Raw genomic sequence first — 574,884 nt, 5'->3', positions numbered from 1 at the left:
TTACAGTGTAATCACTTACCCAAATGAGGAAACCAGCCTTTCCTGCCCCAGTTTGACCTTCAGGCTGACGAATTACAGGAACTTAAATACTCTCATTCACTGTATTAACTGCAGTTAGTCAGATTAATTTGCACATTAAATGATGCAAAGTCTCACACCTTTATGAGGCTTTTGTGCTGGAAAGAGATGTTTTTTTTTTGTTTATGTTCTGTTCTTATCAGCTGATGTTTGCAAGTTGTGTCTGTATCTTCCTGCAGTTTGTGGCTTGTTTTACTGTGTCTTTATAGTTTATTTACTGTGGTTTTATTGTTTTTTATAAGATGCTTTTACCATGTGTTTACCACTGGAAACTCCTGCCTGCAAACTCAAGTTCACTGATGGGAAACAGTTTTGAGGAATCAAAACTGAACTTTACTGAATTTCTAATGCATTGCAGCAGGGTTTTTTTTTTTTATCTCGGGTGAAGTAGTTCTCATTGTGTAAAAATCTGACATTTGTTGTGGTGGTTGATTGAGTTTGTGTGAAAATAAGATGGAAGCAGATGCAGATATAGTGAGAAAAATGTTTATGACTGAAAAAAAGAGTCCAAACTTAAAGTGTGGATATTTTTATAACAACAAAGCATCAAATGACAATGTGAAAACAATGAGACAGCTTTACTGTTTTGGTTCATTCTCAACGCTCTCATAGTGTCGTTGTCTGCCACAGCTGGCAGCTGTTTTCAGAGAAAAAGCTGTAAAAAACCCTCTGTACACGACCTGCTCAGCGGCAAACAGCAGACCGATTTGCTGGTGAACATGGACACGTTGTCAAACTCCTTGGGTACCCTTTAACTTCCAAAATAAAACTAGTAGGTAACGTTGTGAAACATTGCAGTTTGGTTAGGTTTAGGAAAAAATCGTATATAACTGCGAAAACTGTAAATAACTGCTTAAATTACTTTTTGTTCGAACCGAACATTCGGAAACGAACATTGGCCTCTTTAGCAAAAGCCTGTCCACCTACTTACTCAGACTTTTCTGTCATTTATAGTTGTACTTTTAGCGTTGAACAATGGCGCTGAAGGGCTTCCCCCAGTGCATTGAACTATGTTGTGAAAGTGTGCCATGTGCGTTGGTACCAGATGCTAAATGACGTGATAAAGCATTACTATCTGAAGCTCTGGGAATAAGAACGGGCTGACATAGTGGAGCATTTAGCAGCTAAAGAGCCAGACATTTTCCTCAGGAGGTTTTGGAGACCAAAAAACAGAGCTAAAAGAGAGAGAATAGGACTTAAATTCACCAGGTGACACAAACACGAATTAAAGCTAATGCAGCTCCGTAACTCCTGGATGTGTAAATAAACGAATGTTTGCTCACAACCGTCATGATATGTCAGTTTTGTGCTCACAGCTGGTTTCTGATGCCAAAAAAACATGTTATTGTGAGTTTAAAGTTCAAACTCATGGCTTAGCAGGGGTTGAGACTGTAAATTGGCACTGCGTTGGTGGGGGCGTGTTATTTATGTACCGTTGACACAAATATTATCCAGGAAGCGCATCTGGCGCAACAGATCTGATGACAAACACTGCACAATGGTTTATTATACTCACTTTACAACAAAGTTATCATGGCAGCAACAGTTTTACTGTATCTCTCATCACGATCTTTCACATTACAAAATAACCTGCCTGCAATGTGTTCTTGCATGTAATTGATTGACCAACCGCCAGTCATGCCGGATGGAGCTGCAACAAAAGTTAAAGCTGGTTCATCGGCTGCTTCTTTTCCCCACATAGAGCTCAAATTGGTCTGAATGCGGCCTTAAAATCTTATTTTTCCTACAGTAAATCTGATAAAGCGAGATAATCCAACTTCTTTGGAGTAAAACCACAAGTGCTGGGAAAAGGACAATAATCTCATAGAAGTAGAAAACAACAATTCAGAGCGATAATGATGGTGTCTGTTCTTCTGTTCTTTTTTTCAGTCCTGTGTCAGATATCTCTGAGCCGATGAGTCACTCTGAGCTGTTAGTGATCTTGTTTTCATGACCTTCAGATTAGTCACTGTTTACAGGATTAGGCTGCAGGAGTTGACAGCTACATGGAAAAGAAATGGCACCATAATCCTTAAAGAAATACCAGTGGTTTTAAATAACCAGGAATGTTAGTAACACATAAAAGGTCAGGTTTAGATATAGTGTTTTATTTTATAGTAGAGTTAGGTCCAAACTTATTAGTCACTCTTTGTTTGGATAAAGTTTGGGAAATGCCCTCTGGTCCATCTTGTCCACAGGAAGTTTGTTTCCTGAGGCTTTTCAACTCTTATAGGAAACCTTAAGGTAGATGCTGAACATCAGCATTGTTATTGTGAACATGCTGCAACAAATTACTTCACGTGCATACTTTCATAATTTCTCTTGAATGATTTCTACTTTTATTTTATTTACTTATTGTACTTATTTCTGTCCTTGTTCTGCTGCAACACCAGAATCTTCCCTCTGTGGATAAATAAAGGTTTATCTACTCTTATGTTGTGTTAGCATTCTGACAGTTAGCATTTAGCTTAAAGCATTGCTGTGCCTAAGTCAGTGATGGATGAAGTATTCAGATCGTTTACCGATGTAAAAGTACTAATACCACATTGTGGGGCAAACACCATGAGTTCTGTTTTGTCTTTATTGAGTTTGAGCAGGTTACTGTCCATCCAGTTCTTGATGTCCTTCAGGCAGTTAATAAGCTGCACTGGTGGAAGGGGAGTAGATGACTTAGTGCTGATGTAGAGCTGGGTGTCATCAGCATAGCAGTGGAAGAGGAGTCCATGTTTCTGGATGATCATCCCAAGAGGTAGCATGTAGATATTGATTAGTAGCGGGACAAGCACCGATCCTCGAGGCACGCCGTGTGAGACTGGCACCAATTCAGAGCAGATGCCCTTAAGGGTGATATATTATTGCCTGTTGGTGAGATAGGATTGAAACCAGGAACACACAGTACCAGTGAGGCCAATGAGTTTGGAGAAAATATTCTCTTACAAGTAAAAGCACTGCATTTAAAATTTTACTTATGTAAAATGAGTATGAGAGTATAATCAGGAAAATGTACTAAAAGTATTAAAAGTACTAAAGCAGGAAAATGTCATACTATTGTATATTGTATGCTATACTATTATTTATTTAATCATGATATTTATGCAAAAACATAAACAAGATAACAAAAAGAGAAACAAACTAATTCAAAAGCCAAAAGGAAACAAAAACCTCTCTGGCATAAGTGACTTAAAGCAACACACAGGGAGCGCAGCAGTGCACACAGTGGTGAAAGTGCACACAGTGGTGAACACAGAGGCAGAATACTAAATGACAGACAGCGACTCACTTACATGGCAGTATGACGACTTTTAATTTTTATATACCGTCTATGGCAGGGGTTTTCAAAGTTTGAGACTGCGGGCCTCCCCGCAGACAAAGCTTGGGAAACGGTGGCCCACCACCAAATCTTTAGTTTACTTGGTAAGTTTCGCTCAATTCCTGGATGCCTATGTGATCAGGGATCGCACAGCCTGCTTAGCAAACTGGAAAAAACACACACAAACACAGAGACTGCAAACATGGGCTGTAACAGATGTATAAAGACCTCACATAATGAACCCTTATGTTATTATTACCTTGAAATGAGCCGTTTCTATCTACATCCACTGCAGGTCCTCTTACATGGAAGTTGCCACGCTGCGCTGCCATGTTTCTACAGTAGCCCAAAAAGACAAACTGCTCTACAGAGCGCGTTTCATCACTACGTTAACTATGTACAAGAAGAAGGGAGAAGAAGAAGAAAAATAAGTTGTAGCAGTAATAGTAGTAATCGTCTGGTTTATTAGAAGTAACAAGAGACGTGAAATTTGGACAAATGGAGAATCACACATGTTATTTAGCACAAGAGCCGACAGAGCTTGTTGCCCAGCGTAGATTCTCCTGCTCGCTTGTAAAGGGACGGGGTGAGAGCGCCGTTGGTTGCTATCAGGTTGCAATTGTTGGTTGGATTAATTTATATCAAAACACATTTTATAAACTCAAAATCCTTCTTTGTAAAGTACCTGAAGCTGTCAGATCAATGTAGTGAAGTAAAAAGTGCAGTACTATAGCCTCACAGAGCCGCTAGCATGGCTGTAGACTTTTCCTGTAGTCTTGTTAGATTAGTGGTGGTTATACTTTATTAGTGTAGTATTTTATTATAATTTTATGTTTTTTTATTACTACGATGATATAATGTATGTGTTGTATGTGTGCCGGATGCACTGTGAGCTCACCAAAGTAAGCTTGAGAATATTTCTTGTTGTTGCAGTAAAACTGGTTCCAGTTGTTTTGCTAAAAACATCTTGGGACCATCTTCACTTCCCGATATTAACAGAGATTTGCACCAGAACTCATGGAGTGAATAATTGCACATAATAGTCCTTCCCTTGCTTGGACAACTGGCACAGCATAGAAGTAACATTTTAAAAATGAATGCATGCACAGAAATGTTTCTTGGAGAAAATAACTGCCTGTTAAATCCATTTTTCAAGAGTGTAAAAGGATTTAAGGAAACCCATTATCATCTGAAGTACATAGACAAGCTAAATGATATCACCTTACTGACAGATGTGTTTGCTTGTTTCAGACTAAATAAAGATTTTAATAATAAAGTTTTGTGTTTGCCCTCCCACGAAGACAACAGCCTGACTGTAGTCCTGCCAGTCGTCTCCCTCTCATGAAATCGTCTGGACCTCTGACCTAACAGCCTCCTACCCTGTACTTTAACCCAACAGCATCAGAAAACCTCCGTTTCTATTTATACCACACTCTCACACAGCTGAACATTACCGCTCGTTAAAACCGGCTCTTGTGGCGCACAGCGAGCTTGTTAGCAATTTGTTTGGGGGAAGAGTTATCGGGCAGTAAGCTGCACATGAATTTGGATGTACCTTTGATCTTCGATGCATGCAAATCATTAACGCATGATATTCAAATCTAAGAGTCCAGTATTGAAGGCTACAGTTTACTTCAGAGCACTACATCATCATGAATACTGGCCTGTGGATGTTTACGTTTCCCAGAAGATAAATCCAGAAATGTTTGGTTATCTCTTTACCTTTTCTTTGATGCCATAAACAGGAAAAATACTCCCACTTGCACTCAAGAAATATCATAATCTATTTGCTGATTGTGCTTGTGAAGCTTCATGTCAGAGGATTTTTTGCTGCAAAATTTGTTGTGTCCCTGTATTATCCAGGATTATTTCCAGATTGAAAACCTTTAACTTTTTTAGTTGGTTTGACGATGAAATATTGTTTAAAACAGAATTTTCGGAAATAAACAGATGAAAAGATCGATGCTGCTCTCATATTTGTCTTATAGCTTGTGGGGGTGATGGTGCAGTGGATTAAACACATGCCTTTGAGGTGGGAGACCTGGTTTTGATTCCCACTGTGAAACATCCACCCACGTGTCTTTGAGCAAGACACTTATCCCTTAGTAGTTGCAAATGAAATGTAAATAGTATAAAGTATAGAGTATATATTTAAATATATAAAGTATATATTTAGTATAAAGACTGTAAACAGCTAGCCTGGCTTTGTCCAAGGTAATAAAAACCCACTTAGTGCCTCTAAAGCTCCTTAATTAACACTTTATATCTCATTTGTTCAATCCGACAAACACACAAGTGTATAACCTCCCTAGGGAGGTGTTCCAGGCACGTTCAGCTGGGAGGAGGCCTCAGGAAACTACCAGGACTAGGTGGAGAGATTATATCTCCCCGCTGACCTGGGAACGCCTCGGGATCCCAAAGTCAGAGTTAATGTGGCTCGGGAAAGGGAGGTCTGGGGTTTCCTGCTATAGCTGCTGCCCCCCGCAACACGACCCAGGATAAGATAGATGAAGTTGGACAGAATATTCAAACTCAAAGACTTTGTTTTCTTTGGTTAATGTGTGAAATTGCTAAAAGAAGACTTCAGGTGAGGCAGGTTTTTAGGAACAATAATTTAAAAGTTTGGTTAAAGTTTGGCATTTGGTTAAAATCTTTACTCATGGTTTACATAAGAGCAAAACATTGCCATCCTCTCACTAAAAAAAACTTTCATAAGTTGGGAATTGAACCCAGGTCACCGAAATTGAAGGCACATGTGTCCGACCAAACAAGGAAATATTATAACACAACACCACAAATGTATTAGCAGAGCTTCAGCACAGGAGATTCTGCTTTGGAGCCCCTGATTAACACAAAAACTAATCATTATCTTGTTGTGTACCAACAGTGTGGATTTGTGCATTTTATATTAAATAAATTTGGACTACTCCAAATCCCTCTTCTCTCCCTGGGAGAAAGAAAGGAGGGGAGGGTTGAAATTTTCTCTCCCTAAGTGCTGTCTCTGAGCAGCCTGATCGTAAAACTGCCGCAGCCAGATAACGCGGTGCTTGACTATTAAACTGACAAAAGGAACATGGACCAGCGATTAGCGTTTTCCTGAACAGCCTATCAGAACTCTTCTTAAAGAAAGGGCAGGAAACCCTAACCCCGCCCCCCCCCACCCCACGTAACCGTGGCAACTGACCTTCCTCGTTGTTTAATCAAATCACATCAAAGAGATACTCCTTGTCACGCCCAGGTGTGAGAAAATCCAGGACACCAGGGACAGCCTGAACTTCTTTATGTAAACAAAGACTGCTGTCTCCAAAGACTCAAAGCATTACCTGTTTAATTAAATAATCTTTTAGTTACTTGATTACATTGCCTCTATTTGATTAGTTATGTTACCATGTTGCTGCTATCTGTTGTTGATATTATTGCTGAAAAGAATCTAATTAAGTTACTTTTGCAGTGTTTTAACTTTCATGACATTCCTTCATTTTATGTGTAACCAATGCTTGTTCACAATACTTTCTGACACTTCCTTTAGAAATGATGATAAAGAAATGTCATACTATACTATATATATATTAATTGCCAGCTTGAATTTAAGGTTAAGTAACCAAATTTCCCAGCTCCTGAGCAAAGATTGTTTTTGGATTAATCTAAGCTTTCCTCATGTAACCTGAGCTCCCCCAAGTGGACAAAAAAAGTATTACATGCCATCGTTGGAAATGCTGTTAATGTGTAAATGTCACTCATTATTTGTTTTGTTATAATTGTTTCCCTTATCAAGTGCTTAAAACTAAAAAAGGTACAACCGTTTGACAATTGATGTTTGATTGTGTATATTTGATAATATTTTCTCACAAATAGATTCTCTTTTCCTTTTTATAGACATATTAAAAGTTTACAAAGACAGTCCCTCGGGAAACCGGAAACAGCCCGTTTGTAGTCCAGCCCTTCACTTCCTTCACTTGTGACGTCACAATGAAAACGCGTCATAAAGCTTGCCAAGCGGCTAGCGGGGTCAGGCACGCCCTCAAACCAAGCTAGTCTGAGCGGAGGCCCTCAACTCGCCTTTGTTTGGTTTTCCATTGTAGAAATGTTGCACCTGTACCTGCTTCCAGGTACTTTGTTTTGTATCACCTCCGTCGAGGTTCCAAGCGAGCTGACGGATACTAAAATGTAACGTGAAAACACGACAGACTGTTGATTGGTCAGAGAATATTCACTATTCACTGCATCATCATTGCTGCACCAGACAGAAAGCAGCAAAAGGAAGTTTTTATATTTTCATATGGAATTTGATCACTAAATCCACTTCTGAGAAGTTTTGAGCTGAGAAATCAGCTGTGCAGATTTTTAATATTGACAGTTTTACGAGAATTGATGGCGGAACAAAAACCGAGTCTATCGATTTGCGCTATGGTAGCATTTTTCGGCAAGGCAGCATAGATCGTCAGAACACCGGCAACAGTTCAATGTTTAGTCCTGATGGTCAGATGTGGAACAATGATGTGGACTTGTGAGTAACTTAAAGCATCTGCTAGGTTACGGTCTCAGTCTGAAGCGGCTTTGATTTGGATCACACTACCTTGTTTCTTACGACCCGCCCTTCTCTGCTTCTGATTGGCTAGCAGTCCTTACCTGGGAACTGCGCATGTGCAACTCCCAACAAAGATTTTGTACAAGTAAGATGCATCACTCTGTAGCTCAAGAGCGGAGCGTAACACACAGGGTGAAAAGAGGAGCTGCAGCAATGTGTAGTATGAGAAAAATATGGTGTTTTTTGAAAATAAAACCATGTAAACCTGTTCTGGTGCAACCCCTGAATAAGATTTTGAACCTGAATAATAATACCACCTCTTTAAAAGATATCCTCATTTTATTGTGTTTGAAAGAAGCAAGTGTTGCATTATTTCCCTGGTGGATGTCTCAGGTGGGACTGAAGCTCCTCATTTGTCTCGTCTTGAGCCTCAACATCAGGCGGTTTGACTTTACATTTTGAGGTTGAAGCGCTTCACAAGAGAAATGATTTACCGGCAGCTCAGCGGCCCACGCAGCCGTCCGCTCTTCAGCCTCGGAGCTGTTTGAAGTGGGAGCATTTTTTTTGGGGCCGTCCTGTCAGCAGCAACGTGCAGAGAGATCACAAATCAGGAGAAAAAAAAAAAATAAAGCTTCCTCCTCCTCCCTAGTTCATTTGTTACAGTGGAGGAATCTGAAGATGAGTGTGTGTGTAAGTACTTGTCAGTGATGCACAGTGGTGTGTGAACCACTCAACAACACATCAGAGACTCGCTGATGCCAGACAGATATCTAGCATGCAAAACATCTGGATCCGTCTGCCGACTGGGCGTCCACATCCAGCCAATGAGAGAAGGCAAAACGATGCTAACATGAAGACGTTAAGCAGGTTTAGTGTTTACCATGTTCACACGATGTCGGTAGGCTATAGCTTCAATAGTTGTCGAGACACTGAAATCCAAAGACGTTAACCACATGGTGGCGCTGGTAGAAAAGTCAGAGGATCAACAATGTCACAGGGAACAAAAAAATCTAAATTTTACGGCAGTTAATCCAATAATTGTTGAGATATTTCAGTCTGGAACAAGCTGGTGGACAGACTGGCTGACAAAATGTCAGACTCCAACATGTGACCACTGTTTGTTTCCTGTTTACAGCCGTCAGTCAGTGTAGGTTTCTTTTAACCATGTCTGCAGTGCTTCCCCAACCTTGACCACATGGTTATTAATGTAACAGTGATTATGAAGCTCCCACTTTGCCTTAATAAAGAAGTAATTTTTAGCTCAAACCAATGTTTCTGTGCCTAAACCTTAACAGGCCATGGACCAACATTGTTTAATTCGGAGGACTAGATGGCTAAACATTAAATAATAACTGACTGAAGTATCCTGTCAACAGCTTAACCAGTGAGTCATTTATCATGGTGATCTGAAACTGAGGGGAAAATGAGTCTTGAGCTATGCAGGAGTTTTGTTGAAGAGCTGTTGCACTCTAGAGAATCCTGGTCCTGGCATCGCTGTTCGGAGTCAAAAATGATTATCGCTAATCAGAGGATATTTGCATAAAGTTGAATGTGACTCATCTCTCAAACATGTCCTCTCGATTTGAGAGGGCCCGCTTGCTCTTACTGCTAAGCCCACTGAGAATCAACCTGAATCTGAAACTTTAAAAATGTAAATTCAAGATGTATATCAACTTACAGACACTAATGGAGTTGGACTAAGCTTCAAGTTGACTTTACTTCCATTTATTTCCCACAACATAAGCAAGAAGAAACAACAACAGGCCTCGGCCCACAGGAACACTCACTGAGCTTGTCCACAACACATGATGAAGTAAAAACATTGAGGTTTCAATAACAACAGCAACACAACTATGCAGCTGAATAAACTGCGACGTATAATTAAAAATATCCAGAAAAGCATTGATGTTAGAGGGGAGAACCGAACACAGCCTGCATCCACATGGCTCACGTTGCCCATCTGTTTCCTGCTGTTGGACAATTCTAGTGTTTGTTAAAGAGGCATTTAATTAGAATTCACTGCATGGTTATTTAAAAAACAATTGTGGTTCATATGCTGCCTAGTGCTCGATGCCTCTCACAGGTTCATGAGCTGGAAGGATAAGGAACGGAAATGAGACCCTGACTTTTACCATGTTTTAAACATGCGAGCATTTGAGTATTTCGTTATTTAACTTAAAGAGAGGAATTTAACTGCAAGTTATTACTAACTAGTAATGTCCACATCATATTCGCTTTAAATTAGCAAAAACATTAGCTCAACTGTGATATTCTTCTTCACTAATAGTGTTAGTGACCATCAAAAATAGTGCCGGGATGTTTGAGCGTTGCCTCGGCATACCTAGTATTTATAGAGGTATTTTGAGTTTTCACATATTAGGTGTTGCCAGCTCTGTCTCATTCCTTCTGATCTTTCTTACTAATGTTATATTTAATAAAGCTCACTTTTTCATGGTGAGGTATAAAACACCCTGCCGGGTGTTGTTTGGTATTGGATTGAATAAAAACCAATCAAACTCTGAAGGAGATTAAATAAACAGTTCTGTCATGAAGGAAAAAGGTGTTGTTGCTGTAAATCATCAGATTTAAACAGCAGATACTGACTGCTTTTCATAAGAAGTGTGAGGTAATCGCTGGTAAATTTGGCTTGTTTGGTGATAATGGAACTTGATGCACTTCTGGAATTTAAGATGCCATGTTGGAGATACTGGAGATACCTTACAAAAAACGAAATTCACAACCTGGAGACGGACGGAAACAAATCATGTCCTTAAGTAAAGAAATGCTGTTAATGCACTGAACACCCAGGAGGTGATCTCAGCTGTGTTTGCTTAAAGGCGAGCGTTCACACACCGACGCCTGACAGATTAACTCTGCCTGTGAGCTTCTGTTCTTCAGCCAGCTCTGGAAAAATGAAACCTCCCCAAAAACATTTAATTTATGAAGAATATGATGGAGAGCTACATATTTTCTTCTCCCACTTCATTCTTTGGATATCAAACATCCCACGCACTTCACTGCACATCAATATCAGAGCTGGGAGTGACTTTAAAGGTTTGTTTGTCTCCTGCAGTGCTGGAAAGTACTTTACTCAAGTACTCAAGTAAAGTACTTCAAGTACAAATTTGAGCGTATTTTCTTTTCTCAGAGGGAGAATTATTATACTTATTACTTCATACAACATATGTTTTGTTATGAATGAAACTACCAGCTTATACAAGTAAAGCGAGTAATCGATTAGTTTAACAGAAAAGTAGTTGGAAATGTTTAGATACTCGTTTAAGTCTTTATTGTTTTATCTGATGTGAATATTCACTGCCTTTCCTTTTAATCTATGTTTAATAATGTTTGGACTGTTGGTAGGACAAAACAAATATTGTGAAGGTGCGATGGCGTTTCTCACTATATTTACAAACAATCAATGTATGAATGGAAAAAATAATCAGCAGATTAATCTATAATGAACATCTTAATTAGTTGCAGGCACAGTTTGCTTTCAGTACTTTTATTTTTATTAATTTAAGAACATTTTCCTGATTATACAGACTTTAACACAAGTAACAACAATAAGTCTAAACTACACCTGAAGAGAAAATTATCCCTCAACAGAAAATGTTGTTTTCAAATCAGATTAAATCACAGATTGATCACAGGAATTCCAAATACAAGCTGCGACACATCCTCATGCCTACAGGACAAAATAGGCCCTCCTAAAACTAAATACATGACCGTTCTACAAAACGATATGTACCAGCAAGTAGCCTACCAGTCCAACGCCAGGAGTACCGGACCTTCAATCTGTTCTCTTAAACCTAAGAAACTTGACGTTTAACACTGGGTAAACAATGTGAAACTGTGGCAGTTTGGTTAGGTTTAGAGAACATGAGTTTGGGTTAAAATCAAGCGGGAAGATTCTGGTCTGAGACGTAAATCCAATGCAGAAGTCCAATAAACCTGTATTATATTGAACGGCCAGCAGGGGGCGACGCTTCTGGTCGCAAAAAGAACTCCGGCCCCTTTAGAAATAATGGTAAAATGAGGCTACTTCTCAGCTGATTTATAACCTCAGTAAACACTTTCATAATGAGCTTATTTTTTCCAGTCAGCCATAAAGCAGAGTATATTTCAGGGTGGGATTATTTATGATTGACAAGTCATTACCATGCCGACCTGTCAATCTTGTACCCATGTCACTGTGTAAATTTAACCAGCGGCGTTAAAAAAGCATGTTAGCCTTTCACTTTCTCTGGTGAGTACATTTAGTTTTAAGACTGTTGCTCGCCACACAAAGTTGTCAGCCCTGTTAAAATGACGGTTAACCTGATGAAAACAGGCCCCTTTTTCCAGAGAAAACGCCTAAAATAACAAACCCAAAATGAATCAGGAATAACTCCTCAACCATTTGGCCTAGATGCATAATTCTGGTCTCCTTTGAAAAGTCAGAAGCTAAGGAATATGAACCCATTGTGTTTTAATATATTTATTTTACTTTTACAGACTACATGGAGATGCAATAAAGAAAAAATCTGAAATTTTCAGCCTCGCCTGGTAAAAAAAGCTATATTTTGATGCAATAAACCATCAAAACCTTCCTGAGGAAGCTTTTAATGCAACTGAATATCTTCTAATACACCTGGAATGCAATTGTAACTGTAAATCTGATGAAAATAAACTAAAGTTAAACAGTTATCATACAACATTTTCAAATATACCAGGCGAATTTCCAAATTTTGACAATATTTATTGTTAAAATGCTGACTTTTATTGATAGATATCTTTAAAACACTTTTTCAGTCCATACAACCTATTTCCAAGTATTCATCAACATTCCTGTCACCAAAAGCACTCCCACGCTTTACAGGCCTGTAGATTTAGAACGGAACATCCCATCACCGTGCATGTCTATATATCTCCAACGGATCGGCCACAAAATGGCAAAAAAACACCGTATGTTCTCAAGCTGCATGTTTCCTCTCTGCAGAAAAGACGACACCGGTACCGGGGGCGATGGTGCTTTCAAAAAGTTAACGTGAATTACAGACCTAGCTAGCTCCACACACGGCCGTAAATCAGTTGAGAAGTAGGGCCTTTTTAGCATTATTTCTAATGGAACCGGACTCTTTTTGAAACCAGAAGAGTCGCCACCTGCTGGCCGTTTAAATTTACATTTATTCATTTAGCTGACGTTTTTATCCAAAGTGACTTACAATTGCTATCTCAGAGGTCGCACGTCTCTGGAGCAACTAGGGGTTAAGTGTCTTGCTCAGGGACACATTGGTGTCTCACAGTGGATTCAAACCCGGGTCTCTCACACCAAAGGCATGTGTTTTATCCACTGGTCCATCACCGCCCCCGTTTCAACAGAATGCAGGTTTGTGGGACTCCCTCTTCAGATTCACGTCTCAGACCGGAAGCTTCCCGCTTGGTCATAATAAACTACTTTAACAATCCACCTACAAACCAGCTTTTTCAGGAGAGGACGGGCTGACTACATAGATAATACAGAAAGAAGACCAGCTGAGAAAATGTAGTGAGGCCGTGAACAAGCTGAAGTGTGTGCATGTTTTGTTTTTGAGGAGACTGGATGAAGCTGGCTTGCGTCACATTTTTTTATTGCAAGAAATTGGCATTATTAAAAGAACCAGACTAAACGCTGCAAGCAAGTTCTAAACAGGAGATGGCTGTATGTATCTTTCAGAAAAATAAATATAATGCTATAAAACTAAAGAAAGTAAGGTGACGGAATAAAATAACAGCAAGATGTAACCGCAACAATCTGGACGGCTTGGCTTGTTGGGTGCATTGACCCTTTAAGTAAAGCAGCGACACGCCTCCGACCTCAGCTGTGCCCTTTAACGACACACTTAACTTCCAATTAGCCTGGTGGCAGCAGCAGGCTGTGGTTGTATACTGGGCAGCTCCCAGTAGCTCACAGCAGACAGCTGTGGTCTCACTGGGCAGCTCCCAAATGATAATGTGCTGAGCTTTATGAAAGTAAATCACGACATTGTTGAGAAAGAGTGAAACATGCCTGGCCAACCTCCCCTGGATAAATAGGGGTTGGATAAAAACCTCATTGCCGACCTGGGAAGTGGAGATTTGTTTTCATGTATTTATTTGGAAGAGCTTTCAATCCATCATCCTGCTATGTGACTAACCAAGCATTCTGGGAAATGTTTTCGTCAGCGGCGATCCTTTCCAGACCCTGAAGTTTTGATGACTCATTCCCCGGGCCAACAGAAAACCGTCTGGAAATTGAAACTGGTGTTTTTGGTAAGCGATGAAATGATGTTTCATGACTGCGGAGGAAAAGAACAACGAGGTGCTGCACCTAAAAAAAAAAAACTTTTAATCCAATCCGAGACTACAAAAATGAAATTTCAACTAACCTCTGGTCTTTTGTCTTTGTGAACGAGTGAACAAGACACAACAAGCTGACACCAGCTCTGTCAGGTTTTACAGTTTAGGCTGTTTCTCCTGTCAGCAGCACACAATAAAAATGTCAGAGACCTTGGTGTGGTAACTAACAGGTATGTAGTTTACACTAAACTTGGTTAACTTCTTGGTTTTCGGGTTGTTGATGCTTTCGTGGGAAACTCTGACTCATCCCACATGGAAATCTTCAGTATTTTGGTAGTTTTGGTCATCATTCCTGTTGGTTTTGATAATGTATGACTCACCAACTTCATGTGTTGCCGAGATCTGGCAACACAGATGTGTGTTTTAAACAAACCTCTTCGCCTGTCCCTCTGTCTATCAAGAGCCACAAGACATACTGTTTGTTTTATTTTGAAGCTGTGTGTGTTTTGTGTCAGTGTCTAGCTTTGTTTCCTGTTTTGTCCTGATTAACCCTAATGTGTCTCACCTGTTCGTGCATCCTCCCTGCTCGTGTGCGCATCTGTATTTATTCTGCCCTTTTCTGTTCAGTGTAGTCGGATCGTCTTTCGTCAATGTTGTGTGTTTCCATTCTTGTAGGTCTGCCTCATACCCTGCCTGTTTTTAAATGTTTTTTTCACCTTATTGTTTGAGTTATTGGATTATTGCTTTTCATTTTTTGTTGAATTTTTGTTGGAGTACTGCTGGGTCAACACATTCTCACTCCCAACTCGTAACATATGGACGCTTGGTCAAGACACTTTGGCGTCGCTTATTAATGCCCTTGTAGGGCTCAGTGGTCATGTTCGCAACAATAAATATGCAATGTCCAGTTAGACTTTCAAAATAAAAGTACTTCTTAATGTTGCGAAACGTCGTAAGTTTTAATGTGGTTAACAATTTGGTTAGAAAATAACTACGCTGCTCAAAAAAATAAAAGGAACAATAAAGTAACACATCCTAGATCTGAATGAATGATGACAACAAAATCACACAAAAATTATCAGTGGAAATCAAATTTATCAACCCGTGGAGGTCTGGATTTGGAGTAGTGTGAAAACCACATTACAGGCCGATCCAACTTTGATGTAATGTCCTCAAAACAAGTCAGAATGAGGCTCAGTAGTGTGTGTGGCCTCCACGTGCCTGTATGACCTCCCTACAACGCCTGGGCATGCTCCTGATGAGGTGGCGGATGGTCTCCTGAGGGATCTCCTCCCAGACCTGGACTAAAGCATCCGCCAACTCCTGGACAGTCTGTGGTGCAACGTGGATGGAGCGAGACATGATGTCCCAGATGTGCAGATGCTCAGACTCTGTCACATGTGCTCAGTGTGAACCTGCTTTCATCTGAAGAGCACAGGGCGCCAGTGGCGAATTTGCCAATCTCGGTGTTCTCTGGCAAACGTCCTGCACGGCGTTAGGCTGTAAGCACAACCCCCACCTGTGGACGTCGGGCCCTCATACCACCCTCATGGAGTCTGACCGTTAACATGATCTTCCAGAAAAAAGTGATCTAATGATCTAATAATGATCTTATATAATGAAATAGATCCTCCTAAATATTACACACTGGACCTTTAAAGTACATAACTTGAGTAAAAGTACTTAGTTACAGTCCACCACCACCAAACAAACACGGTGAGCTCCATTCGCACGCTAAGGTGCTGCTTCGGCCCCCATGTCCCCACATTCTCAGGTGGTGACTTCAGCTGTGAGTGTGTGTGTGTGTGTGTGTGTGTCGGCCCCGGCCCAAGGTTTTGGGGGGCCGGCCCTTGGGTCGAACTACGCCGGCCCAGACTATTATTACTGCTACACACACACACACACACACACACACACACACACACACACACACACACACACACACACACACACACACACACTATGACTCGACTCGTCTGGCCTCTTTGCTCATCTGGGGTTGATTAACATCACCACTTCCCTAAACACACACACCAACGCACACACACGCGCGCAGACACGAGCAGTGGTGTATGACTGTGTAAATTTTGCGCGTGTGTTTTTGACGGGCGTGTGTTCCCTCTAGGACCACACACACACACACACACACACACACACACACACACAGACACACACACACACACACACACACACTTATGAGCGATGTGACGGCGCCTTCCCATGAACTCAGTCACCCCTTCAAAATAAAATCTGAGGTTTGGGACTCCATCTCTCTTCTTCCTCTGCTCACTCAAGTTATTTTTCTGTTTTCATACTGGTCGACGCTTTTCCAGGACTTTCCAGGACAGGGCCTCAAGAGTCAAGAGTATCCAAGTATTTCCTGTTTACATTATCAACCCTGATTTAATAACATTTTGTCCCTAATGTGCATTAAAATCATTAACTATTACTCATTAATGGCCTTTTCTCATTGTCTTCTATATTATGTGTGCCAAACATAGACTGTATATAAAAAGGTGCCAACCTGGATGTTAGTTTGATTTCTGCGTCCATACGTGACGAGTTGTTAGGTCAGCATGCTAACAGCTGCAGTCTAGAAATTGTAAACAGCTTTATTAACCTCCATTATTGTCGCTGCTCTCTCTGCTGCTTGTGTTAGTTCACCCTACAAAGATCCATGTTTCTGTGTGTCAAACTTTAACCAGATTCAACTGTTCCTGCAGCTTACAGACAAACCAAAGCAAGACTTCCACCACTATATGAAGATGAAGCATTAAAGTGTTATTTTACACAGTTACAACTCTTTTCTTTCCTCGATGGACTTTTTCATATTCACTTTAGAGAATGAGGGAAACAGAACAGGCACGACGAAAGCTGAAAAAAGTGGAAAACAGGAAGGAGGCTGAAGGAAATCTTTTTAGACTCAATAACAGGTTAAATAAATCACTAGTTAAAATTGATCATTTTCACATAATGATCTTGTGGGACTGCCGGGTGGGAAACTGGACGCTGCCAAACCTTTCCTCCGCTGGAAAAGACATGAAATTACCCAGGTCTCCGGGGAAATTCACAGCGTAGTTTGTCTCTTTGATTCCTTCCCTTAAAAACAATTTCAGCTCATTCTTTCCTTGGCCGCCGCAGCGTTATTTTATTACTGAGCCGTTCACTCGGCTCAGCGCTCACATTGGTTTGACAAACAGCAAGCGTGTGAGTCACAGTTGAAATTTCCCACCTTGGCGGCGCTCCGAGCCCCTTCGCTCCTTCGCTCCTTCGCTCCTCGACGGTTCGGGGTATGATGGACAAAGTTATGGCTGTGATGAAGAGGGGAAAAACCAGACAGAGTCCAAACCTTCCCTTTGAACTTTCTCTTTAATGTCCTCACCTGCTCAGTTCCCAGCCGACTCCCAATAACAGGGATGTTGTCACACACGCAGCCTCATAAAACTGAAAGTTAATCAACCATCACATTACTAAGTTCAAAGGTGCACTCTGAACTCCGGCAGTGTGAGTCAGCTCTGTGAGTTTTAGGTAAAGCAAACATCAGCACTTCAGCAGCTGGCTGCAGTCTGAAAAGCAGTGGTGGAATGTAACTAAGTACAGTCACTAAAGTACTCTACTGAGGTACTTGTACTTCAGTACGGATTGGGGAGGCCGGGGATGGTTGTAACATTTTTGACATTTCTGTCTGGATCGCGGAGCTCTTTTAAGCCAGCGTGTTCAAAATGTGATGCAAAGTAGTAACACGTGTCTGCTATTAAATGATATAACTGTTATCTCTGCAACACAGACAGAAAATGCTCAAACGCAAGGAGCAAAACGTTAGTTGCAGTGGCGTAAGGTAGTAACAAGGGGCCCCAGTGCAGGCTGTTGTGATGGGCCCCCAGTGGGCCACACTGTTACGAAGCACACACACACACTGAGTTCGTGTCTAGAAGGGAACCCTTTATTGGCAAATTTATGTTTGCTTCTTTTGCCACTGTTTAACAACTGATTAGAAGAAGCAGTAAATACCTAATTTAAAGCTCCTTAAAGTGATTTCTTTCCATGTTAACATCTTAAATTAAACGTCTCTCTCCAACACAAACACGACGAGTGCACGAGAGGAGTCCACTGTGCTGAAATGATGCAGACTTTCGGGCATTTTCAGCACAATAACCTCCCGAATCACGACAATCACATGCCTCTTTGACAGAGAGGCGAGACATTACGGTGAATAAGAAAGAAGAGTGGCAAACTTAAAAACACCATGTCCTGCAAACAGGCCCTCTAAGGCGCACACACCCACATCCACACAGTTAAACAGGTAGGCCTATCAGCGGCGAGCTGACCCCGAAATTATATCAGCCATTAAAACAGCGGCACTGCAGCCACAATCTTATCTGGGAGCTTTGTGACCCTCTCCTCCGGTTCTTCTCTCTCCTTTTATGTTTGAATGGCATGACTGCTAGTGAACGTGTGCTCTGCTAGTCTACAGATTTTGCGTTTCACGCTGAGTCTTTTCATATGTCAAATAGAAACTTAAGATTCATTTACATATTACCCAGCAATCATCACTGCGTATGTGGGCAAAGTGACACAAATACCAAGGAAAATAAGACTAAATTCATTCTGTTGAATCTGTGGAATTTTTTTATATTTCACCATTTACCTTATAGCCTACTGCTTTTGTGGGTTTCCTGCAAAAGGGGGGAAATGCACAAATGAGTGTACATACAGCACTTGATCACTGTGACAGATGCAGCTAGAGTATTACTGCATTTTGTATCATGTAACTGACAAAAACCAGCTCGTAACTCGGCAGGGCCGCTCCCGTCAAGGCTGTCCATAACTACGCCCCTGGTTAGTTGTAACAAACCCTGGAAAGAAAGCAAACATCAGGAATTATGGAATATTTAACACTTAAATTGCTTTTATCATACAGTAATTGATGTATCTCTGTGTTTGTCTGTGTGTTTCACAGTTAATGATAGTTACTGTCAGTCATACTAGTGACATGGTAGTGAACATAATAATAAAATCTAACAAAATGTGCACCACCTGAATACTAGTGTGTGTGTGTGTGTTTGTGCACCGTCACAGTGGTGACAGATATATGGCTCTCCTGTAGGCCTCATGTGCTCACAGAGAAGCCTGCAGGTCTGACACTAACGTTTGAACATCATAATAAAATTGGCTGTTTCTGCTACAGGCTGCTTATTTTCCCTGTGTGAGAAGGACTAAACTGAGCATGTGCAGAGTGTATCAGTGGTTCCTGATTGGAGAAATTGGACGTTACAACCATCCCTGGTCTCTCCAATTCACTTTTTACTCGACTACATTTGTTTGACAGCTTTACTGTCTTTATTTCACTTATACCCTTTATGTCCAGTGAAAACAATTCATCTCCAAATTTGGTGATCTTTTATGTTTTTTTTTAATTCCCCTCCCTCTTAAGCTAAATAAACTATTTAACTGCCTCTTGGGCCGGCAGAAAAAAGTATCCTCAGTTTTGTTGAGATACGTGGTTCTCAGGAAAACAACATCTTTAATTTGCTGTGTGGATGTTGTGTTTGCAAAAAGCCCAGGCATTTTTTATGTTTTAATAACATTAACCTACAGGAAGCACTGATTGCTGCCTTTGTGTTTAATACTAGTCTTGACTTACTGAAGTCGTGCACCCACACAGTTTCCTATCCGCTTTTCAAACAAATTTAAATAATTCTGGTTTGACTGCAGCATTCGTCACCAACTCTCTAAAAGGACTCTCGCCTCTTTATCAGTATCACCATCTTTGACTTTACCAACAAACATACAGGACTATACAACACAAGACATCCTCAGAGCGACAATGATTTGTCAAACAGAGAGATGTCGTTAGTTACACCTGTGCTTTTCCTGTTTGATGAGTCAAAAGATCTTTTATTCTTCCCTCAGGGCTCTTCAGAGATATTTACAGGAAAAGCATTTTCATCTGAACACATTTTATTTAAGCTTTGCAATATTAATTTTTATGAATATTTGACATATTGTTCAGTATAAATAGCCAAAAATCATTTGGCATAAAAACCAGGACAAAAAAGGTTGAAAGTTCCTCACTATCTTTTTGTCATCGTAAAGCTAAGTTGTTGTTCCAGTGGTATTTTATTGTTCATTTTATCTTTGTATCTTTATGTCTTTTTAAATATAAATTATTTTATTTTTATAATTTTATTTAATTTTATTTATTATTTTTATTCATATCTTTACCTTTATATTTATATATTTATTTTATTTTATTTTATACAAAAAAAAAGACAGATTAGTTCAGATTTGGCTAATTTTCCTGTACAAAACCAAGCTGATGTTGTTGTCTGAGCAACAAGTGAAGCTAATCTCCTTTCCTGTATCTGGTTCAGGTTATTTACAGCTTATTACCGGCAGATTAACACATAACCATCAGACTTATGGAGTCGTATAAATCGCAGACAGCTTAGTGTTTGGTCTGGCAGAACAAACGTGAAGAAAACTTTTAATTAGAAAAGATGTTTTGGCAAACAGCGAGATGTTTGGGGGTTTAGGTGGGGCTGAAAAGCACTGAAAAAAACAGAAATAGAACAAATTTATAGTGATTGTCCAGAAATAAACACATTATCCTCTGTGTTATGAAGAGGATAGTTGCACACTTATTTGTCACAAGGCTGCTCTGGTGTTTTTATGTTTGTGTGTGTGTGTGTGTTCAGTTTAAAGGCAGTTCATTAACGAGCGTCACATGTTTTTTATTTGCAGGTTTTATTAGCTGATAAAACACACACACACATTATATTTACCCTGGCAGTCAGGCTCTGTGTTTATACATTTTATGAAGTAACATGATCACGCTCCTGTTCCTATAACAAAGATAATAATGTATCTAAGATCAAATGAGATGATATTTAGTGTTCTTGTCTTTCGTTTTTTCTGCTACTTTTTTGAAGGATTGATCAGTTTTCTGCTGTGAAGGTCCGTCTTGGGGAAACAGCACCGCCTGCAGGCCACTGGTGGTATTACAGCCGGCCACATTGTGGTAGTTTTCCTGCTGATGCTGAAAATTAAACTGAATAAAGTTGAATTTTTGTCCCAGAGCGTCCTGTTTCACATTTATTTAATTCATTAACACAAAAGCCAGAGCTGAAACCCCCAAAACATTAGGAATATAGCTCTTTAAATCATAGAAACACCTTTGTCTCCATGTCACAATCATCATACCCACTGTTTAAATAAATTTTAAGGTATAGTTCCATAAAATCCCCCATATTAGAAAGGAAAAAGTCATATAGTGGTAAAAATGCTACACAAAAAGGATGAAAACTACAAAAAAAATCCAACCATTATAATTATATCATCATTGCTACTATTACTAGCACTATTGTGGATCATTTCCAAGTAGTTTATTGCTGTTTCATTTCTGCACTCTGCCTCTATGCTCTTTGCTCTGTCAGTTTGTAAATCTGTACCAGGCCATTGCTTCAAACGTAAATTATCAATATGAGAATCAGAAAGGATGGAAAAGGAATAAAACATGCAATAATAATAGTAATTAATGCCACTTGTTTTCTAATTGTTTAATGCTGTTTCACTCTGAGTTACTGACTAGTGGCCAGTGTAAAAGCAGGTATACAAATAAAGCAAAATGTTTTTGCACTTTTCCTTTACTATTTCTTGCACTGTTATTGATTTATTAAGTAATTGCTCTTTTCACCCCTGCTTTGTTACCTGTGGCTCATGTAGAAGCAGATAAAGATGTCATAAACATAAAGATAAACATTTCTGCACTGTCAGTTTGTGAATCTGCACCGTGCCATTGTTTAAAACATACAATTTGCTATATTAGAAAGAAAAACAAAAGTGTTTTGGACTATAAACTGCACTTAAAAGTTGTATTACAGTAAAGATGTTACACAAGAAAGATGAAAAATTAGTCAAACATCCAACAATAGCACTTATATTAATGCCACTTGTACCATTATCAGTTATTTCTAATTGTTTAATGCTGTTTTACGCTGACTTATTGTATAGTAGCCAGTGCAGAAGCAGGTAAAGATGCAAATGAAGCTAAAGGTTTATGATCCTTTGAACATAATAAAATACAACTAACTGTATAATTGTGTTTAGCTTAAAATGCGCCTGTGCCGGTTTGTAAATCTGTAATCATGAGTGTTTAAGGACTTCATTGGTCTCAGTTTAAAGGTTTTTGCATCTCTACTTTGTTTTCTTATTTTCCAACCTTCTGTTGGTCCTCTGCTTCACTTTCCCGTCGTGGTTCACTTCCTCTCATCATAACATCCCCGCGATTACCAGAAGTCCTGAATGACTCAAACCCAAAATGAATCCCAGGCACCTTGGCAAGACGTTTGTATCCAAACCGTCACCGGCTCGGAGAAAGCCCAGAAGAATAATCTGGCGTCGTGGGTCGAAGGCTGAGCTTTGCAGGACCACACACACACACACACACACACACACACACACACACACACACACTAAGATCATCTGTCTTTAAATGAGAGTTTGGCAGCAAAATGAAGGAGCTGATCTCTGTTAGGAAACGGTTTACCCGAAAGCATTACTCATCAACACTGTGACTTTGTCAAACACCGATGACTGGATCAAGAAGTCTTATAGGTTTTCCACTCTGACATGTTTGGTTGCTGCTACATGAAGTTGTTTGTAGCAGCAATTTGTTGCTTCTGGCATTTGCTATCACCATTGTTGCCCGTTATTGCCATTAAGCGCCTAATTTCCATCCACTTCTGCGGGTTGTTGCCATCATCTGCTGCTCATTGACCCAAGCATCTGCTTGCCTTCAGGTTCTCACTCCCACATTCTGATCTGTTGCCGTCCACATCTCATTGTTTTTACATTTTAAATCTTGTATCCAGCAGTGTCTCATTGCAATCAACTTCTGTAACTGTGTCAAGCTAGGCCGTGCGCTCAGGCAGAAACAAGTAGGCCTATTATCAGACACCAAGACAGCAGACTGAGTTTCATAATTAATTTAACAAAAAAAACAAAAGACACAAAATCCAAACTGGACAGTCGAACAAAAACAGATAACTTAAATCCAAAAAGTACAGTAAATGTCCAAAAGTTCATTGACAAACACAAAAACAAAAAGGTGTGAGACATTGATCCAAAACCACAGAAGACGGAAAGAAAACGGGACACGGATGAAACAGGACAAGAACAACGACGGTCCGACAAGGACTGAACAGAAACGAGGACAATAAATACAGACACATGAGCAAGGAGGGTGAAAAAAACAGGTGAGACACATCAGGTAAAGGCAACAGAGGCGGACAACCTTCAAAAAAAAAAAACAGGAAACACCACTGAAGTATCTGGATGCCTTCAGAATACCATGGAAAGAAATGTGCTACCGTCAGCTTGTTGCCGTCATGTTATTTTCATCTTCTGTCCGTCCGTTCGTTACCATCGATATCTTAACTGCCATCAGCTCCTGCATCTTGTTGCTGACACCCAAAAGTCTCTGTATTCTGTTGCTCACCTCGTTGTTGCATAGCCAGTGTCTATCAGCAACATAAACTCCTCTTAACTACAAAACAGGTCTATTGTCAAGTGTCCCAAAACGACATGTGCGAGCTTTGGCAAGGACCAGTCCAGCAACAGGCGTACCGGATCTTGAGCACAAGTTTCATCAACACATGGAACACGTTGGTGGTAGTTTGGTTAGAGTTAGGCAATGAAACTACCGGCCAAAACGTGAGGCTTCAAAACAGCAGTCCACAAACCAACGGGTGACGTCACCATGACTACGTCCACTTCTTATCCACGGTCTATAGTTTCAATCTCTTTGCCTTTATTTCTGAAAATAAAAGATCACCTTTCACTTTCTGAACACACATCTTCACCGCTGCTGCTGTGAGCCAAAATAAGCTCATATAAAATACGTATTTTATATCAAACATGAATAAAAATGTGGAATTATTTCACAGAAAAGTGGTGGAGACACAGGTTATGTGTCCAGCACTTTAATATTCCCTAATATTTCATCTAAATGTCTAGTATCTGTTGCTCTTTACATGTCTGTTTCTTTAAAGTATCTGTTATATGGTTTTGCATGTTTTGTATATTGGAAATGTGTAACATACATAAATAATCCCCACATTAGACTCTCAAATGCACAGAAGAAACAACTGCAGTACGTCTTTCTAAACACTAGATGGGGCAGTTTGAATTCATCCAACACCTGTGACGCCCTGAGATGAGAACGGGCTCATTCATCACACTGAGGCACTAAAATCACACAAAAATAAAAGACAGGAAGTGTAAAAACTTTATTCTTAAGTTAAAACTACCCAAGAAGAGATTTTAATAAGAAATGTGTAAAGAAATATGTAAAACAGATTCATCTTCCTCTCTATTTCTAACAATTAATTATTGCAAACAAGTACTGACTTCCTCTTTGGAGTTTTGGACCTCTTCAAGCCTTTTCACCAAGTATTTCATCATACTTTCTTTCACTTTTTCTTAAAAAACAAAAACGGACAGAAAAAGATACTCTGATAGTCAAAGAAATTCAGGCCATCCCTCACAGCTGATTCATAACAATGTGGCATGTTAGTCAGAGAGTCACTCACTGTTATGACGTTAAAATATTACAATCAGCCAGCGTGGAAAATGAGCAGTAATTGTTTACCAGCGTCTGGTGAGTTAGTTAGTTCGACCTCACGGCCTCTTTGTCCGGCTGTAAGAGACACAGGAGCTGTAACGTTTTAGAAACCAACAGTTTTTAACAAGATTCAGTACATGAGACACACAATAAGTCTGCAGAAGGATGTGAAATGGTTGAAAATAAGAGATCTGAGGCAAAAGATTTCTTTAGAAATGGTTATTCTGGAAATGTCAACATTTTCATTAAAGCTTTTTAAAGCTGCATCAGATATTTTATTTAACTATCAAACCATCTTGGGAGAATCAATGAGAAAATGTGAAAAGTGCGGTAGATTCTCAATCAATCTCAATTAAATTCTCTCAGCACATCACTGGTGATTTCTGTGACAGAAACAATGAAAGTAACAGGACTTTTTCCTGCCAGTTATAAGCTTTAATCAGTGTCAGACGTTGATTATATTCCAGGAACCTTACTGAAAAAGTGGCATATGTGTGCCTTCTGGAGGATTTTGACACTGTGACAGATTGGATTTTAATGAAGAGTTGGATGTTTTTGCACAGAGTAAGAAACAAAACTCATCTGGTTCAAGAACAATAGCACTATGTGATCACTAAATATTAGATAATGTGTAATGTTATACCAAATTTCAGTGAGGTGTTTAGCAGCTGCTGTTCTCTGGCAGTGCCTGCTGTATGTTTGTAAGACAAACTGTCACATTAACAAGAGCTGGTATGTAAATAGCGTCATTAGAAATTGTTTAGCAAGAAAATCACATTGAAAAATGTTTTGTGAATCTTGCATGAGAGTCACGTTTCATCCGTTAAATTAAACGGCTGGTGCAGCTTCACAGGAAAAGTGGAGACTCACATGTCAAATAGTCGTATCTTGCAGCTGTTTGGTGGCGGCGGCGATGTGCAAAGTTGCTTCGTGCAGCTTTAGTAAATCGGTTACTTTAAAAAAATGATGTAAAAAATAAATGTAACAAAGCTCTTTAGTCCTCGACAGCACAACTCAAGTCCATATCTTACAGGTCTTCTTCTTTTTCCCCTCCTTTACTCCTCCTCCTTGATCTTCAGAGGTTCCTTGCTCTGGAGCGCCGTATCAGAACCAACAGACTCATCGTCGTGGCCATCAACATCGTCGTCGTCTTCGTCTTCGTCCATCTCATTGGTGACGTATGAGCCTTTGTGTCTGGACAGGCACCAAAGCAGCACTGCTATCATGCAGATTAGCAGCAGCAGCACTGCACTCACGATCCCTGGAAGGGTGGAGTACAAAGGTCAAGACATGAGATCATTAAAAGATTTTAAAATCACAATTTATTAAACCTGCACGTTTTTTTTTGCACATTAAACAACTCAGGATAAAATTCAGATTTGTTGTAAAATAGTTTAGTTTTGAGCTCTCTAGTCTGGAGGGTGCAACTTTTATGGTGTTTAATCTTAATCAATGAACTTAAATGACTAAAATTAGTTACTGTGTTATTCTGTCCTGGATAATAATTCAATTCAGATAACAACTGTACATTAATTAAAGGTTTTCTTTAAATTACACTGATTAGGCTACATGCTAATTAAACTATGAAATTAAAAGATATTTATGCTGCATTCATGGAATGTGGGATAAAAGGTGCCGGAGCTTGAAAATGCTGATTTCAGCATAGTTTAATATAATCAGGAAGCTCAGTCCTCACCTCCGATTAAGGCTGCGACTGGTCCATCGTCGGTGTAGTTGCCTGTAAATACAATAAAACAAATGTGTTGGGAAAAACAGGTAATATAAACGTTTCAGGGTGAAATTGCGGCAGTGGTGGAAGAAGCACTAAGATACTTGGTATAGGTAGTGATATCACGTCGTGCGTTCAGACAACAAACACATGACTGGATTACAATTATGGATGCATTAATATGTTGCAGCTTGTAAAGGTAAAACTACTTTATGTACTGATGGGTAGCTTTTGAATATTCCTCCCTGGGATCAATAAAATCTTATCCTATGATAATACATCAGAATATATTTGTTTTTTAATACAAAATACAATAATTTTAATCTGGAAAAAAAAGGTAGTGGAGTAAAAAAGTACAGAATTTGCTTCTGAGTACAAAACAAGTACTGTAGACTTGCACAAAGTAAATGTATTAAGTTACTTTCCTGTACTGGAAGTGTTTTTCTTTTAAGTTTAGTTTCTTGTGATTATTTAAATTCAGTTTCAGCTGCTTTTTTACCCGTGTAAGAGAGGAAACCCTCCCTGCTAAGCGGGTACAGCAAATGGAAGTATGGATGTGTGGTTGGAGGTAAAAACACTAAGCGCTCGAGTTTAGAATTTGCCTCGTGTCTTTTCTCGCATTAACACTTCAGATCTTCATATCTGATCGTATCAGCCAGCAGATATTTATCAGTATTGAGCCACCACACCCATGCAGGCGGCACACCTTATAAAGTTTGTGAGAGGACAGCTGATTCTCCAATCATGCATGGCATTCAAACACCCTCAGTCTATTTTAAAGCCTCGGTGTGTGCAGAGATGAGGTGCCAAACGGAGCCCAACTCTGTTCACATGAGCTCTGTACTATTTACATCTCACATCCTACAAAAAGAAAAGAAAACAAACAGCTTAATTCTTGTCTAACGGCAAGAAAAGCGCAACCAAACTCGATCGGTCTGATTAAATTGGCACAGAAACAGAGACAACAAGCATTTAGTTGACCATAAAAAGTGTTATCTTGAGGTTAAAGGGTCTTAAAAATGAAATAAGAGCACTATTTTGTTATCTTGACATAAAGTAATAAAGAAGAAATGATAAAATAATAAGCAAAAGCAGCTTCAGCTCTAAACTTTGAAGAGATTTGGCAAGAAAATTGCTTCGTCTCTCTCAAAAGTTCCTGCATGGATTTAGAAGTCATAAATACGAGCGCAGATGTTGTATCATTTATGAATGTTAACAGTTCTTATTAGTGATGCAGTGATGTTTAGATCGTTTTTTTTTCAGTTTAATCTCCATAAATCTGATATTTTACTGACTTACAACAACAATTACTTTCAGTAAGAAGAGTTTGGGGTACAAATAGTAACTGAAAGCTTGAAATTGAATACCCAGAAACCAGTCAACAATTCAAAATCAAAACATTTTCTCTGCAGCAAACACAGCTAATGTCCTTGGATTGACACCACTGATAGGCTGAAAGGACGGACAACTTTGTAAATGGTAAACAAAGATCCAATTCAGCCGTATATCAAACTTGTTATACACACACATCCCCAAGCTAGTTAGCAGCTCTCTGGCTGTCTTTTGGCCCCGCCATGGAAACAAGGGGCCAGCGGGCATCAGTGTGTCGGCTCTTATCTCCACAGCGACAGACCCTGGAGGCGTCACACTCGCTCCTTCCCATGCTCCTTTCTGGCATCAGGCTGATAAGACACTCCCCTGCTAAACGCACACACACACACACAAACCACGGCTGGACCGAAACACTCGTGTGTGTCAAGTTAACAAACCTTTAGGCTCAAATCAATTACAGAATCATCGATCAAAGCTGAATCCAATCAGATTCCAATGTGATCGTGACCTTCACACAAACTGTGAATCAGCAAAATTGTACTTAAAGTATCAAAAGTACTCATGCAGTAAAATGTCTCCTGCTGCAGATATACTTATTTCAATATTATGCTACTTTACTACATTTCAGAGGAGAACACTGCACTTCTCACCCCACCACATTTATCTGACTGCAGGAGAAGATTTATATGATCAACATTACATTTAATATCTGCTCCACCTCCACCAGCTGCAACAAATGCTGATTACTTGTTAATATGAAAATAAGTGCCAGTACTCCGCTTATTCGAATGTTGGCTTGTGTACCCCCCAACAATGACTTTAGTAAGATAGATGTAAAACAGAACAAGGGGAATGTGCGGCTCTCAGGAGGAGGCTTTCTAGAAGCCGCACATATTTGGCATCCTGACTAAATCCACATCTGTCTACTGCAGAGGCTTTATCTACAACCTGGAGGAGGAACTATTACAAATCAGTGTATTGGTACAACACAGCACAACCAACATTTATCAGTTTTGTAGGTAGTTCTTTCATTAAATCCTTGTGCAAGAAAAATCCTCTGCATTTAGGGCCATATGTAATGCACAGAGTGCCTGATATGGAGAGGGCAGAAAAGGCCAAAGTAAGAAAAAGTCATGGTACACCAAAGAGTAAAATGTAGAAGTACTGAGTGGTGGTTCCTATAACAGCCAGAAATCCGAATTCAAATACATATCTTCACAAGTGATCCCAAAGTTCACTCCCTGGGAAAAAAGTCTTGTTTTACATTATCACATTCATGTACTGTACCTTTAGTCACAACCTCAGGAAGAGGAGAAGATGATGAGACATCTCCAGGGGGAGGAGTCGTGTAACCATCCATGATCTGAGTATGAAAAAGTTCATACATTTAACTGTTAATGGCAAGGTTATTTATTAAATCCATAACAGTGAGGGAATGTGTGGAATCTGCAATTTTTTCCCTTCTAATCTTAAAGATTTCTTCTACAATATATACAGTGACACCCAGTACCAGTCGCAGCAGGTTGAGTTTTCCCTCCTTTCATAAGCATTTTTTATACAAGCCTACTGAAGTGGGACCAAGTGCCTGAGGGGTAGCAGAGGTATCACTACAGGCCTCAGAATATAATTAAAGAGAGACAAATAAAGGGGGAGGGAGAGAAGGATTGTGTTGCCTTACAAGTCTTTATTTCTAGGGCAATGGGAATCCATCTTTTAACAGGCTGGCTGCGTTTTCCATGTTCAGCAAGTCCAGCTATTCCTCATGGCCACGCATCTTTAGAGAAGGAGGCTGGTTCGCGCTTCTTCCAGCTTAAAAGAATTAGTCTTTTAGTAGATAAGCAACACAACGTTCAGAGCCAGTCAACAGTGACTCCAACATCATTGTCCGGGCTTTGGTCCAACCAGCATGCAACATTACGAAATACTCTGACATTTAGGGACTTAACTTCTAACCAGAGTGTTTTAACAGCTGGACAGTCCCGAAGCAGGTGGAGTAATGAACCTCGTCCATCTTGGATAACATAACCTATGTGTGTCTTGTTCAAGCCTATCTGCTCCACTCAGAATCCTGTTTTGTAAAATCACAAAATCTCACACATTTCTAAGAGCTCCAAAGTCCAAACTGTATTCCACTGAGAAGCTGTCAAGGATATACTGAGGTCACGTTCCCAGAGAATATGCATTAGGCCCAGCCCTAAACATTAAGCTATAAATATGACTCCAAGCATGAGGCAGGCACAGCCCCCTCTTTACATTTCCTATTTATAACGATAGTCGAGCATATGTTAACAAGAAGGGATCCATAAGACCACACTGATTTCTAAGTTGTAGAAATGGTGGGATGTTATCCCTGAAGGATGTGTCCGACTGTTTTATTTATCCAAGTGCATCCTCCAGCTGGAGGGATGGGGTTACACCAGATGGGACGGGGTGGAAGAGGCAGCCCCTCGATGCTAAATCTCTGGTGCAGCTGCTTCACAATAGGGCATGAAAACATAATAATGGTGTTATCCAAAAAGCGTGGTGGTCTTGGACAGTACCACAGTGACGCCAAGGATATGTTCTTATTTCCAGATATGATGGTTTTCTCCAGCTGCCTACCAGAGAGTCGGGTTTGAAGGCCCAAACCAACAGATATTTTGCATCGTATGACATTTTTAGTTAGTAATATATTAACTTCTGTAGCAGGTTTTCAAGTCTCTGCAAGATGTTTTTCATAGAAGATAACTTAAAACTAGTACCAGGTGTCAAATCAATCTAAGAAACTGACTTTAAGTGATGTTAAGTTTGTAGGATTCAAAGTAAATGCAGCAAAAATATACACAACCATTGGTGTCATCCTCTTAAACTCCAGAATTATGTCCATTCAACTTCTCTGTGAAGCATTAAAGTTGCGTTTTATTGAGTCTTGCAGGACAGAAGTTGTTCACATACTGAATTATGAACTCGAGGGAATGACTCCAAAATGAATCCAAAGTGTCAGTGTTTGTCTGTATAACAAGAGTCATGCTTCACAGAGCTATCTCTGAGCTGCAGAGCATTACAGTCATTTTAATCTGATTTTATTCTGCTTCCACTTTATGTCTTCACACTAGTATTTTACTTCCCTAACAAATCCATCTCTGGTCTCATGAAGTTTTTATTTATTTAAGTCTGTAGCAGAAGGTAATTGTATGTATAAAATAATTTGCACAATAAGCAAGGAAACTGAGAACATATATGCAGCACAGTTATGTTTAGTGACTAAACCAGCACTGTTTTCAAGATTGTTGACTGATTACTAAATATAAAGTAAGAGTAAAAACAAAGGTGCAGCAGCTCTAAACTGGCTGTCAGTTTGGTCTTCAAACGACGGTCACAATGCACAGAGTGAAATATCACATAACATAAAAAAGAATTAAACAAAACAAGACGTCAACCCCCCTCAGAAAACTTACCAGTTGAGAATCTGCAAGCAGCTCTTCAGTCACCAAGAACAAGAAGAAGAAGAAACACAACAGAGCATATGCTGGACAAAACACACACACACACACACACACACACACACACACACACACACACACACACACACACACACACACACACACGGGTGTGGTGTCAGTCCCCAGAGTCGAGATCTGTTCCCCCTCCGGCCAATCGCGAGGCTGACTCCACCTCTCTGATGCTAAACAGCCTGCAGATGTCTCAAAATGTGCAGCTGACAACGCCTCTTACATCATATCTTAACCAACACACACACACACACACACACACACAGATGTGTGACCCTGTGTGTGTGACTGTTTACACATATTGTGTTTAATAATTTCACCCCATGCCTGTAAATTAATGTGGATGTTAACTCTGCCATGTTCAGCATGTTGCAGGACTTTTCTAGTGGTTTCCTATGGTTTCCCAGAATGCCCCCAAACAACCAGAGAAGAGTGCCATAGTAATTGTTTAAATATGTGGCTCTTTACAATGGATTTCTTCTCTAGCTTTGTCTCAACTGTGAAGCCGTCTCATTGGAAGGACGGACACTATGGAGGACTGAAGTGAAATGTGAAATGAAACGCGTAAAGATTTTGAGGGACTGATACCAAAACCTGACAATCTGTTATAAAACTCCTGGAAATATTCTGGACATGATTTCACGTTTTATGTAATCTGTAGGGAGCAGAAATATACAGCAAATGTTTTTAGGCTCACTTCACCTTCAGGTGACTCTAATCATCTAGTTAATTAGGTTGAGGTTAATGAGGTCAGTGGGGAGAGGCGTTACCTTAACTTACCTCACACCTGAAGGTTGTAAAAGATTAGATGGTGGTTCACACTGACTTGTAATATTTGAGGCAATGCCAGTGTTAATGTCAGTGAAGTTTATTTGGCATTGTTCTCGGCAAATCTGGACTGAACACTGTGGGAAAATGCTTCAGGCTTTCTTTAAAGTGACATAATGGTGTGATAAGAACCAACAATTGACGCGATTTCCTGTCATGAAAGACTGTAAAAGAAAGTTCTGTATGCTTCAACTCTACAGGGATTAAAGAAGGTCACTGAGTTTAAGGTTTCAATGTGTTGGCACGAATCCGGATTTCTTGCAAATCTGACAAAAAAAAGAAGCATTTTTAATGACTGAATCGGTTTTCTTACTTTCTTATAAAGTTCTCTGTCTAAATGTTTAGTTTTGGTTTATGCATAGAGTTTTTGTCTAAGGGGTGAAAACACTGATCCAAAGTCTGCAGAAAATTAGGATCCAGTATCTCTCAAGACACTAACCGTACCAAAAAGAATCATCTACACTCAAGGCAGCATGCAACACACTGAGAAAAACAATAAACAACAGGTGCTTCATGGTTGAGGGCCTCTGTAGAAGCACTGTAAAAAGTTGGTTCCTTTGTTTCTATTAATATTTTGCCAAACATAAATTGGGCAAGTTCATTTCAGAAATGGCATTTTTGCACATTTTGGGGAAAAACAAACAACCATAAATCTATTTAATCATCTTGGCTCAGTAAAATAAACAGAATTAATGTTGCATAATCTGTGTTCTTTTTTTGTAAACTACTTTCTTTTAAAAAGCACAATGACGTTAATCAGCCATCACGTTTCCATGTGCCATTTTTTTGCAATAAATTTTAAGAACGTGCTTTTCCTCCTTTTCAGTTAATCAGTTGAATGTCTACTCTATCCCACAAAAAACATTTTCAAACTCAGTCCCACAATGATAATTTATTTCGTTTCATATCACCAACATCCAAACAAACCAGTGCTCAACATTTCAAAATACGCAGACAAACTCTTCTGTTCCAACAGATTTTCTTATGTTTTCTTTACATGAAGAGAAGAGTTACATAAAATTCTAGCAGGTTGAATATGATAGCTAATAACTGCTACAAAATCCTAGCATTTTATAATTATTATTTATTTTTATGATGATGCAAAGAATGGTAGATTACTTGTTTACCAACTATCTAAAGTAAAAAGAGCTTCTAAACAAGGAACAAACAAAACAACTTATCAGCCACTTTGACAAGCCCAGTGTTTTTTGTAAAACATCAAATAAATGCAACTTTACTAGCAACATTCAAAATCTACCAGCCAGACTTTCATTTTACAATATAATTTGAAATTATGGCTGGTTTTCTACCAAACTGGCAACTACAAAAGTCATTTTAGAAATTTACTAGCCAATTAACTTTAACCTGTCAGTTTAAATTTTAACTGTCAACTAGATTTCTCCTAAACTGTCGCTTCCAAAGTGATAATGTTAAACTCACAAGCCATTTAAAAACTCAATCAAATGTATTTTAAATGACGACAAACTTAAAACACTTTCAGTATTTGATAGTCAATTTCATTTTCTAAAATGTTGTCTGAAAAACTGTTTCTGGATTAGCTAAAACTCACAAGCCCTTTTGGAACTTTTAATAGCCAATTAAATGTGTTTTTAATGAAGACAAGCTTAAAAGCCACTTTCAATGTTTGACAGTCAATTAGATTTTTTTAAATCTGTAAAATAGGTCAACTCCTAAATTGTTGCTTCCAAAGTGGCTTCTGGATTATATTAAACTTACAAGCCATTTTAAAACTTTTACTAGCCAATCAAATATGTTTTAAATGAGGACAAACTTAAAAGCCACTTTCAATATATGGTAGTCAACTACATTTTCTAAAATGTTCTCTGAAAAATTGCTTGTAGCTAAAACTCACAAGCCGTTTTAAATGTTTATTAGCCAAAAAAATGTGTTTTAAATGATGACAAATTTAAACGACACTTTCAATATTTGATAGTGAACTACATTTTTAAAAATGTCTGAAAAATTGGTGAACTCGTTGCATCTTAAGTGGCTTCTAGATTATGTAAAGCCATTTTAAATGTTTACTAGCCAGTTTTAAATGAGGACAAACTTACAAGCCATTTTCAATATTTGATAGTCAACTACATTTTCTAAAATGTCTGAAAGATGTCTTCTAGATTAGCTAAAACTCATGAGCCATTTTAAAACTTTTGCAAGCCAATTAAATGTGTTTTAAATGACAACAAACGTAAAAGCCACTTTTAATATTTGATAGTCAACGAGATTTTTCAAACGCAGGTGCCTCTAAGTAGTCAGTTGACTCTTAAAGTGGCTACTGGAGTTGATAAAAATGTTAGTCACTTTTTCAATTTACTGGCCTCTTAAAATGTTAAAACTCAAAAGAATGGCTAACTCACTAGCCACATCTGAAATATACCAGCCACAATCGTTTAAACAATTAAAAGACCATTATGTGTAGAGCAGACAGACTTACCAGTCATTTTTACAACTTTACTGGCCCTTGAGACATTCAACAGAAGAACCTTAAATCACTGATTGCTTATTTGCTGAACTTGGTAGTCAAAGTTGGTAGCCATACACAAAATCGAGTCAGTACTTTTCAAACGTTTTTAAACAGCTTTACTTATAGAATGGGGTTGGAAATTATGCTAAATTGGCTGTTAAAAAAAGACAAATAAGGGCATCAGTGGCTTTGTAACAAACTTTGTTGTCAAACCAAAATCAAAAAGCCATCTTCACTTTTACTAGCCCATTAGACTATTCAGTTTTTTTTAAATGACGACCAACTTAGGAGGCACTTTCAATATTTGATAGTCAACAAGCTTTATTAAACACAGGTGCCTTTAAGTAGTTGGTTGACTAACTTATCAGCCACATCTCAACTGTAGAAGACAAACTCCAAACGAGTAGACGGACTTAAGTTTTCTTTGTAGCCACACCAAAATCCAAAAGCCACTTTGAAGACTTCACAAGCCATCTAAATATTTAGAATCAAATATAAAATAGCAGGAACATTTTATCTGATTTTAGCTAAAGTAACTACATTGGACTGTTTGCCAGCCACCAGTCAAACCTCACCAATGATGTTTTGGCTGCTGGCTGACGTTGCCCTGCTCTGAAGGCACAAAGAAGGTTGTGCGTTGCTAGGCTTCTCCTTCTTTATAATTTACTGTAGCTCCCCCTTTGTCTCCGTGCTCGCCTCCTCCTTTACTCGTCCTCGTGCTCGAAGAACTCGTGGCAACAGACGGTAACCACAGAGATGAATGTCATGAACTCCTGGAAGTCGCACTCGGCGTCGCCGTCGGTGTCCAGGCTTTCCATCAGGCTGTCAAGTGTGGCCTGGTCTTTCACATGCTGAAGGGCAGGATGGGAAGTTCACATCAGGGCATCTTATACGACTAAGGACAATAAATTGAACGTATTTGGATAAAAATATAAAAGGATGAAGTAACTTTAACCATTTACTGGTGTATTTATAGTATCTAAAATAAAAAAGTATTTCTTACTGTATCTTCAAATGAAGTACAAAAAATGATTACAAAGAAAAAATTACTTGTTGTATTATATTGTAGGGTTATATTACCACTACGCCATTAAGATGAATGCTGCATTTTAATATTTTATCTGGTTGTGGAGGATCTAATTTTACCTACTCTACTTTTTTGAGTAGGGTGATATATTACAATGCATCATACTCTATAATCACATGTTTTGAATTAATATTCAAAGTAACTACACAGGTCTAATTAACATAATGGAGTAGAAAGTACCATATTTGCTCCTGCATTGTTGTGAAGTATGAAATGGAAATACTCAATTACCTCAAAACTGAACTTTCTTTATCAACCAATCTTGTAACATCACCACACCAGGGGACAGTTTAACTCTACTCCACACTGAATGTACTTTTGCTAGTACGGAAACATTATTTCCACCCTGTTTTAACTTAAGTAAAAGGATCTGAATCTGTGCGTCTCACCGTCATCAGATCTGGCAGCTCGTCGTTAAGCAGATCCTTCAGCTCGCTCTTTTTCAGCTTGTGCTTGTCTCCTTCTCTTTCTGAATACTTCTGAAACACTGCGATGATGGTCGCCATCGAGGTCTCCAGGTCGGTCATTGTCATCTGTCTTTTCACCTTTTCATAAACAGGAATAAATAAAAATCAGAGACACAGTGAGATCAGGATTTACTCACTGGTAAACAACCTTCAGGAAAAAAAAAAAGAATCAGCATTGATCAGAAGATTATTTTAAGGATGAATAAAGGGTTAAATCTTTTGTATAGCACATTTAAAATCAGCTCACTGTTCTTTGATTGCATCATAATCAGAAAAACATATGTTTGTTAAGGATATTGTTAGAAGTCAGTCTCACATGATGAAATGTACATTCTTTAAAGCAGAGACAGCATCCAATTTTAAATATCATTCGTTTTAATACATGCAAATGCATAGTTATCAGTGTCTACAAAACCAAAATGACTAAGAATAATCAACATCACACAGCACAAAGTTCATGAAGTTGTTTTCCATCTATACCACTCACTAAATCTACATTTTACTAGCATGACAGTGCAAAAAAGTGCTGCATCAACCTAAAATAGATACAATATATGATTAAAACAGTATTATAAACTGTATTTTGACACGTTGGATGCTGGAAAATCAAGTTTTTAAGGTTTTTTCTTTTTCATATTTTGGCTTTTCCTGTATTAAGTTTCATGTATTAAGTTTAATGATGACGTAATAACCTTACCTCAATGTCAGTCCAGGCAGGAGTTAGTTGTCTGTTGCGAGTCCGGAGAGTGAAAGCTGAGGATGGACCACAGGCTTTATACTGCAGCAGTGCGGTGGGTGGTGATGTGGAGGGTGCAGCGCTGAGGTCAGCCGGCCAGTCATTCAAACTGCTGACCAATCCCATCTATCCGCCTCCCCTCACTCCACTGCAACCCTGTGCAAACCAGCCTAATGGGCAAGTCTTAATCTCAATGTAATCATGTAATAACTGAGGTGATTAACATACAACATAAAGTTGTTGTAGCTTTTAGACATGAAATGTAAAGAATATGTAAACACAACCTCAAGTAAGTCAACTATGGCTATGAATGTATTACAGTGACTATTCTGTAAACATGGATTAGAGCAGTAGCAGTAAGTTGTGTGTTTGTTATGTTTTAATGTATCTTATTAACTGAAATATAGTAAGTAGTGATAAATTGTTCAGGAGAGCCTACTTTAACATTGTGGCTTTGAAAGTGGCTTCTAGATTGGCAAAAACTCACAAGCCGTTTTCAAACTTTTACTAGCCAACGACCAACTTACAAGTCACTTCAGTTATAAAGTAGTTTCACTGAAAACACGTTGACATTTCGCCAAAATCCTCTATAAAATATGCATTTTTAATGCTTTGATAAATAAACCAAACTTCACTCACACCACTGGCCATAATCCAAGAGAAGGACACCCAAAAACCTGGACCGATAAAAACAATCTGGACACAGGCAAGTGAGAAAGTCCAATTTTTCTATGTTCAATGTAAATCCAAATCCTGCAGCTTTAGTACCATTTAAACAAGACAAGAACACAAGCGTCACCTGTGAGTCCCCTTCTACATCCACCTTTTGTCTGCCCATTTGTTTGACTCAACGGGAGGTAGACTTGGTTGGATGAGCGTAATTAGGTGTCACACCAAGAGATGCTTCCAGCCCTCTTTAAGAAAGGTCTGTCATTGTTCAAGGATGTTTCCTGATTGACTGCAATGCTCAAGCCCTTTCCCGCCACATGGCGCCAGCTTCGCTTTGGTTTTCCATTGCAGAAATAGTTACCCCTCAATGTGGCAGGTCGTCATAGCGACGCAGCACAAAACTGCCATGTCGAAACACGATTCAAGTTTATAACAATTTTAATAACAAACTGGGGAGATAATCTCTTGTTAGAAACCTCCAGAATGGTCAACAACAAAGCAAACCTAAACTAAAAACAAACTGGGCTCCTAAACTAAGCTAACATAAGCAGCAGCAGCTCAGCTGTAAACACACTGCAGTGCTAGCTAGGTTATTTCAGACATGGATTTGTTTTCTCTGACTGATCAGTAGTCTGCAGTGTTTTCATGTCACCTTTTGGTATCGCCCAAAAAAAGTACCAGGTACCAGATTTTCCCAGTGGAAAACCAGAAAAGGCGAGTAGAGTCGAATCGAATTCAGCTGGTAGCATGAAGTGGAAAAGGTTGCTTTAGACTTTTGTAGTGCTTCACACAAGTTCTGGGTCCTCTAACGATGACTTTTGCAACCAGGAGGATCACTGTGTGTGTGTGTCTCTCGTTTTGAAGTGGATTTTTTCCATCAACATATAGCGCAAATTTTCATAGAATTTCCAGAAAACTGGCTAAAGATGTAGATTTACGTGCGTTTCCATCTACTGCTCTTATTCTGAGGATTTGGTTCATTGAGATAAGCAGCAGGTGGTGCTAATGCACCTGTCGGGTGCTGTTTTACTATTGCAGAAGAAGAGAACACGTCAGACGTGAAGGTTTCACTGTCATGACTCGACGTTTCCACACAGGTAATAAAAACAGTTGGATAGAACTACTGGTGATAGTTGCGTCCCTGCCACTCTCTAAGAAGATTTTTTACTATCTTCAGGACCCATACATTAAATTCCCACGTTGAATATCCTGTGCGAGCAGGTGCAGAAATTAATGGATGGACCCCACAGCTCAGTGGATCTGTTCATTGAAAAAGATCTGTCAGTCAACACGACAACTTAAATATAAAGGAAAACACAAACATAATGCATCAGAACAAGTAAAATGACACAAAGATAACTTGACATAAATGGCTCTTTTCCAGTTGAGAGAAATTTTAAAAACCACGCCAAGCACTTGGGAACTAATTAAGAAGAAGCTAGGTGAACAAACAAAGCGCCAAACGCCTCCCTCTGCATCCGTGTCCGTTCATCATGGATCGTATACCATCTATCTGTGTTCTCCCTTTGATCCGGATCTGCTTCTTTTCGTTGTGTTTGGGGCATCTGCTGGGCGACAAAGGCCCGTTTCAGAGGAAGCGGATGGTCGTGCATGTTAATGAAGACGTTCTTTTCACTGTTGAAGTTGGCCAGACGTGTGCCCTCCGCAGCCCAAAGAGAGCTCACAAACACTACATCTGCTCCGGCCAAATAGGCAGGAGTTGAGACGTCCCAGTGCCAGATCTTTACTCCAAAATGCTGTAAACAAACTTTTCTGGGGAAAAGTATACATCAAGTTCAGTTAGGATTATCAGATAGTATCCCCAGAACATGCAGGATCCTTACAAAATACTGTTATTGGATATGACTTAGTACATTTAGAAAAAACATGTGCAATGTAGATTTTTTTGCCTACAAAAGGAAATGGGCCAAACGTGTAAGACTAATTATTTGATGATGTTACTAAAGAAAGACAGAAAGAACAAATAACAGCAATAGCACAGAAGGGAGAGAAAGAAAGAGATGTGGTTTTAAAATGGAAATGGAAAAATATTCATATTGGCAGCAAAGTATGATTTTGGATTTAAAACCTTCCTTTGAAATGTGCTCTCTGACAAACATTAAGCAAAATAAAGTCTGGACCATAGACTGTATAGAAGAAGTGGAGGTATCCACTGTAATGTCACCCATTGGTTTGTGGACTACTCTTTTGAAGCCTCATGTTTATTTGGAAACTGAAGTGACCATATTGGATGAGGGTGTGGCGCTAGCCAGCTCGGTTAGAAAGGTGCATCCGTAATTCACATTTACTGTTGTGATAATTGGGATGCTAATTTTAGCAAGTAAAAAAACAGGCCAACTCCTCAGAGTGTCCTTTAATACAACCGACTGCTAAACAAGAGGTTTTACGTCAGCAAAACACACAGTGAAAGTTTTTAAAAACCTGCACATTTTCAGTTTGCGCATGAAAATCCTCAATGGAGATGTTTGAGCTTTGACTCTCGCTCTTTTAGTTACGTTATCTTGTTGCATTCTCCTCTTTTGCAATATTTTAAAGCTTAATACCGGCGTTTCTCTCCATGAACCCTAAGGTTCACATATCAGTGCAGTGGGATGGAAAGTCACGTTGTCTTCTGCTAAATTTGGCTGTAAACTTGACTAACATTTGGTATGTTTTAGATACAGCTAAAGTGGGTCAAACTTACATTTCAGAATTTACTGAATTCAGTGTATTAGGCTAATCTATTAGAATAGATTACAGCATTATAGCATTTTGTATTAAGTCCCCTGAAAACACTCTACTGTCTTAATGTAAGACTGCAAGCAAGACAGATAATCAAGCTGATTATAAAAATATATTTTGAACATTTTTAAGGCATCATGTGCGTTTGTGGCTCTGAACATTTATCATTAACAAAAAAATGTAATGTTACAGTATCTTACAGTAAATAAGGAGGAGGGAAAACTGTTGTTGTAGCAGATGCATGAATCATTTGCTGAATGCATCTTAACTTGTCATTATTAACATTACGACAGAGCATGTACAGTGTATGTTGTGAATATGATATCTATACTGTCCACAATGTGCTGAATTCCCCAGATGACTTTGTCCAGCGCCCGCTCTGACCTCTGACCTACCCTCCACTCTTTGTATTTTCAGTTTCGAGAACAGAGCCGTTTATTACGTGATAAACTGTGTCTTTGTTTGAGAAATACACTCCTCACGCGGACGACAACAGACGGATTCATTGTTCGCTTCAAACACTGAAACTCTGTGCCGAGAAACGGGCCGAGAGACAACGAAAGATACCGGAAACATCCATCATTTCTCCCTCTCTCTCTTCATTTATCTGTCAGTCTGACTTTTGGTTTGTCCGTCTGCTCAATGTGTGTCAAGAGTGAGACTAATGTGTTAAAAACATTATCTACCAAGTCACTATTCTGACTCACTATCCCATCGTTTTAAATTATAATCTCAAAATTAGGATTTGTTTAATGCAGAATCTTTAAATTTAATCACAATTTTAATTATAATAATTTTGATAAAGACATATTTTGAACATAGTATCCAACATTAGATACAATGAATTTTTGTGGTTAACATTTTTCTGTCATGTTTCATCAATTGCTTTAAGGGTTTTAAGGCGAAAGATTTACTCAGAGTTAAGCTTGTCATAACTTTAGTATGACATTAACTTTACTATGATTTTACATAAATTTATAATGACAAAATTATGACTTATAAAGTAGATTTGTTTAACTTATCATCTCATAATTCTGGCTTAATAGTATCTCAAATAGTGAGTTAGTACAACAGTAGTTATTTTTTAGTTTTCAAGAAGACATTTTGTCAAAAACTGTTTTGATTTTGGATTTTTTAAAATTTTACTTTGCAGCCCAAACTTTTAATTACTGCTTTATAATTTTTATTTACTATTTCAAAACTTATTATATTAAGTACTTTCCTACTTTTGACTTAAATTATAACCTCTTTTTGTGTGGAAGAAAAGGGTTTGAAAGAAACTGACAATCTTTATCTTCTGACATAATTTTATTTTTTGTGTTTAATACATTTTTCAGTCATGTTTTGTCTCATAGTTTAAGTTTACCATGCCAAAGGTATGACCTATAAGGTAGAATCTTACACTTATTATCTCAGTTTTGTGATGTATTAATTCAGTGTGAGATTTTGTGAGATAGCTCAGTAAATAAATATTGTGAAAGTAATTTTATGTACTTTTTAATATCTCTAACTTTTACATGGTCAAAGTTGTTGATTTCTTTTTATTGTATAGTTTTCAGTGTATTTGTTTGAGTTTTTGGTGTACTTGTTAGAGTATTTCATGCTTGATGTCACTTTTCTGGAAAAAAAAAGAACACTTTTAATGTTTAATATTAAAACAAAACCGCTTTTTAACTTGTAAACCTATTACAAATGTGTTTTTTTTTCGATTTTAATCCCACTCCACAACCCTGACTGATTTTACACTTCAGCATTTTAACAATCAGCCCCTCTTTCTTTCTCCTCTGTTGTGTCTCCTTCAGCATTTCATCACCAGGGAGATGGCGTCCTCAAAAGGCCGAGGTGTCCTCAGAACCGACCCGGGGTCCCAGAGCTGAGCTGTCGCTCTGGCAACCTGGTCAGCGCCTCCTGCTGGGCTGGAAAAGGTTCTGCCAGGCTGCTGAGTCATCACCTGGCAGCCGATGTTAACCTGAGTTTTAGGATCTTATTTTAGATTTTTAATGGTTAATCATTTGTTTTTCCTAAAGTAATTTACTATCACCCTACTGTGACCTCTGACCTTTTTATCTTCTCGTTATTTAAAGTATTGTTTTGGCAGAATTTCCTGTTTACTTCTATCTAAGTCCCTCTGGGAGGAAGAACCTGCTTCCAATAAGCAAAAAACAGAATTTACAGTTTCAACTTGTAATTCTCACAATTCGGCATTAGAGGGCAGCAGCTTGTCAGGAACAGATCCTCAAGTTCCACATTCAGCCAAATTAGGAACTGAACCCCCAACTATTACAGTTATTCATTATTTATGTTCATTATAATCAATAAAAATTAATAACTTAAACATGTTAAAAATATTTAGAACTGTTAAATAAAAATGTAGAATTCTTTACTTATTTTCAGAAAATAGGATTTTGCGCTCTCAGTTACAGAAAAATAATATGTAATAAGAGGGATATTTTTGCATTGAAGGATAAAATTAGACCGTGTCAATTGGTTCATAACTTCAAAATGTTAAGATGAGTGGAAAACGTGACCTCAAGATGGTGCTAGGATCCAGCATGTGTATTTATAGATGCTTTGGCCACATTAGGCGCCAAGTTCAACAGGCCAAAACTGTCAAAACTTACAAGTTACCAGTTTAAGGTCGGTATTGATGCATCCTTGAGCTTCAGTTTGTACTGGCCCTCGTTTGTGGGGAGCGGGTGGGCAATGGCCCCTTGGACCACCTACTTTTGATGCCCATGCTGCAGACCCGCAGAGCCTCTGTACAACTTTGGCTGCACTTCACTTGTTGCTTTGTGAATTTCAACACTTGAATTAGACAGTTGTATTAGACTAATTTAATTAATTTAAAGAGAGAAAATATTTTAACTTAAATATTTTAACTTTACAGTTAACTAAATTGCAATGATGAATACAAATGACTAAAATGTAACTAAAACTAATAAGTATTTATCTAAAGATTCAGATAAAAATCTAAAATAGCTGCTAAATCAACACTGGTGTAAGTCTTCTTCAAATTTCTTTGAATTGGATCCCTGCTGGTGTCTTTCTGTTGATTTCAATAGGTGAAAAAGAGAAAGCAGTTCACCCTTCTTGCTCAACGGCTGCTGCCGGAGCCCAGTTGACTTTATGCCTGGTGGTATCATGGCGCCTGCCCTAGCTGGCATTTCTCTCTGCTGGATTATTTCCTGGCATCATGTCTGTCTGCATGGCAACAGATCACAGCTAATCTGGATGGATCCTCAATCTGGCTGTCAAACTCCAAATCCCATTTGTCTGATTCGGTTGTTCACATTGCAGCTGCGGACAAACTGCCACAAACCTGGGTGTTACGAAAGAGCAGTGAGAAGTGTTTTCTGAAGGGTCAGGGCCGCTGTGAGTGTTACTGTGTAGGGTGTTACCTTGAGTTATGGCTGCAATTAAGCCACTCAGGTGATTTGAGAAGGTCAGCAGTTGTCGCCTGGAGCTCAGAGGAGATGATTTTCTGTCTTCCCGTATCCTCCTGTCTCTCCAACACACTATCACTACAAAAACACATTTGTCAAGTTATTGGGTCTCTGATTCGCCCTTCAAATCTGACTTTCATTAAACCAAGAAAAACAATGTGCCAGCTGTGGTATTGTCCCAGGTATTATCAAAGAATTAGTGTTTCCACATGTTCCTGTCTTACAGGTGAAGTCTTATTAACCTTTTATCAGCAGCTCAACATTTTAGTGAGCTGAAATAGTTTATTCTCAGGACTGAACCTGCACCGTTAAAGGGATAGTTTGGGATTTTTGAAGTAGGGCTTGATGAGGTACTTATCCAGAGTTGGTGTATTACTGTAGTAGATCAGTGTCAGTGTGTCCTCAGTTTATTGATATTGATTTGTTTCAGTTGGTCTGATGAAGCTGTCCACAGCAGTACATTGCTTAACTTCCGTCCTGGTACAACCCTCTGTCAACGACCATTGCCATGTGGATTGTCCAATCCAATCCAATCCACTTTATTGGATTATTGACAGCAAGGTTACCGAAGTGCTTAACCGCAATATAATACATAAAACAACACAAAAGTATTCAAACATAACATTAACAAAGCCAACAACAACAAGGACCACAGCTACTCTTTATGGTGCAGTAAATGCCAAGGATTACAAATGTGTTTTTAAACGAGATTTAAAAGTTTGGAGGGTGGGTGCCAGTTTAATATGTGGAGGTAAAGCAATCCACAATTTGGGGGCACTGCTGAAAGGGAACGGTGACCCCTAGTTTTCATCCTAGCCTTTGACACAATTAGCCGCATATGATCCGCAGACCTCAATAAACTTGGCGGGGTATAAATGTGCAAAAGCTCAGAGATATACTGAGGTGCCAACCCATTTAATGATTTAAAAACAAACATCAAAATCTTAAAATGTATTCTAAAATGTATAGGAAGCCAGTGAAGCGAGACCAGAATGGGAGTAATGTGTTCATGTTTCCGGGTTCCTGTTTAGGAACGGGCGGCAGCATTTTGGACTAACTGTGTGAAAGAGAAGTTTGATTCACGCCTATGTAAAGTGCATTGCAGTAGTCGTGATCAGATGTCTTCTTCCATTCATTCATACTGTGCTGGCATAATGAGTTGCTGTGCTTTCCTGGATTGCTTTTTATTTCGGTTGTTTTATAGTTGAAGACAGCTGGTCTGAGTCGAGTGCTGGCTGTAAGATTTGCGTTTGGTACTTTGGGTGCTGTCCGTGGTGCTGATCAAAGGCTGCAATTGGCACCGGGGCCAATCACAATTGTGTTACACTGCTGGCCAGAAAATTTGGACTTCAACATTAAGATGGAGGAGAGGTGAGACAAGCACGTGGCAACCACCACAACTGACTGTAATAGGTTGAAACAACTGTCAATGAAGCAAATATTCCACAAACTGAGATGGGTTTGACTGCAAAGGTTTGCCTTTCCTGAATGTTTGTTTACAACCTGTCTGCTCATGTGTCTTTACCTGTGTGGAAAAGGCTTCTCTACAGAACAGATTACAGAACATGTAAATGTTTCAGTCAGAATGTCTAAAATTACTCCAGTATGCAGATGATATTAAATTCTACGTTAACTAAAGAAAGTGACACATTTCACCTTAAATGGAAACAAATCAACATTATTATTATAACATCCTTTTTTCTTTTGGCGCCGTATTGAGCCATTGCGGCAGATTATAACCTGCACCCTCTCTCCGTTACCATGGCAACATCAAACGTGCCAGCGTTGCAGGGTTTTTGCAGCTGCAGAGTGGCCATCTCATGTCGCATCTTCCCCTCCCTAATCCCATAATCCTCTCCTGCCTCCACTCTCACCCCCCTGACGGGATTAGAGGCTCCTGGATCAGAGCGCTCTATCCTCCACACACACACACACACACACACCTACATGATGGCCTACATCTCTACTTCCTCCTTCCAGTACAGGCTAATTGGACTGAAAACACACTACGAGACAATAAACAGGTTTAAAGTCTGTGGACTGAATGAAGGTCAGTGATGAATCACTACGAACAACAATCCATCATAAGCTGATTAGTCTCATACTGGCCCTTTAAATCTTATTTTTCACAGTCATTTTGACTTAACATGTTCACAAACACATCTTAAGACATTTACTCCATTGGATTGCGCACAAAAATCACAAGCAACTAAATCTCTCTGCCGATTAGGGCTGTCCCCGACTAAGCATTTACATAGTCGAATCTGAATTGACAAGTCTTGCCCATTGTCGAGTGACAAGTTGAATCGTGTGTGGCGGCGACTGCGGGGGTTGTAACGTTAGCTCCGCTTAAATGTTGAAAAGCTGCAGAGCTGCAGTCTCTATTTATTAGTCACTGTAACTTACACTGTACATTTCCAGCTAAACTGAGGCTTTTTGCTGACCCCTTTCTCTCTGTTTGCCTGCCATTCACCGCTCTTGTGGCTGAGTTTTGTGTGCGTGCCACACATCGCGTTTCCTCGCGGGGTGTTTTTCAAGTACTGTTTAAAAACAATATAATAATCTTTGTGTGGTTCATCAATGGTGATAAATGATCACAACGTCCCACGAGGTGCAGACAACTCTGCACAACACCGGTGAAGCTGGGGCTCCGTCTCTTCAGCAAGTTTTCCTCTTCTGCCACTACAAACACACACACATTAAGCCTACACATGTACACTGACACCCCCTACCTTAAGGGTTAAGTTTACAATTTTGGATATTGTAATAAATTAATATTGTAATAGGCTGTATATTAACTTATTAGGAGAAAAACTGGTAGTTCTATTGAAAATCTCCCCTATATTGCCAAAATGGCATGATGCTAGTTTCATAACGCTGCTGCGAAGCTTCGACTATGAGATTGACAGTCGAATCAGGCTCCGCCCACCGAACCATTGAATTGTCTACTATTTGGGGTCAGCCATGCTGCAGAGTAAATATTTTCTTTTCTTTCTAAATGATCTTGTTTCAAGAATTAAGTGTAATTTTGCTAAATAATTCTTTATTTTATTCATTGTTGCTTGAAGATACAGAGACAAACTCTTTTTTCATTCATATGTTTCAAGTAACAAGTATAGAAAAGTGAATTTATCTCAACCAGCAACAATATAGGTAATTTGTGCAGCAAGTTATTACCACCCATATTTTCTTTTTTTTATATTAAGGAGGAAGTCGGGGGACGTATTGTAAATAGGCAGAAACTCCGCTTAATGAGGCAAACACTGGACTTTCACTAAGGAGAATGGCATTTGAGTCCCATGTAAAACCAAGCAAATGTTGAGTTACCGAATTTTAACTTAGATAACGTTACTGACTTTTGTAATGTACCTACTTTAACCCAAACCATGACGTTTTCCTAAATCTAACCAAGTAGTATTTAATGGCTAAACATAACCACACTGAGACAGTTTCACAACATTAACCCCGTGCTTCATGTCACATAGGTCTGTTGACTTATGTATCGTAGTTAATGCTCGTATGTGTTGTTTTTGGAGGCATGGACAAACGAGATATGTTGTAGTTTTAGGTTGGAAAACTTGTTGAATCCAACTTATCTTAACTCTTATTTTAGACAGTTTACACAAATCAAACAAAAGTTTCACTCAGTAAAAATCGAAATTTTCAGATCTGTACAAATAGTAAGTGTAAACGCACAAGGCTGTTTGTAGTTCTTCAGCAGGGGGCGTAAAATTCACCGTGACTCTGATCTGTTGCATGTTCTGTTGCCCTGTTAGTAAACTAGACTATTGTTGTTCTTATCATTAATGCAGAAACTAGTCGCACAACATTGTCTCCACCACGTTTCACTCACTGCTGTGGCGGTGTCAGCGCTCTGGTCGACTGTGTGTTTTCTTAGAGGAAAAGGACACACAGAGAAACAACAGCTTTAATCTTCTACATGCATGGCCGCATTTATGTGGGGGCAAAAATGAGCTGCAGGGACCCCTAATAACCACCAGGTCCTCCCACTCTCTGTGCAGCTTTTTCACTGCTGGGACACTCCTGATGGAAATTTGAGAGTATTAGCACTATGTAAGCATAAAACTATATAATGTAGGTCTTTAAACTGCAAACTCCAACAGGGACCCTTTTCAAGAGAGGGCCCTTCGACCTGCCCTACTTGTAAATGATGAGCATTCAAAGAAGAAGAAGACTTTAGTGTCCATACTGAGTTTTATCTTGAACACAAACTACCACACCTCCTGCACATCACAGTCTGTCAGAGGCATCAGAGCCATTTTTAGCTCTCTGGTCAGTTAATTAAGTCAGATCACATACAGATCACACAGTTGGTGGATGTCCTGACGTCCTCCTTAGTAAGCAGACAGTGAGGCTTCGGGGCCCGGCTTATCCGTCTGTGTACTACGCTTTCAATTCTGAGTCAGCGCTTGTTATGTCCGAAAGAGGCAGATGGACGTCAGAAAGGTTTGACTGTAGGTCGTGATATTTAAAGAAAAGGTTTAAGAAAAGCTAATGCAGTAATGAATCATGAGACAATCATGATTAGAATTATGGTTTCGGCGAGTGACAGTGTCCGAGTCTCGTCCATTTGCTCCTCAAAAGTTTGATGTCTAGTTTTTCTTTTAACCATTGATTTATTTTTTTAATTTACTGCTTATTTGACAGCGCACAATTAAAATAATTGCACCAGAGTTAGCTAGCAGCTAACTTGCATCTGTTGTCCCTGGGCAACAGACTTTAGAGACACGGATGATGAATCATATTTCACGATGGACAGTTTTGAAAAAGACTCACAATAGATATTCCACAACCGGAGATATTCTCTTCTTCATTCTGCACATTCTTATTCTTTGTCAAAACCTTGCGCCTACGTTACCCACAGTGCAACTTTACCACAAACATTCAGGCAGAGTTCCTGTGAGGAGTGGGCTACAGAGGTCTGCTATGATTCACAACCCCAGGTTACTTTTTCCAAATTTTATCAGACTTCTGGAGCCACAAACTGCTTAAGACAACTTTTTTAAAATCAGTGGAGTAAAAGAAGGATTCTACTGGCTGAAGCCAGAGGAGCGCCACCAGCTTCAGGTTAACCTCTGTTCTCTTTGAGTGGGAAAAACCACAGTAAAACATACTTATGAACAACTTTATTAGATTAGATGACATTCACCAGCCTCTCCTTGTGAAAAAAGAAACAATCACTTTCTAATTCCCTGTCATTCTAAAGAAAGTCTGGCACATTAAACAGTCAATATCCATCTATCTATAATTCAGCTACGTCTGCAAAGCGTCAAACTGAAGCACAGAAAGTCATTTCATGCCACAATAAAAGCGTCTTCTTCAGTGTTTTGACCATCTTGTTGCGAGCCCCAGTGTGACAGCGACCACACAGAGCTAATCTTTCCACCGAAACCTCCCCCGCACACACAGAAACAGCCCCTGATAACCACAACACCATATGGTGAGCGCTAAGCTCCCGTCAGGTCATAGCAGCAACGTTTGAGACTCTCGAGGAGGCCGGCACGTCGCTGCCCCGACCGTCAGAGAGGATTACTGATGTCGAAGAAACGATGAGCCACACTTCATCGAGCTGTGACTTCTAACTGAATAAAATAAGTGACACAATGCAAAGAGGATCCCGGGTACATGACTGATTTGCAAAATTAGGACACTCTGTTGTATCTCATCCTTAAAGTTAAGTCGTCCTGAAATTTAAATATGTGGTTTATCAGTGCAGACTTTGGTTTGCATGTCTGATTGATGCTGATGCACCACATATTGTTTGACATCTGCATTGCTCTTTTTTGGGTAACAATCTCAAGGTCCATTAGTAGCTGTTTCAAACAATTCACATCGTCTTCCTCAGCAGATGGAGTTTGTAGGTAACATGTTTTTTGTTATTTGGTCTTGTTATAAATACTGTTGATGACTAATATCTGTAAGTTACTATCCATGTGTTTGGGGGAAGGGTGGGGTTGCCTTGCCTTCATGAAATCGGAGTCGTTTCCTTTTACAATGATGCAAAACAGAGAACTACATTAAATAAATCACAGCAGATTAACTAAAACTGGTGTCAGACAAAAATTTTACTTTTGCAAAGACCCACAAGGGTCCATTTGACAACGATATTGTTTTGTCTGTGAGGGTCCACAGCCCAAAATTCATGATGATGCATTGCTGTAAATTAACTCCATTAATCCAGAAACATCAGATGTAATAGTGAAACATTTTACTGCACCATGACTACTCTTACTTACTGATACTTTAAGTACATGTTGCTGATAATACTTACATACTTTTACTTGAGTATTTTCATGGTGGTATTGGTACTTTTACTTTTAAGCAAAGATCAGAATACTTCTTCCACCGCTGATTAATATAACGGCTTGGATGCATCTGAAGTTTACTTTAGTCAGTTTAAAATCTAAATTTCAGCTTCTTTTTAACAGGTTCTTGCTTTTATTAGAATACAGTTTATGACCCCAAAAGTACATGAACGTGTCTCCATACTTATGGTTTAATACTAAAACTTACCTAAATGTGGATAATCAAATTGTACTCAGGCCTTCCTAAAAACCTCTGTGTGAAGGCATCTCTTGATTTGGCCATGCAACAATCTGCTATAATTACATTTTTGCAGACAGACACACAGAGGCATTAAAAACCTGATTAAGGACATCGACTTTTATTGGATGTTTTAAGGTGTAAAGAAAATCAGTGTCATTGCTGATTACAACATGAGGCAGATTCATTATATTGAGGCTAGTAGTAGCCGGAAGCTGCACAATGTGGCTTTTAAGCTTGCTCTAGAAGACAGAAAGTGTTTCAGCATCTCGCTCAAGGACACGCGTGTGATGTCTGTTCTGTCCTGATCGAAGCGGTGACCTTTCAGCAACAGGAAGCGCCCTCCATCTTCCTGTGATGTGAGCGCAGATGTGATTTCTTGAAACAGAAGCGAGAGCTCATTATGATAATAGGAATCGGCCGGGGAGCTTTTCAGCGAGATTAAAAACAACTTGATTAACCCGTCTGTCAGTCACACAGCTTCGCCGTGAGCCACTTTGAAATCCTGTGAGTAAAAACCACAGCGTCCGTCCGCAGATAGCAACACTGTGCGACAACACTCAACAAGTGACTTAAAGTTTTTAAAGTCTTGCCACACAGTCATGCTGAATACTGTCACACAATCATACTTGGAAACTCGTGAAAAATAACAACCTGTTTTTGTTTGATTTAACCTTCATCTGTCCCACAACGAAACCTTTACAATCCATGCAAATAAGAAGGGAGTTGGTTGAGGTGTTTGGTGGACATACAACCTGCAGGAGTTTGATAGCAGAGATCAGTGTTCACGTTCGGTTTAGTCTGAGATGTGGTGGAGTACAAGAATAAATTGGCAAAAATACGGACATAAATTTAGTATTTGATAAGTTGTTTACCACTTATTAATACTGTGTGTTTGCCTTAGTGGATGTTTCCACACACATGCAGTTTGTGCAAAGTAAGTACGTACATTTGCTCAATTTATTTTGTGAAGTACAGTTTTAAGGTACTTGTACTTTACTTGAGTATTTCCATGTGATGCTACTTTCTACTTCTACTTCTACACACCGTCTATTTGACAGCTTTCGTCACACTTTTGGTACTTTAAGTATATTTTGTACTTTTCCTAAAGTAAGATTTTAAAAAGCAGGACTTTTAGTATTTTTACACAGTAGTATTGCTACTTTTATTGAACATAACCATAAAAAAGATTCATGATGCTGTAGTCTCTACAAACAGATATTATACTGAAAGGTCCATGAACATTTTACAGAAACGTTAGTCCTCCTTATTTTAACAGAGAACTGAATCCGGGCGTCATCGCGTTTCCTTCCTCCTGTTGCAGATGAGTTGTATATAAACATAATTCCTGAGACACTTGGAGAGAAGGACAGACCTCTTGTTCTTTTTTTGTGCCTTAAACAAATGCAAAATCTGACCAAAACAGAAAATGCAAAGCAGAGCTCGGTGCCGACGGGCCCCTCAATTTAAAGGTGCTTACACTGACATCTCAGTATTAATGTGATGATGATTTACTGATCTTAAAAAGCCACGCGATACACCTTCACCCTCCCTGGCTCACTTTTATCGCCATTAATCTCACACCTGCTCACTGCGCTCAGCTAAATATTTTTCGGCCTTCATTTGCCCGAGCTCCTCCCCCATCAGTCATAATTATCAGTTGTGATTGATGTAGCTGCCGAGGAAACAAGACATCCACTTTTACGAGGTCGCTCACTTTCGATGTAACTACCAGAAGTCATCAGACTCATAAGAAGTGTGTGTGTGTGTGTGTGTGGCTGTTAAGACCCCTCCGAAGACTTTGCAGGGTATAAATCTCATTTAACTGTGGGAGCTGGTGAAGCATGGAAACTCGCTGGAAGGCCAAATGTGAATTAAAGCTCCATAAAAAGGTTAAGAGGCTGCTTCACCTCTGGTCCAAACACTGTATACGCTGACTGAGTGAGCAGGACGGCTGAAACATAAGGAGATGTTTGGACACGTAGGTGTGAGAGGTGTGTTTTAGTTGATAGTTAAACTGTTGCTGTTGTAACCAGTAGCAGTACCCTTCTGTAAAAATACTCTGTTGTTCAAGATTTAACTTATGTAAAAGTAAAATAGCTAAATGTACTTGTTGGGCAGAATGGTCCCTACATACATATGATATATAATACCACAAAATATATCATATGATTGGAAAATTAGGACGGTATCATGTTTTATACTGCAGATTGGACTCATCCTGGCTTCAGATACTTTGGTTTACATATTTTTGGACACAACCAGCTGTGAATTTTGTCCTCCGTCACTTCACTGGAAGCACGTCTTTTTAAATTGGACTTTCTCCCTGTAATTCACATGTTTCAATTAGACTGTTTAATAACTGTGTGCTAATGAACATAAATTATGAAGTACAATAAGAAATTGGTCACTCCTGCAGAAACTCACTCATCTCCCAGGTTGCCATGGGAAACACAGGGGATTGTGGGTGATTGGTGTTGAACTTCAGTGGGCGAGGGCTCAGAGATAATGACTTTACAAAAGGAGACCCTGCTCAATTACTTTACCAGGGCAGATTGTCTCTCTCTCTCTGTATCAGTCCCTCTCTTGAGTGATCGCTGGATTTGAGGCTCCAGATGAGATTTAACTCTCGGCTGTAAAAAAAAAATCATATACTGGAGCTGAGTACACAGTCAGACAAAAAACAGGAACAATTTCACCTTTGAAAAATGATTTTGATTTAAAGCTGCAGCCACTTTTCTCTAACATTTTTACCCACATTCTTAACATTATAAATAAATTTCATGCTTCACAATTTTAGAGTGATCACAGAAAGGGAGATTATCAACTTTATTGGCCACATATAATTTATACACAGGACAGTGCATGCAGAATTTGTTCTCTTCATTTAACCCATCCTAATTACAAGCTGTGGGCAGCTGTTGTGGAGCAGTTAGAGGTTCAGGGCCCACAGGGGCCTCCTCTACAAGCACTTCTTTACAGCTGTTTTCATATTAGTCATGAATCTCATATGGCAGAAAGTCCTGCAGTATGTATTCCCCGGCTCTTCACTCCCTTCTTCACAAGGTCGTCAGCTTCTTTATCTCGTCCAGTGTTTTGTTCTTGTTGCCTGACTGTCTCTCTGCCTCCCTGAGTGTCTAACCTGTTCTTCCACCACCTGCACGGTTTAAACCTCAGCTCCACATTTGTGAAGGTGTTAATAAACCTGACCTGTGAATCGTTTTACAACCACAAAGCCTCTTGGACAGAATCAACTTCTTGTTAACTCTTTTAATTTCTTTAGTTTTTTGATCAACTCGTTTTCAACCATTCAATACATCTTATTTCTCACCGATTCCATCTTGTTTGTTAATAACAATAATCAAGTAATTGCCTAAACCTTAACCCGTTTACAAAATTACATCTAGAGAGAGCCTGGACTTTGAATATATAAATACAGATATATCAGACAAAACTGCTCCATCTAAATTGGTCATTAACAAGGTTCGTATATCTATTTTTAGGAACCTATTCAAAGTTTGAATTGAGTTATTGACCCCATCACTAACAGACAGCCCTCGTTTTCATCTTACAAAATGAATTTGCATCATTTGAAGCTGCTGCCAAAACACTGTACATCCATTTGTGAAGAGATGAAGACATCATTACCTTCTGTTGTTTCTCATCTGGGTGTCCTTGAGTGAAACTCTAAATCTCTTCCTGCTCACTCTCTTTGCAAGTTTATATGGACAAGAGCAGAGAATGCAGGGAGTGAAATGGTAATCGTTTTATTAACCAGGGATTCGAGGATTTCAGGGTTTAACGGGCGCCCTTCAGAAAGTAGCATCATTTGTTTTCATTCGTGTTGTCAGAGTGGAATTCTCTGTGTTTCAAATTCCAGATGCGTGGATGGTCTCAGTTTGGAATAAATCTGCTCTTCATTTGCAGTTGGATCAGCAGCATGAATAAAATGCCAACAAGAAAGACAACTGAAAAACACAACAAGAAGTAATGACTAAAGGCTGTGTGTATTCAGCTTTTTCCTGAATCTGACCACTGACCAAACCTCCCAAAGGTTACTGCAGCGATTTATGGTCTGCATTGATGCACATTTTTATAAATTTATCATCTGAAATGCTGATTAAGGACAAAAGAGGTTGCAGATTTCAGGTGTGTGTGTGCGTGTGTTTGCCTGAAGGTACAGGCATCCGTTGCCTCTTCTCCCACCGCTGCAACTGAAGGAAATGATGAATAAGTCATTTCCCGTGAACAGGTTGTGCAGCCTCAAGTGTGGAGATGTACTGAGCAGACAGATGGAGAGGAGAGAAAGAGAAATGGGCTGGGGAAAAGAGGAAGAAGAAGTAGAATCATACTGAAAAAAAAGAGCTCTTGAACAAGAAACCTCCTGTTCTCTCAGCAAATGTCCTGCAATTTTATACTGAGTTACTGTTCTTTGCTGCAGAAAAGCAAAATCTGTGAAGACACAGTACATATTGTACTTTAAAGTGTTTATATAACATCCTTAATGTTATTAAGTCTTTCATTCTGAAAAGTTAGTGGGTTCATAGCACTTTAATAATGATGCAATTTCTCTTCCACAAATCTCAAATTTGTCTTTGAGGGCTTTATAGCTGTACAACATAAATAGCAGCGTTATTTCTGTACAACATATTAGCATCCTCTACCCTTAGACACTTCATCTGCATAAGAAAGAACTCTTTAATATGGAAAAACAGTGAAGTGAAAAGAGCAGAAAATGAGAACACCTCTTCCAAGGACGCGGGTGTATGAAATAGGTGTTGTTGACAGTGGTAGAATGGCAATATTGAGTAAATTAAGCTTATAACACATGGAATTAATTGCATAATAAGTCTCTGAATACAATTTAGACACACAAAGACAATTGCAAATGTAAAACAATGATAAAAACTCTTAATTTACTGTTTCATATGTCAGTAAGCTGTTACAGTAAATAAGGAACAAGAAACCAAAACAAACGACGCTGTCAGTTTTACAGTTCAGTCAGATAACCATAAATCAGTGTATAGAGTTACATATGGCTCTTAAACAATCCAAGCAGCAACGAGGAATTTGTTAGGAGAACGAATCCCTCGGTCAATACATCAGACATAATAGCTAAGAGATAATACAGATGTTAGCATATAGCTAAACACGACATGGAGCTGCTGCATTAATCAGCACCAGCAGTGCATAGTGAGAGCTGACAGTACACAAAGAAAGCCGATGTTACCAGTCTGCTGGAGGCTGATAATGCACCAATAAACAGACAATACTAAATAGGAATGAGACAGCTTTTAAAATACTGACTGCGTTAGAAAAGGGATTGTCTTCCTAGCAAATGATGTTATGAAGATTCCCACAGCGTGACGTACGGCAGGATTACCACAGCTCATGTTGTTTGGGAACAATGCAAATCTTCTTCAACTGAACATCTGCAGCCTATTTTCTTTCTTTGCTGGTATTTAGAACAAACTCTCTGCCACCGCATTTTCAGGAATTCCTCTCTTTGCATTCAGGCAGCATCTGAAATAAACCCAAATTCCTGGTGTCTCTGGCCATAACCAACCTGGCTGACAAGCAAACGCTCAGTTATTCTGATGCAAAGCGGGCCGGGCTGATAGCGAGAGTCCTTGATAAAGCAGTGAATAGACGGCCCCTTTTCAGATCCCACAGTTCCCATTCAGCCCAGATGAATGGACACGTCAAATCCAGTCTGAGCCTCTAATACGAGCTGAACTTCGGGGCAGCAACGGCCGCTCTACAATGAGTCGTGTTCAACGGAAAACATTTACCTCTTTAGACGAACTGAAATTTCCCAGGAGGTGTCTTTATTTCTGACAATGTGAAAGATTTCACTCTTCATCTTAAGTGCATGACGACAACACTAGTAGGTTTGGTGTGAAACATAAATCTGCTTCTGTGGCGAAATTAAAACAAAATAAGGAGTTTATTTAAAGATAGTGTTGTACTGGACTTGTCATGCTGAGGATGAAGCTGAGCCTGAAGATGAAGCTCTGGAGTTGCCAGTCGATGTTCCTTCCGACCATTATCTCATCAGCTGTCAGCTTGATTGTCAAGAAATCTGGTGCAAATGTTCATGGTCCTCAGAGGATGAATCCTACCGACGTTGGTGATCCTCTGACTCTTCCTGTGGTGCCACGGTTATGTTGATATTTGTGTTTTTTCCTGTTTGGATTGCCATGAACTTTGGTCCACACAGTCATGTCCCCCTCAGGGTGAACTGTAATCCCTTTGGTGGACGTCTTATTGTCTTGCACCTTCATCAGTTGCCCGAAATTTGGTTTATGACCAACTACTTTCAAAACTAGCGACATTACCATCAGCCTCAGCTTGACTTTGTGTTTAGTACCAAATGTTGGGTTGGTTGTACCGGACTGGTAAAGAGGGAGCTGAGCCTGATTGAAAAGTTCTGACATATGTTCTAAACCCCAGCTATAAACTACAAAGCTGGGTTTATATGTCAAGGAGAGGGTGCTCAAATTTGATGAATGACTTAAAGGTACAGTGTCTAAGATGTCGCCAGAGTTTTACTTTAAAAACTTGAAAATGAACTAACATTATCAGGAGAATGTGAAGAAGGTTTTGGTCTCACCAACTTTGGTTTGGTGGAATTAAACGGTTATTTCAGCGAGTTAGACGTGACAATGTTTTGACTCTACAACTCGCCTGCGCTGCCTCTCTGATGCCCGACCTCCCTCATGCTCCTTCCCCGCTTGACGCCTCTGCTGTCCCCGCCTGACCCCACCTTGTCTTCGTTGTCCCCCGATGTCAGAGTCCTTGTCAGAGCCGTTGTAAATCACCTTGAAGTGTATTCCCTGTCGTCAAACTGGCCTCCGGTCCAGCTGTGATCACTGACAGGCTGATGAGCCCATTGTGGACTCTGCTACTGCTACTAGGACTGGTAACTTAGCTGCACAGCAAGCTGAGCTAACTGGCAGTCAGGCAGCAGTTACGAGTTGATATGTTATAAGCTGGCCCCTATTTTTTCAGGAGGACTAATCTGACTCTGTTTTGGAGCAGGCCTAAATATACGAAACCTCCTATAAACACAGATGTAAGTGAACAATGCGTTGTGCGGTGGTTCGGATTCAGTCTGGCTTTTTGTCACGTGAAATAAATTAAAACTTCAGCCTATTTGATTTAGCTGATGGTCTCCTGAGACTGATATGGTGAAAACGATTGAGAAATCCTTTTTTAAAAGCGCAGGTCCAAGGTGACCCCGGCCTGCTGAATGGATATCAGAGCCCTGCAGTGATCTCCATTCACTCCATAAGTCGTCTTACAGATATCCATCATATCCCCTCTCGGCCCCTGACAGTGCAGAATGAGAAGGCATGTGGAGGGCAGTCAGATAAATCACCGCGCTTTCACTTTTCTGAAGCTGCTCTAGCATTCATCATGCGCTACGTGTACAAAAAGAAAGGTGGAGAGATGCCTGATGTTTTCTAAAAACCTACAGCTTTTGGTATGTGATTGAACTGACTGAGTCCAACACACAAGCATGAGCTGAATAAGATAAGAGCTCATGAATTAACAGCAAAAACACTGAAAAGTGAAAGCTTAAAATTTAACTCTTGGTGTTAGTTGAGTCCTTTGAATGCAAATATTAAAATTTTCACGTGATTAAGTATGACGTTGCATTTTAAGGAGTTACTCCTCTGCTGTTGTCTTTCCCCAGCTGTTGGTCTAATTAGCCGCCTTGTTGGAAACCTTGGATGCTGCCTTTAAACGCTCCCTCAGGCATGACCGAGGGGGAGCAGGAAGGCAACGCAAGCTGCCTCACTTTCAGCTTTAGTTGCGTATTTGATGTCTTTGAGGTTTTTGGTGGTGGATTAAGTGGGTCGGGGAATACATGGCATGACATGTGAACCGACAATCACAATCACACAGCCAGGTGTGCACAGAGTTGTTTGAGGGGATTGGAGAGGCTGAAGGAGGCGATGACGACAGGATTTTCACTCCTCCTTTGAATGCCATTTTGGGGAACCTATAGTTTGTTTGCTGTGGTCCGATTCAAGCAAACCAACTCTGACGAGTTCCTGTCAGATAGTATTTTAATCCTCGCATGACCCAGCTCTGTAATCATACAACCGTCTTGATGACCTCAACGCCAGAAACATTCCCGTCTCTACCATCCGTCTGTTGTTCATTCTGACCAGATATCAAGAGAGCAGCGAGCTGTGATTCGATTCATTCTCTGTTGATTTCTCTCATTACCGTCCCAGTAGGCCAACCTGCTCAAACCTGCAGGGCAGACCTTATTGGGTCAGACTGAGGTTGGATCATGTTCTTCTGTCTATAGACATGTAGTAATGCAGTAAGAAGTAATAGCCAGAGCTTTTATTTCCTTCAATCACTGCACTCACCCTGCCTATATTTGGGACAGGCCTTTAATTCCTTCGATGAAAACTCTTGCGCAGCAAAGGTGGGGAAAAGGCTGCTATCAAATTGTTTACATCAACCAGTATTGCATGTATGAAAATGAGGCTATTGCATAACATATCAGTTATGAATTATTCATTTGATCTGGCTCTGAAAGACAGCACATCTAAAGAAAGAGAGAGAGATGGAGGCCTACAGTAGAAAGGAAGAAAGCCGGAGGTGACTGTAGTTATTTCAAATTGGATGGATTTATATAAAAAAACTGCGTTTATTTGTCAAAATGTGTAGCCACACCAGACCAGTAGAAGGGACAGCCGTTTAAGCTTTTAACTTAAGTTTTACTGTAATTTATTTGACGCATATTGACTCCTAAGTCCATTTTTTCCCCCCTCCTCAAACACTTTTCCAGGTGTTACCATCTTATAAATTAGCTTAAAGGTTCGGTAAGTGAAATCTCAGTAAGAAATCCTTTTCTATAAATACCACGATAACGACAACACAGCAAGTAATGTTAGCTAAGTTGTAGGTTAGAAAACTGTCGCTACAACTGCTGCTGTGAAGCTATCAGACCGCTCCAGACAGGATGCTATAGCTAAGATCACAACAACAGCATGTCTTGGTGAACTAGAAAGTAGCTGAATGTCTGTGGGAAAGTCATTTAACGTCACCTGGCACATAAATCATGGCTGGAACGGCTGGAATAGTGTTGTGTGGCGGGGTGGCATTTTTTCAGCACACTTAACGGACAGACCTGGACTGAACCGACCGCTAAGAGTTATTCGCTGACTTTGACAAAGAGACGTGTACTGGATTAGAATCGCTGACCCCACCTCTGTGGCTTTGTTTTAGCCTGGGGGTTTTGCCTCTCAGGCTACATATAGGCTGGCCCGCTCTCTTCTAGGTGGAACTTGTTGGACGACCATGTCAAACACTTGACACATGATGCAAAGAAAGTAACAGGAGTCAGGACTTTTTGACTTTGAGGGTGACAGCTGGCCTGTCACGCAGTCATTCCTGCTGCCGTCACTGTGTCTAAATCCAAACACCTGAAAATAAACCCGCCTGAGATGAAGACTTTTCCTTTCTGCAATACTTTTAACGGACTTACAACATGTCTTTGAAATCCTTATTAGGACAAAAACTCCACTACACTCAACGTATAGTATTATAAATAAAATATATGTGATTTAAATGCCAAAGCAGAAACAGAGACAGAGATTTTACTTAAATCCGATAATATAATCGACTAAAGTTGATAGAGTAGATTTTCCTTTTAATTAAATTACTGTTAATTACCACAATGGGGAGATGAAAAGGAAAATAAAACAATCTCGGATGAAAATGAATCGGAAGGAACGACAGTTTGCAGGTTTGAACAACATGGGAAATAGTTTCCAGCGTCAGTGAAACACTTTTAGTTCAACGGTCATTAATAATATTAATCTTCTCCACGAGGGTGCGTTTCTATTCTTTCGAGATATTTTGTCTTCCTCTTGTCGTCTTTTGGAGTCGCTGTCAGCTCCAGAACAACCCCGCTCTGCACTGACAGCAGTTTTATACAGTGGAGAGGACAAGTTGTTTAAATGGGTTTTGTCAGTGAGATGAAAGAGAAAGACTGATGAAAGCTGTTTTCCTCCATATTGGAGCTGTGGGAGACAACAATTTATATATAGAAAACTCTCAAACTACCTTTTGTGCTCTTTTTAAATAGTGAGATTGTCATTTAAAGCAATTCTCGCCTCAAACTGTGATGTATTATGCAGCGACTGACTGCCTTTTTCTCTCTCTGTGAGTTTCAACAGCCCACAGAGCTGAAAAATATCATTTGTTCATGCAAAATTTACTTTCTGGAATATTTCAGTGTGAAATTGTCCTGCTTTTTTTGCATGGATGCGACAAAACAACGTTCTCATTTTCAAATAAGCTCATATTATTACTTTTATTAATGGTGCCACAGCGGTCGCAGAGGGATTTAAGCCTTCAGACAGCGTTTATTCACCAAACCCTCAATGAACCGCGGCTCATTAGCAGAGAACAGTCCTGCTGCACGAGCCATTTACCCCTCAGCTCCACTCAACTTTATTTATAGAGCCTGTTCAACACAGAGCAATTCACACAATGGGTGGATCATAACTGACTCCAAAGGCAGTTTGTCGCCTTTATTTTCTGTTTTTATGTACCAACCAAAGCTCTTTTTAGTTTTTTTGTGTTTCCTCTAATGGAAAAGTGATGGGCACTGGCAGTGGTTGTTGTGTCCTGTTTCTGCCCATTAAAGTTGCATCACTCCACATTTAAACTATTACAGAATATGGACAAATAGAAGAAGAAAAGAAGCAAGAGGAGAGTTAGAATCTGCACAAATGGTCTGTGTAGAGTTCGAGTTTGGTGAACTTCACCTTTCCAGGGGATGGAGAGTTTACTTCTGTTTAACCTCCTCTGCTCAGCGCGTCCTCACCAGAAATACGTCTCTAAAGTCGATGATGCAGCAGCTTATTACGACCCATATTTACGTTTTACGTTAGGCCGTGACCTCGAGTGGCAGAAGAAATCAGGTGATGTGGTATAAAGAGCGACAAAGTCCATGTAAGGAGGTGCTGGGGTGGATGGATGTAAATGACTTACGTAATGTATTTTCTTCTTCTTCTTCTTCTTAGATCACATGACTGACATAACTTAAGGCCAGGTACGCAGGTCAGAGTTCCACAAAACAACAAGGGTATCAACACGTTAAAGCTCAACACATTCTCACTCCCAGCTCGTCACATATGGACGCTTGGTCAAGACCCCTTGGTGTCGCTTTCTAGCATCCTCAGTACCCATTTAGCACCGTTGTATCAACGTTTAGGGTAAAGAAGACGGTCTGCTTGTCAGTTTTCATAGCATATTTATTGCTGATAAATGCTAAAATGCTGTGATTTTTTGCCTAAAAGATGTCAGACAATGAAGGCTGAAGCTCACTGCTGGGCGAGAGACCGCGATTCTCCTTGTTCTCGGCCATTTTTAGGCTGATATCATGTAGTCTGGTCACGTCATAACAGTTTGTTGAACTAATGAGGTGACATCCATCCATCTGTTTTCATCCACCTGTCTTTACAATTTCTGACACATCTCTCCACGCAGAAAACAACAAAAACACAACAGAAAGCGAGTAATGAGTCATAGATTACTTGATTGTTGTAGTCAGAATTTTTATTACCAGACTGTGATAATAAATAATCAGGGATATGTAGCCTCCTTAAAGTACTCAAATCAGTAGAATTTCCCCTGTGACATTATTAGTAGGTTATATTAAAGCCTAATTATCATTAGATTAATGTTATTACTCATGCATTAAATGCAGGTAAAAGCAGATGGTTGAGAAATTGTGAACTATTTTGTATCAGACTGCAACTAATGATTGTTTTCATTAGGTTTAGGGATTACTCTGCTGATTATTTTCTCCCCAAATCCCCAAACCCCTTGTTTTGTCCAACCTCAACATTATTTAATTAATTAATTATGAAATACCATGAAATGTTTTTACATGAAAAATGACAAATCAAAGTAGATTTTCTTTAATCGATAATCTGATAGGCTAATAGTTTCATCTGTACTGTGGCTCCGCCCCCTCCTCGTGACGTCAGCCCCCCTCCTCCAGCAGCGCCGCTTCAGTCCTCCGGCAGACCGGAGCACAGACGGACAGGACACCGACTCCTCAGCGGATGTGGGACCATTAAAAACTTCTTGGACTGGGAACAAAATCTTATTTTGACATTTCATCACTCCCCCCCCCCTTTTTTTTCTTTTTGGGTTTTTAAGACAAATGACGCGAGTGACCACGAGAAAAAGAACAAGAAAAAGAAGAAGAAGAAGAAGAAGAGGAACAAGTGCTCTCCATCCGCTCATATTCATCTCACTTACTCTGGGTGTTCGGGCTCCCAGCCAGCAGGAGGTCAGTTCACATTACCATCAAATTTACACTTCAGTACCTCTAATTATTTTTTTAAACAACCATTTGCTCATTTTGTTCGCTTAATCTGGCATAACAATGTCCGGAGAGGAATTCGGCTTCATTCATATGAATTATCTAACAATATTTATCGAGCTCTGGCGCTCTGATTCTTCATGGTTTTGTGTTTTTAGTTTTTAGTTCGATTTATTGTACATTTTGACTTCTGTTATATTTTTATGACATTTAATGGTTTCCTATGTGGCTTATTCTGAGTTTATGGTGCCTTATATGAGCCGTATCGATCTTTCTGTTGTTTTATGTTGCTTTGTTTCTCTGATATTGTTATAGTCCTATGGAAACCCTCTAATATGAATTAAACTGAAAGCCTTGCTGCCATTTCTTTTTATTCATCTCTTTAATCTGCATGGCTGTAAATATTTATTAATAGTCATGCACCTTGGACAGCTCAGCAGCAAATGGAAATGACAAGTTGACAATTAGCGCGCATTGTTCACGTGTGGGCATGCGGCCACGCGCGTGGACGCCCCTCCAGGCTTGCCAAGAAGGTCATCTGATAAGCTGAAAATCTCTCTCTCTCTCTCTCTCTCTCTCTATCAGGCAGCCTCAGGTTTGAGACACACATAATTGGGTCTAAGAGGAACGTGGCTTTATTTCTCATTCTTTTCTTTAGTTTTTCCATCTTTCTCCTAACTCCTCTTCCACTTCTCTCCTTCCCTTTTCCTTCCTCCTTTTTGATCACACTCCTTTTTTCTCTTCACCCCACTTGCCTCCTCTTCCTCCCTTCTTCTCTTTACCTCTTATTCTTCGCTCAACTCTTATTCTTCTCTCCTTCCTCACTTCCTCACCTCCTCACTTCCTCTCCTGTTGTTCCTCATCCTTCCACCTTTTTGTTTTCATCTCCTTTTCCCTCTCTCTTTTATTATTATCTGTTTCTCTCTATCTGCTTATCTACATTTCCGTGTCTTTGCCCCTTATCTTCCTCATTTTCTTGATCCTCTCCTCTCTTTAATTCCTCCCTTTTTCTTATCCTCTTCCTTCCCCTTGCTGCTACCTTGTTCTCCTCTTCATCTTCTCTTCATCTTTTTCTCTCATTTCACCTCACTTGTCTCCTAATCCTCCCTTCTACTCTTTTTCTTCTCTCACTTTTTTGTCTCTCTACCTTATCTCTCAATGTCCTCTTCATCTCTCATCTTTCCTGTCCCTCCTCCTCTTCCTCCCTGTTTTGTTGCATCTCGTCTTTTTCTCCTCCCTTTCCTCCTGACTGCCTTCTCGTCCATCCTTCCTCCCATTTCGTCCAAACTCTTTACGAACAATTATTTTGGTTCTCATCCCCTCTTCCCATTTACTCTTTATTTGCCTCCTCTTCTTTTCCCACACATTTCCTCTCCATGATCTTCATCTTCATCGTCCTCCTTCCTTAATTCTTTTTTCTTCCTTTTCTTCTCTTCCTCTGTTAGCAAACACATGCACGCAGACTGATTTGAAAGTGACACTAAACACCTCCCCTTCACACAAAACCTGACTCAACAACTAATTTTGTACACACACACACACACACACACACACACACACACACACTCCCGAGGCTAAGCCTGAAAACCAGCATGTCATCGTTTTCCAGCTCCGTGTGAAGGTGCGCTCAATTTTCTAATTAATGGCGGCTCAGCTCAACACATGCACACAGAAGAAGTATTCAGCTATTTTACTTCTAAGTAAAATTTGCAATACCACACAGTGTAGAAATACTTTGTTTTACATCAAAATGTATTTAAAGTACCAAAAGTTAAACAACTAATCATGTGCTCTCAGTAAAGTCTTATCTTTACTTATAATCAAATGCTCATGTGTCAGTCAGAATCAGAAATACTTTATTGATCCTCGAGGGGAAATTCTTTTGTCACAATTGCACACTTGTCAAAGGGAGATAGATAAAGAGTATATAAATATAGTAGTATAAATATAAAATATAAAGACAAATATAAAGGTGTGTGGGTATGTACAATATTTACATTATTAAGAATTATTATGGTGAACCAAAAAGGACTAGTGAGTAAATAGCAGCAGAGAATATTGCACATTAATTATTAAATATTGGACAGAAAATAGATAATGAGGTCTAGTTTAATAACTGACTAAAGTGCCCGACACTTAAAGGGAGGAGTTAAAAAGTTTGATGGCCACAGGCAGGACTGACGGTGTCGCTCTGTGGTGCATTTTGGGGAATGAGTCTTGCACTGAAAGTGATCCTGTGTTTGAGCAGCATGTCATGGAGTGGGTGGGAGACATTGTCCAAGATGACATGTAGTTTGGACAGCATCCTCCTTTCTGACACCACCGACAGAGAGTCCAGCCCCCCCCCCCCCAACAACGTCACTGGCCTTATGGATAAGTTCGTTGAGTCTGTTAGCGTCCGCTACCCTCAACCGCTACCGCAATATTTGTGCTCCAGCTGTCAGATAAATATAATGGAGTAAAATTCCCCCTCTGATATGTGGTGGACTAGAACTATAAAGAAGCATAACATGGAAATACTCAAGTAAAGTTACTTCCCAGTGCTGCTCAGTGAACACACTTACATACCACTCTGTCTTTTACACACTTGCACAAACAGACGCTCCACCTCACTGTCTTTTTCTTCCACGGTATTGAGCTTTATTTTGTTGTTATACCCATAAACTAATATAACATACTGATTATAGTAATTATCCTGAGCTCACTGTGTGATATTTGAAGCCTGTACAGTAGCTTCAGTCAGAGGTTTGAAACTAAAGCACAATTATTCAAGGACTACCAGTACTCAATATGTCTGTTTTATGAGTATTTAAACTTCTAGTACATTTCAAAAGGAAAGGCTGTAAACCTTACTATACTACATTTTTCTGATGACTCAACTTTAAGATTTGCAGATCTTGCAAATCTTCTGATAAACCATGAAACATTGAGCATTGTTAGCTTAAACACTAAATGATTTTACACTTCGTAACTGAGACCTTGCTGCTAAAAGCTAGAAGTTACCCAGTGCCCAGCGTCCTCAGGAGTACAGTCATGTGAATATTCTGCAGGGCGCGATTTCTGCACATCCAAAGCTAACATGCAGAGCTAATACAGAAAGTAGCATGTCCTTAAGACATCTTGTGTTGTGGTTTTCAGTTTGTTTAGTGTTATTGCCTGATTTTTTTTGTCCTGCTCTGTTATTTAGATGTTTTCCTTGTCATTCATTAGTCTCTGTTTCCTGTTTTACTGTTATTTTCCTCCCCTCATGTTTCTATTCACTTCTTGTCTCTTCCTCGCCAACTAATCACCATCCCCTTGGATATTTTCAGTCAGTGTTTTTTCATTGTCAGTTGTCGTTTCGTGGTTGTCTGTGTCAGTGTGTGCTGCACGCGTCATGAAGTGATGCAGTCTGTCAAATACAAACGCTTTGAGAAAGCCTGACAAAGCCTCGGAATTTCAAGTAACTCCAATGTAACACAATGTTTTTCATGCCTATACCCAACCAAACTGCTTACAGACCACATATTAAAAAGGCGTCTCATTTGACACCCTGAGATGAGAACGTGTTGGCGTGGAGGTCGGGTAGTGATGTGATCTTAATCATAGTTAATAGATAGCAATTTAGTTGCCGTGTGTGTGTGTGGATTCTGGTTTGATCATCACAGGGACTGTTTCATAACTGGCCCCAATGATGCTTTCAAGGACTCTTAAGAAAAGGACTCTTGTCTTTAATTTTCACCAAAATCAATGCTTTTCACCAGACATCTATTATTTCCCTGACAAAAGCAAAAATATTACTTTAACTCTGTTTGTGATGGTCTTTTCTATCTTTATTGTCTGGAAGTAGTTTTTTTATAACACACTGCAACCGAAGGCAGATAATCAAGCAAAACACTTTAACATGGTTTGGAAAAAGATAATAACGCAAAGAAAAATCCCTTAAACTCCCTGAAGCCTTCAGTTTGTGTTCTTCAGTTAAAGTCTCAACTATAGAGCAGAATAAACTCAAAATGCACGACAGTCAAGCTGAAGTCCAACTCATGCTGTAATATATCCTCATTAGCTAATAATGTTAAATGCTTGAAATGTTATACAACTGCATCACATTAGCACACAGCCATTATGATTTAACAGCGCCACGCTGACTTGCGTTCTCACTTCATTAATCAACATTATTGCATCAATTAAAAATGTGCTAAACCCTTTTCATGGAATTATAAATGCTGCCTAATGTGACATTTAGCAGCTTTTGCATTTTCCCTGAATTTAATGCACTAATATATCTGCTGCCCTAAAGCTGACCTGTTCGAAATGCCACTTTCCATTTCCTGAGCGCAAACTTCTTTTCTTAAAGCGTTATTGCTTGAAGAATCTCCTTCAGCGGCACTAAAACTCAGCACTTTGCAGCTTCATTTACCTGGAAATTCATCCTGAGGGGAGAGAGGAGCGATTGTAGGATTTTACGGATGAAGTTCTCCGGTGATGAACGGTTGCGGTCAAGGCAGACGGCACCACAGACTAATGTAATTGACCACATGCCAGGCAGAGGCTTATTTATTTATTTATTTACATCTACAGGTCTGCAGGATACAAAAATAAAACCCTGAACACGTCACAAAGCTGCAGCAGGACAGCAATAAAGACCATCTGAGAGGAATCACCCACTCAGCCTGCGGGAATATGACGTTTCTCTGTGTGAGAGCTTAAAAAGAAAAGACACAATGGAAGACGGGGCCGAATGAGCCCGTTTTTTTTAGCCAATTATTGCTAAATGCCACTTACATTCATGTACAGTGCGAGAAAATGAAACTTGAAATTCCCAAAAAGGTCTACTACCTTTTGCCCCACGGCTCTTCAAGCCCTTAATCACAGCACTTTCAGGACATCATATTATATTTGTTGGAGGGCAAAGAGTCAGCTTCAAAGGGAAAACTCACCATTCATTTTTCACATTTCATCAAATTATTAGCTCTTAGCTGTCAGACCACTTTACCGTCAGCATTTACTTGTTTACTTTAGCATGCAGAGTTCAAACTGAGGGGATTTCCTTTAGAACTCTGTGATTTCTGGTTGCAAATGTTGAACGCAACCTGTTGCTGTCATACAGTGAGTTAAATCTTGATGTGTCTGTCCTGTATACATGCTAATGCTTAAGAACTCAGAGGCATTTGCAGATGCAAGATCTTTACCCCTATGAATTAAATTCAACAATTCACAGCTATAACATTACCTTTCAGACGGAACTTTCTTCTTTTGCTGTGTCATTAATTAACTTATTAAAGCTTTTAAAAATAGTTATTGGGTAGGTTTATGACCTTAAACTGCAACCAATTAAATAAAGAAAGATATTCCAGCTCCACTCTCCTTCCATTCCTGTTCACTCTGACTCCCCTTCTCTATCTAACTCAAATTAAACACTTTTGAATGATCCCTCTTTGCATCCCACCTCAAAATTCTTCTAAAGCGGCCATGACCGTTTACCTTCATGGTTTCTTACCACTTCACGTTGTGTGGATTCTCGAGGTCTAAAAATGTGTTGAATGCATTTCTTTCCTCACAACACCTTTGCAAACTGATCATTGAACATTTTGAAACACCATTTTTTACCAGTAGATCAGTGGAACAATGTGAAACCATATGCCAGACTGTGGGCGTGCACGAGAAAAAACCACTGGTTAAAAAAAAACTGCTCAAAAACTTCAAAGGGGACTTTAATATTCCTTCTTATTTCTTATTTTTAAAATGGGCATGGATGCCTTCAAATTCATCTTACAAAGAAACAAAGAGCGTGCTGTTTTATCACATTTCTCTCAGCTGACAGTGGGGGGTCCCTTTTTTTTTTGTTTTGGATGTAATGTAAGAAATCTGGTTGACACTTTACTGCAGGGTGAGACAAAACTTTCATTTAGAGGACATTTCTACTCAATAGTAATAATAATAGAATTCACTCCCAGACATCTACAGTGGCCCACAGAGGACAATCAGTAAACCCATGTATGATTAAATGAACGCAACTGAAAAAAGGTGAAACTACTCTATATAGGAGAGCTTTTACCCGCCCATCCTTTTTAATTTCACGGGCGTTTAACAATTTCCAAGGACAGTTTTTCCCTGAGCTCCTGTTCTTTTCTTCTGCTGGTTCACCTGCTTCATTGCAGGTGTAAACACACGTCCCCAAATGCATGCTGGGAGCAGAGCTGCATCGCCGAAGGCCACAACAGAGCGGCCAGTTAGGCACCTGACTCAAGTCGACCAAATGTGTTTCTGTCCCTGAGGTTTGGACTGAATTCAGCCTGTGCTCAGTTTCCTACAAAATAGATGAAAGATGTGACCTTTTATGGAGTTTAAAGTCAAAAGAAGCTGAGTTTTGATGATTTTTACCCTTTAAAGAGGACTAAACCCTTCTGTTATCGGCTTGTTGCACTGACTAGTTTATTTTGTCTTGATAGACTGAAGAGAAAGAGTCCATGCAGACCTCAATAAACAGAAGACACTGAAGAAACACATTACGCCATAAATAAAGGAATCCGATCTTGAATGTTTTATCAACACCGGTGTGCAGCAGCAGAAGGATTTTAATATTTAAACCAGAGGAGAATTTGTCTGCAGATACATTTAAGACTTGTAGAATCAGCTAACAAGGTTTTAAAGCTGTTTTCATCTCATTTTATTAAACTGATAGTGAGGAATCATGACTCCGACTCTTAGTTTGTTTGATCTTGATTTAAGAGACTTTTAGCCCGTCAGCCTTCTTCTTTGATCTGGGATTACGGCCTGTTTGAATGCTTACACAGGGAATTCAACAGCAGATTGAATTTGAATATTACATAGCAGTGGTGAAGTTTAAGGTTCGACATGATAACAGGAACAGGTCTGTGCTGCTGTGTCTCACTGTCCGTTCTGTAATCTGCTCAGTTTAAACAGCTGTGATGAAAAAACGATAAACTCTCCGCGAGCATATGGCTGCTGGAAATGGTTATTATAGCAACATTCATCCAGGGATTAGGACATGCCGACGCTCGGCTAATTAAACTTTCCTCTCCGCTCCTCGACTCTGTCAGCCTGACTGAAATAAGTTAATAACGCAGAGCATTTCACCGACTCAGATATTGATGCACCAGTGGGAAGAAAAAAACAAAATCCTTGTTTCCAATTTGGAGGAAGCCAAGCCTTTTGGCAGTTTGCTGAGATCTCTTTTAGGGTTTCCTCTCCCTCTAATTGAAAATGTTCTGCAAACGTGAAGTAAAACAAAAGTTAAATGGAGTTTATTGCCTCATATACTTTGTGTTGTTATTCATTAGCTGTAAAATACAAAGAATCTTTATTGTAAAAGTTTTATTTTGTCAGAAAAGGTTGTAACAGTCTCCTTCTGTCAGTGTTTTCAGCTTGCAGGAGGTTCAGCGTGGATCTGCAGGGCTCGTTTTGAGGCATCCGGCCCCTTGTTTTCTTTTTTCTCCTCTGTCAGAGCCGCCCTCACCTCCTGCTGCATTCAGCGGGAATTGCCTTGGTGTTATATCAAAGCCGGTGACAGTTTCTTTGTCTGCGGGCTTGTTATTGATCACAGCCTCGCTCCGGCTGCCCGCTGAGTGCTTACTTTCGAGCGGGAGGAGGGTTTTTTATCGATGGGTGACATGTTCCCTGACGAGCAGAGAGGGTGCAGGAAAAGGAAACGTCACCTCAGACGAGTTTGACTTGCTTTCAGCACGAGCTCCCAGGTGAACAGATGTAGTCTTTAAACAAGCCACGCTCTCCTTAACTGCATGCTCTGCATCCCAGAGTGCAGCTCTGCTGCAGTTTCACTCTACCTCCAGAGAGGAGCTGCTCTGAATCAAGCCTCATTTTTCACTTTTGAGAAGACAAATGTATTAATATAATAATATGTGCTCAACTCTGTCCTACTTCATTTAAAGAATAGCAAACTAAATCTGCAGAGGGCTAAACAAAGACTAAACTGGTTCAGCCACAACAACCAAAACACAAAAAGCAAATAAACTTGGTTTCTATCTTATTGTTCAGACTGAATGGGAAATGGTGGCAGGGGTCCTTTAGATGAACCAGTGTGACGTTTTCTCTGAAAAACATGATACACTAATACCAGAACTGCATCTACGGCAGCCTTTACAACTATTGCTTCAACTGCTACTACTGCTACTACTGCTACTACTACTATAGCATAGACTACTACTTCAGCTGCTATACTACTCCTACAACTACTACTTCTGCTATACTACTGTTACAGCATATACTCCTACTACTGCTGCAGCCTATACTACTGCTACTAATACTACAGCCTAAACTACTACTGCAGCCTTTACAACTATTGCTCCTTCTACTACTACTATAACAGCATATACTTCTACTACTGCTGCAGCTTATACTACTACTACAATACTACAATTTCTGCAGCCTCTTCTATTCCTACAGCTACTACTTCTGCTATACTACTATTACAGCATATACTCCTACTACTGTTGCAGCCTGAACTACTGCTACTAACACTACAGCCTATTGCAGCCTTTACAGCAATTGTTTCTACCACTATTACTACTATTACTATTACTACTACTATACTACTATTACAGCATATACTCCTACTACTACTGCAGCCTTTACAACTATTGCTTCTTCTACTACTACTTCTGCTATACTACTATTAAAGCATATACTCCTACTATTGTTGCAGCCTATACTACTACTACTACCAATGCTGCTTCTACTACAGCCTTTACAACTATTTCTCCTACTGCGACTACATCTACTTATACTACTGCAACTACTGCAGCCTTTACAACAACAACAACTACTACTAATATTACTACTTCTCTCAATCTTGCCAGCTTTGCACAGGCTTTACATGCTCAAGCTTCCCACCCTGAGCGTAGCCGCTGTGTGAATATGGTGAATACTTGTTTTCTCTGACAATAACTCATTTGTTATTAGTGAAAATAGTGAAGAGTTGTTGCAGTGCTACATTTTATTAAAATTTAGCTCAAAACATTAAAGCTCTAATGAAGATAATCAGTGAAAGGCTTTTACGTGGCTGCTTCTAAAGTCTGTGTTGCTTTAATCAGATTAAAATGGCATCATTAGTGTGCAAATGCAAATGCGTCCGCTGCAGGAATAATAGTCTCTTGTCATGGAAGGGAACAGCGTTTTGCTGCAAAACAATTTCTTGCTCTCTCTCTTAATCAGATTACAGTCCTCCGCTGACTGTGTGTTTTCATACACAAATTAAATCACAGCTAATTTCTGACAAGGAAATTGGTTACTTGGTCGACACAATTAGAGATGTAAATACTCAAACATACACAGAGCAGTGCAGCATGTACAGCTGGAGGAGGGAGAGATGCTTGGTTGTGAGGTGAAAAGGTAAAAAAGTGTGGACAGAGGTGTCAAAATGTTATTTATTGAGAGGTTTGTTTTCCACCTCATGCTTTACATTATGTTTCTGACCTTCTTCGCTGTAACTTTCACTCAGAACTTTAATCTATTTTGGTTTCATATCTTTTTTGCTTTTCGATCACTCTCTCTACTAAATCAAATCTCTCTATCTTTCTCTCACAGTTCACTGCTCATAGTCTTTGCACTGATTTAGAATAACCCTCCCTGTTCTTTCCCCAGCATCATTCTTCATACTGAGTTTTTTCAAAAATGCAGTGATATTTTTCAACCTTATTTTCTGCTGCAGCGGCTTTGACCTTTATAGCCTTTAACTGTGTTAGTGATCTAGAAAATTAAGCTTCCTACTCCGGCGTTGCCTTGGGAAGTCTTTCTGGATGTGAGCATCAGCTAAACGCCTGAATGTGTTTAAAACTGGTTGCTCGCTACCACCCTGACATCCTTTGTTTGTTTCCCGTCCAAGATGAAAAGCTGCCAATGAGCGAATGCTACGATAAGTACCGGCCATGGCTGCCCATCGAATTATCAGAGTGACAAACAACAACCACATCCTCCCTCGCTGTAAGTCGGAAGGGACGCTCATCGACCTCAGTGAAGGAGTCACCGGAGCCAGTCTCAATGATGTCAAAGGTCTGTGTGTTTCACTTTAGCCACACCAGATTTATGAAATTGCTGTTACAATGGGAAGAAAAACGGATGTGTTCTGACACATGTATATCAGTAATGATTACTTTGGAGAACTGATTAATAAAAGTTCACTAAATATCTGTAGCATTTAAATGATGTTTTAAATTTGTGCTTTTCATCTTTTGAAACTAAATTATTCAGTCAGGTTTTTGAAAACATTATCATTCTTTCCGTGGCTCTTCCACCTCACTGGTTGCATTTCATTACAGCTTTGTTTACATGCTCCATATACGCTAATGAGGTGAACTAAAAATAGCACATTATGCCGTAGATTATGCAGTAAATCTGCTCATACATTTACTTGTTGATCTGAAAATTTGTAGTTGCATTCAGAATGTTTCAAAATAAGGTTTTCTGTTGTTTGGCTGCGTTTATGTTTGCTGGCATTAAGATATCTGATTACTAATATTAACTATTGAACCATATTAACCACACAAACCTTTATGTCTAAACTGCCGTACCGTCACCTCATTAGTGCAACTGGTCCTTTATGTCTGCAATCAGCAAATGAGTGCAATGTGCAATCAAGACAAAGAAAAGACCCTGTAACAAGGGGAAATTGTGATTTGGTCCAATATCTTTTTCCTTTTCAGTGCCTTCTCCCAGTGCCTTAAGGCTGAACACTCCAGCCTCCTATGGAGTTGCGCAGGAAGTGGTTGCCATAAAGGATTACTGCCCCAGCAGCTTCACCACGCTGAAATTCTCCAAAGGTGATCGCCTCTATGTGCTGGACACGTCAGGTGGAGAGTGGTGGTATGCCCACAACAACATGGAAATGGGCTACATCCCGGCTGCCTACGTCCAGCCGGTCAACTTCAGGAACTCTTCACTTAGCGACAGTGGGATGATTGACAGTCTCGGGGAAGGGTACGAGGATGGGTCAAAGGAGTTTGCAGGCATGGGGGAGTGGACAGGGATGACCATTAAGCGTTCCCCAACTTACAACAACAGTCCCTTCTCTGTGAACCCCTTTATCTGTCCGTTAGATCAGAACTGCAAAGATATAGGTGTGAGGAACTCAGCAGACCTTATTCTGTTTGATGCACTGGCATCTCCATCATCTTGCTCCAACTATAACACTAGTACAATCATGACCAATGGGTTCAGCAGCTGCCACATTAACAATACCAACCCCACCAGCCCAAACCAAGAAGTTGTACCTTACCCTCAAAGGGATAACCCGTTTTTCAGGAGTAAACGTTCCCACAGTCTCTCAGAACTGTCAGTCCTGCAGGCGCAATCAAATCCAATCTTGCCCTCTTCGGGATTCTTCACAGGCCTTAAGGCTCCTTCACCGGAGCAGTTTCAGAGCAGGGAGGACTTCAGGACTGCTTGGTTGAACCATAGAAAGTTAGCCAGGTCTTGTCATGACCTTGACTCCCTAGGCCAGAGTCCTGGTTGGGGCCAGACGCAGCCGGTGGAGACCAACATCGTGTGCATGTTGGACAGTAATGGAGGAGTTGTTCAGCTCCCAGACACTCTCATCAGCGCACTCATCCCCGAAGGCCACGTCAGCCAAGGAGACCACCAGCAGATCTCCATGAAAGCCTTACTAGACCCTCCTCTGGAGCTCAACAATGACCACTGCTCCACCGTCAGCCCCGTGGTGGAGATTAAGCTCAGCAACATGGAGACTAAGTCTTTCATCACACTGGAGATGAAGGTATCGGTAACGATCAAGAGGGAGAGTTGTCACACTGCAGAGGTGCTCTGCGTTCGAAGCGACTGCAAAGAAGGGCCTTACACGCCCATCCCTAATGCTTACATTTACAAGGATACAATCCAGGTGCAGTTGGATAGTCTAGAGCCTTGTATGTATGTGGCTGCTGTGATTCAGTCACAGCACATCAGCCACAACACGACTGTTTGGGACCACGTGCAGAGGAAAGTAACTCTGGGAGTCTACGGACCCAAGCACATCCACCCTTCCTTCAAAACAGTTGTGGCCATGTTTGGACATGATTGCGCCCCCAAAACCTTGTTGGTAAGTGAGGTGGGTCGGCAGGCTAGCTCCACCCCTCCAGTGGCCTTCCAGCTTTGGGGGAGGCATCAGTTCATGCTGGGGTTCCCTCAAGACCTCCAGGTGGGATTGTACTCCAACATGTCCAACTACCAGGTGAAGGCGAGCGAGGGTGCAGGGATGATTCGGGATTTCAGGTCAAACTGGGGAAAGTCAGCAGGCTACTGTACATGATAACGTCACACAACCCTAACAGCATCTCAGACTTCACTCTCAGGGTCCAAGTCAAGGACGCCCTCGACTGTATCCTCACCCAGTTCTGCGTCCAAACTCCACAGCCACCGCCAAAGACCGTAGCGAGGATAACGGGCCAGAGGAGGTTTCTGAAAAAGAAAGAGGTGGATAAGATTGTCCTCTCGCCGCTGGCTGTCACTTCCAAATACCCAAAGTTTCAGGACCGGTGCATTACCAACCTTAAATTTGGCAAGTTGATCAAAACAGTGATTAGGCAGCACAAGAGCACTTATCTGTTGGAGTACAAGAAGGGGGATGTTATTGCTTTGCTCAGCGAGGAGAAAATCAAACTACGAGGGCAACTGCGGACCAAAGAGTGGTACATTGGATACTATCAAGGGAAGATAGGCCTTGTCCATGCCAAGAACGTTTTAGTTCTGGGGAAGGTCAAGCCCATTTATTGGTGCGGCCCGGACCTGACAACAACCATGCTGCTGGAGCAGATCCTGAAGCCATGTAAATTTCTCACATACATCTACGCAACTGTGAGGACCGTTTTAATGGAAAATGTTGGCAACTGGAGGGCGTTTGCAGATGCCCTGGGGTACGGGAATTTGCCACTGAATTATTTTTGCCGGACCGAGGTGGACAATGAGCCGGAGAAGGTGGCGTCGGTTCTTGAGAAACTCAAAGAGGAGTGTACAAATGTGGAGAACAAGGAGAGGAAGTCCTTCCAGAGGGAACTCATGATGGTAAGACATTTCACCACATCAGAGTTTTTATGACCTCCTACTTTTATGAAAACAGGCCATAAAAAGGATAGACACACTGGTCACAATGATAACATTTCAGAATGACCTGGTAGAAGCCTAAAAGTTCACATGAAGTTGACTTAATTGTCTCTGTAGTCTGTCCCGTATTGTGTTTCCTTTGGAAATAAACCAGTCCTGTTGGATTTTTTAATGGTATGAATCTTGGACAAGCTACATCCCTTTTTTCCGACACAGTTGACCTTTTTAGGTTGTTATTAGGGGGAAAGAAAATCTGTCAGTGCCCCATTGACAAAGAATGGGTTGCTGCCCATTGTATGAGTCCAAATGTGGGCTAGCCATTTATCTATAAATCCCCCTAAACAGTGACGAAGCCTATGGCATGTTCACCGAGCCTAAAGCGATACTGCTTGTTTGGCTGACTAACTGTCCAAGATCCAAATATAGTCAATTCGATGATAATACAGAGCAGTAAGCAGTAAATTCTAACATATGAGAAGCAGGAAAAAGATGATATATTACATTTTTGAAATTGTTTGACAACTCACAGGTTTCAGAGACCCTATTCACTGCCAGAGGTGCTGATAAAAAGTGATATTTTCTTTGTGTATTGGGATAGAGTGGGCAAGTTCACAATCACTGAATTGCCCTTGAACAGAGAAATACGGTAGATAATGCCTTACAATTCCATTCTTCCATGTCTCCCAAGTCAGCAAAAGCATTTACTGCACAAATAAATGTTTAAGAAAATTGTATGGCATAACCGCAACACTGCGGCTTTTATTCTCAAATGATGTACATTGCAAACGGAGCAAGAAAAGGCTTTTTGTCAGTGTCCCTCAGATGGTTGCTGCATCGTTAGCTAAGCTTTGTTGAATCTAAAAAGAACATAAATCTCATTTCAAAAACAGTCAGTCACTCGCTGTTTGATTGATTTGTGCCTCTTTGCTACGTCGGCCCTCAACATGATATCTTTCAACGTCAGCCTGTGCAACAGTCAGAGAGTGTGACACAATCTTGAGTGTAAACTGGAAGGATTTGAGTCCTTACGCTCAGTCACATGAATGGTAAACAACTTGTCTTGCAGCCTGAGGTGGGCTCACAGTGAGAACAGCCATCGCATGAAAAATGAAGGGGAGGAAGCTGGAGAAGAAAATCCTATAAAGGGAAGCATTGAAATAAAACTTAACATCTACAGTTTGAGGGAAAACAACTCTGTCAAGCAAATGCATGCCGGCCTCGATGTGTTTTTCTTCTCCCGACAGCGCCAGTTCCCTGAGGGAGGCAAAATAGTCCCGAGATATTTCCCTTGTCAGACGACATTATTCAAAAAGCAAAGTGCGTATTCCAGATACTGTTTATCCAGGCGGAGTTGATGAAACGTGCCTGAACTTTTGTAGCAGCAACATGCTCCGTGTGGTTTCGGCTGGCTGGCGGCCACCGGAGCAGCTGGGGGTAAAGTGCCTCGCTAAAATGAGACAGCAAATGTTAAAGTAAATGAGAGAGGTACTCATTTGCTGTTCATGCCTTATACCTTGCACTGTTATCCAGAGCAACTCACCTGAAACTACCTCTCCCTGTCTGGCTGTACGTCATAATCTTACCTAAGCCAAAGCAGAAGATGCATGCTTTTATGTTGTATAAAAGGCTTTTATTCTGGCGGCTACCTTCAACTCCCGGTGATGCTTTTAAACTCGCTGTGTGCACAAAGAGCACCATTGCTTTCTTATCTCTGAACCAGGCTCCATCCTCGACTCCTCTGAGTTCTGTTTTTTTTAAATATATATATACTGGAAAATGAAAGGAGGACACACTCAGATGTCCTTCATTGAAGTCCAGCAATTTTCTTCTGAAGTCAGAAACATTTTTATCACCAAGGATGATTTGTCACGACCCGGCTCCAAAGAGAGACAACATGTGGAGACCAAACATTCTTTAAAGTAAAATACATCTAAGAAAACTAAATTAAGTGTGAAGTCAGTTCATCATTAATGTGTGTAGTGTGCAGATGTGTGAATTTGACACAGAATCAAATAAATTAGAGAGGAGGAAGTGTGACTGAGACTTAGCAGTCACACCTACCCAAGTGTAAGTCATAACTGATAATGAGCTACTCCCCAGATCCCACCATATTCACAGGGCTGTCACAATGACATTTTCCCATTGACCTCAATAGAAACATTTGTTTTACATATGTGGTTTGCCCTTATAGTGAATTTACCTGTGATATGCTTCTGGCTGAACGCAGCTACAGAGAGAAATAAATTTTAAACCCTGACATAATGTTAAAGGGCCAGTTGCCAAAACATGATTTCATTACTCCGGTGTCTCAGCTAGACACTCAGTGTCTCATGTTGCTTTGCAAGCTGTTCAGACCAAATCAAATTTATTAAGGTTGTTGTCTGTTGACAAAACGAGCAGGTGACTTTTTCAATGTTGCAGTGGAGCAAAAGCTCAGTTTAACATCTATTTGGGGTTAAAATAAATGCAATGAAACACGTTAAAGATGAAATGATTAGTTGATTCAAAATAAAGAGTCAATCAACAGATAATTGATTATTTTGATCAGTTACTCTGGATTTTATGTCTTAAGTGATAGTAAACTGAAAGTATATTTACCTTTTTGTTGGTCTGACTGGGATTCTGGGAAACATTTTTTAAATCTAATGATTAAAGAAAATCATCAGCAGATTAATCGATGTTATTACAGCCCTAACGCACATCATGCAAAGCTGGAAAGAAAGACTGCAAAGGAAAAAAGTTAAAGCAAATGTTAACCTCTTCAAGTTTAACCTCTTCAAGTTTAAAATTATCTCCATAAACGTCTCTAAATGTGGATTAAAATCAACTTTTCCACCTGGACTCTGTGGCATCACAATATTTATCTTCTTCCTTTAACATTTAAGTGAAGCTTGATGTTTAATATAAGACATTTAAGAGGGACACCAGTTTTATGGCTGCAGCACTACATCAAATGGAAATGTTTGAAATATATCAGCAGCTTTTTTATGCACATTGCCCCAAAAATGTCAACAAAAAGATGGGATTTTTAGAAACGTGCTAGAATTTGAAATAAAGTGGATTTTCACAAAGTTTGGCCACACAACATGAATTCTTAAGTTGGAGCTGTCAGTAGATACTAAGGGGAAAGTTGAAACAATTAGTTGAGTAATTGGCAAATAACGGCTCAATTTACCCTTCACTAAGCCACACCCCCCTTAGTTACTGTTGCTAAGTCAACAAACTGTCAGACCTGACCTTATCACGGCGCTGCCACTGTCTATTACTTCACTCCCTGTAGAAATATTGTCTAATTTTTGGAAAAAGCGATCTCAGAAATAAGCAGACAGTTTTGTATTGTGCATTTCAAGGTTTTAATCAGGCTGTCAAACAGACGTGAAAAAATAAAGACGGTAGAGTAAAAGTGAACAAACGTATTACCTGACTATTGAGAAAGAGGACAACAATATTAAGGATCAATGCTGTTCCTGTACAGCTGGGAAGGTCTCTAATCTCTATTATATAGATCCTTAAAAAGCAGAACAGTGGGGCCTTATTATGCTACATTCAGTAGGAAGTTAGCTAACTAACGATACACAGCTGACATTTATTGGATTTATTTTAGGTTTTGGAAAGAGAATAAATCGTACTTCTCCTTTCAACCTCTCTGGGAAGCAACTGTAACTATTACAAGTTCCCCAGGAACAGCGTTTGACCATATCTTAAAGAAATACAGCAAAAAAAGCTAGAAAACAACGCCTTTTGCATTAGAGTCAATGGAGCGCAGCCATGAAAGGGGCGGACCTCGGTTAGAGCGAGTCCTATACTGCACTGTGATTGGTCAGCGGAGTATTTAAAGCCTGGCTTAGCAAAGGGTCAATTAATCATTTCAGATACCAAACATTTTGTGGTTGCAGCTTGTAGATTATCTTTGTGTCATGTGATTGTAAATTGATCATTTTTATGATTTTGACTGCTGATCAGACAAAGTGAGCTGTTTGAAGACATCAACTTGGACTATTGAAAATTGTGATGGATGTTTTAGGACATTTGCAGCCCTTTCTAATTTTCTTAATTTGTTTTTCATGCAGCTTTTGACGCCGACGTCACAGCCTTAATGATTTTTCTCATAATGGAAAAAACCCACATATTTAAAGTTGGACAATAATACAATATGTATTATTATATGTAATAATATTTGTCTTTGAAAACCAGTTGTTTTCTGGTTAGAGATCAGACCTAGAACAGCCTGTCTTAAGCTGATTTTCTCCTGGATATATTTATTTATAGAAATCTAAAACAGGTTGTTTGCCTGTTTTTATAAAAATCTGCTGCTTGGTATGCTGCTGTACTTGAGTTGTAAACCGCTCGAGGATGTATGTGAATGTGTGTGTCCCCTGCAACATTTTCCCCAGGGAGCATTAAATTAGCATCAGACTGCAGCAACAAGGTCCAGTGAGTCCCACAGGCTTGAATTACTAAATCTCAAATAGCCTGTCTTACACAATTGTTACTCAATGAAACATTCCTACGTTAAGAACCTCTGGTTCCAAAATCCTCGATTAGCAAACAAGGCAGTCGCTGCTTAATAACGAGGCTTTGATCCAGTCGGGACCTGCACCCAAATCCACACTAATCTGTGAAATGTTCTGTAAAAGTGTCTAATTAAAGCATGTGGTGATTCAATTACACAATATGTTAGTCCAGAGTGTCCAAGATTCAGATGCCTTTTTTTGAGCACCACACCACTTACGTATGCAGACTAATTAATTGGAAAGACGTGTTAGGAAAGCAGGAGATGGAATAAGCTCATGTCAAGGCGGGTCGAACGGAGAGAATAGATCATGGTGAGGTGAGTGAGACTCCAGGTGGGGGCAATGCCTCGATCTGCATTGTTCCCCCTGTAGATTCTGTAATGAGAGAGGAGAAAGCAAAGAAGCAGAGTAAATGGGTTTGGTGGTCGGGATGTGAGAACTGATACAAGTGGAAAAGAAAGAGTTTAGACACACCTGTAGACTGCAAGGATATGGGAATAAGAGCAAGGTGTGGCCTTTTGTTCCTGAACTGAAGTTAGACTGATAAAACACTGACACATTACATGATGGAGCGCATTTGAACCAAGGCAAGACAACTGCAGTGATAGGCTGCTGCTCTCTGGGGTGTTTTCCTCACAATATTTAGAGCCTTAAAATACATATCTGTTTGTGTAGATGGTCTTTTGTTGAACAGTAGCACAACCACACATGTGTGGAGCTAATCAGATTAGCAGCAGGACCACAGTAGCATTGGTCAGTGCAATTATCCTTCAATATCCCCTTATACCGTGCTTGTGTAAAAAAAAACGATTACAAAAACGTCCGTTTTCTTGTATAGTTTTAAGAATTTTAATCTTGATTCAGGCTCCTGCAAAAAGTGGAAAGCGAAGAAAAGTTATGAAACATTAAAAGTGTTGCAGCAGAACAAGCACTCGTGGTTTGTCTTGAGGGTTTAGACCAGCTCGTCATGTATCCCCCTGTTTTCCACCCTAGCCGACAGGTGTTCTCATGCGAAATGTGAGCAGGCATTGATCAGGACGGAGTAGGAGGCCTGGGGGGCATCTGACACCGCCCCGGCAGATCTTTTAACGCCACGGCTCGAGTTACAAAGGCAGGCGACAAGTGAGATAGAGCCCTCCCTCGTGTCTGTCAGCGGAGGAGAGCGGCTGAAAGGACAGGAGATTGTTGTTTAATAATGGATCCATGCAGAGGCGGGGCGAATCTCTCAGCCAGCTTGTAGACTCTCATTTAAAACCTTTAGTCATAGAACTCTAAAACAACAGAACCAGAGTCCACGGCTCGGAAAATTAGACTTCTTTATAAACGTACAACCGCCTGGAGCCCCTGAAAGGAAGCCAATGAAAATCAGCATGTAAATCAAGAGATGAATATTTATTGGACCACAAACTAGAAATGTGTCTGAGGTTTACCCCTTTTTTCTTGAGGTGAAATCAACACAGCAGAAAGTCCAGACTGCACACACAGACGCTCAGATTAAATCCTCCTGTCAGTTCCTGCTGAGAAACTGTGATTGATCCAAACAAAAGTGTTTTTTTTTGAATGGGGCACCTAATACACACAGTACAAGCTAGAACCTGAACTTGTAAACAAATCAGCAATTAAATGTTTAGAGTTTCTGCCAAATCTGAAGATTGGACAGAGCTGTGGCAGCAGGGAAACAAGCTGTTATGTATCTATATTGTTTTTTGAAAGAGATGTTTAAATGTAAAGAAGGAGAAGAATCTTATCTGCAAAGTATACGCAGTGATGGTTTTCTGAACATTTTTAAGGGGGTTGTTTTTCTTCTTTTTACTTGTGCAATTAGGTTTTGCTTTTGCGTTTTTAGACTCCTCGTTGTTGTTTAATAAACATGAAGAATATCAAATTTAATTCCCATCTAAATTGGTTGGTTCTAGCAACAAAAAAGTCAGTGATGTTCAGTGTGGCCCTTTAGAAAGTTCCTCCTTGGGACATTTTGGGACAAACCTTCAGTAGTTTTCCTTAATCGTAATAGAAGTTTAGTTCAGGAGTCTTGTTAAAGGGCCTTAAGAAGAAGTAGAATTTAGCTTTTGTCCAAATTTTTGTGAACAAATGTGAACAAAAATGGTTAAATAAGATTAAGAATGCAATAAAATATACTACATTACTTTTTCCAGAACATTTAGCAAAATAAGTGCTTGAAACCGCCCTTTCTTTCTGTTGCAGTCTTTCTCTCTTCTTCCTTTCTCTCTATCTTTCCTACCTGTCAGTATTATCATTTGCCCTGCTCCACCTCTGCTCCTTCCTCCCTCCTCCCCGTTGAAGCCTTTGGAAGTGAAGCTCATTTAGTTGACAGCCTCTCCGTCAGCTGTCAACGCCGTCTGTCCGTCTGCTTCGGGGCTTCCTGCAGGTCGCCACTATCTCATATTTTCCAGACGCTTTAGTCTCTCGCAGAGTTTTTAGAACAGAATCATCCTCTTACTTACTAACGTGGAAACATCAACCGAAACAAGGTGAGGAACAGAGAAATAAAGAAAACGTCTTGTGATGCAGCTGCTAGATTCACTTCCACATCCTTGGGTTTCATGGAGAACATAAAGGTAGTAACTTTGTCATATGCGGAGAATTATTTTGAATGAAGTCAGAGGGGCACGTTTAAGTACCCAAAATTTAAACTGAGGGACATGAACTCCTGCTGGAACTGAAACAGCTGACAAAGTGTCAGTGACCTCTGACCTCCATCTGGTGCAGCCTGAGCATGCGATATGTGTCTCAGAGGGGGATGTCTTTCTCTCCAAAAATAAAAGTTTTAGAGATAAATAACTCGATAATAACCCTGACCTCCCCGACCTTTATTTTGAAGCACAAACTCTTTCCCGTTTCCTGTCGTGTCTCCTGCTTAAATCCTTTCCGGCTTAAACGAATCATCTCTCCTGCACGAACAGGAGCTCCCAATTTGCATTTGAACACATAACAGTAATTTCCAGAGAGCAGGCTCAAGTGTTGAACCTGCTCAACAGTGTGTGTGTGTGTGTGTGTGTGTGTGTGTGTGTGTGTGTGTGTGTGTGTGTTTGGATGGCCCGGCCTGACCCGGTCTATATTTAGACGTGTTTGAAGCCTGAATCAGCAGACAGAGGACATCACAGCAGAAGGCCAAAGTGCTTCTCGGCCAGGTGGTAGAGTGAGATAGAGACAGAAAGGGAGAGAGAGAAGAGAGGGGGAGTGAATATATATATATATATAATCTGGACTGTTGTCTGGTGCCTGTTTCAAAACCAAATAATTTATCATCTCAGTTTGGTTTGGAAAAGATAACCTGTTGTTGTGGGGTCATCCAGGTTAATTCGCTTCATTACAGAGCTGCATAATAGAGAAGATGAAAGAGATAAAAGATAATGGATGGGAAAATTACTAAAAAAGATTATTTTAAGTAATGGAAATTAAACGACTTTGGGGTTATAAAAGGTTCTGCCTGTCTTATCTTTTAAACCTGACCTGCAGCCACAATAGTGATGGTGATTTTAACTTTTTTGCTTTTGTTATTGTCAACAAATGCCTTGAAAAGAACCCCTGCAGTCTCGTGCAATGGAGGAAGAAGTATTCAGATACTTTACTTTAGTAAATGTACCAATACTATGATGTACATGTTAAACTTTTTACATTAAATTAAAGTATCAAAAGGAAAAGTTTCTCATTTCGCAGAATAGTCCCTGTCATGATGTTCCAACACATTCTCTCTCCCAACTCCTCACATATGGACGCTTTTTCGTGCCACGGTTAATATTTCAAAATAAAACTAGTGGTTAACGTTGTGAAACGTTTTGTTTCAACACCGGTCTCCTGATTTAAAGTCCAGTTTCTGGCCCACCGTTCACCCCGCCCACCTCCTTACTCAGACTTTATTGTTAATATCATCTTTTGCATTCATAAATGACTCCACCGGACTTCTCCCAGTGAATTAGTGACTGAAGCAAAGGGGTCTTGCTCATGCGTCCAATATGTGACGACTTAGGAGTGAGGACGGGTTGTATGTTATATATAATACAGTATTATATACAGTATAATACATTGTTGGTTGAGAAAGAGCCAATTTTAAGTATTTTATATCCTATTATGAAGCTTAATTGATAAAATGAAAAACAAAAAGTATGTGAAATACTCCATCGCAAGCAAAAGTCCTGTATTTAAATTGTATTTGAAACAAAGTGTACCTGAAGTATTAAAAGTAAAAGTATTATTTGTTATTACTGCTGATGAGTTAACATATAAGCAGCATTAATCTGGTTGAGATGCAGCTTGTTTTGACTTCTTTACACGGGTAGTTTAATCTAAACTGTAATATTTTACAAGATGATTATGTGATTATTTCAACTTTATTCTTTAGATACCGATGATATTCGGAAATATATATATATGTGTGTATATTGTGTATAAACTGGTATAAACATTGTTTCAGTGTTAAAGCCGCGTGATTAAAAACTTACTGCGCCAAGATGTTGTCGTTTATCGTGAAGTTGAATTTGAGTGACTGACAGAGAGAGAAATCAGCATAAAATTTGGTCTTTTTGATTCAGCTTGGAGTGTTTTGCTGGCTTGAGACTGTGTGTGTGTGTGTGTGTTGCTTTGAAGCTGCAGCTGACTGACAGAGAGGCTGAATCAGTGGAAACTACTCGAGCCCCATTAAATTAAGTCGAGGCTCCGCAGCTGACATTTACTTGTCAGGAAAAGAAAATGTATTTAATTTACTCTTTACATTTTTGTTGGCCCAGGCACACTTCTTCAGAGTGCATCTGGGAAATCTTATAAATTATTTAAATAAAGGCACAGAACCTGAAATACATTTACTTTTCTGTATCCTCGTGGATGTGAGTAATCAGGCGCCAGACAAGATAAATCACATCATGTTACGTTCAGGATGCAGCTGTTCTGTCTGTCTGACGGTCATTAAGACAAACCTTTCCTGAAATCCTCTATGACAAAGAGTTTCATGCACCGCTGACCTCTGATCTAATCTTATTATTAATGCACTTATTATATTCGCTGTGTGGAAATCAGATGGGAGTTGGAGTGAGAAGAACAGAGCAGCACTGAAAGATATTTAATCATGTTCCAGCAGAAGGTTAATTAAAGTTATAATCACTTAAGATTCCAGGCATGGATAGTTTGGTGGTTGGTAGTTACTGGTGGTAACAGGAAGTGCGTTTTACAACTACAGTTTCCACAGTTCAGTTCGAAATGACACGACTATCGACCATTTAGGGCAGTATCTGGTGCAGACAAAGAAAACATGGCCCTGAGAGGGTTCATCGTGCAACGTTGTTTTAATAAAGAACGTTTTTAATTGTCCTTTTTCCATCAAGCTTTGAGCAAAATGATCTGCTCAAATGCTTTTCCACACAGCAGCATTGTGCAGTAAAAAGCTGCAAAAATTAAAACACAGTAAACAGTAAAGGACTGTTGTCATGTTTTGTAGACGCATTTTGGTGATAAATACAGTGTTGTTTCACCACTTGAACACTAATGTGAAGCAGTGAGTCAACACAGCTCTGATACGGCTATATAGAGGTGAGAGGCCGATCTCATTCGCAGGGTGTCACAAATGGACTCTTTGTCACGTCCTTCGGCGTCTGGTACCAACGCACATGGCACCCTTGGCCTAACAGTCGAACGAACTGGGGGAAGCCCTTTAGTGCCATTGTTCAACGCTAAATGTACTGCTATACTGATTACCTTACAGAGTAAGGACGTGGTTTAGGTGGATGGATGGCTCAGAAACCGGACTTTCACCCAGGAGTTTGTTTCCCGTGTGAAAAAAAGGCAACATTTATTATTTTTAGTGAAAAATCATGATCTTTTCCTAACCCCAACGAAGAAGTTTTGGTAGATAACCAAATTGTGATTTTTTTTAACGTTAACCACTAGTTTTATTTATAGAAAGTTTATTCTTGCTAACTTCACCATGGAGCCACATGTAATGCCCAGGGATGAGAACGGGTCGGAGCCGATCACAGAGGCCTCCATCAGTGAGGTAAAGTTATAAACAAGAGTAGATTACATGCTCTGTCGTTTCTCCTTTGTGTGAGTAAAGGCAACCTGAATCCAGCTCGAGGATGGAGGACTCCGCCGCTAACATAAAAATGTCTTCACAGGGAGGTACAAAATGGAAATACATTGAACGGCTAATACACTGCAAAAACTGAGCTCTCAAAAACAAGACACACAAACATGGAACATTAAGGGAAATTTTCAGAGGAATTCATAACAAGTGTTTGTTGCTCTTCCACATCACAGGACATCTGCATAAGGCTGAATCTTTATTTTGAGTTTTTAGTCAAGGTGTTTCAAGCATAAATTCACAATAAATGGCATAGTGTTGCTTCTCATATGTTTGAGTTCATATATGTGAACTAAAACCTCACCTCAATACATCTTTTTTACATTTATTGCTTCCACTACCAACATTTTAATTGGTTGTACTGGCTGCCAGTCATCAGCCTCTACTAAAATAATCTTATATTTTATAATAACATAGCTCATCTGTGATCTCATCTGGAGTCTGAGCTCTAAAGAGTACATGACATCTGCCTCGTGCTTCATATCTATTTACAACCTCTTGCTTTTTATGCATGATTTTGAGTCTATTTTTTAACATCTTCCAGTAAAACCCCCCAAAATGTGTGGTACGCCCTTGTTAGTCACAGTAAAAAACAAGAAAAAGTGAGTCTGCTTGCTTGCAGCTTTTTGTTACTGGCAACAAAGAAACCCTCCCCTGCGATGAGCCTGAAAGGCATCACCACAGGACAGTGCATCACTTTGAAGTGTGTGTGTAGACTGTGTGTGTGAGTGTGTACAAGACTCTGCAGTCGTTGAGACCCCTGCTTTTTTTTTTAAATAAAATCTTATCTCTAGATGGACACACACACATGCACACACTGCACTTTTTGGTCTTGGAAATCCCCTCAGCAGCAAAATAAATAAAATCATGCCTGCAGTGTATTTTCCAGTCAGCTGCTTTTATTAATGCTCAGTATTCTCTAACCCTCATTTAACCGGGTTAGCTGAGTAAGAACATATTTACAGCAGCAGCAGCAGCAGCCTGAGGGACAGGACTACTTACAGGAGGGGTTCAGGGTTTATTCATACACTCACTCACTCACTCACTCATAAAGAACGTTGTTTTTTTTTCCTTTAGCAACGTTGTTTTAAGCTTTTATGTTTGCCATTCGGCCCCTGCGGCCAGTTGAAAGCCAAACAATGAGACTATGGACTTAGAACAGTGGGTTCCAAAAAGATACGTTTGAGTCATCATGTGATGATTTCTTGTGAAACCGTGTATATGTTTACCCCATTAAGCCTCTAAAATGAATAAAATTTAGCTGTTTGAAGAGGGAAAATCACTTTGGTTGAATTGCTCACTAACCACATACGTATTAAAAGTGACGATTGTTTACACGTCAATACTTTTAAGAGGATCTCAACCAAAAAGGTTGAAAACGGGATTCTGTGTTAGAAATGGAGTTCCAAATTGGGAGGGTTGGATCTAGACATGTGAATAAAGATCTTCACTGGTCCACATGGTTCCTAGTAACCAAATGGAGACCCAATGTGGACTGGATTCGAATGATATTCGGCCTAGCCGGGTATCAAATATTTAATAATAATTGATAATTGATATCAAATATTTATGGTTACTGATGGATATTTGATTACATTTTCAGCTGTTTTTCTTTGTAAATGGGTTTTTAAACCAGCCATTGGTGGTTTTAAGTCATTGCGGGCAACGCTGAAAATCAATAAACTGACTGTTTAACAGACGTGTTATTGTATCTGTTCCAGAAAATGTATTTAATATATGTAATTATATATATTAGCCCAATCTAACATTTCATCCGTTTCACCCACCTCTAGGTCTAAATGTTTGGGGTTTATTTCAGATCCATTCCCTTTTTATTGAATATTCCATAAGTCTGCCACTGAAAACATCCAACATTTCTTGACTTGGCAGATTCAAGTATTTTTCAAAATTTCCAAAGAATACTTAAATGATTTATCAGCAATTACTTTTATTTACCCTTTTTAAAACTGTGCTGTTTTAGCCAAAACCAAAGGGAACATAATCTCAGGTGTACTTTCAGCTGCGGTGTGAGCCGTACCACACAAAGGCAAATCCTTTATTACTAGAATTTGTTTAATCAGATTAGAGCGTCCTTCAAAATAAAGATTTTGTTTGTAGAAAAACAATACAATCCTACTGAAAACTGGTGCAATGTGTTGCTTTCAGCCTGTCAGGGTTAAATGTGTCTTTTTTAAGCCTCATCAAAGTCAGAGTTTTTCAAATCCTATAATAAATATTTCTGCCCTTTAGCACAAAAAATAACTTCTCTTAAGAAAAATGGGTTTTACATACTTCCTTGACTATTTCACAGGCTTTATGTTATAAAAGTCTCATTCCACTGTTGACTGTCTCTCTGTCAGGCATTGCTGAAGATGGACTGCCAGGGTCTGGTTGCCAGACTGGTCCTGGATTTCGTCTTGTTGACCACGGCGGTGGAGGTGGCGTCCCGGTGGAGGGAACTGGCCGAGAAACTTGCTCGAGTGTCCAGACAGCAGATGGAGGCTTACGAGGCTCCGCATCGCGACAAGAACGGTCTGCTGGACAATGAGGTGAGAGAGAGTAAAAATCTGGATGTGAATGGTCAGAGGAGAGCATCTGTGTTCTAGGAATTTAAGGACCATGTCAATGGGACATTATGAACCTTAGCAATGTCAAACATATATTGATAGTGCAACATGAATAACTGGATTTTTTGTGGGATAATCATGCAGTAAGTTTTAAAGCAAACTTTGAGGGACCTATAATGTTGTCATGTAGTGTGGTTCTACAGCTTGAGCCCAGTCTGTTGCATCATTAAGAGTATGTTGAATTTGCTGTTAGCAGTTCCTGTTTGCAATGTATCCATAACTGTAACTGGATTATTTTGTTACTGAAGAAAATGTTGAAACATGATGATATTCAGGTGAGCTCTAGAGTTTCAAGGAGTGACTTTTGTGTTTGATTTCTAAGCAGAATTATGGATGGGGGTTTTTTTCGTGAGCGACCTTGGATAATTATTCTCAGGAAGTGTGAGTCACATTGAATCTAAAAATATGATGTATCATGTCTGTGTTCAAATTTTTCTGAGTTTTGACTCTGAGAAGTGTGAATTTGATGCAAATTCCTTTAAAGTACCTTAATTGCCTCTGTGAGTTGGGTAGAAACTCTTCAAGCAAAGACAACAAAGGTTAGTCCGATCTGTTGTTCCTGAAAAAAACAACCTCTCCCTCTTCTCTCTCTCTGACCCCGATCCCAACCCTTCAGTCCATGTGGAAGCCAGCCTACGACTTCCTCTTGACGTGGGCCGCCCACGTGGGGGACAGCTACCGAGACGTGATCCAGGAGCTCCACCTCGGCCTGGACAAGATGAGAAACCCCATCACCAAGAGGTGGAAGCACCTGACCGGCGCGCTAATCCTGGTCAACTGCCTCGATACCCTCCGCAGTGCTGCCTTCTGTCCCACCGGTTATGGAGATTTTGCTGTATGAAGATTTTTATCCACGTGGAGAACATTTTTTAAAAGTCTGTATTGTCTTCTTCGCCTCATGGTGGGAGTTACTGGAACTCGGTACGTCTCGGTCCTAAGATTTGTCTGTGGAGTTCAGTTGATGCTGGTGAACATTCGTTGTCTCTGTCAAGGACGGTCCAACAGGACAGCCTTGAGGACACAAAGTTGGGGATTGATGTCAGAGATTGAAGCTTTGACTGTCCAGTTCAAGGTGCTTGGTAAATCTCTAGGCTTTCCTCAGCCAGCGATTATCTGGTCAGATCTCTTTGTCCTGGTCTCTTGTTTGGACTCTTGGATCAGTATTGGGGCACCGATCGGTTCTTGTTGAGCGCCACTGGACGATATCTGGCTTTTGATAAACTAGAATCTGTTACATTTGTCCTGCTTTCTTTTTCCTTTTACTCTTCTCCATCTCTTTTCTACCTCCGACTTTCTCTCTCTCACTTTCTGTCTTTGTCTATTGAGACTTTCTCGTTGTCTTTGTCAATCTTTTTCTATCCTCCATTATTACCTTCTCTCTTCCTCTCTCGCACTTGCGAAAGTCTCTGTCTCATTACAGTTTGTATGATATGTTATTTCCATTACCACATCTCTCCGTCCACTCTTCTCTCCTTCACCCTCAGGACAAGATAAGCGACCTCAACCACTGACCTTCCCGTACTTTTTAAAAGCAAATTTTAGCCCCATACTCAACTGACCGTGCTCACCATCTTGACTTAAGCATAAACAACATTTCCCTCCATGTATGACTGGCAGTTTTAATTATTTGACTGCCTCTCACTGGCAGGTGTTTTTTCTTTTATTATTAAATGAAAGTGAATCAAACGTTGAAACATTAATTTTGTCAGTAATTAGCTTGCCAAGAACAGTTAGCCCAAAGCTAACTTTACTTGTGACTCCATGCAGTATATCTGTTTATGCAAGATATACTTCTAATTTTTATACTTGCTCAAGAATACAGATTATGTATTATTGACAGTTATTCTGGTGTACAATATTTGGTTTGGTTTGCCCTTGTGGGGTGTAACTAGGGGAGGGTCATTTATGAACACTAAAGTTAGGTGTAGGTCTGATTCTGATTCTAATTTATTGTTGCTAACTTGACTGCGGAGCCCTAGATATCCAAAAAACGATGCTAAAGTGTTACCCAGGTTACCCATAGTTTGAAATTTCAAACTTAAAAGTCAAAATTACAATATTTTTTTCTGTCCAGGTAAAAACAAAACACAAACGTAGCTGAACGAACATCAAAATCCAGTTCCCTGTGCAGAAACTAATGCTCTGTACTTTGATAGACAGCATTAGCCTAGCTAGTTAGCTTACTAACCCTAAGGATTTCTTGCCTATACTATAAGTGCACCATATTTTTCACTGCATTATGTTTTGATTTATCGAGGTTTAAGTGATGAAGATGGAATAAAAATATAGTTCAGAATGATAAACGTGTTTTTTGCAGAATAACTATGATTATTTTCTTGTGGAGGTATTGGAGGAGAGTTAGTGTTTTAATTAAAGACACATCAGCTTGTTGAAGTCCGATCAAACCTATGAACTTGTGAGTTTAGGAGCGGGCCATCACAGTTTCCAGCTCAGATAAATGAAATGTGACTTTAAACTGTGAAAGTATCAGAAAATATCTAGTTTTTGTAAAATTTATATTTAAATTTGGTCTTTGATTTGTATTGTCAAGTATAATCAATCAACTTTGATGCTTTTATTGTTAATTTTAGTTTCTTTTCAATATGTTTTGTGGCTGCTGCAGTGTCCCTGTACGTGTTTGGAATATGAACAGAAAATGTGTGAGTTTATATATTTGTACTTAACGCCGATCGAGTATTGACACATTCTTTAGAGATGTCGTTTCTGTGCCTGTGACAGGTCGCAGATCTGAAATCTGCTCGTTGTTTCTGTTCAATAAAACAGAAAATTTAAAACAACATCTCATGAAAATCACTGTGTGTGTGTGTGTGTGTGTTTGTGTGTGTGTGTGTGCAGATGTTTTCTACAAATACAAGTATTGGAAAGCAAATAACAGTGTATAAATTTGGAGTGAAACATACACACACTGCTGTTGCTCATGGCAGACAGGGTCGTGTTGATGTCTCCCAACTAAATAATTTTGTTTTACGCATTTAAAGTGTTTTTATGATTAAATACATAACTGTGGAATACAGATTGTGGCATTCATTAATTTCTACCATATGTGATTTTGCAGACATTTTCCATATTGTATTGGAAAAGTATTCTCACTAATATTTTGATATCAATGTAACCCATCTGATCCGGCCTTATACTGTACATCCCTGACATGTTTTGGTTAGCTTAGCACAATAAAAAAGTTACCGTAGCCTAGATCAGTTAAAAGTTACGAATGCATTTTCATATCTCTAAAAAATGAAACCACAATGCTTTAATTTGGCAATATTTCTTCTTAAATACACAAGATAAAACATCTTTGGAGCTGTTGGTATATGCTTTTACACCTAGCAGTTACACCTGCTTCCAGTCTTTGTGCTATGCTAGGCTAAACACATCCAGTACCGACAGTATCTGGATGCACAGAGGTATAACTGACTTTTAGTCTTATCTTACTCTAGGTAGGACAGCAAAATGACTTTTCCTTTACACATTGTGCAGAGAGGGGTTGATCAGTTTGTTCCACCTCCATGAATTTGCAAATCGTGTCCCAACTGTGATTCCTTCTGCATAGGAGCGTTCATTAAAGGACTGTGTGCTGTGCTGTCATCGTGGATTCCACGCAGCAGATTCCTTCATGTAAACACACGCACAGGGAAAAACACATCCAAATATCACGCATGAATGCACAAACGATCACATGTGCTAATGCATGCACAAACACCACACATGGATGCACATAAAAACATCTTTGTATGCTCTCCCCCCTAAACACACACACACACACACATAATGTGCTTTAATTAAGGCAGATAATTATTCTCCCTCAGAGGACACCTTGACAGAGTCGTCCTTTGCCTCTCAATGACTAACCCTGAACATTCCTGCCTGTCTCCTGGAAACAACTCCAGGCGTGGCACTATTATGGCAAACAATGTGATAAAGCTCTCCCTTTACTGAGGTTTAAACAAGCTGCTGTTTAAAAAACGAGTGTGTAAATCACCACTCACACTGTGTGCAGATGCGTTTACAGATTCCCTCTGCAAAGAAAGAAAGATGCACAGGGAGATTTCCAACATCCCAAAGCTGTCTAACCTGGCGTCATTGATATTTTCTGCATTAAGAGCTACATTCAGAAGATGCTCTTTGTTCAGAATGTGACAGTCGATAACTCCCATATCACCAAATCTAGCCTATATAATCAGAGGATCACAGTTTTTATTCTGCTCATCTAAAAGCCTGTCTTTCTGTCCATCAAATCAGAGAATCAGAGAGGAAGACAGTTATGTCTCACATCCCTCTTTCCTTTGTTGATTCTGGACAAATTGGCCAGCTTCGAGATGCTTATGAAAATGCAAAACAGGTGGTGAGATAAAAAGCTCTGGGAAGAGGCGCAGATCTGTTTCATCTGGGGGGTTTTTGGAGGATGTGTGTGTGGAAACAGGCCAGGCTGGTTTAAACCCGTGGGTCTGGATGATGGAAAGAACCCTTGAAAGATAATATAACAAAACAAAATATAACTCCTTTATCTGCTTTTTTGCCACGTCTCGCTCCTCCAGCATCGCCCTGTTTTCAGAGACACAGGGATGTTTAGCTGTTGTCATGCGGGAGCTTCACAAAACTTGACTTCCCAACGGTAAAATCTTCTCAAGCTGTCATGGGTGCTTTCTTACCTGAACCATTAACTATCCTCTTCACCGGGGTCACTTCCCGCTGTCCTTTTCAAATGGGACATCTGCTGTTTCAGTTTGTTTTTGTTCATTTTGTGACGTTTCATAAGATGTTCATGGAAATTTTGCGTCTCTGAAGAAAGAACAAATCACTGCTTCGAGGTTTAAAGCTAGCAGCCTCAGAACTAAAATCTCTTTCACAAACGCTGTCAAATGCATGCCTCAGGAGACTCTACATTTGACAGTGTATACCCTAACCCCTTAAAACGTTGATTCTAGCTGTTAACAACAACCCGCATCTGCAGTTTTTGTCTCCACATACTCTCCAAAGTATCCACTTTGCCGTGTTATGTATTTCAAATATGAAGGAAATGTTGAAATCTTGGGAAATACAAATGTGCTGGACTGCATTTCTCATTAGTTACTTCATGTCATGGTCAGCCATGTTGTTGACCCGAGGAAAGAAAGAGTTTTTGGGCACAAACGCAGACATGGAGCAGGTGCTGTTGGTGATGTTTATTGACACAAATGGGGAGACACACAGTGATGGTTGAAGGAGGTAAACCAAGTGGAAGAAACCTAAATCCTAAAACAATTTAGATCCAGAGACAAGTGTTGGTGAGGCAAAAAACAAAGCAAGGTGAGCCATCCATCCATCCATCCATCCATCGTGAACCGCTTATCCTCCGTACAGGGTCGTAGGGAGCCTAGGAACCAACAGATGATAATCCAAAAGTGGCAACGCCAAGTGGAACAATGAACAAGCAACGAAACACCCAACTAAAAACACAGGTGAACATAATGACAAGCAGGTGAAACACATCAGACAGGCAGTGAGAGTGAAACAGGAACAACTTCATTGATAGATAGAACAACTTCAAAGTAAAACAGGAAACGAATGAACAAATGACAAGAGAGACAAGACCTCATAGAAACAGGAAGTGAAATACAAAAGACACCAGAGGGAAGAAAAAAAAACAACTCCTCCAAAAAAAACCAAATTGTGACATTTTATTTGTTCTTATTATAATGTGTTAGATATCGTTGCACCAAACATTTGCTCCGATGAACGTATACTGGCGTAAATGCTTCCAGAGGACAAATTCTAGCTGACCGAGTCTTCTGAGTCCAGAAGAAGAAGATGACAAATGAGTTAACACAAATTTTACCGTGAAATCACAAAAAAAATAAACAACTGTAATGGCTTAGCAGTGAACAATCCCAACTTGAGGTCCACATCTGCTTACCCACCTCACTTAATCACCACCATCTAATGATGAAGACCCCTGGGAAAAAGCTAGTAAGTGGGCCTTGAGCTGTTTACCTACTGGAGCAAAGTTTTCTCCCTGAACTGTGTGTCTCAGAAAGTTACTCCTCCAAATATCCACACAATTTATTACTCCCATTATAACCTTGCTGCAACATTTAATTATTCCTGGACCTTTATTGGGTTTAACTAAACTGAACTCTTTGATTTTACCTCCATGAAAACAATCACATGTCAAACCTGCCATCCAGAGCCCTGAAACGTGAGTTGTTGCATATTCATGCAGTCCATTCACATTTGAGCAAATCACTGTCCAGTTAAGTTTTGCAGTGCTTTAACTTTTGCTTACTTTATGTGTTCACCTCTGCTCTATTACTTAAAGGCCCTTTTTTGCTTCAGCAAACTTGTAAAGAAGCGTGTTTCTTTCTTTTTTGTTTTCTTTTAACCTTTCTCAACATCTGTTAGCTGCTTGTCATCTTTAACCTGAGGAACATCGAGGAGACGATGGAATAAATTGTGTAAAACATTGTAAAAAGTGAACCAGTGAAGGAGGCTCTTGTTTTATGGATGAGAGGACTCTGTGGGCGGTGGGCGAGCGACAATCAAGTGACTCAGCCTTGTTAGAGAGAGAGAGGGGGCGTGCAATTAGTTGGTCTTGTAAAGTCAGGCTGTGTGTGTGTGCGCGCATGTCCATGCCCTGCTTATAATTTGTTTTATTGATCTCACACACATTAGCAGGGAAATCAATGAAGGAGGAGGTCACAGAGAACAATTAGTGAGGGCTTGATGACTCAGGTTGTGTTGCTGTCTCTGTGAATCTGTGTCTGTTTAGGGACTGGTGTTGCATTTCCCTCCTCTCTTTGCCACTAATAAAAAGTCCTGCCTAGGCCACATAGGTGTTTTCACTTATTCTGCCTAATTAGACCTCGCTGATTTGTTGCTGAGGGTCAACAAACTTAACGCACTGGTAAAAACTTCTGCAAGTATGAAGCTGCGAGCAAACGGAGAGCAGCTGCATTACAATGAAACAGGTAAAATATAAGAAAGGGCAATATTGTAAACAAGTTAAACGCCTGTCTGTGTGCAGCCATGATTACAGCTTAACCTTAATTTCATTTGTTGACAGCCTTTAAATGTGGGCAGGGCAAAGGGCAAACATGCACTTTGTACAGACAAACACAATTAACAGTACATGCTGCTAATTCTGTTACACCATGTGTACTGGGTTGTACTGAGTATGTGTACTGTGTGTATTTAAATGCTTACATTTTCTTTTTTAAGTGCTCCTTTTAACTTTTATATCTTAATATATGAGCGCTGTTGGTCTAGGAGGAACGGTACTTCATTCTTGATTGTACGTGAGTGCAAGAAAAACTGAGTTCAGTTTGGCATAAGAGGCCCTTTTGTGTGTCAAACTGAAACAAATTGGAATTGCAGAGTCTCATCCTGTTATGAAATAGTTTGCTGCCATCCAGTGGCAATTTCACATGTACCACATTGCAGGGGGGTATACAAATATTAACATGATTTACACTCATCTTTACCATTGTGGGTTTTTTTTAAATGAATGAAAAACTGTTAATTAGATAATCAACATGCCTTCATTGTTGTTAGATGATTATTATTGTATACATACGTGTACGCTGTGTGTGTTGTGATTATACAATGTCACATATAATATATTTTACATAATAAATAATAATCTGTATATTACAGAGCCTACAGCTGGTCTGAGCTGTTTTGGGGCACATCAGTACACAGAACAAGACATTTTAGGTAATTTTAATGTTTTTCTTAAAGCAGTTTTTAAATGAAATGTGTTTGTTTCCTTCTTGTATAAAGTAACTAAATAGGAACAGCTACTAAAAATGGATCACAAAGTAATAAGAGCAACCTGGACAGAGTGTGTAAGTTATGAAAGAATATCCTCGAATGCAGCTGAGTTATTTGTAAAACAAATTTTTACATGTTTTACATAGCAATTCGAAAAAATTCCCGAAATGACTTTAATTTTCTCCCTCACATGGATCCTAAATGGGTCCCAAGGCATCAATAAAAACCTGCATCATGAAGTTGCTTTACAAACCTAGTACAAACTACAATACTACACACAGATCAGAACACTATAAAATGTTATATTTAACACTTTTAAACACAATATTTTTATAAATGTTTTACTACTTTTAATTTCCAACTCAAATTTATTTTACATCCCAGTTTGTGTGTTGGAAACGTAGTTGTCATATTTCACCACCAGGTGTCAGAGTTTTAGCCGCTCAGACAGCTGAGTGCGCAGAGGAAACACTAGCCTCATCCTGCAAGAGTGCCGTTCAAAATAAGACTCACTGGTCCGGATTACAGAGTTTTTCCATGAAGGAGGCTTTTATTTTGGGGCGCCATTGCTTTACCGGAAGTCTTATTCTGTATGGGCCATTTCTGCCTCAGCTTGACGCATCTTTTCATGACAACAGGAGAGGCTGAGCCACGCGTCACACACCATCACATGTGTGTGTTACTACATGAAGGCAGCTGTTACGCACTTGGAGACACACGGAAAGACGCAGAGGCATGATGTGACACTCGGCCACGCGTAATTTGCGCATTTGGAAAGCGGTGCGCACGGTAGATGCACCGCTGTGTGTGTGATGATTTTACTGTTTCTGGACGCCCGATGTTGTTGGAGTGACTCCAGGGATGCTGCGGCTTGTCTGGCTGCCGGAGTGCCTCCGTGCAACAAGGGACTGCGCCCCCCACATCTGCTGAACAGGAGAGGCGCATCAGCCGTTTCTGACCATTTATGATTTGACTCTCACCTGGGGAATAACCCGGTATGGATCACTCCTGGGACATTTAAGCATCTCCTGCGGTGATATCGCTCTCTGCTGGGGCTGTGGTGTGCAGACTGTCCCTCTTCCTCAGGCTTCAAGATGGGGAATAGTTTCTCCAATTTGGGTGCCTTCCAGTCCCTGCACATAGTCATGCTCGGCTTGGACTCTGCCGGCAAAACCACTGTCCTGTACCGGCTTAAATTTAACGAGTTCGTCAACACGGTACCCACCATCGGCTTCAACACGGAGAAGATCCGGCTGGGCGGTGCGGGGGCCTCCAGGGGCATCAGCTGCCACTTCTGGGACGTCGGGGGCCAGGAGAAGCTACGGCCCCTGTGGAAGCCCTACAGCCGCTGCACGGATGGAATCGTGTACGTGGTGGACTCGGTAGACGCTGAGAGGCTGGAGGAGGCCCGGACCGAGCTGCACAAGATCACCCGGTTCTCGGAGAACCAGGGGACCCCGCTGCTGGTCATCGCCAACAAGCAGGACCTGCCCCGGGCGCTGGATGTAGGGGAGATCGAGAGGCAGCTGGCCCTTGCTGAGCTGAGCCCCTCCACCCCGTACCACGTCCAGCCGGCCTGCGCCATCATTGGAGAGGGTCTGGATGAGGGCATGGACAAGCTGTATGAGATGATAGTGAAGAGGAGGAAGTCACTGAAGCAGAAGAAGAAGAGGCAGTGATGATTTAGAAATATTACAGGATGATACACAGCAGATAAAAACACCAGGAAGCATAAATATCATTATTGATCACCACAGAGACATTACAAGTCTCCATATATAACGGGAATATATTTATACTGATGCTACATGAGCTGAAAATATTGTCACTCTTCAGGTTTGAATGTTATAGAGGGACGTAATGAAGGCAAACCTGCCTAAACTCAATTTACCAACATTTTTATTTGCAGAAAACAACTAGATCATCTTATAATATAAATATGAATGACAATAATTACAACAAAACAATCATAATAATCTCATTTATGGGAAAAAAATAAGATGTCTTGCCTTTATCAGCTGTTTTAACCCTCTTTACAGGCAGATTAAACTCCCTCTGAGTGAGTCCCTGGTGTAGGCGTATTAATAGGACTGTTTCATTAGGGATGTCTACGTTGTGGCGGAGATGTTTTATAAAGTGTATTGATCTACTGGCAGAGCTCCCTGTTGCTGCCGTGTTGTGCTGTGCACAGACTGTTGTAAATGTGATTAGGGATGCACTGATGCACAGGCTGGTGTTTAGAGCTGTGAGATGGTGTTACACCAAAGATGATTCCCCTGAGAAGACAAACCTCTCCATCTCTTCCATCCTTCATTGTTTTGTTATTTACAACTAAGGTGAAAATGTAGGCTAAATCTGACATGATTGGTTGAGATAAGGCTGAGACTACAACTTTGTTAAGATTCTGGGTGATCAGTCTAAATAGTCAAGAGTTAACTAATGAGGTCACCGGAGCCTCGCCGTTTTTCCAGGATACAGTTTTTGTAGCTTTGTGGTTCAACAAAGCAGATGGGGGATAAAATGGGCTCATAGTTCGTTGCTTCTAAGTAAAGACAATAATAAGCTGCCAATAAGTGTGGAATTGATACTGTCGTCAAGCAGTTTTAGAAAGAATTGCAGTGGTTTAAGATTATGAAATGCACCCATTGACTCTATGCTTTTTTGCACTTTGAGACATTTTCTGAGTGGTGTGTCTTGACACGAGAAACCACCTTTGATTAAACTTCCTCCGGAAGCCATATTGGAGGGCTGAGCTCTGTGAATAGCGGATTTTGTGTCCACAGATCTCAGGAGGTGATTGATTTTGACTGTTCACCATGGATCTACAGCACATTTTTTTTTTTATCTTTACATGTACATGTAGCTCTCTGTTTTTAGCTTGGGTCCAGAGTTACCACCTTTCTTCCAAGAACAGTAACAACTAGTTGCTAAATAAGTTGCCAGTGGACACCATGTGTTAGTTTGTTGCTGCATAAACAGTATTTGCAACAGCCAATTAGAGCTTACAGTTCTCCATTTGAAGTAATTTACTGCCATATCGTTGAGCGCGTTATCAATTATCCAGTGGAAAAAATGCATTTATTGTTTCCGCTTTCAGGCACTGGGATATCAAAACACAGGTAAATGTAGCAGTGGCTGTTTATATAATTTGTGCACCAGATTGCCAAATTACCATTACCAAACTGCCATCATGCATTGCACAGTTCTTCCTGAAAACTTTCAACAAAACACTACGTAGTTGTCAACATAGAGTGATGTTGGGCACAAGACTTGGACAAAATCAGATCAGCATCCTCACGGTTCTCCAAAATAAATAGTAGTTTTGTTATCAGCTGTTCCTCAGAGTTGTTGAGAAAGCGTTAGGCATCCCACATGGTGTTGACCTGCTGGCAGTGACAGGACAGAGAGACGAGGAGCAAAGTGTCTTCCTTAAACAATGATGTAGTCTAACAAACCGACAGGCTGGAACCTGTTAAGCTGTTCCTACAAATGACTTTCCTCTTATTGAAGGATATTTACTCATAAATGTTTCCTCCAGTTGAATGATAAACCAAAACATGATGTGTGGGGGAGTTTTTCTAATAAAATTATTTCCCCTTAGAACAGATTAAGTACCAACCCAATGTTAACACAATGTTCCACCCACATGATTGACAGCTTGCAGAATAAGTCCTAAAAAAGTCACTGAAATTAGCATTTTGTCCTACAGGACTGTTGAATGTCTCACACGGACTGTTGTCTAATGCCGCGTTCACGTCTAAACAGAAGAAGAAACAAGGTTACATTTAGATGCTGCAGCTCCATGAACACAAAATAATCAAACTTTATGTGTTTTAAATGATAAAATGCAGCATGTTCCTCAATTTAAAGTAAAACTGATTGTGTTTTGAAGGTAATTTGATCATCATTTAAAATCTTTGCAACATAAATCTGACGTGAACGTGGCATCCTTTCCTCTGCAGCATTCAGTTGAGCTGTGTTCAACACTGCATGACAGCCGCTACTTCAGACAATGTAAATTATACAGTGTAGTGTTACAGCCAAGATACAGCAAGACCAAACAATGTATTACATGCCAAAATGGAAAAAAGAAAAAAGGTATTTTTGGGATTAAACTCTTTGTAATTGAACTTGTGTGTGTTGTCTGGTTTCTGAAGCTTTAATCAGGATGGGAAACTCCCGGCAACTCTCAGCTAACTGCCAATTATACACAGTATCATGTTGTGAGTTACTATTAAACTGATCTACTTTATTACCCACAATATAAAGTTAAATTCTTTATATTGCACGACCTGCTTCTACAACCTGCTGCAACTGCAAATTTCAACTCGAGGGAACTTCTTTAAAATAACCAGATAACATTATCTATACATGTTTATGTTTAAAACAGTATGTCATCTGCATATTTAACTTATTTACTTTAAGAAAACTTGAGATCACTTTCTAATAAGTTGACCTTTCATACTTGCTTAAACTTATGGTTTAATTAATAGTTAATGAATAATTTGCTTCTTAAACACCAAGGTAAAAGCCATTAATAAGCCATAAGGCTTCTCAAAAAGTGAGAAACAAATGAATAATAATGTTTTATAAATAAAAACATATGAAATAAGAAAAGAGTAAGAAGGTAAAAAGAAGGCATCAAGAACTTTTGGTATCACTGTCCAGATAGACACCTTTTAAAAGGGTTTATAAGTTATAACTAATGTCTAATTAATGTTAACAAACATTTAATATTGCTCTTTGCTATTTATAAACTTTAATAAGATAAGAAAACCTCTACAAAACACTGATGTATTTTCTTATAAACATATTAATGCGTGTCCTATAACTAATCTATTACTCATTAGTAAGTTATTAAACATTAATTAAAGTGTTTGTTACAACTTATAAATCCTTAATAAAGGATGCCTTAGGAACCAAAAATTTAACAACGTGGGGATAGCAAATAAATCTGCTTATAAGTCATAAAAAAGATGCTCCTCATAACTCCAGAACTTCAGTATTAAAGTAGTGCCTTGAAAGTTGTCTGTGCATTCATGAATACAGTGCTAACAGGAACTGGTAATAGTTAATTCAGCTAACTTTTACTCGTGCCAAAATGTAAAGAAATATAGGCTTACCAACTCCACGAAAACATTCACATCAATTGTTTTATTCGCTTCCTCCACTGTTCAAATTTGAAGTAATTTATTCTCATGTGAGGAAAATTAGATAGTAGGTTTAATTGTGCTGTAAATTAAGCTGACTAACATACTATTTCCAGGAACAGAAGGTACATGCAAAGTGCATGTTTTCCTCCTTGTTGTTTACTTGCCTTCTCCGTCTGGTGCCAAATTTACCTTTCTGCAGTCATCGTGTTTACAGCTGAACTGTCTCCCATCGTATTATTATGGTTTGTGTAACTCATGTCAAACTGCAATCACTGATGAGAAAAATGTATTTACTTGTTTGGGGGTGTAATTGTATCATGTTCTCGGTGTAGCTTTTTTATCCCTCCTCTGGGATTAAACTGTCTGGAAGTAAAAATATGCATGTGTTTACCGATTTATTTAAATGTAAGACGTATCTGGAGCTGGAAAGCTGGGTTTATAGACAAAAGGTCACTGAATCAACATACAGGCATGGGGATCAAGTCTCTGTAAATACATATATATTATATTTGGTATATATATAGTGTACATTTAAGCTTTGATATTGTATTAAGGAACTAAAACTTGCAAATGTATGTTTTATTTTTGGACAGACCCATATCAGGTTTAAAAAATATATTATAACGTGGATAACGTGGATTGTATGTTTTGAAATCCTTAAACCTTAAACCACAGCACCTGGTGAAGTAATCATTGACTTATTGGTCACAGCCAAAGATATTCTCGATTATGATAATTTTGTCGAGAGAAAACCTGACTTCACGTCCAATTAAAGACTTGTTTCTCCTTTCTACTCCACGGCCCAGATTCAGTTCCCAAATGTGCTGCAAACCCAGGTCTATAAATGCCACTTTATCCCACAGCTATAAAGCATCTTCATCCTCAGTGGAATATGATTCTACATGTGTCTCCTTTTCAAACGGCTGACAGAGCACAGAGGTTTCCACTGCCTTTTTGTCTCTTTACTTTCTTCTCTGTGTGCTTCTGTGGGTGGCTGTGAATGGGATTTTATGTTTTATCTGCGTATTCTCCTGTACAATGATAATCCCTCACACTTCCACTTCCTCGCTGTCCAAAAATGGAGGACTGTGACGTTTCCGCTGAGCATGCAGAAGCTTTGAACGGCAAAGAACAAGAGCAATGTTAGCATGCTTTAAAATACACGTGGGCGTTTGGACGGTGCTGAATGTGCAGGACTGAGATTATTTTGTCAGATTTTTGTTGGGAAGAAAATTTATTCTGATGAGTCTGTTGTGCTTTCTTCAGTTTATGGCTAGAGCTGCTGGTGTGAATAATATTAATGCTACGGCAGACAAACCAACATGGACTTTGGAGTCTACAACCCATATTTCTGTAGTGAATGCATCAAAATCTTTTTGTGCAGAATGTTTCAGTGTTTGCCTCAGATGTTTCGTATGTAGCTTCACAGTCTGCACACAGACATTCTTCAGTAACAATATTTAATAATATTATTAACACTCAAGTTGTCCCCTTGGCGTCAGTTTTTAACACACGGAGGAGCCCTTTAGCATCATAGCTGAATGCTAAAAGTAGACATACCATTTCAAAAACAGACAAAGTTCAAGTAAGGAGGTCATTGGGGTTGACGGGTCAGAAGCCAGACTTTTCCCAAGAAAACCGGTGTTTCTTTCCCCTGTGAAAGAAAAAGTTATTTTTGTTATGTTATGCTAAACCTAACCGAGTAGTTTTGGTGCCTAAACCTAACCAAATTGCGATGTTTCACCACGTTAACCACATGCCATTTCACAATGGTTAAAAATAGTTTTATTTTGAAAGTCTAACCAGATGTAGCATATTTATACTCCACTAAAGGGGCGTTAAAAAGTAATGCCAAAGGGTGCATTTACCAAGCATCCACAATTGTTGGTGAAGAAGTGGCCTAAACTGCAATACTACTAATGACTACTAGTTGCTCTCTTAAAATCTCCAGCTGTATTAAAGTAAATGGAAAACCCACACCTTGTCTGTCAAGACCCAAAGCCAATATATTTTCCACATGAACATCAACCAAACAGCTGTATCACATCAGATTTGAACAACATCAGACACTTTAACTATGTTATTAATCCGTGGGAAATTAATGGGAAGGCAAACATCGGTTACAGATCCAGCGTTTAGATGAAGGTCATGCTCTAGTCCTTCTCCTGTGTCCAACGTGCTGCAGAATCGCTTGCTGCATAAACTCAGCTTACTGTTTAATGTTGGTAAAGGCAGCTTGTGATGAGTCAACAAAGGCTTTAAGATTTAAAACCTGATGACAGAGAAAAGCTGCTGATTTTGTCGCTCTAGTTGTCCAGTTTCCGCTCTACTCTCTGACTTTATAAGCTCTTTTATTACTCAGTTAGCTCTCATCTTAGTTTTTCTGGTCTTGATATGTATTCACTCTGATCTCAGTCTTTTCGAAGCAATGATTTTAGTTTTTCTGAAACCGGTTTGAGTCCGCTAATCTCTGGCATTCATGGCCTCTCTAAATTCAGGTCTTTGCCGTTCCAATCTCTGGCCAAATTCAGCTCAGGCCTTAAAAATACAGAAACCTGACCCTGGTCTGGTCTTTCTGTGTTCGAACTTTTCAGTATTTGGTCCCAGTCTTTCAAAGTTAAGGTCCTGGTCTTCAGTAGGTCTGACATCAGTCTTTTCTAGGCTTTGTTCTCAGCCTTTCTACACTCTCTGAAGTCTATCTAAGCTCAAGTATTGGTCTTGTTAATGTCTAGTTTCTGTATTTTTAAGCTCTGGTCTGTCTGCTCTTGTCTTTAACTTCCTACTCCATGATCTTGGTCTTTATAAGTTCAGGTTTCTGTCTTTAGCCATGCTGGCTGCCTGGTCTCGGGATAGCAATGTTAGTCCATCTGTCTGTCAGTCCGCTTTCTTTGGTCTAGACTGAAATATCTCAACAAATATTTGAGGGATCTCCATAAAAGTTTATACAGACAATCATGGTCTGCAGAAGATTCCAAACACCTGCAAAACTATTGAAACTCCCATGTGGCATGGCCGTAGATTCTTTGTCTTGTTACCGTATATTCTGGTCTTGGTGTTTTTAAACACTTTTTATGAGCTCTAATTTCTGTCATTGTAAAATCTGCTCTTTTTCGCTTTAGTTTTTTGCATTTTCTAAACTCTGGCGTTACTCTTTCTAGGTTTAGGTTTTGGTCTATGCGCTCTGGTTTATAAACTCCGGTCTTTCCATGTGTTCTGTCCAAGGCATGTCTTCTTTGGTCTTTGTGTTTTAAAAGCCTAATGAAATGTTTCAAGCTCTGGCTTTGGTTTATCTAAACTCTGGTCTTTCACAACTCTAGTCTCCCTCCCTCCCATGTTGTCTTGGTCTTGAGAAGCTCTAATTTCTGCTTTGATTCTGTTTTAATGATTTGCTCCATGGTGTTAACCTTAACCCTAACTCAACATTGCCCTCAAATCCCAACATTAGATCTAAGATAAGCAACAGGTAGAAATTATATGATGCCGTGACTTATATGTAAATGTTGAGAGAATATCCTTCATTCAGCACTCTACTCAGATCCACTCTGAATACATCATCATTTCTGTTCTTCTGTGCAAACGGATCAATGGCACTTCGGAAGTGAACTCTTCTGCTGCTGCAGTTCTGTGTTTAATCATCCCTCATTCACACAAACTCTCAGTGTGCAGTGTGCTCGGGGGTTTGCGGCGCTGCGAGCCGGTTCAGGCGGAGGCTAATCCAGCTGTGTTTCCTCCTGCCCTGCAGAGTGTCGGGGTGAAACGAGAGTCACTGCTGACGTCACAGTTGATGCTTGGTTTAAAACACGGATCATTATCATTTTAATTACAGGCTGCAGTCTGGGAAAGACAGGGAGGAAGAGAGAGAAACTAGAGCCATCAAGTAATTTAAAGTCGAATTAAGGGTTTAAAGCTGAAATACTTGACGTATTTTCAGGGCTGTTTGTAAATCTTTTGATGCAAGAATAACTTTCGAGTCCTTTAGGGTCACAATGTTGACTATTGACAGCATTGCTGATGTGTTTTTTGCGTCGTCGTCTTTTATGTAATGCCTTCATGTGACTTTTCTTTGTGGCATGTGGCAAATAAAATAATGTAAAGATCAAGATAAAGATTAGAGAATGAGCATGAGTGAGGGAGAGTGGAAAACTTACAAAAAGTACTGTGGATTTAGATGCAGTGTGACATCGATGTGTAACTTTAATGACAGCTGTTTGGTGGAGCGTGTCATTAACATGTTAAATTACACATCTCACCTCTGTAATCCAGAGGGCAGGTCCCTCTCCACCAAGACTCTCCCAAAGGATGCTGAGAATTGACGGAAATAAACTGAAAACCGTCTCCACCTCAGAAACTCTCGTCTGTCTGACACTATTTTTTCAGATAAGTGAATTTGTCTGGCGATGACGTCTCTGATGTCGCTCTCAGATTCAAGAGATGTGTCACATTTGCAAAAGCAAATATATCCACTATATCCAACTGTTGGCCGGGTTACCATGCAGCACTCCTATCCCACAGAGGATGAAACTTTATGTTTTTTGTGACCACTTCATCTTTTTCTTAATTTTCAAAAAATATCATCAGCAGGCTGGCTTCAAAGGCCCAGTGTGAAATACTGTATAAAGACCGTATAGAATGAACTGATACGTTTTTATTTCCTTAAAATGAGACATTTCTATCTACACATACCCCGCGTCCTCTTACATGGAAGTCGCCATGTTGCGCTGCCATGTTTCTACAGTCACCCAAACAGACAAACTGCTCTACAGAGTGCGTTTCTTCACTGTGTTGAATATGTACAAAGAAGTAGTAGTAGTAGTAATAGTCGTCGTTGTTGTCGTCGTCTGGTCTATTAGAAGAAAGAAGAGAAGAGAAATTTGGATTGTGGTTGGATTTAGAAATTAAATTGATATATCGTAGATGTCTGCGTGTTGTTTATACCCTCTGATAATGTTAATCCGACACATCTTTGTAGTAGCGTCCATGTTTATATCAAGTTCCGACTTAAGTCTGAAGAATGACTTTACAACTCAGGAAATGGGACCATCCGACCATCCGGTCCCAGGATTGCGGGGGTCCTGAAACTGCAGCCTCCGGTACTGCAGCTGTATAATATTGCAGGGATCTATTTAGGCCCAAAAATGACGTCAAAACCCTGTGACACCCCGTCGCACATGAGAGATGTAACCATATTGCTTAGATTATAAACTCTCTGCAATCTAAAAAAACTATACAGCGATCAGCTGTATGATGTACTTGCTAAACTATGCTATGTTAGCAATACCATGACAAAGGGCAGCAAGAAGGTTCGAGCCTTTCTGTGTGGAGTTTGCATGTTCTCACCTGTCTGCATGGCTTCTATCTGAAGCCAGGTTAATTGGCAACTCCAAATTGCCCTCAGGTGTGAGTGTGTATGTTTGTTTGTCAGCCCTGTGATGGACTGGCGTCTTCTCCAGGGTATAACCCGTCTTTCGCCCAATGCCAGCTGGGATTGGGCTTCAGCCCCCCCACACACCCTGAACACAGGATAAGTGGTTGACGATGAGTGAGAGTGAGTGAATGCTGTGCCTAAGCTTCACACAGCCCCTAGCACATTGCTGTTAGTTTTTAAGTCTACACTCAATTTGTTGCAGAATTACCTGGGCTGGGAGAAGCTAGCAGGGTTTTAGGCTTGCAAATGTATTTTCTTTATTTAGTGTCACAACACTGATCAAATCCCTCTTGGCAGTCATGTTTTGTCCTCTCTGTACTTCTGCTTTTATTCACCATGTTAACATTCAAACAGCAACCCAGCGAATTGAATCTGTTGTTAAATTTTCTGTTTATTTCCAGAAATCCTGGTTTAGAATGACACAATCTCAGGTTTTCTGTACTCACGACATTTTAATAAATCCAAAATTGCTTTATAAATCGTTTAATTTATATATCTAACATTTGTTTCCATTGACAGTGAAAATGGCTTTAGCATGACAGAAGATCCCTGCTTCAAAGTTGAAAATGGGTCACGCATTCGAGTTCTTTTGGTCGTAAATAATGACAAAATGGATGTTTTTTGTGTTTGCTGATGTAGAAATGAAGTGACACAGAACAAATCCACTTCATCAGGGATGAAACCAAAGTCCTAAAATGAGTTAACATAGCTGGAGTCTCCTTTGTTCCATCAGGCTCTCCATTAGCTCACAGTCTTTGTAAGACTGATAAAATACGGCGCTGTAATACCTTTTTACATAACATAGACATAAATATTTAAAAGTTCTGTATTTAAATCACCAAAAGCAGCCTTTTTCCAACAACGTTTGCCTCAGGTCATATCTGAAACTTTCCAATTACCCTCAGCATTTTTTCCTCACATCCCGTCATGTTCTGAGTTTTAATTGCAAAGAAAATACTAAATAAAAGTGGTAGTTTCCTCACTTGGCCCATGTAAGCTGTACTTATGGAGGGAAACATTCTCCCACCGCCCATCACATGTGGCAGAAATTTGGCATCGCTGTTCAAGCCTTTAACTGTACGCACCACTTTGTAGGGTTTGTAAGGTTTGATAGTGTTTCCAGTGAAAATTCAAAGCGTCTCTTGTGACACCTCGATGCCAAAGGTCAAAAAAGTACCCCTCACTGCAGTGTGCAGCTGGGGGGCGGTACTCAAAGCACATTGATTATAACGTACATTTTTGAGAATCGTAAGAAATATTAAATTAAAGTGCCAGCAGAATGGGAGTGCTTCAATGTTCATTTGGTGCTTGTTTGCCTAAAATTTTGATACAAGCTACTCAGATTTGTCTACGGAGCCCCTGAGGGGACATAATAAAATAAAATAAATAAATTACTACAACATAACCCCAGAATGTGTGATTACTGTTGCTGCATATTTCTATTTTATGACACACCTTACATGTCTCTTTAAGTCAAAGACAACAGAGGTATAAGGCATGATAATTAGAAAGGCTAAATAAGCAATAAGCACTTAATTTGATTGAAGGAAACTGCCTCCATAGCACATTTTAAGAATGTGTATGAACATTTTACAGTGAATTGCTATATTTTGAACGTTAATCTAGAGGCTCCATGGAGGGTGGCCTCTGTTCTTTAAAAATAAAGTTGCTCAGTGAAGGTTTAGGTACAAAAACTACAGGGTTAAGTTTAGGAAAAGATCATGGTTTGGGTTAAAATAAGTGTGTTAATCCAGGAAGTAATGTGGGTCTATCTGCAGCCTTTAGCCTCCTCAGTGGGGCATGAAGCCAAAAGTGCCACTGCTGTAAAGAAATTACCAGAATGAATGCATACTGCACATGCTCTATGGGCACCTACACACCAGATAATATATTTGCTTATATTTTAGTCTGAAGCCTCCTTGTTTTCTGATCCACTCAGTTGAGCTGTACATATATTGTTTATATTATATATATATATTAAGCTGTAATTCAAACTGAATACTGCCTGTATACATTCCAAATTAAAAGCCCTCTAGCGTTTCAGTTGGATAGAATCCCTTCATTTCATAACAAGGCTTTTATTGTGAAATATTTGCAGGTACGTCACTTGCACAGCTCCCATGTGGTGCTTCAAATGTAGCTGCTGCCATCTTGTGGCAGTTGTATGTTACATATCGGTTGACATTAACAAATCCACAGTGACTGAAACAGAACAAAAACAATTTAAATTAATTAATATTTTTATGACTTTGGAACCATTATTATTATTATTGGTTACTTATTTGAGAAAATATGGTGTAAAATTGTTGATGTAAAACTAGTCTTTCTTTGTCCTTTTTGGCTGCTCCAAGAACTCGTACCGTAACTACTTGAATAGACACACGTTAATGCAACAATCCCCTGACAGAATGCATAAAATATCACAATAAAATATAGATTTTTTTAATGTGTGTAATTTTTTTTATATAAAACGATATTAACAACACAATATTATACAATATCATACAAATTTAATACAAAAAAATTAACTAATCACAAAACACAAGCAGAAAGAAAATAGTTAAAATTAAAAATCTACATAATACAGAAATGAAGAGAAATAAATAAACAAACATAACTTTTAAAAAGTGAAAAAGCAATGTTGCAAATCAACTTAAATCATCTGGTAATGTTGTCTACAATGTCTCTTAAGAGAGGAGATGTATTTAAATGTAACTGTCTGAAAGTTCAGTGTGTTTACGTAATACCCACACCATACTACTTAGTATGCCAGAAATAGATTTTGTTTTACCCAGTAGGATGTCCCACGACGTGCCAGCCTGTTTATCTGGTTATTCCGACCCACAATCCTCTGAGCAGTATGAGTATGAGCCCGGGGGTGAAATTTAATGACAAAGTGTGTCCCAATCGTCTGTAGTAAGGTAAAAAGCAGCATAAATGTTTTTAAAGTATGATTCAGACATCATGAGCGTGATAAATCTGGAGCATGTTCACCTTTTCCTCACTGACCTGTATTGCATTAGTACATTCGGAAAGAAACAGACCAGACCAGAAAGTAATAAATACTTTCTATCAGTTAAAAAAGTGCTAAATGTACTGTGATATTCTTTCCATTGATAAGGGAGCTTAGATAGGTGTTAATAAAAAAATTACAGCTTAATCTTGAGGCAACATTTAGAACGAGCAACTTTGTCATTTTTAATATACGTTATCTTATGTCTGTCCTACAAAGAAAACATACGTTTGTCAAAAATAAAAGGATGTTTTAAAAACAACGTGAAGTTTGATGGAGTGAGAGAAAACCACAGGTCCAGCCACACATTATGTTCATGATGACTGCTGGTTAAGTGCACCTGAAACCCCTTTACGATAAAAAGGTCAAAGGTCACAATGACACAGTGTCGTCTTTGTGCATTTTTTTTAGGGCCATCAGAGCGCACAGGAGCAGGAACTGGACCACAATGCAATGCAACACCAGATTTGGGTTTGAATAATGTGAAAACACATGCTATTATTTACTTTGAGCATTTAAGCCAAACACCAGAGAGAATTTAGATTTAGATATTTGTGGATATTTATTTTGTTAATCCTCTTTAACTATTTATAATCTTTTGAGTCAGTATTTGAGATATGCTGTTTGTGCTGAAACACATTCACCATAATATAATGTTTAACTTGGTCGTATGGATCAGGTCACACAGGAAAAATATTTTCTCAAATTTTTTGTTCTTATGGTTGCTTAATACCAGTAATTTACTGCATTATTTTGCGAATAATCCCTGACAAAAGGAAAGTTACTGGACTGCTTAAGGTGACAAAAAGCCAGTTTAGGGAGTCAAAACTTTTTAAGAATGTGTAAAACTTGAGTCTTCCTGGGCGTGAGCGAAACGGACCTGCAAAAAAGTAGACAGACTGCAGGCACATCTGCACATCTGAAACATCCAGAGAGCTTCGACCCCGGCCTCCATCTGCAGAGCTTCATCTCCCTGCTGCTCCACCAAACCTCCAGAAGAAGACACTCTTCCTCTCTCTGCCTGGCTTCATGTGAACGATGCTTTTGCACTTTACAAGACGGCCTCAGATCTTTAAAACCGTTCTGGTTCTATAAAGATGCATCATGGTAACTCAGGATATAGACAAGATAAAGGGAAGAGGAAAGTCAGTTAAAAATCGTTTGACACACTCAGATGTGGAAGCGAAGTGGGAACAAAATGTGTAAATGTAAATTGTGTTCATTAGTGTGTTATTTGTTTTCACATTTTAATCAGGGTAGGTAAAATAGTATTACAGAGAGTATTCTTAGCCCTGAGTTGAGCTTCCCAGGCATACTGTCCTGTCAGACCAAACCTAAGCACCTCTGATGAAACACATTTGATTTGTTTTTTGAGTTTGCCGGGAGGCTCTTAGTCTTACAACGTAAAGAAAACAAATAGTATGCAGTCTGACGCTGACGCCAACACCTCTGGGTGGAGCTGCAGTGTCAGTTAAGAAGACAGGTTTGTCTGTCTGCAAATTACAGACAGACGGTTCATGTGAATCAATCAGCTTCACCTTTTACACCAAACAGGATGAATGATTTCAAGCAAAACTGGTTTATTACTGACTGCTGTTTTCAGACAGACTAATGAACCCACGCTTTTCTCTACGCTCAGTGACTGATACGAAATGTATTTGATTAAAGGTGCTTGATTACTTTTAAGAGCACCTCAGTGATTTAGCATTGCCTTTATATAAAGCTAGGGACTCAAAAAAGACAAGAGAAGGAAGAGTGAAAGATGAATATCAAAGCAGCAGATAACCTGTCAATGATTACCAAACGAAAAATGATTAGATTTATCTTTATTACACACAACCTCAGACTCCTTGGCCTTGGCTTGTTTTTTAATTTTGTGTGAAGAACATTTAAAACAACTTCACACATTCATATTACACATGTTGTGTTTGGGTCCACTGGTTTAATAAAGTGTTGAGGTGCCGTGTCCCTTCACTCTGTCCTCCTCTAAGGCCTGCTGTTAATGTACGTGTTTGCATATGTGGATGGGAACCGTTCTGTGTTTTCTCACACTCGGTCCCACCTGCAAATAGCAGGTGGATCACAACAAATGAGAACAGGTTTTTGGCTCTGCATTGCACACGAATGAATGAATGACGAGGGAGATGTTTTCATAATTTGAAGATCACATTTCTGGCAGTTCAGAGTCTGAGTTTGAAGAAGAGGAGGAGATAGACACTGAGCCAGCTCCAAAACAAACCCGCCAGCCTCAGGGCCCCCTCAGCATCCAGCCACGAGACCAGTTTGTCAGCAACCACCACGGGACCAGTTCGTCAGCAACCAGCCGATCTTTGTGAGATGATGTTGCACATGTCAGACTTTATCACCATGACCAGTTATAGTGTGTGTGTGTGTGTGTGTGTGTAAAAGAGAGAGACATATGAAGTATTTTCATTATTCTCTGTTGCAGCAACAAACAGAAGAGCTGTGAGGTGTGTGCACCCAGGATGGAAATAAAGACACAGTATACATGCACGAGTGCAAGAAATACAGATGCAACACACATCCAAGGAAAACTCTGCCCCTCACGTGTTGAAGAGGCTGGCATGGATGGATGGACTCGCATAAATGTTTTCAATTTCCTAACGTTGTTTCGTTTAAATTGGTTCAAAATAAACATATCCACCAACATTGGTTTTGATTTTACATTTTATCACAAAAAACGGATGGCATTATTATTTATAAATATGATCTAACAGGGGTAAATGGTACATTTTAACCAAAATGCTCTTTTTATTGCTTTTAATTGGGATAAAGTAAATATTTGGTGTACAATAACACGGTGGTTCCACCTCAAAAACATGAGCCACACAAGGGTTAATTGTGTGAATGCATTTCTTTATTGCAACCAGAGATACCATAATTACATGTCCTGTTCATCTCCTGCAATAAAGAACAGGTGATAACAGGTTTAGTTTGGCTGGGATTCAAATCAACAAACATCCAACACCTGACAACGGGGTGGGGTTTTATTTCACTCGACAGCACCTCTCCCTCCACCCACTGGCGTGACGGGACAGAATGCAGCTGTGCAGAGAGAGTGTATTTATTGAAGTGCATCTTCCCTCCGCTCACATTGTTGACTGCTCTCCAGCTCATGTAAGTACGCAGGTTCATCGTCTGTTGTTAGAAATGCAGGTGTTGCACGGGGGAATGAGGCTTTTAGTTGAAACTTGTCTAAAGGTTCTTTGCAGAGTTTGACTTTAAATTAAATAAAAATGTTAGTGTAACGTTGAACAGCTGCTCAGAAGTGATCAGCTAAACACAATAGAAATCCAAATGCTCAACGTGTCGAATTCAAAGTCAAGGAAACGTACACAGCACGCCGAGAAGAGAAGCAAACCTACGGAAGTTTGATAAAACAAAGTTGCATAGGGAAAAAGATTTTGCTCTGTCTTTTGGAATCAAAGACATAATTATTTCAGAATCAGGAGATTCTGCTCTGTTTTTCTAAATAGATAATTATCTTAATAACAAGATATGTTTCTCTGGGAACACAGAATTTGCTGTTTATTAAAATTTAAATGGAGAGAAAGGATGCAGAAAGACTCAGAGGTTTCTCCGGCTTTAAAATGCAAAAGAAAAACTGCATGGGGGGGGAAAAACTGCTTTAAATGGAGAGTTTCAAACTGCTATAACTGAAAAGGGCCCCTCCCTGTTTCCTTTTCTTTAGTACTGAGTTATTAAGGAGTCATCTGTTACAAAGACCAACGCCGTCTACAGAAAATGTCCAGCACCTCTCCAGGTAAGATACACAGTTAATCTCTTTATTTTCTGTTTCAGTAAAAGTTTGTCCTGAACAAGTTTGCTCTGTCTTCCTGTAGCTTTATTCTTGAAACAAATCTCTTATTCTTCTGGTTGGTGCTCCAACAGATGCCCCAGGCGGTGGCCAGAACATTCCACCAGGCGATAAGCAGCCTCACAAGGATGGCCACAAGGGCAAGGGCTCTGGAGGCGAACATGGCCACGGGCATGGACCTGGACATGCACATGGTCCTCCTGAGCACGCACATGCTCATGGTCCTGGGCAAGGAAAAGAAAAAGGGAAAGGAAAAGGACAAGGACATGGACATAGTTAAAAAAGGTGAATACAGGTGAGACACAAAGTTTATTAAAGGCCCTGAAATCCTTTTCTCTCAATCAGCTTCTTCATCCCAGCAATGAAGAGGAAGATTTTCTGCCACAGTGGAAAACTTTTGGTTTCAGAAACTTCAGTTTTTGTGTTTTTCTCCGTGCTCTTCTCGCTGGTTTGAAGTGGGCAGGGCTCAGTAGCAGAAAATGTGTTGTCATAGACTTCTACTACATGAGCAGCAGAGAAATACTGAATGATCTGAATGAATTAAACTTAATTACAGGGAGATATCTTAATTTTCTGTGTTTTGTCTCATTTTGTCTTCCAGGTAGCGGACACACTGACCACCAGACATTTTGTGAAACCTGTAATTTTACTCTCCCTCTGAAAGAAACTGCATTAAAACATGCAATACTTTAAATAAAGCTACTGTTCCGTTAAATCTGATTTACTTTTCAAATAAAAGAGTAAATGAAGGTAAGGGGTCATTACACCGACTTCTAAAATATTTATTGTTGTTCATTTTCACATTACAACAAAGCACAAATCACATCAAACATGTCTTCATCACTAAAGCATCAACCCATGTCAACCCATAAAAAATCAAACCCTGGGATAAATTTAAAGGACATTTAAGGTACATAAATTAGTTTCTTTAAAATATGGGCTGCGAAGCTACAGGGGTCAGTAAAGTACCAGCGGAGTTCTTTTCGCCCTGCGCAGAGCCTTCCAGGCAGACAGTCCTGTCAGACCAAACCTAAGCACCATTTATTTGATTTTTCAGTTTATCGGGAGCCTCTAAGTTTTGCAGCCTAAAGAAAATTTCAAAAGTCTTAACGCAGTCTGGTGCTCCAGTCACCACCTCTGGATGGAGCTGCTGGAGGTGTGGCAGGTGGGGCTGGGTGAGTCCCTGCAGGCAGACACTGCAAACCCTAGAAATAATTAAAAGCAAGCAAAACTGGTTTAAATCAACATTTGGCGCCTGACTGCTGTTTTCAGACTGTGGACCTTTCTTCAAACTCCATGACTGATCACCTTGTACTAAAATTATATATGTCATAAAGCAACATCACAATATCTGACATCATAATTAGGGTTGTATTTTATTTTGGAAAGCTCTCTTCAGAGCCACAAAGGACTTTACAGCTGTGAACTTTATGTGTACAATTGGACTTTAAGACCTGCTGAGAAATATGGGGTATTTTCCTAATTTTTTATAAAGCAGTAGGAAATAAAAGGTTTTGTTTCAGGTGGTCTCAGAAAATACTAAAACACATTTTTTTTCTCATTAAACATTAAGAAACCCTTTAACTAACTGTTGGGACTCATTAATGGCATTAAACAGATGTTATGGAACATGTTTTTAGAGGTTGGGCTGATAAAATAAAAACTGGTATGTATGTGTGTATAAAATACATATATTATATATTTAGTTGGGTTTTATGTTGCACTGGATTTGGCTTTGTTACATCTTGGGCTTGGGGAGTTTCGACAATAAGAAAACATAAAAAAAAGCCAGCCTTTCATGAAAACAATCTTAAAAATATAATGTGTATAATTAGTAACAAAGTAGTAGTGTTTTTTTACTTAATGGTCTAAAATATGCAAATTTCTTTATTTCAACAAAGGAGTGTACTATATAAATACAATATTTCCTATAAATAAACATCAGGTCATAATAAGTGGCAAGATTTAGTTTGGCTAAGGAGCAAATCAACAAACATCCAACACCTGACAGGGCGGGGTTTGATGTTCCACACAGCACCTCTCACTCCACCCCGCACGCTGACGTGACGGGACAAGAATGCAGCTGTGCAGAGAGAGAGTGTAATAATTATAGTGCATCTTCCCTCCGCTCACAGTTGTTGACTGCTCTCCAAGCTCATGTAAGTACACAGCTTCAGAAATGCAGGTGTTGCACGGGGAAATGAGGCTTTCAGATAAAACCAGTAAAACAATGTTAAAGGTTTTGAAAGTACTTTGCAGAGTTTGACAAGGTTAAATTGATCAGCTTGTTTCAAAGTAGTGAGTTTTGTCTTTTGTTGACAACCTGAAAAAATGTGCATATATTCCACTTAATTTTAGTATAATGTTAGTAGTGCTGCTTAGTAGTGATGAGCCAAAGACAAATCCAAATGCTCAGCATGTCGAATTTAAAGTCAGAATCTGGAACAAAGTTGTTGCTGTTCATTCAGAGGAAACGTACACAGCACACAGAGAAAATAAGCAAACCTACGGAAGCTTAATTCATTCACAAAATAAAATGTCTGCTCTGTTTTTCTGAAAAAACAAGACACTTTTCTTAGAATTACAAGAAAAGTTGCATGGGGGGATAAAAGTTTGATCTGTTTTTTTTGGAATTTAGGACATAATTATCTCAGAATCACAAGTTTCTGCTCTGTTTTTCTGAATAAACAATTAATAATGAGACGTGTTGTGATGATTTTGCTCTGTTTTTTGGAATTTAAATGTAGAGGAAGTGATGCAGAAGGATTGTTTATATTTGAACTAAACTACTAAACAAATGCACCCATCCCTTCAGTGCTTCCTAGGAAGATCCTCCCCCTTTAATTTCAAATCTCCGACGTTTCTCCAGCATTGACACGCACAGAACTCTCAGAACGCAGAGCTGAATTTAACAAAAAGTGTAGTGGATCACAATCACCTACTGTCCCTTTAAGACATAATTATCTCAGAATCACAAGATAAGTTGTCATGGGACAAAACTCTGCTCTGTTTTTATGATTTAAAGAGACAATCGTCTTAGATTCATGAGATAAGATGCATGGGAACAAATATTTTGCTCTGTTAACAACAGTTGCTGATGCTAATCATGCTGGCCCTCCAACAACAACAGTGCTCAGCCTTTATGATTTCAAGCACGGGGTAAATAAACAACAACATCTCTGTTACTAAGACACAGGAGTATCTCCCAAAAATAACTCTTGATCAAACTGAACAAGGACATGTTTGTTCACAAAAAAATAGAGTGAAATGCCTGTATTTTTCCATCTACTCAAACTGGTTTATCTGAAAGTTCACCTCCCTGTTTTTGTTTATTTAGTACTGTGTCAATAAGGAGTCATCTGCCACAAAGTCTAACGCCGTCGACAGAAAATGTCCAGTCCCTGTTCAGGTAAGATGCACAGTTAATATCGTCTTGTCTCGCATTTTCAAGTGGGATTGAACATATTTCATCTCCAGCCTGGATATAGTCTTGTTAGCTTTATTCTTAAAACAAATATTTCTATACAATGTTCTTCTGATTGGTGCTTCAACAGACGCCGCTGGCTGCGACCAGAACCCTCAGTCAGGGGATAAGAAGTCTCATGGCGGCTGCCACAAGGGCAAGGGCCATGGAGGCAAGCATGATAAGGAGGCGATCACAAAGGAGGAGACCACGAACACGGGCACAAGAAGCATGGCCATGGGCATGGTCATGGTCATGGTCATGGTCATGGTCACGGACCAGAACAAGGAAAAGAACACGCAGATAATTAGAAAGGTGAATAGAGGTGGGATAACGAGCTTATTAAAGATCAGCTTCTTACTCTGAGCGATGGGGTCCTACATGAACACAGTATTAGTTACTTCCCATCTGAAACTTTAGTTTTTGTGTTTTTTTATTTCTCTGTGCTCACTGGTTTGAAGTGGCCTCAGCTGGAAAAAGTCCTGATGAAGCAGAGGAGGGAGAAACTTAATTTTCCGTGTTTCGTCTCATTTTGTCTTCCAGGCTGCAAACACACCAGACCACCAGACGTCCTATGAAACCTGTCAATGCACTCTAACATTGAAACATGTGACACTATTACCTTAAATCTGATTTACTTTAAAGAGGTCATTAAACAGACTTTTAATAATTGTTGTTTGTTTGTTTGTTTTCACATTATAACCCTGTAAACAAAGCACAAATCACAGAAAATCTCTCTTAATTACTAAAACGTCCATATCAACCCATGAAAAAACTGTTAAATGATTAATAATGGAGTATTAGGGACGTTTAAGGTACATAAAACAGCGCCTTTGTTTGAAGCACCGTCACTATATTTGAGTATGTGCTGTGAGTGCCGTACCAGAGTAGGAGCCCGTTCTTCCCAAATGCTGATACTTTGAGAAAGTGTGACAAAGTGTTGGTATTTCAAGGTACAACGTTGTTTATTTGTCATTATAACACACAAGGTTGTATAACGAAATGCTACACACACACAGAGAGAACTTAACAGATAATTAAATGTGTATTAAATATAAATTAATCAAATTAAATAAAACAATAGGCTGTATACAGTTATTTTTGAATACAAAGGCTATATCGGCCTATACATGCATATACACACCCTGAGCACTGTGCAGTGAATTTGTTTAATTTGCCACTGGCTGAAAATTAAACAGCAGCAACAAGATGATAACATGGTCCATCTTAACTGTGTTTGAGCACGAAGCATCACTGGTCTAAAACAGTCCACCTCTTCTATCTTGAGTCTTGCGCTGACAGTGCCGAACACGGACCATCCGCTGAGTGCTTGATCTGGGATGTTGTAAGTAGGCTAGATGTCCTGTCAGGCCAAACTTAATGCCCTTTGATGAAAACATTGCCACCCAGAGTTGCAGCCAACCGCTCTGGGTGAAGCTGCACTGACAATTAAGGTGACAGTTCTTAAAGGTGAGTGAGTCAACTGTCTGTCTGTCTGTCTGTCTGTTAATAATATCAATAATTACAAGCAAGTAAAACTGGTTCCAATTTGCGTTTTGACGTCTGACTGCTGTTTTCAGACAGACTGTGATTCTGTCTGTTTCTCAATGACTGATCTTCTTGTACTTAAATGATCAATTGTAAAATTAAATGCACACAGTTTCTTTTTTTCAGTAAAACTTTCAACAGCACCTCAGTGATTCAGTCCTGCATTTCCATAAAGCTGGGAGAAAAGGAAATTCTAAGCAGTGAGGCAGAGATATCCTGACTGAGTCAAGGTCCAAATACACCGGATCCTACATTTCCCATAATGCAACTTTGTAATGTCTTTGAGCATTATTAGGGTTTCATTTATCTCTTTTCAGAGCCATGTGAACTTTCTGTGTAAACTGGACTATGAGACCTAATAATAATCCCAGACTGAGAAATAAGGGTTATTGTGAGATTAATGTGGACTGGTTTTAATAGTTTTTTATTTTCCTGACTTTTTTTAAAAGAGGTAAGAATTTAAGTTTTAAGTTTATGTAAGGAACTCATTATTTGCATTAAATGGGTGTTAACAATATTTTCAGGAACATGTTTTTAGAAGTTAGGCTGAACTAAATGTCCATTTGCACATAATGCATGTAATCATGAAAAATTTATACTACTGAGTGTTGATTGAAAAAATGTTGCATGGGTAAAATAGCTTACAAGAAATCCTAGTGGTGAGACTACAGTCTACAGTGGCAGTGGATTTGGCTTTGTTATTTGGTATTTTGTCATAACCAATAATAATAATTAAAAAAATAATGGGTTACAAACAGGTAAAGTTTAGTCAAAGCTTCACTATACTGAAATATCAGAGACTTACTGACTTTTCAAAATTAAGATTAAAAGCAAATTCAGTTGTCTGGAGGAATCACATAATGACTTTCAGCTTCTCAACCTGCAATAAATAATCCATCATACAACCTCAGCTAAAAGAAATAATGAAAACAGTCGTTTTGCAAATATTTGCTCAATAATAACTTACTTTGTGGTTCAAAAGGACGAAAAGCATAGTGGAACATGAGTCCTGAAACATGCACACCACCTAAAGACCCTACAGTTGAAAGTATTTTATGTATTATTTTTTAGTGAATGTTTCCCGAGTAAATTCATTTCTGTGTGTGTGATTGAAGTCGATCTGAACTGGTAGTCGTCTCCTTCTCTGCTGCCAAAAGAGATATGAAAGCCAGAGTAGGTAAACATTGATTTACCTGGGACTAACCTCTGGTTATGTTAGGAACCTGCTCAGGAAACATGTCGGATGACAAAGCCGCCCTGTTGAACAGGTGACTGACTTGTAATTTTCTCCCTGAGATACTTTATGCTCCATCTGTGCTTTAATCAACAACATGAGACCTGTTTCAAATACTCTGCTTGCATTTTAGTGGAATTTACATGAACAAAACTGCTATGAATTCCCAACAAAAACAGACAAAAACACGTATTTGTGTGACTTTTTACGTCACAAAAAAACATTAAAATATGGCAAAAAAAAACCATTGTGAGTGTCGGTTAATTTTAAATTTGTGGTAGAAAAACTCCTACATGTCTTGAACTTGAAGAAACCGGATTTGGATGAAAGAAAATCACTGATGACACCAAGTGGCAGCAAGATGAAACTGTTAAAAGTTAAAAGACATTTTTCTTCCCCTGTGACATAGAGCTCCATTGCTGTTCAAAAAGCTGAGCACAAAACAATGAGCCACACTGATGCACTGGCTCACATGTCCCACATCCACCATCCTGCTTCCCTAAATACTCACTAGAGCACCAAACGTGGATTAATCCACCACTTAAAATAGTGTCCAATAAATGCACTAATGCAACCCTTTGTGGGGGTCCTGACCTCCTGCTCCACAATATATCTGATTTGGTTTCTTCTTGGCTATGAGGGACAATGGCATACCTGATAAGAAAGGTTAAGTAAATATTATATAGATGATGAGCTGCTCAGAAAAAAATTATCCGAGCACCACAAAGACATATTTCAACTTGAGAAACAAGAAATCTCTTCCAGCGCCCAGTAGTTCTGTGGATGGCAATTTACCTCAAAATGACTTGTAATAACTTTTGGTTATCCTCTTAATTTTCCGCTAGCGCCCTCATCAGGTCAACTTTTTACTTTATACGTGCATTACCAATACATTAGCTTATGACCAAATGCCAAATTCTGATGTCCCGATGCTGAAATTATTGAATAAATAATCAAAACTAGCAGATTAATTAGTAGAATTATGCTTTTTTTCTTTCTTTCTTGGGTTACAGGTTTAGTAAGTGTTGATTAGGAAAAAAAACCATTAAATTTGTCTGTGATCCGTTTGAAGACCCTGAATTTGTTGATGTGACAATATATACATGATTATAATTATATTAAAGGTATGAGGAACCCTTAAACTGAGAAATTAAAAAATGGATTATTATTAGATTAATGGAAACACTTAATTATCTTCACCCATGTTACATTCTTAACACATTAAATTATAATAGTTGAAATTAGGGTGTTTCATCAGAGAAATATCAGAGTTCAGGGTAGAATGTATTCATATCATATCATACTGTTCCTTCAGTGGTGTAGCCCACACAGTGAGAGAGGTAGGCCTAGTAGTTTGTGGGAAAAAAAAACAGAAAGAGCACCTGAATGAAGTCCAGCAAAGGTACGCTGTAAAACGAAAGAAAGAAAGAAAGAAAGAAAGAAAGAAAGAAAGAAAGAAATTAAACAGAAAGAAAGAAAGAAAGAAAGAAAGAAAGAAAGAAATTAAACAGAAAGAAAGAAGAAGAAGAAAGAAAGGCAAAAGAAAGAAAGAAATTAAACAGAAAGAAAGAAAGAAATTAAACAGAAAGACAGAAAGAAAGAAAGAAAGAAAGAAAGAAGAAGAAAGAAAGAAAGGCAAAAGAAAGAAAGAAATTAAACAGAAAGAAAAAAAGAAAGAAGAAGAAGAAAAAAAGGCAAAAGAAATAAAGAAAGAATGAATGAAAGAAACAAAAAGAAAAGAAAGAAATTGAGGAGGGAAAGAAAAAAGTAATACTGAATTTAATGAAATGCATGAAATTAATTGTCCTGATGCAATTTAGATGTGGCTTTGGCAAAATATGTAGCTACACATTCATGCCAATAAAGCTAATTTGAATTTAAATTTGAATAAAAATGAAAAAAAGAATGAAAGAAAAACAATGACAGAAACGACACAATAAATGAAAGATCTCTCTGCTTACTTTACTTGCCAGAACTTGAACACCTTGAAACATGAGGGGTGAAACAAGGACTGAGAAGTTTACGTGATGCACCTGAAAGTCTGATGACGCTGCACGTCGCCGCTAGGGGGCGTGGTGACATCATCGATAATGTAATGCAGCTGAAGGAGACTGAGGGAGTCTCTGAAGTGTTGGGACGGTGGAGAACAGATGGTCATGGCAGCGAGCTGACACAAGCTGCTCTGGAAGGGCTGGAGAGAGACTTTACAGGACGAGAAACGGTTCAAACTAACCAATTAGTGAGGCAGAGCGCGAGGCATCACCTGCGGGAGCTTCACCTGTTGGAGAAACGACGTCTTTTGCTGCTCTTCTTTCTTGCTGGTCCGTGTGTGAAAGGTTTGCTCACAGCTTTCTGCAGAGATCAGCGTTTTCAAGTAAGCTGAAGGTCCTGAGAATCAATACAAAGGTGTCAGATAATGCAGTTTCTTAAGGTAGTTGTGTTTTTACTTCTCATGTTGCTTACTTTGTGAAAGCTTCGTGTGTTTGTTTGTTTGTTTTTTTGTTTGTTTGTTTTGTTTTTTTGAAGTTTCATTTGTATGTTTGGTAATGTAATTAAAAAAAACCCATAGCCAAATACAATAAGTTGCCCAATTCTTCACGCAATTGCAAATTTTATTTTATCAATCAATCAATAAAAGCCAAATGAATAATCAAAATTAGAAAACTAAAACAAATAACATAATTCGTTATAATATTTTACACTTTAAAAATATTTTTAGTTCCTTCCAGCTTTAATCTAAATGGGGAAAAAAGTTATGAATGATTAACACTGAAGCTCTATATATATATATATATATATATTATATATAATCTCTTCCAATAGTTTTCTCTATAAATAATCATTTGATTAAAAAATTGTCAGAAAATAGTAAAAGTTGACATATTTAAATTGCTTGTTTTGCCCAACCATCAGTCCAAAAATCTTAAGATATATGGTAGTTTGATGTCTCCATATATAATTAATCAATTAATTTAATTCATATATCAGAATAGTGGCTGATTAATTAAGGGCAAAAAGTGTCTGTGAAATTTAAGGAGACATTTATGGCAGTCAAACTCCTGCTGTATCAAAATCTAATCTCTCAGAGTGAACTGAGGCTGATGGATCCCAGTCAGCCCGAGGCATCATGGACACCTTGGACTACAGAGACGACCTGAGAGTCTCAGCGGGAAGGATGAAGTGGTGGAGGGAGGTACACATGTGGAGAGGCAAGGGGCAGCAGAGGAAAGAGGAGGGTGAAGAGCTGGTGGAGGTGCTGCTCCGAGGCAAAGCACCCTGGGGCTTCACCCTGAGGGGAGGCACCGAGCACCGAGAGCCTCTGGTCATCTCAAAGGTAACTAAATCGTTTTTCCACACAATCAGGCCAGAAATGTCAAGGTTGGGTTGTTTTGTTATTTAATGTGTTTGTCTATTAAATGTTTAATATTTTAAAATACATTATATAATTTTCCAGTGACGCCATAAAATTTTTTTTTTTTTTATCCAAACAAAACACAAAGATGTTCATTTTACTATATGCCAAAGAAAAGCAATCCAAAAATGTATCAAGTTATTAATATTCTTCTGATCAACTTCTTAATAAATTCATTGTTTCAGCTCTAGAAGTCCCAAAGAAGCAGTTTTACATTGACACTGAGGCGGCAGAAAACTACAAAAATCAAACATGTAAACGACTGCTGCAGCACAGAGGCTAGTCTTTATTAATAAACAAACAGTATTTAATTTACCAATAATGCAAACGCTGTGCTGCAAGTTTCAGTTCGACTTGTGGTGCAGAATTTAAGGTTCAGCATTGATCTTTACTTGCATCACCCGGAAAGCAGTGCCAAAATATGTCGTCCCTCCAAGTCTTCTTTTAAACTGGACAGCACGGATGTGTGAGATGTTACACTTCAGGGTAAAATGTTGAACTCTAATCACGCGCTCCAGTCAGGTCAGTCAGCTGCAGCAGCAACAGGATATAAGCATGGGCGTACACAACAGCTAGGGGCAACATAAAAATGTGCTGAAAAAAAGTAACTTGAGCTAAAAAAAAAAAAAACAAGCTTAAAATAAGCATATTTTTAGATTTTGAATAGTTTTCTGTTTCCTTTTATATAAATAAAGACATTACCACCATTAATTGGTGCAGAAAATTTCTCCACAATACAGGAAATTAAGGGTTTAAGGCTCAAAATGTTCGTCACACCTCTAATCTGAGTCCTTATGCTCCCCCCTCACTTTTCACACTAAGTGACGCCCTTGGAGGGGACACACATAAAACAGCCATTGTACTTGTATAGAATATGTGTGCACGGAGGAAAGCCTTACTGCTATTATAAGAGTAGCATATCACTGAATAATGATCTTATGTCTGTTTTTTCTTTTCATTTTATTGGCCAACAACACAAAGTTGTGCAAAGTTGTTTAAATATGAGTTAGGTTCATAGATTCACCACGTGGTCATACTGTAACTATTAAATTATCTCACGTCCTCCACACAGTATTTTAGGTTTCATCTGGGACAGAGGACGTCTCTTACTTAGAAATTCAGCTGCAGCAAGTCCACTGATCTGCCACTTAATATCATGTTGAGCAAAACGCAACACAAGAATATTAGCCTAATATCAGTTCACACTTACCGCCGTGTTCGCTGTAGTCGGTGACTTACTATCCAACAAGCTGCTAAACAAGCTAGGTAACGTAATAAATATAGCTAACAAAGCGGACTTGTCATGACTAATTTATTAATGACTCAGCATCATCTGTTTTGAAGAGACAGGCATCAATTCATTCGATGTTTAAGGTGAATAAAATATCCTTGCCAGCCTACTTAACATTACTGTAGTTCCTGTGATTGCCAATAAAAAAAAAACTAATTGGGAAACTCTTTTACATTCATCACGTTTATATTCGACTCAAAGCTTTATTTTAATCCAGGTGTAAATGTTTGCAAGATAAACCCTGATATAAAAAGAAGTACTTTATCTCGGGAGCGTGACCCATAACCCCGGCAGTGTGGGTGCTTTTCTGCACCTACTGAGCTCCCGGGGATATTATATTCAGGAGGTTATGCGACAACCAGCAGCTACCAGGAACCTTTTCGATCTGCTCTTAGTGCTGGTGCGAACTGCAGCTTCCACGGAGCGGTGCACCAGCAGCCACCTCGGGTTACAGGCGGTGCAGCATTTAATTTTTAATCAGAGCACTCAGATTGCCGGCGCCCACAGGTGCTCCTGGATGATGAGGATGAAACAGTATCCTGAGTGAAACATCCACGTTAGAAGATGGCTGACAAATAGAAATGCTGTTGCACCTATCCCCTTCCTGGGAACATTTTTCTTGGCTGGTTTTAATTCCATCACCTGACACAACATGATATATCTCTGGCTGTTAGTGGCCAAAAGAGACTTGAAATAATAACAAGACTGAGAGTCCATAGCAACTAGCAAACTAACTTAGTTTAAAAAACTTACTAGTGAGGCAACAAATGCAAATTTTGCAAAACATGTTGTTACCTGAATCAGAAACGTTATCTTGCATACGGTGGCCAATTTAGGACACGTCAGACCCAGCTGTGGATGTTGTCTTGACTTACCTGAATTTAGCTGAATGCTAACGTTAGCCTTAGGCCTACAGTTGGCATGTGTGTTAGCATACAAACATGCTAAATGCTAGTGGTAACTTGGTTACCACAAGCATGTACACATTTAGCATCCTAAAGGTGCTTTTGCGACGTCTCTCTGTACGTTTTATGAAGTCACATCTCAAATCTCAGTACTTCATTGTGCTTGAAATCCACTTCCCAAGACATGCTGTAATCCTGACCTGTCAATATGTAAACACAAATAAATAAAACAAAACCAAAGACCTATTGGCAGGAGTCATTACATCACACAGCTGAAAGGGTGTGTGTGTGTGTGTGTGTGTGTGTGTGTGTGTGTTCAGGTGGAGGAGGGCAGCGTGGCGGCTGCAGTCTGCCTCCAGGCCGGTGATGAAATGGTGAGAGTGAACGCCGTTCCCCTCAGCGGCTCTCGTCAGGAGGCCATCTGCCTGGTGAAGAGCTCTCATAAGACCTTGACCCTGGTGGTCCGAAGGTACCGTAACAGCAGTTTGGGTACTGATACGAAGAAGATGTTCTAAAATGTGAAATGGTGTCTTAACACTAGCGGTGTACAAGAATTTAAATCTAAAATTGGAAGAATGATGATTTAAATCAGGAACTGTCTGACTAAAAAACAAGTAAACACGGTTATAAATCTGATTAGACATGATGTATAGTTTATTTTGCATCAGTAAAAGTGAAGGACTTTGCACACAAAGTCTTCACCTTCACACGTTAAAAGAGAAATGCGTTGTCAATCACTCCGAAACTTTCAAATCCATCGTTGAAGTTTTCGGAAAAAGGTTCGATTTTCTGCTTTTTTTCCCCCTCCAAACTGTCAGTAGTACAGTATAATTTCAAAACTCACAGGTAATATTCAGGTAAATGATGGTGAGGAGGAGGAGGAGGAGGATGAAAGGAGCTTGCAGGAGCTGCAGACACACGAGGTGTCCACAAAATTATCTTCACTGCTTGGCGACTCCATTTTTGTCTTGTTTTTTGAATTTCACCAACGAATAGAAATAATAATAAAATGCATGGGAATGTAATGATTTTTATCGGATGATGGATTAAAATAATGCACATGAAAAATACCAACTTGGTGTGCAAAGGCCTTGTCTGTTCTGGATGAACAAGCACTCGGTCATTAGGAGGTCAGAGGTCAAAGCCACAGTTTCCTGACACAACAACACGTGGGCCTCTCGCTGCTCGTTTGACCCGGGGGGGTAAAACAAAAGCGGGTATTGTGGAGGCGGCCCGAGCTCCAGCCGAGGCTGTTATTTCAAAGCGCAGATAATGACTCCTAAATGAGACAGAGAGGAGTCCCCTCTGTCAGCTGGTACGACACCGACCCACCAAACCTCAACACTTGTGGCCCTGGGAGACAGGAAGGGTCGACCTTTAGCCCAGTTCAACCCCTCAGGTCAGGACGTGCAGATCAAAATGTTCACAAACAGGGGGGGTTAGCCGTATGGAGGGAGTATTCTCTATAAACCTTAAACATGATTATTTTCTCCTGTTTTAATTTAATAGGCCATCAGTCTTAGTGGAAATCGTTAGTTATTTATTTAAAGAAATCCAATGTGAATATTTGCTGGTTTTCTCTTTTTTTTTAATAATTGTAAACTAAATGTCTTTGGATATTACTTGTCAGACAGAACAAAGACATTACCTTGGAGCTTGGCATTTTACACTAATTTCTGACATTTTATAGACTATTAATCACATAAATAACCTCAGCCACAATGAGAACTTCTAAATAGTTACAAAACCCAGAAAACAACTCCAGCATGTTGCATTGAGCAACATTATGTCAACAAGCAGGTGTGGAGCACCTTTTTATTCAGTTACGATTAAATCGAGGTTTATGCGTTTGTGAATGTTTATGGCAAAGGATGTTAATATTTTGTGGATGTGCTGCTCCAGACTCTCCACAGAAGACCAGATACCTTTGGTACTGCCCACATTTTTAACATTTTTTTATACCTAGAGTGTGAAAGTGGGTTTCCTTTTTATTTTATCTTGGTACATGGTCATTTTTGAAACCATCGACAACTGGAAGTAAAACCAGGTGCGGCTCCACACCTGCTGCTTGTTGTCTTCATGACATTCAGCTTAAAATCAGATGCATCCCGTTGCTCTGTTTGGCTCCTGAGCAGGAGATTCTCTGCACTGTGTGCTTGATTGCTTGTCTGGCAATGAGATTATGGGAGTTTCTTTGTCATGCATCCATAAATAACTAATCTGTTATGGCTTCTAATTTTAGTTTGTCTTGGCAACCCACTGAACCGGTTTGAAAAAATAATACAGTGCATTTAAAGATGCAGCCACAAACTATTACTAGACTATTTACCTGATCAGGGTCCCACCAACTCTGAGAACATCTTCTGTTTAAAACATTTTGCACCCGTTTGGCAGAGTCCAGAGGAAGATAAAGATCCCCTGGTGGATTTAGCTCCACCCTGTGGAGGCTCAAGTTCATTTTGTATATGTTCTTGTCCATCTAAGGACCAAATATTCTCTAAAATGTAATGAATTCCCTACTGAGTGGGTGCATTTTGGTTGTTACTCCCTGTAAACGACTTAATTCCTTGTTGGAGGGTTAATACGTGCATTAGGATTAGGCTAAAAGTGAATTCCTACATTTATGATGGAGTAAATGTGCATAAACGGTGTATTTCACTTATCAAGGCAGCATTAAAAGCTAAAGTACAAGGAACGTTTATCGTCATATTACAGTAGTACAAGTTGTTGTTTTTTGTGAGGTTTATAAAGTATTCAATCATTCGCATTATTTTACGCAGCAAGATCATTTAACATTTGCTGCTGATGGTGTTATCTGTTTTTATTACATCCGTGGGAAAATTGTCACTAAATTAACAGCAGTTCTACATAATATTTATACTCTGATTACAATTATGTGAAAGAGTATCTGCTGTTACTACCCTGCTCTGGAGCTAGCTAATAGTAGTTTTCCAGCTAATTTGAGTGTAGACTTGGATGAGCTGCAGGCATGACTAAGTTGAAATAAGTGGAAAAGGAAGAGTTTTAAGAGGTTAAAGAATTACAGAATAATCAATAGTGTTTACACATGCACCCCAAACCAAACTAGAACGCAGAGCAGTAAAAAGGAAGTGTATTGTTGAGTTATTTCAGGCCTCTGTAGTTGCGTCTTTAAACCCTTTCACTACATGTGTTACTGATGTCCTGTCCTGTCAGAATTACACGCTCACTGGCAAATGGCAACAGAGTCTTAAAGCCTGAATCCAATTACTAGTTACAAAGCCACAGGCGTGGGCTCAGCTTTGAGTGGGTCGAGTCACCGGGAGGGAACGGTGGGCTGTGGGTGTGTTTCAACAACCTGCTTCTGCTGAGGAAACACTTGATCTGTGTGGGCGTAGAGAGCAAACGCCAGGCTCGTATTGGGAGAGATTATTTAAAAACTTGCTCAGAGAGAGAGAGCGCTGACTCGCCCTCAGTGGCGCTTCGGTCCAGGCGTTCCTCCCCTGTTTGCAGGAGGAGTGGTACGGTCCACGTTGCCTAGGTGAGTTGACACTGCTTAGTGGGATAGACCTTATCAGCAGAGCCCATTGTTGCCAGGGGCTTTGGCTACTCCAGCGAGCACAGAGTGGACGCTCCTGTCTGCTTTTCTTTGCTCTCTCTGCACATGTTTGGATTTTAGAAGATAAAGAGAAGGTGTTTGCTCCCAGGTACTTCCTCTTTCCCTCCACCTCTTGTCTTTGTTTTCACTTCTTCTTATGTATTTTATTTCATCTCCTCTGATTCGGTTCCCTGACAAGTGGGATTAGACCAGGAAGCGGTGAATCCGTTTGAGATAACGGCCGGTTTCCTTCGTGTAGATGACACGTAAAGGTTGAGAGGCAGTGGCTCATTGTCCCAAAGGATCAGCTGTAAGGGACAAAGGGATATAATGTCCGGAGGATTTATCTGAAGGTGGAGAAAGGATGGGTGACAACGTTAGTGCAGGTAAACTGATAACACAAGTTAAACTAAATCTTTGTATGTGTCTAACAGATTCTTGTGCTTCAGCAGAGGCGCTTAAAGGGCAAATGTTATGTTAAACCTGTTGCCCCTCTCACACACAGGCAAAAAGCAACAGAGCGTTAACCGCAGATATTAAGCATTTTCATTGACTCACGTAAGCGTTTTTGGACCCTGTACTGAACAGTATATGTATCAGCGACAGTGTACAGGAGATATTCACATAGTAGACACATGCAGAGAAGTATTTTACATGTATGGTAATAAAACAACATCTTAAGACACTTTTATTCTGCATCAAAACACACTTACAGTCATGTATGTGCCCTTTTTTTTTTTTAGAATCTAAAAGTTTGCTCTACTTTACTACAAAAACACGTCAGGGCCCGACATTATGCAGACAAAGTATTTTGGGTGAGTTGCCATCAGGGTTTGGCTCATATTGACTGTTAAAGGCTAATATTGTGTGTGAATATTGGTATCCTTTTAAAGGAATTCATTAAGGATCAGGATCAGTTCATCTCTAATTGTCTTCTACATGATGCAAAAGAAAATGTCAGTGTTTTCTCTGGAATTTTATTTTGATTGTTTTGAGGGTACTTACATTTTTTTTAAGGTTGTGTTATCAGCTCTTCTCTCTCGACATTTTAATAATGAGCAGATTAATCGAAATGAAAATAATTGCCAGTTTTTACAGATGGGCAGTTAAATAAAAAGGTCATTGTTGGCCTGATATCTTTTTAGATATTGTGAGAGCCAGATGTTCCATCTTCAGGTTTGCATCATGTGAAAGTTGAACTTTTCTCCCCATTACATTTTATTCTCCCCCTCCTTTTTTTTTTTTTTGTTGCCGGTGCAGGCGGCAGTGACACACGGATAAGCCCAGCTGTGGTGACGTTGGCACTTTCTTTTGTGTCGTCGTGTTTTAGAGCTCAGTTGCTGCTGCTGGCTGTTTGGGCTCCAACAAGCCCAGCAAGCTGGTGAATCAGCAAGATGCGTCACCAGCGAGCTGTCTGATAGGAGCTGGGAGTGAAAAGACGAGGTAGTGATGGAGTGATAGACGATAGTGAGCCTGATAGTTAACCATTATTGTGGAAAAGTAAACATCACCTGCCAGTTCATCAGACCAATAAATCAGACATCTAACTAGAATTTCCCCATCTGAATATCTCAGTTACTTACTTACTTTATGTTGCTTTTGTTCTATAAGCACGTCAGTTTGTTCACAAACACAAAGAATCTGGTGGAGAGTTCGGCATTAGCAAGATACCAACCGATTAGTTGATCAATTGACAGATAAATTATTGTAATATATGACCACAGGAACACCTGTCCCTAAAATAAACTGTCCTAAGTCAAACCAAATGGAAGATACTAAGAGCATAATAGGGTTAGTTGTCGTCAGCCATGATTCGAAAATAAAACCCTAGCTAGTTGTGTTATAACAAGGTACTTTATCACATTGATCTAAAAATCATACACAAATCTAAAATTTGCAACAATCAGAAAGTAGAAAATACCCTAAAGCAACCAAAAATATAAGCTAGGTAGCCAAAATATGTGATTCTGATTGTCAGCGTGTGAAATATGGACAGTCTCGGTCTCACTAAGTGGATGAACTGAAATGTCATTAACATTTTGGTGGATTTAATGAGACTTAAAAAACACCTTGCCTCACAGACCATGTACAGAATGAGTGAGTGGCATACCCTCCCTTCAAACACACATGATTTGTATTTAAAACTGGAATTGGTTACAGCCTCTCCTCCCCAGTGGAGGAGTTTCTTCATGGTGGAGTCGTCTCTCGGTATCTGCCTCCCTCCTCCCCCTCAGTCTGACATTGGCTGGTATCTCTCAAAACAGACGTGGGCCCGGGCCAAACATTCCTGTCTGTGCTTTGTTTCCTGACAAGGACACAGAAGTAGATCTTCAACAGGAAAAACGGGGTTGTGAAGTAAAGAGTCGTGATGGGATGTACGTCTAACAGAAGTATCAGCTATCGGACCGAAATCAGGTCAAAACCAGTATTGGTATCAGAGTTTCCCCAGTAATAAAATCTGACAGTCAGTACCAGGTTTAAAATGTCAAAAATTAAACAGGAGAGCCACTTTTTTCCCTAGTGCTGAGACATTTGATAGATCATTGTAACGGCGTGTTTCCCAGTAAGCTATTTAGAGATCTAGGCTGAAATTGGGCTACGTCTAGCTGATAATCTACCACTTTAAAAGAAAGTTAAACCCTTTAAAATCCTACATTTGTTTTGCTGTTTGGTTTACCAGGATGGTCCCTTAACCGGAACCAACATTTTGCTGGACATAGTCTTTTTAAAACAACAAACATCATAATAAAACGTAAGAAGACAGTAGAGTGACAAAGAGGACAAAATACAGTGGCAAGTTAACACTGGCATTGGCCCAGGTTGTTCAGTAAACTACTATTGATTAAAGATTCCCAAAGAAAGTTAATTGTTATCAAAAAGTAAAGCAAATGAGTCATCATTCATCGAACGAAAAGTTCTCCCTCTTATCGTTTCTGTCCGAAAAACCTTAAGTTCCTAAAACAAATGATTCATTCGGAATAACAAAAGATTATTTCAGCCTGTTCCCAATAGAAATAAACTTGTATGGCGCATTTTCTGTGAATGTGTATCTTTTAAACAAGAGAATGAGGCTGGTTGCTGCATTAGCATGAACAAATATTTACCTTTAACCACTGTTTATCTGCAGTAGGTACTATTTACTGTAGGACTTTGACAGACTGCGAGTACTCTGTAATGTTTCAACTCCAAGTCGTCACATATGGACGCAATGACAAGACCTATTGGCGTCAGTTTGTAACATATGAGAAGCCCCTTAGCATCATGGTTTAGCGCACTTTGGGGAACGCTAAAAGCCGGTGTAGGATATTAATAACAGAAAAGTCCAAGTAAGACTTTAGCCCGGGAGACCGGTGTTTGTTTCCACTGTAAAACACAAAGTCAACATTTATTGTTTTTTCAAGGACGCTACGTAGCTACGTAAGTGCCGTAAGTAACGTTACTTAACCTAAATAAGTTAAGTTTTCTAACCCAAACCATGATCTTTTCCTAATCATAACCAAGTACATTTGGTGCCTATGCACGTCCAAAAAAGAGAGTGCGTTGAATGTTTCATAGATTTGAACATGTATTTTACCGATGGATATCTTGCTTTTAGCCATGCCAGCAGCGTGGCTCTGGGGTTCACAATGTTGGTCGGTTAGTCGGTCGACCACTTTGGTCCAGATGACAAAAACCATTGGATGGATTGCTGTGAGATGTATCTCGGGTATTCACAGGCACTGACTTTGGTGATTCTCTGACTTTTCCTCATCGTGCCATCATCAGGTCAAACATACACTTTATGTAGTCTCAGCTTTACTTTGGCGTTTAGTGTTAATTGGCACATGTTAGGCTGCTTACACGCTAAACTATGATGGTGAATACGGTAAACATTTTAGATGTAATGGTCTGCATGTTAGCATTATCATTGTGAGCATGTTAGCGTGCAGATGTTAGCATTTTGCTCAAAGGCGCTGTGCCTCACAGAGCCGCTAGCATGGCTGAGGACTGTAAAGGTGTGGTCAGACTATTTCTGCAAATCTCTACAAGCCTTTTTTTGTTCTGTGTCTTTGAAGTAAAGACGTTGAATCGTAGAGCTCTGGTACAGATGATTCAAATGACGGCGACAACGAGTTTCTCCTTCGTTTCTGATTCCCTGTGATGTCAGGAGAATGTCGACGCCGATGGCCTTTCACAACACAGTGTTGCGCAAATGTTTTACTCAAGTTCAAACATTTTCAGCTCACTCTGACACACATTATTTGCGTCGCCCATTAGGGTTCTTTGTGTGCTTTGTTTTAAAATTTGGCTTTATAAAAATCTTTTCCTAATCCACTTTACTGTAACTGGCTTGTTTGAAAGATTTTGGCTCACGAACAGCCACTTTCTGGCAGCAAAAAATGTTTGTGTTGCAGTTTTGACAGAATCCTTTATCTCTCTCAACCTTGTGACAAACTGTGAGCCGTTGTAGTGTATACGTCCCGCTGATTCAACTTTCCCAGCAGCCCCAGCGGCTCTGCAGGCCCAGCCACTTACCCTCCAAACACTAGATTACAACAAGGACGCTGGGCAGGACAATAACTCCTCCCCCTTGTCTCAAATCCGCTCTATAATCCCAGAGGAAATCTCCTCCGCTGCACAAGGTGCAGTGTGTTTGTGTGTGTGGTCATACGAGGAGGAGGAAGAAGAGGAGAGGGGGCAGCAGCTCTTCGATCATGGAGTTCCCAGATTCCTTGAAGTGTTTTTGAAGAAGTCGGCTGTGGAGAAGTAAAGTGGAAGTGTCTTATTCTTTTTATTTTTTTTAAACCAGAACTGGTGTAGTATTCTAGGTAGTTGGTAAGTTGCCAAGTTTTTTTTACATGTTGCTTTGCTTCTTTTCATTAAGAGAAGCCCACGCAAGTCGGTTTACCCTGCAAAAGTCTCCTTTATAATACCTAACTTCATACAGTCCAGATATATTATTTCAACCTGTTTTTAATAGAGCTTGTTTATAGTTACAAGGTTAGTTAGTAATAAAGTTTAAGTACTTAATTATAGACAGAAATGACTTGATCAGATGTAGATTTTTGCTGTGTTTGGAGCATGCAACTTTTAATAACCCCTGCAAGGATTTGTCTTTCAGTCTATCAGTTCTTATGTATTGTTTTATCCGGAGCGACTTTCAGGTTACGGAGATATGAAAAAGGGAAAATCCTTAATATTGAAGATCTTGGGCCATCAGTATTTTTATAGATTAATTTTAAAACCAATCGTTTCAGAACTACCTGAGATATTATTGATGCAGATTAAACAGATATTGCATCAGTCTTTGTGTTTAGTTTTAAGACAAGACTGTGCTTTATTGACACAGCGGATGTACTAGTAGCCAACTAGGCCAGTTTCATATTTAGTTCTTTTCTTGAATGAACTCTTAAACGTAGTTTGGTGTCTCCTCCCCTTTAGAATATCTTGACAGACCAGCTGTATCCCCTGACAATACACCCTCAGCGCTTTAGAAAGAGTGAAATTTGCATTTTCATTGTGCAGGAGTTTGTTTGGAGGCAACATGACTCTCACTTTTTATGTCACATTGAGCAGAGGGAGGGAAGGTTTTTAAATTAAAGTAACAGTTTAGGATATTTTTAATAAACACCATTTGCTGCTTCATAAATTTATTGTAGTAGCTGTTTTCTACATTTTTACATGTTTGGTTTGTGTGGAATATATGAAAGATGAGCCCTTTTGCTAGAAAATCACAGATGTCTCCAGAAATGTTTGAGCTGTCGATGAGTTACTGAGCTAAAGTTACTGTAAAGGTAAACGGATGCTGGTTTTAAAACGTGCTGAAAATCAAACTCAGTCGAGTGAAGTTTGAAAAACAAACCTGACCTCCAGAATAGAAACTCAAATATTAATTAAATAAGAAAAGTTTGGTTCTTAATTAAGTACGTATTTTTAGTTCCCACTATAAACTTTGTAGCATTATCAGAAACACTGATAATCTCCTCTAATTTCCTAGAAAGAATTGTACATTTGGGATGGACTAAAGAGAAAATCACGATGGTGCTCATTTGGTGCACCTCAAATTGATGACTGTTTTAATCGGGGATAGCGACTCAGCTCAGAATGCAAAAATGTAAGAATTGCATACAAGTTGCAGGGGTAATGTTTGCTGGACTGACAAATAGGGTCACTTATCAAACTGCATCAACAGATAACCCAAACGAGGCAGGTGCCAGTCTCACCCCGCCCACTGCTTCATTGATTTCTAAAGTGCAGGGTGGAAACAACACAGCAACTGACTTAAAACGGTACAACAGCAAAATACACTTAGATCATCAACATCTCAAGCAGTTTCCCTTCCTTTTCCCCTCTAATTTTATGCTCTCCTTTTACTTATTTTTACAACTCTACTGCTAACCACAACACTTTAGCAGGATTAGTACCAAATATATGTAATGGTCCCTCAGGGGCTATACAGAGCCAGGTGTAGTATTGTTTAAAAATCAGAAAGACAGTATCACACTTTCTTTAATGCACTGCAGCGACTGGGAAACTCTCAGACTCCTGGGAGATGGCCAACATAGATGTCCCACTTGAAGCGAGGCGATGGCCTCCCTGCATTCCTTTGCTGAAAGAATGCAGCGTCTCCAGGCCGGCAGGGTTGAAGTTTTCAATCAAGGCGACTGAAGTCTCATTTGGCTGAGATATTTCACTTCGGTCTGACATTTGAACTTGGGAACTTGGAAAACAACAGCTACATTAGCCGGCCCTCTGCCTGTCGGTTTGTTGCCAGATGTGTGGATTGTGTGTGTAGACTGTGTTTCATAGATAGTCTGGCAACTTGGGTGACGATTTTTCATCATAATAAAGTTCGATGGCCATGCAAATTACGGTTAGTTTCCTGAGAGGAACAACTAAATGGGGGAATACCAGGAGACGGCCTTGAAATGCGGGAAAAACCTGCGTAGTGTTGGAGGTATGAGGAGTGGAAGGTTGTGGTGGTTGGAGGGGCAACCTGTGGATCTGACTCAAATCAGTCTCTTTTGTAAAAGCTGAACAGATGAGCTCCGTCTGGGCCATATGGCTGTGACAGATCTGTCTCCAGCTCCTGTTGGGGAAGCCTTTCACAATAAGAGGGGTCACCCAACAGCCAATATGAAGTTACCTTGAGCGAGACACTGAACACCCGGTTGCTTTGACTTCAGACATTGTTCTGGGTAAAAGTCCGCTCCATGATTTGGTCCAAAATGCAGTCACATCTTAATGAGGCAGCCAGTTCAGTTGTAACTTTTTGGAAAGCTGAGAGCGATGTGATGCCAGCAGGGTTGCGCTGTATGAGAATTAGAAGTCTACATAATGATAAATGAATGACTGCTATGCGGTTAAAGTTCAAAGGTAGTCTTGTGGTAGTTTGGTTTGTATTTTAGGTTTAAAATTAGGCAGTTTTGTTTGGTGCATCTGCCTAGTGTAATACCAGAGTGGGCTAAAGATCTATAGGTAAGTCTCAGACTCTCTGCTTCAGAAAGAATAATTGATAATGTTATCATATCCTCTCTTTTTTTTATTTTTTTTTTCTCCTCCCTTCACTCGCCACCCATCAGGGCTAAAATGGTTGATGTTGTAACGTCGCGCACAATGCCGTCAGAAACCGAGGTTCATGTGGCGAGGAGCTTTCTCACCAAGATTTTGCGAAGCTCTATGAGGTACCATCAGCCAGCCACGTCCCGTTGTATTTGTTGGTAGATTTTCGTGAACCTAAATGATCTTTGGTCATCCAGTCTGTATGTTGTGCTTTGTGTTCCTTTGCAGTATTTTGTACTGTGTGTTACTAGTTGCCAAAACAAAATATTCTTTAGTTGTGTTCAGTACTGTGATGTTCAGCCTCTTCATTGCTATTAGTTGGTTTTGTCACATTTACATTTCATGAAGTTCACGCATTATATTCTTTCTCTGGTTTAATATTTTATTTGAAATTAAGTGTATGATCTATTGATCACGTGTAATTCTTTCCTTTGTCAACATGCTCTCCAGGAAAAACCGCTTCAGGCAAGGGTATGTGCAAGTTTGGTGTGAGCAAAGTGGGTAGTACAGTAATTTACAGTAATCGGTTTGTATTTCTAGGATTCTTACCGCGGTATGGATGCTATTATAAGAAGATAAATGCAAGAATATTTCATTCATATTTGATATATTAAGTCAAGCAACAACCACTCTTTTCTCAAATACCCAATAGTTAAGCGTATTGAAAGGTCTCCTTATTGACTTGCCATCATTAAATATTGGTTTTGTGATGTTGCTTTGGTTGTTTGGAGATGTGAACATACCCTTGTATCTTATCTCTAATCTCCAAACAACCCAATGTTAAACAATGGCATTTGCAAAATCCTGCCGTCTGTCTTGATAAGCACGATGTTTGCAAAACAAGGTGAAATGTCAAATACTCTTTTTGTGATTGTGTTTTGTTGCCTTGCTGCCCTGCAGGAAGAATGATCCAGGATCGCGGCCCCATTCGTGGCACTCATCCAAGCTGACAGAAGAGGAGTCGGAGCCCGCTAGGAGAGAGGCCACACCAGCGCCAGTCTGGCAGCCAAAACATGAAGCAAGGTGAGACTTTTAGGATCTCTTTTAGCTTCTCTGTGCGTTAAGAAAATATATTTAATTAATTTGCTAACCACAATCCTGATCAGATGTGCTAGTGGTGGTGTGTGAGGGATATTCTTATTTAATTAAACGTAATTTTAAGTCACTTCTAAAACATGAAGTAACAAAGGTAACAACATTTTTTTTTTTTTTTCCTGACTCCAGGCCCAAGGAGTCGTCCACTCAAGGGGACCAGGACACCCAGCATCCGCTAACGAGCCAGTTCAGCTCAGCCAACAACATGGAGAGACTGGAACGTCCCTCTCATCAGTACCCACCTGGTCGTCTTTCCCCAACTAAGTACATCAGCAACACTGAGCCGCCCTGTGGACCGGGAGGCAAAAGAGACTCCGGCTTCAGTTGTTTCTCTAGTGGCTCCAGCCCTTCTCTTCATGACGTAAGCACATCTGGTAGGAAGGGTACCGGCACTGAAAACATTTTCTTCAAGGGCCTTCATAGTGAAGGGCCTCAGCAGGCCGAGCGGCCAAGGTACCTGCAGCCCACACTGGGGAATGGAGGTTGGGAGGGGTCACGGGCTGAGGAGCAGCCTGCCTCGCGGGTCTCCATTGCAGGGAGACCCACCTCCGGCCCTGTGTGGCAGGTACCAGAGAAGAAGAAGTCCCAGTCCCCTCCTCCCCCACTTCCTCCCCTGCGCAGTGACAGTTTTGCCGCCACAAAGGTGTTCCCTTACTCTGAAGGGCCTAGTGGTCCAGCAAAGACCAAAGGCAGGTCAATTGAAAAACTGACAGAAAATAATGATCAGAATGGCCTCAGAGCTCACAGGAGAAAACCTCAGAGGCCAGACGTAGCTTCAACCCCCTACCCACCAAAGACTTCCTCCATCCTAACACGGCGGCTGACCACAACCACAACCAGCTGCACCCCAACAAACTCTTCTCCTTATCCAGCAGTGACATCAGACAGTCTCATTACACCCAACCGCCTGCCCACCTGAGACAATACAGTGACGAAAGTCCCCTCTACCTGAAGACCAGGTCAGCTCCTCCCACCAAGATTCAGAGTGTAGGAAGCTACTATCGCAGCCTCCAGGATCTACCCACAAGAGCCTTCAGCCGCAAACAGGTCCGACACTCCACAGCGTCCATGGCAAGTTCTGCTGCAAACCCGAATCTGGAGAACGGGGAGCACAACAGATACTACAGCCTAGCAAGCAAGCAAGCTGCTGAGCTTACGCCAGGCAGGGCAAAGCAGAGGGCTGGAGGGGGCAAACAGAGAAACCCCAGTGGATAAACGGTAAAGAGCCAGGCTTCCCAAGTTCCCTGAAGACGAACTTTAAGGCAAAGTACTCTCTACCTCAGTCCCAGATACCTTACAGTGAAAATAAGGAGCGCAATGCCCATTCTCATCCAGGAAATGGTCTACATCATGACCGACAATCCTCTGAACTTTCTGTTCGAAGCCGCAGCCCAGAGGATTCTGCAAAGAGAGGGGAAGGACACTCTAAAGACGTGAAAAGGCCCTTTCCAACTCATCTGAGTAACGATCATAAGGTCAACGTTTCAAGGCAGCAAGACCCATGGGTGCCTCAAGAAGATCACAGAATATCCCCCCTCAAAACCCCACTCCTCCACTCCCTGGCCCAGGAGAGTAGGACTCTGGCTGAGAGGCAACCGGCAGCTATGACCGCGGGTGTCGTGTCCAGCCAGGATGCCGGAGACCCCGTGGCCGTCAGCAGTGGAAAATCAAATCGGCGGAGCGACCGTTACGCCACCACCCTCCGCAATGAGATCCTGCAGAAGCGAGCCCAGCTGCAGAAGAGCCGCAGTGCTGCAACCCTGACATGCGAAGCGGAGGATGAGGAGGCAGAGGAGTGGAGATCCACAAAGACTTCCACGTCTTGTGGTGTGTCCTTCTCCAACACCTATAAGGATCACCTGAAAGAGGCACAGGCCAGGGTCCTCCAGGCTACCTCCTTCCAGAGACGGGACCTTGAGCCCCTTGGGCCAGAAGCGGCGGTAGTTAAAATCTCCAATGGACGCGTCAGAGGTCGTAAGCGCTTCCCCCTGGCCAAGAGGACGCACTCCTTCTCAGAGCCTGACAAGATAGACAAAGTAGGAGTGGAGGGAGAACCTCAAGCAGGCTCTTTCGGAGAGCGGAGGAGGTTCTTTGAGGCCAAACCGGCATTTTCCAGGCCTACACTGAAGTCCAGTCAGGGTACAAACACGAATGCAGATCTTGGTGAGACGGGCAAACCCAAAGAGAGAACTCCCCCTGGAGAATCTGAGGAGGCTAACCCATCTGCCGAAACCACCAACCGCCTCAGCCCTGGACACAAACAGGTCTTACTGGAGCAGCAGAGGCTCGGGACCTTTGCTGAGTATCAGGCCACGTGGAACAAACAGAAGAAGTCAGTAGAGGGAAAGACACAAGGGAGGTTTCACTCAGCGGAGAACATCTTAGATGCAGATGCCGAGGAGAAGGCTGCATGCATCCATGAGAGATCCCGATCTTCTCCCTCTGCAGACTTCTATACACAGGTGAGAAGTCAAGAATATGTGGACAACTGATTTAGAGAGTGTGTTTTGTGTGGCGGATGAGCTAACAAGTCTGTTCGAGACAGTTCCTAAGCACTTAGAAATGATTGATGGAATAAAATGAAAAGTTACTGTATTTTATAAGTTATTGAATAAATCTGGAATTTTTTTTTTCAATCCGAATAAACTTGACAAGAACTCATAAATGGATTTACGAGTTAAGCAAAGAGGCTCTTTACCTTTCTTTTGCAGAATATTCCTTCATCATGGAGAGACCCTCACAGCCAGCAGAGCAGTTACCCCACCAGGTGAGAGAACTGTACAAATAAGACAATATTTCCAATGCTGCTGCTATTACTGACTTCTGTTGCTACTATTATTAAGTACAGATTCAGATATGGTTCATCCTCCAGCCACTCCAAGTTCACTCTGCTTTACAGAAATAGATCTGCTCTTCTGTCCTCGTCCAGTGTTAGTTACTGTGATGTGCTGTATAGTGTCTTGTCTTGTTAGTTGTTTGTTGTGATGTCGTTTTCAGCACTGTGGACCGTGAGAAACGGCATTTTGTTCATTTGTATACTTGGTATGTGGATGAATGGCAGTAAACAAACAGAAAACAAAATAATTGTGAAATCCATTCAGTCAAATAATTACAACAAACTAAAAAGGACACAATCAAAAAGACTGTAAAATAAACAAGTGATCAATTCTTTAATGGCTCAGTGAGTGCTTGGCCGAAGGTTTCAGTGTAATAAATATCCAACGACCTGAAGATGGCACAGTGTTTGCCAAGTCAAAGGTCAAACAGTTCACCGCTGCACTTTCCAAAGTGTCCATCAGAACGCTTACCTGCTGTCGATTGCTCTGGAACATCCGCTAAAAAGAAATGCTCGTCAAGTTTCATGTAAACGTGGAATGTATTTGAGTGGTGAGATTTCAGGGCAGAGAAAAAATGTATTTCAGGTTTCTTGAGCTGACAAGAAAATATCATTTTCTGTCAAACTAGATCTCTTCCCAACCTTATCTCGTGTTGTTGGAGCTCATGTTGATGCAAACAGTATCTCCGGGACTCCTGTTGCAAACTACACCCAGATTGACAAAAGTGTGCGTGCAATTACAGGTGATTTACGGCGGGCGGAGGGAGTATCATTTTATCCTTAAGCTGGTGTTGAAAATTAACACTCAACAGTTACATAATCGATCACTTCCTTCGCTAAATGGTGAAATTAATCCACAGCATTTTCTCCTTTGTTGAAATACTGTCTGCCAAGGTGGGACATAAACGCCTTTTAATAAATACACCATTCAACCAGTCAGTAAACCTTACCCCAACGTATCTTAACTAAAGTGTAGCTGGAATTCCTTCTTTCTAGTGTTACTGCCTTAATGTTACATTCTTTAGTGGGTGGTGTTTGAACAAAAGTTTTGCTTTGCGTTCACCATTAACCAAACCCCCTAATTTATACATTTAAAGGCTCTTAAATCTACTCTTTTTGTGTGCAGTTCACCTTAACCTGAGGATTAAAAATTAAGGTTGAGCCAGTACTCAGTTGAAACAAGTATCTGGTAGAGATAATAGAGTTAATCAGAATAAAATGTGTCAGTATCTGTTAACTAATAATAAACTATGAACAAATAATTGTTCTCTACCTATTGTAATCAAAAACGTTGCTCTCATTAAAAGTACGGCTACACATACAGATCATTTTATAAGTTGAACAGGTACAGATGCTGTACTCGCTCATCCCTAATGAAAAGTTACAAATTGGTAAATTCTACCCTAAGAACATCAAAATTAAGTGTTGCTTATGCTTCTCAGTCTGCCAATACATTCCTGATCTCATGTTTAACCCAGTCAGTCCTTAATCTTTCAAATGAGGGACATTTTAAGCATTGCATTTCAATATTTAAGGGAGCCTGAAGCAAATTTTTGCACCCGTATCTGCTAAATGTATTGAAAGTGTCGTCACTTTTTTTTGCATTGATTTGTCAAAATAATCAACACGTATCTAAAATTATACAAGAACTGAAAAATAAGCATTTGAAAAGTCAGATTGTGCACTTGTTTATTTTAAAGCCAATGAGCTGCTGCAGCTGGATAGTTAGTATATACAGTTTATTTTAAACCATTAGCTTTTAATGTAATCCTATCATTCCATGTATGGCAGACACCTTTATCCTGGAAACAATTCTGCAACTAATAATATTTACAGTAAGTGTTGTAGTAAAACCATTTATTTACACTAAATGTTTCTTTAAGTCAGATCCTGCCCCTATCTCTGTCTCAGCTTACATGTAATCCAACCTCTGGGTTTTGGTTTCCATTTGTGGCTCAGTTTTCCACACCATGAAACACACACTCACTGAACAGGCAACACGCCCTTAAAGCTCCTAAAGTCAACAGGCAGAGGATCCACTAATGAGGTTCAAATAAACCAATTAGAGATGCTAGTGGAGTAAACAAACATAGTGGTGCTTTAGCCAGGTAAACAACTACTTGTGAACTTTGCACACATCACTCTTAAACATAATTTTTATTTAAAAAAAAAAACATACCCATAATGAAAAGCTTTTTTTGATGAACCAGTTACAGGCTTGTTTTTCTACACAGCCACTTCTGACTCTTGTTGTCTTGAAGGAGTTTGAGCTGATGCACAACTTTTTCCAAGTACTACTGAAAAACATAAGTACATTTGAAATGTATCTGTGTGTAAACAAACCTTTTCTAAACTTTCCTCCTCAGAACCTATAATACAATTACAAACATATTTTCAGAGATGTCAGTGTACTAAATATGTTTAAAAGTTCTTCTAAGATTATATTAGATATCTAATACTACAGTACTACAGAAAACTGCTATATGCAAGGGTGGGAACATTTCATAAAATAATTTTAAACAGAAATAGTGTTTTAACAGATTGGACATTGATGTTTAACTATTAGATGTAAGTTTTCCTTATTAACAAACATGAATATCACCATTTAGTGTGACGTTTAATGTGCACAAGTGTTTTCTAAAATTGATGACTCATGATTAAAGTAATTTTGTGGGGTAGGGCCCCCACATTTGCTTTTGAAATGGGCCCCCAGATGCTTCAGGCCGCCACTGCTTATAAAGAAGGTAAAATTAGACTTTTCCCTCAGGTGCTGATGACATTTGTCTTTATTTTGAACTCTAGAGGAAAAACGGAGAGCAGGCAGCGATACCAGCCCGACCACAGCCCACAGTCGGCCCCGTCAGTCTCCAGAAATGAGGGCCCAGTCCCAGGCCTCACTGACCACAGGACCAAACCAGAGACTGCCAATCCCTCCCACACTGCACACTCCTCAGGCCCTTGCAGCATTAGCCCCAACCCTGGCTCCCAGCACCCATCTCAGCTTCCACAAACTAAGGGCCTCCTGCCGCCGCCCAGGCCCCATTTAGGCCAAGAAACCACATCCTCCTCCCAGGAATTCCTCGCTGGCGCCCAGGCAGATCCGGCAGCGCTCCAGCCTCTGTCCAGCTCCAGCTCTGACACCCAGCACCATGCTACTGCCCAGAACTCCTCCGCCGGCCCCGCCCCGGCCAGCTCTCCACACCTCAGCAGGACCAGAGCAGACATGAGCACAGAAGGTGTAGAAAACGAGGAAGAGAAGGAGCAGCCACAGCCACCTTCCTCGTCCTCCTGTACGGCCGCTCTGTCTCTTCCCGCAGATCAAGCGCGACCTCCCTCGCCACAGTTTGCACCGCTGAGACTCACCGACAACCGCCGGCCGTGTTCGTGCAGGATGACTCAACGCTCAGGTAAAGAGCTTAGCCAAAGGGCTTCAGGCCTCATTACTTTGTAAGCTTTTTCCTTCTGTTCTAGTAGAGGAGGCTTTGACGAACAACTTTAGGTAAACAAGTGCAAGAAAGCTTGGACGAAAGTCGGGCAGTGAAGAACAATACAATGTCAGAGTGTAGAGAGAAAAGAAGATTAATGATTATGTTTATATGTCAGACTTAAAATAACACTTGTGGTGGAACCGCAAATAGCACAAACAGTGTCAAAGGAATTGATTTTAAGAAAAGCCCATTGTCACAAAGGAAAATGCTGATACCTCTGAGTTGCTGAAGAAGCCTGTAATGTAAAACGTGCTCACAGAGAGGAGGATCAGTTTGATTGTGCTTGTAGCTGATTTCCTCTACGGCCAGAAACAAATCGAACTGGAGGCTGTAATTTTGTTAAAGCCACATTGCTGCTGTGACCTTTTTGGTTTCCACTGCAGTTCTACTGTACGATCCGTCCTTTAATTAGAAACTGTCGACTGTGTAGCTATGATGTTTACTACAAAATGTGTGTTCACACCATCTGTGCTTCATTGTTAGGGCAGATGTTTTCTTTTAAATGACCAGTTGGAAGACGTGTTTCCAATATCAAAACCCGACTTTCCCTGAGATTAAACATGAACAGTGCAAGATTGTGTCACATTTACATTATTCTTTAGTCTCTGAGGGTGTAACGAGTAAGAAATTATCTCCCCCTTCAAAATAAAATACCTGTGAGCAAGGCATAGAATTGCAAAATGTTTGGGAGCCAGAAGTGTAAAAAAAAAACTGTGAAAATGTGATGCTAAAAAATCATTTTGAGAATAATAGTGAAAGGATGTTTCATTTGTACCATACACGTATCAGATAAAGATTATTAAGTTTATTTGTATTAAACATCAGGATGTTATCACATCACCTGTCTCACTTCTATGTTTAGTTTTGAAATTGTAGACTATTTTTAGATAATCACGATTTCCTGTCCAGGTCAGAAAATGATTGGAAGCTCCCAGCTGAGATGGATGTGAACAGTCCGGGGAGGAAAGTCCCTGTGAGGATCGTCCACGCCGAGAGCAGCTCGGAGCGAGAGGGCCGGGCCTACCTGCTTCAGAGCAGCGAGACCGGTAGCGTCGAACCGCCACCCCTCATCCCCTCCCTGAGCGCCACAGAGCGCCCGGCCTCGTCTCTGTTCAGCGCCTACACCCCCAAGACTGATCAGGACCAGGCTAAGGCAGCGTCAGTCCCTGAGTCGAGTTCAGCGGGCTCTCGGCACTCAGAGGAAGACGCCAAGAGAGAGGAGCTGGCCAGGGACATCATGGGTAAAGACAAGTCCCTGGTGGACATCTTGGACCAGAGCGGCAGGATGACCACCATGGACCTGATGGAAGGACTCTTCCCAGCAGAGGAGCAGATCCTCCAGCGCAGGAGGGCCTCCGCTGGCTCCAGGCTGCTCACCTCATCCCCAAGGAGCACAGACAGGTGGGAAATGTTACTAGCACAGCTGGGTGTCCAGCGCTGGATGGAGACCTAAAGTTGGCAGCTTCAGAAACACAGCAGCAAAAACTAATGTTAAAAATTCTGTCCATCCTGTTTTGCCTTTCCATTCTCTCAGGAATTTTATTGCTAACTTTATTCAAAATCTAAATTGTAAGAAAATATAAATGCAGATATGAATATCTACAGCGCACAGTAAACGTGTGTGCAAAGAAAAACCAGGGAAATGGATAAATTAAATTAACTAATTAAACTAATTTCACTGTTAAAGACATGCACTTTTTTTTAAATTAACAGCTCTGTAATGAGTGAGCTGAAGTTTGAGGTTTGTTTTTCCTGTGCAGCCTGTTCAGCCTTCGCTCAGCCTGCCCTCTGGTGGACAAATGTCTCATTGCAGTTATCACCTCCAAAACAATATTTTGCTTGTTTTTTTAAAGTGAAGACAATTTTCAGCTGCCGGTTGCAGAAACGGATGGATTTTTAGATCTGTGTGTATTCCAGCTATTGCTTGTTGTAAGCTTTATTATGTCATTCCCAAATGTCTCGATTATCTTTAATGGTAATCATAACAATTTGGCATTACAAATATAGGGGAAATGCATTTAGAATAATCACACGCATAAATATGTTTGTCTTGGTGTCATAAGTAAGACACTATGTTGGTGAGAGAAGGATTTTTATTCAGGGTCTCTATGCAAGAACATAAATAAAAGCAGCAACATGTTTCAGTTAAACATTTCAAAGACTGCGTGCACAAATGTGCAGCATCATTTCCTAAAAATATGACTTTAATTCCCAGCGTGTGTGTGTGTGTGTGTGTGTGTGTGTGTGTGTTATCAGGAGGGAGGAGGAGGACCTGTCTGGATCAGCTGCAGCCTCCCTGGTCCCCAGCTCCTCTTATTACAACACGTCGGCTCCCAAAGCTGAGCTCCTCATCAAGATGAAGGACATGCAGGAGCAGATGGAGGAGCAGGACTCTGAAGATGAACTGGACGTCGACCTCGCCAGTAAAAAGGTAAAACTCTCCCACTGACAGACAGACAGCATGGAATATGTTAATCAGCCTCAATTTGTCAGTCTTAACAGAAATTAGAAAGAATATTTAACAGTCTGTAAGTGGAAACTTGATTTGCTTTAAGGTGGAATAAGAAAACTTTGTGTTTTGCTGGATCTGTTTTCTTCATGCTCTGCAGCAAGAGCTGATCTCCAGCCTGGCAGAGAAGCTAGGGGTGCTGCGGGAAGCTCGGCACAGCCTGCAGGAAGACGTGGAGGACAATGAGGCTCTGGGCCGTGAGGTGGAGGCCACCGTGCAGCGCCTCTGTCAGCCCAATCAGCTCGACAAGTTCCGCATGTTCGTGGGCGACCTGGACAAGGTGGTGAGCCTGCTGCTGTCGCTGTCGGGGCGGCTCGCCCGGGTGGAGAACGCTCTCAACAGCCTGGAGGACGAAGCCCCGCCGGAGGAGAAGGTACACGTGAGGGCAGGGGGAGGATCTTTAATCTGTTCAGATAAATCATAAAGTACATCCTGAATAATTTCTAATATCCATCCGTCATCAGAGAACCCTGACAGAGAAGCGCAAGCTGCTGATGCAACAGCACGAGGACGCCAAGGAGCTGAAGGAGAACCTGGACCGCCGGGAGCGTCTGGTTTCTGGCATCATGGAGGCCCACCTGGAAGCGGAGAGCCTGGACGACTACCGCCACTTTGTGAAGATGAAGTCGGCCCTCATCATCGAGCAGCGTAAACTAGAGGACAAGATCAAGCTGGGCGAGGAGCAGCTGAAGTGCCTGGTGGACAGTCTGCCGCTGGAGCAGAGGCCGCTGCTCTGATATAGTTGTCGAAGCTAAGGAGCTTCAGGAATTGAATTAGGAACTGAGATGAGTCAATTATACAGATAAGTGATTAAAAAAACAAAGACTGCTTCTTTGAGGCCAGATTTTTGCACAATGAGTTTTCTCTTTTTTAAGTATTCCAAAGCCAGAGTATTTTTGATTTGCTGATGTTTCAGACACAACCCCATGGCGCTTTTTCAATGTTATAATACATAAGCATCTATGTGTGGAGGAATCAAACACAACCAGCATTTTATTTCTGTAAAAACGGGTCACAGTTGGAGGCCTTTTTAACACCAGGTTGAGCGGTAATTCTCCAGAAAGTGTTTGATGCTGAAACACTGATTTTTAGATAGCGTAAGGCTTAAATCATATTTAATTGAGCTCTGTATGTATTTGCATTTCAGCGCAGCCTCAGAGATGAAGATGGGGACGTGATGTAAGGTGAACTGACAGTGTTTCCAGTCTCCCTTTTATTATTTGTGTTTCTGAATAGTAGTATTTAAGGCGCATCATGAGCTCCTCCTGCTGGACGTGGCTCAGTTTGTAATTAATTATCATCACGTGATGTGTTTTAAGTTTTAAAGTAATATTTTCTAGTAATTTATTGTAGCTCTTTTGGAAGCCTCTGTGGAGAAAGAGAGGAAATGTTTCCCCGGTAATTTATTTTCACTCATGACCTACTTTTTGTTTTCTAATGAAATGAAGTTTGATTCCAAAATGCTATAAATCTATTGTTAGGTTACAGGTTTTTTAAAAAGTGTTTTCATCTCGTCAACTATGATATTAAGTAATCTTTCCTGCTTTTACTACAGACCACCTCTTCTTTTTGTGCAGTGTATCATTCCCTAAGGGTAAATATCACATTGTCAAAATATCTCATTATGGAGTGAAACTCTTTGTGCTAGAATAAGAGGTGAATCTGATGACTTTATTCTCATAGAGACGATGCTGACTTGTTCCAGCAGTACAGACGTTGCTACTACTTGTTTTTCTACACGATAATACACTGCTAATATTCCCTGGATTGTTTTTCATTCACACTTGGTGCTTTTAGCTGAAGCTCCCATCTTAAAAACTAGGAGACTGTCTCAGTACCAGCAGATTCCTGACAGATGTACCTTTTTCTACTTCCTGCCTCAGGCAGAGCTGGTGTTTCTGAGGTTAATCTAATAGTTTTAGCACTTTACTCTCTGGTTTGGTCCATACAGGGGCCTCTCTAAATATATATATATAGATATATTTATTTGAAGACGTGCCTACTGTAGCCTCCCACCACTGTGAATTTCACGGACTGACACGTGGCTGCGTCCACTTCATTTATGCAGTGCACTCTTTCACCAACTTTCAAAGCAATAAAATTATAAAGTTTAGAGATGCAGTCTTGTTTTTTTATTATACCTAATAAATTTATGTCTTGTTACTGCAACAGATCTCTTTATCGAGACTTTATCAAGTCATAAATTTACTTTACCTGTCAATAACCCACTGAAAAACTTATTTCAAGAAAATCAAACTTTTAAGGACCCATTTACAGATATTTAAATTATAGCCCACCTTGTGTTTAGTTTGTACATTTCTAAAAGTTTCTACACCAGCTCAGAAATAATACAAAGTTAACGTAAGGAAGCTTTGGACTCGTTGGAAAGAGTATTTTGTACTCTTATAGCAGTTTTGCCGTGCTTCCAATTTATTGTGCTAAGCTAGGCTAATGAAGCACATGAGAATATTTTTGAAAATATTTGCTTTTGAAGACAGTGAAGTGAATTAAAGAAGAGCAGATGGTGCACATTTTAACTTAACTTGAGCAAGTTAAAACATAGTGTCATTATTAGCTCAATCTGTGGGGACTTTGCTTGGTAACCGCTAACTGCTCCTAATTACGTGAAATCTAACACATTTCCCCTTTAGGATAAAAAAAAATTTAAGCATGTGGGGATAGTGTCAACACAACATTGGAACATGCTAATACACTCAATTTCATAATCCAAAGAGTATTACTAAACAACATCTCAGTTTGAACTGTTTGGGATGTAAAATGTTTCCGTACTTTTGGTCAATCAGAGACTTAACCAGGCTGTTTAAAGTTAAAATGCTGATTTTCTATTGATGTCTTAAATGGAGAGAAGTGATTCTGCAGAAGGATTGTTGATATTTGAACTACCCAAACAAATTCACCCCTCCCCTCAGTGCTCCATCCTGAATCCAGATCTTGGAGGTTTCTCCAGCGTTAAAACAGCTCACCAAGATTAACACCGTCTTCACCCTTGTCTTTAACTGTCTTCTCTGTTTAAACTCTTCAGACCTTTTCCTCTTTGGCTCTTTCTCAGCCATCTGTCCTTCTTCTCAGTGCCTTGAGTCCAGCACGTTCAAATGTGCTGGTGTATAGAACTCTCTCTGTCACTGCTCCTGAGCACAAGCACTAACAGCACCTGTTGCAACAGCGTCCACACCATTTTCTTTGTTTTCCATTTTCAGAGAGAGAGAGAGAGCGCTTGTAAACAGTGAGGAAATATTTGCGGAATATAACACAAAGGGTTTTGGATTACAATCACCTACTGTCCCTTTAATATGCCCACAATATACAGACTGAATGTGTCTCCAATGTTTACCCGAAACAACGTGTTGGGTTTTATTGTCTGGTCGCTGCTTTAGAGGGTTTTCTGCCCCGACTTGAATTAATTGCTCATAATTATTTACATGACAGTGATATTTCATGAACAAAGAAACTGTCTTAGAATCAAACATTTCCAAGATGAGACCTTTTCTTTCTGCCTAAAATCTGGAGACTGTTATTCATGCTTTCACAAATTTTCAGTTAGATTACTGTAATTCCCTCTCCCGTCTCCAGCTCAACCTGCTCTACTGCTAGGATTTTAACTTGATCACTTGACGCTGATCCTAGCTTCCATAGACCAACTAGATATTATTAATTACCTAAAAAAGCCCTGCGAGGCCTATAGCCCTAAGTTCTCTAGCAGATCTTCTCGCGCCCTATGCCCCTTTCCACTCCCTGAGATCCTCGGATCCTGGTTGTTTCAAGGTCCAGATTTATACTCGGAGGTTACACAGCCTTTGCAGTTCAGAGTGGAATGACCTGCATGAGGAGATCAGGGCTGCAAACTATTTTACATCACTTTCTTTAATGTTTTGCTGCAATTTAATTTCTTTTTATTTTACTGTAAAGCACTTTGTAGCAGTTCTGAAAGGTGCTATATCAATAAAGTCTATAATTATTATGATTACTATTGTTATTATATCACTCTGATTCTATGTTGCAACCTTTGAAACAGCCAAAGGTAGTTAGTGTTGATACTGTTTGCTTAGGTTGGGCCGAGTTGGAGCGGAAAGAGACCGGCGAGGAAGGATTATTGCCAAATCTGTTACCAGAAGTTCTTTATTTTATGACAAAACAATACAGAGATCACAATACTGACATGAATATATATATGTTATATAACTTATGTTACACTACATTATAGAATACAGGTGCAGAAGAAGTTTCCTGTTGTTTACGATCTCTGATGACGTACTTTCATTGCTCAACTCTGTGAAATACTAAACATCATCTCACCCACATCCTGGACTTTTACACACAGAATGTTTTAACATCGTGTACCCACAAGTTCCTCTTACGTAGCCATGACTTTGTACTTTAGAGGCCCAATAAAACATGCTTCTGTACTGTTTTAGTTTGATTTCGGTAAAACAATAGCTATAAAGATCTGCACTATTAAAAATAAATAAATAAATTTAAATGTATCAAGTAATTTTAAGTAGAATAAGTTGCTTTTAAAAATAACATACATCACGCATTTTTCTTTGCTGCATATAGAAGGGGAAAAAAACATGTGGACAGTTCCTTTACTGGACCGTGAAGGGAGTTATTCATGTAGCCCTCGAGGCAAAACTGGATTAAACAGTAGGTGTTTTGGCTCATGTTGCTTGTTTCACAATGTTCACCTCATGCTCAGACAAGTTGGACATAACACAGTTTATCTGTTTCCCCATGAATCAGATTTTTTGACACAAATTCAACAAATCACTGTAATGTTGGCCAAAGTGCTGCTGTATACACTTTAAAAAAAACTCAGATATTTAGTTTAATTTCAGCTTTTATTCAGCCCACACACCCGAAATACACAATGTTTTTAAGTTTTTTATCTGAGGTATGTCAGAAACCCAATTTCCTTTCAGCTGCTGAAGAGCAAATGCTAATTTTGTAATCCGTCCACATTGAATTGTCAAATTACCTTCACCCACACAATTATACTTTTCACAAACATCAGTTTACAAAAACAGATTTATTCAGCTTTTAACACGTTTGCCCTGAAATAAGCAGGCAGCCTAAAGGCTGCTGTGGTTAATTTATTACTTAACAACTATAATGATCAACATAAATGTAATTGTGATTGGAACTAAATTATTAGTGAGGTTTTTAAAACAATCACATTGTTTTCAGCAAATCTGCAAATCGCCCTGCAACAGAAAGAACATTTCCCCATAAAAGGAAAAAGCTGATTTATTTTATGATCCTATAAGACGCAGTGATGGTTAACACGTGTTAAAAAAAAGAAAGTACACTGAATTAACACCTTGCCTCTCAATCACAGAGCCATACTCTATGAATATGCTGTCAATCATTTACAGTTTCCTGACATGACGGGAAACCGCATCTAGGTTATCAGTAGCAAGATGAGGAAATGCATCTGTGAATAAAAAACCTCCCTGCTTTAGGTCTGTTTTCTAGTCTCAGAGTGTGAAGACAGCTCAGAAGGTGCTCAACAAAACAACACTCAGGTACGTGATGACATGAAGAGTCTGACTTTGATTTAAGTTGTGTAAAATCTTTTAAACCTACTTTATTCTTGTGTGGTCATTCACATCAGAGTAGGTTTCAGGTTTATCATTTTGTGAATTATAAGTTAATTTAGCAGAAGCCTTATTTGCTAAATCTGTATTTTGAACAGCGGGAAGATACTGTTTATTTGTGATTTACATTTTTTACATTTTGAAGTGAAGAAACTGATAAGAAAAATAAAGGCAGATATAATTTTTCTGATGTAGTTGAACATGGTTTTCTCATTGCTACACATGTCATCAAAGATTGTAGATTGTGAGTGTGTTTATCATTACCATAGACAACCACTTTATTTTGTCTCTCATTCCTTATTTTTGGATTCCTCTAATGTTGCTTTTATTAGTTGAATATTAATTGATCAGGAATCAAGAAATTTAATTAGTAATCTTATTGGAATAAGACAATAATTAAAATAATATGTACATTTCAGTGTAGTGTAACAAGAATATTTGATTAACCTAATTTAAGCCAACCATCATAAATCTTAGTCGTGAGTGTCTAATTTTGTCTCATACATCATCAACATCTCATAAAACTGCACCCGCAGGGTATAAAAGTGTTTTCCACCATGAGTTTCTGTTGAAGTCTGGGAGAGGTTTGTGTGAAATTTAAAGTTTTCTTTTCAGATGTGGCTTTAACCGCAGAATTATAAAAGTTTTTATTGATACAAACATGATCCCTGCAGTGGATCGATCCAATTTATTACATAATGCCAATTCCACTTATTTCACTTGGTTAGGTTTGGGCACTAAAACTACTTGATTAGGTTTAGACCCCAAAATATCTGGTTAGGTTTAGGCCCCAAAACTACTTGATTAGGTTTAGGCCCCAAAAGTACCAGGTTAGGTTTAGGAACCAAAAATACCTGGTTAGGTTTAGGCCCCAAAAATACCTGGTTAGGTTTAGGCCCCAAAAATACCTGGTTAGGTTTAGGAACCAAAAATACCTGGTTAGGTTTAGGAACCAAAAATACCTGGTTAGGTTTAGGCCCCAAAAATACTTGATTAGGTTTAGGCCCCTAAAATACCTGGTTAGGTTTAGGCCCCTAAAATACCTGGTTAGGTTCAGGCCCCTAAAATACCTGGTTAGGTTTAGGCCCCTAAAATACCTGGTTAGGTTCAGGCCCCTAAAATACCTGGTTAGGTTTAGGCCCCCAAAATACCTGGTTAGGTTTAGGCCCCTAAAATACCTGGTTAGGTTTAGGCCCCTAAAATACCTGGTTAGGTTTAGGCCCCAAAAATACCTGGTTAGGTTCAGGCCCCAAAAATACCTGGTTAGGTTTAGGCCCCAAAAATACCTGGTTAAGTTTAGGCCCCCAAAATACCTGGTTAGGTTTAGGCCCCCAAAATACTTGATTAGGTTTAGGCCCCTAAAATACCTGGTTAGGTTCAGGCCAAAAAATACCTGGTTAAGTTCAGGGCTGACTTTTCAGAGCAGGTCTAGACCAAACTCTTATTTATTTACAGAGACCCAACATTATTTGTATTCATCATGGTATCAATAAATAGAACAGTTATTTTAGGACTTCTCAGACTCAGCTTGTCAGGCTCAGCTCGACATTGTCAGCATTCATCAGTCTAAGCTGTGTGTCGAGCTGAATGCTAAGCTGAAACAACAGCGTGATAACATGCTAACATTAGCATCTTATAACATTCATCTTATCAGCTAACATGTGTAATAGATATTTTCAGCGGTGACCCAGAAAAGGTTTGTTTTTCCCAACCAATGTTAAAGAAATCTTATATTTCAATCTAAAAGAAAATGTAAAGATCAGTGCGTGAGGAACATGTCAGCATACTTTCCCCACACATGCATAATAACAACAACTACAGGGAGTTTAAAAGGAAGATGTTTGCAGTCAATAATAAACACTTAAGTTTGTCAGCTTGCTAACATTATTATGCTAGCACATGCTCAAAGTTCTGTAAACATGATGGCGTCTGTAATGTTAGGCTTGTTAGCAAGTTACCACTGTGGCTTTTTATTGGTTTTGAATATTTACCATTCAACAAAACATAAAAGAATTTGTTTTGTTCATGAATAGCTGTGTCTGTGTTTCTGTCCTCTCAGAGGGAGCTGCAGGTGCTTGTTTGCCAGGTAACCCAGGTGTCAAGAGAGCATCAGGAAAACAAAAAAGACTACAAGATCATGAATGACCTCTTGTGCCGAAGAGAAAAGATGTGGGATTCTTAAGCATGACGCTTAGAGTGGCGACACCTTCCACCTGGCCTTGATCTCCTGACGATGCCCAGTTTGGGTGGGATCAGGACTTCTTTAGTGGCCTGAGGCTCTATCGTGGCTCCACTGCTATGACCTACCTGGCTCACACCGCCCACGCCCAGCTTGGCGCCCTCTGGCTCGGTTGTGTGGGCTGGACGACCACCGCCATGGCCCTTGGACTCATCCAGTGGAGGGTTTGGGTGGTGTCTGACAGGGAGTTCATCAGCTCCGGGGTGGCCTGGGTGGGCGTCTGGAGGGTCTGCTTCAACAGCCACACCTTAGTGACCCCTGGCTTTAAGGTCATGTACTGCAAGTCCATCAGCCTGACGGAGGACTTCACGCCGCCGGACATCGTGGCAGGTCAGGTTCTCATGATCCTGTCTCTGCTAGTGGGGCTCTGTGGGAACGCTGGCGGTGTTTACGCCTTGAGGAACGTCTACTTTGGGATAGAGAAAAGCTCGCCAATCCGTTTGGGGTTCTTCACCGCCGGTGCGCTGTGCCTGTTGGCCGCCGTGATGTCACTCATACCTCTCCTGTGGAACCTGTGCTCGGTAGTGACCAATCAGACCATCAAGTTCCCCCCTGAGTTTAAAATGCCCCAGGCTCCTGAATCTCAACACGTGGGGAGTGGCATCGGGGCCGGGATGGTGGGGACAGTGCTAATGATTGTCTCTGGGATTCTTTTCTGTAAATACAGGTTACCATTGAGATCACAGCCCAGGATCCAGCTGAGAAAAGACCTGCAGCTGGACCTTCCTGTGCAATCTGTGACTGACAGAGCTTTAGTAAGCTCCGGGGGGAAACATAACCCAGCGTTTGAGTCTCACGAACACGTGTGATGGACTCTTTGAGAGTGACTCATATGCCTGAATGTGAAAGGGACCACTCACAGAGGAAACTAATCCGAGGGACGACTTTAAAATATGAAGAGTTTCATTTACAAATTGAGATTAAATTGAAGAAAGAAAAATTTAAAAAAAGATGTTTACACAAAATGATATTAAAGCGAGGCACTTTCTGAATCTGCTTCTGGTTAGTAATCTGTTTCCATCGTCCATTATATGCGACTGATTTGATTTATTTAAGCAGTAAAAACACTACAGCTCCTTGATTGCTTTCAGTGACTCATTTAGTTTTATGCTCTGGGGGAGGATGAACTGAATGACTCATCTCTTGACAGCAGACAAACATAATGCCAGTGCATTAGTGCCTCGGACTGCCTGAGGGAGATTTAATAACATTGAGTTTTCAGTTTTGTTCACTATTTCTTTTTGTTTTTTAGGTAACATCTCCTGAAATGAATGTACCGGCTCAAAGCTGTAAGTACTAAAGGAGGCCATTATGTTTTAATGTTATAGCCCCAACGTTCTCTCAATAATGTAATTTACTCTTTTATGGCATACGTATTAAGTATTCAAATATTACATTTAAAGCTGCACTGTACTGCTACTTTAAGTAGCCTAGTTAGACCCTCAAGACTGCAGACCACTGGTGTTCACCTGCCTAGGATTTAGCTTTGGCATCCCTCAACCATCAGTCAGGTCTGGAGGTCTGACTGTGGTTTCATGGTGTGAGTGGGACACAATCCTCATATCACAAACACAGCCACTTCCTCGTCAGAGTACATGACGTATTAGTACATAATATAGTGTAAGTGTTATCACATTATGTATCATTTACAGGAAACCAGCATTACTCAGTTTACAAACAAAGATGTACCCGTTTTTGTTGATTTAAGTGCCTGAAATATGGCGGTGATATTGATTTAGATTGAAAAATGAAATGATCATGCATTTTGGGTTTTCATCTCAGCAATTTCAAAACTGTAAAGTCAATAACAAATGTCTATAAGTAAGTTTTTTTTTATGCAAATGTGAAATTCTGGTCTTTTTACATGTTTGTTAGACTGTGTAATGGTGGTTTTCTCTTGTAATTTACACATCCTCTTTAGATGGCTTCCCTTGGCTCTGTACAGGTCACATGTAGTATTGGTGATCTTAGAATTAAACCTTATTCCTTTGCATATAATGTGGTTCTGTGTGGGAGCGTCAGTACTGTGGTGCAAATGCAGATTGTTTACCAGCTTCTTTCTTCTGAGTCAGCACCTCTGGAGCCACTCTTAATTGGGGAGTGTGTATGAACACACTTGTATTCTCTGGAGGTCTATTAATACGGGCTTCCAGCTCAGTGTCATTAAATTTTTATTAAAAGTTGCCCAAAAGAAGTGCCTCAGTGGAAATCACCCCAGCCTCGTGTCTTTTTCTAAACTAGGGAGGAGCCAAAGGACAGTCAATGTAAAGCTTGATAATCATATTTAACTGGTTTTGTTGAACTTTCTTTTATGATGCAGTGTAAATTAGCTGGATTAGTTTTGTAATAAAGGCGGCAAAAACAGGACTATGCTTTTAATGAATCAGGGCGTGTTCATTCATTTTAAGCACAAATCGCAGTCTTTCTCCTTTAACTATAATGTGTAGCTATTGGATGTGGACACATTTAGGAACAGACTTTCTACGACAAGAAACACTAAAACCACAGATACAGTGAGGAAGCAAAACAAACAATACAAAGCAGTATTTTCTTAAATATTTTATTCAAAAAAAAGCAAAAAGCTCATCTCCAGAATTTCAAACCATCTGTATCAATGTTCCTCTAATGATGAATAGTCCCTTCACCTCACCGAGATCAGTGCTATGGCCCCTTCATGCCTGAGCGTTTGTGTGGAGTGGACGCACGAAGGAAAGATGATAACAGTCGGTCAGGTTGAGAAAATCCAATTGAGGAAATATTTTACTTTTAAAAAAGGACAGTCTTTGCTGCACACACACCTCTGGGAAATGACAACCATTTGATGAGCTGTGACTCATTGCTTCACTTCGTTTAGAAAAAGCATAATTGTGTCCTTTAAAGTTGCTTTTTACATGCTATTTTTTAATAATGGAGAAACATTATGAATGGCAGTAGAGAGAGCTGATGTGCACACTGAAAGCAAAAGTGTCCCAGAGGTGAGGTTCAACCACCAACCACAGCTGCTTTAACCTCACAAGCAGGTGTGAAGAGTGAAATAACCAGATTGTCTGCAGACATCAACACAGCCTTTTTTTTTGTTGTTGTTGCTGTTGGTTATTTCACCCTTCAGGAGTGGAGCATCTCCATCACACAAACATCTTTGTTTCTCATTCACCTCCTCCTCACACTAATTACACAGACGACACAGTTTGGGGGCTGCTGCTGCTGATCTTACACTTCTCGAGGAACTTCATACAGAACACAGATTAAGAGTTTCGTTCTAAAAAACAAAAAGAAAAGCTGCAGAACAAAAACAACCACTGACACCACAGTATAACATGTCACTGTAGATGACTATTCTGACTAGTTGAAAGACTTGTTTCCTTAAACAAACTGCTGGAGAACAAAATCATCTGAGTTTAAAATAATGCGTGACCGTCTGCGAGTAAAATACTAAAGTAACGGGCGTCTATTTAGATATATCAATACAGAAATAATCCCTCAAACATAAATAAAATATGACATTGGAGATATACACATGGCATATCATTTAAACACACTAATACTGAATACAACATATACAAGTAAAGCACAATTATCATTTGAAAATGTGTTTAAAATCTCAATTATTAACGCAACAGGTCAATTATCATCATCATTTTACAAGTGAGGGTGCAGTTCTTCACAACATGGCACACAGAGAGGCTGTTGACAACCTCCTCGTCATTCTGTGTGGTACTGAGGAGGACTGAAGCGTCTCTCTGGTGAGCCTAAATGCCCTGAATGTTGAACATAAGATACACTATGCGTGTACAAACATCTGTCATGTTCCCTTAACAAATAGAACAGGAATGCCAGCAAACTTGTTTTTTTTGCTCTGTACAATAAGAGGGTTCCAGTATTGTTATTTTTTTTTAAATCCCTGCTTGCCAGATACAAATTTAAAGGAACAGCTGGCACAGGTTTGATTCAGCCTCCTCAAACTCAGAGGCCATAAGCACTTTGCTAAAATATTCCGGGGAAAGCGGAGACAAAGCTGTACAACTTTCTGACATCATGTTGTGATAACGTCAACTTGTCTTGCGACTGCAAGCGTGATTTGATGAAGAGGACCTTGTCCTTTTTGGAACTATTCCTTTTAATGCCGATTGTTCCTTGATTGCATTATTTCCTCTGCTGAAACCCCAAAAAGACAGCATAACAAACAAAAACAAGATGTTTGTCTTTGTAAATTTAGGTGCAACATGTGAACGCTATAGCTCGGGTCAACTACACGAGAATCCCTGCACTTCAGCGAAGCAGAGAGCCGCTGTCCTTTTCCTCGTCCTTACCTCAAGTCTGTTCACCTTCGTGCCCTCACACATGGAAGCCCTGATAAGAGTCAGATTTGATCCAGATGGTTTGAAACGGAACACAAAATACGTACATACATACAAAATAAAATACAAAATAAGAAAAAAAAAAGAAAGATTTAGAAATGCAGGAGGTTTAATTCTTCCAAAGTCCGCCGGTCTGTTCTTGATAAACCTCGATGACGTCCTCGTCCTCCATCCCCAGCTGGCATGAACAAACAGGAGAGACATTAACTTCCCCAGTTTTGACAAACCCTGGTCATTGTAAACTCCCCCCTCTATGTGTATAACACGTGTTTTGCTTACATCAAATTCATCCTTGTGTACCGAAGTTTTTGCCGATATTGAAACATTTATGAACATTTACATTTGTTTGTTTTAAAGCTGTTATGTGGCAATGAATTGTTCAAGATGTGCAGACAAAAAGACCTTTAAAAAAAAAGGGTGGAGTACGCGATTCTGGAAAAATACAAATTCATGACAAATACCACGACGAAGAGCGAACAACAACACAGAAAGTAATGCAGCGAAATTGTGGGTTAGCAAACTGTGGCTACAGCTGCTGCTGCGAAGCTAACATGCAGAGAGGACGAGACGGTCCCAGAGCAACACACCAGCTTCAGACTGCGATACTCACAACTCACCTGCTGCTATAGCTAACATCACAACAGCAGCATGTCTTGGTGAACTAAAAAGTAAGCTGAATGTTCGCAGGCAAGTCATTTAACATTAACTGACATGCAAATCATTGTTGGAGCGGATGGAGTAGTGTTGTGTGGCGGGTGGAGCAAGTGCTGTGTACAAACACCTGATTTTTTTCAAATAACATGTATTATTATGTAGCTCAGAATATTCAAAATGTTTATTTAAAATGCACAAAATTGCGGCGATATAAAGGCGATATAAATGTCCCCTGAATTTTCAACACACCTCATGATCATAAAATATAGCAGAGTAATCTGGATAATCATGTTGGTTAAATGCTCTTTCGGGGGACCTTTAAATTATTATAAAAGGAGGCACGTGTATAAAAGAACATAGTTGTATATCTTCAAAGAAAGACATGACACTCAAGATCAATATCAATTTCAGTAAAGGGACAAAAGGATGGTCAAGTAAAGAGAGATGAAGACGTGTCTTACCTCTTTCGGAGTTTGGTTGTCTGCGATTCTCTGTCCTTCGAACAGAAACCTTAGCGTGCTTGCTGGGACACCCTGTAAGAAACACAACACCACACGTCATTCAGAAAGAACGGCTTCTGGTGCTGCTGGAGTTCAACATCTAAAAACAAAAGGCCACCCAGTAAATCACCAGATGCTTCTCTAGTATTTAAAAAGTGAGGTGCTTCTCTTATAGCGGGGAATCAAACTTCTGTCATTCAGTAACAGGGAGTGGCTGGTGATAACTTCCCCTCTTTCCTCATACCTGTCTCTGGCTGTAAGACTCCTTCAGCTTCTTCAGATGTGTCGTCATTTTCACCTTAAAGTGGATTTCACTGCTGTCCTGTGGGCAGAAACAGAAAGTGATGATGAGGTGTTCAAAAATGTTTCTTTCAAGTTTAAAGGCTGATTTTTGTTCCTGAGTGAAAGTTGAAGAAACCAGATGGTTAGTTACGTTTTAAACTTTTCAAACACAACTACTTGAGGCCAAACAATGGATTACTTCACAAATCTGAGGTAGAACATTCAAAACATTTATGATAAAATCTTTTTTTAAACAAATATGCATGACTAAATTAAACAAAACTCTTTTTTCACTTCCTTTTCCTCAATAAGATAAATATCTTAATAGTTGGTGATTCACATGGATTAAATCAAACATTTATTGAACATTTGTTATATTTTTATTGAAGAAATTTATATTGAGATAATTATTACTGTTATGTGATTAAAACCAAAGCACAAACTCGTAATCGTTTAGTTTAAATAATGTAATTTTAGCTACTCTTTAAAAGGATTGTACTTCATACATCGTTCCTCTCACCTACTAAAGATGTTAAACTTCCCCAAAGCAAAACATGTAACAAATGAACTGATGTTGTTTATACAATGGACATCCCATTTCACTTCAGCTTTAATTCACAAAGTCCATCAAATAAAAATGCCAATACAACTGAATTTCTCTGAATTTATTCTGACAACATACATACATATATATGTATGTGATGTGTTTGTTTTACTTTCTGGGTGACTGTTACTTTTGTAATAACTCAATTTCACAAGGAAAACAGTTTGCACACTGTAAATCCCTTTGTAAAATGGCAACCACAGCCTACATGTGACATTTAGCACAAAAGTTCACGTAGTGTCTGCATTCTTGAACAGATAATGTTGATTAAGTAGAGTATTTTTTTACCCAGTGCCATGTTTTAGTGAGAGACAAGTAAATATATAAACAACTTAAGTTCATGCTTCACGTGTTTATCTCAGTGACCCAGCACACATACACACCTGTCCAATCACTTTTAATTTGATGTACTCTCCGTCCTTCTTATCCCCTCCGTCTTGGCTGGATGGTTTTGTCTCCTAAAAAAAAACAAAAACAAAAACAACAACATATGTAACGTAAACAAACACCGTCAGCAACAGAAAACATTTAAACGCCACACACATTTCTAAACAGGAGGGTTAAACATTAAACAGGTTTAATGTCGCCAACACTGAATACTCACATATCTGAACGTTTCGGGTTTGAAAATGTTGGTATCGCTTGTTGTTTCACAGCCGAACTCTGAACATGAGCTAAATCGAAAGCTAGCTGCAAAGCTAAACAGCTAAATAAGCAGAGTTATGGGGCCTGAAGCTACACGAGCTAACAGTTAGCATATTAAATAACCAGATACGAAACAAAAACACTGATGTGTCTCGTTTACAATTTCATGCAGACTAAAAACAATAAAACCTCTTTAAAGTTTATATCTTACCGTATCTGACATGTTCTTCTTCTGTTTGTGTTGTTAAATATATATCAACAATAGATGTAGCCGTTAGCTTACAGTCGCAGCTCCAGCTAGCTCGATGTTGTGAGATGCCCCATCAACCGGAAGTGGTGTTACGAGTGGTTTCTTTCAAAATAAGAGTATTTCCAGTGCGAGGCATTGAAAAGAATGCATTCAGTTTTCTTTAAAGTAAGTATTTGTTTGACGATGCACACGTGTGAAAGTTTAATTAATGCAAGGCAATTCATAAATGTCACCTATAATAACATGTCCAGCTGTTTATAAATGTCTCCCAGATGCTCTCTTTCAATGGGAAAGCCTTGTTGGGTATAAAGATTCAAAAACATTCACATCACTGATTTAAAATACAATAATATACAAGCATATTATACAAAACTAATCGCACAAAGGTCAATACAAGAATTCTATTGAAAAATGGTGATTAAATTTTTAATCATTTAAAGCTGTTTGTTAAAGCTGTCTTGATATATTTTTTAATGTAAGTAGCCAAAGTTTAATTCAATTTTAAATGCAATTGTCGTAATGGAAATGTTATATAAGGCTATATGTTGATAACATTTATTTTGTTGCTTTGCGTGTTTTTCATGTGCACAATATCTTCCTTTGCCATTTCCAGCCATATCAGTTTAGTAAAGTTTGATGCTGTTCTGATGCTTTTGATTACTTCTCCTGTTTCAATTTGCAGCGCTGCCTGTCTGGCAGTTAAACTGCCTCTGAACCTGTCTTTTGAAAATGGTTAAGAGTTGACAACATTGATTAGAAATTTAGAAAAGTAATCAAAAAGTAATTCAATGTATTAAGTTACTTTACATTGGGTGATGATGTTCCAGTGGACAAGACACATGCCTTTAGTTTGCGATTCCCACTGCAACACAACCTCTACTGTGTCCTTGAGCAAGACACTTAACCCTCTGGAGGCGTGCGGCGTCTGACGTGTATAGCAACTGTAAGTTACTTTGGATAAAAGTGTCAGCCAAATGAGTTATGTAATGTACTTTATAATAATAATAGTAACACTACTATTACATTTCCAAAATAACCTTCCCAAGACTGTCTATTTTTATAGCATCCTAATGAAATCACTCTGAATCAGACTTGTTTTCAGTTTGTGGTACTAAATTACCCTCCAAATGGCAGATTCCCTTTTTAAAAAATCCAGACAGTATATTCTAAACACATAAATTTCAGCTAACCCACTGTTTAGTATGTTTTTATGTGTTCACAAAACGTATTAATTACTGTAATATTAAATTAAGAGCTAGTCTGTGTGTGAAATTACCTGTCAATCAATGAGTAACAGCAGGTTGCAGTCCTTTTGAATTTTGGTGGTATGGCTTCATACATGCAGTTTCTTAGCCATAAAAAGGGTTTATAAACATGATCTAACACAACAATAATGCACATTACATACACACTTTCTTACCACCACCACACCTGACCCCACACATTATAGCAACACACAACTTTGAACTGCGTACTATTGCACTAACTCTTTATTGCTAATATTGTGTGAAGTTTTGGACATTCCTTGTGCATTTTTTTTTTTTTTTTTTTGCGCTTTACTTTTTCTATATTTATATTTTGATGTTCGTGTTTATGTGTACCGTTAAGCACCAATACATACATAATGCAAAATCCTCGTGTGTTAAAATGTACCTGGCAGTAAACTTGATTCTGATTTACAAGGCAGTTTCTGGGTCAAAGGTTGTAGTGGTGAATACTGGAATAATTTATTTAATAGCGATCCAGGAAATCAGTACTATCTGTGACATCACAGGTTGTGTTTTTGTTGGAGGTTTGGGGGTTAAGACCTGTCAAGTACGGCAAAATGAAAAATAGCATTTCCAGTGTTTGACTGTCAAAATAAAATTAAAAACACGTAACTAGGGGTTTTCCCCATAGCCGCTATGGGCAAAAACATTGTGGGATTTTATTTTGTCAGAATAATCCTCACACTTCCGGTATCCGTTAGTTCTTTACCCGTTGGCTACAGCGAGTGTAGCGACCGTCCACCAGGTTGTAAAGTGCAACAGAATGAAAGCTGTCGATTAACTTTGCCTTTTTACGACCGCACAGACACGGAGCTACTTTGCTGGATTAACCTTTAGCTCGTCATTTGTGTGCCGGGAAAGATCCAGCGGGTTAAACTGACAGCCGTCGGGGCCTCGTCGTCGTCGTCGTCGTGGCCCAGCAGGACTCGAGTGAAGTTGGGAGCGGACTGCCAAACTTCTGCTTCCTCCTGCGGCTCTCCGCGGGGCCCGGGGCTCCTGTCACCGGCCCTGTGGATGAGGAAGTGAATACAGATCTAGCCAAGCCACCAGGTAAGATAATACAGACGAAACCGACTGCTTCAAACCTTTTCATTTGCTCGTCCAACGGTTGCATTTCACGGCCGTTAATGAATAGCTGCTATGCGGCTAGTTAACTTTAGCCTTTGCTTAGCTAGTCAACTTCCCTGGCCTGACAGCTAGCTGCACATTAGCCACTTAGCTTCTCTTATCAGCAAGATATGAGTAGCCAGCTCTGTGTTTCGGTTATATTTCAAGATGACACATTATTCACTATGCACGACTTAGCTTAGCTCGTAATGCCAAATTGGCTAGCAACAGTTGTTAGTCGATGTTTAGCATGCGAAGCTACTGAGCTAACGCTAACAAGTTAATTTGAAGCTAATTATCTCCCACAGAGGGCCATAACAGTGTTTTTGGTGTCAACGTTACGGTGACCATTCCGACATTAGTGCTAATGGGCCAGTCAGCTCGCCACGGTGGTTTGCAAAGGATGTTATTTTGTTTGAAAAATGCTAAAAGTGCTAAGCTAAAGTTGATGTCACAGCCCACTTTATCAACGTGATGGAGTTGTCAGATTTTACGTCACTCGCAGACAGTGATCAATAAATGATGATCATAGACTCTCGTCAGCAATATTTGATCAGCTCCTCATAAGCAGAGGCCATCTTGCTTGTCCGGACCTTAATTTCCAGACTCACTGTGCTCTGAAACAGTCTTTGTCTGTTGTGTTGCTGAGTAACAACATCACGACTTAAACTATATCTGACACTTAAATGTGTCAGTGATGATTATGCAAAAGAAACGCTGGAGACCATATTTATTGATAACTGTTAGTATTTCCCAAAAGATGGTAGAGGAATGGCTAATTATTATTTTTTTTATTATCAGTTTAATATATATCTATATACACTGCACAGCAGTTTTATAAAGTAGTTTAAATTTGCTCCACCTCGACAAAGCAGCTACATTATAATGCTTTCACATTACAGAATCAAGAATATTTCAAAAACAATAGAAGCTCTGAAGTAGGACCAATGTACCAATTCTCCAAATCCACGTTTTTCTATTTTGTTGATTGTGGTTTTAAACTTTTCTTTATGGTCAAAACAAAAACTTGATGCCAAACAGTGGATCATTTAACAAATCTGATGTAGAACATTTGAAACAATTATGATCAGATCTTTTCCAAATATACATGAGTAAAATTAAGTAAAATCTTTTCCTCAACAATGTAAATATCTGAATAGAAAAAGTGCTAATTTGATCGTGATTCAAATGAATTAAATCAAACATTTGTTGAACATTTGTATATTGTTATTGAGGAAAATTATATTGCATTATTGATGGTCACTTGAACTTGATGGTCAAACTTAGGCTGCTGGTGACTGTAGGGGTGGGGTTTTTCCAGCTGTCTGTAGGAGAGAGAGTCACAGATCTGCTGATCAGTCAGCAGCTTGTTAAGTTGTGTTAGATCAGCTGCATGTCAGGATTTATGTTGTCATTTTTTGTTGTTGTAGGAGAAAGGGATCCCTTTGATGGGAGAATCCTCTTTCCTGGCCTCCTGGGTCAATCGCCGTGCCATGATGATGGGTATGTGTGTTTGTGTATTTTAAGAGAGTGTTACTTTTTGGTAGTAAGCCGCCTTCCTCTTGTGTCAAACCTACCAACCAAGAAATGCTTTTTTTTTTTTTCTCCCTGAACAATGTTTCCTTGACAGTAGATGTGTTGTGTACTTAAATGCAAATAGCATGTTTTTTTTCAAAACATGTTTGCAAGACAACTGCAGAAAATATTATTCTGTTGTTTGTATCAAGTCATGACTCTCAAACCATATAGAAATAACAAGTGTGTATATTTATGCTCCTGTAGAAACAAAAATTAAGGCTAAGTTGTGTTATAAATTAGTTTCCAATATAACATAGTAATTATGTACACATAGGCCAAAAGTTAAGGTAATGATTATATGTAAATGTGCCTATAAGTTGCCTTTTATATTAAGTTTGGATATTATAAATATCAGTATGTTTTATTATTAGACAAACACATATATGCATGCTATATATAATTTTATTAGTATATTCATATATAATCTTTTTATTATATTTAAACATAAAGTGGTGTGCCAGAGGTTGCTGTGGCCCTCAGGCTAAGTAAAGCCCAGGGGAATCCCCTCTCCCCCATCAGCAGGGAGTCTGGGGTTAATAGGAACATGCTAAGGTCAGAAAAGTAAGATGCCAGGTGCAGGGGCGATGATGTAACCACTTGAATGAGTGACTCACAAACAGCAGAGCATGCTCTTAAGGTCAAAACAATTGAAGTGAGTGAATAATGACTCAAAGTTGGGCTCTAAATATGGATAAGTCTACTAGGGGATTGTAAGGAGAAACTGGGAAAAGCGAGGGGCCCTGGAAGAACACATACAAGACTGCTCAGAATGGGCCTTTGGCGCGATAGTAAGCATGATGGGTACGCGTTAAGCAATGACTGAAATCTATGCATTTCCTTGTCATTTCTGACCATTTGATAAACAAACAAACAAACACAAACAAAATATATATATATATATATATATATATATATATATATATATATATATATATATATATATATATATATATGAAATAGAAAGTATAATGTTATTATAATAATATATTAACATGTTGCACTTTATTTGGATAATCTGCCCACAGATAGTTTATTAGTAGAGATTCAGCTGTGTCACAAATAAAACCATTTTCTGACCTACACCACTGTGGTTAAGGTTTGATTAGTGCTAATGTTTGTGTATTCATTATAATTTCAGATAATAGTACAGGCTTGTATAGCTTACCATTAGTAGCCTAATATTAATTCCAGTTGGACAAAACAGCAGTTTCTGTGGGTTGATTTCAGTCACTAAATTATTGTGCAAGAAAAATGCTCTACATGGTCATTTGTTTATGCAAATTGACTTCTCAAATATAAAAACTGTGCATACAGAACGACGAGTTAAACATTTATAAATTCTGCTGTAGTGCCTCAACCTTTTTTTAATGTCCCACCTCCTCCAGGCTGTGATTGGTTGGTTAACGAAAAATGACTTTGACGAGCAACTAACGCAGCAGAACACAGCTGCATGAAAGGCTCTCCCTGCGCAGATTAGCAGGCAGGCGAGAACGGGAACAGGTGAGCGTCACGTAGTGCGCAGAATAATAACGTGAGAAATAACAGGAAGTCATTAGAGCGAGCTTCGTAACGGAGCGTTCAGGTGCAGTCAAACCATACAGTCTGAGTTAAACCAACGCAGCAGCTGGTTTATAAATCCAGCGCCAGCTGCATGTGTAAAATACAGCGGCTGTGGATGAGAGGAGAGGTGACTGCTGGAAGAAAAGATGTCGTATTTAAGTTTATGTTCTGCTTGTTCAACAGTTGGTTGATAAATGGCTATTAAAACCATTCGCAGAGGATTTAAAAGGTGTTGGTTTGGTTTGTTTTTTTTGGCGCTGATGATTTTCCTTTGGCGCTCGCTAAAACCTCTTTTATTCCTCACTCCAGATGAACAGGAGGCGCTGAACTCGATCATGCAGGACTTGGCCGAACTGCACCGCTCTAGCCGTCCTGCCACGTTCCTGTCGGATCTGGGAAAACCCAAAGCCTCCTCGCCCAAGAACCAGGTAACCGCTCTGTTTAAAATAAACACGACATTGGCCGGAAAAACGCATCTTATCTTTAACAAAAGACATTTTTAATCACTAATTTAGATTGATTACACTTACAGTATACTGATTATTGTTTTATGATGAGCTTTCTGCAGATGCGTCACAGTAAAGGCCTTCCAGGGAAGAGGCGCCTATTAATTTCAAGGCAACAAAATGTTGCAACAGCAAGTTAATCCATACAAGGGGACGGGTTTAGATATGATGGATGCTTCTTAGGAAAGACAATAAAATATACTGGTTCTTAATTTAGTTCATATCCACTGTTCAGTGGCTGGTGTTGGATAAGTTCTTGATCAAATATTGTGTATTATGATTCTTGGAAAGGTGTTTTGTGTAGAAATGTCTGGACTCTCACGTCAGTGTTCGTTGATCTTTCGAACCATCTTTCCCACAGAACGATGTCAGAGTGAAGTTCGAGTTCAAAGGGGAGAAGAGGTGAGGCTTCGACCAGATTCTCCACTCTAATGCTGTCAGTGCAGACCTGTAGCTCCGCCCTCCTGACCTCTGACTGCTTTTTTTTCCCTCTGTAGGATCTTGCAGTTTCCTCGACCTGTCAAGCTGGATGACCTGAAGTCGAAAGCTAAAGTGGCTTTCGGTCAGACGATGGACCTTCACTACACCAACAACGAGGTATGAAGCTAAAATACTTTTTTTTTTTTTTTTTTTTTACTTGTTTTTAATACTGATATTGAATGAATTTCTAAAAAAATGTACGTCTACACCAAAGTTGTTTTTTCTTCTTGCAGTTGGTGATCCCACTGACTACTCAGGATGACCTTGACAAGGCCGTGGAACTGCTGGATCGCAGCGTTCACATGAAGAGCCTGAAGATCCTCCTGGTGCTCCAGATGTCCTCTCAGGTCAGACTCCAGGGGAACTCTGTATTGATTTTGATCCTACGTTTTGAACTTTAAGATACAGAGACATGTTGATGATGGGAAGAGATGCAAAGTCCTCAGAGTCTTTTTAGTTAGATTTTTTTCTTGCTTCTGCAGAACTCTTCCTCCAACATGGACCTCTTGCCGTCCCACGAGGAGCTGGATAACACGGGATTCAGGGTCGCTGACAAGAAGAGTATGCTGGCTTTGATAGGTGACTAACGTCTCGCTGTCAGACTACCGCAAAACTGTTTCAATTAATTATTAGACTTCAATCGTAAAAATATTTCTCTTCAATTCTGTCACTGACCAACCAAGGCTCCCATTCGACGGACCGCAGCTCCCCTCCTCCAGGATATATTCCTGACGCGCTCCAGCAGGTGGCGAGGAACGGCTCCTTCACCAGCATCAACAGCGAGGGAGAGTTCATTCCGGAGAGCATGGACCAGGTAACAGGGAGGAGTCAGGATGTGTTGGATGCTCTAATTTTAATCAACTTCTACAAGTTATTGCGCCAAAGCAAAGCTGAAAAACTTTCCACCAGCTACTGTGTTGGGAAACCACCATTTGATGTGAACACTATGTGGGTGTCCACATAGTGTTCACATCAAATAACATTTGGGCTTCCTACACGGGACAGGATGTGATGACTGATAGGATATGAGTCTCTTTTTGTCTGAGCGTCTTTCTTCTCTTCTCTTCTAGATGCTGGACCCGCTGTCCATGAGCAGTCCAGAAAACTCAGCGTCTGGAAGTTGTCCCTCTTTAGACAGCCCACTGGACAGGTCAGCACCTCAATATATTATTCATTCAACAATATACTTAAGGGAACATCAGATAGTAGCTTCGTGTTTCATTGATCATTCTAAATAAAGAGGGCTAAGAGTCATTTAATATCATTTCCTACATGATAAAGCTCGTGTCTGTACGTCAAGTCCAAAGTTACCTGTGCTAAAACGTGTAAAACCAGTACAGTTTCTCTAAGATGTGTGAAAGCTGACTAGATAGAAGACAGTGACTTTCATTGTGGACTTCAGAGGCCTTGGTCAAGTCAATTCTGTACTGGCAAACCAGCTTATCATAATGGACTTCACTGTTGGAACAATGAGAACACAAATATGCCACAAGACACATTTTTGTTTTCTTATTGTGCAGTGACTACCCGAAGTCCAGGATGCCCCGAGCGCAGAGCTACCCAGACAACCACCAGGACTTTCCAGGTAAATGTTTAAAAAAAACCCCATATCAGACAACATTTTAATAGGTGTTAAATTAAAAAAGAAAATAAAACTCTACTGGTCTTCAACTTCTCAGTCTGGACAAATAAAATCCAGGCCCACTAAAAAGCTTTCCCTCACACATAAAACAAAATCTTACCCATAGAGAGAAGCTGACTTTAACCCTAAACCCAAAATTCTAACGTTACATTGCTGAAACAAAAACGTCAAAACATATTAAATTATATCCACCCACCTGCAGCCGCTGGTGGTCATTTCTCATTTGTTCCCTTCTTCACGAATTTCTTCATCTGCCTCCTCGTCCTCTCTAGAGTACGACATCCCAGTGTTTGAGAAGTCGGGGAAAGGTGGAACGTACCCTCGACGATACGGCATTCCCTTCGGCCTTCAAGATTACAGTGACGGTGGGTAACTTTCCTTACTGAATGACCCAGACTAAATTCATTTTCCTGATTGTTTGTCCTCCTCTTCCTCTGCTCGGCAGGGAGGAAGACCTTCCCTCGAGCTCGGCGAACGCAGATTCACGGCTTCCGCTCGCCGGTCAGCTTCAGCCCGACCGAGCAGTCGCCGAGCACCAGCAGTGGCAGCAGCGTGTTCACCCCCGACATAGAGGAGGCCCCGGGGCCCGCCAGGAGGCCGCGGAGGGGCAGCGACATTGAACCCAATCCCAACCCGACTAACGCTCCCACCCTGTCTGTAATGGACATCAGCCCCCCCAGCCGCTGTGAGTCGGGTGTTCATTTTATTTGCCAGTACGAGTGCACCAAGCTGCTTTCAGTGGTTTGACCGTGTCTCTGTTGTATCATGTGTCCAGCTCCACGCGCACCAACCAACTGGCGTCTTGGAAAGCTCCTGGGGCAGGGGGCCTTCGGACGGGTTTTTCTCTGTTATGACGCCGACACTGGACGAGAACTGGCGGTCAAACAGGTCCAGTTTGACCCAGATAGTCCGGAGACCAGCAAGGTGAAAGTCTGCTCTGTAGTTTCTCAGACACGTGGGACTGGTAGTTATCAGGGAGCGTGCATGTATGATGGGTTAAAGATGGAAGAACAGCAGGAAGAGATTAAATGTTTTATTTTTTTTTTCTGTCATTCAGGAGGTGAGCGCGTTGGAGTGTGAAATCCAGCTCCTGAAGAATTTGTGCCACGAGCGGATTGTCCAGTACTACGGCTGTCTGCGAGACACAATGGATCGAACGCTGTCCATCTTCATGGAGTACATGCCTGGCGTGAGTGCTCTTTGACTTTTTACTGGGAAGATAAATGTGTGTAAATGCTTAAGATTTAATATGGCAATAAATCATTTACAGAATGAGCAGTCACCTGCGCAGTACATCGTTGCTCGCTTGAATTGGAAATTAGAAATAAATCTGTTTTTTTGTGTAGCTCCCCGGGTAAAGAGATGTCACATTTCAACATCGTCTCTGTTGTGTATTAAAGCCGGAGTCATTTTCTTTCAAATTATATAAAAATCTGAGAGTAAAAACAAGCTCAGATGAGGATATGCAAATGTGTAACGAAAGAAAAAACATTTTATTTTTTATTGGCCCTAAGGGCTCCATTAAGGACCAGCTGAAGTCGTACGGAGCGCTGACGGAAAACGTGACGCGCCGCTACACGCGGCAGATCCTGGAGGGGGTTTCTTACCTGCACAGCAACATGATTGTCCACAGAGACATCAAAGGTGAGGTGGACTGTTTATTTTATTTTGCTTTGAGCTGCTACTGGCTCTTGGTGGATCACAAAGTCTTCTATTTAAAGCAACCTTTTGTCTTAGGAAATTAAGGAATATACATCATTTTCAAATATGAAGGTAGAAAGCTGCAGCTGGGTGACTCTTGCTCTTCTTTGTTCAGGGGCCAACATCCTTCGTGACTCGGTGGGTAACGTGAAGCTGGGAGACTTCGGGGCCAGCCGGCGGCTGCAGACAATCTGTCTGTCAGGAACAGGCATCATGTCGGTGACCGGCACCCCCTACTGGATGAGCCCAGAAGTGATCAGTGGAGAGGGCTACGGCAGGAAGGCGGACATCTGGTAAGATCATAGACTGGAAATAAGTGGACGTTGCATCCAGGTCTGAAAAGTGAAGCCAATGCAGAAGTGCCTTAAACATGCATTCATTTTAACAGCCAGCAGGGGGCGACTCCACTGGTTGCAAAAACAAATACACCTTACATGGATTCCTGGGTTTCCCCAAAACTATCCTGATCAGTTAAGGACTTATTAACAGACACTGTTCAAAGATACAATGTGTGTAAGAAATTGTATTAACAAAGAGATTTTGTCCACTTCTCCTGATTGTTGGTTCACCCTCAGGAGTGTTGGCTGCACCGTTGTGGAGATGCTGACACAGCGGCCCCCGTGGGCGGAGTTTGAGGCCATGGCAGCCATCTTTAAGATCGCCACCCAGCCCACGAACCCTGTGCTGCCTGTCCACGTGTCGGACCACTGCCGAGAGTTCCTCAAACGGATCTTTGTAGAGACTAAGCAGCGGCCTTCTGCTGATGAGCTACTGAGGCACATCTTTGTACATTAACCCCTGAACCTTTAACCCCGCCCCCGCCTGCCTGCCGAACCGCCAGAAACGGCCTTACCTGATGGGGCGTCCCTGCCTCTTCACCTCCACGCTGAAACCATATTGGACTTGAGGGAACTGGCTGGACGAAGGTGGGGTGCGTGTAGGCGGGGGGACCTGCTCCTCCTGTCTCTGTTTGTATGAGGCTGCCATAGAGGACATGAATTTTATTTTTATTTTTTCATTCTGCAAGTTGCACCTTAATTTCTCCAACGAGGAGGGCGCGAGCACTTCCTCCTGAAGCGATGAAAAACAACTCTTTGAAAACCTGTTTGTTTTTTTAAATGTTTGTACGGTCTCTCTCTTCAAACCTTTTTTGGAGTGGGATAGTGTCGGTGTTGTGGACCTACAGGAGGTGATGCCTGGCTGTGGAGTGGCCCCGCCCCATCTCGCTGACCCGACCCCAGAATGTAGTCTCCTGCCAAAACCCAGAGCGACGGCGATGACCTGGGCCCGCTGCTATAGACGAAACTAAACCCCAGATGCAGAGAACACTCCCTGAATACAGTTTCCACTCGCCTTCCCTCGTCTTTCTGATCGCTCTGCTTTACTGTCTGTGAACTACCTTCCCTCCTCTTTCCTCCTCCATCTTCGTTCTTCGCCGTGTGCCTTTTTTCTGTTTTTAAACGCAGCGTAGGAGTGAGTCTCGAGTTCGTGGTAGAGTCCCCATTGTTCTCAGTGTTGTTTTGCCTCCCAGGTGAACCTGCCTTTGAACCGTTAGCCCAAATGCAGCTGATCTCAGTTCAGCCGTTAAATCCGTTTCTGCCTTTCCTGTAACAGAGACTCCTGGTGTTGAGCAGGGAGCGTGCTGATCTCACCTCAGCTCCTTCGGCTTGTTTTGGTGCTCTACCTGCTGGTCAGCAAATATCCCTCAGACTCCTGTGCTGGTTCTCACGCAGGGATCCGTACTCCTGCTTCAGTCTTTAGAGATGCACCTTTTCCTCCTCCTGCCTCTCAAAGTATTCACTGATCACGTTGGTCGAACTCTTGTCATGGCAGAGGTGGGTTAGCTGTGGGGTTGTTGATAAATGTTGGTAAGTTCAGTCGTTTTAGCAGCTCACATTCTGGAAATGTTCAAACTGATGACTGAGCAGAATATTTCATTTCAATCGCTGGATGTAAACTGAAGTGTGCAATGAGTCTGTTTTACATCCTCCTGAAGAGCAACCAGACCTTTTGTGGCTCAAGTTATTCAAATCAGCTTGAAAGCATCTGAGTCAAAGCTGCGAACACGATTCAGTTGTTGCTTACGACTGACGATATTTTATACAGAATACTTTCTGCCATGACAGCAGTTGATTCCTCTGAGCAGTGAGGCAGGAGAGGCGTGTTGCCAGGCAAGAAGCTCACAGCTGATTGGCCAGAGTTCTGGCTGTATGACGCTGTACAGATTTTGTGGCCATACTTGAAGAGCTATTTGCCTCGGACATTTCCGTCTGCCTCACTAGCTGCTCATCGTTGATCCAACTGGTACATCTGCAGGTAACGTGTCTCTTCATTACTTCACTGCTGCAATCGGTACCTTGTTTATGTTCTCCAGTCGAGGCCACATCGGAGCACTTTTGTTGTGTTTATGGTTTTTGCGCCTCACATGCACTCCTGCGGGTTAGGTTCACACTTGAGGCCGTTTACAGCTTCGTTCCTTTACAGCGGTCGCTGCCGTTGCCAAATCAAATGCATCAACATTAACTCGTCACTTTAGCCGAACCGCAAACGCTCCGTTCAATATGTGCCGCGTCTCGCTTGGCTCCCGTTGGCGTCTCCTCCCGGTCCGAGCTTCCAAAACGTCTTGTCTGTTGAATATGACTTTCGCATCGAGGCTGTTCACACCGCCACACCGGCTCCATAACTATGCACCAGTAAACTCACCGGACAGCAGGATTAAGACACACCTCTGCTTGTGTTGACCGTTTGTCCTGGTGGTGATCAGCAACCAATCATGTCCCAGTCTGACTGTACGTCCATAACAGACCACTTGCATGCATAATAATGACTTTATTTAACCTGATTAATGCAGTAGTCTTCAACATTTAAAGGTGATTAATCTGACCTCCAGTAACGCACCTAAATCTGCACAGTTCTGTGATCATTTTGAGGCACCAGCTGCAGAAACCTAAATAATGTCTTAACAAAACAAACACGGGACTTTGCAGAGAAGGAATGAGCTGATTATTAAACAAATCCATGTAGAGAAATGTCTTCACTTTAAAGCGCTTAACTGTTAATCTGACAGAATAACCCGAGTCTTGGCGTGTGATGTGTTTACACGTTTAATGATAGTAACAACATGATTTAAACAGCTTTTCTGCCACGCGTGCAGTATTTAGGTAAAATCAGACGGGAGTGAGTCCAATGAGGCGCAGCAAGCGCGGGTGTTGATGCAGAGCAGGTGGCTTTTATGACGAGCCGTTCCTGCCGTTAAAGGTGCAATCAGTAATATTTTACCGGCTCTTTGCACAAATTAGCCGCAGTATGCTGGTTCAGTCATTTCAGTTACTTTTATTTGGTATTTTTAAAGAAGTTGGGTATTCTCAGAACTCTAGACTTAACTACCCAGCATGCACTTATTGGTTTCTGTCTTCTGTGTTGGAGCAGATTCAACCCTCACTTATTCTAACTTCTAAACCACTTCACCTGATTGGTTTACTTCTTGATGGGGACGTGGATGTGTGCTACTATGGAATTAAAAGTGGCGGATAGAAAGGCGTCTAATAGTAATGTAAAATGGACGGTACGAGACGTAATGCACTTTTTGGTGATCAGAAACACCTTATTTTTATAGTTTTAGAAAAAAATTTCCCACATTTCCCTGGAAATAACTATGTAGTTTAGTACGTATGTAATAAAAAGTAAAATGGTGTTCTCAGTTGCAGTTAATGAATTGCTGAACGTCTAAAAATATGAATTTTGCTCTCAATTCAACATATATGGAGAATGAAGTGTCTAATATCCGATGAATAATAAATGGCTCTTTCCAGGAATCCTTCTGGGAAATGGTAAAAGAAATCATTTTCTGTTTGTAATGCTGTTGCTGTAGTTCCCTGCAGCGACCGCTAGATGCAACTAAAGAGACATGTTTTACTGATTGCACCTTTTTATTATTATTTTTTATTTTTTTTAACTTGTCCTCGTTAATCGTTTGCTCATCAAGCCTTTGTCTCTTCGCTGAGGTCAGTGTGATTATGATTTATCGTCACGAGTCGCCCCACGCCGAATCACAGTTCATGGATTTTCTCTGAAGGCACTTGTTCAACCCGTCTGAAATAGTCAGACTTTCGCTGCTTTGTGGTAAAAAACAATTTCAATTGTGCGTCAGTTGATGGATCCACACAACTTCTCTTCTTTGTCCGGGTAACTTAAACAAACTACTACTTCGATCAGATTATGCATTTTCAAAAAACGGTACACGTCAAAACAAAGCTACAGAAAAGAAAAACCCTTGATCGGATCCGCCTGAAATCATTAGTGGTTGTCTTGAGTTTGAGGCGGCTTACAGAAAAAGCCGCCAGCACTGTTAAACCTTGATACGCACTACCATCATGCATCTGATTCACTGATGCTTCTTCACGATCCCTCGTCGGCTGTCGCTCACGCAGCTCAGTTCAGCGACCTTTTCTTTGCACATTTAAAGACTGTTTGTTTGTTTTTTTTAAACACAAGTGTGATTGTGAGCGTGTGTGTGAGAGAGAGAGCAATGACTCGAATACACGAATGTAATGTCTCCTCTTTTTTTTTTTTTTTTTTACCGTCAGATGGCCTCGTTCACCAACGTGGATTAACTCTTACGTACCAGTATTTATCACCTGCAAACGCCAAGATACACCTGTAGTTCTCTCTTTAGTGTCTAAAGCCACTGCTGCCACTCCTGTGTGTGTGTGTGTGTGTGTGTGTGTGTGTGTGTGAATGTGTGAGTGTGTAAACGTGCATTTACTGCATTTACTGCAATTTGTGCTCTTTGGCCACTGCGCCCGAAATGCCTTGAGCATTCTGACTGTAGGGGGTGAAAACATAAAAATAATGATAATAATAAAAAAAAATAATCATGTACAAATGTATAAAATGAAAATGTACCCTTTTTTTAAAGAAAAAGAAAAGTCCACTTATATCCCACATGTTTGGTCTCTGTGTATTGTAAAAGAAGCCATGTTTATAATTCTAATTGGTTTGTGACCAATACGCCTGTTTATATCAGATCTGTATATCAGTGGTACGCATAATTTTTTAATATATTTTTTATTTTACTTTTTTCTTTTTTTTTTATGGGAGATTTTATTGCATGGTTGGGTCCTGAGAGACGCAGCGGTGCCGTTGAATGGTTGCTGTTTTATTTGGCAAAATTCTGGAGTATTGCGACAGCTCTGTGTTCATAATTACAACAATTATGATGACGAAAACAATAAAGATATTTATTTCACATTTTGGTGTTGAGTGTTTTCGTTGCGTGCAAAGATCTCTGTTCAGGCATGAATTAAAAATAATGCAACAAACTGATAATCTGGTTGGATTATTATTAATTTGTTGAAGTTGAACATCTAAGTTGAGCTTCTAAGAAAATTAATACAATAATTGTCTATTGCTCACCAGAATTGTGAGTTTGTCAGATTGTGTCTAACTTTACACTTTGCTGGGTTTACAATCATGTTTCAATAATGCGCCCTCCCGTGGTCATGTGTAGCTACTACACTTGTAATTTAGTGTTTCCAATAATTTGTATATGTGTATAGAGACAGACTAAGCGTTGCATATTCTTCCAACACAGTAAAACTGATGGTAATTGTAATTTCAGTTGCATTAAAGTTAGAGAACTTTCATCAAAACTTTCGGTTACATCAACTTACAGACGTTTTCTTTCTTTCTCAATGTCACTTTACATCATACAAGAACAGTAATAAAACATAATATAAACAAAATGTCAGTGAAATTTATACTAAAACAGGTACATTTAAAAAAAAATACCTGTGAACTAATATATATATATATATATATATATATAAAGAACTATATTAAGAAAGGAAAACTGTCTGACAGACTATCATTATATTAAGTGTCAACGTATTTTATGCATTATTGGAGAAGAAGCAAATGCTCCCAGTGAAACTCCCCTGATAAATAAACAGTAAACAAATCCTATGGTGACAGTAAAGTGTGTAAAGAGAAGTAAAGCTGATCACAGATACTTTAAAGCTCCTTTTTTACCTTCTGTGCTTCAGAAATGATCACTTTTATCAGCTCTGATGCAATCCACACTGTATTAGGGTGAATTCAGGTATAAGGATAGGCTAATACGTAATATCATGTAACTTGGGACATTTTGTTCTTTTATTCATGGTTAAGAAATAAGTTTAAATGTGTAATAGGGTTAATGGCTAGGTTATACACTAATAAAACTGTAAATCCCAAATTACAAAACATGTTCCTGAAAATGAGTTTTGTGTCAACTACAACAAAATCTTGACATCTTGAGGAATTCAGAAATACATCATATGTTGGGTTACTTTTTTAAATTTATGACAAGAACGAGATCACGAGACAGAATTACAAAAACTGTCCCAATATACCAGATTTCACCTACATTACATTATGTCAACATTTCACAACAGATCATTCATTACGTTTCATTGTGTTTTTATACTTTATATTATTCTTTATCTGAACATAAGACTAAGCATTCAAATACCCTGTAGGAATATATAAAGACAGCTCTCATTAACAATCTTATTTTTAGGCTAGACCTATGTAATTAATTAATCCCAAACAAATAATTTGCTACAGTCCAATGAGGAACAGTTCTGAAAACGTCCTGGAGGGGGTGTAACACAATAAAAGTCTGTCACACACACACATCTCCAAAACCAGTCGGACATCAGCCACTCAGCTCCATCATGGGCTCCCCGGCGGCGGCTGCTCGGCCTCTCCGGCTCTCTGCGCTCTGCTCCCGGGCTCTGCCGGCGGCCCGGGCCGGTCTGGACCTCCGAAACAGCGCCAGAAGAAACCTGAACGTTCAGGCGGCGACTGAGGGCGGGAAGCTGAAGACTATCGATGACCTGCCGGGGCCCAGTTTATCCACGACCCTGTACTGGTTATTTGTCAAAGGATACGCGGACAAGAGCCACTTACTGCAGGTAGGCCTAACTCTCAGAGAGTTGCTGGCTGCTAATGTCCGCTCACCAAAACTAACTTTTATCACTTTTCTGCAGCTGCTTCAACGACAAGCGCAACAGTCGACCAATATTTTACCTACTTCACTTGCATGCAAGAATAAAAGCCGCCTTTGATGGCTCCAAACGCCCTCGATCATGTCCTGTTTTTGTTAGTATTTAGATAGTTTGGTAAACTTTTTTTAAAATTAATTTAAAGCAAGTTAGAATATTAAACGTTTTGCATATAATTACCAATGGGTATAATTATTATAGTAAGCTAATACTATTTTTATACTACTTTAATACTAGTAGTATTAGTTTAGCCTATTAGGTTGTTGCCATTTATGTTGTGGTTAGTAACTAACACTCCCATTTTCATCACCTGCCTTAGAGTACAATTATAGATTTCATTCTTTTGTCAGGTGTCACTTATGTCTGCGGGGCATTAACACTTACTGTGGTGAAAGAAGTATGAATGCACACAGCAGTATTACAGGTTGTAGCTGATTTTTGGTGAAAGTAATTTGACTTTAAACTGCTTTGTTTTTCATCAAAATAATTATGAGCTGATTATACACTGATTAGCCAAAACACTATGATCACAGACATGAGAACTGAGTAACAGTGATTACACTGTTGGGGTGGACTATATTAGGCAGCCAGGCTAGGCTGGCCCCTGTGATCAGATCACACAGTGCTTGGGGGTCAAGGCTGTTTTGGTTGCAAAAGGGAGACCTACACAAAGTTAGGCAGGTGGTCATAATGTTATGTCTGATCAGTGTTTGGTATGTTTGAGTTTTAATCTGAAATGTACAGTAGCCAGTGACTATGATGGTCAAATGGTCCTAAAATGCAACAGTTAATTTACACTTTTTCATTTTACACCGCGCCATTATTTTCTAGGGCGTACAGAAGAATCTTTACGGGCCCATCTGGCGCTCCACGTTCGGCCCGTTTGACATTGTCAATGTGGCAACTCCGGAGCTTATAGCTCAGGTGATCCAACAGGAGGGCCGTTACCCTCTCCGAGCCGAGCTGCCTCACTGGAAGGAGTACCTGGACCTGAGAGGACAGGCCTACGGTCTGCATGTAAAGTGAGTGGAGGCAGATGATGTTGCTCTTTCTCACTTTTATTTAACAGAAGGTTTATATCTGACAGGGATCTTCCTACAACCTAAACATTTTTACATAGACGTTGTGTTAAAGCCCCTTTTTGCTAAAGTGTTCATGAGCAAGACACAGGATAAAATACCCTTGAAGGGTCCCTGATGGAGTCAATTTAAAGAAAGTTAAAGGTTCATGTATCCAAAGTCCAGGTTTCATGACCCCAGAGTGAAGGGGTTCCTCAGGGCTCCCTCACGGTGCCCCTCAAGTTTGTAATCTGAAAAACCAGTTTTACATTCTAGCACAGGACTGGAGTGGTACAGAATCCGCAGCGCCTTGAACCCCAAGATGCTGAAGCTGCGGGAAGTGTCGGCCTACGCCCCCATCATCCACCAGGTGGTCGGAGATCTGCTGCGACGCATCGAGCTCCTCCGAAGTCGCAGTCAGGACCAGGCCACTGTTCCAGATATGGCTGCGGAGCTCTACAAGTTCGGCTTTGAAGGTAGGAAGTACGTCAGTAATACCAGAGGTTGAGGACAGGGGGTCAGTTTTTGATTCTTTTGAACCTTCTCCCAAACCTCCTGCAGGTATCTCCTCCATCTTGTTTGAGACCCGGATGGGCTGCCTGCAGGAGGAGATTCCCCAGGACACACTGCGCTTCATCACCGCCGTAAATGACATGCTGACGCTGTCCGAGACTGTGGTCCTTTTCCCACGCTGGAGCCGCGGTCTCCTCCCCTTCTGGAAACGCTTCGTTCAGGCCTGGGACGACCTCTTTAACGTAGGTATGCAGCAAAAGAAACAAGAAAAGGGAAAATCCATGCAATTTAGGCTCCCAGTTCACCTTTTTGTTTGTTTGGTTGGTTTTTGTGTTTTTGTACGGCAGCCAAGACCCTCATCGACAGGAGAATTGCAGAAATTGAAGCTCAGGTGTGCAGAGGCGAGCAGGCGGAGGGCATGTATCTGACCTACCTGCTGTCCTCTGACAAGCTGACCACAGCCGAGGTCTACATCAGCATCACTGAGCTGCTGCTGGGAGGAGTCGACACGGTGAGAAGGGGGAGGATGGTACCAGTTCATACTGGTGGTTTGAAAACAGCAAGCCGTCTGCTCAGAGTTTGTTTAATAAATACTTTCACGTTTCATCAGTTTAGTGTCTATTTAACGATCATTATTTTAATTTAGAGGCATCTTTGTTATCCCAGAAAGCAGTTTAAGCCACATTAAACCCAAAACCTGGCTTGAAAGCTGCCTGTAAATAGTTCCTAACAGAGAACAGCAGCTTTTTTTTAGCTCGAATCATGTTTGTTTTTCAAAAATAAATTCTCACGGTGAGCGAGGAAAAAGAAAACATCCAACTTCTCCAAGAACTTCTGCAGCTCAGTCTTCTTCTCTGCAGTCTGCTGATGTGGCCAATATGCTTCAGATTGTTGCCAACTTGTGGATAAAACCGCTTTGTTTGGCAAACAGAAGAGCTGGAGGCTGCAAAAGCAAATGATTTATCCATATTCAGATGAAAATATGTGTGGGAGAAGTTGAATGTGCTGCAGTAGTGGTTTTGTTTTTCATCTGTTTGGCCGATTTTGTTTTTCCAGGTCGGTACCACACTCAGGAATTTCCTGTTTCCTAAGGTTAGAGTTCTTCCAAACCTGAGCCAGGCCTGATGTCACTACCTCACGAGGCTTAAACAACCTCTTACGCACTAGCACAGTCAGAGAGAACAAGAACGGAATGTCTTATTGAATTACATTTAAACACAGCATAATCCCAACCAGACATGAACCCTGATAGTTTGTTTGGATGGGTTGGGTTTGGATCAGGTTGCAGAATTCTGGGCTAATTGGCATTTAAATCTTCTGTAAACATGCACAGTCTTACTTTCTGAAGACTTAAAGCTGAATTCTCTGTTGCTCTGACTTTTGCTATAAATGATCTCACTCGGAGAATTAGAGGTTTGTTTTTTAAAGATGTCTGTGTTGTCCGTAAAAATGTCACAGTGTGGTTTCTATGCCATGTCGGCACTTTGTCTTTTGGCGGGTTGTTACAAAACAGCAGATCAGAATCTCTCACTCGTGCCTACCAGTGTTGGCCCGAGAGCGTCTAAACATGCAACAACTGAAACAGGAATAATCGCAGACAGTTTTGTTGTTGCAGGTACGAGCATAGTTTGTTTGTCTGCATTCCCAGGTGAGGTTGGGGCTTGCTGCCGTTCTTTTTGGCGGTAGCTGGAGATTTGTGAAATCTAAGTCATCTCAGCTACCTGTAGATATGGTTTGAACGGCGTCTCCTCCTCTGATGAAATGGTTGCCAACACAAAGAAACAGGCTGTTGTTAGGTGACTCCCTGTTTGCTCAGAAATTGACTGGACTTCTCTTCAAGAACAGATGGAGAAGTTATGTTAAGTGAAGCAACCGTGGATTTGATTTGTTTTCAAAATATCTGAAACATTTTCCAATGAATTTCACGGAAAGTTGGTGGGTGGACTTAGATGACCAGATGAACTCAACTTTTCCCAACATGTTTATTTTATAACTGTGAGCTTAACTTCAGCCATCCATATAGTTACCGAATATATTGGTGTATGATTTGCAACACAGTTTTCACACAAATCTGCTTCTACACTCCGTCTACAGATTCACTGAAGTCGAAGTGTGAATTTCCATTTTTTAAACCCCTTACGTTTTTCTCAGCACAATGACTCTTATTTGTACAAGAAGTCCTCTTGCCAAGGAGGCTTTCATCCTGAGGATTGAAATTTTTGCAGCCTCACAGAGCCAAGACTCTTTGCCTTGTCCGTTGTGTCCTTGTGGCAGACAGGAATCTGATGTCTGCTTCCTTTCCTTCCTGCTCTCTCACGTCCCGCCTGATCTCAGACCTCCAACACCTTGTCGTGGGCGTTGTACCATTTGGCCAGGGACCGTCCGGCTCAGGGCCGACTGTACGATGAGGTGAACTCTGTGTGTCCGGACCGACAGGAGCCAACCACAGACAACCTGAGCAGGATGCCCTACCTGAAAGCCGTCATAAAGGAGACGCTACGGTGAGCTGACAGCTGGATTTGTCTCTTAAAGCAGACTATTTGGCTTGTGTCCAGTTAAAACAAGCAACGTGTACTTGTGAACCCAAAGGCTGATTTTAATCGTTCCAATAAGTTTTTTTTTTTAATGGCCTGTAAAATTTTAAATTATCCAGGTATTTATAAGAAAAAAAATGAAAAGATTTTCTTGAAACGCTACCCCCATCTTGGTAACTACCCTCCTAATGGCGGCATGCATTATTTTATCTTTGTGATATTACTGTTATTGTATTATATTAATATAGTTTAATTTAACTTACAGCTCGCAATTGGACATAAGGACATAATTCACTGTCTTTTTATTGTGTCTACATTAAGTTAAGAAGCATCCGTTGGATAAAGTTCAAACAAGTACAGCTTAATGTTTGAGGTAGAGACTGGATGTTGCCAGATCTTTCAACTTGACATGAATGCTTTCTTTCTGTTGCTTTCTGTATCTCAAATTTTACCAACAGTCTGTGAAACGAGTGCTGGAAAAACACATTTTGTATCCATGTGTGTTGTTTTCTGGTCCATTTCCTGGCTCTGTTTCAAAAGCCACACTTGTGGCACACAAGTATTTGAAAATACTAAAGGGTGTGACAATGCCCCAGTACGCCGAAAGCCTGCCAGTGTGACAAGGATTTTCAGATCTGGTTGGGTGACCTTACAAGCTGCTTCTAAAGTGTAGTAAACAGTAGTACTGTTTCTTTACTAATCTTAGTCCCCGTGTGCTGCATTATAATAATAATAATAATAATAATAATAATAATAATAATAATAAACTTTATTTATAGAGAAGCTTTCAAAAAACAAGTCACAATGTGCTTTAACAAATGCAAAGACAATAAAACACAGATAAAAACAAATACACAATAAAAGCAAGAAACAAGGAACTAAATATATAAAATCAACTAAAATCAAGAAAGGCTCTCCTATAAAAGTATGTTTTAAGAAGGGATTTAAAAGAGTTCACTGATTCGGCCGCCCTGATTTCATGTGGCAGGCTGTTCCAGAGACTCGGGCCACTGACTTTAAACGCTCTGTGTCAGCTAAATTAAATTGCATGAACTCGTGTTTTTTTAACTCTGGTACAGGACGTCTATCATATTATGCAACAGTAGCAATAATAGTCATGTAGTTGCATAGTCACGATAACAAAGTCATGATTCATCTTCACCGTGAATCAGGTTTGTACAAGTACTGTAGTAGGAAATCACTGAAAAGTATGTGCTTACTTTTGATCAAATGGTGTACAAAGGAGGCTAATATTTATTTTTATTTAAGTATTTACTTTGAAAATATGTAAAACAGAAACATCCGACAAGAAATAGAGATTAAAACTAATCAAAATGACTAAATAACAAGATAATAATAATAATTATTATTATTATTACAGCCAAATAACTTTTTTAAACACTTTCTTTACATATTCGATAAGGAGTGGGAAGAAGAAAAAAACGTATTAATCCCACCCGGCGTCCACAAATGAAATGCTTATACATAATTTACTTTGTCATATCCAAATGCAAAACTAAATGTGCATCAGTTGTTAATAAAAAGAGGAACGTATATGAGGAAAGTATGAAAAATACTGATAAATGTAGATTCTTCTTAACTTTTTGCTGATAATATATTTGTACTTTTAAGTTTGCATGCAGTGCTCGTACTTGTAATGCAACGTGGCTTGACAAACCTGTTCTGTGTTTTTTGGAACCTGTTATTATCTTTGACATTCAGCTTATCATAAAACTTTAACAAGAGGAAACACAAACAACTTGAGAACGTGCTCCAGGTCCCGTTTTCCTCCCTGATTTCATTCTTGATTGTGTGTCTGTCAGCCTTTATCCAGTGGTACCTGGAAACGGACGCTTTGTTTCAGAGAACGAGGTGGTTGTGGACAAATACTGGTTCCCAAAGAAGGTAGGAAAGCAGAACAAGGAGGATTTGCTCCTTTAACAAAACAAGTTGAATTGAAGAGAAATGGATGTGCCATTTAAATAAACTTTTATTATTCCTTCCTTTCAGACTCAGTTCCACCTTTGTCATTACGCAGCCTGTCACAGTGAAGCAGAGTTTGTAAACGCAGAGCTCTTCCTCCCCGAGCGGTGGCTCCGTCCTGAGGTGACCGGCAGTGGCTGCGTCAGGGCGACGCCGGGCTCCTACCAGCATCACCCGTACAGCTTCATCCCCTTCGGTGTCGGGGTGCGAGCCTGTGTGGGGAAGAGACTGGCGGAGATGGAGATGTACTTTGCTCTGTCCAGGGTGAGTGACGTAGATCAACATCCTCAAGCTCTACTTCCTGGTCAATTTGAACAATTTTACAATGCATACCAAAGGTTTTTTAGATGTCTGAGCATTTTTTTTTACCTTCCCAGCAGCCAAAGTTTTAGTTACTTTCACGGTAACAATTATTTTTTCCATTAAATATCATTGAAACCTGTCCAGATGTTTTTGAGAGATCCTGCTAAAAGCTACAAAACAGACAATAACGTCCTTCTCCAAGGTTTAGATTTGTAAGTGATATGTAAATATGTAGACTAAAAGTGAGTGAACAAACATCAAATATCTAACAGAATTTAGTTTCTTTGATCATTTAGTGGCTGATATCGACACAGTTGTATTCTGAGGCAGCACACTGATCAGTTTGTGTCGTCCTGCAGATCATGCAGCACTATGAGGTCCAGCCAGACGTTGGTGCACCAGTCGTGGAGCCTAAAACTCGAACCCTGCTCATCCCTGCAAAGCCCATAAACCTGCGCTTCCTGCCCAGAACCTGAAAGGCGCCGCTGAGGGTCAACAGCGCAACGCGAGTCCATCAAAACTCCTAATTTCTTCAGGGAGTGTTGTGACATGTTTAACTTCGCTGGACGGTAACCAGAGTTACAAAGATCTCTTTCCACCCACGCTGCTTTTTATAAAACAGAGCCACGTTTTCTTCTTCTCGAGTTACATTTTTAACCAGCTCAGGTCTTTAGCTGAAGCCACGCCATTCTTGCCAGAGACATTCTTTTACTGATCTCTTCTACTGGAGTTAAGTATATTCAGCACAAATCAAATGACTAATTCCAGTTATATATAATTATATGTAACTTGATGATACCAATGACTGATACGCCTACAGATCACCTCCGACCCCTCACATCCTGTTCATCACCTCTTCCAGCTCCTTCTCTCAGCGTATACTTTGCACAGACATGTTTATTGCGGACGTGCGATTTCTATCTACCTTCAAGCTGATGTGACAAATCTATTTTGAAATTTAAACAAAGAGCTGTGTGTGTGGAGAACAAAGGGCACACTGCCCCCCTCTGACAGCGAGGTGGTGATGACACCATGCATTTCTGTTTTTATACCTGTAGAAGTCATATTTGTGGTTGTATTTAGTGTTGAATTTGTCTTTTTGTTCACCACTGTCAAATTTATTTAAGTCTATTTTTAAGTCCTCTCAGAGGAGGTAGGAGGCAAGATGGGAGGTAGGACAGAAAAGAGGAAGCATTGAAGGAAACAAAAAGGCAGAGGCAGGAGGTAAAAAATAAAGTTAAAGCTCATTTGACAAGAGCAGAAGTTATAAACATTTTGATTGTCTTTGCACACGATTTTTAAAAATAACAGTGATTTAACAACAACGTCAGTAATATGTTCTCTGTTAGACCATAATCTCTGTAACTCTAAATCTTTACTCAGTCACTCTGATATTCTATCATGATATCACTTTAAAATTCCTTTATATGTAGTTTTGATGAAGATGCATGCAATTCTTCTAAACGTATTTTAATATGTATTTTTTAAGCTGCTGCACAAATAAAAAGTTATATTTTCAACGCACAGCCTCGCCTCTCTAGGCCTACTCTGTTTAGGAGAGAAAAGAACAAGAAGAAAACAACAAATATGAGTTAAAGATGTTCAGTGACTACATAAAATAAAAGCTCACAATTGTGGGTCCCTTCAGTTGACTTAAGACAGTTTCTCCGCAGCCCTCTGCAAAAAGAAATCTTCTTTATTTGTTCATTGAGCTGCAGTAAATTAAAAGTTCAGTGTCGCCCAGCTTTGTCCTCATCTTTCTTTTTGGGGTTGTTTAGCATTTTTGTATTTTTAAACAGACTTAAACATTCAATCAAATGCTACTGGCTGATGACCACATGGCCAGATTAATGTGTTGGGTGTCAAAGGGAAAAAACATAAATAAACTGTGGGCCCCTGTTGACCCCGATTCCTCACATTTTCGGACCATTACAGTGCAGAAAACCTGGCCCCGTGTTTGCTCTGACACAATGCTGTGAATATAATTTCAGCTGGTGAATTTGTGTTACATATTATTCACAAACAAATTTGCAGTCAATCAAACAATCACAAAATGAACACCTGGGGCTATTAGGGCATCTGGGGCATCGGAGTACTTTACCCAGTTGGAAATCCAGCCTGAAAGGACCGGTATGACTTTTTCTTCCCTGTACAATTACACGAAGCATTGCAGGACAACGCACAATAAAGTCTTAGCAATGCAAACACAAAACCTGTAGCTTGAGTAAAAGAACAGATACCCTTGCTAAATATTACTCCACTAAAAGCAGAAGTCTTCAATTTAAATTTCTACTTAAGTCAACGTACAAAACGACCTGCTTTTAAAAATACTTAAGCAGCCTATCTTAAGTAAAAAGTACTTTTATTATGGTTATTTATGTCAGGGTTGCTGAAATGGTTAAAAAATAGTTGGCAATTCGATTTCTGTCAATCAACTAAGCCTTTTAGCAGTAGTCATGAGTATTTGTACGAACTGTTAGTTTAATTCATAACAAAAAAATCTGTAAAATCTCAATTTGTAAAGTTACTAGTAAAACTACAATATCTCCCTCTGAGATGTGGAGTAGAAGTAGAAAGTGGCATGAAAATAAAATAAAGTACTTGTAAAATACTTGTGTAAATGTACTTGGAAACTGTCCACCACTGACCAAGTCCTATAAGCATGTCATTATTATTTTAAAGGTTAGATAACACCGCCTCCTGTGTGGTAGTAATTTTGAATATCTTGACGCTGCTCCTCTGCCTCTGCGTGAGGACGTCGTGCGGCTGCCTCGCGCACTGCAAAAGATTTGGAGTCCAAGTGACTTTTATTTTATTTTTTCCCTTTTGCACATTTACAGTACAAATACAGCCGGGTCCTTGCACTGGTTCCTCGGGCATTTAAAGAAATATAAAAGACAAACAAAGAGGAGAAGAGAAATCACACTGGCAACAAAATAAAATGTAGCAGGTAATATCAAATAGAAAATAAGTATAGCAAAAGTAGGCTACTGTGTTAAATTCCATCACTGCATATTAGTCTTGTCAAATATAGCCTTGCATTTCCTACTGTAAAGGTAGTAATACATTAAAAACACTTGTGAGTAGCCTACATACATGTGCATAAACAGACCAACATGAAGAAGAAGAAATGTTCAGTAAATATTTGGTGATATTTGGGGATGTATTTAAAATGTCAGCCTCTAGGAGCCGCTGCGGATTTGCCTGACTTTTATTTCTCTCAGTAAACGGGATGCAGGCTTTGACAGGTCCGGAGTCGTCATTTTTTGCAGCGCAGGCCACCTTCCTCACCCGACGCACCGCGAGGCTCACCATCCTCCATCCATCCATCCATCTATCCATCCAGACCGGAGCCTGGATGGTCCAACACTTCATTAGCAATTTGCACACATAGTTCTGCCTTTTTATCCGGCATGTAACCCGGGTAATCGATCATTTCCAGCCCGTTTTGTGAGCGTTTTTCCCCCATGGAGGACTAGTCAGGTGGCGGATCCACCGCCCTGCAGGCTGCCGGGGAGAGACCGAGCTCCTCGCCGACAGGATTACACCCAGGTCGGGGAAGAAAACGTTGACTATGGTCGGTGTTTGTCGCTCAGGAGGCTCCTTTTGCCGTGATGTGAACGCGGACGAGGCGCGTCAACCTGCCGGGGATGATGGTGAGTTACCGTTTAACGCGCACGGTGCGTCTCTTTTGTCTCAGACACACGCGCCCGCTGTCAAGCATGATAAACCCGGGAGAGGTAAAATCAACAGCAGAGAAAGGCCAGGCTTCAGTGACACAGCTGTGGTGTGTGGAATCCAGAGTATGTTGCCTTTAAACGAGGTCAGCTGGCTTCGTGTGCTGTAAGCTGAGGTCGGTGGTGTCTGACCCGGATGGCCGCATCAGGGTCGATCATCCTGTCACTCAGTCGCGTCTCATTATAGCAGATGGATGAATAGAGAGATGTGTTCACTAGAGAGAGTTATGCGCGTCCTCATGTCTGGACCAAATCCCTGAAGGGGTCTCACACACTCTTTTTGGTTCATGGAAACGCGTGAGGAGGTTGGAGACATGAGTTTGATCTTTATTTTATTCATTTGAAGTGAAAACAGAATGACGTAATGTCACTTTAATTTGATCTCTCTGCAAAGTAAACTTGACTGTCAGCTGAGACCCAGAGGTTCGGTTTGTTTACTTTTCATATTTATTTACATCACCTGGATAAATTAGTCCACATCTCGGGTGTGGCATTCACAGCTTCGTTCTCCAGTTGACTCGCGCTGGAAGTTTCACCCTTTTTTTTCTATCTTCCAGCTCAAATGCAGAAATGATTAAAACGGGGACTCAGCGACTGGGTAAAGTGCTTCCTTTGCTAGAGAGGGATTACAATAAGACTGGTCTAAATTAATGCAGCATGGAGATATATATATAGTATGAGTCCAAACCACTGGGTCCTACATTTCCCATAATGCAGCTCAGTTGTGTCTTTTCATTTGTTCATGTACATTGTTCCTGTCAAACTTCAACTTTCTTTCAAATACCACATTTCCAGGTTGGAGCACAGTCTCCAGCCTAGTTGGCTATAACCCCGATGACATCATCACAATGTGACATCATCAGGGTTATTTTCTCAGACTTCACAAAGCTCCTGCAGAGCAGCAGAAGAAAGCTCATCCAGCTGTTTTGAGGGATCCCTCTTGAGCAGAAAAATGATTTTTCATGTGTAAACTCACTCCGGTGCCCCTTTAACGATGACCTTGGTTTTTATTTTTAGTCAGCAGGCGACGTTAAACATTTAGTGTACTGAAATAAAAACACGCAAGTTTCATTTTAAGGCAGCATTACCTCAAACTGAACTGTTTTTGAGGTAATGCTGAAGCTACCGTTTGACCAAACGGCAGCCTGCCAAAAACTGCATTTCATCGAGTGGCCTAAAAAGCGAGTCTGGATGGTCCAACACTTCATTAGCAATTTGCACACATAGTTCTGCCTTTTTATCCGGCATGTAACCCGGGTAATCGATTCATTGATTCATGACAACTTTACGTGGTTGAAACTTTATATTATCACCCACTTAATATAATATTAAGGTATAAAGTTCTGCGTGATTAACGACATGGTCGCTTTGAGTGACAGTTGGAGGCTGTCACAGTAGACTAGCCGCCAGGTGGTTCAGCAACCAGGCTTCATTCGGCCGCTTCAGCTCCAACCAATTTTGGATTAGCCAGAGTCGAGGCTACGTCTTCGGTTACCCGATGCGCACCTCCTCAAAAATCTAACTGCACATCGCAGTGACGCAACGCAGACCACGTGAACTGTGATTGGTCAGCTTGGTAACATCACATTTCCTCCTATGCATTTGCAGCTTGTCCTTCTTCTTCTTCTTCTTCTTCTTCTTCTTCTGTCTTAACCGGTTCAAGGGTCGTACATACAATCTCCTCTGACGCCTTCTCTTCAAACATCGGTCAGCTCCAGCTCCAACAAGATCTGCTCAGTTTCACTCGCCAGTGTTTGTAGTAACCTACACCAACGAAGAAGAAAAAAAACCTCTACACAGTGGAACATAGAAATCCCAAAGTATAAACGCTCACGACAGTACGTATAGCTGTACTCACCGCTGAAAGATACATTGGCCTTCAGGCACTCGCCGAGATGGCGACGGCCGGAAGCCGCTGGGAGCCACATTGAGCTTCTCAACGGCTCTTCAGAAACCCGCGGGTGACGTCACAGAGACTGCGTCCATGTTTTATACAGTCTATGCGTTTGACATGTAAGTTGACACAATCGTACAGAGACGAATCCACCAGACAAGAAGAAACAGAGACATTTCTACACCCACAGGGGCAGGAAATGGACCAGAATGCATTGCAGCTACAAGCCAGGTAGAATTTTAATTGAAGTACTTTGTCTTACTGTTCCACCTTCATCTATAACCCGGTGCGAGTTAACCATATTCATGCTCCCTGGAGGTCATCGAAAGGCATTCTGGGAAATGTAGGATATTGCTAACTGAGGCAGAAGCAGACAGGGCAGGTTAAAGGAAAGACTGCATTTCATCTCAAAAATAACTCCTGACGTGTTTAAGCTTCACAGACTGAAGTTATGAAACAGTGAGAGGACACACTGATGAAAACCCTGCAGACCTTTATCTGGCTCTTTGTGTATTCACGGTGTGTCAGGCCCGCCGTCTTATCAGCGCAGTCAGGCAGCACGGCTCGAGCTCTGCAGCCCGCCAGGGGAATGAAAATGCCACAACACGTCCGCCAGTGGGTCAACATCTCCGGCATGGCGCTGCTCGCATCTCCCTTCAACCCGCCTCCCCTCCTCCTCCCCCACTCCTGTCTGTTTGAGTGCCATGTAGGGAGGTTTATTCTCCGGCTGCTGCAGCATCACTATGATCACAGGCTGCCGTACAGGACCAGCTAGCATAGATGGTCACATTCAAATCACAATAATGACTTTTTTTTTTCTGTCAGTGTGTGTGTTTTGTCCCATTTGTCCTTTTTAATTGCAGCATGTATGTAATATGAGTAAATTTAGGTTTACATTCAGTTTTTTAAAAAAGATATGACTTAATTGTTTCTCACATGTTGATATTTTATTCATGGTGTATTGAAGAGCTGGCTGTAAGAAGATTGGATTCACAAGAAAACTTCGAGGTTCAGTGTGTAGGTTTTAGTGACATCTAGTGGTGAGGGTTCGAATTGCAACCAGCGGCTCACGGTGCATTCACGTGCTCCTCGGATAGTCCCAATTCCCGAGTTGTGAAGTCGTTCTTCCGACTTCAGTGTGTGTTCATGTGCTCTTAAGTCTGAATGTGGAATCAACATGGACGCCACTACAAAAATGTGTTGGATTAACATTATCAGAGCGTTTAAACAACACGCAGACATCTAGTTCACTTTACATGGACAGCAAACTAACTCTTATAACCATTTTAGAAATGTCATGTTTGCAAAATATGTATATGCAATACGTGATTTTACACGAATCAAAGTTCTTTATACAGTTTATTTCTCTTTTTGCAATAAAGCTTTATTTATTTAGCTTAAAAAATTTATTCTGGTTATTCCGACTGGTTATTCTGGTTATTTTGGACTTTAAACTTCTTAACAAAGATGGCAGATGTCCTGCTAGCAGGTAATCGTGTGGTTCAACTGACGTTAGGGTATAAGTGTAACCGGTGGGTTAACTTTACTTTTCAAACCTTATTTTGGGGCAAAGTCATCAAACTTTTATTAGATTTTACTGCTGATTCTAAACATGCAGCGTATGTCCCGGTGACCAGCGAAGGTGCAGTTATGGATCGCTCCCCATTTATTCAGATAGGGGCCTGGTCTTTTTAGTCCGAAATAACCAGCAGAGGTGTTACCAAGATGGCTGCCGAGTGGCGGGACTTGCCTATAAGAAATTTGGTGAAACTAAAGAAAAAACAGAATAACGTGTGCGTGAGACATTTTGTTCCGTAGTGAATCATCATTTTAACAACTTGTTAATGACATTTTACTTAGTAGGTGAGTCGGTGCTGTCACTTACCTCTTTAAAAAGAAACAAAAAACATGTTTTGGGAATAATTGTTTATGTCAATCCAGCAGCTTGCAGCAGCATCAGCGACATATTCCCACATTCCTTCACCTTCACATGGACTTTGACATCAATGAAGAGCTTCGACTGCTGATGAAAACACACACGGTTTTATTCTCATGTTGCATTTTTGTTGTGTTTCCTGGCAGCATCAGTCTTGAGAACTTGCAGGAAGCGTGGTGTCCATATCAGAGTTTGCAACGAGGCGTTCAGGGTCCATCTGTGATGATAGTTCCACCGTCATGAGCTAATTAGTGTTCAGTCCCAAACAGTGAGCTGAGACCTGCAGGCTGATGAATGCCAGATGTTTGTTGGGAGTATTAGAGCTTGTTGTTGGAGCTGACAGGTGCAGAGCGGCGGCCAGAGGAGAGAAACGGTTGCTCATTCCTGCTTCAGGGTTATTGAACGCTTAAAAAACTCTTTTCTTTTTGTATCCTGGACTAGAGCAGAAATCCTGCTCACACTACAGAACACTGCTTTAGCACTTCGGTTTCTTCTCAAATGTGGCTTTTTATCTGTTCAGTTTGAAAGCATCTTGACGTGTCGTACTGAAAAGATTAGTAGTTTCATTGATGAGAAAGAAAACGTAACGATTAGATCGGTGATCAGGCTAAACTGCAAGATTATACTCTACTTTTTTTTTAGTTTTATATCCCTGTAAATATTAATATTTGGAGTTTGGACAAAATAAAAATGCACAGGTCTTACTGAATCCACGGTTCTTGGAAATTTGGTACAGATTGGATTGTCTTTATTATGGATGAGTATATTGTAGGGCTGGACGATGTGGCCAAAAATGATATCACAATAAAAAGTTTCATATCTTTTGATATCGATAATTAATTATCACGATAAGTATCAAATCGTTATTTCTTTCGAGTTTAAAGGCTGATTTTTGCTCCTGAGAGAAAGTTGAAGAAACCTGATGGTTCAGTGTGGTTTAAACTTTTCTTTATGGTCAGAACAATGATGCCAAACAGTGGATCACTTCACAAATCTGAGGTTGAACATTCAAAACAGTTATGATAAAATCTTTGTCAACAAATATGCACAAGTAAAAAAAGTAAAAGCTTTTTTCGGTCCTTTTCCCACAACAATTTCCCATTGTGTATGATTAATAAAAAATGTATCGAACATTTATTATATTGTTATTGAAAACATTTATTATTGCTATTGTTTTATTGTCCAGCCCTAGTATATTGTTTTTTTTTTCACATGAAGCAATTCATTGTTTGGTCTAAACTATCAGTAAATAGCGAAACAGTCCATGACATCTTCAGATAGTTATATTTTTCCTACTAACAGTTAAAGATAGTCAGTTTAACGTGACCTTGGAGAAGCGCGAACCAGAGAATGTTTGTTACGTTTTACCTCACAAGCAGTTTATCGTCTAATCAATTCAGCATGACATGGTGCGGGTTATTTCTCTTAAGGTACAAATAAAAGTTACAACGATACCTCAGCACAGAGGTCAAACGGATTTATGCAAGAAAATTGAAATTGCAGTGCACAAATTCTGCTGCTCGGTGGTTCATCATTGTCTGCGGCTGAAGCTTTGAAGCTAGAAATGACCGGTGCTGATTGCAGCTCCTCACGTTGGAAACCCTCCGAGTGGCATCGACCGTCCCGCTGTGTGATCACTGTTACTGGAGGTGACATGTAAGGTCGAGCAGAGAGGATCATGGGTTATTCCTGCACGTGTCTAAGTGTAATTAAATGTTATTGCAGACATTGATAGGCTTCATTTGGGTTTTCTAATGAGCCAGAAGTCAGGGGAAATGTCTGTTGTTTATTTTTGACAGTGACATTATCACCTCAGTCCAGGTGTGATACGACTCAGCTCAGCGTTTTCATGTCCTTTCACAACTCAAACGGACGAACCTGCGAGCCTGAATGTTATTAATCAAGCTCAAAGATTGTGATCTCACCCAGAGATTTTCTTGAGAGCCAAATTTTGGCAAAGGGGTGCGCCTTTACAGAGTATGACTGGGGAGACAGCTGCCTATCAGGCAAACACACTGAAGACGAACACTCAGACAAATGAAATGAAATGACTTTTAACTTCTTTTGAAGGAGACTGATCTTTAAACTTAATCTTTTATTGTGATTTCCTCACATCTTTAATTTTAGACTAATCATTTAATTTCCCTAGCAAGGCTGCAAATTTGGAGCGCAAGGAAAATTAGGGGGTAACTAATGAATAATTGTTACCTAAAGGGCGCAAGGTGACATCTTTAATCATTTACTTTTGTCCGACCAACAGACCAAAACCCAAAGATATTCAACTTACTATAATAGCAGATCAAGAAAAGTAGAATTCTCACATTTGAGAGCCTTGAACCATCAAACAGTTGATCATTTTTTCTTTTGATCAACTAAACAACAATGAAGCTGTAACTAAAATCTGCTTTTTTGTTTCACATTTAGCAAAGTAAGCTGCACCAAATTCATCTTGTCAAGACCTGCCGCCCAATTATTGTTTGCACCTGACACCAAAATGTGTGTTTCTAAACTGAAGGGGAGAAAAAACATTTTCAACAGAGGGTGGTTTCTTTTCCTTTTTTGCAACTGCTCTCGTTCTGTTGGGGGAAAAAGCTGTTTTGTCCACCTAAATCACAGAATGAGTGCATTTAAGAACTTGCGCTTCTCTCTCCTGAAGCCACAAATCACACAGAAATCACATGAAGGCCTGATATCACGGGGGTGTCCTTTCTGTTAAGTGATGGCAACTATAGTTTAAAGAAAAAGCTAAATCCTGCAGATCCACAGTCACATTCACAAGCATCTTCTTTCTTCATCTCTGATGTAAAACTTCACAGATTTTCTGTCATCACAACTAAAAGAAAGAGAAAAACTGAGGTAATAGGTTTTTCCAGCAGCTGTTTCTTCCTACTGTGTGAATCTGCCAACATTCAAGCTGTAACCCTGCGTTTGGTTTCTCCTCCGCGGGAACAAACATCATTGATATTCCTGAGCGGCTCCCTCAGGGCGCCGGCGGACGGGCAAAACAGCGAGCTGATTGAGGGGTGAGCAGTCATACTGAGCAGCGGGATTAAGACGGTGTGAAAAGGAGAAGCCTTTATCGTAGGAGGGAGGCGGTTATGTAAGAATGTATTTAGTTCTTGAGGTCTTCAAAAATGCTGCTGCAGGACTGATGGTCAGAAAGGACAGGAAGTGTTGGTGAGAGACCCGGGTGAGCCTGCTGTTCATGCAGAGCTCGCCTGACCTCGCCTCCGGCAGCACAGCAGTCAGTCGAATCTCATTATCTTTGAATCTGCGGGGAACGGATCACACGGACACGAGGATTATCAGCGCCGCTCAGATGCAGCAGAGGCCGATGTCAAGTGATCACGATTAAACTGCCAGAGCTTTTTATCTTTGTTAAGTCTAACACACAATTTGGCAAATGAGTGAAGAGATGAAAACATATGGAGTGATTTTTACCTCTGGGTAAATCTGAGATGTCACGAGGAGTCCTGAGCTCATGGGAAAACACTTGTGTGGCTCCGGAGGCTGAAATATTAACCCTGTCGAGTTGCATTATGGGAAATGTAGGATACAGTGGTTTGGAAGCTTGACCCATCCTAGAGACTAAAAGTAAGGAGATCTCGGCTTCTGCTGCCTCAATTTTATCCATTATTTTTAACATCGGTCTCTTGTGAGTCCCTCCAACCTTATGGAAGTCCAGTTCGAAACACATTACAGCGCCACTTTAAAGGCCTCTGCCCGGTGTTCACACCAAAAAGAGTTGAAAACAAACAAACAAAAAGGTTTATTAGATGCCAAAATGCTGCAGAGTAGTTTAATAATACTATGATGAAGGACTGTGGAAAGTTACCATGGTGTCATTTAATCTCCAATAATTGCCATGTGAACAGCAGAATTACGCTGCTCGTGTTACAAAGGAACATTGTTCCAGGAATTTTAATTTGCACATTGGCAGTGCGTTGCCCGATAACGTTGCATTGTTTGTGGCAAAGGTTCAGCCAGGTTCAGCTTTTTTTGATGCACTAATGCTGGGGTGAAGACAGCCGAGTGTGGGTCTACAAGTCTTTCAGGACTACGTGGAGACCATTAAATAGTATTTGAGCATTTTGATATGTTTGTTTACAAACCTGAGACAAGACCTTTAACTGCAGAGACCTAATGACTATGCATTCGAGCTGCGTGGCTTTGCAAGAAACTACGGCTATATGTTAACTACACGTCCAAGAAACGTTAACTTTTCAACAAAATGTTATTAAATTTAGATGTCATTTGACCTGTAAATCACAAAGTCAGTGCTTACTGATAGGAATAAGAGATTTGAGACAAGCAAAAAGACCATATTCACCGTTATACTCCAGCTTTTCAAATGTGAGGATTTGCAGTTTTATATCTTCATAAAGTGAATATCTTCAGGTTTACCTTGAGCTTTGGGAACTTGTGAAGTGTCAGTATTTTTTTTTAAAATAGTTTGTCTAGAGGCACGTGTTCGCTGCTGCCCTCTCAGCTGTCTGTCAGGGTGAAAACAGACATGAACAAAGACCTCTGTGTCCTCCTCCTCCTTCTCCTCTTCCTCCACCTCCTCCTCCTCCTCGATCCCCCATCAGCAGATTCTTCACATTCTCTTCAATCAGAGGAGACGGCAGGAGCTACATGTGGTTTTATAACTGGAGCAGCTCATTCACCCTCAGCCTTATGTAACCTGCTCTGTGTCTGAGGAGGTGTGAGAACGCCTCGGCCTCTTGGCGCAGGCGATCGTGCCTAATCTCTCTGAGTCGTGCGGGTGGGTTTTTTTTTGTGGGTGAGAGCCGTCGACAGCTGCGAAATAATATTCATCTGCGCAAGTCACGTAATGTCGTTCTTGTCCTGTTAGAAAAGTCATGTGAGTCACCATCTTCCAGTCATCCGAGGGCTTTGGTTTCAGAAAAGAAATTGAGATTGACACCTTCATCATCTGATCATCACAATCACCTTTCTCTCTTTGTTGATGTTGTGCTTTTCCTGGACTTAGGCGGGCTAGTTTGACATTTGAATTAAATAAAAAAGGTTACATGGTGACTCAGCATTTCTTATTTCTTAGTAAGAAAGGAAATGTACCCTACAAGAAGTAGAAAAAGCAATAGTTTTACATTTTGGAAAATATTCTTACACTAATTAGCTTAGCTTAGCATAAAGACTGGAAACGGCAAGCCAGTGTCATTTTTATTTTTGAGTTAAACCACCGTGAAGAGCTTATTGAATAAACCAACCAGATATAACGTGCGTGCTGGTAGGTTGAGTTTGTTACCTTTGGACAGAGCCAGGCTGTTTCCGCTGTTTCCAGTCTTTATGCTAAGCTAAGCTAACTAGCTGCCGGCTCCAGTTTACCGTTCAGATGTAAGAACGATATGAATCTTCTTATCTAACTGTCTGCAAGAAACCGGATGAGCCTTTTGTCCCAAAATGTCAAATTATTCCAACACGTCCTCATACATAAAGGACAAAATGGACTGATTGATGTACAAGCGTTGGCGAGTTTCAGTCCAGCAACAGGCGTACCTTCAGTGTGTTATGTAAGTCACGTAACACGTGGTTAACGTTGTGAAACTGTTGTGGTGGTTTGGTAAGGTTTGGGAAAAAAGACACAGACTTTGTTGCTCTCTGACTTCTTCTGCCACTAGAGGTCGCAGCCTAACGTAAATATGAAATAAACTGCTGCATCTTCGACCTATACGGCCGTCTGTCCTAGAGCGGCGTCTCCGGGGTCTCTAAGAAAAATACATATTGACTCATTTGTAGACATCGTTGCTTTCCCTTCAGTATGAAAGGTGAACGTCAGCTCACCTGTGTTTTGTACCTGAGACGTTGCTACTGTCAGTGTAGCTGGGAGAGTGCGACACGTTGAACACGGCACGTTCCTTCAGATTCACGCCGTGTTGAAGGAAACGCTTTGTCATGTTGGAGCTGCTTCCTCCCTCGCACCAAACCTCCTTTCTGCAGCTGTTGCATTTTGTTGTGTTGTTCTTGTTTTTTTTAGTGAAGCTAAGCCAAACTTTGGGATGATATTACGTGAGAAAAGTTGATCTAAAGGAGAAACAGATCTGAAAGCAGCACAGACTGCCTGAGAGCTGCACTGACTTATATTCTATTATATTTCTATATATTAAAATGCCACCTGCTACCTGAATTTTGTGTTCCCTTTTACATAAATAAAAACATTTCCACTATAAATTGGTGCAGAAACTCTTGCCAGGATGCAGGAAATGAAGTTTAATGCTCAAAATTTCCTGGGTGTGGTCCTCCTAGACTCACCACTCATATATCTTCGGCATTGAGGATTTCTTTCCTTGAACACTGTTTAAGGATCTTTTCGTTTCGTAACCTTAATATCGCATATCCTGATGTCTCTCAAGCTTCTCTCAAGTGTCTCTTCACCCCCCTATTCTGAGCCCCTATGTCCCCACTTTTCAACACAAAGTGACGCCCCTGGATAAGGGACACTTTCATGCACTGTAAAATGCTCTCTGCTGTTCAGTCGGGAGCTGAAATATGCGGAAAGTTGGGAACCAATAAACAGAATCCAAACGCAGGGGTCTTATCAAATCTACGGTTCTTGGAAATTTGGAAACGGTTCTCGATACCCAACCCTACCTGTTGTATAAATCCAGTTTGCTTAATCATTTCCCACATTAATGATCTGGAAAGACTGACCTCTTTTATTTGGGAATTTCCATCCTTCCCTGGAAAACACTGTCTTCAGCACTGTCATGCTGCTGTTCTTGGATCTGTCATGTCCTAAACCAATCTGACCTGCCTGTTGTCGACACGTGATGACACACAAACAAACACAGTGATCCTCAAACAGTCACGTTTCCACTGAAACCCGGCCAGTATTGACTGACATGTGCAGAGGGATGGCGTTCCAGGTTATCGGCAAGGCGATTGACGACTACAACCTCTCTCCCCGGAAGCTGACATGTAAACCGGTGACACACTCGGTCACACACACCACAAGCGGGCAGGAACGCTGGCAGCTCGCTCTGCGCTCGTCATGAACGGGCCAGTTTTTGGCAGCTCACCCAGCAGCCTGTTACCTTGGACGGCTCATGAACAGCGCTGAGAGACAGAGATAGATCCGTCTGCTTCATGTGCTCCTGCTCTTTTTCTCATTAAACTACCGTGAAGAGGGAGGAGAGGCTGCGGACCGGGACGTGATGCGGGCTCGGTCAGACCGGCACATTTCTCAGGTCAGTGATGGAGAGCGGAGCAGATTTAACTCCAAACCTGTTGGGGTTCAAGTTCAGATTGCACTTTAAGTTTTTAGGATACTGTAGTGATGTAAACTGTTGCTGGACAATAACTCAGTATTATTGATTATCGGCTTTCAGTTTAGTCTTGTTGTTTTCAGAATTCTGTTAATTAATGTTTTTCTGTTTTACATTTGAAAAGTTTTATTTGATGTGAGGCGTCATTCTTTGCTGTAAAACCCATTTTGATTAATGTAATATTTATTTTATGTGATTTTGCTTAGCAACATAACAAACCTCTCTCAAAGTAAATGAAGAATCTTCTTGTGCGAGACTAAACGAGATGCTTACATTCAGCTCTCAATTATTGTGAATACATTTAAATATTTTCTCAAACTTAATTTGTCATTCAGGAATGTAGGGCTGCAGCTAAAAATTGTTTTTGTTGTTAGAGTTTCTAAATCAATTTCAGGGCCTATAAAATATCACAAAATGGTTCAGCATTTCCTAAAGTCAAAGGTGACGTCTTAAAATGGACGCACCGTCCAAAAACCCAAAGATATTTAGCACATAAGCTAAAGAAAGTAGCAACACCTCAATGTTAAGAAGCTTAAAGTAGAGAATATTTGAAAATTAGTTATGCTAACTGGTTTTCTGTCAGCCATCTAATTAATTCATCAACTACTCATTTCAGCACCAGTGGTGATGTCAGTCTGTTGCCAAAATGAATGCTTCCAAGCCAATGTGAAATTTAGTGTTTCTGTCTGTAACAGCAATTTGATTTGAAGATCATTTACATCAATTATATGCTAATACTTTATGGGGTTTTACACGCACACGACACTGTGATACTGATAAACTGCCATGCTCATAGTTTTCAGACTAAAGAAGACGCTATGGTTCGGATCGACATGTGCAGCTTCTTTCAAAGATTTTATCCACTAAATGGTTGACTGAGGAAATAATTGTGGGATTAATTGACGATGGAAAAAACCTCGAACAAGTCTTGAACAGTCCTTATGTTTTTATGAGTGAACAGATTATTTCTCCAACGTTGCACCTGCACCGAACGTGGGGAGTTTTGTATCAGGGGAACCGTTGCCAGTGTGAAGTGATTTGGAAAGGAGCTGAAGCGCAGTGAGTAATGCATTATGAGGCAGTTACGTAACACAACATGGTGGGAAGGCCACTGGTGTTTTTTTTCTCACTCTCCCTTCTCTTTAGCTTTACCTCTGCCTTTCATGTTTTGCCTTTCTCTTATCACTTTTACATCAAACCGCCATCAGATAAAAGCGAGCATAAAGGAGGAACAGCCATTTTCTTCACTCCCTGTCTGTATGTGCGGGGTTTAGGAGTAAGAACAGAGTGTAAAATCTGACTGAATGTCTCGGAACTCAAAGCTTTTTGTGTTAAACATGTTTTTGAGGTTACAGAGGTATGTGTTTTCTATAAAAACAATCTGCCTTATGTTGGTATTGCTTTTATATTTAAATGGTTTATTTCTATGGGTTTCAGAGGTCTCACATTTAGTTTGATACTTTGCAGTTAAAGTGGGGAGTGAGTAACTAAATACTTTTTAAAGGCATTTTTGCTTCGCTTGAGTATTTCCCTTTTGGTAGACTTTCTGCTTTTCTTTCACTTCGGTTAATATTATTTTACCCCAATAAGTTATCTGATAGCAGGAGCTCTTGTTTCTTTCTCTTTCCTTCTTTGAATGTTATATTTAATTAGTTTTCCTCCTGATTTCTGCCCTTCCCGATTTACATTCTTCTTTGCTTCCTTCTTTCCTTAATCCTGTCCATCTTTAGCTGAAATGAAATCTCAGAAGCTCCTCTCTTCTTCTGAGTTGTTCGTTATTGTTTGTTGTCCTCTCTGTCCCCTTTTGTAGTCTTCAGGCAGGAACATGCCTCTCCTGGCTGCACATAAGCGAATCTACACAGGTGCCATTCACATAAATTCACGTGGCTGAAGTTGGACCGGCTTATTTTTGGCCGATCTGGATCCTCACACGGCGGCGGGTCCAGGAACAGTCACGCTGGCTGGTTGGTTGTGTCATATCACCCCGTGTTCTGCTGTTACTCACCGGCGTTGAGGCTTTGGCGTCAGTCACGACTGTGACACACACAGTTATGTTGTAATTTTTCTGTTGGGGAAATCTGTTGCGTGACACATCAACAACAGTTGAGACACTTGTTGCATTATGCAGATGGTCTTATGTGAAGTTTTTCAACTCTGCAGAATTGTTGTTTTTCAGTGACATCCTCCGGATTCATAGTGGAAAATGTCGTCTAGTAACAGCAGCTAAACTAGGGTTAAGCACTGTAAACTGCATCTGAACTGAGTTATCCTACAAGTTAAAAACCTTTACATTCACTTTCATTTTAAACCTTACCACAACCCTAAACAAAAATAATTAAACACTCAAGGAAGTGCTAAAGCAGCATCCAAAGTAACACCAAACCTGTGCCAGAAAAGGCCGGAGGTTTCAGGCCGAGTCAGCAGCTTCGTTTCAACAGGTTTATTCTTAACGGGCAGAGTGAGTGAATGGAGGGAGCCTGGATGGACGGTGGAGTGGGGATAAGGGTTGAGGTCTTGGGGTTTGAGCTGGCTGAGGCAGACTGGAATCTAAGGTTTGGGAGTTCCAGGATTCCTGGCAGGCTGGTAGAGGCTCAGGTCCGGACAAAAGTGAGTTAGCTCGGTTGACAGTGAACAAGCAAGACTTCCTAAGGCAGGTGGGCCGGTATATAGAAGACATACAGGGTATGACTTAACGATCCGGCGAGGGCTGGATTTCTGGCCTCTCCTTAAGTAGCAGGCTCGAGTACGGATCAGCAACAGGTGTGGAACCGGCAGCAGGTGAGGATTGGCGCCCCACCCAGAGATCAGTTATGCCCCCCAGGCCACTTCAGGGAAGGGTGAGAGAGAGAGAGAAAGAAAGGGAAGGAATGCAGGAGGAGGAGAGGAAAAGAGGGAAGGAACAATTAGACGGATAAGAGCAAAACACAACAGGCATATTTCATCCACATCAAAGGTTCAAAAAAACCTCAATGTCCCAGCAGGTGACGAGGCGGGGGGGTCGTGACAGGAGGAGTTCAAAGTTGAGCCGGACACAATCTCGAAAATTTACCCCAGTGAAAGCACACAGCAGAAAAATATACACAACATTTAAAATTTAAAGTGATGATGAAGAAGAGTTGGTTTCATCACTACCTACAACTGTACTGCCCGACCACTCGCACCAACAGACCAACGCTCGGATGCACCAGATTAATACAAGCGGACGAACATAGCTGAGCGTAGTAAACATGCGGCTGGCAAGATGCCGGTTTATGAGGTCACATGAGTTTTCTGCCTTCTTACTGGCTGGAGCTGAACGACAGACGAGCGTCGCCCGGCCGTCTTACTCCCCGACTGCGACCAGGAGGCGTCGCCTGAGGGGATTAACAGTGTCAGTCACTGCACAAAAACACACAGAGAACATATTAAGATGCATATTCCAGCAGTTTTAAAATCTTACTTACATGTAAAAAACACATTTTTAATTCACAGGAACTCAAAGAATTTCTCTTGTGAAATGTCTTGTTATATTGGTGCATTAGTGATTACAGCTTTGTAAACAAATGGGGCTCGTTTGTGAGCAGAATTAGAAGCACTTGAGAGTTTTTGCTTAGCTGAACCTGCTCTTTAGTCATGCAGGATATTCTGTTGTTGTTGGTCTTTCTCTGGCAAAAAGAGAATTTGGAAGAAAAATAATTTTAAATAAATGCATCACGAACAGATTTCATGAGTCACAGGGTTATGAAACGTACACAGCCCTCAGTGCACTGAGCAGAAACTGAAATTAGAGCGTGTTGGGGAAATGATCAAGGGACAGAAACTAGAATGTGATGCTCAGAAGTCATCGAGGTGACGAAGAAGACAGAATAAATTTAATCAAACACACAAACTGGGTCAAACTGAATAAAGAGTCAAACCAAGAGGCTTCACGGTTTCATCTCTGCAGATGTTTCTCTGTCTGGGACGAAGCTAATTAAGATGCATAGATGCAAAATGACTCATGTCGCCCGCCTCTGCTAATGTTACTGAAAACACATTTTTCTTTTAATCTTGTAAGACAAGATAACAGAAGCAGATGTTTTTGAAGGACATATGTGAAGTGCTGGTGGCTCCCTGGACTGATTCCATATTGGGACTTTTCTCTGACGGAGAGAAATGTTGTACTTTTGTCTTGTTACCATATTTGGTCATTAATGAAATGTTTCGATAACTACTGGATGGATTACATTTCCGATACTACTGTTAGCACATTAACAAGTAGCACACTGTGTATACGTCTTACGTAGTATGTAAATTCTCAAATCAATCATGGATGTAATGCCCTCACCGGAAACATTTGACTGCCTATTCTTCTTTTTAATGGTGAATTTTAACCGGGCGGATCATTATCACCATCATTTGACCGCAGTTGTCACCCGCCAACATATCTGCCGGCTTGTTTGCTCACTTTACTTCAATTAAGTTTGATTAAAAATAAACAAAAATATACGTGCTTTTGCTTTTACAATTGCAACCGCTGCAGTTTCCTCAGCCGCCATTTCCATAAGTTTGAAAATAAGTTTTCGGTCCCTCTCCTTCTGCTATGTAGCCAAGATGGCGACCGTTAAGGGCGAGAAGTGTCCTTCGTTCCGCACCGGACTTTTTGACAGTTATCCAGGTACTTGTCAGTGTGAACTCGCTTATGCACGGATGTGAATACGGAACGATGTCGAGTCTGAGATGTCAAAACATCAGTTTGCTTTTCGCTGAAATTAACAGTATGACTTTTCCTCTGGCGCCAACATCAGGACAAACTTTACCTTTCCCCCCCACCGATGGTAAGGATATCACAAGGATATCTGGGGGGTCATGCTACTTTTCAGGAGCTTCAGTGTGCACCAGCATTGAGATGTAGGACAGTGATGTAACTCTCTGAGGCACCTTGACCCTCTGTGTGTGGGCATACATTTAAAATCAATACGAGTTGGTGTTTTTGATGTGTTTTTGATGTGTTACATATGCTGTAGGTGTGTCAGACCCTTTAGTCTTGTGCCATCAGTGGTATGTTACGCTGCTTTTGGTAGGAACTTGAATCTCTTTAAATGTCGCGAAATGCACGCGATCCTTTTCACAATAATGCTCTCAAAGTCTTTTAGGTTTGATTGTGACCCAACATAGCTCACGAATGCATCACTTAGCAGCTCGCTCTTTAATCTTAGATGCCAGAACTTCCAGCAAGCAAGCAGCACTTGAACACATCAGCCTTGAGAAACATTTCAGGGCATTCGCTGCAGTCAGCTCAAAGACAAATGACACAGGTCGATTTTCTTAACGTAAGAAGCCAACATTTCTATGTTTAAGATGTTTTTGAGCTGATTTTGCTTTTTGAAACTGGTCTGCAGAAGTAAATGTGGTTCTGGTCTGTGTATTAATAGACATGGTTTCCTTTATTCATGAAACAGCTTTGTCTCTTTTTCAGCCGTTCATGATGTCAGCACTGGAAATGGCTGTGTCAGTGTGGGTCTTTCTGAAATATCCACAAACTCAGTGAACCTTTTGATAAACTTATTGACCTTTTTTTCTTTTTCTTTAAATCAGAGATGGATTCTTGTGTTTAGGGATTCTGTCGATACTGAGGCAATGAGGGGAAAGAGGCTGTAATTTTCCACTTCATTGTCTCTAAAGGCAACTGATCTGTCTGCCTGCTCACTGCACAAACGTTTCTAAAAACATTTTATTACATGGAGACGAGATTCTTTGCACCGAGCTGTTTTTGTAGTTTCTTTTTACATTCAGTGTTACTCACGAAAACGCAAACATATTGAATTCATTTCCTTCCTCGTGGAACATCAGCAATCCCAATTTTACTTAAAAACTTTACTTCAACCTGCATTGTTCACAGCCACGTTTACATGCTAGCCTGCCTTTGTTTGCTGCAAATCCCGGCGCCTCAGTGCGCGAGTACAAGAGCAAACAAAATGGGGGCTGTCGCCGTCTTCCCGGATATTCCCATTATATACATACTTGCCCGCTTGAAACACATTCCTAAGGACCTCTCTCTTTTCTCAGATCCATGGTCCTCGGGTCCATGCGATTGGCTTTGTTTCTGGTTCGCAACCTTTACGTCTTTATTACAGCCATGTTTCACTTCAACTTTTGACGAAACTCTTCTTTGCATAGCCTGGTTTATTCGCTCCAAACCAGCTGATGGAAACATGGCTAATGTAAAGCTGCGCTTATGATCAGCTAAACGATGACACAAGTCATTTACCCATTACAGAAAATTATATTTACCACAAATACAAAGATTTTCTTAATTTCATAAAATCAATACTTCAGGTTTTTTAGCCTAACAGACAAAATAAGCAATTTAAAAACACTGTTGTGGTAAATTAAAGGCATTTATTATATTTAGTGCTTCAGATGTTTTTGAAAACATGCTGTGTGTGTGTGTGTGTGTGTGTGTGTGTGTGTGTGTGTGTTGGTAACACTGGGGGGTCTCTATAGAAGCAGAGCTTTTATAACGCTCACACAAACACACACTGTGACGTATGTGAACACATTCAGAAGGAACAAAGGGGGCCACTGATTGGCTCTCATGCTGTTGCTATGGGAGTTAAAGCTGCTCATCCATTGGTCAGACTTCGGACCAGGGTCATCTGCAGGCTGTCTGTCAGCATCCCTCCGTCAGCATGGCAGCAGACAGGAAGCAGAGCAGGAGCAGGAGAACAGTGTTGTTGTTGCTGCTGTTGTTGCGGAATCGGACAGCGGAAGAAAAAAACTCCTCGGACGTTTAATTTTGTCTCTGTGCTTTTATTTTATTTTTTTTCACCAGAGGATGATCCGTCAGCAAACATAAAAACTGCATGTTTTTTGATCTGCAGTACAAAACAGCTTAATGCTTCTACACACACACACACACACACACGCTGGGTCACCCGGCAGCAACCTGCTAATCCTCCGCCAAAAGATGATTATTAATACGACATGTTGACGGGATGAAAATGGGGATGAAAATGTAAAAATAATATGTTGTGTGTGTGTGTGTGTCTCTATGTGTCTTTGAGATTTGTGTGTAAGAGTTTGTTCCAGAGAAATTTTTTGGGGCTTTATTGCACCATTCATCAGCCTCTTGCCATACTGACTGTTTCCATTATGTTTCCATTATGTCTCTATTCAAATGCAAATGCTTCTGTCTCAAACACACAAACACACACTTCGTGCTCCACAAACACAAAACACGCTCATTTGTCTTCAGTAAGGTGGAATTCATTTATTTCGCCCTCTGTTGTTAGTGTTGCCCAAAATATTTAATATTTTTGCAAAAACAACGCACATTTTAATGCTACCAGTCATAACTTGATACAGTTTGATTTGCTGCCTCACACCTTTAAGCTAACATGTAGTTTCCACTGCTGGTGTGTTATTATATGAACTAAATATAACTTTTTTAAATGAGGTCACGCTCAAAAAGTCACTTTATTTAAAGAGGACAAGAAGACAAAATGTTTTTCAGCCATAGACAGTGGTGGAAAAAGTATTCAGATCCTTTACTTAAGTAAAAGTACTATTTCCAGACTGTAAAAGTCCTGCATTGAAATGTCACTTTAAAACTATGTGAGTATAATCAGGAAAATGTACTTAAATGTGTAAAGGTACTATTGGTGCAGTAAAATGTCCCCGTGACTGCTGGAGCTCATTTTTAACTAATTATTTTCATTTTAAATGAATCTGCTGAATATCTCCCCCGTTAATCGATTGATTGATTGTTTGTTTGTAAAAATTCTGAAAATAGGGAGAAATGTTATCACAGTTACTCAGTCACAGTCCAAACCTCGAAATTTTTCTAATTAAATGAGGATTATTAAAATAATTAAAAGGAAAAGCAGCAAATATACACATCTGTGAAGCCGGAACCTTGAAATGCTTTTGCATGAAATATTAGTAAATAGCTGCAAATTAATTTTTTGTCAGTCAACTAATCGTTTTAGCGGCACTTTTATTAACTGCGGGGTTGTAATGTACAACAAAACATCATATTTTATAAGCTTTTTGTATGTAAAAAAAGTTAATCTGTTAAATAATTGTAGAGACGTAATAAGTACAATATTTCCCTCTGAGATGGACTATAAATAGAAAGTGGCATTAAAAGAAAGGACTCAGGTAAAGTAGAAGTACCTCAACTTTGTACAGTAAGTAAATGAACTTCATTACATTCCACCTCTGGCCATCGTTGAAGGCCGGTGTCCCTCTCCTGACGTCAGTACATCAAAGTCTCTACAGAAGGCAACAAAATAAACTAAAATCAACTATTTTTGTGTGCATATCTTTATTATGGACATAAAATAACTTAAATGGCGGTTCAAAAAGAAAACACCAGATGCTTATTTATGGTTAAAAAAGGGAAGAGGCAACACAATGATTCTGTGGAAGCTTCTTCAGGACAAAAAAAATAAAATGGCGACCGACAAAAACGCCATATGGAATGTATAGACTAATTGATTTATCACAATGACGTGTGCTGTGTTGGACGCTTAATGACAAAGTGAAGCAAACCGTTTGCTGCATTTTGTTCTTTCTGCTGCGTGAATCATTTCAGGCTACTCAGAAATGCCATCAGTTTGCATGTGAGTGCATGAAAAACTAAATCTTTTACATGAAACTGAAACTGAAACTGAAAGCTTCAGGGTTACAAGAAAAAGTTTCAGCTTTCTGAGGAATAACAGTTCATTGATCTGACTCAGCACATCAGACTGTAGAGCAGGTTGTCAGATGACGATTAGTGCTCCAGGCTAATGTTTGCCAAGAAATAGTTACACCACATAATTCGTCCTAAAACCACAAACTGTCCTTTTTGCATTTCTGTTTGTGTACTCATTAAAGAAACAAGATAGAACATGTTGATAAGTACGTTTCAGAGGTGTGGTAGGTGTATTTTTGACCGGGCCAGGCTAGCTGTTTGTTGCCGCTCGATGTCGTTATGCTAAGCTAAGCTAACCAAAACCTGACCCCAGCTCTGTCGTTAAAACACAGACATGGGATTTATAAAGATCTTTTCATTTAACTCCTTGAACTATAGAAAAGTTTTGACTTGTTTTGAGATTCTTTTTAGTGCCACGATTAACAAGTCACGCCACAGAGAGGTCAGAGGTTGTCAAACATGCCAGACCAGTTTCAACGCCCATGCGTGACACAAGCAGTTATTCACCCCTTCTTATTCACTCAACCCTCAGGGAGGTAATTAATTAGAAACTGAGGGAGGAATATAAGTGACAAGAAAAGAAAGGGAGGAAGAGAAGGAGCGGCATCAGAGTTAGCCAGCAACAACAAGCAGATGATTAAGAGATGGAAGCAGAAGGTGAGGTAGGGCAAAGGAGGAGAGGTACTGAAGGAAGAGTAAGTAGGATGTGAGAGAGAAGGAAACAAAAGAGGAGAGGAGAGGAGAGGAGGGAGCTCATGAATATCAAAGCAAAGTTCCCCAGACAGGAGTTGCATAAGTACCTCTGACCCAGAAACCTTCCACATTCGGACTGATCTACCCCGAGATGGAGGGAACGAAAACAGCCAGAGCGTGAAAAGAGAAGGAAGTGAAAGAGGAAAGGAAAGGATTGGCGTCCTCCTCCAGCCCAAATTGTTTTTTTCTCTCATCAGTTTTATTTAACTTCATATGCACTTTTTAATGCAACAATTGTGGCTGTGGCTTAGAAGTAATCGGAAGGTTGTTGGTTCGATCCCCGGCTCCTCCTCTTTGTGGCACTGAACCCCTAAACTGTTGTTACTACCTGAGGCGTCACACATGGATACATGGTCAAGACCCCTTGGCGTCAGTTTGTAAAGCAGTTGGAGGCCCTTTAGTGTCATTTTTGAACCGTAAAAGTAGGTGTGGTATATATAAATAACAGAAATGTCAGGCGGGGGTTGAGTGGGCCAGAAATGTTTTTGGTGGTCAGAAGACTAGAAAGGCGTTTGTATAATTTACATTAGCACTGCACATTTGTCAAGTTCAATTGTGTTTGTTTAAGTATTTTCCTGAGTTCTTCCTGAGAAAATGCTGGAACTGTTATGGAATTCGACGACTTGTGAAAAAGATTTCATTGTCAAAGCATTTCTGAAACTGAATTATAGAATATTTGTGGGTATTGAATATTGAATATTACCCAATAAAATATCATGTACTGTGTTGTACTGTATACTTACCAACTTCTCGATCAATATCATGAATTTGTGCAGATTACAAATTTAGTTTTAACATCAGTCAGTTTTTTTTTTGAGGAAACAGGACATGTATGAGTTCATGTATCAGTGCCTCTCTGAGTAGAAATAGTTTCTTGTTTACGTGGATGTTCTTGGATTAGTCGTATTCCTACATTGCTTTATTACTGCTGTTGAGTTAAACGTTAAGCTCTTTGTTCGTGTGTACTGTGTGAAACAGACTGATGAATGGTTAGGAAGGTTGTGAAGGAGGACGGGGAGGAAACGAAGAGGCTTTTAAAGGATGAAGGCAGCAGGAAACGAGGTGAAAGACAAGGTGAGACTTAGCAGGGACTTCAGGAGGCGCCGTGCTGAACACTGAATAAAAGGAGTGGGTGCAAAGAAAGACAACGTCGAGGCAAATTTATTTAACAAGTGCTGTTAACAAAGGACATTACTGCAATATAGATGAGGATGAACGAAAGGAAACAAAAGGAAAGTAACGGCTTCTATGTGAAATCTGAGGCAACTTAGGGACTATAGACAGAGGGATAAGATAGAGCACAAAAATAAACATATAAACCACAAAAAGGCTGCATAAAGGAACAAAATGCAGGAAAAAGCTTGTAGTGTGAAATATGAGAAAGCTTAGAAATGATAAATGACGGCTAGATGGATAATTACAACATGATAATAATTGATGTAATAATAATGCAAATAATAGAAGGTCACTCCGAAACAGGCTGAAGGGAAAGAAACTGGATGGATAAATGTTTAGATGGATTGAAAGAAAGTGTATGTTCATTTGAAATGGCAAGTAAGAAAAAGGATGCAGGGAAGGAAATAAAAAAAAAGGAATCATATGGTGAGAGCTGATGTAGCTCGAACATTCAAAATAAAATAATAAGGCCCGTAATCTGAATGTAAAAGGAATACTTCCTGCTAATCCAGTAGACTAAATCGGTATTAGGACTCCCCTTTAGGGCAACTATTAGATATTTATCTTATATTTTAGATTAGATAGACCTTATGCGGGGTGTTGGGAGTGACTGACTGATTTGCTGAGAAAGAAGGCATTAGAGAAGTGTGTTTGCTTTGTGATCGAGAGGCCTAAAGGACGGCAGTTCTTGTTCCCCTTAAGTGCCTCCTGATCAAGCACACAGAGAGCGAGAGGCTTTGATTGCCCTCATCCGCCCAGCTCAAACACCCGCCGTTATCTGAGCTATTATTATCCGCTGTTTCCGCCATCGGGATGCCAAACTGTGTGTGCCAATGTGTGTGTGTGGGCACAAAACAAAATCTGTTTTACACTGCAGATTTGAAAGCCACTTTATTAACAGGGTAACGGGGGGTTTTGGTTGCTGGCAGTGTTGTTGAGCCTCTGGATCATGCTGGTGTTTTTTTTTTCACGGTTTAACCCATTCGATTTAAATCACCTGACAACGCTGCAAAGCATATTTCAAATGACAAAAACTTTGCTGTCAGTCACTTTTTCTGAAAATGAACATGCAAAGGTAGATAGAATAGTCTTAGTGAACATTTACTGAGCTTTATTTTTGGTCAAAGTTCAGTTATTGCCGCCTGATGACACAGGTGCAAGCTTTGAAAACTTTTCATGGTGCATTCAAGGACTCTCCTTTATCCAGGATGCGAGAGAGATCTGTCATAAACCATTCACAAGCTACACTACAAACTATTTTCTAACTTGTATTTGATTTTTGGAAAGGACTTTGTAATGTTGGTTTTAAAAGTCATATATAAATAAAGATGATGATTATTATTATTACATGATTGGAAAATAATTTTAAATGGTCAGAAGGCTCATTTCTTTTCACCCGCTCCTCTAAATCTCTTCTTTGCTTTGTCTAAGCCTTTCATCTTCTCTCTCCTGCCCTCTATCCACAGGTGAAACCATGCAGCTGGGCGGTGCTCCCTAGCCTCCCCTGTCCCTCGCCTCCCACCTGACCACCTCTCCTCTTCGCCTCCTCTCTCCCTCCTTCCCTCTCCTCCTGTTCATCATGGAGACCACCATGGCGACCACGCTGGAGACGCTGCTGGCCCAGCCCGACCAGGAGCTGAGCCCGGGGCAGCTGGATGGCTGCGAGGAGGCCGCTGGCCGCTACAAGGTGGTTCCCTCTGTCGTCTGCTCCATGTGCTGCCTCTTTGGCATCATTTACTGCTTCTTTGGTGAGTCCGCAATTCAGCTGGAGATAGAAAAAGTTTGAATGTTTGACTAGAAAGAAATGCAGCAGTAGTTTCTGTTGATTGATTTAGTTATTTTGTGTTCCTTCCTTTCATTTCAGGCTATCGCTGCTTCAAAGCGGTGATGTTCCTGACCGGCCTGATGTTTGGCTCCGTCGTCATCTTCATGCTCTGCTACAAGGAGCGCGTTCTGGACACCCAGCTGAGCGTGGAGGCCTCGGTGGGCATCGGCCTTGGCATCGGCACGCTCTGCGGCCTTGTCACCATGCTGGTTCGCAGCGTGGGCCTCTTTATGGTGGGCTTGCTGCTGGGCCTGCTGGTGGCTGTGGCCACCCTGGTGGGCATGGCGGAGCTTTCCGACAGCCCACCGCGCTCTGTCTGGGTGCTTCTGGGCGTGCTGCTTGGCCTGGGCATGCTATTCGCTGTGCTTACCCTACAGTGGCAGCGCCTCTTTACCACGCTGTCCACGGCGATGTTTGGGGCAGCGGTCATCACTGTGGCGTTGGACTACTTTGTGGAGCTCTTCGCCCTCTTGCTGTACATATACGAGCGAATAAAAGCAGCACCTGCCAAGCCTGTGTGCTGGCTGACATGGGTGGTGCTCGGGGTGTGGCCTGCCCTCACCCTGCTGGGTGTCATGGTCCAGTGGAAAGTGACCGCTGAGGGATACTCCCATACCAAGGGTGAGGGAAACTGGTTGTCTATGAAACTATAATCTATAAGTATCCGTGGTTTGCCTCCCTTTACTGGTAAAATAAAATATGTAAATGGTTGTATGATCAGAGCCAATTAACAGTCTTCAGATCTCTCAGATCTTTTGTCTCTGACATTCTCCAATGTAAGCTTGCCTCAGGCTGACAAAAGTACTGTATGTGGGGGGTTTAAAGGGAATGGAAGTAAAATCGAGAGCTGCAGTTTGAGCTTTTCCACCACTTAAATAAGCACTAAACTGTCCTGCTTGAGAAAAAATTAAATTGAGTCTCCCTAACTGCTACAACGTTTTAAAATATGCTAAAACTCTGGCGGCATTTTGTCTTTGTAGTGATGGCTGATGGGACTTGTGGGTACTATGGCATTATGTAGGGAGCTGTACAATGTCTTTCTAAACAGTCAGTACTGATGTTAAATGCATGATTTCTAGACATTTTTTAGTGATTTGAGGGGTCAAAAGTCTTTGAAGGCAAAGGATAAAACTGAACTAAATTCAACTGAAACATGTTTATTTACTCAAAAGTAGGTTTTCCATGTAAGTTCAGCAAAAATGTCAATTTGCAGAAACTTCTAAACATTTACAATGAAATGTAGCCCAGTTATAAACTCAATGAGCAGATATATTTTGACCTGCAATTCACCAAATCAATGCTTGAAGGCGGGCGTGAAGTGTCCATGGGCAAGGCACAGAATAAAGAGGGGACCTTTAAGTCTAGTTTCATGAACCTGCTGTAAAGGAGCTCCTCATGGCACCTTCATAGTACCCCTCAAGTTTGTACATGTTGAACCATTGTTGTTGTATTTTGTTTATTAATGTTGGGGTCATTATTAGAAGCACTGTTTCCAGTAAGGAAGGGATATTTACAGAGCCACTAGCTCCACCCACAGCTTTACTAAAACCTCCAAAGCGCAACTAGCATACACCGCCTAGCTTCCGTCTTTAGCTTCGGTACGCTACAGACACAGCAAAACACTAGCTTCTCCCTCTGTCCTCCACAGTAATAATCAGTCGGCAACAGAGGAGGATGCAGGTGATGCGGATTCGTCAGCGGGATGACCGCTATCGCAAGAAGAAGAAGAAGCAGCAGCAGCACGGCTCAACCTCCCACCATCACCACCAGGCCAAGCAACTTCACCCTGAGCCCGCCTACCGTCGCAAACCCAACCCCATCCGACGCTTCGACACAGACGTCCTCTCTCCGGTGAGAAACCGTGATCTGATTTTCTGTCATCTATATTTTGTTTTTGCTGTAATTCGTCATCTGTTTAGTGTTTGGTCATGTATTTTGTACTGTCGTGTGGGTTTTTGAAATTCGGTTGGGTCTTTTTCTGTCCCATGCAGAGCTACATTCAGAGTTTCCGAGAACGCCAGGTGCAGGCGCAGCCCTTCCCGAGCCGGCTGGTCGGCGGACCCCACGCTGTGGTGGATGTGGGCTACGACTGCGGCTCAACGACGCCCCTCACCGCAGCTGCAGGACCTTCACTACGGGTCTGACTACTCCCCCACCTCCCGGATGCTTGAACAAACCCCTTAACTAGGGAGATACACGACACTACCATCACTACCCCACATGGGTGTAATCCCGCCTGTGCTAGAACAAACCACCACTGGGTTTAAATGCAAAGATTCTGGGTATAAACAAAGCCACACCCCTAAGAGGATGAAAATATATTTAGGGCTAGATTTACCCAAAATGCAAAATATGTTTAACCCTTTACTAATTCAAATTTGGTTCATAAATCTCATGGCTGCCTGCTGGAGCCATCGTTGTGGTGCAGAGGTTTGGTTGGTTGACCTCTTTTCACTGTCTTTTAGTAGATTCAAATGCACAAATGCATGCAAGCACTTAACACAAACACAGACCGCAGCTACAATCTTAAGGGTCGATGTGGAAACCCGAAGCAGCCTGCTCTACCCGGCCACACAGCCTGCGTGTCACCGTGTCACGTCAAACCAGATCAGGGATCACAGTTTCAGTGCTAACTCGGCTCAGGTTCAAACACAGGCATTGTATGAAAAATCTAAATACAACTTTGCCCTTGTTGAACGCGCTGTTTCTACCACTGTCGTTGTTTTTGAACTGATGCTGCAGAAGCAACTAGTTCCTCAACCTGTAGGCGTCTTAAAAGTCCAATGAAGATCATCTATAAAGGGAAGTGAGGGCCCTTAAATGCAAACCAGGATCTTTAAATTTGCTTTCTGTGCCATCTGGACAACAAATATCGTCCTTGAAATGTCGTGTTTTAAAGGGAGAAATCCTTCGTCACCCTTGGTGCTGGACAATACACTTCTACAAGCGTCAAACTGCTCAACGATGACTGGGGAATCTGTTTTTAACAGGTGCCTTGCCCCTCCGTGGACTGTACCATTCAGCAACAGGAGGGGGGTTACTGGCAGATCTCCCGTCGATGGCTTGTTTTTGCGTTAAATGTGGTCACAAGAGGATTTTTTTAATGGGTAGCTATGGAGCTACAATAAGCAGGGTAAAAAAATATTGGCGTGGGGCTGGCCTGCTGTCTTCACAGATGCCTGGATACATGAGGAGGATTTGCTGACAGCAAGAAAGCCATATTTACACTGGCACCTCACATGAGATTTCACACAGTACAAATGGAAAAAGATGTTGAGGATTTTCAAGAGGAAACCCCAATTACTGATTATTTCACAACTTGAATTTCATCCCTGCGGTGCAAACTCTTTGCCTTCCAAGAGATTATTTACGCTGCTGAGCAGAGTAGTAATACTTTTATTTCATGAGCGTAGCTGAAAGATATGTTTCAGTTGTTTCTTCATCCGCCATTGTTTCAAACTAATTTAATCCTAGTTGTTCAAAAAAGTCTGAAATTTAAATTTAAATTACATTTGCTAAGAAATCAGTGTATATAGCATATCCATATTGTTTTGACTTGTGCACTTCGGTGGTCAAAATTGTAATTTCTGGAGTGACAGTGCCCCCTACAGTACCGTTCATTAGGGTCATTCATTCTTGGTATTGACTGACAATGCGGGTACTTTGATTGGTTCGATTTCTGTGACAACAAGGACAAAACTTAGTTTGTTACTTCAATTCCAACTACCACACAGGCCCATGTTGTTAGCCGTTGCTTTGTCCCATCTGTGATTTGAGCTCTCCCTACGTTACTCCATGTCCAAATCACAGGGTAATTCAGGGTTTGTATTGCTAAGGTCACAGGATTAACTGTTGCTGTGAGCTTTTACAGTCAGTCTGCTCATTCGTCATCTCCACAACATGAAATGCTAGCTGGACCCTCCTCTTTTGCATGATGTGGGACAAATGCAACACACAAGTGAGCAAGCCAGGCTAAACTGTAATGCTGTCTTTCACCTACAGAGGCGAATTCAAACTCATTGGCACAATGGGTCCCAAATGCTGATTTGTGTTAAACGTGTGTCTCAGACTTAACGTATTAGGGTAATATATTTTTTAATTCACAATCAAAGATTCATTCAAATTTCAAAAAGCTCCTGTTTTTCCCACCTGTTCTCATCTCAGGGCGTCAAATACAGACGCTTTCAGAATAAGTACCCTTCAGCCTTTTGTGTTAAAGGCGTTAACAGCCCCCCAAAGTGAATTATGCTAACCATCACAGGGGTTTGTGCCTAAACCTAAGTTTGTGACTAGCGTTCGTACTGCTCAGTGTGCTAGCAGGTAGGGTTAGCCTCCTTTGTGTTGCTTCAACCAAGCAAACTGCAGCATTTCATATCCAATAACTCCGTCTGGAGGCGTCGGTAATGACACACTGGGATGAGAATTTGTTGTTTCTTTTCTAAATTCAGATGAGGTCGGGATGTGTTTCACTCTTTCATCTTTCTGTCTTTGTGAGAAACTTTCGAGCTTTAGCTCCATTTGCTCTGGCAGAACAACGTTATTTTTTCTCACCTGAGGCTCACCAGGCTGAGTTTATTTCAACAGAAACGGTGGTGCCTTGAACACCCTGTTGTGTACCCAAGTGCACTGCACTTTAATGCCTTTTTAATATGGCTGTGTTTACATACTTGTCGCAGCTGATTGGGCAACAACTCTGACACGCCCACCGAATGGGAGAAAACATACCTTGAAAACTTTGCACACCGAAAACATGTTGTTCAGTCCGAGAAACATTGCATCCTGCCTCCTTCGCTGCCTCTCTGATTGGCTCACCCTAACTCCACCCTAACCCTAACAAACGGAGGCAACGAGTACTAGCCAATCAGAGGCAGAGTTGATGAAAATCTGGTGGAAGACAAAAAAAAAGCGTGGCAGAACAGCAGCCTCTTCCTGATTAGTGCTGCAAAGCAATCAAGCTGGTGAAAGCTAAAGATCTTCTCTGGGATGGTCCGATTTGTGTCAACATAAATCTACTGGAAAATGATTTATTGGTATTCAAAATGCGACTCTTCCAAAGCACCTTTTACAAACGAGACCAGGCTGAGATGCCAGTGTAAATAAGGCTCGGAGGGTGTGAATGAAGTGGACTAGAGGCCATACCTATTTGTACTTAGACCAACAACTCCTTCCGTCATGTGCATTGATTTTCTTTATTTGGGACAACATAACCTTTTTGTGTCCAGTGAAAATGTGAATACTTTTAATGTCTTTACCTTTTAAAGGAAAAGCAAGAGTGTGGGGAGGGGGGAGGGGGGTGTATGGTGCGGTGTGGTTCATCAGCAGGGAACCGAAATGCATGATCCCCACCAAATAACCTCCACCCCTTCATGTGAATCAATGTGAAATTTGTACATAAAACACAGCACTTACTAACCTTTTTTTTTTTTTTTTTTATCATTTCATTCAAACAGTTTATTTCTTAGGGATCTAATTTAAAGGAGACATGTTCTTTTCCAGTGGGGTGTATTTATTTGCTGATTTATTTATTTCTTGAGCTGTTCTATAAAGGATAGTGCAATGTCATCACTGTAGGCCAGTAACTCCATGCTTCTTTTTTTTTTTAAATTTGAATTTTGACTATGATTATTAAAGCATGTGTTCCTATGGGCCTGTGTACAATCAATGTGTGTGAGTCGTCTTTTAATCGTCAAGGACATAGACATCAATCGGCTGCAACATGAAATCCACTTTACTTTTATTAGCAAATAATATTTGAAAGTCACAAGGGATTATCGTTCCTGAAAACAGACCCCCTCCTCTTTCTCTCCCTCTCTCTCTCCGTCGTTCTTGTATTTTCTACCTCGCATAACCTCTTTCCGCCTATCTCTCGCTTCATCTCCAGACACATTTTAATCTCCTCCTCCATCTTCTCTTTTTTTATCTGTCCTTTTTGCGTCCCTTTGATGATAAGCACAACCACATGCACATACAGTTCACCTGATTCTTGTTAGCGCTCCTGATTGGACAAAACAATGACTCTGACCTACTGTGTATGGAGAAAAAAAACAGAAGAAAAATCTACATTACTGCGTTATCGATAAAAATAAATGAGATGCAAAAGCAGAGGAGTGGTTCAGTTGTTCGGAAACAATTTTCTGTGACATTTAATTTAAATTACAGAGCAGAAGGCGTCCACAGTACCAGAATATATTATTTAGGAGACCATCTGAAATGCTTTTTTTGCCTTTTGAATGTTGCTTGTGCTTGTTTTTAATGTTGTTATTTGAATACTGTGGCAATATTGTGGCAGAAAAAGTCTTAATTAGTCATCCTTCCTATATTCTACTGTAGCAACCCACCTTGTTCTTACTTATTTCAAGATGCATACGCGTCAGAAAATGATTGAAACATGTTGATTTCTATTGAGAAGGTAAAAATAAGGATAATTAAACACAAAAATGACATGGAGATTTTTTGCAGGGTAGCTTGTACATTAGTGTTGTAGTCAAGGCCCGCAACCAAGATCAAGTCCTGACCAAGACCAGAGTTTATCGAGACAGAAACCAGACCAAGACTTTGAGGGGTTGAGACCAAGTCAAGACCAAGACCAGAGTGTATCAAGACAAAGACAAGTAAAGACTTTGAAGGGACTGAGACCAAGGGAGGGCGAGACCAAGTCAAGATCGAGACCAAGAAAGATCAAGACTTTGAGGGGTTGAAACCAAGTCAAGACCAAGACCAGAGCGTATCAAGACAAAGACAAGTAAAGACTTTGAAGGGACTGAGACCAAGAAGAGATCAAGAATTTGAGGGGTTGAAACCAAGTCAAGACCAAGACCAGAGCGTATCAAGACACAGACAAGTAAAGGGAGGGCGAGACCAAGATGAGACCCAGACTTTGAGGGGTTGAGACTAAGTCAAGACCAAGTTTAGAGTGTATGAAGACCAAGATCAGATTGTATAGAGACTAAGTCAAGATCAAGACCAGTGGCTCAAACTACATGACATACTATAAAATGTGGAAAATAATCATAGGCGATTCCCAAATCTGAAAGATCCACATTCCCATAAAAACACCCAAATACAAAGACTTAAGAGCTGAAATGAACTTCACCATCTTTGTTCTGCGCTCCTTTCCCATGTTTTACCATCCACCTAACATGCATTAGGTTTTCTGTTTGACTCCTGTCTTGTTTGACTCATATTTGATCCTTCGTATTATATTTAGCACTCTTAAAGTAACGTGCCTATGCCCGTACAGAGCAACCTATTTAATATGTACATTTTTCATCTTTATTCTCCACTCTTCTGCTGCCACATCTGTAGGATTGCTCTCTCACCCAGGTGAGGAAGCAGTACCATGGCGTCTAGCTTTAATGTCGGGAGCTGTACGCAGCCGACATATAAGGATGATGTAACTCAGCTCGCACATTAGCTACATAACTTAATGTGGCCTGTCTCAGTCTCTCACAAAGTTACCACTGCATTAGCTACTTGCCTCAATATGTTAACTACATCAGGTAGCTGGTGCACCTAGCTAGGTGGCAAATAGCTTGCAAGCAACTAAAACTAGTGTTCTGAAACATACAGTATATACACAGGTTGCTAAATAAAGTTTTACATCCAATCAAATTTAGGATGTTAACAAATAAATCAGACAATGCACAGGTAATTTAGTGACATCCCCACAGTTGTGGTCTTGACTGGTCTTGAAATAAAATCCCTAGTCCTATATAGGTGACTCTCAAGTCTCTTATTTATCTTTTCCTCTCTGTCTTGCTCTTTCTCTCGGTGCATCTGTCAGCGGGACAAGGAAAAGTGAGGGATACGTGGATGCAATTAAGAGAATTGGGATGCACCCTCTGTTTGGGACTGCATAGAAATGTGGTCGATTGCGACAGGAGGCCGAGACCTACGACACTTGTGCATCTATAACCACATACATACATCGTAAAACACAGCGCTAAGCAGAGATAAATAAACCCTGATACAGATAATGATACCACCACTCTGCTTTAAATTCACATACAACAGTAACTTTAAAACAAAAACATTACAGGCCATAATCATGAGTTTATAAGGTCTTTTTACTTTGTTTTATTCGCACACCTTTTCTGACTAAGTCATCTGTCCTTCAGTCAAGGAAAGGACAGAGTGTTTAGTGTTTCTTCTTTTCCTCTGCGCATGGTTACATGATGTCTTGCTGGTGCTGCGTCGACTCGCTGACAACCTGGAGGGTAGAAACACGGCGGTCAGGAGACGTTCAAAGGTGTAAAAATAACACTTAAAGAGAGATGGAGACACTGCGAGAGTCAGGACACGAGTTCTCATTTAAAACCAGTAGCATTTGAAAGTTGCAGTACTGACGTGCGTGGCACCAAATATGGTTTCACCCATGTCCCTTATTGGTTCTCTGCCAGTCTGAGACAACAATTGGCCTGAAGCCACTTGAGTCATGAACATATACCCAACCCACCTTTGTAGGAGCCCCATTGGCTGATGTGTTCACTGACCTTCCAGCTCTAGTTATTTCCCTCATGTAAATATTATCACAATATTTCTTCAGCAGTACGTACTCAGTTAACTGCAATTAATATGGAATTGGAACATAGTATTGAACTGTCACAAAATATTTTTCATATCTTACATGCACTTCAAATATCAAGTAATTTTTGTCTGTAATTTAGTGCTTAAGTTTTGTCTAATGAAAGAGGTGGGAAAACACAACAGCGTGCCCTCCTTCAACATCAACAACACGTGAAGATGGAGATACAAGACCAAGACATACAGTTGAAAATGCCTTGTCTCAACACGCCTGGGTTTTCTCAGCTGCTGGTGTGATGTGTTTCCACTGAGCTTTGAATGGCTGAACTAGTCTCTGCATGTGTGTGCAGGTGCGTTCTCTTAGAAAGATAGCGAATGCTTTCTGAATGAAATGTTCAAAATGTCACAATGTTGTGCAGCAAGGTGCAAACGCTTTCCTACAGATGAAGCTGAAAACGGACTCCAGGTGATATTTCACAGAGGTCATAGGTCAGGAGTGTTAATTTACCATTTACCAACATAAAGCTGCCACTAACTGAGCCATAATATCTACCAGGACTGGAGGTAAAGAGGTGAAGAGTTGTGTTTTTTCAGTATCAGTGTATAAAATTGACTGGCTATTTAGGGCAGAAGGGACTAAAAATGAGCACCGACCCAGACTAAATACTGATCAATATAAGCCCATTAGTTTAGGGTCAGAAAGGGGGTAGATTAAACTAGTCAATATGTGAGAAATCGTTGGTGGTTTAATGGTTTAAAATGTCAGCAGGAGAGTCACACTGAAGCCTTAATAGTTTCTTTTGTTTTCATTGCAGGTTTTTTTCCTTTTTTTCTCGAGATATTAGAAGAGAGAAAGGGGAGATGGGACTGACTGATAAGCTCATTGGGGTGAATCTTAAGTAACAAAGCTGGCAGGAGGATGCTCCCAGTAGTTTTGCTAAATGCTTTTCTGCGTGTGTTTTACCTCTCCGTCGCGGGTTTCGATGGTCTTGATGAGGACGGTTTTCTTTGAGTGCATCTCGGAGGAGCGCTGCTGGTGCTCCGGGCTGGTCTCTGGTCAAACCCAGCAAGAAAACATCATCAAAAACAGAAGACACATACAGTTGTAGTGAAGTTGCATTTTAAAATCCCGTTACAATATCAAACTGTCTGGCAAAGGACTTTTAAATCCATTTTGATGTATTGGAAGAAGAAAATAACAACATTTGTAATAAGTTTTGCTCTTTTATATTATATTTTGCTTCTGAAGGAATCACACAATGTGGTGTTTAAATGAGAATGGATCATAATTCAGGTGTAGAAGCTCCATCATTGTGGGTTAGTTCAGACTCCTGAGCTGTTTAAAAGAGACGTGTGTCCTCTAGTGGTGTGTTCAGGGAACAGCGAGTATGTTCGTACCTCGGAAGCTCAGGGTGGAGTAGCTCTGCACAGGCAAGGTAATCCTGCAAAACATCATGCACAATATATTAATTTACCTTCATTTGAATAACACATTGTCTTTGCTGTCCCTTTTTTTGGATTGTAATTTAATCCTACCCTGACAGAAATGGAAACTTAATCTTAAAACCTGTTTTTAACACACAACAAGTCAGACCCTTGTTAAAGAAAATAAATATTCACTGTTTAAAGTCTAGTCAGTTTCTAAAAATAAACCTATTTCACCGGCTTCGGAAATTATTAACTCACTATTAGAGGTTTTGACTTTAACAGAAAATAAGTAGAAAAAAACTCTTTTTGTTCAGATTAAATCTGAAATAACACTCTGGTCTGGCTGTTTAATCTCTCACACAAACACACATTTTCTAGCAGGCACTGAAAAGCGCCGATTCCCCGTTTACTTTGAACACATCACCGGTCTCACCTGCTCTCCTCCCCTTCCAGCAGCTTCCTGTAGGTGGCGATCTCCACGTCCAGCGCCATCTTAACGTTGAGCAGGTCCTGGTACTCGCGGAGGTGGCGCGCCATCTCGTCCTTCATGTTGGCGATCTCGGCCTCCAGCCGGGCGATGGTGTCCTGGAAGCCGCTGGCCTCGCGTCCATGGCGGTCCTCCATGTCTCTCATCTGCCTCATCAAGGACTCGTTCTGGATTTGTCAAAGAGACGAGTCTGGTGATGAAACAGAGCTCGGAGAGCGTGTGTGTGCGTGTTGTGTGCGTGAGACATACGTTGCCTTTGAGCGAGTCGATCTCGCAGGTGTAGGACTGGATCTGGTGTCTGAACTCCATGGTCTCCTGCCGGGCCTGCTTCAGCGCCTCGTTGTTCTTACTCACTGCCTGGTTCAGGTCGGACACCTGGAGACACAAAGGTCAAAGGTCAGGCACTGCAGCTATTTCTACAGAGAGCTAAGGATAAAGATAAACACTAATCTTTTTATTTATAATCTGGTCAAACTCGGTCAAATATAAAAATATTAAATCTGAATGTCAGCCTTTAAAACCCGACATGTTGCGATGATGTAACAGTCTCTCCCCGTCTCACCTTTGACTTGTACCAGTCCTCGGCCTCTGAGATGTTCTTGGCGGCGATGCCCTCGTATTGGGCCCTGATGTCCCTCAGCGCCGCCGTCAGGTCCGGCTTGGACATGTCCATCTGGATCTGCACCTGGGTCTCCTGCATCTGCGTCTGCAGCTCGCGGATCTCCTGCAGGAGGAAGAGGGAGGTTAGATCGGGGTTAGAGCTGTGTGTGTGTGTGTTTTTTGGTTTTGTCGGGCACAAAAGGGATTAAAGGGATTAGTTTTGTGTCCAGCATGGGTGTGTTTCTGTGTGTGTGTGTGTGCACATGTCCAGGTGGAAATGGGAGTAGCAACCAACCAGCAACGACCACAGAAAACCCGGACACGTCAGGACACACCACTGTTGTCTTTGCTAGCGTTGATGTGCGCCACTGTCCCAAAAAAATTCACAAGTAGATGATGTAACTGTGTGATCTTCATTTTTAGTTAGGGCTGCAACTAAGGATTATTTTCATTGTCAATTAATCTGGTCAAATCATTTTCACGTCGTTCAGTTGTTTGGTCTGAAAATTGTCAGAATGGTGAAAATGTTGATCAGTGTTTTGCCCACATCTGTGACTGATATTCAGTTTACTGTCACAGAGGAGAAAAAGAAACTAGAAAATATTCACATTTGAGCAGCTGGAATCGGAGCATTTGGACATTTTTTCCAAAAAATAGTCAATTAATCGATTAATTGACAAATCGTTGAAGCTCTATGTTTAGTTGACGAGCGAGCTTGTTGTCTAACCTCCCAACGTTGCTTTAATGTTGACATGAAGACATTTCAGTCTGTTACTTTCTGTTATGAGCACCTGTAAAGGTGTGTTCAGACAATGAAGCAACGTCAATTTAAGACACAGTGCAAATGCACACAGATGCAATCACTATGAAGACGCAAGTGTTTGTGATCAAATGCTTATTTGCTGTGTTGAAATGAATTTAGTTTGTCCTCTGAACACTTGCACTGTTCTCCAAAGTTATTCCAAATTTTATGAGTTCCAACAGCCTAAATTCTGGCACCTTGCAGACTTCCAAGTATTCGTGGACTCGGCGTCTAGTAGCTACAAGTCACGTCAACGTTGGCTTCACCACTCAGCAGCAGTGGCTCTTGCTTTGTGCTCATCCAGACAACAGTCCTAAAAACACTCTGAATCACACAAGACTATCGCTGCAGCAACCACTTGGCTTTGGCATCTGTGGCTGACAAGTCTTATCAGTGTCAAGGCTGAAAGCACACACACACACACACACACACGCACATCTAAGCTTACAAGCTTGCATTGTTCAGAGACGTGGACGTCCGCTGCTGGTACACAGAGTAATTTTAGCCGTACATCTGCTGTGGGAGATTTCACTGCTCTGCTGCAACACTGCTCGGGCCTGCTGCCAACGCACAAGCTTTGTGTGTGTTTGTGTGTGAAACTGTATACTTCCCGAATCCTCTCGTTTGTCATCTCACACACACACACACACACACATACAGACAGACAGACAGACTGACAGATGTAACAACAGATGCTAACAAACAGACAAACAGGCCCAACGCAGCACAGTCACAAGCAAAAACACAACACACAGGAAGGAATCAATACGGACCCTTTCAGATTTTGGTTTATCCTGAATAATCTTGAGATGTGATTTGGGCACCTTTCTTTCAAATAAACTCAATGTGCTTGTTTTGTTCCCTCAATTTAGTCATTTTTACCCTCAATAAGTGGCATCAAATTTATTTTTGCCCCCAAATTACTAAATAAATCATAATATTTGCACTCCATCCATCTGTAGTCATGATGTGCTAGAAAGTAGATGTGTGTCAGTATCAAGTGTTTTTTTTTAATGTGATAACAGAGTCAAACGAAAAATGAACAGAGAGACAAAAACAGAGGAAGAAGGAAGAGAGAACCTCTTCGTGGATCTTCTTCAGGAAGGCGATCTCCTCCTGCAGCGTCTCGATGCGTCTCTCCAGGTCCAGACGAGCCAGCGTGGCAGCGTCCACATCCTGCGACAGTTTGGTAAATCAGCTGTGATTTCAAAGCTGACTGGAGTACTTGTTAATACCTACTGTAGTAGTATACAGTATCAAGAGTGATGCATGAGGAACTCACCGCCCTGAAAGCAGCCAGGTTGTTTTCTGCGTCCTCTTTTTGGAGAATCTCTTCCTGGAGTCTGGAGGAGGTGAGAGACAACGACACCATAAAGAAAGTCTCAGAAATGTTGAATAATCGGGTTAAAAATATTTTATTTATGGAAAATGAAAACTTCAGTTACAAGCAGAGTCCCAGTTGGACGCCTGTCTCTTTTACTGGCCTGGTGTGGCTACAAGTTTTGACAAACAAAACGCAGGTCTCATTTAGAAGCCTGGTCTGGTTTTTGTAGAAGTTCTTTGGATGTATGAAACCTCTTAAAGTTAGATCGGTTAGATTCTCCACAATTCAATCGTTCGGTTCATTTTACCAAAACAATTAAGCCAGTGAGTCTGAATTGTTTCTCGTAAACAAGCCAGATGAAATAAAACCATATTTTCTAAGTAATATTCATCCTGGTTGAAATAAACATTTTGATTGTAGCCTATTTCCCATCTTTGCTGAGCAAGAGCTTTGTGTGAAAAGAGTTGAAGGGCTGTTAATTGAAGTTTTATGGTAGATGTTTAAATATAGTTTCTGAAAACTGTATCATTTTAAGGAAATTCCTCTGGAAATTAACAACTGCTTGTAAACTCAAAACTAAACTCTCTCTCTGAGTTGAGAAAGTGATTTTGCCTGCCTACATCTGAACTGAAACGCAGAAGCCAAAAGTCGACAGCACATTTATTGTCACATAATACCAGGTGTTTCTGAAATCCTCTCTCGCAGAGAACAGATGCTCATTTTATTTATTAAGCCAGAAACCATCTTTGAATCAAATGCACCAAAGAGGTGAAACGTTCACATGAAATGTCACATAATAAAATCCTGACTGCGATAAAAGGAGAGAAAAGCCCAGATAAAAGCTCCATTTGTATTTTATTGTAAGAGAAACTCTTTAATTTCCTGTAAAGGGACCTTCGAATAATCGTTTAATATTTAACTTGAGTTGCAGGAGCCTCTCAGACTCGTCCTCTCTCGCTGACTCTTTATTTAAGTGGCACTTCAGATGTAAACCACAGAGAGAGACAGAGAAAGGACAGATCATTGGAGATCCTTCAGATATGTGGGAGCTCTTTCCTCTCCTTTTATAGAAGAGGACAGTGTAAACATGGTGTGTGCTCTAACTTTGGTCAGAGTCAGGCAGTAACACACGCACACACACACGCATAAAGCCATCCATCGTTTTTATAGTTAAACTATTCTGGATTAAAAACAGAGACGCAGCAGGGGAGAGGACTTTGACTTTCTTTCTGTTTTTCGAGTTGGACTTACATTTATTGTACTTCACTTGAGTAGTTTCTTCTCATGCCACTACATCTCAGAGGGACATGTTGTACTTTTTACAAATTAAGATTTTTTTACACACTAAACAAGTAAAAATGTACAGCGGAAAAGGATCAGGTGATTAATAACAGAAAATGCATTAGTGGTAAAGATACCATATTTTATTTTAGACTTTATATGGTTTGTGTATTTTATACTTGATTATGCTTTTATTATTTATTATTTATATGTGCCTAGAATTTCCCCTACAGAGGATCAATACATTTTTCATGCAAAGACATTTCACGGTTTCAAAACTTGCAAAAATGTGTTTAATTTATTGTTAATAACGTTGAGGTTTGCACTACTGGCTGCACAGAACAAACATTATGGGGGTTACTTTGGGCTCTGTGTAACTGTGACGGAGTTTTTACAAACCAAACAATCAATCGATTCCATAACTCATGATGGAAATAATCATTAGCAGTGAAATCTTGCTAAAATCTCATCGTGTGCCTGATCCAACCTCATTGTCAGGTCTAAATTCCAGCTGTGCATGTTTATTTACAGATGCAGGCTGGTGTAAGCCTTGGAAATTGACTTTAAATGTACTTTGTGGAACATGTTTTGATTCTGTCTCGGCTGTGAATCGACCAGTAACACACTTTAATGTCTTTTAATGAAAACTGTATCTGCGTTTATGTTTGTTTTGATGTATTCTTTTGACGTAACTGTTAATTCCCCACATTAATATTCAATAGCGTCAGGAGGAGTCGTCATTCAAGTAGCAGTTAAGTAGTGTAAGTGGGAGTATTTGTAGTTTTAGTCGTATTAGTGGTGGTTAGGGTTGGTCCTGCATTTAAAATTATACTTATATGTAAAAGTATGTAAGTGTTGTCGGCATAATGTAAATGTACTTATTATGCAGGATGGTCCAATTAGGAGTGTTGTATTTTCACACTGGATTATTATTTCTGATGCATTTTAATGTTGCTGGTTTATGTCCTGTTGGTAGCTTCTTATTTTACAAAGCTGACCATAACTGTACCAAAAAGTACAATATTTCCTTCTGAGATGTAGTGGAGTAGAAATATAAACCAACACAGACTGTACTTAAGTAATTGAGCGAATTTACTTCCCACCCCTGTGTTTTGAGTAAATGTACTCACTGATGGTGTCGTCACAGACCTTGTCGATTATGTATGTGTATGCAGAGTTGTGCACTTTCTAAATAACTCTTAAGTTGTTCTTTCCTCTCCTCCAGGTCTGAAATCGAGCAGTCATAGTCTGATTTTAATGTTTTATAACAAGTATTGTTAGTTTTTGACTCCCATGCTTCTGCTGTCGTGGACAAAACTGTTACTGTAAAGTTTTAGTTTTCCCTTCTTCCTAAAATATGCTAAACAAATTCACTCAGGAGGCGAGTTAAACCCCAGCTTGTTCTTCACTGCAGCAACAGTGAATCATCCTCAAACCTCTTTCTGTAATGTTTTTTCATGATAACTGTGACGAACGTGACTTCATGAAAACTGCTTTCAAAAAACCCCAAATTAGGACGCAGACCAGTAATCATAAAATGTCAAGAATGGCCATAAACGTTGAGTCATAAGTCAAAAATGTTTTCACAAAAATTAAAAAGAAATCAAAGTCTGTGAAGAAAAACTATAATTATGTCTAAAACTCTGATCCCTCTGAAAGTACCCAGCGTTCAATATATCCATTGTTATATAATCTTAAACACATTAAAGCAGACAAAACTTAAAGTATGTGTGAGGTGAGTCTTGCAGTGAATGGTCAGAAACATAAAGACAACACACACGCCGTCTTGCCCCTCCCACCTGAGTTTGAGCTTGTCCACGTCGTCGATCAGGTTGTCTCGCTCCACCTCTATGCGTGACCTCTGATTGGTCAGGATCTCCACCTGCCTCCTCAGCTCGCTCATCTCCTCCTCGTACAGGTCTGCGATGCGCGTGGGCTCGCGCCCTCGAAGGCGCTCCACCTCCACCGCCAGCACCTGGTTCTGCTGCTCCAGGAAGCGGACCTTCTCGATGTAGCTGGCGAAGCGGTCGTTCAGGTGCTGCAGCTCGACCTTCTCGTTGGTCCGCGTGGTCAGGAACTCCTGGTTGAGAGCGTCGGCCAGGCTGAAGTCCAGAGTCTCGCCCATGCCGGCGTAGGAGCGCCCGACGGAGGCCCGGGAGGTCGCCACAGGCTTGCCGTAGTAGCTGGAAGACAGCCGGTAGACAGGCGTCGAGCTGGACCGGGTCACCTCATAGACCCTGGAGGAGACGTGGCCCCCGCTGCCACCGCTGTGGCCCAGCAGCGAGCGGTTGAGGGAGGGCGAGGCGTAGGCGCCCTGGCCAAAGTGGCGGCGGTAGGAGGAGGAGGAGGAGGTTTGGGCGGAGGAACCGTAGGAGGCCATGTTGGAGGACAAAGAACCTGGTGAGGGCTGCAGCAGAGTGGAGCACTGAAGAAGAACCTACTGGCCCCGGCTATTTGTAGTTACCCCCTCCCTCGTCTTTCACCACCTCCTCACTGTGAACTGCCCTCCCTGTGTCTCCCTGTGTCTCCCTGTGTCTCCCTCGCTCTCTCTTTCTGTCACCTTCCCTTTCTCCTTTCCTACCACCTCTTCTTCTCCATCCACTCCCTCCCGTCTTTCTCTCTCTCACTCCAAATGTACGTCCTCCTCCATCCCTCGTCTCCTCCTTCTCTCCCTCTCCACATTCCTCCCTGCTTCCCTCCCTCTCCCCATGCCTTCCCCGTCCACCCCTTCACTCTTTGTCTCTCTGACACTTTACTTCCTTCTTTAGCAGCCTGTCAGTTTACATCCTGAAAATCATTTTAACAATCTTTAATGCAGTTGCAGAATTAGTTCTGTGAAACTGATCGAAACATACGTTTTACACCAACACATGCTACAGGAAGCCCGGTTTGAGTAACATGACCATGAGTTAGAGTTAGCCGTTTCACACTGCAAGACAGGGATTGTACAACTCTGAAAAGTTTGCATGAACTTCATTGACCAGTTTAGATCCATGTCAGATTATCTGGCTTTGATTTCTGGCCTAATGTTGAGCCAGGTCTTCTACAATGGCAGCTACACCGTGTCCAGTTAAAATGAATGAGCAAGTTCTTCATGCAGAGCTAATGTCAGTGTGGGAGGAGGTCAGGGTGGATGTAGTGGTCCTCAAAGCTCTCATTTTCTTTTAACCATCACCACAATTCTTCCTCAACCAAGTTGTTTTTGTCCCTTAACTGAATCTTAACCACAAGGAACCATCAGATCATTGAACACAAATATGACAAAAGACCTATTTAATCATTTACTTTACAAAGACTCGTTGAATCACACAGTCTCAAAATCCTCTTCCTCTGTCTGTGATCTCATGACATAACGATGTGAGGATGCAAGCTTTGAAAAGTCTGCGACGTCCTCACATGGTGAGACGGTGCAGGTTGTTAATGACAGCGCCCGTGTGGGGGGGAAGAGCTTTGACTAACCTGCCTTAAAAAGGAAAACTATCCCATCCTGAGAGACGGGAGAGGTACGCAAGGCGCTCCCACTGCAGGAGGAGAAAGCCCACATTCCCAAACAATATGTGCCATTAATGATGAGATCATCACAGCAGATTGCAACTGACTCCTCCCACCCTGCACACAGGTCGCCAGTCCATCGCAGCCCCCCCTCCCCTTTCAAATAATACAAATATCTCTGCACATGTACAGATTATTTCATTTCATATCATTCACAAACATTATATTGTCAGAGAGCATGTTTTGTCACTACGATAAATATGTAGTGTGAAGAAGAAGAAGAAGAAGTAGCAGCAGTAGTAGTCGACTGGTTCATTAGAAGTAAGAAGAGAAGCGAAATTTGGACAAATGGAGGACCACATGTGTTATTAAGCACAGAGCGTGTCGGCCACTGTAGCTTCTCCTGTGCGCTTGGAAAGGGAGAGGGGAGCGGTGAGTGAGTTGTTGGTTGCAATTCCCAACCCTCACCACTAGATGCTGCTAAAACCTACACACTGAACCTTCAAAGAGAAAAAAACAAGTACAAAAACTTCTGAAGGTACTTGCATTTTCAGGAATCATTCAAAAATAATGTATGTATGTATATATTTTTTATTAAAAATGACAGGATGAAATCAGCTGCTACTGAAATTTTCACAGGCCAAAATATGTGGTTTGCAAACAGATATTGGCAGGAGAAGCTTCCGCACTTAACACAACAACACAATCTGTGCAGCATTGGATACCAAAAATATCCAGATGTCGACCTATGCATCGGACCTCTAATGCTTGCTGTGTCCCACAATGCAAAGCGTAAATACAGTCACAGGGAGTCTGGTATTGTATGGTAGGCTATAGGCCTAAACACATGAGGCAACATATAATTCCATTACAATTCATTAGTGCAGTGGTTCTTAACCCACTTAATGCCACTATAGATACAAAAATAGAAAAAAATAACTTAAAAATAACTAGACGGACTATAGTTGTGAATGCAATCACTTTGGGTGGTAATTATTTTGCACTGTTTAATCCAGTAGGAAGCAAAACGCCACAGCAGAATCAGGCCCGATCAGACAGAAAGCGCTTTGCAGGTTCGAAAAAGGGAGGCGCCCAGAAAATGGCTTTTTTGTTGAATTTGGAAAAGAGCAAAGTGCTGCAGGTTTTTAATGTTGCTAGGCAACCACGAATCAGCTGTCCTGTCAGTCTAATCAAAGATTATAGGCCAGTGATGTGTAGGCCTAATCTTTGGTTTGCTGCTAAGTAACCGTCATATAGCAGAAACTTGATCACAACTCACAGGTCTGTGTCTTTTGTTGCTACCACACAACCATTTAAATATTACAGTAATAGAACAGGACCAGTGCACAAATTCCCAGTATGTTCAACACTCATACTGCTGCTCCTCTGCTGCAGCCTGTTGCTGTCACATCTATTAATAGAGCCTGAGGCTAATGTGTGTGTGTGTGTGTGTGTGTGTGTGTGTGTGTGTGTGTGTGTGTGTGTGTGTGTGTGTGTGTGTGTGTGTGTGTGTGTGTGTGTGTGTGTGTGTGTGCTCGTCCCCCTGGGCTTCCTTAAGAGCAGGAGAGACGCTGTGAGCTGACAGCTGATATAAACATCTCTTCTTCCTTTTCTGACTCTCCTCCTCCTTCCCCCTCCTCCCTCGTTGTTCAGGACTGTATAAGGCCGGTTCCTGTGGTGATACAGTGATAAATGGCTGCATGGGGGGGAAATGGAGAGTAAACTAACAGCAGTGAGTCAGAAAGACAAAGAGAGAGAGAGAGAGGGGGGGATTTAGAATACTAAAACACAATTTGGCCTAAACTAAACAACAGGAAACATTACAATTAATTAGTTTTTAAAGTACCGTAAAACTTCTATTAAAAGCAGTCCCAATTAGAGGTTTTGACAAATAAACGCAAGTCTCAATTAGAAGGCTGGTTCTCTGATCTGTAAAACTTCTTGAAGTCCCCTTGAGCTAAGCTGCTTAGATTGTGCATTCAAATATAAATGTTGTAACTTTTGTAAATCTGGACGTGTCACACATCGTTAGAGCCGTTAAATTCTCCGCACCAAATTTGTATACAAGTAATATTCATGCTGGTTGAAATAAACATTTTGGTAGCGGCCGATTTCCCATCTTTGCTGAGCGAGAGTTCTGTGTGACAGGAGTAAAAGACCTGTCCCAAATATAGGCAGGGTGAGTTCAGTGTTTGAAGTAAAGAAAAGCCCGGGCTGTTAATTGAAGTTTTATGGTAGATGTTTAAATATAGTTTCTGAAAACTGTGTTAAAATGAAGCCATCGTTTTAAGGAAATTCCTCTGGAAATGAACACCTGCTTATAAACTCAAAACTAAACTCTCTCTCTGAGTTGAAATGTGTTGTTTGGAGATAATTCAAGTCATTTCATTAATAAATCACATTTTAAAACAACACATGTTGACCATAGTGCAGCAGAAGTGACTTTTAAATCCATTTAAATCAGTGAATACATGGATCAAGAGCCTTGTTGTCAGCTTTGTGAAAATCTATGTTTCTAATGTTTACAGTACCTTAAGAAGTAAGACACCAAATTTGGAGATATATGATTTTCTTGGCACAGATTTTGGTTTACTTACATACAAAGTCTGCTACGAAAGAATTCAGTATGCTACCGTGTGAATTATTACTATATAATTATTAGTCTATTGTCACCCAGTGTGTTTTGGATGCCTTGCTAGTTACTTTTAAGAAAAACTTTTTCACATTCAGATGGTCATGCAGGGAGGAAAGGTGATTATAGATTACAATCATTAACAACTTTGCGTATTTATGGTTGTCGTGTCTTCTGTGTCTAAATTCAACATGTCGCATTTAAAGAGCTGGTGAGGTGTAAATACAAACTGGCACAAGCTTAATAAGACCTGTTCCAGTACATGGTTTATTCTTTCACTTCAACACATGATGTAAAACTGTAAATTATAACATCAAAGTATGAAGAAAGTTTATTTATCATTATGCAACATAAGGTTTTACAAAGAAAAATAAAGTTACTTAATGAACAACAGTTTTTACATCCTGCAGGGTTTTTATTGATCCAGTTAATGTGACATATTTACCAGATGGCAGATAACCTCCTGACAACATCTAATAAATGCAACTTGATAATCTGCAGTAACATGTCCTGGCATTCCAAGTTGACACATGAACTCTGATAAACAAATGGATGGTGTGTAAGGAATTGTGGGATTTGGGGAGGATTCAGACAGTGCACCCTCTGACCTTCCTGAACTTTATCTGTGGCGGTTAAGACATAGTCAAGGTGTTATCTTTGATTTAGAGCATTATAAACTGTACATTACTACATTATTATAGGAGGTGGAGACAGGTATTGGCTCCTGGAGAGAAATGGATGGGGAGAAAGATAATAGAAGAAAGAGACTGTGGGTTAGGTGAACTATCCCCTGCTTCTACAGTACAGGGAGAGACTGATAGAGACGGGTGGGGAGAGACAAACAGGTATTGATAACGTAAGCGCAGCAATGTTTCTTCCCTCAGTACATTGCAGCTTTCAGAGCTGACTGTAATCACAGACTCACTTTCAGACTTTATGGATCCAAGAAATAACACATAATAACCACGGCTGTAACTTATGTGAAACAATAATTACATGAAAATACATAACAAAACACAGATTTTGACTGGAGAACAATGTCAAAGCCTCTTGTTGTAATTGCACCGCCTGGCCGCTAGATGTCGCTGTGGTTGAGCTTCTGAAAACAGCCGCTGCCTCTTTCTTTGCTGCTGTCAGCTAATCTGCTTCCTCCCGTTTCGTGTCGGAGTTCAGAGTTTCAAAGTGCAGTTAATGCAGGTAAGTGCCATAAAAATGAGTATTGTCGCTGCGGTGTGCGGAGTTGTTGCTCCCTCCCTGAGAGCGGCTTTGATTTCGGCCAGCAGAGGAAGAAGGGCGAAGAAGAGGCAAGCGCGCTCAGATTAGCTACCAAAGGTTAGCGTCCTATATCGGACACGTTTGAATTATTACGCGTTAATAGCGATAGTATTAAAACGTTCAGGGGGGAAGCGTTTGCCATTTTAATACTTTGATACCGGCAGTTATTGGTTTGTTAGTACATCGCTGGTCTATCGGAAAATATCAAAAGAAATGCTGAAATCTTGCTATTTGTGTCCGATGTTGGAACTACCTGCTAGCAGCTAGCAGCTAGCAGGTAGCTGCTTTCTCATTGCTTGTGAGGAACTTGTGCACATTGACTGCTCGTTTTCTCACTTCTGCTCTTCTTGTCTTCAGTCTTTGATCATGAAGAGCTCCAAGGAGGCCGTGCAGTCCGCAGCCAAAGAGTTCCTGCAGTTTGTCAACAGAGGAGTGTCTCCATATCACGGTAAAGTTTATTATTGTCCTTTTTAAATGTAATGATTTTATTACAACACCAATATTTCCTCCTCTTGTGTTAAATGACCACAAACACTGAACACTAATTAACTGTATTTCTACATGTAGAGAAGGTGAAAATGCACTTTTTGTATGCAACTACATGTGAACATACTTTTTATTACATACATTTTGAGACATTTTTGTCCAAACAGCTGTGGAGACCTGCACTCTGAATTCTCAGTGTAAATATATACTAAATAAATATAATTGTAGGATACATTAATTATTGGGTAGTGTTGTAGTCAAAACCGCCCAAACCGAGACCAAGTCAAGACCAAGACCAGAGTTTATTGAGACCGAGACAAGACCAAGACTTTTAGGGGCTGAGACAAAGTCAAGACCAAGACCAGCTCCCCACATTACATGACACACAATAAAATGTCGAACAAGATCACAGGTACTTCTGAAATTGATCTGAAAGAGCCACATTCCCATGACATGTCGTTAACGGTAACAACACATTTTTAATTGGGGTTATTGTTTGAATTTGAAACAATAAGTTTTCCATCCAATCAAAGTTAAGATGTTAACAAATAAAGCAGACAATGCGAAAGCAATTTATTGATATTCCCAAAGTTATGACTGGTCTTGAAATAATATCCCGAGTCGCCAGTGTCTGAGACAGGACAGAGACGAGCCCAAGACCATCACAAAGTGGTCTTAAGACCGGTCTTCCAGTATGACAACACTATTCTTAGGCCCGAGCATCTTTTTTTTTCTGCAAATGAATCTCAGTTTTGGCGGCTTAAACGTGCTCCAAATGAGTGGCAAACATCTACATGTCATGTGGGTCTTGTGTGTGTGGGCGTGGCAAAATGGCTCTATAGCGCCACCTAGAAAAAGTAAAAAAAAATAAATAAATTGCCCCCTACATGCGGCTGTGGCTCAGGAGGTAGAGCAGGTTGCCCGTTAATCGGAAGGTCGGCGGTTCAATCCCCGCCTCCTCCAGGCTGCATGTCGAAGTGTCCTTGGGCAAGATACTGAACCCCGAATTGCCCCTAGCGGCTGTTCCACCAGTGTGCATGTATGATAGTTTCTGTTTGAGCACTTAGGCTCAGTGTATGAATGGTGAATGCAGATGTAGTGTAAAACCAGAAAGGAGCATTTACATGCACAATATTCTTTGGGGAAATGTTTCATATTACAGCGCACAGAAAAGCCACAAGGACCCAGACACTAAACGCAACAGTTTTGCAATTCTTGGCCATTTACAGGGTGCGTACTTCCACAAACTCCTCCTCACTTCCTGCTTAATCTGTACCAAAATGTACATATTTGATAAGAGTCCCACCCTGAACACGTCAGCTGCGTTCGAGATTTGACAGTCTAACGTGAGCTGCAGGTGACTGCAGGGGCGGGGTATAAAAACGGCTCCGCCAAGTCAGACACGTTTTACCTGCGTGAGTTTTCTGTGAGCTGAGATCAATGACTGATCTCAGCTCACAGCATTTGCAAAGAAAAAGGCCGTGAGACCAGGCAAGAGTGTGATTTCAACTTGGTGCAGCTGGAGAAATTTATATGGAATAATCACGCAATGACACAGCATCACAACTGGCAACAGGAAGTAAGCACTTGCGCCGCGTGGTCCACACTTCCTGTACTGGAACACAACATATAATTAGCAGCTGTTATCTTGCGCCACATAGGGGACACAGGATGTTTAACTCCTTCATGACCACGCGATAAGTCAAAGGCGCGAGGTCACACCCGACGCTGCCTGCAGCTTTAATTCAACTCTGGGTCTAATGTCACCTTTTTGTTAATTTTTAAACCTTAACGTTTGTTTTTTCCTACTAACCCTTTTTGAAAAAACACATCAGGAGGGCCAGCTGACATTTTACTGAATCTTAATCAATCACGCATTTTGTTCTAGTTTATATAATTAAAGATTAACAGTTCAGACGCAGATCAGGTTAACGGACGACTTTGAGCTTGAGATAAGATAAAATCTCTGCAGATGAAACAGATATTTCATAATGTCCCCAACCTTTGAAGTATGACCTCTGGTATCCTGCAGAGCCCGCCTCGAATGTGCATGAAAGCAGTCACAAAATAAACATTTTGTATATTACGTATGTTAAATTGCTTTCAAACCGTAGACCGTAAATGTCAACATGTCCTGCATCATAAGTTAGAACATACTTTACACATACGTCATGTACAGTTCATTATCACGGACTGTATAAAGTTCATTATACAAAACCCTGTGGAGTATTTTTACAACTTAATATCCACACAATTAAAAGTAAGACGTTTATTGTCTCTGCAGTGAAAGCCTGCTGTTGCCGCGGTTTAAACTCTTATTTGTACAGATTTAATTAAATTGACTCAAAGAAGCACCAGGCAGCGCCATTTAATGTCCATTATACAAACAAACAAAGTTAGTGGAGTGCTTGGGATTAATGTGCAGGAACATCTATTCAGGAAAAACCCTGAGAAGTTATTATTATTTAATTTGAATCTCTGGTAAATCAACAAATGGCCTGAGCCCAAAATCTAAATTTGTATGTCTAACGCCCGTTTGTTTAGATGTCTTTTGATAAGCAAGCCGCCTTTTCATGAGCTGGAGCTGTAATATATATTTTATAAATAGATACCGCAGCCAGATTGCTTTGATAGCAGAAAAATAAATAGATTTATAGCGTGACAGCTGCAGTTAACTCACACAATCACTTCCTCTTAAGTGATTGTGCCTCCAAAATAAAAGCGCTTTTTTTGCAGCAATGCCTATGACAAGTTTATTGAGAGCTTTTACTTTGAAAAGTTCTGATGGACAATTCAAAAGAGTCTCTGGCTCGCTTGACACACCTCTGAAAAAGCCGTCAGTAAACGTGTGATTGGATTCCCCTGAATTTCCTCCGGGAAATGAAACGCTGGGACGTACATAAAACTGCAGCACATGCTTTGCTGTGAGCATGTGCAAAAGTGTCCTTATCTTTGCCTAAAAGCCTGTAACTGTCTATAATTTCTGACACTTCACAGTAAATGGATTAACTTGCCTGATTAATCGACATTATGTTGCTCCCTTTACTCCGAGACCTGGCTTGTAACAAATATAATGAAACTGCTGTTGAAACAGCGGAAGACCTGATCTAGTGTTGAGCAGACAGGAGCCTCTCAGTCTTCCACAGTCTTTCAGTCTGTGTTGAAAAGTCAAACGGTAACAGGATTAAATTCATTTTATTGCCAGACTGGAAGTAGCTGGAGCGTCAGCGACTTTTACTGAACCTAATAATAAATGTCAGTGCAGCAGGGAACAGGACCGGCATCATTTGTTCTCCTCTTGTCGTCCCTGCAGTGGTCGATGAATGCAGGCGGCGTCTGCTGGAGGCGGGCTTCATCGAGCTGAAGGAGACGGAGCAGTGGGACATCAAGCCGTCCGCTAAGGTCGGTCAGGGTTAATGTTCCTCTGCAGGAGTTCAGGTGGAGAGAAGTGTGTCTACATTTAGCAGCCAGTGTGATTTTGTTCTGGTACCTTCAAAAAATATGGAACTGGGACTTGAAATGTGCAAAAATGTAATCATTTTACATATGGAGGGGGGAAAAAAAGGTTTGTTTTGTAAACGCCAACCAAAATTTGTCAGATCTAGTCAGGAAATAAAAAAGAGTGAGGTGTCGAAAGCGCTCTGTTGACCAGTCTGTAATATTTGAATTCCCTCCTGCTCTCTGCAGTACTTTGTGACCAGGAACTACTCCAGCCTCATCGCCTTCGCCGTGGGCGGACGCTACCTGCCGGGAAACGGCTTCTCCATGATCGGAGCCCACACAGACAGCCCCTGCCTCAGGGTGAGAGCCCGCCCACGACGTCCACCTGTCAATCACAGTCTGCATCCTTACATGCCTAGAAAGCAGTCAGAAAACTCTGCTGCTAAAAACCTCTGCAGCCGTGAAGCAGTTCAGATCTGACGGAGGAGATTAGTTTTTAGTTTTAACGTGCGGTTGAGTTTCTCGCTCTGATGTTGGGGCTTGTCACAGCATGTTGAGTCTCTCACAGGGTTGTTTGTCACAGTAGATGAAGAACGGCGTCCGCCTCGAAAAGAAAAGTAACTGTCCTGAAATCTGGAAAAAAGAGATCTCAGCATCCGACATAAAACATGACACTCGGGTGTTTATCGCACGAGCTACGTTTTAGTCATTCAGTTAATTAGATGTGTTATATTAAGACTGGTAGGTTGTGTTTGTGTTTCAGGTGAAGCCGAGGTCTAAGAGGACGAAGCAGGGCTGTCTGCAGGTCGGGGTGGAGTGCTACGGCGGCGGCATCTGGAACACCTGGTTCGACCGCGACCTGACCATCGCCGGCCGCGTCATGGTCAAGGTATCAGGATTATTTTACTGTCAGCACATCAATAATACAGTCTGTACGGTAACATCTGTGCAGTAAGCCACTGGCACGGGAGGATTGTGTAAAAATAGGATTTAGAAATACCTTTTTCAGTTTTAAAATCTTTTAGTTTTTGTAATCATTGCTTGTTTTTTCGTTGGCAACAAGAAATGCTTCAGATATTTGATCTGTTGACAGATAAAATCAAGATTAATATCACCTTTTTTTTGTAAAATGTTGGTATTTTTCAGTGAAAATCGGTGAAAAAAGCAATATTGACCTGCGCTTATTAACAGAATCCCACGTTTTTAGTGAAAAAAATTAGAGAAAAATAGGATGGCAGCAGGAAATGCTTCATGTTTTTAATGTGTTGGCAGATAATATCTGGATTAAAATCATCTCTCTCAGTGAAAATGTGGGTAATAAGAGAAAAATAAGACAGTTACAGACACGTTATTGGCATAATTTAGATGAAAGACTTTTCCTATTCCCTCATTTATCCTGTCCGCCTACAGAGTGACGGCAAGCTGGTCCACCGGCTGGTTCACGTGTCCAGGCCTCTGCTCAGGATCCCTCACCTGGCCATCCACCTGCAGAGGGACATCAACGACTCCTTCGGCCCCAACAAGGAGAACCACCTGTCAGTAACACAGCACACCAGTTTAGGGGATTTATTATAGACATGTGATATAAAAATAATACAAACAAGATATATTACAAAAACAATTCGGCCTATTTTCTGATTATCAAAGCTGAAAATGTTATTTTTAAATATCTTAGCGTGCCCATCATCGCCACCGCTGTCCAGGAGGAGCTGGAGACGGGCTCCGCATCCTCCGGAGACGCCGCCTGTGCCACCAACACGGTAAAACCACCCGATGTTCTGACACTTGGGGAACAACATCAAGGGAAACACTTGTTACGACACACGGCAAGAACGTGTTAGCTTTCCTGCCTGTCTCCCTACAGACAGATCACATGGCCTCATAAATACCAAAATAAAAAATTGTGAACAGTACAGAGGGAGAATCACCCAGTTATGGCAGTTTTTCGGCCAAATTTGCACCCCAAAGTTAGGGTTGGGTATCAAGAACCGTTTCCAAGTTGGAATCTGTAATCTCCAAGAATCATGTATTCATTAAGAGCTGTGCGTCTCGGTATCTATTCCTAACTTTCTGCATGTCTGCGTGAGCAGGCCTTTAAAAAAGTTTGGGAAATTGCACAAATGATCAAATGTTCTTATTTTCTAGGATTACAAGTCCCATAATCTTAGTTTACCCCAACACAGGTTGTCAAATCAAGTGAAGCAAATGGAAGAAGGGATTGATTTCAGAGTGAAAAATGACGCATGTTCCCTCCTCAGGCGGAGAAACACCACCCAGCTCTGGTGAAGGTGCTGTGTTCAGAGCTGGGCGTGGAGCCTGAAGCGCTGCTGGACTTTGAGCTCTGTCTGACCGACACTCAGCCTGCGGTGAGTCTGCAAGTAAACCATTTACTCCCTGTCACAATCATGATCAACCCCCTGAAGCAGCAGTGATCTCAGACAACCAGGAGATTCTCATGTTTATTGTTCATTTAATCAATCCAAAGTCTTTTCACTTGCTTTTATTAATTAGGCGTAAAAGTCATATTCTGTGTGGCTGAGGCATATGACAGTTTGAGGAACTGATAAATCAGGCCTAAACATTATTATTTATCTTAAATATATTGTTTTTAATGTCATATTAATAGATAAATAATCCAAAATGTTTACGTGAGGTATTGTAGTTAACAAAATATAATTGGAGCACAACTAACACGTATTACAGCCTGATTATTTTCATCCATCTCGTTTTGAATCAGATTTTAAACAAACGTTAACGACTCCCCCCCGTCTGTTCCTGTTTGTCATGTCGCTGTTCTCCTCTCTGCAGGCGTTGGGAGGCGTGTACGAAGAGTTCATTTACTCTCCTCGTCTGGACAACCTGCACAGCTGCTACTGCGCCCTGCAGGTCCGACTTCCCAGGACTAATTTTTATCCCCAGAGAACTGACATGATTTACTTTCTTCTTTGTTTTTTCAGTGTGTTTTCTTGTTTTGGTTGTAAAACACAGACCTAACTTCTGGCTGTATAAACCAACTTTGCGGTTCTCTGGATGAACATCCCGACAAAGTCCTAAAAGTGAAAATAATTGGCAGTCAGTCGAAGAGATTCTCAGTGATTTTAACCTTCCTCCAAGGAAGGTTAAAATCAAAAGCAATAGGACTTGTTTCGCCTCTCATCGGAGATGCTTCTTCAGTTGTGACTGGCTGACAGGAAACTTCTGCGGTGTTGTTATCAAGGGGATGGAAGCCGCTTGGATCGTCAGTGCTCCTGGCTGTTGTAGCTTTCAGCCGTCGGGGTCATGTGAGGCCAGATGAGAGTGTTTGTTCACTCTCCTGGATGGAGATGAAAGGACATCATCCTCCCCTGTTTAGCGACGGTCTCTTTATTCTCTATTTTGTTCTCATGTGAAACGGGGTCGTTACTACAACCAGGAGGACTGACCAACCAAGCGGTGACCATCACCTCGATAACAGCCTCAAATATGTTAAATAGCTCTCTGCCAGTCACTCAGAACTGAAGAGAGACGTCTTCTAATATCTTCAACCAAGTCCAGTTGCCCTTGATTTTAACCTTCCTTGTATAACAGACAGTCCTCTGACTTATTTAATCAAGAAAGATCTTCACTTCTGTCTCCATGTGTGCTCTCTCTCAGGGGCTGACGGAGTCGTGCAGAGGAGACTCTCTGGCCATAGATCCCAACGTCCGCATGATCACACTGTACGACAACGAAGAGGCGAGTGTGACGGAAACTGAAGCGGTTTGGGAGAACAGCCCGATGCCCGGTGTGCTGTGTCTAGTGTCTCCCACACAGCTGTTGTTTTGTGTTTTTGCACACACAACCGTTTCAGTGGTTTACCCAGAACTCCCAGCGCCAGGCTGAAACGCACACAGCCGGAGAAATCACACCTGGATTCATCTTTAAACGCTTCACGTTAACAGACGCATTTAAAAATTGATGTTTTGGAGTTGAAACACAAGAAGAAAAAGTGATTAACTCTGTGATTAACTCTGTGGTCGATGTAGAGTCATTTGACCGTCAGCTGGCGTTGCGGCACTTCAAGTTGACAAAAGGTTTCAGAGGAGAATTGAGACAAAGCCTTACAAAATGTAATGTTTCAACTCAAGAGCTCTGGAAACGTCTAAGTCAGCTTTACTGTCAAAGAGGTTTACACACACAGGGAATTTTCTGTGGTGCATAACAATAAATATAGTAAGTAGAAAATATTTGAAAGAGAGCAAGTACTGCAGGCCAAGAGTCAGAAATATAAAATTGAAAATAAGATATGAAAAGAAATGTAAATGTACAATATGGCTGTTATTTAAACTACAGTTTGTGCGGGGATGTGTGAAATATTACTATATATACAGAAAAATGAACGTACTAGTGGATCATTCGGCTAAATTATGAAAGATAATGTCGAAGGTTCTCTGGTTGCAGCTTCTCAAATGTGAGGATTTGCTGCTTTTATATGATTTGTAAAGTGAATGTCTTTGGGTTTGGGACGTTTGAAGATGTCACCTTGGACTGTGTTTCACGTTGTCCCTTTTATCTGACCATTTTCAAGCTAAATAGTACAAAAAATACATCAATAGATAAATCAATATAACAGTATACGAACCATTTCTTCACGTGTGTCCGTATGTTGTGTGTGTGTGTCCTGCAGGTGGGATCAGAGAGCGCTCAGGGGGCTCAGTCCAACCTTACGGAGCTCATCCTCAGCCGCCTCTCCTCCTCCGCCGCCAACCTCACCGCCTTTCAACAGGCGGCGCCGCTCTCCTTCATGATCAGCGCCGACATGGCACACGCTGTGCACCCCAACTACCAGTCAGTATCAACACACAACTTTTATTATTTACTTCAACCTGGACACCGTCTCTTTACGAGATGGCAGTTTGAGTGTGTTTAGGAACAAATAACTCGTCAGAACTCAGTTTCATCATCAGGCGACTTAAAAACATGAGACGTGACGTTCAGAGATGTTTATCAGCCATTAGGAAGGTGCAGTTTTTATCTCAGACTGTCAGACTGATTTATAGTTTTATCAAAACAGATTTTTTTTCCCGCAGGGAGAAGCACGAGGAGAACCACCGACCAGCTTTCCACAAGGTGAGGAGACAAAATGCAAATACACAAACCTGTTTTTCATCACTTTCATCAAAATGTGCATATAGACCCAACGCGAATTTAATCCTTGCGTCACTTTCCCTGCGTGCGTTTATCACTGGACCACTGCAGAGTGTTCTCGCCATAACGCAAATAAACGTGATTACCACAGCTGTAGGAACCCAAAATAAACATTTTGCTGTGATTTAGTTGCAGTAAATGGATCAAATTAATGCCGAAATAACTACAACATGATGCCGATTTATGCTTTGTCAGGTCTGTCAGCAAGACCGCAGGACAACAACTTTTAAAATGTTTGTTTTCTGAATGGAGTTTGGATCGATCAGGGCTATGCTATGCTAACTTGTTCACAGTAAAGTACAACGACAGCTGGAATAAAGTTACAGACACATTTTCTGAATTTACCAGGTAGTTCAGCTTCTTCGCTTTTTTTTTCTCCAAGCAATGTCCACTTTTGCCCAGTTTTTATTTAAATATGAAGTAGTAGCCCAACAGAGCTCTGCCTACTGACTCTAACGGCAATGATTCAGGAATAAAACATTAATAAATCAATGTTTTATTCCCGTAAATTTTAGTAAAAAGTAAATTTAATCAAAGCAGTTAACTCTGAGCTCCTCCCGCCGGTAAACGCCGCAGTTGTAGCAGCAGAATCCGGTCCGACCACAGGTTTTTATTTGTCCAAAATCTCAGGCGCTTTCTCCTCCAGAGCTCCCCTGAATGCTTTAAAGACATTTATGGTCCCATCTTTGTCAAAGACTGTTTATAAAGCTTGAATTTTCTTTTACTTTTACACATCAGTTAGATCAGCACAAGAACTATAAAGTAACTTGTGCTGCCTGCAGTTTATCTGCCTCTTCTGTGGGGTTTTTTTCTACCTTGTGTTCTCTACTAACCACAAACTTTCATAACGTGGCTTTAAATCTTATATACAAAAGTAAATTAAGATATTTTACATATATAGACTCACAGAAAACATTAACGCTCACTTAGAAAAAGTTTTGTAATTTTACATCCTGACCACATGCTGTAAAAGCTCTCAGTTAAATGTACCATGATCATATTCACATTTATCCATATGATTGTTCTTTCAGGGCCCAGTGATCAAGTTCAACAGCAACCAGCGCTACGCCACTACGGCCGTCACCGCCTCGGTTGTCAGAGAGGTCGCCGGCCAGGTCGGCGTGCCTCTGCAGGTACACAGTGTGTGATTTACAGATGAATTGTTTGCAGACGGAGGCTCAGCAGCTCCTCATTTCTCTGTGTGTCTTGAGTCACTCGGCAGCCAACACAGATCTCCTAGCAACATGGCGTGCAGCTCCAGGACGACGCAGCGAGGAAAAGAAAAGAATTCATGTGTGGGGGGAAAAAAGAGGACAGTGTATGAAGAGTAATTACAAAAGAGAGAGAAGAGAAACAGATTTCTAAACCACTTATCAAACCAAAGATTTTTCTTTATCAATAATTATGAGGCTGCATCTCCCCCCTTATTTTACATGCTGTGGTGTGAAATATCATTTGCTTCAGGATTACTATCAAATGTCTAGCGTTCTAGCAGAAAAGGGGTATAAATGTTGATCCTAAACTCTTCTGAAAACAGAAATCTTGGCAAAGCAGTAGCTTCCAAGCGGCGCTCACCACACTGTCAACAATAAAGAACAAAAGACCAGTGGTTTATACATTATTCTTTCCTAATCCCGCTAACAAAGGCTGTAAATGACCTCTAAGGTGGAGATAATGAGGTAAGGAGCTGAGAAAGGTAATTACAGTAAGGAAACCCGAGGAGTCTTGGCTGATATTAATTCTCAGAAACCTCCATGAAAATAAAACATGTAAAGAGAAAAGCAGGTAGAATATAAAAGTTGGTCAACAAAGGATAAAGAAGAAAAAGTCAAGCAGTAAAAAATACACAATCCAGCTTTGTAATTAATATTTTATTGACTTGCTGAGCTAATTAAATCACTGCAGTACTGCTTGTTCATGATTCATGTGCACCTTTTTTCTGTAATGCCTCTGCACAGATTAGTAACGTGCCCCCAAGTCAAAGCAAAACATTTGTAACCTGTAGATTTATGACTTTTAATCACGACACACGGTCTCATTTCATAATCACAATGTGGCCTGAAGAAGTGTTTGTAGAGTCCGGTAGGCTGACTGTGCCACGGTGAGAAGAAGAAGATTGGATTCTTTCGTTAGGAGGTCATTTTCCTGCAGTTTGACCTCTTGGCGCTTCCTCATGCAGGATGTGATGGTCCGTAACGACAGCCCGTGTGGAACCACCATCGGACCCATCCTGGCCGCCCGCCTCGGCATCCCTGTGGTGGACATCGGAGGTCCGCAGCTCTCCATGCACTCCATCAGAGAGATGTGCTGCACCTCCAGCGTCCTGCAGAGCACCACCCTCTTCAAGGTATCCCCCGTCTGTGAAACAAACACGCCTTGAGATTATGTCACCGGCTCTTCCTTCTGGAGAAAGAATTCCTAAATTTTACAGTGAAATAGACAATGACAACAGTCATTTGTGCTGTTTTTACTCCAAACAAACACTAAAACACTTGTAAACGCTCCCCACTCTCCTATTCTGAAGGCCCGGTGATATTCAATATTATAGATTGATACGACCTCCTTAAAGGCCCAATTATATTCCATACTATAAAGGTGCTGGTCATATAATTAGAATATCATCAAAAAGTTGATTTATTTCAGTAATTCCATTCAAAAAGTGAAACTTGGATATTATTTTCATTCATTCCACACAGACTGATATATTTCAAATGTTTATTTCATTTAATTGTGATGATTAAAACTGACAACTAATGAAAATCCCAAATTCAGTATCTCTGAAAATTAAAATATTACTTAAGACCATCCAAAAAAAGGATTTTTAGAAATGTTGGCGTATGAACATGAAAAGTACGAGCATGTACAGCACTCAGTACTTAGTTGGGGCTCCTTTTGCCTGAATTCCTGCAGCAATGCGGCGTGGCATGGAGTCCATCAGTCAGTGGCACTGCTCAGGTGTTATGAGAGCCCAGGTTGCTCTGATAGTGGCCTTCAGCTCTTCTGCATTGTTGGGTCTGGCGTATCGCATCTTCCTCTTCACAATACCCCATAGATTTTCTATAGGGTGAAGGTCAGGCGAGTTTGCTGGCCAATTAAGAACAGGGATACCGTGGTCCTTAAACCAGGTACTGGTAGCTTTGGCACTGTGTGCAGGTGCCAAGTCCTGTTGGAAAATGAAATCTGCATCTCCATAAAGTTGGTCAGCAGCAGGAAGCATGAAGTGCTCTAAAACTTCCTGGTAGACGGCTGCGTTGACCTTGGACCTCAGAAAACACAGTGGACCAACACCAGCAGATGACATGGCACCCCAAACCATCACTGACTGTGGAAACTTTACACTGGACTTCAAGCAACGTGGATTCTGTGCCTCTCCTCTCTTCCTCCAGACTCTGGGACCTTGATTTCCAAAGGAAATGCAAAATTTACTTTCATCAGAGAACATAACTTTGGCCACTCAGCAGCAGTCCAGTCCTTTTTGTCTTTAGCCCAGACGAGACGCTTCTGACGCTGTGTCTTGTTCAAGAGTAGCTTGACACAAGGAATGCGACAGCTGAAATCCATGTCTTGCATACGTCTGTGTGTGGTGGTTCTTGAAGCACTGACTCCAGCTGCAGTCCACTCTTTGTGAATCTCCCCCACATTTTTGAATGGGATTTGTTTCACAATCCTCTCCAGGGTGGGGTTATTCCTATTGCTTGTACACTTTTTTCTACCACATCTTTTCCTTCCCTTCGCCTCTGTATTAATGTGCTTGGACACAGAGCTCTGTGAACAGCCAGCCTCTTTAGCAATGACCTTTTGTGTCTTGCCCTCCTTGTGCAAGGTGTCAATGGTCGTCTTTTGGACAGCTGTCAAGTCAGCAGTCTTCCCCATGATTGTGTAGCCTACAGAACTAGACTGAGAGACCATTTAAAGGCCTTTGCAGGTGTTTTGAGTTAATTAGCTGATTAGAGTGTGGCACCAGGTGTCTTCAATACTGAACCTTTTCACAATATTCTAATTTTCTGAGATGCTGATTTTGGGGTTTTCATTAGTTGTCAGTTATAATCATCAAAATTAAAAGGAATGAACACTTGAAATATATCAGTCTGTGTGGAATGAATGTGTACATTATACAAGTTTCACTTTTTGAATGGAATTACTGAAATAAATCAACTTTTTGATGATATTCTAATTATATGACCAGCACCTGTATATTGATATAACCTTCTTCAAAATGTCCAGAGAGTTGAGTCAGTGCCTCTTTGGCAGAGCTGCATAAAGTTGCAAAGGTGAAACAATTAGTCAATGGACAGAAAATCAACACAATAAAAACATTTTTGACCATTTTGATTTTTAAACAATTAGTATTTGCTACTTTTCCCTGTTTTTATATAATCTTAAACTGAATCTCTCTGGGCTTTGACTTTTTATTGGACAAAACGAGACTTCAGCTTTTGGCTCTGGGAACTTAGGATTTGATATTTTCTAATATTTTAAAGACTGAAATACTAAGTTTAATCATTCAACATGTTTGTTGAGGATGAGAAACAGTTCACGGAGTTCTTTTTTAGGAGCGTTGGTAGAAATGCTCTTAGGAAACATACGGAGCTATTAAGAGCTCTGTTTTTACCTTTTGTCTTCCCGGCTGCTGTTTCATCCTGACACATCACACATGCTTTCTGCAGATGGAGATGTTTGTCTTATCTCAGGTCTCAGAGCTTTGAGCGATTCAGAAATAAAATACTCAGACGCCGGATGAGTCACGAGTTCTTTGTTTTTAAGCTTTTGATTTTTTTTTCCTACAGATATTTTTCCTTTGTCTTGTCATTTCACTTTAGTGTTTCTAAACCACGCGCCCACTTCCTGTGTGCTTGCTCCTGCAGGGTTTCTTCGAGTTGTTCCCCACAGTGAGGAGCACGCTAGTGGTCGACTAAAGCCGGGAAGGATTTTACGTTGTTCTTACTGCAGCGCTTCCAGGACTCTACACATGCTGATGCAAAGAATATTTACATCAGAAATGGTGTCAAGCTTGACTCATGTTGAAAATAATAATAAACAGATTTCTCACACCCAGTGGAGAAAATCACATCTTTCTTACAAACTGAAAATAATAAAAGATTGAGAAGCTTTCTCGAGTTGTCCAGATTTGTTTTTCATGTCCTGGCAAAAGCAAAGCAACATGTCTCATCTTCGTTTGGTTAATACACAAATGAAAGTAAATGGGGAAGGTTTCATTCTGCAGGAGAAGCTGCTCTAATCCAATTTCACCTCCTCACTTTTAATCAAACACTGCGAGGAGCCAGATGTGCTTCTCTGCCAAGACTCAGACAGGTTTTTGGCAGAATGAGATGGACTTCATGATGGTGAGAGAGGGACACACCTCCACACTGCAAGAAATGCCTGTAGACTCAACTGTTGAGTTTTATTACCTTATGAAATAACCCAGCTGGTGTGCCAGGATGAAATTTTCTGGAAATAAATGTCCTGAAACAAGCAAAATTAGAAAGAAACAAATGAATCGCCTGAAAATAAACAATAACCCTGCACTAAATTCTTGTGAAGCCAAAAATAGTGGGTTGTGGTGAGTCACAAGCATTTAACACTTTTTTTTTATTGCCCTTTTAAGTAAGAAAGTAAACACAATTTCATAAAACAAAAGCTCTCTTCAAAAATACTAAATGATTTACAATAATTGAATAGTATAATAGAAGTAAGATCCAGAACTTTAAATCTTTGATAGTTTGGCTTTTTCTTCACTGATTTGTTTAAATTATTTCTATTATTTAAAGGAGGATGCTGAGGGGCCCAGACAGCAAAGGGCCAGTCAGTTGTCGATATATTAATTATAATAAGGGGCCTGCCAGAGGACCTCCAGCAGCAATCAGGCTCATAAGGGGCAGATCACGGCAGTGAAATCAGTCTCAAACCCGTGAAGGGCAGCGAGGAAAGGTGCGATGTGAGCACTTCTCTGTTTAAAGCCTGGCAGCAGCGTTTTGTGTCTGCTGCTTTTTGCTGATATCAGAGTAAAGTGCGTTGCATTAGTCAAGTCTGGAAGAGATAAAAGCGTTGGTGACCTTCTGTAAGTCTGCAGAGGAAAGGAATGACCTCATCTTGGTTAGCAAAGCACGGCTGCACCACTTCAGTGAGTATCAAAGGAATCAAACGTGGGATGCTGAACATATCTAAAATTACCTCCATTACTTTCTACCTGAACTCCACTGTTTACTCCCCTGCATTTATTTGATAGAACTTTTCAGATTAAGATTTTACATTTAAGAAACAACAACATGATGATGAAGATGATGATGAAGACTGTGTGTGCAGCTCAATGTAAACACAGCAGATAAAAAATAGATTAAAAAATACAGAATATTGTAAGAGTTTATAGATACGCTATATACAGATGTGATTGAACATTACACAGGTGGCAGCACGAGGTAGTGACACAGTGTCGAAATATAAATGAATAAATGTGATTGCATGACAATGATGAACTTATTTAGAGGAAAATCTTTAAAAATAAATCAGAATGTGTTTATCAGAACTTTGTTTTTCTCTTCTTTCCTCTCCCTTTAATCATCTCACGGGCCCCTAAGATTTATCTGGGGACCCTTTGGGAACAACTGGGGAACCTGGGGGACCACTGGACCAACTAACTATTAGCCTTTTACCAATTTAATGATATATATTTTTAAACAATCTGCAGAATACGGCTGCACTCTTACTTCTAGACAACTTATAACACATATGTAACCTACTTTTAGGACATTGTTGTCAACTCATGTTTTAAAACATTTCTTGCAGCGTGGCGCCTCCTGTGGTCGTGTTTTCCTCTCTCTTCCTCTCCCTGTCTCTCTCTTTTTCTCACTCACACTTCCTGTCCATCAGTCCCGTGCAGCAGCAGCAGCAGCAGCAGCAGCAGCAGCCTCTCCTCAGAGATGGAGAGCTGGTAGAAGCGCAGCAGCAGCGGCCGCTCCCCCCCTGACTCGCTCCGGTGGATGTTGGATGTACCATGAGGTCTCCGCAGCTCTGGGCGGCTCTGTGCCTCCTCCTCACCGCCTCCTGCCGGCTCTGCGCGGCCGCCCGACACGGTAAGACGCTTCAGACCTGATCCAGCACTGATGGAGACGGATGCACTTAATGAAGGAGCTGCATGCGGGCGGCAGGGCGGCGCGTAAATCACGACTTCCCCGATGACAAGTCCCTGTTGCGGTGTTTTATAGTGTCTGTTTACTTTAGCAGCGAGTTTACAGTGACCTCATAGCACTTCTTCATGTTAGACCTACTGTTATTATCTTCTCTCTGTCTCTTAAAGATATGATCAAATCTGCAGTTTTCCCTGCGATGTTTTGGTTGTTTTTCTCTAAAATGTGCTGCAGGATTTGTAGAAAATCTAAGTTGCTCGATCCTCCCGTATGATGCGCGCTAAACTCGAGTGATGCTCCTTAAAATAAAGGAGGAAATCGTTTGGCTGTAATATTCCTATAATAATCTAAGAGTGAGTTTTAATTTGGTGTGACGCCCCAGAAAAACGTATGATCAGTTTTGCTGTTTTATGCAGCAGATATAGATGTCAAGCTCAATCTAACCTGCCGGACTTTTTCCATTTTATAGTTGTTGTTCATCTGATATTTGTTGTGTTTCCTGCTCATCTGCTTCGGATCTGTTTACACCGGCGCTAAATCACTGACGCAAATGCTCCGACCGCGGGTCAGCTCGGATGTGTCTGGCCGCCCGAATGAATCACTTTGTTGTTCAATGTGCGACGACAACCACAATCACACCAGCAAACAGCAAGAGATAGAAAAAGAGGGAGAGAGAGACCCTGGTGAGACATGCAGCCTCAGAGAGAGAGAGAGAGGGGGGGGGGGGGGGGGTGTTTTGTTTTGAGCCCATAGATCTAATGGAAAATCATCTATTGGCTGCAGGAGATATTTAATGAATGGAAATAACCTACAGTGGGCCTGTGCATGATTCTAAATGGCTGCAATACAAATGTCACAGCATGTAAATACTGCCAGTAAAAACTTACATAGTGTTCCTGCAGGGAGATTACAGGAAATTCTAAAGTGTTATAATTCCAGTAGGCTGATAAATAAATAGTAAATAGATATTCATTGCAAAGCTTAACTGTCCCAATTTAACAATATTACCTCAATAATGACAATATGATCAGATCAATAGCCTACAGACTGTGTGAGTCGCTCTTCTGTAGGAAAAACTCACCAGTAATACCCATTTAGAGATATTATAGAGGCCTGTTCACATGCTACTGAGCGCCAGAAACACGATGTTTCTCCAAAAGAATATGAGCATAATCACATTACTTTATTCTACCTGTAAGAAACAAACATCATTCAGAGTCTTAAGATAAAAGACATTTCAGATATCATCAAAATGAAAGAGCAACTTAGTTACTACACCCCTGAAAAGTGGTTTAACCTCTAACCTTGCTGAAAGTGATGTACAGGTGTACACCAGGACCCTGTGACATCACTGATGGGCGTGGTTACAGGTGTCACGCTGCTTTTCAGCCTTATGTAAAGTTCTCTGTAGGGACTCTGCTGTTGAGTAAATAGGCTATTTACACCATTATGTGCCTTAAGAATGGAGAGATTATGAGAAGATGGGGCCCTTCCTACTAGAATAGCCCCTACTCCGTGCTGTTTTGTGGGTTAAACTTATCTCTGAAGTACTGCTGTACTGGAACTGAGCTTCACTGTTTCCTTCACATTTTCATAACTGATTATCATTTGTTTTACAAGATGAAATACCTAAAATTGATCTGGGTCGTGGTGTATTTGAGGATGTTTTTGTCAATAAAATGGAGCAGTACAGAGTCGTACATTTTAACAAGTTGTACAAGTTGTACAAGTTGTGGGCCTTATTGTCATTTTTTGTCATGATAGTTCCCACTCTAGACTCCAAAAACAGCTAATAACGCAGCTTTTAACTGTCTGTCTAACTTGTTTTCAGTATTTCCTGAAGCTGGTAAAATTATATATAATGTAGCCTATCAGTTATGACCTTATACTTTTACTCAACTACTGTGAAATATTCAGGTTTATTCTGTCCCAGTACTGTGATTTATAAGTATTTTTTATTTATTCATTACATTTATGTCTTAAAAATACTCCCACAGTCCTATTTATATTTTTAGATTTGTACGTTTTATATCTTCTATTTGCAAACTTTTTATTATTATATATTATTTCTTTAATGCCTTGATTACTGTAACTGTAACACAACAATTTCCCCTCGGGGATCAATAAACTATTTCTGATTCTGATTGAGTATAATCACTTAGAGGGGATTTTGTTTAGAGCAGCAAATAATACAGATTTAAGTGTTTTTAAAGGCCGTCCAATTGTTCATGACACACCTGTTACAAACTAAAACCCCGTTGTGTCATCAGCAGTCAAACTAGAAATCCCTTTAGGATTATTATAGCAACGTCCTACTCACAGTTATGACTCATAACTAACCTCCCGGCTCTGCTCACAGTAACTACAATGACTTCCTGTCTCCTTTATGCACTTAACGCTGCGTGGTATTTCAGCACCGCGGACAGCGACCAGCCTGAGTGTTTCAGCACCGCGGACAGCGACAAGCAGAGCGTCTTCAATCGTTCTGATGCCACTGGTTGAACGTTAATGCGGTTTCATCTCTAAATATTATTAGACAAAGGGACAGTAAGGAAACTATTCTTACAGGCAGTTTTATCTGTTAAATAGTAGGTTTAAAGCCAACTTATACTAACTAATGCTCTGTGATATTCTTACAGTGTGTGACTGCGGAGTTTTAATGGTAGTTTTATTGTCTAGGTTGCTGCTATGATGTTTCCACAGGGATTTAAAGTTTCCTTGAAGAACTCATTATGATTCATAGTGCTGGTGTGATAGCTCATAGTGTATGAAGCATTACAGCCTAATTGGACCGTTAATGTGGCTACTTTTGATAGTTTAATTGACTGAACAGATGATAACTCAGTTATGAGTTAACATGGTAAAACAGCCCTGGGAGGATGAGTGAAAGTCTCCAAGAAAAATTATCCAAACTGTCTGCGGTCAAGACCACTTATGTCGAGACTACAAATCCAATAGTGCCAATTTAATATTCTTTATACTGTTTTTAGATAATAAAAAATAGGAAACAATATAAATCTGCCCTAAATGTTGCAGAAAAACGTATCTGAAAAAATGGAAAACTCTTGCACTTTATTAAATATTAGCTATAATAATAGATCTTTTCACACATTTCTACATAAAATTACATGTATGTATGTAAAATGAGGATGCGTGTTTGTTACAAAGGCATGCTGTGGAGAATAAGCACCACATGCTATTTATAAGTATCCTCTGTTTGTGGTTAAGGATAATAAACTAACCTTAAACTTAACACAAACCAGTTTTCTCCAGCCCCTTAAAGGACATTTGTCTTACTGTTAACAATTCCTAAAAACAACAACATATCGGTCTCTTAATACTTTCTGACTTCTTGTCTGTGACTCTCAGCTCCAAGCAGAGTTGGGAAGGTTACTTTGGAAATGTAATAGGTTACCGATTATAAGTTACCCTACTTAAAATGTAATAGTAACTATTTAATTACTTTTTCAAAGTAATGTAACTCATGACATTTTATTACTTTTTAATTGCTTTTCTAAATGTGTAATGAATGTTTAAAACTGTTAAGCATTTACAAAAAGACAGCTTGAGAGGCACTTTAACTGGCAGACGGGCGGCGCTGCAAATTCAAACATGAGAACCAATCAAAAGCTGCAGAACAGCATCAAACTTTACTAAACTGATGTGGCCGGAAACAACAAAGAAAGACAAGCATGTGCACAAGAAAAACATGCAAAGCAACAAAATGAATATTGTTTAACATACAGCCGAGCTTTTACCAGCTATTAAACATTTTTGCAGTAACTGTAACAGATTACAGTTACATTTATTTTGGATTTAAATTACATAACCAAATTGCATGTAAATAGTTACTGGTTCCTTCTGAAGACGTAAATCTTTAAAAACACCTCACAAATGTATAGTTAAATTTTTATTTCCTAAAGCAGCTGCTCACTGTAGTTTTTATTACACTAACCGGAGGAAATAGTGCATTTGTTGGGGACTATTTTCCGTGGCGGATGAATCCACATTTGGTGCTCTAGTGAGTATTTGGGGCAGCAGGTCGGGGTGCGTGGGACTGAGTTCATGGTGATCAAGGAACATGTCACTCAGTGCAGCAGTGCACACACAAAGCAAATACAGTTGGTTTTCTTGTTTTCATGGGAGTTGTTAAAAAATATATTGTATCACCAGACATGTCCTTTAAAAAAAACTGCATGTGCACAGTGAGCTCCAGTCAGAGTGATCAGCGTGAGTCGGTTTAAAGGTTAACTTTGCTGAGGAGGGTTATGAACCCGCTGCCTCTGCTGCCACTCAGCGACACCACGCAGGTTTTATTCTGCCCCGTCCTGGCTGACTCATTCCACCTTAAATATCCTCTGTCAGCCTGCAGACCAGAGGACGAGCTCACACTCACGCGGCAACAACCACAAATGCCAGCAGCACCATTACGAAAGCTGGGTTCAATCTGGCAGGAAGTTAATGGACGATAAAAGTGAGACACAGAGACACTGATGATGATGATGATGATGATGATGGGAGGCTGGAGTTCAGCTTCTGATGATGAGTCAGACGGATTTTCTTAATATAACCTTTGCACATAAAACGCATATTAAACCAATAGGGGACTGTTTTTTAATACTGGATGTCACTGTGTGTCCAGTTTTCTGAAAGTCAGATCTTCATTTAAACGTAAAATATTCCCCAATGAACTGAATCATCCTGCCAACCATAAAGATAACAGCCCCTTTTAATGTTGATTAACTGCTGCAATGCCTTACAAAATGACCGGTTTTCTGATCATCCACCTTAATGTCCAGGCTTAAGATGCCTATAGGCAACTGAAACTACTGGGTAGGGTGAGAGAAAGGTCATGGTGATGATGAAAAGAAACCAACGCTGGCTGTTAGTCGGAGATGTTATTTTTTAAAGCCTCACTTATATCCCCTCGTTTTTATTAACTGATGTTTTGTTCTTACACTAATGTCAGTGAAAACACCTGAGCCCATGCAGGAATCAAAAAGTGCCAACAGACCAATAATATTAGATAGAAATATTATAGGAATACTGTATTATGCCACTAATCAATGCTTTAACCTTATTAATATGAGTCCCTGTGACATTATACTGACGAAACCAAAAGAGAAAAAGAGATTAAAATATCATTATGCCACGTAGATTCACTGTTCAGTGCTGGTGAGTGTTAAAAGTTGAACAGCTTTATGAGTGGTGCATTGTTGAGGTTTATGATGTTGAGGCTGTGTCGACTGAACTCTGCAGGTGTTGTGTTTGATTGCATTATATTGTAAGTTGAACGTCCTATTTTGCACACTCTTTGCATATTTATTACAACCAGAGATAGGCAGTATTTCTGTTACTATCAAGTATTCTGTAATTGGTATTTGACAGACATGTAATTTGTAACAAGATACTTTAGAGTGGAGTAATCTTGTATTTTCAAAATACTTTCTCCATGACTCATCAAACCAGGTCGGCTGGAGCGCGTATGAAACCTTTAAGAGATACGAACTGACTGGATTTAACACAGTCCTCCCTTCTTCAGCTCCATTTAAGAGACTGTTCTCATCTGCAGGAGTAATAATCCATCTGCACACAGGAAATGTTTGAAAGTTTGTTGTTCTTAAAGGCGACTAAATAGGTCTCAACAGCCATGTCTTTTAATTGGACAGAGAGCAGGTTTCTACACACTGTACAAGATTGTTTTCAGTATTTTTGTTGTTTAGAGTTGTAGTCCATGCTACACACACAGAACTTAACAGGTAATTAAATGTGTATTAATTACATAAATATGGTGACATTTAAAATAAATAAAATAAAATAAAATAATAGGCTATATACTGTTATTTTTATACAAAAGATACATATATATATATTTTTTTTGTCATGTCCAATGTTACAAATGTATTTTTGTGTATTTTAATACAAAATACATGTATTTTATTTTTGATACAATTAATTGAGGCGTATTTTGTATTGTTTTGTAAGTCTCTGATTACAACCCTATTTTGAACATAATCACTAACAATATAGAAATAAAAATAAAAACAGAGAGAGAGCTGGAAATCAAACAAGAAACGATAATATGATGGATACGTTTCACCAGGTCAGCAGAGGACAAACTAATAAAATGGCTCTTAATGTCTCCGTTTACTAATGCTGTAAGGACACCAAACATAGTGAAGCTTTTATTCTGTTGGCTGCGTTCCTGCTCAGGCAGAACTACATGTTCTCACAAAACAAAATGGAGCTGGTGCTGTAACAACAGAGTGATGGAGGGTAGAGAGCCAGACTGCTTCTCAAATTAGTTTAATTGGAAAAAGAAGTTTGTGTGTGAAACAGGAAGAGAAAAGCTGGAGGAGAGAAACGTAAACGACCTGCTGCTGGCTGGAACCGCCTCTGAGTTGAGTCATTTTCACGGTTTGTGTGGTGAAACTAAATCAAACAGGAGAGCTTATTGCAGAGTCTGTTTCTATGACTCCCCGGGTTAAAACCTTTTCAGATCTCACTGCAGCTCAATCAATGTTATTGCAAAAATATCCCTTTTACTGAGACAGTTTTTTTCTGTAAACGAGGCTTGAAAGTATATGAAATATACAAGGGCAGGAATAATATTTGAACTTCAGTGCAAATCCACATGTTTTTTTAAAGATATTTTATCAAATCAAGTTACATTTTTTTGATTCCAGTGGCTTTTTCTGTCGTGTTTCAAGATAAAAACACAAATTTCTATTGATTATGGAATTGAATAAGGTGTGTAGGGTATTGAGAAATGGCTACTAATTGTGTTTTTTTGATCTCAAACAGCTTGTTAGCTTGTTAGCTAGCTAAGACAAGTGGATATAGGCCATATACTTAAGAAGTGGACGTAGTCATGGTGACGTCACCCGTTGCAGCCTGCAGACACACGTGACGGAAGTTTACGGAAGTTGACCTTCCATATACGGTTCGTCCCAGAAGTCACCTAAAGTTATTGACATTTGAACACATTTTCGATTCTCCGTCAATTTTTGTCAAACTGCCGATATTGTAAATCTACACAGTTGATTTCTCGCCTCAAAACTTCTCAGAAGTGGATTTAAAGTTCTGTTGTTGGCCTCTAAATAATAAAACGGTTAGCATTAGGATCTATACTGTACTCTATATTAACGTCATCACGTTTTGTGCGTGTTGTCTTCCGGGACAAACCATATTTGGAAGTTCAACTTCCGTCACATCTGCGGGCTGCAGCTGGATATACTTGTTGAGTTTGGCCAATAGGGCGCTTCCATTTTGAGTTTTGGCACCGGACGTGACCATATTTGGACGAGACGGTGGAGCTAACGGCCGTGTGGGGAGCTAGCTAGCTTGCTTAGCTAGATGCATCTTTAATTCACGTTAACTGTCATTTTGATAACTTTGTCAGGCGACCAACAGGCTTAAAACTAAATGTACTCACCACAGAAAGTGAACAGACAACTCCTGACAAGCCTTTTTCGACGGCACTGGTTAAAGTTACACAGTGCCGTAACGACTTGTCAATCATAGATAATCCCGCCATAAAACATACTCTGCTTTATGGTGTATTTTCCTCTAAATGTTACCATAATTTACTAAATGAACATCATGCTGTGTTGAAGAAGACTTGAAACTAGCGACTGAGACCTTAAACTCATCAGCAAAGTGTTTACTGAGATAATAAATCAGCTGGGAAGTAGGGTCATTTTATTTTTAATGGAACTGGATTTCTTATAGACCCTTAAATGCAGTGGTGGACCAAGTACACACATCCTGTACTTGAGTAAAAGTACAGATACCCTTGCCAAATATTACTCCACTAAAAGTAGAAGTCTTCAATTTAAATTTCTGCTTGAATCAATGTACAAAAGTACCTCAAGTATCAAAAGTAAAAAGTACCTTTAGTATAGTGATGTTTGTCGGGGGTTGCTGACATGACAAGCAGATTTAATAAACAATCATGAAAATAGTTGCCAATAACATTTATGTCAATCAACTAATCGTTTCAGCTGTACTTGTATAAACTGCTGGGTAGTTTATTTTTATTTTTTTTAAAACTGTTTATATGTTCTATTTGTAAAAATCTTACTTTATAAAGTAACTGAAGCTGTCAGATAAATGTAGTGAAGTAAAAAGTACAATATTTCTGTCAGAGATGAAGCGGAGTAGAAGTAGAAAGTAGCATTAAAGAAAATACTCAAACAAAGTACAAATACCTCTAATTTGTACTTTAATATTTTCTTACAGTACTTAAGTAAATATACTTAATGATGAATCCTTAATGACCACCAAATCTTAAATGTATAGGAATTACTTTAATGGCATTTCAACCAAAAAATTATACCACTATTCCAAGTATTCTGAGTATTCTGAGTATCAAAAATGTACTTTTCCTAAATCATGTCAACAAAAATGTCTGTAAAGCAAATATTTTATATTTTGAACTTATTTCTAAATGATATTCAACTTATTTGAGATTTTCTTGTTTCGAGAGGTTGAGTCTAGTTTTTAGAAAATGTGTGAAGCAGAGTTTTAGACTTTTTTTAGACTCATTTTTCTATGAACTGTTAAAGGTAAATATATAAAATAATAAAATGCAACACTCTGGAGTTTTGCTGCGACAGCATTACTTGGCCTAGTATGACTAGTAGCTCATGGTGGCTAACGGTAGCTTGCTTTAGATAGATATTTTTGTGACATTTCTGTGTCAGTCTGCCGACTTTATAGCTCCTCTGTACTTCTGCAGTTGTTAAACTACATTTTTGCTTGATAAGGTTGCTTTAAAGCAACTGACTCAAGGATGTTGGAAAATTAAAGGTATGTAAATGTGCCGCTATCCAGAATCACCACTTGTGGCTGTTCAACAAAAAGTTTCTGCTGATAGTCTTGTTGGTTTCATGCCTAAAACCTCCTGTAGTCCACACATATAACCCGTTCTCACGCATGGTCAACACCCGTTGGCGTCAGTTTATAACACACTGGGGGAAACCCTGTAGCGTCACTTTTAACAGGTCAACATTGAATGTTCTTATTTAAGTTATGCAAGTAATGTTACTTAACTTACGTAACATAAGTGACATAAGTAACTATATTTTAACCCAAAGCATGATCTTTTCCTAAACCTAACCAAATGTTTCACAATGTTGACGACAAACCGTTTTAGAGCACTTTTACTTTGAAAGTCTAACCAGATGTTGCCTCTTTATTCATTACTAACTTGAATGCATGGCCCTAAAATAAAGGGATAACCAGGGCATTAAAAAGCGATGCCAAGGCTGTCTTTTTCAAGCGTCCATATGTGATTATTTGGGAGGGAGAACGTGCAGTTTATGTCCTACATACAAAATATCTTGTGCTGTGAGATGAGGCTGGACATTTTTTTTTTTTTTACAGTGCATCTATCGGTCTGCTCATTAGATACTCAATCACACCAAACTTCCCTCTGATTAGTCGGTGATGGTTATTAGAAGAGGTGACTGAGTGTGATGTGACTGATGACAGTGATGGACAGTCTGCAGGAAGGGGAGATCTTCTAGATACAGGCAGTTGTAGAGAGAGGAGAGGCGAGGAGGAAGGACAGGGATGAAGAGATAAGACTGGAGGGAGGGAAGGATGTGTGGGCGGAGGAGAGAGGGCAGAGATTAGTCATCATGTGGAGTTTGTGGACGGAGGCGGCGACGGATGGACGGAGGGAGACTCTCTCTCCGGAGGGAGACTCTCTCTCCGTCCATAGCAGCGTCTCAGCTTTCTATTTTAATGGAGATTCCCTCTATGATAGCTGCTGCACAGGCAGTTTGTCGTCGTGTAGTCGATACTCAGATGTCAGGCTTTTTTAAAAAGCAGATTGAGTTGACCTATCAGACGAGGCTGTGGTAGAGCAGAAAAGAGAGAGAGGAGTCTTCTTCTCATTTTTGTCTGTAACTGAGTCCTTTGTGTTTAAACAGGTGAGGAGTTTACATAGTGAAGTCATTCTCCTCAAAAGTGGACTGACATCACTAATTGCGGCTGGGCTGAAGTGTTTTAATCACCTACTTATCACTCATTTGTACTAATTTGTGTTTACAAACTAATTGGATGTCTTTGAACTCTAGGAACACAGCCATTGCAACACATTCTCACTCCCATCTCATGACATATGGACTCATATTGGCAATGTCTGGTTGGAATTTCAAAATAAAAGTACTTGTTAATGTTGCAAAACGAAGCAATTTTGAAATAGCGCGTTGTTAACATTGTAAAACATCACAATTTCGTTAGGTCTACGCAACCAAACTACTAGCTAAACTCACGGTTTAGCTTAAAATAACGTTACTTACGTGACTTAACTTACGCAAGTTTCGTCACGTTACCTTGCTAAGTTATGCAACTTAACGAATACAAAACACTCACTGAAGACTTTTTGTTTCACAAGGGAAACGAACGATGGCCTTTTGCTTGAAAGTCCGGTTTCTGGCACTCCCGTCCGCCCCAACCACCACCATACTCTGACTTTTTTGTTAAATATCTCACTGTTGCAACGCGTATGTTTGGTAGTATGACACCAAGAGTCATATACTACCAAACATAACTTACTGCAGAGCAAACATCAGTTTCTTTAATGAAAGTTGCCACGACTGAAATTCAGTGTGCAGATTTACAAGTGAGATGGCACCTCAATAATTGCCTACAACCCAGATTAATCTATAACTGAGTGTTAAAAACATATTTTATTACACAAATTATGATAAGGAGATTTTTACAGTGCAGCCTGTTTTTGAAATTTCTGCTCTGCTGCCCACTTCAGCCTCACCCAAATTAGTGTTGTAATCACTTTTGAGGCCTCTGACATCACTCCGGCAGCTTTACTGAAATCCAAACTGCCGCCTCTAACATCAGAGAGTGGAAACAATAATCAAAATGGAAATAAACGTACAAACAGCTTGAATGAAGGAAGTGAAATCACTGGGGGAGTGAGCGTTGTGCTACTACTGCAAGTGTGTTTTCTTATCACAGGATGCATGAATAATACACAGGATTATATAAATCCTTAATGAAAACCAACACACGCAGGCGTAAATAACCAGAACGCTGCACATCTGCTGCCATTTACTGCCTCGCAACAGATTTCATAGGACATGGGAAAAGGTCAACTGTATATTCTGATCACTTGGCAACACAACATTGATATCCAATGTAGCTGCCCGCTCTGGTTGGGGTTTCCCCAACATATGTCTACCTTTATTTGTGTCCTATAATAAACTTAATTCGTGTGGGATTTTAAAGATTGATGTTATTACAGTATTACAGCATTAAAAGGCAAAGTTCTGTTCTACTTGTAATCTGACAAAGTAGAGTTGAAAAAGGTAAAAACATAACTGAAATATAAAACTATTGCCTTGAAACATATTAACATAACTTAACATTGCCCAAAAATCTTTGTTTTATTAAATTCCAGTCAAGTAACAACATATTTCGGTGTAAAATTCTGGCATAAAAAGTTTGATGTTAAAGAAGGCTGGTTAGCTGAATACACAGACAGTATGTTTGTAGGGACACTGGTTGTTTCGCAGCTTCTTTTTAAATTGATGTTTCTCTGTGTGTTTTTGTTTTTGCTTGTGCAGGTTGTTTGTTTGAAAAGAAGCTCTGTCCGAGGGATCAGCTGTGCAACGATGGTGAGTGTTCGAGTTTTACATTTCCATCACAAAGTGTCCAAAGTCGAACCTGCTTTACCTGTTTTTACTTTCTGCTGTACTTCTGTAAACAGACTAATAAATCAAAATGGCTGCTGTAGGGATGAACCCTGCATTCAGAGCAGAGAGATGAAACAGAGTACAGAGTGATATTTAATATGCCGTGACCATATCAAACTCTATTCTGATTGACCAGAGGGCGATCATTACTTCCACTTAAGCGCTCAGCTTTGATGTAGCATCTTCAAAATCCTCACAGCTGGGAGGTTTCTGTGTACAATGATACGAATTCTTCTAATTGGAAAACCAGACAACATTTTTCCCACAGGGAGAGCTTTGATAGCTGTAAAAAAAAAAAAAAAACAAGACTGCATGAGGAGCAGCAGTGCTTTGAGATGAATGCTAATACGGTATGAATGTGAATGGAAATGCCATTAGTTTTGCAGATCTTTAAAACAAGGAATGGAACAAATTGAAATTGGCCTGCTGGTGGCGCTAGAGTAAAGGTTAGAGGATCACTAATGGCAACCTATCCAATAGTTGTTGAGACATTTCTGTTTGGAACAACATGGTTTACTGACCGTCCTTATTAGCTTCTGCACAATGTGTCGTGTTTCTGTGGAACCTTTATTATCCCATTAAGGAAGTTTTAGCAACTTTTAAAAACATAACATAAATCTTTCTTTTACAAATCAGAGGTTTAATGAATTCAAAAACATTAGATCATTTTAGTACACTAACCCTGTACCCTAATATGGTGGCTTTTGGTGGCTAATGTTAGCTAACGCTAGCAATCCTTAGCTAGACATTGCTGTAAATAACAATTAAGAGTCAGTTCATTAACTTTACCTCTACTAGTATTTACTGTTAGCCCATTAAAGGTTACATAAAGGTAGGTTCCTTTTAAATAAAGGTTCAGTTTATAGTATGACGCTAATCGTTTCTTTCTTTCTTACATCTGAAAGAGACAGAAAAGCACTCACTACATGCATTTTAGTCAGACAAATTGGGGAAATATTTATATATTATATTATATTTACTGGTTTTGACTTCTGCTGCCATCCCTGTGCGATGAAGGTCAATGGAATTTAATTTGAGTCATTTAAAACTATTTAAAAATGAGATTTGAGCAACAAGTCCACAAACCTCAGTGGATGTAGTTTTTATTGGGACTTTTATTGTGAAAGGTGAAACAATGTGAAACATATTGTTGTTAATTACCAATTTTATTCCTTTTAGTGATGTTACGTAACTTACGTAAGTAGCGTTATCTAACATATTGTCACATATTGTAACATCAAACCCAAACCATGATCTTTTCAAGTCGATGTTTTACAGCATTTTACAGCATTTTACAGTGTTAACCACGTGATGTTTCACTACACTAGTTTCATTTTGAAACTCTAACTGGACATTGCATATTTATTCTTGCTAACTTGACTGCTATTGAGCCCTACACTTATAACCCAGGGCATAAAAAAAAGCTACACCAAAGGGTGTTAAAGCGTTCATACTGTTTGTGATTTCCTGGGAGGAGAACGAGTTGAAAGTGCGGCCGTAGAGGTCGTCTGTGCGAGCAGACCCACATTTACGTTTATTGTTAGGTGGCAACCTCAAGTAGTTATTATGATGGGAGCAAAGGAGGAAGTCAGTGAGGTATATTATAAAAAACAACAAACACAACACTTTCACCCAGGAGGGCAAAAACCAAAGGTCAACGGTCTGATTTTAATTTCTGTGCTTACATTAACACACAATGTAACTGAACATATGTATGTAAATAAACTTTCTTATTTTAACCCAGAAGATCTTTTCCAAAATCTAACCAAGTAGTTTTGGGGCCTAAACCAAATCAAACTGTGACCATTTACCAACGTTAACCATGTGTTTGATATTACCATGACAAGGAAGGTCCTATTCGCCTGGTACACGCCACAGTCATATACTGTATGTTGTTTTAGCAAACAACCTATTCTGGCGTTTCAGTATTAGGGCACGGTGGTTTACAACAAGTAGGAAATATTTGTGATTTGGGTGAACTGACCCTTTAAAGCTATTACATCTATTGTAATCTCTTTCACACACTCAAGTTGGCGCTAAAGCACCTTAGATATCCTCCTCCGGAAGGCTGACGTGGACACTTTATTCCCCAGTAGGAAGCTCATATTAACGGTGCCCTGAATGCAACGTGATGAAAATAGTAAATACACTTACGGTGAGTAATCAATCCCAGCAGGCTCCAGGAGCTATGACGTGTCTTCTGTCCATCAAACAGTCAGGAGCTGGTTCGTCTGTAATCTCTTAGTGGGTTTCCTCCTTCCTTCCTGCCTGCTCAAACACGGTTAGGATTTCATTAGAAGAGCGTGCACGAGCGTGACCGTGCACCTGTGTGTCTCAGCCTTCAGAGACAGCTGCAATATTGATGGCGGCATGTTTTTGTGTCCGCCTTGAGGATGTTTTGTTCCCTGTTTCCAGGAGACGGGAACATTTGGGAAACATGAGCGGCATTCATAGTGAGGTCTCACGACAACGTGTGTGTGATGATGCTCTGAGAAAGCGCCTGTGCTGAACTCGTGAAAAGGGGCAATCTCAGACTGCATTACACACACAATGCATTTCATATTCTGAAATATCTGTAATCTTTGTTAAACCTCTGGAATATTTGTTTTACATCGGTTTTATTCTAGACTGCATTAAAATAACTGATTACTTTATGTCCTTGAACATCAGCAATAGTGAATATTTACATAAAGATATATAAATATAAATAAATCTAGACTGCGCATTAACTCTCCAACAAGTTTGCTTCAAAATTACATAAACTTAGTTCCAGACTTTGTTCAAAAACATTACATTTTGCAGCCTGAAACATGCATTAATAAAATGATCCATTTTGTGTCTTAGAACATCTGCAATTTGTGTTAAAACACTGTGATATTGAGCAAAATAAGTACATTCCTGACTGCATTAAAAAAACTGACAATTTAGTGTCCTTGAACATCAGTAATAGTAAATATTTGCATACAAACTCTATATATAAATATTAAAAAATGTCTAGACTGCACAAAAAAACGGCCCATCTGTTATTTGCGTTTAAACTCTGAAACAAATTGGTTTTAAAACATTACATTGTAACTGTAATCTGTGTTAAATCACATACCAGACTGCATTAAAAATAACATTCATTTTGTGCTTTAGAACACCTGCAATCTGTGTTATAACACTGTGATATTGAGCAAAATAAATACATTCCTGGCTGTATAAACAAAATAACCAAAGGCTGCATTAAAAAACAGTCTAGTTTGTGTTCTTAAACATCAGGAATCTGTGGATATTTAAGTAAAATAAATACATCCCAGACTGCAATGAAAAAATTACCTATTTTGTTTCTTTAAACATCTGTAATCTATATGCGTGAAAAATTTAAATTCAGCAGACGTAACTACTACATTTCAGTGTGCGCTTAGTCTCAGTCGTCATTTGAGTGTTGAAATGTGAGTGCGTGAAAACTGATTGGTTTCTCTATGAGATTCAAGACATAAAAGGGGGAAAGAGCGTCACAGAGAGGGAGAGAGTGAAAGAGACAAAGAAGAGTGCAACGTAAACAAGGTCTCCCTCCGTCAGCCGCTCTCTGCCAATGGCTGCTCGCCCCGGCCGTCTCTATGACAACAGTGACATCACTTGCCTGACGACTGTGTGTCTCCCTCGTGCGAGTGTGAGTGTTTGATGAGAGAAGGAGGGAGTAAGAGGTGATGACTCACCACAGCCCACGCACACGCACACACATTGCGCTTCACTGTGTCTACACGTGTGAAGTTGAGCGTGCATTTGGAGGCTCGTACACGTATTTGTGTACTATATATTGTTTGTGTACATTTTATTTAAACACCACCAGTCCATCTCATTGCACTTGTGCTTGTGTGTGTTTCCATTCACTATAATGTAGGAGGACGTGTAGCTTTGAGTGTCTACTTGCACATTTGTACATCATGTCAAGCTGCTATTCAGTCCAAGAATCAGATCTCAAAATATTATCTTGGTTCAAATAAAATATGTTCTCATGTATAGATACATAAATCTTTGTTTGTTTGTTTCTCTGTCTGCCTGACGTCCTACTTGGACACCAGTTTCAGGCTTTGACCCAGTGGACTGAGGACAGCTTTCACCTGCGTCCAGCGGATGCTAAGCTGCTTTGGGTTTTCACAGGGTTTATAGGATCAGTTTACCCAAATAAAAAATTCCGGTGCAGTGCTTCCCAATCGTGACCCTTTAAAATAATGAATGTGGAGGTAAATTAATCAATTATTTAATATTAAAAAGGCAAAGGTTAGAGAAAAAGGCAAGTAAGGAGGAACTCATTCCAGGCTTCAATATGAAAATGATCATTTTTGTGCCTTGAAATTTTTTTTATCTATTTAACCTTTATTTAACGGGAAGTCCCTTGGGATTGAAATCTCTTCTCCGAGGGAGACCTGGCCAAGACGGCACACCAGTTACAACTGAAATAAAAATAAACACATAGCCGACAGTGAAACAAACGTCACTTATAAAAAGAAAGGCAGGAAATACAGCTCACATGAGGTAGTTATATTTCTGAGATACACGGTGTTTCAACATGGCTTTAAATTCATGCAATGGGACTATATCATTTAGATGTAGTACATTTTGCAAAGTCCTGGGAGCAAAGTAAGAGAATGCTTTTTTCCCAGCTCAGTGAAAACTCTTGAAACCTGAAAAGAGAGACACCTGGTGGAACAGAGAGGAAAAACTGCTGGAATAACTTCTTCAGGATATTACATAAATAAACCGGCAGTTAACCCAGCATGGCCTTGTACACAAAAATATACAAATTCAATTGTTTTCGTCGACTTAGTGACAGCCAGTCTACCGGATTATAATGTGTACAGTGGTGAGAACTGGAACCAGAGTTACATTTATTCATTTAGCTGACGCTTTCATCCAAAGAAACTTACAATTGCTATATGAGCTTGCATTGAACAAACGATCCGCTTTGTTTCTTTAAACACGTGTAATGTGTTTTATCTAGTGTGGTTCTGAATCAAAAAATTAAGCATTTAATATTAGTATCTATATAAGGGAAAGTAATAAAAATAATTTGTGTTATAGAGGATTTTTGTCTTGTCTGGGTAATCATATTGCAACCCCTCGGATTGGTTTCATTTGGTTTAATTTGTGTTGAATTTGAGGCTGAAAACTTAGAGAAATATATCTCAGAATCTGCATAGATGGACAACACTAGAGCTAAGTGAGAAAGCAATTTAATTTATTTGTAATTTGGCATTTATAATTGGGATGTCCTGCTGTGGGTGACAAAAATGCTGCAGCCTTCTTGTCCATTTCAATCACACCGCTATGATGGCACAGTGGGGCTGCCGTTGCAGATGGCTCGGCAAAGAAAACTGAGCTGGTGGCTCAACTTTTGCTGCAATGCAGTCAAACATCATCCAAATAAAAAGTCTTGATTGTGTCTTGTGTAGCGTTGTACTGATTCTACTTATTTACTGTTAAAGCGTAGCGATGGAGGAGGAAAATAACTGACTCTGAGTCTCTGTGGTGCTGTTTTTAGTCTTCATTTTGTTTTTTAAATTCAGATCAGGATACAAATGAATGTAAACCTATAAACTGTCCTCATAGGTGAAACTTTGTGTGTGTCAGTGCTGCTCTGACCGGTTGGTCTCTTCCTGTACAGATGGCTTGTTCGGACAGTGCCGGGCTCCTCACCAGGAGCCAATCCAGTACCAGGTGTCTGTACCCGTCCTGCACAAGCTGCAGGAAGTCCTCAAAGACCTGATGGTGCAAGGTGAGTCTCTTTTACAGTGACGTTTACAGCTTCAGGTGAATTAGACTTTAATTTCCTCTCACCAGCGCAACAGGTGAGAAGTAGTAGTGAGATGTAAAATGGAAATGACATTTCTGTTCCCCCCGTGGCTGCGCAGGTCTGACGTGGAAGGACGACATCACGCAGGCGATCATCAGCCGGGAGTTGAGTCACGTCCCCACAGTCGGGTCCTCCTCCAGACTCCGTGAGAAGTCGCCCAAACAGTAAGACAAACCTCCGCTTATCAGTCCAGTACAGAACAACACAAACCAGTAGGATGTTAAATACACAAACTTCTACTTGTTTGATTTAGAAAAAAAAGGGGGGATTTTTTAAATGAGTGAATGTCTTTTTATGTGCCAGGTTGTCCAGACTGTCGGGCCCCAGTCAGAGGAGAGTTCAGGGGCCCGAGGGTCCAGCTAACTCAGAGTTGATGCAGCAGTATGTGGACTACATGATCCTCGACCCCTCCCAATCCTCCGTCCACATGCAGACGCCGCTGCTGGACCCTTACACCTACCACCAGGTGAGAATGACAAGGACACAAATACTGATGGACCATTTGTTGCCGACTTTTCATTATTAAATAATGCTGATATTAAATGTGATTCAGTACAGCTGATGGTTTAAGACTGCTGCTCTGATTAGATTCAGTGCATCTTTGTCCAAAATGTGTTAAATTATAAACTAACCGACTAAATGGATAGACATTAAAACAATATCAGGAACAAAAATGACCTCAAAAGTAAAGTCTCAGTCACTTCCTGTCTGATTTTGACAGAAACATGTCTTAATGTTGCGCAGTTTGAATACAGGAAAAGACATTGAAAGTTTACCTGATTACATTTTTAATATGCAGATGTGAAAACAGTATTTGAATGCCTTTGTAGTGGTTCCCAACCTGAGGTTGGACCCCCCCCCCCCCCCCCCCCCCCAGAGGGGTCACAGGATCAATCTGAGGGTCTGACAGATAAATAAATATATAAATAAATAAATAAATAAAAGAACAACTATCACACCTTCTGCACAAATTATTAAATGTTACTCACAAATATGGCAACTGCATCCAAAGTTTAGCCTTTTATCGTAAAACATTGCCTCAAATTCAGACTATTAAATCATTCCTCAAGCACAATAAATTATTTACATTTTATAAATAAAAACCTTTCATACATGTATTTATTCAAAATGTTGCAAATTAGACAAAGTAAGATAAACTTTGTCAAAAGCTTCCTAGAGGATTTTGAATTTTAAGATCATTTTCCTCAGAAAACTGGTCTTTGTTTTGCTAAAATTGGCTTTTAAAAAGGTTTTAAACAACTTAAATCAAATAAACCTGCCGCTATCATGAATGTAGACGTGACTATGACACCGAACGGAGCTTTTTACTCAGCAGTAAACAGCAGAGGAAGAAACTAATTGCTAAAGAAAGTGGAGCATTTAGCAGCTAAAGAGACTTGGTGGTGACCAAAACCAGAGCTAAAAGTTGAGTTGGACTTGGAAAAATCAGGCGGACACAAACACAGCTCCAATGGTCTGATCATGTTGCTCTGTGTCTGCTGGATGTGGAAGTAGTCACCTGTTTGCTAACACTTCACCTTGAACAGCTTTATAAAATCATAAAATGTGTGTCATTCATCCCCTAGTGGCTAAAATGTCTGTTGTATATGTCGTGTGTTGCAGCAGCAGTACGGCTACCAGGAGCAGGAGGAGCGCTCCCTCAACTCTCTGGACGATAATCCAGCCTTTCCGCTCCTCGCCTCCCCTGCTCGCTCCAGATCCCGAGGAAGCTCTCTGGACAGAGACCGCCAGCTTCTCCAGGACCTGGTTTCCTTTTACCTCACCTCCCCTTCTTCCTCCTCCTCCTCCTCCTCTTCTTCCTCCTCCTCCTCTTCCTCTCCTGTGCAGTCCTTCTCCCGCCACAGAGCGGCGGCAGCAGCAGCAGCAGCAGCAGGATTTCCCTCTTCACTGTCCTCCTCCTCATCTTCCTCCTCCTCCTCCTCCTCCTCCTCCTTCTTCCCGGAGCTGGACTTCCCCCTGGACTATGGTGAGGACTACATTTCCCAGGTGGCCCAGCTCAGTAAGCAGCAGCAGCAGCAGCAGCAGCAGCAGGAGCAGGCGGAGAAGAAGGAGCAGGAAGAGTACGACGCCCTGTCAGGACTGGATGGTGAGAGAGAAAATAAAGATGTGCAAACAGAAATTCTTACGTGTTACTGTGCTTTTACATTAATATAAAATAATGATCAAATTAATGTCACATTATCCAAGCAACTATGTGGAAGGAGAGTTTGGCTCTAACTACAAGTTTGTGTTTACAAAGGAAGGAAAGAGAAAAGAAAAATAGTCACAAAAGGAAGAAGGTTTTGATGGATTTTTTTCAATTCACTACGCTGGCGATAAAAGATTTTCACCCGACAACAGACTTATTTATTACATGTTGAATATAAAATCTGAGTCTTCTAAATTATGTCATTGATTTCAGCTGTCAGATATCTGCAGTCGAGCAGAGAGGAAGAAATGAAAAAGTGAGCAAGGGTGAAAAGTAGTGAAGGAATTAGAAGAGTTCTCCTTTCACAAGCTACCCAGCCGCATATAAACATATATATGTGTCATTAGCCACAGTTACCAGCTGCAATAATAAAGTTATGAATATATTAATGCACCAATATTAAATTATACATTATTCTGAAATAGGCCATTCTATATAACAACTACTTTTCCGTAGGTACTTTAAATAAATGTTGATGCTAATACTTCAGGTAGTGTAAATGCAGGACTACCACAGGTGTCATTTACAGGTGTCCCCGCCACTTTTTGAAATTGCTGATTTTGTCCCCATCCCTTTTTGAAAGCATTTGTCAAAAATGTTCTGAAAATACCTTGCACCAACAAAAGTAACTAATGAAAATGCTTTGAGAAAGGTTTATTTGCATAATAACAAAACACGCAATGCAATTTAAATATAGAAGAAACAAATGTCCAAAAAAAGTAACTTAAGCTAAAAAAATAAAAACCCAATCAGCTGATTACTGTAATATGTTTTATTTTTCTATTTATGAATTGTCACCTGCCAGCTGAACATTTCCACCATAAACTGGATCAGAAGATGTCTCCAGAATGCAGGAAATTAAGTGTTTAATGCTCCAATTTTCTGGGAGAGGAGACCAAATATATCACACATATATCAGCATTTCAGATTTCCTCAAAATAGTGTTAAACATCTTCTGGTTTTCTTCTCGCGCATCATCACTTCTGGTGATCAAAGTGCATCATCACACCCCTAATCTGAGCCCGTATGTCCCAAACACTTTTCAACACAAAGGACTGCTACTTCTTCCACTACTTCAAACATGTTTATCACATGTTAAATGCAAAAATCTGGAGTAGTGGAGTAAGAAGCCTCAGTATTTCCCTCTGATGGAGGAAGTCTCAAAAAATGGGAAGTAAAGTTCAGCCAGGATTTCTGAGCTCTGCATCTGTCTGTTTTTTACAGAGCGCTCTCTGCAGAGGTTGGCTCTGCTGCTCGACCACTACGGCCTCGACGTGAAGGATTTGTCCCCCGAGCAGAAAGACAACCTGCCGGCCGCCCTGAAGCAGCTCCAGCTGGAGAGCTCCTACGCCCACAAACAGACCAAAGGTTCGGTCTGCTCAGACGACAACGTCATCTGCTCATCTCTCGCTTGTTGCTGCTGCTGTTCAAGCAGAATACTGACACCTCAGTTAATAATAATCTGCCCTTTGTTTAATCCACTGTATATATATTTAGTTTATTTTATCTCACATGCACAAATTCAAGAAGCATAATTAAAGCGACTAAAATGGCCTAAAAATCTGCTGGTTTTTGTCTGTTGGTGTGAAAATGTGACAAATGTTAAGTTCAGTTAAATTTAATATAAATAACGGACTGATCCCGCTCTGTACCCAGGCCACAGCTGATTAAGTATTGTGTCTAAATACATTTAAGTCTCTTTTGTTGTTTGTGTTATTGATGATTATATTGTGTATTTGTTTACTATTCAGATAAATATGGAAACAATGCTGCCACAGGAAAAAAGGTGAGCATGTTACTTTTAACCACAAACATTTTTAACACTTCTTTATCAACAATAGTTTATTTGCAGGGGGGTATGTTTTTGACTGGTAGAAAATTTATTTAGACTATTTAGGAATTCAAATTTAATGTCCAGGTTTAAAAACAAGAAAAAAAAAACTCTTGAATCAAAAAGATAAATATGAAATGTACAGGTTGCAAAGTGAAAATATGTTCAGGTGTTAATTAAAGTTCAAGACAAGATTTGATTTATTCAGCCATGCTGAATATAAAATAAATACCAATAAAATAAAACCATATAAGTAGTAGAGAATCTGTTTAGCAGACCACCAGTCATATTGTGCTTTTTTGCTTTTTCCCTCTCCTTTATTGAGTCATATATCTTTTTTGTGTATGTAACAGGTTTCAGCAGAAAACTCTGCTCTGAACTGCCTGAAAACAGCTCGTTTGTAGTCCAGCCGCTTCCCTTTGATCACTGTGACGTCACAGCCTAGCGGCTAGTCAGACACGCCCTCAAAACCACCGGTGGAAAAACACACTGAGCTGCAGCACACAGCTCTCCTCTCCCTTCCAAACACTAGCTACCCTGCAGGCAGTCAGTGGACAGAAAGTTGTTACTGTGATGTAGAGACAGAGCTCAGCTAAAACTTTGTGGATGAAAGATACCACTTTAATTATTTTAGTTTGTACTGTTCACGTCGATTTTATCTAAGCAAAGGAGTAGGTTACTTTATTAAGTGATCATTTAGTGCAAAAAAGTTAACAAATCCATATGTCCTGTTTTGTCTGATCAACAGTCCAAAGATACTGAGATACTATCATACAAGACCAGGAAATATTCAGAGAAGCTAGTATCACTGCTTTATTTATTTATTTAGCTTTTTTTTTTTACTTTGAAATATAATTAATTAAAGTATTAATAAATATGTTAGTACAAATTATTATTGTTTGTCAAAATTGTTGCAGATAAATGTTCTCGTTTCAGATTATTGGTTGGTTTCTGGAGAAATAATGAAGCTGCCATTTACACTGGTGATCAATACTTGGTGTACTGAAGCTTCCCAAAATGTTATTAGACTGAAAAAGGCAACGTTTATGTACTCGATACATTAACAAGTTGAAATGCAGTGGTACAGTAAAGCACTTAAGAGAACATAGGCACAAAAAACCCCATGCTTGTTTTTTTCTCTCTCTTATGTCTTTGTTAATCTTTATCCATCAGATCACAGAGGGTTCGATGGCTTATAAGATGGTCCCCGAGGCTCCAACCTCCACCGTCAAAGCACCCAAACCAGAAGAAGGCCAGAAAGACACGACTCCCGCTTTAGCAGCCAACCAGGAACAACTGAGGCCTAACGAACCGGCGGCCAAGGCAGAGGAGTACGGCTACATCGTCACCAATCAGAGGTACAGTAGGCGTATTTCCTCCATGTGGTTCGACCAATCAGGACGACTGGATGTGTTTGAGTGAATGAATGTGTCGAGTTGTGGAGGTTTTTCTACCGTTTTCATGTTTGGACTGGAGTTTGTGTGTGGACGGAAAATTAAAGGCATCAGAAGACGAACTATTCACTAACTATTCAGCAGAAAAAATTACTGCGAAAGTAACAAACAAATAAACAAGGAAAGAAAGAAAGAAAGTAACAAACAAATAAACAAGGAAAGAAAGAAAGAAAGAAAAAAGAAAGAAGAAAGAAAGAAAGTAACAAATAAATAAACAAGGAAAGAAAGAAAGAATGAAAGAAAGGAAGAAAGAAAGACAAAAAGGAAGAAAAAAGATAAAGAAAGGAAGAAACACAGAAAGAAAGTAACAAACAAATAAACAAGGAAAGAAAGAAAGAAAGAAAGGAAGGAAGAAAAAAGATAGAAAGAAAGAAAAAAGAAAGAAAGGAAGAAACAGAAAGAAATTAACAAACAAATAAACAAGAAAAGAAAGAAAGACAGAAGAAACACACAAAGAAAGTAACAAACAAATAAACAAGGAAAGAAAGAAAGAAAGAAACACACAAAGAAAGTAACAAACAAATAAACAAGGAAAGAAAGAAAGAAAGAAAGGAAGAAACACAGAAAGAAAGTAACAACAAATAAACAAGGAAAGAAAGAAAGAAAGAAGAAAGAAAGGAAGGAAGAAAAAAGATAGAAAGAAGAAAAGAAAGAAAGGAAGAAACAGAAAGAAATTAACAAACAAATAAACAAGAAAAAAGAAAGAAAGACAGAAAGAAACACACAAAGAAAGTAACAAACAAATAAACAAGGAAAGAAAGAAAAAAAGAAACACACAAAGAAAGTAACAAACAAATAAACAAGGAAAGAAAGAAAGAAAGAAAGAAAGAAAGAAAGAAACACACAAAGAAAGTAACAAACAAATAAACAAGGAAAGAAGAAAGAAAGAAAGAAGAAAAAGAAATAAAGAAAGACAAAAAGAAAGAAAGAAAGTAACAAACAAATAAACAAGGAAGAAGAAAGAAAGAAAGAAAGAAAGTAACAAACAAATAAACAAGGAAAGAAAGAAAGAAAAAGAAAGAAAAAAAGAAAGAAAGTAACAAACAAATAAACAAGGAAAGAAAGAAAGAAAGAAAGAAAGTAACAAACAAATAAACAAGGAAAGAAAGAAGAAGAAAGAAAGAAATAAACACAGAAAGAAAGTAACAAACAAATAAACAAGGAAAGAAGAAAGATAGAAAGAAAGAAACACAGAAAGAAAGTAACAAACAAATAAACAAGGAAAGAAAGAAAGAAAGAAAGAAAAAGAAAGAAAGAAAGAAAGAAGAAAGAAAGTAACAAACAAATAAACAAGGAAAGAAAGAAAGAAACACAGAAAGAAAGTAACAAACAAATAAACAAGGAAAGAAAGAAAGATAGAAAGAAAGAAACACAGAAAGAAAGTAACAAACAAATAAACAAGGAAAGAAAGAAAGAAAGAAAGAAAGAAAGAAAGAAAGAAAGAAAGAAAGTAACAAACAAATAACAAGGAAAGAAAGAAAGAAACACAGAAAGAAAGTAACAAACAAATAAACAAGGAAAGAAAGAAAGATAGAAAGAAAGAAACACAGAAGAAGTAACAAACAAATAAACAAGGAAAGAAAGAAAGAAAGAAAGAAAGAAAGAAAGAAGAAAGAAAGTAACAAACAAATAAACAAGGAAAGAAAGAAAGAAACACAGAAAGAAAGTAACAAACAAATAAACAAGGAAAGAAGAAAGATAGAAAGAAGAAACACAGAAAGAAAGTAACAAACAAATAAACAAGGAAGAAAGAAAGAAAGAAAGAAAGAAAGAAGAAAGAAAGAAAGAAAAAAGAAAAAAAAGTAACAAACAAATAAACAGGAAAGAAAGAAAGAAACACAGAAAGAAAGTAACAAACAAATAAACAAGGAAAGAAAGAAAGAAACACAGAAAGAAAGTAACAAACAAATAAACAAGGAAAGAAAGAAAGAAAGAAAGAAGAAAGAAAGAAAGAAAGAAAGAAAGAAAGAAAGAAAGAAAGAAAGAAAGAAAGAAGACCGATAAAAAAAAGGTGGGAGAAACAGAACAACAGCAGAAAGACTGAAAGTAGGAAAGAAGAAAATAAAGTGAAAGAAACAAAGTTAAGATGCAACAAAATGTAAAAGGAGGAAGGAAAGAATGACGGAGAGAAGGAAATGAGGAAAGACAGTTAAAGAAAAAGAAGTAAAAGTAAGGACATACAGAAGGAGGACAGAACGAGAGAAAAAGAAAAGTAAACAAAGGGAATGAAAGGAAGATATGATGAGAGCAAAGGGGAAGGACAGCAGGAAAGAGAGAAAGTAAAAGGAATTAAATAAGAAAAGAGTAAAGTAAAATATAGGAATCAAAGAAAGATTTATTTATTTTTATTTATGTAATTGCTTTTTGGAATTTTTTGGTCACTCAGTTAAAGTTAAAGATCAGGAAGGAAAGAAGAAAAAGTAAGGAAGGTAAATGAACAGCTGAAGGAAGAAACAGAGAAGAGTAGAAACTGATGGAAGAAAAGTAATAAGAGAAGGAAGTGAGAGAAACCAGGTGTGTGTGTGTGTGTGTGTGTGTGTGTGTGTGTGTGTGTGTGTGTGTGTGTGTGTGTGTGTGTGTGTGTGTGTGTGTGTGTGTGTGTGTGTGTGTGTGTGTGTGTGTGTGTGTGTGTCTGTGTGTGTGTGTATGTGTATGTGTGTGTATGTGTGTGTGTGTGTGTGCGTGTCTGTGTGTCTGTGTGTGTGTGTGTCTGTGTGTGTGTGTGTATGTGTGTGTGTGTGTGTCTGTGTGTGTGTGTCTGTGTGTGTGTGTGTCTGTGTGTGTGTGTGTGTGTGTGTGTGTGTGTCTGTGTGTGTGTGTGTGTGTGTGTGTGTGTGTGTGTCTGTGTGTGTGTGTGTGTGTGTGTGTGTGTGTGTCTGTGTGTGTGTGTGTGTGTGTGTGTGTGTGTGTGTGTGTGTGTGTGTGTGTCTGTGTGTGTGTGTGTGTGTGTCTGTGTGTGTGTGTGTGTGTGTGTGTGTGTGTGTGTGTGTGTGTGTTTGTGTGTGTGTGTGTGTGTTTGTGTGTGTGTGTCTGTGTGTGTGTGTGTGTGTGTGTGTGTGTGTGTGTGTGTGTGTGTGTGTGTGTCTGTGTGTGTGTGTGTGTGTGTGTCTGTGTGTGTGTGTGTGTGTGTGTGTGTGTGTGTGTATGTGTGTGTGTATGTCTCTGTGTGTGTGTGTCTCTGTGTGTGTGTGTGTGTGTGTGTGTGTGTGTGTGTGTGTGTGTGTATGTACGTGTGTGTTTGTGTGTGTGAATGTGTGCGTTTTGTCACCGCAGCCCCCTCAGTCTGAACGACGGGGTGCGTCTGTTGGAGCGTCTGTCAGAGAGGATCGGCCTCTCCACCGGCGCCTTCATCAACATCAGGTAGGACCGAGGACGCCGGCGGCCCTGAACCCTCACTAACATATGTGAAACACCTCCGATGCCTCTGGAGCCTCCTGAGCACGTTTGGTGGATCCCTGACTTTTATTTCATGGGGTTAACCTAAATCTTTGGCCCTGACGCTGAGACATAAAAGCGTGTGGAGCTGAGCAGCATGGTGCTGGTTTCTGCATGATTTTATTCTGCTTACCTTTTCCCTGCTTGGACTAACCTTTGCACCTGACACTGACCCCTGACTTTTGACCTAAAACTTTCTCCACCTTATCAAGTTGTTTTGGTCTGAAAGTCTTTATTCAAGTCCTCATAGCTCCCATAAAGTGGCTGCTAGTCGTCCACACAGAGTAAGAATAAATAAATAATCTAAAAATACAAGTCATGTTTGTGTGAAGAGGAAAAGAAAAGAGTTCAAATCCCACATTATCAAACTGAAAGAAAATAGGGGATCTGATTTTACAAGTAAAATATTGTGTTTTTAATTCTATTATATCATTAAGTTATTTTATATTAGATTATTATATCAATATATTATTTTATTTTATATTATTATATCATTGTGTTCTTTTATTATATAATAAATATGTAATTACGTTGGTAAAAACATAATATTATGTTAATGTATATATATAATCATACAAAAACTGCCAAAAAGAAAAGAAAAAATATGAAAAACAAGAAGTGAATAAATAACTTGATGTGATTAATAATAGTCTTTATGGAGCCGACGTAAATTACAATTAACTGCAATCAATTTCCATTAAATTCAGACGTAAAAAAAAAAAAAGAAGATCATTGTGAAGCTAAAAAATGTAAACAATAATCCTAAAATTACAGAACACACCAAGAATAAAAGATTATGAAAAACGTCCCAAACAATGAAAACTGAATCCTGAGATAAGGAATAAAAAATACTTTAGAATATCCATGAAACAAGTTGATTTGAAGTAAGAACACTGAAATATTGTTGTTGCTCTGACAGATGTTTTCACCTGTCACAAGACAATAAAACGGAATGAAACCACTTAATTACAGAAAAAACAATGCGTTGCTAAGATGAGGTGGAGATTTTTGCAGTGAAGAAACCAGAATAAAACATCTGCTGATGAAGCTGGGTCTAGTTCCGCTTCACTGTTCATGTTTAATATTTCAGTTATTCATCCAGAGTTATAAAAACACAGCCGAACAAGTTTAAAACACAATATGTTTGAATACATGAAGCAGAAAGCCAGAGTTTTCTCTGTAAAACCACAGGTAGAGGAAGTATTTAGATCCTTTACTCAAGTAAAAGTACTAACACCACAAAATGCACCAAAATATGTGAAACTCCTGCATTGAAATTGCTTTTTTAAGTAAAAGCATTTACACTAGACTTAAAGTATTCCAAGTTAAAGTATTTAATGCTTAAAATTAAAAATAAAAACTATTAAAGATAAATTTAAATAATTTACAGCAAACATTTGAGAAGCTGGATGCCAATTAATTTTCTGTCAATCGACTAATCGTTTCAGCTGCATGTGTAGTTTAATCCAAAAGAAAGCGCCACATATTAAAAGCTCTTCATATGTTTGGATGTACATATATTTATATTTATTAAAAATGGCTTCATTTGTTAAGCTAATAACAAAAGCTGTAAACTAAATAGAAAAAGAACAATATTGACAGTTTAGAGTAGAAGTACAAAGTGGCATGAAAAGAATATGCTCAAGTAAAGTACAAGTACCTCAGATGTGTACTTAAGTACACTACTTGAGTACTGAGTTCGGCTTTGGATCTGCTCTTGTGTTTCCTGCAGCGTGGTCGGACCTGCGATCACCTTCAGGATCAGACCGAACTCCAAGAACCTGACGGCTGGAGATGTGGCAGAGAAGGCGGGTACGTCACCTGGTGGTTTATCGATTTCAACAGTTAAAAAACAGACACAGCAGGAACACAATACTTCAAATACTACCCACACATAGTCCTTCAAGTACTCCAGGTTTGGGAGCTGAAATATGCACGTGTCAGTGTGTTTTTCAATGTTTTATTTTTGCAGTTGCAGAGAAGAACTTTCTGGAGTCTGAGACGGGCCTGAAGGTGCTGCAGGGCGGTGTCGGAGAGGTGGGTGCGCTTGTGTTTGATACCTGAGGCGTGCAAGGAAGAAGAAGTGAGAGAAGGAGAAAGGCAGCAGAGAGGGTTTAGCGTGAAAGCTGCAGGAGCAGTGAGGGATAAAGACCAAATTAGATCCAGTTGTGACGGGGATGAGCGGAGGGATGAAGGTTAGAGAGGAGGAAATGAGGGCGCAGACTCTACTCTCTTTGTGTGTGTGTGTAGTAGTAGTAGTAGTAGTATTGTAATATTGATGTAGCTGGTAAAAGTAGCAAAAGTCTACCACAGTATAGAAATACTTAAGCACAATTCCTGCATTCAAAAGTAAAAGTACTCAAAGATGCAGGATGGCCCATTTTTAGAATAATATATTATACTATTGGATTGTAATTATAGTAGTAGTTAGTAGTAGAAGTGGCTACCCCTGCTGCTACTATTACTATGTCAGTGGTGGTAGAAGTACTTATATCTCAGTATAAGCTACAATGTAAAAGTAGTGTAGAAATACTCAAGTTACCAAATAAACAAAGTGGAGTATAATATGTGCCTCTAAAATGTAGTGGAGTAAAAGTATAAAGTGGAAAAACTCAATTAAAGTACAGGTACTTCAAAACTGTACTTGAGTAAATGTACTAATTTACTCTCCATCATTTTTGAAAAAGATGATAATCTGGAAAAGCATCTTTCAAAAAACTTCAGAGCAGTTTTTTTTAACACACTTTTATTTTGAAAGTCAGTCCTGGAAGTCCAGTTGGTTTGAATTTATTTTAACTTGACAGTCTTGATTTTTCCGGAGCCCCATGTGAGTTTAGCAGGACGTCAGGAAAGTTGCTCCGCATCGTGTGTTTGGTGAGTGAAAACAGAAAAATCAGCTCATTAACACTTTATTATTATTATTGTTAAAGTAGTTTATCTATCGAGCAGTAAAGTTGAGTGAACACTTTATGCTCATTGATCACGTGTGTCACACAGTAGCCTTATAAAGATGATTTAATAACATGTTGATAGAGATCTATATGCACTTTCAATTCTTCATCTCTATATAATGTTGCAGCACTATCAGGGTGTCTGAACACTTAATAACATGTTTATAGTGACATTAATGTACTTTTTATTATCTATGGTCTGGATCATAATCTTAATAACAATATATTCCCTTGTGTACTCATTGGCCAGTTAATAAGATGTTTTATCATGTAATATTTTTGTACTTAAACTCATTTATGTCACTTATTATATTACGTATATAATGCCCCTGTAATATTCCTACAGTATAAGGATGTATCATCTCTACAGTCAGTTTAAAGTGACATTTGTGTTCTTTATACCACTTAATGTATTTGTTTAATATTTCTAAAATATATGTCTTATAGTACAATGAAGTATTTCCCTGATTAATGTTATATTTTATCATCATATCTGTAGGCCTGTAATGCTATTATATATATTGAATTGTAATGCACGTGTAGCTGTGAGTGAGTTTTACTGCAGTTTTACTGTATTTTTCCGTGTATTACCTGAGCACAGAAGCATGAATACTTTATATCGTAAGGTTTCTGCAACTCTTGTCTGTTGTCTGACAACTTTTTCTGACATGCTTAAGGAACTTTTCAGCTGTTGTGCGGCCTCTTTAAATGATTTATTCTTGCATTATAAGCAGCGATGCGGCTTGTAGTACCACGAATTAAAGTAAGGAGAAGAGGTTCTTCTAAAAAGCCTAAAGCAGTGAACCTCTTTAAATCCACTTGTGTCCTCCAGCCACATGTAGCCGGTCATCCATTTTCTTTTTTTCTCTTCTGTTTCACACACTGAAGCCCACTGGGGCCCCTTCATAATAGCAGGTGAAGTAGCCTTTCTACCCCCCTGAGCTCAAACTTTAATGTGTTTCAGACACCACACACACACACACTGAGAGAGAGAGAGCGCCTCACATTCCTGAGGCCCACAGGGAGGAAGGAAGGAGGAGGTCAGGAAGGTCAAGAGAGACAATTCATCCAGGGGGAAAGAGGGAGGGGAAGAAAAGAGAATGGAGGGAGGAAGAAAGGAAAAAGGATGATGAAAAGGAGGGGGAGAGACAGTCGGGGAGTGACAAGGGGAACAAAGAAGATAAAAGGATGGAGGAGAGGAGGGAAGGAGAGGAGGGAAGACGAAAGTAAGGTAGGCAAGAGGGGGAGACTGCTTTCGCTGTTCCTTGATCTTCAAGAGGTTAAGGAAATATGTGGAGGAGAAATCATGGGAGAATCTGACTGTACTTACACTAGACTTTAAAAAATAACATCTTTATTTGCAACACAAGGAAGATACACCGATCAGCCATCGCCTGGAAGCACTGAAGCCCGTCTCCTTAGCATTTAGAGAACTCGACCAGCTCTTATCACAGCTGCCACCTGATACCGATCATTTCACTCAGTTAGGAACCTTCCTAAACAAAAAAAAAGACCACAGCCCAGGTCTTACAAAAAAACCCCACAGGTGAAATAGTGAGAAACCACATTGACATTTATAACATGCGAAATGTGTTTCACAGAGGATATTAGCCTATATGTGACATTGTTGTTTTCACGTGCAAAACATGAACAAAACCATGTGTGCTGTTATGATGTAAATTTATCAAATACGTAACTTTTACATGCTAAATAAATAACTACGTAGCTACAGTACATATACAACCATACATTTCTATTTACAAATAAAGAAATAAAATAGAATAAACAAAAAAGTCACGAATGAAGCAAACCTTAATGCAAGAAATCATTTTTTAACCTCAACAGCTGCTCTAAATCCTAATGAAGGTGGTTTAACCTAAAAAAAAAAGACCCACACACACACTGTAGTCCTGCATGTTGCAGCACTGAGGCACATTTTTGTCCCAGGTTCCCGCTGAGATGGATGGGAAGACATTAAAGAAGAAACACCTCCTCCTCCTCCTGCTCACACTTTCTTTTATTCAGCTGTCCACCTCGTTAGCTAACTGGGTGCACAGAAAGCAGATTCATTTTCTTTCCTGCTCCACAGAGGAATGATGGGAAAGCGCTGCCCGTGGCGACCCGAGTCCAGCCCGGCTCCCGCGTGGTGTTCTCCACGCTGGTGGCCATGGCCTGCATTGGCGGCATCCTGGTGGCGGCCATGACCATCGCCTGCCTGCGCCACCACGCCCACCGGCTGGCAGCGAAGAAGCTGGGTCTGGGACCAGAGGGGGGCAGCTTCAGCCACCAGGAGTACCAGGTGAGGAGAGAGAGAGAAGTTACAGCTCTTAAAAAGCACATTTAAATCAAACAATAAAGGACAAGTAATCATTTACTACATGTAATACACGATCATGGGGTTTAAAGGTCCAGTGTGTAATATTTAGGAGCATCCGTTAACAGAAATGCAATATAAAATCCATAACTATGTTTTCAGAGGTGTATAAAGACTTGATGAACCGTTAAGTTTTTATTACCTTAGAATGAGACATTTGTATCCACATACGTCCTCTTACATGGAAGTCCACATGTTGTGGCCCACAAGTAGCCCAAACGGAGCGTTGAATACGTACGAAGAAAAAGAAGTGTTAGTACTAGTAGTCGTCGTCGTCTGGTTTATTAGAGACGACAGAGCAGTATATAAATATCTAAGAAGGCTTTGCCAGAGGTTCTCTCTATTATATAAAGATATTAAAAGAGGACCACGACAGTTTTCACAGCCTTTTTGTTGTTGGATTTAGAAATTAAAATGAAATAAGACATTGTAGATGCCTGCGTGTTGTTTAAACGCTCTGATAATGCTAATCCAACACATCTTTGTAGTGGCGTCCATGTTGATTCCACATTCAGACTTAAGAGCACTTGAACACACCCTGAAGTCTGAAGAACGACTTCACAACTCGGGAAATGGGACCATCTGAGGAGCACGTGAATGCACCGTGGGCCACTGGTTGCAGTTCATAACCCTCACCTCTAGATGTCGCTAAAACGTACACACTGAACCTTTAAGAGCTGTCAGATTGGAGATTAACTAAATACAGTGAACGTCTCTGCAGGGTTAGGCGTTATAAATTTTATTTATTTGACTTTTCGTTTGTTACAATGCCTAAAATATAATGTGTGTGCGGAAGTAACATAGATGACACACTGCAAAGCTGACATATATCAGAGACTAGTTGGTGAACATAGTGGAGCATTTAGCAGCTGAAGAGCCAGATATTTACCTCAGGAGGTGGTAGAGATCAAAATAATAAGATATTATTATATTATTATTATATTGCATTCATGAGGTAGACACAGAAACAACTCCAAACTACTGCTAATATGAATGTTATAAGGTGATAATGTGTCAGCTTGTGGAAATGCTCCCAAATAGCTTTAAAATGAGTCTGTGCAGGTTTAAAGAACATTATAAAAACGCAATATTTAAAATAATGTTATTAAAATAAACACAACAAAAGACATTAAATAAGTATAAAACATATAAAAAGCTCTGTGAAAAACCCAGAAACTAAATAAAGCAGTGTAACAACACGATACATACATAACTGGCTCACCAGGACCTGTGTCGCCAGCACATGGCCTCCAAAGGAGCCTTCGGACGCATGGAAGCCGCTGCCCTCGGCGCCGTGGGAGGTGCGAGCGGAGGAGGAGGAGGAGGAGGAGGAGGAGGAGGAGGAGGAGGAGGAGGAGGAGGAGGTGGAGGTGGTGGTGGTGGAGGAGGAGGGGGTGCTGGTGTCGGGGGAGGAGAGCAGGAGCAGCGGGAGGAGGAGGTGCAGACTCGAGGGTGAGCAGCGTGTCGTCCCAGTTCAGCGACGGAGCCCAGCCCAGTCCGAGCTCCCACAGCAGCACGCCGTCATGGTGCGAGGAGCCGGCGCAGGCCAACATGGACATCTCCACCGGTCACATGATACTGGTCAGTGCCACGCAGCGTGTGTTTGTCATGTGATCACTCTGAGGAGGCGCTGACTGATGTTTCAGGTCTAAAGATGTCCGGAGGATAGAAGGCTGAAAAACTATTTCACAAACACAATTTAAATTTAGTTTTTCTGTTGAATTACTAAATAATTGTACCTCCACAGTAAATACTGAAGACATACGCAGCCTGTAACAACACATTTACAAACACATTCACTATTTCAACCAAATTCAAGCAGAGTTTTATTATGTTTTACCTCTTTTGAGCTGCAAATCACTAAATCAACGCTAACTGGATTCCTTAAGAAAATATTTAGGACCAGTTCACCCGGACTGCTCATTTATTCATGCAGTAGTGCAAACAATTTAAGGATTAACCGTGTTTTAAAGTTCATTCTTGACCTTGGAAACAGTAGTGTGTTCAATCTATCAAAGTCAAACATGAAAAATTACCATGAAAATGTCCTTTTCTACTTTTACAAACAAGCTCAAATCAGCAAGTAGTTCAAATTTCTAAAGTCTGATTTAAAAGTCGATTTTACTTTCAGTTTTGGGAGACTGGACAGATAATTGGCTTTAAAATGTTTAAGGGGAATTCATGAGAAATTGACCTTCAAAGATGGACAAAATATTTATATGAATATTGAAAATGTTAAAATGTTTTGTTTCTTTTCTTTTGTTGTTGTTCTGACTTTCAAAAGAAAGTCTAATGTAGTTTAAGTTTCAAACACCTTTTACCTGCTGAGAAATGTGCAGCAGGAGAGGAACTTTAGAAAGAAAGAACTTTATACAATATATAAGTTTTTAACAAGTTTACAAAGTGCTCAACAAATAGATAGTTTGTATTCATTTGTATTACAAACAGCAGTCTTAGGAATATTTTTACAGCAGCAGTGGCTTGCTAACACCCCTCAGGCCTACATGGAGGACCACCTGAGGAACAAGGACCGTCTGATGAAGGAGTGGGAGGCTCTGTGCTCCTACCAGGCCGAGCCCAGCGCCGTCTCTGTGGCTCAGAGCGACGCCAACGCCAAGAAGAACCGCTGCCCCGACTCCGTGCCCTGTGAGTCCCAACAGCTGCTTCGCTTCCAGTCCCACCGATGATTGATTTAAAACCTTTTAACAGCATGTCACACGTCAGATCCCAGATTTTCAGGGCCGACTTTAGGGAGAAATGTGTCTAAAATGATGCACGAGACATCTAGAATATCAATGAAGCACAAATTTATGTGTTATGAAGTCAGACGGGCTGGAATAGGATGATTTTAACGACCTTAAAGCTTCTTGAGGGAAAATAAAAGGGGGCATGTTAAATAAATAAAGGAGTTAAATGTCACTGTTGTCCTTCAGATGACCACTCGAGGGTGAAGCTGAAGGCGGAGGTCAACCCGTCACGCTCTGACTACATCAACGCCAGCACCATAGTAAGTCTGTGGTGGTCACCATGGTAACCACATTATTCCTCTGGGAGAGCTCATGTTTGACCCGCTGTTGTTGAAGAAACGTGATCCGCGGGAGGGGAATTAAAGCCCTTCTTGTTTTTGTTTGGTGAGTTTATCTCGTCATCCATCCACTCCCAATCAGTCAATCAGAGATCAGTATGCCTCCCACAAAATAAAATAACCTGATCCACCAAGTAACGTTTGAAACGAGACACTGCCGGTGATGAGAAAGGGTCAAATGTTTCCCAGTAAATTATGGATTATGAGCTGAAGTTCTGCACAGCATTAAGTTTTAGTATCATGACTCTCAAAACCTGAAAACCAAGATTAGTGTTTTTGTTTTTGTAGGAGGCCTTAATATTTAAACAGTAAAATATATCAACCTGTTGACAACAGAAACCTGTACCTGCAGGTTGAAATATTCTTACTGCACTGACTTTAAGAAAATAAGACTATTAGGACTCTAATCCCAGACAAAATAAGGTGTTTTCTGCAGTGAAATAAATGTTATTTCTTTTCTGGGCCGAGATAAGATATCACACTGATCTGAAAGGACACCAGTTCAATTTAAAGAGCTAGAGTATCTTTCTCGTGCATGTCCTCCACACTTCCTGTGTCATGCATTAGCACCACAGCATCTTTAGCCAGGTCAATCTTCTCTTATTCCATTTAAAAGATTAATTTAGCCTCAATATGTCTCCAAACAATCTGATGCTCCTGGTAAACGCACTGAAAGCAGAAAGAATGCAGTCGCTGCCACCATCTTAGCTGGTTTCTCTGGTATCTGACAATTTGTGCTCAGCCCCGAGGCGACCTTTGACCCTGTATAACCTTTCATCCCCCCGCCCCCCTTCAGATTGAGCACGACCCCCGGATGCCTGCCTACATCGCCACCCAGGGCCCCCTGTCACACACCATCTCTGACTTCTGGCAGGTCAGTGAGACGCAGAATTAAACCTTCTAGTTTGTGCAGATAAATAAAGTAGTGCTACTGCGTACATGGAGGGGTGAATTCCAGTTATTGTTGTGCAGATGGTGTGGGAGAACGGCTGCACCGTGATTGTGATGATGACGGCCCTGGTGGAGGACGGAGACAAGCAGTGTGACCGCTACTGGCCTGATGAGGGCTCGTCCCTCTACCACATCTATGAGGTGAGGACAGTGTCAGAGTGGGAGAGAGCGAGCCAGGGAGGACGTTTCCGATCAGTTTTCAGCAGCTGTCATTTTTTACTGCTCTGCAGGTCAACTTGGTGTCGGAGCACATCTGGTGCAACGACTTCCTGGTGCGGAGCTTCTACCTGAAGAACGTGCAGACGCAGGAGACCAGGACACTCACGCAGTTCCACTTCCTCAGCTGGCCGGCACAGGGCATCCCCACCTCCACACGCCCCCTGCTGGACTTCCGCAGGTACTGACGCTACCTGTTTATCCACACTTTGACACTAAACGGAGAGACAACGTTATTAAACAGTGTAAAATTTAGCTGCATTACTGAGGTGTTTATGCATCGTAATATCAATAAATTAAGACACTGACAGCTGATTAGCCTGGGTCACATATGGACGCACGGAAAAGACCTCTGGGAAGCCCTTTAGCGTCATTCATGAAAGCTAAAAGCAGGTGTAGGATATAAAGAAGATAAGCCCTACACATCCAAAAATGGGATATGGGAAATGAGATTGGTCTTGACCAAACGTCCATACGATACGCTGTCAGTCATGATAAAAGGTCAAATGTTTCCCAGCAAATTTTAGATTTTGAGCTGAAGTTCTGCACAGCATGTAGTTTTAGCATCATGACTCTTAAACCCTCAAAAGTCGGAAGATTCAAACTAAGATTAGTGTATTTGTTTAAGTAGGAGAGGCCTTAATACTTAAACGTCCTATCAAACCTAAAGTGCTAAAAACCTTATTTCTTTTTTTTTTTTAATTAGGCTTTGTGCAGTAAGAATTTTTCAACCTGTTGGCTTCAGAAATCAACTTATTTCAAGACTTTTCTGAAAGCGAGTGTTTGTACCTGCAGGTTGAAATAATCTTACTGCACTGACTTTTAGAAATAAGACTTATAAAATAAATGAATAATAACTAAATGCTATTTCTATTCTGGGCCGAGCTAAGATATCACACTGATCTGAAAGGTCGCCGGTAGTTCAATTTTAAGAGTAAAGTACTCTTAAAGATAGAAAACACAAGCTAGTGTATCTTTCTCGTGCATGTCCTCCAAACTTCCTGTGTCATGCATTTGCGCCAGAGCATCTTTAGCCAAGTTAATCTTCTCTTATTCCATTTAAAAGGAGAATAAAGATGAATTTTTTTCTCAAGGTTTTCCTTTACAAACACTTCACCGTCTTTAAACTCTCAACACTTCATCTATGATTCTCCGATTCAAGAAACATGTAAAGCTGGAGGTTGAACTATATGAAAATGACAATAAAAAGTTTAGATTGCACATTGTCTGCAAATTTGTCTGTTTTAAATTACTTTTCATAGCTTAGACGTGGACTGAATATGATTTGTTAAAGGTGTTTTTATTTTAAGTTACTTTGACAGCGATTTATAACAGCAGCCACAGACTTTAATAGGATAAAGTGTCTGTAGGGTCAAGTATTTTAGAAAAACACGTTCAAAAAATAATTGTGTTACTACTACTGAACTCAGACACTGCATCAACACCTGCATTAAAAAGCTTTTTAAACGACACCCAGCCCTAATAACACGATGAAGAAACAAGATCGTTGCCGTCCATTCTTCTGTCTTTCCACCATTATTCTCTTTGCTGCCCTCCCTCCCGCTCCTCTGTCCCTCCCCTCTTCCCGTCCTCCCACCCTGTGCGATGGAGGTCGGCCGGGCCCTTGGTTTTATTTTGAACATATCTGTCTGTGTCATTCTTGTGGTTTGCAGCTAGTAGTCTGGGTCCAGTTGCATAGTCACAAAAATGATCATGGACTTATGTGGCTGCAGCAGGAGGTCCATCGCCGAAAGCCCCTTTTTACCCCCGATCTGTCTATCTATCTATCTATCTATCTGTCTATCTGTCTATCTATCTATCTATCTATCTATCTATCTATCTATCTATCTATCTATCTATCTATCTATCTGTCTATCTGTCTATCTATCTGTCTATCTATCTATCTGTCTATCTATCTATCTATCTATCTATCTATCTATCTGTCTATCTATCTATCTATCTATCTATCTATCTGTCTATCTATCTATCTATCTGTCTATCTATCTATCTATCTATCTGTCTATCTATCTATCTGTCTATCTATCTATCTATCTGTCTATCTATCTATCTATCTATCTATCTATCTATCTGTCTATCTATCTATCTATCTATCTATCTATCTGTCTATCTATCTATCTATCTGTCTATCTATCTATCTATCTATCTGTCTATCTATCTATCTATCTATCTGTCTATCTATCTGTCTATCTATCTGTCTATCTATCTATCTATCTATCTATCTATCTGTCTATCTATCTATCTATCTATCTATCTATCTATCTGTCTATCTATCTATCTATCTGTCTATCTATCTATCTATCTATCTGTCTATCTATCTATCTATCTATCTATCTATCTATCTGTCTATCTATCTATCTATCTGTCTATCTATCTATCTATCTATCTGTCTATCTATCTATCTATCTATCTATCTATCTATCTATCTGTCTATCTGTCTATCTATCTATCTGTCTATCTATCTGTCTATCTATCTGTCTATCTGTCTCTGTCTATCTATCTATCTATCTGTCTATCTATCTATCTATCTGTCTATCTATCTATCTATCTGTCTATCTATCTATCTGTCTATCTATCTGTCTATCTATCTATCTATCTATCTATCTATCTATCTATCTATCTGTCTATCTATCTATCTATCTATCTATCTATCTATCTGTCTATCTATCTATCTATCTGTCTATCTATCTATCTATCTGTCTATCTATCTATCTGTCTATCTATCTATCTGTCTATCTATCTATCTATCTATCTATCTATCTATCTGTCTATCTATCTATCTATCTATCTATCTATCTATCTATCTATCTGTCTATCTATCTATCTATCTATCTATCTATCTGTCTATCTATCTATCTATCTGTCTATCTATCTATCTATCTATCTGTCTATCTATCTATCTGTCTATCTATCTATCTATCTGTCTATCTATCTATCTATCTATCTATCTATCTATCTGTCTCTATCTATCTATCTATCTATCTATCTATCTATCTATCTATCTATCTGTCTATCTATCTATCTATCTATCTATCTATCTGTCTATCTATCTATCTATCTGTCTATCTATCTATCTATCTATCTGTCTATCTATCTATCTATCTATCTGTCTATCTATCTATCTATCTGTCTATCTATCTATCTGTCTATCTATCTGTCTATCTATCTGTCTATCTGTCTATCTGTCTATCTATCTATCTATCTGTCTATCTATCTATCTATCTGTCTATCTATCTATCTATCTGTCTATCTATCTATCTGTCTATCTATCTGTCTATCTATCTATCTATCTATCTATCTATCTATCTATCTATCTATCTATCTATCTATCTATCTATCTGTCTATCTATCTATCTATCTGTCTATCTATCTATCTATCTATCTGTCTATCTATCTATCTGTCTATCTATCTATCTATCTGTCTATCTATCTATCTATCTATCTATCTATCTGTCTATCTGTCTATCTATCTGTCTATCTATCTATCTATCTATCTATCTATCTGTCTATCTATCTATCTATCTGTCTATCTATCTATCTATCTATCTATCTATCTGTCTATCTATCTATCTATCTATCTATCTATCTATCTATCTGTCTATCTATCTATCTATCTATCTATCTATCTATCTGTCTATCTATCTATCTATCTGTCTATCTATCTATCTATCTATCTGTCTATCTGTCTATCTATCTATCTATCTGTCTATCTATCTATCTATCTATCTGTCTATCTGTCTATCTGTCTATCTATCTGTCTATCTATCTATCTGTCTATCTATCTATCTATCTGTCTATCTATCTATCTGTCTATCTATCTATCTATCTGTCTATCTATCTGTCTATCTATCTATCTGTCTATCTATCTATCTATCTGTCTATCTATCTATCTATCTATCTATCTATCTATCTATCTGTCTATCTATCTATCTATCTGTCTATCTATCTATCTATCTATCTATCTATCTGTCTATCTATCTATCTATCTATCTATCTATCTATCTATCTGTCTATCTATCTATCTATCTATCTATCTATCTATCTGTCTATCTATCTATCTATCTGTCTATCTATCTATCTATCTATCTGTCTATCTGTCTATCTATCTATCTATCTGTCTATCTATCTATCTATCTATCTGTCTATCTGTCTATCTGTCTATCTATCTGTCTATCTATCTATCTGTCTATCTATCTATCTATCTGTCTATCTATCTATCTGTCTATCTATCTATCTATCTGTCTATCTATCTATCTATCTATCTATCTGTCTATCTATCTATCTATCTGTCTATCTATCTATCTATCTATCTGTCTATCTGTCTATCTGTCTATCTATCTGTCTATCTATCTATCTGTCTATCTATCTATCTATCTGTCTATCTATCTATCTGTCTATCTATCTATCTATCTGTCTATCTATCTGTCTATCTATCTATCTGTCTATCTATCTATCTATCTGTCTATCTATCTGTCTATCTATCTATCTATCTGTCTATCTATCTATCTGTCTATCTATCTGTCTATCTATCTGTCTATCTGTCTATCTGTCTATCTATCTATCTATCTGTCTATCTATCTATCTATCTGTCTATCTATCTATCTGTCTATCTATCTGTCTATCTATCTGTCTATCTATCTATCTGTCTATCTGTCTATCTATCTGTCTATCTGTCTATCTGTCTGTCTATCTGTCTATCTATCTATCTGTCTATCTATCTGTCTATCTGTCTATCTATCTGTCTATCTGTCTATCTGTCTATCTATCTGTCTATCTATCTATCTGTCTATCTATCTATCTATCTGTCTATCTATCTATCTATCTGTCTATCTATCTATCTGTCTATCTATCTATCTATCTGTCTATCTATCTGTCTATCTATCTATCTGTCTATCTATCTATCTATCTGTCTATCTATCTGTCTATCTATCTATCTATCTGTCTATCTATCTATCTGTCTATCTATCTGTCTATCTATCTGTCTATCTGTCTATCTGTCTATCTATCTATCTATCTGTCTATCTATCTATCTATCTGTCTATCTATCTATCTATCTGTCTATCTATCTATCTGTCTATCTATCTGTCTATCTATCTGTCTATCTATCTATCTGTCTATCTGTCTATCTATCTGTCTATCTGTCTATCTGTCTATCTATCTGTCTATCTATCTATCTGTCTATCTATCTATCTATCTGTCTATCTATCTATCTATCTGTCTATCTATCTATCTGTCTATCTATCTATCTATCTGTCTATCTATCTGTCTATCTATCTATCTGTCTATCTATCTATCTATCTGTCTATCTATCTGTCTATCTATCTATCTATCTGTCTATCTATCTATCTGTCTATCTATCTATCTATCTATCTGTCTATCTATCTATCTGTCTATCTATCTATCTATCTGTCTATCTATCTATCTATCTGTCTATCTATCTATCTATCTGTCTATCTATCTATCTGTCTATCTATCTGTCTATCTATCTGTCTATCTATCTATCTGTCTATCTGTCTATCTATCTGTCTATCTGTCTATCTGTCTGTCTATCTGTCTATCTATCTATCTGTCTATCTATCTATCTATCTGTCTATCTGTCTATCTGTCTATCTATCTATCTATCTGTCTATCTATCTATCTATCTATCTATCTATCTATCTATCTATCTATCTGTCTATCTATCTATCTATCTATCTATCTATCTATCTGTCTATCTATCTATCTATCTATCTGTCTATCTATCTATCTGTCTATCTATCTATCTATCTATCTGTCTATCTATCTATCTATCTATCTATCTATCTATCTGTCTATCTATCTATCTATCTATCTGTCTATCTATCTATCTGTCTATCTATCTATCTATCTATCTGTCTATCTATCTGTCTATCTATCTATCTGTCTGTCTATCTATCTATCTGTCTATCTATCTATCTATCTATCTGTCTATCTATCTATCTGTCTATCTGTCTATCTATCTGTCTATCTGTCTATCTATCTGTCTATCTATCTATCTGTCTATCTATCTATCTATCTGTCTATCTATCTATCTATCTGTCTATCTATCTGTCTATCTATCTTTCTGTCTATCTGTCTGTCTATCTATCTGTCTGTCTATCTATCTATCTGTCTATCTATCTATCTGTCTATCTATCTGTCTATCTATCTATCTATCTATCTATCTGTCTATCTATCTGTCTATCTATCTATCTATCTTTCTGTCTATCTGTCTATCTATCTGTCTATCTATCTGTCTATCTATCTGTCTATCTATCTATCTATCTATCTATCTATCTATCTGTCTATCTATCTATCTGTCTATCTGTCTATCTGTCTATCTATCTATCTATCTATCTATCTATCTATCTATCTATCTGTCTATCTATCTATCTGTCTATCTATCTATCTATCTATCTGTCTATCTATCTATCTATCTATCTGTCTATCTATCTGTCTATCTATCTATCTATCTATCTATCTGTCTATCTATCTATCTATCTATCTATCTATCTATCTATCTATCTATCTGTCTATCTATCTGTCTATCTGTCTATCTATCTATCTATCTATCTATCTATCTATCTGTCTATCTATCTATCTATCTATCTATCTGTCTATCTATCTGTCTATCTATCTATCTATCTTTCTGTCTATCTGTCTATCTATCTGTCTATCTATCTATCTATCTATCTATCTATCTATCTATCTATCTATCTATCTATCTATCTGTCTATCTATCTATCTGTCTATCTGTCTATCTGTCTATCTATCTATCTATCTATCTATCTATCTATCTATCTATCTATCTATCTATATCTATCTGTCTATCTATCTATCTATCTATCTATCTATCTATCTATCTATCTATCTATCTATCTATCTGTCTATCTATCTGTCTATCTATCTATCTATCTATCTATCTATCTATCTATCTGTCTATCTATCTATCTATCTGTCTATCTATCTATCTATCTATCTGTCTATCTATCTATCTATCTATCTGTCTATCTATCTATCTATCTATCTATCTATCTATCTGTCTATCTATCTATCTATCTATCTATCTATCTATCTATCTATCTATCTGTCTATCTATCTGTCTATCTGTCTATCTATCTATCTATCTATCTATCTATCTATCTGTCTATCTATCTATCTATCTATCTGTCTATCTGTCTATCTATCTGTCTATCTATCTATCTATCTGTCTATCTATCTATCTATCTATCTATCTATCTATCTGTCTATCTATCTATCTATCTATCTGTCTATCTGTCTATCTATCTGTCTATCTATCTGTCTATCTATCTATCTATCTATCTGTCTATCTATCTATCTATCTATCTGTCTATCTATCTGTCTATCTGTCTATCTATCTATCTATCTATCTATCTATCTATCTATCTGTCTATCTATCTATCTATCTATCTGTCTATCTGTCTATCTATCTGTCTATCTATCTATCTATCTGTCTATCTATCTATCTATCTGTCTATCTATCTATCTATCTATCTGTCTATCTGTCTATCTATCTGTCTATCTGTCTATCTATCTATCTATCTATCTATCTATCTGTCTATCTATCTATCTATCTATCTATCTATCTATCTGTCTATCTGTCTATCTATCTATCTTTCTGTCTATCTGTCTGTCTATCTATCTATCTATCTATCTATCTATCTATCTGTCTATCTATCTATCTATCTATCTATCTGTCTATCTATCTATCTTTCTGTCTATCTTTCTGTCTATCTGTCTATCTATCTATCTATCTATCTGTCTATCTGTCTATCTGTCTATCTATCTATCTATCTATCTGTCTGTCTGTCTATCTATCTGTCTGTCTATCTATCTATCTATCTATCTATCTGTCTATCTATCTATCTTTCTGTCTATCTGTCTATCTATCTATCTATCTATCTATCTGTCTGTCTATCTATCTATCTATCTATCTATCTATCTATCTGTCTGTCTATCTATCTATCTATCTATCTGTCTATCTATCTATCTATCTATCTATCTATCTATCTATCTATCTATCTATCTATCTATCTATCTGTCTATCTATCTATCTGTCTATCTATCTATCTATCTATCTATCTATCTATCTATCTATCTGTCTATCTATCTGTCTATCTATCTATCTATCTATCTATCTGTCTATCTATCTATCTATCTATCTATCTATCTATCTATCTGTCTATCTATCTGTCTATCTATCTGTCTATCTATCTATCTATCTATCGTTCTGTCTTCTGTCTATCTATCTATCTATCTATCTATCTGTCTATCTGTTAACTATCTGTCTATCTATCTGTCTATCTATCTATCTGTCTATCTGTCTATCTATCTATCTATCTATCTATCTATCTATCTATCTATCTATCTATCTATCTATCGTTCTGTCTATCTATCTATCTATCTATCTATCTGTCTATCTGTCTATCTATCTGTCTATCTATCTGTCTGTCTATCTGTCTATCTATCTATCTATCTATCTATCTATCTATCTGTCTATCTGTCTATCTGTCTATCTATCTGTCTATCTGTCTATCTATCTGTCTATCTGTCTATCTGTCTATCTATCTATCTATCTATCTATCTATCTATCTATCTATCTATCTATCTATCTATCTATCTATCTATCTATCTATCGTTCTGTCTATCTGTCATGCATAATGCTTGTCTGGCTGAAACTAAAATGTTTCCCATAGTTTTTTCACCCAAGACTTCAGTACAGTGTGCTTTATTTTGAAAAACAAGTTGATTTAATTTAGCTTTTCTCAGTGGCTTTGGTACATTTCTCAAATCAGCCTTAACATTTGAAAAACAGTGAGTGCGTTCCCCGAAAACAGCACCTCGCAGTCCTGCAGAAGCTTGTCACTTGCTCAAAATCCTTAGTCAATCACTCAAAAGGTAGATTGTCTACAAACAAGAAGGTCAACATGTTCAGCCAGTTGTACATAATCATTTGTATAAATGTGTCTAAGCATATGGAATTTGTTCAAAATAATGAGAAATTGTTTTTATGATGTGCACAAGCGACGAGATGATGTGGAGGTTATCTGATCTGAGAAATGTACCATAGCGACTGTAAAAAAAAAAAACATCCTGAAACATTTTTTAGACAGAAATTAGATTATTATTTACTGCATGAATGTTTTTTTGCTGCTCAGTGGCTGCAAAGAAATCCCAGTCTGCTTGCCTGTTCAGATTTTTACTCATTAGTCTCAGTCTACATCCATTAGATACATAAACAAGAATCTCAGCTATAGATGCAAAAATGTAAATTATATTACATTCATCTATTATTTATTTCAGAATTATTCTTTATTTGTTCATAATTCTTTGACTGTTGGGAGTTATGTGGCTCTTTCTGTTCATAATAAAATACTAAGATTCACATTAATCTAAGCTTTTGGCTGCATTATGTTATTAGATATATTTTAACGTAAAGATTAATTATAGTTTTTGTGATCCTCTCTCTGATTGGATCATTGAACTAGCATCTTTGGAAATACTAAAATGTTTGTTAATATACCCGATGAAGGTTGTGTGAACAGAAACGTATATGTAACTAAATATATGAACAGTTAATTGACACAGTTATTATATTTTCATATATTTAAAAAACAATAAAACTTGTTATGTTTTTGCTTCTTGTGTTTTCCCTCGTCAGGAAGGTGAATAAGTGCTACCGAGGACGATCCTGCCCCATCATCGTGCACTGCAGGTAAACCGTGAACATCTTGAATTTTAATCAGTAAGATAAAATATAAAAATAATAACTACGAAAGAAGTTTTCCGTTTTTTTCTAACATGCAATGGTCAAAATTGAAGCCACTTCTTTTCACAAAACTCTTCATACAGTCTAAATTACCAACATGCATCTTGGCCAGACAATTAATCTCACCTGCAAAAGTCACTCAAACCACCGAAACACTTCATACAAGTCTCAAAATGAACTTGTTCAACCAAACACTGGCAACAAGTCTCACTCAGAAAGCATCCATTGTCAATCATAACACACTGACCTACAAAACACTAACAACAGGAAGCATTATCTAAATTTGATTAACTTTATCTTCGAAATGTGACAGATCTTTCATATAAATCAGATCAGATTAATCATTTCTCAGATCAGAATTGAATCATCTAGTCACGTGTGCACATCATATGTAAAAGTAATTTCAATCAATTTGTGAAATTGGCAAACGCTTTGACACATTTATGCAAATGATTATGTACAATTGTCTGCTGTTTCCTACATTATCAGTTGCTTACTGTATGTCATGTTGATTACAATGTATTACAGTTTACTGGTTCTCTGTTGCCCCCAAAACATCTAGTCATAAGTTCATTGCATAAGTCGCTACATGCAAAATGGTTGAACATGTAATAATGTGCAAATAATTTTTTCTACATGTGCATTACTTTTTTTGTGTACTATGGTAAATTGATGAAGATATCTGTTATGATGTCAATAAGAAACTGTGAACGATTGTAGAAATGTACCAAAGCAACTGAGAAAAACTGCATTCAGCAATTTACTTGGAGATAAAAAGGTCCTGAAATTTCAGCGCTGCAATGCAGTTTTTCTCAGTTGTTTACACAGTAACACTGGTACGTGAGACACAGTGACCACAACTTGTAATAGAAGCATCAACCACTTGAAGCAATTCTGCTAAAATACAAGCACATTTCCTGCTTTACACTCAGCTTGCAGTTTTACAGTAAAACCTGTAAACATAAAATGTACGTAAATGTAAAAGGTTTTCGATATATTTCAGTCTGGTTGCTGCAAAAATGCAGCATATTTGCAATAATTCTGTTTTGAAATGTGCTGCAGATATATAGAGTTTTGCAGGTGGTGAAGTAGTAATGAGAAAAGAGTTCATGGATTTTGGAGAAAGTAGTCATTGAATGCATTTTGTGTAAAAGCAATGAAAAATGATTCATACTTTGGTCCACATATACTTCTGTTTCGCTGACTGCGTGAAGAGTTTTGACAGTGTGTGAATTGAAAAAAACTCCGAAACTCACTCAAACCACCAACACACTTCATACACGTCTCCAAACAAACTTGTTCAACCAAAACACTAACACCAGGGAGCATTATACATAAATGATAAACTTTTATCTTTAAAGCTTGAATGATTTTTCACATAAATCTCATAAATTCATTATAGACTAAGAATAACAGATTTTGACTTTATTGACTGTACGCAAGTATTATGTAACAAGAATAAATCAGAAATGCAGAATTTTTGTTTAATATAAATTACTATTTAATTTTTTTCTATATCATTGCATATAGTCATTTACTATAAATAATTAAGATAAAAAGTTGAAAAACTAATTTCTGAAATTTCAGTGCTGCAATGCAGTTTTTCTCAGTTGTCACAACGACCACAACCTGCATGCACCAACCATCTGAACCAATTCTGCTAAACTGTAAAGCACATTTTCTGCTTTACAGTCAGATCGCAGCTCTAAACAACACTTTTTTCAAAACACTACGCACATAGACGTAAATATTCTGCTAAGATGTTCAATATGTCTCAATGTGGTTAGTGCTGAAATGCACGACATTTATCATCATTCTGTTTCAGCTTTGACCGACGCATGTTGGCAAAAGAAAACAACTGTAATTTAGACCTGCACTCCATTGTAGTACCACTTAAATCCTCCAGGTGGCAGACATATGCAACATTACACCATCAACTCTGGTCCTGTCCTTTAATAAGATTAGAAATAAATAATATATAGAAATTTTGTTTCTATATTCAGATGTTGTCTAACATTTCCTATGTGATATTTGCATTTTAAAGCACTTTGTAAGTTTGTTTTTAATATCTCAAGTAGAATTTTTAATCAATTAGTTTTATTTATTAAAGTTTGGTTTGTGTTGTTTCTTTAGTGACGGTACAGGCCGGACTGGGACTTACATCCTGATCGACATGGTTCTCAATCGCATGGCTAAAGGTGAGCTTTACTGTAGTAATGCTCATATCAGAAGGGTTTTCACCTCTCTTGACAGTCAGTGTCACACTGCCTTTTTCCCACCATTATTCAATCAGTTTTTTGATCCCAACAAAGTGAAGGACGTTCAGATTAAGATTTGATCACAAGTTTAGACCTGATGTCTCCTCAATGTTCAATTTGTAAATCAGAGATTGAGTCGCTTTGTTATTTATCTTATCTCTTTATTAATGTGTGAAACTCATAATATCTTGGTCCCTTTGTCCAAACGTATGGTCTTATTTTTGAATGTCAAATCCATCAACTGTAAAATTGTTATGGGTTAACATCATATTCATAAAAACAATATATTGACCTTAAATCCCTATATTTTTCCAGTGGCAGAGTTTTAATAAAAAATAAAAAAATGGTTAAAGGCATCCAATATTTTGAAACATATATATATGTATTTTGGATCTCAGCCAATGGATCGATTTTGGCCCAGTCCATTTCTGATCTGACACTTAAAAATATATTTTTTTACACATAAACTTAATAAAATGTTATTATAATTATATATATTTGCTACAATCTGAATTGACAGGGACAGGATGTGAACTCTGGTCTCTCTACGGGGCCAAAGGTTAAAGTATTGCACGCTTTCTGAGGATGCATAAGTGTGCGTGTTACTGGTGCAATGAATGTGTGTTACCTTTTCTGCTGCAGGTGTGAAAGAGATCGACATCGCTGCTACGCTAGAGCATGTCCGAGACCAGAGGCCTGGGATGGTTCGCACCAAGGTCTGTCCAACTGTGTGTGCTGTTGAACTTCATGAGTAGATAAAGGTTACTGAAGAATGTGCCCAAAGTAGCTTCTGTCTCAGTGGAAATTAGAAGTGGAAGCTCAAGTTTTGTTCTTGAGGTGGGAACCAATGGAATAAAGGTTAGAGAAGAGGACCTGAACATATACGGTCACGCGATGAATCCCTCGGATCGAACAGCTCGGGGTGTTGGAGTTCTGTTGACTGACAATTTCGAAGTTGTATGTCTGAAGGAAAAAGTAGAAGGCTCTGAGAAAGAAGAGGTGGTGGTGAGTCTACGATCGAGTAGTTAAAAGACTGGTCAGAAGTTCTGAAGAATTTTGAGGCCAACGTCCAGAAGAAAGCCTAAAAGGCTTATAAAACGATGAGTTCATTGTCCCAGGCATTTAAGGAGGTTGTTAAATTTGTGAATTTTAAAGACAGATGTCCAAAGGAAAAACAGAAAAGCTCTTGTGTGTCTTAGATCAAGTAGTTCAGGAGGACACAAACTTCAGACTCATGAGCTCTTGAGGTTTCGACAAGGTGGAAGAAATAAGAAGACAAAATCTGAACAAAATAAAACGGATGCTCTGAGGCTTTAGATTCGATTGAAGCTCGCTGTCTACAGCAAGGAGTGAAAAAAATCCACGGAGGATGCTTTGGAGGTCTTGAGGCTCTGGGTTCAATCCTCAGCTGAAGATTAGTATTTTGAAAGCTGATGTCTGAATGGAAGATTTAAAAGCACCAGGACACAAAGTTTGTTTGTCTCAACCAATAGCTCAGTGTGTTGGAAGCATGTTTGGCATGTCTGAGGCTCTGGGTTCAATCCCCATTTGAAGATGAGTGTTTTTAAAGCTGACGTTTAAAGGAAAAAGTGAAAAGCACCAAGAAACAGAGTTCATCTCTCTGGGCATACAGCTCAGAATGGGGGATCTGGGTTCGAGGCTCAGTGACTTTTGAAGGCCACAACCCTAAAAGTGAGAAGATAAAAGCGCCCGGAGAAAAGGTTTAAATGTGAAGGGGACTTGGTGGCGTGGCTGGTTTGACAGTGACCGTAAGGCGCCAGTGGTGCAGTGTCTAAGGTTCAAATCCCGCCTACGGCCAGTACCCGGAGCTGAGGGAGGGGGCCGTGTCCCCTCCCGATGTTACGGAGAGGTACAAACTGGGGGTTATGGGATGGAAAATTAAGTAAACAGAGATTTTTAATAATGTTGGAGAACTGAAGAGTAGAGATGCACAATATAATTACTGAACCCAACAATTTTATTCAGCTTGTCCTTTCTTATATTATATCATTTAGTTCAGACACACCTGCCTCACGTTAGCTGTGAAAGGTAATTTTCTGTCCTAACATGTATGGCTTCTTGTTCCCAGGACCAGTTTGAGTTCGCCCTGACAGCCGTCGCTGAGGAGGTCAACGCCATCCTCAAAGCTCTGCCCCAGTGAAACCAGTATGACCCCGCACCCTCGCCCTGTCATAACTTGCCTTTTCTCTCTATGATTATCATGAAGAAGTGCTTCTCCATCTGCCCTCTGAAACATAAAGATTTAAAAACAATTTGGAAATAAGGTTTAGAATCAGGCGACTTTAAGGTTAGGACGGATTTTTAAATATTTGTTCAGGGGTTAGAGATGCAAAAAAAGAAGTGTTAAAAATGAAAGCGGGTTGGTTGTTTGTTGAAATTGTGCTACTGTTGGGTCATCATGTTTGTTTTTTTGTCTCTCTTGTCAAGGTAAAATTATTGATGGGAAAAAAGTGTTAAAAGATCCCTGGTTAAGTACAGGATGTTTTGCAATGCGGTTAGGGGTGAATTCTGATTGATTGCACATCTGTAGCTTCCCTTCCTCTCTAACACCTGACTAACACCTGCAGAAAATAAAAACACACCGTACCGTCCTTCTCTTTGTGTGCCATCATCACTGGATATAGTGTTGTTACCTCATGCAAATCAGAAAATTAAAAAAAAAAAGAAAGAAAGAAGAGAAATTGCTATTCTATGAAAAAAAGAAAAGCTATTTTGTATATGTGAGTCCTTAAATAAATCTTTTCGTGTTTAAGTGCTGCAATCAGCTGTGTGTCTTCTATGACTTAATGTACTTACAATAAACAGCTGTACACACAAACATATGCATAACAAGTAACTTAACTAAATAAATGCACTCAAATCAAAAGTTAAAATGAGGCTGCAGAAGTCAAAGTTAATCTTTTATGTTAATAATCTTCTAAATGTCTATTAAAAGACTTTTAAAATATGTTCGGTGTTTTAAGAACTACTGCAGTCCTTGTTGATTGTTGTTCCGACACATTCAATAAAACGTTTGTACTACGTCTGTCAAAGTATCCTGTTAAGTGTTGTATTTGAATTTAAGATAAAATGAATTAATCAGCTGTGTTGGTGAAATATGAAGTTCGTGTCGGGGCTTTTTAACAGTATGTGAAAAGTAAAAATCCATATGAAATGTTCACATTTCACAACAAATTTATGTTAAATGTTCTTTCTGTAAACTAGAAGTTTAACCCATTAGTTATTTTACTACTTATTCTCAACAAGTCTGGATAGAAGTTGCTTTATTGATATATTTTTTTCAAAGTATGAACACCCATATTAGGAGACATGGTCTTTTTTCCTCAACTGACTCAGCCAATCAATAATTATCATTAGTCAAATTCTAAAGTCTATATAGTAATTTATATTTTCCTCATACAATGAGTTTGTTTTATTTTGTATTTTTATTATTCTACCCTGTTCCAATATGTCTTTGTATTTTCTGTTTTCTGCGAACACACATTAACTGAGCGCATCATAAAGCTTCAGACGTTTCAGCAGTGGATGCTACTTTACGGTAAGTGTTACGACATAGCAACAGGCTAGGCTAACCAGCCGTGTAGGCCACGCTGATTTAGTCGCGGCTCGACTCGTACGTCTATATAAATACAGCTTGGGTCATACTAGGATATGTACAAATACTGGCCCACAAATCTCATCGCACCAGTTTACCTGCTGCTGCTGCTCCAGGGTTTAGCCTGGTCCGGACGACACACGCGGTCACTCCAGTCCCAGGTTTTATATTAACCACTTCATGAAATGGATGTTCAGTCCCATCACTTTTTGGAAGCATTTGTTTTAAAGAAACACCCTTTTTGCCCCCCCCCCCTTTCTTACAAATGAAAATAGCTTGAAAGAGGATTAACTGCGCAGTAAGAAAACATGCAATTTAAATATGGACCAAATGTGGATCGTCTCATCTCCACTTTCCAACACAAAGTCACGCCCTTGTTAATTGAAGTTGCAGCTAATGCTCATACCAAATACTCACAGGACACAAAAGGCTTCATTTGTTTTTCAGCAAACGTTTCGAGAGCCAAAGCATCAAAAACTCACTGGCTCCAACCTCTTTAATATGTTTACTAGTTTAGGTGTTGACCAACCTCCTCGTGGTGCCGCTGAGATGAACCTGCTGCTGTCAGAAGTAAACACGGGACAAGTAGTGACTTAATGTCTTTTATTAGTTTGCATTATTAACGCTGGGGCATGAAACTCACGTAGCTCACTGGAATGTGCAGAATTAAAAAGGAATGAGTCCAATATTTCTTGGCAACGAAACACTTTTTGGTGTTCGGCTTCACTTCCTGGGACAGATGGACTGCGATGGGAGCGAGCTACAGATCGCTCTGTGACCTAGTACTCCTCGCCTTCATCCTCCTCGCCAACGCTGTCGGTTCCCACCTCTTCGTAATCCTTCTCCAGTGCAGCCATGTCCTCTCTGGCCTCTGAGAACTCTCCCTCTTCCATCCCCTCTCCCACGTACCAGTGGACGAAGGCCCTCTTGGCGTACATGAGGTCAAACTTGTGGTCGAGTCGAGCCCAGGCCTCTGCGATGGCGGTGGTGTTGCTCAGCATGCACACGGCCCTCTGCACCTTGGCCAGGTCTCCTCCGGGAACCACAGTGGGAGGCTGGTAGTTGATGCCCACCTTGAAGCCAGTGGGACACCAGTCCACAAACTGGATGCTGCGTTTCGTTTTGATGGTGGCGATGGCGGAGTTGACATCTTTGGGCACCACATCGCCACGGTACAGGAGACAGCAGGCCATGTACTTGCCGTGGCGAGGGTCGCATTTCACCATCTGATTGGCTGGCTCGAAGCAGGCGTTGGTGATATCAGCCACTGATAACTGCTCGTGATAGGCCTTCTCTGCTGAGATAACTGGGGCGTAGGTTGCCAGTGGGAAGTGGATACGTGGGTAGGGCACCAGGTTGGTCTGGAACTCCGTCAGGTCCACGTTCAAGGCGCCGTCGAAGCGCAGGGAGGCTGTGATGGAGGAGACGATCTGTCCAATCAGCCTGTTGAGGTTGGTGTAGGAGGGACGCTCGATGTCCAGGTTCCTGCGGCAGATGTCATAGATGGCCTCGTTGTCCACCATGAAGGCGCAGTCAGAGTGCTCCAGGGTGGTGTGGGTGGTCAGGATGGAGTTGTAGGGCTCCACCACGGCCGTGGACACCTGGGGGGCGGGGTAAACAGCAAACTCCAGTTTGGACTTTTTGCCGTAGTCGACAGAGAGACGCTCCATCAGCAGAGAGGTGAAGCCAGAGCCGGTTCCTCCTCCGAAGGAGTGGAAGATGAGGAATCCTTGGAGCCCTGTGCACTGGTCAGCCTGAAAAGTTAAGCAGAAGGATTGTTGATATATTTGAACGTAAACAAAAAACGCACACCTCCCTCGAGAACTGCCACCAGATGCTGATTGGCTGAACAATGGTGTGGAAGGTCTGTACGGTTTCCCCATTAACAAACGCCACACATCACACATCCTGAGGATCTTGAGCTCACCAGCTTGCGTGTCCTGTCGAGAACGAGGTCGATGATCTCTTTGCCGACTGTGTAGTGACCGCGGGCGTAGTTGTTGGCTGCGTCCTCCTTACCGGTGATCAGCTGCTCGGGGTGGAAAAGCTGGCGGTAGGTTCCAGTTCGTACTTCATCTGAGGTAGAACGAGAAAACGGACTTACAGTGATGCGCTAATCAACAGGTGTCCACAGGAGCTTTCTCAAACTCAAAGTTAGCACCAAATACAAGATCTGTAATATTGTGTGTGCATTAAAGAAATGACTCCCCCACAATGAAAGGCAGCAGCGGACTCTTATTTAATTTTTACCTATGACCGTTGGCTCCAAGTCCACAAAGATGGCCCTGGGAACGTGTTTGCCGGCTCCAGTCTCACTGAAGAAGGTGTTGAAGGAGTCGTCTCCCCCTCCCATGGTCTTGCCGCTGGGCATCTGACCGTCCGGCTGGATTCCATGCTCCAGGCAGTAAAGCTCCCAGCAGGCATTGCCCATCTGGACGCCGGCCTGGCCGACATGCATTGAAATACACTCACGCTGTAGAGAAAAGAGAAAGAAATCTCATTTAGAGGCAATATAGTATTTGTAAATATTTGTTAGAGTAAATGTTCACCTCTCATATAAAGATACACTTCGCATTTTGAAAGTTCCTGCTCTGTATCAATCAGCTCGTCCTCTGCAGTGCAGACACTGACCCAGAGCCTCTACACGAGATGGCCTGGTTTTATTATAAAAAGAAACGCCACAGCACAATCGTGATGATATTTAGTATTAATTTTACATGTATTAATAATCATGCAGTTATTCTTGCTTCATGCGTTCACTGTAGTTCTCCCGGTTTAATCGGTTTGCAGCTTAATAGGGTTGAAAGTTTTCCTAATCAACATCCCTCATAAAACAAATATTTTTTGTGTGTTAAATGTCCGAAGTGCAGCCATTGATAAATTACATAAAATCAGTTGCAGTTTAATTTTACATTGATCAATTAATCGACTGATCAATCAAGAAAACAGGCTGAAAGCAGCAGTACAATACTGAACTTAGTGAACAGATGACGACTCAAGTCTTTTATTTGTATATTGTTGTTTTTGGTCTTTTTTAAAGCTTAAGCATGTTTATATGCAAGTGTATGGTTGTATCTGCAAATGTGCATTAATGTACAGCTGCACAGATCTGGTGAAGAATCATTAACATTGCCATATTTGAGTGAATACTTAAAAAAAAAAATTTGACAGTCACTCCCTTCTGCCCCCTTGGACCTCATTTCAGTCAGTCAATTTAAAAAAACATTTTGTAATGAAAGAAAATTGTAACAGTAAATTAACAGCTGTGTGAGAGAACAAAATAATGTAGAATCATGATTTAGATTTCTTTTTTTATTCAAAACTCCAACACAAATTGTCACAGCCTTAAATTTTTAGGGACGCCATCATAAATGTTTAGATCAATCTATGAGTCAACTACTAAATTAATCTGCAACTATTTTCATAGTCGATTTTAGTCATTTAAAAAAAAAAAGAATCTAGCTTCTTAAACGTGAATATTTTCTGGTGTCTTTGACAGTAAACTCAATTTGGATTGTGAACAAAGCAAGAAATTGGAGGTACGTCATCTTTGGCTTTGGAAAATTGCCATTGTGCACCATTCATCTTGTGGACCACATAACTACTCCAGTGGTCTAGAAATTGAACAATAACAGTTAGTTGCAGCTTTTAAACTAATTTTCATTATAATCTTTATTAAAATCCAGTGTCATTCATGCACTTTCAAACACTGCACACTCGGCGGGAGTCTTTCTAAAATCCCTCGCCTCGGGCCATGATATCTTTAGGCCTGATGAATTGTGTGTGCTGAGTCACATACAGCGGCTTACTGCAGACCTGTGGTGGGTCAACTCTCCTGCCCCTCCCGACCAGAGGAGCAGCAGCAGATCAGTAAAAGACACCCAACAGGGAGGAGAGAGGGGGAAAAACACAGACAGGAAGAGGCTCCCGTCCCTCCCTGCCCCCACACTGCTGCTGCTGCCGCCGCTTCTGCAGCAAAGCCCTACCTTTGTGTGGCGTTCACGGACAGGGCGTTATCTGATGGCGTCTGTGCACAATCGGCCACATGCGCACACGGTTTTCTACCGACTAACGTTCCTGAAACGACTTATTTTAACATCAGTAAGACGTTATTTATTCAACGAGTACGACGTTATTTGTAAGATTGGCGTAAGATAAAACCGACGCGTTTAATTGTAATTTTAGCGCTCATTTTTTATTTGAAACTGCGCCAGTAACGTAAACGTAGTTTGTCCCCGTTACACGATATTAACGTTAAGAAACACACAGGGGATCGTGAACACAGCCACATATAACATAACGTCGGAGCCTTAACGTTATATGAACATTTGAATCAAAACTGAATATTTAACTATAAACATTGCGCTCTTTTAACACCAGCGACAACCTGATTCTTACTCACTTTTTTTAAAACCCGAGTACGAGTTTTTAAACGCATTTACGGATCAATACTCACCATTTTCTGACTGTTTTTCTCCTTCTTGCCGACGTTGAAGAATCGGTTGCTGAAGGCAGTACTGAGGGGAGACGGCGGAGAGCGGGTGTTATTTATACTTTCTCGAGGAGGCGGGGCCAGAGTGACGATTTGAGTTTCTACTCGGCGGGAGCGAACGTTAGGCGCTGCTGCGTTCAGGTTCGGCCCGGAATATTCCACTTCGTAGAGTTTAGCTGCGTCACCCGATGGAAATTTGAATCGTTTATCTTCTATTGGAGGCAGGGCAGATGCTATAGCCCTAATAATTTGTGCCTCTTATATAATCATAATTCACACGTTTAAGACTTCTGTATTTATGATGTGAAACGAATTCTAGACGCATCCGAAATCAATGTAAGGAGACCACGTGTTGCAAACATACAGACAAAGCTGCGTGACTCCATTAACATGCAGAGAGAAGAGGAGAAAGGACAGGTTTTTGGGAGGAAAGGTGAGTTATGAGCATATACCGTATACATAAATAAATACATATAAAATGCAATATGGAGAGCCCTTTTTGAAGTGCAGGCACAGTTGTATTTAGTGTATGGTTGTATTTGTAAATGTGAGTATGAGTATCAATGAATGGGTGCAAAGATTTGTGATATAGAATGAATAAACATGGCCATATTTGTGTGAATAAAAAATAGTCCCTCCCTTCCCCCTCTGCCCCAATGGACATTATTTAAAAAAACAAAAACTATGGATGTCGAAGGACAACTTGTTTTTTTTTTATTCCGTTTGAATTGTGCTCTGAATTACAGAAATTATGTCAATTTAAAAGATCATTTTGTAAGTCACACGGGATGGAATTACACGAGCAACCTGTCTTGCTTGTTCTTTCGCTTCGCGGCTGATAAAAGGACCAGGAGTCACTGGATAAAACACATCAGGTGAGCTAACGTTACCATGTTGGTGTTGGCAAAGTATGTTGTGCTAGACGAGAGATGCAGTTCACTGAGCAGTTTCACACAAAACTAAATGCTACTACAATAAACCGCGACTAACTGAACTTGCAAAATGATCTTTATAATTGACAAATATCATATGTGTAGGAAGGCTAAACCAAAGTTAGCCGGCTCGGCTGGTGGAAGCATCTGGTGCGGCTTTCTCTATGGGCCGCCACCATGACCGAAGGAGGTGGGGTTAAAGGAAAAAATAGTGTGCTTGCATTTGTGGGGCCACACGATGCGTAAGATCCAGGTAATGTTATAGGTGGAAGTCACTGAGCAGCTTTTATAGGAATGAATGGAGCCCCGCCTCCAGCGCCATGTTCAGTTCTCTTTATACATCTGTGCTTGCATGAGGTTCTTACCTACAGTAGATGGCGGTTGGCACACCCCCACTTAGGAGAAGCAGACAGGTGTCCTGACATATAAGCGAAGCAATGTACTGCTCTGGACGGGGCAGCAGCAAAAGGTGTTTTAGCCACCTAAAAAAAAAAAAAAGCTCACCTTAAAAAAATCAGTATAAGTTTAAGTGTACGCTATATTTTGAATATATTCATCGCTTTACCTTGCCATAAAACAGCCCTTTATGACAGGAAACCAAAGCTGTTATAGCGCTTTCAACGAAGCCACCAGACTCCTTTTAAAAAAAAATTTAATTTTAGCTTGCAGAATGCAGGAGTTGTTTGTTTTGAACTATCCCTTTAAGTGATGCTTTTTTTATTCACTATTTTTAATAGTGTTATTTCAATTAACAGTGCGTTTGTTATTTGTATTGCTGCAAAGCATGAAAAGTTACACAGCAAATTTGACTAACTAAATAGTATCTTGTTTTCTAATCCAAATAACACAACTGAGACGTCAGCAGGACGTGCTGTTTAATTGCTAGAATACCCAGCTAAAACTATCACTACAGGCTCTATTTGTTGCACTTGAATTCACTAACAGTCTTATTTGTGATCCCACAACTTAGGAGAGAGACTGTAGGAGAAGCACCTGAAGGCAGCTTAACTCTAATACAGTGGCTCCACTATATGAAGGCTCTCTCTCATACAACAATAACACATTCATTCCATTTAATTTATAATTCATGACTAGTCAACCTCATTAAAGACATATAACTGAAATGTTTGCCAATAATTGGGTCATCAAGACCATATGACTGAGTTAAAATAATGAAAAGCTACAAGTGCTACAACACATTATTACCTCTTATTTATTCATGAAGACTGGACTCTGAAACCTATTCCTAACACCACCAAAGAATCCAGGTCTAATCCTGAGGTAATTTTGTTATATAAGGCCTTGCGCATGGCTGTGATGAGGAATTAGACTTGAATGATCAGTGCTTATCAAGGTAGTGAAGTGAGCTATTGATGAGCTATGCACTGTGATTGAGGGCTGTGTTGTGTTACACTGACAAAAAAAGTACACCAATGGAAACATGTCTTAAGTTTATTGGTTCAACACAGGGACACATTGGAAAGATGATATCTTGACACCGGATTCCTCATACTCTCCTTCGATATTGACGTGAATTTTGCAGATAATTTACAGCTTGACTTGTGTTAATAAAAATCTGTCAAACATAGAATATTCCTATAAAATTTGAGAACACATAACCGTCTGTTTAGCATAGAGTAGAAGTCTCAATGATTTTATCTGAACAATAAATATTCTGCAACAAAACTCTATAGTTTCTAATTCCCTGCTTCAATGGCAAGGCATTTGTAAACAGTGGGGTTCTCTATACCGTTCAATTGATCAGACACTTGTCTTGTTACACAGTGCAGCCAAACAGTGGCTATACAATGGTAAAGCAGAGTTCTGTTGTTATGCAGCATAGCATTGAAAGGAGGCAAAGATTAGGAGGAATTTTAGCACCTCTAGGCATGAATTTGCATTTTCACAGTAGCTATATGTCACAGTTCCTGCCAACCAGACCAGTTGATTTTCACACAAATAAAAATAACCTTGTTATTGAGGTGTACCTTTTCATTGGCTGGATTCCATTACATAATTAACATGTGTGGCAACAAAAGGCCTCAGTATGCTTCAAACAAAGTGCTTGTGGAATCGTCTAAGAGCCTCTGAAACCTGCCGTTCGTCAATTCTGGAAAATTTCCCCTTCACACAGCAACTGACATCACTTTTAACATATATACGTATAGAGCAACAACGTGAATGCCTTCCAGGAGAGACTCATTTGTGCTCTTTAGACACATTCTGCAATCTAGTTTGTTTGAAGCATCGTGACACCTAATAAGAACCCAGTCAATGGTGGTTTTGTTTGTTTATTTCAAACTTAATATTCCTCCCCCTCTTCCTCTCCTTCATCCCCAACGCTGTCGGTTCCCACCTCTTCATAATCCTTCTCCAGTGCAGCCATGTCCTCTCTGGCCTCTGAGAACTCTCCCTCTTCCATCCCCTCTCCCACGTACCAGTGGACGAAGGCCCTCTTGGCGTACATGAGGTCAAACTTGTGGTCGAGTCGAGCCCAGGCCTCTGCGATGGCGGTGGTGTTGCTCAGCATGCACACGGCCCTCTGCACCTTGGCCAGGTCTCCTCCAGGAACCACAGTGGGAGGCTGGTAGTTGATGCCCACCTTGAAGCCAGTGGGACACCAGTCCACAAACTGGATGGTGCGCTTGGTTTTGATGGTGGCGATGGCGGAGTTGACATCTTTGGGCACCACATCACCACGGTACAGGAGACAGCAGGCCATGTACTTGCCGTGGCGAGGGTCGCATTTCACCATCTGATTGGCTGGCTCGAAGCAGGCGTTGGTGATCTCTGCCACTGATAACTGCTCGTGATAGGCCTTCTCAGCTGAGATAACTGGGGCGTACGTTGCCAGTGGGAAGTGGATACGTGGGTAGGGCACCAGGTTGGTCTGGAACTCCGTCAGGTCCACGTTCAAGGCGCCGTCGAAGCGCAAGGAGGCTGTGATGGAGGAGACGATCTGTCCAATCAGCCTGTTGAGGTTGGTGTAAGTGGGACGCTCGATGTCCAGGTTCCTGCGGCAGATGTCATAGATGGCCTCGTTGTCCACCATGAAGGCGCAGTCAGAGTGCTCCAGGGTGGTGTGGGTGGTCAGGATGGCATTGTAGGGCTCCACCACAGCCGTGGACACCTGGGGGGCTGGATAGATGGCAAACTCCAGTTTGGACTTTTTGCCATAGTCAACAGAGAGACGCTCCATCAGCAGAGAGGTGAAGCCAGAGCCGGTTCCTCCTCCGAAGGAGTGGAAGATGAGGAATCCTTGGAGCCCTGTGCACTGGTCAGCCTGCAGGGAAACAATTAACCTTTACTCTGTCGCTGATCATACCTGAGCTCAAACACTGAAGTAATTGCAGGCAAACTCACCAGTTTACGAGTCCTGTCAAGAACCAGGTCGATGATCTCTTTGCCGATGGTGTAGTGGCCCCGAGCATAGTTGTTGGCTGCATCTTCCTTTCCAGTGATCAGCTGCTCAGGATGGAAGAGCTGGCGGTAAGTTCCTGTACGGACCTCATCTGTAAAATTGACAGTACAATCAAATGTCCGCAAACCAAATTCCTTGTTGAAAGAACCATTCCAATATTTCTGTATCCTAAATGTAACTGGAGCAAAGAAAACAATCATATGGAACTTGTGATCTTACCTATGACTGTTGGCTCCAAGTCCACAAAGACAGCCCTGGGAACATGTTTGCCAGCTCCAGTCTCACTGAAGAAGGTGTTGAAGGAGTCGTCTCCTCCTCCAATGGTCTTGTCACTGGGCATCTGACCGTCCGGCTGAATGCCATGTTCCAGGCAGTAGAGCTCCCAGCAGGCATTGCCTATCTGAGCTCCTGCTTGGCCAACATGGACAGATATACATTCACGCTGGAAGAACAAGAGGTTCAGATGTCAAGAACTTATTGCAGCTACTTGCACTCTTAAAGCTGGAGTAGACCGTTTATTTCAGAAGCATTTTCTCACACACAAAAAAAACAGTGCATGGTTGTCGCACAACTGCAATAAGCACAGCCAATCATTGGCTGGCCAACCTGCGTACACTCATGAATATATGTTTTGGGGAAGTGACTTTGGAGGGAGACCTGAAGGGAGGTGGTGGGATTTTTTTGGTTGGATACTTGCAAAATCCAGCAGTTGCTTGCTAGTTCTTCAATGGTGCCTAAAGTAAATAAACCAATAATCAGCTACCAGCGGATTGGATATTGGCTAGGAAAAACTAATCCATATGAAAAACAATGTAATTATTAAATAAATCAAATCAAAAACTTTATTACAGACTCAGGGTCCAAATCTTACCTACAACAATACATAAATAAATGCCCACAAACACACATTAGTGCATGAAAAACAACATAATAAATTATAGTTAGAAGAATTAAATTAAATTCAGACTTATTTTAAATCAGCTGTACCATTGTTTCTACATGTGGGATTGGTAGAGAGAAGTACTTAGCATTAGCTTGTTTGTCTAGACCACAAATACATGGTTCTGCTTTTAGTTACATTCATTTAGTCATGGCAGCCCACCAACTCCATTTTTAAATTTTTATTTCCAATTTTTATGTTACCTAACATAAGAATGAGTTCCATCTAGTGAGGTATACAACTTATAGATAAGAGATATTGGTATTGGGAGAAAAGGTTTGAACAGCGCATCCCAATCAGCAACATCAGATCAAGATCATGTGTTAAACCTAGTGCTAAGTAGGACTATCACAATAATTAACTTTTAGTTGAGGATTAATTATCATTCAAATGATTAACAATTTAATAGTTTTATTTATGTTCCTTTTAAGCCACACAGTGGTGCTCTTGTGTTTGAGTTTGCAATTTGGGCTAAATCCTTGTTAATTTATTTTCAAAAGTTAATATGCAACGGGGAAACACAAAGCTATGTTTCCATCCAAGCACAAAACTGTGCAGCTCCACTCTGCACTTGCAGCTACCCAGGGCCCCGAAAGTGACTGCGGTCAGCCCTGAAGGGACAAGCATGTATTTCTTTATTTTGCATTTCAGGTAACAAACAAATACAATATAATTGTAATCATTCATAGTACACCTGTATTAAACATTATATATTAAGAATAGAAGCAAGTATGACTATATTATAAAATGTAAATAGTATTAAATAGTTTTCAACTTCAAAACTTCCCTTGGTTGTGGAATTGAATGATTATGATAAATCAACGCGGTCAGTTCAAATAATCGCGATGAGGCACTCGTAATAACTGCGACAGGCGAAGTGCTAAGCTGTATTTTACTAGGAGAGGAGCTCTTACTCAATCCCATTGACACCTAGTAACTGAGCCAAGCTGGACTGATCCCGCCATTCAACATAGAGTTTGTCCAAAATTGGTTAGGAACATTTTAAAAAAGGCATGCATGTCTCTCTTTAGGTACGTTGGAGAAACTTTAAAATATCCCCTCCAAAACCAACTATTCAATAAAAGGATCCAACTGTACTACAGAATGACATGATACAATCACTTTGCAGCGAGAGTCTAACAGGTCTTCAACTTGCTTTTTACACCAAACAGAAAGAGTAGAATCGCTCATGTGTGGAACTTAACCATAAAATAAAGAGGTTCTTCTCACCATGATTTCGTTGTTTGAAGCGGCCCCTTGTTCACCTGAAAGGAGTGGCTGGGGATGTTGTGTCACGTACGAGTGCAGGGAGCTGCTTTATAGCGTAGCATCACTAGGCAACAGCATGGCATGTTGTGGTAACTGGAGGAGCTGGCGAAGCAAACACCATCTCCTTTGATGAAAGATGAGGAGGAGGAGCACAAAAAAGAAAACCAACTGGTATGCCCCCGTGCTCAGATCTGAGGAACAACAGCTGTTGTTACACAAATGAGTAACCAACAACAATGACCTGAGTGGCTCAATAACAGTTTTTTTCTCTCCTCCAATTTCACATTTTAGTTTTAAGGCACGTTAGTTGTTACTCTACAGTGAACAGGTAGGGGTTCAGACTTGCTCAAGGATGCTTAAACAGGCGGTTGTTTGCCTGCTGTTGAATCAAAATCATGACCTTTCAGACAAAAACAGGTTGTGTGCATGAAAAAAATACAATTCTAGTGGAGCACCATTTAAATGAAACTTGGTCCTGTTAACACGGCACATTTGGAGCCTCCATTTTCTTATCTTACAGAGGAAAGAAAGCAGACACCTCCCCAGGGTGACCTGAATAGGCTTTTGTTACAGATCACCGTTGCATCACCGCTTTGGTCGAGATTCATTTGCAATGCAAAGGTAGCCGGAGGCCACAGGATAACATTAGAGCACACTTCTCTCAAAGGCAGGTGGTATTTAAGATCAATGTTCTATTTGCCAGCAGGTTACAGTGCATCGATGTATGAGATAAGTAGTTCCACTTTTATTACCCCACGGAAAGAGAAAAGGAGCCTGGAAGTCACATTGAGTTGGCTGAATGCATGCAATAACTAAAGCTAGAGATTAACAAAGGATTATGATTTATCCAAAGGAATTTACCACAAGAGATTTAGACTAGTATTGTTTTTGACAGACTTTCACCAACTAGTGAATGGGTATGGGTTGATCAAAGTTCTTTAGATTTCAGAAGCACGGTTTCAATGAAAATACTTATTTTTTAACTGCCAAGCTACATTTGATATTATGTTTTTTTTTAGAACTTTACTTATCTGTATGTATATATACATGTTTTTATTTGACACTTGCTATTTAAACGTCTGTTTCCCATGCCAACAAAGCCCCATTGAATTGAATAGTGTTGTATGATAGTCTTGATGCTGTTCAGGAGCCCTTTCCTTCCTGACAACAGAACAAGTCTTGAGGAAATCCTTGTAAGTGATAGAAACTACTGTATTTATATCAACATACTCTATTGTTTGAGTTCAAATGGCTGTTAAATGTTTCACCTTTGCGTCTGAAGGTAACCCCGGAGACATAAAGACAAACTGCTTGCATCTGCCAAATAAGGATTTCCACAACACACTCCCACTTTTCCCTAGTTACCATTTTCTCATGCCTTGTTTGTGCCCTGATGTCAGCTGATCTGTGTGCATTTCACTCAGCGGCATGCTGGAGTACACATAGAGCTAGTCAGAGAAAGAGAGCGTCGGCACACAATGGGGAGGTCTTGATTCCAACATTCCTGCCAGGCCTCTCATTGTTACAAGACAGAGTTTGTGGCCTTTTCTAACCAATATTTGCCCAAATAAAACAGACAATCATTAGCAGTTTTGCTTTATTCTCCATGTAATATTGTGTAAAAACCAATACGTACTGGTACATTGTTGCAGTTTTGTGACAACTAAAATTGTGTCCTATAGTTTGAATACATTTAACACCTTGTGTTAAGCTCTTAGTACTCCTCCCCTTCCTCTCCTTCATCCCCAACGCTGTCGGTTCCCACCTCTTCATAATCCTTCTCCAGTGCAGCCATGTCCTCTCTGGCCTCTGAGAACTCTCCCTCTTCCATCCCCTCTCCCACGTACCAGTGGACGAAGGCCCTCTTGGCGTACATGAGGTCAAACTTGTGGTCGAGTCGAGCCCAGGCCTCTGCGATGGCGGTGGTGTTGCTCAGCATGCACACGGCCCTCTGCACCTTGGCCAGGTCTCCTCCAGGAACCACAGTGGGAGGCTGGTAGTTGATGCCCACCTTGAAGCCAGTGGGACACCAGTCTACAAACTGGATGGTGCGCTTGGTTTTAATGGTGGCGATCGCAGAATTCACCTCCTTGGGCACCACATCGCCACGGTACAGGAGACAGCAGGCCATGTACTTGCCGTGGCGAGGGTCGCATTTCACCATCTGATTGGCTGGCTCATAGCAGGCGTTGGTGATTTCAGCCACTGATAACTGCTCGTGATAGGCCTTCTCTGCTGAGATAACTGGGGCGTAGGTTGCCAGTGGGAAGTGGATACGTGGGTAGGGCACCAGATTGGTCTGGAACTCCGTCAGGTCCACATTCAAGGCGCCGTCGAAGCGCAAGGAGGCTGTGATGGAGGAGACGATCTGTCCAATCAGCCTGTTGAGGTTGGTGTAAGTGGGACGCTCGATGTCCAGGTTCCTGCGGCAGATGTCATAGATGGCCTCGTTGTCCACCATGAAGGCGCAGTCAGAGTGCTCCAGGGTGGTGTGGGTGGTCAGGATGGAGTTGTAGGGCTCCACCACGGCCGTGGACACCTGGGGGGCGGGGTAAACAGCAAACTCCAGTTTTGACTTTTTGCCGTAGTCGACAGAGAGACGCTCCATCAGCAGAGAGGTGAAGCCAGAGCCGGTTCCTCCTCCGAAGGAGTGGAAGATGAGGAATCCTTGGAGCCCTGTGCACTGGTCAGCCTGCAGGGAAACAATTAACCTTTACTCTGTCGCTGATCATACCTGAGCTCAAACACTGAAGTAATTGCAGGCAAACTCACCAGTTTACGAATCCTGTCAAGAACCAGGTCGATGATCTCTTTGCCGATGGTGTAGTGGCCCCGAGCATAGTTGTTGGCTGCATCTTCCTTTCCAGTGATCAGCTGCTCAGGATGGAAGAGCTGGCGGTAAGTTCCTGTACGGACCTCATCTGTAATCGGAAAGCCCCAAGGATACAACCAGTACTTCCCAAATCCTTTTCAACCTCCGCTACAAATCCGCATCAGAAAATAAACATCAGATCTTACCTATGACTGTTGGCTCCAAGTCCACAAAGACAGCCCTGGGAACATGTTTGCCAGCTCCAGTCTCACTGAAGAAGGTGTTGAAGGAGTCGTCTCCCCCTCCGATGGTCTTGTCACTGGGCATCTGACCGTCCGGCTGGATTCCATGCTCCAGGCAGTAGAGCTCCCAGCATGCATTGCCCATTTGGACACCAGCCTGACCAACATGAATAGAGAGGCATTCACGCTGGAAGAGCACAAAAAATGTAGTTAGAAAGGTCTTGAAATACCATTTCGGATTAAATCTGATTTGCAGAATGAGCTGCACTAACACATTTTTGAAATTACACTTTGTGGTTTATATTTGTACTTTGTGAGGTTTTTTTTGCTTGACAAGAAAGGAAAATTCTTGAAACTGCAGAAGCTTACCATGATTCTAAATTCCTGCTGCTGACATTGAGGATCTGCAGGGGAAATCTGTTGGCGGTGTGTCTGTTAGAATTTCTCCGGTACTTATAATTCCTCCCAACTCTATGGTAACAAGTGATGTTGTTTATTAACCAGGTTTAGAAGAGGTGAAAAGCCAATTATTCAGCTGTGGAACACATTTTGCAAACATGCTTCGCCACACATCAATAACTCTTCATTCTGCACCAAGATAATGTATAACCCTGACCCCCACACATGCCAGGCATGCAGAACTCTTTTCAGTCACAGGCAATGAAGCAAACGGCGCATTGTTTTAGTATTTGTGGAGTCCCCTGAGAGTAATGAACTCAAGGCTCTCTATGGAGATCTACGAGTCAGTCAAGGAAATTTAGTGAAATCCTAAAATATTTGTGTCCAGACTTAAGTAAATATTTAATAAATCCGTCTCTTAGCCTGTGAATAGATGAGTAATCTTTTCCAGCCATTTGGATGTGTGAGGTTTAGGGGAGTTACCTGAGTCTCTATAATGAATTAATTTTAACTAAGCAGCACTCAAAAGAACCAAAATAAGTAATACACAAATGCAAAGCCCTAAACAGATGTAGAATAATTATGCAAGTTACTGAATAAATGATGAGTGAGGAGCTCGTGGAGAATTGTCAATGTTTCCATAAATGTTATGGATGTCCAAATAATGTTGTGGATTATTGTTTGAAACAAGGGATTGACTTTTGTGTTCTTCTGCCATACTATCAAAACTTACAGTGCATTTTAAAGAAAAAAGTATCAATGTGTTTGAAATGTTTAGCTTATCAACTAAAAATCATAAATATTAAAATTTTTTGCTGAGCATTGTTTAATGTGCGCCACATTCTTTCTGATCAGATCTCCAGCCCAACACCTCCCATCCTCCCTCCATGAGGCCGGACTGGCCTGCTCTGTTGTGTTTTCCGCATGATTGGGTGTGCTGTGGTTACAGAAACATCGAAGGTCACACTGCTGTTGCTGGCATGAAGCACAGAATGTCAGCAGTAATGTAGATTTACAGAGCAACATGGCCTGAGGCCAGGCCGATAGACCGTTTGTCAGCATGGGACTGGTTTGGTCACTGATACTAAATACACAACCAAGTTCAGAATAACTAGGTTATGTCATACGAAGGTGAATGTTAAAACAGGTTTATATTAAACCCAGTTAGGTTTTTCTAAAGCAGCTTGTTTCCTAAATGGTTGTTAGTGCAGCTTTTTAAGAAATGATTATAGTTATTATAAAGTAAGTATCACTTGTATTTGTAACCAGTAAAAGTGAAAAGAAATGTTATGTTCTTACAAGGGCCTCTCATGAAAGTGGCCGCATTTGTTGAATGGACTGTGCTGACTTTAAATTAAATTCTGCAAAACTTTTGTGGGGACACAGCAGACATGCAAAGCTGAGAAACAGAATCCTGACCACAACGCCACCTGGTGTTGAACAAAGGAAAAACGGCAGGATTACAACAACATCTTAGTGAGGAATGATTCAAATGATTATTGATGATCCTTAATCATTACGGATGTGAAACTCCTCAAGTTAAGTTACACTGTACCAACTGAACATGTTTTACTTTTATTAAAGGCCTGTTTGATATATATCCAGTCTTTGATGCTTCTGCTCATGATGACAAAAAGTTCATGCTCCATAGTGCATCACATTACAGTATAAACTGAAACTGTAACAAGTTAATAATTACTCTTTCACTCATGAAGAAAAGATCCCCTGAAAGACTGAACGTTAACAACTGAATATGAAAACAATATCTGTAAGGAAAATGCCACTCTTCAGTAAATAAAGTAAAAAGGTAATACACATAACACAGATGTTGTTTCATTCATCTTTAATGACACTGATTTGATCCAACAGATGGTGCATTATTCACCACTTGGACTGATTCCTTATCCATTAATTCCACACAATGTGAAAGTACCTTTTGCAGGGTTTTAACTCTTTGGTATCTGCATGATATTTGGTTAGAATGACTCTGGATGACAGGCTCATCATTTTAAACCAGAAAAAGGTTTACATTTTAAATCCAGTTGTGGACAGTTAAGTATGCAGTCTAAACTTTTTTACTGAAAAAAGAAACACTAAAGAAAATTTGTCTGCACAGTATAGTGATCCAGTGTTATCCCCTATGCGACAAAAGACTGAAGAATCGGAGAGACATATAGAATCAACATCATATGAAAAAGGTTTAAAAAGAGAGGAAATACATCTCCTGTCTCAATGTATGACATTCAAACTAGTGGTAAATACTTAATAATTGTGGTAACTAAAGAAGATGAAGGAAAAAATCAGCAGCTGAGTTTCGCATTTCATCCATTAATGAACAGATTATTCAAAAATCAAAATAAAACCAAATGTCCATTAGAAAATGTAAGCCACACATCATGTCCTCAAAATGGCCAATAAAATAAATGAAAAACTACTGTTCCCTTTGATAATCCTACAAGTCCAAGAAACTGTAATAGATTTTGATAATGCAAGGCAAAACCCTGCAAACATACTGTTTATATCTGCGGTGTTCTCCGGGGCTCAATTCTAGGACACCTGCATTTTTCAGACAATCACAGCATAGAGCGATCCCACCTGGTGTCACAGTGTCTGTGGTGTAACAAAGTAAATGACAATACAATCAAATGCTTCATGCAAGGGACAAAAATTGTTGTCATTACATTAGACAACATAAAATATTTTGACATTCATACAGTACATCCGAGACTCATTTGCCCTTTTTCAACATTACCAACACATTGTTTTGTGTTTCAGTTGAGTTCAGCAAAAATATACATAATTCAGGAATAAGAAATCAAAACGAAAACAAATTAATACGTTAAATTTTGCGTTTACAGTCTAACCAAAAGATTTGAGATGATTGTGCATACTTTACCACAAGGTAGTGGGGTCGGGGCAAAACCTACTTCTTTATCATCTTTTAACTATAACATTCAATATGGTTAGCGTAAATGTGTTCATGAGCTCAATAAAGAGTTATACTAACTGGTTTTCAACTGCACAAACAAATCATTTGGTATCACAGCCATTGAGACGTACTTGTATTTCAGTGCACATTTCTATCATGTACCGATACATTTTGGTGTGTTAATGGACATTTAGTGACGATTCAAATATGTCTTTACCAGATAAGATATCTGGGGAGTTTGGGGAACAGGAGTGGGGCAGCCTCAAACCTTCTGAGTAAAGTTCTCAGGAAAAACACCTTTGGCTGAAGTATCTTTGTTCTGCACCCAGTGAGACTCCTTCACGCCCAAGAGCCAGCCATCGTCCTGCAGAAAGACAGGATGCAAACTCAGTTTTATTGCAGAAATCTTTAAATTTCTTAAGATAAATTAACTAACAAGTAAACAAGGTTTAAAATTTATGTGGATAGTTGCTTTAAAGTGGTGGCTACCAAAAACTTGCTAAGAAAATGACAGCTATGCAGTAGTTTATTCTATGCAATGGCAAAGACAAGCTTACTAAAGTGTTGCTAGGTCATTGCTAAAGGCATCAAGGTAATGTCAGACCACCATTTAAAACCAAACCAAAATCAATTAGGTAAATCTTTAATTGTTTGTTCTTTGAGGAGTTTGACACAATTTATGTTAACCAATAGTGAACTGTAGTGATACTTCTGACCTAGGAAAGGAGAGTCGTCTAAAACAAAGGAAGCTACCATTTTACTATTAGCGCTGTTGACTCGATAGACAATAGACACTCTATTTAATAAACTTAGTAAACTTGTTGTCCCGTTAGCCATCGAGCTAGTTGGCTTGCTAACTGACAGTTAGCTAATTTCAAACAGAGTTAGCAAGCCGGCTAGCATGAGAGCTTAAGAGAATGAATGTTGCTGGATGACTAGCATGTTAGCGTTTAGCTCACAAGTTATAGCATTCCACCAACTATCCCTTTAAATAGTGACTACATCACCGTGATTCTAGCAACACCTATTTCGCACTATGAAAGAACTTTTCTGTGCCACTTTTTGGTGGGACCAGGGCTTTACTCGTATCTAAAAACCTCAGGTGGCTCTTAAGGTGTTGAAATAAGGTGAAAATGAAGTTGGTTGCTTAGTGGTTGCCGGGAAATCCTGGGTGTTTACTGGGGTTTTGCTACAGTGGGTTTGGCGCTAGGGTGTTAATGCGTGGTTGTGTCAAGTTTACTTATTCGATCGTGTGCATTTCAGGCATTTCTACACAGATTTATCAGTTAGTGTAAAAGAAGGAGACACGTGAAAAAGACAGACTGTGAGGTGTCAGTGACCTGTTCGTCTGGGTTGTCAAAGGCCATAACCAGCACAACATCTCCCATCTTCAGTTCCAGCTCGTCACCGTCAGTGGCAGCGTAATCGTGAATTGCTTTTACCTGGAGTCAAAATATAGGTTTTCATCGAATACGGGTCCTGGATATGTCATTTTTCAAAACCAGCCTTTCACAAGTTAATAATAGATAATGGAGCATAAAGTCATTTAACCTTGTAGATGAATCCTGGAGGGAGTTCGCCATCGGAGCCATTGGTTACCGCACTCTGTACCAAAAAAGAAGCAGAAAAGGTCCAGGTGTGTTATTAAGGACGTCAAAGAAATAATTAATGTAACTGGCAACATGTGCAATGAAGAAAGTCTGAAGCATTAAAAAAGAATTCAAAGTAGGAAAAAGAAGGGCGGTTTTTATGACTTTCACCAGACTTTAAGGGATCCTTGAATTCCAGGCTTTAACCTGTGATCTTTTCAAGACCCCACTGAGGTCGCACAGGCCTCCCTAGCCATCCGACCCTACCTGGGCCTCTCCATCATCGCCCCAGCTACCCTGTCCCACTTGGGCGCCATCGTTGTCCCAGTTGGACTTGTGTGCGGCGTTGACAGCGTCGCTCCAGCTTTCCTGACCCTGAGCTGTTCCTGTGTCGTCCCATCTGGGCTGGGTGTAGATCTGGGTGTTGCTTTCTTCGTACTCCCAGCCACCTTGGGCTTCTTTCGGGTACTGGTCGTGATCGTGCTGGGGTTCCTGCTCTGTGGCGGTCTGTTCTCGCTACACAAGGTCAGGGGTTGTGGAGCATTTTGGCGGGTTTGAAAGCAAGAGGAAGCGTAGGCGGAAGGATGGGAGGAAGATATATTGTAAGAAGTGGATGCCAGAGGAGCAGTTGGGTTGGCAGGGGTTTAAAGTGTACAATAAAAGGTCACGACCCGGGATTGTGCAGGATTACATAAAGCGAAGACAGGAGGTTGTGATGAAAAAAGATGCACTTGGAGTTATTCCACCATCAACAGTCCATAAATATGGAAAAATATAAAAAGAAGAGTAAGCTAGTAGCTGCATCTATCTTCCTCTGCTTGATCAATAGCACATTTTTCCATTAAAAACACAGGAACCTACGCTTACCCATGAGTCCCATGATGGCGCCTTCCATGGGGCAGTAAGAGACAAGAGAACTAGTGAGATGAAAGTGTGCAAGAAGCCTTCACACACATAAAACATTAATGTTTTCAGCACCCAAGACTTTTGCAGATTTCACTTGGAAAGCAATTTAAACGATTATCAAAAGTTTTTTTTGCTGATATATTTGAGTTACGAGAATAAATAAAATACCAAAAGCAGAACCAACTAAACGCATTTAAAAGCTGCCTAGACAGACTGCCCGGTTGTTGCTCCTATGTCAGGGTGCTTTTAAATATACATTTTATCAAATCGCCATGATCAATAAATCTGGTCAACTAATAAGACAAACAAACATTTGCATGCAAAGTCAGGCTGAATGGGCACGTATGTACAAAACCATGCAGTGGAAGTTCAACAAAAAAAGGTTGTTTCCTGATACAACACACACACACACTCAGATATTTCACAGATGACAGAGAATATGTTTATATGCAGTCTACATTTGATATTTGATCTCCACACCATGTGTAAGATGTAGAGCTGAAAAGCCTTTTTGAATTTTAAAAACTTTTAGAAAGTAAACGGCACTTCTACTGTTAAAGCTTTAAACTACGGCCCTGCAAGAGTCTCTTAAGATGTTCTCGACGCGCTATGGTTTTGAGAGAAGCTCAGTTCAGTAGGAGTGAAATTAAATATAGTAAACAGGTGTTTTAAACTGCATATAAACAAATTACTCAACCCGACAGCTCTGACTTAACTCCGCCGACCTTTGGCCTTAACAAAGCACACCCACCTTGGGAGCTGGACATGTGACGGGCTGCAATACATCCGCACTCCAATCCAGCAGGTTCACCCCTGACCAGGGCTCACACTGCTTCACACACACATCCATACATACACTCGGGTTAGGGGGGGGGTTGCTATCTGTTCAGCAAACTGAAGTTTATAGATTTGCAAACATCTGTATGTGGTGAAAAGACCACATGTAATGGTGGTGGAACCAAAGAGCCAACTTACTCCGAGCACTGAATGACAAAATGCAGTGCTGACATTTTATCTCTCCTAGTAGACCTCAACTGATGCTAGAGTTTTTAGGCCAATACTGATTTACTTATTTGAGGACAGTTCAAATCCAATGAAGATATCAGCCGAGCTTGTTTTTTTCAACTTAAATCATAACATAAACAGTTTTGGCAAGAATCCCTCACATATTGACACTTGGTCAAGACCCCTTGGCGTCGCTTTTTAATGCCCTAAGTGTCGTTTTTTTGACGTGGTCAAGTTAGCAACTATAAATATGCAACGAAACTACTAGTTAATGAAATGAAATGTTGTTTACATTCCTAAATGTTTCCAATTTGGTCGGGTTTAGAAAAAAATCATGGTTTGGCTTAAAATAACGTTACTTCTGTGACTTAAATTACGTAAGATAAGTAACGTTACTTGCGTAAGTTACGCAGCTTACTTAACCTACGTAACGAATAAAAGCACTCACTGTTTACTTTTTGTTTCACACGGGAAATGAACACCTGTCTCCTGGTTGAAAGTCCAGTTTCTGGCCCACCTGTGCACCCGATCCACCTCCTCACTTGAACTTTATCGTTGCATGTTATACACTTACCTTTAGTGTTAAAAAACAATGAACAATGACACTAAGGGGCTCCCCAGTGCATTATAAACTGACGCCAGAGGGGTCTTGACAATGCGTCCATATGTGACGACTTGTGAGTGACAGCGGGTTGGACAGTTACGGTAAATATAAGATAAAAGGGATTTGGAGTAACAGTTATTGATCTGAGCCAACAAAAATGACATGGTGCTCCTCAGGGGTCCATTCTCGGTTCTTTTACGTTTAACGTCCAACTTTTCGTCCGATTTCACATTTGGTTCTATAATTTTTTTTGTCTTTTCTATGTTTTCTTCCCTTCCGCCAATCTTAAATGGCGCACTCAAGAAAAGCAGTCACAGTGAGGCTTTCCTATTAAAAATGAAATATACATGCAATCCATACCTTTAATAAGCCAATAGTGACTGCTAGGATAAACACTGCCAATATATTGGTCACGCTCTAGTTTGTCAAATTAAACCGGGATGTAGAGTCTTGAATAATCAGTCTGACCTGCTGTGTCGTTTTTGTAGAGGAGTCTGTATTAGCATCAGGCACCGAGGCCTCGTCCTCGAACGAGTCGACACGCTTCTTTCTTTGGTCCGGAGATGGCGTAGGCCGACTGGGAGGAGGACCGGGCCTCTGCACCACCAGGAGGGTTTTAAATCAAAACCACACAACACACGAGTGCACGCATGCCAAAGCAGTGAGGGAGACAGAGACACATTAGTACACACAAAATGATGGATGGTTGAGCTTTTCCTTGTAGTTTAAGACAAACACTTTGTTTCTTCTCGTTCTCCTTTGATTTGACGGTCATGTCTTCTAGTTGTATTTGGATGCTTTTCATACTTTATATTCGTCAGCATCATTCTCATGTTGTAAATTCATGAACAAGATGTAGTTAAGTGGAGTTTTACTGTTGTTTGGTGGTTGTTTTTACCTTTGGTGGTGAGCTGGCTGAGTCGCTGTGGTTGGCTTCCTCACTGAGAAAGGAAAAGACAACAGGTAGGTGAGAGAAATATGTGGATATGAGCATGAAAATAGGGACAAAGTGGGAGAAATATAAGAGTAAAAAAAGAAAGAGAGATCTGATTATTTCACATGCAGTTTTGAGCTCCGTCCACATGAGGGCGACAAAAAGCTTTCATCAAACATCTACTGAATCTCAACAGGTTAACTTGAAACATGTCAGGAGTCAGATACAGTATCTAGAGCAAAAACATGCACATGACAACACACAGTACACATAATGTTATATCAGGTATAAACAAAACATGACAGTAAGTGTCACAGAAGAGTTAGAGAAGCAAAACGGGTTACAGGTTTAAAGCCCAGACCTGCAAAGCTGCAGGACTCTGAAGCTGCCCTTGAGCAAGATCTTAACTCCCACTTGGCCTGGAAGTACAGCTATCTGGGTTTTTACAATACAATACTGCTTTTCTGTTTTAAACTCGTGCTTTAAAGAAGATAAGCAATCTGAAATGTATTCGTGAGAAGGGGACACCCCCCCCCCCCAAAAAAGATATCCTGCACTTTATTTAATTTATCAAGTATCCAGTAAGAGTTCATGACAGATTAACTTTAGACTCAAAGGTTGGCAAATAATAACCCTCAGTGTAATAAATATCCTGTTTAAAACTGATTTATATAAAAAAAAAATACTTTAAAGTTGTAATTTTAAGAATTGTAAGTCTTCATAATATGACTTTATAATATCATGGCCTTTCTCTTATAAATTATTTTAATCTTGAAACATTGTGAATTTATTTCTCTATTTAATTGTTGCAACATTACAACTTTTTTTTTTTTACTGAAACACAACTTTGTTCTAAAAATATTTTCGATTTCAATTTATCCTGACAATGACCTTGCTAACATAAAAAGTTGTACAAAAAAAAGGGTTGAAGTGCCTCTATGTTTGAAAAGTGTTATATAAATCAACCTTCCTTGCCTTCAACATTTAAATATATTTTGCGTTTGCTTTATATCTGCTGCAGTAGCCTGTAGTTTAATTTCCTTTGTTGCCACAAACAAACAAACAAACGAGCTGATTTTATAGATAAATATAAAAGCTCAGCCTGCGTGCAGCACCTTTACCTCTTGGCACCATCTCCTGTCTTTGCTGCTGCAGTACCATCTTTTCTGCAGGGGCGGTGTGAGGGACGTTACTTTCATTTCGTCTACACGTCGTCAATAAATCTTTAAAATTTTAAAGTGTCTGACTGAAAACGCTGTTCCGTTCACTTACTTCAGCTGCCGCTGCTCTTCCAGTTTGGTCATGATGTCGTTCAGGTTTTGGCTGAGCTGAGGAGACACACAGAGCTGATAAGGACTGCTGACTCATAAAGACTGATCAGTCCAAGCAGTTTAATCAATCACACGTGACTCACCTTGCTCATTTCCCTGTGGAACTTCTCCTGTTGACCTGCCAGACCCTGGAATGTGTTAACATAGACGCCAACACGACTACACACACACAAACAAACAGTCGTGTTTCCATCACTTTACATTGACTTACATTCATTTCCCCCGAACCCCTAATCTTAAATTTAGTAGGCTAATCTGTGTTTGTCCACACACACACAAATTTTTAAACATCTGCACCGAGTCGTCATTCAAGATTTTGTAGAAGAAGAAAAAGTGTCTCACTTGTCCCACAGTCCTGGAAGCTCATCTTGTAACTCCACATTCAGCTCCTCGAAAATCTTCTGAGCTCGGCCCAGGTCCTCCTCCGCCTGCGACCACACACACACACAAAGAAACCATAATAATATACCCGTTTGTAATACGAACTATTCTAGAAAGACAGTTTTCCATGAGCACACGGACATGCAGGCAAACACATACAGGGTTTAATAACTACAGGCTTGTGAATGCTGTTAAACTTTGAATAATGATTAAAAAATAAATAAAAGGGTGCTTCAGTCAAATGTACCGATAGCTATGACATAAGAAATAATATTAACGCTAGTTTGGGTTGGGGATCAAATTATAGTGAGGCTCTCTACACATGATCAGTGAAGAGAAGGATCAGTAAAGACTAGTCAATAATGTGGTCAGATTTGACTGACACCGAAGAGCCCAAGAAGAAGCCCACCTGCAGCTTCTAATAGTTTATTTTAATTGATGGATGTCTAAAACGTATAAAGGTGAAGCCTAATACTCGGCCCGAGGTGCGCCCGCCCCGCCGGGCTCGTGCTGAAATGCAGGGCTCTACAAAGTAGATCTAAGGCTAATTATTTTCATTCAAAAAAGGACACTGATCAAAATTCAAAGCAAATGTAAATGTACCCGAGTCCCCTTGCCAGATGTTATTGGGCATCCTAAAATAGTAAACTGTTATAATACATTACACACTAGACAAAAGTTAAAAATCATAAACAATTGAGTAAACAAGATGAGCAAATAAAATCTAAAAATAATGATACAGTTATTGTTGGTTTTCAATAAGCCGTTTCTTAACATTACTCTTTAATGAGTAATAGGATGGCAACTGTCTAATCGATGGTGGTACTGAGTTCCATTGACGTGTAATAGGAATGCCGTTGGTTTGCAGGCATTTGGTCATAAACCAAATTATTGGACAAACTGAAATTGTGAAGGAATTTAAGGGTACTATGACACAGGTTTCCCCAGGACATGGTTGCTGAGCTAAAGTAAGCCAAAGGTGACGGCCAGGGACTCTCCAAATCTCTAGGTCAGACTCTGTCTCTCCTGTCCGCCTGCTTGTCGACTGACTGACGCAGCTGCTTTGATAATGATGCTCTGTTTTACATTTGCTTGGAGACCCGAGGTCGAGATTATCTTTATTTTGTTTCATTACAGACAGACTGACTGGCTCTATGCAGGGGAGTGAGAATGCGTTTCTTGATTTGAACCAATAGGACTCTTCACAAAATAACAACAATAACCTTATTTAGACACTTTGTGAATCGCTGAAGATCCGGGAAGGATTTCAGCCTGGATCCCTAGAGCCATTCTGCTAAAAACGCTTCGTGCACCCAAACCCTTCTTCATCATGTGCAGAGAGCCTGAGGAGGACCATCTAACAGATTTGGGGTGAGGAGGAGGGAGTCAGTGATGAACCAGAGTTTCACCTGGTTGTAGGAGAGGTTAGTCTGAGCCACCTGGTGGGCTGATATCAAACCCTGAGCCCAGCTGGGAGCCGCCATCTCCAACAGGGCTGCTGGCTAACCACGCACACCATGCAAGAGAGAGGAAGAGAGGCAGAGACAGAGAGAAGGACACAGCAAAGGAACGAGAGAAGAAGAGAAGGAAGGAGTGGTGGACGAGAAGAGAGGTAAAGAAGCAAACAAAAACAATTCAACGCAAACATGTTAGAGTCAGTTTTAATGAATATAATAAGGGCTAATTAGCGAACAAATTAAAGTGATACAGCTCACACCACCTGAAGTCTGAACCTTTCCGTTAAAACCTTAGTAAAAGCAGCAGAGCACGCTCAAACACACACAAACAATAATTCATCGGCCTACATAAATGTGCACGCACGCACACACACTTGTGGTTACCTTGGCGATCTTGGCCTCGTCCTTCTTCTTTCCTTTCTGTAAGGAGGAGAAGTGATGCCTGGCGCTGTCGAAGTCCACCATCTTCCTGTCGCGCTTCGCTATACGAGCCTGTTAGAGAGCTCAGAGTCATTTTAACATCAGGAAGTCTTTGGCGTCTTATTTTGAAACAGACCCGTCAACCAAAGAGTCCTACATCCTGTCCTCGTCCCTGCTATGACTTTTACATTTTACGTTCCTCCTGACTGCAGCTGCGAACATTATGACGATAAAACCTTCTCAGCAAAATCCTCCTCGTGTAGTTTTGCTCTTACTACACATTAAATTATTCACCTTTAACAACATATGACTTTATGCTTCTTTCTTATCGTTTGTCTCATAATGCTTGTTGTTGAAAACATCTTGTTATGATGATAAACTGAGCAAATATTTTGTTGTTGTTTTGGATGTTAAATATCCAGTTTTTTGAAAAACCTGAGGGCAGTTTTACTTTCTGTAAAAATAATTTACTGAACACTAAAAGTTTTTGTTTATATTATAAATGAAATGTTTTGTGTCTTAATTTGTTTCTTGATCTTCTTCATTCAAAATTATTTTGCATTTTCTCCTTTATTAATAAAATGTATTGTGTGTTTCAGTACAAATCAAACGTCTTGGACTTCATCCTGACTGATCTCCTAACAAATAACAACAGAAGACAGAAACATACGCACCTTAATATCAGGAAACTGAGCCAGGTACGTGTCCATAGTGATCAGAGATTTGTCCGTGATGTTCTGGTGGTAGTCCAACCAAAGAGTGTCTGTGTCCTGAAACACACACACAACACATTTCACATCATAATAAAATGAATAAAATCCAGATTTTAAAAAAACTACTTTACCCACCAAAACTAAAAGATCTCTAAAGAACTCTATTCTACATATATGTATAGTGTATATCAATAATTCATATATATATATTTCTATGTAGTTTCTGCCATTTGTAGGCTACAAGTATTTTCTAATTTATTTAGTTATGAAAAAGATGTGTTTGACTTCACCTGCATTTATGACTATTTTCCTTACAGTTTAATTAAACAAATAAATTGCATCTTCTGTTATAGCTACAAATATATAGTAGTGGAAGAAGTACTCAGGTCCAGTACTACAGTAAGTATCAATACCAAAAACTACCATAAAAGTATCAATCCCAGAAATAGAAAAGTAAAAGTCCTGCATTTAAACTAAAGTACAAATTATCATAAAAATATACTTAAAGTACCAAAATTAAAAATACTCATTATTCAGAATAATGTCTGTTATGTTATTGGATTATAATTACTGATGCATTAATGTGTTCATCACAAAGTATCTGTAATATTATATCATCATTCATTAGTTGATTTATATTTTGTGTTAATAATCTAAATCTGCAAGGCAACTAGTAACTAAGGTTAAACGTAGTGAAGTAGAAGTACTCAGAAAGTACCTCTAAATTGTACTTTTCACCAGTGTTGCTGCATTCATTAAATCAGCTGGTATTTCTGCATCGATAAAAAGTAAATGCTGGATGTTTTTAAGAAATCCTGCTGAGATCAGTCATGAAAAATGATCTGATTTCACATTTCTACAAGTTTATTATAGACGACTGGTCTGCTCTCAAACCAACCACGACTTCCTCTGCTGCAGAGCTGAACCAGTGCTTCTCACATGGGCAATCAACCACCAGAAATAACGGTTTGTGTTCATGTGCTCTGTCTTTCCGTCTGAAGACGACAGCTGCACTCGGATCAGCATTAGGTGGCGGGTTTTAATATGAATTAGTGGTGAGTGTGTTTTCTCTCCAGGCCACTACTGTAACCCCTAAAACAACCTGTGGGAGACACTGCGTTTTACATTTTGTACCTCCAAGTTATTGTCCATCTCCTTCTCTATCATCTCCTTCAGGACGGAAGGAGAGACGCATGCAGTTAAGAAAAAGAAAGTGTGTTAGCAGGCAGAGAAAGAAGGAAAAGACACAGGAAAAGAACGAGTGAGTCGCCCTGAAGCGAGTGATGAACTTTAATTTAACAAGCTTTAAGATGCTTCAATTTCCTTAATGTCTTTCCTGACCTTGCTTTAAAATGCACAAATGACCATTTTTGTTTCTTCTCAACACCAGATGAAGATCCCTCATTGATATAGTTTTTGGATTTGAAACAAACATTTCAAGCTGAGCAGAGACAGTCATGGCGAGAAGAAGAAAGAAAAGTGCTCTCTTATTCTTTTTTTTTGGCTTTGTGTATCAGTAAACTGTTTCCTCACCTCGGCCAGCGCGTCCATCTCCTCTTTGCCAAACCAGTCGGGTTCGTACATGTCGGCCAGACAGTCCTGAAGCCGCCGTGACGCATCGTGCATCGCTGAAATATAAACAGAAATACACACAATTACATAGAAGAGAATCGGCATAAAGTCAGATCTGCTTCCCTGTACAGCTTGTGTGTTACAGTTAAAGAGAAACTGATATAAAAAGTATAAAAAATGACTTTAGCCAGCTACAATATTAAAATGCATCTTACATGTTAGTGTGTCAATAGTGATGGGCGATATGGGAAAAAATGTTATCCCAAAAAAAATATATTCACATAATCCCATAATCATCAGAAAAAATTTCAAATTATTTATTTCAAGTTTGAAGGCTGATTTTTGCTCCTGAGTGAAAGATGGTTAATTTTGGTTTTAAATTTTTCTTCATGGTCACAAATCTGAGGTAGAACATTTAAAACAATTATAATAAAATCTTTTTCCAACAAATATGCAGGATTGAAATTTAGGTCTAATTAAAAATCTGTTTTCAATCCCTTTTCCTCAACAAAATAAATATTTTAATAGAAAATTGAAGTGCTCATTTGTTCACAATTAAAGCGAATTAACATTTATTAATATTGAGAAAAATTATATCCCAATAATAATTGATATTGTTTTATTGCCCGGCCCTTTGCATCAGTAATAATCATCTAATCGAATAACAACAATGACATTTTGGCTGCATAGTGAGTACTTTATATATAAAGAACACAACATTACTTAAGTAAAATGGAGTATTTTTAAATTGTGGTATTCCTACTTTTACTTCAGGTCTTAATACTTCTTCCACCACTGCCACCTGGTTAGTAAAACCCCAAAATAAATAAAAAAGTTCACCAGTTGAAACTTCACTTTCTGCAGCAATCTTTTAATTACAGTTGACTTACTTGAGTGATAAAATGTAGCGATAATACATACATTTATATATATATATATATATATATATATATATATATATATATAATTTTCAACATGCATGATACAAATGTTTATAAATACACTCACTTTTCACTGCTGCCACGTAGGCCTTCAGGTCTTTCTGTAGTTTGGTGCCTTCAGTCTGACAGGACGGGAGTTTGGGAGTGACAAAAAATGATTAAAGTAGCAGGATGGATTAAAGTATTTCAAGATTTTACAGTAACACATTTAAAATACATGAATCCGTCAGAAACAGGCAGGAATGTGTAAAAAAAAAAAAAAAAAAAAAAAAAAGGCTTGTGCAGAAGGTGGAAAATGTTTCCTGACCATCTGCTTGTTGAAGTTGGCCACCATCTCCTCGAAGGCAGCATCCCGGGTCTCATCTGCTTTGCCGAGCTTCTGCAACACCTGCGGAGGAGACGGTACGAGCACATGACCGAGCAGGAATGAATCTATGAATCAATGAATCTATCTGTGCATGTCTCAGTTCATTCACGGCTCTTTATTCAGATCTATAACTGGAGGCATGTTTCTGTCTATTTTCAGGCCGTCTGTCAAAGCCATGTGTCTCCCCGAAGTCTGCGGCTCACACCAGCTGCGTGTGTATGTGTGGGTATTACTCATGTTGTGGGGACGTGAATCTGTTTACACAGTTACATTGCGAGGACTCGCCTTCCTTATGGGGACTAAATGCAAATCCCCATAACGTAAATCATTCCTCGGTTTAAGGTTAAGTGTCCTGCTTTAGAACCTGTTTCACAATCAGCTAATATATTGCTCACATGGTGCATATTACTACATTAGTTTGTGTTTAATCAAATTACCCGCCACTTTATAATGCTCCCGTAGAAGAATACTTTCCAGACTGCACAGAAAGTGGGAGGAAGGGCCCTGGTGTTCATGATTTAGGAAGCAGTGTGGAACCAAGTTAAGTTGTGGAGGTCATTTTGCATCTCAAAAACAATTAATAGTGCCCTTCTTTAATTGTATCTGTGTGTTAAAATAGAATACCGCAATTACATACAAAGTAAATGCAAAGACAGGAACAGACACAAATTTGTGACGGGCGACGAAAATTGTACAAATACGCGAAATACGTGAAATTCGCTTATTCGTATATACATTTACTTCAAATTTCTACAGAAAGTGGAGACTGCTTGGAGAAAAGTAAGTACCTGGTAAGTACTTTACTATGAAACAAGTTAGCATAGCATAGCATAGCCCTGATTGAGCCGAACTTCATTTAGAAAACAAGCATTTTAAAAGTTGTTTGCTTGTCATCTTGCGGACAGACCTGATAGAGCATGACTTAATATGTTAAACAAATCAGCATCATGATGTCGTTACTTCGGCATCATTTTGATCTGTTTATTGCAATTAAAATCACAGCAAAACGTTTATCTTGTATGTCAACACACCATAAGTTTTAGTTGCCCTACGTTAACCATCTGTCCAGAGGGAAAAAGTCTTATTCTGTCTCTGCGTTCTGTCCGCCTCTTTCACTGGTCCAATCATTTCCATTGAACATAACAAAAGCATAATTTTTAAGTGACACATTTGATATCTTACCATTATTAATAACTACATCTGTATATATTATATCTGTTGACTGTGTAGATAAATGTCAGGTGATCAGTGCTGAAGGAGGGATTAGAGAAAGAAGAGAAATCAAGGTGTTCGTTTTGTTGTTGTGAGTTTAAAAAGGTCACCGGCTAATCTCGTCTGACTGACAGCACACCGACGAGCCTCTAACTGCTCCGCCACCGCCATCACTACCACCACCGCCGCCGCCACCTGCTGCTCTAATCCTGTGACGGATACACAAACCTCGATCAACACGACGGCGGGGACTTCCCCACTGCTGCAACACACACCTGCTCACCAGTTTTTATCAACCGGAGTCTGTTTATAGCTCTCAGAGGAAACACAGACAGTCATCCGCACAATATCCTGCTCAAGTTAAAGTACAGAAGTATTATAATGTTCAAAGTTTGTTAAAATTACTTTGTTTACATCATAGATACACACCAAGGGGATTCTCAGCTCTCCTGAACTGTACTGTACATTCTGGGGATTAATATTTGGGATGTTGTATATTCATATTTACAGTACAGGATATTAATTTTGGATACTGTTACCCAAAAGGAAACTTTCTTTCTGAGACGGAGATTTTCAGATGAATTTCATGTCTGTAGGAAAAGTACAGAACGTGAATGACAGGAAACAGGGACAAAACATCTAATAACTATCTTTCTATATTATGAATTGTCAACCCTATATACTGTTCATATTTAAAGACATGTTATTTAAATATGTTTATAACATACTAAAAATAAGTTGTTTTCTTATTATCTATATAATACATGCTGTACTGTGTGACCTTGGTCTGGATTACCAGATTACTCTGGCACATACATTTATACACACTGCATAAAGCTTTCTTGCTTTGTTTTCTTTATATGTATTTTAACTTGTTGTTGTTTATCAGCTCGGTCTTGTGGCTTTCAGCTGTGAATCACTTTGTAAAAGTTTGCAAAATGCAACATAAATAAAGATTATTATTATTATTATTTGAGTTCAGGTAGAAAATTTAAAGCCTTGGCTGAAGTTCAGCTAATTTAATCAGTTGTATCTATTAAAATCCGGCCCTATATTTGGACGACACACCTGGTGTCTCCTTTACGGTGTCTGTCGGTTCATTGTGTGCCAGTAAAATGCTCCACGGTGCATTCAGGTGAATCCTGTAAAGTCTGGAATGATCTGACCCTGCTGTATTCACCTGTGTGGAAACTCAAGTATATGCTATATACTTGAGTCTGTAAATGTGTGTGTGTGTAACTGCTGTCCGCCTCCCGTCAGTGTTCAATTTCAACTCCTAAAAATACAGCCTGAGCACACACACACACAGGTCTGTGGGGTATTAAGAGCTATAGATAGATACAACCCCGCCCTACACACACACACACACACAAACACACACAAATCGGAGCCCCACCCACAGCAGTGAAGCATGCTGGGAGTCCTGGGAGGGGGGGACAGGTGTGTAGGCCAAGCAGGGATACTCTGAGGCTTGATGACTGTGGATTCACATTACTAATCGCAGAGAAACTAGATTTTAACATGGGAATTCTTGACAAGATAGGACGGCAGGAGCAGTCTGGGGATTTGCCGGTTTCATACTTTTTATTGCGTTAGTGTTTAAATTTGTATAATGTATTCATTCAGGTTCGTTTTAAGGCTTTAGGTCTATACGTTTGGACTTTATATGCTTGATTTCTGCTTTTGCTGTCAGTCATTATGTTCATTGATTTGATTGGTTTAATGGCAGCCTGTTCTCCTTCCCAGAGCGTGAATTAGCTACGCTTTGTTACGTCTTTCGGTGTCTGGTACCAACGCTCATTGCACCCTTTAGCGCCATTGTTCAATGCCAACAGTACTACTATAAATGATGGAAAAGTCCAAGTAAGGAGATGGCCGCAGTGGAGGGGTGGGACAAAAAACGGACTTTCACCCAGGAAGCCGGTGTTTGTTTCCCGTGTGAAACAAAAAATCAACATTGATTCCTGTTTAACTTACATCATTTTAAACACGGCAGTTATTTTAAGCTAAACCATGATCTTTTTCTAAACCTAACCAAGTAGTTTTGGTTCCTACACCTAACCAAACTGCGACGTTTCACAACGTTGCCCACTAGCTTTATTTTGAAAGCGTAACCAGACGTTGCTTACTTGACCACGGAGCCCTATATGTCCAAAAACAATGCTAAAGGGTGCCAGGGCATTATATAGTGATACAAAGGGGTCCCGACAAAGCGTCCATATGTGAAATCTGCGATGAGAACAGGTTGTTCATGGAGGACGCAGACACTGAAACAGGTTTACAGGCTTTTGCTCTCAGATTGTACTGATGCAGATTTAATATGTAGACAATAATAGAAGCTGCAATTAACTGCAGCTTATGTAACTTTTTCAAAACCAAAGAATGAGCACAACTTGTCTGTTATGTTCCTGAAAGGTTTTAAAATGTTTGTCTTTTATGTGTTATGTCTGAATTTTAAAAATATACGATACAGGAGAGCAGTTCACAGAGTTTTGGGGAAAAGTGTTCACTAAAGGGCTTACAGAAGGTGAGGTTAGGCAGTCCGATGGGTTTTTGGGAGGTCGAGGGGGGTTGAAACCTTTGGGTGCTGAAGGTGAGGGGGTGTTAGTGTCATGGGGTCCTGCCTTTTTGGCTCCCAGCACCACTCCGGGTCTCCAGCTGCTCTCTGAAGGGCACCGTTTCCCCCACCTCCCTCCTCCGTCACCACACTCATCCGGATTCCACTGAGGGGGAATTTTCCCAGCATGCTCTGCGGCACAGCTGACCGGTTCACGAGCGGGTGACATCACACCAGGAGAGGCTCGGGATGATTCTGTCAGCTCGTCTGATGCAAATTATTACTTTCAGAGAAATAAAAGAAGCAATGAAATTAAATATGGCCGCTGACTCCTGTTGTGTTGTTCACAGGATTTAAGGCGTAAGTATGCTTCCTCAAGTTCTCGAATGCAACACCATGAATGTCTTCGAGGAGAGGGTGAAATGTTCGATTCATCACCTCACGTCTCTGTGATGACGTTTTTTTTTGGCCACGAGCCGTTTGAAACAGACACACTTTTTAGACGTGGTCGGCTGAAACTGCGTACAAACTTTTGAGCATACTCCAACCTTTGATGCAACAAATGGTAAATGGTCTGTGTTTGTAAAGCGCCTTTATTGTCTTTCTGACCAATCAAAGCGCTTAACGCTACGTCATATTCACACACATTCAGCCAATTCATAGACGTTCATACGGTGATGAGCAGAAGCCGGAAACTAACGCAATCACACACCGACTTGCAATTGGAGCAATTTGGGGTTCAGTGTTTCACCAAAGGACTCTTCAACATGCAGACTGGGGGAGCCGGGCATCGAACCATCTGATAAGTGGACAACCGCTCAACCCCCCCAGCCACAGCCGCCCTTAAACCACCATAGCTAGCAGGATTAAAAATTGTAATCCGAAGAGCAACTAAAGATGTGAGACAACTGTGGTGGAGTAAAAAGTTGAAGGATTGGAAACAGAAAGAATGGAAATCCCCAAGTAAAGTAGAAATACTACAAATTAGTACTTAAGTACAGAACTTGACTGAATGCACGTAGTTACATTTCATCACTGGAGACACGTTAGGGATCTCTTCATAACAAGTACAGTCTGTCACTTAAAGTCTGCAGATCAACAAGTTTACATTACGTCACACAAACTGTTGCACAGAATCAACATCATGCAGACGAATTAAAGCTATATTGAGAGCGCCACGAGAAGTGAAGTCGCACCACTGGCTGCTGCTGGTATGTTTAATATCAAAGCTCCCAGACGTCTGTCTAAATTTAGTTGGAATTCAGAATATTCTACTGCAGCTTCACACTTATCGAACAAACATTATGTGCTTTGAATTTCAACAAAGATTGTCCTACTTGACATAAATTCTCGTCTCAGGTGCTCAGTTTCTTCACAACACTTAGCTCCACCAAAGAAGTGGGTAGCTGTGCAGCTCCATATTTAATTTTGGTTGTGTAATGTTGTGTAATTGCTTGGTTTAATGTTATGATGTTATGAGAGTTAGGGGGTAATTTTGAGAGAAATATAATAATATAAATATAGATAAATAAAGAGAGAGAACTCATTATAGAGCTGCAATGACTGATAATCAATTAGTTGTCAACTATTAAATTAAACAGTTTTGATAATAATCGATTAATAAGTCTTTTTTTTTTCTATAAAAGTTAAAATTCTCTGATTTTCTGACATTTTATAGACGAAACAACTAAGCGATTAATGGAGAAACTAATCAAAGTGAAAATAATCCTTAGTTGCAGCCCAACTCGTAATATGTAAAGTAAAGTTGCAATTTGACAAGAAAAGTTCATCTAATAGTATAAAGTTGTAACTGTACAAGGAGGTTGGAGGGCGGCGTGCCAGCTGACAGACAGCTGAAGCCGACGCTCCCCTCCTCCACCTCAGCCGGCTTCAGAGGGAAGACGATACTCTGACCTTCCTCTTTACTCCCAGCTCTCCAGCTCAAAGGCTCAGTATCGCCTGAAAGTCACACCGGCTTCCAAAGTGCTGCTTTTTGTGTTGCATTTGAAGAGTGAAGAGTTAAATTCGTACTTCTCTACAGTCTGCAGGTAGATTTCCTCAAGATAAAGATCACCGAAGGAGGGGAAACCTTGAATTCTCTGTGTGTGATTCCTGGATTTCAAGGCGCTGAGATTCATTTCAGTGCTCTGTAATGTGGGCCAAGATTTTATAGATAGTAAGGTCATGAGTCCACGAACCCCACCCACGTGGGAAAAATTTGACCATCCATCAACCAAACAAGAGTTACTTTTTTTTTTAAATACTCAAATTCTCTTTACTCTAAATTAATATTTTCACCTTGAAACTGTCAAACTGGATAAAAATCAGTCTTTACAAAACAAAAGGTGCAGAAAGTGCAGAAAGTGCATAATCACAGATTATTAACCGCCAACAGGAAGCTTTTTTCATTACTGCTGGCCAAATGTGAATAAGTCTGAGTATCTGGGAGCCTATTTAGAGCTCTGCAGAGAGACCACATGGCTTTTTCTTGTAATGTCGAGAGTCTGAGTCATGACCTCTGACGCCTCTGACCAGGCCTTGTGTGGCTTTTTTTTTTATAACCGAGTAGCGCTTCCATAACATAAAAGTGTTATTCTTTCCTGATTAGTTATTGTTATTGCCTGGATCAAAAACACATTAATATTTCGCAGATTTTTGCTGCGGAGAAAAGATCAAATCCAAGCTCTAATTCTCCCTGGCTAAAAAAAACACCAATCAGATATTCAATCTTACTTTAATTAACTGTTTTAACCAACGGATTATGTTGCACATGTGTGTTCCTGACAGGATAAAGGTTTTTATTCATGCTAATCAACAAATGAGGGGCTCTTAAAAGACACTGACGTTCCTTTAGGTGAAGCTGAAGTTGTTCGGTGGGTAAGAAACACACTTTCACGCAACGCTTGTGCACGTGAGGAAAGGGGTCTCCGGAGCGCCAACCCTTTATAACAGATCTGCAGGAAGTGGCCTCCTTTCTGAGTAGTGACGTCACTGGTTGGAGGGGGACACACAGACGCAAGACGGGATGACCCAGGTACTAATTTGGATTCCCCCGTTTGAAAACAGAGTAAACCAAACGCCGTCCGCTTGAACATTTATTTAGGCTACACAAACAGTCCACTCACTTAATGAGGCTGCCGATGAGTTAAAAAAATGAGCCTGTAACTTGTTGTAAATGACATATATTTCCAAAATGTGTTTTTACAAGCACACACGCTAGCGCACCACCATCATCAGCCGGATTTCAAATAACGATGAGACTTCCTGTCGGGAGGAAATCACAGAGAACAACCTCCTGCTCAACGTCAGCAAAACCAAGGAGATAAAGACACACTCCTGTCTACATCAGCGGCGCTGAGGTGGAGCAGGGGAACAGTTTCAGGTTCGTGGGAGTCAACATCACAGAGAACCTGACACGGTCGTCTCACATCTCCACGCTGGTGAAGAAAGCTCAGAAACGAGTGTATTTCTTGAGGAAGCCTAAGCCAAATTCCCACGCCACGTTCTTGTCAGCTTTTACAGAGGAGCAATAGAAAGCATCCTGGAAACATCACAAACAGCGATATCGGTGAGGTGCCTGCAAACAAATTCATCTTATTATCCAATATCCTGTGTTGTAAAATTATAAATAAATCTCCCTTGAATCAATTAAATCACTCGAAAGCTCCACGACGAGCTTCCCTCTCGATTCAAGAGCAAGCTGCTCATAAATTAAGTCTCACATTAGGACAGAAGGAACGTGGGACATGTGGGATGCCGTTTCATTCAGCTGTGAGCTCCGGTTGCTATTTAAAGTTCGTTAAAGTGCTGCTGAAATGATTGATCGGGCTCGTCCGGTTGAAACAGCAGGAGGAGGAAACTCTTTGAAATTTATGTTTTTAAAAGGTTCAACATTCTGGGGAAAAAAAAACTTTACGGTGTTTCTCTCTGAGAGTGAGATGTTCAGAGAGATTTTAATCTCATGTATGTGCGTACAGACCAAGAGTCAGAGCCGAGATTAGCTTAGCTTAGCATAAAGACTGGAAGCAGGGGGGAAACACACCCCCTCTAAAGATCACTGATTAACATGTTTGTTTTCTCTGTGCACAAACTTTTCTGGAGCCAGGCCTCCTGTTTCCTGTCTAAAACAGACGGATCACTTCCTGGCTTGTGATTTTAGGGGGAGTTAGAGGCTGAAACTATTTTTTGAAGGTTGCGATGACCGTGTGAAGCTTCCTGGGGCAACGTGAAACAAAACAGCAGTTTTCAACGGCAACAATTTTGGCGTATTTGTAAAATTCTTGTTTTCTACAGTGTGGGGAGGGTACGGCTCTAATTAACTTGGTTAAGATTAGGGGAACATCGTTGTTATGGTTGATAAAGGGGCAAACTCCTGTCTCCTGTATAAAAGCCTGATGTGCTACATAACAAGTGCATTTGCTAAAATACTGTACTTAAGTAAAATACTTTTACTTTACCTGAGTATTTCCTTTTTCTGTTACTCTATACTTCAACTCCACTACACTTCAGGAAACATTACACTGTACATTTACTTAAGTTAAGTTACTTCTGATTAATAATCCAAATATGATCACTAAATACATTTTTATGAATTATTACAGGTTAAGCTAAGACTTTATTTATCCATGAAGGTAAATTCATAAGCTACCCAACAATTTACAAAGTAATTAAAAGCGGTCCCACATCTTTACTGCAGCAACATAAAGTGATGTACATTTTAATATCAGATAAATTATAATCTGTGTTCATTATTTGTTGTTGACAAACCTCCCGACACCAAGGGTAGCCATGGCGCTGCCAGTTTGGCTGCGCCAGGGCTGATTTAATCAAGGTGCAACGGGGCCACAGGGGCAAACAGTTTTCTGACCGTGCAACGTGCAAAGTGGTACGAGGAATGAAGGTGGAATTATTGTATTTTGTTTGGTATTTACACCTATGAATGTATTCTGTGTACTGAAAACCGCATGAGCTTAAAAAATGGCAACATTGGACTTTGGATCACATAGTGCACGTGTCTTAAATAATACAATCATCCAGTCTGCAACCGTAGCGGCCTTTTTTGATAGGCAAAGGGTCCCTACATAATCCAATAATATAATATTATACATACAGATATATACTTTTGGTAGTTTGAGTGTGTTTTGATGTAAATATTTTTGTATGTGGCCAACCTAAACCTGTGTACCTGTGTGTTCCAGCACATAATGTAACTCCCACAAAGGTTTTTTCACATTTGATTGTGCACAGATTTTAAAAAACAGATTAATCACGTGAATTAGTGAGTGTTAGAGATGTTGGTTGGTGTGTTTTTGAACTTTGGACAGAGCCAGGCTAACTGTTTCCACCTACTTCCAGTCTTTAAGGCCACTTTATACTGCACCTTCCCAAAAATGTAACTACACGACGCGGCGAACAACTGTGATTGGTCGGCTTGTCAGCTTCACATTTCCTCCAACGCATTTGCGGCGTGTCCTCCTTCTTCTGCCTCAATTCAAGGTTCAAGGATCCTACAGTCCTCTGATGTCTTCTCTCGTTTCTGCGTTTTAGTAATTTCACTCAAACTATCGATCAGCTCCAATTACAACATGCACCAATGCACAAGTATAAATTCTCATGTCGGCACGTAGCTTACAACGGCGCAGACTCAACGCAGAAGTATTAATTGGTCTTTATGCTAAGCTAAGCTAATAGCCTCCTGACTCTAGCTCTGTCTGGACTCAACAACATCAAACTTCTCCTGCAGCTCTTGGAAAGAAAGCAAATAACCATGTATTTCCCAACAATGCTGAAGAATTCTTTTAACCAAACCTCATGAGGATTTTTAACAGTATTAGAAAATATAACTTCAAGGAATAAAATGACTTTAGAAGAAGGAGAGTGTCGGAGTGCGGATCTGAACTTTTGAAATATGTGCAGCTGCCACCAGGAATGAGGAAGGAGGAGTTAGAGTTACAAGTATCTAACTGCTGAGAGCCTTTTTTAAACTGGAAACACAGACAGCAGAACGACCAACTAGGAAGCATAAAGACAAACAAGCGCAGAACAATACGTGATTTAAATATGACATAAGACTGACAGCAGTCTGGTGTGGTTACGAGGTGATTTGAGGGTAAAACCTCAGCAGGACAGATAATAATAACTCATCGACCGTTGATCTGGTTTCATTCAGATCACTGATCAATTTCAGAGCTCCTCCTGCGGTTTACTATTCAATCCATATTGTTATTTGTACTCCGGAGTTACTGCTTCATTTGCAAATAAACTTTTAGCTTTAAATATGACAAATGTTTTGTTTCAGCTAAATTAGACGTGCTGTTTTCGTCATTCTGTACTTTTCCAGCCATTTACTTTGGATACCTGGGTACTTTTTACTACATGTACTAACTTACTATTACTTTTTGAATACAAGATTTGTTCTTGAAATTGTGTATTTTGATTAAGTTGACGGCTTCTTGTACTGCTGTAGTAGTATCCAAAGTACAAAAAGCAGTATTGTTCCTTTGCTAATAAAATAAACTCTACTTTGAAAACTCAATTCTCCTACTTATCCCCAGGGATAAATTTAAGGACTTCTTCTTCTTCTAATATAATTATAGTACAAAAAGTAGCTAAGCAGGACCATGAATGCATCGTGACAACTGATATTAATATCTCAACACTCAGAACTACTTCGATTGTTCCCCTCTAGGGGAGAGTCTCAGCCCTGCAGCTTGTTGGAGGTTCAGTTTCTTGCTCAAGGACACTTCAGCTGTGATCAAAGTTAAAATATCACTTTTTTATCCTTTCATTTTATACATGACCTAAATACGCCTTACTTAAGTTGAAAAAAACATAATCAAGTAGACTTTACAAATGACAATTGATCATGTCAGATATATATTCACCAAATACTTTGAGAAACACTGCAGACTTTGTAAATTAAAATGAGCTTAATTCAGTGGTGTGTTTATTGCTTGTTAGGGGATGACCCCAGATTTGGGTTTAATTTACATATTATGGAGTTGAAATGGGTTTTATGCGTAGATTACAGGAGATTTAAGGGGTAGAAACTCTCAAATAGTGCTAAAGACATTCCTGCTTTTCAGCCTTAAGGATATTATTAAGGACTCTTCAGGTGTACTGATGTGTTTCATGTTATTTGGTAAATTTTAAGGGGATTTAACGCATTAAATACCTCTTGCACTGTGTGTTACTTTTTATTACAGAAGTTTTAAGGTTAGACTTAAGGGATTTAGTTTCACAGTGATAGTTTAATAGGTACATGACTTTTACCCTGAATTTACAGATTCATTCAAAATGATTACAGTGTTTTCTCCCCTTTTTGAGGTTGAAGTTAATTTAAATCTCAAGGGGATTTAACTGTGCAGAATATTACTTAATATATCACAATCCATGAGACTGCTTCACAATGGCAGATGGCTTGAATGCTGTTGAGATTTCACCCCTTAAAAATCCTTAAACCCTGCAGAGAAATAACGTAATAAATTAAAGGTACATTCAGCGTCGGTTTTGTTAAATGTCACAGGGTTGACCTCAACATTTAAGGTTCAGGTAAAGGTTAATTCAACCCCTTGAAACTTCCCTTGAATCTGTTAAAGTGCTCTAATAAACAACAGTCCACTGATTAATAAATAAATTAAACTGAAGGTTGAAAAGTTTAGGGTTCGGTTTCACAGTGACAGGAGGACACAGTGTCCTGCTGCCATGCGAGCCTCGTTTTATCAGCTCTGAGAAAAGTTTACCTTCTCCTGCGCTCTGGTGAGCCTCTTCTGGACGTTGATGGCCAGTTTCCCGGCGGTGACCCCTTTCCCTGTCTCGGCCATGTCGCGCGGTGTGGATCGGGCTCCCCGGCGGAGTCAGGAGGACCAGCGAAGGGGACGAAGTAGAAGAGCGACAAGCGGGAGAAACGCCGTTGAAGGAGACCCTTCCCTGCAAAGCGACGGTGCGTAAAGCCCCTCCGACGGGAGATTTGGCTCGCTGCGAGTAATTCTAATCCCGGTGACAGCTTCTTAAAGGTGCAATGCGTAATTTAATCCGGTTTATGTGTGACAAAACAGAAAAGCAACAAAAAGCAGGTGGAGTTTTGCAGACAGAGCAGAGGGACAGATTCAGATATCGTCCTGATCTCGGCCCTCACTGTTAATTGATGGAGACTTGAGCTCGATATGGGGAGATATTAGGTTTCCTACTCAGTCATCCTCTTAAAGGCGCAGCAGGTTGTTATTATTAGCAGACATCTGTTGCATACATGCAACTGGTGTGTTGCTGTCTTTACACACGGACTTATTTAAGCGCGCAGGGCGGTTTCCAGTCAAGTGTGGGGGCTAAATCAGTCCTGATGCCCCCTGGAGACGCGCATTCATGAGCTGCACACACACATAATGACAGACACGAAGAAGGGCGCACCTGCTTTTCAACCAGGAAGCCGGTAGAGGTCAGTAAAGGTGCGTTCACGTGTCAACAGGTCATCTGCACCTTCATCAGACAATGGAGGGGAGGAAAAAGGAAAAAACACGCTGCTCATTTCCATATAATTTAATTTCAAAAATAAATCTTTTTAATATCTCTTCACTATAATAACTTCATAAACATTATTGGATTTATGTAAACACTTAAATACACTCTATGATTTGTTCTAAAAAAATCTCTGTGTTAAAGCAGTAATGTTACATACAAAGAGCACAACATCCCTGTGGACCACCATGAAACTAAATCCCTTACATTCACCTTAAAATCCCACCAATCTTTCCCATTATATTGAAGTAATTTCGATGTTTTAATGGCATAATATAATAATACATGTTTTCATCGATTATCTGCATTGTTTGAGGGCTTTGAAGGTGTAAAACATCTTGAAGTTGACCAATAACGTTCCCCTTAAATTACTCATTACATTCTACACATTTGAAAAATCAACTAATCATCTATATTGTACGATATTAAGGGGACTTTAATGGGTTTTCTGAAGTGTAAAAACCCCTTAAAGCGGACTAAAACAACATGAAAGCCATCCCTTACTTTACAGTATACCTTAAAAGTGCCTGAATTTCAGGGACGGCTTTAATCCCATGTGAACGTTTTCTTTTTACCACATTAATCCACAAAGTAAAACCATTAATTAAATTCCTACTAAATTCCAACCTATACATAACTTTTTTTATTTAGGGATTTGTAAATTAAGGGGTTTAGTTTTTAAAATGAATTGACAAACTGAAAGATCTCCTTGACTTAAAATTAAGGTGTTTGGTGTGTTTTAAAGGGTAGATTAAGGTTTTAAGGTTATTTTAAGGGATTATTGTTTCATAGTGTTTTAAGGATACGAGTGTCACGGAAAGTCTCTGAAACATCCGCACTTCTTTGAGCTCGTTCAGCCTCCGAGCGCTCTTATATTTGCTGTCTGTGTTTGTGGTTTTGGAAGAATTCATCTGTCAGTTCACAGCTTTTTTTCTTCCGTCTTTGTCCTCCCGAAAAACTCCCATCAGGCCTCAGTAGGAACCCAAACGTGTCCCATCATGTCAGGATCGTGGTCCTGTACAGCTCTACGGGCTTGTATTTGGGGTCCCCCTTGTTAAAAAGTGAGGGGTTCAGGTTCCTTTTTTGATTAACGTGTCCAGCCATGCTACCTTTTCACCCTCCTCACCTGTCGTCCTGAGCCACGCCCAGTGGGTGGAAGCGTCCGGAGTCCAGCAGCATCGTCCCCAGCCAGTGTAAAAGCCGGGAGTACCAGTGGATCCCGTCACTGTGGCTCCCAGTGGATCCAGTCCAGCTGTGAATCAGCCGGAGCGGTGAGAAGGCCCAGTGGGCCAGGGAGTGCTGGTCCACCACGGCGTAGCAGGACGCCACCACTCCATCAACAACCAACGTCCCCTGCTGGGTCAGCGGTGCAAACGCCCCACTGCTGTCCCTCATGCTGACCCGGGTGATCCGAGACAGTCGCCCCCGGCTGTGCCTCTGTCCCGCTTTACCCTCCGACACCAGCACACACTGTCCCGGCTGGGCGTCGCTGGCGTACACAGTCCTGAGGGCGCCGTGGGCTGGCACCGCCCCCTCTGAGCAGTTCCCCTCGGACACAAATATAAGGTGGGCGGCGGTGAGCGAGAGGCGGGCTCCAGCTTCTGTCTGCAGGGTGTAGAAGAGCTTCCGGGTCCCGGGGTCACGGTCCAGGAAGGCTAGGACTTCACTGTAAACCAGCGCCCCGCTGCCATCACTTCCCGCGGTGGCCAGGACGCGCTCGCCAGGTCGAAGGTCACGGATGGACTTCTGACCGCCGCTCTCCAATGTGACCAAGGCCTCACCGGGGAAACAACCTCCAGATTTAGCCGCCACGGAGTGATCTGAAAGAGAGAGAGAGACAAGAAGGTTTAACTGGAGGTCAATAATCCTGATGTACGGAGGCTCAATCCTGCCAGGAAAATAAAAAGGACAATTACAACTTTTTAATTTAACTATTAAATATGACCCTGTGTTTTAATGTTGAGTCAGAATTATAACGTGGTTGAAATTCTGACTCACTATATCATAATTTTGACTTAATATATCTCATAATTTTGGTCTAGTGAGTCAAATGTTTGACACACTATGTCACAAGTAAAATTTAGTTATAATTTTGACCTTTTCTCTATGAATTGACTGACATCTTGACTTTGTACCTTGTTATTTTGATTAAAATATCTCGTCCTAATGTCCTAATATTGACCTGCTACCTTACAGTTGTGACTTACTATCCAATACGTTTGACTTGTTATTCAAAACTTGGATTAAAAAAGTCAAACGTTTGAATTTTAATATTATACTTTTGACTTTAACAGTAGATTTTGAATAAGAATTAATAAGTATCTCATAGTCTTGACATTAAAACGTCAAACCTTTGACTTATCTGATGATGATGAAATGACTAAATTATGACTTTAAAAAAAATCTATTTTACTGCAGTATCTTGCATTTCTGACTTGCCTTCTCATATTTTTGACCAAAGTAAACTTTTTTAATCTCATAATTTCTGAAAATTTGTCATTTTAAATCATTATCTCATTATTTTGATTTGAAAAGTCTAAACATTTTCCATTTTTGTCATTCCTAACATTCCTTTTTTATTGGCAGGACATCCATACAAAAAGCCTTCAGCACACAATAAATCTTTTCAACTCCCTTAAGCTAAATATTGACTCTTTTTTCTTTCCTCTGCTAGACATAAAGAACAATAAGCAGATAAAACCTTGTGAATAATGATCGTGTGTGTGGGTACACGTGTGTCCAGGCAGGATTGTGTTCGGGACAATGCGTCCGGGCACTTGAAAGTGACACTCTGTCTCAAGGCGATAAATATTTGGGGAAGGTAGGAAAGCCAAGGCCAGGTGATAAGATAAGTCACCTGAAGGAGGAAGGAGCCGAGCGGGAAAATCAGCCAGCAGATTAATCATCTAACAAACTCCGGTACGTTTAAAAAAACATCTCGCCCAGGTTTAAAGACGCAGACTGCAGGATGTTCAGAGTGACGACTCTTTAAAAATGGTTTTAAAAGAGTTTATATGATTAAAATTTGACCATAAACTTTTATGACTTTTTCAGGAAGTCATGTTAAAGGTTTATTTAGTATTAATATGTTTATATATATATTTAACATGAGCTTGAGGTACAAGGTAGATTTATTTGTCACAATACAACAGGTTGTAAGTGAAACTTAACTGTTACGTAGAAGACAATATATATAATATAAAAGCAATTATAAAAATGTCTGTTTACAATTGAATTATTTGTTTATTTGATTATTTAATTAATATTTTAGTATATATATATATATATATCTTTACAGATTTTTAAATAGATATCTTTTCTTTTTATTATTTTTAATAAAGCCCTGCCAGTGTCTAGATGTAATTTTTATTATTTTTTTGTGCTCTTGAATTAACCTACCTAATAATGCTGAACTACAACCATGATATTATGACATACTAGATTGTCTAAATTAAGATAACTCAATATCAGGAGACAGTCTGGAATTTTGATTGACTTTTGCATCATTATGACTCCGTAAATCTAACAATGTTTGATCAGCAAATCAACATTTTGATTATTATGTCACAATTTTGACTTAAAAACACATAAGATTTTCATTTTAGACACAGACACCTGGATATATAAAAAGCATAAACAACATTATCTCTTAATTTAAAATGTTAAAGGTTCTCTGTGCAGCACTATGGAGTCACTCCCCTGTTTGACAGTTAGTGGCAGTAACGAGCAAAGGCGCGTACCAACACAGGCAGGGAAGAAGGGACACAATGTGGGGTTTTAAATATAAAAACACATTGGCTTTGCACATGTTTTTTGAGGAAGGAAACACATTCAGCTTGGTTTTCAGACCTCAAGGACTCAGATGGAAATGATTAGAAATTAGTCATTCGAGGTGAACAAAAAGATTTCTGCAAAAAACATTTCAGCTCCTTCACACATGATTACTATAATGTGTTGTGCCGGCCACGTCTCTAGCAAAAGAGATAATGTATCTCAAGTTAAATAAATAAGTAAGAACAGTTGTGGTTAAGAAATGCAGCTTCTCTTGAATCATTTTTTTTCCATGTTGGCTGTAAATTTCTTTGCAAGATCAATGGATTTCAAATCTTATCCTGACTCTAATCCTGAATACTTCATCATATAAATTGTCTATGAAGATTCTCAGTCATCCAGGTCATAATTATCCAACATCATATAAATTCTGTTCTGCACTAAGAAGCAAAAAAAAACAAAAAAACAGTATAAATAGAAATAAAAAGTTACTTTTCTCTAATCGTAGTAAAATAAAAACTTGAAGTATTACCTTCCTAACTCTCTTCCTGGTTTGACCACAGAATTATTTCTCATGTTGTTGATGTAAAGCAGCAGGAGTCTGAGGTGAATTGTGTTAACTTTTCCAGTCCAGTCCTTCATATACGGGGTCCTGGTGCTTTGCTGCCCCCTAGTGGTTGTTTCCTCTTGCTGCCCCCCCTCCCCCCCTCCCCGTAAGTGGCTGGATTTTTCTTCTCGAGAACGCTTTCTTTTCTGTCTTGTTTTGAGGGATTTCGAGGAAAAACAGGAGAAAAAAAAAAAAAAAAAAAGGAGAAATCAAAAACATGGAAGAAAAAAAAACACCAACTTCATTGGTTGCCCTTCTGATCAAGTCAAGGACTGGGCCCTCGCAACCCGATCTGGGAGGGAAGGAGAGAGGAGGAGGGGGAGGGAAAGGGAAGGGAAAAGAGAGATAAAGTCGGAAAAAGGAGAAAGAAAGAGGGGAAAAGAAAAGGAAAATCACAGTTACCACTCAGTGTAAAATGTGTCGGGGGGTGTTAAAGGGCGTGTTTCAATTCTGATGCATTTTTACAAGAGCGTGTGACTTTCAGCACGCCTGTGTATCCACTCTCGGATGGCACATTTGTGTTACTTTTCATGCTAGCTTCACATTTACGGTTATGAACAGACACTATGTTGAGTATATGTTGAACCTTGATGTGAATGTGTGCTGTCCTACGCAGAGTCTGCAGAACTCAGCAGCTGGTTTAATACAACAAGGGGCCACTTAGTGTTAACATGCAATCTATAGCTGGTAATCTTTTCTGGATGAGAAGAAGCTCTTGTTGGTTCAAGTGTGGATGCAGTCTGTAAAACCGTGTTGAAAAGTTACTTAACCCCATCCATTTTTCTTTTGATGATATACTAAATATCCCTCAACACATGAACACGGGTGTCTCCCACATGATTTAACAGTACTATGCATTTATGCCGTGGCCACCGGTTCTAATTATTTTAATCATGTTTTTTTCTCACATTTTGGTCCTGTAAACTGGTCTAAAAACTACAGTAGTTGAATCAAATTAAAAAATTGGAATTCATTTAAAATTTACCCATAATTCACTGATTGTTTCTCTTAAATTGAATATTTAGCTTCAGCTCAACGTTTGTGGCACAAGTTTAAAGCTCATTGATTGGATGTCCTGAAAAGCACCTTGGGAATCGCAGGTAACGCTCTGCTTCAGATTTTTATGTGCCTTGTAAACCAGGTATTTTATAATGCAGCTGTTTATCTTTAGTACTGATGTTTTTAAAAAGGTTTTATGTCCATCCAAAGCTGTACGAGAGCTCTAACGGTCAGTCACCTTCACTCTCGTCTGTGCAGAAAATTAAGCAGACTTTTATTTCCTAAAGCCTGACCTAGCTTCTTCCACTTCAAACTCTAGTGGCTCACAAAGATGGCGACCAGCACTAAACTGTAAAACTCCACTATAGCCTATATTACCGGTGCTTAGCATCTCATTAACATGCTAGCTTTTGCTACGCTAAACCTCTCTGTAGAGTCTGGAAATCAAAATTTATATGTTTTGCTGAGTCCTTTCCTACTTGGCTTCTTCTGAAATCACCTGACACCTGGTTGAATAAAGAACCAATTAGCCAGCTTCTGTGTGAGGAAAGCAAAAAAGCCACAAACAGCTCACAGAAGCACACGTGTAGCAGTGACGTGGCCTAACCTGAGGGACACATGGGGTGAGTGGCAGATGAGACAGATGAAGAAAACGGGAAATATGAAAGCTAGCAAGCGACCGCGTCCCTAATATGCAACGCCAGAAGAAAGTGAGCGATCAGGGATGGAGGAGTGAGAGCTAAAAAGGTTAGAAAGACAGAAGAGGCAGCGGCAGCAGTTCCCGACAAAAGAGGCTTCTACAAGAAGTCTTCAGCAAAATTCAGCTACATTTAGTATCCACTTTGTTGGGCTGGGTGTTGTTTGAAATATTCCCAAACTGGTGCAGATGTGAAACCAAAACAATACTTTTGTGTGAGGAAACATGTTATTGTGAGCCACAACATGGAAACGTGTCACCACCACCAAAGTCTGTTAGAAGCTAAACTTTGTCACAACACTGGCAGAGTTTGCAACACTGTTAAAGGCTGCAAAGCTTCCATTCAGGCTACAGCAGTTAGATTAGTAAAACCTTAAAGGGAGGCTCCTGGAAGCAGTACGCTCCACTGAAGCCCCGACACACGCTGAACTTGAGATTCTGCCCGTCCTCACCAGAAAAACGGCCATTATGCCGAATATGCAGCAGCAGTTAGGCCATGACCTCTAGTGGCAGAAGAAGGTGACTTACATAACCTAACCACCTGTTTCAAAACACGTCCCATGGGTTAAACGCCATGTCACTTAGGTAATGTGAATTAACGTGATGAAGGTCTGGTAAGCCTGTTGCTGGACTGGCACTCGCCAAGTCCACGTCATTTTGGGATAATCGACCTATTTAATAGTTTCATAATGAGGAAAAAGTATCAGAGGGAAATTTGCATTGGTTCACTTTTTGCCAGCATCACCGAGAACTTGTGTCCTGAATCCTGGGCGTGGTTTAGACAACAAAACTTTGCTAAAAAAAAAGGTCACAGTTCTGGTTAAATAATGACATTTTTTTATTAAGATCTTGTCTGACTTTAACAAAATGCTTCGAGTCACCTAAACCTAGCTATAGACACGTCAATCAGGCTTTAGCTGCATTGGATGGAGGTAGTTTGAAGGTTTTGCAGATACTTTATGCTCAGTATGAACATTTAAAACCTTTAAATTTCATTAAAAACGTGTCTTAATGTTGATAAAAAATAAACATGATCATCATTACATAAAATCTTAAAGATCTCTGTGAGCCTCAAAGTAAGAGCCCGTCTTCGAGTGCAGAACCTACAGGCTCTCTTGCACCTTTGCTTCGCCTTAACAAAGACAAAGCTACCGTTTGTTGTTTGGATTCAGCACAAGTGCAAATTTCAGCAGCCGTCCTCGCTCACCTGACTTGACGCTGCAGTGGATGTGGGCCTTGGACTCGTAGTAGACCCAGTCAAACCCGGCCTCCACCGCCAGCCGCGCCAGCATGGCGTACTTGTTTCTGTCTCGGTCCGAGGTGGTGATGTCCACCGCCCGGCCCTCGTAGTGCAGCGACTCCTCCGAGTGGTGGCCGTCCTCGTCCCAGCCCTCGGTGACCCGCAGCCGGACCCCGGGCCACAGGTTCATCACCGAGATGGCCAGAGAGTTCAGCCTGTCTTTGCAGCGCTGCAGCAGAAGAGACACATCTGTCTTATGTCCACAATGTCTGCAAAACTTTCAATGTATATGTATAATATATATTTTTCCTCCATGTATATCGAACAAATATTAGATTTACAGTCAGTAATACATACAAGAACATAGAGGACACTGGGAAAAGCATTTCTTCAACCCTCATAGCTTTCAATTTCAGGCTGCTGTTTATATAATTTTTATGTAAATACCTCATTTGACCTTCTAACTCTGCTTTATGCACTTTCATTGCACTGAGATTCTTAATATAAAAATATACTTTACTTTTTTATACATGCTGTCCTAAAGAAGCAATATTTTCTATACCTGAAATGATGGAGGAACTTCAACAACGTCTTTACTCTTGTTTTATCATGACCTAAATATAACATATCATTGATCTTGCAGGGATCAGCTGAGGTGTATGGAATTGAAACGATAGTCGTCGGTAGCTGCATTGAATTTAGGACATTTTTCATTTTTAAATCTCTCATGTTCTGATTACAGGGAGCGGTTCACACAACTTTTTTAATGTTATCAGATGATTTATGATTGTTTTTACCTTCTTTTACGAATTTATTTATGAGTTACTGTTTGACGTCTTGCTTGTCGACCCTCCTGTCGCACTATTATTCATTGTTATTGTACTTTAGTGTAGTCACAGACGGCTGCTGCACCTACCAATCAGAGAGCAGCAGAAAAAGTTTAGGGCTACAAAGAGGCATTCTGACTGCACCCATCCACTTCACCAAATCCCCGTCACACCCCTGTCACCCCTCTCCCACTTGTCTGTGGCTGCAGCCTTCCCACAATGCACCCCTGCTGTCAGCTCGGCCTCGTGTTTGCTCTCTGTGGTGAGCGAAGGGAGCTATGTTCGGGATGAATGGAGGGGTGAAGGGGGGGCTGTGAGGTTATGGGGTGGTTGGGTGATGGTGGTGGCTGCTACATGAACAAGAGGTCCTCAGCGTCCCTCTAAACCTGGAGTCTGGTCAGGTTGAGCAAACAGAAGGTGAGAGGGCCCATTGAAGGACTCGTTCGACTGCTCGAGCTCCCGCAAATAAATCCTCCAGCCGGCTCCGTCTATCTGATCCGCTCCCAGACTGCATTGTCAGGGCGGCTGGATTTATCTGGCGTGACATCTCAGGCGACATCTCCGATACACCTGGTCTGATCTTCACTAAATAAGGGGGGGGATTTAAAAGAAGGTGTAGACTGGCCTGAAGGGGGTGGCGACCTTCCTGTAGAACTAAAACATTTCAAGAGACCAGTTTTGGATAAATTTAACAGCACAATGACGTCAAAAGTTGAAATAAAGTTCAGACTGATTTGTGCAGGAGGAGAATACTTTTTTTAAAAAGTGGCACAGATTGCTTTAAAGAGGGGGCAATATGATGGTGACACTATTCAGGGGTACATTTAACAAGATGACAGGTTTTTAAAAATGTAGGACTCATCTGGCTAAAGGAGGGCCGTATGAAAAAAGGTGCGATGTTTCAGCCAGCTCGCGTCCAACTTCATTAAAACCTGGCACATATTAGCCTGAAGAGGGGGCTGTTTTCAGACTTGATGGGTCCAATTTTGATCATCTCCCTTATTTTCAGAAAAGTAAAGGAGGGGTCACTGAAATATGGCATAAAAAATGAGTGACGAGGAGCCTATTTTACACTCAAACGTGTTATTTTAAGTTTGGATGTGTTTGGTTAGATGTCTAAAGTTCCCTCAGCTTGTCAAATTTTCACTTTTACACAAAACACATTTACGAACATAGTGGAGGAACAGCCTGACGCTCGTCCTCACCAGAAAACCGGTTGTGTAGGTCCTTTGTGCAGCAGTTTATGACGACCCATATCTACGTTTTTTGTCAGGCCGCGACCTCCAGAGGTCATAAGATGGGAGCAAATGATAGCCTATAGTATAAAGCGCAAGAAAGTCCACATCAAGAGGTTAACTGGGTTTCACCTAAACCTAACGCATTATCTTTGTTTCCAGCAGGTTTTTCACAACTCTGCCGCTGATTGGCTAGTAGCCTACTCCTTGCCTCCCTTGGTTAGGTAGGTCATGAGTAGAGTTAGCCAATCAGAGGGGGTGAACATGGGGCGGGACTTGGTGCAAAGCCGCTGTCCCTCAAGTTAGAATTGTTAAAAATCTGGTGGTGATAAAAAAAAAAAACCTAAACCTAACCAAACTGCAACCATTTCACAACGTTAACCACGTGTTTAACGTCACATGACTTATGTAACGGACTTACCTGTGTGGGCTGAACTGGTCCTTTCCCGAGGTCATTGACAAATCGACCTATTTTGTTGTTTATACATGAGGAGGTGCCAATTTCTTGTTGGGAAACAGGTTATTTTGTTTTGCCATAACCTTTGGGAATGACATTTCTATCCCACCAACACATTTTAAGTCCAAATGTAAGCAGCAGTGGCTGCTAAGAGCTAAATTTACCAGGATGAAGCCAACACTTGTTGGATTTGGATAGATATGGCTTTGAATAAGGGCACAGATACCAAAGTGAGTTTGAGCAGAGTTAAAGTAGTAACTGCAGGCTTTTAAAACATGTTATTGTTTGGGGGTGTAATTATTTTACTCAAACACAGTGTATCTCCCACTTTACTTGTTTGATTTTGATGAAAGGTGGAAGAATGATGCATTTTTATGCCAAATGTAATTTATAAAATGATCATTTAAAGAGTTATATTTCCCTGATAATAAAGTCACAATTGCTTACTTTAAAAATCTGCTCACATCCAGGGAAATAGAAAAAAAATAGACCCCATAAATGCCTCCATTAAGATTAAACCGGGAGGGGAGTTTAATCTGTTGCTCTTAATTCACTTGACTGACAGACTAAATGAAAGAAATCTAAATTACAGTCACTAAAGTCTTATTAAATCAAGCCAGCATGACTATAGGTCGTCTTGTCATTTCCCTGCAGCCCCTGAAAGCCTCTCTCAGTGATGCAGCGTGTCATGAATCTCAGCCTATTAAGAGTGAAAAGTGGGATTAAACGCTATAAAACGCTTTTTCCATGTTGGCTGTGATAAGAATAGCTCGTGGCTCGGTGGCCACAGATGCCTTTTCACGGTGCTCACTGTGGATTTTTAACGTCCTATGTTTTCTCTCTGCGGTCAGGGCAACGAGCTGGACTCCATAAATCAGACGATAGATTTTGTTGGTTTTCCTTTCAAGGTATACGGATCGACGGGGGTTTCTGTAGGAGCGGTTTAAGCACTAAACCGCTGGCTGCACAAACATTGGACGCGCAGGCTGACAACATGCGCCTGTGCACACCTTCGCGCTGCAAAAAATGTCCTCGTGTGGCGTCTAACATTCTTGTTTTCTTGAGACTAGGGGTCAAAATCAGTGAGATTGTTAGGCGAAGACCATGGTGTGCTGAAAGTGGGTTGATTTGCCTGTTTTTGAGGATTCTTTACGCATCACGTGTGCAAGAAATCCCTGAAGTAAGTGACAAATAACTGGAAATAATTTAAATTTTGTTGCACTTTTTGCATTTTTCACATTTGCTTTGAAAAGATAACTAAACTAATTAAAAAGGCCGCGTTAAATGAGACCAATGACACTTTTTGTAGTGTGACTTCGCCCCTGAACAGTCGTGTCTGTATGCAGCACGGAGCGCCCAGGAAAAAGCGAATAAAAATTCTGTATAATTAAGGCTTCAGCACAAGTGAAGCGGGCTATTTTTGCACATGTGCGCTGCGAAAACAAACAAAAAGTAACACGGAATAGTAAAAGACAAACAGAAGGCTGTCTCCTGCGGCTTGGAGCCCATAAATTGTGTGCAGGTCAGCGCCGCGGCTCGGGGCGCGCGCTCCAAAAAATGTCCTTTAAATTAACAAGACTCAAGTGGGCGCGTTTTTATCTTTCTCGCCCTTATTGCAGTTGCACTTTTTAGAATAATTTTCTAGCAAAAGTGGCAACACCTTGAGAAATAGACGACAAAAAAAGGCAGATTTTTTTTAAATTAAAACTCTTGAATCAGGGGTTGTTTTTTTTGCACTAAAGCGAAATTAAAAATGAACTCATAACCTGTTTTTGCCTCTTGCATTTAAAGACTTTAATCTTGTAGTACTTTTGTCCATTAAAGTGAGTCGCTCCGCCGGACATTTCTTGCAGTGCGCGCAGCGAGGTGACAGCTCCGGACTGGGAGTGCGCGCTTTAACTCCCCACGTGGGTCTGTGGACATAAGCGCTGCAGCTCGGAGAGGAAGCCCGCGGTCACAAGAGCCAGATATAAATACTTTATTCCTGGGGAAATTGGGAGTCAAATAAATTCCACCCGGAGCCACATCAATGATGGTGTCGTAAAAAAATTTGACAGTCCAAAAGGCGACTGTTAACTCTGGCCAGTCGGGCTAAAAACGAAAACGGTAAACATCAGTACACGCTTGACCCGGGCTCTAACCAAATACGACTATTGGCTGTTTTTCCACCAAAAAACATGATGTAAAACAGAGGACATAGTGTTTTAATTAAGAGCGACCGCTTTTCCATACATTTTTAGACGGGGTTGCCCTCTTCTACGCACGAGCTGCCCACAGTGAACCGCTGAAAGTTCATGTGGAGCAGAAGAGGAGAGCACTGATTCAAACTGGTCACCTACACAACCCAGAAACAAACTCCACTGTGTCAACAGCTGCAGGGCTTTTAGAATTGACTGAAGAATGAGCTGTGCAAACAGACAGATTTTGCAATCAGGTTCCCAAAGAGCAGAACTGCAAGAAAAATCCACCGTAAAACCCATTTCCATATGAGAAAAAGAGGTCAAATAGTTCGATTTAAAAGAAGTTGAAATAATCTTCCAGCTGTGATTTAAACTTAACTGAGAAGTCTGAAGACCTTTGGTAAAAATCACACTTGTTCGCTTTAAATAGCACCAAAAAACGATGGATCTTTTGGTAGATTGTGCTCAAATTCTTAAGATAAATGTGAGTTAAACACAATTTTGTGTGTTAAGACAGATTTCTTTGCAGTGCCGAACCCTGAGTCAACAAGAAATGCGGAAAAAGATAACAAGAGTCCACGCGTTTAAACACTGAGCAAAGTGCATTTGGCAATACCTCCTTAATAAGCAGGTTCTAATGCTGAACACACCCGGCTAAAAGGCACTACGGTGTCCGGGAGGGTTACCTGTGTCATCATGCGGTCTGCACCTGTGTTCTCCTCATCCTTGAAGATGATGTCGGGGTTGTAGTTCGGGGTGAGCTCCTTGAAGCGCTCAGAGTTCCGGGTTATTTTCCCTTCGTATCTCCCGCTGGCCCCTAAAGTCTTCTCGGCCACGTTCGGGCTGAATTGCTTGTAGGCGAGCGGCACGAGCTTCCGCGGTGACCGCCTCTTGCCATGTCCTCTGCCCGGTCCGCAACCCTCGCTGACCGGAGAGAGGAGAAAGGCGCACCCGGCGAGGCACGTCACCAGCTTCGGGAGCAGCATTCCGCCCCCCGGGGCCGGTATGTTACCCCCGGGCGGGTGGCCAAAATGTCCCCGCTGTATTTCTTTTGATGAGGGTCCTCCCGCGTGGGTTCCCCTTTTTAATTTTAGTGTGGAGGTAACGGAGCAGGACTCATTCCCGGGTCCCCAAAAGTGGCCATTCCCGGCGCGTAAAAGTGGCCAGTGCGCCGCTCGAGACGAGCTGGAAAGACCTGAACCTGTCCTCTAAGCTGCGGACACTCTCCTGTCCCGAGTGCACGCGGAGGCAGGGGCATAAATAGGCAAGGTGAGTTTATTTTGGCAGACTGGTTCAAAGCTGGCTCTCTGTGTCGAAGCTGTGAGAAAAGCGCTACAGACAGACACGGAGGCGCGCGGTGCGTAGACTGGCTGCGCCTGTTGGGCACGGCGGTCAAAGGGTGTCCCCGCAGCGGTTTCTGCCTCTCGGGTTTGTTCTCAATGCGTCCCTGTGGCGCAGGGCTGTTGGCAGAAATGGAAATGGAAGAGATCCTACTACAGTACAGATGAGGTGCCGCGGGAGAAGAAGAAGACCGCGCCCTGCTGGACCTGCCCTCTGCTCCGTCCTCTCCTCCCATCTGGGTGGCACAGGCCCCGCGGCCGCCTTCATCTGTTTATTGTCAGCCGGGGTTTCAGCCAAGAGGACAGACAAACACGGAGCCACGAGACTGTCCCGCGCGCTCACGCTGTCCTTTGGACCCTCTTCTTCAAGTTAAGGAGCGCAGGTGCGCGCGTCAAGACCTGCGCTCCAAACTTTCTCACCCCTCCTCTGTAAGAATTGAGACTCCATACAGAGTGACATAACAGTCTGTGCTGTAGGTGAGGAAATAACAACACTCTGACCGCCGGTTTCTCACCGTACAGGCGCCTTAAAGTGACGTCAAAATATCCCTCAAGGACCCCAACTAGGAAAAAACACAACCAAACATTTCAGTGTTCAAATTCACTACTTGCTTTTCAATCTCTATGATTCTAGAGATTTCCTACATTTCCCAGAACTCCCTTTAACAACCTGCAGAGGACATGTAGGCACAAAGAGCAACTGGGACACATGAGGACAGATATTTCTTTAAGTAGAGAAAAAGGTGAGGTCTATTCCTGCTGCGCCTGCCTCAGATCTCTCTCTGTTCTCTGTTCAGCACCTGTGCAGAGACAGACACATGAGAAAGGGCTGGGTGATATACAGTGTGAGGTCGTCCTTGCACTCAGGGATCCCAATTTCAGTTTAAACATTTTACAAGATAGTTCGCTGGACAAAAGCGACAATCCCATCTGGTTATTTTAACTTCTGGAAATCTTACGCTTTCACTAAATATAAACGGGTGAAGACTGACGTCAACGTCAGTGTTCAACACAACAAATGCACAACATCTTTCTAATCGCTATTTTCACAGCAGGAATTTCCCAGGTTTCTTTGCCTGCACTTCAACCTAAAGTAATCTGGGTCTAGATTTAATTCCCGCCCCAAAAGATCCCTGTCGCTTAGTTAGCTTTCCAGTGGTGTGAAGGTGCTGAACGCCACCTTTGGCTGATGTGCAGCTCATGTGTTTGTTGCATCCAGTAAAACAGAAATGTCTGACAAATCAAACCTCATCCAGCGGTAAATTGGATCCACTGAACATAAACAATATTTAAATGTTGGAAACTGGCAATTACAGTGACTCTGATAGTACATGAATGCAGCATTAGATGGACTAAAGGTTCCTGGGGGTTTCGGTTGAAAGGGGTGTTTCTGAGACACCGGTATATTAGTCTTCCACTATAAAATGCCACATACTATAACAGAGTTTTATTTTGTTGTTGCTCTGAGATCAGCTGTGGATAACGGAGCGACTGGCTGCAGTGACTTATGTCAGGGGAAAGGTCCGGTTTCACCAACAGAGACACGACACCCAACACCCTGCGGCTGAGCCCGCTGAGCCCTCTGCTGATGTCACACTGGAGGCCAAACAGGGGCCCTTTGGTTTTCAGAAATTAGGAGTGGATACTTGAATGTTCTTTTTTTCTTTGAGAAAAGCAGAATCGAATGAGGATGAAAAGTGTCGTCTGCTGGGATCGATCGTGTTCTCGATTAATGGTCTGCTCTATAAAACATTATAAAACTTCCATAACAATATCGTGAAGTACGTTTAAGCGTCTTGTTTTGTTTGACAAACCTAAAAATATTCAGTTTCCAGTAATATGAGACCAAGAAAAGCAGCAAACTCTCACATTTAAGAGCATTTTCTTTCAATCGACTAACTGATTCATCGCTTGCAGATCTAGTGGCACAATCACAACTTAGTAAATGGAAAAAGCATCCGGACATAGATGCTCATTAAATTTCATACTGCTGGTTAGATGGTAAACAGTCGAGTTTAGAAGCAGCAATTCTTAATAACTGGGATTTTCTTAAAAATTGTTGGTACTTGGTAACCAAAGCTCATCCTTCACAGCTAAACGTGAATTTTATATCAGGAAAACGAACTTCAGAGTTTCTCAGAGAAGATAACCGACACAGCAGACAGACGTCCCCCGAAAAAGACAAGCAGGTCAGAAAATTTTCTTACAACAGGAGGAAAATCTAAATCGCCCTTTCTTAAGAACGGAGTCTATTGTTTTAGGTACACTTGCATACAGTCAGGGATTTCTGTAGGCATACTGTCAGGTGTATAATTAATCAATTACACCATTCAGTCATTCACTGAAACAGCTGGAAAACAGTACAAGAGTGTCTGCAGGCAACAGTGAAGCATGTTTAGAGCTGCATTTCTGCAGAGTTGGGGATTTGGTCAGAATGAATGGTCTCCTCAATGTTGAGAAGATACTTATTAATCATGCAGTACCATCAGGGAGGCATCTGATTGGCCCTAAATTTATTCTGCGACACGACAAAGACCCCAAACACACAGCAAAAGTCATTAAGAACTATTGTGAGCGTAAAGAAGAAAAAGGAGTCCTGGTAGTGGTGGTGTGGCGCCCCCGGATCTGTAAACCTGTCTATTTTGGAAAGCACATCCGTCTAAAACCTTGGCACAGTATTTTTATCTTCTATCTTTCCAGTTAACATGCGCCACTTCACCGTTTGTCACACAGAAACTCTTGAAATCCTGCAGGCAAACAGTGACTTTTCAACTAAAACTTCAATAGCATTCCCGAGATGCTGCAACACCTTGAGTCAACATCTCACTATGCTCTGAAAAAGGAGAGCGGCTGCTCTATCGACCGCCGTCAGTCATTATTCTCCCTCACAGCCTGTCTGAGCTCAGGAGGACAGACATGACTTCAAAGCGAATCTTTGGACACAAACACAGACGATTATGTGGTTTTAAAACAAAAGAAAAAAAGACGTGGATGCTTGCAAACAATCAGAAAACGTTATTTTCTTGACTAAATTTGAAGTCGCGGCATTCAAAAACATCAAATAAGTAATTTTTCCTCAACGCCAGAAAGGCAGAAACGTGTTCAGTTTGTGGCGGGTTTGAGTTTTAGAGTTTACCTCTCCTCTTTAAAAAGTGTTTATTTCGATCATTTTCTGTGATTGATTTTGTAAATAACGGACAAAAACAGCCATCAAAGTGATATTTACATCTTTATTCGACAGCTTGCTTGATTTCTCTAGAACCCCACAAAATTCAGACTTTAAAAAAAAAATCTAAAAGTCTAAAATCTAAACCCAATTAAAACCAGCTTAAGTCTCTCAAACTATAAAATTGTCCGTGATCAAAGTTTAAAAATAAGACACGGGTTTAAAGCCCATATTTCATCGAATTAGGGATTAAAAACAGCACTTTTTCTAACGAAGTTCTGAATTGGCATCTGTGTGTGCGTCCTACTGCTCGGACTCATCTGAACAGTCCGACTTTCTTCTTCTTTGGTTTGTTGGACGTTCGCTCAGCAGGTTCGGACGTGACCGGTAGAGACTGTAGAGGAGAAAAAAAGGAGAGGAAGGATAATTGTGTTTATCGTCTTTTGCATTCCTTTACAATCTTCTTGCCCTTCACCTTCAATCTCATATCTTTCATATCATTGTAAAAATATCCTTTTCTAAACAAATAATCATGTAAGCATTTAAACTATTAAAACTTTTTAACAATATATTTAGAGGAAACTCTGTTTGTAAACTTTAACACTAAAATTTCTTCACTAGAAATTTAAGAGTTTAAAAAATGTTAAGCTACATAACATGAGAGAGGTTTATTAACAGTAAAGTAGTAAAGGCACTGTATAAAATCTACTAAATTGTTATTCATAGTAGTAGTTCTTAATATTTCAATGCATGTTTAAGGCCGTCTTCTTGTGATGGTACTGTGTATCCTGTCTGTCTAATTTGCTTAATCACTTTTTATTCCTCCTGTTAAAAGCAATTAAATGTGAAAATAACCTAAATATTTCATTCTACAGTCAGTGCATGGTGTTACTGATAATTAAACCACGTCAGTTATTTGTAATTTTTTTTTTCTTCAGTAAAACAAATGTCCGGTGTCGTCTCCCAGAGTCGTACCTGTTTGGGTCTGTCGGCCATCTTGGCTCCGGCTGCGTCCGCTCTGTCCTCACCTGCTTCACTGCTGACAGATCCACCTGCAGGACGAGGACACAGACGCTCAAAAAAAGTGTGAATTAAACATTTCCTCAAATTAAGAATGCGGAGAAATATGTTAGGATGTATTATATTCTTTCAACGTGTTAGTATTAACAGACGCACAGGCGGAAAAAATTATTTGTTCTCGGCTGTTTCTTGGTTAAAATAGACATTTGTTTTTTTAAATAGTTGCTTTTCTCAGTTTTATATTACCGTTAATGAAAAACCTTGGATTTACTTGAAAAGATCTACAGATTAATGGCAGTGGAATTGAAAAGTAATGACGAGCTGCAGCGCAGAGAAGATGTGTTTGACTGTTTGAAAGTCACTGAACCGCTGAACTCTTTAACTAAACAGCAACACACATTTTAAACTGAGCTCCTGATGCGTTTGGATTAGTTGAGTGTGGAATTAGTTTTATTAAGTGTCAGACGGCTGGCCGAACACCACAACGTGGCTCTTTGATGAACATTTTGATTGGGATGTTGAATTCAAAAGTAAGACTAATAGTTAAGATCTGTCTGTTCTAGTAGCGAATCAAAACAAACACGGTTTCCACTGATCAAAAACTGGAGCATCCTAAAATTTTTGGGTGATATCATTTTAACTGCGAAGCTTTAAGTCGTCGGCGGGGAGCTTTCCAGACCGAGAGACGAGGTGAGGTCTGGTTCTTCAGTGGGCGGCTGGTCCTCCTCGACAGGGCGCTCCTCGGACAGTTTGCGTTTCCTTGTGCCTGCGTTGCCGTGGGCGACGATGGCCGCGTACAGCTGCTGGAGGTCGGCATTGAAGCCCAATGCGTCCTGCTGTTCAGAGCGCAGCAGAGGAAGAGTCTGAGGGGAAGAGAAACAGACACGTTTAGGTCTTAATTTCTTCTTTTTGACCAAGAAATACAAGCAGTCAGGTGGTCAGATTCATGTCATCCCACATGTTGGATGTGAATTTGATAAGTGCTATGTTTTCGTTACGGACAGAAAAAGGCGGCTATTAAAGGTCCAGTCTGGACAAAATGGGACTCAACCAATGGAAATCTGTTGTGCCCGAGTCCTGCTAATTCACATCCAGGATGGAGCGATCAGCAGGCGGACCGTGCTCCGAGCTGAGAGGAGGTGGACTCTGTGTTTTACATCGATGATGCTTGGTGCTCAAACACAGTAAAAATAGACTCTTTTCCCCAAATTTCTGACTTTTTTTAATGTAAAGATGAAACTATATTATCATCATCTGGTTGCTGCTGTTTACATCCTCCCCAAATGCAAATATAAAAAAATGCACTGCAAAATGTTCTGGGTGTAAATATCTGTATATATGGTTTTATTTCATATTTATTAATATACACTTGTTAAGTTCTGTGAGTGCATGAAGGAACTACAAACTTTCATTTCATTATACAACCTTGTGCAGTTTAATGACAAATAAACAACCTCGCAAATGAAGGTAAAACGAGAGCCAGGTTTTAATAAACCAAGTCTTTCCTTTCGCTCTATGATCTGGAGGAAGTTACCCACACTATAATTTCCCCTGTATGTTAGTATTCATGTGCACTGAGGTCTGAATTTCTTTGCGTTTAAGGTTTTAGTGGACCTGCTCAGTTCTGCAGCGCTGAAGCCAAATCAAGAAAGATTCAAAAGAAACAATCAGGTGCATGAACTTAAAACATGAAAGTGCCCTTTCGACACAGCTCGGTGCTTCAGGGTATGTTTGTTTTATGGCCCTGCAGTGGGAGTCACATGTGTGAGGTGTGATGCAGGGTGTGTCGGGGCTGTGATAAGCCTCTAATCAAAGCTGCATTATTGGCACAGCTGAGCGCAGGTAGAGACGCGAGCGGGAACAACCGAGACGCACACACAGGCTCTGTCAACCGCAAGCCCGATAAGGGCGAGTGTAAACTCCTGCGACATTATGCAAGCTCACAGCCGGCGTGTAGAAAAACACTGGCTATTCACTAAATCCTTTTTCCCCCGATGGAGAGGACAAACTCTCCAAATTAGCTCCTCAAATATTGACCGGGAGAAATTGGTGGTCTCCCGCTCGCTGTCAGGGCAGAGGGGCTCCTAAACACACTTTGGTCAGGTTTAGAGGTTTTGCATTGATTTATTTTTGTTATTTGTTTGTTTAAATATCATAAAAATAAATGTAAATGCTCTGGTGAGGGTTAGTTCTGCTTTGGGCACAGAGAAACCAATGTGCTGGGGAGGGGGAGAGAAAGCAGCAGAAAGCCCACCTTATTCTCTCTTTTTATTCAAAGTGGCTGCAGTGCAAAGTGCACGTGGAAAATAAATTGGAGGGTGGTGATTAATAAAAACACTCTCAGCAAATCAAGTCACTGGACTCAAGGCTTTGAAACAGCTGAGCCAATCACAGACAGGCGTGACAACAGCAGCTCAACAAATGGAAAGACGCTCCTTCAGGAAGTCATGTTGGCGTGCGTGGGTTTGTTTTACAGTCAATTAGCACAGTGAGGATGGAAATTATTAATTTGTGCCACCTGTTTGAACCTCCCCTCCCACCGGACCAAAACACACACAGACTGGCTGAGTGAAATTCAAGGTCAGGAAAATACTGATCACAACAAAAGGTCAGGGCGCTGCCTGCGTTGGATGGTGAGCAGCCAAGAAAATAAGCCCCACCAAGTCAAAACTAAGAGAGCAGAAATGCTGTTCCAAACATCTATGTATTTTAGTAAACGTACAACCCGGCGGCGTTTGTTATCAGCTGCTGTTGACCAGAAAGGAAACGCCAGACGAGGAATAAAAAAAAAAAAAAAGAGATTACAGGAGGTCAATAACCTCATTTGTCGAGTCATGTTCTGGAAAGAACCAGAACAAAGTCCTCCAACAAGGGAGGACAAAGAAGAGCGCTCACCTGGTGGCCACACCTCCAAACAACACCCCCATACGCCACAGCAAAGCATCATGTGTGGCAGGAAGAGGAAGTTGGCAGCGTGTTGGTGTTTCTCTATCATTAGCAGGTAAACAGCTCTGATTTGAGACCCGCTGCTGCTGCTGCTGCTGCTGTTTTTCAGGTGGGGGGTTCAGGTGCCAGAGAGTCTCCCTCTCCCTCATCCCTGCTGCCGACCTCGTGTTTACTCTCCCTCATTCCTCTCGACGTGACCTCAGCAGCTTCCCGTCCCCGATCCCAGAGTGATGCGTCGCTCTCCGTTTGACACCCCAAAGAAAAAAAACTGGAGGATTCGACAGTTCAGCGACGAGTGAAGAGACGCAGGCGCAGAGAGTGAACAGGAGAGAGGCTGAGATCAGATCTGGAGCACACAGATACACGTACTGTATTCAGCTGCAACAAACAAAAAGCTCTGACTGTTAGGGATGCACCGAAATGAAAAGTCTTGGCCGAAGCTGAAACCAGATATAATGAAAAAATATGCTGAACACCGAACAAGTACCTTTTCTTACCATTGCACAAATTAAGTGAATTTTAAGTGAATAGAGACTATGGTGGCCCGAGAGGGTCCAGTAAAGTACATGAGTCTATTTACTTTTAATGAAGACTTCCCAGCCTCTCTTCAGGTAGGACTCTCACACGGCAACACTTGTCTTTATAAAGAGAGAAAATGACGGGATAAAGTCTCTAACCTGCCTGTCAGCTCGCACTGGTCCGTTTCAGTGGATTTACCATAAAGGCTTGAATACGTGTGCACTCCAAATGTAGGTGCGGCTAGTTTAACCGCCTTCTCACAAACGAGTGACAGAAACACTCGAGGCGGTTATTTTCTAAGAAGTCAGCCACAGATGGCGTCTTTCTCTGACACTTTAAAATGCTTCCACACTGCCGACATGTCAACGTAATTGTTCGGTAAAATGTCTTCGGTCTTTTGACTCATTAAAAAATGTTTCGGCCGATTAATTTCGGTGGCCGGACATTTGGTGCATCCCTACTGACTGTAACCGTGAGCTCCCGGTTGTCCATCTTTTGAGGCACTCTGAGATCTGAGTTGAGCAATTTGCAGAGATTCCCTTATCCTAATTGGGCACGCACAAAATATTCCTTTGTGTGAAGTCTGATTAATGACCTCAAGTGATGTCACCTGAGTCAGTGTCAGCTGGCGCGCTGCTTATACCTGCCACAGGATACATTAAGCCTCTTTCACACTACGCACTTTTACGACTCATTTGCCACCGAGCTCGCCGACTGTGATCGGGACAAATCATCGATCAATCGATGTACTCCTACTTAACAACGCATCAAAGAGTCTCGCTGACACATCTTTGTCTTTATAATGTTTATCTTTATATTAGTAAAGGACTCGTCATTTCCCGTGTCACTTTTCATGTGCGTTCTCTTGACAAAACGTGGTTTGGTCCTAATTTTTGCAGTGGTACCTCAGTGGAGTACTCCGTCAACACAAGGTCCAACTTATTCAACGTCTTTGAATCTTTTAACAACATCTTACGGCCTAATCATCTGAGGATAAGGTTGCTCAATTGTCATTTAATTTTCTTTTATTTAACCTTTGGCCTTTTGTTAGGCGCAACATGGAGATGATATGCTGTTATCACGTGTCGGTAACAATGCAAACCGGATCAGAGGGCAGATATTGTTTATTTTTTTATCTAAATCTAAATTAAGAAAGTAACTTTAGAGTATTTTGAGCGGACACAATGTATTTTGGGTTGAAACAGGACAGGGAGCGTCAGCCGGTGGGATATCGGTTCAGGAGAAAGACAGGGAGGGAAGAACAGGGGCATTATTGATTACTGAATCACTGTGATGGCCCAAAAATGGACAGCTCAATATCGAATGAATCATAGAGTATTTTCAGCTGCTCACAGGGCTCTGCGGTGCGAGATTTCACCTAGAAATAGATATGTGCGAATCGGAAAAGTTATTTACGAGCATGAGTTTGTTGTTGTTATATTTGTGTGTATACCGTCCCGGCTCACATCCTGAAAACAGCGCAGGGACGCTAAAAATACAAGGCAACAATCCAGTGACTTAACGTGGACAACACTGAAGTGACGTAAGGAGAAACAAACAAGAGGAAGGTCAAGTCTTCGGCTTGTGTTTCAGTTTATCAGCGCTTTAAATCAGCCTCTCCCAGGATCCTGTCTGCTCCACGCCTTTTACCTTTCACCTGCCCTCTGTCCTCGTCTGCCGCTGTCACGTCTCCCCTCAGGGTGATGACACACAGCTAATCTGAGCCCGACATCCCATTAACGGTCACAATAATATCTCAGTTACAACCACAGAGGCTCGTGTAGCCGCCGCGGGGTTTCTAATTCAAGAGAACAACTGGTATAAACTTCGGGGTGTAATGTTTAACAACAGAAGAAACGCTTCACTAAACCACACACATTTGTTCTGCACGCTTATCCACTAAGTTTTGTCTACTAGTGCAAGTAACAAGACTCATTTACAAGGAGTTGTAATGGCAGGTCTACACAGGAGGCATAACAGCCGTGTTGCTGTGTGGAGAATCTAGACGATCTTATGATGTGCAGCATGTCCATATTGACAAAGTTTTAACATTTGAATGTGTATGAACAACTTCAGCAGCTTAGAACGAGCTCAAGAAGGCGACCCGGTGGGATTTAAGAGGTTTTAGACACCTAAAGAACTTCTACAGAAACCAGACCAGGCATCTAACTGGGACTCTGCTCTTCCTTTAATAATATAAAACAGAAAAAAATGGCACGTGTAAATTACACTTAGTATTTTAAAAATGGAATAGAAAAACGTTTTGTGTGCACTAATCTTGTTTCTCAAGCAGAGATGTACAAATGAACTGCAAACCAACATAACCAATTTAACTAATCGACATTTCAGGTCCGTCATTTAGACAATGAGTCAGCCGCAGATTTTAATAAGGTGGAAAAGAGAAAGGAGGGAAACTATCACAAGTTAAAAAAAGGTAACACGTGGCAGTCTTACCGGGAGTTTAATGTGGTTTGAACAGGATCTAACATCAATGCTTTGTTTGGTAAATATTAGGCCAGTCGGTCATTATTCAAATTTGATACGTAGGCCAGTCATGCATTGAGTTCAATTTGCTGTCGCAGCTCGTAAACTGATTTTACAGTCAGTCCAACAAATCCTGACAGATGTTTTCAACTGCCAAATGACTTAAAATATTATAAATAACATTTAAAAAATAATAATCTGAAGGATGTGCAGCCATAAAATGGTTGTTTATGTTCAGTGTTAGATTAGAAAGCTGTAGCTGTAGTTAGTGGATCTTTTTTAACTCTCAAATATAAGTTTCAGCTGCAATTTCTGCTGAGTCGTCCTCGAGTTTTAAGGGAATTTGAAAGCAAAGAAGGAAAATAAGCCAATATACTATCAGATTAATCTCTTCTTAATACTAATAACACCATGTCTAAAGGTTTTTTGGGTGGAAATATGTCAATATCAGCCATAAAAATCTTAAACATTTGAACTGTGACCTCCTGATACTGAAAATCCATCTTCTATCAGCTAAGGGAAAGCCTGATATTTTTTTGTGGCTGACGTTCATTTAAACCCACTTCTGGTTTGGGCCTGGTGACCGCCTCCTGCGCCGCTCGCTCACGGCGTGCTGCTGTAACAGGAACGTGTTAAGTGTCACAAATAAAATACAGTATTGCGCCCGGCGTGTTCACGTGCCGACAAGTGCTGCAGCCGTGTTTTGTGCTTGTGCTCTCGTGTTGCTCACAGGCTCGTGATGTCTTTGCGGGACGCCGCACTCGAGCCGGTCCAGGCTGGGGCTCGGCCCAGCGGCCAGCAGCTGAAGAGGGGGAGCAGCCAGGCCACAGAGGGCCTAATTACAGACCCAGACCGGGGACAACCCTGTGGAAACTGTGTGCAACTTCCAGAGGGCACAGGAGGAGGATCTACTGTATGCAGATGGTTTTATTTTGTTTGTCCTTATAAAACTTTAGAAACAAGTGCTGAGGATAATCATTATTTTTAGTATTTCCTCATTTTCTTTAGTCTATAAAACTGTCAGGAAAATTGTAAATATGTCACAGAGTCCAAGAGCCCAGGGTGATGCATTCAAATGTCTTGTTTTCAGTCAGTCCAAAAACCACATAAATTCAGTTTACAGTGACATAAAACAGAGAGAAGCAGCAAAAAACCTCACACTGGAGAAGCTGCAACGAGAGAAGTGTTCAGTACTGAAGAAGACTCTTAGATGAGAGGCAACACATCTTCAACCAAGGCTTTCCTTCCTTGGATGACTGAGACGATTTGAAGGATTTTCAAAATTGTTTCTCTGGTGATGAACTAATTGTTTCAACACTAGTAGAAATGCAAACAGACAAAACAAACCTGCAGTATGTATATCTCTCTCTCTCTCTCTCTCTCTCTCAACAGAATCACAACACTGTCAAATACTTTCAATTATAAATAATAATTGTTTTACTTGTAATATGAGAGAATTTCAAACTTTTGGAGGTTAAACTTGATCTTCGGGTCCAGAATCATACAAACACTTGTTTTAAGTTGCTTCCAAGGCGAGGAATGACGTTTTAGCCCTTCTTCTGTCTCTATTCAATGCAAATATATTTCCTTAAAGATACTCAAGTTTCTAATATTAACTGGTAAATGCACAGTTTCTGTCTTTCTTTCCATTTGAGTCTGTCACATCCTAAACCGACAAACCTAAAGACCAGCTGAAACCTACAAAGACTGAACAAATCACTCGCATGTTCTAGTCTTTGACCGTCAGGAAGAAGCAGTGAACACACCAGACAACATGCAGAACTGTTGGTCAGTAACCACTGAAGCTCTGGAGGTAGACCACCTTTGCAAATCCTGCGAGAACGCCAACTGTCCACGACAAACAAACATGGACGGCAACCAGCAGCTTGCACTGTTTACACCGCCGTTCAAAAGTTTGGTGTCCTTGTTTTCAACAGGAAGAACAGTTCTTGTCTATTAAAATAAGATTAAATTGATCAGAAATACAGGGTGGACATTGTTAATGTAGCTGCAAACAGCTGCCTTCGGTCTCCGGGGCCTCTCACTCCTCTTTCTGTTCTGGTTAGGGCCCGTTTGCGCTGTTCTGCGACGGGAATTTCCTAAGTGACCCCAAAAAAATCTCAGAGTTTGGTGAGATCCTGGATGGCGAGATCCTGGATGGCGAGACGAATCCGGTCCAACTGGGTCCCATCAGCTATCATACCTGAATCAATACTGATGATCAGGTCAGCAGTAGCATAAACATGTAACAGGATTAATGTGTGTCATATCTATAAGATGACCAGCAATATTTAGCCACAGAGCTCAATACTCTGAGTTCAACATCACTTTCATACCGATGTGTGTTCACATCACGTCACCCCGCCGCCCCCTCCTCCTCGCCTTCTTACCACCCAGGCCCTGAATTCCTCAGGTATGTGAGATAAAGAGCTGCTCGCTGCTATTAATGAGAGCAGCAGTCAATGATTTACTGAAGAGATGAAGAAGAAAAGGAGAGAAGCCACTTTTCCAGCCTTCCTCCGCTCTCTTCCCTCAATAATTCTCTCATTTTCTGTCCCTCAACACTCATTACCGATTACTGGAAACTCCCGATCTGAGTAATTAACATCAACTAGCAGCCAGTTTTATACCACAGAGAGGTATTTCAAATGCTCCAATCATTATAAAGGTAAGGAAAATTAGCTTTACAAGCAGCAACACGGGTTTTACTGACTTCCTATGCCCAGGGTTTCGTCTCTCAGGTGTCCTCACCATCTGAGAGAAAGACGTAAGGAAACATCGGCTGCATGTTTTGTCAGGAAGAAGTTGACAGCTTGTAATTACAATATTCTCAAGGACAACAGCTGAAGATGAACATCTAAAATGATGTAAAGAATCTGTCAATGCAATACCTGAGCAAGACACTTGGCCGCTCGATGCTCCAGAGGCGTGCGACTTCTGACATACAAAGCGATTGTAAGTTCCTTTGGATAAAAGCGTCGGCTTATGCCGGTAGATCTGGATATTTGGGGCAGTCACTCTGATATTCATCTTTAATTTGCATGCTTTTTTTAAAAATGTTTGTGCATCCCAAACTGTAATAAATCATTAGATTATTTGCAATCAAGGAGCTTAAAGTTGTGGGTTTTTTTTCTCAATATGTGCAGCTTCTCTTCATTCTTTCAGTCACTGCTTAGAGCCAAAGTGTTTATTTTGGAATCCATCAGCCGCTGTGGTGTGTGGATGAAAACCGTTTCCTGCCATGCTCTTAACTTAACTCTGGTTGAAGCAAACAGATATTAGGATTTGACTCCTCCTGTGGTGCCAGCGCAGGGCTTCACGTGGAGAGCTATGTAGCATTTAAGGATAATTTCTTCACCCGTTTGAGCACATAATCACTACAGACACTTTTAGTGAAGACAGAAAACTGCACATCTCCACACAGTAATGAAGAAAAGAAATAGTTTATTTTCTTTTTAAGCAAGTTTAAGCTCAGTCAACACAAAACCTGACCAGAAAAACCTTCAATTTAAGCAAGAGAAGCAGGGAATTTGGAGTAAGGAATGCCACATTTTGGCTCAATTATGTGATTCTGAGCAGCTCAGTAGAGGTGTTTTGGTCAGAAGTGGCCACTAATTGTCAGATGTTGTTATACTGCAGCGCGGTCGCAGTGAAGCTGTGAAGCCGCCGTCTCATGAAACAGGAAGTGGCCGACGTTCCCAAACGGTGACAATTCAATTTAGAGCAGACGACGGTGACGCTGCGAGTGCTGCGCTGAGAAATACGGAGCATGACACACACACAGTCATGCATGTAGACATAAAGATAAACAGCCTCAGTGACACACACACACACACACACACACACAGTTTTGAAAAACCAAAAGCATGCGTCACAGCCTGCTCTGTGTGGACTAGCAGACACTCCCCTCTGTCAGGTCATGAGCTGCTGCCACCACACACACACACACACACTCCAAATTTAGGTCCTAAGGGAAGCTGATGTGATCCTAAAAGGATTTGAAATTTTTTTTTTTTTTCATCCTTCATCTCTGTGACCAGCTTTAGCCTGTGCCCAAGTTAAATCCCAGTGTGTGTGTGTGTGTGTGTGTGTGTGTGTGTGTGTGTGTGTGTGTGTGTGTGTGTGTGTGTGTGTGTGTGTGTGTATCAGTGGGAAGCGCATGCTAATTCCACCCATGTAAATGTTGACCTGAGCTGGGTGGGGTGTTTGTGTGGTGACGGCCTGGGGAGGGGCTTTCATGGAAAGCTGCAGCAGAAAATAAAAGCTCCTGCTCCTGTCATCATCATCTCTCTTTCACTGTCCCTCTGCCCTTCACTCCCCTTGGTGTGGGAAGGGAAGGCCACAAATGACACACACACACACACACACACACACACACTTGTGGAAATGGTGAACGAGGGAGCGATGAGGCGGAGGATTTATTTTTTTTTGAAGATATTTGTCTGCTTTGCTCTCTGTTTGGCACCAGGAACGTAAATAACTGTGTAAATGTCAAAGAAGTTCAAGTTCAAGGAAGAAAAACTAAAGCCGAAACTGAAGCTCTGGTTTTTGCAAGAACAGGAGACACAGACAGACTCTGTGTTGTACTGATCGGTCTACCTGAGCATTAATATACTCCACTTTAAAAAGGAACATTTTGGGAAATAGGCTTATTCGTTTTCTGGCATAGAGTAGAATGAATACCACTTACAGCAGTCGGTTAGCGTAGCTTAGCTTAGAGACTGGAAACAGGTAGCCTGTCTCTGTCAAAAGCCAAAAAAAATGTCATGGTTAACAGACTCGAGTATCAGGATTGTTTTCCGTCGACTGACTTATTGCTTAACTGACTGATGATTTAAGTGCTCGAATCAGGTACATGTTTAACAGATGTGTTAAAAGACTCAGATATGAGTTCCATGGAGACGGAGACACAAACACAGGTCGCTGTGTGGACAGACAGCAAACACACACACACACACACACAAGCGTGCAAAGGCCCTACCCCGATAGATAAATACTACACACACTCGCCAAACGCCTTCACCCTTTCTCTGATTCACACACACACACACAGAGCGGCGGTCCATCCAGTGTGCGATTCTTCCTTTGATGCGTCCCGGCGATATTTTTCTCAGGCAAGTTTTATTTCAGTTTGGACTTTGGTCTGGAGGCGGCCTCGTCGCAGCCCGGTGGAATTTGCCACGAGGAGGAAGACTTTGAACGATTGCAGCATTTCTTCTTCTTCTTCTTCTTCTTCTGTGGTCTCTGACTGTGCGCTCGTCTTCACGGTCCAGCGATGTGATCCCCAACAAGCAGAAAACAGAGCCGCCACTGTGACCCTGATGTAACTTTCCATGACTCCCCGCACCTGAGCTGGACCGCTTCCACCACCTAAAGAAAGATTCTTTCCTGGTTTGTCCTCTTTAGACAAACAACAACATCAACAGACTGGTTTCCTCTCTGAAAACCACCAAATGATGCAACTGAGGAGTCAAACAAACTGTGAATTATACTCCGGTGTTTTCCTGCAAAGGGACAAACGGAGGAGAAATTTCCCCTCTGATCAAGTTCTGTGACGTTCACCTTTAAAAGTTCCTTAACGACCTTCACGTGAAATCACATGACCCTCGTTGAACAAAGTGTCATTTCACGTCTTGAGTCATTTTAGTCGCGTTTCAACCAAAAGTACCAGGGACTTTTTAGTCCCCGGATCTCTTTTCAAGGAACTAAAAGGTTCCTAAAGCCCATTGTTGTATGTGTTTCCACCGCGGTCTAAAGACCTGCGAAGATTAGGCAAATTAACCAGTTGACGTAGGCTGTATGTCTGTACGCCGTACAAAGCGATGTACAGGCATCATTATTTAGTGACCACTTTCCATGAGCAAAAACATCAGATTTGAATGGAATGAAAATCTACAGGCTTTGCTTGACCAATAAAAACAGCTTTTTTGAGTGGGACTATCATGCAGAGGCACACGATAAAGTTCGTTAACAAACTGCATAAAGCCATCAAGTTCATAAAATAACTGCAGCACAGAGAAAGCAACAAAAAACTAAAACAGCGACAGTTTGGAAGGTCATATTATTAGACCAGCTGCAGCATCAAGTCTGTGTCGCCTGAGCGTCGGAGGAACGGGATATTTAATGAGCTTTATTACCTGCTGTAATCAGCTGTTCCGCTTGTTTCGGAGATGAGACCAACTTCAGCTCCGTGTACAAACCTCCTGACTGATGAAAACTTCGGACCCAGTATTTAGCGTAACTCCATCAGCTGTTTGCTGAGTTCCTCCAAAGGTTCCTAGTTCCGGGGTATAGTTCCTTTAGTCTAAACACAGCTTTTGTCGTGACTCCGGGTGTCTAGCTGTCTCGTAGTGAATTTAACGGTCACATCTACAAGATGGACGGACTGATCTTATGGCAAGCCGTTTTAATATGTATTCCTACTCTCTATTTAAAAGTTACTAGTACTTATTCATTGGTTACTAGTAACTATTCCATTAGATACTAATAGTAACTAATCCCATTTTACTAGTAACAATTGATTAGGTACTAGTACTTATTTTTTAGTCACTAATAACCGATTCATTAATTACAAGTAAATAAGTTTTTGTTAGTAACTAATTGCACATTTTTGTCATTGAAATCTATGGAGCTCTATGGAAATCCGTTTTAACATTTATTCCTTAAAACTTACTAGTCGCTATTAAAGGGTTACTAGTAACTTTTCCATTTTACTAGGAACAATCAATAAGATACTCGATGATTAGATCAATTGATTAGATACTAGTACTTCATTTTATGATTTCTTATCAATTTTATAATTATTTATTGTCTTCTTGTTCATCATTATGTATTTTATTGTATTTTGTGTATCTTATCATGTGTGTTCTTATCAAACCGACCATGTCGTTGGCGATTTTACACTTTAAATAAACCTCACTTTGACTTTATGCATTCTGTGTTTAATTTACTTCTTCCTTTGATATTCTAGATTTTAGTTTAAGTAAAGTTTAAGTAAAGTATCAAGTCAAGTAAAACTTTACTTGACTTGATTTTGGCATGTGAGCAATGCATTATGGGATTGTGAGCATAAAACAGCGTACATGTCATGGACACTACGTAGTGGAAACTTTTACACGCTCACATAAAATGGCAGACAGTAAATAAAGTGCACTATTTAGTAAATAAGGAGTGATTTCAGACACAATAGTGAGCAGACATTTGTGCTCTATCTGTGCAGAAACATTTTACATTTACATTTATTCATTTAGCTGACGCTTTTATCCAAAGCGACTTACAATTGCAGATCACTAAAGCAGATGTCCGGATGTCTCGCACATAAATTCCTAAAAGAATTCTCTGGGGCGCATGGCCGGCGTAGGTTTTGGTGCTCCTCCTTGGGGGTGCTTGACTGGGCCCCCGTCCGGGGACGAGATCGGCCTCGGGGGCTGCTGTCACTGCCTGCACTGTAGGGAGGGATGCCTCTGGCTGGGCTGGGGGACCGTTGGCCTCGTTCTCCCGCATTATCGCTCCCTGGCGGCAGGGAGCTTCCCGGCAAGCCTTCTGCTGTTCTTCCTTGGGGCGGGGTACAGCTTCCCCCGGGACACGCGGTCTGGGGTCCTTTGCGCTTTGGGGGGTCGCAGGGTGCCCTGGCTTCTGGGGGTGGGGGTCTCTGCGCGGGTTGATCCGATTGCGGTTTGGTGGGCTGCGGTGGGATTGTGGGGCGATTGTCGATGCATCTTGATGCATTGTGCTTTTTCCCTGGGCAGGGTCTCTGGATGGCTGCTGGGCGTTTAGTTTGTGCATTGGAGTCCGGGGGAGGCATCTCCTCGTTGGCTTGGAGGGACCAGTTTGCGTCCCTGTTTTGCTTCGTTGGCCTCGGATCCGTGCTTCCCCATTTCTCTGTCGGCCAGTTGTTGGACCCCTCTGGATACTGAGGTATATAGTTAGTTTTCGGGCTGTGCTCCGGTTTGTTCTGGGTTTGTGCCTGGAGTTCTCGGCCCTTGACGAGTGGGTTGTTGGTGGCCTGCAGCTGAGCTAGTTGATTTTGCCTCGTTGCTGGTTTGGCTGGTGTTGCATGGCGGCCGGGGGGCGCGCTGGGCATGGGGGATGTCGGCTGGCGCCGGCGGCCTTAGTTTTTTCCGCCGGTTGGGGGGACGGCGGACTTTTATTGGCGGGTGCACGGTGACCTGTGCGGCGCGTTTGCTGCCGGGCTGGGACTTGCTGCTGGTGTTTCTCTCGGCTGGCTTTCGCTGTCGTGTTGTTCCGTTTGCTCTCTCTCGTTTGCCCGACCTTGCACGTGGGATTCACGGGGGGGCTGCTGGGCATTGGGTGTCGCCGTGCTCGCGCAGTGTGCGCGTTGGCCTTGTCACTTGTGCATTGGTGTTGATGATTGCGTGGCATTTGGGCTTTTTGGTTGTTCGCTGCGCGGCGGTGGGCTGCTGGGTGGGGGGGGGGGGGCACTGGTCTATGTTGTGTGCGCGCCGCGGTCGGTCCGGGCGCTGCTCTTCCGCGGGTTACGCCTTTTGCGTTCCGTCGGCATTACGTTGTCAACTGGCATTTGGGTCGGGGTCTTCTGCGTTTGCATCGCGGTGCATCTGGGAGTCTTTGTTTTTTTTTTTTTATTGATTTATTCTTTTTCTTTCTCCCACCCCTATTGGCTACTGGGGTTCTTGCCTGCCTGTTACAGTCGTGGCGTCACACTCTCTCTAACAACTACATTCTTTAACAGGCTTATGCGCACACACATGTACACACACACATACAGACACATTCACCCACACGCACACAGACACACACAGACACAAACAAACTTAGGTTGTCCCTGGTAGAATTATTCCTGATGCTTTTCTTTCAGTTACTTATTTAAATTAATTATTATTCCAGCTCTCGTGGCTGTGTTGTGTTGCTTATTTAGTGTGTGTGACTGTTTCTTGTTTTCATTGTTCTCTTAGTTGTCTTACTATGTCAGCTGTTTATTGCTGCTGTTCGGCTGGTTGTCCTTTACTACTACTATTATTATTTTTATTGTTTGTTTTTGTTTGTGTTTGTTTGTTGTTGTTTTTCTCCTCCCCAAGCCCCCCTCTCGGTTCTATTGCAGATTTTGTTGCTTTCTGCAATTGTGTGTTTAGTGTTTCCCTCTGCTTTTCCCTGTAGTCCCCACCTTCCCCCTTCTCTTGCAGGTGTTGTCCTTTCTCTGTGCTGTCTGTTTGTGCCCCCCCATCCCCGTGTCTGCCCCCCTGTCCGGCCCGGTGACAAATCAATACATAATTAAATAAATAATAAAACAGACAAAGAAGTATTTTAATACTCTCTTGTTAAAGTAAAATCTGTCTGGCACAATATGGTATCCAGGTCATCATACTCTATACCAGGCTGCTGGGCAGGACAGGTTTAAAAAATAAAAATTAAAAAATATTCCTAAAAGAAAATATGATGTTTCATTGATGTTTCAGTCTTCTTGCATACATTATAAAGTGATGAATAGAAAACATAATCATGCTACCGCTCAAATTGTTTGTTTTATAGAAAAAGTATCACATATTTGGTCTGAACTGCTCTGATTATAGTTACTAAAAATACTAAAACAAGATCTGAAAATGAATAAAAACTAAAGATTTGAGACAAAACTAAAAAAAGAACATGAAACTGAACCGCAAAGGAAATAAAAATGTAAAAAACAGACACGAAGGGAGCTCACAGACAGCCCTTAAAACTTCAACATGTAGATCTGAAATGCCCGGTCAGTCAATCAGTCTCTCTCTCTCTCTCTCTCTCTCTCTCTCTCTCTCTCTCTCTCTAGAGTCAGGGTTCAACAGAGTCACAGATGAGAAATTCCCCACCTGAATACAGTAAACACACTCTATACGCAGAACATTTGAAAACTCAGCCCCCTCGTCTCGTCCTGATCGGCTGACGGTAACACACAGCGGCTTGAAAGTGTGTCATGGCGGCTCGCGTTTCAGGCGGAGAGAGCGCCGACTGTTCCAGCGGCCGCAGTGTTTTATCATGTGGTTCCTGCCGCGCTCGCCACAGCTGGTTAACGATCAGGAACCGAGCGGAGAGGACAGTAAAAACAGGCCCAAACAGCAAGCTGCAGGGGCTGTGGTGTGTGTGTGTGTCCATGACCTCTCACCTTTGACATGAAGTCCTCTCTGAAGGCTTGCTCCACAAAAACGTCCGTCTGCAGCCGCGCTGGGTTCAAACACACACACATTTGTATTATGGACATGTTATAAAGCATTGATCTCTCTGCTGTGAGGAACCACATGTGGCTCCACAAAAAATCTGAGGTTGATGTGTGTGTTACATTACTGTACATATGTTACGTTACTGTACGTGTGAATGACGTTACTGTATGTGTGTGAATGACGTTACTGTACATATATATGTTACGTTACTGTACGTGTGAATGACGTTACTGTACGTGTGAATGACGTTACTGTACGTGTGAATGACGTTACTGTACGTGTGTGAATGTCGTTACTGTACGTGTGTGAATGTCGTTACTGTACATATATGTGTTACGTTACTGTACGTGTGAATGACGTTACTGTACGTGTGAATGACGTTACTGTACGTGTGAATGACGTTACGTTACTGTACGTGTGAATGACGTTACTGTACGTGTGTGAATGACGTAACTGTATGTTACTGTACGTGTGAATGACGTAACTGTACGTGTGTGAATGTCGTTACTGTACGTGTGTGAATGACGTTACTATATGTTACTGTACGTGTGAATGTCGTTACTGTACGTGTGAATGTCGTTACTGTGCGTTACTGTACGTGTGTGAATGTCGTTACTGTACGTGTGAATGTCGTTACTGTGCGTTACTGTACGTGTGTGAATGTCGTTACTGTACGTGTGAATGTCGTTACTGTGCGTTACTGTACGTGTGTGAATGTCGTTACTGTACGTGTGTTACTGTGCGTTACTGTACGTGTGTGAATGTCGTTACTGTACGTGTGTGAATGTCGTTACTGTACGTGTGAATGTCGTTACTGTACGTGTGAATGTTGTTACTGTGCGTTACTGTACGTGTGTGAATGTCGTTACTGTACGTGTGTGAATGTCGTTACTGTACATATATGTGTTACGTTACTGTACGTGTGAATGACGTTACTGTACGTGTGAATGACGTTACTGTACGTGTGAATGACGTTACGTTACTGTACGTGTGAATGACGTTACTGTACGTGTGTGAATGACGTAACTGTATGTTACTGTACGTGTGAATGACGTAACTGTACGTGTGTGAATGTCGTTACTGTACGTGTGTGAATGACGTTACTATATGTTACTGTACGTGTGAATGTCGTTACTGTACGTGTGAATGTCGTTACTGTGCGTTACTGTACGTGTGTGAATGTCGTTACTGTACGTGTGAATGTTGTTACTGTGCGTTACTGTACGTGTGTGAATGTCGTTACTGTGCGTTACTGTACGTGTCTGAATGTCGTTACTGTACGTGTGTGAATGTCGTTACTGTGCGTTACTGTACGTGTGTGAATGTCGTTACTGTACGTGTGTTACTGTGCGTTACTGTACGTGTGTGAATGTCGTTACTGTACGTGTGTGAATGTCGTTACTGTACGTGTGTGAATGTCGTTACTGTACGTGTGTGAATGTCGTTACTGTACGTGTGAATGTTGTTACTGTGCGTTACTGTACGTGTGTGAATGTCGTTACTGTACGTGTGTGAATGTCGTTACTGTACGTGTGAATGTCGTTACTGTACGTATGTGAATGACGTTACTGTACGTATGTGAATGACGTTACTGTACGTTACTGTACGTGTGAATGACGTTACTGTACGTGTGTTACGTTACTGTGCGTATGAATGGTGTGAATGACGTTACTGTACGTATGAATGACGTTGCCGTACGTGTGAATGACGTTACTGTGCGTATGAATGGTGTGAATGACGTTACTGTACATGTGTTACGTTACTGTGCGTATGAATGGTGTGAATGACGTTACTGTACGTGTGTTACATTACTGTGCGTATGAATGACATTACTGTACGTGTGAATGACGTTACTGTACGTGTGTTACGTTACTGTGCGTATGAATGGTGTGAATGACGTTACTGTACGTGTGAATGACGTTACTGTACGTGTGAATGACGTTACTGTGCGTATGAATGGTGTAAATGATGTTACTGTACGTGTGTTACGTTACTGTGTGTATGAATGACGTTACTGTACGTGTGAATGATGTTACTGTACATGTGTGTGTGTTACATTACTGTACGTTACTGTACATGTGTGTGTGTTACGTTACTGTACGTGTGAATGACGTTACTCTGCGTATGAATGGTGTGAATGACGTTACTGTACGTGTGTTACGTTACTGTGCGTATGAATGGTGTGAATGACGTTACTGTACGTGTAATCTTTTGTTTTATTCCTTTACACCCCTGCTGAATGTGTCCGTCTCTAACTTCCCCTGATGCCGTCTACGCCTCCTGTAGAGCACTCTGAACTATCAACCCTCTTTACATCCGTTTATTCAGTGCTTGAAGTGGAAAAGAACCGGTGCCAGTAGGTACTCACCCCAACCCGAAGGAGAAACTAGTATAAATAACATTTAACACTAAGTATGCATTATCTCGTACTAACATAGCTTCCCACTAGAGGCTACAACGTTAATCCAGTTGGACAAAACAGCCGTTTAATTTTTGTGGGTTGTTTTCATTCATTAAATTATTGATTAAGCTGCTGGTCAGTCTCTGATTGGTTTGGAGTGGAGCTGCACAATAAAACAATAACAATGATTACCGCAATTTAATTTGTTTTCAATAACAATATAATTTTAAAAAATGTTGCGTTGTGTTTTTAATTTGTATTTTATGTTATTGCTAAAACTGTATGTATTTCTAATGTACTGTATTTATTTCAGCCCCATTTCCTTTTCCCTAAGTGGTTACCCCACTTGTCAGGCCGCCATTGTAAATAAGAATTTGTTCTTTTTTTTTTTTTTTTTTTTTAATTTTTATTTAATTAAAAAAATATTAAAAAAAAATAAATAAATAAAAAAAAAATAAAAAAAAAAAATAAAAAAAAAAAGAATTTGTTCTTAATGGCTTGCCTGTAAAAAATAAAGAATAAAAAAAATAAAAGTTCAATAAAGTTTTGATTTTATTCACTTGAATCACGAATTAGGACTTCATTTTTATTAAAATGTTTATTTTGTTGAGGAAAAAGGACTGAAAAAAGCTTTTACTTTTTTACTCGTGTATATTTCAATTCTGATAAAATAAAAGATTTTATCAGAATAGTTTTGAATGTTCTGCCTCAGATTTGTGAAGTGATCCACTGACCGTAAACTGTTACTGTACGTGTGAATTCCATTACTGTACGTGTGTATGTGTGTTACGTGTGTGCGACATTACTGTACGTGTGTGTTACGTTACTGTACGTGTGTTACGTTACTGTACGTGTATGTGTGTTTACCTCTGCTGAGCGTGGCTCCGTTCTCTCTGTAGTCCTGGATCTCTGCGTCCTTCCTCGCCAGCAGACCTGCGAGCTGCTCCACCTGCCGCTGCAGCAGATGACTCATCGCCAGCAGGGGGCGCACCAGCTGAACACACACCTGACAACACGCACACACAATCCAGTTGACTGTGGGATGTTTTTATAAACCTGCTCTTTAAATGCACTTGGACTAATTTCATTTCCTGTGTGACTTTTTTGCTCATTTTCTATAAAACTTTTTTGGGTTTTGGCTTTTTTAAAACCACTTTTTAACTTGAAAATATCCCAACTTCACTTCAAATCACAGATCATGTCACGGCTCAAGACATTTATCAGTTAGATTTTCTTCAAACAAAATCAGACTGTGTTGGATTTTTTTTTGTTGCTCTATGACTGTGAAGCATTTAAAGCTTACACTTCAATTTACCACTTGTGTTGAAAAGGACAGATTGTCACATTATTTCTCACAGAAGTTGGGATTTTACAAAGTAGAAAATCCTCTGAAACATCACAGGAAGAAAGTGCTTGAACTTTTCTCAACCAATTCCCAGGTCAAAATGCTCAAATTTGGTGGCCATGGCCAAGAGCAAGAATTAAATATAGCCTCGAGCGGCAATGATCGGGATCCTAGCCAGTTATGAAAAATTTTCAGAGGAGAAGAGACTTGAGAGCAAACTGAGCAAAAAAGAAAATGTTGTGCATACTGTACAAGTTATAGCAATACACTGAATATCACTGCAGACTCACTGTTAGACCAATCTAAAAACCTTTTGCGACACTTGATATCGGCCATCAAGAGAATGTCTGTGATGTCTTGATTTTGGTAGCATTTGAAGAAAGACTTGTGGAGATATAGATGTTAATTGATTTAGCATAGTCTTAAAAATATAGAGTGACTGACTTCTGAATTGAGCACAGGTTGCAGTGAGGCAAACGTTAGTCACATATCAATGGATGTGCTGAAAAGGTTTCAGCTCTCGAGGACGTACAGAAGATTTTTTTAAGTTTGGAATGAGAAATGATACAAATCGAATTTTGTACGAATCCATACAGCGAATTACGAGGTATAAACTTTTTACAAGTGTAGTGCCCCCTAGTGGAAGAATATCCCAGGCCTGCTCAGCGAAGCTCGGACCGAGCATCTGAACAGACGCATCAAGTTTGGTGACAATAGCTCAAGCCAATTTTGATTTACGTTTATTTATGTAAAATTATACGTAAATACACAAAAGTAAAAATTTATGAAAAAAAAACAAATGGATTGACGTATCCAAATTCTTTTGATAACTTCTGATCAGCGACGACTAAGCCTTTTTCGAGATAATTGCAAAAACGCAAAGTTGATTGTTATAGCGCCACCATGAAGTATATGAGGGCCAATTTTTTTGCCTGAGTAGTGGGTGGAATTTGCAACCTACGTGCCAATTTTGGTGAGTTTTCACCCAGCAGTTTTTGCTGCCCAAACACTTTTAGTGTAGAAAAAGAAGAAAGAAAGAAAGAAAAAACAAAAACAATAGGGTTCCAGCTGCTTGGATCCCTAATAAAAAGACACTATAACTTGGTGGCGTGGTGGCAAAACCATAATATCACAGTTCAAAACCCACAATAGCCTGATCCACTCTTTAAACCTGAAAAGTGGACCGTACCACAGTGATGGGGGCTGGGGTGCAGTGAAACTCCCAGTAGAAGGGCAGCCCTGCCAGCTCGCTCTTCAGCTTCATGCTGATGTTGCCATCCTCCTGTCGCGTCAGGGACACCAGCACCTGACCGTCGGGTCGCCCGTCACTTCCTGTTAGACAGGGCTGAACCACCTCACACAGGTGGGAGAAGAAGGCTTTGACCGGGGCTCGCAAACGCCTGTTCAGCTCCTGGGAGGGGGAAAAAAAAAAAAAACAGGATTTATTTATTGAACAATTCATCTTTTGATATTTTTTTGCTAACAGATTAAATAATAATAATTCACTGAGCGCTGTGTGTACCTGCGCTCTCTTCTGGATGCCTGCTGAGTCCATCCTCTCCTCCCACACACAGTGCATGTCAGTCAGCAGGACGTGGTACGCCGTTTCCCCAAACCAGCTCTTGGCTAGCAGCTGGCAGCAGCTGATGCTCACAGGAAGCCATGGACGTTGCAGGAGGACCTCAGTCGGGGCTCCGCTGGCCTCCATCATGGCCCAAAAACAAGGTACCAAACGGACTGAACAGAAAGGAAAGACTGGAGTTAGACAATGTTAGGAGGCCGAGAGCTGTCTCTGAAGAAACTCTCCTGGTTGAATCCTCAAAAGACAAATAACTATGTTAGAAACGATCTGGTTTTTAGATAAAAAGTCTAAAAGTACTGTGAGCTTAAAAACTGAAGGAGAAATCAACTACGATTACCAAGATGCATTTCAGTAAGCTGCATCCAATCACAGAGCTTCACTTTGCTTAAACCTGATAAACCGTTCAGCACTTTAAATCAATGAAATGTTCTGAATTGACTACAGCTCTAATTCACACGTCTGATCAGCTTCTTCTCAGTAGCGACAGTAGCCGAGGCTCATGGGTATTGTAGTGTTAAACGTATTTGTCTGTAATATAAACCTATAGGAAGTGAAACCTTCAGAATTCTTAATTTATTTTCATGTATGTACACATGTTTTAAACAAAGATGAAAGTCATATCAGAGGGGAATGGTCTTTAGAGGCATCTTAATGTAAGTGCAATATAGATGCACAGCTTTAATCACTCCTTTTATATTGACTCCTGTATACTATGTTTTATTATGAATCACCTCAGCAACATCCAAGGTGTAGCCCTAACATTTCCCAGTGAGTTCCTCTTAACTTTCTGTGTCTTAGAGTAACACTAAAAAAGGTAGAAGCTCCTGAATGTTTTGAGATTGTTCCTGGAAGAAGTGGATGCCAATGAACGCCCACACCCAAATATAAAAACCACGGCGTAATTCTCCTTTTTATCAACCCTGTTTCTTAATCACTCACCTCCAGAGGAATGCGCCCCAAAAGCCTGGACTCAGATCTGTTAAAGCCGCGTTACAGACGCCGTCCCGGCCGCATAATCACCACCCTGCAGGATGGAGGCTGCAGTGGCAGCTCCTGCGGGTTACCGGCTCCTCTCTTCTGACCTGTAATGGGGCTGTTTTCAGGGAATAAAAACGAGGCATTTCTCGTCAGTCGCCATTTGAAACACGGTGCGCTGACTCACGCCAATTTGGAAATGGCAAAAACACCAAATCAGTAACTTTATGACTTCAATATACAGCCACGCAAAGCCGAACACGGTTGCCAGCGGTTAGAGGGTATCGGGGGAGGATGTTGTCCTGACACGCTCCGTTCTCGCCTTTAGGCAACGAACGTCACACCAAACTCCATTTAAAAATCTATGACTTTAAAGTTCCCTGGTTTATCAGCACACAATCTTCCGAGTTGCCACATGATTTTTGACTGTCTGCATAAATGGAAGCTACTCTTTCATTCGGCGGCCAGTATTAAACCCAGTAAAATAAGCAATACATTTGGCCCTACTTTTAAAACTGCGTTGCCGTTCATATTCCACTGCGGTGGGCGAAGGAAAACGGTACAAACAACAGAAATAAGTACCTGTGGTTGATCGGTCTTTCTTTTTTATTCAAAAACTAACAGGTTTTAACGTTTAACCTTAGCTAATTCAAGACGAGAGAAGCTGGTAAAAATCACACCAAACTCAATTTATAAATCTCTGAATTTTAAAGTTTCACTGCTTAGGCAAATATTTGTGTATATTTGTAGCTTATTTTAAACCATGAGTGTATTTGTAAAGTCAGCGACCATTTCGGTAACACAATAAGCGATATATACAGCGAAATCGCCCACTTTTAGTTATTTTTGCCAGTTAACGTTGATTCAAGGAAAGGCAGCAGGGAGGGAACTCACTAAGCTAACTCTTTGTTTTTCAGGACTTTGTTTAACATAATTACATGAAACTCTGTTATTGTTATCCTATAACACTTCATAACACACCCGGAGACATTTTAAAATATTAAAACAAGAGCTAAAACTTAAAAACTACCAACATCTGGAGCAAGAGACGCTGCTGCAAACTGCCGCCGGTTCCTGTTGATGGTTAAAGATTCCAGCACCGACGTCAAACAACAGCGTATTTCAAAGGTTCCGCCTAAAATGAATAACACCAGCAATAATAAAAATAATTATCCCCTGATAATAATCATTATTATTATTATTATTATTACATAATATTAATATAAGCATGATTTGAGGTTTGAGGTTAATAATAATAATAATAATAATAACAATAACAATAATAATAATAATACATCCAAGCAACACATTCATTTAATGGAATAAACAAATGAAATTACAGTCAGATCTACTCTAGCCCTAATGATGGGGCAGTGATAATATAAACCTGTTCAGCGATTTTTGACAGCTGTTCTTTCTGCATTTGGTAGTTGCAGCTGAGTTGCTTACCTAAGCGTAAGAAATGTTGTGTAGGCCTATTTACAGGAAGTTTTTTTTTCCAATGGCATTGTGTCTTAAATAGGGCCTAAAGTGTCATTCCTGTTGTTCCTGTGGCAGGGTGGTGTTTAAAAATGAGGTCACTAGATGGCGCTTAAAGGATTTAAAATCCCTGAAAGGGAAGAATGAATCCTGCAGTGGAGCTGAACTCAGGTCAAAGTTTTCTGCCTCTATGTTTCTACGTGCAGGTGGGTTTATGTTTCTCTAAATAACACGCTGGTTTCCCAGGATTAGAGATAAGTGTGTTGTGAATCCTCGTTGGTAACATGCTTGTAGTAATGTGGTGAAATAGAGATGTTACACTGACCAACGGACCTGTTGGGTAACACACACAGTACAACAGAAACACGGCAAAGAGGTTAGTTTTGTGTTGTTAACTGATCTGAAGATGCACACAGTGCTGATGCCTGCATGTTTTTTGTCAATGTGTGAGTAGGAGTAGGCTAGTAATAAGGTAATGTAAATTACTTGTTACTCCCTGTTAGGTTACGGTCCGGTCCGTGTGTGGTTCCTTTTTTCTTTCTCTTTCTGGTGCGACTGTGGCTCAGGATGTAGATTATCGGAAGGTCGCCGGTTCAATCCCCGGCTCCTCCATGCATGTCGAATTTTTTTTGTTTTTATTTTTATTTTTATTATGACACATTAACATACAACACTCTCGTATGGGGAACAAAAAAAACATAGATCAGTTGGTACAAATCAAAAACCAGTCTTACAAACACAGGAAATAAATGAAAATAAATGAATAAACAGAAAGGAGAATGGGGGTACCAGATAGTAAAAAGGCTATAGAAAACAAAATAAGGTCTCATTTCGGTACAGCAATAAGGGGAGATTGTTAAAACAATAATTGCCTGGATATAACTCTACACATCTTTCTTGCAATTATACTAGATTTAACATTCTTCAGTGATGAAAAGAACAACTTAAAATTATTTATGAACCACAAAAAGGAAGGCTTAGAAGATTTCCACTTACTACAATGGATATGATATTTACCCATGAGAACAATCATATTCACCAGATCAGACAAAGGCGGATCTACATTGTCCATATAAAAGAGGATGTGTGACAAATTAAAAGATGGAATATTATCAATCTTAAGTGACAGCCAATTATGTAAATCAGACCAAAAGGTTTTGGACAAGGGACAGGAAAAGAACATGTGTTCCAGAGTCTCCCCAGCAGCCTCACAAAATATGCAGGGATCTACTTCAAATTTGAACCTTTTTTTTAAGAAAGTCTGCCCCTTCCTGTCGAAGTGTCCTTGGGCAAGATAGTGAACCCCGAATTGCCCCTGGTGGATGTTCCACCAGAGTATGAATGTGTGTGAATGCAGATGTGTGTAAAAGAGCTTTGAGTGGTAGAAAAGACTAGAAAGGCGCTCTATAAATAAGCAGCATTTACAATTTTTTCTGAAAACTGAAATAAAATAAAATCACTTTGCGATTAAATGCTTATATCCCTAAAATGGATTGCATTTGGATGGATCAGTTAAAGTACATAATGTCTGATATATTAAAAATGCTTATTAATAAAGTTGATTATTTGTTGTCCTTTATTATTTCCCTTATTTTCAAATCCCCATGTTGACAGTTATGGTTATCGGCCTGCCAGTAACAATTGCCTCAACTTCACACAACAATGTATGACGGCCTTCATCTTCAAGTTGTTGCTGTTTCAGAATCTGGTTGAGAAATTTCCTCACATTACGAATCAGTCTCTCCCAGATGCCACCAAACTGCAAACCAGCTGTGGGGTTGAAAATCTAGGTAATGCCCTTTTGCAGGAACATTTCTAAGAATTATCCCATCCTCTGTTCTCCAGGTTTTGCTGAAATCCTTTATATGTTACACAGCAATATTTTCCTAACAGCAGAGTGTGCTTGTGGGATCCAGAATCTCTCTCTCAGCCCGGGATAGCATATAACTTATCTCACTATGTCCTGTTTCTTTGTAAATATATCTGAGGAGCGACATGAAGACATGTTGATCTTTAGGAAGTATCACAGGATGATTAATGTCTGCTGGCAGTGCAGACTGATGCAACCTTCCTCTGACCCGTAAAATCCCATCTTACATAACAAAATCAAGCTTTACAAGTGACTGCTTCCTTTAAGTGTGTCACCTTCCTGAAGAGCTGGAAGTTCATCACTAAAGCTTTGATTTTGACAAAACTTGAGTATCTCAATTTCTGCTGGAACAACATCTTCACCGGTGAGCTGCTGCATTTTGTGTGTAACCATTTCAGTTTTCTTGTCATGACTTAAATGATGACTTGTTTGGGATGTGATAAGCTTGCATTGTGCGCTCCGTCTCTGAAGTAGCTGTTTATATTTCATCATTCATGAAACTGCCCTTTTTAAACAGTGCCACTCTGAATAATAACAAGCTTGTTAAATGGATTCTCATGCGTGTTTGTGGCAGTAACTTACTGCTTCTTTAACTGTGTGTATATATCTCACGGCTGGGGAAACTGGCCAGTGTTTCCTGTCCTTTGTTAAAAACTCTGGCCCACCAATCGCAGGCATTCCTCTTGACACATGGTCAGCGGGATTCAGCTCGGAGTTAACAGTTGTCTCTGTCTCTGATGAGTGTTTGTTTTAAAGGTGCCGCAGTCTTTTTTAGGGCTGAGTCACAGTAAGTATGACTCCACGGTATCTTTGCTACTACATGTCTTTCAGAGAGCTTGAAACTGACTCTTCAAAACTAACATGGGGCAACTTTGTGGTGTAGAAAAGTCACTAGAGGAAAACACCACCAGCTGCACAACCGACAGAAAGAAGGGTGAGGAAAATACTCCAGGAAGCAGGTAGTTCCCCTGTCCGAAACCAATGCAATGTGATCCACTAAAGATGCTGTTTATGCATTAACACGGTAATCAATTCTGTATTATTTACTGTTCAAATCCAACAGCACTGATGAGGCTCAGGACAGTCCTGCTGTCTGCAGTGATGTTGCAGAAAACCCATCAGAAGAAGAAGAAAACAGCAAACTGTCGCTGATCTCCTGGAACGTGGATGGGCTTGACGGAGAGGAACAGCCTGAGAGAATGAGAAGCCTCTGCTCTTACTTGATCTCGTAAGCAAGGTGTTGTGTCGAGTTGTGCCTCCCAGTGGAAACTGATATTGTAATGATTTCTACGGCAAAGTCCTGTGGAGTTCATCAACGGTGACAAATGAATTGATTTAATATTTTATGAACGTTTAGAGTCATTTTATTACACTTAGCACTGAAGTGTACAAGGTTTCCTTGATTAATCTCTCGATATATCTAAGAGTGTAGTATTTTCTGTTCTTGATCGATGTGTTTTTAAGTATTTCAGAGAGTTAAAATTATTTTTTTTAAAGTGGAAAAACTAATGTCAGCTGTCAAATGAGCTCTGTCAGTGCCAAAGACCATCAGATTCCACTGTTTGATTTCATGTGTCCTGTACTGAGTGTTAAGGGGTAATGGTTAGGCTAAATAAAAAAATTTATTAAATGTAGCCTATGAAATTAACATTGTCTAGTCAAACCAGCCAAAAACGTGGTTAATACCGCATTTGATCAATGTGCACAGCAATGTGTAGGAAAAGGAACTTAAAAGGTGGATGCACAATTCGGCAGAACAGATGTTGTAGGCTACCTGCAGAGATGCATCCACCTGTTTTCTGAGCACGAGTTTTAGTATCTGACATTCTTAATGTCACATCTTAATAGCACAAACAATGAGCTGGTAACAGTGTTTCATCATCACAAAGTTTTGTTTCTTCAATTTATTTCCACGTAGACACTCCCCTGACGTGGTGTTTCTTCAGGAGCTCATCCCTTCTTACAGCCGCTTCATGAAGAAACAACTGGCGGCCAAATACAACTTCATTGAAGGTGCATGCAACAAAGTGATGGAGTGAGCTTTTTGGGGCCCTGGGCGAGATTTTGCTTTGGGTCTAAATACTGCTGGCTAGTCAAACGTTGTTGATTCAGCACCATGTGCCGTTCAGTGTTCAGTCGCCCATTATGCGTCACCTGGTGTTTTATTGGCAAAATATCACTCGAAATGTACAAATGGGATGTTTCTTTCTTCTCTTTAAGTCTTGTTGTTAATAAGGACAAGCTCCACTGATCCACAGCTGAACGTTTCTCATGGCTTAACCAGTGTTAAAACCACGCCTGCAAAGATGTAGATTCAGAATGGTTTATTGCAGGGTATGGAGGAGAGCCGAGATGACGTGAGAAGGATGGATTAAAGGACTGGAGGGAGGAACTGAGGGATGTGGGGGAGAGGAGGTTTGGGGAGGGAGGGATGTGAATACTGAGTCAAAGGGTAAGTCAACTCAAAGGTGTGCTGAAGTAATTTTTGTGTGGAAACCGGAAGAGTTCAAGGTTTTAGTTCCCCATATCTAGTCATAAACTTAATTTATAGAGGATTGGGAAGCCGTTGATCGCATCAACCAGCATTTCCTGCTTTTAGTCTGAAGTTTGTTTAGGTAGTTGAGTGGATAGAAAGCAACTCTCTGCTTCTGTTTCACGAGGTAATAAACATGAGCGTGACTGGTTGTTGCCCAGCTCTAGTCTACTGATGGACCCAAAACACAGAGAATAGTATGTGGTTCAGTCTAATGCCATTGCCAGCACAAACACAACAAACAGTAAACATATTCACATGTACTATATTATTTAATTTGCATTTTAAACCTTCCCTCTGTTCCCTCATGCTGATCAGGTGGAACTATAAATTACTTCACTGGGATATTGTTGAAGAAGTCTCGAATCACACTCCTGGACAGTGAGATAGTCGCCTATCCAACCACTCAGATGCAGAGGAACTTGCTTGTCGCTCAGGTTTGTGCACACTCATGAGCTACAAGTCACCTGTTCCTGGTGCAGAGACGTAAAAAAGGTCTCTCCTTCAAAATCAGGTGCTGTTCAAAGGCCAGAAGCTTTGTCTGATGACGTCCCACTTAGAGAGCTGTGAGCCCAGTGCGGCAGAGCGGATGAGACAGCTGCGACTGGTGATGAAGAGGATGACAGAGGCGCCTGCTGATGTCACTGTTCTGTTCGGAGGAGACACCAACCTGACGGATGATGAGGTTTGTCGGATGATGTTTTCTGTGTCCTCTCAGAGGTCCGAGTGTGTTTCCCCTATTTTGCATAAAGGGGAACTCCACCGGTGTTGGGGGAGTGAAACTGCGTATGTTTTAAAACTGGTTTAAATCCTTTGGTGTCTTCAGAGGAAGCGGTGTGAAATGACTGATGATCACTTGAGTTAGCGTTGGGTGGAGATGAACATTTTTTAGAAAGAAGTGAGCTTACCAGACCTCTGTGCTCCTCATCTCTGCTGCAGGCTAAAGGCTACAGGCCACATAAGCCGCTACTAGAACAACACACCTGAATCTCTGACCAAACAGTTGCATTAGGGATAATGTAGGCACCAGGAGTAACCCTCAAACCCAGAGTGTTAAGTTTGCCGATCAGTTTCATGAGGGAGATTGAGCTGAAATCCACAAACAGCCTTCACGTGGAGAAAACAGAGTGGAGGGCAGTGGAGATGGCATCCTCTGTGGGTCTGTTGGTTCTGAAAGCAAACTGGTGAGGGTCCAGGCTGGCTGGGATGTTGTTCTTTGAGAAACTCCACAACTTTAAAAGGTCCGAGCAATGACTTCACCTTTGAGGAGAGATGACATATTTCCAGCAGTATTAAGATAAAACAACAGATCAGTGCACACCGGTGGCCTGGGGGTTTAGGTGACCGTGTAAAAAACATTGTTCAAGCATCAATCCATAGCTCACCTGTTTGTTCATACCTGCTATCCCATCCTAGGTGACTGAAGTTGGCCTTCCTGGTTGCGTCTGTGATGTGTGGGAGCAGCTGGGAGAGCCGGAGAATTGCCGCTACACATGGGACCCTCAGGTCAACACCAACAAAAATATTCAGTTTAAGCGTCAGTTCCGCTTTGACCGACTTTACCTGCGCCCGGCTGCCCAGGATGGGGTCCCGCAGCTGGAACCCGACAGCATGGCCTTGATAGGGCTGGAGAAGCTGGAGTGTGGGCGCTTCACCAGCGATCACTGGGGGATCCTCTGTACATTCTCTGCTGAGTAGAAATACACAAAACAAGTTAAAAGCCTTTCAGGTGTCTTGCCGTGTACGTTATAATTCTCAAAATGTACAATCTCTGTCTGTACACTGATGTTTTTGAGTGCAAGCTGTGACAAGCCTGGGTTCAGACTACAGTGATGGTTCCTCTGTGAAAGTTGCTCTTTGGCTTCATCTCAGATTGGTTTGTAATTTTTGCGTCATGATCTGATGCCTGGATGTAACAGCTCACGCTGTTTGTCCAGGCATTTTACTGCTTCAACAACCCCAAACTAAATAATATTAAAAGCATGAAAAAGTATTCTTTGTTTATTAAATAGTTGTTGAAAGTACATTCAGCTGTAGTGCATTTCATCACTGGATTGACACACAGGTAAAACCCACAGGGATCATTTTGTGCCAGGTAAAGGTCCAAATTGGACTAAATTTGTTTCCATTCCTATCTGTACAGTTCACTTCAGTACTGGTCAGTTGTAGCATGTCCAATTTCTCCAATCAGGAAGAAGTTATGGGAAAACTGCTCTTTCAAGGGAGCTGGCTCTTATGGCTCCGTTTATTTCCGAGACCTGACTCTTCATTTAGGACCACTTCTGCTTAGATTAACATTATTTGTCATTATGAGAGTACGGGTACAGAGCTAATGAAATGCAGTTAGCATCTAACCAGAAGTGCATAATATATACAGATGAGTGCAGTTATGTTCACAATATGAACACTGGAGTTACACCGATATTATACAGTATATGTGACTATATTAAAAACTTATAAGTGGACAGAGTTAGAGAATAGAGAGTGCAAATGTATGCACAGTATGAACAGCAATCTATGTATATGATAAGTATGCAGAGTATAACAACAGATAAACATTAGGTTATATATACAGTTGTTTAATGTACAGTAACATTATTAAAATAGGGGTTTGGTCTGTGCAAAAATAAGGCAACCGCCCAAGTTACATTGTTATTTGTTGCAAGAAATAAATATGCAAGACTCTTCATCTGCAATATACTGAAATATTTTGTGAAAAGTGGGATGTGTCAAGAATAATTTCTTAGTTGTATAACAACCTAAATAACACCCTACAAATTAAAATGATGTAGTCTGCTTAATAAATAATTACACAACTAAACAGACACATGTATAAGTGAAAGGTATTTTATTTTGGTGATATGCTCTGACTCAGTTGATTTCGCCGTGTGTTAAGCACTCACCGCAGGTTATGGGCTTTTATTGTGAAGCTTGAATAAAAGGAAAGTCGAAAATTGATTCCGGTAAAACCTAATATGTTGGAGGAGGAGAAAAATGTCTACAGGGCAACGGAGCCTCCCTCTGTAAGCACTGATCAGCCTCGGTTACATAAGGGTAATTTGTTCATATAGTCATGCTTTCTTTTAGTGGCAGCCTATTATAGAAGCAATAAAGAGTCTGGGTTAGTTGTAACAACGATGAGCATGTTAGTTGTACCTATTTATTGTTTTGGTTGACACCACTGTGACGGTGGCGCAAGACAATCAAGCACAAACACACTAATAGTCAGAAGGTGCTCATTTGCACATTTTGTTAAATGTTATTATACTATTACACCATCAAAGACTTCTGCTCATGGAGAGACCGTAATTCCGCCCTCTATGTATAATATTAAAGTGTTATTAATTTACGCACGGCTTGCACACACAGTAGCAAGCACATTATCGCTGTACTAAACAAATAAGATGCAGTCAGTACAGAGCAGTAGGCTACACTACAGCTGAGTTCATGTTCCAGTCAAAACTGTGCGCAATATAGTGGCTGATGGTGGAGAAGAGCAGCCATACTGTCGGTCATGCGGTGCGCAGCGTAGTTCGTTATGGAAAGTATGTTAATTTAAGTCTGTTTATCGTTTTAATGTAAATAATAGTAGGTACTAATGACTGTAAAAAATAGGCTGCATTATTAGGGCCCGAGCACGACCGTGCGAGGTCCCTATTGAATCTGCTCGGATTATTTTTTTTTTTTTTTTTTTTTTTTTTTTTTTTTTTTTCTGCAAAGTAGGCCCAAATGACATGGCCTAAACATACTCGAAAACTCACCAAAATTTGCAAACATGTCAGAACCGGTGAAAAATTTCGTATTCTACAAGTTTCGCACATGGGCGTGGCAAAATGACTCGCTAGCGCCACCTTGAAAATTGGAAATGATTAGCCCCTCGTTCACGTTCAACCTACATGTACGAAATTTTCTGGGGACATGTATCGTATCAAGACGCACAAAAAAGCCTCAAGAACCCATAGCCTAAAGTCAACAGGAAGTCGGCCATTTTGAATTTTATGGCCATTTTTGGATGATTTACACACTTCGTACTTTAACGAACTCCTCCTAGGGATTTAGTCGGATCGACGTCAAATTTCTGCTGTGCCTTCTAAAGGCATTGACGATGAAAAGTTGTGCTATTTGCGAGTTTTCGTCAATGGGCGTGTCCGTGGCGTCGATGATTCGCAATGAAACAGGAAGTTGTTGTAACTTCAGTGTACATGCTCACATCTGGACCAAACTGTACATGTAGGATGAGAGTCCCGCCCTGAACACATGTACATGCCGACATTCACCCACAGTCATAGCGCCACCTGCTGGCAACAGAAAGTGACCTTTAACGAAGCAGCCCCCGCCGCACGTTTCACCTACGTGCACGAATTTTCTGTGGTACGTGTATGTCCAGACGCACAAAAAAGTCTCTTGGAGCCATAGCCTAAACCCAACAGGAAGTCGGCCATTTTGAATTTTACGTCAAATTTTGGATGATTTACACACTTCGTACTTTAACGAACTCCTCCTAGGGATTTAGTCCGACCGACCTCAAATTTGTGCTGTGCCTTCTAAAGGCATTGAAGATGAAAAGTTGTGCTATTTGCAAGTTTTCGTCAATGGGCGTGTCCGTGGCGTGGCGTCAAAGATCAGCTCTTCGCCATGACACGGAAGTTGTCGTAACTTCAGTGTACATGCTCACATCTGGACCAAACTGTACATGTAGGATGAGAGTCCCGCCCTGAACACATGTACATGCTGACATTCACAGACAGTCATAGCGCCACCTGCTGGCAACAGGAAGTGACTTTTAACGAAGCAGCCCCCGCCGCACGTTTTACCTACGTGCACGAATTTTCTGTGGTACGTGTATCTTGTCCAGACGCACAAAAAAGCCTCTTGGAGCGATGCCCTAAAATCAACAGGAAGTAGGCCATTTTGAATTTTACGTCAAATTTTGGATGATTTACACACTTCGTACTTTAACGAACTCCTCCTAGGGATTTAGTCCGGCCGACCTCAAATTTGTGCTGTGCCTTCTAAAGGCATTGAAGATGAAAAGTTGTGCTATTTGTAAGTTTTCGTCAATGGGCGTGTCCGTGACGTGGCGTCAAAGATCAGCTCTTCGCCATGACACGGAAGTTGTCGTAACTTCAGTGTACATGCTCACATCTGGACCAAACTGTACATGTAGGATGAGAGTCCCGCCCTGAACACATGTACATGCTGACATTCACCCACAGTCATAGCGCCACCTGCTGGCAACAGGAAGTGACTTTTAACGAAGCAGCCCCCGCCGCACGTTTTACCTACGTGCACGAATTTTCTGTGGTACGTGTATCTTGTCCAGACGCACAAAAAAGCCTCTTGGAGCGATGCCCTAAAATCAACAGGAAGTCGGCCATTTTGAATTTTACGTCAAATTTTGGATGATTTACACACTTCGTACTTTAACGAACTCCTCCTAGGGATTTAGTCCGACCGACCTCAAATTTGTGCTGTGCCTTCTAAAGGCATTGAAGATGAAAAGTTGTGCTATTTGCAAGTTTTCGTCAATGGGCGTGTCCGTGGCGTGGCGTCAAAGATCAGCTCTTCGCCATGACACGGAAGTTGTCGTAACTTCAGTGTACATGCTCACATCTGGACCAAACTGTACATGTAGGATGAGAGTCCCGCCCTGAACACATGTACATGCTGACATTCACAGACAGTCATAGCGCCACCTGCTGGCAACAGGAAGTGACTTTTAACGAAGCAGCCCCCGCCGCACGTTTTACCTACGTGCACAAATTTTCTGTGGTACGTGTATCTTGTCCAGACGCACAAAAAAGCCTCTTGGAGCGATGCCCTAAAATCAACAGGAAGTAGGCCATTTTGAATTTTACGTCAAATTTTGGATGATTTACACACTTCGTACTTTAACGAACTCCTCCTAGGGATTTAGTCCGGCCGACCTCAAATTTGTGCTGTGCCTTCTAAAGGCATTGAAGATGAAAAGTTGTGCTATTTGTAAGTTTTCGTCAATGGGCGTGTCCGTGACGTGGCGTCAAAGATCAGCTCTTCGCCATGACACGGAAGTTGTCGTAACTTCAGTGTACATGCTCACATCTGGACCAAACTGTACATGTAGGATGAGAGTCCCGCCCTGAACACATGTACATGCTGACATTCACCCACAGTCATAGCGCCACCTGCTGGCAACAGGAAGTGACTTTTAACGAAGCAGCCCCCGCCGCACGTTTTACCTACGTGCACGAATTTTCTGTGGTACGTGTATCTTGTCCAGACGCACAAAAAAGCCTCTTGGAGCGATGCCCTAAAATCAACAGGAAGTCGGCCATTTTGAATTTTACGTCAAATTTTGGATGATTTACACACTTCGTACTTTAACGAACTCCTCCTAGGGATTTAGTCCGGCCGACCTCAAATTTGTGCTGTGCCTTCTAAAGGCATTGAAGATGAAAAGTTGTGCTATTTGTAAGTTTTCGTCAATGGGCGTGTCCGTGACGTGGCGTCAAAGATCAGCTCTTCGCCATGACACGGAAGTTGTCGTAACTTCAGTGTACATGCTCACATCTGGACCAAACTGTACATGTAGGATGAGAGTCCCGCCCTGAACACATGTACATGCTGACATTCACCCACAGTCATAGCGCCACCTGCTGGCAACAGGAAGTGACTTTTAACGAAGCAGCCCCCGCCGCACGTTTTACCTACGTGCATGAATTTTCTGTGGTACGTGTATCTTGTCCAGACGCACAAAAAAGTCTCTTGGAGCCATAGCCTAAACCCAACAGGAAGTCGGCCATTTTGAATTTTACGTAAAATTTTGGATGATTTACACACTTCGTACTTTAACGAACTCCTCCTAGGGATTTAGTCCGACCGACCTCAAATTTGTGCTGTGCCTTCTAAAGGCATTGAAGATGAAAAGTTGTGCTATTTGCAAGTTTTCGTCAATGGGCGTGTCCGTGGCGTGGCGTCAAAGATCAACTCTTCGCCATGACACGGAAGTTGTCGTAACTTCAGTGTACATGCTCACATCTGGACCAAACTGTACATGTAGGATTAGAGTCCCGCCCTGAACACATGTACATGCTGACATTCACAGACAGTCATAGCGCCACCTGCTGGCAACAGGAAGTGACTTTTAACGAAGCAGCCCCCGCCGCACGTTTTACCTACGTGCACGAATTTTCTGTGGTACGTGTATCTTGTCCAGACGCACAAAAAAGCCTCTTGGAGCGATGCCCTAAAATCAACAGGAAGTAGGCCATTTTGAATTTTACGTCAAATTTTGGATGATTTACACACTTCGTACTTTAACGAACTCCTCCTAGGGATTTAGTCCGACCGACTTCAAATTTGTGCTGTGCCTTCTAAAGGCATTGAAGATGAAAAGTTGTGCTATTTGCGAGTTTTCGTCAATGGGTGTGTCCGTGGCGTGGCGTCAGAGATCAAGTCTTCGCCATGACACAGGAAGTTGTTGTAACTTCAGTGTACATGCTCACATCTGAACCAAACTTTACGTGCTTGATAACTCTCCCACCCCGTTATGGAGGACCGATCCTGACACAGTCAGAAATAAATACAGAAATAAATAAATGCTCAATAAATAAATAAGCATCCAATTAAATACACAAAAAAATTAAGTAAATAAATAAATGTAGGTAGTAATTAAATTATACAAGGAGACATAAATGTATATATTTTAATTAGTGCCTTTACTTATTCACCTTTGTTATAATTACCTTATTTGTTTATTCAACTTTATTTATTACTAATTTTTTTAATGTATTTATTTATGTGTGTGTTTTAATATTTTTGTCTGTTTTATTCTTCCTTTGTATTTATTTACCTTATTTATTTTCACCCATGGTATTTATTTCTGCCTGTCTTTTTTAAATTTTTGTATGCATTTCTGCCTCATTATGCAAATGAGGAGGGGCTGTGTCTCAAGGGGTCATCTTCTCTGCTATTGGTGGACCAGTCAGACAGGAGAGCTCCTACTCTGCCTGCAGACATCAACGATCTTGCCCCTCACACAGTCAGATGGCTTCCTTCAGTGCGCTGAGGTGTTTAACAACTCTGAAGACAATACTACCAGCAATGTCTTCCTTCTCTTTTCACGTAGACGCTCCGACAGACAGTGCTTTCAGTTTGCTGCATGCATGGACACAGAACTGCGGTATAGGGAGAAGCACACGGTCAGCTGGCTGCAGCTAAATCTGGAGTGCACTCGTATTCAATTCTGTATGGTAAATTCAGTTTTAACGGAGCAGAGCGAGCTGACAGGCAGAGTTAGAGACTCTTTCTGTCTGTTTCTCTCTTTACAAAGACGCATGTTGCAGTCAGAGTCTTCTCTGAAGAGGGCAATGAAGTCTCAGTAGTACCCGATGCGAGCACCACATACAACACAATTTATCAAATTACACAACGGATATACAGTATGAAAATAAGATTGATTGGATTATACTCACAGGAAGTATAAAACCTGTTACATGCGTAACACAGTAATGTCAGGGAAATTACTTTACTTAGATTTAAGTACTGCAGTTGTACATTTGAAATACCTTCCTACCTTTCTGATAGGAAGCCTTCTTGAGGTGGTATAAAACATTTCTTCTTATATTCTGATTTGAGTTGTGGACAACTATGACCACATGAATTAAAAAAATTAAACATTTCACTGCCCAAGTCAGCTATAACACAAGTCTTGTTCATTAGACTACATGCTGTACAGTATTTGTGGACAGATTTTGTCCCAGGATTTATTATGCATTTCTTCTTCTTCGTTGCATGGTTTAGAATAATAAGGTGAGAAATGGGTCTATTCTGAGTTCATCCTGCACTGCAGCAGCTAAAAAAGTCCATTTAATCCCAAAAACGCTTTTCTTTTAGGCAGGCTGGAGCAGAAACACAGTAACGATGAAATGTGTGCTGTTCTCACATTCTTCCTCTGTATGTACACATAAACAACAAGGCAGGGAAATATAAAAGGAATTTATTTTATTGTTTGGGTACATTATTGTTCAGTGTACATGCTCACATCTGAAACAAACTTTACGTGCTTGATAACTCTCCCACCCCGCAGACATCTACACGCCAATACCGATTTATATTCATAGCGGCAAGTGCTATGTAGCTCCACATAGGGGACACAGGAAGTGACATATAGCACCTTCATGCGGCGTCGGAACCGCGTAACAAATTCACAGCCGCACCGGCTGAGCTCCAGAATATGCAACTCGGCCGGTTCACGCGCGGACGCGCTACAAGTGCGAGGGCCCGCCCAACGCTGCTTGCAGCTTTAATTTGTGATTATGGTTGTTGATAAATTAATTGGATAGGCTGAACCCTGCTACTATGATACATGGACAATAATAACATTCATCATCATCAAGTCTTTTCTGTCACTGAGTGTTCTGGCCTATCAAAATTAAAGCTACTGATAAAACATTGAAAAAGCAGCTTGTTTTTGTAGCCTATAAAACTTCATTAAAATACTACTTTAAAGATCAATACCATGTGTAAGTATTAACAGAAACTAACATTTTTTTTATTAATACCAATACATTGATAACATTTGCTACCTTTTTACTACTTGATAATATCTTCAGACATTCAAGTTCCACAGTCTGAGAACACTTCAAGGCTGACAGTATTGTGATGGCAGGTGAGCACTAAATTAGTTTAATTTACACTTTAGTGCCAGATTATTACACAGTATTTCACCTGAGACGGTGCATAAACTCCCCAGTCAGTCGCCCTCTCTATTTTACGGCCCATTTATATTTATGATGGCACAGCTAGATCTTTGTGGCTTGTGTGCCTTTCATTTGTTTACTCTACATGTTATCTACATGTTCAGTTACACATCACGTGACAGAATCTTAACTCCACACCTTTATGTGAGTCACACTAAGCATAACTCTGCTGTAATCCTTGGATGACTGATATTTTTGCTACTACTCATCTTCCAGAAAGCTTGAAACTGACATGGAGCAAGTCTGTGCTGTAGGAGAGTCACCAGAGGAGAAAGCCAGCTGCACAACCAACAGAAAGGAGGGTGAGGAAAATCCTCCAGGAAGCAGGTACTTCAATGTAGTCTAATGCTGCTGTTTATGCATTAACACAGTAATGTTCAAATCCAACAGCACCAATGAGCAGGGCTCTCAAGTCTCACGCATTCACCGTGAGACACGCGCATTTCAGCCAGTTCACACGCTCACACGCCACACCTTGTGTTTCTCACGCTGAGAAGTAAGTTCAGAAACGAAGTTGCTTGAACGCTGCAAGCACGTTCGTTACTAGGATGCGCGTGCACATACGGAGTGAGTGGAAGTTGGGCGCGGTCACTGTAGGTGCCGAATCTTTTAGTGAGAGCAGCTGGTGTTGTGGAGTATCCTGTAGCCAAACTCATGCTAAATTATTACTGATGCAGACAAAAACTCTCCAGTCTCTTACAACCAGAAGCGTTTGGCTTTTTCACCCAGTGGTGAACACTAAGTTATATCCAGATCTTTTAATAAAAGTACTAATAGTCTAGGCCTACCCCGCTTTGAAAAAGTTAAGTAAAAGTACACTCTAAAAAATAAAACATTGGGTCAAAAATATAAAATTAACGTTAAGAGAAAAGTTAACGTTTTCCACTAGAATTTTTAAGTTAAGACTGCTGGCAGAATTACATTAATTCAAACCAATGTTTTTAGTATGGTGAATTACCTTTTAGGCCACAATAAAACGCATTTCTAAGTAACATGAACTTAATAATTGTTAACATGAATGCAAGTATTTAAGTTGATCCAACATAATGTTTTAAGTTAGGTCAAGAAGCTTTTTGGCCACAATAAAACACATTTCTAAGTAATATGAACTTAATAATTGTTAACATGAATGCAAGTATTTAAGTTGATCCAACATAATGTTTTAAGTTAGGTCAAGGAGCTTTTTGGCCACAATAAAACACATTTCTAAGTAATATGAACTTAATAATTGTTAACATGAATGCAAGTATTTAAGTTGATCCAACATAATGTTTTAAGTTAGGTCAAGAAGACTTTTGGCCACAATAAAACACATTTCTAAGTAATATGAACTTAATAATTGTTAAAATGAATGCAAGTATTTAAGTTGATCCAACATAATGTTTTAAGTTAGGTCAAGAAGCTTTTTGGCCACAATAAAACACATTTCTAAGTAATATGAACTTAATAATTGTTAACATGAATGCAAGTATTTAAGTTGATCCAACATAATGTTTTAAGTTAGGTCAAGAAGCTTTTTGGCCACAATAAAACACATTTCTAAGTAATATGAACTTAATAATTGTTAACATGAATGCAAGTATTTAAGTTGATCCAACATAATGTTTTAAGTTAGGTCAAGAAGCTTTTTGGCCACAATAAAACACATTTCTAAGTAATATGAACTTAATAATTGTTAACATGAATGCAAGTATTTAAGTTGATCCAACATAATGTTTTAAGTTAGGTCAAGGAGCTTTTTGGCCACAATAAAACACATTTCTAAGTAATATGAACTTAATAATTGTTAACATGAATGCAAGTATTTAAGTTGATCCAACATAATGTTTTAAGTTAGGTCAAGAAGCTTTTTGGCCACAATAAAACACATTTCTAAGTAATATGAACTTAATAATTGTTAACATGAATGCAAGTATTTAAGTTGATCCAACATAATGTTTTAAGTTAGGTCAAGAAGCCTTTTGGCCACAATAAAACACATTTCTAAGTAATATGAACTTAATAATTGTTAACATGAATGCAAGTATTTAAGTTGATCCAACATAATGTTTTAAGTTAGGTCAAGAAGCTTTTGGCCACAATAAAACACATTTCTAAGTAATATGAACTTAATAATTGTTAACATGAATGCAAGTATTTAAGTTGATCCAACATAATGTTTTAAGTTAGGTCAATAAGCTTTTTGGCCACAATAAAACACATTTCTAAGTAATATGAACTTAATAATTGTTAACATGAATGCAAGTATTTAAGTTGATCCAAAATAATGTTTTAAGTTAGGTGAAGAAGCTTTTTGGCCACAATAAAACACATTTCTAATATGAACTTAATAATTGTTAACATGAATGCAAGTATTTAAGTTGATCCAACATAATGTTTTAAGTTAGGTCAATAAGCTTTTTGGCCACAATAAAACACTTTTCTAAGTAATATGAACTTAATAATTGTTAACATGAATGCAAGTATTTAAGTTGATCCAACATAATGTTTTAAGTTAGGTCAAGAAGCTTTTTGGCCACAATAAAACACATTTCTAAGTAACATGAACTTAATAATTGTTAACATGAATGCTAGTATTTAAGTTGATCCAACATAATGTTTTAAGTTTGGTCAAGAGGCTTTTTGTCCACAATAAAACACATTTCTAAGTAACACGAACTTAATAATTAAGTTGATCTCTGCAAGAGTTAAGTTGTGTGTTGGTGAGGTTTCTTTAGTATTTCTTCTCATCTGAATCATAGTCTAATCATGTCTAGCTACTTGTAGTTTATAAATGTAGCTAGCCTACATGCTAACCCAGAGCGGTGGCTAATGGGTAATCCCATAATAAGTTAGCTTGCCAAGATGTTTTCCCTGGCTGCCTGGCCAGCTATTACTCCGGCATTTAAGCCTACTCAATCAGTGACAGGCTACAGCTACTAGCTAACTTTACCTCGGCACACAGACGGTACTATCAACACTGCTCAAATTTCAGAGTAAGGACAACAAATTGTATTTTACGTTAACAGAACTTAAAATTAAATAAATTTTTGATTAACTGACAAGTCATGATAGTATATTGAATCAATAGGCATAATATGTGTCATCCAAGCTCAATAAAGTAACAATTACAAGTAAAAAGTCTAACAGTATCTTAGAACTTGATATTATTTCACAACAATGTATATATTTAAGTAATGACTAAAGGTCCCCCTGAATTAGTTTTTCAGAGTTATTAGGCTATAAGCAGGAAAATGTCGACGTAGCCTATTAAAAATAAAAGTAGCCTACTCAAAGCAGAAAGAAAAATGTCCCATATGACTGTTATACTATTAGCCTATATATAATATCATTTGATTATTATTCCTCATGCATTAATGTAGTTGGTTGTGGTTGAACTATTTTTTATCAGACTGCTATTAATGATTATTTTCAGTATCAGTCAGCTGATTATTTTCTCCATTAATCGATTGTAATAAATTCTGAAAATAGTGAGAGAGCCCTGCGTGACACTTTGCATGCTTGTTTTGTCAGTCCAAACCTCAAAATTGTAAATTTGTAAAGCTGGAACCATGAAATGTTTTTACATGAAAAATGACTAATTAATTAAAATGATACAAAAACATCACATTTAAACTCTCTAAAAGCCTATTTTTTAAAGTATCTAATTGAAGGGCAAGTTCTACAATACTACAGTAGGCCTATGTGTACGATATACATTGAGCACTGCTGTTCGTCGGCCTCGTTTGGGGCCAAATCTCTTTTTATTTTTGATAGGCTACGTTTGTACCTATTTTTATCATTTCTATTTGTTAGGGTCAATTATAAACTATAGATCTAAATTAACTGTTAGTAAAAACTTGAGAGAATTGGCTGGGGCCGAGGGGCGGCTGCTGCAAATATTTGAGTGGCTCCTCCCCTAACACGCGTTATCTCACTCCAAACATTTAATAAAACTTGAGAGCCCTGCAAATGAGGCTCAGGACAGTCCTGCTGTCTGCAGTGATGTTGCAGAAAACCCATCAGAAGTAGAAGAAAACAGCAAACTGTCGCTGATCTCCTGGAACGTGGATGGGCTTGATGGAGAGGAACAACCTGAGAGAGCGAGAGGCCTCTGCTCTTACCTGACCTTGTAAGTCTGTGCTTCTTCACTCTTACTGCCTGGGTGCTGAGTCTGTGTTTTTTCTCTCAAACTTTTCTCTCTTGCTTCTTCTTCTATGTACCCTTGCAGATAGTTTCAGTTTGATTTCCCCAAATTCTGACATCTTTGTTGTCAAGTCAATTTTAGAGCTCACTATCACAACATTTAAATCTGTACAGCGTATTAATAGTTTTTATTTTCAGACCACTGCAGGACTTAAAAACATGTCTTAAGTCGAACGACTGTACTGCTGAAATACATAATAGTAACAATAAACATAATTTATGTAGCACTTTTCTTAACAAGGTTACAAAGTGCTTTACAGAAAAATCTGCAGAGAAAAACAAAAACAAGGAGACCGTAAAGGGAAGTGTTAAGCATCACCAGCTTAAAATATTCTACAGTTCCTCCTCTCAAACAATGCAAAAGGCGCCCCTCCCTGTTTACTTGGTTAGTTATGCTTAAGTTGTGGATGCCTAAGGGATCGTGGTTGTGTAATATGATCACATTGACAGACAGAATTAAGCCAGGACAGCCTAATATTGCTGTTTGTCAGCACAGACTACTCCAAATAAATCATAAAGGTCTGTCCTAAGGCATTTATTAATCTCTGGAAAACTGTAAAATTCTCCAAAACTACTGTATATCTTTCACCAAATCACAAACATTTAGGCTGTTCTATATTCCCTTTTGATAACTAATGAAATAACTAGCATAATATTTGTTCACTGAGCCTCCCATGAAACAGTTTGGAGCCGCCCTGGAGAAGCCTGCTGCCTCCCACTTTGAAAACCTAAGAGTAAAAATATGAATCTCTGGAAAGGAAATGTTTCTGTTGATGTTTTGAAACATCATGGGGATTTTAAGGTTCAGTCTTGACCTTTGACACAGAAGTTCTGTCTCCTTCTTCAATTTGTCTCCACATAGACACTCCCCTGACGTGGTGTTTCTTCAGGAGCTCATCCCACCGTACAGCCGCTTCATGAAGAAACGTCTGGCGGACAACTACACCTTCATTGAAGGTACATACGAAACCTTTCTGGGAGAGATTTTGCTCTGGGTCTTTACTCGTCAAACGTTGTTGATTCAACACCATGTGCCGTCCAGTGGTCAGGCACCTAATACACGTCACCAGGGGTTCCAAATTCAAGCAAATTATTACTCGAAATGTACATATAGGAAGTCCTATCATCAACAAAAACATGCTCAACTGTTCCACATGTCCAAACCAACGTTATCATGTACAGTTTGTACTCTAGTACTATTATTACTTTAGTCAAACTATGGAAGCAGGAGCAGAACAGTTGGGTCTGGGGGAAATTGGGCAGTCATGACTTAGTTGTTCATTTCCTGATCAATAACTGTTCTTTTTCAACTCCAGGTAACTCATTAAACTTGTATTGTGAAGGATTGAGAAGCTCTTTACCGCATTAATCAGCTTTTCCCACATACCTAAGAGTTCTTTTAGGCAGTTAAGTGGATAGAAAACAACTCTCTTCTTCGCTTTCATTGTGAGCGTGACTGGTTGTAGCCAAGTTGTCGCTCCCATGTGTATTTTTACTGATGGACCCAAAACACAGAGAACAGTTTGTGGTTCAGTCCAGTGCAACAGCCATCTCAAACAGTATACATATTCACTTTTATTCCTCTGTTCACTCATGCTGATCAGGTGGTAAGGAGGGTTACTTCATCGGGATGATGCTGAAGAAGTCTCGAATCACACTGCTGGACAGTGAGATAGTCGACTATCCAACCACCCGGATGATGAGGAACTTGCTTGTCGCTCAGGTTTGTGCACACCCATGAGCTACAAGTCACCTGTTCCTGGTGCAGAGACGTAAAAAAGGTCTCTCCTTCAAAATCAGGTGCTGTTCAAAGGCCAGAAGCTTTGTCTGATGACGTCCCACTTAGAGAGCTGTAAGCCCAATGCGGCAGAGCGGATGAGACAGCTGCGACTGGTGATGAAGAGGATGACAGAGGCGCCTGATGATGTCACTGTCCTGTTTGGAGGAGACGCCAACCTGAGGGATTCTGAGGTTTGCCTCTTTAATTTGAAAAAATAAGTTTGAAAGAATAAGACCTCTGCTGCTCCTCAACTCTTCTGCAGGCTCCAGGCTCCGAGCGAAGGTTGTAGTCAGAGAGATACTCGGTTTTAAAATAGTTTTTAGCCAAAACCAGAACACAGGAGTCAATCTGCTCTAACTTTATCATGTTCAACTAGCTAGCTTGTTACAGGCGTTACCTCAGAGATGAAGGAGCATATCGTTAACTTACTATAGCAGTTTGTGGGGTTATAAATTACATTTTAAAAAAGCAAACATGTTTCCAGCTGTATTAAGATAAAACAGATCAGGGCACAGTAGTGGCCTGCGGGTTTAGGTGACCTGCCAGAGACCTTTGTTGCATGTCATTCCTCATCCCCCCCTCCCTCGTATCTTGGCATTTTTTCCACTCAGCTGTTAAAGAAAGCCGCAAAAGAAGATAATAACACTTAAAAACATTGTTTAAATATTAATCCATAGCCCACCTTTTTATTCATACCTGCTAGGTGGCCAGAGTTGGCCTTCCTGACTGCGTCTGTGATGTGTGGGAGCAGCTGGGAAAGCCGGAGAATTGCCGCTACACATGGGACACCACAATCAACACCAACAGAGAAATTCAGTTCAAGTGTCAGTTACGCTTCGACCGGCTTTACCTGCGCCGGGCTTCCAAAGATGGGGTCCCGCAGCTGGAACCCGACAGCATGACCTTGATAGGGCTGGAGAAGCTGAAGTGTGGCTGCTTCACCAGCGATCACTGGGGGATCCTCTGTACATTCTCTGCTGAGTAGAAATACACAAAACAAGGTTAAAGCCTTTCTGTGTACGTTATAATTCTCGTTACATTTATTACAATTATTCATTTATCTGACGCTTTTATCCACAGCGACTTACAATTGCTATATGTCGTAGGTCACAAACCTCTGGAGCAACTAGGGGTTAAGTGTCTTGCTCAGGGACACAACGGTGAAGGCGTCAGAGTGGGGAATTGAAATGTGCAATCTCTGTCGCTACAGTGAAAGCGTTCTCCTGGATTCATCCGAGATTAGTTTGTAATTTTTGCGTCATGATCTGATACCTCGATATAAAGAGAAGCTCTAACCTGTGTGCTCACGCTGTTTGTCCAATCATTTTACTGCTATTAAAAATATTATTAAAAACATGAAAAAATATTATTTGTTGTTTAATTCTTGTGGTATTCATTTTGCATCGATATACATTGAGTTGTAGTGCATTTTATTTATGGACTGACTGAAATATATTAGGACATTGTTAAATTGTCTTATTACAGTCACTACTATGTCATGACTGACAGTAACTAAAACTTGTCGTCGCAGTTTATAGCAGTTTTTGGAATAGATGTAACACTATGACTGTATAATTAAAACTATTTGAAAGAAATAAGCTGCCATGTTACATTTTTCAAAAAAGAAAGAAATAAAGGAGAGAAAAAAATATATATATGAAAATAAGAAATTCTGATGGAATTATAGCAAGTAATTTTTGGGAAAGATAAACAATATTAAGTTATTCACTTAATGATTGTACGGAGCGTTTGTTTTCACTAGTTGGGATTTCACACAATTTGCACCTTTAGCCACCCAAGTACAAAAACTGAAAGCATAAAATGCTTCATCATTATCTGAAAAAATAATAAAAGTAATTTAATTTAAGGTTAATGAAACTAAAAATATGGGAAGCTCTCAAAAGTGGCCTTTAGCCTCAGAGGAAGTGCCTCAGAGGAGGAGATGCCTCCTGCAGCCTGGACAGGTAATTATATCAGGAACAGAATAAGATAAATTGGATATGTTCAGATTAGATTTGGCAAATTTTTCAAGGGTGCAACGGACACACTCTGCTGCTAATCCCACAAAAACATGTTCCTTAAAAATGTGGCTCCAATTAAAAGGGACATAAACAAGCTTTCCAATGGTTTAAGATTTATTGCTAAGCACAGTGTTCAAAACTCATACAGACTGTTCATTAAGAAACATAAATAAAATGTTTTCCTGCGCAAAATGTGTGTCACTTTACTTAAAACAAACAATTACATGTTATAAGTTCTTATAATTAGTTCATATATTATTATTTCCACCTGTAATAAATTATACAGGGATGGGCATTTTAACAATTTACTTAAACAAAGACATGTTAACATTAAACATTACTATAAGATATTATTCCATTTTATATCACTAATTCTAAATTGTGACTAAAGTGTATTTATAACGAGGCAGAGTCGATGGTTTTATGGAACATGGTCGTGGATTCTTGGCGCACACTGTGGTATAAACTGGTATTACTATTAAAAAATTAAATCAAAAAGTCATAATGACTTTGAAGTTTGCAATAGAGCCTAATGCATGTTTTTAAGTGATTATAACAATTGTTATAAAGGTCTTATGGAAGCATTATATTGTGTTATAAATAAATGCATAATTCATTATAGCGATGAGCTTCAAAGAAAGTGTTACCAAACTTATCAGTGGTTTGTGCTGTGGCTCAGGAGGTCTGAGTTTGTAGTACAAGTGTCTTTGGGCAGGACACTGAACCCCAAGTTGCTCCTGATGGCTGTTCCATAGTTATTTTCATCAATTACAAAACCCTTGTTACCATAGCCTGCAACTGAAATGATGTAGCTAACCTGACTAAATATGATACAGCTCTACATAGACATTACAGTACCATTCCACAATTTCAAGTGTTTTCTGACTTTTACCCACCTTAACCAAAAACATTAAAGGATGAGTTGGTTGGCCCTCAGTGATGACTGCCAACTCAAGAAGAAGTAACTATGGTGTCTTGCCTTAATTGTGATGTGTTACCACAACGCAATAATATAAAAAGAGCAATAAAACCTTTAATGTATGTATATGTGGTGAGGTTAATCACCTGATAGGCAGAGGAGGCATTATACATATTTCATTTCTTCAAAATCTATGTTTTGTCCGCCCCTCTTTCCTAATGTAAAGTTTTATTTCGCATTGCCTTCCTGGCTCTGGCTATTTCGGAGCTGGCTCATATAGGAGGCGGTTTACTAAGTGACCAGTCAATCACTCACAGTTCACATCAGTCGCGGACAAAATGTATAGAAATGTTCAACACAAAAAAGAAGTTGCTTGAGGCCGGTGCAGCTTCTTCTTTTGTGCTACTGTTACTTCTAGCTGAAGGCAGCAGTGATGACAGGGACGTGCACAGGGGGGTTGCTCTGGTTGCCCGGGCAACTGCCCGTTTGCCTTTCCTGACTCAAGTTGCCCTTCCGACTCGCCCTTCCGAGAAAAAAAAATAAAATAAAAAAATAATCGCGATCGCAAAGCCTCATTCACTTCCATTCGGGCACCGAAAGTGAAAGTCAGTAGGGGAAGAGCAAACTCTGTTTAAGTGGCTGCACTGCTGCAGCGCTGCCTGCACGTCAGTCGATTCTGTTCCCTACCGGAATTCCTGTTTCCTTCCTTTATGCAATCATACTACAACAAATCATGCGTAGTTTTGCCCAGTTACCACGTGATACGTACCAACAGAAGTGAATACGAGCTAGAAGCGCAACTGAATGTACGGGAAGCCAAAAGGTTAAAAAAGGATTGTATTTTTTTCCGAAATCTAAGCGTTTTTTTATTTAATATTTTATTAGAAGCGAGTTTTCCCCATCTGTCAATTCAATCTAGATTATTTATTTTCAAATAAAAAAAAGGAAAAAAATAATAATAATAATGATTAAAAAACAATAAACAATAATATAAGGAACTCTTTTTCTCATATGTATTTTGGTGACATTTATATTGTTAATACATTTTGGATACTGTGTTTAGTGCCTTTTTTCAGGTCAGAGCAACTGCCCTTCAAAATTCCTGTGCACGTCCCTGAGTGATGATGTCTGCAGCAGGGGTGGGTACATCTAATGTGCTTTTAATTTCGCTACATTTTCCTTTCATACCTTCATAACTTAACCAGTCTGTAATCTGCATTTTGCTTCATTACCCGAAATGAGCTGTCATCCAGGCTGTGCGCGCGCTTGTCACAGTCACAGAGCTGGGCAGATGGAAACATTTTGAAAATCAGGCAAATCTCTTCTCTGTTTAAGACTTTATTGTTCTACTAATACAACTGAAACCTAGTGAGCGCGCACCATGGCACTGGTGACCGTGTTGGAAAGCAGCCTGCGTCGCTCTTTCACAAGCCGGCAAGTGAAATACTTTGACTTTCCATTAACACCGAGTTAAAAGCGTCTTTAGTCTCTGCAGAGCAAATGAAGACTAGCCTACACACTGTAACATCTATGTCAGATGACCACTGCACCTGTTGTTGAACAGAGCATCGCTTTGGACATTAGCCTGTTTCTTTTCTTTAATACACATCGGTTACTATTTGTTTTATAGCGATGTCCGACGGTGAGTCCATAAACAGAATGTTGCAGGTGAAACTAATCTTTCAGCTACCAGCTGTTATTTATTCAGGAAACAATTATTTTTGAGATGCAGGGAGAGAGAAAATATGGGTGGATAAAACAGACCTGCTTCAACAACAAGCTGCTCTGCCACAATAATTGTTTGCATTGTGAAGATTATTTAGATGCTTTAGGAATAATCAGGCTTCCTGAGCTACTACAAAGCAAGTGGTTTGGTTGGCTACATGTCCATAATAAAAGATACAGGCAACAATAGTCGGCTGGGCAGCAAGCTGATATTTTAAAGTGATCTTATCAACACCTTCATGGAGATTTAAAAAGGGAAATAATTTTTTTAAACAGAAATAGCTAAAGATAATCAACCAGCAAAGCAAATTGCATTCCCTACAAATAACCATGTTGCAGCTGTTTCTAACCTGATGAACAGCAGATAAAATATATTATAATATTGATACATGAGTAGGTGTGTCATTTATTCTCTTTTTATGGGAATTGTACTTCTACTTGAGTAAAGATTAGTACTCTACGCACCACTGACCAGCAGCACCAGCGCTGACATGGTGAACATGAGACAGACAGCAGAGATGAGGGCAAGAGCAGAACAGAGTCAAAGCAGCAGTTTATGGTAAGATTCATGATGATATGGCTTATTTATTTATTGTATTCAAGGGCTCAGCTGAGTTGATTTCTTTACTATAGGAGAGTTAAACAGGTGTTACTAGTTTTAGTATTTTAAAGGCTCATTTAGTTATTCACTCTACTTGCATAAAATTCTCAAGAATACAGGAATAAATGCCCCAGAGCCCCTTCTCCCGACCGCGATTGTTAGGGTTAGTTAAGCCAGATAACGTGAAAGAGATCCTGGGTATGTTGAACTCGCTTCTTGGTGCAGGCCCCAGCAGTCCCAAATTTCTGACGCTTGCACAGGAGCTTTTAAAGACCGCCTTCCAAGGCCAGGTGGACCTCGTTCAGCAATCAGCTGAAGTGCTTCTGAGCCAAAACTAGGGCAGAAAAGGAACATGGAGAAAGTACAGAGAAACACATACAGCATGAACATGAAAAACATTATAGTACAGGAAATAAGGATCCAATTGTAAATTGACTTGTTAGCTGAAGCATATTGATCTGATTGATTGATTACATAACTGCTCATCTAGACCTCCCTGCTCAAGTAAATGTGTCCAAACAAGATTCTGTCATTGTAAGCAACAATTTGCAACAGCATGTTATTGCGAACGATTCCTTATTTTTTCCTGATTTTACCATTGATTTTCTGTGTTGACAAACTGGTTCAACCAGAATTGGAACAAATGCTCAGGTGTAAATGTCTTCCGGTCCTTTAAAGTTTCAACACGTGGTTATTAAGAAAAGGGTGATTTCAAGCAGCCCTCATGAGCAATACATCTGGATGGCTTCATCTTTTCCTTTCTGACCTGAAAACCAGTACAACATTCACAATTTAAAAACCAGCCAGACCAGAAGCTGATAAATACTAAGTGCTTTTCATTGATAAGGGAACTTAGATGTGTAGGTAGGCCCTACTGGCACTATTAAAAATAAGAACTTTTAAGAAGAGTTAGAGTTAGAATATACACTCACCTAAAGGATTATTAGGAACACCACACTAATACTGTGTTTGACCCCCTTTCGCCTTCAGAACTGCCTTAATTCTACGTGGCATTGATTCAACAAGGTGCTGAAAGCATTCTTTAGAAATGTTGGCCCATATTGATGGATAGCATCTTGCAGTTGATGGAGATTTGTGGGATGCACATCCAGGGCACGAAGCTCCCGTTCCACCACATCCCAAAGATGCTCTATTGGGTTGAGATCTGGTGACTGTGGGGGCCATTTTAGTACAGTGAACTCATTGTCATGTTCAAGAAACCAATTTGAAATGATTGGAGCTTTGTGACATGGTGCATTATCCTGCTGGTGGCCATAAAGGGATGGACATGGTCAGAAACAATGCTCAGGTAGGCCGTGGCATTTAAACCATGCCCAATTGGCACTAAGGGGCCTAAAGTGTGCCAAGAAAACATCCCCCACACCATTACACCACCACCACCAGCCTGCACAGTGGTAACAAGGCATGATGGATCCATGTTCTCATTCTGTTTACGCCAAATTCTGACTCTACCATCTGAATGTCTCAACAGAAATCGAGACTCATCAGACCAGGCAACATTTTTCCAGTCTTCAACTGTCCAATTTTGGTGAGCTCTTGCAAATTGTAGCCTCTTTTTCCTATTTGTAGTGGAGATGAGTGGTACCCGGTGGGGTCTTCTGCTGTTGTAGCCCATCCGCCTCAAGGTTGTGCGTGTTGTGGCTTCACAAATGCTTTGCCGCATACCTCGGTTGTAACGAGTGGTTATTTCAGTCAAAGTTGCTCTTCTATCAGCTTGAATCAGTCGGCCCATTCTCCTCTGACCTCTAGCATCAACAAGGCATTTTCGCCCTCAGGACTGACACATACTGGATGTTTTTCCCTTTTCACACCATTCTTTGTAAACCCTAGAAATGGTTGTGCGTGAAAATCCCAGTAACTGAGCAGATTGTGAAATACTCAGACCGGCCCGTCTGGCACCAACAACCATGCCACGCTCAAAATTGCTTAAATCACCTTTCTTTCCCATTCTGACATTCAGTTTGGAGTTCAGGAGATTGTCTTGACCAGGACCACACCCCTAAATGCACTGAAGCAACTGCCATGTGATTGGTTGATTAGATAATTGCATTAATGAGAAATTGAACAGGTGTTCCTAATAATCATTTAGGTGAGTGTATATTGTGTCTCAAGTCTGTCCTATTAAGGAAACATACAGCATGTAGTACATTTTTAGGATTATGAGGTTTTGATTTAAAAAATGGCCAGAAATTAAATAATGTTTCTTCAAAAGGCTGATCTTATCAAATCATTTCATATCTTATTCCATCTAAATGATATCCAGTACTACTAACATGTCTTTGAAAGTTTAATTTGGTATTCTCACAAATAATCTGGATTTGTACTGATTTAATTTTCCTGATGTGGATTATGTGCACGGTACTGTTTAGTAGCAGTGTTCGGGTTTGACCCTTTCTTGAACTCAACTCAAAATCAATTTAAAATGGTTCATAAATTAATGAATGTTTCAAAGACAACTGTTATAAATAAGGGGGGGTCCTGCTTTGAGAGAAAACCACCACATATTATTTATTATTATTTAAAATTTACAATTGTTGTTCGCGGTGTTAGTAATTGATAATTTTCTCTACTCCTCTGAGGTAGAAAAACTTAAAAAAGTAATAAAAATTCTCACAAATAACACAATGTTCTAAAAATGATTGTCTGCTTTGCATATAAGGAAAGTAACTTAACGACATTTGGTTAAGTAAGTGCACCTGAAATACCTCAGGATAAGAAGCTTCAAAAGGTCATTATGACAGAATGTCGTCTTGGTGCATTTTTAATGTTAAAGATTTAAGACTGCAAGGAAGACAGGGAGAGATGAAATCTGTCTTAACTTTTTGTGTCAGTTAAAAACAATAATTGGGCCATATATATGATTTTAAAAATACCGAGGTCATGAGTCAGAATCCAGACACAAAAAGTAAAAATGTTTTTGATTATTCAAAATTTTCCCCTTTTATCCAGTCAGTTAACTGTTTAGTGGTCCTGTTAGTAAAGATTGTTCCCAACATGCTGTTTCATAGTCCCTACACAGTCAAGAATAATATTCTCACCTAAACTAGTCAAAAACTAGATGGACTTAAATATATGACGTGTAATTAATATTTGAATAAGTCTTTAAAATATCAAGCGTTTGTATTTACTTGTAGAATTAAAATACCCCATGTTGTAGACACCATCTCCACATTTAAGAGTAGGCTGAAGACTTTCCTCTTTGATAAAGCTTATACACTTAACAAAATTAGAAATGCAGTACTTTTGTATTTGCCCCCATTCATCATGAGCTGAACTCAAAGATCTAAGATCACAAAAGGCCCATTTCTCTCAAATATTGTTCACAAATTTGTCCAAATCTGTGTTAGTGAGCACTTTAAGATGCTGATCAGACAGCAGTATCGCACAGGTGTGCCTCAGGCTGGCCACAATAAAAGGCCCTTTCCCGTAGTCTTGTGCTTTCTCGTCGCTGACTATCACTTTCTGCAGGTGTTTTTCTGGCACTGGAGCTGTGGAGTCTGGATCTGTGGTTGCAAGTCTCCTGCTACCCCCATGTTCCCGCTCGACACCCTCTGCTACAATTATTGTTATTAGTCCTATTGTGATTATTATTATTACCATTATAAATATATGTACCATTATTCATTCAGTCTGTACCAACATTACCATTACTGTCTGTGCTTCTGTGTGTGTATATTGAGTAGGCTGCTCCCCCCAACTACATTATATACTATTAATTTATTATATTGTGAATTGCCACCTGCTGCCTGAATTTTGTGTTTCCCTTTTCCTTTACCATAAATTGAGGCAGAAAAGGTAGAAATTAATGCAGAGATTTTCACCAGAATGCAGGAAATGACGTCTTCAATGCTTAACATTCTCTGGGGGAGGACCACCAGACCCTCCACTTCATTTGAGTGGAGTGAACAATTCCTGTATATGAAGAAGCAATTTTTAGAGCTGGGCGTGCCCATTTAAAATCTCACCTAGGGCTCCAGCATTGTCAGGGCCGGCGCTGATTAATTACAACTGTTCATCTAGACCTAGGCTCACTGCTCAAGTAGGCAAATGTTATTCCCTCATTGTAAGCGACAATGTGCAACAGCATTTTATTGCTAACAATTCCTTATTTTATTGCTGATATATACCTTTGATTTTCTGTGCTGACAAACTGGTTCAACATGTACAGAATTGGAACAAATGCTAAGGTGCACTACACCATTTAGTATTCCTCAACATATGTCTTCCAGTCCTTTAAAGTTACAACACGTGGTTACTAAGCCAAGGCACAGTGATTTCCAGTTTGGGCAGGCAAACATCATGAGAACTACATCTGGAATGAGTTCAAAACCAGTAGTACATTCACAATTTACAAAACTGGCCAGACAAGTGCTTTTCATTGATAAGGGAGCTTAGATGTGTAGGTAGGCCCTACTGGCTTATGCCTGTCCTATTAAGGAAACGTACAGCATGTATATGTAGGAAAATGTGGTTTTCATTTACAAAATGGTCACAAAAATTGTTTCCTTAAAAGGTTGATCTTACCTTATCAAATCACATCACATCGTATCTACATACACTACATATTTTTGCAAGTTTAATTTGGTATTCTGAAAAACACTCTGGATTTGTACTAGATTTATTTTTCAGATGTGAGTTCTGTGTACACCACTGTTTAGAAGGGGTATTCAGATTTTGACTCTTTCTTGAACTCCTTTTGAGGTAAAACATTTTTTTAAAAATCTATTAAAATGTTTTCTAAACAAAAGAATGTTTTAAAGACAGCCCTCTGTTTCGTACCTGCTTTGAGAGAAAACCACAGGTCCAGCCACATATTATTATTATTATTATTATTATTATTATTTACAATTGCTGTTAGTGGTGATGGTAACTGATCATTTTCTCTACTCCTCTGAGGCAGAAAAACTTTAAAGTAATAAAAAATGCACCTGAAATCCCTCAGGATAAAAAGCTTCAAAAGGTCATTATGACAGAATGTCGTCTTGGTGCATTTTTAGGGTCAGTTATGAATGTGAGTGGTGTTATTTAAGACAGACAAGAAAGACGTGAAAGATGTGAAGTCTTTACAGCCCCATTTCCCATCATGGATAATAATAATCATAAATATTAGGCTCTCTGTGTACAGGTGCATCTCAGAAAATTAGGTTACGGTTAAGAACAGTTAATTTTTTCCCTGTAATTTAATTCAAAAAGTGACGCTTTTATATATTATAGATGCATTACACATGGGGGGTGGTGTTGGGGCAGTGGATAAGATACATGCCTTTGGTGTGAGAAACCCCAGGTTCAATTCCTCACTGTGACACATCCACAGCCTCTACTCAACAATTCAGAAATCACCGCAAGGCAAGCCCCACGCCCTCAAAGTGACTTTTGGAAAGTACTTAAAATAAAGAACCTGAAACTTAATTTAGACCCTGGTCCCTGCGCAGTGAGTTCCTCCAAAGCTGACCAGTGGGTCCGTCCAGATGAGGAGAGGAGCAGAACAGACCTTGTGTTGATGTAAAATAAATGAAGTGTCTGAGGTCATCAAAGCTGCAGCTGGGTCTCTAGGGTTCATGTTATTGGTGTGACTTTTCTGGGGGTTCCTGGGAAAGTGAGTTTAATGACTCACATGATACCTAAAATCACAAATGAACTAATTCACCTTTGTGAGGTCCCTGTGATCCCAACAATGCTCACATGTCGATTAGATTACTCATCCGATAACATTTGATTTGTTTCTCATCTTTTCACTTTCAAATATTTTCACCAGTAGCTGCAGTTTTGACTTCATGATGAGAAACCAGTTTGGAAATCCAAAAGGATTAGAAAATAACAAGGATAATTGAAGTTGCAAGCAGAGCTGGATAGGCACTTAGGCTCGGACTCTCCGCCCAGGATGAGTTTGAAAAAGTAGCTTTCGCATATTTGAAATTTAATTTACTTAAGGAAGAATAAAAAGTGAAAAAAATTAATAAAAAGGGGAAATAAAAAATATGACCGATTACAGTATAGGGTTCCCAGCACCGCTGGTACTGGAATACACGCTGCTTTACATGCATGGCCCCAGCACACCGGTGCTTAGACCCCTAATAATGAGAACAAAAACAAGGGCTCCAGCAGCTTTGCTGCTCAGCTTCCTAATGAAATAAAAAGTTTGCATTACAAAAAAGGTCAGAAATATAACAATTAGGGCGGGGCAAGTTAACTCGTTCTTAATGCGTTAACGCATTAATTAATTAACACCGACAATTATCCCGTAACCCTGTGGATAAGCGGTGGACGATGGATGGATGGATGGACCGACAATTATTTTACCTCAAGTTAACGCAGTTGTTTTATTTTAAAAGCTCGCTGGCTCTGAATATCCTACACACACAGTCAAACCAGTGGGACGATGATCAGCCACCCACACAAGCAGTGGGGGTTCGACAGACTATGTTGGATGCAGCGTGTGGGAACAAGGTGAACAGGAAACATGTGCTCCGCGAGTAAAAAGCAGGTGCTCTATGGGTAATAACCATGGCGATGGCTATTATAGGCTGCTTAACTTAACCTGATAGGCCTTCATCTAGTTCTGCTCTGCCATGTGAATTCCCTCCTGTTGATGTCCTGAGAACTATTTAGTTAAACAGTAACAGATTCTGGAGGATCAGTCTCTCTTCCAATGATTTGTGCTGCGCGTCACGTACAAAAAGTTCAAGGCAAATCAAATTCGGAGCAGGCGACAGTTTCACGGTAACGACACACGACACTTGCTACTGAACATGGACTATTTCTGCTGCTCCCTGATAAAAGAAAAAAACCCAAGAAAACAGATATATAGGCTATGTTATTATATATGTTGACCTGTTGCTCAGAAGGTGCCTGTCATGAAGTTATGATCGTGGCTCTGGACTCTGATGGTAACTTGTTTTAACAAGCTACATAAAAGGTGATGCCCTGGCAGTGGCAAACAGCTTTGGTTTAATATTTGATTTGATTACATTAATGTTTAAGTGGAGATTCACAATAAATATTTTTTGCTGCTGTATGAAGGGAATACTGCTGGTAAAACGCACCTTATTTGTTTAAAGTGTTTACAAACCACGTGTTATTGCACTTTTGTGTATATAGCAGGACACTGAAATTAAATTTGCATTACTTTAGAATTAATTATTCAAATTTGCACATAACTATGAAAATCATGAAATTAATCGTGATTACAAATTGTAATGGTTGCCCAGCACCGATAAGAATGTTTTAAAACAACCTTCTACTTTGTATATAAGGAGCTGTCTGATTTGAAGAAGTTGTTTGACAGAGTGAGAGAAAACCTGTTGTGGTTATAGTGTTAAGTGCACCTGATACCCCTCAGGATGAAAAAGGTCAAAGTTCACTATGACAGAATGTCCTCTTGGTGCATTTTTAAGGCCATCAAGGCCACAGGAGCATGAATTTGACCACAATGCAATGTAGCGACAACAGATTGGGGTTTGAATAATATGGAAATATAAAACATTCACTTACAATAACACAAGCTGTATTCTGTTCTGAGCATTTAAACCAAACACCAGAAAGAACTTTGTTGAATATAGTATATTAGTGTAAGTGATGTTTGTTTTTCCATCCTGTATGACAGTTTATAATCCTTTGTATCAGTATTTGAGAAATTGTATTTGTGCTGAAGCACGTTCACCATAAGCATTTTAAGCTTGATTGTATGGCCCAGGACACACAGGAAAAATATTTTACATTGGAAATAATATTTTTGATCTTTTGTTCTTACTTACTATTGTCGTCACCACCTGCATTCTTTTGCATTATAATATATAATTACTGAGAAAAGTAGGAGTTACTTAATCCACTCAAGGCCACAGAAGACCAGTTTGGGGAGTCAAAACTTTTTGAGAATGTGTAAAATTTCACGGGCGTGGACGAAAAAATCTTGCATAAAAAGCGAGAGAGAGTGACACACAGCAGGCAGAGCTGCCAGAGAGCTGAAACATCCAGAGAGCTGAAACATCCAGAGAGCTTCAGCGCCGACCTCCATCTGCAGAGCTTCATCTCTCTCCTGCTCCAACCTTCAGAAGGTAAGACAAGCTGTCTGCTCTTCTTCTCTCTGACTGCCTTCACGCTTACGTACAAGACGACCTCAACCCTAAAAATCATTCTGGTTCTATGAAGATGCATCGTGGTAACTCAGGATATAGACAAGAAAAAGGAAAGAGGAAACGTGAATTAAGGAAATACTCTTCACTTCAAACCAGTCAAAAATTACATTCAATTTTTATTCATTTTAGAATTTTTGTTTAGTTTCTTTTGCTTTCTTTCAAAACCCTCCACAGCTTATTTCTGACCTTTTAATTCCTTATTCTTCATAGTTTCACGTACCAGGCTTATGACAAAGCATCATGTCAAGCAAATGTTCCACATTTTTAAAAACATCTGAAACAAACCTGTAGAGGCTTGAGTTTTTATCACTATTATGACTCATTATTTAAGTGGTTTCCAGTTCTTCCTACTAATTTTGTTTCAGTTGGTTATTAGAAAACAAGAAATGCATTACATCTTAACAATCAAATCAGGAACGCTCTCCCTCGTGTTTGTATGGTGAGGAATTTAAGGGTACTGACTTTACTAAGTGAACTCTCTCCCAGCTCTCAGACAGTTTACTGCTGAGGCTCCATCATGGGGAATCCAGGTGCTCTTCTCCTCCTGCTGGCAGGTGAGCAGCCATTTTAAGGGCTTTAGAATATCCCTTATTTAAGGTCAGCCTATATTTTCAACATTCAGTTTAACTTTCTTTTCGAAATGTATTTAAAATCCTCTTTTTAGATGTTACAGTGTGACTGAGAATATGTTCTGAAGTAAACAGCATTGATAAAATTCACTGAGAGTTAGAGGTGTGAACTGGGAATAGAAAGGAAAGTTGGTCTTGATAGATTGATGTATGATGTGTCTCATTTCTCTTTCCTTTAATATTCACTTCACTGTAGTCGCTGCCAGCCAGGTCGACCTTCTGTCTGCTCAAACTGTCATTACTGCTTCTGACGAGGGGGACATCAGCTCATGTCCCATCACTTTTTACGGACGCGAAGCCACAAAATATAAGGTGAGTAAAATGAAAGGCTTTATTTCCTAATCTTTTCACATTTCTTGGCGTTTCTTGTATTTAATTTTGACATCATTCTCAAGTCTGTGCGGATAATATGAGACTGCAATTTAAAGTAAAAATAACAACACCACTGTAGCAGTCAGCTGTTGCAGAGGGTGTGAGGACTGACTTCTCTGCAGTGATTGTGAACAGCTGACTCCTTTTTGGCCAATCAGGGTATCACGACTCCTATTTTAGAAAGGCATAGAAGTGGGGTCGACCTGCACACCTGGAGCTTGATGTAAACAGATCTCTCCACGTTTGCTTTGCACCGCTTTCTTGCGGGCTACAATGACTTTAACATATTACCGGTGGTACACAGGACAGCAGAATAGATCACATTAGCTGGTGAAGTAATGCGGAAAGCCATAACAACACATCTATAGTATTTTGCACTTAGCAACTGGCCGGTGTTAGTCGGCAAGCTAACAATCAACCTTTCTGAAGTTTACTGGCATGACGGTCTTTAGCACATAAAACTTATCCTGTATTTTAATGTCAATAATTCACAAGTGGAAGTTTGTGTTACAGAATGTATTTGCATTGTATCATGGTTATTATCTCCTGACTTTTCAGATTTGAACCCAATATTTCCCATAAATTTCCCCTCAGTTTAGTCTGAGCTTACTTTGTGTTTTAGAAATGAAGTATTAAGGTTAGATGTAATTATTGACTATTTTTACAATTCATGTTCTCTCTCTGTTTTTCCAGGTGTCCTTCCAAGATTCAACTGCTTCAATTTGTTTCAAAACCAACTCATCTGATACCGAACAAGACTGTGTTTTGATAACAAATCTAGGGACTGCAGACAGAGTGGTACAAACACAAACAACCGATGAAGTACTTGGAAGCGATCTGAAACTTGATGGGAACACCATCAGTTCCACTTCAAAGTGCCAAGTTAAACTTGAAGTAAAGGATAGCTCAGGCAGCTCATATGTGAGTCATAATAAGTTTTACGGTCCACACTTTAGTACAAAATTAGCATTTCTAAGACATCATGTGGCTTCAAGTCACAGCTTAAAATTATTTTGAAACCATTTCCTAATATTTATTGTTTTATGTCTCTTTATGCTTTTAGATCTTTGCTACTTTCCTCAACTTTGGTGGACAAGCAGCTCTGGGTATTGCAATCGGTTCTGCATTTGCTGCAGACACAATTGTAAGTACATGTAAGATGGAGGATTCAATTATCCTAAAAGTGAGCCAAGGAGGTTGTTTAACAGGAATCCTGAATAAGACCTTCAGGGGAAAAAAGGTTCACAGAGAATCTCTTTGCTTAATTTGTTCAAGCTGAACCAAACAAACGTTTTCTGATCGATTTTAAGATATTGTTTGTTTACAAAATGAACAGAGACACTTGTCACTTCAGGCGACCTGGAAACTTGTGAAATGGGTTAAAAAGTATTTTTTTGTTGTGCAGTGGATTCTGGAAAATACGTCCAGAACCGCAGCACACGTGACCTTCTGGGTTTTCAAATGTTAATTTGATCTCTAATTGAGATATATGAGATGTATGTTTTTAAAATTAACAATAGAGAAATATCACCAACTCTGCAGCTCTTTAGGGATTTTTAGCAGCAGCAGGTTCAGATAAAATCTCTTTACACTACCTGCCCTGCAGACCGACACAGTTATTAACTAACAGGTGAAGGTAAAAACCAAAACAGAGTAAAGGGAGAATAAATAATAGACTCTAACATGAGAAAGATGTTTATGAATACTCAGAATTACAGTATTGACCTTGATTTTTGTGTATCCCTTTTCAAGAGCTTGTCTGCAAAGGCTAAAACCACAACAATGGCTTCAATATCATTTTCTAAAAATGTAGATCCCATTGACATGTTCGTGGACCTGAGCGGATGCAGACTCTCAAGTAAGAAAATACGGGACTGGTTCTCTTCAGGCATCCTAAAAACACAATTGTGATATATTAAACTAATTTTCTGAACCTTCTGTCACCTCCCAGATGCCCCTTTTATACTTCGTACAGCCTATGAGATTCCCAACTCAGACACCTGCTCCAGCACCATCTGTAATGAGAAAGCAGTTCTGTCTTCTGTCAGTTCATGTGGAGCCCGGGAGGTTTGCCTGGGCAGCAACAAGTAAATATGTTTTTGCTTTTTATTTGGAATAAAGTTTGAATAAAGGTTTGACTGACAGGTGTACCATCAGGACTTAAAACCACTTTTTTCATTTCTGTTTTTCTTTTCTATTTCTAATAATAATAACTTTTTGATCAACTAATTAATCATTCAGTTTATAAAACTTAAGAGTACTTCACTGATTTAGCATTACGGCGGCTACATTACCCACAGTGCAACTCAACCGCTGTGAGTTTTGGAGCTCTGGGGTGTGTTATGCTAGTGGCAGCTAATGAACCCCGGTACCAAGGGTAATGTTGTCAAATGTCTAGTTTTGTATTGCCAACAGTACAAAATAGCCACAAATCCTCATGTGAGAATCAGAAACCAATGAATTGATTACCAATTATCAAAATGTTCTGTTGATCACCTCATGAATTAAGTGCCTGTTTGTTTCAGCTCTAATCAGATAAGAGCAGATTCTCTACAAACAGCTAAGAATGTCTTTCGAGTAGAAAAGTATATTGATTTTTTTTCTCTTTAAAACTATTAATATTAATATGAACAGCAAACACTCAGACTATACGGTTGCATTACAGCATTTCTCCAACAACTGTCACAAAGTTTGTGTGAGTTTTTCTTTAATGTGACTGAGTGATGTTTAATATTTGTCTGTGTCTATGGTTTAGTTTGTTAGAGTTAAAATAAAATACTTTTATTATGAGATATTTCTTTAAAGTTAAGACACAGTCCTTTTTTAACTTATTGCACATCTATGAAGTAGTGGGATTTACCAAAGACAGACAGAAGTCCAAATGTAAGCAGCAATAGGGCTCGATGACCCTGTCAAACAGACGGAGATATTTATCGTCTTGGACTTATTGTCTCTGAGTTATTTTGTGTAGACTTGAGAAAGCTCCGGCAGAGCCACAGAAGTGTTTTCACAGGATGAGTAGTAGTACTCCACAGTACGAGGAAACTGACCTAAAATTGGTGGAGTACCCCTTTAAGTTTCAAGTAATTTTCCTCTAATTGACATCTTTTCCCTTTCCGTCTCCATCAGATGCGCTCTGCCCACTCTCGTGTGCACTGTGACCGGCCACACTGTCGTAGATTTCTTTGACAGAGACCTCTCTGTCCCTGATCGGTGTGTATACGGTCTGATGAAGTCTACAGAAACCCCTGCTTTTGAGCTGTTTGCGGGTTTCCGGGAGAGACGCCGTGAAGATGTGGCGCTTTTAGACTACTTGATCCTATCACTGACAGAGCCAAGTGCAAAGATCTATCTGGAACAAGGTGGAAGAGTTCGGGTAAGCTGCCACAATCCATCTAAAAGCAAGTACCAGTGTATTTATGGGGTCGTTTTCTTCTTTGTCTGATCAATCATTGATGATTATTAAATGCCAGGAGTTACTTTGTGTTGATATGTTAAAGGGTGTTAAAGGTTAAGACAGGTGTGGAGGTACTTTTCCTTTCTGAAATATAGATGAGTAGAAGTGTAAAGCGGCATAAAATAGAAACGCTTATGTAAGTTTTTTAAGAAGGAATTCAGCATGTGTTGAATTATTACTTACAGGTTATTTTCTTATTTGTAGCAAGACAAATCAATTTTAAAGTTCCACTCACTGGCTTTGGAAGCTTTAAAATGACAGATATTTGCTTGCTATTAATAATTCATGTTATCAATTCTATCTGCATCTCTTTTATTATTTGTACTCCTCATGACTAGTAACTATAGCTGTATAATAAATAATCATCCTGCGCTCTGGCCTGTTTTGAAGTAGTTCTGTCACAATTTTAAAAATAAACTTCTAAATAATAACTGTTCTACAAAACATTAAGGCTACAGCTGTGCGTATAGCCAACATTTTTGGATGTGAACCTTACAGTGTAGCGTTCAACTCAAGTGTTAATGTGAAAAAACAATCGCATTCATGAGTACTGTTATTGTTTCAACCAGACTTTCCTTCACTTTGTCTCTCTGCTGTGATGTAGGTTAATGACCAAGTACTAACGCTCAATGCCACAGTTCAGACGGTTAACGGTGTGCAGCTCTCAAAGGACCAGTTTGGAGTTACTGCCTATTTAACTTCCGCCAAGGCCACAATCATTTTTGATGGCGACTCTGCATATGTGACAGGTACAGAAAAATAAATCCTATCTGGACAAAAAGAGAGAGACAACATGTTTGTGTACTTACACTTATACTTTAATTTGAAAACTGTGCTTATTTAGTTTATTGATATGTTTTTTTCTCCTGACATTGACCAGGTCGTTTTGACAAAGTAGAGGGCTTGTGTGGCAGCAGCACCAATTCAACCAAGACCACCACCACGAGCGCAGAGAAGTCCCTTTCTTACAGTGCAGCCAAGTACAACTTAGTCACAACCAAATAAATGCACTGACTGATATTATCAGTTTATAAATGTTGTGTTGGTCTCACATTTAATGTGCTGTGCTGTGTGTCGCCCCCTAGATGTGACAGTACGTACAGCGGTCCATCTGACCCTACGATCGACTGCAGCGCCTCGACCAAATTGTAAGAACGGACCCATCAAAACACACATTGAACACTGCTGTCATCCTGAAAACGGGACCGAGTCTTGTTTATTATACATTACTTTGGTGCCATTACACCGTCATCTGAGCACAGATCATTCTGGAAGATAAACACACATAATACTTCAGAAAACTGATCATTTACTCTCATTCTTTCTCTCTGCGTGGCTGAACAGCTGTAATCTCCTGAGCCAGGCACCCTTCACTGCTTGCCACAGCCACATTGCCCCGGGGCCCTTCATTAAAACCTGCACAGACACTTTGTGCAAATACCCATCTGTGGACGGCATCAACTGCCAGTTTTTGGAGGCGTACGCCACGTCCTGCTTTCTGAAAAGCAACCTCGTGCTCGGGGACTGGTGGTCAAAGGCCAGCTGCTGTAAGAACTCCGTTTCACTTCTATGTTTTATACAATCACAGATAAGTTAAATCAAATTAAATTGTTATTGATTTCCCCCACTGCTGTTCCGGGCTGAAACAAATCCAAATCATACAGAAGAGAGAAAAATTATAGACGGAAACAGAGTAACTCTGTGATGTCTGCTCTAGAGATGTGTTGTATAAATATACCTTTACAAACACTTCCACTGTTTCAGGACCAGATGAACATTTGGACTTTTTTCTGTCCAGTAAAGATTACATCGTAAAAGTATACAATGTCCATCATCCTTCATCTGACAGTGAACCTCATTTCTGTGTGTCTGTCTGCAGCTGCACCTTCTAACCCCTGTCTGGACCTGTACTGCAGTACTAATGAGTTCTGCGGTGAGACGTTCGGTGACACCAGCTGCGTCTGTCGGGCCACTTTTGCCTCCAAGTACAAAGCAACAAACAGTTTGGGTAAGTGCAACAATCATTTTAAGGTTGTAATGTTTCTATAGGGGGAGAATTAGTTCAGAGGTCTTTTAACATTAGACCAAATCAGGATGATACAATTGTTCTAGTTTAATTCAATGATTCCCTCCTGACCAGCGCTACTGAATATGGTTTTATTTTATTCATAATTATAGAAAATATTCTATTTAAAAATAATTTTAAACAGAATAGCATAAAGTAAATACTGTACCTGTTGAATACTTCGTGGTGATTACTTTACTTCTTTGTCCTGTTCAGGTGATCCGACTGTCTGCACTCAGGACTCTGCCGCTCTCACTCTGGCTGGGTGTCTGCTGCAGGAAAAAGGCATCGACTACACCGCCTTGCACCTCAATGACCCAACCTGCACAGGTCACATGGACAGCAAGACCCACATGGTGACTTTCAGCTTCGACAGCACCGACGCGTGCGGGGTTAAGGTTACGGTGGGTACTCTGCTCTAGTTTTATTTCTCTCAACAAGCACAAAATAACATGCAGTTTTAATGTATAACTTCCCAGTAGACTCATTCATTCCTAGATTCCTCGAAAGGCCTTCATTTGGCGTGGGAAACTGATTTGTTTGACACTTGGGGGCAACAGAACAAGATGAAAACACACCGTCTGACTTACCACTTTATAAAGTTGCCTATGTACACCTCCATCTTCTGTTTCGATCATCAATAAATTATTCAATCATCGTTGATTGTGTGGTCCTTGCTAGTGAACTTTAGTGTGAAACAAGCTGGATGATTAAGACATGGACTCTAAACCATCTTATATTTATCAGTTTTCTTCAGCTGAAAGCACATCTGTGTTCCTGTCACACTCTAGACGAACGGCAGCCAAGTCATCTACAAGAACACCATCATGACGAGAAACGCCTCCGTGGACACCGTCATCACACGCGGCAACCAAGTGGAGATCGACTTCTCCTGCTTCTACACCCAGCCAGATCTGAAGAATGTGGCCTTCTTGATCAAGGACGGGTGTGTACCAGCTTCACCTGGTTGTTGTTGTGCTGACTGCCGCTTGTTGAAGCTGATCTGAAGTGTGTGTGTCTGTGCTCTCCAGCTCGGTGGTGCAGCAGATTGTATCTGGAGCTTGGAATTACACTCTGAAGATGAACGCCTACTCAGACGCCGGCCTCACACAGCTTGTCGGGCCGACCACTAAGATCGGGCTGAACCAGAAGATCTGGATGGCGCTGAAGACAGAGGGGCTGGACGACAACATGGTCGCAGTGGTGACCGACTCCTGCTGGGCGACCAGCGAGTCATCCCCTGATAGTGTGCCAAGATACGAGCTCATCACTAAGGGGTGAGAAAAAACTCTGAGGCTGTCAGTGGCTGTAAGAATCAGACTTTCCTGCCGATGAAACTGATGTCGTCTGTTTTCATGTTTCTGATCAGATGCAAAAACCCTGCTGACAAGACCGTGAACATAAACGGAAACGGGGTGGGAACGTCCAACGCCTTCTCTTTCAACATGTTCGAGTTCGCCGGGAAGAGTAGTGAAATCTACCTGCACTGCAAACTGCAGCTGTGCGTCACACAGGGGAAATCCTGTGTCCCGGTAAGCAGAGCTGGAGGAAATCCTCCTTTACTTATGTAGAAGTAGTAATACAACAAAAGTCCTGCATAAATACAGAAGAATTATGAGTCACTTAAAGTAACAAAAGCACTAACTATTCTGAATGGTTCCTTCATGGTGCATATTATTGGATTATTGTCACTGATGCATTAATATGTGAGCAGCTTTGTTGTTGTAGTCTGCTGAGGTGGAGCATACTCAAAACATTACGCTACTGTTGACCTTCATAACGACAACACAGTCCGAAGCCTAAAACCTAACCATCCTCTCTGTCTTACAGAAATGCGGCGGCGGTGGAAACAGGAAGCGCAGAACTGCAAGGATTGAATATGCAAATGAAACCCCGGCCCTCATCACTATGGCCTGGACCAATTAGGTAAAGACAGTTTTGATTAATTTTAGGGGATGTATAAAGGCCAGACCCTGATTAAGAAGTCAGAGGCCCCTGTTTTGTGGGGCCCCCACCTGCCGACCCCCACACACACGTGGGCACAATCAAGACTCTGAATTTTAAGGTCCATTGCACGCTGCCCATTGCTAATTTAGATTAGCCACAAAGCTATTTAGTGCCATGTTTATCAGTGGAAGAGCGCTAATTCCAACGAGAGCTTAAATTCTAGCGTTAAACTTATTCTAAATATATCTGCGAGCTGCGTGTCTGTAGTTACAGTCCAAACTATACAGGACATGTAAGCAAACTTGAGCTGAACCTAACACAACTTCCTGCCAAACAAAGTTATCTAGCACCTCTTTCACATGTGCAACGGTGTGAAGTCATGTAGTTGTTGAGAAATGGTTTCTCATTGCTTTGTTTAAAATTAGCAGCAAATATTTATTGATGTGCAGTTATTTACATGTTTAGTTGTTGAGACTGTAATCTAAGGCTCAATATCTGAAATGTAAACTATAAAAAACAATTCTTCTTTTCTTGGCTTAGGCCCCAAGTGTGCATGGGCCCCTGGGCCTGTGCCCAGAATGCTCATTGGATAATCCAGGCCTGTTAAGACTTGATCTGTGCTCCCACATCACTTAAGAGGGCTCCAGAACCCAGAGGAAGAGGACTCACTGGCCCGAATTTAATTTGATAATTTGATTTTAGTAATTAAACCAGAGAGAGATTTGAAAGAGCAACGTTGGATGTAAAATAAGAGTTTAGTTTCTAAAGTTGGTCCGGTTGGAGGCGTGAGAGGAAAGGTCAAGGGGTCATTAAAATCAAAGGGTTAATCCTTTCAGTAGTAGGAATGTGATCAGGAAATTTTAAATTTAATGGCAGTCTCACATTAAGATTCTGATATTTTCTGTTTTTAAAAAAAACTACATCAGACACCAAACATAAATCTAATTTTGTCTTGTTGTCTTTTCAGGTGATTCCTGAAGCTGGGTCCTAATAAGGAGCCTGAAATCTCACTGGTCATGAAATCATTGCTGTGAAACAAGAGATGATTGTCATAACACTGTTTTTCGTTTGGCCCACCAGAGATATAATACGTTATTCCTGCAGAATCCATGCTCATTTAATCCAATGACTCATGCAAATAATTAATGGGATTTTGAGGTGAAACATAATCTTTAGTGAAATATTAGATGTGAAGAGAAGTGTGTAATGAAGAAGGGTGAAGAAGAAAGTTTATCAAGAGGAGGGAAAATACTGATGAAAATGGTGATGATTAGTAGATTGAAGTTTCTATTAATCAAGTTTGTCAGGTAAAGCTGTAAAACATGCTGTTGTACCATCATTACATTAATATTGTGGTTGTTGTTGTTGTTGGCAAAGAAAAAACAAAAATAATAATAAAGGGAGTGGGTTAATACACACATGAGTTTGCTTCATTTATTCATCTTCTTTTCTCTTTTTGGCATCAAACCCTATTTGTTTGCTTTTTATTGGTGTGGGGGGGGGCAAAGTCCAGAGTTAGTAGGCTCAGATGTTGATCTTCAGAAGGCCTAATGAAGGAGCTTAACATCAAATATTAAAGAAGTGGCCTATTTATTACTTACATGGTTGAGACAATTTTTACCATCTACAAGCTACAATGAACAGCATACTGTGTAACTATTTAGTCTGAAATATCCTCAAAAACATCTGTAGGCTACTCACACTTTGCGATCCGTACCGTGCCCGAGCAGGTTAAACCCCTGAAGTCCGGTTCGTTTGACCTGTGAGAAAGAGAGAGAGGTTATTGTTATTTATTCTCCTGCAAATTAGCAGGAGCATAAAGGGATCCAGCTGTAGCTCTGTATCTGTGCTCTTTGCTCCACCTGAGAGCTGCACTTTGTCAGAGGCCCTGAAATTAACCTGTGTGATTTGGGGTTAATCACCTGATAGGCAGAGGAGGCAATTACACATATTTCATTTCAAAATCTTTGTTTTGTCCGCACCTCTTTCCTAATGTAAAGTTTTATTTCGCATTGCCTTCCTGGCTCTGGCTATTTCGGAGCTGGCGCATATAGGAGGCGGTTTACTAAGTGACCAGTCAATCACTCACACACTCCACATGTAGCCTATAGAAATGTTGAGGGAGAAAAAAAGAAGTCGCTTGAGGCCGGTTTCTTCTAGCTGAAGGCAGCAGTGATGATCTCTGCAGCAGGGGTGGGTACATCTAACGTAGGCCTACTTTTAATTTCGCTACATTTTCATGTAATACCTTCATAACTTAACCAGTCTGTAATCTGCATTTTGCTTCATTAACCGAAATGAGCTGTCATCCAGGCTGTGCGCGCGCAGTTACGCAGGAAAGCGCTGGTCGGGCGCTTGTCACAGTCACAGACATTTTGAAAATCAGGCAAATCTCTTCTCAGTTTAAGACTTTATTGTTCTACTAATACAACTGAAACCTAGTGAGCGCGCACCATGGCACTGGTGACCGTGTTGGAAAGCAGCCTGCGTCGCTCTTTCACAAGCAGGCAAGTGAAATACTTTGACTTTCCATCTTTAGCGAAGGGTCAATTACTGTCTTGTTTTAAAATAATGTGCGCCCACATGTGTTGGCTGGATTGGTCCTCACAGAGTTTGCTGCTGGAATGCGAGGTTATCTTTTCCCGAGCTGCAGTTTATAAACCCTGTTGGCGTTTATAAGTAGGCTAATAAATATTGGGATGTTCTGAGATGTTTTTATGAATGAAAATAAATCACAAATTTTAGAACTTGAACTTCTTCACTGTATTTGCAGGAATATTTTAATGGACTGCTTAAAAAAATTAACTCATCAAGTCGCCTAGTCTAATGCAATAGATCTTTCCTCATGTGGACACATAGGGGCTGTGATCCTGCACAACAAAACATGCAAGTATTAAATCCCCACACTACCATGGATAGTAGTGGTGCAACGGGTTGCAGAATCCGTGGTATGGATCCCTTCCACACGATGCCTCTCAAAATATCCTTTATTCTGGACATGTCAGAGAAGCCAGTTAGATTCTGAATGTGCAGAACTTTAAACATGAGCATAAAACCTGCTGAAACACAGGAGCTATTAAAGTCCAGGCATTTATAACTGAATTAAAATGATTTAATTTATTATTGATGAGGTAAAAAGGTGCCACATTTACATTTAAAGAGGTTACCTCAATCGGTCACGCCTGCATGTGTGTTGATTCAGCAGTGATGATATTAAAAGTTGATCTACAGGAGATACCCAGAATGCCTGAGAGCTGCTCTGCATTATATTCTGTTACAGTTTTAAATTTTAAATTGTTTTATTATACCTTTATTGAGCCAGAAAAACTCTTTTTCCAGAGTTTCCTGGCCAAGGCAGGCAGTAGCAAAATTGCACATTTAAGATGGGAATGAATAATCAGTTACAAGGTCATAAAATATCAAAATGTTCTTAAATATTCACCACAATTCAGCAACAAGGACGATCAAACGAGTAATCAGTCACAACATCTGAAGGAAGAATTGCCAGCCTTCGGGTCATTTAAAAGCAACCAGTGAAACCGGCTCACAAAGATTCAGCCACCTGCTGCTGTGTCCCTTTACATAGGCTGCTACTAGAATAACACATCTGAATCTCTGACCAAACTGTTGGCACTGAGGTTGCATTATGGGTAAAGTAGGCACCAGGTTTTGAAGAAGAATGTGTGGCTTTGTAGCTGTCAGGAATTAATGAATTTAAACATGGTCCAATATATTCGTTCCCTGGTAGGGATGTGGATATGCTGCGGGAATTTAGGTAAAACCGTGCTAGGATCTGTTTGATTGAAAATAGCAGCTACAAAAAAAATACTGTCAGGTTGTATCAGAATGCACTGGGAGGCAGATAATCACCCCAGGGAAGTAGTCAGTTGACCCCCTCACTGAACATAGATTGTCCAATAACTTGACACAGCAGGCCTGTCAAGCTTTTAATTTCTCCACAAAATTGTGTTTTCGGCTTTAACATAGTTTGGAGATGGTCTTTCTTTAGCCAAAACCAGAAACACCAGAGTCCATCTGCTCTAACTTTGTCATGTTCACCTAACTAGCTTATTGCAGGCGTTACCATATCATTAACTAACTATAGCTGTATTAAGATAAAACAGATCAGGGCACAGTAGTGGCCTGCGGGTTTAGGTGACCTGCCAGAGACCTTTGTTGCATGTCATTCCTCATCCCTCCCTCCCTCTATCTTGGCATTTTTTCCACTCAGCTGTTAAAGAAAGCCGCAAAAGAAGATAATAACACTTAAAAACATTGTTTAAATATTAATCCATTGCCCACCTTTTTATTCATACCTGCTAGGTGGCCAGAGTTGGCCTTCCTGACTGCGTCTGTGATGTGTGGGAGCAGCTGGGAAAGCCGGAGAATTGCCGCTACACATGGGACACCACAATCAACACCAACAGAGAAATTCAGTTCAAGTGTCAGTTACGCTTCGACCGGCTTTACCTGCGCCGGGCTTCCAAAGATGGGGTCCCGCAGCTGGAACCCGACAGCATGACCTTGATAGGGCTGGAGAAGCTGAAGTGTGGCTGCTTCACCAGCGATCACTGGGGGATCCTCTGTACATTCTCTGCTGAGTAGAAATACACAAAACAAGGTTAAAGCCTTTCTGTGTACGTTATAATTCTCGTTACATTTATTACAATTATTCATTTATCTGACGCTTTTATCCACAGCGACTTACAATTGCTATATGTCGTAGGTCACAAACCTCTGGAGCAACTAGGGGTTAAGTGTCTTGCTCAGGGACACAACGGTGAAGGCGTCAGAGTGGGGAATTGAAATGTGCAATCTCTGTCGCTACAGTGAAAGCGTTCTCCTGGATTCATCCGAGATTAGTTTGTAATTTTTGCGTCATGATCTGATACCTCGATATAAAGAGAAGCTCTAACCTGTGTGCTCACGCTGTTTGTCCAATCATTTTTACTGCTATTAAAAAATACTATTAAAAACATGAAAAAGTATTATTTGTTGTTTAATTCTTATGGTATTCATTTTGCATCGATATACATTGAGTTGTAGTGCATTTTATTTATGGACTGACTGAAATATATTAGGACATTGTTAAATTGTCTTATTACAGTCACTACTATGTCATGACTGACAGTAACTAATACTTGTCGCACAATGTAGTGCACAAAAAAACAGGGGAGAAACTTAAAGTGTAAAACATTGAAACAAAATTAAAACAGATTGCAGATGATTAATTAAAAAAACGTTTTATACAGCAGTTTATAGCAGTTTTTGGAATAGATGTAACACTATGACTGTATAATTAAAACTATTTAAAAGAAATAAGCTGCCATGTTACATTTCCATTCAAAAATGGAATTATAGCAAGTAATTTTTGGGAAAGATAAACAATATTAAGTGAATACACAATCTTACGGAGCGTTTGTTTTCACTAGCTGGGATTTCATGCAATTTGCACCTTTAGCCACCCAAGTATAAAAACTGAAAGCATGCAAAAATAATCATTATCTGAAAAAATATGGAATTTAATTTAGTGCAAAGATTAATGAAACTAAAAATATGGGAAGCTCTCAAAAGTGGCCTTTAGCCTGAGGAAGTGCCTCAGAGGAGGAGATGCCTCCTGCAGCCTGGACAGGTAATTATATCAGGAACAGAATAAGATAAATTGGATATGTTCAGATTAGATTTGGCAAATTTTTCTGCTGCTCATCCCACAAAAACATGTTCCTTAAAAATGTGGCTCCAATTAAAAGGGACATAAACAAGCTTTCCAATGGTTTAAGATTTATTGCCAAGAAGCATTGTTACAACAGAGAAATAATCTACCAAACACAAATTTTCTCTTCTGCGATGAGACGCCTGCAGAGAAACTGACGTCCTGTCCCTTTAAGCGGTCACGTGGTGCGCGTCGTAGCCTAGGAGAAGTTTTGTTTACTTCCGGGTTGTCAGAGTGGAAAACAAGAGGGACAGCAAGACGCCCACGACACCGAGCAAAGCGGATTAAAGTCCCGCAGAGATGGCAGGGGAGGCTGAGGACGACATACCAGGTAGCCCTCATCGTTTTACACTCCCGCGGAATCATAAGTAAAATGATTTTAAATCTGAAATGTTTTTTAGCCACGATTATCCTGCTAATTAGCTTCTGCTTTAGCTCGCTGGCTAACGGAGAATAAAGCCCTTTTCATCACTTTCTCCGCTTTAAACTGTCAAGACATTTATGTATTCTGTGTTTGTTCCTCACGACTGAGCAAGTACCTGTTGTTTGGATTTTTATGTTCTCTTTTACTTGATTTTGAAGTGTTTGGAAAGTTTGTTGTGAAACGTGCTCTGCCAGTAAATGGGTTTTCTTTCAGACCTCATGTTCTTGTAATAACGTGGTTATTTCACAATTAGTACATTAGTTAGTACATTAGTTTGATGCTACTTTTTACTTAAACTACATTTCAAAAGGAACTTGTATTATTACTCCATTACAGTAATCTGACAGTTAGTTACTTCTTAGTTTGCAGATTTTACTACTAGAATAAAATACCCAATAGCACCTTATATAACGATGTTAGAGTGAAATACATTAATGTATAATAACAATCCAATAACATCAAACACTCCATTTTGCTGAGACATACTCACATGCTTCTACCTAAGATATACTCTACTTAATGTTTACTTGTAATTGAGTATTTTTACATATTGCTGCTTTTACTCAAGTAAAAGTTCTATCATGAAAATAAAAAAAATGAAAGCTAATATTAGTTTGGTTATGTACAGAACAAGCTTGTTTTAGATTATTTATTTATTTATTTATTTTATGTATTTAAGTATGTATTTAGTCAGGAGACGATTTCAGAACAAGTTATCATAAAAATATAACAAAAAAAATTAATTCTACTCCAGTAAAAGTTCTTCTCTGAATATCTCTAAAATATGTAAAAGCTGATATTAGTTTTAAGATTGATTTGATTATTGTATGTACTAAGACAATGTAAGTAAGATAAATGATGTAAGTTTTAATTTATTTGACATGATGAGATGCAGGTCAGAAAATCACAACAATAAAAACTGGATTTATTTTGGTCTGGTCCTAGAGAGAAAGATGCTGGAGTGACATACTACCAACAAACCAATGCAATAAATACCTAAATAATGAACAAAATCACTCCGTGACACCACAGAATCTGTTTAACGCTAAAAATTAAGCAAGTTACAAGAGCTCAAAATGAAGTCCTCAACATTTTGTCTTTAAAACGATATGTTAATAACTTTATATTGATATTAAAGCAAGAAAACCATTATTTCTGCTATTTAGTGTGTTCACTTTATCTTTTGTTCGGTGCAGTTTTTCTTTTTCACTTGTCGTCCTTTTCTTTTCTGTCAGAATCAGGAGCGGTTTTCACTTTTGGAAAGAGCAAATTTGCCGACAACACCCCGAGTAAATTCTGGCTTAAAAATGACGTCCCCTTAAAAATAGCCTGTGGCGACGAGCATACCGCCTTAATAACAGGTAAGAGCCATTTTAAATGTATTTAACTGTATTGAGAAGCTCTTCTCCCTGTACTGATGTAGTGTGTCACTTTAAACCAAATCCTCCAGCTCAAGCACCTCAGAAATCAACAAGCTTTCAGGAACTTCTGTCTTTGTTTCCACAGAAAATGGGAAACTCTTCATGTTTGGCAGCAACAACTGGGGCCAGCTCGGTCTGGGATCCAAAGTGACTGTGAACAAGCCCACTTGTATCAAAGGTTTGTCTCCAAATAGCTCTCTGTTCCCTATTTTAGCCCAGAAAGAGACAATATTGTGTGTAAGTGCTGCCACTAACAGCTGCCTTCAGCCTCCTCGAATAGAAGTGAAGAGGGAGGAATTGCCTCCTTCAGCCTGGACAGGAAACTATTTTAAGGGACAGTCACTTTTCCAGATTTAAACCTCAAAAAATCTTTAATCTGCAAAGTGCAAAGTAAATATAGTGCCCTGGGTAATGTTCATAACAGAAGACGTGGACGAGCCCGGCAGTAGGGGAAACCCACAGATTTGTTACCATTATAATCCCAATCTGGAGGGTCCCTAATCTGGTCTAATCTAGAGGAACAGAGACAGACTGGGAGGCAATTGGTTGCTTATCAGATTTCCGTACAAGATAATACATCTTATTCTTTACGGCCAATCAAATAAATGCATATTTGTATTATTTGTTTGGTTTGTTTTGTACAGTGTGAGCTTGTTTTAGATTATTTTGTGGATTTGGTTTGTAAAATGTATTCAAGTATGAATTTAGTCATTCCAACTCAAGGCAACTTACAAGCTTTTATCCAGGGCTTTCAGTTGTGTCATATGGTTTTCATCTGCATATGGGTTTTGTTCAGTTGTTACATACTCTGTAAGCAAAGTCTTTAAACTGCTATGAATTAAATTAAAATTGCTCCTGAGCTCGCATGTCAACACATCCCCCTCCATCATCTGAAGACTGTGTGGTATGATTGAAAGCTCTGGAAAAGGCTAGGAATTGTTTTTTTCTCTGGAGTGCAACACTCCCACAGTCATAGTTTTGTAACAATACATGTGGACATTTAATTGTCCTTTGGATAATTTCAGCTCTTAAATCTGAGAAAGTTCAGCTTGTGGCCTGTGGAAGAAACCACACCCTCATCTACACAGGTCAGTATCTGAGCGTGATGGACTACAAGATTACAAGATTAATTTGAAACACATTTGAATTTGAAAAGCCAGTGTTGTTTCTTTATTTGTTTTCTGACAGCTCAGGGAAAAGTGTTGGCCTCAGGTGGGAACAGTGAGGGCCAGCTGGGGCTCGGTGACTGTGAGGAGAGGACGGCCTTCCAGAAGATCGAGATCTTTGATTCACATGGACCAATCAAAATGCTCGCTGCTGGCTCAAACACCTCCGCTGCTCTCACAGGTGACATTCAGATTCAGTTTATCTTCCTCTTTTCAGTTGCGCATCACAGCAGCTTGTGAGCTTTGATGACAGTGAGTAGATGTAATTTTTAAATGCTAAATTTTCATTTAACATTTTATTAGAAGCTATTTTTAGATTTCGTTAGTGAATTAGATTTTTAAATCTAAAATTTGATTCAAAAAATAATTTAAATAAAAAAAAACTTATACTTATATTCTTATATTATAAAACTTATATTTAAAAATGTTTTTTTTAATTAGTTGTTAGTCAGTAAATTAGATTTTTAAACAAAAAGATTATTTATTATTTAATTTAATTTATTTTATTAAAAAGAAATTGTACAATTACAGTAAATATATTTTTTACTTTAAGGTTTTTGTCAGTAAATAGTTTTTTTTCTAAATTTAAGATATTATTGGACGTTATTGTATTTAAATAAATATTTAAATGTATATGTTTATAAATATTGTCAAATGTATATTCTTCAAATTAAATGTTTTAGTCTGTAGATTTTGTCATTAAATTTGAGTAAAAGTACAATTTCTAATGTAATTGCACTGCACAAAACACAGACATTTTGAAGTTAATTCCTAAAATCAATAAAGTAATTACATTGTAACGTGAAAAGGAGTTCACAAAATACCGCTTTGTACAACTTTAAATCCTTGGTTAATAAATATAGTCACTGTTACACATCCTTTATGTTTTATAAATGCTGAAAAACAAGATAAGGCAGAGGAAATAAAAATGATGTTTGTATTTACTGCCCATAGAGAGTGGTAAACTGTTCATGTGGGGCGACAACACGGAGGGTCAAATCGGTTTAGGGAAGGAGAACCACGCCTCCTCGCCACAGGAAGTCAGCGTGGGAAAACCAATCAGCTGGGTGTCCTGTGGATACTACCACTCTGCCTTAGTGACCGGTGAGCAGGTGTTTAAGTCTGTAAAACGATCTGAATAAAGCATTAAATTATCAAAGCTTTGCATATATTATTATATATATATATTTAGATATTATTTTACAATCAGAACCAAAAGAACGAAAAACATAATCCCAGAGTTGAAGGTTCGTCCTTGACCTTGGAAATAGTTTAATATTAAACACATTATTTTCCTTCCCTGTTCCAAGATTTAATTACCGTACATTTTAGATTTAATTTGGTTAATCAAAAAGCTCAATAAACTCTGTACTCACCTGCACAACCGGAACCAAATGAATAAGAAAACAAAAGTCAAAGTTGAGCCTGAACATTAATTCTTAACTCCAGATCCACTTCCTCCAGAGCTTTCAGCCAAATGTTGTGGCCTTCATCAGCTGATTGCATTTGCTCAGTTGCCATGGAGATGCTTCAGTTGTCATCACTTGACAAATCTACCGTTATATAATAACTAAATTATAAAATGCGATCATACAAAAAAATAAGATTTAATAACTGAAACTACATTCTCTGATGAAGACCATGAGATGTGTCTGAAAGCTCTGGAAAACACTGACCTTAATTCATGTGAAATGATCAAAGTCAGCTTTACTTTGTGATTTTGTCGTATTTTTCTGGTTCTGGTTGTTGAATTGAGTATACGGACCATTTTGCTTAACAAACTTAAAACTAAAATATAATTAAATCTGGAAACAGTAAGGGAAAGTTATGTGTTTTTAAAGTGAAGAGTAGCTTCTTTCTAGCCTCTTTGTGGGATGAAGTGTTTTCCTCTTGTCTCAGCTGACGGAAGTCTGTACACGTTTGGTGAGTGTGACAGCGGTAAACTGGGTCTGGGCACCGACCAGCTGCCCCGACACCGAGTCCCTCAGCGGGTGAAGACCATCAAGGAGCCGGTGACACAGGTGGCCTGCGGCGGCGGACACACGGTGGCAATCACAGGTAGAGAAATATCTTTTTAAAAAACTACAAGTATGGCTGTGCACTAAATCTGACTGACATCACTTATAGGATGATATCACTGGTAACAAGTTTCTGCAGAGTGAATAAGACGCCCGGGACATGCTGTGTCATGTTCCTTATATACTTTTACTGAAGGAAGGTTTGAAAGCAGGACTTTTACTTGCAGTGGAGGTTTTTTTTACAGATTGTTATTAGTATGTTTATTTTATTTAAATTTCTGGAGGATTTATTTTTTTTCTTGAAGTTTTGAAATTTCTAAATTGAAAAGTGAAAAAAAAGGAAATATATTTGAGCAAAAAACTGAAACAAAAATAAACAATAATAAAAGTTTTCTAATCTTTTATAATATTAAAAACAGCAACAATAGCCTGAAATACACATACATTTTCCTGCTCTGATTGTCTTGAAATAAAATATGGGGGAATCTTTGTGGAGATGTCAGACATGGTGAATTATACCTTTATATTAATAATAATTACATAAGGCTCTTATAAATCTGTTTGTGGTCTTTCAGAGGATGGCGTGTACACGTTCGGTCTCGGACAGTTTGGACAACTTGGCCACGGGACGTTCATCTTCGAGGCGCGGCTGCCGCGGCCTGTCGAGCACTTCAAAAAGGGACGAGTCAGGCAGGTGGCCTGTGGAGAAAACCACACTGCTGTGATCACGGGTAATTACTGCCTTTATTTCACTACCAGCTCTAAATTAATTTATTATTTCTTTCTTTTCACTGGTTTGATGAAAGTAGCTCTCTTCCTCTTTTCTGACTTAATAAAATGTTGCTGTTGTTTTTTAGACGGCGGCTTGCTGTACACGTTTGGAGACGGCAGACATGGGAAACTGGGCCTGGGAGAAGAAAACTTCACCAACCAGTTTAAACCAACTCTCTGTCCTCGCTTCCTCAAGTATTACGTTCAGGCTGTAGGTGTTTCACATGGGCAGGTCTTGTTTGTTTGTTTGTTTGTTTGGATATTATAATATTGGAAAAAGAAATATTGATTATACTGGTATAATTGGAATAAGATTCACAACAATAAATTCAATTAGAATTAATTGTTTTATGTATTTTTTAAATGTATCACAGTTGCTTTACATTTTTAAATAATATTAGAATTTAATATTTTTATTTATTTTATATTGAATATTTCATAAAATTCAAACTTTTTACATTTTATAAAGCACTTTTTGTATTCATTAGATATATAATTCTAACAATATAATGATTTATATTTATTCCTGTTATTTATATTTATTTATGTTTGTTTTTACATTTTTATAAAATAATTATAATAATTGTTACCTTTTATTCTTGAATTTTAACATTATTATTTAGATGATCAGTTTTATTAATTATATTTTTATTTTACATAAAAAAGATATTTGTTTGTAGGTATTTTAAATTTATTTTTTGTTATTAATTAGATTTTTCAAATGCTGGATAACAAAGTGAGCTGTGTCTTTGTGCAGGCTACGTGTGGCGGCTGCCACATGGTGGCGTTGGCTCGGCCGAGGGATCAGAGCTGCGGCGACGTGACTCTGGAGGAAGACGACGTGACAGAAGATTACCTGGAGAAGCCGTACGTGGAGCTGCTGGGCGACACGGCCGACTCCGCCGCCCTGCAGAGGAGCCTCTCTGCTCGGGTTCGCAGGAGGGAGAGGGTGGGTAGAGAGCACGGAGGCAGGATTCATCCACTGATAAAACAAGATATGATTCAACAAACAGTGATAGTGTACAAGGCATCTCATTACAAACAACTACTACTACTAAATCTACTTGCTATACTGCGGAAGATCTAATTTAACAGTTTAACATAACCTACATAAAAGCCTGTATTTCTTTGCCTAATACTTGACTGATTATATATTTTAAAGGTGAGATGGTGAGCTACTTAGTAAATATTCAATTCAATTCAATTAAATTTTATTTATATAGCGCCAAATCACAACAACAGTTATCTCACAGCGCTTTTCATAAAAGAGCAGGTCTAGACCGTACTCTATGATGCTGAAATATCTGAAACAGTATATTTTACTCTTAAAAGTCTCTGTTGTGTTAAATATTCTGGTTGTTCAAACCCTTTTTCATCAGGTGTTTGTTGATTTGCATACTTAAGATTTAAGTTAAAAATTGGCACAAAGTTTTCAGACATCTATGTTATGTTTTACCACTGCCTAAATAGAATTTCAGTGACTATACAGTATTTAAACATGTAGTGGGGTGCACCTTCAAAATGAAATGTATAAATGGCAGTTAATGTTATTTTGAGAAACTTCTTTTGACCTACTGAAAATTAATTCTTCTTATCAACGAAAACAGATTTAACTTTTATGAAACTACATACAATATATTTTCAGTAAAAATTACATCAAATTGAAAAAAATGTAGATGTCTTGTGCATCAAAACATTTAAACTGGCTTTAACGGCAGCCTATAAATAAATGTTTAATCCGTATTGAGAAATGTTTTGCTATTTTATTCCCCACATACACAAGTGCTCATTCACTACAATGTGACTCTTGAAAATGAAACGCTCTCTTAATCCTACCCCAACAGGAGAGATCTCCGGACCAGTTCGGCGCCATGTTCCGCACGCTGCCCGCCATGATGCCCGGCTACCTCCACCCTCCGCTGCCCGTCTCGAGCCAGACCATCCCGCCCAGACTGCCTCCACCTGAGCTGAGCCACAGAAAGGTGCTCATCGGCAATCACCAACACAGGAGCACAGTGTCAAACCACCAGGGTACCTACCTCACCTCCACCACCTCCTCCTTTCCTCCAGGATCAGACCAAGACATTAAAGCAGTTACATCTCTAAAGGATTACATTTCACATAGCATTTTGTTCTGTTTAAGCAGACCCAATTGTCAGAAGACGTAATACCGTTTAATGAGGGTGTTTAAGCATATTAGTGCTCTTATCCGACTTCATTTTACTTCAGCTTTCTCTATGTCTCCTGCAAATATTTATCTCTTCAGGAACTCGCATTCTATTCTAGCCTTACACTGATAATTTAGCATTTACAGCAATATAATGCTGTCTGACAGCTGATGTGAAGGAACTGGGTGGACAGGAAGGACGTAACGCCTCAGCCCATAGATAGACAAAAGATTAAAAAGTAATTAAAATGAATGTTTGAAGTGCTGCAGAAATCTAGGCTGAATCAGAAAAAGTCTGGACTAACTTGCCATTTTCTACCTCGTCAGAGCACTCCGGGGGCGAGACAGACAGCGTTGTGGAGAGCCTGACCGACACCGACAGCGTTAAAGGCCTGGGAGAAACCACTGACTTCCTCAATATGGTGAGATCAGTGAATCCATCCTAAACGATATCTGATAAGTGGAACATTGAGGATTTTGCTGCTCATTTTCTTTTTTTCCCACCTTCTCTTGATAGACACATGTGATGAAGATGGACCCCGGTGATAAAACACTCACTCTGTCTCCAGTCCACAAGGTAACTTGTGTTCTTGCTTCCCCATCATTCTCCTCTTATTCGTTTAAATTCTGAGAATGCAAATATGTTGCCCAACTCTTCTACTAAACACCAAGCATTATTCCCCAGCTACTTGTCTAGTACCCAATTTAGAAATCCAAAATGGCTTCCTGATGTTGTTTATAAAGTAACCATATACCACCTTGATGAAAGTATGAGAAACAGAAAGAGTTGGGAAACATAATTAACTTCTATTTTTTCATTATTTTCTTCTGTCTCTTGTTTATTTTGATTTCTCTGCATGTTTCTTTTCCTCTCTAATGCATGCCTCTTTTTCATCCTCTTCTTGCTTTCTTGTGCCGCGTATAGAGGAAGGGTAAGCATGGTAAGACCAATAAAGGGCAGAAAGAAACCCAAAAAAAGGAGAGAAAGCTCTTAAAGCAGAGCAGTTTCTCTTCAACTTCCCCGTCTCAGAAGAGCGAGGCTATCTCTCCACGCCGGGCCTTACCCACTGAGCTCCTGAGGGGCCACAGCGCTCACTCTCCGGCCTCTCAGAGCCCACATAGACAGAAAACAACCATCCAGAACAAAGAGAATCTGATCATGGCCGTGGAAGAGCTGCAGAGGAAACCCAGTAAAAACAAACCTCCTAGTGTAGGGGACATTGGGAAGGCAGCGTCCAAACAGCGGCTCAGGCCAGTTCAGGGGAAAAGTCAGCTGATAGAGGTTGGCAGGAAGCTGGTATCAGACTCTGAACAAAGTCCTGAAACCAGAATGACAGCTTCAGGTGTCAGCTCTGAATCTGCACTGGCGAAAGTTAAGCAAGTGCAGCCTAAAACTGTCAGTGTTAAAAGCAAACCGATAGCCTTGCAAAGTCAAGAGGCAAGAGTTAGCTCGCCAGCTAAACACAGTCGCACAGATTCCCCTGCGTTTCATGTCAGCGATGCCTTAGATGAAATGACTTTAGATAGCTCTCGACTTCTCTCAGAGGTGAAAAAAACCCGGACATCTAAAGGGAAAACAGATTTTTCTAAAAAATCCAAGAATGAGAAAAACAAAAAAGAGGCTCAGTCCGAACAAACAGGAAAAGATACGTCAAATCTCGGCCTGCTTGCTGGAGTGGCCTCTCTTGCAGCAGGATCGTTATTAATGAATGAGGTGGCGTCCGTAAGACGCTTTAGCTCGCCGTCAACATCCCCATCTGAGAGCAGCCGCGGTGTCAAGAAAGACAGCATGACAAAATCACGGAGCGATGAATCTGAATCCTACGCTGCCGATTTAAGTAACAAATCCGCGGTCAGCATCAGCATCATACCTGCGTCTGAAAGTAGGACGAGTCAGGACGAGAAAGAAATGAGTCAGGACGAGAAGGAAATGAGTCAGGACGAGAAGGAAAGGAGTCAGGACGAGAAGGAAAGGAGTCAGGATGAAAGTGAGGAGGAGAGCGAGGAGCAGACGGACTCTGTGATGGCCAAACCTGAGGAGGAGGAGGGTGAAGATGAGGAAGGGCAGAGAACGAGTGCAGATGTAAGCGAGGAAGAAGAGGAGGAGGATGTCAGTCAGGCTATTGTGAAAATAACAGAAGGAGAAGAAGAAGAAGAAGACAAAGACAGCGACACTCTACAACCAGAGGATGAGTCAGAAACTGATGTAGATGAGGAAGGAAGCAGGGATGAGGTAGAAGGTGAGAGCAGTGCTGAGGAAGAGGAGGAGGAAGAGGAAGCAAGCAGGGCGGCAGGAAGTGAGAGTGAAGATGAGACTGAAGATAAAGAGAGCAAAGGTAGTTATGTAGAGGAGGAAGAGGAGGAGAGTGACGAAGGGTCAAACCACGATAAAGAGAGCAAAGGAGAGTCTGAAAATGAGGAGGAAGGTGACGAAGAAGAGGGGGATTTGGAAAGTGAGGGGGAGGAAGAGGAGGGTGAAAGTGAGTCTTTAAAGTCTTCAAAGGAGAGAGAAGAGAGTGACGTAGAGAGTGAGACAGAGGGAGGAGAAGAGGAGGAGGATGAAGAGGAGAAAGAGGAGAGTAGTGCTGACGAGGAAGAAGAGGGGGAGGGAGAGGAGGAGAGCAGTGAGGAAGAAGAGGCTGAAAATGAGGAGGAAAGTGGAGAAGAGGAAGAAGAAGTGGAAGATGAGGAGGGGGAGGAGAGTCATAGTGAAGAACAGGAGGAGGAAGAAGAAGAAGCAGAAGAAGAGAGTGTTGAGGAAGCAGAAGAGAATGAAGCAGAAGAGGAGGATCAAAACAGTGAGGAAGAGGGTGAGGAGGAAGACAGCAATGAGGAGGAGGAGGAGGCTGAAGAAGAGGAGGAAGAGGATCAAGAAAGTGAGGAAGAGGATGAAGAGGCTGAGGAGGAAGAGGTTGATAACAAATATGAGGAAGAGGAGGATGAGGAGGCTGAAGAAGAAGCAGAGGAGGAAGAAGAAGAAGAAGAAGAGGAGGTTGTTAAGAAAAAGTCAGCTGGAGTGAAAAAACAAAGTGCTAAATCTAGAAGGTCAGGGGTCAAAGGTCAGGCAGCAGGTGAGGCAGAGGAGTTTTGGGATGACGTGTTGCCGCAGTACCTCAACCTGAAGTAACACAAATCCTTTTTATTATTGATCAATCTGTCAGTATTGTTTCGAAGATCCCAGTGACGGATGTTTTATCTGACCAACAGTCCAAAAACTTTTTAAAATGTTTTTATATTCAGTTTACAGTGATAAGAAAACAGAAAAAGCAGCAAATCTTCACATTGGGAAGCTGAAACCAGAGAACATAACAATTAAGTGCTTTGACAGAAATATTTTTGATAAATTTTTACATCTGTTTATTGATCGATTAATCAACTAATTGCTTTAGCCCTAAATAAAATAATTCTATAGGAGAAGTAATTCTATTCAAATTTCAGAGAAAAAATAAGCATCATCAGGAAAATATTTATCTCAGGAGTTGGTGGAGACCAAGCTGAAGCTAGAACGAGAGTGAATATTAGACTTTAATCACACAAACACAACTCAAAATTAACGTTGCTTTGTGCCTGCTGGATGTTGACGTAGGCAGCCGCTCGTTAATGTATTAGCCATAACAACGGTGATAATATGTCGGTATTGTGTTTACAGCTTGTCCATTAAGCTGAAGCTACAATAACTTGTTTACAGCAAGTCCATCTCAAAGAACCAAACCCCTGTGCTTTCTGCTTTTACACAAAGTGCCTTTCTGCTCATATATCATTCATCTTTATTTCATCATTTGTTTCACATGTAATTAATGCATTTCTAAGTTCCTTTCTGAGCTGCTTCTCTCATAATGTTTGATTCAGAACGGTCAGTCCTTAGATAATGAAAAAAATTATGTTTTACTTTTAAAGGCTTTGTTTACTTCTTTTTTTGGCAGCTTAAAAATGGGTATATTTGGGTTAAAGAACAGTGGCTCAGTAAAATTTTAAACAGAAAGTACCAGTGTTTTAATGACCTCCTGCTTTGGCAAATTAAAAGATTTACATTTTTATCTGGACTGTTTCTTCTGCCTACTTTGCTCCTTCTTTCTACTTTCTTCTTCTGGTTTTATTAATTTCTGTGTTTGTAATAAATAATTATGTTTTATTTCAATTATGTTGTTTTTGTGTGGTGTTCTCAAAAATGAGCTCCTAGCAAAGACTTTAGGATTGATTTTCCTTATCTTTCTATATCTGTCTGAGGCAATGAGCATATGTACCTAAAAAACACCTCACTAAAACACAAGTCCACTGTATATTCAGTGACATCCTGACAGCTTGTTCTGGTTCCCATAAATACACTTTATCGGACATTTCAACAATGAAGTCATAGTATTTTGAATGGCCGAGCTTTAATCTTTTTATGACGCCATGAGGTCTTTGCACTTGTCTGATGTCCCACTGTGCTTCAGTGTCTGCTTTAAAACATCCTTAAATCTCTGATAAAATATTTATTGGAGAAGCCTCTAACCAGGTCACCATGTCCCTCATGGATATGATGACTTTATTCTTGAAATAATACAACTTTTTCTTCACATACAAAGTATGATTATGATGTAATTATCTAATACATCAAACTTAACCAATAAAAACAGAACTCAAGGCAAGTTTTGAATATTTTCTTTTCAATACTTTTGTCTTTAAAATGTCAGAAAATAGTGAACAGTGCCCGTCATTAGATCCCAGAACCAGCAGTCCAAAACCCAAAAATATTCAGCTTACGATGATATAAAACAGGGGAAAGCAGCAAATCCTCACATTAAATAAACTGGAAACAGAGTGTTTGACAGTCTTGCTTCTTAAATAACTTAATCAATAAAAAAAAATTCTAAATGTTTCTGAAGATTAATTACATTACTAATCTTTTCAGCTAATCTTCATAAACTCTGACGTCTGAAGCTTTTGTTGAGTGTTGATTGGCTTGTTTGAAGATGAGGTGGGGCATGTTTTCTTTTTGTCTTTTGTGATTATAATCCCTCCTGTAATCCCTTTCCATTATTCCCTGCTGTAGTCTGAAGGAGCACCGTGCATTTTGTCAGCTTACTTTCTTATTTATTCAACAGAGTGAAATAAATAAAGTGAAATCCATTTTCTGCTGTTTAGTTATGGAACACATAGATTAAGGTAGGAAAATTAACACTCAAGTATGAAACATCCTGATTTTACTGCATATCTTATATATATTTTACTATGTGTTGTTTACTGACCCAATTTTCTTCTTTCCTCTTCATTTTAAATTACCTTTGAAGAAAATCTACTTCCGTAATTGGTAATGTGAGAGCCAACTGAGCTCAGTCCTCCTAGGTAAAGCTTTTCAACTGCTACTCAGTTACTTCAAAAAATTTAATCTTTTAGTTTTACAATCTTGAGGATGAAAGATTCTAATTAGACCTTATTACAGAGACACAAATTTTCAGACTAGGTGTTTATTATGTACATAAATGTTTTTTAAAATCCAACTGTTAACATTCGGACTATATATGCTATTATTATGCTAAATATTTGTAGCGAGGTAATGTAACTCATTCAAATCAGAAAGTTGGACGCCGTACATCTCTGTCCAAAGAGGAAGTAAATTAACCTTTGCTACCAATTCTCGCATTATTTTAAAATTATTTTTAAATAATATTAACATATTGAATAAATAATAATATTAATAATAAATTATATTATTGTTTCCCAAGGTTTTTAGTCTTTTTTATAAATAAGAAGCAAAAAACTTGTTGAAAAAAGTTAAACAATTACATTTTTTGTCCATCATTATCGTTTTTATTCACTGTTCATGGAAACAAAGATGAACGCAGCCATAAAGAAATTGTTCCTTAAGCGGAAAAGTCTGTTTACGTTTCTGATGACTACATCACTGCATAACTTATAAATGTTCAGACAAGCTCAATAATATTTGGTTATTTGTGGTGCTTGTATTTTGATCTCCTTGTATGATCAATTTCTTTTTAGGAATTCATTATTGTGTATATTTGCAATTAAAATAAGGACAATTGTCTGAAAACAAATATTTTCCCATACTTATCCAGACCTGGAAATGATTAAAATCAGATTCCCTACTGCAGAGGAATGCTGTTATTTTGTCTTGTTGGAATATTCTGTAAAACTGTTGAAACAACTCAAACTTCTTTAGGAAAAATAATGACTTAAAGATGGATTGTTGGCACTGTTGTGCTCTTATTCTCATAAAATCTGTCTTTCATGTCTTAAATTCCCTCTTTTTGTCAGGATTTGACAAAAGGTTTTGCTCAGACGTCGCACGAAGATGAAGAGGAAAGACAAGACGAAGATGAAGAGGAAGTGGAGGACACTGTTGATGAAGAAGAGGTGGAGGAAGAGGATAATGATACATCAGCTGAGACAGAGGGGCCGTCCTCGAGTTTAGACGTCTCGACAGACAAGCAAACAGAGGAGACTCAGAGTCCTGTAAGAGCTGGATCAAATGTCTGACACTCGTTTAATACTCCTGTTGACACTAACATGTAGCGTCTGATCTTTCCAGGAGCCTGAAGAGCTGAAAGAAAATTCCGGAGAGCAGGAAGGTGACGCAGGTTTGTTTAATCTGAAAACATTAATTTGTCTGTCATTAATTAGTCTGTGTTAAAAACATGAATGAAACTTGAGAAAACCAAAAAGATTTCCACAGATTAAAATGCAGTGATGATAAAAACACACATCCAAAAAGCAGAGACTTACTTGGACTAACAGGGTGATAATGATGGAATTGTAAATCAAACATCAACAGCAGCTGAAATCACGGAGCAGCCCGACTCTACAGGTGGAGAAAAGACAGACGACGGCACCAGACCAGCCAATGGGACGGCAGACAGCAACTCCAAAAGCCAATCAGGCTCCAACAAAAAGGTACAAGAAACAAACGTATTAACATATCTGGAGACCAAACAAACTGGTGGAACAACTGTGTGCTTGTCTTCATAGCAATGATATTACCATAGATCGGTTGTTACATTTTCTCCTTTGGCTGTTGTTTTCAGAAGTAAATTCCTTTCAGACATTTCAGTGCAGAAAGTGAAAAACTATCTTCTTTATCTGACTCAATATGAAATATGAGTATTTCTTTCATTTGTTATTATGAAAAAGGGAAACTACATACCTGTACGTATGTTGATATACAGCATTTAAGGTGTTTGTGGGAAATGAGGATCATTTAAAGCCTGGTAAAAACACACAAATTACAATTAAAAATACATTCATTACATTTACTATCCCTGTCTGCACAAATAAAGTGAACCACACAACATACTGTTGGGCAGGGTTACAGTGTGTCGAAGGGCTGGAATTTTAGTCAGTTACGTTATTAAAAATGTCAGATAGTGTTTTTACATGTGTATTATTTTCTCAATAATGATTAGGAGTATCCCAGTATCATGGTTTCACAATCCTGGATATACTATCTGGAGTACTGAGATAGAAATGAACTTTTCACTCTCGCTTCCTCAGATGGAGACGATAAATCCAGAATAATGGTCAAGTTGGTGTTTAGACAATCGTAAACTAACTGTGCTCCTCTCAGCTCTCTCTCTTCAGACGGCTGTCCTTCTCCAGGTCCAAGCAGACCAACGGCAGGGACCAAACCCCAGCGGAGGGGGTCGTCCGTGGGGACGCAGCCGTTCAGGGAGAGCCTCCCTCCTCTTCTGCCGCTGGGAGCAGAGTCCCGGATACAAAGAGAGGCGGAGCACAGCAGAGCGCTTTGCCCTCTGGAGCCAGGGGGCCCCGCTCTGGAACCTGCACTGTGCTGTGATCCCAGGAACAAAACTCTCAGGTGGCCTCAGTTCATCTTGAAAAGCCAGACCAAAGTGTGAAAAGTTCCCACTTACAGGGGCCCCGTGGAGCTTTCTTGTAAACATAAAAAAAGGTATGTTTACATTCAGTGTTACGCAACAAAACACAGTGCGTTCTTCCTCGTGTTTTTTAAATCCAGGATCGTTTACATCCACGTTAACTAGCTTGCATCATATCATGGCTAGAGGTGTGAAACTCCACAGGGAACCTTTGACTGTGTTTTCCAGCAGCTCCCCTCGGGGATGCTGGTGTTTTCACTGGGTATCATCCAGCTCCTCTGTGGCGTTAACGCACTCATCATGCCTGAATCACAGTGAAGCCACCACAGAGACAAACAGCCCTTTTCTACAAACTGTCACGCTGCAGATTCACAGAAAGTAAATTATGCTGTCAGTGTCTTCGCTTGTCCTCCCAACAGAGATGCAAACTGAAGCTTAAAAAGAAACTTCACACCCCCTGAAAATCTTTTGCTGACCTCATGTGGTTTAACTTCACACCTTCCTTTAAGGGTGCGATCCAAACTCTGATTTGTTTTCTTTATTTTGAGGCCATCTTTGTGAGTGCAGCTTTAAATCAACCACTACACTTTCAACCACTGTCTGTTCACAAGTGACCTAACAGCTGAGCCTCCTCCTCCACCAGTACGACCAGTATCACCATGTTGCTGGGCGGTTTTTAACTTTAAAATAAGTAGTTTTTGTTGTGTGGCACATATTTTCTACCAAGCAGCTGAGTGTGTGTGTGAGTTTTAAACTGTGAGGATGTAAATAATCTTATTTATTGTGACATGGTCCTTGAGCACATTTGCACTTTTGATGTGATCTGTATCCGTTTCAAGGAGATGCATCAGTTTTATATTCTGACACGATAATCTCATTTAACTGACTCTCATGTTCGTTTTGTATCATTTGGATTTTTGTGATATCAATAAAGCATTTTGATATAAAACTGAAAATGGCTTGTTGTTCTTGTTTACTTTGGAAGTTTTGAGGTTTCACATCAGGAATTTAGAGCTGTTGTTTGATTTTCTGCAGTTTTTACAGTTTTATTATTCAGGCCGGAGAGAAGCCCAGTACATAGGAAACTTTCTACAGATTCAGCAATAACACTTTTATAAATTTCAGTTTGGGCTAAAGTTACATTACACACATACTTATTATTTTTCTCCTCTCAGGCTACAACAGACTGACAGACTTTATTGGTGGAGGTTGTTTGGGCCGCGTGCAGCCTGAAAGGAGTACCTGCAGACACTACTCAGGGCTGGTAAATTACTACTTGGGTAGCTGTTTGTAATATAGATAGTTGGTTTCTTGATTATTATTATTTTTACAGTGGAGATGGAAAGTCTTTAAAACTTAATGTCTTGCAAAACAGTAGATTAACTTTTTCTCTGGATTCTGAATTTTTAATAATTCATTACACTATATAATCATTTCCAGACACACTGTGTTAAGAAAAAGAAGTAAATGTCATATTTTTTAATGAATTTGTTACAAAAAAATAGATAATAGAAACACTGAAGGTTGAAAACCTTTAAACACAGTTTTCCATACTGTCCAAATTTCAATAAATTAGTTGATGTAGTGACTGAAAATATTTCTACAGCTGACTGTAATCAGTTTGCAGTTTATCAGCAAATCAGGCCTGACATTTAAAGATTATAGCCGAAGCACCGAGGACGTAGGCTTGAGGTGAACACTGGGGGAGCTGATGAATGTCACTTCTACCTTCCTCTTCCTCATGATAACACTGAAGGAAAGCTGCACTTTAATCAAATAAATAATGTTTATAACGAGCAAGTACACTTACAGACACTTTACTATATTTATATACTATATTTGGAGGCATTTGCCCCAGATCACATATTTGAGGATATTAATAAGCTAATAGGAAAGAAATTATACACATTGTTACACACTAATGACTCAACTAAAGTACTTCACACCCAAACTTGACCAAATTAATTCTGGCTGTTTTTCCACTGTTTTAATTCTGTGTAATAAATTTATTGACTAAGTGCACAAACAAAAAGTTGGTTGTAAAAAGCACCAAGCGACAGAAAACTCTGCTCATTTCTCTGTGACAAAGCTGTTTTAGTGAGGAAAGCTGAAAGGACAGAGACTGACTGACAAACGCTCTTCTGCTCTAAACATGAACTCTGTACTTTGTGGTGTTTCAGGAGGAAAACTGCCTCAGTTCTACTCTCAGATTAGTTTCACATGTTCTCCATCAGCTCTGTATGAAACCCTGGAATGAAGACGAGAAGAAAAGACTTGGTTTATGTTTGTTTATTCATCATGTAAACCTTCAGTTTGTTCACACATCCCATCAGTAAAGTCTGTTAAATGACTCTTGTTCAATGATTTCATGCACAGATTCACTTCATCCACACAATCAGTGTGTTTGAGCAGAATCTCAGCTGTCAAAGAAAAGAATGAGCTCCTTATTGATTCTGATCAGGAGAATTACACTTTAAAATACCTCACAGTCCCTCATTTGTACGTCTCTTTGGACAACAACAACATTTGGTCTGCCAAACAAATAAATGTGAATGTAATTCTAGATTTCTTTCCAAAGTGAGAACAAAATCTCTGAGATAAAGGAAGGTCTGCTGCTTTCTCTCTTCAGACCCATGCAGTGGAAGAGAAACAACAACATACAAATACATCAATCCAAATATTCAACAAACATTTAGAGCTCAGACAAGTTTCCATTTTCATGCAGAGAAAAGTCAGTTCAGGTAAACAAAAGTCATCCTGAGCAGTGATAGCCTCCATGGCTAAACAGACACAGGAAGGAGCGCCGCCTAAAGAAACTCAAACATTTACACAGCAACTAATGACAAGACCTCAAAGTACCGCCCACAATGTTTGATTGACAGGTCAAGGCCACAACAATCAGCTCTCAGCAACAACCACGAAGACAAAATAAGTTGAAGGATTAAAAGACAGAATTTAACCCACTGTCCCTGAAATGACTTCTGACTATTTGACTTTACAGAACTTAGCAGTGGCTTCATAATAATAAAACCCAAGTCCAGCACAGAGAGGCTGAGTGAATGTGGTCTGGACTCTGTGGAGGAGAGTCATGGTTTTAGAGATGCTGTAGAAGGACAGAATACCTGCTCTGTGATCCAGGTACACTCCTACTCTGGAGGACCGAGGACCTGAGACGGGAGTTTGGACTTTGTTGTAGCAAAAGTTGTATCTGTTGTTCTGATAATTTAACATCCAAGATTTCTTATTTTGTCCAAATCCAGATTCATCCCCGCTTCCTGCTCTGCTGATGTTCTTGTAGGCGACTGCTACACGAACTTCTCCCCTTCTCCACTCCACCTCCCAGTAACAACGTCCAGTCAGACTCTCTCTACTCAGGACCTGCCAACATCTAGTGAATCTGTCTGGGTGACTAGAATAAGACTCTTCTTCTTCTCCTTCTTCTTCATCTTCTTCTATCATTACTGTTGCTTTTCTGTTCCCCTTAGATAATATCAGCCATGTATGTGCTGTGTTTGGATCCAGTTTGATTTCACATGAATATTTTAAGAAGTCAGCTCTGGTCTTGGGCTCTGGTTCTGGTTCTGACAGTAAAACATCCACATCAGTCACTGTCTTTAAGATGTTTGTCCATGTCTCTGTCAGAACGTCCTGTAGTTTATCTCTGACTTCTGACACAGCCGCTGTCACATCCTCAAAGTAGCGCAGAGGACGGATCTTGATGCTGGATGAGTCTGTAGATTCACTGAGTGCTGACAGTGAGGGGTAGTTGTGTAGAAACTGGGTGTGATCCTCTGTGTGTGAGAGCTGCTTCAGCTCAGCGTCTTTCCTCTTCAGCTCAGTGATCTCCTGCTCCAGCTTATCCTGAAGCTCTTTGACTCGACTCACTTCAGTGTCCTGCTGGGATCTAAGCTGCCGCTTCACATCAGACCTTCTTTTCTCCATCAGACGGATCAGCTCAGTGAAGATCTTCTCACTGTCCTCCACTGCTTTATCAGCAGAGCCATTGATAGCCTCCACCTCCTGCTGAAGCACCTTCACATCTTTCTGTCTGTCCTGGATTCTCTGCTGGATGTTTTGTCGACTCACCTCGAGCTCTCTCTGCCTCTCGGTCCTTTCTGCTGCAGCTGAGACTGTGTCGTGGCCTTTATGTTCATCCACAGAGCAGAGATAACAGATACTCTGCTGATCTGTACGGCAGAACATCTTCATCACCTCATCATGACGAGAGCAGATGTTCTCCTGGAGCTTCTTGGAGGGCTCCACCAGCTTGTGTTTTTTAAATGTAGGTGATTCAAAGTGAGGCTGGAGGTGTTTCTCACAGTAAGAAGCCAGACAGACCAGACAGGACTTGAGGGCTTTCAGTTTTCTCCCAGTGCAGACATCACAGGCCACATCTTCAGGTCCAGCATAGCAGTGATCAGCAGGAGCAGCTTCGAGTCCAGTCTTCTTCAGTTCCTCCACTAAATCTGCTAACATGGTGTTTTTCAGCAGGACAGGCCTCGGTGTGAAGGTCTGCCTACACTGAGGGCAGCTGTGGATTTTCTTCTCATCCTCTACATCCCAGAAGTTTTTAATACAGTTCATGCAGTAGCTGTGTCCACAGGGAGTAGCCACCGGATCCTTCAGCAGATCCAGACAGATCGAACAGCAGAATTTTTCTCGGTCCAGCTGAACTCCTTTCTGCGCCATTTCACCTCTCAGTGGCAATGACTGTCTGAGTTTCACTTCCTCAGAAGTGCAACTAGTTTGACAGGTAATCAAACTGCGCCTGCACTTAAGGACATGTTGGTTACACCCATCTTCAAACTGTAGATCTGAAGGGGAGGGAACAAGGAAATATATGGACAGAGGGGAGCTCGCTGTGATTTAAGAGCAGGAGGAAGAGGGAGGGGTTATCAAGCTGGGACTTGTTCCAAAATACTTCTTTGCTCCATATTTCTCCAGCTCTTTCTCAAAGTCTGTTCAATGTCAGAGAGCTGACTATATTTTAAAGGAAGCAAACAGAGATTGTATCTTTTAGCACTTTTAGTGCTTTGACACCATTTACCATGATGTGTGACACAATGCACTTTTACTAGGAAGCTTTTTATCAGACTAAAAACATGTTGTGAACTCAAAGTGCAGACAAAGTGAGCTGAGGAGCTTTAACCTCCACTACATCCCTGGTTAGCAGGATGAAGGCGCCCTCTTGTGTTGACTGAGCCGAGACCAGGTGAGAAGCTGGAAAATAGCAGGAAACCCAAAGACCCAAACTTTAGTTTGACCACATGTGAAGGAGGTGACACCTGCAGTTTGAACCCTGAACGTATTTCAGGACAGAACAACGTTTCTTCTCTTATTTCTGGTGTTTTGGCCCATTCCTAAAAGCCCCTGTCCGTCAGCTGGAAGTTCTCAGTTCAGAGGTGGAACGAATTACAATTACTCACGTTACTGTAATTGAGGAGTTTATTTGTGTAGGCTACTTGTACTTTTTGAAGTAGTAGTAAATCTCTAATTTTACTTTTAAGTATTTTTTGTTGAAGGTATTTTACTTCGCTACATTTTCAGTCACATCCGTTACTGAGTAAACAACCTTGCGACCTCTTTGGCTTCAAGAGCAAGAGAACAACAGCTGTATTAAAAGGCATCTGCTGTTACCACCAGTAGCCTAACTAACATTACAGGTGTCCCATGCAGAATAACGGCGCAGCTGCAACACAGCGTCGAAACCAGGTGATTACCATCTCACGCCAATCAGAGGCCAATTAAGGCTACAATTACAGGTTTTAACCATCACTCCTTGAACTGCCTCCTTGGTCTGCCAGCATTTTCTAGTAAAGTAGGCCCATGTAGATTTATAATCATGGATTTATGCATATGTTTTTTAGGAGTCTGTTCACACTGATATAAGCTAATAAAAATGTTCATTTTGCGAAAGTTGAAAACATTAAACAATAATATGTCAATTAAAAATGTTTTGAAAGTACAGCTCCCACAGTGTCTGCTTGGAAAAAAATGTTTCCTTGAACTTTTACTTGTACTTAAGAAAAAGTTCATCAAAGTAACAGTACTTTTACTTAGGTAGGATATTTCTGTACTCTTTCCACCTCTGTCTCAGTTTGAGCTGCAGGTGTGACTTTGGTGTTAACCTGGCTGAGTTTGGCCTGAGCGCTGCGCTGATCCTGGATCAGATGTTCCAGCTGCTTGTTGATGTACACTCAGTAAGCTCCGCGCAGCTGTTGGTACACTGGCAGTCAGAGTTTCAAGCTTCAGGATAAAAGAAGAAATAAAGGAGTAAAACAAATAATGAAAATAATTTAAGTGTGTTTTGTCTGACAGCCTAATTTCCTCGGGCAGGTCGTTCCAGAGCCTCGGGGTCCTGACAGCAAAAGCTCTGTCCCCTTTAGCTTTCAGCCTGGATCCAGAAAGAGACAGGAGCCCGAAGACCTCAAACTACACAAAGGCTCATAAGGAGTTAAAAGATCCAAAATCTAATCTGGAGCCAGGTCCTGGAGAGCCTGAAAAGTGATCAATAAGATCTTAAAATCAGTCCTGAAACAAATAGGGAGCCGACGTAAAGAGGATCAAACAGGTGTGATGTGATCGGACCTCTTGGTTCTGGTTTAAAGCCGAGCAGCTGAGTTCTGCACAGTCTGCAGTCGTCTCAAGGTTCTTTGACTGAGACAAGAGAAGAGGCTGCTGCAGTGATCAAGGCGCGAGGAAACAAAAGCACGTACAACAGTTTCTGCATCTCTGACATTTTAAATGGATCTTATTTTTGCAATATTTCTGAGGTGATAAAAACATGACTGGACAAACTTGGAGACGTGTTGCTCAAAGCAGAAACGTCTCGGGTTACGTATGTAACCCTTGTTCCCCGAGAAGGGGAAAAAGACACTGCGTCGGTGACGACACTATGGGAACGCCCCTGGATGTGGCAGGGCTGAACTATGAATGAAACTACTCCAATCCTATTAGTGTTACTAGAGTAGTGTGTGACAGCGTAACCGGAGGGGGTATATAAGCACGCCGGTACATAGGACACATTAGCCCTTTCTATGAAGCAAGACACTCCAGGCGGGGTGAGGTGTGGTGGACCGACGCAGTGTCTCGTTCCCCTTCTCGGGGAACAAGGGTTACATACGTAGCCCGAGACGTTCCCCTTCGAGGGAACTCGAAATGCGTCGGTGACGACACTATGGGAACGAGATACCCACTTAGGCTGCACCGAAACCCCGCCTGCCCCCAGCGTGCAGAACCTGACGGCACGACTAGGAGGAGAGCGCACGGGTGCCGGGTGCAGAAGGCAGGTCCAGACTGTAAAACCAGATAAAAGTCATAAAAGTGTGAGGGGTGGCCCAGCCAGCCGCATCACACAAATCCTGGAGTGACGCCCCGGCATGTAAATACTCAGTGCTCTGACAGGGCAGAGCAGATGAAGTCTCCCGTCCTCCGCCGTCACATGAGGTGGGGGATGAAACGCCTGCAGCACCGTGGACCCTGCCAGTCTGGCCGGAACCTTAGGGACATAACCTGGACAAGGGTGCAGGATGGCCCTGACTCTCCCCGGGGCAAACTCCAGGCATCGGGGAGACACCGCAAGTGCCTGGAGATCCCCCACCCTCCTCAGAGAGGTGACAGCGAGGAGAAAGGTCATCTTAAGGGTCAGGTGCTTGGCCTCAGCCGACACCAGGGGTTTGAAGGGGGCCTCAGCCAGCGCTTTGAGAACCACTGCCAGGTCCCAGGTGGGAACCCTGGAACGAGTCACGGGTCTCATCCTCCGGGCTCCACGGAGGAAGCGCACGACCAGCGGAAGCCTCCCCAAGGGCCCATCACTCAGAGGGGCGTGGGATGCTGCAATGGCAGCCACATATACTTTGAGCGTGGACGGGGAGAGGCCAGCGGAGAAACGGTGCTGGAGGAACTCCAGTATCACAATTACCGAGCAGGTAACTGGGTCCACTGCCCGTTCTCTGCACCAGGTGGTGAACACATCCCACTTTAGGCCGTACATCTCGTGGACGGGGCTCTGGGGCTGAGCAGCGTTTCGACTGCTCCTGTCGTCAGACCCGCCTCTAAGAACTGCGCCCCCTCAGGGGCCAGACTCAGCTGCCACAGGGCGGGGTGCGGGTGAACGATCCGGACACCCGCTGGGACAGCAGGTCTCTCCTCAGAGGGACCTGCCAGGGCGGGCCCTCGAGGAGCGATATTAAATCCGAGAACCATACTCGTGCCGGCCAAAATGGGGCTACTAGTAGTAGGCTGACGCCGTCCTGGCGGACCCGCTCCAGAACACCCGGGAGCTGAGCCACGTCTGTACCATGGCATCCAGCCCTAGCGGGGCTGGGGGTGATAGGGAGAACGACAGGGGACAGTGTGCCGTCTCTCGGGACGCAAACAAGTCCACGTCTATGGGGCCGAACTCTTCGCATAATAACTCCACCACCTCGGGGTGGAGTCTCCATTCCCCGGGCCTCAACCCCTGTCTCGATAGCAGGTCTGCTCCTGCTCCAGGACTGCGGAGAGTGAGGCGTCTGTTGAAATAATTATTCGGCGACAGATTGCTCCCAACACAGGACCTTGGGACAGGAACCAAGGCTTCCTCCATACAGACAGGGAACGAAGGCATCCGCTCGTAACCCGTATCGGACGGAGCGGATGATGTGGCGTGCTGGAACCTGTTGACGACAGCATCCACTGCTTCGCCAAACAGGCCAGAAGGCGAGAGGGGCGCATCCAGGAGAAAAGCCCTCTCCTTCCCCTGGATGCCTGATAGGTTGAGCCACAGATGGCGCTCCGTAGCCCCCAAAGCCGCCATGGATCGGCCGATGGAACGGGCCATTTCCTTGGTCACACGAAGAGCCGTCGCTCTACGGAGCTCCGTCAGGTCCTCCTCAGAGGGACCTCCCCCTGCGTCACAGTCCCGAAGAAGATCGGCCTGGTATGCCTGCAAGACAGCCATCGTATGTAGGCTGGCACCAGCTCGACCCGCTGCCATGTAGGCCTTGCCCACCAAATCGGACGTCATCCGACACGGCTTGGTGGGGAGCGCCGGCGTGCGGAGGGATGAGGGGAGGTTGGGAGAGAGGTAGCTAGCCAGTGCCTCCTCCACTCGTGGCATCGCTCTGTAGCTGTGCTGTCTGATTCCCGTCACGTTGCCGTAGTCCAGCTGGTGGGACGTAACGATCTGGAAAAAATGGTAGGGGCCGACGTGGGGGTGGCGCTCGGTGTTGCAGAAACCGCTCATCTAGTTTGCTGCCTGCCGATGGCTTCTGCACCGCCTGTGGCCAATCAATGTGCAGCTTGGCCACGGCCCGCGTCACCACTTCCAACAACTCCTCGTATCCTGGCGAGGGCTGATGACGTTCCGTTTCCTCTATGCTAAGCACATCTAGCTCCTCAGAGCCAGAACGTGTCAGCCTTTCCGGACTCGCCCCTCGAGTGGGAGAAACCGAGAAACAGGCTCCCGATCGGGGACAAGGGGAGGAGAATTCCAGGATTCCGCGGATGAGGACCGGAAAAAGGCCTCAGTCGTTCCGGCACCCTCGGCGATCTTGCGTTGTTATTCCCAAGGATCGAAGGCGCCGCGACGCCTCAGCGACCGCGGGGCTTGTGCCACGAGGGGAGCGCATCCGACCATCCTCTAGGAAGACCTGAGACCTCAGCACCCTCAGGGGCAGGGCCTCGCAATGGTCGCAGGCAGCCCTCTCGAGAGCCGCCTGAGCATGCGACATCCCTATGCATGAGACGCACATCCCATGGGTATCACCCTCCGTGTTGAAACGCTCACCTGGGAAGACACACTGTCGGAATCGCTTTGACATGCTGCTTCGTCTCGATGTCAGGTAGGAGCTTCCAAACATAGCCAGAGTGCCTGCTGAATAGAAAGAAGCTAATGCGTGCTTATATACCCCCTCCGGTTACGCCGTCACACACTACCGTTCTAGTAACACCAATAGGATTGGAGTAGTTTCATTCATAGTTCAGCCCTGCCACGCCCAGTTACCTTCCATTCAAGCTCAACTTCAGCTCTGTTTGTCATTTCATCCAAAACAAAGCAGCTCAATAAAATATCGTTTCTCACAGGAACGACGCTGAAATGGTGACAGGCTTAATGCAGGGAGTTCATTTAGAGCACATACGCAGTGAAAACATTAATACTTGGTGCAGCTTACTGGTAATATTTCACAAGAAGTAGTACTGCAGTATCTCACCACAGAGGCTCGTTGTAGTGAAGGGAAATATTAAAAAGTTCTTGTCCTCTGTAATTAAAATAAGAAACAGCAGGTGGAGCCAGACACACACACACACAGACATCTGTTAAACAGCCATCACTGCTGTTATTGCTGAACCAGGTCAGTGAACGCACCTTGGCCCATTTGAGCGAGGACTTGATCCCGTCTCTCTGTGGATGCATCTGGTCCACGTGGATCCTCCAGTACTGCAGACCGACACACAGACAAGAGACCAGTCAAACACCTGACACAACAGAGAGCATGCTGGGAAACTACAGTGTCAGGCTGTCATCATGTCCTTTAACTCATCAAAACTGCATATTTCACACTGAGCTCCATTACATTTATTTGTGCGATGTTGCTGTCAACACTTAGACTTGTATATATTATTAGATCCATCATATTGATCATTCTTACTGTAATAATAAGTGTCTGCAGTAATGCAGTAGGTGTAGTAATGGTAGCAGCAGTGGAAGTTTAGCTTGTTTTCATCATCACAGCTGATTTATCAGACAACATTTTATTACCACATTCTGCTTTGGGACTAAATCAACAGCCAGATATCAGACTGCTGCGTTCAGGGACCACTGGGACATTAAAGTGTCAGATCAGCACAGAGACTCCTGCCTGCTGCTTTTTCTCCTCACAAGAGTCTCAGTCTCCCCCTCAGTTAGCAGCAGCTTCACTTCCACTCAGAAAAGCACTTCTTCCAGCTCACACCTGCTCACACTTTAAACTGAAATGGACTTTTTTCACGGAACGAGCTCCCTCTGTGCCGAATGTAAATGTGGAGCGACGACCCAGAGTGCTTTGCTTTGTCCTCACCTTAGAAACTGAAGCTGCAGTGATACAGGAGGCTGTGTTTAAAACAGGTTGATACTGGATTTCCAGCTGCTGGTCTGTGCTGGAAAAGGTGGAGTAACTTTAGCTGTGATGGAGCAATAAATCAGTCCCAGCTGTCAGGAACCCTCATGGTGCCTGTTTTAGATGCATTTCAGACAAACAAACAAAATGTTGGTTGTAAAAAGCAACAAGTGACAGAAAACTCTGCTCATTTCTCTGTGACAAAGCTGTTTTAGTGAGGAAAGCTGAAAGGACAGAGACTGACTGACAAACATGAACTCTGTACTTTGTGGTGTTTCAGGAGGAAAACTGCCTCAGTTCTACTCTCTGATTAGTTTCACATGTTCTCCATCAGCTCTGTATGAAACCCTGGAATGAAGACGAGAAGAAAAGACTTGGTTCATGTTTGTTTATTCATCATGTAGAGCTCAGACAAGTTTCCATTTTCATGCAGAGAAAAGTCAGTTCAGGTAAACAAAAGTCATCCTGAGCAGTGATAGCCTCCATGGCTAAACAGACACAGGAAGGAGCGCCGCCTAAAGAAACTCAAACATTTACACAGCAACTAATGACAAGACCTCAAAGTACCGCCCACAATGTTTGATTGACAGGTCAAGGCCACAACAATCAGCTCTCAGCAACAAACATGAAGACAAAATAAGTTGAAGGATTAAAACACAGAATTTAACCCACTGTCCCTGAAATGACTTCTGACTGTTTGACAGAACTTAGCAGTGGCTCCATAACAAGAAAACCCAAGTCCAGCACAGAGAGGCTGAGTGAATGTGGTCTGGACTCTGTGGAGGAGAGTCATGGTTTCAGAGATGCTGTAGAAGGACAGAATACCTGCTCTGTGATCCAGGTACACTCCTACTCTGGAGGACCGAGGACCTGAGACGGGAGTTTGGACTTTGTTGTAGCAAAAGTTGTATCTGTGGTCCTGATAATTTAACATCCAAGATTTGTCATTTCGTCCAAATCCACATTCATCCCAGCTCCCTGCTCTGCTGATGTTCTTGTAGGCGACTGCTACATAAACTCCTCCCCTTCTCCACTCCACCTCCCAGTAACAACGTCCAGTCAGACTCTCTCTACTCAGGACCTGCCAGCATTCAGTGAATCTGTCTGGGTGATGAGAATAATACTGTTCTTCCATTACTGTTACTTTTCTGTTCCCCTCAGATAATATCAGCCATGTGTGTGCTGTGTTTGGATCCAGTTTGATTTCACGTGAATATTTTAAGAAGTCAGCTCTGGTCTTGGGCTCTGGTTCTGACAGTAAAACATCCACATCAGTCACTGTCTTTAAGATGTTTGTCCATTTCTCTGTCAGAACGTCCTGTAGTTTGTCTCTGACTTCTGACACAGCCGCTGTCACATCCTCAAAGTAGCGCAGAGGACGGATCTTGATTCTGGATGAGTCTGTAGATTCACTGAGTGCTGACACTGAGGGGTAGTTGTGTAGAAACTGGTTGTCATCCTCTGTGTGTGAGAGCTGCTTCAGCTCAGCGTCTTTCCTCTTCAGTTCAGTGATCTCCTGCTCCAGCTTATCCTGAAGCTCTTTGACTCGACTCACTTCAGTGTCCTGCTGGGATCTGAGCTGCCGCTTCACATCAGACCTTCTTTTCTCCATCAGACGGATCAGCTCAGTGAAGATCTTCTCACTGTCCTCCACTGCTTTATCAGCAGAGCCATTGATAGCCTCCACCTCCTGCTGAAGCACCTTCACATCTTTCTCTCTGTCCAGGATTCTCTGCTGGATGTTTTGTCGACTCACCTTGAGCTCTCTCTGCCTCTCGGTCCTTTCTGCTGCAGCTGAGACTGTGACGTGGCCTTTATGTTCATCCACAGAGCAGAGATAACAGATACTCTGCTGATCAGTACGGCAGAACATCTTCATCACCTCATCATGACGAGAGCAGATGTTCTCCTGGAGGTTCTTGGAGGGCTCCACCAGCGTGTGATTTTGAAACGCAGGAGATTCAAAGTGAGGCTGGAGGTGTTTCTCACAGTAAGAGACCAGACAGACCAGACAGGACTTGAGGGCTTTCAGTTTTCTCCCAGTGCAGACATCACAGGCCACATCTTCAGGTCCAGCATAGCAGTGATCAGCAGGAGCAGCTTCGAGTCCAGTCTTCTTCAGTTCCTCCACTAAATCTGCTAACATGGTGTTTTTCAGCAGGACAGGCCTCGGTGTGAAGGTCTGCCTACACTGAGGGCAGCTGTGGATTTTCTTCTCATCCTCTACATCCCAGAAGCTTTTAATACAGTTCATGCAGTAGCTGTGTCCACAGGGAATAGCCACCGGATCCTTCAGTAGATCCAGACAGATCGAACAGCAGAATTTTTCTCGGTCCAGCTGAACTCCTTTCTGCGCCATTTTACCTCTCAGTGGCAACGACTGTCTGAGTTTCACTTCCTCAGAAGTGCAACTAGATTGAGCTCTGATCTAAACAGGATGTGTCTCTGCAGTGAACGGGGCCTTTCAGCTCCTGCACGTCAGCACATGTTGGTTACACCCATCTTCAAACTGGAGATCTGAAGGGGAGGGAACAAGGAAATATATGGACAGAGTGGAGCTCGCTGTGATTGGAGAGCAGGAGGAAGAGGGAGGGGTTATTGAGCTGGGACTCATTCCAGGAAGAGTATCAGCTCTGTGGATTTTTTTTCTCATTTACAGCGAAGCCTCGGTTAAAACCTTCTCCTGTCTGAAGACATTAAAGTTTTTAGTTGTAAAATACTTCTTGGCTCCATATTTCTAAAAATCTTCCTCAAATTCTATTCAATGTTTCTTTGACTGGTTAAAACCAGCTGACTGACAATAATCAAACTAAAATCCTGCCGTATAATCGTGTTTTCCCTTCTTTGAAGTGTAAATAAAGGAGGACAAACTGAAGTCAAAGCTGCAGTCAGTGAGAACCAGAAGCCAAACAAACACTAATAAAGGCGATCAGTTCAGCTGGAGAGCAGAGCAGATGAATTCTCCCGTCCTCCGCCGTCACATGAGGTGGGGGATGAAACGCCTGCAGCACCGTGGACCCTGCCAGTCTGGACGGAACCTTAGGGACATAGCCCGGACAGGGGTGCAGGATGGCTCTGACCCTCCCCGGGGCAAACTCCAGGCATTAAGGAGAAACCGAAAGTGCCTGGAGATCCCCCAGCCTCCTCAGAGAGGTGATAGCGAGGAGAAAGGCCATCTTAAGGGTCAGGTGCTTGGCCTCAGCCGACTCCAGGGGTTCGAAGGGGGCCTCAGCCAGCGCTTCCAGAACCACCGCCAGATCCCAAGTGGGAACCCTGGAACGACTCACAGGTCTCATCCTCCGGGCTCCACGGAGGAAGTGCACGACCAGTGGAAGCCTCCCCAGAGGCCCATCCCTCAGAGGGGTGGAGGTCCTGCCGAAAACCCGTGGCATGTGAGCCCGAGCACCTCCGGACTGCAGTCCTCAGATCCGTTGTCTCGGGGGGCTGTGGGCGAGAGTGCCGCCTCAAGTCCCGGGTGCGCTGAGGGGGACCTCGAGCAGTGACACTCTGCCCAGGCGGCTGGGACCGTCTCTCTGCAGCCGCCTTCCCTTGCGTCCTGGCATGCTGGAACCTGCTGACTATGGCGTCCACCGCCTCGCCAAACAGGCCAGAGGTCGCCACCTGTGCATCGAGCAGGAAGGTCTTCTCCCTCTCCTGGATGCCCGACAGGTTGAGCCACAGGTGCCGCTCCGTGGCCACCAGCGCCGACATGGAACAGCTGATGGCACGGGCCGTCTCTTTGGTAACTTGGAGAGACAGGTACGTGGCTCTGCGGAGCTCGGCAATGTCCTCCTCAGAGGGGCCTCCTCCCGAGTCCATGTCTTTCAGCAGGTCGGCCTGGTATGCCTGCAAAACCGCCATTGTGTGCAGGCTCGCAACAGCCTGCCCCGCCGCTGTGTACGCCTTGCCCACCAGAGCAGATGTCAACAACATGGCTTGTTAAGGGACGACGCAAGGCCGGGCGAGAGATAGCTGGCCAAAGCATCCTCAACCCGGGGCATCGTCCCATAACCAGAGCCCTTGACCCCTGCGACGTCACTATAAACCCAGAGCAGGGGAGTAGTCAAACGTGCTGTGAAGGGCTTACCCCAGGATTTGCACAACTCGTCATGCAAATCCGGGAAAAAGGGCAGAGACCTGCGTGTCTGGCATGGGCTGCGGCCAATCAAGCTGGAGCTTACACACCGCTCGTGTCACCACCTCCAAGAGCTCGTCATAGCTCGGCGCTGACTGATGACGTTGCTCCGGTACCCGGAAGTCTTCCTCCTCCAAAATTCTGAGCACATCCAGCTCCTCAGAGCCGGACAGCTGCAGCCTCTCCGGGCTCACACCCCGAGCGGGAGAAGCCGAAATACGGGTTCCCAAACGGGGAAGAGGGGAGTCGAAGCCAGCAGACGAGGAACGGGAAAAGGCCTCAGCAGTCCCGATGCCGTCGGAAATGTCGCGCTGGGAGCCCCATGACCGAAGCCGCCGCGCCGCCTCAGCGACCGCCGGGCCCGAGCCACGGGGAGAGCGCATCCAGCCGTCTCCGGAGAAAAGAGCCGCACGGGACCTCAGCACCCTCAGGGGCAGGGCCTCGCAATGGCCGCAAGCAGCCCCCTCGAGAGCTGCCTGGGCATGCGGCATCCCCAGAAAGGAAACGCACAAGGCATGAGTGTCCCCAGCCGTGATGTAGCGTGGGCATGGAAAGACACACTGCCTGAATTGCTCACCAGCCATCTCCTCTGCTTCTATGTCCAGGTAATCTTTCCGTATTGTAGTAGCTTTCTTCTGCGTAGTCTCAAACATGCTCCAGAGTGCCTGCTGAATAGAAAAAGCTAATGTGTCCGGTGTGCCGGCGTGCTTATATACACCTCCAGTTACGCCGTCACACGCTACCGTTCTAGCAACGCCAATAGGATTGGAGTAGTTTCATTCATGTTTTCAGCCCTGCCACGCCCAGAGGCGTTCCCATAGTGTCGTCACCGACGCAGTTCGAGTTCCCTCGAAGGGGAACTATGGAGGACCACTTCTGACATAAAGGGAAATAAATACAGAAATAACTGCTCAAAAAATAAATAAGCATCCGATTAAATGCACAAAAAATGAGGTAGATAAATAAATGTAATGCAGTAATTAAATTATACAATGAGACATAAATGTATATATCTCTTTTAATTAGCGTCTTTATTTATTCACCTTTGTAATAATTACCATATTTATTTATTGTCCGTTATAATCTTCACCTTTATTTATTAATTACTTATTTTTTTAATTTTTATTTATTTATTTAAGTGTGTGTTTTAATATTTTTGTCTTGTTATATTCTTCCTTTGCATTTCTACCCTATTTATTTGCACAATGGTTTTCAAAATAAGGTGTTAACACAGGTACATAAAGTATGAAAATAAGATTAATTGGCTTATATTCACAGAAGTATAAAACATGTTACATGTGTGTATTAGAAGTAAAATAACACTAAAATGTGGAAATTATTGAAGTACTGCAGTTGTGCTTTGAAATACCATCCTATCTTTCTGATATGAAGTCTTCTTGAGGTGGTATAAAACACATTTCTCCTTAAATTTTGATTTGAGTTGTGCACAACTAGGACCACATGAATTAAAAAATGAAACATTTCACTGCCCAAGTCAGCTATAACACAAGGATTGTTCATTAGGCTACATACTGTACAGTATTTGTGGACAGATTTTGTCCCAGGATTTATTATGCATTTCTTCTACTTCATTGCATGATTTAGAATAATAAGTTCAGATATGGGAAGGATATGGGCAGGCTGTAGCAGAAAACAACTTACCTTTCTCAAGTTTTACAGTAATGTCACATATGTTTATGAAGGTGGATCAAACAGAGCTAATCTTAAATGTCAAAGTAGATAGGAGCCTAGTAGACCTATTTATTTTATTTCTTTACATATTACATAAGATGAATAAACTATGCAGACAGTTGTAAAAAATCTTGAATGTTCTCCATTTGTTAACCTGTAGTTACACAGTAATATTAGGGGTGTGGGCTGCATTAAAAGTCCCCACTGTTTTACCATGCTCTATAATCACAGAGTAACGATGAGATGTGTGCTGTTCTCCCATTCTTCCTGTATTTAGACATAAACAACAAGGCATTTAAGGGGGATATAAAATGATATAACGCTGTATTTTGTCATCATGTTTCTACCGTGGGACAGATGTTTTCAAAGCGGTGCTGAAGTTGTCTGTTTTCTGCTGGACAGGTAACTTAATTAACTTTGCTTGTCAGGCTTTAGCGATTCAAATGAAAACTGTGGTTTGAGAACTTTAGCTAGAAGCTGGCCATAATCACAGAGAGCCGTGACATGTTTCCCCTGTCAATGGTGTGAAATATGGATAAATTTTATGTCGCCTACTTATTCTCCAGCCTGTGGTTTGGCTTTGCTGGTTACGGTTACGTTAGCAAGACAATCAGCTGATCACTAAGGTTAATTGGCAATAAAACTGCAACCTTTGTTTAGAGCATGGAAGCATCAGCCAGCTAAACTTTTACTGACCGGTAGAAAAAATTGTATTGTTAGTTGGACTGGTTTATTCTCCAGCGCTGTGCTTTGGCTTGTGGTGTTATGTTAGTTGGATTAATTTCATGTAGTTACTCTCTCTCCAGCGCGCTGTTTTGGCTTTGTCTGTTACCTTTGTGAGAATCAGCTGATCGCTAATTGGCAATAAAAGGGCAGCTTCCAGCATCAGCCAGCTAAACTTTTACTGCGGTGGTAGAAAAAATATGTAGTTGGATTGTAACTTCATGTAGTTCTTCTCCAGCCTCTGTTATGGATTTGTTACGTGGACAGAAATGTGCCATTACCTTCCTGAAACAAACAGCTGATGAATATTATTGCTAATGAAACAGTAACAGCAGGGAAGCTCAGATCAGCAGCTAAACTTCACATTTTACTGCCCTGGTGGAAAACATGTATTTCTTTTTACTGCTAATGGTGATATATAGCATGACGGGTGTGCCTATCAAGTGACCAATAATAAATAATTTCTGAAATTGCATTAAAAAAAACTTTCTTGGATATTGCTTCCCACTGTGCACATAAATATGTAATTTGTACTTTCACATGCTAAATGCCCTTTAATAAAATTTTGCACCATTTTACCACAAGCTGAAATTATGGCTGTCTGTACTACTTTGTATGTCTGTTGTATTTTAAAAAAGTAAAAAGACATTTTGGTAATATTTGCATGCTTCTCTGTGTGATATGTAATATGTGATAGTTTTTGACAATTTCTTCATTGTCATGTTCTTATGTTAGTACAGATGAGCGAACCATCCCAAGATTGTATTACAGGAGTATGAGACATCATGTAGTACTTAATTTCTTCATGTGGCTGTTGTTTATTAATGAAAAGGTAACAATAATATTCAAAAAATTCGCAACCCTCACCACTGGATGTCACTAGAACTTACACACTGAACCTTTAAGAGCTTTAGCCTATATGATATTAACACTACATAAATTAGCCTAGCGGCTAGCGGACTTTTCCTTTCCTCATAGCTTAACAAATGACATGCATTATTTATAATATTTTGTACTCACCACTGGTCAAGTCACTGCATCTCCCAGTTGAATGGCGTCTTTGTTGAAACAGCAGCTGATAGCAGAGCAACGAGCTGCTCCGTGTACCGTAAATACTCAAATAAGAGCGCGCTCCAGATATAGCTGCGGCTTGCTGACTATTAATCGGGTGCTTATTTATTTATTGAGCATTTATTTATTTCTGTATTTATTTCCCTTTATGTCAGAAGTGGTCCTCCATACAAGTCATTCCACCCACATTCTGTGAATGCCTCTCTTTTTCTACCTTTGTTTGGGCAATTTCGCCGCCATTGCTGGTTTCATTAATACCGTCGGGTTCAGGGCCAATCGGAGTCCGATAAAGGCGGTTCTCCTTCGAGGGAACTCGAACTGCGTCGGTGACGACACTATGGGAACTATGAATGAAACTACTCTAATCCTATTGGTGTTGCTACTCTAATCCTATTGGTGTTGCTAGAAAGGTAGTGTGTGACGGCATAACCGGAGAGGTATATAAGCACGCCGGCACACAGGACACATTAGCTTCTTTCTATTCAGCAGGTACTCTGGCTTTGTTTGGAAGCTGGTCTCGCAATGGTCGCAGGCAGCCACCTCGAGAGCTGCCTGGGCGTGCGACATCCCCAGGCATGAGACGCACATTCCATGGGTATCACCTTCCGTGATGAAGCGCTGACAAGGGAAGACACACTGTCGCTTCAACATGATCTGCTGCTTCGTCTCGACTCGATCTGCTGCTTCGTCTCGACTGTAGTTGAGTTGTCTAGATCTTGGAACAAGCCCTTCTCTGCACGGCTGTCTACGTTCCCCTGGCTGGACTATGGCAACGTGACAGATATCAGACGGCTACGGAGCGATGCCACGGGTGGAGGAAGCGCTGGCTAGCTACCTCTCTCCCAACCTCGCCTCATCCCTCCAGACGCCGGCGCTCCCCACCAAGCCGTGTCGGATGACGTCCGATTTGGTGGGCAAGGACTACATGGCAGCGGGTCGAGCTGGTGCTAGCCTGCACATGATGGCTGTCTTGCAGGCATACTAGGCCGATCTTCTTCGGGACTGTGACTTAGGGGGAGGTCCCTCTGAGGAGGACCTGACTGAGCTCCATATAGCGACGGACTTAGCTCTCCGTGTGACCAATGAAACAGCCCGTTCCATCGGCCGATCCATGGCGGCTTTGGTGGCTATGGAGCGCCATCTATGGCTCAATCTCTCGGGCATCCAGGGGAAGGAGAAGGCTTTTCTCCTGGATGCGCCCCTCTCGCCTACTGGCCTGTTTGGCGAAGTAGTGGATGCTGTTGTCAACAGGTTCCAGCATGCCAAAACTCAGGGAGAGGCGTTTGAGCGATCTCTCCCCCGCTGGTCAGGCTCCAGAACCGCAACGGCTCAGAAAAGGCGGACGCAGCCTTCGTCAAGCACCTACGGCCGCAGCCAGAAGCAGAGCAGAGCGTCACGGGATCCCCCTCAATCAACCTGGGATGCAAGACGGCGCTCTCGCCCACAGCCCCCCGAGTCATTCAGTCTCGGCGGGTCCGGGGGAAGAGGTCCTGAGACTTCGTCCGACTTTGGATCTGCGGTCCCTGAACCAATCTCTGAGGAGATTCAGGTTCAGGATGGTCACCATCCCCGCCATCATCAGTCACATCCAATCCGAGGATTGTTTTGTCACGATAGATCTACGAGACGCTTATTTCCACATCTCCATCCGTCCCTCTCTGTATGCTTTTCCCCCGGGAGCAGAGCGACTGGGGGAAAAGCATACAGAGAGGGAGCGGGTCCGTCAGGACGGCATCAGTCTACTACTAGTAGCCCCGTTTTGGCCGGCACGAGTGTGGTTCTCGGATTTAATATCGCTCCTCGAGGGCCCGCCCTGGCAGGTCCCTCTGAGGAGAGACCTGCTGTCCCAGGTGGAGGGCCGGCTGAGCGCTGGCTGAGGCCCCCTTCGAACCCCTGGAGTTGGCTGAGACCAAGCACCTGACCCTTAAGATGACCTTTCTGCTCGCTATCACCTCAGGGCCATCCTGCACCCTTGTCCAGGTTATGTCCCTAAGGTTCCGGCCAGACTGACTGTCCACGGTGCTGCAGGTGTTTCATCCCCCACCTCATGTGACGGCTGAGGCCAAGCACCTGACCCTTAAGATGGCCTTTCTCCTCGCTGTCACCTCTCTGAGGAGGGTGGGGGATCTCCAGGCACTTTCGGTTTCTCCTCAATGCCTGGAGTTTGCCCTGGTGAGGTCCCTAAGGTTCCGTCCAGGTTGGCAGGGTCTACGGTGCTGCAGGCGTTTCATCCCCCACCTCATGTGACGGCGGAGGACGGGAGAATTCATCTGCTCTGCCCGGTCAGAGCACTGAGTATTTACACTCTGAGGTCTTCCCGGTGGAGGAAAGCAGACCAGTTGCTGGTGTGTTTCGGGTGCCCCAAGGCTGGGCTCCCTGCTTCTAAACACACCATCAGTAACTGGATCATTCAGACTATTTCCCTGGCCTATCAGGTGCGCGGGTTGCCTTCACCTATGGCCGTAAGGGCGCACTCTACTCGAGGCATGCCGGCTTCTAGGGCCCTCCTCGCAGGGGCGTCGCTCCAGGATTTGTGTGACGCGGCTGGCTGGGCCACTCCTCACACTTTCATCCGGTTTTACAGTCTGGACCTGCCTTCTGCACCCGGCACCCGTGCACTCTCCTCCTGGTCGTGCCGTCGGGTTCTACACGCTGGGGGCAGGCGGGGTTTCTGCGTCACCGACACAGTTCGAGTTCCCTCAAAGGGGAACGTCTCGGGTTACGTATGTAACCCTTGTTCCCCGAGAAGGGGAACAAGACAATGCATCGGTCCGCCACACCTCACCCCGCCTGGAGTGCCTTGCTTCATAGAAAAGGGCTAATGTGTCCTGTGTGCCGGCGTGCTTATATACCCCTCCAGTTACGCCGTCACACACTACTGTTCTAGCAACACCAATAGGATTGGAGTAGTTTCATTCATAGTTCAGCCCTGCCACGCCCAGAGGCGTTCCCATGGTGTCGTCACCGACGCAGTGTCTCGTTCCCCTTCTCGGGGAACAAGGGTTACATACGTAACCCGAAACGGACTCTGGCAAGGAGTCGAGTTGAAATAACAGCATCCCCTCTGAAACAAAATCGGATGCAAAAAGTACTGACAACAAGAGTTGGGAAAAATCAAATAGGCTACTTGATGAGTATCAAGCCAAACTGCACAATTTGTTGGCCAGTGTTCTGTGTGGCGCACGGTGGCCTGAGAGACTTGTGACAGCATGCCGAGGCAGTGTAATGACCTAATATAACATACTAATTTGCTGATTGATTAGTCTGGATTCCATATGCAGCCTATTTGTTAAGAAATATTGTTACAATATAAATGAAGCACATGCCTACATTAGGGTATGGTTTGTTTTTTAAGATTTAATGGATACAGTCAGACACATCAGCATTAATTTATTAAGCGATATGAGAGAGATATACTGTAGGCTGTTAATACACATTTAATTATCAAAATATAGTGCCTATGTAAAGAATATAAACAACTATGTGTTATGCTTAACCAATCTATAGAATTGTATAATTCAATACTATAGAATGAACAATTGGATTAATGAAAAATGAAAACATATATACAATATATTTACTGAGCAATCATAACCATGGTGTTTAATTAAATTGAGAAGTGTTTGTAGATCGGATATTTATGTGTGGTTTCATTGTTTGGATGGTATTACTGCAAACAATGACAAATATTTTAGGCAAAATCTGAGAAATCTGCAGTTTCTGAGCAAGAACAGGTGCTCTGTGGAGCTCATTAGGAGTGAGCTTTTATGTTCATAGTTTTACTGTAGCAGTTTGAAAGACAAACAGCTACTCAGTGCTGCACATGTACTGTACTTCTGACTAGAAAACATTTATGAAAGGAAGTAGGCCTAACATACTCCAATACTGCACACAAAGCCAGCAACTTATAATCCACTGATGTTCATGATGTTCATGGAAAATCCTTTGCAAAAGTCTTTTCAATCAAATCGTATCAAAGCATTTGTTATGGACATGTTGATTTAATAAGTTAATAAAGTTCACAGTTCACATCCTATTTTTTGTGTTCTCACTGTCACACATTGTTAGCCTATGTTTATTATTGTCGTACCTCTGTATTGAGTTGTGGTAGTAATAATGTACATAGTCTAAAGTAGTCTTATCAATGTGGACCAGAGTCAGAAGACACTAAATTGTTAAGAGCCTGAGAATTGAATGTCAATAAAAAGAATACCACACCCGAATGACAGTTTGCATTAAGTGTATTAAATACACAGGGATGGTACATACATAAAAAAGCAGGTATGAAAAATAACAAACTAAAATAATAAAGTGCACACATAAAAAAAACCCCTTCCTTTTAACTTCGTTGAGCTCAGTTCGTCCTTAGTTCCACTTGCCTTTATTGACAAGAGTTCATTTCTCACCGTTGGGGCCCTTTTAAGTTTGTGTTAGAGTTTGTCCTACCACCATGAAGATGAGGAAGATCCTGGCAATCCGTCTAAAGTCAGAATCACAAACACGGTTGGCTCGCCACCCAGCCACCTAGACTGGGAATCCACAAAGCTCTGGAAAAACGTCTGGAACATGTAGATTGGTATCACTCCGTGGAATGGATCTCAGCTGCACAAGGCTTCCAACTCTTTACCAAAACCTGACCTATAAACAAGGCCAAATCATTTCTCTCAATTACCATTCAGCGAATACATGGACTGCTACATGGGCTACTATAAAATAAAATGAAATATTTCAGTACACCTATAATGCAATATCAAAATCGCTCTCTCATTGTACAACAGCTTCTTGTTTCTTCTTATATATAAAAAGTATGAATTTCTCAATTATCAAAAGTACATGTACATCAAAAATTACATCCTTGATATAAACACTAAGTTTTATGAACCCTAAGTAACATTAGCAGTGTCATAAATAAACTGCAGGCATTGCATGTAAACATTGATCAAATCGTATTACTTCAAATTAGAGGCATTAAGGTGTTAGCGTGCTCATTTATCCCCCTCTGCACCGGTAACAGTGGAAAGAATGCACTAAAAATTTACCTCTTTAACTTCCAGTAACAACAGTTTTTAACATCATTATTTTTTCAAAGTAACCATTTAGCAACAACATGGAAAGGTAACAATTCCTTTTATAACCCACAAACAAAATAGTTTGTAATTTTCACAGGCATTAAAGAGTATTCCGATAGCGTATTGTGGTTAATTACCCTATTAGCATATGAATACAGCAGTCTCACATTAACTTTACACAATTAGCACCTTTGCATAGCTTCACCGATTAGCGCCGATTAGCATAAATGCTAGCGGACTCCCAGTAAACTCAGCAGGCTAGATTAAATACAAATGGGCCTCAAAAGCCTGGGCCTGTTAACATGGACGCTAGCGAACTCAAAGGCCTAGCGCAAGGTAAACAACTCACCATTTTAGCGGAATTCACCGCCTTTAGCTCCGTGACAACAGTGGATTCAGGCACAGCTCTCATTTACTCTCTATATTACAACAGGGTATAGTCAGTATAAGCGATTATGATCACAGAATTTGTTTAATTCACTCCATGTCGTTTCTCGTCTTACCAAGGGGATAACGCAGCCTCCTACGCTCAGGTACAGGCGCCAAAAGAATGTGCAGAGACGCGAAACGAGAGGCGTCATTGTATCGGAACATAGCTGGCAGCTGATTGGTCAGCTCACTGCATCATAACGTCCACCCATTTGCTAACTTACAAGCCCATCAAAGATGCTGATAAAAATAAAAGTTAACCCTTAGGGACTTGGGTCAGACAGCTAAATAGTGTTTCTCAGTTTTAAGCCTGGGCTACACCAACCCTAGAGGAGAGTGTGTTTAATAAATGGAGGTGAAACCAAAGAACTGATCTTATCCAGCAACACACAAGAGTCTCCCGATGAAGTTCACCCATTGACTTCACTGGATCCCCTGTAGGATATATTTTTAAGGAAGCAAACAGACATTGTATCTGCACTTTTAGCACTTTCACAGCATTTACCATGATGTGTGACACAATGCACTTTTACTAGAAAGCTTTTTATCAGCCTAAAAACATGTTGTGAACTCAAAGTGCAGCCAAAGTGAGCTGAGGAGCTTTTCCACATTTCAGTTTTTTCAATTGCTAACAAGCTTTTACCTGAACTGTAGATACTTTATTGAAACTCTTAACACAGCAACACACCTACCTCACACAATTAGCCAAATTGTAAATTTTCCGCTCCAAACCACATCCTGGTCTTTAAACACAAACTCTACATTTCAGAACGCAAAAAAAAACACTCTACCAAAACACAGCAAACCTAACTCTAAATCAAATCGTTCTAACAAAGCAATAGCATATTTTCTTTACGAGAGGAACAACACAATCAATCACAGCACCACGGATAAATAGAGTTGATGGCATTACACAATCTGCGTTACTTTTCATGTTTCAGTTCTACCTGCATACAGCAGACAATGTGAAATCCATTGTTTTTTGTAATTCAGTTTCCTTTTACCGTAAACCACACCACGGTTTTGGCTTGAGGGTCAAATGGGTGCATTTTTGGCAACAAACTATGTAAAAGTGTCATCTTTACTTTATAGAATGTAGAGTAGGAAAAAAATGTAAGAGACAGAATTACAGAAGTAAAAGCTTTATTAACAACATGAAATTGCAGCCAGGGATCAACAAATAATCCAATTTATGTGGCTTTTGGTTCAACATATGTAAAAAATACTGTCAAATACGTTTACGTTCCGTCTTGGCCACTTCGCTCCTCCAACGAGCACGATCCCCAAGCACAAAGCAATCTCTGTCCCTGTTCTCACCTGTGACACCACGATTGTGAAACAAGCTACAACATGCCATCAGAGCAGGGGCGTCCTTCTCTAACTTCAAGAAGCTTATGAAAACTCATCTCTTTGTCACATTCTGCCTGTCGGTCGTGTTTTAGTTTAGCACTTTATGAGTTTTGGTCAAGCTGATTATCTGTTATTTTGGTCTGTTGTGTTTTGGGGTTCTGTCTTGTCTGTTGTCTTGTGTCTAGTTTACTCTGTGTTTTGGTTTTGGTTTCTCTGGGTTTTGGTTTCATGTCTTAGTGTTACTCCTTCTACTTCTGTGCAGGCTGTTATTTTTTATTAGTTCTGTCTGTTCTCCCCTGCTGTCTCTCTGCTTGCCTGCCTGTGACGTTTTAACTTTAATCAAGAGACATCTGGCTCGTGATGGACAGGCTTGTGTAACGTAGAAAAAAAACAACAGTAGCAGTATGAAAGGGGACTGTTGTCGCTTTATTATTATCGTTATTCTAAATAGACATTGCTAGTGTAATGTTATAGTTGTGTTTTTAGTACTTGCTTTTTATTTGATTTGATTTTATATAACTATTATTTATGCACCAATATACCGAAGCAAACATCTGCTACAGATCGGCTGCAGCCTTTTATTAGCCATTTATATTCCTCCAATTTTGAAAACTAAAAACTAGCATGCTGCAAAATAAGTCTATTTATCAGTTAATTCTGATTGTTTTTCCACTGTTTTAATTCTGTGTAATGAATTTATTGACTAAGAGCACAAACAAAAAGTTGGTTGTAAAAAGCAACAAGTGACAGAAAACTCTGCTCATTTCTCTGTGACAAAGCTGTTTTAGTGAGGAAAGCTGAAAGGACAGAGACTGACTGACAAACGCTCTTCTGCTCTAAACATGAACTCTGTACTTTGTGGTGTTTCAGGAGGAAACTGCCTCAGTTCTACTCTCAGATTAGTTTCACATGTTCTCCATCAGCTCTGTATGAAACCCTGGAATGAAGACGAGAAGAAAAGACTTGGTTCATGTTTGTTTATTCATCATGTAAACCTTCAGTTTGTTCACACATCCCATCAGTAAAGTCTGTTAAATGACTCTTGTTCAATGATTTCATGCACAGATTCACTTCATCCACACAATCAGTGTGTTTGAGCAGAATCTCAGCTGTCAAAGAAAAGAATGAGCTCCTTATTGATTCTGATCAGGAGTATTACACTTTAAAATACCTCACAGTCCCTCATTTGTACGTCTCTTTGGACAACAACAACAACATTTGGTCTGCCAAATAAATAAATGTGAATGTAATTCTAGATTTCTTTCCAGAGTGAGAACAAAATCTCTGAGATAAAGGAAGGTCTGCTGCTTTCTCTCTTCAGACCCATGCAGTGGAAGAGAAACAACAACATACAAATACATCAATCCAAATATTCAACAAACATTTAGAGCTCAGACAAGTTTCCATTTTCATGCAGAGAAAAGTCAGTTCAGGTAAACAAAAGTCATCCTGAGCAGTGATAGCCTCCATGGCTAAACAGACACAGGAAGGAGCGCCGCCTAAAGAAACTCAAACATTTACACAGCAACTAATGAGAAGACCTCAAAGTACCGCCCACAATGTTTGATTGACAGGTCAAGGCCACAACAATCAGCTCTCAGCAACAAACACGGAAAAAACACAGAAAACACAGAATTTAACCCACTGTCCCTGAAATGACTTCTGACTATTTGACTTTACAGAACTCAGCAGTGTCTCCAGGAGAACAGTAATAAAACCCAAGTCCAGCACAGAGAGGCTGAGTGAATGTGGTCTGGACTCTGTGGAGGAGAGTCATGGTTTCAGAGATGCTGTAGAAGGACAGAATACCTGCTCTGTGATCCAGGTACACTCCTACTCTGGAGGACCGAGGACCTGAGACAGAGGTGTGGACATTGTTGAACCAAAAGTTATAACTTGTATTCTGACAATATAACGCCCAAGATTTGTAATTTCCTCCAAATTCACATTCAGTCCAGCTTCCTGCTCTGCTGATGTTCTTGTAGGCGACTGCTACATGAACTCCTTTCCCTCTCCTCTCCACCTCCCAGTAACAACGTCCAGTCAGACTCTCTCTACTCAGGACCTGAAGACATGTAGTGAATCTGTCTGGGTGACGAGAATAAGACCGTTCTTCTTCTTCTTCTTCTTCTTCTTCTTCTTCTTCTTCTTCTACTGTTGCTTTTCTGTTCCCCTCAGATAATAACAGCAGTGTGTTTGCTGTTTTTGGATCCAGAGTGATTTCACGTGAATATTTTAAGAAGTCAGTTCTGGTCTTGGGCTCTGGTTCTGGTTCTGACAGTAAAACATCCACATCAGTCACTGCCTTTAAGATGTTTGTCCATGTCTCTGTCAGAACGTCCTGTAGTTTATCTCTGACTTCTGACACAGCCGCTGTCACATCCTCAAAGTAGCGCAGAGGACGGATCTTGATGCTGGATGAGTCTGTAGATTCACTGAGTGCTGACAGTGAGGGGTAGTTGTGTAGAAACTGGTTGTGATCCTCTGTGTGTGAGAGCTGCTTCAGCTCAGCGTCTTTCCTCTTCAGCTCAGTGATCTCCTGCTCCAGCTTCTCCTGAAGCTCTTTGACTCGACTCACTTCAGTGTCCTGCTGGGATCTGAGCTGCCGCTTCACATCAGACCTTCTTTTCTCCATCAGACGGATCAGCTCGGTGAAGATCTTCTCACTGTCCTCCGCTGCTTTATCTGCAGAGCCATTGATAGCCTCCACCTCCTGCTGAAGCACCTTCACATCTTTCTGTCTGTCCTGGATTCTCTGCTGGATGTTTTGTCGACTCACCTCGAGCTCTCTCTGCCTCTCGGTCCTTTCTGCTGCAGCTGAGACTGTGTCGTGGCCTTTATGTTCATCCACAGGGCAGAGATAACAGATACTCTGCTGATCAGTACGGCAGAACATCTTCATCACCTCATCGTGACGAGAGCAGATGTTCTCCTGGAGCTTCTCTCAGTGGCAACGACTGTCTGAGTTTCACTTCCTCAGAAGTGCAGCTAGTTTGAGCTCTGATCTAAACAGCATGTGTCTCTGCAGTTAATGGAGCCTGTCAGCTGCTGCACGTCAGCACATGTTGGTTACACCCATCTTCAAACTGTAGATCTGAAGGGGAGGGAACAAGGAAATATATGGAAAGAGTGGAGCTCGCTGTGATTGGAGAGCAGGAGGAAGAGGGAGGGGTTATTGAGCTGGGACTCACTACAGGAAGAGGAGCAGCTCTGTGGAATTGAACTTTGTTTCCTCATTTACAGTGAAGCCTCGGTTAAAACCTTCTCCTTTATTTTTTCACCTTCTCTTTTATCACCTTTGTTGTTTTCTTTGTAAACCAGTGAGTTTAAAATCCAAATCTCTCACTTTAACTTGCTACAGTGTGCTGATGATGTGGCCCTGGTTGGCCTTCTGTGTGAGGGGGACGCTGCAAAAGGTGGCCCATATCTTAATCATGTAGTTTCTCTGCAGCAGTGGTGTGAGGAGAGTGTTTAATAAATGGAGGTGAAACCAAAGAACTGATCTTATCCAGCAACACACAAGAGTCTCCTGATGAAGTTCACCCTTTTCACGATCACTGGATCCCCTGTAGAAACTGTCAGGAGTTTAAAAATCTTGGAGCTGTGATTGATGGCCGCCTGAACTTCACACAGAGAGCTGACTACATGTATATTATAAAGAACAACCTCAACATCCAGGAGCTTTGCCTCTTTGTTAGCGTGCAAAAGCATCAGGGGGGTGGATTCTGATGCCCACAAATATTCAAATTATTGCAATTATTATCATAAATGTGAGGTTGGCAAATGGTCTATGAAAATATTTGGCTAACAACAAACAAGGCAAAATAAAATGTCATGCCTTGTACTGCTTTACCTTGTTAAAAATAACATTTTCACGTGATTAAACCTGCATAAGAAAGTAGAAATTATTGTATTGTAATGTAACTTTGGCTCTGGTTGGTTTTCTCTAAAACAACCAGATATTTCCATGAAGTTCTGTCCCTGGGAACATCTGCAAAACCCTTATTATATAATTTGTGTGCATATAAAAGTGATTGTTTATACAAAAGGTCCCAAATCTTGTACAAATGTTGAAACCAGACAATGTTTTAAAAATGTGTCCTGAATTTGTAACTGGAAGACTTTTATCTTGCCGTCAATGTTGTTTGTGAGGCTTTTGTGGATGTTTCGTTCCAAATAAGAGAAACTTTCTGTCCGTGCTGGATTGTTCTTTTTAATCTTCAGTCCGCCGTTGGCCAAAGTGAATCAGTATTGAGTCAGCATTCACTGGTTCAGGCTTAAGCAAAATTTTAGTTATATCACGGCTCTGTTTACCACAAAACTGACTATATTTTAGTTGGAATTTAAATAATTATCTGCAGTATATCATTAGTTGATTATGTCAGTTTTTTCAGCTTTGCCATGGTTTAAAGCAGACAATTTCTCTCAAAAATTTAAATACACTATTTTTTCTCTTTTTATAATTTACACAAGTTCAATCAATATATAGGCTACATACCTGGAAAAAGTCTCAAATAATCAACACAATGACTTAATGCTTAACTTTCGAAAACTCATAAAGTTGAGTCCAAAATCCCAAACTTGTCAGAACTCTTTGAGTTAAAAAGAAGAACGAAATGGGGCTGTAATGATTAACAGTGTGGTTTTATATGAATTGACGTTCACATTTAATGCCTCAGATGTGAATCTAAACAGATTTAGAAGCAGCTATTTGTCTTTTTCATGTTTTGTGGATGTTTTAATCGAATAAACTCCAGTGAGTTACAAAGTTGTACCGCTGCAGTTCCTCTGTCTACCAGCAGGTGTCAGCAGCGAGCTAACCGTGTTTTCTTCTTCTTCGGTGGTGCTCTTTGACTGTTGACAGCTCGCAGGAAGTCCTCAACAAGAGCTCCGTTTTTCTTCCAGCAGCTTCACCTTTTTCTTCTGGTTTAGCTAAAATAACAAAGACTGTGACCACCTTGGACCGGCGATAGATGACAGGAATGGAGGAATACCACAACGGCAACGAGGTTTGTCCCTGAATCTGCGTATTTATTTAGATATCACGGTAGAAATTAGCCAGCTAGCTTCCGATGCTAACCAATCCCAACGTTAAAACCAGCTGGTTTTATGCGCTATATTCGGTGAAAAATCATATGAAACATTTTATATTATATCAAGAATTAACTAGCTGCCTATTGTTGTTGTTGGTGGTGAAAGTGACATTGTTAATAATTCATGATGCCTGTTTTTAATCGTCGTGTCTTTTACGGACAAACTGTAGTTATTTAATGAGAATTGATATAAACCATGTATTTATTTATGCCCTGCATTGACTCATGTTTGTCTCTGGTTTTGTTTTCTTTTTTTAGGGATCCTTCAGCTCTGAAGAAGCTGATAACATTGTCAAAGAGGTAACTTAATATATCAACCTTGTTACATAAAGATTGCTTTTGTTTCCCCTTTTTAAGTAACTTTAAGGTTGTTAAAATTATTACTTTTCTGATGTATCAGCTTGTGAAATATTGAAATCCAAATTTGTCTCTAAGTTCCTATTAATTTCAACCTAATTACCGTTAAACTTTAATTAATACCCTGGGCTCTAATTGTCTTAAATCACTGGACTCCCCCTGCCTAAATTTGGGACAGGCCTTTAATTCCTTTGCCATGCCAGTAAATCTGAATGAAGGCATTCGTGCTCATTGTTTCATGTTCATATTGACAAAGATTTTATAAACATCTTTTATTTGTATGCACAATCTAAGCAGCTTAAAACTAGCTCAAGTGGGCGACCCGGTGGGCTTCAAGAGGTTTTATACATCTAGAGAACTTCTATAAAAACCAGACCAGGCGTAAAAATGAGACCTGCAAAACATGTAGCCACAACAGGCTTGTATCTGGGACTCCGCTTTTAATTTAAGTTTTACAGTATCTAGTTTTTTCTAGAAAAACTCACACAATGAAGTAACACCATTTATTTTTGTGGAGCACATTTGTCTCTCTGTTTAACAGCTAAATTGAGCCAAAGGCTGTATTGCAAATGTTAAAGCTGCAACAATTTGTTGATTAATCGAGTGGTTGTTCTTGACTATTAAATTAATCGGCAACTATGTTGATAATTCCTCGGGCTTTGGGAAACACGGATCAAAATTTTTCACAGTTTTCTGTGAAAAAAAGCAACTAATCGATGAGTCGAGAAAATTTATTGTGGAAATAATCTTTAGCTGCAGCCCTACTAAATGTATACAATGTCATTCAGTCAACAAATAAAAAACATGGGAGTAAAATAACAAGACAAACTGATTTAAACAATTGAACAGCGGAGATACTCCCACTCTGTAACACTTTCACCCAGCTGTCTCTTCTAATTCTCTCACACATGATACTGTTCAGCTGTGCTGTATTGTAGAAGTCCAACTTCTTATTCCTCCAAATGTTAAAATATGATGCAGCATGTTGTAATGGACAGTATTTAATATTAAATTAATTTTAAAATAATTTTAAAATGTCAGATCAAAATGAGCTGAATTTTGAAAGACATGAACAATGCCATAAAGCTGTTTGTGTGAGATTTTATGTTTTTTATCTTAGCTTATTTAGGAGTGTCACTCCTCAGTTCTCTGGAAAACACATGTTTATGAACAGTGAACAGTGTCGGCTCTTTATTTCCAGTCTCCTCAGGGTGAAACGGCACCCGCTGACTCCCACATGACTAAAGACTGAGCTATTATCTCACGAACACGTGTGTGTGTGTTTATCTCAGTGTATTGAGAACGTGGTGGCAGGTGACGACTACAGCCAGAGTCAGGTGAACAAATGGACCGCCAGCATCGTGGAGCGCTGCCTCACACAGCTGGTCAAACAGGGGAAACCGTACAAGTACATCGGTATGTTCTACTCTGTGTTTTGTGAAGCTACGGTCGTGTGGGTGTAGATTTCACCATCAAATTCACTTTTTCAGCCCTTAAGAATTTAAAATTCTTCCTGTTTTGATTCCCCAAAGTATTATTTTATACATATATTTTAAAATGGAGTAAAGTGCATATTGTGTTTCTCCGTACAGTGACGTGTGCGGTGATGCAGAAAACAGGAGCAGGCCTCCACACAGCTAACTCCTGCTACTGGGACACTGCCATGGACGGTAAGCAGAGCTTCCACTGCTGATTCACAGTCAGAGGATCGCGCTGTTCAGAAAACCATCATAGAAAAGTGTTCTTGTAAACCAACAAAAGTCATGTTTGCGTTCAGTGTAACTCACCAAACACACTGTGTGGATCTGCTGAGGTCCACACAGCGTATACATCTGATCGATTTTGGAGTCTGAGTATCGAATCTCAGTTCTGGTTCCTTCATCTCAGATCTTCTCTGCGCTCTTTGACCTTCCTCGTCTTCCACCTTGCTCATCTTCCCCTTCATGGCTTCAGTGAAAGGAGTCTCTGTCCTAGAGGGGCGTCTCTGGGGACTCGTCTCAAAGAGAACGACACGTTGAACACAGTGCGTTCCTTTAGATTCACGCCGTGTTGAAGTAAAGGCTTCGTCATGTTGGAGCTGCTTCCGCCCTCGCACCAAACCTCCTTACTGCAGCTGTTGCGTTTTGCTGCATCAGTCCCCCTTTTTTTTTTTTTTTGTGAAGCTAAGCCAAACTTTGGAGCGTTTACTCCGGTCCGCCATGGTCCAGGACTGGAAACAGAAGGACTCTCTTCTTCGTGCTTTGTTGACGTAACAAATGAGGTGACGTTAGGTCAGCGGAGCAGCTCCTGGCAGATAAGAGGAACTTTTATGAAATATGCAGAAAGTTAGGAACACACGGTTCTTGGAAATTTGGTAATGGTTTCAACTTGGAATCTGTTTTCGATACCCAACCCTCAAGCTCAAGTCCATGTTCTTTTATTTTTTATGTTAATTTATGAGCAGTCTACTTCTGTTTCCTGTCTTTTTAGTTCTTCTCTCTTGCCTCTGCTGTTTACTTTAATTCCTTTTTTTTGTTTGATCTGTTTTATTCTCTCTCACTCTTCTCTCTTTATGTATTTTGTTTTTTAGAAACTCACCTGTTTGTTGCTTTGTCTCTGCAGGAAGCTGCACGGTGAGATGGGAAAACCGCACCATGTACTGTGTGGTCAGTGTGTTCGCCGTGGCTATTGCATAGGACGTGCACACACACATAAATCACCACCAGAAGATTGCAGTGTGTTCCTGTGAACAGCAGGGGGGAACAAAGTGCCACAGAGTCCGCTCACAGCTTGACCTTTCACCTCTGTGGAGAAGCTGCAGAGAAGAAAACGGCTGTATTTTCAGCCTTCCGATGCATGTAAACATCACCTTAATGTATTTATCTCCTCATGTCACTGCAGCGCTTTAATAGTGTCAGTTAACTGTATTTATCACTGACGCCTGACAGCATGCAGCGGCTGTAAACGCCACATTCTGTTTGATTCTTCTGCTTTTTATTATACGTATCATGTCGAGCAGAGAGAGAGGATTTTTGTACTTTTTGTACATGAAGAGATTCACGAACCGTGTTCAGTCATCGTATCTTCAATGAATAAAGGCAGATGAACGTTTCAGCAAAACCCCACAGCTGCTCACTTGTGTCATTGATTTTTATCCCTACCCCTATTTTACTTCTTTATTTCTCATTGTTTTATTTAATCGGTTGATCAGATGCACTTCTGCTAATTGTGTTCTGAAACTTTTTAAATCTTTTTTTGTCTCTTACAGTACCATTTTGCAGATAAACCTGAACTTGAGCTGAAACGGCCTTTATAACTCCTGATCCACACTGATGTTGCCCTCTGCAAATATTATACAAAATGAATGAAACATGAATCAGGTTATATCTTCATATTGTGGAGGTATTGTGCTGTCTAATATATTTAAAAGTGCATTACTTCACTGGAGTGTAGATAAATATACCATGGACTCGTTATGGGCAGGGTCAGCATCAGCACGTCCCTGCTCTGACTGAGCTCTTTGAGATCCTACATGAAATGTTAATGAACATAAATTCATACATGTTCTGGCTTTGGGGCCCCTGAGCTGTTGGTGAGTCTACTTTTATTAACAGAAGGTGTTTCTGTGAGGATTCCTCAAAGAAACCTTCATGCATTGAAGACTGAAAGAAGTGTAATAGGTGACATACTCGGTCCTCTTTGTGGAGTTTGTGCACTTTATAAAGAACAGCCTTGAAGTTAGAAAAGTTGTTTAATGTTCAGTTAAATGATGAATGCGCTGGCTGAAAGCTGCGTTTGTCCACAGAAGAACATGTTTGTGCTGTTCAGGGAGGACTGTTGTGGGAATAAAGAGAAAAAGAAACACTGAAAACTTAAACTTCAGTCATTATGACTGATGCGGATATTAAAATTACATTAAATCCCTGAAATACTAGTGTGGATGGATCACAAAGTGTCCGGTAATTAAAAAAAAAAAAGAAAAGCCATCCAAAGGTTGTTCCCATTTTTGTTTACAAATCATGATTTGCAAAATCATTTACACTGAAAAAACTGCGACACTTCTGTGTGTAAGTTCAAGTTCATTATCCAAAAACAGAAATTCACTTGTTTGCAGTGCAGAAGAACACGTAAAGATGACACAAAGTAGTCTGATTGGTTTAACAAATGGGGATATTTTCACAAAATACCAATGAACAAACCACCCATTTATACCGTTACATTTACGGACATTATGAAAAACACCTCTTGTACATAATAAAAATATTTGTAGGAAGTTCTGCAGCCACTTAGCCACTGTTTGGTTTCACCATTGCAGACAATTTTTTTTGACAAAGAAAAGTCAACTTTCTGAAGCTGGGGCGGCGAGCTGTGGTTACTTACTGGAATTTTCCCATAGTTTCAAAACATCCACATTGTAGTATTTAAAAATAAACGCAGGTCTCATTTAGACGCCTGGTCTAGTTTGGATGTATAAAAACTCATACAGCCCGCTGGGTCGCCTGCTTAAGCTTTTAATAAGCTGCTTAAGATCGTGCATGCAAATATAAATGTTTGTAAAACTGTTGTCATTGTGAAGATGCGACACGTCGTTAGTTCAGTTAGATTCTGCACATTTCAGTAGTTGAGTTCATTTCACAGAAACAATGAGCACGAACGTATTCATTTAGATTTAAGAAAATCTAAATGGGCTGGGCTATTAATTGAAGTTTTACGGTAATAAATAAGTTTGCACAATGTCTAATTTTATCTGACAAACAGTCCAAAATGCTAAAGTTATATAAAGCTTAACATGCCTAACTATCATTAGTACTATATTATATCTGCTGGGTAAATACGCCACAATAATAACCCCTGACTATGTAAACGTGTACTTTGAAGTGGTGACTTCTTTAAATCTATTTGAATGTTTGTATGTACATTAAATATACAGTATATATCATTTTTAGGGGTTCATCACATCTCTAATCAACAAAATGAACAATAGCCTACTGTTCCATACATCAGTCTTGCTTTCTACACATCTACGCTTGAATGCTTTTGGAAAATGTCCATAAAGACATTTAGTCACTTTCTCAGACATGTCTGGAAATGATCACTCACACAATTTTTTCAAACCAATCCAGACAACAAACAAACAAACAAAAAAATCCACTCATGGTCTGTAAAAGCCTCGTCCAGGACTCACGCACCTTCTACTCGTGTGCAGTGAATCTGATAAGAGTGAACATATAAATACACATGGCTGTTCACTGCACAGAAATCACTGAGTCACATCCTGGAAGCAACTCAACAGCTCCGCTGTAGCAGACAAAGCTTTAATGCCTTGCTTCAGGGTGATTTTGCAGTTTATCTTGCATTTCTTTTGACTCCCTAAGATTGGCACGAGTATCACAGCAGCTTGACTGTAGCAACCAGCGAAATAGAGAAAAGGAAGGAAAGTTTTGAAACCAGCCGAGTTTCACTTATTGTTGTAACAGAAAAGGGGAACGAGGTAATGTGGAAAATACAGAGCATTTTGAGCAAGAGGGGCGTCTTTGCATAACGTCTGTGGTGAGAAGCAAAGAGGAGAAGAAGAAGAAGGAGGTCGGGGATGAGCTGCCAGTAGTTACAGTTCCTTCTAATACATTCAAAAACATAAAACAACCATCTGAATCCGTGGCCCCGCTGCTACTTGGGAAGTTTCCTCTCTCTTGCGGCTGGAGATTTCTGTTTAGAAGTTTTCTTTGTTGAAGATGAACTTGATGCCGCCCTCTGTGTGGGACATACACTGTTTCTCCAGAGACTTCCCCAGCTGAGGCGGACCACACAGGAAGACTCCCACTTTAGTTCTGAGGACACACAAATACAAGTTTATTACATAGTTTATTTCTGTGTATAACTTTATAATCCTCTGCTTTGTAGCATCAAGGAAACTGCATCTCATCCTACAACCCTGTTGTAATACGACCTTGTGTTATTTCACATCAATCACTTGCTTTGTGACACATTTTTATGGTCATTTCCAATTTGTGCAAAAGAAAGGAGAGAGAAAAATCCAGAAGTTCCAGAAAAACAATATATATATATAAAAAAATATCAAAGTTTTTACACTTTTACACTAAAAAAGAACGGTTGACCTTTTAAAAGAAAGAAGACGTGATGATGGCTGATGGGAACCAGCCGGGGGCCCTTGTGTCCTTCAGTTTGTATGTAAGACTTTCTGGTGTGCAAGATTGTTGTTGTAATTGTTACCACAAAGTCCCCTGAACATGTCCTCATACTTAAATAACAAAAAAGGTAGTCAGTCCCTCCTTAAATCCAGCAATTCAGAAACAAGACAACAGTTTGGCTTCAGACAAAAAAAAACAAAGAAAGGTGGTGATCATGGTGAAAAGAAACCAATCTTAACATTGTACTAGTAGTAAAACAAGTGCAGACCTGAAAACTGTCACAGCTACTGGTCTTCACTCTGTCCTTTACGTATTAATGGATGGGTAACGGAAGTTGTATGAAGGGTGTGTGTGTGTGTGTGTGTGTGTGTGTGTGTGTCCTCACCCCGGGTGCTTTGATGCAATGTTGGTGAACTCGTTGTCCCAGTTGGGTTTCCCATAAAGAGTCTTCTGTTTGAGTCCTGTAATTGGGTCGTTCTCCGCCTCGTGGTGAACACGGAAGTGAGCCGCCTGACAACGAGAGAAGCCCACGTGGGTTTTAAAAGTGATGTAGGGTTTCATAAGCTGCAGACAAACGTGTTGTTGCTGGGGTTTCAGGCATCTCGTGGTGTCACATGACCCCGTCCCCGTTTTACCTCGGTGTCCTTCCAGCGGGTGAGGTAGATGTTGTAGCTGAGGAAGTCGGTCACTCCCTTCTCCGCCATCTGACCCTCCAGAGACTGCAGCAGGTCTGCAAACCACTCGAAAGCCTGGGTCTCCGGGCAGAGCCAGTAGAAGTAGATCTGGAGAGGACAGCAACACACAACAGCACACACAACAATGCATTTTTAGATAATTTAAACTGAACATCTGCTGAGAAAAACTATAAGAAACAGTTGAAAGCTAAAAACAAAACTCAGTAAGTAGACCTTCAATTTGTTAAACTAAATGTTTAGCAAACTTGTTCGTTCTTAGAAATAGTTTGACATATGAATCACAACTCAATGTCCAGTTGGTAGCTTTTTCTGGAGCTTTCAAATGTTTCACCTGGTCTTCATCGGCAGATTGTCATGGATATGGATCTGTTGACATGCGAGGTCATTCGTACTGTAGCACCAAAGGTTTTAACCGTTCTTGAACTTGGAAAAAGTAGTTGAAAAACGGTCCACTTACAGTACAGTAGCTTTTTCTAGAGCTTTCAACCATTTCACAGACTCTTCATGTGCAGATGCAGTTTGCTCAGAAAACTTTGCAATGACAAAAGTTTACTTGCTTCATGAGAAGTCCAAAAGTGCTGTGCTTCTAGCAACTGTGCAAACGCCATCTGCTGATGAATAACATGTGAAAACGGTTGAAAGGTCCAGACAAAGCTACTAAATAGACCGTAAGTAGTTTGTTTGTCAAACTACTATTTCCAAGCTCATGATTGAGCTTTGAAGCTGCTGCTGTTTGCATCTCTTGTTTTTCCTCCGCGAAAGCAGACCATGCGATATGGTTGAAAGCTCTAGGAAAAGGTTGTAAGTGGACCTTGACTTACTTTTAATTAATTTAACTTGTCCCATTTTTTTTCGTCTTCCTCACCTTCTTGGTGAAGACGTCCTGGTTGTTCTGGATGCGTTTGTACCACACAGACTTGAGGATGGAGGCGAAGGGAGTCACGCCGATCCCCGCGCCCACCAGCATCACCACCTCATAACGAAACACGTCTTCGCTGGCTGTACCAAACGGGCCGTCTATGGCCAGCCTGAGGAAGACGGGAGCATGGAGAGAGAGGGAAGTTGGTCAGGATGGAAGACAGATTTGAGAAACATTACTGGATATCTACAGCACAGACATTTTCTGAATGATGAATCCATGTTCATATGTGTCCTTGAAGTGAGAGACCCTTTGTTAAAGAGTAAGATGACTTACTGACGTGTGTTTCCACTGTCATCTTCCTGCAACAGCTTCTGTTTCTGGTTAAACTAAAAAGATCTTACTCTTTAACAAAAGGTCCGTCTGTCTAGGGATCCCTTCCACAAAGTTGTCAGATGTAAGAGTAACCATCGGAGTCGGTGGCAAAAACAAGCGCTTTAGTGGACGTGCTTTTGACAGAGGCCCCTGAGGTTTAGCCATTGCAGCCAGTTTTGCAGCTCCAAAATCTATTAGTCGCTTAGACCTCAAAATATGTCAATCGTAAGTTGTTTTCTTGCAAGGCAAGTGTATTTGTATATCACATTTCAACAACAAGGTAATTCAAAGTGCTTTACACAAAACATAAAAGCAACAGGGAAATATAAAAAAGTTTTAAAAGAGTTAAATAGATAATAAACACAGGCAGCTTATTTTACTCCTTGGATTCCCCATCTCCCACTCTATCCTTTTTACCTAACACTTAGGGACTCTAACCCTTTCACACTAAGGGACTCTAACCCTTTAACACTTAGGGACTCTAACCCTATGGGGACTCTAACCCTTTAACACTAAGGGACTCTAACCCTATGGGGACTCTAACTCTAAGGGGACTCTAACCCTTTAACACTAAGGGACTCTAACCCTAAGGGGACTCTAACCCTTTAACACTTAGGGACTCTAACCCTTTAACACTAAGGGACTCTAACCCTATGGGGACTCTAACCCTTTAACACTAAGGGACTCTAACCCTATGGGGACTCTAACCCTAAGGGGACTCTAACCCTTTAACACTAAGGGACTCTAACCCTTTAACACTAAGGGACTCTAACCCTATGGGGACTCTAACCCTAAGGGGACTCTGACCCTAAGGGGACTCTGACCCTTCCTTAGATACTGTCGTCACTGTAAATCCAGATTGTCCATGCTACAAACTCTGTTAAAAGCGGCTGACAGCGGGCCCCTCTCGACAAGTTACCAGAGGAGAAAACAGGGACTCTAACCCTTGTAATTCTACTCGGCCCTGTTAACTGAGGATAAATCGTATGAGATGGTACAATCAAAAGACTGTAGGAAGTCGTAATCTTGTACAATAAAGGTGTGCGCGTTAGTACCAACATTTCACACTTTAGTCTTTAGTGTGCAGTTTAAGACACAAGGAATGAAGAAGTAGTCAATTCCTTGCTGCGTCCTAAAGTAAACTATAGCCTACTTGCCAAAAGAGCAAGATTGATATTGCTTTTCAGTAAAATTGATCTTCTTTTTATTTCTTGCTCAAAGAAGAATGGAATTATTAAACTGATGCCGTAACTTTAGCCAAAACAATCAGTGGTGGGAAAAGTACTCAGATCCTTCACTTAAGTAAAGATAGCAATGCTAAAAAAAAACAGTTAACTTAAAATTAAAATTTGTTTACAAATGTGTAATACAGAAGTATTATCAACACAAGTACTTTAGTACTTGTTCTGCAGTAATGCCTGTGATTGATACATTATTACATATGACAGATTGTTAATAGTGCTGTGTTAATGCATTATATTTGCTGTTTTCTTCCAAAACTTGAACTGAAAAGAATATCCAGCCCAACTAAACATTAAATTATTTTCTTCATGTTCCCTGCAGGTAATTTCATCAGAGGCAGCAGCTCTGAATAAAGGCCAATATTTTTTTATTGTCTGGTCTGAAGAGAACAGAAAAATCCTCCAGCTTGCTCCACAGGACCACTGTGGAAAACTAATTTGTTGTTGGAAAGATGGTCAACAATGATATGATTGCTACAATTTGCCTCAGAGCTCAATGGACCACTCAGAGCAGTAAGTGTGAGCCCCGCTGCCAGCTTTTCAAAGGAGCGCTGCGTCTGTGAAGCTGAGGTTGCAATCAAATGTAATCACAAGCAATTTCAGGCGCTGCTTTCCTCTTTTATAACCCCTCTCCCCTGTTGTCATACTTGGGCAGTTTCCAGGCCTCCTGAGGCTCAGTTTTGTCTCCTCCGCAGGCCTCGTACAGCGCCTGAGTCCAGTCTCCAACGATACGGATGTGGGCGCAGAAGAAGTCCTCCTCGGGGGCGGAGGTCAGGGTGAAGGGGTGCCACTCCAGCCGGGAAACGGACGGACACTGGATGAAGACGTACTGACCCACCTCCATGTGGAAACCTTTCCTCTTCATCTGCAGCTCCAGAGTCTTGGAGGGGTGCATCACCACCTGAGGGACAGGTGAGGTGTTATTAGAGTTATAATTACTATTTTAAGCTTATGTGTCAAAAAGGGCTAAAACATGTTGTCATTAATTTCTTTTAACTGCAATTACTTGATTAATTGTGTTACTTCCCAGAGCCCAAATGACATCTACAAATGTCTTGTTTTGTCTGACCAACAGTTCAAACTCAAGACATTGTGGTCATATCAGAAAAATGTTTTGACTTTGTTCTTGATTTGGTTAAAGAAATTCAGATTTCAGTAAAGATTTACAGTAGATTTAGGTAATTTTACTGTTTTCCCCACATTCCCAGAGAATAATAAATGCCACAGGACAGACCTTTATAATTTATTTGTTGTAGTCTGTGCTGTCAAACTGCAATTTTAGGCTGTCTTGGTTTTATTCGGTCTGTCTATGTGATCATATAACATTATCATGATCCCTTAGGCATCCAGGACTTGAGCACAACTGACCAAGTGAAACAGTGAGGGGAGCCTCAGACTCAGACTTTGAAAACCCATGCCATGTTGTACTGCTATTTGCATTTGATAAAAAGTAACCTTTTCCTTTTGTCCATGGCCGAACTTTCCACCAAAGTTCACTGAAATTTACCAAGTAGTTTCAGAAATATCCTGATCTGTCAAACAAAGGTAGAAGATAGAGAACCTAACCTCCTCAGAGCTGATGATAAAAAATAATAAGATAAAAGGCAAAAGACATTCAATTCACCCGAAGCACTTTTAAAGTCCTTTGACCTTTTGTACGGGTGCTCAAAGACATTTCAACAGACTGCAGCTTTTCCTCTACAGTCTGTTTAAAAGCTTTATTTTAGCACATACACACCTTGGTGATGACCACTTTCTGGTGGGATCGATAGATGCGGACGAGCCTCTCACACACATAGAGGATCATGGGGCCCACCACCCATTTCCACGTCTGGAGAAAAGGAAAATATTGTTAAATATACAGGTATACTAAATTATGGATAATAAATAAACCTGTTGATTCATATCACCATGTGGTATGTTTAAACACAGCCTGTCTTCTTAGCTTGAGATGGTCCGCTCCTGTTATCAATGAAGCGGTCACATTGTGTATAATATATTGTACTTTATGTTTATAACTGATTATATTTTTCTACTGCTTATCCAGTATTGGCTATTTGGCCATCTTCTGGTTGTAATAGTCTCTCTTCTCTTTGTACATTGCCATATTGATAACTCCTCTGTTGTAGTGATTGTTATATATTTTAGGACTCCCACAGAAACAACATGGTGCTTTTCAAGGGGTTTTATCCTAATAAATACATTTGAATGAATTACTGCAAATAATAGTGACAGCGTAAAAGAAAATGCTACATGCTCAAAGTATTTTGGTTGGTAGAATAATTAATTAAAAGATAAAAGGAAACCAATGATTGAAATAGACTTGCAAAAAACCCTTTGGGAGTTCAGATAACAAAAAGTTAATTCAATAAAACACCCTGCAGCTCACCATCGGTGGGTTTCCAGCAAACTCTGGTACAGCACAGCTGGACCCGTTTTTACCCCAGTCTTCAAACTGGTCAGCACATTCCTCTGGGACGTTTGTGATCTGGCTAGCGGCCGTCTGACCTCGCACAATCCGCCTGTGGTCAATGAACAACACACCAAGGAGGAATTGATATTTAGATCCATTATTCTTTACATCCTTTTGAATTTATACTGAATTGTGAAGCAGTTTGTTCATGAAGTCATTTTCAAAATGAGCTCTATAAATGAGTCACTGATCATACTTCTGACCAAATGATGATTGGGAAATCACTGCTACAATTAGTTGTGATGTGTGAGTGGTATAGATGCTATAAATAACCAAAGTTGTGCTTAATGACAGCTACTCTGCTGGAGAAATTGTATTGTTTGTCTTGAAAGGTTTAATGAGTGGTGGAACCGACACAAGCACTGATATATGCAAATTAAGGGCGTTTCCTCATCCGTTTATGGTGAAGTGTGGGAGTGGAAATGAGGCTTGTGCACGTGATCCTAATTCCACAATGATTAAAAAAACAAAAACAGAACCAGGTGCATGTGTTAGCTTTACAAATCTGTTCAAAAGAGTTCAGCTGCATGTTTCTGTCTGTCAGTTATATTTGTGAATCTACACAGTTTTATGCATCTGGCCGCTTGTGCAAATGGTGTCCAAGTCAAGACAAGTCAGAGTTAAAACACCCACAAGAGACAAGTCTACAGTGTACAGTGTAAAGTAGCTGACACTGATAACTAATTATTTAGCCAGAGCTCTTTCAAAAGAGGCATTTCTCAGAAAGATATAAACTGTATTTTGTGCCTTCCTACCCGTAGCCGTGGAAAACCAGTCCGATGAAGAAGATGACAAAGAGATGGTGGGTGTACCAGAACACCTCGAAGTAGGACCTGCGGATGACCTCCATGGATGAAGTGATGATGAGGATGAGGGCTAGCGTGATGACCACGCCCGTCAACCCGGCGATAGTGGTGAACATGACGATGGTAGGGTTCTGCATCAAAATACAGGAAGTTAACTTCGTTTTTACTCACAGTTCACGTGCCAGATATGACTTATTGTCTTTTTTTAAACTGTTTTGGCACATTTTTCCTCAAATAAGAGCCACACAGCTGATGAGTCATGGCGTGGGTCGTGGTCACAGGGTCATCACCTCAAACTGTTTCTCATTCGTTTCCACAATACTGAGGTCATGTTTGTTGGCTAACTTCCCTCATGTACCAAATAGTTCCTCTCGCTACTGAGACTGACTGCAGGCACGTACTCCCTGCTGCTTGTGATGCAAGGTTATTTTTAAAAACAGGTACATACGGTTTTGAATTAGGACGCGTTTTGATGCTAGAAAGTCAACTGATTCAAGTGAATGTCACTGGGGTAATGGAGCATATTTTAGACGCTATTGTACTATAGAAATTAAACTTATTTGGCATGCTGAAGCAAATTTATATTCTTGCTGCTGAAAGTTTGCATTTGAAATACTTAAGGTAGTAGAAATGCAGTTAAAATACAATTACTGCAGAAGTAGAGACAGTTAAAGTGGAAGTGCTGAAAGAAATTTAAAAAATTTTCAAGTGTGTAAACTGAAAGGAGAAGGTTTTGTTAAATTGTTGGCTGAAGAGGAAACACTGAAAGCGGTTGGAGAACGGTGGACGTAGGGGCATTTGAGATAAGAGCTTTGGTTTTGCAGGGGTTTTTTGTTCATAGGTGAAGATCTGAGACCTGAAAGGCTTGTAAGCACTGAACAGAGTAGGCGTGTTATCACTGAGACCAGATAAACTCCCAGTTAAAGCTAAGTCAGGCATACTTTCTTTAAGGTTGTTGTTGGAACTGTTGTGGCTGTTTGAGGACGGTAATATGTAAGGCCTGAATGAAATGGCCTACCTGCAAGCACTCACTACTCAAGGACATGAGCAGTGGCTTTGGAGGGAAGCCTGGAGGGAGGGAGAATTTTTTTTCGGTTGGATTCTTTCAATATTTAGTTCCTGTAATAGGGCATGCCCCTATCTTTAAAGAATGAGAGATGAAAAGTGTGAAGAGTAACCGCTGAGTGAAGTGAAAGTGGCAGTCGAAATATAATATCTTAGCTGTTAAAATACCAGCTGATTTGTGAAAAATGGAAAACGGTTGAGTTGTCAGGTCAAAATTAAGATAGGAATTGATTCTGTTTTGCAATATAATAATAAATAATAACTGCAACACTGTTTATTGAAGTTCAAAGTCTAAAAGAAAAGAAAATACGAGGAAGCAAAAAACCTTATAACCTTATTCAAGTCAGTACAAAGAGGGAGAGGAATGATCTCACTTTGGGAGTTGTTTAATTATAATATTAAATGTATTTTGTTAAAATGTAGACTTGTGGGGCATTTTTGCAGGATTCTGGTCTCAGATTCAGAATTTGGGGTCAAAACTGCAGAATGCAGCTTCACCATATGTCTTTAAACTGTTGCACACAAAGTTGCTTAATATCAATTTTGATATGAGAAGCTGCCTATTTTATGTGTTATGGCTTTGGAAGAAAGGCGTGTGGAAGCTGAAAACTTTATCTGCAAAGAGGAAGTTTCTTAAATGAGCAAATATCCAAATTCAAATACTTTCAAAGAGGAAGTTTGTCAGATTAAGTAATAATGTTTTTTTTGTCACTGACACCAAATTTAGCAGGGATTTCACAGATTGTAGCAACACAAGAAGCATCCAACTACATGTATGACTGAAAGAAACAAAACAAGCTGCATGTTATCTGAAAACAGAAATGTATATGGACTTTTATTCTCTGGTAACCAAAACTCACCGTCTCGTTGGTCCTAATGGGGTTCAGGAAGGAGGCATTGTCGTCGGTGCCGATTTCAGACAGGACAAAGGGCAGAAAGCTGCTGTTGCGGTTCAGCTGGGCGTCCATGAAATACTCAAAGTTGAACAAGTGTGCAACAATGTGCACAGCTATGAGAAGGCGAGAAAGGAGAGTTATGACAAAGTGAGTAGAAGCCGTAAAATGTGACAAATAATTAATAAAAATGACAAAAACTGATATTAAGTGGATGTAAGTGAAGTTAGATTTGAGGTTGAGGTTTAATAAGTTATAAATTCAGTTGTAAATTATTTATATTTTGGTGATGCAGTTACAGTTCAGCAACAGTTCATATTGATATCTTCCATTAAAATGTTACTTTTGATAATTAAGTTAATAAAATACTGCTGTTCTTTCAAGTTTTCCAGAAGTGATGATTGCCATACCTGCTTACATCTTCAACAAACATAATACCTGTATGGAAGGCGATCATGTAAGCCACCAGTTTGTGAAACGTGAGGTTCCGATCTAGTTGACGGGCTGCTGTGCGGCTGCAGTACTGCATACAATAAACAAAGACAAATATTGCAATGTTAAAATAAAGATAAATGAAATTAAAGCAGAAGCTAATTCAAAATAAACCCTAACAGCAAATAATTTATGTAAATTAAGTCCTGTAATAGTTAGAAAAACAAAACAATCCACAAATTGGATTCCTCATGTGCTGGAGAAAAGTAATTGCTTTAATTTTAATGGTTTTTCTGTCCTGTTTTGGAGTAAATATTTGTTTTTATTGATACCTGAATGGAGCCACGGAGGAAGGAGAGCAGGTTTCGGCAAACTGGCAACAGAATGAGCATGCAGTTGAAGTTGAGGCAGGCAGCAGGAGCTCTGGCCCAGGAGAGAGCTTGCTGATGGGTGAGAAGGAGTGTTGGGTTACTTCAAAATGTAATCAGATTACTTCATCATTTCACCATTCATAAAATATCCAGTGCTAAAGTGAAATAGGATTAAAGAGGTGAGGTAGTATTATGCTCATTTTCTGGTTCACAATCTTATTTAGGGGTTGCTGTGTTTTAGCTATGGAGTGATACATCTCACCTCCACAAGATCTTTGTTGGGAGTTGCACATGTGTAGCGCCTAGGTAAGGACTACTAGCCAATCAGAAGCAGAGTAGGGCGGGTCATGAGAAGCCGGTAAACAGCTTTGGTTCAGCTGTACATGTTGCCGACCAGCTTGGCAACATGGACTGGAGCGAGAGTTTCTGAGTGGTGAGTTATTAATCTGTAACAAAAGGATCTTTCATCCATACAGTTTTAACTGAGCTCTGTCTCTACATCACAGGAACAACTTTATGTCCACTGACTGCCTGGAGGGTAGCTACTGTTTGGAAGGGTGAGGAGAGCTGTGTGCTGCAGCTCACTGTTTTTCCACCTGTGGTTTTGAGGGTGTTTCAGAGTAGCCACTTGGCGAGCGTAATGACTGTATGAATAACTGTATGAAAAATGGCGTTATGAATGGCTGTTTTCAGGCAGCTCAGAGCAGAGTTTTCTGTGGGAGATGGGAACTCACTTTGGGCTTTTTCACTTTGCAAACCTTTTACATGCACAAAAAAGATATAAACTCAATAAAGGAGAGGGAAGCATAATACCACCTGTTTAAATGAATCTCTGGTTACAGAAGTAATTTCACAGGTTGGATTTAGATCTCAGACAGTTAACCACAAAGTGACTTCAACAGCAAAGATAAAAACAAAAATGACAAATGGAAATGAATTCAGGGCGTGAGTTAATTTCCAGAGCAGGTCTGCCTCTGAGAAATATTTTCTAATTAATATCTGTTTATACTGAAAATGAGAGATTAGTGTTAGAAAATGAATTTTTTATTTGATTAAATGATTTAATTTTAATATTTGGCATCCATAATCTTCCATAGAGGTCTTATTAGTCTTGATGTCATCATGTTTCTGTAATTCATTCCCACTAAATGCTAGTGAGAATACACATGTGCAACTGTTAGAAAAGCCTAACCCAGACCTTCACCACTGTGGCTTTCCCTTATAATATTCACCCTGACCTCAACGTAACCAAATCACTAACCTTTCTGACCTTACTTTATCTCAACCCATTTATCCCTTAAAGCTCCGTAAATAAGTATAAAGCAGGAACTCTGGCTATTGTTCCTCGTCTCTCTACATTTGTTAATATACTCGGTCCACTTAAATATGGAAAAAGACAGATTTTAAGAGCCTCTGTGTTTCACTTCTGCTCACCAGCTGTGCATCCAGTGGTATCGAATCAGTGTATCATGAAGCCAGCTGTGACCACAGAGCAAACTTCAACCCCCACGTCAGACCTACTTCCCCTCACCGTAAGCCAGTATAATTGTAAATGGAAGGTGGTGTAGATAAGGTGTGATAAGTGCTCTGAGATGCCTGGATTTACTGTAAGTAAGAGTTCAAGAGGATTTTATCGTGTGGCACTTTGTTACAGGATGAACATAAATGAATCACCTGCTATAACTGAATCTGTCTTTCTCTGACATCTAAGATGCAGTAACATCGCACTGTTCCAAGATCCAAAAGTGACCAAAGATATCTAAAACATTGAACAACATGTTCAAACTAGCTGATACAGAATATAAATGAGATATTAACTTTAAACATATATAAGGGAAACTTCAGATCAGTTGGTTAATCATGATTTTGTGTCTTTTCTCAGTAAAATGTGTTCATTTGCACTAAACTACATGCACGTTATAACTTTTACTGTTTAATTTCCCTTGTTTGGCTATTTATGACAATTTAATAATATTAAAGTGTGATTTCATATTGCACTGCTGGTATATTTATGCAAGTGAATCTTTCAAAATAAAATGAAGTTGAAATAAATCCAATTGGGGCTTTTCACAGAAATCAATCAGGAAATGAGTACCAATATCCAGCCCTAACTGTAAACATGCGCAGCTGAGTGGAAAAACCATTAAGTCTACAAGAGTTAGTCATAATCAGAATCATTAGCTGCCAGAAATATGGGGAATTTCTGGCAGCTAAGACAAAATAAGTGCAGAAGTGTCAACAAACCAAAATGGCTGCAAATTCTCCCCTGGCAGCAGTTCATTGTAATTAAGTCCAATATTTATACTGATATACAGAAATCGTTGCAGGTATTTCAAAAGAAGCATTATAGCTAACACAGTTAGACCTTAGTTTATCTTGCCAACACACTGTTAGCATTGTGTGAGCTAATTCAGGCTACATCTCCATGGATCTGGTGTGAGCAAGTTGTGCCAACTGATTTAATCGTCTTTCTGTAAAATCTCACTTTTTTTTATTATTAAAGCCCAAGAAGGCGACATCTTCCAACTGCTTGTTTGTACCAACAGTCCTAAACCCAAATATATTCTGTTTGATCATAAAGAAGACTTAACAAGATCACCAAATATTCACATTACAGGGGACTGAAGGGTGACATGTTTATATAGTATCCTGCTGGGTGGTGAAGAAAGGAGAAGAATGAGTGTGTGTGTTGGTAACTGAAGGCTTCTTGGACAGCACCCGCTGCAGTATGAGGAACTGAAAAGGGCCTGTTTTTTGACTTTTTTCCTTTGTTTCCTACTACTTTCATGAGTTGTTTGATTAGTTTACTATTTTTCCTCTTTCAGAAGCTTAAAAATAAAACTCTGATAATGATTTTGATACATGCTGCTTTGAAGGTGCAGCATCAGCTCAGCGCAGACTACTTTATACTCCATATAGAATAAAGTTGAAACTAAAACGTTGGCATGTTGTGTGAAAGTCTGCAGATCACACTCACCCCAAGCAGGACCCTGGTGTAAAACCATCTCGGCACCAGGAAGGCCATGTAGAAATGGACAAACAGGAAGGCATTGATCCCCAGCCATACCAGCTATAAGACACATCAACACACGTGTTAAATCAAAAGATTTCACTCCAATAATTCAAAACTAATGAATGAATGAAACAAGTCAATCAAGAAATATTACAACAAAATCCATTTTTGTTGAAATTTTTCAGCACAAATACCAAAATAAAACCGTGTTCAGCCTCTTACTCTGGGAAATTACAGAATGTTTTAAAAATACAAGCACAAAGATGTCATATCTTGGACCTGAAGTAAAGTTTGCATTTCAAAATTTAACGTCACACATAGTGGATTTTTTTTAATGATGGATACCAATATTTTCTAAACATGAAATCTAGGCTATCATGTAGAGCAGAGGCTCTCAACCGTTCTGGGTTGTGTCCCTTTTAGTCAAAGCTTTGCCTCCCATCACTGGCTGCACACTGCGTGTCCACCAGTTTCTCGTCAAAGGTCCATGTGCTTCAAGGAAATGTTATGTTAACAAGCAGGTTTATTGGTATAGAAATGCTGATAAAGAAAACAAACCCATAAAAAATAAATAAATTGGTGCAACGGAGAACCACAAGAAGACTGTACAGCTATTAACTGTAGTGATTAAAGCAAATATACTCACAATAACAAAGATGGAGAGTCCCTCATTGGCAGCAAAGTTCCCCATGATGAAAAGTGCCTCTGAACAGATGTGTGTGACGGAGAGTGTGTTAGTGTGTCAACAGAGGTGGAAGCAGGAAACAGTGAAGGGTTCAGTGGACTGATTACTCATTTTATAACCTTTTAGGGAGCAAATAAGGAAGTGCCCCTTCACAGTTTTTCAGAAAGAAGGGCTGTCGTCCTGCCAGCGACGTTTTTTATTTGATTAATTGCTCCAGATATTAGACTGCACACACTGCTAGGTTCCTTATCTCAGTCTGACTCTATGATCCTGGTCTTTGTCTCTGAAACATTTAATCAAAGTCAGTGCAAACAAAAAAGTTGTTGACACACCAAACAAACAGTCAGAACTTTCAATTAAAATGGTAAAGGCTTTTTTGTATGTGTGTGTTTACGAGCTAGAAAGAATTCAGGCAGTCCTAGTTCAAGAATTTCCTCTATTTACTGTAAATACAGATATTAATAAATACTATTCAACTAATAAATTATGAGAAACAATTGCAACAAGTCGGATAGATACTCTGTGAAGTGTAGTATATGAAATTAGCTTTACCTTTCCCCCCCTGCAACATTAAAGTGATGAACAAATTAACGCATCAATAACTGTAATGCAGTTATGTAATATATATATATATATATATATATATATATATATTTTTTTTTTTTTTTTTTTTTTCTGAATGGACAATTCTGAATTTTAAGTACTTTTATTTTTGGTAAAGTAAGATATTTTGATACAAATGTACTTAAGTAAGATTTTGAATGAAGGACATTTACTTGTAACTGAGTATGTCTATACTGAGGTATTGCAAATTTTACTGAAGTACTTTAGTTAAGTACTTCTTTCACCACTGATGGTAACAGCCATTTTCCATAAACGTGGGATTGTACTTCACAATTGTTAAAAACTACATCAAAGCTGTTTCGAATCTTAAATATTTCTCTTTAACATGAAGATTATCATGACAACCAACAACAAAAAGTTTGGGGGGAAATCTGCATGTCATTTTTTATTTAAAGGCACTCAAAAACTCCTATATGAGGCTAATGTGCTCCATCAGGACTGTGTGGGTGTGGTTTGATCAGATTTGATTAACAGCATTATCACCCTGGCAACAAATAACTCCACATGTGTCAACAGATCCTGATTCAAATGTTTTTTAACTCCTGATTTGTGCACAGAAATCTGTTACATCACGTGTCCAACAGAGCACCGCTCACATAAATCTCTCACGTCAAATGACCTGTGGCAGAAAATGTAATTATAATTGTATAACTTTGTACGGCACTTTGTTCAACAGTGGTTGTTTTTAAATGTGCTTTATAAATTATTTGACTTGACTTGACTTTTCAGGGCCTAGTAAAACATTGTGAAAAACATTATTCTTAGCAAGAGTCAGAGTGGATTTAAACATACACAATTCCAGCAAAAGTAGATTGAGTTTGGTTCTTTGTATGTCTTCGTTTTTAGGAATATATGTGGGTGTGTAAAGCCCAAAATGCAGCGTAAATAAGTCAGGGGCACTTACAAGCATGAAGTGGAGTAATCTGAATCGCCTTAAAGCGGACGACGCACTCTGGGCAACTGTTGTTACTGAGTCCTGGATGTGTTAACACCGACAGCCAGGTGACGGTTGGAGGAGGAACTTGATACTGGATGGTGACATCTTGAATTTTAGCCAGAGGAAGTGGCTGATTTCTAAACGTGAAGTAAAACAGAAGATAAATTACCACATGCTTCCTGTTCCAAGCTAAACTGCCGAAAGGGAAACACCTGAACAGACATCTAAATTGGATTCAAATGCAGCAGAATTGTAAAGCGCTGGTAACATATAACAAGTGCTTTTTGTTAAGGGAACAGTTTCATCACATTAGGACGGACAGCTGCTTCATTCGAGCAAAGCTGCTGCAGCCTTTTAGTTTCCACTCTGTGTAATGAAATGAGCTTTCAGCAGAAACACCGTTGCATCTCATTTCCTTCTGTAAATGAATGTTTCTCTCATGACCCCCTCTAAAGCTTTCCCCTCCTGATAATGACAAGATCCAGGGGTCCTTGAAGGCTTGCAGGATAATACGGGAGGTCCCTCAGAGGTCTTGAGACACGTCTAGATGGCTCTTGATGGGCTCCCAGAAGTGATTCAAGGTCCTATAGGGGGCTCGCCTGTTCGGAGGCATGGTGAAGACCTGTTGTTGTCAGTTTATAACGCACTGGGGAGCCCCTTAGCGGCATAGTTCAACACACTGGGGGAAGCCCTGTAGCGTCATTGTTTAATGGTAAGGATAGGTGGTTAATTTATAACTGAAAAGTCTAAGTAAGGAGGTGGTCGAGTGGACGGAGGGCCAGAAAGACTTTCTACCAGGACACCGGTGTTGGTTTCAAATGTGAAATAAAAAGTCAACATTGAATGTTTTTATTTATGTTTCCTAGGTTTTTCACGTAAGTAACGTTAACTTATGCGAGATAAGTCATAACTAACATTATTTTAAGCCAAATCAGGTTTTTTTTCCGTAAACCTAACCAACTAGTTTTGGTGCCTAAAAGCCAAAATACAATTTCACAAACGTTACCCACAACCACCATATGTTTTATTTTGAAAGTCTAACCGAACGTTGAATATTTATTCTTGCTAACTTGACCACGGAGCCCTATACGTTGAAAAACGATGCTAAAGGAGTACCCAGGGTGTTAAAAAGTGACCAAGTGTCCATATGTGACAAGTTGGGAGTGAGAGTGTGTTGGTTGAAAAGTTTCTGAAGACCCAGAGGAGGTCTCTGGGTCCTGAATCATGTCCAGTAGGGGTGTGACAAGATCTCACGATATCACAAAGTGACAATATGTCCTGCCGAGGTGTCTCACTATATCAGCATGACAGAGTGAAATTAGCATAGAAGACGCCCCCGCCACTTTTAAAACGTTTGTGTGGCAACATTTTGGGCAACAATGACACGCAAGACACAAACATTATGTAAGCAGCATTTCAAAATGCACCTGCATTGTTTTACATTTTGTGACTTTGAGACAATTTTATCAGTGATATATTCCATTGAAAATTGCTTAAAAATAGTGTTCAAACATCGTCTCGTTCTCGTGAATCCAGTATTGTGTATCATCTCGTCAGCTAGGTGTATCGTCACACCCCTAATGTCCAGCAATCCCTGCTTTAGTTCCAGGGGCCCCGTGACGTCCAGTTGTTTGTGAGAAGTTTCCTGAGGGGTTCAGTTTGGTTTACAGGATTATTGTGTCGTTTGTCTTTGGTTGATGTCTGAAGCACAACATCAGATCACTGCTGCTAGGGTTTTTAAGAGGATAACAGGGGCCTTTGAAAGGTTTTCAGAGGTCAAAAGAATGAAAGGGATTGAAAGAATTAAATCTGTTAATAACAAGTTCTTGTTCTCTCTGAGGTAGTTCCAGCCTCCCGTAAAGATGTTTCTTGGGACGTGGGGATTTTTCAGAATAAACGTTTTATAAAAACTTGAGTTTACCTGTTTGCAGTTACACACCTCGACTCTGAATTAATTAAAACGTTCCAAATAAAATCTACTTCCCATCTAGTGCAACTACATCCAGCTCTCTGTCCCTGAAAATAAAACTCATCAAAGACAATAACATTTTCTGGATAAAAGAACCAGCTCAGCATAAATAAATTGACATCAGATTCTGAACTTTACAATCTTTTCCACGTTTTAATCTTTGGTTTTAACGTAATCTTTTGAAAGTCCTGGTTCTGATTGAGGTCTCTGCCTGTTAAAAAGTGAGTTTTAACTTTGCCCCGGACCTGCTCTATATAAAAAGTACCCTGAGATAACCTCTGTCAGCCTATTATGATATGGTGCTATATATATAAATAAAAATGTAAAGAATGTGATGGAGAACAATATGCAGAAAATATTAAATTTTTTGCGGGTTGATGTAGGCCCTTTGCTTTCAGCAGAATTGAATGAAGGGAAATCCAACTTTCAGTCTGGATTAAAGCCCATTAGATCGCTGCTGATTGTTGAGAGGGATTTAACGTCAGTCATTACATCACATCAATTGAGGCTAAAATGAAGAGCATTAGGCTACATGTACAATAGCTGTAATCCTGGACTAGTGAACTATAAAAGCTCTTTTTGTTTTGCAGTGTTAGATATCTGAGTGGTGCTTAGTGATTTCTAGGAGTTGTTTTACTTACTGTTTGTTTAACCTGTGTTACTCTACTACTGTGCAACATCTGGTGCTCTACTTATAAAGTTTAAAAACTTTGTTTTAAGCATAAACGTGTGCAACTACTTAAAGATCAGTTGGGATGTAGAGAAGCAGTGTTGGTGTGTTACTGCCACCTAGCAGGAAACAACGCAGTGTGACGGATGACTGATGATTGTAGTAAAGTGACAAATCAAGCAATCAGCCTTGAGTGTCAGCTGGTTTCTTCTCTTTTTTAGGTGTTGATGCTGTGTAAATAATCCAGCTTTAATATAACAAACAGATTTTCTAAGGCCTATTATCAGTTGCCAGTGGTGGGATAGAAGCAACATCTTTGTGGAAAATATATATTTCTTTCCTGTTATTTCATAACACAGTAATTCTGACAATGAAAGGAACTAGAAATCCAATTCATGAAGCAAAACAACGCTCTTTGTTGTTGTTTTGGACGCAAATGTGAATGCATTTGTTTGCCCATGTTGTGTGTCAGCTTGCGGTATTGAATTAGCAGACAGATGGTTGTGAAAGTGAGTGGGGCTAATACATAATTCAGACTGAATGAGTTTAAATGCAGAGTGACAAGCACGGGATGTGACAGAATGAGTCCAATACTGCACAACACACACAATACAGATGTACTCAGTAAAACTCAGGAGGATTTTCAAGAAACACCACATCCCTGTGTATTTGAAATCCAAGAACACGCCAAGACGCTCACATGTGACAAGGCCAAAGACGGTTGTTCAGACTCGGCCTCACGTGTCCCCAGTGACCGCAACGACTGTTGTTGCAACAGAACCAAGTGGTATCCATCACCTTCATAACGACCCCACATAGCTGGGACTTTCTGCCAGTCAGACCTGAAGAAGCCTCTGGGAGGCGAAACCTCTTCAAGTATCTTCAACCAAGTCCAGTTGCCCTTGATTTTAACCTTCCTTGAACACTGTAGAAAAAGTGCTACTGAAAACACTCGAATGCACTCGTACCTCCTCGCCAGGCATGTGTATCTTATAAATCCTACAACTGAAAGCAGTAGGACTTGACTGTCATGCATGTTATCTCAATCACATTACTGTTGCCAAAGTTTTTTTATTGCTAAAGATCTTCTTTGTACTGTTTTATGTGCTTATTTCTTCCTCTTTTCTGATTTTGACCTGCACCTTCCAAACGCCACTTTCATTGTGGGATTATGGTTGGGTATCGTTTAAAATTTTACAAAAACCAGTACCCTTAAAGTGATACAGATACTAATAGAGTACTTCATTCGATACCTTGCTATTTTTTTGTTATTATGGACAAGCAAGGAGATCTATTTCTTTTTTCTTTTTTCAAAAACCTGTTATATAAAAATATTGGGAAATTGTATCCGATTGCTCCTCATCCTAATTAGTTCCTCCTCAGAGGAAGGACGACAGCTTGGGAGGTTTTTTTTGTCGCCTATTTGAATGAGAGAGGAAGATTGAAACAGTTTAGTGACCACACGAGTTGTGGAAATAGCAAATAGCAAATAAAAATGTACAGAAAAAAATCATGTGGTAAACATTAGCAGTTTGTTTGGAATAACATTGTAGAGCTACTTTGATGCATGTAGGAAAGTAACTAACGAACTAAAGAAACTCATATAACATCCATAAAAGTCAAGTCACAATAAGCCCTTACAATAATAATGAAAATGTTAATCAAAATCATGATCCCACAGGCATCCAGGAATTAAGCGAAACTAACCGAGTAAAGTAAGGGCGATGGGGAGGCGTATTTTCCCAAGCTTTGTCCTACGGGAGGCCCATAGTCTCAGACTTTGAAAACCTCTGCTCTAAGTCATCTCAGTCTTTGTTTTTCATCGACTTAGATATGTGCAGGAGTGATATGCACAGTATTAATTTTTTTTTTTTTGTGAATGTGGATGGAAGCCAAGCTTTGCCTGCCTAACTCTGCATAATGTAATAAACAAATCCAAAATAAATCTGCATATTCTCCGTGTGTGCGATGTTCATCAGTCAAAGATATACATAAAAAATTAAGATGCCAAATGTCTTAAAAAATGTATTTGTTACATTTGGCTTAATGCACATAAATTATGTGTATTTTACATGTGTTGACTGGATTTATTAATATTATTTTACTGCACTATTTAACACCCATATTGCTATGAATTATAAGTAATTTTCCAAAAAAGGTTTCAGAAAATCAGAATTATGTCCATATTTTGTGGATTTCCAAGCGTATGCAGCCTGATTTAAATTCACATCCACCTTTGTACATTGCTTTTGCAGTTGCATCTCAGCTGAAAGATGTAAATTGTAATGAATAATAATAAATCTCTAAATAGTTATTTTAAAGCAAGGTGCTGCATAAATCAAGCACCTTATGTAAAATGTCAAAAGTGATCACAGGGTGAAGTGTTGCAGCATATGGTAAATGATGAAGCCCGGTGCTGGGGGTGAAGGTTGAGGCAACCCTCACATGGTGTGTAATTTAGACGAAAGGCCGTGATTTTCCCTCCTAATCTGCGGGAAGGAGATTAGATTAAATCTGTTGCACAGCGACTGTGACCTCACCACCGACCCATTTCACAATGCTGCGCTGTACTGTGGTTTCTCCTTTATATGTCTGAGCCACCGGGGACGCTGCAGCCGAGACCTTTGTGCCTCCCGAACACAACCAGGAAGTTTCTGGAGTTTCTGGTGCCCTGGAGGAGCAGTCATGCTCACCATTAGGAGTCCTCCTAAAAAGAGTTTCCTCTCTATTCACCATCCAATTGTTCTTGAGATAGTTCAGTCTAGCTCCAGGGGGTGCACAACTGGACTCCTAAAACCATGGAAAAGGTTAATTTGTTTGAGCAGATTTGCTGCTTTTCTTTGTCTGAAATGATAGTAAACTCAGTTTATTTGGGCAGCTGGTCAGACAAAACAAGCAATTTTGACAACACATTTGACATTTTGATCATCTGTATTATTAGATCATAGAAGAAAGCAATCAGAGATTAATTGGTAATGAAACTACAGGTTAGTTCCCAGCCCCAGTAAAATATTTACCATGAAGCGTGAGGAACAAATTGAATTAGATAGATGGACAGATTTACTTTACAATCATTTTCTTAACTGTCATTCTAATATTGTGATGTTTATTTCTAGTTTGTTGCTGTTCATATTACAGCATATATTAGATCATATATAGATCTGTCACAACGTTTCTTGCAGCTGAAGAAATCCAAAAGGGAGCTGGAAAAGCACGATTCAAACATTCAGTCCAGTGAGCACCAAGGCTGCGGAGACAGAAGAGATGCTCCAGACTGTGAGAACAAGCAACGCTCTCTGCGTCAAGCTGCAGCTGAGTTGCATCATCAAGTAACGGAGAAGACCAACAAGCTTGAACACAGAGAGTGAACCCACCTGCCTGCAGATCCCGTATGCACCTGCTGCTGAGCTTCACTCAGACCTCGAAGATGTTGAGCTTACTGAGAAGTAGGAGGTGAATGCGCTTTGCCCCAAGTTCAGTCAGTTACAGAAAAACTTATGTAGGCAGTCCGGCTTGGGAGCAGCAAGAGGCTTTGCTGAAGAACCAGAGATTGGAGATGGACAGGCTTCAGGCTGCTGTGAGGTCGGCCGAGGAGCAGCTGGAAGTCCAACGTCAAGAGTTAACAAAAGTCGTGCAAAACAAAGAGCAACTGTGGGGGGAGATGTTAGAAGAGGTGGAGAGCAGGTAGAAAGAAGTGAGCGACAGGAGGCCCAGGAGCAGGTACTGCTTTGTCAGAGTAGGTGGACTGTGGTTTTTGAATGAACACCCAGCCGTCCGTGGAGGGCATGATCTCTCTTTGAATTGTCTCTCCTGAGGTTTCTTCACATTTTGGTCTTAGAAAGCTTGGGCTGGTGGGAGGAACCATTGTTGATGTGGACCTGTAGAGATTTAGTTAACCTCAAGTTAAATGTTCTATAAATCACTAAAATAAGAACATTACAAACAAAATAAATAAAATGTACCTCCAAATGAAGTCATATCCGTTTTGTTTCATTTCTGTATGTACAAGAGTTATAAATTGTATTTCAATCAATACATTGTGTTTAATATTAAAACTAGTTGTAGCTTTAGCTGTATTAAATATTAAGGTGCAAAGTATAAAAAAACTGTGTTTTTGAGAATATAGGAGTTTGTTTCCCCCCTTGGTGCAGATCTTTTGGGCAGGTGCAGCAAGCAACCTTTTTGGAGTTAACAGGCTCTGGTAATCTTTAATTACACTGATAACTACCTGATATGACAAATCTGAAGACAAATGCGCTGTGTGCTGAGGAAGTGAGTGACCGGGTCACATTTTTATTATGTAATTGGGGGCGATGAAAAGGCTACACATGACTCCTTAGTGATAGCATTACACATAGCAGTATGCAATAATGTTTGCAGGTATAATTTTCTGATCTGTTGGTCTGGCTGCGCCGTGTTGCTGTCAGCATACCATGGTAGGCGCACACATGAGCGTGCTCTCTCCGCTGGAGCGTATACCGTATAGGTCGGTTTGTGAATTGAAAGCTTCCTGCTTTTACCCGCTGCAGAATATCTGTCCAATGAACGCACACATGGTTTACAAATTCTGGTTCACTTGCAAAAAGTGCAGTGTGAAATCGAACTGCAAGAAAAAATTTACATTGTATTTGGTCCGGACCAAAGCGTGTAAAGGAGCAAACTTTCCTGGTCTGAATGTGACTTAATACATTTTGTTTATATTCACCTTTTAAGTCAACTCAGGACACTTTACAGACCAGATAAGATGGTCAATACCTTATAAAAGATAGCAGAGGCAAGAATATGATAACAGCACAAGGTACAAGGTACAAGGTAGATTTATTTATCATTTTACAACACAAGGTTGTATAACGTGAAGAAGTTGTACTTTCCTTTAAGCAAACGGTATATACAAAAGTTACATACTGTACAGTAGATGCTTGGATACATTACAAGTCATAGAAATAAACTACATGGCGCAGTGCTCGGGATGGATTGGGGAGTCTCATCCTGGGGGAAAAAGCTTCTCTGCTAAAAAATTTATGAAATTAACATACTTTTACTTTTACTTGCTTGTGTGTGCATTTACAAGTGCTGCAGCTTCCTCTGCCTCCATTTTCACAAGTTTCAAAGTAGGTTGATGGTCCAGCACAACACCCTCAGCTTATTGACCGTTGTTAGTACACCATTTGGGTCCTCTTTTAGTGCGTGGACATTTTGTGAAAGTTGTAGTTTGGTTAAGTTCAGGCAACAGAACCACTTGATTAGGTTTAGCAAAAGATCTTGGTTTGGGTTCAAATAAGTGCATCACGGAAGTCATGTGACGTGAAGTCATCTACAAAATATTTAACTTGTTTCAACTTTGACTTTATTTCCACGTAGGACTCAAACCTCGGTCTCAGAGTCAGAATCAGAACGCAGAAGGAGCTTTATTGCCAAGTAGTGTTTTACACATACGAGGAATTAGCTGTGGTGATAAGGTGCTACAGGTAGACAAACATACAGTCGACATAATAAATATTTATAGAAATATATATATAGAAAATATAAATATGGAATAGAACGTTGCAGATATATACATTTACATTATTCTGGGTCTGTGCCGTGCAGAAGTAACGGAAGAGAATATTGTGCACATATAAATATACAAACTGACGACATAAAAATATACAACAACAAAGATCAACAATCAACAACAAATATGTGCGACGTGCCAGGTCTGTGCCCGACACGAGATGAAACAGTATTTACATGTGCAGAGACATTTGTATCGTTTGCAAAGGGGCAGTGTCAGTGGGGGACCTGGGCCTTGTTGATGAGTCTAGCTGCAGACGGGTAGAAGCTGTTTTTGTGGCGAGAGGTTTTGGTCCTGATGGACCGCAGCCTCCTGCCAGAGGGGAGAGTCTGAAACAGGTTGTGTCCGGGGTGGGAGGAGTCAGCTGCAATCGTTCCTGCTCGCCTCAGAGACCTGGAGGCGTACAGTTCCTGAAGAGAAGGAAGATTGCAGCCAATCACCTTCTCTGCAGGGCTGCAGCCTGCCCCTGTCCCTGGCAGGGGCAGCAGCGTACCAGATGGTGATGGAGGAGGTGAGGATGGACTCAATGATGGCGGTGTAGAAGTGCACAATTGTTGTCTTTGGCAGGCTGACCTACTTCAGCTGCCGCAGGAAGTACATCCTGCATGAAAATCCTGACACATCCATCCACCCTACCAACTTCTTGCATCGACTTTGTTGCACTTTATAGTACGTCACGTGACTTCTTCTGCCACTACAGGCAGAATGGATCATAATAAACTGTATGATAATCAACCTATACGGTTATTTTTCTGGTGAGGATGTGCTGGCAAAAGCCTGCAAGTTACCTGAGTCATGCTCTAGGTGTTTCTATTATTTTGTCCACCCCATGTATTTCAGGATTTTTATCTGCATCTGTCTGTTAATCTGCTTTTTTCTGTGTGAGTGGAAACAATCATGTTGGCCAAAGTCTGTCAGCCCATCTGTGGCCTTATGGTAACTGATGTAACACAGCTTTTTAAAAACATTTATCTCCTCCAGAACAGATATGTTCATGTTTCAGCTGGTAGACACACACCGCTGCTCACTACTCCTTCACATCAGCTTGCATTAGGCCTCCGTGGCTGCATCCGAGGATTGGGTCTGTTTGATGAATCATTCATAGGAGGATGCATTCGAGCTAATTTGAGTCATGTGTTGTAGCTCCGGGCCGCAGAGCAGTCATGCTGTTCTCATTGGTTCAACATCAGCGAGGAGACAGTAAACGAACAGAGCAACATATACACTTGAGGCTTCCCAGTGCTAAACAAGCTGCTCCTGAGAATAATCTGATTATTTTCGTCTCTGTGGGGCGAAGCTAATACTGATCTGAGGTGACTGCTCTTTCACACGCCGTACGAGGCTGACAGCGCTGCTGCAGGACCCAGGTTTTCCTCAAAACCATCACAGCATGTAGAGCTTCATCCTGAAACAAATACATGGTGTACGATGTTCACCATGACTTTTTAGTTTTTTATGTTTCTGAGCTGCTGGAACATTAAAAGTTTCTAAACCAATCAGAAGGACTCGTATATGGCATTAATTTACCAATTCAACACGTTCTCACTCCCAAGTCGTCACATATGGACGCATGGTCAAAACCCATTGGCATCAGTTTGAAGGACATTGGGGAGCCCATTAGCTTCATAGTTCAACACAGTGGAGGAAGCCCTGTCATTTCTGAACGCTAAAGGTGGGTGTGGGATATGTAAGACAAACGTCTGAGTAAGGAGATTGTTGTGGTGGACAGTGGGCTGAAAACCAGACTTTCACCCAGGAGACCGGTGTTCATTTCCCATGTCAAAAAAAAAAAGTCAACATTTAGTTTTTTTATTTAAGTTACGTAGGTTACGTATGTACGTTAGTTAACTTATATAAGTTAAATCCCAGAAGTAAAATTGTTATTTTAACCTAAACCATGATGTTTTCCTAAACCAAATTACGATGTTTCATGACATTAACGACTAGTTTTATTCTGAAAGTCTTTGCATATTTATTATTGCTAACTTGACCGCGGAGCGCTACACATCAAAAAACTAAAGGGTACCCAGGACTTTAAAAAGCAACGTCAAAGGGTCTTGAGCAAGCGTCCATATGTGACGACTTGGGAGTGAGAATGTGTTGGCCAGTTTGCTGGAGTCTGAAACATTTTCTAATTAATCAGAATCAGAATCAGTTTTATTGCCAGGTATGTTTACACATACGAGGAATTTGACTCAGGGTTGTACATTGCTCATGATGTGCTTACTTATACAATGATAAAATAATAATAAAATAAAATCAGACACAAACTACAGAGTAGACAACACTAACATACACACTATGAACAAAACAATATAGACATATTGACAAATAGTGCAGTGATCAGAGTGCAAAGGATGCAAGAGTAAACTATTCTCATTATGTGCATGTTGAAGGTGGATATGATATACAGGTACACATACATGTACACATGTACACAGTGTGATGGAGCATAGTGCAAAGGATGCTGGAAAAAATAAATAAGACCTATGACCTTATGACCTGAGGTAGGTGTATCGGTATACAGTATATACAATATGACATAGTATGAACAGCACTAAAATAGAGAATGGTGAATAAATAAATAATAAGTGGAAAGCAGTAAACAGGTGGCTGATTAGAGGCAGAGTTACTGGGTTATTGCACAGGAGTTGTTCCTGACACTGTGAGTCAGAAATCAGCTGTTCATCAGAGTGAGGGCTTGTGGGAAGTCTGTTGGTTTTGGCAGTGCTCTGTAGCGCCTCTGTAGCGCCTACCAGAGGGGAGAAGCTGGAACAGGTTGTGTATTTGAACCACAATACTATGACAGATGGGCAAATTCTCAGATTACTTTCTCAATAGCTTTAAAGAATTAAAAATGAATTCCAATACAATTTTTGTTACCCAGACAATACAAAAATGAAATAACAATTCACAATAATGAGTTTGGTTTTATTAACCAATTAAATTATAACTCAATTGTATTTTTTACTCAAAATATGCTTTGGACTTCTATATGCTAAAGTTAAAGAACAATTTATTTAGTAGCATTAAAAAAACACACATGACCGTGTCTTCATGACCCTGTACACAGGATAAGCGGTTGACAATGGATGGATGGACGGATGGATGGATGGACGGATGGATGGACATGACCGTGTCAAAGCCTTCTGGGAACTGTAGTTGTTAAATGCTGTAAACACTTATAGTTGTTTTTATCTATCTTAGAAATGGACTGGGTTTCTTGGTCGACTAACAAAAGAGATAAATGGAGACAAAATCTCTCAAAAAAAAAATACTCCTCTTTTTAATTTTATTTTTATCAGGCTGCAGAGCAGTGCGGTATTCCCTTTTACAGGAAAAAAAGGAAACAATAATTTGTAATTAGAAACATACCAGCAAGGCACTATAATAAATCAAAATGATGAGATACCGATTCAAACTTTTAATATTTTTATTCAAAATTATGACATGCTAAGTCACAATTATTTTGTGTGTTATATATATGTCTATAACTTTATTATTAATATTCTTTTATATTGTTCGATAGTATATTATATGTTATATTTCTTTTAAGTATAAATTATGAGATACTAAATCAAAATTATGAAACAGCCTTATATTTTCAAAATGTCATAATGTCATAATTCTGACTTAAAAAGTAATGTAGCATCTCATTGACCTACAAAGTCTAAATTTCGGGGTAGTTTCAAATAATTTTGACTTGATATTTCCTACTTTCTTATTATATCAGCATAAAAAGACAATATCTTGCGATGGTATCTCACAAGGTTGACTTGATGTAAAATGTACTTACTATCAATAATTTTGATTAAAAGAGTCATAATTACTTTCGAGTAAGTTAAAAAAAAATCACTTAAAATATTTTGACTCAGTATAAAGTTTTAAAGTGGAATGAGTAGGCTATGTTTATTTATTTTTTTACTTTCCACAGACCTATGTATCTATTTTTATTTTCCTGGCAGTAATGGCCTTCCATACATCCCTCCAGCCGAAGAGGGGTTGGTTCGGTTCAGTTCAGAGGGGAGAGGAGGGGAGGGGAGACCTGGAGCTCCAGCTGGTGTTGGGTTTGTGACGCGGGACCAGGTGGAGGGAAATCTCCTTAGCAGGGTGGGAGTGGTGGCCGTAGAAATAAACTGCGAGGGCGGTGAACGCAACACTCCGCTAAACAGCACAACAGCAAACAGCCGCTTCATAACGAGCTCCGTCTCCTCCACAGGAAGTTCACCCGGACTACCCGCTGCATCCTCCAACTACCGGCCGGTCCTGGTCCCGGTGTGGGTCCATGTCCGAGGAATCTCTCCTCAGGGGGCTTTAAAGCGACAGCAGGCGGCTCCCCGAGCGGTTTATTTACTTTAGAGGTAAGGCGGATTCACGTTTTTAATCTGAGGCTAACGGAGCGCTGGTGCGCAGGTGAGACCTCGTTAATTAAACGTTAAGAAGAGTGTCAATTAACAAAATGGCATTTACTTTAAAATGTAGTGGCACAATAATTGTTATGCTAATTCAGTTTTTGACGATTTATATTTGTTACTTTTAAGATGAATCAGCAGCCAATGAGTTGGTTTAAAAACGGAGCTCAGAACTAAATCTTCAATCCGCTCATTTTGCCTTATCGAGGATCGATGAAAGCAAAATTCTCATGTTGTGCAGAAAGCTAGAGACTATACGCTTTAAATATCTGGATTTCAGTTTATATACTAAGTGTAGCTACACACGACGTCTGTTTACCTGCTTTGCACAGTGTCACCTGTGGAAGAGGGATAATAGCCTACAGATAATAATAGATTACACTGATGTTCATCTGCTTTGTCACGTTTTTCGTCCGTATTTGTGAATGTTGGTTCTGCTTCTTGTCAATTTTGTAAGACCAGAATTAGTTGATATTGACATTTCTCATTCATTATGATACTTTACACCCAACTGAAAGACAAGCTCAGTCTGTTCTCTTAAATATCACATTTTAATTACAGTGAAAGACGTCCATACATGCCCATAAAGGCTCATTACAAAAGACTTAAAGTTCAATGTTATCTAATTAATGACTCACTGATTTCCAACTAATCTAATATTTGAGGACTGGTTCCAGGTAAGATTATTTTGGAATTCACCAAGCAAGCAGACTGCTTCATTTTAAGGGATCAGAAGCCCACTGTTTTTAGGAAGATAAACCTTTCAACAAATTTCAGTCCAGTTTTAGTAGATGGCTAAACATGTTTTCACCTGCAAATGATCTAAACCCCACTTGCTGAACGCTGTCATCAGCTGCTCAATACAATAAACTTAGGGGGGGAAAAGTCCATGAAGTGTTTTCAAAACATTTGAATCTGCACAGTGTTTCAGATTTGTATTAAATTTAAATTAAATTTGTTATTGATTAGATTATGTGACCCGATTAGGAAATTCAACTGTTTACAGCTACTGCAAACGTTTTTATCATACTTTACTATACTTTTATAGCAGCTGTTACCAAATACGATGGCTCCATAGTGTTTAGATAATCTGGGTTAACAGAAACTATACTGTATTTTCTCTCTTTAGAGCACCAACACCTGACCTGTTAATATTTGCTCCATACTTTTGTCTCGCATTTATATAGCTGATCATTTAGCACTGAAATCCCAGCTATCATATTTTGTCTTAATACTATAAATACCCCAACGTCTGTCTATGTGTCTCATCGTTTACATTTGTAGTCTGGTAATCGGCTCGTCAGTCAGCTGCTGTACAAATAAAGTGTGATTTGATCAATATACACTTACCTGATGGGAACACCAGCAAGCAAGAGTTTAATTACTACACATTTTGTGACGTTCACCCCAAAATAAGTAAATTAATTTTATGTTTCTCCAAAGCGTTCTGTCATAAACTATTTCACAGTGAAATTCAAAGTTCTCTGCTGTGATCAACCCAAATATTTCTGCTTTCACTGTTGGATTAATCTTAACCCAGTTAACCGCCCCCTCCCCATTGCCCACATGTGTTATAACAGATAAGAATAGCAGGACTTGTGAATTAGACCACACCTACAACGTGCAAGAGAATAATATGCAGCGTTGTCATGCACCCCCTTTTTAAAAGAATAATTATATAGTTATAGTAGAAAAAAGCTTTTTTATGTATTATTGTTTACGATTGCAACAGTTTTGTGAGTTTTAATCTAGTGTGCGGCTACACGCTGTGTTCTGTCTGCCTGGCCTAAACAAAGGCAACTACCTAAAATAGTAATATTCTCCATGAAGATTTGTATTGGGGGCTCAAAGGTCATGTTTTGGCTTGTATGCTTCCCAGTAACCTATATGATAGTTTAGAATTTGCTGCTTCTCTGTGTCAGAACAGTATTGTAAACTATATCTTTTTGGGTTTTGGACTGTTTGTTGGAAGAAATAAGACATTCGAATGGCACCTGGGACGTCGTCATTGGCATTTTTCATTGTTTTCTGGTGTTTTATAGATCCAACGGTTGATTGATAGAGGAAATAATTTGCTATTTTGCAAAGTTAAGCGCTTGAATCTAAGTTTGAGCAATGTTGTTGTGCGAAGGGCCACTGTTTTGACCTTTTGTCAGGTCAAAATGTTTAAAAATGTGTGTGCATCTCTTACTCCAGCAGTAATCCTGTATGTGAACCGATGTTAGGCCAATATCGTAGATCTACCGTTGTGTTGGGTTTTGCGCAATATGATGTTAAGTGGCAGATCAGTTGGCCTGCTGCCGTCAAATATCTAAATATCTATCTATCATATATGGGAATATGGGTGTACATTTAAACACTGTTGCCTGAGGAGGATCAGCTTTGGATCTAAATGTTGTCTGACTAAATAAACTTATGGCGAGGAGCCATTTATGTATTCATCATTGCAGTTTTCCACAATGTTTCCTGCATGTAATTTGCATATAATATACAGCAGCAGGATGTGAATTAGCAGGAATTTAATATAGCGAATGAAGGCGTAGTAATGCAGCAGGACATTTGCAATATTTAATTCCGACTGACTTCTTAAATTTAAGAATAACCTTTCATCTGACATGTTGTAGAGGTGTGAACAGGTTAGAACATGTGTACCTGACTCTGATAAAAACCTGTGATTATCTTATCTAAACCTGAGACCACCATGTAGTAAAACACAGATCCACAGAGTCCGAGAGAAGTAGTTAAAGCTCTGCGCTTGTTTGCTTTGCTTCCTCCATTTTGTTTGTCCTTTCTGAATCCTGTTTGTTGTACAAGTATGAAATCAGAATTTAATGGATGGGTGATGCAGCAGGGGATTTCCCTCTTCTGCAGTGTTTAACATTATTAGCATCATACACTACTCCCTTTCTGCTGGACTGGAAAATCAATTTAAACATATATGTTTAGTACAGTATTGCTAATCACGTGTCATATGACCCTTAACTAAATATGTTCATTATCTGAGCTGCCCAGAAAGCTTCAGGCATGTTTTTATCAATACAGGGAAACGTTGTCTCTTGTGCAGGCAATGATAATTCAATTAACTACATGTAAAAGGGCAAACACAAGGCGGAGAATACTAAACAGTTAACTGCTCGTTAAACCCCACATCAACTTTTTGAGTTACAGCAGGGGTTCTCAAAGTCCGACACTATGGGCCCCCCTGTCGGACAAAGCTTGGGAAGATACGCCTCCCTATCCCCCTTAGCTTACTTGCTTAGTTTCGCTTAATTCCTGGATGCCTGTGGGATCATGATTTTGATCAACAATTGAGTCATGACAGGCTAATATTGCTGTTTGACATAACTTAAGACTGTTTATGCGTCCTGGGCGCCTCACGTTTTAGGCGCCTGCTGCACCTTGCATTTTCGAAGTAGCTCTCTGTGCGCATATGGAAAAATTCAACTCTGGGCAGAAAGCGCCCAACTTCATTCGCGTTTTTTTTCCACTGTCCATTCAAATGAATGGAGAGACGGGCCCTCAGTTGTGGTGACGCAAGTTTAGTTGCTTGGATTGTCCTGAGGCTGCAACAAACTGTCCCCGACTCATCCTAAGATAAGCCTTAAACCGACCATCATTAAGATGAAGCTCCTGGACCAGCTGGCGGCACTACCAGCGGTGTCTCCTCTTTCTGAGGGTCTCGTGACCCACACGGGTCTCGTGACCCACACGGATCTCCGTTTCCGTGTCTCCTGCGTGTTTGTAGGCTACACCTCTCACCCTTAAACATGGGCATCAATCTCATCTAACAGTAGGGTGGGGGGGCAATAAACATAACATTTCACAAGAGAAAATTTTGAAGGGGACACAAATACTACAGCCAAAATTGTACTTGTATAGGACAGGTGTACACAGAGAGAAGTCTTACTACTATTTGTCTGGCCAACAACACAAAGTAATAGTGACTTAAGTTCATAGGTTCACCACATGGTCATATTCTCCTAAATAGCTTCCTCTTGGCTACATATTAATTTAGCTTTCTTCTGGGAGAGAGGATGTCTCTTACACACACACACACACACACACACATACATACATACATACATATATATATATATATATATATATATATATATATATATATATTTTATTATATAATAATAATAATAATCTTTATTTGTAGAGCACTTTTCAAAAACAAGTTACAAATTGCTTTAACAAGTGTAAAGACAATAATACCCCAAAAACAATAATACAAAAACAATACAAGATAAAAGCATGAAAACATTGAAAAGACTAAAATATAGATAAATATAAAATTAGTAAAATACAATTAAAAAAAACGGATAAAATAAAGTCAAATAAGATCGGGAAAGGCTCTCCTATAAAAGTATGTTGTAAGAAGGGACTTAAAAGAGTTCACTGACTCAGCCGACCTGATTTCCTCGGGCAGGCTGTTCCAGAGCCTCGGGGCCCTGACAGCAAACGCTCTGTCCCCTTTAGTTTTCAGTCGAGACTCTGGAACAGACAACAGACCTCTGCCCGAGGATCTCAAGGTACGTGCTGGTGCGTACGGGACTAAAAGGTCAGAAATATAACAAGGCGAGAGGCCATGAAGAGCTTTAAAAGTAATCAATAGAATTTTAAAGTCAATTCTAAAACATACTGGGAGCCAGTGTAATGAAGCTAAAATAGGAGTAATGTGGTCATATTTCTTTGTTCTGGTTAAAAGCCTGGCAACTGAGTTCTGGACAGTCTGGAGTCGATCAATAGATTTTTGGGTTAAACAGGTGAAAAGGCTGTTGCAATAATCCAGGCGTGATGAGATGAAGGTGTGTAAAATGGTCTCGGTGTCCTTAAAAGTTAACATAGATCGAAATTTTGCTATATTTCTAAGTTGATAAAAACATGATTGAACAAGCTTTGTGGTGTGCTGCTCCAAATTTAAATTACTATCAAACCAAACACCAAGGTTCTTTGCCACAGGCTTAATGTGATTTACCAGGGAACCAGCAGATGGCAGTATTTGTTTTGCCATCTGCCGACCCGATGACCAGGATTTCTGTTTTGTCTGAGTTCAGCTGGAGGAAATTATTTGACATCCATTTTTTAACTTCACAAAGGCAGTTGTTAAGTGAACTCAGCATTCCAGGGTCTGTGGATCTGATGGGCAAGTATATTTGTGTGTCATCAGCATAAATATGAAAAGAAATGCCACTAATTCCACAGAGGAAATGCTGACACCCAGGGTAAAAACCAAGTCCAGTGTATGACAACGGTTATGTGCCCTTTGACATGTTGTTTGAAGTTAAAAGAAGTGGCCATATTTAAAAAGTTAGTTGCATTAACATTGTTGGGGTCATCAACATGAATATTAAAATCGCCACAAAGAACAATTCTGTCATAATTTAAAACCAGAGTAGATAAAAATTCAGGAAGTTCTGATAAAAATCCTCCAGGCGGTTTTGGGAGGCGATAAATTATAACAAATATGATAGGTTGCAGCCCTATACACGCTCACTAGCCCACGACCACTGACCCTCGGTTGACTAAAACAATCATATTGAGGCGGACACAGTTCAGCTAGCTGGCTATAGTCATTCATCTGCAACCAGGATTCAGTTAAAAACATAAAATCTAGATTTGCAGACAAGATAAAATCATTGAAGATAAAAGTCTTACTTGAAAGTGATCTCACATTGAAGAGAGCCATTTTAAATGAGTTTGTTCTGGGTGCTGGAGTTGGTGCAGTTGTCCTAATCCTTAAGAGATTACTAATATTTCTGTGTGGGATGTGCACATTTCGGTTTACTGGTCTATGCGTGATGATGACAGGAATAGAAGTCTGTGGAACAGCACTGGGAGCAGACGGCTTTACATGCCAGCAGGTGGAGACAGTTGTTTGTGGCAGTGAGGCAGAGATCTGTTCAGTGAGCGGTGGTGTGTCCAGGTGTGCTGCATGAATGATTAGTCATTCACGTAAGTCATGTGTGGACCGCACCACATGCTGTATGTGAGCAGCTAACATTTCTGAACCCCGTTTGTTTGGGTGAAGTCTGTCTGTCTTAAAAAGAGACAGTCTTTGCCAGAAAATTTTAAAATTATCCACATAACACACACGGTGAGCCCTGCCCATATATATATATTTAGATATTTAACGGCAGCAGGCCAACTGATCTGCCACTTAACATCATAATGCGCAAAACCCAACACAACGGTAGATCTACGATATTGGCCTAACATCGGTTCACATACAGGATTATTGCTGGAGTAAGAGTTTTCCTGGCTGATTCCATCTGCTCACCTTGACCACTGTGGTATGAATGACATCGTCATCAACAGCTGTGTTCACTATTGCTTTACCTGGTCCCCGCTTTACATTATCCACAGCGTCTCTTTCTGTGTGTTTCTCTGCAGATGTAAATAGTGAGCGTTGCATCTTCTTCACTCTCGTGGATAACTTCCACACACCTAAGACGTGTTTTAGCCTGTGTGGCGGTGACATGAGGTTAATAATAACAATGCATTGCATTTATATAGCGCTTTATCATTGAAACTCAATGGCATCTTATTATTAGGACCAGAGGGAAGACTGCCCCCTACTGGCCCACCAACACCTCTTCCAGCAGCAACTAGTTTTCCCAGGAGGTCTCCCATCGAGCTACGGTCATTCAGCAGTAGCAGGGTTAAGATTGGTATGGCTGCCGGTTACTGTCTGTGCACACACAAAACACGGCGCCTTGCAGCCTGATTGTAACGTTCTGTGTGCCCGTCAGAAAATTGGATATTTGACACTGCTCGGCCCCGGTCGCTTGTCGGAGCTGAGTAAGCAAAAAAAAAAAACGAGTTCCAATCCAAAAAGCTGTTAAACAAGCTACCAAATAAGCTAGGTAATGTTATAATAACAGAGTGGGCTCATGGAAAAATAATCGGTTATCATAACTTTTTGTCATGATTCATCTATTAATGACTTTATTATGACAAGAATTAGTTCATCCAATGTTGAAAGTGCTTAAACCAGCTCTGCCAGCCTGCTTAACATTACTGGAGCTCCACAACCACTGAAGGATTTAACTGGTTTTCTCCCACCGGACTGCTGTGAGAGAGAAAGCGGACGGTGGACCAAACCACTGTGTGGCAAGGGAGGGGGGACTCAAAATGTTCCTAAACTTACAACTGCACTTTTGTTGCCCTGTTTGCGTTTGTATTGTTACTGTTATTGTTACTATGTACACCATTATTCTAAGTATATATCACTATATTATTTGATGGTTTTTAAGGGGGGGGGGGGCCCTTCAGATAGGGGGGGACCTGACCTCCCCGTCCCCCCCCCGTGATTTCCGCCTATGCAACAGTGGCAGAGCAAGCGCCCTCTGTTTTTCTGTTTTATTAAAGCAGATGTTTTTAGCAACAAAAGACACAGACCTGTGAGTTGCGATCAAGTTTCTGCTAATATGACAGACCAAAGATTACAGATCGCTGGCGCTACAATCTTTGATTAGACTGACAGGACAGCTGATTCGGTGGTTGCCTAGCAACATAAAAAAAGCAGCGCACTGCTCTTTTCTAAATTTAACCAAAAAAGGCATTGCTATGCGCCTCTCGTTTTCTAACCTGCAAAGCACTTTCTGTCTGCTCGGGGCCGTAGTTTATTGTTTTGCTAAATGCCTTGCTAGCTACAGGCTGTCTGGACGGCAATGTCAGCTGGTCGGTCCACCATCTTCATCCAGACTGAAATGTCTAAACAACTTCTTGGCATATTGCCTAGACGTTTTATTCACGTTCCCCAGAGGATGAATCATAACCACTGTCAAAAGCTTTTGTGCATCACCTCCAGTACGCACAAACATCATTTCCTGTGATTTCCTTGAATCCTGCACAGGAAAGTCCGACTCCGCCTGTAAAGAAAAACTAATTTGCAGTGAGACACTTACAGAATGTAAATAGCCTACATTCGGTGGCTGTCCATAAATAGCATTGAAAATGGTTTGATAATCATCTTTACCATCATGTTAACACTCTAGTCTCTTATTAATTAACCACTGTCCTCCCACTGTGTGTTATTATAGTTCTGCATGTCAGCATGTTCTTGATACGATGGCTGTTAATTAGTAACAGCTCAACGTGAACATGCAGGTTTATATAATGCTGTGGTGTTTACACCAAACATAAACCTCAGCTGGCGTCTGTGTGTGATTGGGTTTAAAGGCAGCGGTGCATGTGACTCCCTGGTGGATCGAATGCCCCTGTCTGTTCAGATCTGTGTTTCCTGTCTGTGTACTGCCCGAGGTGCTGTGTGAGCTGTGATGGGTGGATGCTCTGACCAGCGCTGGAATGGAGCTTCAGACAGACAGTACATCCTTCTGATAAGACTTATCGCTGCTGGATCTGCACATGACGGTTGAAGCCGTGGCGACAAAGTCTCAACTGTGTGTGTCTGACAGAAAACATCTTGTTGCCCTGTTGTTCTCGCCGCCGCCTAAAACTAACAATCACAACGTTTTAGAGAAACAAATGAAGTTTGACTTCCACGAAGCACAGTCAGATTAAACTCCTCAGCACTCCCATTAACCTTATCATTTAGTTATGTAGCTCATTAAAGGATCATACCAGTATTTATGCAACTTTTAGTAGGATTTTGTTTTCAATGCAGATTGGGCAGTGCAGGAGTGAATTGGTCCTGCTGTGCTAGGCAGTCATTGGTTTCCATTCACGTGTGCAGAAAACAACAGAACTGGTCGATTGTTTAAATGCTGACAAACAAAGCTTGTTTAAATTGCAAGTGTTGTCCTTCAGAAGCAAAGGAATACGTAGTGTGATGTTTATTAGTTCAAACTTTGACATGAGAGAAATGAACATAAGACCTGTGTAGTTCGTCTGAGCTGTGAAAGCTGAATGAGCAAAGGAACCTATAACGTCACCGGATGAAACTCAAACTGCATCAGCTGCAACTAACAACTCGTTTCATTATCAGTCTCCTGATCAAGTAGTTTATTCATGCTTTTGTCTTTAAAGTGGTGAAATATCATCAGATATCCTGTTTAGTTTGATCAACAGTTCAAAACCCAAAGAGTTTCGGTTTACAATGATTATAAATCAGAGAGAAGCAGCAGAATGCGCATATTTTGTTGATCAACTAACCAATCAGTAGCCAATCACGGAGGAAGAGAGGATGGGAAAAACAATCCAGCTTGGACATAAAATTTTCTTATTTGGAATAAAATGCCCACAAAAACCTCACGCACAATAGTTAATGTAATGTTTCTTTTGCACATTTTTAAAACATTGTCTGTTGTCAACATTTCTACATGAGATCTGGGACCTTTTCTATAAACTATGACTCAGCACTTTGTGGAAACCAATTACCCTTGTGACCTAATTGTTTTTTTTTTTTTATACTTATTCATTACATTTGGCTCTTATTAAACATGTTTTGTGCTGTTGTCAGTCTGACATTGATAGACTGAATGAACTGAATGTCAGCACCATGAACTTGTTCTCCCCCTTTTTAAGTGACTCCTTTTCTATTAAGCCTCATTTTCTGTTTGTGTGTCGAGACTTAATTAAAGTCTGTGTCGTTAAAGGGCAGATCCTCGTCTGTGGGGGACAGTGCTCTTTAAATACGCCTTATCTCTTATTTTAAATAGCTTTTTCTGCTCTCTCTGGGTGAATTTCTATGGCTTTCCATCCCTCCATTAGAGCCCCGGACTTGCACACAAATAATATAATGAGATTTTTGCAGATGCGTTTCCAGGGACAGAACTTCATAGAAATATATGGTTGTTTTAGAGAAAAACAACCAGAGCCAAAGTTAAATATAAATAACTTCTACTATCTTATGCAGGTGTACTACTATTTGCCTTGTTTTTTTCTTAGCCAAAGATTTTCCTAGGGTTTTTTTCTGCGACTAACCGACCAATGAAAACTTGGTTGACTAACACTCTTCTCAACATTTGGTCGACTGTTAGAGGGCAGTCGTTAAATGCCTACTTTTGTAAATTAGTCTCTGTCTTGCTTACATCAAGTACAACCTGCTCTAACAATGGTAAACCAGCTGCCTGTGACACCAGAACTTGAGGGTGGGCTACTTTGCAGGGTACAAAGACCAGATAGAAGTTAGTTTGGACATGAAATGAACCACGTCCCCGTTTCCTAAAAACATCTCATGGCAGGTCAACCTGTCCCGTCCTATCCAGGCTGTGATTGGTCAGTTCTCAGCCAGCTAGCCAAGCCTAAACCTTTGCTTATCTTCTCCCTGTTGTCTTCTGTCTTTCCGCCTCAGGTGCTGAACCGTGACTAATTGGTCACGAACTGGCGTGCGCTGCCCTCTCTGTGACTGGTCACTGCACCAAATGAATGTTGTTATTTTAAAACATTTGGCTGCGTCAGCCTCTCTCGCAGCTTTATTATTATTAGCATTATTATTTGTTATTTATTTATTTATTTATTCATCACCTAGCTCCACTCCAGTATTTATCCAAACATCACCACCACTTAATTATGACTTCACACAAATGTTTAACAGGATAATACATAATGAAGTGATGACATTTTTTTACCCAAAAGGTCAACTTCGCTGTGACGCACATTAATGTCCTGGGGGAAAAAAACTTAATATATATATCGGGAACTGAAGGGGAGATTGTGACAATATTTTATAGTTTGTCTGACACTGAGGTGAGCTTTTAACTCAAAGGTCGTTATTAATTTTAAGAATTAATTGGGCAATTCCAGATATCACACACATGTTGACCACGGTGACCAGATGACCTGGGAGAGTCCCAAATTAGAAGAAGTTGTGAAACACTCTTTTGGTGTTGCCCAGCGATGGGCACTGCTCTTCTCTCTAACAGGGACTGCAGGGTGTCGTGGACACTGTGTCGACAGCGTTGTTAAAGCCACAAAGTAATAAACAAGCTCTTTTTGTTTTCTAGTGTAGTTGAAGATAGTGGAAGTTACAGTTTCGAGGACAGGTGAAGTTTAGCTGCAGGCGGCCACAGAGGAGAGATCTGACATGCGCATCTGGTCACCCTATCTGGGATGACACAATGAGTAAACAATAACAAACACAGTACGGGCTTTCCTTCCCCTCATCCACTCTGCATTTCACCTCCTGCCTCATTGTGAATTTCGAGCGTCATCAGAATCCCACACAGAAATCACAGAAAAATGGCAGGAGAAACACAAACATCACATTTGGGCAGCTGTTTTTTATAAGAATCCATCCTTACATGGTGATCAAGTGCATGTGCACCTGTTTAGCAAATACATCTATGATCAGTTTAACAATGTAGATTCACTGGAGTCATACATATAACTTCCATTTAGCCTTACCTTTTTGTTCAGATCCTTCCAAGTCTTATATATATTATCAGACTTGGATGTAAACTGCAACTTGCCTGTTTGGTGGAGGCAGATAACCATGGGGCAGTGATTCTAGTTTTGATTTTATTTCAGTAACACTGATAAACAAAATTTAAATCTAAATTGATAAATGAGTTTAGTTAGATGCTATGAGGGGCAGCAGCAGCTCTTACATCATTCATGACCCTTATGCAAGATGTTTTGTCATGGGATTTTCTTACTAAACCAGTTTCTGCTGCTCATATTCACATAACAACCATTGCTGATGTAACTCAAAGGATTACTATTAATGCCATGAAGAAAAGACATTAATAAAAAGCTTATCTTTAGTAAAATGGTTTACTGGTACTCTCATTGGACCCCTGGCTGTAAAGACAGCAACAGTGAGGCTCAGCTAAAGAGTTTGAGTTTGTGTAATCACCAAAAGTCAAAACTAAAATTAAAAGTTAAGAGAGAATCTTGCAAATTTATTTTAAAACTTGATATTTGCATGAATCTGGACGTCTGAGGTTTAAAGTAACACTAGCTGCTGTGAGCCTGAGGGACAGCTGCAGAGGAGAAAGCAAATGTAATCAAACCCTCACAGAAACTTAAGGAAAGACATTAATAAGGAGAGCAGAAGAACACAATGCTGTCCTCTATTCTTGACAACAAATGTCTTTTTCTTTCCTAACTTCATTTTAAAATTCCCAAGTCCAGCCTTGTGAACCACTTAAAATTCTGAGGCTCAGGAAGTATATTGTACATTTACATTTACTCATTGGGCAGATCAAGCGCTGTGAGATAACTGTTGTTGTGATTTGGCGCTATATAAATAAAATTGAATTGAAAAAATTTAATCTACAACTGACGTCCCTGCTCTGATGGCGTGTGGTAGCCCGTTCCATCATCATGGTGTCACAGATGCGAACAGCCTGGACTGAGAAGGAATGTAAACTTGTATTATGGAGTTTAGGTAGATGGGTGCAGACCCAGTAGTCACTCTGTATGCAGCATTAGTGACTTGAATCTGATTCTGGAGGCCACGGGGAGCCAGTGGAGGTCACTGAGTAATGGAGTGACCTTTTGGGCTGATCAAAAACCAGACGCGCTGCTGCGTTCTGAACCATTTGTAAGGGTTTCACCGCACAAGCTGGAAGACCTGCTGGGAGGGCATTGCAATAGTCGAGGCGAGACATTACCATGGCCTGTGTCAGCTGGGTGGCAGACTGAGTGAGGTAGGGCCTGATTTTTCTGATGTTGTATAGAGCAAAGCGGCACGACCAAGAGACCGCAGCAACATGGTCTGAAAAGGACAGCTGGTCATGCAATCATGACACCAAAGTTTCTCAGCACCCTGGTTGGAGTGATGGTTGAGGAGCCAATTTGTGGTTTGATGTTATGGTGGATAGATTGCTTGGCTGGAGTGACCAAGAGTTCAGTCTTAGAGAGGTTTAGTTGAAGGCGGCGAGCCTTCATCCATGCAGATATGTCCGAGAGGCAGTCTGTGATCTGACGGGGGGATCATCTGGTGGAAAGGATCGGTAGAGTTGCGTATCGTCTGCGTATCAGTGGTATGAGAAGCCGTGTGAGCGAATGATCGGCCCCAGTGAGGTGGTGTAAATTGAGAAGAGACAGGGCCCTAGCACCAAGCCTTGGAGCCCCCCTTTGGAGAGGCAGTGGGAGGAAGATAATTGTGCTTGCCAAAACATTGTGGGAACATTATACAGACAGAGAAAAGCAAGATTAAAATTAGTTGTGTATATGAACAAGTTGTTCATATACACAACTAATTTTAATCTCTAATTTTAAGTTGATCACATTTTGCATTTTACTGTGTTACCAAGCTATAAGCAGGATGATACCCTACCATGTTTGTTTGTTGCATGATTGTAATGGATGATGCTAAGAACTGGATGCGAAACATACAGCTCGTCAGGTATTATCCCCTTCCTAAGAAGAACTTCTTAACCACTTGTAGGAAAAGCTTTTATGTCATCACAAATATTCACAAAATTTACATTCACTTTCTGCCTCGGTATCTGCTTCTGTAGATTGTAACGTAAATAAAAAAAACGTCTTCAAGTATCTTTAGTCCAGTTGCCCTTGATTTTAACCCTCCTTGGATAGTGATGTAAAGGCGTTGAGATCCCACATGCACTAGAAACACATTTTTAGCCAACTAGCTCACAGTAGTTTTGTGCATCCTAGAAAGCGACCTTAGCTCCTGACCACGCAAACATTGAGCATATTTTACGTCATCTTATGATTTTTGGAAATTTGGAGGTCATCCTTTCACAGAAGATTGTAAAATGTTCCAAATATTGGTGAAGTCGGGTTCGACTTCATCAATCAGCTGATAAGTAAGAGTAGTTGAAATCAAATTTCTAAAGCCATACACCCAAAATCTGAGAGGACTCTGCTCATAGTTCAGTGTTTCATATTTGTCTCTGCTGCTACATTCAGTGCATTTTTAGGGCCTCACACCTCAGCTCAAGAGTGATCTTAGCAGCTGCTGCTGTCAGTCATTTCTCCTCAGCACTCAATATCTGTAAGTGCAAACAAGTGAAGTTACTTAAGAGGTATCACTGATGGTTCTACCAAGATCTGATTTCCTGTCTTTTCCTGGTTTTTATGTCAAGTAGAGGATTTGTACACAGAAGCATCAAACTCTATGTAGATACACGACTTAAACAAAGACGAGAAATATACGTACTTACATCCTCTATAATTGAGGAATTTGGGGCATCTCAGGAGGAACTATAATGTTGCCATTGAGTCAGTGAGTTATATTTGTTTACATTTTGGCAAATTGGCACTATTGAAAGGTTTAAAAGTATATAGACAACTCTCACTGGATGTGATACTGAAGAAAACTTAAAAACCTGATGATTCTCAGGCAAGTTCTGCAAATGGAAGAACTTTTCTGAGTTCTTCTGAGTGGATTTATGGACCTTTCATTTGTGACATCACAGGTACTGATACCCTCAGACAGTAGTAGTAGTCGAATCTAAAAATATATCATGTCTGTATATATCATGTGTGTTCAATAAGGTTTGGTAATGTTTAAAATGTTACGATAACCAGTACCCTCAAAGTGACCTTGTGTAAAATGCCATCTGTAGTAGTTGATTGCTATCATCATCATCATTATTATTATTATTATATTATTATTATTATTGTTGTTGTTGTTATTATTATTTCTTGTCGGTGTGGACAAGCAAGGTGATCTTTTTTCTTTTATTTTCTTAGCTCAAACAACTGTAATATAAAAATTTTGTATCAGAGGAAGGACGACAGGTTGGAAGGTTTTTTGGGATTTGAATGAGAGAGGGAGGGTGAAATAGTTTAGTGATCACTGTGAGTTGTGGAAAACAAATTTCAGTAAAATTCTTGATGTGTTTGTTGACAGTCAACCTCGGAGATTCATTTTGTTAACTGTTGATCAATAAATCTTCAGAACTGAATTGAAATATCTCTGCAAGTGCTTTTTCCTTTAGTGGTGAGACGCAATCCTCCACCAAAAGGACGTCAGTAAGAAGTAGAAAACGAGTAAAGAATTAAACAAGTCACCAAACTCAAGGGTGTCACTTTGTGTTGAGAAGTGGTGGGGACATATGGGCCCAGATTAGGGGTGTGAAGGGGCACTTGGCTTGTTCGCTGTTTCTCCTGTAGATCAACTTTTCTCATGTAATATCATCCCTGCTGAGGCAACACACATGTAGGCATAATTTAGTCTTCCCTCCTCTTTTGTCATGTTCAAAGGGGGAGAAAGGAAAACTTGGCCAAAAAGAAACTGTCAAGAAGTTGTTAAAAGGTTCACATTAGACTGAGTTCAGGAGTGAGAAGACTACCAACCAACCTAAAATTGTTTTTGAGCACCTGCTTGCACCTGTCCCTTTTACCTCACAGCTCTCCCTCTGCACCTCCCCTTCAACCCTCCCCTCATATGCATTTTGATTGTAGACACACATGATTTAATGACTTTAATTATCGTCAACAACCGGAAAATAATAAAGTAATCCGCTGGAGGAGATGCCAATTTGTAGTCCTTTCCCCAGCGGGTCAATATAGTGGTTAGTTAATGATTATGACTGTGATATTTGAAGGGAAGTTCATCTCGCAGATTAATCTGTATGAGCATCCTGTTGTGAGCGTGCTCGGTCTTCGATGTGTGAGCCAGCGTGTGCGCAGTGTGTCGGGCTGCAGCATCGCTTCACATTAAGCTTCGTGACGCGGTCGTATAGATTTACCTGTCAGCCCCTGGATCATCAGAAACCTGTCCATCGTGGGGCCTCGCTCCTCTCAGAACAGCAGGGGACACACGTGGGAATTGACCAGCAGCTGTACGGGTAGGGAGCCGGTCGTCCCAGCAACAGGTAAAGCACGTGTTGTGATTGACAGTAATCAGATAGTGAAGATCAGACGGGAGGGAAGCTGCTTTCATGCATCAGATGAACATTTGAGAAATGTGTCTCGGTGTGACTGTTGGCGCTCATTAGAGCTGCAGCTGCGTTGGCGATTGCATTTCTGTTCCTGCTGTTGATGCCTTTTATTGTTGTGCCGTTTTTTTTCCTCATTTGTCAGCTGGGCTTTCATGTTTCCCAGCTTCATCTTGTTCCTTCAGCCTGCTAGTAGTGTTTTTCTTTCTGTCCAACACAAGTTATTTGCACATATTTCAAACACTGGGGAAAGGAGTAAAAAGAGCAGCAGAAGTGCAGTACAACTGGTTATTATTATCATATCATTTTATTTCTTATTCGGTGTTGATAAACACAGATACTGCAACATGTCCGAGGCAGTTTCCTGAAAAGGCAAAAAGGTTGTCGAATAAAAAAGCAAACTAAAGGCAAGATCCATTCGCTGCGCTAATAACTCATCAGTTACATCAGATCTCTGTTAGAACGTAAAGTTGCTGGAAAGGCCCGTGTAATTTGCTACCTTTTATTTTTATTATATTATAAATAGAGACAGTTTTCAGTTGCACAGCAGCGGAACAATGCAAACAATTCAACATACACTATATGGCCAAAAGTCTTGGGTCGCCTGCATTTACATGCACTGGAAGGTTAATCCAACGAAGGTTAAAATCAAGGGCAACTGGACTTGGTTGAAGATACTGGAAGACGTTTCGTCCCTCATCCAAAGGACTTCTTCAGTTCTGACTGACTGGCAGGGAAACTCAGCTATTTAACCTCAGTGGGGTCGTTATCCCGGGTCATCGATACCGCTGGTTCGTTAGTGTTCCTTGTTGCTGTGACGACAGTCGTTACAGTCGTTAAGACTACCGGTGGCCAAGACTGAACGACCATCGTTGGTATCTTCACCTGAGGCCAATAGGTTACGTTTGTTGAGTTTCCTGGGAAGTGATGAAAGGGAAGGGAAACTCAACAAATTCTGATTCTCAGTCATGACCTGTATGACTGAGAATCTTCATAGACACTGGAAGGTTAATGACATCCTATTTTTAATCCGTAGGTTTTAATATGGAGTTGGCCCACCCTCTGCAGCTAGAACAGCTTCAACTCTTCTGGGAAGGTGGTCCACAAGGTTTAGGAGTGTGTTCATGGGAATTTTTGACCATTCTTCTAGAAGCGCATTTGTAAGCTCAGGTACAGACCTGGCTCGCAGACTCCACTCTAATTCATCCCAAAGGTGTTCTGTCGGGTTGGGGTCAGGCCATTCAAGTTCTCCACACCTAACCTGTTCATCCATGTCTTTATGGACCTTTGTCATGTTGGAACAGGAAGGGGCGATCCCCAAACTGTTTCCACAAAGTTTGGAGCATGAAATTGTTTGTAGAAGCAGTCTGCATGTCCAGGTGCTTGATTTTATACACCTGCAGCCAAGGAAGTGATTGGAACACCTGAATTCCATGATTCGGAAGGTTGTCCTTAAACAATATAGTGTAAATGCCGAATAAAATTTACAGTAACATTCATTAAAGAATATTTAGGTGCAAATAGAAAAGTTATTTCAAGGAGATTTCCTTTTTAAAATATTTAGCCTTTGCAGAGGTACATTTTCTTCATTGTAAAGCAGATTTTATAAAGCGGTAATTATACTCTTGATTTCTCATGTTAACTCACCAAATCATGTTTGTTTGGATTTAGATCTTTCCAAAGCGTTTCTGTCTTGTGTTTACTTTCAGCAGACTCAGAGACGAGCGTTTGAAATGATTCACTTAACAGTCCTGTTGATTTGGAAAGCGCTAGTAAGCTGACGCAGCTGTTATGCAAGAGTCCTCATTTACTCTACTGACTACTACTGACTCTTTGTTAGTCAGCACGAATCACAGAGCCACATTTATTGGAAATATGCTGGGTTGAAACGTACTGGAATTTCCCTTTTGAACTTTAATAAAAAATATTTTAAAACCCTGAATTTAGATTTCTTGAGCTTGAACTTAATTTGCAAAATTGTTAAATAGTATTTCAGAAACGACAAAGACCGGCCTGTTGATGCAGAGCTGCTTCTTGTCACCCTCATAGAGTCCTTACACCACATCTCACACTAGATTCATCATAATGAATCTAATCCAGTGTCCCCCTGTCAGAACCACAGCTGCATGACTGTAAGCGCGGGTCCTTTTAAATTCATAAACAATAATTAGATCATGTTATGACGCATGATGGTTCATTAAATCAAAATTCTTCACATTCAGAATGAAAATACCTCTTGACATTAATTAGACACATACAGGCTCAGTGTGTACTTGTGCAGAATCAACACAGTTATTTCATTTTTTATGTTATTTAGGTCAAGAGCGTTTAGTTTTTCTTTAGTGCAAGAATTGCTTTCTTTAAATATGTGCCAGGTGATATAGCACACTCAGGTAGCAGCTGTAACTAACGCTGCAGTCTAACTTTGACCTAGATAAACTGATTACATGTATTTTGCTCCATTATAATGGGTTATAGTAGTGTTGTAGTACTCGAGACCGGTCTTAAGACAAGTTTTTGATGGTCTTGGTCTCGTCTCGGACTCGACCGCCTTTGTACTCGGTCTTGTCTCGGTCTCGGACATTGAGGACTCAGGATTTTATTTCAAGACCATAACTTTGGGAATATCAATAAATTGCTTTTGCATTGTCTGATTTGTTAACATTCTAACTCTGATTGGAAGTAAAACTTATTGCTTCAAATGCAACCAATAACCCTAATTAACGACTGTCCCTCCCTGCGATGCTTACGTTGATTTCAGCTCTTAGTGTTTGTATGTCGGTGTTTTAATGGGAATGTGGATCTTTCAGATCAGTTCGTGAAGTGATCAATCTATGATCTCGTTCCACATTTTATTGCGTACCATGCAATGCAGGGAACTGGTCTTGGTCTCGACTGGTCTCACCCCCTAAAAGTCTTGGTTTTGTCTCAGTCTCGATAAACTCTGGTCTTGATCTTGACTTGTTCTCTGTTTGGGCGGTCTTGACTCCAACACTAGGTTATAGTGTTTGCAAATGGTCAGATTAAAATTACCCTCTGTCTGTTTTAGGTTTAAAAGGTTAGTTATTATCGTTAGGTGATGCAGATGCTGTTGGAGTTACAGAGAATATTAACTTAAATATACATGTTTTAAAATATGGATTTTAAATAGAGAGTTAAGTCCAGGTACATTATTTACTTGAAATCCTCAGTGAGAGATTGTGTTGGGTTACAGAAAGTTGTTGAGCAGAGGCTCAGCAGGAAGTGGCTTCATAACTTTGGTGATTTTAATCTGGCACCATCAGCTGGTCCTACACTTTCTGACAAATGCTAACAAATGGTGTCATGCTAAATGTAGCATGCCGAACTGTAAGTGTTATATATTAGCATGCTAATGTTAGCATTGAGCTGTCAAAGTTAACGGCCCATCCATTCATCTTCAAACACTTATCCCAAGTCAGGTTGCAGGGCAGCAGCTCCTGCAGGCGAACCCAAACCTCCCTTTCCAGAGTCACATTTTCAGCTTTAACTCGGGGATCCTGCGGCGTTCACAGACCAGTGTGGAGATATAATCTCTCCACCTAGTCCTTGGTCTTCACCAAGGCCACCTGCCTGGAACACCTCCTTAGGGAGGCACCCAAGGGGCATCTTTACCAGATGTCTGAACCACCTCATCTGGCTCCTGGCACTACACATGTTCCAGAGTGTAATGAACATTGCAGCCTCATGGGGATGCTAGCATGGCTACAAACTCCCTCCATCAAACTCTGATGAAATAGGGAGTGATTTCAGACATGGCTTTTTTCAGCAACTCCAGCATGGCCATGAGGCAGTGGCCTGGAATATGTCTATTTTTTTTTTATTTCAGAAAAGCAGGATCACTAAGTTTTCAAGGTCTTTACCCTGCATTCACATGGGGTCGGAATAATTGGAAAAATTTGTTAATTACCTTGAAGGCCTCCTCAAGTTGGAACAACAACCCAAACGTTTGGTGCACAACCTCCCGAGTTGACGTCGTATTAGGCAGAAACATGACGGACGAAACATTGCATGTAAATTTTTTTGCTCACATTAAATTTGTAATATTATTAAACGACAGCTATATTGTACACATCTTTATGATTCCTTGACCTGATTGTGAAGCACCAAACACAAAAGCAAATTCCCTGTATGTGTAAACCTACTTGGCAATGAAGCTGCTGTGATTAGTCCGTTAGCTGCTGTCCCCGTGTAGAGTGACCTAGATTAGATTTGTTAGCATTAACCCTGACAAGTCAGGTAAAGCTATTGTTTTTAAAAAGTGGCTTCAAGGAATGTGGCCTACTACATTTTATTTCACGCATATTTTTCCTTCAGTCTGATGTGTGTGTTAAACTCAGCATTGACACGTCACTGATATTATTGCAGCTCAAGGACTTTGGCATGTGTTTGTGATTTAAAGAGCTGCTTATATGACTATGACCTGAAATTACTCACACACACAGTCACCTTCCTCATGAAAGCCCTCAGATGATGGAGGAGTTGTATCGTGAGCACACTGGATTTACAGGCCAATAAAAATAAGCGATAAATGCAATCTTGGTAATTGCAAGTGTAAATCCAGCAGGTATTATCTACATTACATCTCGGGTAATTAGCTTTAATGGCAGATTAAACTCAATGTTTATTCAATCATTGGCTGTAATAAAGGTATAAATCCAGTTCTTTGACTATATCTTTTTAAATCTGAGCACAAACTAGCTGCTTGTATTTCTGAAGCCTGAATCAACAGCGGTGGACATGTCGTCCCTCTGGGGTCTTTCATGCCGTACAGAGTGACCAAAAGTAAGCCCAGACGTTCAGAGAGGCTTTTTCTTGATCCGAGGAGTCACGAGCACGAGGCTCTTACAGTCCACAGCAGTCCCCTCTGGTTGGTTTGAGACAGAAAGTTGTTAATTAGCTGAAGAGGATCTGCTTCATTCACAAACAAATCATCCCTCATTTCCTAAATGAAACATGTCACTGTTTTCGATGAGCTTGCAGCTCGGGCACTTAAAAGTCTCTTTAAAGTCTAAATTCTATTGAGTCTAATCAGGTCTGGTGTGGTCACTCTTTTATTATTATATTTCGATCTGTGCATCAACGTTTCTTAATATCACAGTGGATCCAAGAGGACTTTTTATCAGCTGCTGCTGCCGGTGTTGCTGTTCTCTTTCTGTCTCGGCCTGCTCAGGCCCAACACATTTTGGAAATAGTCTTAATTATTCTTGGCTCTATTTTGGAGTAGATCTCTTTTTTTCCCCATGTGAGAGCTGTTTCAGTTCAGGTTGCCATTTCTGAGCCAAAGTCCAAATATGATTTAATAGGCTATATTTCTCTTATGGTTATGTTGAAATGAAATGAGTGTGAGGGACAGAATTTAAAAATGAACATAATTTGTTTAGTCTGTTGGCAGGTTTCTTTCTTTTTTCTTTTTGTAGTCGACACAAAATATGCCAGTGGAAGGGGAATTTAATTTATTTATTTTATGCACTCAATTTTCCGTCTTCTGATTGGATTTTCTTTTCAATTTATCTTTTATTGTGAAGAAGCCCCTTAAACAAAATCATTGATTCCCTATCTGATGATTGTTATGGGTGTAGCTGATAGGTTAGAGATACATGTTATGAATCAATGATGACACAGTGAAGAATGAATGAAGACTTTGCACTACTTCTCTGCCTTCTCTCTCTAAATGTGCGCACACGGGCATACCAAAATGAATTGTGTGTACACAGGGTTTTAGCAGAGTTTTATGCATCTGGTCCCTGGACTGGACTTTGAGAAACATGGAGTGATAATGAGGTGTTTTCATTTCTAACGAGCTGACACTGAGAAGAAGGACTTATTTTATTATTTCAATTCTTAAAAAGCATGCAAGGGTCGGGATTTAAGTTGACATAAAATCTGGATTTCAGTCTCAGAATAAACAGACTAAGTAATTGGCTTCTGCAGTTTGAAGAGGGAAGGACGGCAGAAGTTGAAGGATTAGAAATCTGAAGCTGAAGTTGGGTCCAACATTGGTTTTAGACTTTGATCTTTCATGTAGGACTCTTTGCACTTTTCACAGCGATCATCATGTGGGCTGTGCTGTATCTGGATGAGCTGAGGGGATAAAACGCAACAAGGCAATGTTTTTAATCCCCCCCTCCTGCGAGATCAAGGCCGGGGTTATTCACTGTGATTGTTGTCTTAGCGCTCGAGGATCGGCCCGTTTGCATGTCTGTTCTCCTCACAAGACCTTTAAACCCCTAAGCTCCCATGTGACTTCATTACTGGATATTGCAGTTCACAGAATCTTGATGTTGTTCATCTAAAACAGAATGATATTTTTATTGATCTCTCATGACGTTTTTATGTCTAGTGTTCCTGACATTCGTTGACACTACCAAAGCTGGCTGATAGCAGCAGCAGCAGCCGACAGTCTTCTAATCCTTTACTCGAGGAAAAGCAGCAGTAACAGGGTGCAGAAAAGCTACAACTAAAGTTTTAGAGCATCCAAAGTGAAAGTCCTGATGGTGATGTTGGGAAAGAAATATATATTTTTGTTTGGGGAGTTTCACCTTGTTTTTTAGGACCATCAGAAAGTCCAAGAATTTTGAAAGTCCTCTTCAGTTCCAAGCTCTGGTTAAGATCCTGGGATAGTTACTGTTGTGGGAAAAGGCTATTCATAGGTGTTTTAGCCGACACATGACAGGTAGTTCCTGGCAGGTGAGCGGTCGCTGATACCGCCGCCAGAAAGCCCCTCCCTGCCCTGAAGACTTTTCAGGATGCAGGAAGTAAATTGAGATCCTGGTTTGCCTGATCAGAATGAAGTTAAAATCTCTGCGGTTCCTGAAAAGGGTTCCCGGGCTCTTCCTAGAAAGAGCCTTGCAGTGGAAAATATCTAACTGGAGATATTCTGGCTGATTAAATAGCTTCTTGGACTTAAGATTACATCTACTTTATGTTTCCATGCATTAGGTATTACTTATTTGTCATTGATTTGAAAAGTTCATATAGTGATTTACATAAAAAAAAATTCCCTCTGAGCGTCCGTTGATTGACAGGAACCTTAACGGCAGCAAATCTTTTCTTCTTAAGTAGGAAATCAATTCCTAATAGTGTGCTGCCCTGCAGAAAACCCAGAAGTTCAGGGAAATAGCCTAAAAACATACAAATGAACCACTTGTATGATCCTTTCAGTGTGTAATTATAGTGTTTCCATAACAGTCTGACCTCTCATGCCGAACATGCTCAGTCGTGTGACGGAGCGGTTCACTGAATTAAGCTGATTAGAGTAATGAGCTTTCAGCTGGAGCTTAAAAGCCCAAAGATGCCTGGGTCCCCTGGTCACAGTGTACTGCTGTATAGTTGATGTACTGTAAGAGTAATTTAATAAATAGTCAAAATATCCTCACAATTACACACAAACATGGAGAGGAAAAGCAAAAATAAGTATCTCTTATTGATTCATCAGGCATGATCAGTCTGTTGGGGTTTTTGTTATGCATGAAATACCATAATTAAATAGCCTACTGGTTATTAAATATCTGGAATATTTGTATTGCAACAAGTTAAACATGCAGAATCAAATATGTTTGTTTTCCACTTGGGAATGACACAACTTTAACTTTAATAGAATACTTAAGACTTTTACTCGACATCCATTTATTTCCCAAGACTTTTTGAGAAATCGTTTAAAAAGAATGAAAAAGGCCATTTCCATTTTATTTGATCCGAAACAAGCTGAAATTAGGACATACTTGAAATTCAAATGCAAAAGTTGAGATTGCAGTTTAATTTCCAATCTTAAAGTGGCACATTTTCTAACGATTTTCAAATTCTAATGTCAATTTCATTATCTTTATGGCAGTGTTATGCTCAGGCAAGGGCGGATATTCCATGTCGGTGAGGACAATAAAAACATCTCCCAGCAGGAGAATAAGTAAGATATCAAGTGTGGCTGTGAGGCAGATGAGGGGGGGAGGACATAATCTTTCAAAACTTAAAAACACATTGGAGCTGTTAACCGTTTGTGTACCAAATACACTGGCTAAACACTGGCCGACAGTAGTGGTTAAATTTGATTGTTTTCACAATTCAGAAGTAGCTGGATATTGGTAGAGGCATGTCCCTGCTGTCTCTACTAAATTCTACGCCCTTGTGCTTACACTGAAACGTATTCATCAGCAAAGCCTGGTCTGTATTTCATCTGACTGACTCAATCGGGAAAATCTTAAAACAAAAAAATCAATGCATTTTGTGCAGGGTTTTTTTTTTTTTTCATGAAAATGAAAACCCGCAGTGTGTTTTCCTGTTTTTATCTGAAAGTGGATAATCTAATAAACATAAAATAAACAAAAAACAAAAATTAAATCATGTGGAGACAAATTGAAAATTACATTTCAATCTGATTTAATGATTTCATTTTAATAGTGGCAGCCATAGACTTCTGTACTTATGGACCGCTTGTACATTGGGATATTACTACTTTTTCACATACATAGAGATAGACAATAAAGTTATCTATCTGTCTGTCTGTCGTGTTACAACCCTGAGAATCGCGTGGGAGAAAGTCCCACCAGTGAAGTTATATTTGTCTTTCTGCTATCTACTGTACTTGGAAGAAAATGAATGGTATAAATTTTAGGAATGCATGCTCTCTTTAGGGGCAATTTGTTGAGGCAGTGACGTCGTCGGTGCCCCATCAGAGGATTGATTTTCCTGAAGTTGTCTTATGACCGGAGGAAGCGATGCTTTGTTGCTGCTGCTCAGTGTTTGGACTCAAAGAGCCGCAGGGCAATCATCCTGCTGCCCTTTTTAAAAAAAATACATAAATGTCCACTTGTGTTCGGGTCACATGTTATTGCTGCTGGACATTTTCACATGGAAACTAGACTTTCCCACAGTGAGGAAAGCACTGCTGTGGAAGGCTTTCTCGGTCCTGAGCTTTTGATTTTAAGTTGTTTGTTTTGTGTTGACAGGTTGACAGAAGGCGTCAGGATGCTGTGGCTGCTGCTGTGTCTGCTTACTCCGATGGGCATGAGCAAAATCGCCACCCACGGCATCGCTTCTAAAGAAAGACACATCCACGGTGAGTCAGAGGACATGATTGGTAATTTCAGTAATTTGTATTCTAGTGAAAGCAGAATAGGTCTTTATATTTCAATGCCAGGAAATAGAAAAATAGACATAATCCACCATAGAAGGGTACAAAATGTAATGAATGAAGAAATCATTTCCTTCACAGTTCATTCATCTTCTGCTTCTCTTGAACTAAAAAGTTAATTAGCATTCAATTAACTTCTTAGTTGCTTGCATGTGACTTGTCTTTATCTTGGTGCTGAGCTGAATTTAGCTCCTAATCAAGACGTCATTGCAAGTGTTAAATAAGTTCTCATGATCCCTTAAATCAAAACCCAAATCACGAACTCCAGTTGTTGCTACTGAACTGACACTGACCCTCCACCATGCTTGGCTGAACCTAGATGAGGTTCTCAGATGCATCTTTTTTGACTTTCACCATCCTCGTCCAAATAGATTATGTTGTATTTAATCTCACCAGATTGTCTCTCAATCGTTTTAGATGACAAAGACATTTGCAAGGCAGGCGGCATGTTTTATGGATTTAAAGGAGGGAAGGCAGGCAGCTGTGAAAGCGGCCGCAGTATGCACAAGAATAAGTGGACTAAATTCCTGCATTTTTGTAGTTGTAAGTGTATCCAAGACAAGTCGTTTAACTTCTGAAAGAACGCTTTAATTTCTCAGTAATCAATTCCTTTTGACGAGACTGAATGAGGCGAGTTGCTGGTGGTTTCATGTGCTGTGTGGAGAACAATGCTCAGATTTAATCTCCACTTAAAATCTAATCACCAAGATACAGTTGGTTGACATATTTGGTGCAGGTCCATTCATGTTGGGTCAGTACAAAATCTTTTGTGACCATTTAAAAATAAATTCAGAGCGTTGCAGCTGTGAGCCGGAGTGCTGTCTGACAGCCGGGCTCAGACGGCCGCCTGCTATGTTGCCCATTTTTATTTCCGCTCAGCTGGACGTGTGTCGGCAGCTCATCGATAGCTCAGCAGGGGGGACATCGATGAGCTCAGACAGAACTGCTTTTATTACCTTATGCTCTCTTTCTACGACCTGTTTAAACATGCTTTGTGTCTGTGTTTTGGGCTTTTAACCTCTTTTTTTAATGGAAGTTTGGACACGTGTGTTGATAAAATCAATATTAAATATTAATTTACCTGTTTTTGTGAGGCCTAAATTGACTTGTCTCTGTCCTCAACACCGAGCAGGCTGTTCTTCTTCATCTGAGTCGAAACAGTAGCTTTGTCTTCGTCACATTTACTCATTTATCCAAAGCAACTTATTGCTTTATATGTCAGAGGTTGCATGCCTCGGGAGCAACTAGGGGTTAAATGTCTTGCTCAGGGACACCACATCAAAGTGTCTTAAAATATGTCTTAATTACGGCACCTTCACTACCCCCTTGATTACTAGCGAGAACACTGGAGTGATAATTTGCAGAATCCACATTGTGAATGACAGTAGAAAGCATACAATGTGTTACGGGGGGCATCGTTCCTACATGAGAAGCTGCCCTGAATGTGCTGTTTCTGTAGCAACGGCAACCCTGATTAATTATACAGCAGAGTAAATTGTACTTCATGTGTGTATTTTTAATAAGCTGATAAGATTTTACTGAAAATTATGTCTTATGGATTTGACGCAGAGCCAGGAAGAGCGACACCAAACCACCGAACCCCATCATGAAAACCGGTCCTTTTATTGTACTGGCATACAAGCATGTCAGAATTTAATGTTAATGGTTTAAAAATGTAAATATGTTGAAGAGAGAGAGAGAGAAAAGTGTGGAAACCTAAACTATACATATTAAATGAATAAGACAGTGTTAGATAACTCATCATAGGAATAAGTTTTGCCCATTCAGACCGAAGCAACAGCCAATCACAGTGTCTTGGATTATATTTTATTCATGTGATTTATTTATTTCATGATGTCATATTTATAAATTTAATATTGAACTCTCCCTGCTCGTCGATCATGTGTGATTGGTTCAGATTAAGCGTGTAGTTTGACTTGGCACGTCTCTCTGCTGAGCCACAGCAGGGTGTTAAGGCACTGTGATGAACCCAACATTACATGTTGCTGCTGTAAATGTTAAAAAACCATCAGCTGAGCATAGAGATTTCTTCCCTGTAGCCACATTTCGCAGTCCCACTTGGGATGTTAAATCTGGATCATACTGAGATGTGTCTGGTTTTGTTACACATAAAAGGTTATTAATGCTTTGTTTTGACAATGGAGACCATTTTGACAAATGTCACAACGAATGAGCTCATTAGTTTGATACCGCCTGCCTGTGTGTGTGTGTTTGTGACTGCACAATGTCCAGATGTCTTTCTGTCCATCTGTCTGTATTTGCCATTAGCTTGTCCTCCCAACTCCACACACTACAAAGCTGCAACTGTCTGATCCACTAAAGCACAAACGTAACCCGATGTCAACGAAAGGGAGCCTCAGGGAAAGAAAACAGTTTGCTGATAAACAGCATGACATCGCATGACTTTATATTTATTTTGGTCTGTTTTCTCAGTGATTTCCATCTTATTTGTGAAAAATGGAGAAAACAAAGAGGTTTCATCCCAGGACTGTTAAAGACAAATCTGGATTCTGACTATATGAATAGACAGATTCATTTTAAACCACACAGGAAATAAAATCTGCAGTACTGATTTTATTCACAATTTCCATTTGCAAAAGCTTTTGAGAAAATGTCAGCCCGTACTTTTCCTTTCTGAGAACCAGATTAAATAAAAAGGAAATGGTTGTTTTGCGCGTCTTTATAGCCTTTTGTGTCTGTTTTGGGTATTCCGCATCTCTTTGTATTCTCTTGCTTCCTTTTTTTGGGTGTTCTACATTTCTTTGTAGTTGTTTTGCTTTCCTTTTTAGTTGTTTTGCATGTCTTTGTACTAATTTTGAGTGTCTTTGTAATCTTTTCCCTCTCTTTATAGTTGTTTTACTTTACTTTGTAGTTGTTTAGTGTCTCTTTGTAATCTATTTACATCTCTTTGTAGCAGTTTTGTGTCTCTTTGTAGTCTTGCATCTCTTATTGTGGCCATTCTATATCTCTTTTTCCTCTACTTGTAGTTGTTTTGCTTTCTTCTTTAGTCGTTTTGCATGTCTTTGTACAAATTTTGTGTCTCTTTATATACTTTTCCCTCTCTATGTAGTTTTTATGTGTCTCTTAGTAGTCTTGCATCTCTTATTGTGGCCATTCTGTATTTGTTTGTACTCCTTGCAGTCTTTTCTCTCTCTTTGTAGTCCTGCATATTTTCTTTGGGCTTTTTCTGTCTCTTTGTACTTGTTTTGCATCTCCTTGTAGTCTTTTCCCTTTCTCTTTTTTTGGTCGTTTTGCATTTCTTTGTAGTCATTTTGTGTCTCTTTGTAGTAGTTTTGCACCTCTGTGTAGTTGTTTTGTGTCCTTCTAGTTTTTTCCCTTTCTTTGTAGTTCTTTGGTTGTTCTGCATCTCTTTGTAGTTTTGTGTCTCTTTGTAGTCTTGCACCACTTTTGTGGTCGTTCTGCATCTCTTTGTAGTTGTTTTGTGTCTCTTTGTAGTCTTGCATCTCTTTTTTTTGGTCGTTCTGCATCTCTTTTTAATACAGTAAATTTCATGAAATGTAACAAAACAGAGTTATGCTTGGAATTATGAAAATTAATCTTAAACCGTTGGTTTACTTTAGAAAACCGTTTGGTTTGGTAGTCACGAAATGACACACACTGAACGGCTAAAAAATGCAAAAACCGTGGATTAGCGTTTTAATAATCTTAAATGATTAAGATTTATATAAGAATTATTCTTCCTCCTGTGACATTATGTCCTCTAGACACAACTAAACCCAGACTTAATTCCCTGTTAAAAATAAACTTAATGTTTCAGACATTGTACAGCACCTGCATTAAATCCATCACACAGCCAATCTGATTTGCTGCAAGTATGCTTTTGTCCAGATTTATTCGTGCCCGCCATGCTTCCTCCTTTCTTTTCTGAAAAGTGGAGGTTGTTAATCAGAAAGTTCCTGTGGTGTGGCTCATTGAGCCTCTTAAAGCAACAACACAACAGGCCTTTGTTTCTCTGCTGCCCTCATACTGCAGCTCCATGCATTCTCTGATGGATTACTGCTCGCCTCCCACTGCTTCGATCTGTGACGCGCACATGATGTTCGCTGCTTTAATGTAATCTCAAGGTTTTTTCTTTTAACATGACCATGAGCCACGAATTGAAGTGTTTGGTACTGGCATTTGTGTGAATTGAGGGGGGAAAAATACAGCAGACAGCTGATACATGCACATCATAGAGAAGAGGAGTAGTTTTGTACCTGAGAAACATGGTTGGCTTGGAGCGGGGGCAGGGGATCAATACAGCAGACGTCAAGAATCGATCTTTTATTATATAAATTGCTAATATTGCAACAACAAAATATTAAATTACTTTAATCTTTGCTTGCATTGATGTTTTTTGAGTCTTAGTCTGCCTGGGCAGGAATTCCTGCTGTTGAGACGCCGATCGGTTTTCCACTGCTGGTCTAAATCTCTTGTCGTGGGACCAACAGTCTATGGATTAGATAACTGAGAGTGTGTGTGTGTGTGTGTGTGTGTGTGTGTGTGTTTGAGGCAGAAACAGATGAAATTAGGAAATGGATGTTGTGTGACCAAAATGTGAGCAAAAGCACTGCTTGAAAAAGGTTCTGGATGATCTGTGCACACTTTCACAACTACCTTCTAGTTTAACTGTAGAATGATAGCAGTAATCATTTACGACTGCAGTTGTTGTCGAAAGTCAAATTTTATTATCCCACTAGGGGAAATTTGGTTACACTCATTTGGATACACATTGAAACACATTCAATCCCTAATAAATACAACATGAAGACAACATACCAGACAGGATCAGAGATAAGATCCCTTCATGTGAAGGCAATGCAATAATAACAAAACTCTATCGGTGTGTTTGAGATGACTGACTGACTTTTGCTGACTTGCGGGGTTGGGTATGAAATCATTGCTGTCAAGTAGGACACAGTCTACTTCTCGTAGAGTGGGTGAGCTTAAAACAACTGCTCCTGCGGCATTTGCCTTTACAAATACCACAAAATCAGGCAAAAGGTGGTTCCCACTTGTTGCACCCAGAGCAAAAGCGACTGCGGTCGCTGGACTCACAAAACTGCAGCCGCCTTGCTCCCATGAGGTTTTAATGTCATGTGACATGGTGACATTTTGCAGCACCAGACAAAGTCGGACAAAATGTCTCACCAGCATGCCTTATGTTATGTCCAGCATGCATCATGTTAAGTCTGCGCTGTGAAATCAAACACACCTTACATCGTAGAAAAACCAAGCCACGCCGCAATACAACAGACAGCACAACTCTAAAATGTCTGTAGAACAAAGTCATCTTTTTAGTGCACATATGAAAAGGGTTGATTTTCTAGTAAGAAGTAAAGATATTTGTAGTTCTCCACCAAATCAATCTCAGTCTGTAAGCTGAAGCATTTCCTCCTTACATAGATGAACATTGCACCACATTAAGGTGCATTTTGGAACATGTGTTGAGAGACTGCTGAAGCTCTAAATCATTCTATATGTGAAATTATACTTTGTCAGGTAACGTAGTGGTAGTAGTGATTTCAGCCATGATTTGGTTGTGATGACTGATCAGTTAGTGGTGATACTCGGGTGATAAAGTCTCCTTTGTCTCCTGATCCAGTCAGCTGCCTGCCGTCTCTCATCGGGATTATAACATCACATCCTGTGTCAGGAGCAGCCGTCTAATGAGCAGATCGCAGGGTTTCTGTTTTGCAGTGCATGACACCGCGCACCTGCATGGCAACACCTGCAACCATTCAGCGATGTCACCACAACACCGTGGCACCGCGTCCGTGGCAACGAGCTTGCACTAACTCGACTTTGTGATTTAAAGTTTTTTTTTTTTTTCACAGAAGAGGTTGCCGTGACGACAAGGCCTCACATCTATTACTGCCGCTCGCCCAACATGGAGGACTTCACCTGCTGGTGGCATCCGCTCGAAAACCTGACAGATGGAGAGCAGGTCACCTACGTCCTCAGCTACTCCAAAGAGTGTGTACATAACACGCACACACACACGCACGTTTGTTTTACTATCTTTGTGGTGACATCCCATTGACATAAAGCATTCTGTAGCCCACACCAAGAAACATGTCTAACCTTAACTCTTCCCTAATTCTGAAGCCTTAAACATCCCTTTAAAGTTGTGGGGTCCAACGGTTTGGTCTCCACAAAGCTGGTCTGTCCCCACAAGTATAGTAAATCCCGGTTTTAGGAGATTGTTGTTCTATAAACAGAACCTTATTGTCTTAGTTTTGAGGTACTTGTACTTCACTGGAGTATTTACCACTTTACATTTTACAGTACTGCAGTTACTTCACCGCATGCTAAATGATAATATGATAAACATGCATTAAATACCTAAAACTATACTATAAATTATTTCTTAACGTTTTTATCTCCAAATTACTGTAGGACATCTCAGCAGAGATATTGCTGGCTAATGTTAGCTTAAGAAAGTGCCAACGCTAACTTGACGAAGTAAACGTTTCTGAGAGAGCTGGCTAACATTAAACCTCCTCAGTGTTATTATATTCTCCTGACTTCCGTGGGGGAAAAGCTCCAGTTTTCACAAGCTCCACCATGACACTTCCCTCTTTTACAGTTTCCTTGGCCCAAAACAGGAAAAAAAGCCTCAGATCAAAAGTCAACTCAACTTTCAAGGTCGTGTGAATTCTATACATGCAGTTTGATTTATCGTGCTCCACTTTCTAACAGGTCAACATTTCGGTGCAGCTCTGAAGTCCTGAACGCAGCCTCACATGGCCTCAGACCGATGGCAGTCTGCACACATGGCACCGTCAGCAAAGACACTGCTGTCAGTAATCAGGACAAATTGGATTGTGCCTTTGATCTGGCACGGCATCGCTCACAGCTCCATCGACTGTTGTCTAATTCTCCTGCAGGAGTTTGTTTGCAACCACAAATAGTGTTTTTAAAAAACAGTTTTAAAAATGAATAACATGATGTGGTATTTGCTTCATTATTTAGAGTGTTGAGATATAATTTATGGAAATTAAAACTACATGCTTATACAGTTAAATGAATAAATGAAATGAGCATTTAAATATCAGAAGCTGCTGTGGGGCCCCGGGGCAAAAGCTGTAGGCTTTCAATTAGCCCACATTCATCTGGCTCTCTGTTAAATGTGCACAGCTTTTCAATTAAATACCTTTACGTAGTCCCAAATTTGCTTTTACGTAACTTGATTAAATCATATTGAACACTTGACTATAGTTTGAAAACTATATTTTGATAACAGAATAACAAAATAAGAAAAGACAGGCCCTGTCCCACAGCTGGACCTGCCAGTATACATATTACTCCCTTTGGCAGTTTCCCATTATGAGCTTGAATTTTAATTTTATTTTACCAAATTAAAACAGAAAGCACAACTGGAGCTTAAAACCAACATTTGTTCAAAAAAGTTAAATGCTGTTACAACAAATTCAAGCCAGTAAAAAGTATTTTTACAGCACAAAATGCAGTTCTTTAAATTATAGAAGAAAAAAAAAAAGAAGAAAAGTTGTTTTCATGCTAGGTTTCAACCCCATTCACCTGTTGTGGAGTAAGTTCAAGTCAATAAAATCTGTGGGCTCTAATGAGCATTGTGGGAGAAACACTAACGGGCAGTAGGCAGCACGACGTGGAAGTAAACCTGGAGGTTGTTAAACTGTTGTGCCTTATGTGCTCGGAGGTGACTGGGCGCTATCTTTAAATCTGGTATCCAGTTCTTACAACACATCCATGGCAGCTACTCACCAGGAAGTACTAAATAATAGAAACATACTGCAGAAATCAATTACATGACAAAGGAAAGCCCACCTCTTGCCTCAGGGGCTCCACAATCTGTACAGCATACGACACCCTTTACTCGGATTAAGGATAAACTCCTTCGAAAAATAATTTACAAACTGGAAGTCGGGTCCAGAGGAAAATGAAACTCCTGCACGCTGTCGACGTAAGGTTCAGTTTAAGGTTTAACTGAAACAACATCTTTATATCAGCACCAAAAAAACCTGCACCACCAATAACGGACATGAACATCGGTGAAATGAGACAAATATGTCACATTTGTAGAAAAATATTAAAAGAAAAACAGTTTTAAAAGATTCAGTGAACCATGCAAACGAAGTGAAAGAAGATAGGGTGAGGCAGATCTCCAAACAGGAAACATCTTCATGACCTAAAGCATGGATTAACTTTGAAACTAAAACCTTTTCCCTCATGTTCACAGTAAGGGGCCCAAACATGAATGTCCAGACTACGTGACTGCCGGCCCCAACAGCTGCCATTTCGACAGCAGCCACACGTCCATATGGAAGATCTACTGTATGAACGTGACCGCCGTCACCGCCCACAGGAACTACACTTCCCAGGAGCACTGCCTGGACGTGGCAGACATAGGTAAGGACGGGTGGAGGCGTTCTATTTAAAACCGATTTAAGATGAATGCATAGATTGAAAAGCACTAAAACTCTTTTCCGAGGAGACTCCCTATGAAGGCAGCTTGTAGCCTCGGCACGGCATTTAATCTACTTTATTGGGGACTGAGTGTCTGTTATTATCCAGACCTTCATCAGTCTACCTCCTGAGCTGGTTTAAGATGCAGCAGAGTTGGGGTCGGCTGTGTGTCTGTCATGTGAAAAAGCACCAGACTCATGTGTGTGTGATTTATCAGAACTTAAAACAGACTCACATGTGTGCGCTTTAGTGATCTTTTGTTCATCTCCGGTGTCAGTGGAGGTCACGGCCCTGCAGGGAATTCAACCCGGCTCGCAGGTACAGTACAGTGCAGGGCGGTCATACAGGCTGCTGTGTAACTCAAAGGTCACAAGTTCAGCGTCTGAGACCTTTTGCACTTTGACGGCGGTCTGCATGACATTTTTCTCACGTGCAAATATAAATTAACTGAGATGAGAGCTGCATGATCAATTCTTAAGTCTATAAAATGTTGTAAAGTAGCGAAAAATGTCTTGTTTGTACGACTAACAGTCAAAAACCTGAAGTTATTTAAAGCATATTCATGTAAAACGGAGGAAAGCAGCATATACCATGATTCATTTTCTGAAAATGGACTACTTGACTGACTTTTTATGTGCGTTTGGAAGATAATTCCACAATGATTATGATGACAGGAAAGCTTTTGGGTATGTGTTGTAGGTTTTGTAAACGCTGCTGGAGACGCTTGGGACTGAACTCTGACTCTCTGAAATTTGGAACAGACACTAAAGACATGTTAAGAGAGCGATGATGTGAATTTCAGCCCGTGTTGAAACAGACTTACTGTGTTTGAAAGATAAAATGAAGAAGACAAAACAAGGTGTAAATGTGAAACCTTCAGTATCAGTTTACAATGATACCATGCGTGTGCATCAATCCTGGTCTCATAAACAGTTCAACATTTAAATAATGGATATATGTATAAAAACATGCCTATAATGAATAATAAATGAACCACACAATGTTATAAAAGTATAATAAATGCAGTTTGCATGAATAGCTGCGTGAATAATAGAAGATATTATCTCATGATAACATGACATGATAGCTGCTTTATTTTAAAGACAACATGCATGAATTAATGATAATTGTAAAACATGCACAAATCATCTTCATGCTTCCTCCATAGAGGAGTTCCAGTGCATTGTGGGCTGGAGAAATTTCTAACTATGCGGAAACATTAAAAATAGTCTTTTATGAAATAAAAGCCTTTTTTTTCTTTGTCATTTTTTTTTTTAAAGTCTTCTGACATCCTGTTAACATTTCACAACACGTTTCTGTGTGTTTGTCGACCACAGTTCAGACCGAAGCTCCGGTTAACCTGACGTACACGCTGAAGGACGCCGGCGGGGAAGAGAATGGCCACAACGTGCTGCTGTCCTGGGCGTACCCGGTGCCCTCCGACCTGCAGTATGGGTGGATCACGCTGGTGCACGAGCTGCAGTACAGACGTGTCACCGAGCCCGACAACTGGAAGGTAAAGACTCAAATAATCATGTGGAAATCTGCTCACTGCTGCAGGGTTTGTTTAGTTGAACATGTTAGTCTAGTCTGATTCATTGATACTTTATTGTGACAGAGGTTTGGCCCCTGACCACGGCTCTGAAACAACAGAAGCTTAACTGTGCCGCGCGTTGATAAATCCATGGCGCTGACCGTGGTGCTGAAGCAGCGGACGGATTTTTAATTCCTTTTTCTCTCAGTCCTTCTGTTATCTTGGATCTATAATCTCTAAACCATATATCGTGGCCTACTGTATGCTCTGTGTTGCCTTCATGATCAAAATGAAGAGGTGGCAACGTGCAGAAGATCAAGAGCATCATAGAGACACATTCCTACCATGTGCATATGATGTTTCTTTGATCATTCAGTAGAGTCTGTGCTGCTGAAAATACAGCCGTGCCATATCTTAGGGGAGACGTGATTACAGATGTAGTTTTTACTAAAGATGTTTGGTGGAACCTGGGAGTGGAGCAGGTCATGTGACTGAGGAAATTAACCTGCACTGATCGCACTACAGTCAGCTGATACGTTTGCGACTGTTCTATAATTCAAAGTTTACGCTGCCAAAACTACTGTGTGTTTTGAAAAACATTATTAAAATGTGTAGATCCAGTAAAAGATATAGTCTTACATTAAATTAGTATTTTACCTAATAGCAGCCCTATTTAATAGAATCAAAAATAAATTGCAATAGACAAGGATGCCTCCTGGGCGCCTTTCTTTGGCCACGGGGTAGACCCAGAACTCGCTGGAGGGATTACGTATCCCATCTGGCCTGGAAACGCTGTGGGATCCCCCAGGAGCAGCTAGAAAGTGTTGGTGAGGAGAGGGATGTCTGGAATACCCTTCTTTGACATATTTAATAAATCTGTTTCGATTTGGGCTGGCTTTAATGGATTGTAATCTATTAAAGGGTATTTGTGTTTTTAAAGGTTTAAAAAGCTACAAATAGATGACACTGCATTAAACCCCTTCCTACGTTTGTTTGAAGATTAAGACACTTTGGTTATGCTTTCATTATGTTTAATTGATTCCACTACTGGTCAGATGTTAAAAAACAAAAAATAAACTAAACAATCTAAATCTATATATGTTGTCTGCAGGTGAAGTACCCTCTGCGGGAGCCTCAAGTGGTGCTGCTCTGTCTCCCCGTCGACGACTACGTGGTCCGAGTTCGCTGCCGGTCGCACAACTACGGCCTGTGGAGCAAATGGAGCTCCACCATGCTGATGAGCATCCCCGCCAGGCCGCCCGCAGGTACGCCGACTGGGAGGGGTTTCCATGACAACACTGATAATACCTCGGTTTCAGGTTGTAGTTTTTATTGTAGTGACGGCAGTAGTCAGTTTTGTAATGAAATTCATCTGAAAGTTTACTGAACACAACAAAGTGCATGTTCAACCAAACAGCAAACATGTTTAGCTACTTCAATCCGCAATAAATATTGTAAGTAGCTGACACATGTTTCACAGTGATTTTGCAGCTGCAGGTCTGTTTTCTTATTTTAAAATGTCTTCAGTAAGATGAAGTATTACTAGTATAACTTCAGCTCATCTATTTCCATCATTTAACATGTAGGTTGACGGGCTGCTCTCATGTGTTTATAAGTAATGAAAAGAAACACTTTTTAATTATTATTTTTTTTAGATTCCTTGATTCTGCAAATGTCACGTACAGGTATTCCAAATATTCTGACTATATTCTTAAAATCTACTTATTCACAGACAATTACAATAAAACAACTGGAAAAAAGAATATCTCTTTAGGAAAGTTTTTAAATGCTACATTTAACAATGTAGGATGCCTCCTGGGCGCCTTCCTTTGGAGGTTTTCCAGGCACGCCCAACTAGGAGGGGACTCTGGGTAGACCCTTTTTAATGTATTAAGCAGATTCTCTCGCATGTACGCTGATTTGGAGTCGGGGATTTTTCTGCATTCAGCAGGAGAAAACTAGATAACACCGCAACAGGAACATTTAAATATCTGATTAACAGGCAGGCTGTTAATAATTAAATTTTCCAATTATGTTTGTAGCCCTGGTGCTGTAGGGGAGGAGGAGAGGAACAGAGGGGGAGGGGAGGAGACAGTAATTAATTATCTTTGGTTGCACCTGTGCAGGTAAACTCCTGGTGTGGATTCTGGTGTCAGGAGTCAGTGTCGTGGCTCTGCTGGTTATCGCCTTCAGTGTTATTCCACAGAGCAGGAGGTGAGAAAACACACACACACACACAAACACCTCAACTGGTGAGGATGGACTCAGTTATGGTGGTGAAGAAGTGCACTATCATATTCTTTGGCAGGTTGAACTTCCTGAGCTGCCGCAGGAAGTACTTCTGCCCACATATATTTCAGTAAAGATCATTGTCGTTATCCTACACATCACCATAAATTAAAAAAATCTTGAGTGAGAAACTTAACTGTTTCTCTGCTGAGTAATGTACAGTTTGTTATTGCCTACAACCAAATATATTTAATTTTCTTTCATATGCACCAATCTGGCCACCATTCAATGACAGATGCAGTAACGTGTGATGGATGACTATGATTTCATGAAAGGAAATGTATGAAATCTTCTGTCAAAGACAAAAAAGAATTTTGAAGGCGTAAGTAAAACAACAATAATAATCAAATTCAGATGTGTGCTGCTGGCATAAACATGATTAAGTACAGCATTGCCAAAGCAGCTAATACATCATGACAGTGTGTTAATTAAATCAGTCTAAAATGCTGTATGGGAGGGGAAGACAACAAATGGTTTGCACATTACCATAATAAAAGAAACAGATGTTATTGAAAGCTTTCATTATTGCTGTGTTGCACTGCAGAAATGACTTTCACCTGTGCTTTTCCTGCCATGGCAAGTCAAAATAAGCTTTAATAAGTGCAATTTATGTGCAATTTAAATGAAACGAAGCCTGATTTAAAAAAATGTTTTTTATAGTTGGCTGAGGTGGACAAGTTGAAGCATGTGACTGAAATGGGAACCAGCTTTTACATTTATGCATGAGTAATAATAATCTAATGATTGATATATATATATCTGTCTTACCTTTACTTCTTACTGCAGCCTGTTTCCCTGTTTGCATGTCGACGTTTATTCAGTCAGTGTCTCCAACACTCTTTGGATGCATGCTCGTGTTTCATCATGAACACGTGAGGGTTGACATGACACCGCTACTAAAACAACTTCCTCTCTTTATGTTTTCCCCTTCAGAATAAAAGACTACTTCCTCCCGCCCATTCCAAAGCCACGGATCATCGGCATCGATCCACTGCTCTTGAAGGTAACACACACACAAATACAGTGTTTTCAGGGTCACGTGGTAACTATTTCTTCTGACCTTGTATTTCTGTATTTTTCCTTCCCTCCTTTGTTCTCCCATCTGTCATTGTCTGCCCACTTTTGATTTATTCCTTTTCACATTTCCTTTCTATTTCTTACTCTTTTACATACTCTCTCGGTTCCTGCCTCCACCTTTTCTTCTTTATCACGCTCTTTTTGTCTCTCCTTCCTCCAACATTTTGCCTGCTCTCTTGCTTCTTTTACTCCTGTACCTCCTTTTTTCACATCATACCTTTTTGTTTTTGTCTTTCCTCCTTCCTATCATCTTTGCTCCTCCCTCTTTCTCTCCTTATTTTTTTCATATCTTTCTTTCTTTCTTGCCTTCTTTTACTTTGTCTTTTCATTTATGCTCTCTCTGTGTCTGCCTGCCTGTTCCTTTTCCCTTCCTTCATTCTGCCCTCCTTCTTGTCATTTCTACCTTTTCTTCCTTCCTTCCACCCTCAGAAGAGGAACTTGGACGAAATCAACCATCACTTCAGTAACTTCCACAGCTACAGACCTCCGAGCTACACTGAGGAGGTTTGGGACCCAGTCAACGCTGAAGACGTCTATCTCACCATGCCGAAGGGCTGCAGAGTCCCGGCCGACCCGACAGACAGGGAGAACGACGCCTTAATGGTCCCTTGTGACCTGACACCTGTGGCCGCTTCTCATCAGTTCACCCAAAACCCTTCGTTGTACATGCAGAGCGTGTCGCCCTACTGCTCCTCGCCTCCTGTAGCCTTCGCCCCGTCGCTGGACATGTCTTCCCCGTGGCCGAGGCCGGACATCGTGTCGCTGCCGGGAACAGAGTACAGCATGATGGGCCATTCCGGCCTTAACGCTGTCCCTGCTCCTGACACCACCAACCGCTCACCACAGGATTTCTACACCTGCGTCCAGCTCATGAATGAAAGCGGCGAGGTGCATCTGGTGCCCTGCCTGCCTAAGGCATACTGCCGCGAATTCTCGTCTCTCCAGAGGGTTGATTTAGATGCAGGGGAGAAGGAGGGGATGAAGAAGAAGCTAGCCGACCACCAGGCTAGGACCAATATGATAAACCGTCCAAAAGATGGAGGCGAGGCTGAGAGGAGCGAGGCGGCGGACCCTCTGCTGCCTGTTGCTGCTGATAACAAGGGCTGAACAGATCTGAAAAAACACATACTGTGAGAGCTGGTGAGTGTGTTGAAACATGGAGACTGTTGCCATCTTCGCAGAGAGAATCTCCTGTTACCGGCTGGTTTCACACACGACTCTGCTCCTGTTCTGTTCAGATAAGAAGAGCGCCCGGGTGATTTCAAAACAGGAAGTGAAACTTCAGGACATGAGCCTCGAAAGAGCCTTTTATTTTACCTCGCAAGAGGCCAGAACACGTCAACAAACAGATGTTTTGTTGACAAAATAAAACAATGCAGACTCTATGAAGCACTGTTTCTGGTGTGGTGAACAACGTTGTGTTGGTGACGGACACGTTTTTCTTTGCAAAAGTTCGTCTGGACCTCAACTTCTTCCTGTTTCTGGTCACCTGCCCAGAAACAGTTACACTTAAATGGACCAAACCAGGTGGTGTTAAAGCTGCAGTTGGCAAGAATTTATGTAGTAATCCATATATGCTAATTTCAAGTATCTTAAGAGCAAAATGTAAAACATACAAACAAGCGCTCCATCCAGAAGGCTTGATTTGATTGATTTATGGGTAATGAAGTCCGTCAACTTTAAAGAGAGTACAGCTGCAGGCGCATCTTAAAATAAAGTAAACATAACAATAACATAAATACCACATGCTGCTTCTCCCCGACCGTTGGTCGTCTCTGCAAAGCTTCACTTTCAGGATTTCTTTCTCAGGAAAAAGGAGGATAAAAGTGGGTTGTTTCAGGTTTGGAAGAGAGAGAGAGAATGAACTACTGGTTTTATTTAGCATTCAGGCCCTCTTTCTTTTTTCTCTGTTAGTGTGTTTACATGCATTAATAATATAAATATTAGCCTTACCTAGTCCTAGCTGTGTTTATAGCATTTTACACGTGACCATAAGCTTCTTTGCACATTCTTTATGTTTCCTGCTGTGAACTAATGAAACAGTGCTTGTGCTTTTCAACAAACTCAAATATAAACCACATGTTCTTTTTATATGCTAGAAAATTCCAGTTAATATCACCATACCCCAGTTTTCACATGCTTTTTATATTCAGCATATGGGATTTTTCCATTAATATACATGCAATGGTCTTTACATGATCCGGCTCATTGAGGGAATATTTGCAGTATCCTCAAAATGAGTGGAATATTAATCCGCAAGTGACGACACTGTGCCTCGCTCTGAATCTGTCTCATTATCTTCCTCCAGTCTCTCACTTTTCTGTCTCATATGTATCTCTCAATATCGTGACCTTCAACAGATTTACTCCAAAAAAACTTGTTCACAGAGTTCAGGAGTAAACAAACGGTAACTTTCACAGCCTCAGGAAGACGTAAACTGTGAATTTAAGCTCCCTTTTCTCTGGATTTCTGTTCATCATACTCAGGAGGTTTGACAGACTTCTCTACCACTGTTGTAATATATTGCATATGTCAGACACTGTGTTGTTTCCTGATCTCTCCAAACTGGAAGTCTGCATTTTCCAGAGAACAAACAGAGTTTTCTTCAAAACAAGGTACGGGAAGAAGCAGAACCCTCTCTGACCTAATATTTTTAATATATTTTTTTTAATCCTGTCTAGCAAATTTAACACTATTAAAAAATAATAATAATAAAAATCGTACATTAGAGATTCTGATAGACCTCACGTAGGGTTTTCTTTTTTTCTAAAATGGAAGTATTTTGGATTACAAGCAGAGCAACGAGAATCAGCATTTAAAATTCACCATTCAGCCAAAAAAGAAGTAAGAATGATTTTTAAAACCAAAATTAATGTGATGCCCCACATGTTACCAAACTGGGAAATCCACCATTTTTGGTCTCAGACTTGGAGATCCTCAGCCTTTCATCCCAACCCTACTCTCATTGGACTGGCCCAATGAAGTCCTTTAACATGGTACATTGTTTGCTTGATGTCCCTCGTGTCTAAACTTGTACTGGAAACCCCAGTCTCATGGATATCTTCTGTTTGCTGGGGGGCAGTTTTAGTGTATCTTGTGGTTGGTTAAAATACCAGCAGCACAAACCACAGCTCACAGCTTGGCACATATGGACACTTGATCAGGACCCCTTGGCATCGCTTTTTAACACCCTGGGTACCCCTCTACTGTTGTTTTTGGATGTGTAGGGCTCCGAGGTCAAGTTAGCAACTATAAATATACAACAACCAGTTAGACTTTCAAAATAAAACTAGTGGTTAATAAAGTCCGGTGTCTAGCCCGCCCATCCACCCCAACAACTTCCCAACAACGCCCCAACAACCCTAAGGGACTTCCCAGTATGTTACGCCAACGAGTCTTGACCAATGGGTCGATTTGACCAGTTGGGAACTTTTTATTGCCAGCAGTTGGGCATCACAATGATTTTGGACTGCATACTGTAACCACAGTGTTGATGGACCTTCAGTGCGTTCACTCCCTTGTCGTTATTATTTGAGCCTCGTTGTGGTCTGACGATGTGTAGCTGTAGCGTTCATCAGATTGTTCAGATGTGGATTAGGGTGATAATTTGGGGTCAATCAAAAGTTTGTGGACTTGATAGAAGTGGGCCTCTAGGTATGAAGCACCTGTAATTGTAAGCTGCACAGCCCCCCTCACTTCTGACACTGGGAACTCAGTCCTCAGTTACGTAGTGCCGTCACTGTGTTTTTCTTGTTGTTACACATTGTGATGTTATCTATTGTTGTGCCTGTATGTGCCTTTTTTGTTTCACAGAGCTGTATTTGTTTGCTATTCATACTCCGTCGTGTTGAAATCTCAGCAGATGTCTTGACCAGCCAATGTGCCACTCCTACACGCCTGGAAATGCTTTCATGTGGGGCAAATGGCTGATGAGTCATTTGATAAGAGCATGAAAGTAATAAAAAAAAAAAACCCGCTCAGTGTTGGTACATTATTTTATTTCATTTTTTATTGTGACAAAACCACTAAACAAGGTTTCATTTCAACATTTTGTCAGACAAAAGCACTTTGGATTTGATGCAATAAAAAGTGAAAAGGCAGCTTAAACGTGTTGATCATTTTTAACATGCACACTACTTTTTGGTTCTGTCTCCTGCCATCAGTGAGGTCTGTTGTCTCATGCTAGCAGACGAGCATTGGCAGTTTTAGTAACCATCTTTCTTTCACCTTAACATACAGGATTTGGTTACCTAAATGTCCAATGAACCGACTGAACATTAGCAGAGAAGATGCCATTTGCAAATATGTTCAATATGAATGTCATCCATTATTATCACATGATTGATGTTAAACCTCATTGAGCATTACTAAAATGGCCACTGATTATTTTTGCAAGTAGCTTGTGGCTAACTGTCTCCATTGGTTGAATTGAGGAAGACTACCAGACCACTGAGTTAAACAATCATTTATCTTTTTTGTTGCCAAATCAGGATTTCCCAGGTTTAAAGAACGAAATGTCAAATATGTAGTATTTTATTCTTTATTTGCTGCTTGGCAGAGAATTATTAAGCACAATATGACCAGAGATGAGAATGCTTACATACTACGATAGAGAATAGGCTATCAAAAATATGAAACACTTTTGATGTTGGCTGTTTAAAAGGGGGAACATTTGTATTACAGGATATCTTTTGGAAAACGAAAACAACGCGTCAAGTGACTTTTTCTTTTTTATCCACATTGGATATTGAAGAATTTTGTTGTTAAAGATTTGTCGTCTGTTCAGAGCACTTTTTTAGTATAGTAAACAATGTCTATTAATGCTCCTCTCTTTTCCCCTCTTTAAGTATTTCTTTCACGAGAACGCTCACTCACATGTGGGCACAGATAAAAATAAAGAAAAGCACTTTCAGTAAGTAAAAGATAATTAAATGAGACGGTAAAATGTGTCTCCTTAAATCTCCTGCTACACTGTTGAAGTAAAACAAAGTAAAATTATATCTCAAATAATGAAAATGCTCAAAAGCCGCTGGAAAAGAAGGAAAACATGCAGTGAAAGTCACAGTGCAATACAGTTGACACTCTATTAGGGATTTATTAGGTTACAATGCTGTTTCTTATCTGCCGGAATTATTAAATTATTGGAATTTCTTGGACTTTAAATGGTCATGTCTGAAAGTTATTAATAAGAAATGCAGTTATATCTCATGACCTCAAATTCTTCAATCAAAGCTCACTGAGGTTTGTCTTATTACAAATAAACAATACACCAAGAGACCTCCAGTGTGTGTGTGTGTGTGTGTATGTGTGTGTGTGTGTCTTAGACTAGCTGCATTCTGAGGTTATAAATAGCCGAGTTGATTGCCGACTTTAGATAAACCCACAAGCAGCATCAAAGCTCTGAGGACAAAGTTGTTCCTGTGAGAAAATTAGCTTTGTAAAGACAAAGTGGAAAACTTAAGGGTCAGATCTCTGTACAGCACAACAGAGCTTTAGCTCCTGAAAATGTATATCACAACATGCATTTTTACAAGTAAATGAAACCCTGACCTCAAAGTGTCCCTTCATTAAATCACTGAATTGTAATTTTTTATGATATTTATTAAGAAGCAATACAAGAGAAGTCATCGTCATCATCATCATTATACATGCATGCATGCATCCACACATTTCATGAAAGGAAAACTTAACAAAATAAAATGTGTCATTTCCTTCCACTGGACACCAAATTTTCTGCCTCATTTTCAATCCTTCAAACAGACCAAAAGAGATAAAAGAGGACCAAAATAAAGAGAGGAGGAAGAAAAGAGAGGATAGAATTTTTTTTTATAAATTTCAAATGTGGTTTTCTTAGTTTGCTTGCTGCAGCAGTAATTTGGGTTCTGGGCTGTTAGTTGGACAAAACAAGACGTTTAAAGACATCAGTTTGTGCTCCTGCAGCGTCTAATGAGAGATTTTTTATGATTTTCTGACATTTTAAGGCCCAACTGTGTCCTTCATGTCTCAATTCATCTGGATCCCTGACAGTGTCTCCACTTACTGTTTGAATTTTTTAGATGCCTTTTTAATACTCCAGGACAAAAGGAAAAAATATTATTTTAAAGTAAGGATGGACAGAAAGAAGAGGATAGGCTAGAAATATTAGGGAGAAGAAGAAAGTGGGGGAATGACAAAATACTCTCTTTCTTCATGTAGCATTGTTGAAAACAGTTACAAAGTGCGCTACACTAAAAAAAATACAGAAACATAAATACAACCCAAAACACAAGATTTAAACCGAGATAAACTATTTCAATTAATTATAGAATGAAGGAAGGGCAGTAGAAAATAACTTAAGGATGTGAGGATGAAAGGAAAAGCACCAAACTGCGTGTAACTGCAGTTTTACTTGAGTAAAAGTACTCTGTTACCTGTAGCTGTGGTGTCCGGTGTCAGGGGCTCTGCAGGCCTGGAGGGGGGGGGGGGGGGGGGGGGGGGGGGTCGGTGAGGACTCTCTAACTTTAGGAGCCTGTGTCAGTCCGGCCACTGTCAGCTTCAGGCGACCTCCTTCAGACTGACACTGTGACCGAGGTAAGAAAACACACACACACACACACACACACACACACACACAGATGTGGTGTTTTATGTAAAGCTGGAGACCTATTTTCTATTCTTGTGACTTTTCTCACATCTGATTAGTGTTGTTGTTTTGTTTTTTAAAGCTTGAAGCTCTGTGGCCTTTCAGTGTGCTGCTGATCTCAGGCCTGAGGCAGCTGTCGCTCTGGTTAAAAATAGAGCAGCCTCATATCACACACACACACACACACACTAAAGCTAGACCACTTTGAAAACCTTATAGATTTTTGATATTTTTCTTTTTTTGATACTTAAAATTAAGTTACTCACCGTCTTGCTGAGAGTTAGATGAAAAGATTGATACCACTCTTATGTCTGTACAGTAAATATGAAGCTACAGCCGACAGCAGGTTAGCTTAGCTTAGCATTAAGACTGGAAACAGGGGGAACAGCTAGCCTGGTTCTGTCTAAAGATAACACAATCTGAAGAGCCCACCAGCACCTCTAAAGCTCACTGATTGCCATGTTCACTTTCTTTTGTTCAGGGTCTACAATAGCTGAAGTGTAAAAACCACAACTTGCTGTTTGTGGTGGACAGTAATTAAGTACATTTACTCAAGTGCTGTACTCAAGTAAGGATTTGAGGTACTTGTATTTTATTTGAGTATTTGCTACTTTCTGTTTCTACTCCACTACATCTCAGAGGGAGATATTGTACTTACTTCTCTAAATGTATCTGACAGCTTTAGTTACTAGTTAACTCACAAATTAAGACTTTTACACATAAAACATGAAGACTTGATAAAATGAGTTTTGTTAGAAACTACTCAACAAATACAGATGACAAGATTATTAGATTGAGATTAACTGAAAATTAACTGTTTTTTCATTTAAAACATTTCATGGGTCCAGTTTCATAAAGAGAAAGATTGGCTGCTTTTCCTTTTTAATTTCTTTTATTCATTTGTAATAATTATGAGCTTTATACTGTTGGGTTTTTTTTGAAAAATCAATTAATGGAGAAAATAATCAGCAGATTGATTTATAATGAAAATAATCATTGGTTGCACTCCAATAGGAATTTTACTTGTAAAATAGTATTTTTAGAGTGGTATTAGTACTTTTAATGAAGGATCTGAATACTTCATCCACCACTGACACACACACACACACACACACACACACACATATATCTGAGTAACTTGAATTATTACTGAAAGGGCAACCTGTTCATAATAAATGCCATTTTTTTATAAATAGGAAAGTTTATAAATTTTAAAGTTTGTCATGCGGCAACCCCTGACAAACAGTACTTATACTTTTGATACTTTGACTCAATTGCATTTTTAAAAGCAGGTACTTTTGTACTTTGACTCAGTTTAAATTGAATACCTCAACTTTTAGTTCATATTTAGCAAGAGTATTTATACTTTTACTCAAGTATAGGATTTGTGTTCTTCGTGCTGCCAGCAAACACTCGAACAGTCCAGCATAAAAATTATAAAACTGGCAAGTTGCTGTTTACACGTGTTGGTTTTTGAAGAGCTTCCACAAACACAACATGAGAGTGGTGTTGATCTCTCTCAGCAAAAAAGCAAAGACCCATATTTCACAACATGTCAAACTCTTCCTTTAACTCTAAAAAGAAATGTTGGCAGGCTGATGCCCTGCAGGATCGGCTTTACACCACTTTCTTGTTGCCGCTCTTTTGCTGCTTTTTGCCAGGTCTCATGTTCCCTCGGCACGTCACAGTGCATTTGTCTGGGATGAAAACATGAGTCTGGTTCGCCTTCAGGTCACCACAGAGCCTCCATCATGGCGGTTATGTATAGTCTGCTTGTTCAAGTTCAAGTATGAGAGCTCATGCGTTTCCAATCTTTGAGTATGATTCACAGAGAAGTGACACATTTAATCTCCGTCTTACATCCCGTTTTGAGTCATATGCAAGCAGCTCAACACCCTTCTTATTTCACAGCCAGCATGTCCTATATTTCCTTTGTGATACCTGTTATTCGGTTCATTATTTGCTTTGTAGTTCCTGTCAGTTCTTTGAATGTGCCTTTATTCTCCAGTTTTTCTTTCATGTTTGACTTCAGTGTAATTTTCCAAATGTCCCGCTGTGTAAGTTATTCAGCACACGGTGTGTTTTTCCATTTCAGTACAAAAGTCTTATTGTAAAATAACTACAATTGTACTTTAAGGAAAGATTATTTTCCATTAAATGCGCCTCGCTTACAAAAGAGAAAATCTTCATAGAAATATCAAATAGATAGAGATACCAAACTTTTCTTCTTAATGTCTCATTATGCTTCTTTAATTCTGCTCCTCTTTGTAACTTTAGCAAAATTGGAAATAGAAAGGTCAATCTGACTATTATAAATAAAAATATATTGTGTTGTTAACTTTCTGGAAAACCAACACAGAAACTGTTTGATGGATAAATAATGTGTGTTTTTTGTGCTATTCTGTGAATTTAACATTAACAAATATACAACATAATGTGGCATCTCTCAAAGCAACAGCGTCTGCTGATCAACTGCAACGTTAAGGTGAAGTGTTTTTGTTATCAGCAGGGAGAGATCTGGTTTGCCATGGCGTCGGCCAGTGCGAGCGGGGAGCGTGGTGATCAGACAGTTCCTGGTGGAGAGGAGAAGGAGGAGGAGGACAGGGGCGTCCGAGACATCCAGTCTCATTACCTCCGTTGTCCGTCCCCCAGGTATGAGACCACCTGAACGAGCTGCAAACACAACACGCCACATTCACTCCAACACGAGCTACTGTTTAATAATGAACATCTAAAGCACCTGTAGGCTGCTTTGATGAAGATGACTATCTGTATATGGCAGATTTTGAAGCTTTTCCGACTTTGTTTTGTGCAAATTGGATCCAATATTCACTAAATCTGGTTCGGAGATAGCCTTCATCTTGTTTAAATTTTCCATATTTTTGTACTTTGCATCCTTTTATACACAAAAGTACAAAAGTGGAAGGATGCAACAATGATGGAGTGTAACCAATTCGACCTTATGCTTACATAAACATGTTTAAAATAAGAAAGGAAATGCAGGAAATGTATGTTACTCATGTTTTTATTTGTGCTGTGAACTTTGAGTTTCTCTAAGCTGAACTGTTCAGATAGATACCTTCCCCCTCTGTCTGTCAGCTTCTCCATGGCATCAGAGTCCAGGTTCTCCATGATCTCAGGCTCTGACGCCGCGAGCATCTTCATGGAGCCCATCCACCTCTCACCAGCCATCGCTGCGAAGAAGATCATCAACGAGGGTGAGACAGGTGATGAGAACAGACTGCAGTGGGAAAATCTGCTTCTCAAAGTGTTTTTAACTCGTGTTTTGACCTTGCCGTGGTAATTCTCAGTGAGCAGCTGTTCTCAGTTAACTTAAATTTAATTATTATTCAGCTGTGTTTCATAGAAGTTAAAATGATGTCTTAACAGTGCTTATGAACAGTCAAAAGTCCAAATGTTTTTATTAGTTGATTAGTTAATGGCCCCGATTCACAGAAGCCCCAAAAGCCCCACCGCCACTGTCACTTAATTACTAATTCTTTAGAGAATTTGCATTATTAAAGCATTGTGCTTATTGAATCTGGTTATATCACTGTATTTTATGGCCCTGTGTTGTCGAGCAGAACGGTATTAATCTAATTTACAGACATTGTGATGGTTCATTTTGTGCTCACATGTATTCTTACATAAAACTGCTTTAATTCAAACTAGCAAAGAAATTGACCCTGAGAACCCAGAGTTGGGTGTTCTTTCTACCTTTACGTGCAGTGCACTTGCAGAATTTTTTTTTACCTGAAGACCTCCTAACATCCTTAATCCTCCTTTTAATCCTTAAAAAGTATTAAGGTTCAATACCCAATCCTGAACAACCTGAACTACTATTAGACTGATGTTACGTAGTCTGAACGACATAAGCTGACAGGCTTGAACCTCCTCGAGATCCGTTCATTAAATTCTAGAGCTGCAACTGTTATTTTAATTACCAATTAGTGTCAAAAGTAACGACAGGTGTCCATCACAGCTGTCGTCAAGCTGCTCAGTTTGTGTGATTGTTTTCCAGGTTTTTAATTGACATTGATATGAAACAGGGAATTAAGAAAACTCTCACACAGGATTTTTAAACTATGTATAAATTGCTAGACCCTTCATTGGCTCATTTTCTCTCCACTGATCAATCCATCCAGCGATTTGCAAAAGTGATGTGATGAATGAAGTCCACATTCAACAACTCTAATTCGGTCAAATAGTCTCCAATCACAGTGAGTCCAGGTTTCATTCCTTCTGCTCATTACCAGATGCAGAGATGGAGACGTTCTCAATGGAGGATCAGAGTCGCACTGATTGAGGAAATTAGCTCATATGACACATCACAGAGCAGCCACTAAATTAGATTTCTCTCCTGACATGGTACAACATCTGCAGCAGCTTAATGGAGACATGTTTCATCTACAGTGGGGTCGATGGTCTGTGATGGGAGACGGTTTCTGCATTAGTGAGGTGTTTGTTTTGCAGTAGTGTAGCTTCCCTGTATCCACAGAGATGAAGAACATGTGTGTTTTAAAGCGCATGCCTCAGTCTTTGATCAAAATGGACCTTCATGCACTATATAGTGAATGTGAAAACCGCATGCAGGCTTGTCATTTTCACGGGGAGCTGAAGTTCTGCAGAGCTTTGTCAGGTTATATGTACAGCAATTATTCCCCAGGGAAAATTTCGGATGTTTTGTAATTATGTGAATGCTTAGAAACAGAGGAACCGGTGAAATAGAAAACATCAAATAGCTCACTGGTTGTTAGGGGTGGGGGGGGGGGTGCTTAAGCACTATTATACTAGAGGTATTTTTTAGGGAAAGTCAAGAAAATTAAGTAATGTTCTGCCAAAAAAACTTTCCACTTCTCATCTTTTCCAGTGCTTGAATTCACATTTTGCTGTAATTAAACAGCTGATGGTGTTTGCCCAGTTGAGAAAGTCAAGATTTCTTGCCCAAGAACTGGCCCACGTGCAGCTAATTGGAGTTTATTCTCAGCCCGAACTGGTTCTGGTCTGAGCCCCCAAAGCCAAGCCAGATATAGACCAGCACTGCCTCTGACACAGCTGAGTTTTCCATCATACAGCCACAATCAGTCCAACAATCAGTTGGCTTCCTGGTTCTCATTGTGTCAATTAAGTCTTGGGTTTCCATTCCTTGTAATTTACCACACAAGATGGTGTAGCAACAAATTAATCCTGCAAAGTCGATCACATCCATGTCATCATTTTTATGATGAATATGTTTTTTCCTCCTCAGAGCTGCCGCCTCGTGGCGTGCGTACCGAGTCCATCCCAGAGTCCATGTTGGAAACCGCCGAGCAGCTGATGGTGGAAGACCTCTACAACAGGGTCAAGGACATGATAGATGACCGCAGCCCCTACAACACCCCCTGTGTGCTGGATATCCAGAGGGCCATGGTGCAGGACCGCCTGGAGGCTCCCGTCAACCCAGTGGACGAGGTGTGGCCCAACATCTTCATAGCCGAGAAGTGAGTCTAAGCGAGGCCGGAAACTTCATTTTAACTGGAACATTCAGAGTGAACAAAGAGCAAAGATCATTATTCACCTTAGAAACAGCAGTTCAACAAAACAAATTCCACTAAATGTCCACTTACTTGTTTTTTCTGCAGCTTTCAACCAAATTAAATAGTCTTTCATCAGTGGAATCATCAGGAATTTGCTCTCCTTTTGCTCTTGAAAGTCTTAAAAGTGCTCAGAAACATGGAAGGTTTGAACATCTACAGTTCCATCACAGCTGAGCAAACTGTCTTAGCTGATGAAGACCATGTGTTAGGGTTGAAAGCTTCAGAACAAGCTAGGAGGCCTTGACTTTTTGCAAGGTCAAAAGTAAAACTCTCATACTACCATTTGATTCTTCCTCGCCCTGCTTTGATATACATTTTATGCAGATGATACATCAACTTCAGAGAACAAGATGGTCTTAAAATGTTGTTTAATTGTTTTGTTTTTGTGACAGTGATTTTTTATTCTTGCTAGAAATCTGCTGGTATGAATCCCAAAAGCAGCAGATAAGTTTTAAAGGGTAATTTCATGTGTAATAAGGACTTGTTTTCAGTTTATGATCATTTTTCTTTTTCAGATCTGTTGCGGTCAACAAGGCTCGTCTGAAGCGCATGGGCATCACCCACATCCTTAACGCAGCCCACGGCACAGGGGTCTACACGGGCGAGCCTTTCTATGCCGGCATGAACATCCAGTACATGGGCATCGAGGTTGACGACTTCACAGACGCAGACATCTCGGTGCACTTTCGGCCCACCGCCGAATTCTTGGACGAGGCTCTGCTGACACACAAGGGTGAGTTGTGTTGTGTATCTTTACACTGTATTATTTCTGCAATCTTACAATACATAAAAACGTTTTTTGCCCTGCGATGGACTGGCGACCTGTCCAGGGTGTACCCCGCCTTTCGCCCAATGGAAGCTGGGATTGGCTCCAGCGACCCTGTACGCAGGATAGACACAATACAAAGGAACTAGCTAAAAGAAAACAATGTTAATGGATATAAATGTATGACTTAAAATAAGAACTCTAAGTAAATCTGAGAAATGGGACCACCAACTTTGAGATATTTCATCTTTTTATCACTTTGACATTCAGTCTTTTTGCTTTCTCTCCTTATCTCATCTGCCCACATTTACCCTCCTGGGCCTCAGTCAAAGCCTTCACCTCAGATACCCTGTAAATTATTCCCTCCATCTCCAGAATTCAGTTTATTGTTAACTTGAACCATACGTGGAGACTAAACATGTGAAGCTTGAGATTGTTTTTTGTTTGTTGAATTTTGCCTCCATTACTGCTGGTGGTGTTTCTGCTTATTTACTGATTCATTTTATTGTTTACTTGGGATAACACACAACACATTCATTTTCGCACATTTAGCCAGAAGCACATTCTGACTGGTGACCTGAAATGTCTCCTCGATTACACAACATCACTGTTTCTGGGAAGTGTTTTATGGACCACGCAGAGTACATCTGTGTTCCTGGAAGAGGATCATGTAACAGTCACAGTAACAGTGATCCATTCATTGTAACTGCAGCTGATTCATAAATTGTTATCCTAAGACGTCAGCATCAGCTGTAATTCTCAAAGTCTTGTGTAATAAAATACTATGAAACACTTTCACTGCCATCTGTAAAGTCAGATGTTGTTTTCACACAAAATAAAATACTTTTTATTGTGTCCTTAACAGAGAATCGTCAGATTGAATTCTTACCTTAATGTATACACCAATCATTTGGGGAGAAAAAAATATTATACTATATATATATATATATTTTACTTTGATCTTCTGCTTAAAATGAGTTTTCATTTGTGGAATATTTTACAATCGCAATAATAGCCTGACCAAATACATTTAGTAATGGTGTTGCCATTACATAGTTTGTCCTCCAGAGAGCACTATCGAGTGCTCTGCACATATCTATTTACTCTTTAATTACCAAATATGGGTAACTTTAAAAAATATATTTTAAAATGTATCGGGGGAATCTCTGTGTAACCTTATTTAAAAGCGCTGATAACAACTATGTGCTTCATACTTCATCAAACTAATAACTAATTTTAAAAACTAATAAAAACAATTTTTTAGGTATTTATGTAAATAAATTAATTGGTCAGGCTATAAACACAGTTTTGTTTTCTTGCAGGCAAGGTTCTTGTCGTTTCCATGATGGGTGTCAGTCGCTCTGCTGTCCTGGTGGCGTGCTACCTGATGATCTTCCAGCACATGAGCATCATGGAGGCCCTGACTTCCATTAGAAAAAAGCGAGCCATCAACCCAAATGAAGGCTTCCTGAAGCAGCTGCGAGAGCTCAACGAGAACCTGATGGAGGAGCGCGACGATGACGACGATACTCTCAGCCAGTGCTCCGTTATTGATGCACGCACGCGTGCTCGCATCTTCGGCGAAGATGATGATGATGATGATACTGATAAAGAAGAAGAGCAGAGTATGATCGAAGTCAAAGCACACTCCATCATGATGGAAGAGGAGGAGGATGGAGAAAGTGTGATGAGCAGCGTCGCCTCCTCTGCAGCTGCTGCTGCACTCAGGAGTGGGATGATTGGAGTGCAGAATGGGCTGAACCACCAGGGATCGAATCACATTCAAGAAGAGGTGGTTCTGCCTGAGCAGGAAGGCAGAGACGACGGTGACGATGAGGACGGTCTCAACAGCATGATCCATGAGTGGCAGCGGAGGAACGAGAAATACCAGAGCGACGACTGGTGGGAGGCGCAGCTGAACAGCGACGGCGAGGATAATGAATCTCTTGCCGAGGCCCGACCAAGGAGGACAAAGGAAGGTGAAGATGCTGATGTGGAGAGTGTCACAAGCGAGGATGTACGAGCTGTGAAAGAGCTGTTGAAGCGTCGCAACAGGCGTGCACCCTCAGACACGATGTCCACCTCCAGCTGCACAAGTTACTCTGATCTTTGGAAACAGCGACTGAAGGAAATTGAGGAGCAAGCCGCTGCTCGTTACCGCAAGAAGGAGGACAACGAAGGCAGCGAGAGCACCACCACAGAAGGTGGAGAAGGAGGAAAGAAGAACATTGACGATGAAGTGCAGAGTATCCTCTCTGACACCGGCTCCATGTACAGCTTTTGCCAGAAGAACAAGGACAAGATGACGCCTTTGGAGCGTTGGCGTGTCAAGAGGATCCAGTTTGGCTGGAACAAGAAAGATCGCGAGGATGGAGAGAAAAGTTCTGTCGGAGATGGAGAGAGTGGTGACGGCGAGGGACAAGCCAAGACACCATCCTTCCAAGATGTCAACCTGACAGCGTATCAGTCTTGGAAGTTGAGGCAGCAGAAGCGTTTCGGCGAGGAAAACACAGATGAGATTTTGGAGTTGAGTCGGGGTGAGGACTCTGCTACGGTTAAACGGAGGCAAAGACGTGAGGAGATCCTGGAGCGATCAAAGAAAACGTTAGAAGAGAGTCAGTCCATGTGTGGTTGGGAGACTGAAAGCTGTGTCAGCGGAGGTACAATTCCTCTCTCCGCCTTCTGGGCTGGAGCTGGAGTCACAGGCCCGCCAAGCGTCGCCAATGATGACAACATGTCCATGCTCAGCGGCAGGTCATCTGTCATATCGTCAGTATCACAGGCTCGCAGTACAAGATCAGCACAGTCTGCAGTCCCAGTTAATCCCATGACACCAGTTCCTCCCATCCTCCCTGTTCCTAGTGTCCAGGGCCCTGGAGGTGAACCGATGGTCAATCTGGCCAGCATCCAAAACTGGATCGCTAATGTTGTCTCTGAAACAATCAAACAGAAGCAAAGCGAGATGAGCCTCCCTCCTCCGTCACGTGTTGGATCGGAGCTTAGCTATGGCGGTGCAACAAGCATGATTTCAGGTAGGGGCATTGATGATGACAAAGCGTCCTTGTTGAGTGGCGCTTCCTATACTAGTGCACTGTCGCAGGGTCGTGGCAGGGCAGCGTCGGTCCTCTCAGGTGGTGGGTCGAGCAGCATCTCTGGTCTCACCGGAAGAGGTTCTGCTCTGGGATCCACCCTTGGCTCCACCCTGGGCTCCAAGAAAAACAAGATCACCACCACCAGTGTCCCTCTTTTCAGTCTCTTCCAGGACCAGGTCAACATGGGCAAACTGGATGCCTTGGACAAGGAGATCAAGTCCGAGATGAGGGACAAGATGGCTACTTATGAAAAGAAGAAGATCCTGGAGGACAACAAGCGCAGCACCCTCTACAAGAAAAAGAAACCGAAGGAGGATGAAGACGAGGAGGAGGAGAGAAAGAAAAGAGAGGAGGAGTTTCTTGAAGAAACAAAGAAAAAGGAGAAACCCACGAGGAGTTATGGCCTCTCTGGGTGTCTGAATCTCAAGCCCGCACTGGAGAAAGATAAGAACACCAGTATTGACGACTGGCTGAAAAGCGTCAGGCCTCCTCCAAAGAAAACAGCCTCCGGAGAAGAAGCTGGCCCATCAGAGGATCCCTACGACGATCTCGATGCCTCCGCTTCCGAATTTGACTTCTCAAGCCGCAGGGCCTCCTATGCTGTCGATGAAGAAGACGAGGAAACCTATGGCGTTACTTCCAGATACAGGTCAAGGTTACATGAGGATCTATCAAGTGAAGACGCAGAATATTCCTCCAACGGGTTCACGCAATCCCACAGCTACAGCCAGGCACGGAGGTCGTACAGAGATGAGAGCGTCGAGGAAACGGAGAGCTACCACGACCTCTCCACAAAGAGAAAGTTGACTCATCATTCGGGATATGAAAGCAGCAGGTCGGAGGAGAGGAGGAGTAGGAGGGAGGAGGCCAACGACGAGGTGGAGGAAGACATTGCAACCTTCATCGCCCAAACCAGGCAGAGGATCAGAGCTCGGGCCGCAGCCGAGGCCGAAGATGACGAGGTGCTCGCGGCTTGGAGGGCGCAGCAGGAAGCAAAATCACAGAGTAGAAGTGAATCTTAGAAGAAACTACTAATGCTGGGGGGGTTTTATAAAACAAGAGTAAAGTGCCAATTACGTACTGCTGGTTCAAAGATATTTAATAACTCATTTAAGAAATAAAATTTGAAGAAATTGTTTCCCAAAAACCTTCAAAACTGAAATCTGAGGCGCATTTTGCAAAACACAAAACATCTTTTGGAAAAAATTGTTGTGAGGTGGATTTAGGACCCATGTTGGCTCTATTGTTCAAGAAACAGCTGTCAATCATTTTGTAAAAGTAGGTAAAAATATTTTTTAGTATCATGTCTGTATTTGGAAATAAAGCCAATTTACATCAACAAGGAGAATATGCACTTTTGCCTACTTATCATGCAATATAAGTTTATAAGGATGAATCATTAGAGCATTACATGTCATTTAGCTGACGCTTGTAAGTCGCTTTGTAAGCCAAAGCGACTTACAATTGCTATTTATGTCAGAGGTTGCACGCCTCTGGAGCAACTAGGGATTAAGTGTCTTGCTCAGGGGGTAGTACACATAGTAGTTAATTACAAAATTAAGGTTTTGGTGGTTCCGACGTTGATTGTAAAACTGATGTGAAAACACATGTAGAGCATATTTTAATAAAAGATGTGAAATTCCTAAAAAAAAAAAAAAAAGATTCAAATTCCATTTGTACTGTTACATTTTTGTTATTGCAATAAACGTTGTGATAAATGATGCCTTATTTTTTTAAAATTTATAATTAGATTCCCTATTATCTTCATCAAAACTGTGGCCATGACAAACAATTCAAAATCACATTCCTACACACCATAACACCAAATCACAAAGGACACAACCAGAAAATATTGATGAAAATAAATAAACAATTCAACAAATAACTCCAAATGTAGAATATCTTTACAGGTTAATAATGCGTTTTTATATTACAATTTAGAATTATGTCTTAACCAAATTATAGGAGAAGGAGGGAAATCAGCCAGGAAAAGCTGTTTAAAGAGAATTGTAAATGGATCCTTCCTTGTTTTCATTACATTACGTGCACAGGCAAAGAGTCAAGAGAAGCAGTTCTCTGGAAAAGTGATTCATAATCCTGGTCATTTTGGTTGGATGATTATGACAAACAGCTGATGAAAAACAGCTTTGTTGACATATGAGCTGTCAGCTCTTTGCGCTGCTTGACACTGAAATCAAATCTTAAGTAGCTGTAATTAAACGTTATTCCACCATCTAGTGGACACTGGAGGACGTGCTTTTGACATCTTGAAAATGTGACGAATATTTTTAGAAAATAAAAGAGTGGTTGGTGATGTACTGATAATTATCGACTGCTCTTTTTCAAATGATTTAGTTTTTCAAATGATTTAGTATTTTCCTTTTAAACTGCAGTGAGGATGGGGAATGGTGATATAATGCAGGTACATGTGAGTGTACTTATTGTGAAACCTCACATACCACAGTTGGATAAATCACTATGGGAATGTTGATCTGAAAGCTTAAATAATAGTGGGGAGGAGAGAAAGAAAAATAATAATAGTCTACTAGAAAACAAGCCAGCTAAACTTTGTTTATTGAGCAGACAAATCAAATATAAATATTAATTAAAAAGGGATAAAACACTTTAAACTGGTTATAAATTTATTATAATACATTATTTTAATAAACCAAGTGTCAGTTCAATCGGAGGTGGAGGTTTACTATGTATATTTACTCAATGTTAGTACTTACTTGAGTAGTTCCAATGCATGCTGTGTATATTAATAAAAATATGCAATTTTTCAGGACCTCCAAAAGTAATCGGAAAGAGGCCATCCTGCATTATGAATACTTATATTTTAAATACATTTTGCTGATAATAATTTATCTTTACTTTTTACTAAAGTATAAATTAAAATGCAGGCTTTCGCTTTCACTTTCACGTTGTGATATTGCTACTTGTGAACAGTTCTTCCACCACTACAATTAAAAATGTACACACAGTGGTTATTTTAAGCGAAATAAGAATCTAAGAGACGGATCATACCTGAAAGATTAAAGTATTACAGACCCGAGGCTGAAAACGTGGCCTTCAGGTCATCAGACTGTGGATTGAGAAATGACGTGTGCTGCGTTTCTGCCTGTCACCATTAATTAAATCCTTTCTGGGTGAGTGTGAATGCTTTCATAATGTGCACAAGTAGTTTGAACCTGTGTGGGACGAATGCTAGGTTTCTTTCTTTCACTTTGTTTGAAATTATCCTCAAACTGAGCAGTTAAAGAGCAGTTTTCTCCTATTTCCTACATCATGGCAAGCTGGTGGACAGCTGCAGACCTGTTGGACAGTCTGGACCAGGAGGAAAATTCGATAGTGTCTCGGGTAATTCAGGCAGTTGGACTGTTTGGAGATTGGTCAGTAGATGAACTGATGGAGTCAATGTTGTCTGAAGAAAAAGAGGATGGGGTTGTCAACACTGAAGGGAACGCATCAGGCGAGGTGAAAAGTGTAGAAGGTGAAGAAATGCCAAGGGATAACGTGACGATGGAGGAAGACAAAGAGCAGCAGGTGGGAAAGGAAGGAGGAGATCAACAGGTTAAAGACTGCAAAGAGGAAAAGGAAGAAGGAAAAGAAGAAGAGGATGAGGATTTACAACAAGGAGAAAAAGAGGAAGATGTGGAGAAAGGAGGGAACGATGATGGAAATGTTCAAAAGGAGAATGAAAAGCAGAGGACACAAAAGGTGGTGGTAGAGGAAGAGGTTACAAACAAGGTAGAGGTAGAGGTGGAGAATGCAGAACAAAAAAACAAGGTAACTCCGGAGGTAAAAGAAGAAGAGGAGCTTAAAATAGAAGAAAGTGATGGAGCACAGACTGAAAGGAGGAAGAAGGAGGAAGAAGAGGTCGACAAAGAAAGAAAAGAACAAGACAGGATGACAGAGGAAGAGGATGTGGAAGAAAAGCAGACAGTGGGGGAATACAAGAGAGCCGTTCAGGAAGCAAACAATGGAGAGAAAGAACTAAAAACGCATGAGGAAGAAGGCATCGTGAGAGTAGAAGCAAAGGAGGTTGTGAAGGAAGGAAGTAGGGATGAAAGAGCAGAAAACGATAAGAAGAGCAATGATGAAGAAGAGGAAACAGAACAGTGGGAGGGAGAGGAAAACAAGGAAATGGTTAGGCAGGAGGAAGAAGAAGTTGACCGAGCAGAGAAAGAAAATGAAGAAGAAGAGAAAGACGATCAAGAAGAACAACAGATTGATGTAGAAGAAGAAGAGATGGAGGGAAGAGGAGAAAAGGAGGAAAAGAAAGAAGGTCAAGAACAACAACAGACTGGTGCAGAAGAAGAAGAGATGGAGGGAAGAGAAGAAAATGAGGTGGAGAAAGACAATCAAGAACAACAACAGACTGGTGCAGAAGAAGAAGAGATGGAGGGAAGAGGAGAAAAGGAGGTGGAGAAAGACAATCAAGAACAAAAGATTGATGAAGAAGAAGAAGAGACGGAGGAAGGAGGAGAAGAAAAGGAGGTAGAGAAAGAATATGAACAACAGATTGATGGAGAAGACGAAGAGATGGAGGAAAAAGAAAAGGTGGAGAAGGAAGATCATAAACAACAGGTTGGTTTAAAAGGAGAAGAAATTCATGCCTTGGCAGAAGCAGAACCAAATGACGAACAAGCAAACCAGCTCGATCAATCAGATTCCCAAAACTCTTCACCTCCATCACCTCTACGAGACTGTGAACTTTCTGAAACACTGAGTTATGATGGTGCAGAAACAGGAAGCGAAGTCCTCACAGATGAAGAGAAAGGCTCGGGTGCTGCCAGGAACCATAACGGGGACATTTATCCCACATCAGCGAGCAACGACAATGAAAAGGAGGGAGTTTCAACTGCTTCCCTGATGGACACTCGTCTACCTTCTGTCGATGTCCGTCTGAATCTGAAAGATCCCACAGAGAAGGTGGAAACACAGAGTTTGGAGCAACACGAGAGATTTGAAACATCTTCGCCGACATCATTTCCTGGACATCACGGTGAAACAGCAGAAGAGGCAGCAGATGACGATACCCAAGATTTAACATCTGAACTTCAGACAGGTAACCAAATTCTCTCCTGCTATCACATCTTCTACTACCATGTATCATACACAGTAGAAACACTGAAGTTATGATACTATGATGGACTCCACCACTTTAAAAAAATGCGGACCATGAATTCCTTAATTGGAAATCTTCCAGGTTTTGCCTTAAACTAAAAACCTGTGGTTGAACAGGCTGCCGTAACATTTTGAGTAAGCTGAACTTGTACTGTAACAGCGTGCTTTATACTTTTATTACTTAGTAAATTCAAATCTAAGACAAGAAATTAAACAAACTTTAGAAATTAAGTTTAGCCAACAGTTTGCTGACAAGACATACATGTTAGGATTCATTTCCAGTTATGCTTATTCTTTTACTAGTTACAAAACAACTGAACTTATGATTGTGAGTTAGTAATTAATTTGAATATGATAATAAACCAATTTACAAAGTAATTACATAGCGTTATATGAATGTATAAAAGGCAACACAACAAGGTAGATAAGTCAGCCAATCAGCCAAGACCTATAAGCTGCAGCTCTTTCACTTGGTTGTAACTCCAAAACCCTTATGTTATTTGTTGCTGTAAGTGATTAAAAGTTGTGCACTTTGTTTGAGAGTTTGAAGTCCTGAGAGGACCTTACATAACTGCAGCTATGATTGGCTAGAACACAATTCCTCACAGTGGAGATCCAGGCCAGAGAGTTAATTCATTCATTAAAATCTAATTAAAATTCCACAAAGATAACATTCACTCTATTGCCAAGAGCAAATGATAATGAAAACACCTTCCACAGAGCGAATGGAATCACATCTTCCAAAGCTTTAACCTTTAAAAATTATTTCAATTAAGCAAAAAGTCACAGATAAAATTTCCAATTCCAGATCTACAGGCCTCAGGCTGCAGGTTGGAGGGGAAAGTGTCGGTGATGGATGCAGCTGCTCAGTCGTCGTTGAGAGCCGAACCAGTAAGCAAAGAGCTCAGTCCGACCCAAAACTCATCCAGCGCAGGAAATCCTGTGATGGAAGTGAAGGAGGACACAGAACACAAAGAGGAAGGAGGTGAAAACTCACACAAGATGAACGGCAAGGTCGACGCAGCCAACGACAAGAAGAGCGTTAGAGGGCAATCATCAAAGTACAAAACTGTGTCCTACAGGAAGATACAGAGAGGAAACACCAGACAGAGGATTGATGAGTTTGAGTCCATGATGGTGATCAAGCCCTAAATGTTGTCAGATGGTTTGGTTCTATTGACCTGGTAGCTTTTTTGTGATCCTCTGCTTAGAGATGATGAACCCTCGTGGTAATGTGTAGAGAAAAGTAGTGGATCCAGGATAGAACCCTGCGGTACGCCATTTTAATGTCCCTTCAAAGAGGGATAGCAAGGACTGAATCCAGGTTAGGTTTGCATGACACCATTACTAATTTTCCACTTTTATGCATGAAAGGCATTCCGGTCGAGGCAGATGGCCGACCACCCTGAGCCATGGTTCTGCTCGAGGTTTCTGCCTCTTAAAAGGAAGTGTGTCTCCAAGTGCTTGCTCATGGTGGGAATTGTTGGGTCTCTATAAATAATAGCACAAAGAGTACGGTCTACACCTGCTCTATTTGAAAAGCACTATGAGATAACTGTTGTTGTGAATTGTCACTACATAAATAAAATTAAAGTGCCCTCCAGCAGCTTGAACTCCCTTTTCATGACATGTTTTTGTCAACACGTTCTCACTCCCAAGTCATT

At 40.4% G+C, this 574,884-nt stretch overlaps 31 protein-coding genes and 1 long non-coding RNA gene across 62 annotated transcripts; 18 read left to right on the top strand and 14 right to left on the bottom strand.

Annotated features, from left to right (window-relative positions):
* Positions 1-24,481: 24,481 nt before the first annotated feature.
* On the bottom strand, positions 24,482-31,493 carry LOC119900441 (small cell adhesion glycoprotein homolog). The gene is made up of 4 exons (XM_038715395.1): positions 31,339-31,493; positions 29,189-29,264; positions 26,537-26,578; positions 24,482-26,101 (listed from the first exon to the last, which is right to left on the bottom strand). Exons 2-4 carry the CDS (start codon positions 29,259-29,261, stop codon positions 25,896-25,898), a joined length of 321 nt encoding a protein of 106 aa, XP_038571323.1. The 5' UTR covers positions 29,262-29,264; positions 31,339-31,493; the 3' UTR covers positions 24,482-25,895.
* Positions 31,494-33,093: 1,600 nt separating this feature from the next.
* On the bottom strand, positions 33,094-37,136 carry LOC119900435 (protein S100-B-like). Its single transcript, XM_038715382.1, has 3 exons — positions 36,957-37,136; positions 36,182-36,337; positions 33,094-35,556 (listed from the first exon to the last, which is right to left on the bottom strand). Exons 1-3 carry the CDS (start codon positions 37,119-37,121, stop codon positions 35,410-35,412), a joined length of 468 nt encoding a protein of 155 aa, XP_038571310.1. The 5' UTR covers positions 37,122-37,136; the 3' UTR covers positions 33,094-35,409.
* Positions 37,137-62,486: 25,350 nt separating this feature from the next.
* On the top strand, positions 62,487-91,868 carry LOC119900428 (SH3 domain-binding protein 4-A-like). The gene is given in 6 exon segments (XM_038715369.1): positions 62,487-62,747; positions 72,625-72,791; positions 73,442-74,992; positions 74,995-75,794; positions 88,802-88,990; positions 89,685-91,868. Coding segments are annotated over 5 exon segments (2,889 nt in total). The 5' UTR covers positions 62,487-62,747; positions 72,625-72,667; the 3' UTR covers positions 89,910-91,868.
* Positions 91,869-97,459: 5,591 nt separating this feature from the next.
* Positions 97,460-100,965, top strand: LOC119900421 (ADP-ribosylation factor-like protein 4C). The gene has a single exon (XM_038715358.1). It carries the CDS (start codon positions 97,930-97,932, stop codon positions 98,512-98,514), a length of 585 nt encoding a protein of 194 aa, XP_038571286.1. The 5' UTR covers positions 97,460-97,929; the 3' UTR covers positions 98,515-100,965.
* A 12,541-nt stretch (positions 100,966-113,506) lies between these two features.
* LOC119899456 lies at positions 113,507-114,984 on the top strand. 2 transcript variants are annotated; one of them, XR_005443853.1, is made up of 4 exons: positions 113,507-113,564; positions 114,139-114,210; positions 114,339-114,549; positions 114,866-114,984. It is a non-coding gene; the product is annotated as an uncharacterized LOC119899456 (long non-coding RNA). The 2 variants fall into 2 exon arrangements; XR_005443855.1 differs by having other exon boundaries at positions 114,339-114,559.
* A 7,498-nt stretch (positions 114,985-122,482) lies between these two features.
* On the top strand, positions 122,483-151,146 carry LOC119915634 (protein Shroom2-like). The gene is given in 13 exon segments (XM_038735256.1): positions 122,483-122,940; positions 123,596-123,843; positions 126,438-126,586; positions 138,137-138,259; positions 138,461-139,091; positions 139,094-139,481; positions 139,484-140,793; positions 141,043-141,098; positions 143,970-144,614; positions 145,565-146,056; positions 146,912-147,086; positions 147,265-147,537; positions 147,629-151,146. Coding segments are annotated over 12 exon segments (4,722 nt in total). The 5' UTR covers positions 122,483-122,940; positions 123,596-123,636; the 3' UTR covers positions 147,902-151,146.
* A 1,402-nt stretch (positions 151,147-152,548) lies between these two features.
* On the top strand, positions 152,549-157,382 carry LOC119900398 (claudin-34-like). Its single transcript, XM_038715311.1, has 2 exons — positions 152,549-152,704; positions 154,836-157,382. The coding sequence occupies exon 2, from the start codon at positions 155,075-155,077 to the stop codon at positions 155,822-155,824; it is 750 nt and encodes a 249-aa protein (XP_038571239.1). The 5' UTR covers positions 152,549-152,704; positions 154,836-155,074; the 3' UTR covers positions 155,825-157,382.
* A 177-nt stretch (positions 157,383-157,559) lies between these two features.
* sumo1 (small ubiquitin like modifier 1) lies at positions 157,560-162,415 on the bottom strand. Its single transcript, XM_038715324.1, has 5 exons — positions 162,270-162,415; positions 161,797-161,871; positions 160,772-160,849; positions 160,489-160,560; positions 157,560-159,551 (listed from the first exon to the last, which is right to left on the bottom strand). The coding sequence occupies exons 1-5, from the start codon at positions 162,279-162,281 to the stop codon at positions 159,483-159,485; spliced, it is 306 nt and encodes a 101-aa protein (XP_038571252.1). The 5' UTR covers positions 162,282-162,415; the 3' UTR covers positions 157,560-159,482.
* A 1,776-nt stretch (positions 162,416-164,191) lies between these two features.
* On the top strand, positions 164,192-177,400 carry map3k2 (mitogen-activated protein kinase kinase kinase 2). The gene is made up of 17 exons (XM_038715225.1): positions 164,192-164,626; positions 166,114-166,186; positions 168,131-168,249; positions 168,689-168,729; positions 168,825-168,924; positions 169,041-169,154; positions 169,290-169,386; positions 169,491-169,621; positions 169,878-169,957; positions 170,328-170,392; positions 170,722-170,814; positions 170,895-171,134; positions 171,225-171,373; positions 171,507-171,638; positions 171,964-172,093; positions 172,266-172,443; positions 172,726-177,400. Exons 2-17 carry the CDS (start codon positions 166,132-166,134, stop codon positions 172,943-172,945), a joined length of 1,944 nt encoding a protein of 647 aa, XP_038571153.1. The 5' UTR covers positions 164,192-164,626; positions 166,114-166,131; the 3' UTR covers positions 172,946-177,400.
* Positions 177,401-178,786: 1,386 nt separating this feature from the next.
* Positions 178,787-187,330, top strand: si:ch211-113j14.1 (cytochrome P450 27C1). Its single transcript, XM_038715241.1, has 9 exons — positions 178,787-179,106; positions 180,028-180,218; positions 180,531-180,730; positions 180,816-181,013; positions 181,115-181,278; positions 183,102-183,268; positions 185,125-185,206; positions 185,312-185,548; positions 185,947-187,330. The coding sequence occupies exons 1-9, from the start codon at positions 178,867-178,869 to the stop codon at positions 186,061-186,063; spliced, it is 1,596 nt and encodes a 531-aa protein (XP_038571169.1). The 5' UTR covers positions 178,787-178,866; the 3' UTR covers positions 186,064-187,330.
* Positions 187,331-188,836: 1,506 nt separating this feature from the next.
* On the top strand, positions 188,837-218,507 carry tmem198b (transmembrane protein 198b). Of its 2 annotated transcripts, none has more exons than XM_038715287.1 (5): positions 188,837-189,243; positions 212,495-212,776; positions 212,893-213,474; positions 214,502-214,704; positions 214,845-218,507. In XM_038715287.1, the coding sequence occupies exons 2-5, from the start codon at positions 212,608-212,610 to the stop codon at positions 214,995-214,997; spliced, it is 1,107 nt and encodes a 368-aa protein (XP_038571215.1). In that variant the 5' UTR covers positions 188,837-189,243; positions 212,495-212,607; the 3' UTR covers positions 214,998-218,507. The 2 variants fall into 2 exon arrangements, with proteins under 2 accessions (XP_038571215.1, XP_038571225.1); XM_038715297.1 differs by lacking the exon at positions 188,837-189,243 and adding an exon at positions 199,675-200,362.
* A 63-nt stretch (positions 218,508-218,570) lies between these two features.
* desmb (desmin b) lies at positions 218,571-229,808 on the bottom strand. Its single transcript, XM_038715275.1, has 9 exons — positions 229,098-229,808; positions 225,976-226,036; positions 225,774-225,869; positions 223,854-224,015; positions 223,541-223,666; positions 223,238-223,458; positions 222,775-222,818; positions 222,341-222,429; positions 218,571-221,062 (listed from the first exon to the last, which is right to left on the bottom strand). Exons 1-9 carry the CDS (start codon positions 229,676-229,678, stop codon positions 221,021-221,023), a joined length of 1,422 nt encoding a protein of 473 aa, XP_038571203.1. The 5' UTR covers positions 229,679-229,808; the 3' UTR covers positions 218,571-221,020.
* Positions 229,809-234,498: 4,690 nt separating this feature from the next.
* On the top strand, positions 234,499-248,902 carry LOC119900374 (aspartyl aminopeptidase). 2 transcript variants are annotated; one of them, XM_038715253.1, is made up of 15 exons: positions 234,499-234,619; positions 235,055-235,145; positions 238,497-238,585; positions 238,871-238,984; positions 239,388-239,513; positions 240,035-240,159; positions 240,300-240,384; positions 240,883-240,990; positions 241,433-241,510; positions 242,258-242,338; positions 243,270-243,430; positions 243,673-243,712; positions 244,822-244,923; positions 245,970-246,137; positions 248,656-248,902. In XM_038715253.1, the coding sequence occupies exons 1-15, from the start codon at positions 234,614-234,616 to the stop codon at positions 248,704-248,706; spliced, it is 1,425 nt and encodes a 474-aa protein (XP_038571181.1). In that variant the 5' UTR covers positions 234,499-234,613; the 3' UTR covers positions 248,707-248,902. The 2 variants fall into 2 exon arrangements, with proteins under 2 accessions (XP_038571181.1, XP_038571189.1); XM_038715261.1 differs by lacking the exon at positions 234,499-234,619 and adding an exon at positions 234,636-234,754.
* Positions 248,903-250,653: 1,751 nt separating this feature from the next.
* Positions 250,654-301,834, top strand: LOC119900352 (receptor-type tyrosine-protein phosphatase-like N). Its single transcript, XM_038715215.1, has 25 exons — positions 250,654-250,863; positions 262,512-262,562; positions 268,291-268,401; positions 268,538-268,643; positions 268,783-268,945; positions 270,103-270,586; positions 271,913-272,056; positions 272,440-272,474; positions 273,693-273,877; positions 277,247-277,333; positions 279,141-279,220; positions 279,381-279,445; positions 282,449-282,658; positions 283,959-284,097; positions 284,151-284,314; positions 285,232-285,379; positions 285,667-285,740; positions 286,615-286,692; positions 286,791-286,910; positions 287,000-287,166; positions 296,683-296,736; positions 298,924-298,988; positions 299,691-299,764; positions 301,138-301,229; positions 301,444-301,834. The coding sequence occupies exons 1-24, from the start codon at positions 250,785-250,787 to the stop codon at positions 301,207-301,209; spliced, it is 2,955 nt and encodes a 984-aa protein (XP_038571143.1). The 5' UTR covers positions 250,654-250,784; the 3' UTR covers positions 301,210-301,229; positions 301,444-301,834.
* Positions 301,835-303,250: 1,416 nt separating this feature from the next.
* LOC119900344 (tubulin alpha chain-like) lies at positions 303,251-307,264 on the bottom strand. Its single transcript, XM_038715203.1, has 4 exons — positions 307,121-307,264; positions 304,915-305,137; positions 304,592-304,740; positions 303,251-304,418 (listed from the first exon to the last, which is right to left on the bottom strand). Exons 1-4 carry the CDS (start codon positions 307,121-307,123, stop codon positions 303,444-303,446), a joined length of 1,350 nt encoding a protein of 449 aa, XP_038571131.1. The 5' UTR covers positions 307,124-307,264; the 3' UTR covers positions 303,251-303,443.
* A 2,258-nt stretch (positions 307,265-309,522) lies between these two features.
* On the bottom strand, positions 309,523-313,697 carry LOC119900336 (tubulin alpha-1A chain-like). The gene is made up of 4 exons (XM_038715191.1): positions 313,680-313,697; positions 311,729-311,951; positions 311,452-311,600; positions 309,523-311,371 (listed from the first exon to the last, which is right to left on the bottom strand). The coding sequence occupies exons 1-4, from the start codon at positions 313,680-313,682 to the stop codon at positions 310,391-310,393; spliced, it is 1,356 nt and encodes a 451-aa protein (XP_038571119.1). The 5' UTR covers positions 313,683-313,697; the 3' UTR covers positions 309,523-310,390.
* A 1,601-nt stretch (positions 313,698-315,298) lies between these two features.
* LOC119900328 (tubulin alpha-1A chain-like) lies at positions 315,299-316,932 on the bottom strand. The gene is made up of 3 exons (XM_038715180.1): positions 316,737-316,932; positions 316,491-316,639; positions 315,299-316,410 (listed from the first exon to the last, which is right to left on the bottom strand). Exons 1-3 carry the CDS (start codon positions 316,915-316,917, stop codon positions 315,433-315,435), a joined length of 1,308 nt encoding a protein of 435 aa, XP_038571108.1. The 5' UTR covers positions 316,918-316,932; the 3' UTR covers positions 315,299-315,432.
* A 2,065-nt stretch (positions 316,933-318,997) lies between these two features.
* Positions 318,998-344,358, bottom strand: bin1b (bridging integrator 1b). 12 transcript variants are annotated; one of them, XM_038715131.1, is made up of 16 exons: positions 343,832-344,358; positions 332,261-332,341; positions 332,021-332,075; positions 330,974-331,068; positions 329,402-329,497; positions 328,692-328,799; positions 328,260-328,352; positions 326,812-326,897; positions 326,553-326,628; positions 326,411-326,466; positions 326,260-326,304; positions 325,103-325,145; positions 324,673-324,810; positions 321,652-321,705; positions 321,441-321,542; positions 318,998-320,464 (listed from the first exon to the last, which is right to left on the bottom strand). In XM_038715131.1, the coding sequence occupies exons 1-16, from the start codon at positions 343,910-343,912 to the stop codon at positions 320,363-320,365; spliced, it is 1,311 nt and encodes a 436-aa protein (XP_038571059.1). In that variant the 5' UTR covers positions 343,913-344,358; the 3' UTR covers positions 318,998-320,362. The 12 variants fall into 12 exon arrangements, with proteins under 12 accessions (XP_038571059.1, XP_038571075.1, XP_038571000.1 ...); XM_038715147.1 differs by having other exon boundaries at positions 324,673-324,801; XM_038715072.1 differs by lacking the exon at positions 343,832-344,358 and adding an exon at positions 336,055-336,333.
* A 251-nt stretch (positions 344,359-344,609) lies between these two features.
* On the bottom strand, positions 344,610-358,539 carry LOC119900264 (indian hedgehog B protein-like). The gene is made up of 3 exons (XM_038715061.1): positions 357,303-358,539; positions 351,885-352,146; positions 344,610-346,423 (listed from the first exon to the last, which is right to left on the bottom strand). Exons 1-3 carry the CDS (start codon positions 357,600-357,602, stop codon positions 345,726-345,728), a joined length of 1,260 nt encoding a protein of 419 aa, XP_038570989.1. The 5' UTR covers positions 357,603-358,539; the 3' UTR covers positions 344,610-345,725.
* Positions 358,540-361,168: 2,629 nt separating this feature from the next.
* nhej1 (nonhomologous end-joining factor 1) lies at positions 361,169-385,654 on the bottom strand. Of its 3 annotated transcripts, none has more exons than XM_038715036.1 (9): positions 385,598-385,654; positions 384,528-384,681; positions 383,529-383,743; positions 383,196-383,417; positions 381,529-381,667; positions 378,206-378,264; positions 362,822-363,005; positions 362,098-362,174; positions 361,169-361,516 (listed from the first exon to the last, which is right to left on the bottom strand). In XM_038715036.1, the coding sequence occupies exons 3-9, from the start codon at positions 383,715-383,717 to the stop codon at positions 361,439-361,441; spliced, it is 948 nt and encodes a 315-aa protein (XP_038570964.1). In that variant the 5' UTR covers positions 383,718-383,743; positions 384,528-384,681; positions 385,598-385,654; the 3' UTR covers positions 361,169-361,438. The 3 variants fall into 3 exon arrangements, with proteins under 3 accessions (XP_038570964.1, XP_038570972.1, XP_038570979.1); XM_038715044.1 differs by having other exon boundaries at positions 385,594-385,641; XM_038715051.1 differs by lacking the exon at positions 384,528-384,681 and having other exon boundaries at positions 385,598-385,635.
* A 472-nt stretch (positions 385,655-386,126) lies between these two features.
* On the top strand, positions 386,127-392,438 carry LOC119900221 (tyrosyl-DNA phosphodiesterase 2-like). 4 transcript variants are annotated; one of them, XM_038715013.1, is made up of 7 exons: positions 386,127-386,248; positions 388,744-388,871; positions 388,976-389,140; positions 389,831-389,925; positions 390,764-390,882; positions 390,960-391,130; positions 391,862-392,438. In XM_038715013.1, exons 2-7 carry the CDS (start codon positions 388,774-388,776, stop codon positions 392,141-392,143), a joined length of 930 nt encoding a protein of 309 aa, XP_038570941.1. In that variant the 5' UTR covers positions 386,127-386,248; positions 388,744-388,773; the 3' UTR covers positions 392,144-392,438. The 4 variants fall into 4 exon arrangements, with proteins under 4 accessions (XP_038570941.1, XP_038570954.1, XP_038570933.1 ...); XM_038715026.1 differs by lacking the exon at positions 386,127-386,248 and adding an exon at positions 388,141-388,276 and having other exon boundaries at positions 389,012-389,140; XM_038715005.1 differs by lacking the exon at positions 386,127-386,248 and adding an exon at positions 388,141-388,276.
* Positions 392,439-393,382: 944 nt separating this feature from the next.
* On the top strand, positions 393,383-407,519 carry LOC119900191 (tyrosyl-DNA phosphodiesterase 2-like). Of its 6 annotated transcripts, none has more exons than XM_038714953.1 (7): positions 393,383-393,468; positions 400,402-400,512; positions 404,168-404,296; positions 405,233-405,327; positions 405,975-406,093; positions 406,171-406,341; positions 406,854-407,519. In XM_038714953.1, exons 1-7 carry the CDS (start codon positions 393,440-393,442, stop codon positions 407,133-407,135), a joined length of 936 nt encoding a protein of 311 aa, XP_038570881.1. In that variant the 5' UTR covers positions 393,383-393,439; the 3' UTR covers positions 407,136-407,519. The 6 variants fall into 6 exon arrangements, with proteins under 6 accessions (XP_038570881.1, XP_038570910.1, XP_038570894.1 ...); XM_038714966.1 differs by having other exon boundaries at positions 393,393-393,499; XM_038714958.1 differs by lacking the exon at positions 393,383-393,468 and adding an exon at positions 398,443-398,493.
* A 12,570-nt stretch (positions 407,520-420,089) lies between these two features.
* On the top strand, positions 420,090-429,672 carry LOC119915626 (alpha-tectorin-like). The gene is made up of 17 exons (XM_038735244.1): positions 420,090-420,126; positions 420,398-420,513; positions 421,637-421,717; positions 422,326-422,431; positions 422,525-422,660; positions 423,703-423,949; positions 424,635-424,779; positions 424,911-425,010; positions 425,116-425,178; positions 425,375-425,577; positions 425,910-426,038; positions 426,312-426,499; positions 426,887-427,041; positions 427,127-427,372; positions 427,465-427,627; positions 427,926-428,021; positions 429,010-429,672. The coding sequence occupies exons 1-16, from the start codon at positions 420,090-420,092 to the stop codon at positions 428,019-428,021; spliced, it is 2,211 nt and encodes a 736-aa protein (XP_038591172.1). The 3' UTR covers positions 429,010-429,672.
* Positions 429,673-433,983: 4,311 nt separating this feature from the next.
* rpgrb (retinitis pigmentosa GTPase regulator b) lies at positions 433,984-450,510 on the top strand. 2 transcript variants are annotated; one of them, XM_038714864.1, is made up of 17 exons: positions 433,984-434,086; positions 435,415-435,540; positions 435,686-435,778; positions 436,626-436,688; positions 436,789-436,947; positions 437,721-437,870; positions 438,666-438,824; positions 439,360-439,515; positions 439,642-439,766; positions 440,313-440,504; positions 441,400-441,586; positions 442,050-442,144; positions 442,240-442,299; positions 447,981-448,178; positions 448,255-448,294; positions 448,498-448,616; positions 449,287-450,510. In XM_038714864.1, the coding sequence occupies exons 1-17, from the start codon at positions 434,056-434,058 to the stop codon at positions 449,512-449,514; spliced, it is 2,181 nt and encodes a 726-aa protein (XP_038570792.1). In that variant the 5' UTR covers positions 433,984-434,055; the 3' UTR covers positions 449,515-450,510. The 2 variants fall into 2 exon arrangements, with proteins under 2 accessions (XP_038570792.1, XP_038570786.1); XM_038714858.1 differs by having other exon boundaries at positions 448,255-448,303.
* A 1,318-nt stretch (positions 450,511-451,828) lies between these two features.
* LOC119900123 (E3 ubiquitin/ISG15 ligase TRIM25-like) lies at positions 451,829-454,386 on the bottom strand. The gene has a single exon (XM_038714884.1). The coding sequence runs from the start codon at positions 454,241-454,243 to the stop codon at positions 452,540-452,542; it is 1,704 nt and encodes a 567-aa protein (XP_038570812.1). The 5' UTR covers positions 454,244-454,386; the 3' UTR covers positions 451,829-452,539.
* Positions 454,387-461,005: 6,619 nt separating this feature from the next.
* LOC119900113 (tripartite motif-containing protein 16-like) lies at positions 461,006-463,165 on the bottom strand. Its single transcript, XM_038714875.1, has one exon. It carries the CDS (start codon positions 462,989-462,991, stop codon positions 461,282-461,284), a length of 1,710 nt encoding a protein of 569 aa, XP_038570803.1. The 5' UTR covers positions 462,992-463,165; the 3' UTR covers positions 461,006-461,281.
* On the bottom strand, positions 461,006-478,131 carry LOC119900165 (tripartite motif-containing protein 16-like). Of its 2 annotated transcripts, none has more exons than XM_038714934.1 (2): positions 476,743-478,131; positions 461,006-461,300 (listed from the first exon to the last, which is right to left on the bottom strand). In XM_038714934.1, the coding sequence occupies exon 1, from the start codon at positions 478,001-478,003 to the stop codon at positions 476,768-476,770; it is 1,236 nt and encodes a 411-aa protein (XP_038570862.1). In that variant the 5' UTR covers positions 478,004-478,131; the 3' UTR covers positions 461,006-461,300; positions 476,743-476,767. The 2 variants fall into 2 exon arrangements, with proteins under 2 accessions (XP_038570862.1, XP_038570856.1); XM_038714928.1 differs by having other exon boundaries at positions 461,006-461,314; positions 476,757-478,131.
* A 1,818-nt stretch (positions 478,132-479,949) lies between these two features.
* LOC119900181 (dynein light chain Tctex-type 1-like) lies at positions 479,950-483,655 on the top strand. The gene is made up of 5 exons (XM_038714945.1): positions 479,950-480,110; positions 480,453-480,494; positions 481,844-481,967; positions 482,144-482,221; positions 483,153-483,655. Exons 1-5 carry the CDS (start codon positions 480,075-480,077, stop codon positions 483,224-483,226), a joined length of 354 nt encoding a protein of 117 aa, XP_038570873.1. The 5' UTR covers positions 479,950-480,074; the 3' UTR covers positions 483,227-483,655.
* A 607-nt stretch (positions 483,656-484,262) lies between these two features.
* On the bottom strand, positions 484,263-501,210 carry LOC119900132 (cytochrome b-245 heavy chain). 2 transcript variants are annotated; one of them, XM_038714900.1, is made up of 14 exons: positions 501,116-501,210; positions 499,549-499,607; positions 498,867-498,959; positions 495,851-495,961; positions 495,525-495,609; positions 495,054-495,202; positions 493,078-493,259; positions 492,239-492,371; positions 491,588-491,680; positions 490,497-490,750; positions 488,240-488,402; positions 487,315-487,461; positions 487,065-487,189; positions 484,263-486,358 (listed from the first exon to the last, which is right to left on the bottom strand). In XM_038714900.1, the coding sequence occupies exons 2-14, from the start codon at positions 499,591-499,593 to the stop codon at positions 486,241-486,243; spliced, it is 1,698 nt and encodes a 565-aa protein (XP_038570828.1). In that variant the 5' UTR covers positions 499,594-499,607; positions 501,116-501,210; the 3' UTR covers positions 484,263-486,240. The 2 variants fall into 2 exon arrangements, with proteins under 2 accessions (XP_038570828.1, XP_038570822.1); XM_038714894.1 differs by lacking the exon at positions 501,116-501,210 and having other exon boundaries at positions 499,549-500,116.
* Positions 501,211-513,108: 11,898 nt separating this feature from the next.
* LOC119900150 (prolactin receptor-like) lies at positions 513,109-556,134 on the top strand. Of its 2 annotated transcripts, none has more exons than XM_038714919.1 (9): positions 513,109-513,702; positions 538,481-538,590; positions 544,527-544,662; positions 546,908-547,077; positions 548,472-548,650; positions 549,780-549,933; positions 550,795-550,882; positions 551,891-551,960; positions 552,464-556,134. In XM_038714919.1, the coding sequence occupies exons 2-9, from the start codon at positions 538,500-538,502 to the stop codon at positions 553,139-553,141; spliced, it is 1,566 nt and encodes a 521-aa protein (XP_038570847.1). In that variant the 5' UTR covers positions 513,109-513,702; positions 538,481-538,499; the 3' UTR covers positions 553,142-556,134. The 2 variants fall into 2 exon arrangements, with proteins under 2 accessions (XP_038570847.1, XP_038570838.1); XM_038714910.1 differs by having other exon boundaries at positions 513,112-513,702; positions 544,524-544,662.
* A 2,392-nt stretch (positions 556,135-558,526) lies between these two features.
* dusp27 (dual specificity phosphatase 27) lies at positions 558,527-569,811 on the top strand. Of its 3 annotated transcripts, none has more exons than XM_038714849.1 (6): positions 558,527-558,604; positions 561,163-561,308; positions 561,756-561,874; positions 563,905-564,136; positions 564,748-564,965; positions 566,321-569,811. In XM_038714849.1, the coding sequence occupies exons 2-6, from the start codon at positions 561,184-561,186 to the stop codon at positions 569,110-569,112; spliced, it is 3,486 nt and encodes a 1,161-aa protein (XP_038570777.1). In that variant the 5' UTR covers positions 558,527-558,604; positions 561,163-561,183; the 3' UTR covers positions 569,113-569,811. The 3 variants fall into 3 exon arrangements, with proteins under 3 accessions (XP_038570777.1, XP_038570774.1, XP_038570775.1); XM_038714846.1 differs by having other exon boundaries at positions 561,756-561,883; XM_038714847.1 differs by having other exon boundaries at positions 558,549-558,604; positions 561,148-561,308; positions 561,756-561,883.
* A 2,605-nt stretch (positions 569,812-572,416) lies between these two features.
* On the top strand, positions 572,417-574,651 carry LOC119915619 (cilia- and flagella-associated protein 251-like). The gene is made up of 2 exons (XM_038735235.1): positions 572,417-573,161; positions 574,029-574,651. Exons 1-2 carry the CDS (start codon positions 572,417-572,419, stop codon positions 574,370-574,372), a joined length of 1,089 nt encoding a protein of 362 aa, XP_038591163.1. The 3' UTR covers positions 574,373-574,651.
* Positions 574,652-574,884: the final 233 nt, after the last annotated feature.

This window comes from Micropterus salmoides, unplaced genomic scaffold (genome assembly GCF_014851395.1).
Source record: "Micropterus salmoides isolate LMB-PRFRI ecotype aquatic unplaced genomic scaffold, ASM1485139v1 Ms_hic_scaffold_1, whole genome shotgun sequence".
NCBI classification, from domain to species: Eukaryota; Metazoa; Chordata; class Actinopteri; order Centrarchiformes; family Centrarchidae; genus Micropterus; species Micropterus salmoides.
Note: the sequence above shows the minus strand (reverse complement) of the source record. Positions and strands in the feature narration are given on the sequence as shown.

Coding starts and splice junctions, on each gene's coding strand:
- rpgrb (XM_038714858.1), top strand. CDS start 434,056: ATGGCAGGGGAGGCTGAGGACGACATACCAG. Junction 442,145..442,239: donor CCACTGACTTCCTCAATATG/GTGAGATCAGTG, acceptor TTCTCTTGATAG/ACACATGTGATGAAGATGGA. Junction 448,617..449,286: donor AATCAGGCTCCAACAAAAAG/GTACAAGAAACA, acceptor TGCTCCTCTCAG/CTCTCTCTCTTCAGACGGCT.
- LOC119915619 (XM_038735235.1), top strand. CDS start 572,417: ATGGAGGGAAGAGAAGAAAATGAGGTGGAGAAAGACAATCAAGAACAA. Junction 573,162..574,028: donor AACATCTGAACTTCAGACAG/GTAACCAAATTC, acceptor TTCCAATTCCAG/ATCTACAGGCCTCAGGCTGC.
- LOC119900421 (XM_038715358.1), top strand. CDS start 97,930: ATGGGGAATAGTTTCTCCAATTTGGGTGCCTTCCAGTCCCTGCACATA.
- tmem198b (XM_038715287.1), top strand. CDS start 212,608: ATGGAGACCACCATGGCGACCACGCTGGAGACGCTGCTGGCCCAGCCC. Junction 212,777..212,892: donor CATCATTTACTGCTTCTTTG/GTGAGTCCGCAA, acceptor CTTTCATTTCAG/GCTATCGCTGCTTCAAAGCG. Junction 214,705..214,844: donor ACACAGACGTCCTCTCTCCG/GTGAGAAACCGT, acceptor TGTCCCATGCAG/AGCTACATTCAGAGTTTCCG.
- dusp27 (XM_038714846.1), top strand. CDS start 561,184: ATGGCGTCGGCCAGTGCGAGCGGGGAGCGTGGTGATCAGACAGTTCCT. Junction 561,309..561,755: donor CTCCGTTGTCCGTCCCCCAG/GTATGAGACCAC, acceptor TCTGTCTGTCAG/CTTCTCCATGGCATCAGAGT. Junction 561,884..563,904: donor CATCAACGAGGGTGAGACAG/GTGATGAGAACA, acceptor TTTCCTCCTCAG/AGCTGCCGCCTCGTGGCGTG.
- bin1b (XM_038715072.1), bottom strand. CDS start 336,318: ATGTCACCCGCTCGTGAACCGGTCAGCTGTGCCGCAGAGCATGCTGGG. Junction 326,898..328,259: donor CTAACCTCTCCTACAACCAG/GTGAAACTCTGG, acceptor GTGTGGTCGCAG/GCGGAGGAGGACCTGGGCCG. Junction 321,706..324,672: donor CTACAAAAACGACACAGCAG/GTCAGACTGATT, acceptor TTTTTGGTACAG/AGTGCGGTAACCAATGGCTC.
- LOC119900221 (XM_038715013.1), top strand. CDS start 388,774: ATGGGGCAACTTTGTGGTGTAGAAAAGTCACTAGAGGAAAACACCACC. Junction 388,872..388,975: donor GAAAATACTCCAGGAAGCAG/GTAGTTCCCCTG, acceptor CAAATCCAACAG/CACTGATGAGGCTCAGGACA. Junction 389,141..389,830: donor CTCTGCTCTTACTTGATCTC/GTAAGCAAGGTG, acceptor ATTTCCACGTAG/ACACTCCCCTGACGTGGTGT.
- LOC119900352 (XM_038715215.1), top strand. CDS start 250,785: ATGAGGTCTCCGCAGCTCTGGGCGGCTCTGTGCCTCCTCCTCACCGCC. Junction 284,098..284,150: donor AGGAGGAGGAGGAGGAGGAG/GTGGAGGTGGTG, acceptor GGGGGAGGAGAG/CAGGAGCAGCGGGAGGAGGA. Junction 285,380..285,666: donor CTGCCCCGACTCCGTGCCCT/GTGAGTCCCAAC, acceptor GTTGTCCTTCAG/ATGACCACTCGAGGGTGAAG.
- LOC119900165 (XM_038714934.1), bottom strand. CDS start 478,003: ATGAAGATGTTCTGCCGTACTGATCAGCAGAGTATCTGTTATCTCTGC.
- LOC119900441 (XM_038715395.1), bottom strand. CDS start 29,261: ATGGATGGTTACACGACTCCTCCCCCTGGAGATGTCTCATCATCTTCT. Junction 26,579..29,188: donor TCCTGAGGTTGTGACTAAAG/GTACAGTACATG, acceptor TTGTATTTACAG/GCAACTACACCGACGATGGA. Junction 26,102..26,536: donor AGTCGCAGCCTTAATCGGAG/GTGAGGACTGAG, acceptor CCACCCTTCCAG/GGATCGTGAGTGCAGTGCTG.
- LOC119900191 (XM_038714953.1), top strand. CDS start 393,440: ATGTCTACAGGGCAACGGAGCCTCCCTCT. Junction 404,297..405,232: donor CTCTGCTCTTACCTGACCTT/GTAAGTCTGTGC, acceptor GTCTCCACATAG/ACACTCCCCTGACGTGGTGT. Junction 405,328..405,974: donor CAACTACACCTTCATTGAAG/GTACATACGAAA, acceptor CATGCTGATCAG/GTGGTAAGGAGGGTTACTTC.
- LOC119900132 (XM_038714900.1), bottom strand. CDS start 499,593: ATGGGGAACTTTGCTGCCAATGAGGGACTCTCCATCTTTGTTATT. Junction 490,751..491,587: donor AGAAAGTGGTCATCACCAAG/GTGTGTATGTGC, acceptor CCTGTCCCTCAG/GTGGTGATGCACCCCTCCAA. Junction 487,462..488,239: donor AGGACGTCTTCACCAAGAAG/GTGAGGAAGACG, acceptor TGTCCTCTCCAG/ATCTACTTCTACTGGCTCTG.
- map3k2 (XM_038715225.1), top strand. CDS start 166,132: ATGGGAGAATCCTCTTTCCTGGCCTCCTGGGTCAATCGCCGTGCCATG. Junction 171,374..171,506: donor ATAGTCCGGAGACCAGCAAG/GTGAAAGTCTGC, acceptor TCTGTCATTCAG/GAGGTGAGCGCGTTGGAGTG. Junction 171,639..171,963: donor TCATGGAGTACATGCCTGGC/GTGAGTGCTCTT, acceptor ATTGGCCCTAAG/GGCTCCATTAAGGACCAGCT.
- LOC119900113 (XM_038714875.1), bottom strand. CDS start 462,991: ATGGCGCAGAAAGGAGTTCAGCTGGACCGAGAAAAATTCTGCTGTTCG.
- LOC119900374 (XM_038715253.1), top strand. Junction 243,713..244,821: donor ACCGACCAGCTTTCCACAAG/GTGAGGAGACAA, acceptor TTGTTCTTTCAG/GGCCCAGTGATCAAGTTCAA. Junction 244,924..245,969: donor AGGTCGGCGTGCCTCTGCAG/GTACACAGTGTG, acceptor TTCCTCATGCAG/GATGTGATGGTCCGTAACGA.
- LOC119900181 (XM_038714945.1), top strand. CDS start 480,075: ATGACAGGAATGGAGGAATACCACAACGGCAACGAG. Junction 480,495..481,843: donor CTGATAACATTGTCAAAGAG/GTAACTTAATAT, acceptor TGTTTATCTCAG/TGTATTGAGAACGTGGTGGC. Junction 481,968..482,143: donor GAAACCGTACAAGTACATCG/GTATGTTCTACT, acceptor TTCTCCGTACAG/TGACGTGTGCGGTGATGCAG.
- LOC119900328 (XM_038715180.1), bottom strand. CDS start 316,917: ATGGGCAATGCATGCTGGGAGCTCTACTGCCTGGAGCATGGAATCCAG. Junction 316,640..316,736: donor CTTGGAGCCAACAGTCATAG/GTAAGATCTGAT, acceptor TTCCGATTACAG/ATGAGGTCCGTACAGGAACT. Junction 316,411..316,490: donor TTGACAGGATTCGTAAACTG/GTGAGTTTGCCT, acceptor GTTTCCCTGCAG/GCTGACCAGTGCACAGGGCT.
- LOC119900150 (XM_038714910.1), top strand. CDS start 538,500: ATGCTGTGGCTGCTGCTGTGTCTGCTTACTCCGATGGGCATGAGCAAA. Junction 544,663..546,907: donor GTCCTCAGCTACTCCAAAGA/GTGTGTACATAA, acceptor TCATGTTCACAG/TAAGGGGCCCAAACATGAAT. Junction 549,934..550,794: donor CCCCGCCAGGCCGCCCGCAG/GTACGCCGACTG, acceptor GCACCTGTGCAG/GTAAACTCCTGGTGTGGATT.
- LOC119900344 (XM_038715203.1), bottom strand. Junction 304,741..304,914: donor CTTGGAGCCAACGGTCATAG/GTAAAAATTAAA, acceptor GTTCTACCTCAG/ATGAAGTACGAACTGGAACC. Junction 304,419..304,591: donor TCGACAGGACACGCAAGCTG/GTGAGCTCAAGA, acceptor TTAACTTTTCAG/GCTGACCAGTGCACAGGGCT.
- sumo1 (XM_038715324.1), bottom strand. Junction 160,850..161,796: donor AATTAAAAGTGATTGGACAG/GTGTGTATGTGT, acceptor TTCTGCCCACAG/GACAGCAGTGAAATCCACTT. Junction 159,552..160,488: donor ACAACCAAACTCCGAAAGAG/GTAAGACACGTC, acceptor TGTTCATGCCAG/CTGGGGATGGAGGACGAGGA.
- LOC119915626 (XM_038735244.1), top strand. CDS start 420,090: ATGGGGAATCCAGGTGCTCTTCTCCTCCTGCTGGCAG. Junction 420,127..420,397: donor TCTTCTCCTCCTGCTGGCAG/GTGAGCAGCCAT, acceptor ACTTCACTGTAG/TCGCTGCCAGCCAGGTCGAC. Junction 427,042..427,126: donor GCCTTCTTGATCAAGGACGG/GTGTGTACCAGC, acceptor TGTGCTCTCCAG/CTCGGTGGTGCAGCAGATTG.
- nhej1 (XM_038715036.1), bottom strand. CDS start 383,717: ATGATGGAGGCCAGCGGAGCCCCGACTGAGGTCCTCCTGCAACGTCCA. Junction 378,265..381,528: donor CGGAGCCACGCTCAGCAGAG/GTAAACACACAT, acceptor GTTTGAACCCAG/CGCGGCTGCAGACGGACGTT. Junction 363,006..378,205: donor GAGAGGACTTCATGTCAAAG/GTGAGAGGTCAT, acceptor TCTTCCCCTCAG/ACTCTTCCTCTGCTGCGCTC.
- LOC119900264 (XM_038715061.1), bottom strand. CDS start 357,602: ATGCTGCTCCCGAAGCTGGTGACGTGCCTCGCCGGGTGCGCCTTTCTC. Junction 352,147..357,302: donor CAGACCGCATGATGACACAG/GTAACCCTCCCG, acceptor CTTCTGCTGCAG/CGCTGCAAAGACAGGCTGAA. Junction 346,424..351,884: donor CCACTGCAGCGTCAAGTCAG/GTGAGCGAGGAC, acceptor TCTCTCTTTCAG/ATCACTCCGTGGCGGCTAAA.
- LOC119900398 (XM_038715311.1), top strand. CDS start 155,075: ATGACCTACCTGGCTCACACCGCCCACGCCCAGCTTGGCGCCCTCTGG.
- si:ch211-113j14.1 (XM_038715241.1), top strand. CDS start 178,867: ATGGGCTCCCCGGCGGCGGCTGCTCGGCCTCTCCGGCTCTCTGCGCTC. Junction 181,279..183,101: donor TGCTGGGAGGAGTCGACACG/GTGAGAAGGGGG, acceptor GCCTGATCTCAG/ACCTCCAACACCTTGTCGTG. Junction 183,269..185,124: donor GTCATAAAGGAGACGCTACG/GTGAGCTGACAG, acceptor TGTGTCTGTCAG/CCTTTATCCAGTGGTACCTG.
- LOC119900435 (XM_038715382.1), bottom strand. CDS start 37,121: ATGGGATTGGTCAGCAGTTTGAATGACTGGCCGGCTGACCTCAGCGCT. Junction 36,338..36,956: donor CTGCCTGGACTGACATTGAG/GTAAGGTTATTA, acceptor GTTTATGAAAAG/GTGAAAAGACAGATGACAAT. Junction 35,557..36,181: donor AGCTGCCAGATCTGATGACG/GTGAGACGCACA, acceptor CCTGCCCTTCAG/CATGTGAAAGACCAGGCCAC.
- LOC119900123 (XM_038714884.1), bottom strand. CDS start 454,243: ATGGCGCAGAAAGGAGTTCAGCTGGACCGAGAAAAATTCTGCTGTTCG.
- LOC119900336 (XM_038715191.1), bottom strand. Junction 311,601..311,728: donor CTTGGAGCCAACAGTCATAG/GTAAGATCACAA, acceptor TCAATTTTACAG/ATGAGGTCCGTACAGGAACT. Junction 311,372..311,451: donor TTGACAGGACTCGTAAACTG/GTGAGTTTGCCT, acceptor GTTTCCCTGCAG/GCTGACCAGTGCACAGGGCT.
- desmb (XM_038715275.1), bottom strand. CDS start 229,678: ATGGCCTCCTACGGTTCCTCCGCCCAAACCTCCTCCTCCTCCTCCTAC. Junction 226,037..229,097: donor GTGGACAAGCTCAAACTCAG/GTGGGAGGGGCA, acceptor CACCTCCTCCAG/ACTCCAGGAAGAGATTCTCC. Junction 223,459..223,540: donor TCGACTCGCTCAAAGGCAAC/GTATGTCTCACG, acceptor TGACAAATCCAG/AACGAGTCCTTGATGAGGCA.